We start from the raw sequence: 541,914 nt of genomic DNA, 5'->3' as shown, positions 1-541,914 counted from the left end.
TATATTTTGATAACTGGACTTATTTTAAAAAGTTAGTTATTAATGATTTCATGCGATTTTATTATTCAAAATACTTCAATACACATTGAATCTGAAGATGTAGTTTTTGTTTGGCAAAATCTTGTGTCAGATTCCGTCACATAATGTGCCAAACAAATGGATTGTGCGTAGTAAATACGTGAAGATTATGGAAATACAACTAGCCGCGCACATTATTTTCAATAAAGGAAAAAAAAAACTTTGTAAAATGTAGGCCTATTTGTTCAAATTATATATCTAGGCCTATGTGACTCTGGTCAATAGGCCTAAACATACTCAAATCAAATATTAAAGTCATTTCTGTCATTTTTTAAGTCACGGATTCATCTCCGTCAAAAAGAGTGAAATAAGTGTAATTTAATTTTTCACTGGTCACATGGATATTTTATCCATTTAGCCTAAATCCTGAAATATTTCATTAATTAACTATGTGATATAAAAATATTAATTTGTAAAACATACTATTTTCTAAAAATTAGCACTTTTTGGAATAGTAAATGATTTTTTTTTTCTTCAAATAATATTTGTTGAAAAACAAAAATGTTTTGATTAGGCCCTAATCGAGAAAAAAAACCCGTCGCCTAATAGTATCAAGAATTATTACATTGGAAATTCCAAACCTGTTATTTTTTTCTCTACCTTTGTTTATTACCTAAATGTGACGGATATGAAGCAACATTGAGCCATGTATCTAAAAATACGAATAAAATACGAAATATTATTAATTATAAAAATTGTAACCTACATGTTCATATCTGATTAGGCCTAAACTTTTAAAATGTTAAAAATGCAATCATTAAATTTTTTAAACCTGAAATTAGATACTTCTTTGAATGACCCGTCTACTCATTTTTCGACACACTAATGATAGCAACGAACTATAGACCTAAAAATTAAAACATTTTTAAAGTAATGATGTAAAAGTATGCCAACAAGCTACAAACATAGAACAGTAAAGTGTTGAAAAAAACCATTGGAGTATATCCGGTCTTTTGATAAGCTCGCGATCTAATCCTACGAATCAATCAAAATCACGACTCTTCACTAGTCGAACTACACATGTCTTCTTCCGCAAATAAACCTAAATGCTGTGCCTCATTAGATAAAACAAAACATTTAGAAAATAAGCATGCATGTACGTTTAGAAATTTATAATATATGTGTTTATTAAAATATAATTATTTTATTTAAAATCTTTTTTCCCTAAGAATGGCGTATTGATATTTGTGTCAAGTTAAGTGCTAGAAGTGTATCTTTCTTGTTTCTTGAACTGACGTACTGAGGCAGTGTTTTGGATAAAGTTGGTTCTTGTCATTTCTTGAGAAAGTTCTTCGAAGAATGGGATATCAGAAGTGGCATAATGCATATTCAAATGGCTAACATTCGCCTTATGCTTTTTAGTTGGATTTTAGTGCTATGTTTTATCAAGTCGTGTTTCGGTAAGTGATGTCATCTTTAGATTTTGTTATTTAAATGTTCTGCGGTTTTATCAAAGATCTACGGGACGCTCGCAATGAGTGGTGGAGCGGTTTCGTTCAGTGTACTCAACTTAACTACCGCTATGATGGTGTGCCTAGAGCTGGGCTTAGCTCGATACAGCCTGTGTCAAAATAACAATGGAAAACAGTATATATTATTATAATAATTACAAACCAGTCACAAGAAAGTACAGTCTCTATCGATTGGTATTTTAGTCGTTATTTACTTTCCTAAATATTAAGTGTAAACGTCCTAGTATTATGTAAATAAAGTATTCATTCTAAGGCTAATCTATTTCATCTTCTCTATCAATCTGTTTACTGATTATGTAACAACAACTCCAAAAGATAAATACAACATAACATGCACGTTGAAATACTATGCATTATAAAGAAATACTTGTTTAACGTCACATCCTAAAAAAAATATGGGTTTGCCGAATTTTCATGAATACCGTACACGGTTTTTGTGCTACAGACACATGCACATGTTTTTATTTATTTATTTATTTCGGTATAAAAATACAATACAAAAAGCAGCAAAAGCTTTAAGAATTGCATGTACATACTAAAAATATAAACATTAAAACACGATGGGCAGCACACACAAGGAAAATCAATACAATATAGTAGGCAATAACAAAAACCATATAAAATTACCATTAAAAAAAATACCACTGTTTTTTTGCGACGTTATGCTACACTGTATGTTTTTTATATGAATTTTAGGCAATGAAAACATTTTTTATATTTTTTAAAATCATTCAGTGATGTAGGCCAAACTTTTTAAAGAACATTTTAACACTCACAGTAAATTTTATTTTTTATACAATCCTCCGTTATGATTTTTAAATTAACACGGTGTCCTGAAAATCACCTGAAAACGTTATGTTAATGTTATTTTTGTTTTTCAAGTGTGGCTGGTCATGACGTTTGCAATCTGCCACCTACCCTCCACAATTTTCCAACCAGCTTTTCCAACATTTTTTTTGTTTTCCTTCTGGTGGTTAAATTTAAAATGAATAATGAGCCGTAAGAAAAACATCTTCAATGTTTATTTGACTATGGCATAAACGACATCGCAACTTCACCTTACATTTAATAATGTACACCACAAATGTACATAAACTGTTTCAGGCATTCATATTCATTCTATTCTAAGTTAACTTCCACATCAAATCATCTCCATTCTCAACTTGGTTTTTCCAGTTATCTTTACTGTATGTGTCCGACAATTCATTCATTCATACTCCACTATTCTTCCTCACATTGACTATTGCCATAGTGTTTGGGGAATCAAATTTGAAACCAATATTGACCAAATACAGACAATTCAAAATAAAGCCTTTTGCATCATCCTTAAAGCTCATCTTCTCACACTACCAATCAACATTACAAAGTTCACCTTCCTCTTCGTGCAGTACTGTACACCTTCTTAATCTTATCAGTAAATCATTTTAAGTCTGTTTTAAACAAATACCCTGATACCGAAAGAAAAGTTGCTACTGTATGTAACTCCTACTGAATGTTTTCTCCATCTGGGATAAATTATATTTTTATGGAATTCTGAATACAATTATTTAATGAATTAAATATTTAAAAAATGTTTACAACTTTTTAGCTTCCATGGAATTACAAAAATATTTCCCTAAAAAAAATTGTTTTTATAAATAAAAATGCGCAGAGTTGTCCAACAATTCAGGCTCCAGATTTCATGTCAAAGGTCAGTGTTTTAAAAGTACTGGGATATAAAAATTCTGAATTTAATGGTATAAATGACTGAATGGAGCACTTTGAAAGGACAAAGCTGAATGTTACAAATAAAGAATGCTGTAAAACAGTGTCTGACAAAAGTAGTATTTTTCTTGTTAAATAAAAAAATCTGTATTCTACTTTACACCAGAAAAAATTGCATGTTCGTGATAATTTTTGGAGCAGCCCAGTAGGCCTGTCCTGGGAAAAAACATAATCACCAAATCCTAAATTCTCAATTGTCAACTTTTTAAAAACATTTTGATAAAAAACAGTAGTTCACTTTGATTTATAATCAAAGGAAGTACTTTAGAACCATTCATTGCAATAATTTCCTTAATAGATATCATAGAAAGATAAATGATGTCCATTGATAGTTTAAAATATTTGCATGCTGTGCACATCCTTATCTACAATGCACATGCACATCACTGTAGGACAATCCAAAACATTAGATTTGTATCATGGAGTTACAAACTGTAGTCTTATGTTTATACACAACAAATGATATGTCTGTTTTTATAATTTATTGTTTATTGTACAAAATTATTACAATCATGAAACAGTACAATCAAACCTCTATTCATTTGTGCTTTTATAGTATATTAATAAATGTTTATCTATATGTCTATAATGTCTGTCTATAATATACTATTAAAGAAACCAGATAGATATATATTTTTTTAATTTAAATTTTTAAACCTAAAACAGCAGAAACAAATCTGCCACTTACACTCAGCTTGGTTTACAGAAACAAAGACAACAAGAAAATTCAGATATTATTGTTTGATAATCAAATCAACAAAAATAGACACAACTATGTTTTCTCCTAAAAATACTGTAAGTTTCCATAAGTTTCTATACAAACAAAATTACTAAACTAATTATTAAAATACCATGATTGAAAAACAAGTTATTTCATTTCACACATTTTATTTCCTAAGCTCATTTGATATTCATTTTTTTTGTAGAAAATAACAAATATTTGACCTAGAATCTAAAACCCATTGTCTGAGTTTGTTCTCACCAATTTTCAATTCAGTTGAGAGGCATATGCCGCAATTTTCTATTCAAATTACTTAATTAACTCAAGTTGTTAATGAATGGTCCTGTCAGGACTTGCTTTACCCTTGCTTCAGTGACTACAGTATGTTTACAGGGTAAGTGAAACGTGTTTAATGTCTGTTATAAGATCCAACAAAGAGGATCATTGTGTCGATATGTTGGCCTAGCATTTTTAATTATATTTCATACTTACGGAATTGTTTTTGATTTTGACTAGTGCTATAACTAGACCACATAGGATGTTGATCTAAAACCACCTACATAATTTTTAAACATTTATTATTTTTAATAAAGTTAGTCAGACTTTATACTATGTCAGGGGTGGATCCAGCATTATAGATAAGGGGGTGGGGAGCTAAATATTTCATAAATGATAAAAAAGATCCGTCGGGTTGCAGAAAAATAAAAATAGTCATTAATTAATTTTCAAAAGACATGGCTGTTTACAATTAGTTGTTTTTAAGTTTGGCAATCCGGTACACAGCCCAATTGCAACATCGTAATGTTGACTGGCAAAGTTACAGGTTTGTTTTTTAATTTAAAAACTGATAGTACTCTAGAATATTAAATATTTTTTTAAAGATATAAGAACTGGACTGTTAAATCAGTAGGTGGTACAATGGGTAAAAAATGGTAGCTACTGGGACGGCAGGATGTAACTCCCTATTGGATAGCTTACAGTATTTTGAGAGATAAATGACGTTTTAAAGTGAAAAAGTGCAGTTACCTAACACATAGTACCAAAATGGACAGTATATTAATTTCTATTGAAAGATGTCAACATTTTTTTATAATGAAATCAATTGTTTAGAAATATGTTTTAATAAAATTACGTTGAATGTTTTAAAATAAAAAAGTGCAGTGACCTCAGTGTGGAAAGCTCTGCAAGATGTGTACCCAAGTACTTTCACTTGTAAATTGAGGTTTCTGCTGATTTCTTACCTTATTCATGACCGACATATGAACCTATTAACGTAAGGATGTGGTATTATTGTACTCTACAGTAATAATATTCTTCAAATTAATCTACCAATGATTGTAATTTGTTGTCCAGACAGAAACCATATCACCTTTCTAGTTTTACAATTTGTTATTTATTTAATTTTACTATTAAAATCATTTTCTGCTGAGTGTGTTTATTTAGCAATTATAATAAAAGCATCTTAATAACATTCCATAAATACATATTTAAATTTTATTCTACTGAAAAACCAAATTGTAGACAACATTTAAACTTAATTTTGGCACAAATCCAAATGTGATATAGACTCCGAAAGTTATTAAGTTTCCCAAACAAAATGCGTCTTATACGCCAGTTATCACGTTATTTTTAACCGTTTTTACATGTCACACATTCAGGTCATAACATAGAAGTCTAAAGCCCTGTCTACACTTATCAAACTTTATGTGACAAAAAAATGTGTTGTGCCCATATATGTCATATCACTACCATATTTAAGCATATCACTATCATATTTGGGCACAACACACTTTTTTTGTCAAAACTCGTTTGATAGTGTAGACAGAGCTTAAGGCTATGTAAGTATTGGCTGTTACTTCAAGACCTACAGTACTGTAATACGCGATTCATCATGTCTCTGTAATCCAATTTTTTTCTAATTTAATAAAATACACTTACAAAGAAAGTTGTCTTGCCTTTGATATTTGAACACAGGTAAACAACTTAGAAAGAAAAGAATTAAATACTTTACAATCTGGTATAGGAAATCACATCACTCCATTTGCCTAACAGCTGAGCAGAGTATTGAACTCACCTCCATTTGTACAATCATGAACTCTGTATGCAAAACTACTTTGTGGAAACAAAAGATAGATATAAGAACACTATTTAACAGTTTATTTTATAATTTATTAATTACTTTAATAAGCAGAGATTTAGAAGTACTGCACATTGCAAGTACTGTACATAAAAATGTCCAACGAAATTCAAAAAGCTTGTTTACTATGAAAAAAAAAATGAAATAAAATCATAATTTTATAGAATAATATTTACTAATCAAAATAATGATATTGTTTATTTATTTTGTAGGTTTGTGGTACATGGGTTGTTACAGTGAACTTGAATCATCCAACTTTACTCTATATGGCAACTCAACATCACTATCATCTGGGGTAGCTTGCTCCTCTTTATGCTACTCTGAAGGGTAAATTTTCATATTTTCCAGTACAGTAGCATTTATACATGGTGTAATACCACTTCTGTGTTTTTTAAAGAAAAAAGATGATTCAAATTTTAGGAAATTTGTTGTTTTCAGGAACTGTTGTGGTTTATTTCAGTATTTCTATTACGTCTATTAGTACTAATTATCAAGTAAATTAATTAATGAATTTTTTAGAACTGTAGTCTATTTCGTGCCTAGCTTACCTGGATAAACCGAAAATAGCCCTTGCTCTAAAGAGGGAGGGCTTAGATATGAAAGTAAAAAAGTTCCTAGAACACCCCTGTACCATAATGGACTAGTCTGAAACCACTATTAAATTGTGTATGTTAGAAGAATGTGAATGTAAAACAAACATTACACATTTTCCACTCTACATTATTTTTAAAACTGATTTCAGCAGTTGCTTATTTTCAATCTTAAAACAGTGTACAGCTCATTACATCATTGTTACATCACTGATGTAACTGACACACACCTTTTTTTTCCAAGGGTTTTTTTTAATTACATCTACTGTATAAAGAATGAAGAATGGTTAGAACTGATTTTAATTCTTTTTATTTTGTTTTTCAGGTTTCTATATGCTGCTGTGAGTAATGGTGCTGAGTGTAAATGTAGTAATGTTATTGATGGTGTTGTAACAGTTAATAATAGTGCTTCCTGTTCTATAAGGTAGGTATATTTCATGATAGAAGTATTGGATGTTTATGCGTTTAATAGGGTGGGGGAGAGGAGAGGAGGGGCATGTTACAGTAATTGCAACATCAGTCCATAAATTGATCAAGGAATAACTGATAATTACAGAAGCAGGACAGAACTTCTATCTCATAATTTCCATGACGCGAACATACTATGTTACAGTCGCGTTAAAATATTTTTGTTATACCTACTTAAACTTCAATTTAACCAAACATAAAAAATGAAATGTTTTTAAAATTCCAAATTGTAATATTTATGACTAAACTTGTTTTCTGAATGTAAATTGCAACAATGCACAATGTTTACAAAAAGATGAACATGAAATAGAACTATTTGATAGAACCGTTAAATATGACTTTTACATGCGATAGAACCAATGTTCAGAGGGATATACTTATTTGTTATAAAAATCACATTAACCTTCCATTGGTTGATTGATATTTTCTTAAATCACACCCTGCACTAACCTTGTTTAAACAAAAGTTCATCGCATGCTCAGTTTCTTATTGTAAAATAATAACTTAGTTCGGGTTTTAGTATTTTATCGACAGTTTAGTAACATATTTTTAACTCACCTTTGTATCTATTATAGGTGCTTAATAGGTTATGGGCAAGTATGTGGAGGCAACTCAAGTTTAAGTATTTATTCTGTCAATGGACCGTTTATCCGTGATGTTAATGTTAACAGTGGGCATACATTAGTTCAAGAAAATACTCAAGTTTACATTCAAGCACAAGTGTTGTTTGCTGATAACCTAGACAGTCTTACAGGTGAGAATTCTGCTTAATATATTGCATAGGATAGGAGCAGCATATTTGACTAGGTGTTCCATCGCGAAAATTCTGTTTTAAAGGTTGGCGTTCTCTAAAACTTAAGCTCTGCCTACACTATCAAACTTTATGTGACAAAACAATGTGATGTGCCTATATATGGACATGATTATGTCATATCACAACCATATTTGGGCATATCACTACCATATTTGGGCACATGCTTTTTTTTTTGTCAATTGAACTAGTTTGATAGTATTGACAGAGCTTAAGGGAATCTTTTTACTTCGCTTGCAGGCTCTTTGGAGATCTGCCCATAACTATAAGATGAGGGCATATCAAGTTAATATCTTAATCTCACATTCGTAAATATAAATAATACCATGACGAGTTCCCGCGAACTGTCTAGAGATTTTGACTTTACAATAAAGAAATGGTTCTATCATTATAAAGAAAATCTATACATGATGCTTTAAATGTTTTTCACCCTGTGCATTATATGCCCACATGTTCCAAGTGACAAAAGCTGATTTGTTGTTGTTAAGCACATGTGATTCTCCTCTACATGTATGTAACATGGACTTTCAATAACCCTTATTATATTGTGTACATTATATGCGGACACATGTATGTGAATAATTTTACTAACTGATTGATGATTGAGTGTATAGCATTAAACATTCTTGCTGCATTTTTATAGCTGTAGGCCTATATTAATTAGTTAATAATTAAAGTCTTAGTAATATTATGATTAACATCAAAATGAATGATTTATTTCAACTATACGATTTAGAAAAAGCATACACAAAAAATGAAGTGAAATAAACACAGTTAAAAAGTATAGTTTATTGACTTGTATAATTGAAGATTTCCTATGTCCTTGTAATTGATTGTTACACCTGTTTCTGATGGCTTATCAAGCTCTTGGACATTGGATTAATTCAAGATCAAATGTTAGCCCACCCCAACTGTATCAATAGAATTACATAGTAAACCATTGACACTGTAAGGTAACAAGAACAGTCTGTAGTCTTGTTTTTAACTTACGGCTCCTAGTAAATTAAATTGGTACGGCCAGATTATACACCCACAAAACTAGAGCTCTATTCTAAAAAAGTAAGAAAACACCAGACCTGGTGGAAGACCAAAGAAACTATGCAGTAAAATGATACAAAAAAAAATTATACAGATTCACAGAGACATACCCAACCCAGGAATTTGTTTAGGTGTGTTATAGTAAAGTACTACAGTATCTTTGTATGATCAGTGCAGTAATCAGATAATTCAATTCAGTTTTCATATGCCCTTCATACCAATGATGATGACAAGAAGTGCCCCTTTAACGATAAGCTTTGCCCTTTCAGAGTGGAGTTTTTTGTAAGATAAAATCCTGCGATCTAAAACAAGAATCCATTACCCTGGTGGAATTGGTAGCTGATAGGTATTTTTGAATCTACAACTCCACTCCACAGTAAACGTACAGAGAATTTTTATTAATATTACAGCATAGAGCAAATAATATGATTGCATGTACTATTTGAACTGCTACTACCACACATGTGGAGATAAAACAGTGTACCAAACTTCAGTAACTTTCCAAAAACACATTTTCGACACCAAATCTCTTTATTTTTCAGGTTAGCTATTACACAGTACAACTTAAAAGGTGGAGCCCATGTTATCTTGTAATAATTGTGTACAAAGCAGTAAAAACATTTATGAATGTCTCCCTCTATAGACATCTGTAAAAGACATGTCTTGAATAGAGCAATTAAAATATAAAAGTTTGCACAAATCTAAGCTAAAAATAGCCCTACATGGTGGGCACGAAACAATGAACAACCATGCCGAGGGCAACATTTTTCACATCCACACATTTTTCTATAAATGTTGAGAAAAATTCACACTTTTATAAAATCATATACAGTAGGCCTAATAGATTATTACTTGGTTATGAATTATTTTGTAAAAAAAAAATGATAATATGTTATGATTCTTTTTTACAGTATCTTGTGTGTATTTATTGTACTTAACTTGATTAATATGATGGATTTTAACTTGTATACAGTAATCTATTTATATTTTGTAGGAACTTGAATATTTCTCAAATTTATCATTTTTATTAGATTTCAGATTTATATTTTTGAAATAGATTGTCTATCTTGGCAATATCCTAATTCAACATAAAATAACCTTTAATTTTATACCAAAATTAATTACTTTTTTGATTAGAAAAAAAATTCCTTTTTACACTAATCTCAGAAAGAAACCCATCTTTAAAAGGTAATACTAGGCTTCAAAGCATGTAGGAAGCAATTTTAAAGTGGGAGGGCCATCTAACAATTTTTAGTTTATAGATGGGGTAGATAAGAGAGTATTTGGCCAGTGAAGCCAGCAACTTTGGACTTGGAGCCAGGGGCCACAGCCAAGGAAACCCAGCATTCTAGAGCAATTGAGATAGTTTTAATGGGTTTTACGGGCAAGAATAAAATGGATGATAGAAAAACAGTAAATTATTAGTATTTGTTGCTAAAACTTTTAAATAGTGTGGTCTGCTGATGCCATGACTGGTGAAATGTAGGCTGATGTACGAAAGCTTGTTTCTCCTGCAAACAAATAATCTGTTAATAATAATAACCGTGTGAATAAATTAACTCCAATTTGTTATCAGTAGAAACATGAGAAATTTTCAATAACCGGTTAAATGGCAGCCTGAAAATAATGGTTAAAAACAATTCACCATTTAACCATTTATTGCTGTGCAACTTTTAGCTGCAAATGCAAAATAACGGTTATTTGATTGACAACCGCTGACCTTGTGTCAACTACACTGCAGTAACATTTGAATTGACCGGCAGTCCCCATTGCATTTTAGGTACTGTCAATGATTTTCGTCGACGACCGCCCACTGATTTAAACGGTTATTTAGGAGCAAAAATTGAGCAGAAATGCAGTCGATACAAAAATTATATTTTAAATCTATTTTGAAATAAACGGTTTAATTCGGCGCTATGCATCAGAAACAGACCCAAAGACTTACAGTAGGATTATTATCACACATCACATGGGTTTTTATGGACACTGTATGGAATGACTGTAAGTTTTTGCATCATCCAGGTTTAATAAGCTGCCATGTTAAATTTTAAATATCAAAATATTCAAAAAATGTCAACCTCTCTATGACTGTGTATGGAATTTACTCTATTGAGTATTAAAATTATAGTTGATATGTTAGCTGTGTACACAGAACACCTCATCAATAGGGTCATTATCAATAATTATCATTACCTTGAACTTGATGGGCTGTAAGGCAGGTGTCTTCTTCACTCTAACTTCAAAGTAACCTTTGTAAGACCACCTAATGCTGGATACAATCTATTAGATGCATGCTTTTGAATATCTGCTTTATTAAGTTCCTTTAAAATACCTAGTCTGTAATACTGTATATTTATTTCAGCAAATCGCACAAAACTAAATATAGGCTCTTTTGAAAGTTGGTACATACATTATGGCAAAAAAAGTGATTGTCCTTTTCTTGTTAAGAAAGGGGACTGGTTTACATTTTCACTTGTAACATTATTTTTTATTATTTATTACCAAAAAAATGTTTGCAGGAAAAAAGAAATACACAATTCCTTACAGATTTTTAATGTCAACTTTAATGTATAATGTATATCTTTTAATGTTTTTACAATCTTGAATTTGAACTTGTGTATAACCTTGGCTTAAATGTCAAAGTCAAATTTGTTTCACAGTGTACAGCAAAGTTTAGGCTACGTTCACACGTACACTACAGCATGGGACTGGCGTGGCAACGCAAGTGGTAAGGTAATCAACAGATTAATGCCAAGGTGTAGTAAAAGTAAAAGTTTATCTTTTACGTTTTAAAAGTAGTCTGGGATCTCTATTTTGATTTTACACAGTTATGATGACTGTTTAATTATAAATTTATTTTTTCGCCATTTCTTGAAATTACTCAACACCCTGACGCAAATCTACTCCGCAGTATTTACAAACAATTACACTTTGAATTGAAGTGCAGAGAGCATCAAATTTAGAATACTATATACTGTATACATTAAATATGAAATGATTGGTAAATATCAAAATATCAAAATTATTCAAGCATCGCTGTAGTTTAACTCTGTGGTGTTAAGATGGGTAGCTGTCATACATAACTCCAATGATGTGGTGTAGTGATTGGAGTAAACACCACTGTTAATTACAGGCAAAGGCGTAGGTTATGTAAGGCCTACACCAGCCTTATTAATATACTCCAGAGTTTACTTTTTTTCATCTGTTTTGTGTTTGTGATGATAAAAATTGCGTCAGGGGGATTAACCTTTTTAGGGAAGGCTTCTGCATTAACTAGACCATGCAGATTAAGATTATGATGGTCAGAATACGGCCAGCACCTTTCATCATGCATGATTTGATTTATTAACTTGAAATATCAGAGTATATATGTACAGATGGATATGCAGTATAAAGATAATTATTTAAATCAAATATATTACTGTATATTATATCATATGTCATTAAATAACAGAGGTTATTGGTAACACATGTTTTAATTTGGTCTCTTTATACTTGAACCATTGAATACATCAATAACTGGATTAACTTTGTTCCCACAAGTATTACATGTATGGCCCAGTAGACTTGGCAGTTTTATGGTTCAAATGCAATTGTTCTCTTTCCCTTCTTGAAAGAAAACTTTTCTGTAGTCAGTCCTTTGACCTGCTCAAGTGAACCAGTATAAAAAGATATTTTTGGTTTGGTTGTTTAATTAAAGCCATACTTGTTATTTTTTTGTTTGAATTATATAATTGTTCCTTTTTCAATTAAATGTTAATTTCCAAATTTTGAAATTGCTATTGTAAAAGAAATTCTGCCATTTCTCAAATCAATAAAACAAGTACCGTAATAGGTCACTAATCAGCTAGATGTATGCATATAATATAAGTGAAATTTTGCAATAGGAGTTTTTTAATTTTTGTGTTGTGTCTGTGAAAAATATATGATAGATTTGATAATTGAGAAAACAGCACTTGCCAAATATCCTCTCCAAGATTAAATTTAGAAGGGGAAGGCCATACTAGGTTATAGACGAACAATTTATAATAATATAATAATAATCATACTAAGGAGTAGCCTTGTGATTTGGACACTTGACTATCATACAGAAAGAGGTTGGTTCAATTCCCATTAAGAACAACTCCCAATCTACTCAGCTGAAAATGAGTACATGGTTGAAAAATACTAGAGAGGATCAGGCTACCCACCCTAACTAACACATTCCCAGGCTTAGTATCAATTGCTCCTAACAGCTAATTTCCCTACGTTCAGGATGAATTTAGGACTCACCTATACCTAGCCTACCATAGTTTTAAGAAAATTAATTTTCTGTCATAAAATCCAACCTGCTAAAATATAACCATCTACAAATATATAGGCCTGGAGACTGGAGATACTTTTTATCATTTATTTCACACCAAGTTAAAGTGCCTGGACATGGAATTCTTTGAGGTAGTCATGGGAATATTATTGCTTTTATTGTTTCAACCAAAATACATAAAATTCACAAACAGAAAAACAAATTCCAAAGTTAATTTTTTTTTGTAGGAAATCCAATCATAAAATGTATCCCAGAAGAAATGATCAGGTTTGTTCAACAAATACCCCACTATTACTTTTCTGTCATTTCATCATAATGTTCAATTTATACAAATTAATTCTGATTGCTACCACAGGCAGCAACATTTAGGGTTTTTTAGAGAATTGCTTAGAACAGCTGTTTAGGTACCTAAGAGTTCCATTGTTTACAATTCAGGTGGGGGCAGTGATTCTTTCTTCCTAAACAAATGGAGAAAGTATGTACATACCTACTTAGTATTTTATTTCTATTTTTTCTATGGTGTTTGTATGTTTTCAGTGTATTACATTTGTTAGTGTCTTTGGAACTAAATGAATTTATGACTCTAATCTTCATATATTGTATTAGCTTTGTGAAAAGTGGAGATTCCATTCGCAAACGTTAAAGAGGTATTGTCCACCAAAAACATGAAAATTAAAGATTAATAACAAAAAAAAAGACTTTCAATTTTCCATTTCACAGTTTTAATCACTAGATATGTGTACTATTTCTTTTTTCAATTTTGTCTTGATTATATTTTTCAATTCTTCATTCATTTCCTTTATTTCAGATAGTACATCCTTATACTAAATAGGAGAAAATCCTATTTTAGTGTGATTTTGTGTTTTGTATTGTTTATTGTATATATGGAATTTGTATTCAGAAATGAAGTGATTAATCAATCAATATACAAATAAAACATTTCAACCAGAAAAGTAACAATAACATCTTCAACAAAAACAATCTACAATATTAATTTGCACCAATGCTGATGCAGGTTGGATTGTGGAAGTACATTAACTATGGTTTTAATTTACAACTTTTATGAATTCTGTTCTTAAAACTATGAATAGAATTCCTCCAATATTCACAATTACAGTATGTATAATAGTTCAAACAGTGGGATATTGCATGAATATGATGCCCTTATTTAATTTGTCCTTAATTATATTAAGATTTAAGATGTATCAAAATGTTCTTATATGTATTTTTACTTAAAATAATTGCATTTATTATATTGCTAAAATAACTATAATTAATGATGTCTAAATTTTGTCTCAGTTAAATGTAAGTTACACTGAAAATGTGAAACTTTATCTAATTATCCTTGGTTCATTTTGTTCTGTTCCCCTTGTATGACGTCATCTGTTTTTTGTGATATATTTCTGGTGTTGATTATTTTAAAAATGATGTATTTGTATGTTTTCTGTACCATTTTAAAATGTATTTTATGTATGAACTGAATAAATTTAATCAACCAATCAATATATATGACTAGTGAAGAAATTTTGATATAAATAAACATTTTTCTAAAAAAAGAAGCTTCAAATGAAATAACAGCTTGATTTTGTTTATAGGTCTTCCACTGTTGAATAATAGTCTTCAAGATGTCCAAGTGCGGTGGCTGGTTAATCAAAGTGTCATCAAGGAAGAAACATTCATTGTTAAAAATCAGACAATTTTGTTAGTTGCGGTTACACACCGATTCCAGCAACAGGGATTATATGTAATAGGTAAGTCGGTAGTGTTTGAATAAATTTTTGAAAGAATAGAAGCTCGTGCTCACTTTGCATTTGCGATCGCTGTTTGACAAGAATGTTGAGGTGTAGACTAGGCCTAGGCATAATTTAACACTGTACTTTTCCATGGAGTAAAGAATGACTTTTCATTTATTCATGCTAATTAACATCCCTACAATCTATATCATACAATTTGAAATTTATCCATGGAAATGACTGTTAAACATTATCGTATTTGAGATTGTGCTGTGATTTTTTAAGCATGCTGACAATAAAGCGTCAACACAGATCCAGTGGAAACGTTAACTGCTAGGCTACAAATCGTTTAAAAATGTTTCAAAAACCATGTTTGCATTGGAGTTACGAAATTAAATTAAACATCCATACAAATAATAGAAGCCAATTGGCTATTAATGAAACAAATGTCATATCTCCAACAATTAATGTTTGCGATCTGTATAAACCTATCCTGATTCGCCAAACGGGATTGAGGTATCGGATTAGGCGTTCTCACGCAGACTGTGATTGGTTAGGCTAACGGATAGTTCCCAATCTGGATTACAGTACGCAAGTGTGAACCAGGCCGGTATTATGTTGATTTTATTTTTAAAGCATAATAATATAAACCAATATTTATGTAAATAGCTATGCCAAAATAGCATTCTCAAGCTTAAGTTAAATAGTAACAGTGCTTGCATTCTTTAAACAGTTGTTTTTGTTATATCTAGCTGGGCTCATCTATAATTATCTTCTTACCACCTGTGTTTCTTTATCAAATGGATTTATCCAATTATATTATGTACAAAATTTGCACCTTAACAGAACCACAAAATAAAATCATTTTATTGCCATAATTATTTTTGGTAGAGTTCAAACAAGATGTAAAATATTGGGTACAAAATGAAATAAACATCACTGCATGATTCCAGCTGAGAAGCAATAAAAAATATTAAGTCCATACTATAATTAGAGTTTGTGGTAAAGTGGTGTGTAACTTTAGATAGATATTCTCAATCCTTTTCATATTACAGCATTATATTTAAATTATGAAAAATTATATTATCAATAATAATACTGTATTAACAACTAAAGTGTATTTAACTATGTGACGTATGACAGGTAATACAATCTTTGATGAGGAATATAGATGTAGGGCCGGATTTATCAAACTTGCTTAGCAAAAAATCATCTTAAACATAAAGATGTAATTTTCCCCCAAAAGATGAAAAATTAATATTAATAAAATCAGATTTTGAATAGGCTATTTTGTAGTTTTGATAAAGTAAATCACTTTTGAAGAAAAAAAAGAAATAAATGATAATATTGTCACTTATAAAAAGACAGAATAAACAGTTAAATTCAACCAAAAACGCATTGGCTGGCAGCCAATTTGACTTTTTTTTTCTTTAAATTACAATTTTTGGTGAAAGTGGAACATAAAAGAAACAAAAAAATTGGGGAAAAAATTGTTTAAGAATTAAAATAATTTTGCTTAAGTCAGATTTATTAATAATTATTAAATTTAAGATGAAAAATATCCTGCCTTAAGGCTGACCTACCGACATAGTGAGCTGTAGAGTCGCGTGCAAAAAAAATGTTGTCTTATTATCTCATTTCTGCACAACAAAATAATTCTTATGTATCTGTACTCTCTTAACCCATTTCATAAGATGTTTAGTGTACAACCACCAACAAAGTGGAATCGCTTACATATCAGAAGTTATGATAGTGAACATGTTGGGAGAGCTTACTATGAATAAAAGGGTGTAACTAATTTTTTTTTTAAACTGTTAGTGTTGGTATATACATTCCTTGAGTATTATACTGTACTTTCTTGATGATTTTTTCTCTATCGTATGTTTCCGTAAATCTTTAATTTATATTGAACTAAAATTAAAAGAAAATAAACATCACACTTTTTTGTCAAAAGTTTAATAGTGCAGACAGAGCTTAAGGTGAAATTATCTTGACCCAAAAAAAACAGACTTTAGTTATTTGTCCAGATTAATTATTTAATGTACTAGTTGATAACATGCAAACATTCATTATTTTTTGTTTATATTTTTAATCGTAGTTTCATCAAGCGCTAAAAGGACATTCTTTTACCTACAATAAATGTCAAGTCGCGACATTTAAAAACAAATTTGCGTCCTGTTGTTTTTGTTCGTGATCTTACAATACACAATCGTCGCGTTTAATCACAACCACATATGGATATTGTCAATAATTATGTGTTTGATTTGGCTGAGAAATGGAAGAAATTAAATTATTTGTGAGGTAACAGTTTACATGGCACCCTTTTAATTAGGTTTCTGTGCATGATTAATTATAGAAATGAGGATCGTGCCCTGAATATTGTCTCCGGATTTGACGATCATCCAAAAAGTCATGCACAGACAGAATACTGATTGCAGTTTGTTAACCCGCAGTAATAGTCAATGAACTAAGTATGCCTAGTCGTCCAGCCTTGCACCTGAATGTAACTAATACGCCCTGCAGCCCTCCTCTATTGGTCTTCCCCAGGTGTATCCTGGCCACTGGCATAAATATCCCAGGTGAACTATGCAGATAAATTCAATTTACTACATTTTTTACTTCTAGTCCAATTTTCTCAATCTACTTTTTTAGCCAATGAATGACTTGGGCTATCTATCAAACTAGAAACAATGGAGAACAGCATGTGCCTATTGAAACCTGAATCCAAAACTTTTTTGTCTCTTTTCTATTGGTGTACTTTAATTACTAAACTAACTACTATCTGGCACCTACATAAGCTGGATTTAGTGTGGTGGAAAGTTAGTTTGGAAGCGGAACTTATTGAAATGACAGTCTAGTAAAGTGTGTAAATCATACATGTAAAGTTATAACGCTACTATGATGCATATCTATAAGTTGTTTGTTTTACTTGTTTGTTTGGAACTTTTTGGAATATTATCTTGTACATGTAAGTCTTATTTAATACAAAATTAAAATAATTTAATGTATGTTTGCATAATACTGCATTATTGCGATCATGGAAGTTTATGAGTGAGTGAGAAAATAGTTGAATGATTGATTTAAAACCAAAGTTGAATAGGATAGTCAGGTTTCCAATGAATTAGAACATTCTTCCTATTCAATGAATACACAATTCATTGTTTTTTTTTCATTATTATTTTTATAATACACTTCTGTCCAGGATATTTTTTTTTCAATTAATCAACTGCTCCTATCTTGTCATGTTCTTATAAAATTAATGCAAACATAATTATTTTCTGCTGTGTTTATATTTCTGTGTATAGTGTAGTTTGTTATTACAAATTCTTACAAGTATTTTTTATTTTTAGCCCATGATATAAGTGAATTATATATAAAAACTAAATACATAAGTTTGTAAAGGCTATGTATTTATTATGTAGTTGAGTTGTTGGTGGAACTTTGTTTAAATTAAGTACAGTAGAAAAATTTTTTGTTTGTTTTAAGATTATTTTTTGTAGGTTGCAATTTTAGTTAAGTATGGTACATCTACCTTTAATAAATAATAGAGTTATTAAATTAATTACAAAAATGTATATCAGAAACAAAACAAAAAAAGAATTGCATTTATAGAAGCCTGCTGAGAAACTAACTATGTGTATAAACATTGATTGTACTATAAAAGGAATATGCAAAAATAACAAAGATATTTGGAGTTACAATGTAATGTGTTTAGAAAGAAAAATCAACTACTAATTAAGAATGAATGTTATTATTTTAAATAGAAGCCTGCTGAGAAACTATGTTGAATAAACATTGCTATTAAAATGGAATATGCAAAAGAGTGCCCATTAAATATATCTTAACATACCAACAAGATTGACAAACCAAATAAAGAGTTAACGCAATTATCATGAAAATATAAGTATTTACTATAATTATGAATAAATTTAATTGATACTCAATCAATTTCAATTTACTTTATTTCGTCCTCAGTAAAGAAGGAAAATATATTGAGTGTATTTCATAGAAGTATAAAAATAGTTAGTCACACTTCTATATGTTTTTGATCTCACTATCAAAATCTTCATCTTACACGGATATTGGAAAATAATTCATTAAGTATAATTATATTATAAATGATTTTTTAGCAATTTTCATATAGTAATCGTATTGCTCTCTTTGAATTCTCAGATGTTGAAGTTGAAAATCGTATCTCAACATCAAGCAGGAGCGTTAATCTTACAGTAGTAGAACCTGCTCCAAGAAATTTGCAAGTACTGTTAAAAGCAAGCCCCGATTCAGTCCCATCATGCATCCCGGTGGAAGATTCTTTTCCCGTCAACTTGCCGTCTGTTGCAGTTTTTTTGAACGAAGAAGTGACGCTACAGGCATCGGTATCGATGGGAACTAACTTAACGTTTGTTTGGGAGTTTGAAGATGGCTCCACGTTCGTAGTGTCACCATATTTAGTAGAGTCAGAATGTTTGAGAATTACATGCATGCAGCAACATATAAAGGTGAGACTTAAGGAATGCACTTTTTCTTTCTTACACGATTGAAAGCTTGTCTCCAACAGGCCTACCTACGCACTTTTGTAACCCATATTATTTTGATCAGAACAGGTAACTGTTTCATGGTGAGTTGGTTTAGCACCTGCTAGAATAACTTACCTCGTCTTTCCCAACACGTCATGTTAATTCTTGAATTCTTGGAAATATAAACAATTTTATTTATTTATACTCACACAATCTAATGAAAAATTATCCAAACCTTTTTCCAAAGTTCTATAAAATCGAATACTATTTTTTGATAATTATTTGAAGATCTTACTAGATTTCTAAAGTGTGTAAAAGTAAAAATTTCATGTTTGGCTTGTAATAAATTGACACAATTAATTCTTATCTGACTTTTTATTATAAAACATTTAAAAATTAATTTATATAGTACTGGGCTATGACTGTCACATTTATATATGCACTTTAGAAAAAGTCAATCGACTTTTCCAATTTTAGCCGCCGATGACGTAGTTAGTTTAGCGATTTAAATTGTTAGTCATTATAACAGTAGGGTAGCTGTAATTTATACTACTATTAAGGTTGTTCAATTCATTGAAAACAACTTTAGGATATGGGCCAAAAGTCAGCAAGAATGCTGTGCTATAAATTAATTGATGTTTAATGATATTAGGTCAAGTGTTTATTGATTGCCCCTTTAGTATTCATGACATTTCCATAATTTGTTCTGACAGTTTCCCAAGAAAACGATCTCAACTATATTGTTTTAAATCAGTAATTGCAGTATTTTATAACAGACACAATTTGCTATAAATTTGAAATATTCAAAAAACTCTTCCACTGTGCAGAAAGTTTTAAAGGAAAAGTATGATAATTTTTGCATTGTTTTATTTAAAGTCGGGAAAAAGTAAAATTTGTGTAATTTGTTGAATTTACTGTACAACCTGGCAGCCAACAGATTTTCTGTTTTTTAGTTTTATTGCCATCACACACGCTATGTTGTTGATAAAGCTTGATCAAATTTATCGGTACATTTCTATCTAATTTATAATATATTGCTTGATAAATCCTCCGCTTAAAGGGACATTCCATTTTTTTCAACAATTTTTAAATTTTCTATTGTAAGATAAAGTTGAACATTTTTAGAAAATAGATACATTGAATTATATGAAACAAACAACATTTCGGAATACATGGCATGTCCAAGATTGAAAATGCAAATGTTATAAATGTTTCAAATTCCTGGATCTGTCATGTTGATATGAATTGAATACGATACAATTTTCTAATACTGTAAAACAAAATTAGGAATATTTGGAAGGTAGTTTCTTCGTACTTGACACACAAATTACTTGTTACATCACATTATGGTTTAAATGTACTTCATAAAAGTAGTTCATAGTTGAGACTGTCTGTCCTGCATCATTTTGATTTAGTTTTAATACAAAAACCTCATTAATTGCTAGTTTGTGTCTTAACAGTGTTAACATTTAGGTCAATTATTGTATGCACAACATATCATTTGAAAATTAGTTTATGATTACTTTCATATGTGTGAGATGTCAGGAAGTATGAATCCCCCACCCCCCATTCCAAAGAATGAAATAAATTTTGACGAGGGGGACCAACTGTATGGGGACCAACCTACATTCATTAGTTACATTGTCTAAAAACTCAATTCCATTTGTGGATTTTTGTAGCTCTTTAACATAATATTTGGTCATAGAATTTGTTTTATAGATTTTTTAGAATATCAGGCTCTCCTATGTCTATTTAGTTCCATTCCCTCATCCGAGTCCATTTATTTTTGTGTCGTTTTCTAAGGTACCACAATGAAAAATGACTAAAAATAGTTTGTATTAAATTAACTGGCAATGATAAGAAAGATTGTGGTGTTAAGCTGGCAGGAAAGAGGAACACAAAGGAGCTCATGGCAGGTCTGGATCTGAGTGAAACAATCGTGGAAGTTGGTATGAGGAGTAACTTGAGATGGATGGGACATATTCTAAGAAAAGATGAAAAAGAACCAGTATAGAGAGCTTGGTATTTAGAAGTTGGTAGGAGAAGAGAAAGAGTACGACCAAAGATGACGTGGGAAGATATGGTAAAGAAAAAATGCAGGAAAGTTTGGAGAAACATGATGCGCAAGACAGAAGAGATGGTGTAGCAGTCTGGAACGAGTGACAGTCAATAACCACTTGGAAGACTGAGGGAGAAAGCTGACAAAAATAAAAGATGATGATGTAATCCGGTAATTGGCTCACAGCCAGTAACAAAAGATGAAAAATCCAGATAGCAATCTTCTTCTGGACATAATTGAGTGTTCACATCCAAACTTGTGATGATATCATAACACATTACAGTTTTGGTATTCCACATTTTGTTTGTTGTTTTTTCGTATGATGCATTTTTTAAATACTGTTTAAATTTTCTCTCAGATCACATAAGTAGATTAACAAAGTACTACAGTACGTTGGTAAACCTGCAGGCAAACAATTGACACTTTTCAAAATGCCACGAGATATGACAAAGTGATTGTTGTTGTTAGTACAAGTTCATTATGTGGAGCTGGGCTAGTGACAAGACCAATAGCTACTGTGCTAGTTCATTCAGTTTTTTCACAGTAGGAGTAGCTAAACTGTTAACTTTTATTAAATTTTAATAGCACTCAGCAGATACTAATTAGCGGAAGAAAAGAGCCTTGAGACTTAAGTGCAATGAACTGGGATTAGGTTGTATAGGAGTCAAGTTTTCTATTGGCCATTCGCTTCAGCTTTTTCTTTTTAGATTTCAGTGCCAAGATTTAGATTAACTTATTATTATTATTGCATCCCTTTACCGTAGCAGGTTATATGTTTAACCCTGTATGTTTGTCGTTTTTTGTTTGTTCGTTTGTGGGTTTGTTCCTGAAAAACCTAGAGGCCACGGTTTTTATCCAAATCTGAACAAATACAATGATCTATGACCCAAAACCCTGTCATAGTTCCATATTTAAGGAGGTGGCTCAAACGATTCTAGGCAAACCATAATGATCCATGGTCCATCATTGAGTCAAGTGGTTGAGTGGTTAAGGCAGGGGAATTTCAAACCATAGCTATACAATCTGCACAGGTTCAAGACACTCCTCGACCATTGTTCTGGTGGTAGAACAATTATTCTCGGATAAGGACTTAATACTGGAAGTCCAGTGTAACACATCTGGCTTGTGTGCACTTTGTTTGTTGAATTTGAATTCACTTTAAAGAACCCAGTTGATCTCAGTCTCTGTCGTTGTGGACAGACGAATGAGCGCCATTTGATGGCAGCAATCTAAGAGACCTTTAGGGGAGACGAACATTGTTGTATGTGCGTAATTCAGCCCAGTATAATAATTTACAATGTGGAGGACTTAAATTAATTTTTACGTAATTTAACATACTATATAAGTGTATAACTTAGTGTAGACATTTAAATTGAAACAGTGTTTACTTGATACATAAAAGTATAATCTACCATGCAATATATAATTTACTCAAATACTGCTTTTATATAAAAAAAATGTATTATAGTATGTTTGATTATGAATTTTGTTATTTATACAGAATCACACATTTACTGCAGAAGGGGTAGAAAAAGTGAGAGTGAATGTTTCAAATTCGTTGGGTAGTCTGACGCAGGAGCTTTATGTGGTAAGGATAATGTTTAATTATTAAGCTTTCGGTATTCAGAAGTTTTACAGATTCAAACATAATGGTTTTTGCCGTGCCATTGATTTTGAAAAACATATTTTAGCCTTTATGGTTGGACTTTGAACATTGTTTTTCGTTTTATTGTATATTTTATAATTGTTTATTTTTCTTTTGAAGGTTGTTGTAAAGAGGCAATTGAGCAATTTAAGTATGAGCGTGGATGATCCATTGTCGTCGTACTTTATCAAGCCAAATACGGTTGTCACATTCTCGTTAACGCTACTTACTACAGCGCGTCAACACACTTATCTTGAGATAGACTTTGGCGACGGTAGGCGATTTAACTCAAGTCTTCAAGAAGAAAACAACACGTTTATCGTAAGGGAATATTCTGACTCTGCTCCGAATCTTCGTTTGATGGCAGATTATGGTGAGGGCTGTACTCTATATATTTCTTTTCAACATAAATATCAGAACTCTGGCATTTATAGCGTGGCAAGTACAGTTTCGAGCAAAGATATGATATTGAAAAAGATCTTGGAAAAACCAATTATAATCCAGAATGTGATATCTAATTCACATTTAATAGCGAACTCATCATATGCCGTTGGGTCTGTGAGTAAGTTCTTTGTCATTTTGACACCGTCATTTAATAATACATCATCAAATTACGCAAATACCACTTTCTTTTGGGAACTGTCTCTGCACAATTCAAGTATTGTAACAGAGTACACAAAAGAGCCATTTTTCACAGAAGTTTTTACAGAAGTTGGACGGTATTCTTTAGCTGTGAATGTTTCAAATCTTGTGAGTTTTGACTATACTAAAGAGTACTTCATAGTTCAAGAACCCATAGAAGGACTACTTATCAACGCAACTACTCCTAACTTTATTTCATTGGGTGGTATCGTGCACGTAGTAGCATCTATAAAAAAGGGAACAAACGTAACATTTAAATGGGACTTTGGCGAAACGGATGTTTACGTGACTCCGAGTCCAGTTACCTTAGCAAATCGCTACCAGGAAAGATCAACTGCAAACTACACCTATTGGGAAGTAGGTACATACGCTATCACTGTCACAGCGAACAATTTAGTAAGCCAAAATGAAGCAACGTTATCAAATGTTATTACCGTTGAGCAACAAGTTTCAGGGTTTAGTCTTAAGGAGATTCTACCCACGATCTTAGGCGATACGACAGAGATATTTGCAGTTTTAAAGGAAGGTACACACGTCAGGTTTACCATTGATATTGGAAGAGGTGCTGCAGAGAGTGTGACAGCCTCAGAAGTAGATGATGGTTTTTTTAAGTTTGACTATGTTATTAATGTGTCTGGTGTTTATCATGTTGTTATTACTGCCTTCAATGATGTGTCAACTGCTTCTGATGAATTGAGTGTTATTGTACAAGCTAACATTGATGACATTCAAGTTATAGTAAATTCAGATGTTGTTATTCATCAAGTGGGCCAGTTTTTAGTAAAGAACAACAATGGTAAGAATTGCTTCTTGTTTCTCCATCTATTAATTGTTGAGATTTTTACTTTATACTATTAAGTACATTAAGAACACTTTGAACAATTTCGCAAGTAATTCTCAGGATGGTCTTAAACCCACAACCTCCAGATCACTAGCCTGATGTTCATACCTGGCTAGGTTTGAGTCCCACTCGATAATGACTTGCAATTTTTTTACAAGCGTTCTCAATTTACTTTAATAGTATATATAAATAGTATAATAAAAATACAAAATTACATCAGAGTAGGGCAAATATCTGTTGTATTTCAAAAGTAATAGTATAAAAAAATATTTTTCAAATGAGATTTTTTTTTGTACATAAAAAAGTACTATTGAATGACCGTTCAATAGTGCATACTATTGCATGCCATGATGTGACCCACAATCCAATCAAATGACAAGAATTTATTTAGAATCTATGTATTATTAGGTATTAGTGATAATAACAACATAACATTAAACATAAAATAATTAATTATTATAATTAATACATTGTTTGTGATATTTGATGATATTTTATGCAAATGATTTTAGGGGAGATACTGGACCGATCAGATTTGCTTTACCAGTGGACAGTTGATGGTAAAAACTTCAGCTCTCCGCTACCGTTTTTTACTTACACATTTCATACAACTGGTTTGTTTCAACTTGAGGTTCTTGTCAGTAATCTAGGTAAGCACTTTTTAAAAAAAGATATATATATATATATAAACAAATCAGGCAAAGAACATTAATTCTAAACCGCCCGGTGATATACTGAAATTTAATTAATTAATTTGAAACGATAAAGATGAGGAAATCTGTGAGAATGAGAAAAAGTCGCCCCAACCGAGACTCGAACTCGGACCGCCTGCTTGATATGCAGATGTCCTAACCATTAGACCACTGGGGCTTTCATGGTATTGTTCGAACTCGATTGGATAGCGACTCTTTAACATTCTCGGCGTGGTACGGCGGAACAGCACTAGTCCTCAGTTGTACGCACGCGCACCAGAGATCAAATTGATACGCCCTCATCTTACAGTATTTTTATTCACGAGGCGGGATCTCCGAAGAGATACTTTTATATATATAAACAAATCAGGCAAAGAACATTAATTCTAAACCGCCCGGTGATATACTGAAATTTAATTAATTAATTTGAAACGATAAAGATGAGGAAATCTGTGAGAATGAGAAAAAGTCGCCCCAACCGAGACTCGAACTCGGACCGCCTGCTTGATATGCAGATGTCCTAACCATTAGACCACTGGGGCTTTCATGGTATTGTTCGAACTCGATTGGATAGCGACTCTTTAACATTCTCGGCGTGGTACGGCGGAACAGCACTAGTCCTCAGTTGTACGCACGCGCACCAGAGATCAAATTGATACGCCCTCATCTTACAGTATTTTTATTCACGAGGCGGGATCTCCGAAGAGATACTTTTATATATATAAACAAATCAGGCAAAGAACATTAATTCTAAACCGCCCGGTGATATACTGAAATTTAATTAATTAATTTGAAACGATAAAGATGAGGAAATCTGTGAGAATGAGAAAAAGTCGCCCCAACCGAGACTCGAACTCGGACCGCCTGCTTGATATGCAGATGTCCTAACCATTAGACCACTGGGGCTTTCATGGTATTGTTCGAACTCGATTGGATAGCGACTCTTTAACATTCTCGGCGTGGTACGGCGGAACAGCACTAGTCCTCAGTTGTACGCACGCGCACCAGAGATCAAATTGATACGCCCTCATCTTACAGTATTTTTATTATTATTATATATATATATATATATAGTATAATTAAAGCAAGGACATAAAATTAGGTTTAGTGTTTGTGAGATTTGATTAAAAAGATAAATTGTCCCCACAAACATGACAAATGAAGGTAAATAAAGACTTCGAATAGGCCATTTTGCAGTTTTAATATTAAAGTTAATCAAAAACCCATTGACTTCCAGTCATTTTGACACTTATGTAACAAAATAATTTTTTTCAGAGGGACAATATATCTTTAAATACAGCATTTGAAGATTTCTACCAAAATTAAATGTGTTTTTTTTGTTTATTTCTTTTCAGTTGCAACTAAAACATTGTCAGTAAATGTTGAGGTCTTGAATACTGTAGCACCAATCTTGATTTACCATTCATATTTTGTGGAGGCAAAACATCCAGTTTTATTCCAGTTAATGGTAAGATGCACTATAAAATGATAAACTGTTTATATGTAAATGGCTTGTAATGTAATCAGTGGTTGGATCTCAATAGAGATACAAAAAAAAACCAAAAAGCTAAATCAAAATGATAAAGTAAAACAGCCAGAAAAATTAGTAGAGCTTTTGGACAACACTAGCCCTTCATCAGAAGGTTGGACAAATAGATAGTTTAAAGTAGACAAGCGCTGCCTGAGTGGACTGCAACAAAAGAAATAAAAACAATGGAGGTACAGGCTGGTGAATAGAGGGTGGAGAGAGTAGAAAGCAAAGAAGATAGCTTGGTAGATATAAACAATTTTGGAATGGATTATAATTAAATAATACACTTGCATAAAATTTGAACACATAACTATAATAATGAGAACCTTACATAACCTTCATTTCTGAAAAAAAAGTAAGTCTCCAAATATGAATATGTAAGGAAATTTTGGACCACAGCTTTGTCTGTATCTGCATCGTTGCAGCCAGAGGAGATGAACAAAATACAGACAGTATACATTAACAAAAGTGAAAAATATACTTTATAGACATGAAAAGTCACGTAGGTTTGAACAGGTGGATTTGTCTTAGTAACCAAAACATCTTTGTAGGTAAATGTTTGCATTGTTTTTGTGTTAATTCTGCCCTAGGCGTCACTCTTATTACTTCACCTAAACAGGTAGGTAGTCCAAACCAAAGTTTGTCTAACTTTCCTAGGGACGGTGCAAATAATATTCTATCTAAATAATGCAGAAAAGCATTGACTTAATACTGTATATAACAGCACAACATAACTGTGCTCTGTAGAGCAATGTTACATGGAGGAAAATTAACCAACATGTAAAGAAGTTATGACAGAAACGAATGCAGAAATTAAATGCTTTCAAACTTGTCATTAAAGCATAGAACAGAAGGGATAAACTCTTTTTTATATAAATTACAGTAATAGCAATCCAATGTTCTAATAATTAATTACATTTTTAATGACCTTGATTTAACTTCTTGAACTTGAGACCACATAATGTTCATCTGCATAGTACCACATCCAATAAAATGTTTTAAATATTTGTTAAAAGCCGACCATGCCTTATTGAATGGAAAAAAATAATGATTGACTTGTGATATGAAATCAACCAATCAAATGAATTTGAATTGCCATAAGGGAACATTATTTTCTTGTGTCTTTAAAAATCCTGTAAAAAATCAGATGATACTGAATTGTTTTCCCATCGCACTCTGAAATATATGTTTCGTATAGTACATTTTTTTTTAAATGGTAAATATAATTTAAAATTTCTTAAGATGTTTTATCTCATATCCACATTTGTGTAATTCTATTGATGATTTTTCTATGGGATTTTACCAGCATGTATAGTTCATCATGAAATTAGGCCAGCATATTGAAAGATACGGGAGGATAAATGAAAATGAGCAGGTTAATAGCAGTGTAGTGTTAGTAATAATATCATGCTAAGACAGTACAATCTCTCACATAGTTGATTGATGTATATTGTCTGTAATACTGCCACATCCATTTGATGAATAGTGCTATCAATTAAGCCATCAAGTGTTTAAACAGCAAGATACATCTGCAACGTTGCAAATGGCATCTACATTTCAATTTGTTTTGGATATTGGCCAACATACAGTGCCCTAATGGCTATGAGCGCTCACTGGCTAAACCCAGGGGCCCTGGAGCTTAGGGGGTAAAACCGGCATTAAAATATGTCGAAAAGGCTAAAAATGCCTGAGGCCTCCACCATTGGAGGACCACTTAGGGTTCCCAAACCAGGAGCCTCAGGCCTCTGCATTACGCCACTGACAACATAATGCATTGCATAATGAAATAATTTTTCCTCAGACCAAGTCTTCCATCCATGCCATATCTAACCCAAACCTGCCACAAAACATTGAAAAAGTGCAAATAATTAACTATATTATTGAGATGTGTCAAACTGATCTATAAGATCTTTATGTTTACTGGGACCACTACAAGGTATCACATACTGTAACATATCATGTGAATGCTACAAACATCTAACAGTCAATTAAACAAACAGTGAAATTAAAATATGCCTTTAATTAATTATGGAATGCTATAAAATGCATTTTAAAAAAATGCATTATACTTTGGAGGAATACAAATTGTGAGATCGCATGTTTCAAAACAAAATCTAATTTTATGTTTTAATTACATCTTGACAAAACAATAGAAAACATTTTGTTGTTTTAGAAAAAAAAAGTGTACATTTGTTTTTATTTGTTTATAATTCAAACAATATTGTTAAAGTTTTTAGAGGTTCACTAAACATCTCATAAAATGGAAGGTTTAAAATCTAGTAAGCATAAATGTCCAAAAATAAAAAGCTATTTAATTTGTTGGTGACCAGGATAGTACTGGTTTATTTTATTCTCCTATTCCCTGTCCGATCCTCGCTGTTCAACAATAGAATAAACAAACTGTATCTACTACAATCATGCAGGATTACTGTACATTTTATCTACAACTATTGATATTGTTAGTTTCTATTATAAAATCATCATATTATTATTATTCATTATTTATAAAGAACCTTTCCAGAAGATCAAAGCGCTATAATAATCATAGTAAAATAATAAATTCGTCGGTTGTATATTTTAATTTTTTCTTTCCCATTACAAATAAATGGGTGATACAGGTACATGCCTTAAGATATTTCAGTTTGCTTCCAATTAACAGAATAAGGTCTGTGTGAATAGTGATGTACATAGACAAACCACACAGCATACCATTCAAAGAAAATGTATTTAATTTCAATTTTAAATTACTAACCTATGTTGAAAGCACAGTCCTTCAGGTTATTTCTTTTCATAATTTTGTCATAGATATGTCTTAGGTGTTTGCCTTGGCTGTTAATTGACTGTTTTTCTTTTCTTTGTTTCGACCGGAATGTGGTCAACCTCTACCCTACTTGTCCGCATTCTACACAGATTAAAAGAGTCCAACAGGAAATTGTATTTTTTCTTGCCTCTTAGGGGTTTCTATCTGATGTATGTTTATGACCGCATTTTTGTCATTTCTGATGTTAAACATGAAATTGAATATTCTCCCTGAAACTAGTTCAATTGTACCTTTATAATTGTAATTTAACCTGATTTCACTTTTTAACTAAGTGATGAAACGCTGTAAACTATACCCGACTTAAATAAAGTAGTATTGACAGGTAAAATATTTTGATGATGGTATCTAGGCCTGTCAGATATTTTAAAAATCATAATGGTGTGAACTATATATTTTTTTACCATTAATGTGTGTACAAATGTAAAAAAGTTCATGTAAATATTTGTTTCTTATTTCTGTTGTTATTTATTTTGTAGAATAATGTTCCAAACCTTGATGATGATCAAAATACTATTGAAATTGATTTTGGCGATGGAAACTCTGCAATGTTGGATGGGAACAGCTCTGAACCGTTACAGTTTTCACACACATACGATGTTGCAGGGTTATACCAAGTAAATGTCAGTGCATTCACCACAAATGTACACTCAGTTTTATCAGTTCAGGAACAGATTTCAAATATTTCTTTGCAAGGCCCAACTATCAGTAGATTTTATAGGTAAGAAATCATTTCTAATTACTCATAATCTTAATTCACTAAATCTCTGCATGTCTGTTTCCGGCTTTAGTCAGAAACTAGTGGTCGCACGGTCTTCGAACTTGGTGGGTGGGCAGGTGCAGCTCGGTATAAAAAAGAACAAGTTTTTGCGATTATTAGGTCGTCAAGGGCAAATCTCAAAAGTGTCAATTGGCTCCGATCGCACTTTGTGGCGGGCGAACTTGCTAGTGTTGAAATTCAAGAGATATTGTAATTTTTAATTTAAACCCTTTTTTAAATATAATTTAAAAGCGACTCTTCCAAAACATTTGGTTTGTAAATGTTGGGATAAAGAAAATAAATTGGTGATTGTAAATTGTGTTGAATTTAAGTAAACCAATTGAATAATTAGACATATTTATTTGTTTATTTTATTTTATTTGATTAGACCAGAGTCCATGCAGATATGGAATGTAGCACGAGGGTCAGGTACAGCTATTCTATACACTTGGACTACTAAACACTTAACTACAGCACCTGGATACAACCTTCAGCCTAAGTATCAAATGTTTACCAATGTTTTACAAAAGGAATGCTTGGAGTTTGCTGCTGCTGGGGTTTACAACATATCTGTGAATGCTAGTAACCACATTTCATGGCAAACGGTCAACATCCAGACACAGTTACAAGAACCTATTTTATCAACATCTGTATACATACCGACTGTTGTGCATGGCCAAAATTCAACAATTGAAATATCGGTCCAGGGAGAAAGGCCATTTACTTTTGACATTAATTACGGAGATGGCAAAACTGGTTTGTACTTTTCCGAAGACTTGCTGGAAACGGTGTTTGTAGACTCGGGCATGTATACGTATCGTTATACACTCAATAAGCATTATTTGTTAGATGGAGAGTATACCTGCTTTGTCGTCATTAACAACACAGTTTCATCACGATCTGTAACTGTTAGAGGAGTTGTAGAAGAGAAAATATCTGGAGTCCGGATTATGTCAGATTCCCCGTCAATATTGCAGCTTGGTGAAGTAATCACACTGATTGCTACGGTTGACAAAGGCAGCAATATTATCTTTGAGTGGAATTTTCGTGATCAAATTTCAGGTCCCTATGTTGAAAGGTATATTATGTCTACTTTCTCTCTTATTTTTACATCAAAAAATGTTTATTGTTACTGATTTATTTAACAACATCTTTATACAGGATTACACAATCAGGTAAAAGCAAACCTGTTTTGCATTGTGGTCCTGTCTTACATATAAAAAATCAGGAAAAGAACATTTTGTGAACAAAAATGAGATCGATATCTAGCTTTGAATGAAGCAATTGTTGGGGAATATTTAATTTCAGTTGGTAGGTTATTCCATATCTGATTGCTATATTATTGGATTTTTTTTCTGTTCTACTTTAGCTTAGGAAATATGAGTATAGCTACACATACATTCAATTTACCTGGCAGTTACAATATAACAGTTAGTGTGAGTAATGCACTTCAGATGGAACCAATCACAGTAGCCTATCCCGAAACAGTTCAGGTTCTGGAAGCAATCAACAGCCTGTGGGTATCCCCAAAAAATGATAGATATACAACATCTCTTCACATTATAAATAACATAACCATGAAGACAGATCAAGTTAAGTTCCATGCAGAATGTTCTGGTAACGAAGTAACGTTTGTTTTTAACTTTGGCGACGGGAGTCCGTTGGTCACACATACAGGAGTCAATGCTGACAGTAATACAGCAAAAGCAGTGGCAAGTCATGTGTATGAAGAAGGTGAGAAATATTCACTAGAAAATTAACTTTAATGTCATTTATTAGGAGAAAGGAATCACGAGAAAATCAATCGACATGATAAAGATGTGAAATTATAATAACTTAACTCATAATAGTAGTGGACTATACACTCTTAAGTCAAACAATTTTAATTATCCCATGTTGGGCAATTTCACAAAAAGGACTACATAATCAAAGTACCATAATCAATAAAACACATAATCAGTTTAACATATCATAAACAACATTCTTCTTCAATAATAATTCCCATTATTTTATTTTACATAAGTTTTATGTAACAGTCTTTATACCAGTTGCAACAAAAAAATTTAATTTAGGACTCGGATGCTGGCAGTGGCTTAATGGCTATGAGTGCTCATTGGCTAAACCAGGGGCCCCGGAGCTTAGCGGGCCCCTTGAACAGTGCCAAGAGGAAAAATCAGGCCTGCCATTCAATTCATTCCTAAGTCACTTAGGATCCTAAACCAGGGGCCTCAGGCATCTGCGTTACGCACTGAATGTCGGTAGAGGTCCTAATGCACTCTGGATTGTAAAAGAACTTTAAAATGTGACACAATTATATGTTTGGTATACTTTGTATTTTTCAGAGGGAAGTTACATGGTTACTCTTACAGCTTTTAATGCCGTTAGTAACGCTAGTACATCACTGCCGCAACCATTCCTTGTTCAGATACCACCATTGGGTTTATCATTTGAACAAAGCCACTATGAAACCAAATTTGGCGAGTACACGAACTTGACAGTATTAGTCAATGGTGGAAGTGATTTGAAGTTTTATTGGTCAATGGGAGATCAAACCACCTACCCTAATCATGGTAATTTTGTTGTTATTTTATTATTGTTATTATATATTCAGGCAAAAGATACATTTTACAAAATATAATACAAATCAACAAATTAAACAAACACAATGCAAGAAGAAAATAAAAATCGTAGTCAGTAGCAGCCTAAGCCACTGTCACCAATTAAGTGTGTAAGTAATACAAATATATGGAAAATCTTGGGGAACATGTTGGCAAATATAGAATGTGAATTTGAATTTTTTTTACTTTTAATTTAATATAAGAAAAATACTGTTGAAATAACAATGGTTAAAGACCAGTTTTCAACTGTACCTTTAATGTAATTAACTGATTAAGTATCATTTTTATATTAAGTGAAACGTAACAGGCTGGTCTCTCGTAGACTCATTTGTGACTCGCAGCCACTCAAGCTTCAGTAAAAACGTGTCAGGTCCGTTAAAAGTGTGTAAAATCCATTAAAATATGTAAACCTCTCGAAATCATTAACTCGGGGGTTGGAACTGATAACAAATAGGAAGATGTTAATGTAGAATAATGTTTTATTTCAGGGTTGTCTGTTTCCCATAAGTATTTTCTAGCCAAAGATTATACAGTCACCGTGACAGCTTCCAATAATGCTGAAAATGTAACAGTAGAGTGCACTGTTTCTGTTCAAGTCTCCTTACAAGGTAAACTACAATTCTTGCCTCTTAACAAAGAGTTAATGATGTCATCATTTTAGTGGTTAATAGTTTTAAACATTATGTGTAGAGGGCGTTTAACTGATTGTAATATTACAAAGATAGCTAGAGGGCACTCTCTGAGGTAACTATGATTAGCAAAAAGGTAGATTTAGTGTTTTTAATTTTCTAGGTGTTAGTCTATCAGTAACACATCACAACTGCCAGAATGGATCTGATAACATACTCATTTGCAAGACAGATGAGGAGATTACCTTTGAAGCTGAAACTATAACAAGTGGTACAGACGTACGGTATGATTGGAATATGGGAGATGGTAGCTACCCATACAATTCACGCAATGATAGAAGGGTGTATGATTACAATCAAAATGGAAGGTTAGTGTGATGCATGTACATCTACTGGCTAGTATCCTCCCCATTATTCTATTTTACCTTGAAGTTATTATTCATATGCTATGTTTTGCATCCAGAAGAATTGATGTATACACATCAGCGTTGGTGCAAATTGGTATTTTAGGATATTGTAGGTTGGTTTTGTGGAAGTTGCGTATACTGTTTCTCTGTTTGTTTTTTGTATGATTTGTATATGGATGTACTATCCGAGATAAATGAATGAATTATGATGTTTATTGCCATTTTATTCCCATCAACTCTTGATTTAAATTCCATTTTCGTTTGACTTTAAATCTTCCTCTTTAATTACTTATAGATCTTATGTCATTGGTTGTATGTATTCATGAGTCCATGTTTTTTAGTCAAGTAACAGAATCAAAGAAAATAGTTCATAAAGGCATTATTTATTTTTATAAACAATTTTGAAAATCAGTCAATCAATCCTAATCAATTTGACAATTAACATAACGTCTATGTCATTCATTCAGATACACTGTGACTGTGAAGGCCAGCAATGCAAACAGCTATGTAGTGTCTGAACCAATATCATTATGGTTGCAGACACCAGTCAGAGATCTCTCAATAAGACATAAAGGAACCAGCATCGTTAATGCTCAAACATCATTCCAAGCTCTTGTTCATGATGGCAGCGATCTTACTTATACTTGGAATTTTGGTGATGGCGCTGTAGAAACCACTAGTACATTTACAACCTCTCATACTTACAATAGGTAATACTAAAAGAAATATGTATGTAGTTTATAAAAGCAATGTTAAAGACCCCTTCCCTGCAATTTTAGACGTTTTTTGGAAAATAATACATATATATCACTTTAAAAACATTAAACTATGTCATTCCTTGTCTTAAATGTACGTTTTATGGTAAATTATGATAAAAAGTGAGAAACAATGCACTACCTAAGTAGCTCGCGGCGATCGACCTCTCGTGGACGGTCTTAGGCCTAGCCTAGCTAGGCTTAGTTTTGTAGGCCTAGCTGGTAAACATCGGTAACGTACGAACATCGTAAGCTAGCTATATACCTAGCCTGACGTTGTATAGTTGCTGCATTAATTGTCTTTCTATTTTTGCCAGACTCCGTTGATACAAATTGGGGAAAACCCGGTATTTTCGCTGAAAAGTTAGGAGTCTTCGATTTGTTTTGGCCTCACGATCGATCGAAAAGTGGGCAAATTACAGGTGAAAAACAAAAATATCAATCCGCGCGCAATGCATTTTGGGATTTATAGCGGGCCGCTATAATTATTAGAATCGACTTATTTTTCACATTTTTAACCGTTTAAAGACGAAAAAAGTTATCGCAATAGGACCATATAGTATTATTTTTACATTAAATATAGTTTGTGATCTTAAATTAGATCTAAAAAACGTAGGGAAGGGGGCTTTAATATTCGAGGCTGTGATATTGAGTATGCTTTTGAAATGATTACAGAATCTTATTTAATGCGTATAGTTGTAATTTTTCATTTATCAATTAATTCTTTTCATGAATATTTCCGTAGTACTGGAGAGTATATTGTATCAGTAGAAGTGGGGAATTCACTTGGTCACGTTAATGCTAGTTCTAACCATTTTGTGTTGACGCAGGAGTGTAAACTACCTTCGGTCAAATTCGTTGGTGACAAGCCAAGAAAGGTAAGGGACTGTCCTACGACAGGTGCCGGCAAAATGAACGCGAGCACTTTGATTAATTATTCAATCTACCCGCAATGGACTGTACCATTTCCAGAACTTGTTTTCTGCACACGCAAGCCATGTCAGAAAATGTGTCGCTTCACATACATAGCATATTTGCTTTGCTTTGACCTTTTAATAATATAATATAAAGGCACTATATAAATCAAGGAATAGGGGGTCTGTGGTTTCCTACTTTTGAATAGTGAAACATACTACATAAAAAATGATCAAAATACTAAACTCTGATTTTCCTATGTTTTTAGAATGATTACGTTATAATGGATTAAAACTGGGTAGGAACCATAAATACAAATTGCTATACCAAGCCATTTTGAGCTTCATGTGGCTTCCCCTTTGCCATGGTACTTTTGATCTGACTACTTTGTTATGTTTTTTTAACAAATCAAGAATGTATATATGTATTTGCAGGTGAACAGGTCTGATGCTGTTGAGATTGAGACCGATATTAACATAGACTGTGATATTACAAGGCAAGCTAGATACAGGTGGACTATCAAACATGTCAACAATACAGCGTTTACTCATTACTGTGGTCCATTGAACAATCGTCACCTTTTCTTGATGAAACAATGTATTCCCATTGGAATATATATTGTTACACTAGAAGTAAGTAATGATAAAACTACAAAAATAACACCTTTAACTTCATTTTCAATGTCCCTATCAATACTTTCTCCTATATGTATATCCAATGGTAAACATTGAAATATGTGAAAGTATATTAACACACCTGATTGTATTCAATTTGATTGGTCAATTACGCATCATGTGTCATTTTGGCAAAAATGATAATTAACACGCTCTAATGTTCAGCCTCATGTAAACATTTGATTCGTTGTTGACTGATCTTGTTTTACTCGTCGTCTTTAACTGTTCTACTCCGCGTCCAAAGTCAGAGCACTGCCTTTTTTAATGGCCTAGCTTCCCGGCCTGGCATTCGTCAATCATTTATGATGGATAAATGTAATAAAAGTAGGTGTGTAATGAATGTTTGTTGAATGTATTTGTTGATTGGAGAGAGAGAATATTTCATTGGATGACCAATCCACCTTGTTAAAAATAGAGCAGGCAATCTTTCAACTCATGAAATATTCTCACCATTCAACTCATAAACATTCACTGTATGAGAATTTATATAATTATCTCATTGTATAAGTTGAATGCTGAGTGGGGTCTTACAACATTAATGCCATTATTTTACTTTGTATTGAAATTGAAACCTAATAATAATTTTTGAATAATTAGTTTCCAGAAATGCTAAACTGAAACAATTTTTGACTATCTGAAAAAAAAAAAAACTTATACGAAAGATATATGTTGATAAAAAGAGATTATTTTTCAAATTGATAACAATATAGTAGACTATAATCAATAATCATTATTAACTAATAATATATGACATTTTACTATTATAAAGTATGTTTGATTTTTATTAGGTTCGCATTAACGGTACGATTGTTTACACACGAAAAACGTTAGAATTGCATATTTTGAAGAAACCACTTGTTGCTATTATAGAGGGCGGTACATACTGCTTTGTTGGTAACAATTCTCAGGTTGTCTTATCGGCTAATTATTCATATGATCCAAATGAACCTGTTAATGGAATTGATCACGGTTTAAGGTAAGTTTACCACCACTAGTTCTTCAAAGCAGGTTATCCGCTAATTACCTTCCTCTTCCTTTATTCAGCTATATTTGTTCCTATGTCTTGCATCCCTGATGTAACATGTAGTTTAAATAGTGATAAATCTTTTGGTCTGTATTATATTATGTTTGTATGTTTAAGAAAAAAAAGAATTATGTACAACTACTTTGTAAACAATTTAAACGCCATCAAAATATAAACCCAGTCTGCTAGGGTTAGGTTTCGCATGCTCTGATTGTTGGAAATTAGCCTGTGAGCCATCAATTCCAAACCATCTTTAAGTATGTATGTTTTTCCAATACTCTCTATCCCTGCATCTCTCATTGTGTTTATGTCAAGTCGTATACAATTAATTTTATTGTATATATAAATTCAAAGTACAATATATACAATCATATATTCATTTTAAATGATAAGTAACACTCTGTCTTACTAACATGTTTCAGATATCGTTGGGGATGTAAGCAACTCTCTCAACCGGATTTAGACTGTTTTATCAGCAACCAATATCTGATAAATGCAACAAGCATTGTTTTTTCCTTCGACACATCTTTTTTGAAAAAAGTTATCGAACCAGGATTTCTGTTCTACCTACATGTGTCAAAAGATGATCATTTGAATTCACAAACTAGTCAAGTTATCTCTGTACAAGAGCCATACTCTCTACAGTAAGTTTTTAACAATTGTGACGTGACATTTGAGTGTATGCTGAAGTTTTAAAAGAGTTTATGCTTAAATTTACCAATCGAATACTGACTAAGTGTTTCTAGAATATGTTGCATGATGATTAACATTAAATGTTTTCTTGGTGTAACCAAAACATTGACAAAAATGTATAGTTTTTAAAATACTCTTTTCCATAAAGTTTGAAATATACTGAAAATGTTGTTTAAAATTAGCCCAAAAAATTGTTGTATTTCCATTTTGTCTCCAAATTCAAACATTTTTTGCTTCCTCTGGATGAATTTCTATTATGATTTATATAACAAGTCATATTTTATTCTTAAAAAAGTAATTTAAGAAGATTAAAAAAAAAGTTTAGTACAGAAAAAATATTTTAGTTAGGTTTTGATTTAGCAAAAATGTAATTAAAATTTACTAAATACTTTTTGTAGAGTTATGGTTGAGTGCCTGCACTGTACAAACGGGGTTTTAAATTCAAATGATGAGTTGAGTTTAGAGGCTCACTGTCCTAATTGTGGAGTTTTAACTTACCAATGGACAATCTATGGTGTACTGGATGGAGCAGGCACTGACACAGAATCAAGTGAGTAACTATTGAAAGATCATTTTAAAGGGTTTATAGTGAAATGAGAAAATGATGTCATGTCATGATTGGGACATTAAGGCATTAGATTGAACATACTTTATATTTTTAATTCTAATCAGTAGTGTACTTTAAAGATGTATTGTCCCCCTGAAAAATAGTTTCTAACATTTGTTGTTGTTGAATATGCCATTTTAATGTCACATAATATTTAATAGTTACTCAATTTGACCAAAATTATAAACAAAAATAAATTTACCTGAAAAAATTTAAAGCAAAAAATAGTAAAATTGTTATTATAAGTGAAAACATTATTTTTCCGTTTTTTTTTCTACGGAACTGATTGACTTCAAAACTACAAAATAACCTATTTAAAGTTTAATTAATCTTCATTTTTTTTATGTTTTTGGGGGACATTACATCTTTAATATGTCAATAATAGCAGCTAATACTGTAAGAGTTTCTATTCAGAACTTTGTTTTCCATTTCTAAAAAGAAAATTGTTGTTTATAGTCAATCAGTTATTTTAGTAACTAATTGACTACAAATTGATATAAATGTTGTCATTATAAACTGATTAATGGCGCTTTACACATTTAAAATACTTTATATTACAGAAATCAGATGTGTACCACCGAATGGAGGTACTCCTCAATACCTGTTGGCTGGAAACCAAACAGTTGAAAGTCAAACAACTGAAAACAACTTGTTAGATTCTCATTCCCGTAAGTTTTTAGATTTACATTTATATTGTTTGTAGGGCAGAATTAAAAAAACATTTTGGCCAATCAGAGTGCTTTATCAAATTATCACCCCAAACTTTGTCACCAATCACAAAAGGGAAATAGAATTAAACATTTCATGATTGGATATTACCGCTGAAGCGCATTTTCTTTTCTGTCTGTTGTCTGTTTTAATAGTATTATTATTTTTAAAGTCTTTCAATAAATGTGGAACCTTGACTTGAAAATTTGCATATCAAGACCAAAAAAAGGTCTGGCGATATTTAACCAAATTTTTATTTATACAGAAATAGAGAAAAATTCGACTTGAATGATGTGAATATATATTTTGTTACTTAAGCAGTCGTCTTTAGACTTGACTGTATACTTAAAATACTAAACTACTCATTATCACTTTTTTTTAAAATATTGTCTTAGAAACAACATGTGTCTTTTATACAAGCTGAACTATGTACAGGTTTACAAAGTTTGTATTTTCTTTGAATATGTGCATCTTCTTTGAAAATAAAAGTAGTTTAATAAATAAGCGTTTTTATTAAATGCATTTTCAGATTCCACACCTTTAACACCGTCTGTGAGCACTGAAATATCAAACATTATTGGGGACATGAATACAGATGAGCAGAGGGAGCACACTGTAGTAACCTTGAAACCCAAAACTACAATTGCTGACCCAAATGCAGATTATATTGGTGTGGATGTCTCAGATAGTAGACCACTAGAAGAGTCATTGGAAGAAAGTATTATAATGGAGAAATCTTATATTCGAGGTGCACATAGCACAACAACAGTGCCTAATGCAAAAAGCTCACCAGCTCCACAAGTGGTAATAACAGTTTTAATATGTTTGCAGATACAGATTAACTTGTTGTGTGACAGTTTGATTTGTTTCTGATTTTGAATTGTTTTTAGTCAAATTATCGAACAGTTAAATTGTGTTTTATCCAAATAGCACCAAACTTGCTAAACTTTTTATTTAAATCCTGTCAAACTTGTCACAATCCATAACAGATGATTCAATTCTGCAGATCGCAGTTTTTAAAAAAAACTTGTTGAACTTGCCCACAAGGGTCAGGGTCAAATGTCACAAACAACAAAAACTTTTTTTAATAAAAATAAAATATTAAAATATAGATTTAAAAAAAGATGTTTTTGGTAGGAAAAAAAATACTGTAGGTTTACACTGTATGTGCCCTACAGTCTAGTTTATGATTTGTTAATTTATTTTTTTATATAGGATCATAATACTGATGATAATAATGATGACTACTATGATGAGAGTGATGATTCAATTGTGATTGAAGAAGATGGAGGTATTAACTGTAACTTTACAAATTCAATTAAGAAATTCATGATATCTAATATTTGTCCTGTTATAATCTAGATATACAGTATTCATTTTGTTTAAAAAATAATGAGCATATGCATTTTTTTACTTACTTTAATAGACTTAAATAAGTTTTTTTGTTTTTTTATATATATTGATATACCAGTATTACCTGTAAACATTTCATATCTTATCAAATGTAAATACTTTTATTTTATGACAAATAAAAAGAATGACATAAATATGTTTGATATTATTATAGGTGAAGATTATGAAGAGGACACAGATAGAGAAGAAACTGGTACAGACCATAGTACAGGTATTGCATACTAAATACTTCTTTATAATATTGTGTGAATATATTTACACAAAGTACAGTATTTTATATAGAAAAAGAAAAATCATTTAATTTGTAATTTTCATGGACCACATGAAAGAAACTATTTTTTGTTTTCTTTAAAATCAGGAGGTGATTCCGATGAGAGCTCGGATAAAGATCCAGCGACTGAATTTAATCCCAATACTCCACTAAGTGACAGTATTTTTTTAAAGAAATTACATCAGCACATTATTAGTGCAGATGAGTTATCTACAACTCTTGTGGACCGTTCACTCGTTGTCAAGGGTGACTATTTTCATGAAGGAAAGACTTATGCAATATCTGTTCAAGTTACTAATAGAGGTGATGCTATTTTTATTTTATGTACATTAGAAATGTTATTGTATTTGTTACCCCAAATAAAATAGAAGCATCATTTTAAGTTCTGTCAACAAAAACGATGTGTCTTAAAAGAATAATTTTAGTTAGGTCTACAGATGAAAAAAAAAAGTTATGTCAAAAAATAAAAGGGTCGAAAAATGGCAGAAATAAAAAAATAAATAAAGTGTCTTATCTATTTCTAAACGGACAATACTTACATAAATAGATTTCTGCTTGATTTATTTTACAGATGGTCAGGTTGGTAATGCCAGGTATTACTTTAAAGTAAATACAAATCCAGGTCTTGGTAAATGTACTGTGTTCCCGTCAAGAGGAACAGAATTAACAACAAAGTTTACAATCAACTGTGTAGAGTGGCAAGATGAAGTAAGTTCAATTATTTGTTTTTTTTAAATGTTCATAATTAAGATGTTAAAGATATTTCTTTTTTCAAATATTTTTGTTCAATATGCCATTTTGATGTTCCATAATAGTCACTTTGACCAAAAATTGGATTTAAAAGAAAATTATTAACCCGAAAAACTGTAATACAATAGTAACATTTTTGGCCAGCCAATGGGTTTTTGGTTGAAATTAATTTTTTTTTCTTTTTATCAGTGAAAAATGTTTCTGCAGTGCTGATTAACTTTAATAAAACTACAAAATGGTCTATTCAAATATCTGATTTTATTAATCTTCATTTTTCATGTTTTTGGGGGACAATACATCTTTAATTATGTTTGTAACAGATGAAATTTGTTTTTTTTAATGTTTTTTATTCTGTAAAATAACATTCTTTTTTATAAAGCACTTGCCACTGTATTATGAAATCAGTTATGGACTACGTGAAACAGATGATATGACTATTATTTACAATGGTATGAATCAAAATATTAAATTCACGTTACCATCTGGGCTAGCAGATGAAGATCATAAAGGTAATTTTGTTTTATTGGACAATTCAATAAAATATTCTCACAGCTACTTTGTTATTGAAATAAACACTTCTATGTTATACTTTATTTCAGAAACAAAACTGCTAGAGAAATTTAATTTTCATTGAACCTATATTTTGTGTTTCATATACTTGTATAAATCAAAACAATTAAGACTTTTACAATTTTATTTTAGTATATTCACCATACAATGTCATCCCTAACACCAAATATAGAAATACTTACAAATGTATTCTAGAAAACATGGACCTATGAATTAGATATAACTTATAGATCCATGTAGAAACAAAAAATGTAATTAAATAAATAGGCCAATGAGACTATTTTTCTTGTTTTTAATACCATTAATTTTGTTTAATGAGTTAAGGAATTTACATTCATTTAATTCATTCATTTATTTACTTATGGTCAAACACAGTAAAATATGTACATGGTTTGAAAATATTTTTGTTTGTTTAAAAGTTAAAAATTCACATAAAAAAAAAAATGAGTTAAAAAGGTTAAAATTTTGTGGTACATTTTGAATTAAATTATATAATTGATATTTATTTGTCTTATAGTATACATTCATATTGCCATTATTGACCATAGAGGTGGAAGGACTAATGTTTGTTTATTACCTATTGAAGTATTGCCTACAGAACATTCAGTTGACACTACTGAGGAATATTTGTAAGTCTTAATATCCATGTTTATATGTTACTCTGTTTTTGTTTGTTAATTGTCCTGATCAGCTGGTCAATATTGTTTTATTCTAGTTAATTGTTTTTATGTATTTTTATTTTTGAATTGTTATAGTAAATATCTGTTTCATAAATTTATAAAAATATTTATATAAAGTGTATTATTTTTTAATTTGTAATTTCCTTGCTATTTTGTCATTATGGTGCAACTACAGATTCAACGATACATAATATAAAATATAAAACAAAATATTTCATTCAACTGACTATAATGACATACATATATACTATGCAACATAAATGATTGTTGCAAAGTATAAACATTGTATTGCTGGCTGTTATGATAATATTTACTGATCATAATGTTTTGTGTGTGACAATTGTACAGCTTATAGTTCAGATATATGTTAGATATGTAAATCCCTAAAAGAAACAAAAAGAATAAGGCTATATTGCATGATAATGCATATAACCTAATAATTCAGTTACCATTAGTATATCTTATTTATTTTTTTATTTATTCTTTATTCTATTACACTTTTAGTACTTAGGTTAGCATAATTCATTAGTTAGTTTTTAGCACATAGTTAGATAGTGAAATTTAGTCACATAGTTATTCCATAGGTTTGTTGAATAGAGAGAGATAGGTGTATGATATAGAGTGTGGTAGTGATTGTGATCAGGAAATGATATCATCAACAATCTATATAATACAAAATAAATTCATTCACACAATTAAAACTACTATTACAAAATTAATAAAACATTTAATCTCAAAGAATAAATGTACTCTAAAGAATATGAAATCATAGCCACCATTTTCATTTTTTCAACCATTTGATGCATTTAATATGCAAACATTTTTTAATGGTTTATAATATTTTGCTAATGTTATGATTGTATAAAGAATTTTTAGATAAAATGAAGATTAATGTATTTATTATTATTATGAGTATAATATGAATCATGACTAAACATGTTCATAAAACAGAGTGTATAGTACATGTTAATAATATTATACATATATTTACTTTCTTTTTGTATCATATTTAAATAATGGTTAGGTTTTTATATTGTAATTTGTATATCTGATTCATATTTGTATCCATTTATTTAAACACAAATATATATATATGTTTTTATTTAATCAATTTTTGTACAGTAAATAGATTAACAAGCAACAAAAAAATTGATTTAATTTGAACCTTTCATATTTTCTGTTCCACATATGGATAATAGAAAAAATCAATGCAAGCTAAAATATTTATGTTCTAAAGTAATGAGTTTATTTTATATGAATATCTCTTAAGCTCTGTCTACACTATCAATAACAAAAAAGTGTGATGTGCACAAATACGGTAGTGATATGTCCAAATATACAGTAGTAGTGATATGACATCATCATGTCTATATATGGGCACATCACATGTTTTTGTCACATAAAGTTTGATAGTGTAGGCAGAGCATTAGAAAAGTAATATCCTTTACCTGGGCCAGTAACAGTATTATTTTCAGTGTGTGTTTTTATTTTTTTTACAGCTATATTTTCATATTTATATACACATGTTTTATTGATTATGTATTTAAAGTTTATGAATTGTGAATTTTGTGCACATTACGTATTAATGATTATCACAAAAAAGCAAACTAGTAACACTGGGTATTAAATACATTTTGTATTTTAAACTCCGTCTACACTATCAATATGGACATGATGATGTCATACAACTAGTTTGATAGTGTAGACAGAGCTTTAGTGAATGTATTCATACTTATTGTTTTATGATTGATCTAGACATTTTGTAGAACCAAAAGTCTCACTTGTATGCCATTTTATGTTCAATTGAATTGATTGAAGCCTGAAGTCAGTTTGTGAAATTAAAGTTTAAAAAAACTTGAAAATAATAACTAGATTTTAAGTAAACCATTCCAAATGTCAGTATTTTACTATGGCAATATTAAATCATTACCTTTGAGCATATTATGGTTTAAGAGTTCTATAAAATGTTTTTATTTTTTATGTGCTTTTTAATAATGTATAAATGAATTTATGAATGAATAAAAACCATTAGGTATAACAAGACTGTTGTAGCCGGCAATGAACTACATGAGAAGATAGTGATGGGCTTGCCTCAAGATATTTATCAATTTACTAACACCATTGCACATATTCTAAACCGACTAATTGAAGTAGAACATGACGGTGCTGCTCAAAAGCAATCGGTAAGTTAAATTAATGATTCCTGTGATAACTGTTTTAAAATGACACATACTGATTTAAGCTGTGTTATGTACTGATAATTGCCCACTCAGACAAAACAAGACAACCCAGTGTTCTCCCAATATCGAAATAAATTTGAATTATCGATCTTTAATGATGACCTTTCAACTTTCAGGCATTAACTTTGAGACATGAAATCCGTGAACACTTGCTGAAAGCTGTTGAAAATATACCAAACAGAAATCTGTATGAGATGCACATCGCTGTTTCTGCTGTTGATGCAATTTGTCAAAAACCATCTGAGGTATCTTCTTCTTTTCATGTCATTTTCTTCTAAGGTTACTGTACTACCATGATGATATATATCTTTCATGCTATGGTCCAGTGTACATAGTACACTTTTATGAACTTGGTACACTATTTGCAAAGAGTAAGGGATCGTCTCCTGTTTTGCTAATCTCGTAAGCGCTAAACTGCTGGGTGCTGTGGGTCTGGGGAAGGCCTAATCCGAATTTTCTCAGTTTCTAATTAAGCTTGAGGACCAAAATAAAAATATATATATATATAATTTATTATTATTATTTATTTTAATTTGAAATTTGTATGCTAAATTTAAGATTCAATTTGACTTTGTTATTTCAGCTGACTTTAGATGCAATCAAAATTGCTACAGATATTGTTAGACATGTTGCTGGAGAAGCTGTTAGCCAGAAACAAGGCCACAAACACCTACTACAGCACAGTGTATCAGCTGCATCTGGGCTGCTGTCAGCAATGCCGCATATCGACAATACTTTGTACTCTGTCAAAAATCGTATAGCACAGACCATTATTGAGGCTACAAAATTGCATATTAAGGTAATAATAACAGCTGGAAATTTACATAATTATTACTATTATTATTATTCGGGATGAGTAGGGGTTGTCTCGGTGTAGTAGCCACTGATCATAACTGTGCTCTGTCGGAGACCAGTCTTTGACTGAAGAGGTTACCCAGTATAAATAAACAACAAATTTAAAAAAATCAAATTCGACCTCACATGCTTCTAATTTCTTGACCTATTTGTCAAGATTCATATTAATAATTCATTGATAGTAAATGCATAAATCATAATATTAATAAATCATACTTTTATTTGCAGAATTTAGTTACTGCACACTTTATATAGTAAATTATTTGGCCTCTGCGACTACAGTATTCCATTTATTTTGCTAATCACAATCATTTTGAATATCACCCTCATTTCTTCAGCTCCAGTTGAATGAGTTGGTGGTGAATCAATTCCCAGCAGAGAGTAAATCTCCAGTAGTCAACACATTTATGGCAAGGCTGGATAAAGTGTCAAGCCTGACTGTGGAGGAAGGTAGTAACCAATTTAGACTACCAAGTAATATGGATGTCATATTGGGTAATCAGACAAAATCAGTGTGTTGGGATGTTTCTTTGGTGACTTACACTATAAATCCATATCAGTGGAATCCTATGGGAACTAAGGTAATATTATTTGTTTTTGGTGTATTTTTATTGTCTTGAATCCTGTTATATACAGTTTAGTGGAGTGGAGCTGTAGCTTGGTGATGTAGTGGAGCTGTAGCTTGGTGGTTAACATGCTTGCCTTCCAATCCCAAGATCCGGGGTTTAATCCTGACCTAGTGCCAGGGAGTACCTAGTGCCATGGAGTACCTAGTGCCAGGGAGTGTAACTCACAACTCTTTCAACTCCACTCCCTAAGCCTCAAATGAGATTTAGTTTATAAGCACAATAAATTATAAAGTAGTTTATACATCCTGTAATTGGCGAGTTTGTGCTCGCTGTTGGATGCGTATGAAATTTTTTTTAAAGAAATAAAACATTACATTCTAACATTCTAAAATTCAGAAAATTATTCTTTGTGGTTGATATTGTGAAAGGCCATAGACTGCGAAATTGCACTTAAGCACTATTGTAAAGTCCAACATTTTCATGACCTTTTATTTTTGCTTTTTCGATTTACCTTGCATTGCTTGCACAGTTCATTTCAGTTGCTTTCCTTGACTCTTATACTAAATTCCTCAATGATAATTATTTTTCATATCAAGATTCTAAGGTAAAAATGTTTTATTTTTAGGTGACAACAGGTGTTTCATCTCTTGACCTGTTTACATGTGATGGAAAGGACTTGGTAGTGGAAAATTTAAATACAGATCACCAAATACATCTTAGTGTACCACATGACCTTTCTATAGAGGTAAGCTTATTCTCTATCATGATGTACAATGGGGCATTTTGAGAATATTTACATCTTACATTTTATAATATTACATATAATAAGTGGCACCGTAGCCTGATGGTTGATATAATTACAATAAGGCCTACTGTAGCTATTAGGCAGTTTAGGCAACCTCCGTATCTTCTTTGATAGTGTGGACACTTATATTGTAATTACAAATATTAACCTACAGTATATATTTATATACTTATCACTTTCACAGAATGCAGAACCTGGAAACTTCACTTTTGACAAGGCAAATATGAATATTCATGAATTTAATGTGACTGAAGACAATATGCAACAAACACTGCACTTTACTTTGGAGTTCTTTTCAACTTCTAAGAGAGAGTTATTGCCACTTAGGTTAGTGTTACGCTGGAGAGAACAACCTACACCGTACGAGTATGACCTCAAGTGGGACTATGATGATTATGAGAATTCAATCGAGCAAATATTTCAACCTGGTTTTTTCAATGGTAAATATTTTTGAATGATTATTATTGTCACATACCAGTATACAGATATTGCCTGCTTAGAGGTGAAATATAAGATTTGAAATCCCCTTGGGAATGATATTTTGCTCTCGGCAAAAAATATTTCCCTCAGCTTGTGCTTCGGGTATGTTTGAGGGTATTTTAATTCCTATATTTTACCAATATAAAAGGTGATATCTGTTATAATATAGCAAACAACCAGTAGAAAATCTGCTGGGTCGGGTAGGTAGGCCTCCTTATGTAAATTAGCCTGCCTAGTTAGACGTAAAGTATTTGATATATTTTTGTTTAAGTTTGAAAAAATGTATGTCATTATATTATTACACATGAATCTGGCATGTATTATGCATTGATTAAAATAAAGGTGAAGATTTACTTCGAACCTTAAATAAATTTGTTGGTTTTTACTTAATTTTATATTTCAGAAACTGGTACATACTACTTAGCACTGCTTGATTCTGCATTTGATGAAACCAAATATCAATTTGACTATCCACCTGCTCATTACCTACTCAGAATATGGTGGGCAGAATGTCTATTTTGGAATCAAAGAACAGGTAAAGTTAATCGTTCTATTTTTGGATGGCAAGATTTTATTTTATTTAATTTTTTTTTTTTTTTCTTTTATCAACATATAGTCAGGTTAAAATGAGTCCATCCAGTTATCATTTTCCTATGTAAGCTCTTCATTTCAATTATGAGTTGTATTTTGAGTCTTTTTATACCGATTAAATAAAAAAATAAAATAAATAAATAAATAAAAAGTATTTACAAGACATTTTGTATAAAAATAGTGTATAGAATTTTTTGTTTTTTTGTATATTTTTATTGTTTCATGTTTATCAACGTTTTAGTCGAGGTTTACATCTTTGTCAGAAGATTTAAAATTTAAAAAAACCCAAAATAAAAGGTTTTCTCTATTTACATTTATGTCTATTACCTGGTCATTTCAGAACTATGGGCAGCAGATGGATGTGAGTTACTTCCAACGTCAACTTACAAGATGACCAACTGCAGATGTAATCACCTAACTGCATTTGGCATTAGTTTTATACCTGTTAGCAAGCTGCTACATCGCATCTCTATGTCAGTCTTTCAAATGTAAGAGAAAACATTATTCAAGATATAGGTTTTTTTTAACATCATTGAAACACCCTTTTAATACTTATTGATCATTATAAGTCTCAAGTCTAATTGATTGCAACTGTTCTACTCACGCAATTGTATAGCACATGGCATGCCAGAGACATGATTGACAATCCATACTTATGAACAAAAAACACATCTCTCATAGCCGTATTACTCATACAGTATATTATCAAAAATTGCAATTATTTGTTTTCAAACAAAATCAAATTATTAAATTGATTTGTTTGTGCTTTTATTGAACATAATTTTTTACATTTAATAATTATATAAATATATTCTTTTGCAGACCAAATGAAAATCCAATTACATTTGTGTTTGTTTTGGTAACATTTGGTATATATTTTGTCCTCTTTGTGTACTGTCGCTATGCTGATCTCCATGATGAAAAAAAGCAAGGAACCATTTTTCTAAAAGACAACCAGCCAACGGATCAACAATAGTATGTATTTTTTTTTTATATTTAAGAGATATATAAATACAACAAATAAGAACAAATACATTAAATCTGTAAATAAAGAAGAAAAAATTATGATATCTGTGTAATAAAACTGAATTGAGATTGTTAGCATTTTGCTTAATAGTCTGTGTAATAAACTGAATTGAGATTGTTAGCATTTTGCTTATTAATAGACCAGGTTATTATAAGTAAAATAGGACATATTAATTAGTTTCTCTGAGATAAATGTATTACCTCAATTGAATAAACAAGTTCATAAATATAAATAAGTAAAATAAGTTTAAACAAAAAATTATATGAAAACAAGATTTTTGTAAAATTATAATTTTATTTTTATCTTTTTTTTTTAAATTTAAAATTATAAAGCTCATTTGAGGCTTAGGGAGTGGAGTTGAAAGAGTCGTGAGTTACAACCCTGGCACTAGGACTTTGGAATTGGAAATTTGAAATTGCACAAATTAGGTTTATTTGCACTTTCTAGAATTAGTATGTTCGTGATAATTCATGCCATTGCAAACAGTTTAATGCAGAACCCCAATTATTCTTTCTAATTTGTCAGTTAATTGAGAAAGGTTACTATGCATCTCTATGATTATAATATCATTTTATTGATTTTGGTTGTTTGTTTGCATTCTAGCTATGAGATCACTATAGAGACTGGTTTTAGAAGTGGCGCAACAACTACAGCAGCTATTAGCATTGTATTACATGGAGAGCAAGGCTACTCTGAAACCAAACAATTAAAAGCTGCTGATAAAGTACTATTTGAAAGGAATTCTAGAGATCGATTTATTGCAAGGTATTGTTTTTGAATTTATAAGCTTTTGTGTTGTGGTGCTGTTTAGATTTTTATAAGAACAAATCATTCTATCGTAGATACAGTAGTTTACAAGTTTTCACTAAGCAATGGAAAATTCTTTATTTCAACTGTTGAAGATACCATTATTTTTATCTGTTAGTGTACCAGAGTCTCTTGGACACTTGACCAAGGTCCACATATGGCATAACAATGCTGGCGATTCTCCAAGCTGGTTTTTAAGTCGGGTTGCTGTCAGAGATCTAATGAGTGGACAGAAGTGGTATTTCATTTGTGAGCGCTGGCTTGCTGTAGAAGAAGATGATGGAAAAATTGAACGAGATATTCCTGTACAGGAAACAGGAATTGGGTTCCAAAAGGTATGCCTTATATTTGTTAATTTGGCAGCACATAGGCAATACATTTTTAAACACAGGCTTGTGGAAAGTTATGGCAATTCCAATGCTTTGTTTTCAAGGCCCTGGACTGGGTTTGGAAATATGTAAAGATGTAATGTTTGAATTGTATTTGATTGGTATTCAACATAAATAATTGTTGAGTACTTTTTGTATTCAAATGGTAAATTGTAGACGGATTGTTCTCAACAGTAAATCATTTGAATAGAAAACGTTAAACAACGCAAACTTTTTCGTTGAGAACAATCTCAAACACCCAAAACAATCTGTTAAATACTCAACGTTAAAGTTCCAATTGTATACAACAAATGATTAAGGAAGTGTTTTCAAATACATTTTAATGTCTGAAAAATGTAAAAGTTGTTAACAATGTTAACTTGTGTGCAAAATTGATTTTGGAAATTTACTCTGGAAAAGTCTTGGAAAAGTTATGGAAATGTTTTTCACTCAAAGTGTATTAACCCTGTTTACATGCAGTTTGATTGTGTATACCCATGAGCCTATAGATTATTGGTCCATGGTATACCTAATACTTATGCTCTCTGAATAAAGCCTCTTTAGGCTTGTAGTGATTCATGAAAAAGAGCACTCGCTGGGTTGGTAGTATTAACCACCAATGAGAGTGGTTATTTTTTTCTATAAAAAACTTTAAAATTATGAAAATTTAATTTCAGATTTCCTTCTATACCTGATTGCTTAAATTCTTTTTTCTTCATAACAGGCATTTTTTGCAAAAGGAGCACAATATTTTTCTGACTACTATTTGTGGAGTTCTGTGTTTACCCGACCACCATACAGTTGTTTCACAAGGGTTCAACGGCTAACTGTGTGTCTATCCATTCTGATGGACTTCTTTTGTATCAATACAATTTGGTATCAACTGCTTGACAAAGAGGTATTTATGAATTAAATAGCAAAAATTAAGTCACTTAAGATTGCTTGAATGCATTAATCCTAGAATATTAATAGTTTTTTTTTTACATGTGTTAAACAAAAGGTGATGTGGCTTTCACATTAAACAACATCATTAAACTTACAGCTCACTTTCTTTAGTCCATGGTTATGTTTGACTAAGGACAGATCTTTAATGGTGTTTACTGTACCAATGGATAAGTAGATTTAGGGAAAATGATAAAGTCATAGAATAAAATTAAAACTTTTATTTTAATGACATTTATAACAGGAGGTTGATCTTGGCTTGATAGATGTATCTGGAGAAGCTGTTCTTGTTGGCATTGTCACTGCACTCATTGCTATTCCTATCAACTTCCCAATTATCATGTTCTTTAGACGCATTAGCCCTAAGACAGAACATGACCCGAAAGAGATCTACAAAAATATCAAAAGTAGTTTTGAACCTTCTCCTGATGGTAATTGTTTTACTATTATTCTTGTAGTATTGATTTTTATTTAGTATTTTTTATATTTTATATTGAATTTCAATTTCTTTTGTACGCACCTTGAGCACTCTTGATTGGTATGAGTGCTATATAAATCCATATTATTATTTCATCAGTTTCCCTATTGGATAATAAAGATTTGTATTTGTGTTATTTACATTTGGGGACATTTTGTTACTTCTTTACAGCTGAAGTGCGACCAATTCTGAATGAGAAAAGCTTTGAACTTGGTGTCATTGAACAGACTGCTGTCAATCTACAAAGTTTACAGAACTGGACAACCGAAAATTGGATCAGAAAACAAAAGGTAAATTGAAAAATGACAATGTTATAGTGGCAATACAATGAATTTGAATACAAATTTAGATTTGCATTTAAAAATAAATGAGTCCCGTAATTCTTATTTTACTAAGCCTCAGCAGTTGTTATCAGGAATTTGGAGTTGTCTGGAATTTGACCTGGGTCTCTCTGTATGACCATGAAGATGGTATGACACAAGTGTCCTAACCACTTGGATACTCAGCTTTTGTAAAAAAACACGATGTTTTAATAAAAACCATAGACTTTTCTTACTTAAAATAAAAGAAATTAGAAGAGTTTTCATCATAATTTGTATTAGGGAAGCATGGGTGCTTTTGACACTGATAGTGGACGTTCATCACAAGAAAGAGTCTTTTTTGACAATGGCAGCATTTCAAGTGGATTTGAAGAATTCGGAGATGATGTCAGAGGAAGTACAGATGACACCAAAACATCCAAGAAGAATATCAAGTATGTAAAACAACATACAAACTTATTCAGCAGAATGTTTGATTGACACTTAAATGTAAAAATCTTTATGGAACCTATTTATATTTAAATTACAACTGCATTGATGTTAGGTACTTTAGTAAAAAGCTACCCTTTATCATCTAGTGTGCCAATCATATTTACACTAATGGGACTACAACAGAATGTAAAATTGCACTTTATAAAGCATTTTATGCTAATAGATTTTGGTTTACTAATATGGAGGACTTTGATGGGAAGAATTCAGCACAGATTGACTGTAAACCGATTGACTGTAAACCGATTGACTGAATTGAGATTTCCAAATTAGTTTGAATTATTCAATATGTACTGATTACACTATTGCATATCTGTCTGGTAGAGAAAACTTGGGAGTGCATATGTATTTTAAACATTACAATAACTACTTATGAATAGACATGATGTTAAACTTATTTATTTATTGATGTGTTATAGTAGTACGTTTATGTCGGATAGTGGAATGAGCTCACCAGAGTGCCATAGTCTGGACTCTTTTAATACTATGCGATCCCAGCATGAAGGTAGCCACAAGAAACTCACTAGCCCTAAGTATATGTTCCCACATTGGTGTTTGTACATAGCATATGCTCTATGTTTCACTATCATCGGAATTTCAACTGTTGTGGCAGTTTATTTAGGTTACAGGTAAGTTATAGTAATTCATATGATATAGCAAAACAACAATATTTAATGCATAGTTTCTGAAATGTCCTTATGTACTCCTCAATTTAAATCAACACTGTCATGGTCCTTCTTTTCTATTTTTAATGCATAGGTTTAATCAAACTAAAGCAATATATTGGATCCAATCTGTTTATTTTTCATTCCTTCAATGTGTATTCATTACACAACCGGCAGTGGTAAGTATTTAAATTAACCTACAATTAAGTATAAACTTATGCCTAAAATTCGCTATAAATGTATGTCTACTTAAGTATACACTAATACCTACAATTAAGTATAAACTTATACCTACAATTAAGTATAAACTTATACCTACAATTAAGTATAAACTTATACCTACAATTAAGTATAAACTTATACCTACAATTAAGTATAAACTTATACCTACAATTAAATATAAACTTATACCTACAATTAACATTTTTTTCCTGGCCACTTTCAAGTTGGGAAAAATGATTGAATAACCATTTTATTTGTGTGTACTGTACCTATTTTAGTAAAGCAACTTAATGATGCTTGTCTTTCTCAATATTAGATTATCTACTATTTATCATTGTTTCAATCTCTTTTTGTAGATGGCAATGTTTACCATTGTCAAGTCAATTCGCCATCGTAACAATGTTTCTATCTTTGATCATTATGATGACAATGTTGACCTGCTTAGTAAGCGTGAGATGAAACAGATTCGTACAAATGTATTCATATATGGCAATGACATTAGTAAGGTAAGCTTGCTTCTTAGGGCCTACCTACTGACTTTTCGATCGATACAAAATCAAATGATTATTACCTCCAACCAATTAAGTTTACTCTTGCATACCGGATGATCCCCTCAATCTCTGACACTTCAATTTGTAACAAAGGCGTTATTTAATCGAATCGCTTCGCTGTTACAATGTTAATTATTTAATAATGTTACCTTGCTTGTGATATGATAGCATAACTCCAAGTACATACAACAAATAAAACATTTTGATACATGTCTAAATGTTGTGTGTGTTTTACAGGGAGTAGAGGCTCGGCAAAGATCCAGATACTTAAGATATGCAAGACCACTTCAAGACAAGCAAATTCAGAAAGCAAAAGAAAAAATGATTAAAGAAAAAAATATGTATGCAATACTCAAGTAAGTAAAGAAATACTAGGCAAGCAAGCAAGTAATATTTCCATCATTTGCTGCAACTATGTTGTTCATTTCTGTGAATGTGCATGCTGAAATGTATGCGCTGACATTAGATTATGTTTTTCTAAGACCAGAAGTTCATGTCTTTAAATGAAAGTCATGGTGAATTTGAGATTCAATATTTTATTATTATAGTTATTGTAAATTGTAATAATTTCTTTTTGTAGGGATGTTGTTATTTATTCATTCATTTTGATGTGTTTACTGTGGATGGCCTATGGAAGGGATAATTCTAATAAACACTCACTCAACAAATCCATCTTTAATACATATGTCAAGTAAGTTTATTTAATATTTATTCAAACTATTCATTCTGTTATTTAAGTAGTTGTAAACTTAACTTGCAGATATAATGTATAAGAAAGGGAATGTTATCAGTTTTACTCTGTATTACAGGACAACATTCACAGAGATTTCATCTGTACACGAGTTCTGGACATGGTCACAGACAGATCTTCTTGATGGACTCTTCACTGAAAAATTGTACCAAAGTGATAACGAAACAGAACAGGTAAGGACAAATTTGACAAGGAAACTTTATTTTCATAAATCTTGTGTATTTCAATTAAAGCGAACACATTGAATTAGTTTGGATGTGTTTGTGTTTCTCTTTTCTACTTAATGGGAATAAATATTTTGTCCCAAGTAGCCATCTCCATTCTTTGCATGCTTTAAATCTGAATCACATGCCTTTTGCATTGTTATCACTGAACTTTAGGAGTGGAGTTGTGGCTTGGTGGTTATGATGCTTGGCTACCACTCTAAGGGTCCTGGGTTCAAGTCCCGTCACATGTCAGGATTTTTTTCTAAGGACCAAATTACTCCACTCCCAAAGACTTGTAATAAGACTTTGTTTATGTAGAGCATCTTGTGTATATGTTTGTCTTGTGAACCTCTGAGGGTCCCTAATGATCAGCAATAGCTGGATGGGTCACCCTCATTAAATATGGTAAAAAAAAAAACTCAGGTTGGTTATAATATACATTATTTAAAATCCTTTACATTAAAATATTGGAATGAAATGTTTTATTCGTTAGGGATATGTTATAGATGGCGATACCATACTGTTAGGTAAGGCAAGCCTTCGTCAAGTGCGTGTTCATCAAAACAGCTGCAGAATTGCAAACGTAATGGAAAGCCACTTTGATTCGTGCGAAGGTAGCTATTCAAAGAGTCGTGAAGAGACGGCAGATTATGGGCCTAAAGGTTTAGGATGGATGTACAGTGGACAAAACATATTAAAGCGTTACACACAGTGGGGGCGTATGGATCACTATGATGGTGGTGGTTACGTTGTTGATCTTAACACCACAAGGTATTTAACGTATAAACCTGCATTATTTGCAAAGCAAATTTCCTTTGCAATTTAGTTAAAACTCTGATATCATCAATTGAATCTTTTAAAGACCATTAGGCCTACATTTACAATTTTATTAATAATATTAGGTTTAAATACTGTAATCTATGCGATAAGAATGTAACACCCTCCAACCTTCTTGATCTTTTGCTGAAGAACTTTGGTTGACCGTATTCACCATTCACACTTAGGCTAAGGGAAACACTTACTCTTAAAATTAAACAAAATCTGTCCTATCTAAGTGAATACATTATTTTAGGGAAATACTATTTATTGAGTATAATAAAAAAATAAATAAAAAATAACCATTGTAATTATTAAAAGATTTTATGTCATACAGTCAATATATTTTATTTTTATACTTGAAGGTCAGCAGCAGCAAGTCAATTGAAGGAATTACAACATAATGCATGGATTGATGGTCAAACTCGCATGGTTATTGTTGAGTTTACACTATTTAATGCCCCTTACAGGTTATTTGGGTAGGTTGATATATTTTAAATACAGTAGTTTTTTACACACATACAAGCTGGCTGATTTTTAAACCATAATAAATAAATAAAAATTATTAAATCTCATTTGAGGCCTCGGGAGTAAAAAGAGTTGTGAGTTACAAACCTGATGCAGGTCAGGATTGAACCACCAAGGTACAACTCCACTTTTCATTGCTCAATATCTTGATATTCTGTTGATATTTTTGCAGATCTGTTGGATTATTGGCAGAAATGCCAGGTACTGGTGCAATTTACACATTGCCAAAGATAGAGTCTGTGCTGCTGTACCGTTATGAGTCTAACTACGACTACTTCATACTCCTTCTTGAGGTAAATTAAATACTGTACATACATATTTTAGCTGTAGTTAGATTAATTTTTTATAATATACATAAATCTGTAAATAATAATAAATAAAACCAAAGCTATACATGTTGTGATATTAAATGTAGCTACTATACAGTTTTTATATATTATATACATGTTAGAATAAACTGCTGAACTATTTTACCAAAGATACGACATAATTGATATAGATATTAGCTGATTTAGGTTGGAAAAAAATAGAAAAAGATTATTTGTTAGGATTAAAATAAAATTATTAAGTTTATTAACACAGTTTTTAGGATTAATTCTGATTTATTTATATGCTCATTATTTGCAGCTCCTTTTTCTTCTTCTTGTTGCTGTGTCTGGTAAAAGAGAAGTTCACAAAGCAATCAAGATGAAACTTAGATACTTCAAAAGTTTGTGGTCGTGGGTGGAGGTAAGGCAACCTCTATTGTATTCATTATCAATCATTTTATATTAGATATATTTAGCTTTTTGCTTATTTTATTTATATCTCCATTGAGATCTAGCCACTTATACCCACAGCATTGTCTTTTTTTAGAAGTTGTGTTTTTTTACTCATTTTTGATTTAGATAAGCATGATTTTGTTGTCTCTTGTATATTTTGTGATGTATGTTTATCGATTTGCCTATGTCACTGAAATCATTGAACGCATGAAACGAACCTTCAATGAAGAATTTGTGGATATGTCATTCCTTGCATTCTGGGATCAAGTAAGTTTATACAAATTATGATACAATGATGTAACAAAGCAATAAAGATAATTTTCTTTACAAATGATAAAGAGCGACTTGTGTAAAAAAAAAATAAATAACCATAAGTAAACATTTTGCAGAGAACCCAAGAGTATACATTTATTTTGAAGTTTATAAAGAAGTTCTCTTCACTTCAGACAAATAAAATTTATTTACCAGAACTTCTGCTGTGCTATGTTGTGTATATCCCCAGAGTGTATTGTTCATGAAATTAAAACTTTAGGATTGATATTTATTTTTCTGTTAATGTTTTATCATTGTATGAGAAATGTTTTGTTTTGTGGACGAAATAAAGTTATCTTATCTTTCATTACAAAAGGGAAAAACAAAAGTAATTGTAGAGCAGAATGTATTATGCCATTAAGTAGGTGTGGTTATCATAATATGTCATCAAGTTCATGTTGTAATGATTAAGTGGAACAGAAGGTAACATTGAGACGTTTAAACCCAATATCTCAACACCCTGGATTCATTCCCTGCATGTTATGAAAATTGTGTCTCTAAACAATCTTTATATATCTATGATAGTGTCTGCGTAGCATTATTGGTGCTGTACTGTTTGTGGTCACCATCAAGTTCCTACATCTTCTACGTTTTAATCGCAAGGTTGCCATGTTTGCTGCTGTTATTCAACAAGCCTTTAAACCATTGATCATCTTATTTGTGAGTTTTATTGTAATTTTATTTACAATTTTATATAAATAGATTATATTTAAAGAAATTACATTCATTTTTCAATTAAGGGTTGGCAATTGTTTAAACATTACCGGGATGGTGGTTGGCTGGGGTAATTTCACCATGTAGTTTAAGTTCTATTTATTTGTTGTTAGCCGATACCGTTCAATTCATTTTTTATATATTTACAAATGACAATAAATTTACTTACTTACATACATTAATATGTTAGTATATATCATTATTTATCATTTATAGTAATTAAATTAAATAAGTATAATTAACATAAATTACATAACTTAATGGAGCAATTAATTGCATATTTTTATATTTATTTTTTTATATAAATTATTCATTCCCCCCTCTCCCACCCCAAATACACTATTTTAATGAATAATATTGTCCATATTTTCTTTATTTTGAAAACTGTATAGGTATCGTTACTGTTGATCCAAGTTGCTTTTAGCAGTGTTGGTGTTTTGTTGTTTGGAACGTCTTACAAGCCTTTCAACAACATGTTCACCACCACTGCCTCTATCATTACCATTATGGTTGGTGAACCAGAAGAGCTTGCCCAAGTCCAAGAAGCCCATCCAACACTCTGGACTGTATTCTATATTTCCTATATAGTAACAGTATTTATTGCCTTTTCGGGATTGGTAAGCATTCAAATATATATTTTAGAGCCTTTTCTACACTATCAAACTTTATGTGACAAAAAAATTTGATGTGCCCATATATGGAAGCGATGGTGTCATATCACTACCATTTGGGCATATCACTACCACATTTGAGCACATCATACTTTTTTTGTCAAACTAGTTTGATAGTGTAGACAGAGCTTAAGAATAGTTAACAGGGTTGTAGGAGGAACTTGATGAAAACCGTTTGTGTTGAATAGGCCAATCATTGCAAGTTTTCTTCACATATCGACAGTTTCGACTATCATGTTTTGAATTAATTTCATTTTTTTATAATTTCTTATCAAAATATGAATACATATTATTAATCAAAAATTAGCATCAACTCTATAATAATGTTTTCCTGTTATGTTATTTTAATCATACAAAAAGGCAGAACTAGGTAATAAAATCAAAGAATAGTTTATGCTAACTTTATTTAAATATCTATTTGATAGCTAAAAGGGCTATTTACATCTTTGATGTGTTATTTATAAAATAATTATTTTGAAATTTGTACTCAATTAATTGTAGTACTTCCAATATGAATGGTTTGATAAGCTATTGTCTGAATGATGTTGATATTTGTCTTACCCATTTAGGCCAAAGCCATTCTGTGTTGCAGTTACAGTAAGCGCAAAAATAAGGAATGTCATACAGTGGGAGGTAGAGAAGTGATGCAATTCTTTTGGAATGAACTACTTGTTGTATTTGGCATTCGGACACCTCAATCTGATGAGCATGGCACTAAGGAAGAGCTTCCTTTGGTAAGCCAAATAGTAACATTGTTATAATCATAAATGTTAAAACTGCCTCAATATAAAGTTATTAACACGACATGTTTTGGGAATAGCCCATCATCAGGTGAAGAGAACTACAACAAAAGATAACACATATCAGTCACAATATTACATAATAAAGTAAATTAGCCAATCAAAGATGTTAACAAACAAAAGGCATAGCTATAAAAACACGCTTCCAAAATTCCTATGGGGTAAAATGCAGAAACGGTTGCTTATTATAAAACAAAAGACTATAATGTGAATAATTGTTAACATAGGAATGTCTGTTGCAAAATGTATGGTTAAAAGATCTAAATTGTACATTTATGCTGGTAGGAGTAAGATCGAAATATATTTCTACTAGATGTCTCAGAACCACAGACATTTTACAGTAAAACTTTTCCTCGTACAATCCTAGGTTCAGGAGTTAATATTTTTATTAACATGGTGTCCGGAAATCCCTGGATGGCGCTATGTTTTTGTTTTTTAATGCTTGGCTGGTCATGATGTTTGTCATCGCTGAGATGACTTTTGTAGCACCAAAACATATTCAATGTACTTTAATCACAATTTGCAATTTCGTATTTCAGGAATTCACATTTGCTGAGATTGAATACCAGGTTGATGAACTTCTTTTCCGCATGAATGCACTCAGTCATCAACATGGTCTACCAGAGAAGCCGTTTGATTTCTATGGTGACTCAGACAACGGAATGGAGGACAGCGTGTCTTTTATTAGCTCAGAGGTTTGTTTTAGTGTTTACTTTCTTTGGCTTGAGTAATAATATAATAATAATATATTTGAACATACACAGTGGCACACTTCGATATGAAGGTGTGTTCTACCATCAAAATTTACTAAAACCACATTACAATGCTAACTACAAAATGTACAACAATAATAATAAAAATGTAATAATTCTGAAAACCAAAGAGTACCCTGATATTTACAAATAAAATTTGTTAAAACTTGAAGAGCCGTTGTTTTTAGAATGGATTATTACAGTATTAGTGAGATTTTGGGACTTAAAAAATGTCCAGTTTAGCATGAAATTGGTTTTTAGAAATTGTGGCCGGAATAATATTCAACCAGGAAACACTAGTGTGCGTGACTGGGACTAGAGTGCGTGACTGTGGGACTAGCGTGCGTGACTGTGGGACTAGCGTGCGTGACTGTGGGACTAGCGTGCGTGACTGTGGGACTAGTGTGCGTGACTGGGACTAGAGTGCGTGACTGTGGGACTAGCGTGCGTGACTTTGGGACTAGCGTGCGTGACTGTAGGACTAGCGTGCGTGACTGTGGGACTAGCGTGCGTGACTTTGGGACTAGCGTGCGTGACTGTAGGACTAGAGTGCGTGACTGTGGGACTAGCGTGCGTGACTGTGGGACTAGCGTGCGTGACTTTGGGACTAGCGTGCGTGACTGTAGGACTAGCGTGCGTGACTGTGGGACTAGCGTGTGTGACTGTGGGACTAGCGTGTGTGACTGTGGGACTAGCGTGTGTGACTGTGGGACTAGCGTGTGTGACTGTAGGACTAGCGTGTGTGACTGTGGGACTAGCGTGTGTGACTGTGGGACTAGCGTGTGTGACTGTAGGACTAGCGTGCGTGACTGTGGGACTAGCGTGTGTGACTGTGGGACTAGCGTGTGTGACTGTTGGATACCACAATACAGGATGTTGAACGGCAAACACTATAGTGCTATACATTGATTATCAAGGTTGTCAGGTTATCAGTAGGCGTGCCTGCATTTTCACTTTAGCCAATTCATTGTATACCTAACTATAATTTAACAAAATAATTTGTTTTTTAGCCTTTAAGTTCTATTGATGGTTTCTTAGAAGAACGACTTGATCGCATTAATCATGACCTGTATAGTCAAAATCCAGAATTACGCCATTTGATAGAATCACAAATTGATGAAGAAGATATTCAAAAACAACTGAGGTAATTGTTGAAATACATACTATATATCTATTCTGAATCATGTGTTTCTTAATATCAAACGCGTTGGTGGTGGTCAACTCGACATGTGATAGCTTTAATATGGCTAAAACAATAGTGTTTGAATAATAAACCTGTTCTAGGAATCCTGTTTTTATTGTGTGTACCCTGAAGTCAACCATAGCGAGTTCAAGTTATTGGGCTCTCATTCTGATCAAATCAAATTGCAATCTACTAAGATTTCTGTTAGAAAGATTATGCCACTATCCCAATATGTTTAAATGTCACATAATAGTTATTTAATTTGACCAAAAATGTGATCAATAACAAATTATCTACTAATAAACTGTAATTTAAAGAAAAACACAATCAACTGGAAGCCCATTGTCTGGAAATCAGATGTTTCTCTGGTTAAATGTAACTGTTTATTTGTCTTTTATACATAAAATCATTATTTTGGGAAAAGGTGAACAACTTTTATTAAAACCACAAAATGACCTATTCAAAGTTTATTTTATACATCATTATTTTTTGTGTTTAATGGGACAATATATCTTTAAATTAAAGTAGTTGAATTTCAAGGAATTATTTAACCATTAACGCTTTGAAAATATTTTACATTCTGCCTGGTACATTCAAATGGGTAATAAACTTTGACTATTTTAATGGTTGAATTGTTGAGGGTACAAAAATGAGAAATCTTAAACCTCTGTCTGACCATCCACTCATAAATTCCTGATATTTTTCCTTTTGACTGGCATAGTAACATCAGGCCTATTTTGAACTGACGATGAATTCAATGATATTCCCTGCACATCAGAATCTTGATAGAGGTTGTCTGTTTAAATAAAGATATCTCTAATGAAAAACCACAATCTGGTGGTAGAACGAGTCTTCTCGGATAAGGACTATAAACCGTAGGTCCAGTGTACACATCTAGTTCATGTGCACTTTAAAGAACCTAGTACATCTTTCGATACGAGTAGGAGGTTACCCCGGTGTACTAGTTCACACACAGCCACTGTCACAAACTCAACATAGTACTATACACTGGGCCCTTTGGGAGACTGAAGAGGCTACCCAGTATAAAGAATAAATAATAAAAATCCAATTTCCAAATAAGCTACCAAAATAATCAATATTAAAAATAATAAGATGATGCCTGTCTTTGTGTTTATCACTTGAAAGATTTCACTTGTTAGTGTTGGTATGCAATTTTCTATTATTATTCTTACAGTATATTTCATTCTGTATTATGTAAATGTAATGTAAAGAGGCTTTAATTGTTTTCCTTATAACTAAATTTATTTTTAAACAATTATGATCATATCAAAAGCAGTCTTCTAATTGTTTTTAAGAAGGGACACTGATTTCTACATTTTCATGCCATCATGTATTTTAGTTTAAATTACACTGGTTTATTATTCAACTAAATATGTTATTCTACACCCATTCCTACACTACATACATCACATTACTACCAATCACCTCTTTTTTACAGGTCCCAGCTTGAGCTTGAGATCTTCAGACAGCTACAACATGTCCGTCAGGAGGAGAACCGACAAAGGTTAGAGCAGCAGGACAGTGGACGTGACACACAGTCTGAGCATACTGATATGCCATTTGATGACGCTGCTGCAGCCGCCATGCACCAATATATTCCGCAGGAATTTGTCAGGACTAATGCTTTCGGAACTAATTGTATGTTTATTTTAATTATTTATTTATTTCAGTAATTTGTTCAGGGCTTTTTGTAAATAAAATAAAGAATTCCTAACCAACTAGCTAGATTCATAATATAATTGATGATATTTGGACACTACAATTAGTATTAAGTACAGCCACTAGCAATAATTTAGTTAATAATGTTTTGACATTTTTCCTTCTCAAAAGATCAAGAGCGTAACTGGGCAAAAACCAATAAATCAAGTGGATCCAGCTCCATTGAACAATTCAGAGATGACATTAAGTTGGAGGAGTTCACGGATGATTGGACGACTGTAAGCAGCTCCTATTCAGAACTTAAAGAAGATTCTAGTGAATTGAGAAAAAGTCCAACATTAAAAGAACTTGAAGCAGAAACATCATTTGTTTGTCTTCATTCAGATTCCACTCAGATTGGCAGTGTTGGATCAGGGAATACGAAACTCAGAAAAAGAAACGTTCTTCAAGATATTGTGCGTGATACTCCGGCCGCAAAATCTGTTGATAAGACAATAAATGTTGAGGATTTTGCAATTCCAAATGCATTATTTTCTTCCCAAGAAGATCTCTTTGAAGATATTCAGGAAGAAAAGACTTCACGCACAAAGCACTCCAGAAGTGATCTGAGGAATAAACTACGGAAGACTAAGTCACGAGGCAAAGGAAAGGGGCGTAATCGCATCGATATAGGAGATGGATTTCTGAACGATGAATTTAGTTCAGACGATGATGTGCCCGTTGTATTTATGGGCATTTCTTAGACAATAATGAATAACAATTTGTAATGTATAATATAGTGATCTTATGATAATTTTACAAGCTGTATATTATGAAATTATGTAAATAATCTGATTGTGGTTCATGTTGAAGGATATGCTCAGGGATTTTATTAGTTTATGAATGTGTTCAAGATATATACATATTTCGTTGCTTATTTATATTAATAAACAAGTGTGAATTGTTTAATATAAATTTCTACAAAATTGAAAAGATTGACGTCTATGTGCTATGTCAAATTGAATTTTTAAAAAAAGGTTTTACCATTCCATTTTGATGTACCTATTATCATTATTTTGAATATATATATTGAGCGATATATGTATTTTTATAACTTGTACATGCTGTATGAAATTAAACATAAATATACTAATAATACTGAAAAAACCATAGTGAATGGTTGTAATATGGATTTTTGTAAGAAATCAAATCAAGCTCAGCTTTATAAATATTTTGTTTTTTAACTTTAAAAGTAAATACAACAGTATAGTCACTGTCTGTGTCATAGACAAGGCAGCACTTGGTAAAATTTAGACTTGCCACAAGTCTGTAATTATTGTCTTTTTTTTTGTGACTCCACCAGTTGACGTTTCGATTTTTGTATGCAAGCTCAAGTAGTATATGTATGAAACGCCATATGTGCCAAAATATTTTAAACTCTGTCTGGAACGCAGACTATGTAAAATTTGATTTTTTAATTTCGACGGGATTACTTCTATTGCATAGTACTGTTACACTCCATCCACTTTACTGTTGCGCTGTGAGACTCTGGTAAAGAGTGCTTTAGAAATGTTCATTATTATTATTACTGTAAAAGTTCTATACAATGGTTCTAGTAGTTTGCAGTACACCATGTGTAACTTAACACCAATGTTAAGTAAATAATGAATGTTTTTTTAATTTTTACGGGGTGGGGAGAATATGTCATTTGTTGAAGTTTGACTAATATGCCATAAATAGAACTGACATACTGTATATAGTGAAAGAGATAATGCTTCTATTCATAAGCCATGTACAATTTTGAGATTTTATGCGACAACAAAAACAAATCATGTGTACAATTAATGTTTTTAATTATAAATATAGTATAGGTAATATTTTCATTCGTTGAAAAGTTTTCCATTCAACTCATCTCCACTTATTTAATTATCATTTTTATACTTTTTCATTGCATTATTTATTTTAGATTATTAAACTATTATAAGCAATTAGTTGTTAGAGTGGTGGTGGGGTTTTTCAATATTATTTTTATTTAATATACAAATTAAGAAATTAAGACTTTGGAGTATTTATATAAACATTTAAACTTATTTGTTGCCAAATTACACAATCAAAAATAATGTTAATTATAAATGTTTTTACGCAGTGTGTATTTTTCTCATTGTCAATTTTATAGTAAGAGTATAATTTTAAAGGTGTGCTATTTTTCCGAATAAGTCAAACTCAAGTTTTTCCGAATAAGTCAAACTAGTTTTTCTGAATAAATCAAACTGGTTTTATAGATAAGTCAAACTGGTTTTCAGAATATGCCAAACTGGTTTTCTGAATAAGTCAAACTGGTTTTTCTGAATAAGTGAAACTGGTTTTCTGAATAAGTCAAACTGGTTTTTCTGAGTAATTCAAACTGGTTTTCTGAATAAGTTAAACTGGTTTTTCTGAATAAGTCAAACTGGATTTTCTAAATAAGTCAAACTGGTTTTTCTGAATAAGTCAAACTGAATTACTTCCCATCTTGAAATTTGAATAACATTAACATCCAATTCTATTTTAAGATTGAAAGCCCAAAATAATGTATTATGTGTTTTGTGATGTTTATGATTGTATAAAATGATAGTAGATCTCTAGTGTACAGTGGTGACGGTTGTCATTGTTAACTTCTAGGGCAGTAACAGTAATATTAAATCTATTTTGATAAGTAAGTATTAAGAAATATCAAAAACAGTAAATAGCCATTTGTAACATTTAAGTAAAAAAAGTAATGAAATAAAACATTATTAACTATCTTTAAAAAGAACATGTGAGGTTTTTTGCCGACTGACCATGGATTGACTGTAATTGGACGTACCCGAAACAAAAACAAATAAATGATGTCCACTTAAGAACATCGTCACCAAGGACAATGGTATGGTATGTGTAACATTATCCGTCTTGTTTTACAAATAACCAATTAAAATCCTCTTTTCCTCCTTTCAGAGATAGTTACAGTTTCGGCTTTACAAGGCAAGCATCTACAGACATTGTTGTACTTAATTAGCAAGTCCAGAACACCAATCGTAGTACGTGCTTTTAAAAACTGATCTCGTAACATCAAACAACTAAATCGTAAGTGAATTTTCTATTATTTAGTATTCAGTATTGCACATTTTCAAAATAGTAGTTAACATTTAGTAAACATGATCTATAAATCATATTGTCTACATGCTGTTTTCCGTTTCAACCGCCTATTTTGTTTCCTTATTATTCTGCAAACCCTTTTTACCGCTTTATTTTTCTTAATATGTCCTTATTTTATGCGTACAGTTGGGGTAGGCCTATTGTGTAATACATACTTTATACTGTATTTAAAGCTTACTTTAGCACTTTGCCCTAATAATACGTTTTACACCGTAACTAAATAAAAGTATTATACCGTACATGATACATTCTTCGTATTTTTAGATATATTTGTATACAAATAGATTAAGAACAATTTTCTTATAATATAATGGATGTTTCATTCGATCTATGCCTACTAAATAATATGTTAGGGTGAGAGATAAATCAGTAAGTGAGAGATTATTCTCAGGTAGTTTCATTTCTGTCTACACTATCAAACTAGTTTGACAAAAAAAAGTGTGATGTGCTCAAATATGGTGGTGATTGATATTCCTAAATATGATAGTGATATGACATCGTCCATATGCCGATATGGGCACATCACATTTTTTGTCACATAAAGTTTGATAGTGTAGATAAGGTTTTAGACAAAAATAGTGATTCATAATCATGGCCTCTGTTAGATACGTGATTTTAAAATTAATTTGACAGAAAACACTTGTAATACCAATGAAGCGAAATAAACACGAGCATTTAATGAGTGCAGTGACCATGCTTTTATAAAACTTTTATGACCACCCAGTTTGGTTGACCATGATTTGATGTTTAACGGTTGACAAACTATAGCATCGGACAGTATGCGCTTAAACATGTTTATCATGTACAACTATTTCGCAATTCTGTTTACTATAAAGATGATTTTAAGTAACGAATGAATAATATGAATGAATGAATAATATCTTGATGGGATGTCTAAAAATTCTAGTTTCATTCTGCTATAAGAAAACTCAGACCACTAAACGGATAGTTGGATATATATGAAATACTATTACATTTAGAGTACTGTATATATTTTATGCTCAAATAAAAATTGATAGAAAATTGAATATTTTTTACGAATGAAGTATATGTGAGTGGTTCACTTTACGGCATAAAGATCAAAATTGAAAGGAAAATCTTCAACATCCACAGAATGGATCCGAGCTAAGTCTTCCATGAAAATAGCATGACGACAGAGATGAAGAAGATCATGTTTCAAAGTTTAATACTTGAACAGTCCAAGGATCACAAGAAGGCAGGCCTCAATAAATAAATAAATAAATTAATTAATTAATTAATTGCACACAGTTAGGTTAAAACATTGAATGATAGACAAACACGACATAACTGGAGTCCTAGATTTCCAACTTTTCTTTTCTACTGTTGTTACGTTAGTGGTTAAAATTGTTACGTTAGTGGTTAAAATTGTTACGTTAGTGGTTGATGAAGTTTGTTTCGTCAGTGGTTAAAATTAGGAGTTAAGTTGTTTACGTTGGTTTAAGTGGTTAATGTACATTAGTGGTTGATTGTTACATTAGTGGCGATACAATCGCAAATAATTTGACCAATCATGACGCGATGGATCCTGTCTTGTAAGTAGTTGGCCAACTTAATTGAGTTGCGCGTTCTAGTGGGAACCAAGCGTTAGACGTCGGCAATGACAAACCAAATGGAGAGAAATTAAAAATACAAACGATTGGATAAAGCATGTTGGGAAGTTGGACAGAAAAACTACAAGTCTATGAAAGCAAACTGTAGAAGGGTTCAACAATTAAAATCAAGAAATTATAACAAAATACAACACACAGTATTACTAAATTAATATGACGACTTTAATTGGAAATTTCTTCAGTTTTTTAAAACATCAATTTTGTAAACAAATACATTATCTGAGCTTGTTTGTTTTTGTTTAATTTGTACTTTTAATAAGTATCATACTTCCGCTCTAATTAATTTGCATTGTTCGTTTTCTGCCAATTTTATTTTGTACAAAAAAAATATGTAATTGTACTTTATACAACTTCCTTTAATGATATTCATATGTTGTAATAATTGTCTGAAATAGAGCAGGAATGTTGTTATTATTTACGCCTACCTACCTTCCGTTTTATTGATACCAGAAAGAAAGGATAATTTATACAGTACTGTATTGTGTTTTTGTAATTTCTATGTTAGTCGATGCATTTCAACAACACCAACGATAGCGCCACCACAAAAAGTTGCATCGTATTGTTTGTTGTATCAATGAGAACAATTGAAAACTAGTAGTAGTAGTTTTTTTTTTATATAAAATTGTACCTTATTTTTTATTTTAGGCAGCCCTTCACAAGCTCTTGCTTTTTGAGTTTCGCCGCTCTTATTTATAATTATTAATTTTATCACAAACTTTGTACATAAGAGAAAAGAGAAATACATTTTTTGAAATGAAATAAATGAAATGATGTCCCCAAGGAACGGGATTCTAATAAAAGACAACATTAGGCCTGTATGTCGTGATGATTTAATCGAATTTTTTAACATTTCTCGTACAATAATTTAGACACGCTTTTAGTTTGAAAATGCAATGCAATGTACCAATATCTTACCAAAATACGCACCAATTTATGAACTTAAGATCAGTAGGCCTGCTGTATGAGTATACATTGACCCTTACAGTAGCACATAATGTACGCATGTTAGAAATGTTAGAAAAATGATGTATTGCCAAAGGACCGCAGCAGCTGATCTGTAAAAATGAGAAATCGTGAGAAAGTTATTTGCTTGAAAAGAATTATATATTACTGTATTTTGTTTTACGGTCAATTTCAATCCTGATTTATGGAAATGTGTGTTTCTCAGTATCTAATCTTTCGGTTACCATATTCTTGTGATATGTAGCGAGCGACCCATTACTAATACCGTACTGAATGGGAGAAAAAGACAACACAACTCTTTTTTTTTTATTTTCTAAAAAAAAAGTTATAGGTCTTCATTATTTGTTTTTACTTCCAACACATTAATTGTTTGGTGGAGGATGTCATAAACGTTTTGTATAAAGTATATGAAATATTGATAATTACAACAACAAAATCTTTGTTAAAAAAAGTGATTTGGCTTCCTATATAAAATAATAAAGTAGGCCTAAAGTACCTATCATTGTGTCAATGAACTCAAGCATTGTTTCAACACGCTTCGTTTTAACAAACACCAGGAAATATTCACAGCCGCGAATTTGAATAAAAATATGAGAAAATTAATATTTCCTTTATAAATCATTGAAGGAAGAAAAGGAAGCGTGCCCAACTATTATGATTTATTTGCATAGGACTCACTGGGGAATGGTGTCCAACCCCGCCGCCGGCCGCCGATCATGATAAAACAAAATTAGTTTAAATAGGCCTACAATACAATCCTTCAAATTAAATATGTACTGACCATCTTTACATTGGTTGGCAAACTTTAAATAAAAATAAAAATTGTAAGTCATTTGATGAACAGGCAAACTGCCTTAAAATACCGTGACATGTTTCTAGAATACTATTCTCATCATCAGAACTTACAATTTTGATTTTAACCCGAAAGTTTGGTGGTATCATATGATTTATCTGACAAACTGTAAATAAATTGCATCATAAGTACAGTATAGTTAATATGATATTATTAATATTATAATTAGTATATAATATTTGTATTACTTTAAGTAATTAATTATTTTGATTTATTTAATTCTGTTTTTTGTTAATAGGCCTATCATAATTTTTGATATTAGATATTTTGTAATTATCGATATAATTGCTTAAATGGTTTATTAGATTAATCAGTAAATGTTTAAATACACAACAAAGTATTGTGTCCTGTAGAAAAAAAACAAGAAACAACACAAAATCAACGAGTTCCTTTGTTTGGCAATGATAATAATGAGACTTGTCCCCTAGCGATTTGATAGCACAAAAAATTCCTTTGTTTGGGAAAAAAATTAGCATTAGGTACAATTAACATAATTACCTCTTGTGACACGTGACTTTTTAAACGTTAGCAGCGCACAATAAGCGTGCTACGCATGGATGAAAAATCCAGTCTAGGTGGAGTTGATATACGGAGCAAATAATCCATCTTCTCCTTTCCCGTATACGATTCCAGAGTAATACATTATTAAATTTATAACGTGTGTCTTCCAGTTTTAATAACGATTGTTTGTTTTATTTTCAAGTTTTACAATCAACCGTTCAACATATTGGTGAGTTTATGTAGACATTATTTGTGCTTTAACCAATTAATAGGCAACATTTACTGGTACTTTGTCATACAGTAGTTGTAATTAAAACTCACATACAGGTCTAGGTGAGACTGTAATCTTAGCAAGCAGCATGTGCAGGTATTCTATTCATTTAGTTTATTCTAAATTACAATATCTTTTTTATAGCTGTCTATTTTTTTTATAGCTGACTTTAATCACTTCAAACATTAAATAAATTTCGGAGGTAAACATTTTCTTCTTTTATTGTGTTGTGATCAAAATTTTAATTTTAAAATTAAAATTGAGATTTCGTTTTTATTTTGGCAATGTTTAATGGTTTTGTTTTATTTATTTAATAGTTTTGTTAAGCAATTATTCTAGGGCATGGGAATGCTGTTTTGGCTCCTCACGGTTCAAACGCACGACGTTTAGGCTACTAAATATATTACAAATTAACTTGAGTATTGTTTGCGGATGATCGTGCAAAGAGTATTGCTTCTGGAATTCTGTTTAACAACAGACAAAATAGCGGCAAACGATCATAATGAAGTCAACGATCTATGAGAGATTCGTCTGCCATCTGTCTTGCTATTTTGACTCAGTTCTACCTTATTTGTTACCGTCGTCCCATAAATGTTACATGTCTTCAATTATTCTGTAATTCTAGACTCTATAGGATGTGTATTTAAATGTTATTTTCTGATGATCCGTCGTTCCATAAATTGTTTTATCAATATACAGTAAATTAAAGAATTTTACTTTTCTTCGATTATTCTGTAATTGTATACACTGTAGGCTACTATTACTGTGTATTTAAATGATATTTTTCGACAAACCAAAGAGTAAGTACAGTAAATTAAAGATCCAAAAATAATAATAACTGAGGAATCGTTAAAGTAAATTGGCGTAGGTGAACCGTAGCATCCCGGAGAACGATGTACTGTAATTTAGATGATCCATAGACAAAAACGTACAAAGATATGATATTTACTGTATGAAACCAGGGAAGAGTGAATCTTCCCTGATGAAATAAATCATCAATTACATTAAAATACTAAACCACTGACAAAGCTAAGTCTACTAGTGGTAGGCATATTTTAAAGTTCAAATAATATAATTATTTTGTGACAGTAATATACATGAAGTAAACCATCCACATAAGCCTCACTCGTAAATCAAAATCTCTTAATTTATAGTAATTTTTATTTGAGCATAAACAGAATTTATAGATACTTATTTATAGTAGTACCATACCATAAAACTCCTCTCGAAAAAAAGGCCCCCTCTGTGGTTTGCAAAAGTAATCTCGCAAAGAAGCATATTATCTTGAAATCAAACCCACTGAGCTTCAAAATAGACTGAATGTTAATGCCAAAGGAATAGAAATGTATGATCATGTTCCAATGATCTTATAACCCTTAATTATCTCAACAATCAAGCCCCATATAATATATTTATTTCTATAATGTATTGTTTTCCAAATGGTTGTTGCATCTTCTTCTTGTCTGCTTCCTTGACAAATATGTAAAATTGGCAGGGAATTTCAGAACTTACTTACGGCATTCATTTCGAAAAGAATCCTCTTCTTCAGCTTGGAAAAGTAATCTCGAAGAGAAGCCCAACCAAGAGTGGTTAAAAAAGAAGCCCATGGGTTTCTTTTCGAAGTTTTATGTTAGTATTTCAGAAAGCTCCATATAATAATGATAAATCATGTTTTATATAGTAGATCTAGTCTAGATCGGAGTTTGCTAAACACCTCCAGCACACTTGACCGCTTTAGACCAAAGCAACAAGACTCGCATTGGCAAGATCACTAGGCATGATGAATATTATAACGTCATGCCAGAATCAATTATTGCGGCCCCTTTCTTCAATATTGTTATAGCCTACCTACCGGTATTGTTATACTGTACAGTTTTCATTTTTGTAATTTGTAATGTAAATGTATATTGTAAATAATATGTAACGCCAAGAGTACCACTAAACTTGTTTAGATAGCGAAAACAAGGCGTTGATAGTACAGTATTGTGTTTCTGTACTTTACTATAAAGTTCACAAAGTTGCAATGTGTGGTATCAATAATTAATTTTCAAAGTACTATTAATGATGTTTAAAAGATTACCACTTCATGAGTCATAGTGAATTTATTTCCTCTGTCTTAAGTGCTTTCGAAACAAACACAATAAATTGTTTCCAGATGTTATAGTTCTGGAAAATGATACTTCGATTTGAACATTGCAAAATTATTAAACTTAAAGGAAATGTCTTCATGAAAACAAACGCGATGAATAAGACAGGTTAAAACTTTTAAATCATATTATTTTCCATCAATAGCCACAAGAATGAGAAATGTTATTCAGTAGACCGGCCCTATTAGAAAGTAAAATTTACGTTGCTTGAAGCAATAAAGTGTTACTATATTTTCATCTTAGGATTTGAATAATGATCTTTACAAAACACGTTGAAGGTGTCAATGATTTTTTTCAACGGCTAGCATATTAAAATAAATTGATAAAGTATCTTCAATATCACCACAACTAAGTTTGCACAAACTTGTATACATGCACAACTCGAGGATTGTTACGTAATTCTCACACTAACTCTAAGGTAGGCCTATACATATTGAAATTAGTTTGTAGACCAGTCAACTTGCCTTTAACTAACACTTAATAAAATTTAATTAATCAATTTTGAATTGTGCAATAATCCGACAGATCATCCCATATCCTATACTTCAGCGTATTGGTAACTTTTCCACAATACGGCATATAATAAACACAACACATCATAGTATTGTGTAATCTTCCATCTAGCCTTGACCTGGGTGAACTCTTATGATACTTCTTATTAAATCATAAACTGGAATTATAATGGTTAAAAACTCCGGGTAAGAATATAATATTATGCGACGTCTGTTTTAGGTTGGGAGAGATCAGGTGACTGCTTTGCACAGTTAAAGTTTATTTACCATTATTTTATATTTTTTATTTCAATGTTATTTAATAGCAGTATAACAGCAGTGCATATACCTACTGCATATTTAGAAACTTTAATTGTTTGATTCTTATTTACGAAATTCAACAAAAATTACTATAACTATAATCAGGACAATGATGAATATTGTAAGTAAGTTGAGTGATATGAGACAAGTTGACTGCAATGAGGCGGAACCGAGTCGTGCATTTTTTTTCCATTCAACGAATACAAAACATTCAATAATTTGATCTCTAACACGCCTACTATTCTAAAGTAAACTTTTAATTCGATTAATCGACCGCGAATTCATCTTGAATCAATGTAACTATTAAAAAATGCGGCGATTTGTTTTTAAGTCTAGAGACGGCGCAGACTACTGTAGCCCATATGTTTTTGATACACGACGCATTGTTTTTTTCAGCTATTGCTTCGTTGATCGTGAAATAGAGCCATTTGATATAACTTTATGAAATAGAGCTATAACCAACAATGGATGCCGTTATTGGAAATTATTAATTAATTAATGTGATTATTAATGGGCGTTACCGTATTAAATTAAATTTTTCAATCAAACAGAGTACTGTGATCAAAAGAACATTATTTTGTATAAGTTATATAATTATTTTATAATACACCACGATATACAGCATACCGGAATAATACTATATACCAATAAATTGCCAATTAAATTTTATTTATTTTTTCTTTGTTGTAGGTGTGTTGAATTAATCGGTACCTAGATTCTTCGATCAATAATAACCGGATATATTGTGTGGACATCAAACACCAATAGCATTCATCCAAGGTGAACAGGAGTATTGAACTCTATTGCACAGGAAACTATAAAACGTCTTGAATAAAAAAGCTCGAACATTACGGTTAGCTCAGCCGGTTTATACTTAACACCTTCTTTGACTATTTGAAATAACTAACTTATTTACTGTTTACCAGCAAAACAGATGTAACAAAATGACGGCAAATTTAACAAATACAACCCTACTAAAAAAGTGTACGATGCCTGATATATATGAAAGTGATGTTGCAGATAGTAAAACTGCTCTAAAGGGAATATTCATATCACTCGTTATCATTTGTGTCTTGATCGTTTTTGGAAACACCGTAGTTGTTTCCACATTTCTTCACTACCGTAAACTCCGTAGGCCAAGAAATATCTTTGTTTTCAACCTCGCTCTGACGGATTTGTCTGCCGGATTAATGATGCCTATTCAAGTACTGGTTGGTGCATCGGTAACTGACGCTATTGGTTCCACTTTTGTTGTCATTTCACTTCTAACCGTTCTTGCCATCGCCGTAGAGCGATTTATTATCATAGTTGTGGCACCAACTAAACACAGGGATATTGTTACCAAGCGGGGAGTGATCACTACATGTGTTTGTTTCTGGGTGATTCCACTCGCAATTATTGTTCCATTTTCATCGTACACAGAGGCATATATCCTAATTGTGTTGAACCTTGGACCATGGCTTATGATATTTGTGTCAATAGCTGTTGTCATTCTTTATGGCGCGATATTTATGAAGATCAGGCGACACGAGCGAAGAATGAGAGGAAAATCTGGAAGTAAGCGAAATGAATTACGTGAAGCAGAGCGCGTAGTAAAGGCATTTGCGTTGATTGTTGCCCTTTTTTCTGCATGTTGGTTACCATGGGCAATCGAAGCTCTTCGTATAAACTTCTCACTTTATATAATCACACATGAAGCAAGATGTTTTCGAGGGACAGTGGCCTTTTATGTATGTCTCTGTATTGGTCTGCTAAACTCTGCACTCAATCCATTGGCCTACTGGTGGCGACTACCAGATTTCAGACAGGGTGTTGTCAAGTTAATTCACACTGTTTTACCTTGTTACGAAACACCAGAACCGTTTGGATCACACTCGCAAAAAAGCGACAAATTTCCAGACTCTAGTCGGAGAGATGATGGACTTCTTAATATTAGCAAAGACATTTCTCATGGTAGATCTGTAGCCGGACCATCACATTGTGTCAATATTACTACTAACGGCACTGCTAAGCGCTGAACGGTCACTTTATTAGCAGTTGATTACCATTACTGGTACCTGAAAGTAGGCCTACAGTCGCCATTTTATAATTTAGGCCTAACGCAAACAATTATTAACATTCCATTAGAAATTCGATAATTGGCAAAGCTAAAAAACAGAAGAAGAAACTGCAATGATTTCACACCACGGTCTGCTGGTAATAATTCCCAATCTGACTAGCAACTATTAGTAATAACAACATACTATAAGTAGCTAGAACCCAGGAATTAAAAACATTAAAAACAGAAAGTTGAAGTGTGACTGGGAGGAGTTGAGGAGAACGGGCTCTTGTTTTCGCATTTGGACACTAATATCAAACAATTCATTAACTGTGTACAGTTGGATTACAATACACTTAATTAATCATTTTCTTTTTCTAATCAAAACACAAAGTTTAGATATGTATATTTAGTAGGCTTAGATCAAACATATCTTAGAAGAACTTCATAACTTGTTTTTACCATTACTCCATTATTTTCCTTTGCACTTTTTAATTGAGTTACATTATATACAGTATTTGATCTATTGTAAGTCCATGGTAATGGCGCATCAATCCTTCAGTACCCTATGGCTGTTGGATATTAAACAATATTTTGTGTAATGAAATGACATAAATATTGTACAGACTGGTTGAGGCTAAAATTTGCAATTTGTAATTTCACTGAAGTAGGCAAGTTTGGGTTTTTACAATTGTATAAAACGTGTATGTAGCAGCATAATTATTGTTTTTTAAATGTCTTGTGCACATTCTGCATCCTTGAACTTCTTATATAGATGTTAAGATGTTCGCAATTCACTGCTACGTTAACCTCTTGTTTCTGTCGGGAAGATCATAAATTAAGCAAATATGTTACCAAAAGTAATTGATAATTGAAATGTCATCGCAAAATGCAATAATTTAAAAGAAAAAATAAGTGAAGTTGTGAGAAAATTTATGAAGAATGGAAATGGGTTGTTAAATCTATCGGAATCGAACAAAACACTGAATATACACACTAAAATACAATAACAAGGCAAATGTTGTTGATACGTATTATGTAGTTAAATAATTGATGATATCATCGTAAAAATGATAATATTTAGTACTTTGCTATTGTGAGTCATCGGGAGAGAATAGGTGTGGCTCTATTCTACTTCTCCTCAGCTGAATGCAAATCATTCCATTCTTTATATTTTCTACTTTGTCAAGTTTTGAAATGTAAATCGTTTTTTGACAATCGCAATCGTAAATGTACTGTAAATATTGTGTTATTAGTGTTGTTCAATTGTTATTTTTAATAAATTGTAAAATAGCAACAAACGTGTACGTATATATTATATTTTAACTTGTATCCTCGTCTACCAGTGTGCTGTATAAACTCATCAACAAGTGTTTCTCTTTATCTTTTAGAAAAATTAATCTATCTCAATGCGTCACTCCAAGATTTAATGTTAGAAGTTACAAATTAATAAGTTAATGTTCTAAATCTGTATTACTAATTGTGTTTAAAAGTATGCATTGACTAGAACACGTGTATAGGATTTAATGGACACACCATCACGAAACGAAGACATGCAGCCAAACGTAACAATCAACTATTGAACAAAAGTAATAATTCCTTTTTTAGGTGAGGTTGAACATAAAATGTTGGTTTTAGATAGAATGCATAGAAAACTAACTAGGCCTACAATCTCTATAGCACCACCTACAACAGGTCGCACGTTTCGTTCATTGACGGTGTTGGGCTGCGTTGGGACGGAGCAATCGGGGCACGGATTAAACACGTCCAAACGGACGATTAACGACGTATGAAAACAGCACACTTTCAGGAAACAACGCGTCTTATCTCTGCGGTTTTCATTTCAGCAATTTGCCAAAACTTGTTGAAATGTATTATTGCTCATAATAAACCCAGCATCAAACAATAATATATTTTAATACAACTTTTGATGTAATCCATGTGAAGGACAAGCATAAAACGGTAATTTAGGACGTTATTAAAAATTACGACCGACTTGATTTGCAAAATACGACAGCTTACTTTATTACAAAATGCAAAAGTTGTTACAAAATACGATTTAATCAGCGTTAATATTAATGTCGTACATAGATAAAGATGCCCTGTATTTTCTATAGTTTATTCCATCATCCGGGTAGTTTTTGTTGTTTTTTGTTGTTGTGTGCACAATTGGATCTAATTGTCACACGGTTGGTGGTTGGTTGTCAATACTTGTAAGCACGCCCGAACAGTGGTAATATCGATCATTTGTTTCGGCCTCTTTAATTTGGTTTTAAATTTGATTTTTTTTTATATTGCTTCGGAAAAACCACCGGAATCTTATTTTCCTAAAAAAGGTTCTACTATAGGCCTATTAATTCGATTTTCTGTGGTGATATTGGACATTTTCTGATTAAAACAAATTTAGAAAAAACGGGTAAAAATATGAATGAAAGAGTTACTATCATGATTTCATTTACATTTGCAGGCCTTCTGTGTAATAATATGTAGGCCTAGTCCAAGTTCTAAAAAAAAACAGGACTATATTTTATTATATAAATACATAACATAATCAATAATAAGTCTACAAAAATCCCATCAATGAACACGTCATACATTAAACTTTTAAACATGACGAAGTGTGGTATCAACGGGGAGGAAATTCTATCAAGGATTTAGCTATGGGGTCTATATTAGCTTTCATTTTATGATGCACTAGTGTCTTTGTAGGCCTACTCATAGTAACAAGCGCGCGAGTATTTTTTTTTCCTTTTCGTATTTTCCTCCTACAAGGTATTAAGTATATTACCGCCGGTACACTTGTGGTTGACATCACAAGGTTGTATTGTATTATACCGGTAGTGAAAACAGTAAGACACTTTACCCGTTTCGCATTAACGAGATATCCGCATTTTCCTGAGATATGCAATACCTTACAAAATGAATTTGCGCTTTTTAATCCAAGAAACACGCAGGTGTGGCAATTCAAAAGTTCAGCTGAACTACCTGAATTATGTAGGGCTGGTGGACTTATGTGAAGTGCTGATCCTAAATACCATTCGCATGTTCTCTATGGAAAGCTTTTGCGTGCCATTACATGCTGGTACCTTTTAATCTCTCCCCGCCCCCAAAGACGGTTTATTGTACCCCATCACAAATGCGTAGCGTTATGGTGTTGAATTTAATATGTTAACATGCATGTCATAGCTTTAACATAATATGTGGCATTAATAGAGAGTAGTAGTAGGGTACTGTACTCCCAAATCTGTCCTGTGCAGCTCTCATCCCGGATATGTTGCAAGTGCTAACATTTGATCTCTCCATTTGGCTTTTGGTTTTCCACGGTGCCTCGGTTGGTTCATTTCAGTTTCAGTCCAATTTCTACTCATTTGTGTTGTTTTTAATGTCTGTGGTGAGGAGTGCCGGGCAGGAGGTTCTGCAAAACGAATGAATAAGTGAACGGCATTGATTAAAACTCATAGTTGTCCCAAATATCTAATGTATTATATTTGTCGGTCAATGTCTCTATGATTCATTGTTGTACCGTTGCATGTTAAGAGTGAATTAGGTTTTTAAACATTTCTTTTGCTATGGTCTTTTTCTGTTTTCTGTCGTTTCTGTTTCTCGATACTGAAAGCGGCACTCTTCTGTTGTTTTCAGTGTAACTATAAGGTCTATAATACCTAATCAGGAAATTAGTTGTATGTAGGCCTACTATTTATGTATAATCAATATGTTGTATTATGTCCCCACTTTCCTTTAGTCAGACTAGCCAATTTTATTAGCGGTTCTGGTTGCGCATTTTTCACGAGTATACATGCATTAAGGGTCTTTCACACCTGTTCCGGCACGGTTCCGGTCCGGCGAATCGAACGTCAATGTTTCGTTTTCACGCGGCTATGCGCCAATCGATTTGCGCGTAGCCGCGTGAAAACGAAACATTGACGTTCGATTGGATTTGGACCGGAACCATGCCGGAACAGGTGTGAAAGACCCTTTAGTCAACGCTTTCGAATCCCGCGAATAATTTCGCCTAGTGGAAAACAGGCTTTATTAAATGGATGACTCCATTTCCTATTTTGTTGTGCAATTTATTCAGTCTCCGTAAAAAAATGAAACATCGGCGCTCTCCTATTTAGTTTTCTTTGTTCAATTTATAGCAAAAATGAGTCATATTTTTACTAGGCGTTCCAGCAGGTCTATATGCATTACTGTATAGAAAAAAACCCCGATTACAGTACTGTATATCATTCATCATATAGGGTGTGGTTTAATTATCTGCATCACAAAGACTTGATCAGTCACTATCGTATAAATGAATAAATGCAGCCGACACATTAGTTATTTAATGTTCGATATTTTTAAATGTATAATAGACAAGTAATGAGTCACTTTTATAAAAATAAATGTATTTTACGTACCAAAAACAAGTATATTTCTAATAGGCCTAATAATAGTCCGTGTGTCAGGGGGATTACCACCTATCTGATAGGCCATTGGTTCATTTACTATTGATAATACATGGCCATGTGCGGGACAAAGATGTCTACGAATGATTAGGGAGATTAAGTTTGTCTCATGCACAGATCTTGCAAAAAAAAACGTAGAAATACGACATAAAATGCACAATCAACACATTATAATAAAAACATACAAAGCTATTACAATACAAATTAATAAAACAGAACATATAGTGTTCATTCGTAGTTTATTGTTTTGTTGTAAAATTATTTTCTTTTAAAAAATATACATTTAAATTTCATATTAATCAGAGTTCAATACAATATTAACAATAAAATATACTAAATATAAAAAACACCAGATATAGATGTTAATACATACAATTATTAAAAATATATCAAGATTATAAAATCAAGGTGAAGCAACCTTTTTATGCGGCATAAAAAGTTTAAATTTAAAATATATTATTCAATTTTAGAGTACAACTAAACAAACATATTAATATATTCTTTTCAAAATGTATATTTGTCAAAATTTGGTTAAATGACATCATCAGTAAATATAATACAGTTACTTATATAACTACTACATTTTCCAGCAACAAAATGGCGATCCTCCGCAAGACCTTTTTTTATTATCCTTGATATTGCTTCTCGAAAGACATTCAGCATTAAGTTTTGCTTTTGATTTCTATAATCAATATTGATTGGTGATTGTGAAGATTATTTGGAACAATAGGCCTATATTTGCGAGAAAGAGAAAGTTTGTAGGTACCTAATCAATTTTAGGGAAAGAAAATGATGTGATGATTACGAAGAAAATATTGCTATCCTTAATACTATGTACAGGTATATACTTTAAAACACTATGTATGTGTGTGTTAATTGTATAAAACGTGGTTTCCATTAGTAGGACGCAGCGTATCCATGTGTGCTGTATGAACATTTATACAGTGTGTGGACACCGTTTTCTGCTTTGCCTGCGTCACAATAGAGTGATGATGAATCATAAATTGATAGACTAGTATTTTCTTACGTTGCGTCGGTTATGCGTGGTCCCACTAGACGCAACACAACGACGTAACGCAACGTAAGGGATTTGACCAATCACAAGCGCTAAATTATTCGATGTGTTGCGTCTACGTCCTTGCGTTGAGTCCTAGTGGGAACCAAGCTTTACGTTGCATTTCGGAAGAATTTCTCTAGTGGGAACTAAAGTTATAGGCGTATAATAATAAGGTGTTTTAATATTTGAATATGCATCACACAGTAGAAATAGCATCTTGGACTTGCATTAGAAACCTTTACAGTTCTCATTATATCACTCTATCATTCTAAATGTATTATTTCAAACTTTTGTAATTCTATGTTCATCTCAAATTAAAACATTTATGCTTGGGAAAATTGAGGAATTAAGTCATCCCTTTAACATCATTTTCAGCACTTTATAAGTTTTTATTTATTTTAATCTTATAGTTTCAAGAAGGTTAAAACAAAAAGGTTATTAAAAACATCTTACATATGTATAGTGTATAAAAATTAACTTTGGGTTATATATTCTGTACATTATGTATTTAGGCCTATATGGTTGTTTACCACACAAAAAAAAAAGAATAAAATAATTCAAAAAAATGAAATATGATTATGATGTTGATTGAACAAAGTACACAGTTTGACAAATGATGTTGTAGGCGTCATTAAATGATCCTTACAATCTAAACACCTAAATGCAAAGATATGTATTTTACAAATGCTGCTGTAGTGTTATTAATGCTGTAATTAAATATAGCTAGTAGGAAAGACACCTATTTTGCCATTTAGTTCACCTTTACTCCATCCATCATCCATACTTTCAAGAACTTTTAAAACATCACCTGTAAAAAAAAGTAATAGAAATCTAATTATTGCTATGTAAATTTACTATTACTATTTACTTCAACATTGAAAATAATTGTATAGCGCTTATTACAGTATCATGATGTTTGTTGTTCATGATAAGGATGCGTTTGAAGTAAGCATTCATTGGCTGGCGACGCTAAGGAGTCAAATGATATCAGATATAGTAGTTTTAGCCGCTTTTAAAGATGCTACGGTATAGTACAGCCATCTCCATGGCACCACCACTGTATTATATAATAATAATTTATATTATTTTCTTAGTGCTACTGTTATCACATAGAAAATCACTAGGCTACAGAAGTAATTCTTATATTGTAAATTCAATTTAATTCAAAATAATATTTATTTACTTCCCTTTATGATTGAAACAAAAATGGAATAAATAAGAAATAATATGATTCTGGGGGAAAAGGAAGAAGGCAGGATCCCAGAAAGATACAGGATCTAGAGTCGTGTCTGCCTGGGACACAAAACGAAGGGACAGAGACAAGCGGGACACGGGACAGGACAAATCGACAGAAAACAACCAAGACACTACGGATTGTAATTGTGTATAGTAAAATTAATTGAACCATTCCCTACAAATGAAGACACCATTCAACTTGTTTTTATACAGATTAAGAGTGATAGATAAAGCTAAAGCCTAAACCACTGTCCTCGGTCAAGGCTACGTCAAAGCGATTCTGCTTGTTCAGGAAGTTACATTTTTCCCTAAGATTATTAAATCATACATGGATTTCACTTACACAGGCTACTTTACAAACAGGTTGAGTGAGGACACAATGAGGTACAACATTATCATTCTAATAATACACTATTATATTCTAATAATATACAGTAGTTTATAACAAGTATGTTTATCATCAATATTGCTAAAGGGTATTCAAAGTCATGAGCAAGACCAACTTATATGAAAACAACATTTTCCATTTAAAAAATATTATATTGTATTTTGGAGCATAATTATATTTAAACAACAAAGATGCTCCCTTATCTATTTCTGTAGAACAATCAAATATTATTATATATAAAATGGTTATTATAAGGAACAAGAGTGATCAGAGGGTTACAATCTCCACCAGACATCTGAAGAATAATGGGCCCAAAGCCTGTCAAAAATTTTCATCCATGGGGATTAGCTTAAGATGGACTGAAATATGAAAAATTAATTTGGTTAAATTTCAAAATTGTAGGCGTGTACATGAATGTATAGCAGCTATACTTTTTTTTTATTTTCATATGAGATATAACCTGAACTTATGAGCTCTAAATATGATGGTGATGGCAGGTTGTGAAGATAACTAAAAACATTATTGTGTACTTGATTCTTTCCTAAACAAAATAGTTGGATTGCTTAAATTGTTGGAAAACTACTTGCTGATTTGTTTAGTAGATGTACTTTTTAGTTTTTAGAACAAATATTTCATTACAGCAAATATAATTAAATTTTGAACAATTATTATAATTAAATCATTATTAATTATGACAACTAAGGCTACTTGCCAATGGCTAAAAACTCTGTAGCTTGGTGGTTAACGTGCTTGCTTTCCAATCCCAAGGTCCGGGATTCAATCCTCACCTCACCACTACCTCAAATGAGACTTAGTTTATAAGCACGACAAATTATTAAATAGTTTATCCATCCTGCAATTGGCGAGTTACTCGCTGTTAAATGCATATGAAAAAAAACAAAAACGACCTGCCTTGTTTTATAGTAAGCTCATCATTTTCTTGTGCGTCATAGTCATACTTAGCAATAGCTTGTTTATATACACAGTCATCGTATGCTGGTGGGTTGTAAGAGCTAGATACCTGGTCACCTTGTACTGCTACTATTGCTTGGTGTGTTGCTACTTCATTCATTGTCTCACCTGTAATAATAATAATGTAAACATATTTACCACTCAATTGCTTTAAGCTCTGTCTACACTATCAAACTAGTTTGATAAAAACAGTGTGATGTACCCAATATGGTAGTGACATTCCCAAATATGGTAGTGATATGACATCATCATGTCCATATATGGGCACATCACATTTTTTTTGTCACATAAAGTTTGATCGTGTAGACAGAGCTTTACAAACCAATGACACAAAATGTTTAATAAATAGTAAATGTAATAATGAAACAAACAGGCCTATAAACATTTTGAGCCAAAAAAATTGATTTTGACCAACAATGACCACTTTTTGAATGTCCCTCTTCATCTAGAATTTTTAAAAAGATTATTTAATATATGAGTAGGCTACCTAAAAGATCATCAAGATCAACGAATGAAATAATTGAGCTAAACGTATTTAAGTACTTTTTTCTAATTGATTTAAATTTGGAGTATTGCACAAGCATGGTTATAATGACCCCTTTAACAGCTTAAGTTATTCTAATTATTAACGCTCCTGGATCATGTCATCAAGTACAAATTACTCTTTCAATACCGGACTCTCTGAAAACAGGAAACTCTCCCAAAACCAGACTTTTTCTTGAGGTCCAAAGGTCCTAAATGCATTTCCTTATTTTAAAATTTAAAGCAAGTCATTATGAATAAGAATATACAGAAAACCAGTCATATTAGGCCACCAGCCCAAGGGTGTCCCAGTATTTTGAGAGTTGACTGTAGTAAAAGATAGGTTTACAGAAAAAAATGCAAAAGTTTACAGTACATTCATGTTCGATTCAATCTAATATTTGATGCATTCGGAAGTTAATATACATCACAGCTAGACCATGAGTTTTTCTTACATGTAGGCCATAGTATACATGCACAACACCGCTAAAAAGGCCCAATAACCCCAACATCAAATAAGGAAGGATGAGTGAGCAGGGTTTGAGGGAGGAAGGAAGATAACCTAGAAAATTAAAATGTTTAATAGTAATACCAAAATACATTTGCAACACAACGCAGTGTGTACTAAACATTCACATCAATTGAAAATAATATCAATTATTCTTAAAGTTATAGCATATGCGCAAGGGGTAGGAGTAGGTATGTCAATACTAGGAAATAGGAAACGGGGAAACATTTAAAATGTGGTCTATTCAATAGGAAATAATCGTGAAGGGTAGGGTAGGTGCGGTCTCTGGTTTTTCTATCATGCACAATTTTCGTGAACCTTTATTAAAAAGAACCTACTTATAATCAAATGTGGGATGGAATAATCAGAATTCCCTCTGGTATTCAATATTTAATATCATTTATAAATGTGTAACATAAACCATAAATGTGTTTACCTGCTGTTGGTGTAGTTGCATCACTTGAGAATCTACTTGGTGGTAGACTTGCGTTTGATCTCTGCCTTCTTAAGATAGAATTCTGAAAACCCTGTAAATAATTGTCAAATTAGACAGAACGACCATTTGTGTGGTTCAATAACTTATTTTTTGATTTTATATCAGGAAAAATGAGTATAAAAGTTAACTAACTATAACAATTAACTACACAGAGTGGAGAAATTTGTAATATATCAAAAATATCAAAAATACAACTTTGTTGTACATGATTGACATGTACATAAAAAGTTTTTAAAATGTTTAAACCGTGTAAGAATGCAATACAATTGAAAGCCTGGGTTGTTGATAATAATTGTTGTACCAAAATAATACACAAAATAGTCTAGGCACATGTTTATTTATTAATAATAAATTTTACTGTTTTTTTTTTATTGAATTATGTAAACAAGGTGTTGATGTAAAGTTTGTGGTACATGTGGTGTACCACAAACTTTACATCAGGTTGTATACATACATGTTGATTTCACCATGCAAAACCTTCAAACAATTATATATAACAAAGGTCAAGTTTAGACTGAATGTTACACTATTCAATAATCAAGCCAGGACAGGGACTGTGCAAGTTAACATAATTGGATAAAAAAAATTAACTGTAACCAAAAATTGGATATAAAATAAATTCCTTAGACAATAGGTTTCTGGTCAAATTTAACTGTTTATTTTGTCTTTTTATAAGTGAAATAATCACATTTTTTCTTTTTTTTTTAAACTTACGAATGTGAATAACTTTATTAAAAATAAAATGGCTTATATTTAAAGTCTGCTTTTATTAACCTTCATGTTTTCTTGGAAATATAAGAAGACTTGTTCTATCACCTTTGATTGAGACTGCTGGGAATAAACAATGAGTGTACAATGTCCTATGTGTACATCTATTACCTGCTTGTCTTTTTCTTTTTTGATGTGATTTCCAATCTCTGCTACTGGTTGAGCTGTCCTGTCCAACAAAGCCAATGTTGCATGTAGCTTATACTTAGATGCCTCTAGAAGGTCTATCATTTCATCAGACTATTAAAAAGAAATATTATTTTATCTTTATTATTATTTATCTTGCACTGTTAAACTTGATGTATAAAACTCATAAAATCTATTTTATTCATTCATTCATTCATAATGGTATATTTATTAAAATCATCTTCACAGAAAAACTGAATTGTGACAATTTTTTACATTATTAAAAGGTACTTAAAATATTTAAAATGTTTTAAAAAGATAGCATAAAATAACATCAAAAATTGAGAACCATACAATACATCATATAAAAACATTAAAATAAACGAGCACAACATCAAAACTAGTAAAAATCTAAATGACTGGCCAAGTGAATTGAAAAAAATTTACCTAACATATTATATTTGATTCTTATTACTTCAACATTATAATATACAATAAGAAAATTATTTTCAATACAGAAGTAAAATCAGTTGTGGTTCCACTGCCTAATCATGTATGGAATGGAGCTGTTACAATATCTGACGGTCTGGCAAACAGGGACAGTAAGTTTGTTTGCGCTTCGTAGGTCTCTGCCATGAGACTCAAACCTACTGAGTGGAATACACTCATCTTGGCTAGAAATTAACGAGGCAAAAAATTTGCTACAAATTTCATTACGACGTACATTTAACTGTATTAAGTTACACTGTACTTTATTAGTTCACAATCATTACACCAACATAACACAAGAATATCATGTCTGTCAATTTTGCAATGAAAATACTGTATCTGAAGGATCAGGGTCACACCTCCATTCTGGCAGCGCCCACTCCAAACTAGAAAGGTAAACCCTTAATGCGCCCCTGGGCTGAAATGTCCCAGATGCATATGATCCTACCTTCTATACAGTATAGAAAAGGCAAGTTTACCTTTCTAACATATTGAGGGTGCACTACAACATGACTCATAATACATCGTCCATTGGCTCTATTCTATCCCAAAATGCATTTCGAAATGTTACACATATTGACGAACATAAGATTCTTTTATAGATATAAAAACACTTACATTATGTATTTTTTGAGTGACACTATTTTTAGTATCCTCATCAGCATAGCCAGGAGTTTTGCCATATGCTCCTGACAACTTTTTAATACCTGCAAAAACAATTAAATGTTTATCCAATTATTTTTTGTGTGTGGAATGAAGCTAAAAATTGTATTCATTCATTTACACAAGAACAAATGGTGATTTAATTAACTATAATTCCAAACATATAAAATAAACATTTAGTATTTTTACATGAATTCTATGCTTTTCTATTTACTATGAACCATTGAATATAAAGGTTTATCATAACATCAAATATTATTCAAATGAATACCTTCTTTTGTTTTCTGTTCTTTGTAGATCTCCTGGTCTATAGTTTTCAGCTTTCTAATGAGGCTCGTTCGACGTCGATCAACTTTCATAGTATTTTTCATATCTTCTTCCTTAAATTCATAAAAGACACAACAAAAGACAAAACATTTATTAAGGTACTAAATAAACATTTGTTGCACCCACTTTTTTTTCTTTTATGTTCTTTTATGTTAAACTTGCAGTCAAGTTGAGTGGCTGAGCAGTTATACAATACAATTGGCATGGGTTCATTCAATACTCTCCTTGATCATAGTTCTGGTGGTGAGTGAGTGGCAGAGCGCTTAAGACAGTGGAAACGTAATAAGTATCCATAACATCGTCAAGGGTTCGAGGCTCCCCCTCTCCATGGTTCTGGTGGTAGAACGAGTCTTCTCGGGTAAGGACTATAAACCGTAGGTCCAGTGTACACATCTAGCTCATGTGCACTTTAAAGAACCTAGTACATCTTTTGAGACGAGTAGGGGGTTACCCCGGTGTACTGGTTCAATCCTTGCTGTTGTGGACAGACGAATGAGTGTTGGTTGTTGGCAGCTGTACAACATGAAAGGACTCTTAGGAGACAAGGAAGTTGTTGTATGTGTGCTCCACATGAAATAATCATGTGCTATTCATGATTTTTTCCTTCATATGTTGGAAAAACAATAATGCAAGCCTTGTATGTAAGCACGAGTTCGGATTTGGATATATACAAATGAATTACATTCAGTTGTATAAAAAGTTTGTAAAATAGTAACCACAATTCAACCTAGTAGGCTGTGAGTCATAGGTTATTTTTCTACATTTACATACATTAGTAAAAAGATAAATATTTTGGCACATACGGTCTGCAAATCAATTTCTATTCACCTCTTAACAAGTCTATAACAAAAATCGAAACGCCGACTGGTGGACTAACATAAAAAAGAAAATAACTACACACTTGGGTCAAGTCCAACATTTACATAATAATTATTTTGGACTTACATAAGAATCATAGAGAACCTGATCAATGGTCACCTCTGTTGAAAAAGTTGTCGCAATAATCTCTATGTCAGAATCAGGATCAATCACACTTGCTGCTTGGCAAATTCTTTGAGTAATCTGAAATTACAATTTTAAATATCATTTTGTTATCATCTTTAGTTCAGTTCACTCACACTGTTAAGTGTTAAAAATATAGAATCTGTGTTATGACCATTTACACACAACGCGGAGTGGACGGGCACATTCTGCTCAGGATAGATACGGATTCTACATGGGACAAGCTATGCGGTTTTCCACTTACTGTTACTGCTCGTCTGTGTAAATTGGCCTGTAAACTTCAAATATTAATCATTGTGGTCAGTTTACTTACCTCATTAAGGTTTGGGCCGAGCAGTGACATATGGTTGGACAGTTTTCCCAAGAGATCTTTTAACTGGACAAACCTCTCTTCCTGTAACCCTTGATATTGACTTGCAGAAACCTGTACAGCACATTCCAGGTCATGTCGCGCACTTTCTAGGTTCTTTACTGCAGCTATGTGTTCAGAATCTGCTTTTACCACAACTGTTTCAGCTTTTTGAGTTTTTGATTGTAACTGTAAACAAATACAAAACATGTGGTAAGGTATTCAGTTGTTTGGTTGATACATAATAATAAAAAAATCATAGATAAATTAAGTATTTCATATTATATTACACCTGATTGTATTCTTGCAATGTGAATGGCTAACAAATTGGTAAACAAATAATGAATGTATCATAATCGTCGAATGGAGAGAATTTCATTCGAAGAAAGACTGACTGCTCCATTTAACTCAGCTACGAGCAGTCAATCTTTCAACTCATGAAATACTCTGACCATCCAACTCATCAACATTCATTGTTTGTATATTATTATATTATTATTCACAACTGAGTGTATCCTTGTGTTCAACCAAAGTGTTTCAACGCAGTATGGCTAACTTGGATTCAAGATGGCAGATAATGTTGTAAATTAAATAACAAAATTCCCCATACAATTGCGGTCATTTTTATACCCCTTGTGTAGCAGCAAAAATGTGTATAAGGAACAACATACAAACTCTATCTTATGATGATGTGAATTAAATACTATGTTACCTTATTCAGTTCCTTTTCTGTGAGTGGTTTTTTCACACTTGAATCATCAATTTGCTGAGACATGAGTTCACAATCTTTTGTTTTACTAATAACATTTTTCTTGGCCTAAAGAACCAAATCATACTATTAAACACAAACATAACAAATCATAACAAAAATTCAACAAATATCCATATATATATATTTTCACACAGTAGAACCCCTCTTTTGGGACCATTCAGGAGACACCTCTATTGAGTGAACACTTTAAACCAAAATGAGGGGCAGCAATATAATGTTCTAACACTAAAGTCAACTCCTACTCTAGGGACACCCCTACTAAGGGGACAAGGACAGTTTTTAATGTACCCAATGGTTGATTCAACGCCTCTTATTTGTTTCCATCACAAAAAACAAAAAAGATCAACAAATTATATAATATATAGTATGTGATAAAAACCTACTTTAGCCATACTCTGTTTCTTGTCAGTCCAAACCTTTGCAGCTTTTTCCACAGGTGAATCAATCTACAGAATTAAAACAGAAAATTTATAAAACTCATAATTTCCAGAACATTGCACATAGGATTTGTTTCTGACAGCCAATCCACTACGCAGCTGTAATATAAATAGTCTCAAATCTTAAACTAATACTTACAGACTTTTGTCCCTTAATCTGTTGTTCTAGAAATGTTTTATAGGGCTTAGCAAGTTCAGAATGCAAAACATCACTAAATTTTCTATAAAAAAAGAAAGAAAAAGTTAAGTAGAATCATTTCATGTGTGAATCAAAGAATGGTGGTTATGAAATGAAGTATAAACAAATCCTCCCCTTGGCCCTCTTTTATAAGGGGGGTGATTACACAGGTGGTAGATATACAGGTGGTTTTTGATTTATAAAATTGAAAATAAAAGCTAGGTTATTAATTAAAATATACAGGTGGTAGTTATACAGGTGGTGGTTATACAGGGTATGGTGAAAATTGTACATGCAAGAATAACAAACTGGTACCTACTTATGCAACTCGCTTTCTGATTCTATTTGTAATGATAAAATGGTCCAAGCTTGTGCTAAGGAACTGTTGAAAAAAAAGCAAATATTTCATATATACTGTATTCTAATTATTAAATTAATTTGTTTAAAATTTAATTGTAGTAATAATTTGTAAGATGAAAAATGTTTCACAATCAATAAAAAGTGAGGATTAATGTTTTTTTTTAATTTTTATCTGGATCAAATAAGGTTTTTGGATAAATTTAACCATTACAAATATTTTTTTCCCTATGGAAGTGATTAACTTTATTAAAACTAAAAAATGCCCTATTCAAAATGACATTATTCTATTTTATTATTAAATAATATAGTCCCAAGTTCAATTATTGTTGAATGCTAGCATAGCTCAGTAACTTGACAAATGTACCCTAATACTTACCCAAGGCATTCTTTTCCAGACTTGGAAATTTTGTTTGAAAGTTTTGCAAGTCCTTTAGCATATGAAAGCTCAATTTCTGCTCTGTAATGAATGTTTAAAAACATATTAAAAATTATAATGCAATAAATAACAATTGAATTATTTATTATTATAGAAATTAAAATATTTACCTTTCACCCAATATATTGATGAATTCCTTGCTGAAGTCTGTACTTCGTTTCATGAACTTTTTTAGCTCTGTATAGCCATTAGCCCCCTAGAAAATGATTTCAAAACATACATTTTTAAATATGAAAAGTCAATCCAGTAATACCACATCTAGGAAATGACAAAGACTGTACATCACAGCATGAATTATGCTAATACAATATCTAATTTTGTTTTCTAAGCAATTTCTAGCCAGCCTGTAGCCAGGATTTCTATAGTTGGGGAAGTTGTGTTCTCGTTTTTTCCACAAAAAGGGAAAAATCGGGTTGCCAAAAAGCCAATATACTATCGTATAATATTATACTTGTAGTTTGAAAGGGGAACCTCCATCCCCTAGCCCCTTGATTTCTATCATACTGCATATCAATTTAATGTCTTAATATAGAGTAGGTATAATGCATTCAGGTCAGTCAATTAGCTTATTATTTGATTATTGGTTTAATATTAACTCATGTACATAATTATGGACATTGGACTCGACACCATCCAATCAACATAAATAATCTAGCTAGCTTTTAGAGGGAAGGTGCATGATATGATGATGCTTGTTAGGATTTGAAATCCTTTTTTGTTTCAGGTTTTTGAAAACGTTGGCTTTTCACTGCTCACATTGTTGGTTGTGTGCCAGTGATATAAAGTGTTTATCCAAATAAAATTATTATTTTTATTTATTCATTCTTTTTTTCTTAAACTAAAGAAAGGGGCTTTTTTCATAAATGAATGATGTTTTGTGAATTGCTACTACAATTTTAGACATTTCCTGCAAAATGTTATATTTGTAATCAAAACACCACTTTTAACTGAAAAATAAATGTATTATATAAACCCGATCATACATTATATCTGCATCACTCACACGATATCTGGCAGTTATTTAAATAGTCCATCTCGAAAAGGGGGCTTCTTTTTGAGATTTTGCGGTAACATAAAATGGTTTTTGTAAACAATATTCTTGATACAGTGTGACACTGATGGTTATAATTAATATAGGGTAAGTGTATTAAAAATAATGTATGAGATTTTTAGAAATTAATTGTTTTATAAAATATAATGTCATGGATAAGGAAATAATACAATCTAAAGAATACAAGTTTCCTGAATTTGAGGCTTTTACTTGACCTGCTTGTGAAGAATTGTTAAGAAAACAAAAGCTTTATTCATCTCATGTGCCAAATAAATATATGGTTTGTAAAGAAACAAACAAAGTTAGAAACAAACAAAGTTGAAAACAAAACACTAAAAAATCCCTATTCAAAAAGGGGTTTTTCTAAACGATGCGAATTTGTTTGTTTTTTTCTTTTGTAAGTTATTAGAGTTTTTTGGTATGGATGAAATATTTCCGAAATAAAAGAAATTGAATTGAATATCTCAATTTGTGCAACTTTCATATATGCCAGATATTCATCTGGTATTTTTAGGTTGTGAGGTTATGGGTTTCATGCACACATAATTATCAACACCCTACAAATAGCCATTTCATAGCAGTAAGTTGGCCCTAAAAAGGCCCTGTCTCTGGAACCTGTGTTGTGTAATATAATGTAGGCCCTACTACTACTACTAGACGGTACTTACGATAAATGAACTCTGGAAATGCGTCATGGCAAATCAATGCATAGGTGCGCGTACACTGTGTTTGAAACTTGACTTGGACTGATTCTCCACATAAATTATTCAGTAGTTATTCTCTTTATACTAATCTTGAGTTTGTACTTAGGCCCGGTGTATTCTTGTTTCCGTGTACTTATCATCGCACCTAACACACGTACGTACGACAATCATAAACTATTGGTGGCAGTAGGGTAAATTGATACGCTTGACAGCCTACGATTGTAAACACAAACATCAGACCAATCAGCAACCGACCTTTTCCCGGGAAAATGTTGTCTAATTTGCATAATTAAACGTAACAAAATAAATATTTAAAGATGTATTGTCCCCCTGAAAAATCATTTTTTTAAATTTTTTTTGTTGAATATGCCATTTTAATGTCACATAATAGTTATTGACTTCGACCAAAAATTGGATCGAAAAAAAAAATTATTTACCTGAAAAAACTGGAATTTAGAGCAAACAATTGTCAAATTGGCTGCCAGCCAATGGATTTTTGGTTGAATTTAACCATTTATCATGTTATTTTATAAGTGAAAACATTATTTTTTCCGGTTTTTTTTCTACGGAAGTGATTCACTTTATTAAAACTACAAAATAACCTATTCAAAGTCTGATTTAAATAATCTTCATTTTTCATGTTTTTGGGGGACAATACATCTTTAACTAAAACCATTACCTAAAATGTTTAGTTTACTTCCAACAACAATGTATACTGTATAACATAATAAAGTACATATTTTCTTGTCAGCAAAGTACAGAAAAGTTAAAACAGATCACTCTACCATATTTGTTGTCAAACTATTGTTTGTAGAGTTCAACAGGAAATAGTTTTATTTCATCAAAGTAAAGTTGCATTGGACTTGATGAGCTTTGAGCTTATTTTGTTGGATCGCCATTTCAAGTAGATGATATATACATTGATTGGATAGTGAAGGCAGCTAATAATTAAGGATACTGATCACCCCCTTAACTTTTATAATCAAACGCAATGGTAGAATACAAGTGTCAATAAGTAAGACAAACAAGATATGCTTTTGTTGCAAATTGATATTATTAATTGATATTATAAGTCACTACCAATAAAATACTGTATAACTGAAAATTGATCGTATTTTAATTTTCAAATTGTAACCACATTTTAAAGATTGGCAAATATTGGTACGATGAAAAACAGATAAATATATGATATAAACATAAATTAATATAGAATACACACATTATTGTACAAAACTTAAGTTTTAAGATGAAGTTCTATTGTTATTTTATTGTGATAATGGACAAATAAAGTATTTCAGTAAAAAGTCTGTAGCACAACATTGTGCCAGAATAGTGTAGACAGAGCTTTATAAAGTGATCTTTGTAAAGTTTAGTTTTATCTATCAAGAATGTCACAACATGTGTATGATGTATACAATATTACATTTAAATTTACACTATAAACAAAATAATCTATTATCTAATTAGACAACAGTGGATTATATTAAATATGTTCAATTCAATGGCAGTAACTACTATAATGCAGCTCTTTCTGGATAAAATACAAAATACATCTTTATCTTTAAAGACAAATTCCATGTAATTTTTGACGTTTTATAAAAATAATGATATATTACATTAAAAACATTAAACCAGATCTTTACTTGGTCATAATTTAAAAAAAAGAAATGTAACCCAAGTAGTTCATGGTTAACGTTCTGTATCTAGGCACGTCTAGGCCTATAAAGAATGCGTCTTTAAATTTGCCATATTGGTTTTGGTATAATACAATCTTCTAAAAAATAAATACATTATTATAGTGTCCTTGTACAAATCCCAGCAGATACAAACTACTTGTATACCATGCTTTTAAAAGCTTCCCGAACGGTGATTAAAAATTCTGACTTATTGGTTTCATTCAAATTCGTCACAAGATCTTCTAGGTTGCTAATAGCTGGCTGGCAATCGGTCACTAAAATACAGCAAGAAGTATATATACACAAGTATCTCAAAGCAGAGATACAAACTACTTGTATACCATGCTTTTAAAAGCTTTACGAACAGTGATTAAAAACTCCGAAAACTTATTGGTTTCATTCAAATTGCTCACAAGATCATCTAGGTTGCTAATAGCTGGCTGGCAATCGGTCACTGAAATACAGCAAAAAGTAATGTAATTTAAATGATATTGTTAGTGTTTGTCTTGTTCATGTCTTCAAGACTGACTTGGCGTTTTATTAAATCAAATATGTTTTGACAATGAATTAAATTGTTACCATATAAAGAACATGCATTTTATTAAATAAAATATATTTTTCTTCTAATATGACAATTAATACATTTCATTTCATAGTAACATTTATTTCCTTCATAATATACAAAATATAAATAATAATAAGGTAGTTAAAACAATACAATTTTATTTTTCTCATATTTAAAATGAATAAAACAATATTATGAAGGAGGCACAATTTCTGGAAAGCAAAAGAATCTAAAGAACATGCAATTATTTGGACTTGCCAACAACATGTTAAAAGAGCCAGCTGGGAGATTCTTGTAACCCCACATAAAGTTGTATGTTCCTGTTTTGCCATTACATTAGTATACTAGCATACAATATAGGTCGTAAACAAATAAAAATATAGCTTACCTTCATATTTTTGTACAGAATTCACTTTCACAACAAAAAAATAAACTTCGTCAATTTTATTTGGATTTATTTGAGTAAAAGCAACCTGTAAAAGATCACCTAAAAATAAAACAAATTAAATAAATTAGTTTAAATTTTATATTAATTTGGCTCAAAAACATTTAAAAGATTGTTTATCAAACCATACTATAGTGCATAAATGATTTTTCCATACATTTAGTGGTTGTTAATCAAGAAAAAAAATGTGTTCAAACTCTTCTGATCAGAAGTCACAAATATTAGCATTGAATCAACAATGCAATGAGCTATGAATTCTATCTCAAAGAATATCAAATGCATTGAGTAAATGAATGAGATCAAATGCAGTACATCTACTAAAGTATGTACCAATTCATACTATCCATCTATGTTTTTTTTATGGGCAGGCCAATTTTTGCAAATGTATTACATAATACTTTTAGTAATCAGCCTATTGTCATCATATCACAGAAAACCATTATCATCACAATTTAAAGGTCACCGTAATACATAAATATAGTTATTTTTAATGGTAAAGAAGCACCCCTCAACAATAATGGACCAGTCTGTCGTTATTCCTGCCATCCCCGCAGTAAAGTAAGCTTAAGTAATTATAATGGTGGGTTGTGGAATGGTCCATTATGGTAGAGGGCTGCAATAGGCACTTTTAACTTGTTGTATCTAAGCTTTCCCTCTGGAGAGCACATGCTATTGTCGGTTTATCCAGGTAAGAAAAAAAAATGACAAATTTAGAAATTTAAAAAATTATAAATACCATCAATCTTCTTTAAAGAGACTCCTAACCTTTGGTTGTAAAACGCTGTTGCCTTTCTTAGTTCTTGCAACCGTGTGTGTGTAGACTTCTCTTGTGCAATCAATACTACAAATAATTAAGGTACAAACTTGTCTATTTAACCATTTTATTCTCTTGTTCAAAGGCCAACAAGAGTAACTCCCAGTTCTGTCAGATAGATTACATCTAGATGATTCTTTGTTATAACATTAATAATCCAACTAACATTTTACAAAGAGTTGTACATTTGTTAGTGGCAGGTTTCCCAATGCAGAATGCGCAAATAAATAAAAATAATTGAGAACATCGGACCTGATGTAGGATTTTTTTTATCGCAAGTAGGTGCAAAGCCCCGGTCTTATTTGCTTTTCAAAAATTCTTTAAAAAAACACCATACTTTATAAGCCGACCTAATAAATATTCTTTACAACAACAAAGAATAATACTGCTTTAGACAAAACTTGTTATGTATTGATTGATCTTATAATAAACCGACTTGTGGATGCAAAATTGTCTTTTTACGAATCATAATTTATTATATTATTTTTGCTTAGTAGAAAGCCAGCTTCCCAAATTGCAAGGTGTTACCATGTTTATTTGTTTTTTCTACATCTGCATTCTTTGGCAAAGGTCATTTTGTCCCAATTTAGAGGGCTGGTGCTAAAATGTGTTGTTTTATTAAATAGAATGATGATACCTACATTCCATATCTGTTTCTATTTCTTTACTCATAACCCTCAATTGCTCTTCTGCATGCTCTTTTTGCAATAAGATATCCTGTGTCTCTTTCACTGTGTTTTCTGCTGATGATTTCATACTTTTCACCTCTTCATTGCGTTCTTCCAAAACTACATTGGCGGAAAAAAATCAACTTTTCATTTAAATCGAAGGACAACTTCTCAACACAGTGATTACGACATTAATTAAGATTAATTAATAAAATTGCTGGCTACAACATGACAGGAATGATGTAGGTGACCTTATTGAAATAGTTACTGTATGTAAAAGTTAACCTTACCTTTTTTGTTGGCATTGGCTTGATCTAATAAATATAGCAGATTGTCATTAGCTTGATTTATATTATCTGAAAAACATTATATAAAAATAAAATAATATTAATTTTTAAAATGTCATGTGACATCATTTATACCAAGAAATATACACTTGAATTACTGTAAATTACAAAATAACAATGTGTGGCCTAAAATAAATAAATTTTGAAATTGTTGCCATTTTCTGTCAATGAAAAAATGCAAGGCAGAAAGATGCTGCACATTTGTTTCCTAAGAGAAAATAACGATGTTAGTGAATTAATGCTTTTATTTTAAATTATCACTTTAGTATTTTAGCAATCATATATTAATGATCAAAGTGTATTTAAAGTTACATTTATGAGACTTCAGGTGGACTGTATTGACCATTGTACGTTGTACCCAAACTAACTAATTAACAAATGAAATTGCGTGTGTTATTTTATACATAATAAAATTCTAACCTTTTCCACTTTTCATTTGTTCATTGTGTGCTTGCTTTGTTTGTTCTTGATGCTGTTCTAAGTCTGACGTCCACAGCCCAATTAGCTTATGACGTACCTCTTCAAGGTTTTTGTGCAATTTTCCAATTTCAACCTGAGATGATGATGTTGTTGGTGGTAACTCTTCTGCGGACATTGTGCAACCTGCAATATGATTTAAATTTTGGAATAATTCAACATTTATATCACAACATATATAGTATTAAGAGAAAATGATAATAACTAGAAACATTGTTACCAGTTTCACTAAAAAATAAAATTCAAAAGGTCATAAACTATATGGTACAATACAAGATGATTTCTGGTAAACTCCAATACAAGCAGGGGGAGAGGGGGGAGAGGGAGAGAGAGGGGGGGGGGGGGGAGGGGTGTGATCCATGGACAATGACAGCTAGTAGTAGGGCCGAATCGTCTCAGAGCTGAATCGTCTCCCTACCAGCCTAGTGCTGTACTACTACTAGGCCTAGCCTAGGCTACTTCTTCTAGACTAGGCCTCTACTATTTATAATTATAAATAAAAACCGAATGCCTAGGCTAGGCATAGGCCTAGAGGCTCTCTAGTAGGCCTATCTATATGCCTAGGCATTCGGTTTTTATTTACCCTTCTAGTTTACCTAGCCTAGGCCTACGCGCACGGGCTAAACAAAGAAATTATTTTAATAATTTTCACCTCTTTCTATCTTAAACAAGACAACAACAGATACAATTAAATTACAAACAAAATTTATAAAAAAGGAAACACCAACAAATCCAATCCAAAAAGAGCGCGTATAGTGTCAATAATAATATGGAACGCCCTCTCTATGGTGTTGTGTGACACATAATTTTGTGATGGTGTGTGTGGTGGTATTTATTTATTTTATTTTATTTTATTCAATTTTCAGGCACAAAAAAACATGACAACAAGAGAGCGGTGCAGCACCCTGAGGATTGCCATGAGTGCAAAGCACTATCGAGATGGCTCTCCATATACTGCACTTGAACATAATTATAAGTAAACAATAAAAATACAAAGATATAAAATTAAAAATTTAAAAATTGCGAGGCATCAAATTGAACAATCGTTAAAATTGAATCTAATATATATATATATATATATATATAGGCCTATATATAAACACAGTAGGCAAAGAACATTAATTCTAAACCGCCCGGTGATATACTGAAATTTAATTAATTAATTTGAAACGATAAAGATGAGGAAATCTGTGAGAATGAGAAAAAGTCGCCCCAACCGAGACTCGAACTCGGACCGCCTGCTTGATATGCAGATGTCCTAACCATTAGACCACTGGGGCGTTCATGGTATTGTTCGAACTCGGATTGGATAGCGACTCTTTAACATTCTCGGCGTGGTACGGCGGAACAGCACTAGTCCTCAGTTGTATACACACGCGCAACAGAGATCAAATTGATACGCCCTCATCTTACAGTATTTTTATTCACGAGGCGGGATCTCCGAAGAGATACTTTTATATATATAAACACAGTAGGCAAAGAACATTAATTCTAAACCGCCCGGTGATATACTGAAATTTAATTAATTAATTTGAAACGATAAAGATGAGGAAATCTGTGAGAATGAGAAAAAGTCGCCCCAACCGAGACTCGGACCGCCTGCTTGATATGCAGATGTCCTAACCATTAGACCACTGGGGCGTTCATGGTATTGTTCGAACTCGATTGGATAGCGACTCTTTAACATTCTCGGCGTGGTACGGCGGAACAGCACTAGTCCTCAGTTGTATACACGCGCAACAGAGATCAAATTGATACGCCCTCATCTTACAGTATTTTTATTCACGAGGCGGGATCTCCGAAGAGATACTTTTATCTATATATAAACATGTACAGATAAAAATGATTGTTTAAAGATAAAAAAATAAAAAGTTTAAAGTTGCCTGACAATAAAAATTAATTTCAGCAAGAAAAATAATTTTGCAGTGTTTTTTATCCTGCTCTACATGTCTGTCGTATGAAACAAACCACCATTGGTGGTTTGTTGTTATTTTTCTTGGACAGAGATATTTTATTAAAATTAGTTCACTATAGAATCTAAGGGATATATCTGCATTGTTTATGAGTGGCCACTGTTAATAAAAACCGTCGGATAAAAATTTGCTAAATGCGTAAAGTAAACAAACAAAACGCCTGAACAAAAGTCATAAGCCCCTTTTCAATGAGGATAGACCTATCTTCAAGGATGCTTTTTTTTAAGTGAGTGGTCTAGAAAATCGCAAATGCCTTGTTACTTTTGATCATAATATTTATTTTTCTTTACACATCTTACATTCCTATATAATGGAATTAGGAATGAGAATCATAGTACTTCTGGCTTGCGAGCGATAGAGCTTCATTGACTCCTTAGAAGCCAGACGCCTTTCGAACAAACACCATGAAACTTACCTAATATTAGGTCCTGTGCAATGTCGTTTATTTTCCTTGTTTTAGAAAAGAGGAAGAAAGTTGGGACCTATTTTGAAACAGCTCGTTAAATAGAGCAGTCAATTATTCAACTCTTAAACATTTGATTTAGCTTAGTCGCTTTATTTTGTATCTCCATTGAGGCAGCCACTGATATCAGGCCCGTAGCCAGGGGGGGGGGGGGGTTTATGGTTCGGGCGAACCCCCCCTTTACAGCGAACCCCCCTTAACCGACTGCGAACCCCCATCCCCAACATGCCTAACACCTCACCCTCATCTTCGAAAATCTTCCAAATACGTACGTAAGTTGTTCGTAAATTGAAAAATTCGTAAACTCGTTCGGAATAACTCATACAGTACCTTCTTCCCTGTATGAGCGTACTTCGAGCGATACGTGTCTGTAAATTTCTAAGAGTTGCAAATGAATTGCCGATTTTAACCTGAAAAATTGATGTTTGGTCCCTGCATGTAACATGATTTTGACGCGTCTCACAGCGAGCTGGGGCACGAACGATTCGTACAAAGGACACCGCGCGTACCAATTGTTTAGATCACTGGCAGTCAGGCAACATGCATAAAGTATATAGCCTTCCGACATACATCAGTATTTATGTGTGGCTATGAAGGATTATAGTGAATATTAATATTTTACACTATAATATCTATGGTATCATGTACTGTAGTTCACATTATGGCATCCGATTATTTTTTCTAGACCACCAGCCGATACGTATCAATATCACCTATTTACATAATTGGCATATCTAATTTCCTCAACAAATTGCTGTAAATAAATATTATAGATAGAGCTATAATAAGAATTGCATTTGCCTTCACCCAGTGTGCTTTTTTCGGGGCTTCTCCTAGACGTACGTTCGCATTGAACTTGAACGCAAAACAAAATACAGAGTAAATGATCAAACAATCGGCGGTTGCGTACAGAGCACGCGCATCTAACATACGGCAACAAATGTTATCGTCCTTTAAATAGTCAACGAGTCCAAGTACGATCGTTTTGCTAATTGGTAGCATGCTGCATGAGAGTGTCTTTTCCGGCCATCTAAGAGTGTCATTTAACAAAATTCGCTTCGCCTCAGGCCCCACCCCAGGGGGGGGGGGTGTGGAGGGTGACGCAAATACATAGTGTCCGAACCCCCCCTTGATAGATCCTGGCTACGGCCCTGGATATCCACAGCATTGTAATTTTTTCAGTATTTTGCCTTTGGATTTATTAATTATTATTAATATATACTATTCATAGTAGATCGATAATATATTATAACAAGGCCATATACATGGCTGCAGTCACGTGCTCAAGTTTGTGTTTACCGACCAACCGACAAACAAACCGCTGTATAGAGTCGCGTTGCACGCGACTAAAAAGGTTAACAGAAAAGAGTAACAAAAGGCAGCAAAGGCGTTCCATATCTTTGAATCTTCGTATACATTTTTCTGATTTTACCAACGTCGTTAATTTTGTGGCGTTGTTGTTTTGCTGTATTGTTTGAATAAAACATCCTTACTATGAGTGACGAAGATATATTAACTACTTTGAAAATATTAATAATTGGTGAAAGTGGCGTTGGAAAATCAAGGTAAAACATTTTGATCATTAAGCTATTAATAATTAATAAATATACTCTAGGCCTAGGCCTAGCCTAGGTAATAGGTAGCCAGAGGATTGACAGACGGTCGGGCCCGATCGTCCGTGGCGGCGATGGTCCTTGGCCCCGATCGTGTGTTCACCAGCCAGAGCCTACTGTACTTAATTACTAAGGCCTACAATACAGTAGCTAGTAGTAGTAGTAGTCCCGTAGTAGCTAGGCCTAGCTAGTTATGTCCCAGGGAGCCTATCACCCTACCACAGGCAGTAGTAATAATGATGATATAATAACTGAATGGAATAAATACAAACTGTTATAAAATTAAAAGGCTAAAGCATAATTATTAATGATGATGGTATAATAATCTGTAGACCTAGCCTAGGCCTAGACTAAAGTTATATAATAAAATAACGAACAATATCAATGACAATATATTGTTTTAACATAAAAAAAAAAAGACCTAGGCTATATTTATATGAAATATATGTTGCCACAACCTAATAGTATACTTAAACTGTTTCATTTACTCTAGGCACATGTCATTTGGTATTTTTAGAGTATAAAATTGATTTGTGGGTGTATGCTTCATTGCTTCTGTTTTTTTGTAATTGTATTGTGCTATAAGCGCAACACAATTTTCTATGTACTGTATTTAAATGCAATGATAAACAGAATTGAATTGAATTGAATTCATTTTGATATTATATTTCAGTTTACTGTTGCGTTTTACAGACGACACTTTTGATCCTGATCAACCAGCTACTATAGGTAAGTGTTGTTGCTATTACTGCTGTAAAAACACGTATTTTGTATTTTTCGTTTAGTTTTTTTTCCATTAGGCCTAAATTATTTCAATTAATAATTGACTTCAAAATGTTTGTAGAAGAAATAGGCATGTCTATGATCATCACATATTAAAAAATGAAATTGTAAATTTAAATATTTTCTTATTGTAGTACCTACTGGTCATAATTTAATAGTGTGGTTAGGAAATATGCCGTAACGGTGGTGTCATATATGATTGAAATCTCATATTCGAAAAGCTTTTTGGAAAATAGAAATTGTAATTCCTTAATTTATTTTTTTTAGGTGTTGATTTTAAAGTAAAAACATTAGCAATCGAGGGAACTGGTAACACAGCAAAGCTAGCAATATGGGTAACTAATTTTTGTTTAATTTATTTCGTAACATTTTTAGAACAATCTCAATTATGGTTGGGTAATCAAATGGTCAAGTGTAATGTTTTGAGCATCCTTTTTCCTATGATCACACTATTGTTAAGTAGCTTTATGTCGGGGAGTATATTGGATGGTTGCCCTATTCTGATGTACAGTACAGATTTTACTACTGAATGCTCAGCACATTGAGACCACTTTAAATGCAAAAACAATTACAAGTACATTTTTTAGGGGGTCTTAAACTCACAACTTCCAGGTCATTGCCTGGCATTCATACCTTTAAACCAGTGGGCTTGCGCTGATGGCTGGGGTTAAATTCAAGCTCAAAGTAGCTCTGAGTCTAGGAGCTAATAAGTGACAAAACGATATAAATAAAATAAAAAACTTTGATTAAAATTTTAAATTATTTAACATTTGTAGGACACAGCTGGTCAAGAAAGGTTTCGTACGTTAACTCCAAGTTATTATAGAGGTGCACAAGGCTGTATATTGGGTAAATATATAGTTAAAATCAAACTGTAATAAATGTGCTAATTGGTTCAGATATTTGCTCTAATGAGACATGCATTTTGATCCACACTACTCTTACTAATAATCTGTGCCATTTTGTGGTGTACATTGCCACACACATGTTAAAAATATACATACTGCTCTCCACATGAATGGAATGTGGAGCAATGTGGGACTAAATTTGTGTCAACAGGGCTCAAGAGAGACACTGTTAGCCAGTATCAATGCTAACATTACTTTCATGTATACTGTACATACCATTTTTTTATATAGTCTATGATGTAAGCAACAAAGCAACATTTCAACGTTTGAATCAATGGTTGAGTGAACTTGAAACGTTCTCTACTAAAGTTGATATTGTTAAAATGTTAGTGGGAAACAAGATTGACAAGGTAAATAGTTAATTAATTATTAATTTGAACGTTTAAACTATTTGACATATATACTATATGACACAGTTTTCAACTCAACTCAAGTTTGAAATTAATTAATATGCTTATATTTTAAACATAAACTCATAACTTTTAGGACATACACTTACACTTTCTATGTATGTATGTATATGACCAAGGCAATCCAACAACAGGATGCTGAGATGTGGAGATCAAAGGGTTTATCTGTGGCTGCGACACGATCAGTTGCATGCCCTTTACTCCGCACCTCAGAGAATGTACATAGTACTGTAGGTATTTGATGCAGCCAGACATAAGATCATAGGACTTTTACAAGTTCCTATTTTGGCAAGGCGAGCTCTGTGTCCTTTTGTTAGATTTCCTTGGTATGACACTAACTGTAGTTGGTGGTGTGTAACCTTAATGAACCCTTGTAAATGTTGAAAGTACAGCCTGTTATTTTGACAGCCAGTAATATTCATAAAAGTAATACAATTATTTTAAATGTTTTTAAGGATGATCGAGCAGTTTCAAGAGAAGAAGGTTTAAAGTTTGCTAAGAAACATTCAATGCTTTTTATTGAGGCCAGCGCTAAAACAAAAGATGGAGTCCAATGTGCTTTTGAAGAATTAGTAGAAAAGGTAACCAAATTCAAAAGTCAATCTGTAGAATATGTTTCTTTTTCTAATGGCAGAGATAATGATAGCGAACTCCATTTTCATTTCCACGAATAAACAGCATGTTACTATGTGTGGCGCCGTGGAGGATTGATCACTAAAAATAGTTAAAATTGGAATAAAAAAGCTTTTGACGTGTCTTACGTAAATTTTGTATTTGATATATACTGTAGTTGCTTGACGAATCCTTTTTGTAATGTGTTTATAGTCAGCAATGCTAGGCCCTACTCTTCCTGCTCAAAAACTCAAAAAACGTTCTTCAAATATTTAATTGAATAATTGTAGTATTGGTACTTATATGTTTTATTTTGATTTTAGATTATTCAAACACCTGGACTATGGGAAAGCAATGACTCTTCTGGTATGGTAATATCACAAGGAGGCCACAGTGGATCAAGTCCTTGTGGAGGCTACTGTTCCACGATATGAGTGTATATAGATGTTAAGGTAGGCTTATGTCGGCCTGAGACTGAAAGCAACTTGACCCTGACTGGAAGGAACTAGTTGCACACAAACAACCAACTGAAACCAGTGTGTGATTGGTTTTGTCGTCATATGAAAGAGACGTTGTCGACATTCAACTGGGACATGATTCATTTTGGTCATGTTTAGTTCCTTTCAGTTCAACTGCTCTTAACCTCTGTCTACACTATCAAACTTTATGTGACAAAAAAAAATTGATGTGCCCATATATGGACATGATGATGTCATATCACTACCATATTTAAGCATTGCTACCGTATTTAGGCACATCACTCTTTTTTTGTCAAACTAGTTTGTGCATTGAGTTGAGTTGGTCAGTTGCATTCAGTTGCACGGAGCGCTTATGTCGACACACAGTTGAGTTGTGTTGAGTTTTGTGTCGGCATAAGCCTACCTTTATTAGACTGTTTTGTCAGCAGTTAATGTTCAACTGCTTTATTTATATATAATTTAAAATTTATGTAAGGGCATATCATTGTTTGCCTGTAAATACAATCACTGATTTATAACATAACATTTTTGAAAATAATTTCATAGTTTGAAACATTGATTGAATGTCTGAAGAACAACACGATTTTCAGGTATTTGTTATTCAATCATTTTTAAGTTTAGATTGTATGGTATGCTACTAGGCCGCACACTGGCAGAATGCAGAACACTGTTATTTAATGAAGAAAGAGGAGAGCAATCAATAGCTCTTTTGAATCTTTTAGGAGCTTGATTAAAAAATAAATAGGCAGTGTAATGTAATTAGTACGCTCAACTGAACATTGTTCAACAAGTCCACCGTTGGCACAGATTGCCTTTTTTAATCGTTAAGAAATTCTATCCATGTGGTTTTGTTGGAAAAACTAAAGAATAGTATTTTTTGCTCTCCTCACATCATTTTAGAAGCTAGAGCACAATTGAGCTCTTTTTCTGCATGTGCTTCCAATTTGGAGAGTTCATTTCTTAATTATCAGTTCACGATTCATTCATTTATCGTATTCAGTCAATTTTGAAATTTGAATAGAATTTATTGATTGCATGACGTTGCAAAAACGGTTAAGATTATGTTTCACAGTCACCTTTTAAAATAATTTTGTTTATGTAAAATGTAAAGAGGAATTTATACATTAAGTCTCAGTAAGAGGAGTTTATCCATCGATTGTTTTGCATTATTCTAGAAATTATGTATCATATTTTAATGAGAGACCATAGCTTGCCATATAAAGGAGCATGGTTGTGTTTTGACACATTTTAATGTAGGTTACCATAAATCTTCTAATTGTAACCCTGGGTTATTATTCTTAGATTGTTTTTTAGGGTGGGTTACTATTAGAAGGGGGGTTACTATTAGAGTAGAGGGTTACTATTACTAATCTGAAATTAGGCACCGTGCCATTTAAAGGTCATAGGATATATTTATTAATTTACCTTATATCACAACTGGTTATTATAATCTATTACACTTTTATGTCTACAAATAACTTATGAGATGCATGTATATAATTATATTTACTATAAAATATTAGATTATTTAGTTTCAGTGATTTAACCCTTATCTTCCATTGTCTTACTTTATCACATTTACCAGTTAATATAAATTTGATTTTTCAATATACAGTAATTATTAAACATAAATTTCTATTTTTGGCTAAATTTCTTACAATTTCTATTCTTATCATTTCTTGGTGATGACTAATGGCACAATTATTTAATTATCATATACCTATACTATCTTATTGACTCGTTGATACAATATTGACACTAAATAGTAAAGGTGACAAAACATATCCTTGTTTTCTCTTGGTCAAAATCAATTATCTATTTATTAAACATAAATTTCTATTTTTGGCTAAATTTCAACATTTCTATTATCATTTCTTGTTGATAACAATAATTGATACAGTTATTATTATTATCATATACCTATATTTATATCTTATTGACTCATACTACTCATACTCAGTACAGGTGACAAAAACATACCCTTGTTTTCTCTTGGTCAAAATCAATCATATTTTCCTTTTAACATTCTTCACATGTGTATAAAATTGAAAGCCTCGCTGGACTTCCAGAAAGAATATCATTGTCTTGTCTACAAGCTTCGACCACCTCATGAGAGATATGTTTTTGGCAAGTATTCTATTCAAAAGAAAGACAAGAAGAGGAAAGAGAATCCATACCAATTGTCCATACTTCTCTTTTACCTTTTTCAATGAAGACCAAACCTTTTTTTTATGGAAAAAAAATGTAAAATAAGAGTTGTTTTCTTGCAAGCTTCAACATACAATAAAAATCTGATGGTGCTCATAAGTTTTAGGTGAAATATTTTGTTTTGAACACTATGTTCTGACTCTGCATAATGTAACTCATACTACGGATTTAAACCACTTTTCAAAATGATCCACGAAACACAATCTTAGTTCTTAGTTTTTATTATGACATCTTCTTCTGGACACTGTATCAAATTTCAAAGCGGGAACAAATATTTATATAATATAATATTAAAACAAATGCAAATAACATAGACTAGATAAACTAGACGCAACTCGCGACATTCTTACGGAATAAAAGTCGATATGTTCTCTTGATGGTCTCACCCTTGTTATTTTTTGTCCATCCTTGGCAAATTACCTTGTTGTAACTTCCTCAACAACCTCCTTTACCCTGCTCATTAGGCCTGGATCCATTGTGCACATACAGTAGTGCTAGGCTTGTCCGGCTCAGCTAACAGCCTCCTTTGTTCCAGGCTTAGGTATGCTGGCTGGCTTACCCTGATAAGTATTACATGTACTCACATGGTTGATGTTTCTGACGATTTTTGAAGCATCATTGGTTGAAGGCAGTGAAGCCAAAGAAAGTAGGTACTCCTTTGACATGAGTTCCGAGACTGCAATTGCCTTGTCGTCATAAGGGTTCCGGGTGGATTGCAATTCCCTTGGAATTATAGATTCTATTATTTCTGCAAATTCAGTCAAGGGAGGTGGAGGTGGGCCTCCCCGCCCCCATCTTCTTGAGATTGTTACTTGAAGTAAAAAAATGTCTTTTTTCCACTCTGCTTCATCTGTTTCCACTGCTCTTTACAATTTTTTAGGGAATGAATATCACCAAATCTAACGTACTTCCATGCCGATGTTTTGGCGTCATTTGTCTGAAATCAGTCTTTTTGCTTTCGATGATATCAGCCTTCTCTTTAATCAACATAATAAGGTTCATTTTTTCCTCTCTGCTCCAATTCATGGTCCTTCTTTGGCCGTCCATAATGCGCGAAATGTGCAAATTATATACGTTTTTACGTCTGATATGCTGAAGGGACACAGTATACGCTATTCTATTGGAACAAAACGCTTGCATAATTTAGAATGAAACATCATGGGCGACCTAGTTTCTGTAATTTTCTATGTCATAGTCCAGGACTAGTTAGTCCAGGTTTCATGAATACAGGCCATAAGAGATTTTGTGTGTTATTCCTGCAGGATTTAAATGCCATCTGTCGATTCTTTACCTCCCCATCCTTCAAGGCATACATAAACTACAGTCTCTGGGCATTTCTGTGGACTGCTGTCCCCAGTCCTCTACCTTTAACCCATTTAATGTGCTTGCCTGAAATAATCTTTGACTTACTGGTCTTTTCGCTTCTCCTTTCCCTTCCTTTTTTATTATTCTTCTTCTGGGAGCAGCTATAGACATATTTACTTTGCTGGTCTGTTAACATCCTCTGAGATTTTTCTCTCCAAATATACCATGATTTTTCCTCCTCTGAATCATAGTGCGTACTTGTCTCTCGGAAATGCCAATTGTGTTTAAATGCGACAATAAGGATTATGCTTCCCTTACACATCGGGCAAGTTTACATCAGCTTACTTTCTCTCTGTCATGATCATTTGTAAAATGTCCCTAATATCATTCATATCCTTTTCTGTAAATGAAAGTTCACACTGTCTGCAATTAATGGAATCAGAGTGTGGTCGTTGTATGAACCTAAGGGCTGAAATGTGTGCATTTTACTTTACAGAAAAATATGCATCCCCAAGTCTAATTTTCCTTTACAATCTTATTGCATAAATCAATTTCTCCCCTGAAATTTATTCAGATTTTTTATTTTTAAATATTTTTTAATAAGTGAGTGATGCAACCCATAAAATTGACATGTCAATTTATTTCGAATGGGGTCCAGGTTGACACTTGATCAAGTTTATTTTGTATTATGGATGATAGAATAGAAGTTTGTAATGTGTACAACAAATGTCAGAAGATTATAAAACTTAATGTAGAGCTACTTGCAACATCGCTTGCACTTCAACTGTCTCTTTGATTCCAGATGACACCAACTGATATGCTTGTGTCTCAGTTTCTTCGGAGTGGAGGTCTTGTCGAACTGCACCAGCCTCAAACGAGCAAATTTTATATTGCATTCCTTTACCATCGCACGGTAACTCTGTTATTTACAAATACCTGGATTTGTTAATGAAAAGTCATCATACATCATAATAATGGGGCATGTTCCCTTATTATATAATGTGCAATGCTTGGATGATATGACATTTTCTCTTTCTTTTCATTGGAGCTCTTTTGTGCATGGTTCCCATGATGAGCCTGTCTGTCCTTTGGTACATAAATTCCAATTCTTGTCCCATCTATTACTTTCAACAGCCATGATATTATTACATTAATGCTTGATGCTTTGAAGTCTAATGTGGTCAGTCAGAATGTTCGGCATACCTGGATCATTTCATTTTCGTTGGGGAGCATTGAATACTTATATGTGTGTTTGCGAGTATTGATTGCATTTTGATCTTTTCGTTTTGATCTTTTCACTCGTTGTTGTTCAAAAAACATCATCCAGTATTCCCATTCTTTCTGGTCATTGCTAATTTGTTCTGTGCATTTCTTTTTGCACCACGGTCCTGGTCCACATGAAAGTAGGACATTTTTCTTTTTTCTAAAAAAATATAGTAATAATGTTAGATATTATCTTTAGTTTGAAGTAAAAATGCAATCAATCATTTTATATGAAATAAAGTATTACTTAATGTTGACATACTTGTTTTCATCTATAAATGCTGGGCCATTATTTTCTTTTTCTATTAATACTTACTTCGTCAATATCCATATCTGAAGTTGCCATCTAAATAATTCATATCCAATCTTGGCTATCTCTATATTGCTGATAAAATTTTCATATTTCTTACTTGCAACTTCTTAGGAAACGAAAACAGGCCTTTACTTTCATTGCACAGGTTTTGTACCTGTCAGAGTTTATATGCCACAGTTTTCTGACTTCCTCTATAAGTATAAACATTTCTTTAGGCCTAGGCCTAATCTTTCCTCCTGGTGGTGTAGGCCTTCAAGCGTCACTCGTCATATTCGAGTCAACAGTTCCGGTTTGATCTGGGAGAGAGAAAGGTATTTACAAATTTATCTCCAATACACTACATTTTTAAATACATGCATCCACTGAAAATGCATTTTCTCTGGTTTGACGATTTTTATAATATTCTGTACCTTGTCATAAAGACAGGGATAATCCTGTATAACAAATTTGTATTTTTGACCTTCATCTGAATGATAACATCACACATACACAGCCAGAATATTTTGCAGATCTTTCGGGCAACACTAGCCCTGCAAATGAGAGTATTATTACTTTAGTATTACTGTATTATAATTTTATAACCAATTTATTCACTAAAATGTGGTCTTTTTCCAATTTTATGGTTATTGTATCTATTCATTATGAAAAGCATAATGGTCAAATGTTGACCAATCATAGAGTTGGCCTGTAAAACAAAATAAAAACTAACATTTAACATAAAATATGCTGTTTTATTATAATAAGACATCATTCTAATCATTTCATCAGTTGACATAGGTCAAAGGTCAACATTTAATTATACGCAACAGGTATAATATAATAAATAACTAATATACTAAATGCAAATTTATCAAAACTATGAGATTGATTGTGATAAATGTAATTATTTTATTTTTCTTATGCCCATTATATGATTAATAATGTATTATATTTAACACTGTAAAATAATTAATCAAAATAACGATATGACTGTTAGAATGTTACCCCAATGTTACGCTGACCTTTAATGAAATGGATAACAAAATTGTTAAAATGCATTTCATAAAGATTGTCATCAGAATCAGAGAATAACAGATCGGACAAAACTGAATGAACAAAATTCAATGAAAAACCAAAATTAAAATATTTTGGAAATACATAGCTATAGACATCGGAAAATTGAGCAAGATATATAAATGAAAACTACAGTATAAACGATCGCAGGAATGCATAATACAAGATGGACAGAGCAGCAAAGACTGGTCTTAGAACTGAGGAAACACTTAGGTTGGCACAGGATCGTAAGTCATGGAGGATCATTATCAGAGACTGGTAACTAATTCAATGTCAATTAACTAGGAAAAAGCAATGCTTGGAATGATTGTATTCACTGGAAATGATTTCTTACTTTTTTCAAAAGGTGGTCAAAACATGGAGGTCACTAAGAGATAATCAAAACAGGAGTATACTGTGACCAAAATCTTAGAAATAATAGTGTCTGAAAGCTGTGCCTTCCACAACGAAAGTCTCTTTTGGAATCATTTTATTAATGACTAGGCCCACAGACTAGTGTTTGGATAGTCATGTATGGGTTCTATTAACTGGGTTGATATTAACTGTAGATGTAGTCTAGTTGAACTACTATTCTCTGATTGCGATGAGGATTTAAAAAGTGATAACAGCCCGTATAACAGATACTGTACACACACATCCACCAAAGTGCTTAGTGCGCCTGTGAAAATAAGAAAATTATGGAAACTAATCTGTAACCTGTAATGTTGTTGACGCCCTCTCTGGAGATGTGTGTGTGAACAACATGTACGATGTTAATAAAGTGTATATTGAAGAGAGATTCAACATTACAATAACCTAAAAAATTAAAATACAAAATTATCAGGAATTATAACTTTATTGATAAAAAATAAAACTCATAGTTGGATTACTTTGCATTTATTTATTACCTGTGACGTATATTTAAATGTTGACCTTTGACCCATGTCAACTGATGAAATTTGCTAATTTTCTTTGTGTTGATTGATTAGATTTTGTAACAAAATGATAAAACATCAAATTGTATGTTAAACCTCAGAAAATTCTGTCTAGAAAATTTGGATAGCAATTTGTTCCCCTTCTGCACTTCTGTATATATCATGATTCTCCAACAGTATCAATATGATTATACAAGAACAAAGTCTTGAAATGGTAATTACTGGTGGCGACTACTTTTCAACTTCACCTCTTGGGCTTTTGATAAGGGTAAATGTCCTTTCTTTGGTGGATTTTGTACCTTGTTTGCATCTCTACCAGTCTTGCAAATTTAGAAAAAAAAAAGAAATATAAGATGTATTACTTTAAGTTACAACTAAACTTGTATTTGCTATCTTTCACCTTTTTGCTTAAACGAAAAAACGCTCTACATTTTTTTTGTAAAATTTTAAAGCATTGGTTGAGACCTGGACAAAAAAGAAAATTGAACTTTGAAAATTATTAACTCACCATTGTGAGCAGATGGTACTTTTCCTGTAAAGCTGGTACTGCTGCAATAGGTAGTAATTAAACATCACCATTCAGTGTCAGCGTTGCCTGCTTCTGCATCCTTCTGGCAATCTCTGTAAAATGTCAGATGCCAGCTTGTGTTGTTTAGAAAACCAAGTAATATGACATTGAACAGCAGGTGATGTTATTTTCTCTTTTCTTTCCAGCCCTTTATTTTCTCATTTTGCCACCTCTCTTCTGATAATCCTTGAGATTTTGTTTTCATCTAATACCTTCTTCTTCAAGGCAGATTGAAGCATCCATTCTGTAATCTTTTTGAGGTAGGTAGCCATGTATGTAGTCCTTTCTTACACAGTCCTTCTCCCTTCCTCGGTAAGTATAGTCTCATAACGTTACTTCTGCTACACACTTCCATTCATTGCCAAAACTTGCCTAGTTTTTCTGTCAATGTTGACCACCAGCTCTTCCACAGTCCAATCAACTATCCCTGCATTGTAACGTACAGTATTCACAGCCCATGTGTTGATGCCACTGATTTCCTCCATTAAATTTGGATTTTCCTTATATACAAACTGCCAGAAACTGTAGTAGCGGCCATTTTTTGACAAAATTTTCTGTTAGAGCAAATAGGAATGTATATATTGTGAACTATTTGACACCAAAATCGATACTCTACGACAAGCGGTTACAAAGTTATAGACCAATTTAAAATGGCAGCCATTTTGGACGCCATCTTGGATTTCTCGGAGAGCACAAGGAGGATTTTTCAGGACTTTTAGTATGATGTTCCAATCATAGTTCTCGACCTTTCCTGAAAAAATTAGCTTGTTACCAGAAATTTCCGGGTCTGCCTATACTTATGAACTAATGCTCTTGGACTATATTTGTATCCTTCTCTTCCTGTTAATCGTCTAATAAATCCAATCCACACAATAACTGCAACTCGCGTACGCGTGAAGTCTGCAGTGAAATTGCTGAAGCGTGAAAGCTGCGCACACTGCAGTTTGCACTGAATTAAATTGCACTAGACTTAATATAATAGGATAAAATTGATACGCTTGCGAACATCGTTGTCGAATGAAGGATATCCAACAAACCGCAAACAAATTTCTCTAGTCCATATGCAAGCTATTGACTTATTGAAAGACTTTTACCCAAACTTCAAAATGTGTCCACATATTATTCTCTCCTTTTCTCTATAGTTTCCAGAATGCTATCTTTTTTCTTTCCAATAAAAAACGCTGATTGATACATAGTCGTAGACTATAGACGCAGGTAAAAATGCCTTTCAAGTCAAGTCAAGTATCATTTATTGTCATTTGTTTTAAGAAAAAACAGAGAAATTCTGTTTGCTCTGTTGGCGGAGCACAATATCCAACGGACACAACACGAACTCAAAACAAAAGCATTACAAAAAGTGTCTACATGATGTTTCGTTGATTGATTGATTAGTTATTCGACATTTTCTTTCTGTACCATTGTCCACATATACACGGGTATTCCCAAAGTCTTGAGACACAAAAAATGTTAGAATATTATAAATTATCCCCTGACCAAGAACGATCACCATGACCGACTCTCTATTTTGCAAATTAATGTACTGATTATACCAATGCAATCGCCTTTGTGTCTTCGACCTCCTCGTGATTAGAGATTCGATCGGGAATGATTGAACCTTCACTTGCATTTATCATTGTGCATTGATATGGAATAACTTAAATGATACTTAAATAAAACAATTTCACAAATTACTTAAACTCCACTCTATTTCGTTTTACAGCAATTCCTCTTAAAAGTAGTACCGTAATGTATTGTTTTAATGAGATTGTTTTATTCTGTTACATATAATATTCACTATCCATATTTGTAAGTATTTGATTCTTATACGACATATAGTTATCGTTTATCTGTATTTTTAAATATAAGGTCAAGAAGAATTGTTTTTCTTTTAGTTTTGACCTTATTTACGGTTTTATTTTCAATTCAAATTATTATTTTGTATTTATCTTGATCGTATTAAATAAATTGTGCTGTCGCACAAACGAAACTTCATTCTATCTTGTTTGAAAAAAATATGTTGTCTTTTATTTAAACTAGATCTGCTTTCCTCAAATGACTGTCGGATCAAGTTAAATACCATCTCCTTATTTTGGCCATTTCGAAGGAATTCGCTGAAATCGCAATCATTTTTTTCTTTTGCGGGAGTGACGTGTTTTGGTGAATTCGAAGTGCTCGCTGGGATCATCACCCTCAGTAATAATATTTTCAGATGATGTTCTTTGTTGATTGTCAATCACGTTGCCCATTTCTGCACATAAAAATGTCCTCTACATAGGAATAATATTTTGGACGGTTAGTTCATTAATCCTATTTTCGTTAACGATACAGTCGTTGAAGAACCATGTTACAGAATTGATATATATCGTAATAAAATATTTACGACTAATTTTATTTAATTCAAACGTAAAATTAAATTAATCAAATTTATTTTTAAGGAATAAAGATTCTAAATATAATACACATTCTTTCTATTAGTATTAGGCCAAAAAATGTTTTATTTTGTTGGCCACGTTTTGGGTAAATCCCAAAAATGGGTAGGTCGGTAGGAAAAGTTTTTTTTTAGACCAAAAATGTGTTGCCGGCAAAAATATAAACAATTTACACAAATGATACAAAAAGACTTTAAAAACACTTTTCATAGCACTCTAGGCTCACGCTAGCTATAAATATTGTTTAAACAAAAGTTTTAAAAAGGTTTATTAAATAAACGTAAAAGCTTTTTGAGGCATAGGCTCACAAAAAAAAGCAGACCTTCATTTTCGTCGTCAGTTTATGGTCGGTCGGGCGTGGCGTGGCCAACACAATAATTATATTTTTTTTGGCCTTAAAGTGAATGTAAAAATAGAAGTCAACTGTTCAATTTGACAACTACAAATATTAATCTCCCAATCCATTTCCGAGGACTGATAAAATATAAAAGAAAGATACCTTCTGAAATCTTTGTTCGATGTATTCTACTTTATCGTAAATTTGATTAATTCAATTTGTTTATTTTGCCAGTATAGGCCTATAATGAACAAATTGTACAGTTTATTTTGCTTTAGGCTATATTTGGAGCTTTTTGCTTTTAAATTACGTGTTTGCGTTTGGAGTTTTTACAAAGAGAAATTCCTAAGCCGCTCGTTAATATACACAGTAGGCTACTTGAAATTGATTAATTCGTTTTCAAAACAAAGTCTGTAACTTAACGAAATATTAATCGATCGTTATTTCGAATTATTAATTCGAAATTTCGAATTATTAATTCGTTTTTTCGAATTAGTAATTATTTCGAAATTATAACAAAAGACAAATGTTAAATGATTAGGAGATCATTAATTTTTTCCCACCAATGTATCCTATAAAGTAGAGTATATTTCCCGAACTCTGTCCATATATTATCACATGGCTGCGCATCTCTGAATGTTTTGGTTGTGTACTTTTTGTGTGTGTACTATATTGAGGTATATTCAGAGCGTCATTCTGGCGACTGGAGCATCCTCTACTTCTCTACGGAGCGCCATTTATGCCTTTATTAACTTCAATAATAGAAATTGTACTACGGGAACTGCTCAAGTGGACCCAATTTAGCACCAGGGTAGCACAGTGATATAAAATAGAAATAAAGTCACTAAATTTTAATATCTTTTCGTATGTTAATACACTGTGCTCAAGTGGACCAAATTTGGCGCCAGTGGAGCACAGTGATATAAAATAGAAATAAAGTCATTTAAGTTTCAATATCTTTTCGTATGTTAATACACTGTGCTCAAGTGGACCCAATTTGGCGCCAGTGGAGCACAGTGATATAAAATAGAAATTAAGTAATTTAAGTTTCAATATCTTTTCGTATGTTAATACACTGTGCTCAAGTGGACCTAATTTGAAGTCACTAAATTTCAATATCTTTTCGTATGTTAATACACTGTGCTCAAGTGGACACAATTTGGTACCAGTGGAGCACAGTGATGTAAACTAGAAATAAGTCACTGAATGTTAATATCTTTTCGTATGTTAATAAGTGGACCCAATTAAGTTTCAATATATTTTCGTGTGTTAATACACTGTGCTCCAGTGGATCCAATTTGGCACCAGTGGTGGAGCACAGCGAAATAGTCACATACAAAAACATCGAGAACTAGAATTTAATTCGTCACTTTGACGAATTTTAGGTGATCATTTTTATAATTTTACTGATATTTAATTTTTAAAAAACATGCACGTATGTTAAATATTACTGCAAAATATTGATTTATGCAATGTATTATTTGTAATGTCCGTAATTTATGTTATCACTTTGTATGTTTTTTTTATGATGATTTTCCAAATAAATTCAAATCAAATCAAATCATCCTGTGACCTGATATGATGCTTATGGTGCTGAAAGGTGCCTAATATGTGTCATAGAATATATGCTCTATAGGCCTACTCTACAGTGTACTGTATATCTATATACAGTGTAACATAGGTGAAATTACGGGACCCACATCATGTTTGAATTTTGAAAAATACTTCTGAAAATACTTCATTCAAAATATTTCAAACTTCCAGGTATATATGTTAAATATCGGTACTCTATAAAAATTAGTTTCAAGCCATATCAGTTATTTTAATAACTTGCGTTTGTCTAAGATAAATACTTATTTAGTGTCCCCGGAGAGTGCACCTATTCATGGAAATATGAAATTAAATATTAAGTCTCCGGTACTAGCCCACCATGGTTGGGGCAGAGCTAATAATAATGAAAATAGAGCCCAGAATTGCACTTATACTTATTACTATACATGAAATCGGCATCTTTGCAAATGTTCTATATTTTATCTTATTTCACTCTCCATTAACCCCATACAAAAACCATCAGAGACAAACTATCTGTTTAAAACATGTTTATTCTGGGGACGGTGCGGCCATACACACCAACTACCATAAAAGTTTATTCATAACATTTTACAATACAATATCTTGCATAAATCGGACATTTTCGCTACCAATGTAGCAACATTAACAAAATCAAAATTTAACAGTGTGGCGTGTTGACCGCGAATGACTAACAATACCATCTTTCCCACTACACCTGCACAACCATTGCATAACAACGCACGGCATACCAAACCGTTTCGTACACCTGCGATGAAAATATAAATTCAATTTCTTTTAAAATTGAGGGCGGCAAACCTAAATTTTACGAGATCGAATACGGGTTGAAAAAAAAAATTAAATACAAAAAAAGATGTTAAATGTGCTCTCCCTGCCTCAGCACTAAGGCCCTGCCACAGCCTTTTGGGGTCGTTTCCAGCACATCACCAGATGCATTGATGTTGTCGCCTCATGATGTGTGGTGGAAAGGGGGACGTATAATTCTGTGAACCCCAAACACAGTGGCCGCATGCCTTTAACTCTATTCCACCGACCAGCGTGGGAATCGAACCCACGACATACGTGTTGTCAACACGACGCTCAGGCGACTGAGCTAACTGATCATTTTGGTTTTAACAAGATTAATATGATAGTTATGACGTACTGATGAATTACGTAATACACGTATAAATAGACTATTATCAGCTGTTCAGTCATGTACTACTTTGTGGCCTAACGGGTAATGCTCAGGTTTAGGTGCTCTCAGCTCTAGTAGATTGGGTTCGAACCTCTACGTATATTTTTTTTTTTTTTTTTTTTTTTTAAATAAAAAATAAATAAATAAATAAAATAATGAATATTGTTTTTCTTTTATTTTAAAAGAGAGATATTTTGAGGGTTGTAAATGTCAGGCCTAACACAAGTGGACCTTTTTTAAAATCAGAAATCATTAAATAGACTACCATAAAACCTCGAAAAGAAGCCCATGTGCCCAAATGAAGTTCTTTTCGAGATTACTTTTGCAAACTAAAAGAGGGGAGCTGATAGGTTCCCAGCCGGAAAATGTTTTATTTACTGACTGGACCAGTTACCGTAGTACTATTTCTATTTCTGAAGTAAATAAAGGCATAAATGGCGCTCCGTAGAGAAGTAGAGAATGCTCCATCGTCAGAATGACGCTCTGAATATACCTCCTATATTACCATCCTCCACGTGTCATGCGCATGCTCTGTACACTAACATGGCGATTTTCTGTGGTTATTAAAGCTAGCCCTGTTTAGGCCTAGTATATTTTCCGAGGTTAAAACATTCAATTCATAAACATGTTTAAGAAATTAAAAACAAAAATAGCTGAAGAAACTAGCAAGTCACCTGGAAGATTGAAAACCCCAGGAAATACGCCAAAACAGGTCGGTACTCTTTTATTTTCAGCCCTGCTTTCTGGGCGGCCTGCTGGTTGCAGATTCCCCTGCCTGCTGGCTGCTCAGTGCTAGCTGGGTCGGGTCGCCTGCCTCCCGATACATAGGCCTAGGTGGGTGGAGGGTCAAGGGCTAAAAGCCGTATAAGGTGCACTGACGATCGAGTTGATTTAGAGACTCTCTTGACCAATATTCGAAAATATATAGGGCTAGGCGAGGCCTAAGCTAGGTTAGGCCTAAATGCTAATTAAGTATAATATTAAAATAGAAAATGTACGTACAGTATAGGCCTAGGCTAGAGTAGGCATGGAGTAATATGTTATTTAAGTCTTCATCGTGGATAGGCCTAGACGTACTTTTTGACGATGATTTCTCGCACTGTCTGAATACGACTTCAAAAGTGGTAGAATGTGTTTTTGTTTTATGGAGTACAGGTGGTATGCAAACAGTGAAAAACCTGCCTGTAAAATCATTAATTTTAAGGATTTATTTGTTAATGATTACTCTTTATCTACTCTAATACAGCTTATTTATAATATATCGGCTGAAGACAACCTATTCAGAATTTTGCATCATTTTTTATCTTATTTTTAGGATGGTGAAGCAACAACCTCCCAACCTATTAATCCTGCATCTCCAGAGCAGGGTACTCCCAGGAGACCCATACACACCTTAAACAGCAGAAGGCCTCAGGTAAAATGAATTGATAGCACTACCTTGCCTACTGTTAAATATGCCGTTTAATACAAACTGATTTGTGAAATCATAATTAGCAATAATAATACAGTTATTCAATCAACGTTAATGGTTAACATTAGATTAAGACATGTAACAAGGTTCCATACAATTATGGAAAAATATAGGTGTGCTACAAATTTCACTCCTCAATACATTCAGGGTGGGGGGGGGGGGGGGGTGCTGTAGGTGTGCTGTTTGTATTTTGGTTGAAATCGCACACCTCAAGGGCAGTTTAGGAGTGTGTTAGATGAGTGATCGCACTCTCTCGCCTTAAAAGTCAAGGCCTGGAAGATGTGTGTTTACAATTTGATCAAATCTCTTTTCAGTTTTATTCATTCTAAAAATTAATTATTGTTATACATGATTATATTAATCTTACTTGAATTTACAATACTATATTAAACAAATGCAAAACAAATAACAATCAAGTAATAGGAGATGTTTTTATGATGTTTCTATAGTCAGCCCAAGTGAAAGCAAAAGACGAGGCAGCACCAGAGTCTGAGCAGCTTCAGAATGAGCAGACGACGGACACGGAGAGTGTGGAAGATGCTAAAAGTCAAGCAGAAGAACAGGTATACAATTTGGCAGTTTTAACTTCAAATCCAGTCTTACTTGAAAATAAATGAAAAAAATAACTATGTTAAAAGACCAATACAGTGTATGATGAAATGGATTTGGTTGGCTTGCTTTCCAAACCTAGTATACAGTAATACACAGTAACACACACACTGTATATGTTTATGTTAACAAATGTAAAAAATGTACCAGTATATGCACTGTAGTATCAATTGTACTGTGTGCTTATGATTTTAAAACATATATACAGGTAGTTTGAGTTTTGTAAAACACATTGTGAAATTATAGTTTACCTTTGATTGCCATTATATTATTTAAATTTTAAGCAAGAAAACTTTAAACTTATGAATGAGACATCCATTAGAAACATTTACTTAAATTAAAAAACCAAAAAAGACTATATACAAAAAATGTAACAAATATCTTGTGTTAGTCTTACCGTAAAACCTCGAAAGGAAGCCCCCTGCGCCTCTTTTCGAAAAAAAACACATCTCAAAATCATTTCAAGATAGTATGAGCTTCTTTTCTTTTTTTGAACATCAACACAAATTTATTTATTTTTATTTATTTCAACAGTACTTTATGATGGTGGTCCATCCTGCCAAAGCTGATCATTAGAGACCCTCTCAAAAATAAAAATACATTAAGCTGCTCAAACATACAGTAGCATTCTACTCTATAATTGATTTTCTCTTATTTTCATTATTAGGTTCCCACAACTCCAGTAAAAGCGTCCAACCATGACCCTGAGGCACCTAGCCCACTGTTTCCAACGTATCAGACACCCCAGAAGGTATATCAAGCACCTTCAGACACGGAGAGTGAGATAGATGAACCACTGGTGAACCTTGATGCATTCACCAAGGATGAGTTACTTCAAAAGTTTCACAAAGTTGAGAAGAAGCTGACAAGATACAAAGGAAAATTTATTGATGTAAGTGTGATGAATTTCTTTCTACTGCAATATATTTAAGTCTGCAGTAATTAGACATTGCATTTTAGTCTGTGGTAATAGAAAATATTTTTAAATTATTAAAATAATAATGTAAATGATTGATATAAATGACTGATTGACAATACTGTACATGATTGATTGATTTTTTGTTGTTGATTGAATGTGTGATTTAGTAGCAAAATTATTTGATTTAGTTTTTTTTAAATGTTAAATGATTTTTTAAAATTTTAATTTTAAGGTTGTGAATGCATACAAAGATCTTCAAAAAGAGAATGCTAAAATTAAGGTATAGTTTCATTCATTCATTATTATAACACACCTGATTATATTCTTGCAATTTGATTGGTTAATTACGTATCATGTGTTGTTCGGTATTAGTTCTATGGATAAGTTATATCTAATGATGGTAATAATTAATGTTTTACTGCTTTTTGTAGAAACTGACATTCCATTTTTATTTTGTTTTTCAGAATATTATGACACAAACCCAAGACAAAGCCCTCAGAAGAATATCAGAATTGAAGGAAGTAAGTCTCTCTGTGTGTTTGTTTGTGAGGTTAATAACACAACAACACATTCTACAATTTATAAGAACAGAGTATTCTTTAGATACTGTGTAATGATTTGATAATCTCATATAACATCAACATTTATGATCTGAAAGATCCATAAACATATGAGATAATATAATTTATGTTGTGTTCATCATATTGAAAAATCCAAAAATGTAATTTTGTGTTTAGTTTGTTAGTATCTTAAACACTGATTTTATATTTTGTAGGCCGCTCAGCTGGACCAACAGGCTAAGCAGCATCTACAGGAAAACTTTGACTTAATACTGGAGGAGAAAGATGAGTTGATTAATGTCCTTCAGACACAGGTAGCCTATAATATTATCACTATATTAACTAGTACAGTTTTGCCAAATTGAACATTTTAGGAATGTATTGTCTCCAAAAACATGAAAAATGAAGATTAATATAAAAAAAAAGACTTTGAATAGGTCATTTTGCAGTTTTAATCAAGTTAATCAATAATCAATTTCGTAGAAAAATAACTGAAAAGAAATGTTTTTGCTTATAAAAATACAACATTCAACCAAAAACCCATTGACTTCCAGCCAATTTTACTAATTTTTTCAGGTAACATGTTTTTTTATATCAAATTTTTGGTCAAAGTTAATAATTTGTTATATTAAAATTGCGTATTCAACAAAAAAAACATTTAAAAACAATTTTCAGGGGGAAAATATATTTCTAACATCACCTCAAATATTATCGTTAGGTTGGCTTATACAAGCACGGTGTTGTTCCAGGCAGTGAAACGGCAAAGAATGGTAAAGGTGATGATGTCTCGGACTCTAAACCAAAAGAAGCTGCACCTGATCCAGAAGCCATGCAAGTTCTAAAGGAAAAAGTGAAAAGGTTAGAAGTACTATTGACAAAATGTAAAGAAACAATGAGGAATAATAAAGAAAAGAACAGTGAACTATCAAGTGGAATGGAAAAAGCTGAAAAACAAGTGAAGGAAAAAGCAGAAGAGCTTGAAGAATTAAAGGTAATCTTCATGTCTATTTTGTTGATGTTTTTGTGAAGCATTTTGACCATTACTGCTGCACAACCTCAAATCACTAATGGCAAGTTTAATATGATTGTCAGAATCTAGCATAAGTTTTTGACATTTTTTTTCAATTAGTAAATTCATTAATTTTAATACCTTACATTACAAGAGGGTTACTCTTCTTCCAAAGCTAATCATACATCACTCTGCCACAGGTGAATTTTTCTGGCAAACATTTACCTTTTGGACAACTAATGAAACTTTAAAATACAAAAAACTTTTTCTATTTAATCAATCAGTTCATCACAATAAAACGACTAGTATAATCTATTATTTCCCATCAATTTTCAGAATAAAGAAATTATTGAAATATTTGTTTATTTTCTAAATATATTTTTAATAAAATTGTTCCATAAAATTGAACCTAACATTCCTAAAATGGTAGCTGTGTGTTTGTGTCAATAGATCTATGGGATTTAATACAACATAATAAATGTCATTTGATTTATATTTGCAGAAACAACAAGAACTTGAAAAGAATAAATTTTCAGAACAGCTGAAAAAAGCAAAGGAGATGATGGATCAGGTTGAGGGTGAAAAAGCATTGGCCATCGCTGAGACTAAACGTCAAATGCACGAGAACCTGGAAGCGCTAGAAAAACAACATTCAGAATTGAGAGATAAAGTCAAAGAGCTGACAAGTGAGAGAGATGCAGCTGAAACCAGTAGATCAGAATATGAGAAGAAAGGTTAATTTATAACATTGTTGGCATGTATATAAAGCTCTGTCTACACTATAAAACTTTATGTAACAAAACAATTTGATGTGCCCATATATGGACATGATGAAGTCATATCACTACCATATTTAAATATATCACTACCATATTTGGGCACATCATACTTTTTTTTTCAAACTAGTTTGATAGTGTAGACAGAGTTTTAGGTTTTATTAGTTTTATTCAGCCATATAAATTACATTACATGGATTTTACAGAGACAAGTAATTGTCTCTAGTCGTAAAACCCTTTAGAAAAATCAAATATGACAAAGAAAAAAAAGCATGAAAAAAGGTTTTGAGGTACGTGAGGTGAGCAAAAGTATAAATACATATTGATGTTTCAACTTGAGAGGATTCTTAAGTTTATTTGATGCATTTGCTCTTTGGTGGAATTCCTTGTTATTAAAGATTCATGGAATTTAAAATCTCAGCTTGTGCTGCAGTGCTGTGTTACAGAACACTCCTGCCCATAGAACCCTCAGTTGCTCATTATCATTACAAATGCTCAGAGTTTAAAGTAATTATTAGATATTGCAATTGTATTCTAAAATTAAGTAATGAGAAACACTTTTGTATTTCTCACCATCTCCATTTGTGTACACCACTGCTAGAATATCTATTTTTGTATTTTATGTTGTTAGTTGAAGATCTTGAGGCACAGTTACAAACCACAGAAAAACGTGGGGATGAGGACAAGCAGAATCTGGCACAGGAGTTGTCGCGTGGAAAGCAAGCGGTTATCAATCATTTCCAGGTTAGAATTGATGTTTATAAGTATAATTTAAGGTTTCGTATTGTATTAATTATATTTAATAACCATGTTTTTGTTATTAAATCGTGTATTTCATAGCTTTAATTAAACTTTAATAAATATAGATTCTTTTAAAAAGTATAATCTAATTAAACATGTTTCAATATATACCTAACAGGAAGAAATGGAGAAACTTAAAGTAGAATTGCAAAAAGATAAGGAAGGAGCTGTGGATGAAAGGAACAAACATTGGGAAGCCATCATTGCTACAAATGAAGAAACGTACAAAGAAGCCATCACAAATAAGGTAAGAAGCATGTCATACATACACTCAGGACAATATGAAGTGTGATTGATATTGATCAAGAGGGTTCTTTTAAAAGAGTTTTTTGTAAATTGTTATATTTTTATTTGATCTCAAAATCTATCCTAAAAAATGTGCTGCGTGACTGTGTAACCTCATCCATCTATTCTTGTAACCTAATAATATTTAGTTTGTCTTCAGAATTGAAATATTCGCTCAAAACAGTGAATGCTTTTCAATATGTGCTCATTATTCCGACTTAATTTATTTATGACCATTTTAATTGGTACAGGAACGAGAACAGGAGCTAGCAGTACAGAATTTAGAAAGCCTACATAAAAACATTTTAAAAGAAAAGGAGTCTGAAATGATGATGGCTATAGAAGAGCGAGAACTTCAGAAGATGGCTGCTGTTAGTGCTCAAGATAACCAGAAAGATGAGTTACAGAGAATCATTGACCAAATGAAATCAGTAAGTGTGTACTTTCTTTCCATCAGCGATTGACTGCTTCTTCTTTTTTTGTACTTGCAAACAACAAAATACAGAAATACTAAATTAGGCAATGGAAATATCTATGGATTGATATATTTTATAAAGTTATTTTTATCCAATATATAATCTTTTTTTTTAGGAAAAACTTGAGTTAGAAATTTCAGTGCAACATTTAAAAGAGAATTCACAAGAAGAAATCAGAGCAGCTAACAATAAACTTGAAGAAGTCATTGAAAAGAGCAAGAATGCAATTGCCAAACAAAAAGCCCAACACAAGAAGATCTTGCAAGAACTTACAGATAAAAAAGAAGCAGAGATTCAGTGTAAGGTTGAGGAATTACAGATGCAGATGAATACACAAATTGAAGAGGCTCTAGAACAACAAAGACAAATTGTCCAACAAACAGAACAGGAGGCTGATTGTGACCTGAAAGCAAAGGTTGAGGACATGAATCGATCACATCAGGCGGTTGTTCAAGAAAAAATAGACCAGTTAAACAAACTGAATTCAACAGTAACAGAATTAAAGCAACGGAATCAAAAACAGGCTCAAGAGTTGATTGACCGTGGAAAGAGCATTTCTAAATTAGAGGCTGATTTAACTGAATGTAGGAACGAAATGGAATCAGAGATTAACAACTGGACAAAAGAGAACGAGAGTTTAAGAAACCAGTTGAAAGACTTACAAGAAAACTTACAGACAGCTCAACAACAACTTGAATCTGAAATTAAAAACAAACAAGAAAGGGTTAAAGAATTAGAAGAAAAAAGTGCAGCTTATGACATTACTGAAAAGGAATTGAAAGAAAATGTAAATGCAGTAAAGAAATACTCTGAAGAAGTCTGTGACCTAAAACAAAAAGTGGCGCAATTGATTCAAGAGGCAGAACAGAAGAATGCAGAACATCAACATAAAATCAATGAGTACGAACAGAAATTGGTTTTCCAGAAAGAGAATTATGAAAAGGAAACACAACGTAAAATTGAAATGCTTGAGGTACAGAAAAAAAGTACAGTTGACGAGGTTGCTGGTGACCTTGGAAAAAAGTTGTGTGATGCAAATGAAATGATTGGAAATTTTGAGAGAACGATTCAAGAGCTGAAACTAAATGAGAAAGCACTTGAAAATTCATTAAAAGCACTGCAAACAAAGTATGACAATGATCTCTGTGTTGCCAACAATACTATTGGAAAAGAAAGAGAAGGCTTACTGAAATCTGAGACAGACATTGAAGAACTAAATAAAGAAATCAAATTAAAATCTGAAGAATTAAAAACAGCTAGAGATGCTGTTATTGAAAAAGACAAACAGTTAGAAAATGTGGAAAGAAATTTGAATTCGCTTGAAAAAACCCATCAGACACTGCAATTAGAACATGACCAAAGTATTGTGACGTTAACTGAGCAAGTAAAGCAGTTTGAAGACGAGAAACAAGTATCTATAAGAAAGATTGATGAACTGGAAAAATTGACATGTGACGTAAAATCTGAACTTGCAACAGTCCATGAACAGTTTGAACAAAAAACAGAGGAATTGAGTAAACTATCAGTTGAAAGAAATTCTACTATTGAAAAATTAGAAAGAGAATCAGAAGAAAAGTTGACACAAGAAAAAGATCAATATGAGAAGGAGTTGGCCCGTCAAGTGGATGTATTAAAGATGCAGACACAGAGTTCGGTGAGTGCTGTGGCAAATGAATTGGAACAAAAACTGATTGAAGCCAATTCCACAATCTCTTCTTATGAGAGACAAATTCAAGAACAAAACAATACAGAAAAGAAATGCAGTGATGAAATAGAGCGCTTACAGAATCAATTGGACAATAAAACTACAGAAAAAGAATTGCTGGAGAATGAAATGAAACAAAAGATGAAAGAATTGCAACATCAATGGGAGACTGCATTAGCAGAATACGGCGAGAAAGAGAGGAATTACCAAGAAAAGGCGAAAGAATTGGAGTCAGAAGTGAGTGCAAGGAATAAAGAAATTTTGAATTTACATGAAGAAAAAGGTGAAAGATCTGTAGAAATTGAAGAATTGAAAGATAGATTGGAAATGTTACGACATATTGAGCAAGAGATGGAGCAGAAACAACAACAGGTTAATGATTTATCTACACTGATTAATGAGAAAGATGATCATATAAAACAATTACAAACACAATTTAAAGACAAAGAAAATTCAAATATCACAATACAAGATCAAATGAAAGAAGCTATTCAAAATGTTTCAGCGCTTAACTCGGAGATTACAAGTTTAAAAGAAAAACATGAAATAGAATTGAATGAGAAAATGGCAATGAAAGATGCTGAAATAAAAGATGCAGCTGAACTACTTTTACAAGAGAAAAACAATTGGACTGCAAAGCACACCAGTCAGATTGAAGATTTAAAAGCACAGGCTAAAGCGAAAATATCACAAATAGTACAGAAGGAAAGAGAAGCAGCTAAACAGAAAGAACAACAATTGGAAGAAGTGATAAAACAGAAAGAGAATGAATTAAAATCATTAGAAGAAACCCTTAACCAGAAGACAACACAAGTTACAGTTGAATTATCAGTAAAAATTGAAACTCTGAAAGAGCAACTGCAACAAATGCAAAATAGTGCAGAAGAGCAAACAGAAAACATTTCAAGAATCAAAATCGAACATAATGAAGAAATTAGTAGACAAAATGAGGAATTTCATAGAAAGCTTGCTGATAGAGAAGAAGAATTTTCAAAACAATTATCTGATTTAATGAAGGACAAACAGATGGGAGAGGATGATGTAACCATGAAAATGGAGAGCATACACAAAGAGGCAATTGAACGTCTGAAGAAAGAACATGAAGAAGAGAGTTCTAAGAAAGATTCAATTCACAAGAAGCAGATGGTTGATCTAAGAGATCAAGCAAAATCTAAAATTTCTTCTTACAAGACGAAGCTTCAGGAACTAAATGTTAATTGTGAACAACTTCAAAAGAAAAATTCTGAAACAGTTGAAACACTTACTAAACAACATGAGGAACAACTTCTTAATAAAGAAAAGGAACACGAAAATTTAATTGATGATCTAAAAAAGAAGCATAAAACTAATATGGATGAATTGGAGCAACAACATTTTGAGATGATGGAGAATATGGAAAAGACACATTCAAATAATGTTGAATCACTCCGTATGGAATCATTGGAAATTGAAGAAATTCAGAAACAGCATGAGTTTGAAATCAGGGAACTATGCCAAAAGCATGACATGAAAGTAGCTCAGTTAGAGGAGCGTATAGAAGAGGTAATCGAGACTGACATTGAAAACCAAGCCTCTTTGAAGGATGCTAAATTTCAAGCACAATCTACTGAAAATGAACTTGTACAATTAAAGACAACTTCCAAATTAAAAATGGATGAACTTGAGGAAGAGTTAAAGAAATTAAGAACAACATTTGAAGAAGAAAAGAAGATTTTAGAACAGGACATCAAAGAGAAAGAAAGTAATGATCAAAAAAATGCATCTAGGTTGGAAGAGAACCTTCAAACTAAGATTAGTGACATGGAATCTGAACTGAAAGGTAGAGATGATAAAATTGAGGAATTAAACCAACAAATTCAAACGGTAACTGCTACTCTTGAAGCAGAGAGCAAAGAGAAACTTGCTGAATTGAAAAAGAAGGCTGAAGGAAAATTAAAACAAATAAAGAACCAATTTTCAACTGAACTTAAAGCTAAAGAAGAAAAACTATCAGATGCACAAAATCAAATAATGTCTTTAGAAAAGAATCAATCTGATAGAATTCTTGCTTTGGAGGCACAAATCAAAGAAGTTGAACAGCTTCACCAGAAAGAAAAGGAAGAATGGCAAACTATATTAGATGAAGAAAAGGTCAAAATTGAAACAGAATCTAAGCAAGTTGTTGAAGAAAATATTAAAGTTGCAAGAGAAAGTCTTCTTGGTGCTGAAGCTCAACAGAAGAATGCTGAAGATAAAATTAAGGAAGTAAGCGAAACTATGAAAGCCAAAGAAAATGAACTGCTGAGCCAAATTGAGACATTAAAGGAAAATCATGAGAAACAACTGATGGACATAGAGTAAGTATTTAACACCACTGTTTGATTTTTGTTGAATAGAAGAAATTAGTTGATTTCTTGACTGAGGTCTGCATAACTTAACTTGATAACAAAATAATTGCATTTGTATTTTTGTTATTTAGAAATCGATGTGAAGAAGTTTTAAAAAGTCGACAGAAAGAAATAGAAGAACGATTACGTGAAATGCGATTAGAGTGTGATACACGTCTGCAAGACCAAAGCATAGAACACAGTCAGAAAGTTAAGCACTTGCTTAAAGAGGTTAATATGAAGATGGCAATGAAAGACCAAGAGATGCAACAGAACCTAAGACAGGTCATAGGTAAGGCAATGGAGCTTAAGTGAGGGTTTGTGGGTGGGACAATTAAGTACAAGTTTGATTATCTAGGGATTAAGTAGAACTAGTTATGGTAGGGCAATGGAGCTCAAGTAAGGTTTTGTGGTTGGGACAATCAAGTAAGAGTTTGATTATCTAGGGATTAAGCAGAACTTGTTATGGTAGGGCAATGGAGCTCAGGTTTTGGTTGTGGAAGGATCAAGGCAGATCTTGATTATCTAAAAGACAATAAGAAGACCTTATGACAGGTCATAGGTGTCCTAAAAGAAGTAGATCTTGGGAAATAATTGTTAGAGATACTGCAAGTAAGAGAGTAAAAAGTGGTCATAGATTATAACACCAACAATGACTAGAGCGTTTACACAAACAGACGGATAATGTTAAAGCTTGTAACTTATACCCTGTAAAGCAGATGTTAATATATTAATGATTACATGATTGATTTTAGGTAAAGGGCAATCCGTGGAAGTGAAAATGGAGAAAGAACACACAGAGATGATGAGAGAACTGCAGGAGAATATTGATGATCAATCCCGAGAGATGGAAACTATTTCAGAAACATATGAAGAGCAGCTTAAGGTTTGTGTTTGGCTTGTAAATTTGCATCTATATTATGTTAGAACAATACAAATGATGTTAATGTCAAGGCAATTGCTAAATCCTAATTTAATCTCACTCAATAAGTCTTTATTGTACTCAAATCAATTTAAATTTGTAGGAGTTGCGTGAAGAATTATCTGAAACAAAAACACAATACGAATCGCGAATAAACCAGTTACAGGTTGATCACAAATCACAACTAAACGAGATCGAGTTCCGACTTGAGCACAACGAATCACAGCATCAGAACGAACTTGAAGAGTTAGATTTAAGAATGACACAGACATTACAAGCTAAAATTGATGAATTACGAGAGATTCACCGACAGGAGCTGGAGAACATTCATCAGGTAACTATATATTATTTCAATTCTGCATGGCTTGTTTTAAAAATATATCAATTACATATTTTTAGTTCATGTGGTATTTTTTCGATTTTGACATTTTATGTATGGTACCTATTTTAATTCATTCAACACATTTTAAAGTTTGGCATTGTAAATGTGTATTTAATAGTATCAAGTGTGAAAGTATGTATTTCATTGTGGTGTTTGTATAGTTAAACCAGTTTAGTGCAATCATACCCCATTTACACTCTCTGCAAAATGATGATTAACGTATTAATGCACAAATGAAAAATCAAATATTTATAAAATTGGACATGGGTGGTAGAAAAAATATATGTAACTCATATTTCTTGGTTAGTTACAATAAATTTGAAAAAAATCAATCTTTATTAATATTAGTATCAATACCATTACTCAAATTAATTATAACAATAACAGTAAAAAAAGTACACAACATAGGTAAATCATAGTACAGTACCATACTTCATTTTTGGAACAAAGCTTTGCACACTTTGTAATTTTTGTTTGTAGACTTCAGTACCAAAATCCATTGAGGATTTGGACCCATACTCTCAGGTAAATCAACCCAACAACGATGCTATTCTGGTGAGTCATCATTTCAACATCGCCATACTAACATGCATGCAGCATATTCGTTTGAATAAACTTATCCAAATATTGTTATTTTATGCATAAGACAATTCTATGTTTGTATATTATTTGTTTATTATACTTGGTGGTTAGTTGTTGGGTTTGCGTTTGGTCTCTTTTCTGAATACAATTTGTTGAATAGTTAGATGATAGATGACTGTCAAGTGATGTCCTCATTTCTCTCTTTTCTGTACATTTTTTGTTTTGTCAATTATCTCCCAAATCTGAGTCATTTCTTTTTAATGAAAGCGCAAAACTATATCAATACTACATTTATGACACCGCTAGTATTAATCTTTATTAAAGATATAGAGCACACTTTTAGCAAGCGATCTTCACTACATTACCAGCATTAGACATCTTTAAGACATGATTCCACAACCTATTATTGTTTTATTTACATAGCAATAATATCCATACCTGTACAGCAATAATATGTTATACATGAATCCTAATGTAGGTTTAATAAAAACAACAGTGTTTCAACCCAGAGAAAGAAACAATAACACCTAATACCACTAATACTATTAACGCTTAGAGTTGTCTACATTATCAAAAAAAAAATGTGATGTGCCCATATATGGACATGATGATGTCATATCACTACCATATGTGGGAATATCACTACCATATTTGGGCACATCACACTTTTTTGTCAAACTTGTTTGATAGTGTAGACAGAGCCTTAGAGTGTGTTACTTTTTCTTACTCTGCTTTCGTAAGCAGGCTTTTTTTATGACACACACATTAAATTGATGTTCAGATAATTCTGTCATTTCTAAATTTGGAAACCAACTTTTTTCAGGGTGAGTTGAAAGAACAACGAGGACAGGTAGCAGAGCTGAGATTAAGAGAGAAACAACTTCTAGATGAGATAAATAGTATGAAAGCAGCAACATCAGAGAATGGACCTAGTAACCCTTGGCCTGAAGGAATTCCACTGCAAGAACCAACAGAGATTGAGGTAAGGATTATTGAGTATTTGAATCTGATCCAGAAGTTAGTTTCACAGTATTTATAAGATAAAAGTAGCTTTAAAACTTTGATATGAACTATCATCACAACACTAATATTTTATATATTTTTATTTACCACTATTAACCCATTATGTGTTTCGGTTTTTGGGTTATTTTTATTTTCTATGATGGAAAAGTATGGTTTTCACATTTGTCCATTTGGTTTGTTTGGTTTAATTTTATTTTTGTTTTATCTATTTATTTGTGATAAGTGTTATAGTAGACACCCTGCTGTATGCTAAAGCTGCATTCACACTAGGTCTGTATCTCCACTATATTACATTTTTCCTGTTGCTTTCATATCAAGAAATACAATTCACAAACACTATTACTTGTTTTTTACTTTTATTCGTTTGCCAACAGACTCAGGACTTTGAACGTAGCTTCATTTTTATTTTCTGTTATATTATGTTCTCAATTATTAGACTAGATTTTATTGAAATATTTATTTTTGCAGCCTTAAATATACTTTCCCCCTGAAAAAAAAATGTTTTTATTTGTTTTGTTGAATATGCCATTTATATACGTATTTCCTTTTGAAATGTCAATAGTTTATTATAGTTAAAGACAATAATATAATAATAAAATTGCAGTTCTCACAATTTGGGGTTTTTTTTTCAAAACTATTTTGTCAACACTTCTCCAAATTGGCCATTGTTTAAACAACAACTTGCTTTGTATGTTATGCTTGATGATATACATATGACTGGATTTGATTGCTTTGATATTGTTTATACATTTTATTGGATATCTTGTTTATTCACAGTATCTTAAAAAGGTCCTCTTTGAATATATGATGGGAAGAGAAACAAAGGTAAGAATAAGGAAGGCAATTAACATTGATTACTTTGTTCAAGAGAAACAATATTTTAAAATATTACATTTTTGTAGATTAAATGTGAAAGAAAAGAGATATTACACTTAACTTGACGGTCACATAGTGATGCATGGCTGAGAAGAGTGTACTTAACTGTAAATTTCTTGAGCCAAAAAGCAACCTTTTTTTAAATAATTTTTGCAGACAATGGCAAGAGTGATATCAGCTGTGGTAAAATTTAGCCAAGAACAAACAAATGCTATCATAGAAGCTGAAGACAAGAAACCTACACATTCTGTAAGTTCCAATATATTATTAATTAAAGTGTCACTTATTGTGTTATTTTTTTGCTTGATATGCATACCATTTTTGTGCATAAATTATTCTAGAAAATTTTCCTCAGAATAAAGGCTGTAATAGATTAGCTATCACTTGTTCCATCATCTGACATTTTGTTCTGGTTGGCATCCTTTTATATGTATATATTGAAATCTACCAAAGAAGTTCTATCAATACAACCAGCTTTAAAAAACTACTAAATTTGAATTTCTTCTCGGTCGACACTATCAAACTAGTTTGACAAAAAAGTGTGATGTGCCCAAATATGGTAGTGGTATACCCAAATATGGTAATGATATGACATCATCATGTCCATATATGGGCACATCACATTTTCTGTCACATTAAGCTCGATAGTGTAGACAGAGCTTTAAGTGTCCAGCAAATTAAACCACGCAATAATCTACATAGATATCAGAGGTCTGAGTTTGTATGTATTCCATGCAAAAATCAATAATCAATTTTGGAATATGATTTAATAAAGATAATGTCATGTATTTTATCATTAGGTTTCAAATTATAAATTTTCATTTTTTTCTTACTATTTTTCAATTAATTTTTCTCATTTCCAAGCAATCCGAACAAGATACTTAATTTTTGTAAGTTTTGTTTACATTTTTTAGATGCTGCCAGTCCATTTTCACCAATTTTTTTATTTACCACTATTAACCCATTATGTGTTTCGGTTTTTGGGTTATTTTTATTTTCTATGATGGGAAATTATGGTTTTCACATTTGTCATGTCCATTTGGTTTTTTGGTTTAATTCATTGTTTGTTTTTTTATTTGTGGTTGTTTTACATGATAGTATTATGATGAGTGTTATAGTAGATACCCTGCTGTACACTAAAGCTGCATTCACACTAGGCCTCTATCTCCTCTTTACTGCTGTTTATAGTTTTCATATCAAGAAATACAAACAGAATTTGAACTTAACACTATTACCCATTTTTCAATTTTATTCTTTTGCCAACAGAACCATGGCTTTGAACATAGCTTAACTTATTTTTTATTTTAATTATGTTCTCTATTATTAGATTAGATTTTATTGAAATAATTATTTTTTACAGCCTTAAAGATATTGTCCTCATGAAAAAATTGTTTTTTTTTAAATTTGTTTTATTGATTATGCCATTATGTCAGACAATACATGTTTTTGTTAAATTGAACAGTTTATTTTGTCTTTTTATATATATTGAAGTAATCTACATTTTTCATACTTTTGGGGGAAAATACATCTTTAAAAGTTCCAATGATTACTTTATTTTTAGCAAATTGAATTAAAATATGAAGCCATCGTATTATTGTTTAATATTGCCTTCTTGTTTCTCCTAATCTTGATATTATCAGTTTTATACTAGGGATAGCTACATAGTCGGGGAACGACTTTGTCATCACCAGTAAGTTGGCAGATTGTCACACATGATCGATTATTCCCGACTTTTTTTATTGCAGTCTTTGACCATTTAAAGATTTTTTGTTGAACAGGATTATATTTATATTTCATTTTGTTGTGATATTTTTGCTGGATGAAATGATGAATGTATACATATAAATTATGTTTTGTTATTTATTAATATATATTTAGTCTTTTGATTCTCCCTTTCCAATTCATGCGCTCTTATTTTAGTTGCATATTGCATTGTGGGATGCAACTAAATTGCATTATGAGGTATTTGATGACACAAGCAACAATTTCCATGCCAAACTAATGGGTGGCAAATTATAGTTCCTTTTTCCTTTTTTATGATGAGCAAACTTAGTTTTTGCAATGTATAAATGCGCAACCATGCTAAGATAGTGAGTTTTCATTCTTGACAATCACTCGTCGAAAACTTTAAACAAGGATACAAAACAGGAAAAAGTTAGCATAGTGATTTGATTTGATCACTGAAGTTTATAGTAAATATTACGTTAAAATCATACCTCCCACGGTATTGGTGTTGCGCATGGATTGTGAAACAAATGAATGTCAGTAAAACAGCATAATTTGCATATTTCTACAGGATCTTGTCTTTCCCTTAAGTTTTATTTGCTTTAAATAGATAAAATGAATGAAGATGCTTTTTATAAACAACTTTAATTTTACTGAACATTATCATATTATTACTCCATTGTATTAACTGTGTATGAATTCTTAATTGATTTGGTTGAGATTATTATATATTATACATTGTCTTTTATATAATTTGATTATTTTTTTGCAGCTTTTTAATGATGGTACAGAGAATGTGTGCATCCATTTTCGTTGTTTTGTTTACATACCATTACATTACAGTAATATGATAATATGCTAGCAATGTTGATTTATTTTCTTATGTTTTACATTATTATTATTTACTATGTCCACAGCTCCACTGACGGGCTGCCCAACCCTTCCTTGCCGTGGTTAGTAAGCGCATATTTTGTTTATTTTTACTCACTTAACATGGTCACCACTAAAAGTGCATTATTACTTACAATCATAGTAGAGGTATACTTTAACATGGTGCATTAATAATTATAACACACCTAAGCATATTTTTGTCATTTGATTGGACGATTGTGGATCAACAAAGCGTCTAGCGTGCCTTGCTGTTATGTGAATCGAGTACTGCAATTATGTTTTTTTGCGTTCGTTTTCGTTACACAATGAGCAACCACACACAGTAGTTTTTTGTTGGCTGCGCATTTGCTCAACCTGTAGTGTACGTGATCTATAATTGTTCGACTTTGTATTTAAAATTGGAGCACTGTCTCTTAAAATTGTTTAGGCCTTGGCTTAGCCTCTTGTTTAAAAGTAGGTGTGTTATAAAACAAATAATGAATGTTTTATATTCGTGAAATGGTACAAATAATTTTATTCCGTGACAGATTTCTTACATTTTCACCTCTCATGAAATTATTTGTACCATTTCACTCATAAACATTCATTATTTCTATACTAATACATCTTTGGTTATATTTATCTGTGATACTGTAGATCAAAATGCTACAGTACATATAACATTTGGTTTTAAGCTTTTACTCTATTAGATTTTCTATTTTTGTAAATACCTTTGTACTATAGTAGTGAACATGTTAATAGTAATCATCTCTTTTCTAACATTTCTCTTTAATATTTCTTTTATTGCTTACTTGTCTTTTAATAACTTGATAGAATTATTACTTCATATACAATATTATTTGTTGTAGGCCTATTTCACATAATTGTTTGTATTTTGTATAATAAAAACAAATCTGTACTATTACAGTGAGGAATGCTATCACCTTGACAACACATGTAACTATAGAAACGTAACAGCACCAGTCGTGGAAATTGTCACCAAAGAGACAACTGTGTGAACCAGGTTTTGCGGTGGCTGCAGGTGTACCAGGAAACCAGTGGTATTGTGGTTTATTTCAACATTTTACCTTTTGCAATGAAATGATCACATGATTTATATCAGTGTTGTACCAGATAACTGATAATGTACTGTACACTTTTGTGTGTGTTTTGGTACAAAACCAATTGTATTGTGAAACATACTAATTATAATACTCAGGATAGCAGTACACTATTATTTAATTGATAGAAAAGCAAAAATGATATTTGTTCTTGCATCTTGCAGTTGTATTTATTCTCCTTAAAACTTAAAAGTGTATCACAACTTACTTCCAGAATGTATGCCAGTTTACCCATCATGCTCATAGGTGATTGTAGACAAACATACAATCTGATTTGAACTCTAACCCCATGGTCAAGAGACCAAGAAAAACCACCTGTGCCACTTAAAACGAAATGAACTTAACCTTGCTATTTAAATTTGAGGCATTCCCAATATTCTTTGTGTGATATTTTAAATTATATTCATTTTTAATTTACTTTTAATTTGCTGGACAATTTTAATGTATTGATTGTAAACATGTAGCATGTTTAAACTGATAATTATTTCTGTAAATAATTAAATATCTAAGTTTTCTAGACTCCGCAAAGATGCATTATCAATGATGCACCAGCATTAATACTTTTAGTGACAAATGATGTCACCTATTTCTTACTGTACAGTCTTCCAACCTCGTCAAGTGTTTCATGAATAAATGAATGAAAAGCTAATTTATTGTATCAATAAAAAACTGTGTTGTGAGATCAAACCTATTTAACCAGAATAACTATGCTTAATAGTAATAATAAATAATATAACATTAGCATAACATGATACATGACAATATTCATGTTGCATTTATAAAGAATAATAAAATAATGTGACTTTTTGTTAATCTCATCTTTTCACACAGATTGCATTCAATAAGTTATTTAAATGATTGTATTTGACTAGTAATACATTATAATTGATTGCTAATAAGTGTGTCAATACCAGAGTGGCCTATATCTGTTACCATTGGTAAACTAGTTATTTTGAACTGTTTCAAAAATGTTTATAGATACCTTACATTATCATCTTTATTATTGGTTATTTTCATTACTTTAGTTTTTCACTTGGGACAAATAATGATTGTTTTGTTTTAATTGGGTTGAAAAGTCAATTACATAATAAATGTTAAACAAATACTTTCCATTTATTTACAACTATTTTAAACATTTATTAATTCTGTTCTATTCAATGTTTTAGTATTTTTATCATTTTTTTAATATTTTATATCATATTTTATATTAATTAATGTAATATCTTCTGTATAATTTGGCTGTTTTATTATATATTGGGATGCACTGTATTTTAGATTATTTTTCGGCAAATTTGTATTAATAATTAAAGTGTAATAGTAAAAGATACTTAAAAAGGCAAGAAAAAGTGCACTTTGTGAATAGATTATCTGTTCAGATTGCTTATAAAGATATATAATTTTAATAGTAACTGCGGCAGATGAAATTATGTATATTTTGATATATTTATGAAGTCTTTTTGTTTATGATTTACTAGTTATAGAATTTAGTAGTTATTAACATGATAAGTTAATAGATTTTATTATGAAATTTACTTGGCTTGTAAATACAATGCCTTATTATTGTTCAACCTTTTGTGGAGGAAAAAAAACACCAGAAATATTGTACTGTAAATTAATTGTAATATTACTCAGATATTTATTAAAACTATAAGAATAATTAATAGATTGGAATTTAAATGTGTTTTACTATTATATATTGGTGCTGTAGGTTACTCTTCCTTGGATAAACTATTGGGTCATTATGGAATATTCCATTCACGTCATTATGGAATATTCCATTCACAACATTATTGAATATTCCATTCACGTCATCAACGGTAATAGTCTGCGACAAGAAGTTTGCACTATCTGTAAAGATTAACTAACAACTGGACATAAAATAATACGTTTTTAACATTTGAATATAATAATAATTATCGTTGACTACAGAATGCTTTTATTGGGTGTTATACAACCATTTTACCGTCTTTAATTCGAATCATTTAATGAGCTTTTTATGACCACAAATGGATGTGGTTGAAGATTCTGTAGGCCTAAATACGTTTCTGTTAAACTGGGTATTTTTATGTTATTGTAATAAATCAAAAGGACTGTTATATTATTTTAATCACATTGTTTAAGTTTATCAAGAATGTATTTTTGGTTTGGTATAAAAGTGTTCTGACATTCGATTATCTATAAGAGATTTTCTTTTCAAATAATCTGAAATCAGCATTAAAAATGCACTGAAGACGGCTAGTAGGCCTACCCCATGTACAATGTAGTTACAATGTTAATTGGTGGTAGTGTATAATGAAATATATTAATCTTCATAATTAGCATTATAATAAATGTTATTCATGTGATGATTTTTAATTTGTATTTGTGTTTTTTTATTGATACATATTATTATTTGTGCATTATTTTTTTTGCCAAAATTTTGACCTTTTTATTTTTTGCAATAACTGCTTACTATGCGTCTATAATAATGTAGATAACGCAATATATACGTATATATAGCAAAATTATTGCATAATAATCCAATTTTAAAAAGTGGATATTTTGGGCATTTTTAAAAAAAATCCCTGTACTATAGTACAGGGATTTTTTCGAAAAATGGGCAAATTTCGACCTTTTATTTTTTGCAATAACTAGTTACTATGGCTTTATAACATGTTTATAACACAATATATGCGCATATATGGCAACATTATTGCATAATAATTGAATTTTGAAAAGTGCATATTTTGGGCATTTTTTGAAAAAATCTCTGAAAAATGACCAAAATATCCACTTTTTAAAATTCAATAATTATGCGATAATATTGCCATATATGCGCATATATTGTGTTATAAACATATTATAGAGCCATAGTAACTAGTTATTGCAAAAAATAAAAGGTCGAAATTTGCCCATTTTTCGAGAATTTCCCTGTACTATAGTACAGGAAGTTTTTCGAAAAATGGCCAAAATATCCACTTTTTAAAATTTATGCAATAATATCGCCATATATGCGCATATATTGTGTTATAGACATATTATAGAGCCATAGTAACTAGTTATTGCAAAAAATAAATAGTCGAAATTTGCCCATTTTTCGAAAATTTCCCTGTACTATAGTATAGGAAGTTTTTCGAAAAATGGCCAAAATATCCACTTTTTAAAATGTATGCAATAATATCGCCATATATGCGCATATATTGTGTTATAAACATATTATAGAGCCATAGTAACTAGTTATTGCAAAAAATAAAAGGTCGAAATTTGCCCATTTTTCGAAAATTTCCCTGTACTATAGTACAGGGATTATTTTTTCAAAAAATGACCATAATATCCACTTTATAAAATTAAATAATTATGCGATAATATTGCCATATATGCGCATATATTGTGTTATAAACATATTATAGAGCCATAGTAACTAGTTATTGCAAAAAATAAAAAGGTCGAAATTTACCCATTTTTCGAAAATTTCCCTGTTCTATAGTACAGGAATTTTTTCGAAAAATTGACAAAATATCCACTTTTAAAAATGTATGCGATAATATTGCCATATATGCGCATATATTGTGTTATAAACATATTATAGAACCATAGTAACTAGTTATGGCAACAAATAAAAGGGTTGAAATTTGCCCATTTTTCAAAAAATGCCCAAATTGTGACCATTTTATTTTAAAAAATAACTGCTTATTATACGTCTGTAAGATGAGGTGTCTATTTTTGTGTCATAATTCTGGTGTCCTTTAATATGTTTTTTTTTCTGTTTATAAAAAAAAAAAAATTACCGAGTTACCAAACCATAACCTTGTCTTTCCTATTAAAATTAGATTACTATACCCAACATATGTATGAATAAGAATACAAGTTATATCGAAAAAATAAGATTTTAGTCATTTGGGTAAATATTTTTTTGGAAAAATCAAGGACTGTAAGTTCTTGGAAAATCACAATATTCTTATTAGAATTCAAATGTATTAATCGAAATAAGTAAAGTGATTTTTGCAAAAGTGAATATTTTCCAATAGGGCCTAAAATAAATTGTTTCCACTAGATTTTCTCAATCAAATTTCCTTTTTATATCACCATGTTTTATCATAGTTTACTACTGAACCAATCTTTTTACGGACTGTTTAATGGGTTTTGTGCTCATAACTATAATAATTTATACTTTTATACAATGCTATAATTATTATTATTACTGAATCACATAAAATGTACTTGTTCTTTATCACAAAAGCCTCTGAGATTGAACACTAGTCATTCGATCCCGGTGGGTCACATCTTCTTCTAAATCTTAGTTTTGTTATTTTTTGTTGCATAATCGTTAGGCCTATAGAAAAGTATTTGTTCTTGTAAAGGATAGGTCCCAGCAAAAAGTTCCATTGATCATACATTCCAATAATTATCAATCTATAGTTTCTTCTTTTTTTCCTGTGTGTAGTGTTTAACATGATTTTCTTTTTGTACAAGCACTTTTTTATCAGTGAAAACATTGACTATACATATAATATAACTTGCATTTATCGTTGTTGGTATTTTTTAATTCAACTTGAAAAGTAGGCCTACTTGAAAACGTAAATATTAGCAAGATTGTAATTTATCTTTCATCAATTATAATTCATTTCAAGCATGTACAAATTAATTCAATAGTCGCACCATGATGATGTGGGACGCAAAATGCTTTAATTAGTGTTAATTGAGTTGACCAAGGTGTGAAATACACGCCGCCTTTTGTTGACTTGCAGGACAACCTCGAGCAGGATAGGCTGAACATATGTGATGTTTTTAAACTCCTTAAGAAGGTTTTTTAAGTTTTAATGATTCGATCCTTGGTTAGATTTCGCATTGCGTCAAAAGCAGCGCCTGGCCGGGATCGTCCAAAGGTTTGCATTTCAAATCAAAATCAATTCAAAATAAACATTTATTTCCTTCAAAAGCAGAAAAGATAGAAACATAATCAATAACAATGAAACGTAAGAAGGTTAAAATAAAAAATGTAACGTACAAATCATATATATCTCGGTATCTTTATTAAAAAACAATAACATATAAAAATACAAAGGCAGCAGAAGTGCTGAATTGACGTATTCTTTACACACAAAAAATTATTTTAAATATATCAAAGGTAAAATGTATATAAATATGTATGTCAATAAAAAAAAATAGGTTCCAATTGGTGAACCCAAATATTTAGTTGTTTATTTACTACTATTTTCTAATAATTTCATCAAATAGAGGACAGGACTATTTTTAAATCTTTCAGTTTTTGCGACAGGAATTTTTTATTTCCTTTTATTCCTACGTTGCATTGATTAAACATTTTTTAAATTGGGTTGCAAGCCATAAATGTCATCATTTGCAAGGGTCATGCATTGTATGTCTACAAAGCACTGTTGGTTGGGGCTAAAAGTAAAATACACTAGTATACATTCTAAACATAAACCTGCGTCCATCAGAAGTGGCCAAAAGAAGCAATGATATCTTTTTAAACCCACTATTCAAAAGTGACACAGCCCTATTTATTATTTCCCAAATAACGTGGAATCCTGTTTGAGAATGAAAGGGTTCAAAATGGAGAATTTAAAAATGTATAAAATACAGACCAGTAGATAGAATATAATCAACCTGCATTTGTAGTTTTATTCATTATTTTTCTACTAATTTATGTTTATATTTAGGCCTATGTCTATAGGCTACTTATACCACATGTACAATAATACGGTAACCCTCTAATTTGCGTTTACTGGTATTTTGTTAAATTTTAACTTTTCGAATGGTCATGTTTGTTGCATTTAGTCGTCGCAGGGCTATACATTCATTTATACAGGTACACTTAACTAAAAACTGGAAGTATTATTACGGTCGTTCAACCCGGACCATTAGGCCTACAAATGGCCAGCGGGTCCACGCGCCCTGGGGGCTTAGGGTGGTAGGTGTATGTGGAGAAAGGGTGGGGTGATTATCGATTTAACTTTTGTGAAGTAATATAAATCTTTTTTCTAACTTTTAAATTACTTTAATAAATAAAAAAGACTGTTTTTTCATGTAAATTTGTTTTTTTATGTATAGAATATTCGTACACCAACTTATTCCGCATCTTTGCTCGTCCATCAAAGTTTTCTTGTCGAAACAACCCACTCTGCAAAATTTAACAAGTCCGTGGCTGTGGAAGACGGAAGATTTAGTCTACCTTGTCTACCTTGCCATCTGCCATTTGGCAATGACAGTCTTCTTTCTCCATACTTCTCTATTTAGTGCTTTTAGTTCCGAATATGTATTTTTATTTTTCTATCAAGCATAGCTATCCTTTTCCTTCCTCTTCTTGTTTTACCTTCATATCTTCCTTCTATCACAATTTTCAATAATCCTCCTTCAATTCTGTGTCCAATCCATTGTTTTGCTGCTCCACTATCCTTAAGCGCACTTATCTAAAATACAGTATAGAGTTAAGGTTTGAATATATTTGAATGAAAAAATAAATCGTGTACACACTATACTTTTCTTTATTTAAAATCATAATAAATTATTTATTTAAAAAAATACACGATGAATGAAGGCTAATTTGTAATTGTATGGTTAATGTCATCAATATATTAACGCAATTTAATTACTTTACAATTCTGTTTGAGCATTAGCATCAGCAATGAATGTACCGTTTTATTTATAAGTGGTAACGACTAATATTAGACGAATGTTATTTCAAATATAAAATCATTTTAAAATATTGTACTGTAAATTTGTTTAGATAAATGAGTTTAAATATACATATTTGTATCAACGGTCAATAAAGCACCGATAAATGAAGCACCGACGTTAATAGTGAACAAAGAATGTATACTGTAACAACACAACACAATACCACTTTTACAGTGAATAACCTCGAATATTACTCAAGATCGTTCATATTTTTGACAGATGTGGTTAATGAAAAGTTGATCTTCTCTATCAATTTTGACACTAACAATTAGTTACTATAGTGGTATGGCCGTGTTTGTGTACAAAAGCTGATATAGGCCCATGACTATACGTAACATATGGTACATAGGAAAGGTACCTTGTGCCGACCTTGCATAGAAGAACAGACCACGGGAATAAGAGAAAACACTCTAGAATCACAATACATACTTTAAGTTGAATATTCTAGATTTGTGACGTACAAAGAGAGATTAACAATGTTTGGAAATGTGATCTGCTCTCTCGCGTACAGCGCGTACGAATTATAAATCAATGTGAGTGAGAGCTAATAGTCTGCACCAATCAGACCAAAGCTGAGTACAGTGTAGTCTGCACCAATCATAGTTACGGTCAGGTACTAACTTAAACGTTTTATGCTAATTATGCACATGTATTTAATATGTAATCTGGAGTTTAGCGACAGTTTAGGTTAGCGTTGGATATCATAAGGCCTATTTTTGTCACTGTGATGATTCGAATATATTATCACTTGTTTTGTAAGTATTACCAATTTGTTTGCCTTTATTAAGTTTCATTTCTACATTTCTATTAATATTATTATATTGTTTACGAAGTTAATTATTGTATTCTTTTGAGAAGTATTAAAAAGTATTAATGTCAATGAAATGTTTTAAAATATAGTGTTGAAAACAGACATAGTTATTTTTGTTTAGGATTTGTTTATATTTGATAGAATACACTAAAAATGTAAAAATATTGATAAGCGTTGTATAGACTAGAGTATACACAATTTATTATACCATTACATAACACTAAGTTACGGGCTTATACATTCAATATTGTAAAAATAGACAGTATTTTCTATGCAATTATAGTAATGCTATTAGTTATTACGGGATTTCTTGCACTAATGTATGATAATAATAATTATACGACACGCATGTGGATATTGAATTTATAGCACTTGTTTGAACAGTACCAAAAGATATATATAATCTTTGACAGTACTAACGTCAATGTTGGGTCAATAAAAAGTACTGAAATATTCACTTTCAGAAAACGATGGTACAACAAAAAGTTCTGTCTACACTATCAAACTAGTTTGACAAAAAAGTGTGATGTGCCCAAATATGGTAGTGATATGACATCACCATGTCCATATATGAGCACATCACATTTTTTGTCACATAAAGTTTGATAGTGTTGGTAGAGCTTTACGCGATCAGAAAAACATTTTAAAAAACAAGGCCATATATATGGCTGCAGTCGCGTGCTCAAGTTAGTGTTTACCGACCAACCGACCGACATAGTAAGCTGAGTCGGTAGTTGCACGCGACTAATAAACATAGAAAAGCATAAAATAATAAAAGGTCCAAGTTTAATATTAGATGATTCCATTATAAAGATTGTTTGTAAATGTAATTGTGAGAAGGGGGAACACTTACAAACACGAGTGTCAATGACCAAAAAAAATGATTTACAAGAAATGTTAAATCAATGTTAATTAACTCACTAAGTTCCTGATGCTAATAACAAATTATATACTTGCACATCGATCTACTTGTCTAATTCATTGGCATTTGCATAATTCACATGCGCGTGATTATGCAAATCAAATTATGAATTGATTTACGAATCAAATTCCTTTGTCTATCGGATCTTGCTACAGGGGACCGCTGTTTGACCGTGAACTTATTAGATTGCTCTACTAATTAGCTTATTGATTCATAAATATATATAGCTATTGTTTTATATGCAAGTTCTTTTTACCTGCAAACTAATTTCTTTTATTTATTAGATAAATCGTATCATGGTTAATGGTTTTAAATTTGTATAGCGCAAAATACAAATAGTCTCTATGCGCTGTTTAACACAAGTGTAAAAATCAAGAAAGTGTTATTGTTATATAAACCAGGAAAAGGCCTAATAAACCGAAAAAAATTGACCAAGGCAGCAGAAAAAAAGTCCGAATACGGAGTCTTAAATCACCACACTGTTTCACTAACTTGCTAGCAATTTATTATCACAATGATTTATAGAGGGATTTTGCATGTAAAATTTAAAATATATTACAATGCAGCTTTATATATTACAATTAAATATTGTTATGTTCTGATTTAATATAAATTCACCAAAATGTGAATAAATAACAGTAGTAGTGACTGATCTAAGATACACAAACAAATATTAAATAACAAATAGCTAAAAATCGAAACTTCAAAATTAAAATTGTCAGAGAGGAATTGCTTTTAAGTATATCAATTAGTAGGAATATTGGATTAACAACATAATTACAAGTTAGCAGCACAGTACAGTATTGCTATAATGTTTTCTTATACATTTGTGGCCTATAAATAAACATTGATACATGATAGATTAGAAATGGTCACGTGGTTGATAAGAACAAAGACGTTTCTATAAATAAAACTGCGTTAAGGGAATTCCCTAAATTGGTTGAATCACAAATGATGCGTTAAATAAACTGAGGTCAGAGTTCAACTTAATAAAAGTTATCAGTTGGTATCTTAACATCACTTAATTTTTTCCAAAATTTGTACCTCTAGAGTTTTTTGCGAGTCAATAAATGCACTGTTACGTAGCTACTGAAATTGACTAGATATAGGCTAATAACGCAAGTGATGTTTGTAACGAATAACGTTCCCTCATTCTATGAATATTGGAAGAACTCAATGGTTCCAATATTTAACGTACATCAGCGTTGGTGTAAATTGGTATTTTGGGATATTGTAGATTGGTTATGTGGAAGTTGCTTAACTTGTTAATTTCCTGGTGAAATTATTTCTCTTTTTGTTTTTTGTATGAATGATTTGTATATGGATGTTCTATCCGAAAAAAATAAATGAATGAATGAATACATTTTCGATGTACAAGCGCCATAAAGCCCAATATTTTCAGTTTGATTTAACACTGTGTTCCAAATTAATCAACGTTTACTTGGGATAGGCCTACACAATATATGAAGTATAATTAAATTTGTAAGTTGTATCATAACTTATTAAAGGTTCTGACATGGTATATGTTCATAAATAAAACATGACTGAAGACACGTGTTATTCATTATATACGCATGTTGACGCAATCATAAATATTAAATAAATGCACAACACTTATTAATATTTATGGTTATTATTTATTAAATTCATAGCAATATTTTATAAATGCAATACAGATAATAATTCTATATTATGAAAACAAAAAGGCATACGTTTACTTCTTGCGCGTACAAAAATCGTTGATCACTTTATGTTAGATGGAATTTATTTATTTATTCAACTTTGTTTTATAAGGTGGTAAATTATAGATACTTTTAATAGCATAATAATAATAATATAATAATAGCATAGACGTTTATGTACCGGTATTCAGCAGGATTTGAACCATGCTTTTATCCATGACAAGTTAGATACCTATCCATTACATCAAACTGACATTCACTTTTTATGCAATGCAATTAACCTGATTATAGGCGCACCATTTTTTTTGGAGAGGGTGGTGGAGATGTACAGTATGTAGGCCTATGTATTACATTATAAATGTACACGAAGGTATGCAATCACTAATTAATATAATATTGATAGAAACTCAAAAATTAGAAACATCATCATTAATTATAATAATTATAAATCAATCTTGGGCTGCATTATAAATAATACTAATTTTAACTTATGTAACTTATGTTAATTTTGTATTACAATACAATACAATACATTAACACTTTTATTTCACACTGGGGAAACCCAATATTTACGAGTTGTTGTTTCTTTTACTTTTGTATAAACTTCTCACCTCCAAGTGAACTCTTTGTAACGGTTTGCAAATTGTTAATCTTGATTAAAGAAGCAATCTTTATGGAAGATCGAGGAGGATTAACAGATGATCTCAATAACTAATTTCTGTGCGGTCATAAGTTCTATAATTATTGCTTAAACTATTGACCCGAAGTTAAGATCATACAGATATTATTATTTAAGTTAAGATACATAGGTGATATATTGCTATTTACCCGACAAGTTAAAGATACATAGGGGATATATTGCTACTTACCCGACAAGTTAAGATAGGGGATATGTTGCTATTTACACGACAAGTTAAAGATCATAGGGGATATATTGCTATTTACCCGACAAGTTAAAGATACATAGGGGATATATTGCTATTTACCCGACAAGTTAAAGATCATAGGTGATATATTGCTATTTACCCGACAAGTTAAAGATCATAGGGGATATTACTATATTGAGACTCGATAAGATATATACATACAGGATATTACCATTGACTCCATACAGTATTATATAAGATCATGGATTAAGGAATAGATAAGATATAGGATAAATTCAAGTGGAGTTTGCTGTCAAAAACTAAACACAATTAAATATTTAACTCAATTTTCCCGAAAATGTGTCAAACGATTACCATGTATACTAAACCATTGATATCGGTCTGTATCTTCTATCTATTCCCTTATTTACACTCTTTATTATTACCAAATATATACATTATACCAGTTAAATGAAGTAATACTAGAATGTAAAAAAAGCTTGGTTGCAACAAGGAATTGACAGTTCAGATGACGTTGACGTTACGTTGAGTCCGGAAAGAGTGAAGTTTGAAAGTGCGTTTTATTAAAAAATTAACAGCAATCACATCACGTTATAACCAGCCTGATCAAATTACTTTTAAACAAAGAATAGTCATTTCATCTATTGGGCATTCGTTCTTTGCGTCAAATCTGAGCTAGCTATAAAGTTTTACAATCAGCTAAGAATTATGAAAAAAAGATCAGAGGGTATCGGGGCTAGATTAATCCGGTTTATATTAAGCACAAAAGTAATAGTTAAACTGGATTTTCGAGTATTTATATATCGCACGGGTTAGGATTAAGAGGAGTTTTTGATGGATTAAGCCACGCGTAAAGATTAAGTTTGCGCGTGAGAGATGAAGGTTTAGGCCTATAATGAAGGTTTATAGATTGAAAAGTGAGAGTGGTGAACAGGTTCGGCAAGGGCGAAACATTCTCAGGTACTATTCAAACTATAAAACATTGTTGCTGTGGATATTTGCACTTGCTGAGCTACAACTCAGTCGAAGACAAAGAAGATTAGGATTTTGCAAGTTTACGATTAAGCTTTAAAACCAATGGCCGTCTTATACAACATGAAGTAGGTGCTTTAAGCAGGCCAATGCGTAAATATCCTTTTTTTAGATTTACTAAGTCACTTAGCGCCAATAAAAAATGTTGACACAGCCATCTATGTGCGTATCTATTTTACCTCATTTGCTATAACACTTCCGACTCATAACATGAAAGTACTTGTGCAGTATGTAATTTCTCGTGTTGATAAAAATTACCAATTTAATTTTTAAAAAAATATTTCAAAGGCCATTGACTTATTAGTTAATTTTCGGAAAAGCAATATTTATTTTTATCTTTTTCATCGGAATTTAAAGGCTTAAATAAAGCGACTTCTTCGCATCTGCTTAACAATTTGCAATCGTTATCGTCTGTGTATTTGAAGACGAATTAGCTCGATTGATTTTGATAAATATTATATTATCATATCTTGCGGTTAGTGTGTCTGTCAGTGCTTATGAATTATTATTTTTTTAAGTTTTAAGATATATTGTCCACTATGAACAATGAAGATGAATAAAATCATTTAAATTAAGTTATGCCTTCACTTCTCTAGAAAAAAAAGTAAGCCAAAACATTGTCTGACAATTTGTTTGATCTAAATTACAGTTTTTTCAGGTGATTTTTTTTTCTGATCCAATTTTAGGTCAAAGTTAATAACTCAAATACATGGCATATTCAACTTTTTTAGAGGGACAATATATCTTTAATAAAACATTAGTATAATTTAATAATACGAAGAATTTTTTAAATGTATTCACTATTGTCTTTATTTTAAAAAATAAGGTTTTCTTCATTTAAATTGACGTAAAAAAACTTGGTTCCAACTAGAAAACACGCGCGTTTAATTAGGCTACTGTTTGCGAAAATAATATGTGCGTAAATTGTGTTTTTCTTCAATGGGTCGCGAAATATCTGTAGACAATTTATATAATATTACAGACGGACTTTTCGGTTTCTTCTGATTTTCTTCTTTCTGATATGCGTCAGCGTAAGAATTCACAACTTGGTGGTTGTATGCCACTGTAGCCTAATTGTAATGTAGGCCTACATCCTAGTGATAATTGCCATCCATTACAGCAGTTTACCAATAGACCTATATGTCAAATATAAACAGCAGTGAACAGATGTGAACATCGTAATGCTTGGTGTTGACTATTGTTTGTGGATAACGATACTATTATCATTTAACGTCCCACACGGGTTTATGAAAACACTGACACGTGACGCTTGTGACGTGCCACGCGTCATAGCAAGACACACTCACGTGTAGCAATCTGTTAAACGGAAAGGGAGAAACCACCAAACTCTTTTATATATATAGGCCTACCCCTGTACTGACTGAGCTGACCAGTAATAACTATTTTGTAAATGTGTTCTTTTTGTTTGTTAACGTTAGGCCTACTTGCATATGTAAACTCATTTTTATTTGTGACTTGTTTTGTAGGCCTAACGGTGATAATTGTATTCGTTTTTAACTTGTAATTATTATATGACTTTAATTTGTTCGGAGGTATTATTGTATTGATTTTGTGATCTTTCTGATATTTATGTTGAATTTAATTGTCTTTTGGCAACATCATCACAATTTTGTATACATAATATGCCTGCCTTACCATACAAATTTGAAGTATAACATAGTGCGTATAGATAGAAAGAAGAAGAAGTTAAGGAAATAAGCCTGCTAGGCGTTTTTGGTTAATGGATATGCTTCGTCTTTTTTTTCAAAATGATAGAGTGGTGACAGAAAATTCTTGTTGAAACATTCTAAATCTTTAAAAACAAGATGACAATTATATTTCATAATCATGAAAATAATATAACTTGAATTAGTTCTTGAATATGAGTCGTATACAATTCGTATTATTGTAAGAATTGTCAATATTACTTCGTTGTTGCACTAAATTTTCTTTAATACAAATTTACAAAATATTCCAAATTAGAACTGAATTTTGTTTTGGTTTTAACAACAAAGAGATGTTTTAAAAGAGAAAAAACAGCATATATCTACAATTGTTTGCGAGCAAAAATAAATTGATATGAATGAGTTGTGGAAATAAAAGGATAACAACTTAATGTGAGGCGATTTAAAGGATAAATTAAACTTCTTCAATGTTCGGTTACACAATACAAAAGCATTTTTACTGTAAATGCGTCAACATGAAGAGACAGTTGAATGGCACGTACGCAAGTTGTAATTTGTGTCAGCATTTGCATGCACGCGCCAAAGTGTGCAAACTGGCAACTGGCAAAGTCACTATAGAAATGAATTCATACTTATAATTTGATCTGTCTAAGTTTTGAGGGTTTTTGTTTAATATTCGCGAAAATTCAAAGAATGCATAGACCTATCCTAATTACTGATTTATACAATTTAACGTACAGTTAAAAACGTCATATTATTCAATTGAATACAAGAATAAAAAGTATTCAGTACAGGTTGATACCATTATCACGAGCCTATTGTTATGCTGTGGTTTAAAATCGAATTAAACAGTCTTGGTATAATTGCATTATACTCTTTAATCTTGTTATATCTTACTCCTAATAGACATTATATCCGTTTTAAACACTTTTCAAATTTCCCAAAACGAAAAGCATACATTTGTCCTAATAGTATTAGTACGTTGTTGATTTTCATGTTTTTATATGTGTTAGCGGTTAAATTAAAAACGCAAATTTGATACTCATCTATACCCATGTGTGTAGAGTGACATCGACGGTAATGGAAACTGCAAAAAATGCCGGTAACTTCTATTGAAGAAATTCGTTTTTTAAATTTCGGTAAATGACATGGTACCACTAAGAAGCGTGGCTGTTGAAAAATGTTATCAAAATAATTATCCATCTGTTTAAAACAAAAACAAATTATTATTATTATAACATTAGGCCTACTTATCAGAAAAACTTTCAAATGTGCGTTTACTAAATGTTCTAATGATTGTAAATCTAAGTAATAATTTATGCAATGAACATAGTACATTATCGTATATATATTTTCCTCTATGATGACAGTACTGAATCGTGCACGTATATTGGCATTGAGCCAAGAAAATATCCGACATTCATTAGACATGCGCCAGTCGATGACTCATAGTTAAATGCGTAATTGAAGTGTATATCAATTTGAAGCATTAGCTAAGAAATCTCGCGGGAAAATGGATAACAGGCTGAAGTGAGACAGTCCCCCATGGGTCCCATCACGGGCTATAACACCAAGATATTTGTAGGCTATATCTAACTTGCGAACAAGACGCTTGATTACGCATTTGATTTCAACTCCACGAATAAATTATTTAAAATATTCATAAAAAACCATGATAATAATTTTAGTCGGGATTTATACAAAGTATTAGTAAGATCTGCAGTATTGTTTTTATTAGTGTTTGCAGTGCAACGTAAAACCTCAGTAGACTATTCATTTACAGTGGCTATAATGAACGCATTTGATATGGTAACAAATTGGAGTTAGGATTTCTTTTAAGTGCCTTTGTCCAGAAGTTAAAGAATTGTTAGATGTTTTTTACAAATTGTTGTGCAGATAGACCTATATATTTATGACTGGATGAAAGTAATTCAATAATGTTTGAAGGGCAGCTTTGCCGTCAATTTTCAGATCATCTAATGCTACTACAATATTTTTATATATTATTATTATAAATATTTTTTTTTTGCCCAGAAGTTATAGAATCACCATATAAAGCTCTTTCTACACTATCAAAATTTATATGACAAAAATGTGATGTGCCCATACCTATATGTACATGATGATGTCATATCACTACCAAATTTAGGCACATCACACTTTTTTGTCGAACTAGTTTGATAGTATAGGCAGAGTTTACATTATGTATACATTAACATATGTCTATTAAAGTAATTCATAATTAGCATTATAACCTACACATTCATAACCAGTAAAGCGCATTCGTTTTTTGGACCGTTTTCCGTAATTATGATTTTACTCATTCAGTACTAAAAGAGGTTATTTGGAGACATACACATTGCCACCGAGTTACAGTTGCATAATTTAAAATGATCTCTTATTTTTTTTTTTTAACTGTTAATACTTTAAAAGTACAATAATGAATAACATACAAGGCACTTTTTGTATATTTTAATGTTTTATGCTTAATCTACATTTTATAGGATTATTTTAATGGACCTACATTGCACTTATTGTATAAATATGGAAAAATGGAAACACAAACGTACAGCATAATTATTAGTTTTATTAGAAAAGCTATACATGTCCAAAATAAAAGATTTTTAAAAAATCATTTTGTTTCTCTTGTTTAGTAGGCCTATTAAACTTCTGATCAGGGTTTATTTTTATATTTTTACTTAGCTACCATTACATACTACTGTAGTTACAAATAAATGATACTGAAGCTGGCACAAAAGAATAACATTAGATCTAACAGACAGGACCATCAATCACCTGTATTATCTCCGTGTAGGCCTATCAAAAGGTTTCCTTTTTGTCTTAACTATCATTCTTAATTTGTATTTGTTTCATTTTTATATAATATATATATATATATATATATATATATATATATATATATCGAGAAAAATGATATTAACAAAATAATCAGAAAAGATATAAACACAACAGGCTTGATTTAAAAGTGCCTATAAAACAGCAGAAGAGCAGGCTTATTCGTTTTTACAACCTAAATAGCTTTGCATTAGATATTACAAGAAAAACAATTATTCCATGTTTACTTATTAGATTGCATAGTAGTAGTATGTTGAAAGTAGGACAATTCTTTAATTGCGAGTTCCATTCATCTCTTTATTGTTTTCGAGAGGACATAACAAGAATCGTAATTGCAATTTAGCAATACAATCACGTATTTTGCTAACTATTATTGTACTTATTATTATTATATATTGCTTGCAATCTCCACCATCGTTCATCTTTTTGACTGATTGTCTGCCTATCCATTGACATTGATCAGTAAGCATATAACCGTTGGGTATAGAATATTTAAAACATATCAGTAATATATAGAAGTTATAAAGCATTAAGATCTTTTAGTAGCAAGAGAGTTGAATCTCGTCGCCCGAGGGATGCACTTCTTCCCTGTTGGATTACTTTACTAAACAAAGGCTTCATTATGCTAAACAGGCTAAAGTCTTTGTTCGCTTTTGTGTCGTAAAGAAAATGTTTACATTTAGCTTCTGTCTTGTTTAGTGACTGATTGGCTGCTAAAAGGAACTTCCAAGTTCAAATTGTGAAAATTTACACCTGAAATGGAACGCTTGGGTGCGCATGTCTCATATTAGATGCGTAAAGAGGAAAAGATAATCCGAGTATTATTTTAATGAGAGAGAATAACATTTAGAATGAATAATCAATGATTCATCTGTCTGTTGTCATCAAAGTTATGGTTATTTTTGTGGGCCTATCCCATACTATACCATGATTTATTTCATTTATTTACCGTATTTAAATTGTTAATGTTAAAATTGTACTAATTTTGTCATTTCTTTGTATATCATTATAATATTAACGAAAGAAGATCATTTCTAAACCACACAGCAGAGGTATATGGATATAGATAAATGCTATATAAAAAACAATTTTATATAGGCTAAATGAACAAATAAATAAGGTTGTATTTTTCAATGGCCCAATAAGACAATAGACCCGTATACAAAGTGTCGATAAAGAACGGACATTTAGAGATTGTGACGTCTAACAATTCGATCATTGCCAAGTTAGATTCTACGGTATCTATTTCTGGATTGTAGCCTTACGATGACTATTCCTTAATCATGAATAGATTATCTGGTTTTATAGCCCGTAATAAGGTGAAACAGTAACAAAGCAAGTTCACGTTATATCAACCTCAAATTACCCACAGTTGTTAAAAATCTTCACGCTCATCTATAGAATAATTAAGGTTTTGTGGAATAAGCTTAAATCGCATTTTAATAACTATAATAATGCATACCATGAATACAAATTGTTTTGATTCGACGGAGTGACCCAGTTCATTTTAGAGCTAAGTCTGTTATATAAGCATATACGTACAATACGTACAATTATTTATATAACATAACATGTTCATGGAATAAAACTGACTCCATAAAGAGAGGGAATCCATAATTTAACATTTCGATCTTTATTTTGATCATCGGCGTCAAGTTGGCAGCAGTGCGTCGATTACACGCAAATTGACGCGTACGTACATAAGTCGCTTCCAGTCCTTCAAAGTTTGAATGCGCCAGCGTAAAATTACGAGTTTTTTTTTTTCGTTGATGGTACATTGAACGTTTGCACTTAATATTGCCCTTGATTTGTAAGCCATGCCTTCACTTTTGAAAGGGAAAATTGTAGTAAACATTTACGCAAATCACACCACTTAAGAGCCGCAAATTCAAATTACTTGATTTATTTAGTTTGGCGATAATTGAGATAAAACTTGTTTTCAATTTCCGGCGAATATACCACGTGTAATTTACAGACATGGATTTGTATAAATTGATGAAATAGCCACTCTAGATACGGGCTCAGCAAGGTAGAGATTATAACATATCTTTATCCTGATGAGCTGTTTAATTTTATTACATCTATCTCATTAGTAATTAAACTTGATTTGAATTGTTTTATTTTATAGGAGAAAGAGCACTTAGCATGCCCAGCGCTGTTGTTGCGGAAATAAAAGTTGGTCAGGAAAGCCTAGACAAGTTTGGAAATTTAAAGAAAATGAGTGAAATTACTGAAGAAGAAAATACAAAATTAACCAGTAAAACTGAGCAGCATGGGAAGTCATCAAAGAAACAAGGCGTCAAAAAGGGAAGACTAACAAAGAAGCAAAAACAAGAAACAACTGAAAATGGCGAGAAGCCCCCACCTAAACGACGCGGTCCTAAAAAGAAGAAAATGACTCCAGCAAGAGTGTTTAAACTAAAACAACGCCGTGTAAAGGCAAATACAAGAGAAAGGTCGCGCATGCATGGCCTGAATATGGCGCTTGATCTTCTGCGAAAAGTCGTTCCGTGTTACTCGACGAATCAAAAGTTGTCGAAAATTGAAACTTTGAGGCTTGCTAAAAACTACATAAGTGCCTTGTCGGAAATATTACGCTCTGGCTCAGTGCCAGATACAGTTTCGTTTGCGCAGACACTGTCTGAAGGACTCTCTCAGCCAACGAGTAACCTCGTTGCAGGATGTATGCAGTTGAATCCCAGAACTCTACTTCCAGAAGCAAGCGCACAAAGATTGCAAGATCAATATGATTGGCCATTAAAAGATATCATTGTAAATAATCAATACGGCCATAAACAACCAAGTAATTATATGAATTCATTCCAGAGTAACCAGTTGTCAACGTCATGCGGTTACACCAGTATGTTCTATACAGATCCAAATGTTGTCAATTACCAGCAAGTATACAATTCTAACACACTGCAATTCCAAAGCTCACCACTTGTGGCGGGAACCGAGATACATGGACCAACGCCCCCAACCACGCCAAACTTCTCAGATTCTGTTCCTATGAATACGGATTATACGTCATTAATGACGTCATCAACTTCGTCGTGTGACCTCAATTCTGAATGTAGTAGCAGTAGTAGTAACAGTGGCGATTCTTTTGATTGCGACGTCACACCACTAGACGGAAAGGATCTGACGTTATTGTCGTCTGCATCTGAACAAGATTTTCTAGACCAATACGTTTGATGTTGCTGCTGTTAAAAATCTTTTATAATGTATATGCTAATTCTACTGCCTTGTTTTGCCATCATAACTTGAATTGATCGGCAGGTCACAACAAATATTATGTTCCTAAGACTATCGTGCAGCTAGCTGAGAACAAAGCCAATAAGTTCATACTTATCATTCCATTTTGATAAATAAGAAACCATTCATTCATTACTGTGATATGTCTTTTTTAAAGGTTTTATGTAATACTGTGCCATTTAAGACTTTCTTACTAATTTGCCTGAAAAAACATACATGATATGTAACAATACGTTAGATAATTTAAGTACTGAAATAATGACATTTTAATGATGTCTAATTTAATGCAATAATTGGTTAAAACTGGCAAGTTGCCAACTGAAGTGTGTTCCACAGCAATGTTCGTAAATCATTCCATAGGGTGCAAATAACACATTAAATATAATTTTAGTACATTACCTTGGTTAAATGTTTGGGATTTATGGATTAAATTATGTATAAATTGGGAAGTTTCTAATGGTTTATTTGGTAATTAAGTTGTCGGGACACCACTTTCTATACCTCATCATGAAGTATTGACGCATAATGTACAGAATCCACGCGGTTGTAGTATCAACATTCGAACGCGCGCGCCATATTTACGTCTTCGTCGTATATTACCAACTAGATTTTCTTTTTCCATTTTGGAAATTGATTATTTTACTGTTATTGTAAATTAACGAAAAATGTCGTCGTTGTAAATATGCCTACAATTTGTGCGATACTAAATATTTGGTAGTTGTTACTAAATAAATGCAATAATGTAAAGTTACGTCAAAGCTGCTAATAAGTTAATGTAAATATCCACATAGTTAATGTTAATTCAGATTTGTTTGCAATAAACGCGTTTTGATTTTGATCATAAACGCGTTTTGATTTTCATCATAAACACGTTTTGATTTTCATCATAAACACGTTTTGATTTTCATCATAAACGCGTTTTTATCTTATGATAACACAGCTACAATATAAAATCATGGCGTTAATATAGATTCTGTTTTGTATAAAAACGTCAATACTTAGAATGCTAAGGTTGGTTCCCACTATAGAGACAACGCAATGACGTAGACGCAACGCATGCGAGTTGACCAATGACAAGCTACAGTTCGAATAATCCATCGCTTGTGATTGGTCAAATCACTTACGTTGCATTACGTACCTTGTAATTTGTCGCTAGTAAGAACCAAGCATTAGACATTATATTTAAGAGTAATAACTTCAATTGTATTCCTAGTTGTACAGACATAATATGGTATACATTGGATCATGACGAAACAGTTTCACAAGCATTGTATATAACGTAATTATTTAATTAATAAGAATTGCAAGACTACATTTGGTGACCTTATAAGAGAGTTGCTTAATACTGTTTTAAACCATTTTAGCCTTAATTAGCCTATTCACAATTCAGACTGTGCATGGTTATACTTATCGCGTATGTAAATCCGTTTAACATGTGCAAAGTTCTACCCATGCGCAGTTTGAACCGTGATTAGTATAATATGTATCGCTAAGAAAATAACATTCCTTTTAGTCTTCCATTTTTAGTGAAAAAATGAAAGTCTGAACATTTTTTAAAGGTATGCATTTTTTAGACATTTTCATGTTTTCGTACAACAATGTTTTTTTTATCTAAAAAGCTCTGTTTACGTGTTACGTAAATAAATCGTCATGTTTGTATTGGAAAGAATAAAGACGAATGTCATTTGAATAATTCATTTGTTTTGTGTTAAACTGTTATGTGCAACGAAAGGTTGGTGAAATATGTTCACTTTAGGGACTGTATTTATCAATAGGGGTCGAGGACGCTGTTGTTGTCCAACAGATTTTATCAACCCCGCTCAGAGATCACCACCTCCCTTTCTGTGACGTAATCGCAAATTCCCGCAACGCATTGAATTCGCAGTCAACCACGTCTACATTATGACGCCATTAAAGTCTACGCAGGCCTAAGAGAGAAGAGAGATTAAATAAACCGTTAAGCTGTTATTTTACAGATGCTTTGTGTTGTTTAGTCGCATGTGGCCGAGCGGTTACGGCAGGGTCGCCGGATACCATATCCACAACCTCGCCAGAGGTTCAAGGCTTTCCTGGACCATTATAGTTCTGGTGGTAGAACAAGTCTTCTCAGACTGGAGTCCCTTACACATCTGACTGCTGATACGTATGCCTACATTAAACGGTGAGAGCTGGACGACATGAATCTCATTAGGAGAGATGGACGTCAACTGTGGGAAATTTAGCCCATTTTTTTTTTTAGACATAGATTGACCATTTACAAAAGTTTCCTTGGAAACTCTGATCAGATGGTAGCAGCTCAGTAATCGGTGCAATCAGTTAATATTATATTGAAAACACACATCATGTTTGTGATGCTGTCACACGATGCATTTATTCCACTTATAATTGACGTGATAAGTCTGAAAACACAAAATCGAATTCACGACAAGAAATCGCAAACCATACCTACAGAGGAACCCAAAACTGTGTGTCGATATAGAGGGCGCACTACAAATTGCCAGTTGTTTAAATAAATCAGTGGATATTAATTTAGCGTCAACCTGTAGAAAAAGAAGTAAGATGAGGGCGACTGTCATCGAATCGATGCAATCATATTGGTGCACCAATCATATTTATTAGCAATTATTTATTCGGCCCACGCACCTACAAATTGTGCTATGGCAGAATGCATTATGGTAAAAGTCTTTCACAATAAAGCATTATGGGAAAAGTCAGCTTGCGCATGCACAGTGGTTGCTAAAAGAAAAAAGCTTCCAAGAGTGGTGACATTTTGGAAATTACAATTCTGACATTTGGTTGAGTTCAGCTCTTATTTTTCGCGCCGCTGCTCTAGCCAGCTAGGTCCCATGAGGACATATTCATTAATAACGGTAGCTTTAGTATCTAAGGCCGACAGTTTTGCTAAAATGGAAACTCACTATAATTTATACGTCCCAGCTGCTGGACCCAAAAACGTCTAGGAAAAGAGTCTATGAGGGCTCACGGTTGAACGATTTTGGATTCTTGCCCTTTGATTGGTTGACGCGAATCAACAGATTGTGAAAGAATTTTCACTTGTAATTCACGTTGTCTCTAGAGGGTATTCAGTTGCATGCCTACAGTTCAGGTTGAGGTCACAGACAAACAGGCTACACCACATTAAAGTTCAAAATTGACCATTTTTAAATGCCATTTTGGAATTAGTAGATTAATATTTGTTTGCAAATAATACATTGTTGGAAAGGTACACATGTCTTTCTTCAAATGCTGTGTATACAATTAACTAGTGAAAAAATGGGCATGTGATTCAAAATTAAAGAACTATCTGTGATTTGTATGTATCTTTGCGATTAAAGGACATCTTTTTAATAATTAATCATAAATTAATCAAAAGAACAATGATTAATTTTAAAATGTCGTGCGGCGTTTTTTGTAAGAAATATTTCTTGTTTAAATTTGCATTGACCTAAATTAATAGTCCGCGTATTGCAGCTTGTTTGTTATGAATTTTAGTTATATAGATGGCAGCACATCGATTTTGATGATAATCAAACAACGTTCCATAATAAATAATACTATAAACGTTGGAGGATAATTTTAGTGACAAAATTCTGTACATAGGCTACCAGGGATTGAAGTTACAATTTCACTCTTCTCAGATACAAACATAATAAACAGTATGAACCCGCTGGCAGTATTTCATATTAAACAACTTAGAACTATATAAAAATGTATTGTATGACCAGGGAGTTATTTTACAACTCCCTGGTATGATGACACAACTGTCACATAAATACGACTATAAAACGTGAAAATAGGCCACTTCCTAGGCAAGCTCGTATCACTAGGAATCAAATCGTAATAAACAATAAATCACATCGACTTGTATCGGGACTTGTATGTCTGTTACATAATAATAATTGATACAGAATGGGTGAAACAACAGTCAGATGATTAAATATAGGTAATATAACTTGAATTTTACATTTCTGGTGCTTTTATTTCACTTCCTATTTTTATTGCTATAGCAAAAATTATCACCGTATACCTTTTGCATTTTTGTCACTTTCTATGGAGTCTTCATGGTATTATATATTAGGTTAAACTACCTAACTACGGTACTGAAAAAGGTTGTTTTTGACAAATGAAAATTCATGTTTTTAATGATTTCTGCTAAATATAGGGCCTATTTGATTTATGTAAAATATCAACCAGATAATATATAAAAGTAAAGCCTGTACATGAGCGTTAAACCCACAAATGGTTTAAGAAATATACATGTTCTCACATGAACTTATAAATCATTTAGGCCTAAAAAGTAAAAAACTTTCAACTTTAAATAAAATTTAATAAATATGGTATTATGATAAAATTATACAGGGGTTGCGCTGTATATAATATGCAAGCTCAAAGCTGATTGATTTTTATGCCCATACATGTCTTGATGTTTAATTTGATTTGACAAATTTTATTCCTAATAAAATAGTCTGTCTAATATATATTGTTACAGTTTATGTGTGTTATTTATCACTATTTAAAATAAATATAATAAATTTATCAGGTGATATTTAAAGATTTACGGAATTACAGTAAATACCGTAATAACACCATAAATATTGTACAATATGAAAACTAACACAAGTGGTTTGACACAATAAATCATGTTCAATTACTGTTTTCACTTTTATTCACATTTCCTGAAATTAAATTATGAAGAAAAAAAACTTAATGGAAAGATTCACATTGTTGAATCGTTTGAAAAACAAAATTATCTTAATGATACTACTGTATCTAATCAGTATATAGATATTAATTAGTATAATAGTATTAGTAATGTGAAAACCATTATTGATTCATGATACAAGTGGAATGATGATAGATATAGACTAACGTTGAGAACTTGTTAGTAGGCTCATAGTTCAATCATAGGCTATTCAAAGGAATGTGCTATTCAGAACCTATGTTATTTTTTTATGACCATTTAGCGCGGGTCGAACCTAGTAGTATCGCTATGATATAAGTAGGCCTACTTATATCATAGCGATATAGATAAGCAGCCTCTTACTCTCCAGCTTTTGTGCGTACACTTTGTGGGTCTAGATATAGGTCAGATACGATTTAACAAAAATAAATGTATTCGACATATTAAATTTCAAATATTTTTTACCGTGAACAGAGAAAAGACAACTGTTTTCAAGATTTCAGTACCTATTATGTCAAGTCAAAACCGCGGTGAACCGAATTCACCTTACTTGCGTATGCACACATTCGCAGATCTCTGAGGGTGAAAAGCAAACTGATCAGGTCGTCGAACGAAAGGTTCCTATTCTATTCGAGCCTATCTGTACCATACTAATTACATCCTTTAGGTAAGGTACTTTACTCTCATTGCCTCGTCCTTTAGATGGGATGTAAAGTAGGCTACTCTATTCAAAAAGTGTAGGGGATCGATCGTCTCCCCGATGTGCTGTCGATCTGGAGGCGCCACACAGCTGACCTTAGATTCCAGTTTTCCTTGAGGACCAGAGTAAATAACTTTACCTTTTTACCTTCAGAATGTTTTTGTAGTACGGCACATGATTCGGTAATACAGCGTACTAAATCTTGTTTTACACATAATAAAAATATAACAATAAATATCATGTACTGAACTTAACGATATCTAGTTTGCTTCAACTAAAGTAATAATCAAATATGATGATATCCATATTCAGGCAATATAATATAAATATGATCGGATGACCTATTTTGTGTTTAATTTTCGTTACGTCCTAATAACTACATACAGGTATCTACAAATATATATTCGATAATTCAACTATATCATACAAAAACAGAACTCTGTCGCCACTTGCTCTTTAACTTGTAATAGTTATTGATCCTAAATCACTTGTAAATAACCTAAACAATACTTATATTTGGCAGGTTTGTAATGCCAACGGACAGTGGGTAATTTGAAAAATGAGCTTTGCACGAATGAGGATGTACCTTGTAATGATTACCAATGACAGAAAGAATACGATCAATTACGTACGGGAAACGGTTAACATCTTATTTGTTAACATAACAATCTTTACTGGCACCAACTGAAGACTATCAGTAATAATAAGAAGCAATATTACAATTTTTGAAATATTGTACATCTTTTATTTTCATCATTTTTGGAAGTTGGTCTGGTATCGGGTATTTTTGTTTTAGTCGATAGATAAACCTTTTTCTTGTTAATAATGGTTTTGGTTATTTGTTCAGTGTTATTTATATTTTTCGGGTTGAGGGTAATTTCAATAACACAGACTTAATCAATATATTTGTTTAACATATCGAACGGATTCCAAAACAAATATGCAGATGATGAATATTTAAAAGGATGAGGGCTGTTAAATTGTTTAATTAATTTAATTAATTAAAATTAAATGATGGTAGCCTAATGTTATTATCAGGACTCACTTTGTGTTATAACATTGATCGAAAGTAAACTTTTATAAAATACTATCGATTGACTTTTTCACCATTCAGATAATGATAAAAATAAAGCGCACATGGTCAGTCATTACCGAACACCAAGTACCCAATCACAACGCAATAATTTGAGGTAAAAAATAAATATAATAATAAAAATTATCGTTAATTTTTCTTTAGCGGAATCGATTTTAAACCCCGATTCCACAAGACCTTTATGGTTTAATTTTTAGCTGCGAAAACACGGCCTTAAAAGGTGAAAGTTATCAAAATGGTAGAATCCATTCAAAATCAACCAACCATATGGCGAGGATGAACTTAGGTGTGTTATAAAAATATATTTGTTTTAAAAATTCTAATCGCTCAATCATTGATAATTAAAGTGGACCTATCATTATTCACAATAATGAATATCACAGTACTAGGAGTACATTACTTGAGTACTCATACTGCTTTAATTAGCCTAAGTTAATGTAGCTGCAGCCTGTTGTACTGACAAGGGATGATGCACATCCGTAGGGACTATCAAACATTATATAATGAAGTGCACTATTCATTACAATCATCAACATAGTTCACTACTCTCATCAACAATGACACGTAGTTCATCAGCAATGTTAGCACCATTCTCTAATTTTAATTTAAAACACACTAACTGACTATAAACCTGTTATTATACGCCATTAAATTGCAAAGGGGACCGATCACTTAACATAGTTTTTTCTATGCTGCTTTTTTGTGTTATTTGAACCGTTGCGCCGGTTCATTTGTTTTTGTAATAAATTAGGCCTATTTAGAAAAAAAAATTAAATTAGGTCATCATGAAAGAAAATAGTGTATTGATTAAATAAATGCATGTTCTATCCACCATCAGTCATACTAACATGCAGATAATTTTCAAGAAATACAATACAACTATTAGGCCTATAACATTAATGTTTACCAGTCACGTAGAATCTTCATCATTGCGCGCTAAATGGAAATTTAACAAGGTAGGAGATTATCTCGTTTGCAGATATTCTCTGAGGATATCTACTGGACGTCCATTAGACTACCTTTCCATGCCCCAGGCTGCATTGTAATACATTTCATATACTTCACTGTTATTACAATTATAGTATTGCACCACTGAATCTCTAAATTGAACTGTAAAGATAATACAGCGTACGGCGCCCCATACGTTTGACCTGGTTGAGTAAGCAGTAAAGCATTACCTATTGGATTGAACAGACTAGAAAGGCTGGAAGATTATTACAAAAGCGTTATAACTAATCGAACCAACAGTGACAGTGAATATCACCGTCCGCACAGAATGGGTTTTAATTTGATCTATCGGTTTATTTTTTAAACAAAGGTATATATACTTAGTCTAATCCAGGTGCATCTAATACATAAATTGGTAAGTAAAAAAAATCTTTTATTTTTTCAACAATTCAAATGTATACTTATTGATGTGAAATTATTGAGGGGAAGAAGGTTAGGGTGATGACTGTGTAACAATACATAAGGTTTACCCAAGTTTTTAACATGTCGAATGTTCGTTGTTTTTACAACCGAATGAGAAGCTACAACGTTAGGTCTGTATTTAACTCCATTTCATTCACATTTATTTAGTCATTTATAATACAAATAATTGGAAAAAATAGCTTGTTTTAAAAAGGTAATAATTTATATTTATAACGAGACAACAGGGAGTGATGTGAGTGGGGTAAGAAATACATAGGAGAAAACAGTCTAGGTAATATGATAGCAAGAAGGAAATGAAAATAGTAATGGAACGAAATATTGCGATGGAAAGTGCAAAAGTATAGTGATGACGCAGGGGTCGATGCAGAGAGTGAAAAGAAGGAATAATGATGGAAACAGCAGGAAGGTTCAGTTAGGATGAATGGAAAGTTGATGAAAACGAGCAGATAAGGAAATGATGATTAGGGGAGTGGATTTCAGTTACGAAATATAGTGATTGGCAACAGCAGGGATAAAGTGATGACAAATGAAGTATGATGAGTTTTTAAAAACGTAAGGAGAAATAGAAAGAGGCGGCAAAGAAAGAAAGGAAAGAAGACAGAAAGCTTTTAAGTTCACGGATCAGTTTCCGAAACGCTTAAAAAATCGTTAAAAAATAAATCGATACAATCTTATCAATATTGATTGATCAATAGGTGTTTAGTATTTATTTCAGTTATTTGCAAAGTTAACTTTTGCCGTTAGATAACCATCATAATTTTTATATTACAAACACGATGTATGCATGTAAAACAGGAGCATTACAACTTAATATGAATTGATACAATGTGTTATAATTTGAGGTTTTTAGTGGGTGACGTTTGTTCAATAGTATAGCACTCTCAACATCTCCATCGTTATTATTATCGCCGTCCTACATATTTATATCAGAGCCATAATTTATTTGAGAGTTATGGCTTATAATTTGCAAAATAATATTTCCTCAGCTTGATGATGCAAAAGTATTTTTTTTTATTATTTGGAGGTATCTTCTATGGTTAGTGGGCTTTACCCATTTGACGGCCTCTTACATCGTGAAATGACGTATACATTTATATTATTTTTATTGATTTTCATTCATTCAATCAATCTTTTATTTCGGAATATCTGGTCCATAGAAAGTAAAATTACGTATAAATTAGTTAAACTATACTCATCTCAGGATGGCATTCCACCTGGAAGAGCATCTTTGACTTTGACATCTATAATCGCTGAGAATAAAACATTTTCACTTGAATTAAGTCTACACATCAGGCCATATATCGATTTTCTTAAAAAGGCATAAGAAGATAATTCTACATTCTGTAAACATGAGGCTGGCACTACAATGTCGAGGCCTTTGCAAAAACATTCTTAACCAATATTGCAGCATACCTAAAGAGATCGCTTTTATCCCCTTGATTATAGTTGCACCATAATGTATATATATTAAAAGTTAAATAATATCTATTATTAGCCTAATAAAAGAGTACACAACAGCTTATGTAATCAGGGGCGGATCCTATAGATTTTGAAAACTGGGTCTGATGATAAAGCATCATTCATCACTACATCTTTCTCATATGACCATTATTACCATTAATTATTGTATATTACATTTTTGTTTAAACAAAATCAATACAGATATTCCTCTTTTGGCCTATAGATAATATTAATAATATAGTAAATAAGTTTTAGATTGCCATTTATAATGAGTAAATTAATAAACAAATGTAAAAAAAAAGAAAACAATTTATTATAACAAAATTCAAAAGAGGTTTGCGTGCAAAGTCAAAGTCTAATAAAACCAACTGTCATTTTTAATACAAATAAGCTTATCTTCGGACGACCTACCCAATCTAACCAATCGGAACCAATTTGGCAGCATCTCGACTGACGGACCATAGAGGCAGTTACTAAGCTAATTCCTCCATGGACGGAAAATGCAAAGTTAATTTTTGTTAAATTTCTTTTTTGATGAAAGGACATAGAAAAAATGTACCGAAACAATGCGAAAATAAAAGAAAATATTCCAGAAGATTTAAGAAATTAATAGAATTATACACTAGTTTTAATACATTTCCTGACCAAACATTTATTAAATTAGGCAATTAGAGTCCACCCCTCCTGAAAGTAAATGTAAATACAGTATACATCCGATATATACTGCACTTTCCTAAAGCCCCTTCTAACGTGTTCAAATAAAGTTCAACCGGAAATTGCCTATTTTGAAACTCAGGCACTGTCATTAAAAATTAACCAATGGTAGGTATTAATTTGTTGTTAAGCTCTTTTTAATGACTATAATTAACAAGATAACTTCACGTTCTCTGAAACCACTGACTGGGAGCGTACTCATTTTTCTGGAGTTTTTTTTATGTGACCGACGAGGCAATGAAAAAAATACAAAAAGCTCTCAGTTGCGTACGGCAGTGGTTCTGTATCACCCAATAACATGAACCATAAACTACACAATTTAACCACTAAACGTAACAACAACTTAAAACTCTAAAGATATTTGACTTATCGCAGATATGGTTTCATGTCGTCTTAAGTCTGTCTGTATGTCCGTTAATTCTTTAATGTTTTAATTTAAAATTTTTCGAACAGCTTTTTTAGCCTGTAGACGGTCTATCTCTCTGTCCGTTATTTAATTCTCTGATTTTCAGCCTTTAAAATAAAATGAATTAGGCCTAGAGAATTGTTGGACAAACAGACAAACACGCATAGAAACGAGACAACTTTCATCCAGAAAAAACATAGACCAGACAAATGTTTACTGAAAGATTGACATTCAACTTTCAAGCTGAAAATAACGATCTTAGCCTACAGAATTTAAGAATATTGAAGAACTGATGACGGACAGACAAAAAAAGTCGAAACCTGGTTAAAGATTTCAATTCAGCGTTCATGGAAAAAAAATCCAGGATCTTTACCATTCACCATACAAAATGTCAGGCTGTGAAATTTAATGTCGCCTAGATCAATCTGAGTGTACAAGTAATTAGTAAACATGGTAATAAATATCTTTCGTAAGCGCGCGTAGAAGTTTCTCCAGGCCAAGAGTATGCCAGTGTCTGGAGTGTTAATTAGGCTTACAGTTTAAAATGCCTACAGTAAGTTACACAATATCCACGAATAACACAGATCTCCTAAGAAGCTAGAATATTATTTTATCCCAGCTAACACAAAACAATTCTTTGAGATTTTCTTGTCCATTTAATTTGCGGCACTGTGAATTTCGTAATCCTGTAACATCGTTTCCCCCTTTATTTATGTAACTATTGTTATTTAATTTACCCACTACGCAGTTAAAGTTTCAGTGTTAGGTCGTTTAACCTGTGTAATACTATATCTGGTGTGAAAACAAATGAGGACAAAAAGTTTGTGTATAATTTGTATGGTTATATAGGCTATATAATCATAACAAATTACACCCACAAACGTTTCCCTCATTTGTTTTCACTTTATAATGGATCTGGATCAAGTTATTTATTTATTCAACCATATTTCAAGAGGGTGACCCAGCCAGCGGAAGCTGATTTTGATGTTATATTTATAACATTTGTGTAAAAAAAATGAATGAGGATTTACTGTGAAATTTGAACTGATCTGATAAGAAAGCGTTTATTTTCAACAATCGTTTAAGACAAATAAAATCCCCCAATGACATGTAACAAATATTGGAATGTATGATCAATAGATTTTTTGCCGCACTTGGTTTTTCAAACTGATATGGCAACCATGAGCCCAAATGCTTACAGTATATTCTACTACAGTAGAAGAAATATAATAATTGGAAATTTAGCATTTGAAATGCAGCAAAATGTACGAAGAAGCCATGTCTAAAACACTATGAAAGGCAGCAATACAAACTGGATACATTATCAAATGGAGGACACTGATGTTACATAGAAAAGTTAAGATCGGGATAGGAATTCATAAGATTCTTTTCACTCCAACTTTAAATATAGAAGGAGAAATGTAAATGCTGTTAAAACATATAATGTGAAAGATATGCAAGAACAATTAGAAAGAGAAAGGAGAAAGAAAATAGGTTTTCCTGAAGATTATTTTAAAACTGCAGAAATCAACAAACATAAAAAGTCAATAATACAAATTAAAGTGTATGGAATGTATAAATATATATAAACAAATATAAGCATACCATTGTCACTAAGAAGAAGATGCATTCATACAGCAATTATCATATGGAGCTGAAATATGATTAACAGAAATAAACCAACTCAACGAACAATGGAAAGAGGATTGTAATTGTTTGTAACTGCTGTGGAGTAGCGTTGCGTCAGAGTGTTGAGTAATTCGTCACTCGTCACACGAACCGGCGAATCCGCAAAATGTCCATTTCGAGAAAATCGCGATTGTAAAAAAGGCACTTTTTGCACGGTCATTTCTCGCAAGAAAAAAAGTGAATGTCCATTATTTTTGTGGTAATTATGTAAAAATATATCAAATGAATAATTTTAAAGTGTCCATAAAAAAATGTACTCATTAATTAAAGAGTAATTACTTAATTAATACATTCGTCACTTCGTGTGAAGATTATTTACCGCGTATCGCGTAACCAAGCGATATTCGACGCATATTCGTCACTTCGTGTGAACAAGAATCTTACTCAATGACTATGAAATATGCGGTATTCGCCGTGATTGCGTGGTAATGAATAGGCAGTCCCACGTAAACATCTTAGATAGGGCCCTAACGATAATACTATAAAGTAAACAAATTATTCTGTTAAAAATGCAAAAGAACAATCACAAATCAGTTGCAAAATATAATTTATAGTAGCCTAACTGATGCACAAACATCATTTTAGCTATTGTAAGTAATGCAAAAATGTAAACATGGTTCATTTAATTGAATATATATATATACATTATTTGATCTCTACATAAGGCAAGGCAATGATAGATAGTTAGAATAAACCTTTTTAATTCAATATTCCCTTAGTAGGAACAGTTAAAAAATCATTTAGACAGTTCATTGTACAATACGGCTTTTTCAGCACATTAGGCATACAATCATTTAGCCATTCATGGCCAATATAGTATTTATTAACCATAAAATAACATTAAATGTGTTAAATTAAATTATGTACTAATTTAATGTGATACCGTAGCAATGTGGTCTTATTGTAGGGCATATCGCAGGATAATGTGCAGACTACCCTATATAGTATACGATAGTGTTTAGTATAGCCATGCCCCCAAAGATATGTGGTGACTCACTGATTATAATAATTATACTGTAACTATCTAATTTAAAAAGCAAAAAATATAAATATCTCTAAAATCAAAATGTATGAATTGTTTAATAAAAATGTGTATACAGAAATGAAAGTTATTATCCTTAGTAGCATTATCCATTAACAATAGAGGTGAAATTTGGTGTTTCTTTTTAATAATCAGGTTATTTATTCTCTAAAAAATTAAATATTTCAAAATACTTAGGATTATAACATTGATGTAGGCCTAATCGTTACCGTACCGTTTCGTGTATGTGTTGTCAGTGCCATAATTGAATTTAATGTTTTTGCTAGTGCTCGAGGGAACGTACGAAAGAACAAACATCGAAACGTTGCATTAAATTTCCTGAAATGTATTTATAAAATTAGTTTACTAAATAATTTATCAATAACCACAAAAATCAGTTTTTTACTGGGTGAAATATAAAATACTCTATAACCTATGCTCAATCTAACTTCGCGGGACTGAAAATTTGCCATAAAATAATGGAATGTTCCAGATATGCAATAAACCAATCAGATCACATGCAATTAGTGACGAATTGCATAATTCGCCGTTTATTGAGGCGCGTAAACAGTGTGCGCAATGCGCGTTTTACTCACACGAAGTGACGAATCGATATTCGACGCTTCGTGGGACGAATGATTATAATATCACAATATATTCGCCAAATTAAAATTAAAATAATTAATTAATGAAATAAGATACGCAGTTGATATTTGCATAAATTGTTCTTTAGAATAAATACTTTCGAAATATACAAAAAAAAATTTCGCGCCAAAATGACGATTCGCCGGTTCGTGTGACGAGTGACGAATTGGTCAGATTTTTGCCCTACTCTGACGTAAATTGTATTTTGTACTACATTGAGAACGAGGAATGATACCACTCAAAAGGAATACTAAATAATAATAGTCGACAATGAGTGAGTAGAAACTTTGAGTTAGATATGGTAATTTAACAATGTGATCAGTTCACCTAACCAAGCTAGAGAAATGGCAAAGAAGAATATGTCGATATTGCCAAGAAAATTATAAAGAAACCAGAAAAGAAGGATCAGATCTGTACTTGGAGAAACCCAACGACGCAGAGCACATTCCAGTACAACGGACTATTATCAAATAACACCTCGCTGAAAGTAGAAATGCTACTTACTACAATTTGTAGTTAGTGGTGTATTAAAGACATCAAGACAAGAAGACAGAAAACAGTACGACAAAAGTGCTACAGGATTCCCAGAACTTCTTGTCGTGAAAACTCCGTCTAGAAAGCAACAACCAAGAATGACGGAGAGGAAGTAGGAACAATCGTCGCAATAGAAAGTTTCTATATTGGAATTGATTTGAATTTATTATTAAAAAAAATACATACAAACAAAAGTGATAACCATAAATTACTGACAATACAAATTAATGCATTTTCCAGAATAGCCCAAAAAGCTTATTAGCTTATTTCCCTTGGGATCCTTTTATAATTTAAAATATTCTAAAAATTACATTGCATTAGCATATAAATTTAAAAAAATAAAATAAATATATTTAAAACAAAATTTGATTTAGGAATCAACTATTATTATTAACATGGTTTAGCTTTCAGTTGGCAAATTTTTTTATCCTGTAGACATAGTTGACCGATTTGTGAGTGGTCTTTGTTTATGTTTGTGCGAAACACCTGGAAATCAGGAGCAATATAATCAAAGTGACAAGTAGTTATTGCAAAGCATTTTACGTGAAAAAATTCTAGACATGCAGAATGAAAATCTTGAGTGAGTTAGTTGGTAGAAACGTATTGAACCAAAGATTCTCCAGAGGTCTTCATCAAGTAAACAACCAAGATATGAGATCATATTCTTCTTACATATCAACTTAGTTTGAAAGTAACATCAAGAACTTTCTTAAGCTTTCTTTACAGTCCCTTTTCAATTCACATGCGTTCAACATCTTGGTTAGCAACTGACGTAGTCACTGGGTACGCGCTACAACTCAGATTTGTTACAAATCCTTCAGAGACATAGAATGTTCCCGCAGCCGTGTGTGGCGATATTATTAATGTGGAATAAATCTTTACTAACAACAGTGGGTAATAATAGCCTATTAATACATTTGGTGATTGATTATTACGTTAGGTGATAAAGCCTTCAAGATAAAAGAGATTTTGTGAAGTTTTGTTACATTTCTAATATCTATATACAAACAATATTACTGATTAGGAAACAATATTACTGATTAGGGAACAAATAATCTTCATAATAATTTCCATTGCTTTACAAAAAAATATTATGTAATATTGAAATAATTTAATTTAGAAAAATTATTTTATTAGGCCTACATTTAACTAGGTTTTCTCAACCTGAACTTCAATCGTGATTTAGTATTAGATTAGATTAGTCGCATAAAAATGGTTATTACTCAAAACATGAATATTTTAGGACAGTCAGGCCTATTTAAGCCTTTACACATCAAAATGTAATAAAAAGATAATAATAATACATTTTACTTGCGTACAAATAAATCTTATCCTGCATAAACTCGAGTAAAAATAAAGTTATTTTAAGTGTCAATGTTTGATTTGTGTCATTATTTGTCTTTCTAAATGTCAGAAAAACAACCCCACACATGTTGATTTATGTAATGTTATAAAACATACAGTAATAAAAGTGTTGAAAGTAAAATTATTATATCCCTTAAGGCGAGTATCGTCTTTAATGCTGGATCACTACTACCGCGCCTGGGCAACTTTAGAAGGTTCAATAACGGTCATTACGATATATAGTACTAGGAACTAAGTATTACTGAGTTCAGTACTTATTTAGCCTTTCCTGTAAAATGATTTGGAGACGCTTGCACGAAAAATTGAAACAGAAATGCCACGCGCAATGCTACTGGCGCATCGGTCACACCCAGTTAGATATGCGGAGTGAAATGATGTTTTAACCAGAAGAGAGTTAATTTTTTTCATTAAGTAAATTGTATTCACACGTTTTTCAAATTAAATTATTTAACATAAGCCTATGTGAAACAATGAAGGAGTGTGTTTCCATACGTATTTGTATGTTTTGTGGTGACTAGCATGTACTCTGGAGAACCACTAATCTATGATATCAAACACATATCAAATTCTATGTAGGCCTAAGGGCCAAAATCTTGAACAATCAGAATTATTACATATTAGGCCTATGGTAGGCTACTTTTCTAAAATCTACAAACAGCAATCCTTTTAATTTTCACCATTACTCGGTAATGCAGCATCTCATATGTGGTGCATGTATATGTGATGTTAGGTTATTAGGGTTAGGTGATGGTGTATGTTATTAGACGATACATACCATTGTCCTGATACTGAGGAATAGGCCTATAGTACCAAGAATCGGGTGTACTGTAGGCCTACAACAGTAACATTTTTATTTTGCTTACCCATTTCCACAATTGAAGGCACTATTGTACTGTCAAAAGAAACGAAACAACCTACAAACTTGTTGACAATGTGTGTTTTTACGCAAAGTCATTTCTACTTTCTAATTACAAATAGTAAATGTTTGTTAAATTAATTAACAGAAAAAAGAAAAAAATATGTCATTAGCTAGACATAAGCCACATGGTTATCATCAAGCAATTTTACTTTACTATTTGAGAAATTTCGCCAGATTTACCTGACATTTGCTTAGAAAGTAGTGCTACTCTCATTTACCAAATCAGTCCACTACACAAACCAACTGATGAACATGAAGTTGACACCTCTCATCATGGTCGTTCTTTCAAAGTTCTTTTGTCTGTGCATAAAGCTCTGTCTACACTATCAAACTAGTTTGACAAAAAGTGTGATGTGCCCAAACATGATTGTGACATATTGCTCAAATATGGTAGTGATATGACATCATCATGTCCATATATGGACACATCACAAACGCGACTCTACAGCTCACTAAGTCGGTCGGTCGGTTGGTTGGTCGGTTGGTCGGTAAACACTAACTCAAATTTGAGCACGCGAGTGCAGCCATGGCCTTGTTTTTGTCACATAAAAGTTTGATAGTGTACAACGAGCTAAATCTGTATGAAAAAATGCGTCATAACAACAATTATTTGAAAGGCAACCGATAGTTATGTCAAATATCAACTCGTTTTACAATACACAATCAGGCTTACATGAAGATATATTAATAAAACATAAAATAAAAGCCTATGAGGAAATAGTCAAATATTTACATAAATCAATTTACCAATGCAAAAGAGGCTTACATTTTAAAAAATACAGTTAATCTTTTAAATTGCATTTTTTTTTTGGTGTGCGGTTTTTTTCTGAAACAATCATGCACAATTGTATATTTCTCACCGTAAATTCAGTACATCTGTAATTACACTATTTCGTTAATGGAATAAAATACACAGCCTACAGCAGTACCAGGGAAGAGTAAACATCCCTTTTCCTGATGTATCACTCACCCCAGATCTAACCAGAGAGATGTATCTCCCTGGTCTAACACAACAATTACATTTGTCTTTATTATTTTCATCGTCATGTGTATGCTGAATGGTACTTTGTGTATAGCATGAGAAATGTTACCCAAGTTTATAAATTAATATATTATAATTATATTAGCCTAGGTTACTGTAATTTATTATATGATAAGTATGACTTTCAAATTGTAACAGGCATTCCAAATGAGCTATTATGTAATTGAAGATCAAATGACTGATTAATTACATCGCCATAGGAAATAGATACGCCTTCGGGGAAATAATAATAATCTAAAAAGTAAATAAATTGACGGTTGAGTAATTTGTTCAATATTCAGAGGTGTTACTTTAATTTAGGCTTTTTCTAACTCAGTGGTCATTGTTTTATGAAATCAAAGATAACAGAAACACAATAATACAAGACTTCAACAAGAAGACGAAGAAGCCGGAACCAATATAATTGGTTTTGAAGTACAGACAGCATTTGATCCCCGAGGGAATGATTTTCGAGGAACTATATTTTCCCGAAGCGTCCACATTTTCCAAGCGCACAAGTTTTCACGTCAAAAAAGTAGGTGAAAATATTAATACGCATGCGGACTATTCGCGCAAATACATTTTCCTAATGGAAAGCAGGCTTAATAGGACACTTTCGAGACCCAAAAACTGTCACCAATGGGGGTTTTCCCTGAATAACCTTATTCAGAAGAATTTCCTATTAAGGGGGAAATTTGTAAAGAGACACTTGATCTCCACCCAATTAATAGTATGTACCAGGCTATTCGGTTGCTTTGTCAGAAAATGTACTTGTTTTTAACATGTAAATTTGTAAAAACATGGACATTATTTCTCTAATGGTAAAACATATAGCAATTTGGTGTAGCGTTTCAATATTTATGGCAATGGAGAATGTATGCCGGGTTTATGCGTAATCTATATTATTAAATAGAGAGTTTGAACAGTTGTTCGTTATGAGTATATTTTTTTCTACTGCACCATCAATAATGGCCGGAATTATCGTCGGTCATCTTGGTCTGGAGGATAGGTAATCGGGAGTTTAAAAATACAGCACCACCCCTAATTAAGTTGAAGTCGCCAAATAATTTCTCTGTTGCCTACAGTACGTGTATTATAATTTTCATATGGGTTATAGATTGCTCAAAAAGCAGATTAGATTTCCTGGTGGACAAACATTACTAGTATACAGAAAATAGGTACCTACATGTACCAAGACAGGGCTCTTAGAGAACATTTAATTTGGCAGGTTGCCGTTCTCGAATGAATATACTTTTCTTTATAAAAAATATTACAATAAAGTCTGCAGATATGTAAATCCTGCGAATAGTATTCGTTTAACGTCAAATATGACATTTCGATCATTGTTGGACAAACAATTCTTAGAAGGAATATAAAGATAGAATTTGTTTTCAACCGGATCACAATTTAATATAAATTGATACTTGAAATGAAATCAAAATTTTTCAAACATTGATGCGTAATTAAGAAATTCGAATGTTGTTGTGTTTATGTATAAGCCTACACACATTAAACTGTACGTTTGAATTGTTTGATTGTTAGGGGTTTTTTTTAGTATAAACTTTATTGTGTATAAAACAATCCAGTTTATCTGAATATCGTTAATTATGTCATTGTTAATTAGGAATGTATTTCCCTGCAGTCGCGTGCTCAAATTTGAGTTAGTGTTTACCGACCGACATAGTGAGATGTAGAGTCGCGTTTGCACGAGACTAAAAAGCGGTCATTTCTGTTAATATTTTCTATATATTTTTATTTTCTCAAGTGCAATAAATGAAAAAAGTAGTGCAGTGGGTACATAAGATTATGATCGTAGTACAACATCATTATACACTGTATATAACGTTATATTATTTCTATTTATATTATTTTCTGTTTGTATACACATTGATGAGAAAGGTTTTAACATAATTATTATTTTCATACCTTGTTGAGCCGTGAAATGTGCAAAAATACTCGGCATACCTCCTTGCACTGATATTACCATGCTTTTTTAAAGACATTTAAAAAATATATTATCACGATCAGAATTTATATGCCAATGATTTACGTGTGTCCAAATATAGAGGATTACTAGTGTTAACCCAATAAATCCACAGCAAAGAAAAGTGGTCATAAAACAAACACTTTAACATAAAAAAAAGAAACGCAATTAATTCTACGGTTAAGCCGTGTCGAGATATTAAATCTATTGCCTTGTCTAAATACCAATATCCGACTGTTTGTAACGACTTGTATCTGTTAGACCATCATATAGGTCTATGACGATTAGATCAGAAAATGTTACGTCTGAGAAAATATGGTATCAACTGCGATATATTATAAAAAAGGATCATTTTTAGAGAGTATAGCTCAATCAATATCACAAAAATAAGAAAAAATCAAACAATGCCTTATCCATGAATAAAAACAGGGAAGAATAAACAAAAAGATGTTGTTAAATAAATAAATAAACTATATTCACGACATTTCGATTGAAAGGGTAATAGGCCCAATTAACCAATATCTAATTTATTAGTGCGCATGTGCGGTAGGCAGGCCTACGATTGTTTATTTGTAAGGGGGAGGGGGGGCTCCACTCAGAAACATTGTTTACGTTATAGTGTAGTAAGGTTTTTAGTCATAAATTCTACGGAGTTAAACGATCACGTTAAAATTGCCCACTATGGTCAATTGATAATTTTTACAGGTTGCTGTTCCCGATTGAATATACTTATCTTTATGAACAAGAAAAGTCTGCAGATATGTAAATCTTTCGACTATAATTCGTTTAACGTCAAATATGACATTTCGATAATTGTTGGACAACAAAATTCGATTAGAAGGAGTATAAAGAGAGATATTCTGAACAATTTAGCACATTTAGCACACACGCTAACCAGCGGTTGGGAAATTGGCACCTTATATGTTAAACCAAGTGACCAAGTGTGATTTGCAGAATTTATCTCCTCTATCATGTTCAATTAAAATAGAAAATGCTTTGCAATTGGTTTGGCTTTTGAATATGTTTTCCTAGACTATACTAACCCTCTGGTGAATTATAAAACTCTTCCATCAAAAATCTATTTTCAATTTTTATAAAAAGGCAGGAAAGTCTACAAGACTGGCTTATATACTGTCTTATACAAATAATCTATAAAGAAAAAAGGCAATAGTAAAAACATCTAAAAATAACAGAAAAAATATATAATTCCATTACAATTCATTCAAAAAAATACGGAAATCCATTAAATGTTTAAAATTCAGTTGATTTGTAAGTATAATTTAAAATGTCACATAAACAAATGAAACAATCAAGGTGTTAAATTATATTTACGGAATAAATTAATTATTGATGATAAAAGCATGTAGATGTGGATGCTTGTAATAAATAATGTCTTCCTGTTTGCATAATAATCAGAGCATTACCAATATGTCGGTCCTGAGTTGAGTAGGGCCTACAATCATTTGTTGTAATCCCGTTTACTAATTCAAATTGTGTATGAACGCAGTTGTCAGAAAGTGGATCATTACGACGGGGTTTAGATTTCAAATCTTACAGAAACTATGGCAGGCGGATACCATAACGTTTGGTCAAATGTTGTGGTTAGGTACGGTATAAGCTCGCATTTTTTTCGTTTAAAGGACAACTTTACTGAGAACCATATTTTTACAACGTATTAGGGATGTATATATGATTTCAGAACAATTGCGAGATTTACGATATCGTTGCGCGCGTTCGCCGTACAGCAGTTGCCGTAAATTGCTGTGACGTCACGTGTGCTTAACAAAATCTACCTCTTGAGTTTTCACTGTTGTTAACATACAAGAGATAGGTACCTGTCATTTCAATTGCTAATTTGACCTGCATTAGGATTAAATTTGCCAAAATGTTTAGTCTGTTATTTTAAAGAAACACTTCAATATCTAGATAGGCAAAAGAAATAATAAATAAATTCAACATTTATATTTTTTTTACGATTTATTCAAAAAGTGGGTTTACTAGAAATTGTCGCGCTTTGCGCTTTGTAAATCTCGCAATTGTTCTGAAATCATAGGTGCATCCCTAATATGTTGTCAAATATGGTTCTCGGTAAAGTTGTCCTTTAAGAAATGATGCTACGTATCAGAAACCTTACATAACACTGCATAAAAATATAAATTTAAATAATTATAATGTTCTTCTTCTTTACATTATTCTTATTTGTTTATGTGTTTTTTGTATGTAAATAAAAGTGTGAAAAAATCTAAAAAAAATGATAAGTTCATTTTCAAAACTATTTCAAAGGCTACAATTGAATTTGTTTCTCTTTCTATTAAGTCTAAATTTTAATACACTTTTCTTACTGTAAGTTTAATTGAAGGCTATTAGGCCTAGAACTTGTTTATTGTAGATTTTATCACTATAACGCAATTACTTCAACTGAGAATTCAAATATTTGTGCATAACCAACATTTTGTAAACAATATTTTCTAACTTTTCTCACAGAAAATGGCACTAGAATTAAACATAAGCAATGAAACAGAAGTCGGTCCGGAATGTTTGAGGCATAATGGGATTGACCAATGGCTTGTTCCAATCGTGTTTATGTCTATTACGTTTGTTGGCGTCCTTGGCAACGGACTGGTCATTTACGTCATTATCAAAAACAAAGCAATGAAAACGATGACCAATTACTACATTTTAAACCTTGCTATAACAGACGTGGCCTTTCTTGGACTATGTGCACCTCTTACGGCCGCTATTTATATCTCACCTGAGTGGTTTTATGGAAGATTTTTATGCAAATTTGTTTATTACATGATGCAGGTAAAGTTGAAAGATTTCTTTAATTTTCCTTTACCGCCAGTAATTATTTTGTTCTCTTTGTTTTTAGAAAAGATTAAACCAGACATATTTCTTCTTTTTATACTCAACCAAAATACCAACAATTGCTTAAATTGTTAACATTGTTATGCAAATTTGTTTATTACATGATGCAGGTAAAGTTTAGAGATTTCTTCATCTCCAACAATTTTTGTTTTCAGCCTTCTTTCAAAGGTAGACCTATAAAAGGCACCAGTAATTATTTTGTTCTCTCTTTGCTTTGAGAACAAATTAAACCACAGACATATATTACATAATATATATTATATTTCTTCTCTTTATACTCTTTATACTATACTACTATAACCAAAAAAAAAATGATTCAAAATATACTTACTTGATGAAACTGATCACGTATGTCTTTTTTATAACCTCTTGTCACTATCAATATTAGTAACAATTTAAAAACATTGCTTGTTCACAAACATTTTGAAATGAATCACTTTTTAAGGGTAATTTTAACCGACTTCACTCAATCAATTCACTTTCTTTTCCATCAAAAACATTTTTTTCATTACTACCCCAATACAAGCAATTAGAATATATGAAACGGAAACAAGAAACAAGAAACAAGCTTTAAAAATGTTGTCCACACAAACCGCCTGAATTTATAATAACTAAAGACTAAAGTAAGTACCATAATATAATTTATGTCCAAAAAAACATAACTACATTCCAAACGCTATAAAAAATCAATAAATATAGCCACTGTAAACCAGACACTATTATGTAGGTTAGCTGTTTATGTATGTTTTTGCCATACCTCAATATATTTTTACTGTGCGATATTATTTTTGTAAGATCATTTTAATCCAGACCTTTTTATTTGAATTGCCCCGTGTGGGATGATTAAAGAATTTTGAATTGAATTGAATTGAATTCTTTTCGACATAAGTTGATGAATATTCATTAGTAATATCCATAAGGTGTTACGTAAGAATTTAACAACAATTCGCTAATGCAAACGCTTTCTGTCGAGCCGTCTGTTTAGTCGAATGGATTAGACTATTGACTTTACATGTCGATGTATGGAATTCGAATCCCATGAACAACTTCTTATTACTTTATAATGAGAGAGATTATCTAGTGGGTTATGCTTAGTTATATTTAGGAAGTAGTTCAACTACAGTAACCAATTTCTTAAACTTGGTTCCCACTAGTGACGCAACGTAAGCAAATGCCCTTCTAATAGTTGTGTTTTCCTCCGCCTGCGTTAAATCAAACCTGCGATGTTTGCAGCACTATTGCATCGTCGGTTCCCACTTGTGATTACGCAATACAACACGTCCCTGCGTTGCGTTCTAGTGGGAACCACGCATTAGAGCGTCCGTTTACAGTTCAGTGATGCCTGGTATCTTTCACATGTACGAAAAAAAAAATCGCGTCCCGGCCTCACAGCTTGCGGCCCGTTTCGCAATCAAAAATGAACAAAACACGGCTTATGTCCCCACAGTGCAATTTATTCATGGAATGATCGGTGGGCTATTAATAGGTAACTAAATAAATAACAGGAATACGGTAACGAATACCGTCTCACGTTGGCTTACGCCTATACTAATAACAATAACAATAGCCGATCACGGTGATCAATGCTACGGTGTTATAGCTAGCGTTATAGCCTAAAAACAACTATCGTATATTGATCATATTATTACATCTCTAAGATATACGGAACGTGTATAATGCTATCTTATAAACCATATACAGTATACATTATCAGTACTAGGCTTATCATAATCAGTATTTAGTTACTTACAAAGACTGTACTTGTTGTATGTAGGACGTTTTAGGACGACTTGGAATTACGTGAAAAACTTAACAGTAGAGCGGGTACTGTACATCTGTTTCCTGGATATTTAAATTAGGCGAACACGTCATAACAATTGAAAGGACATTAAATGACACGTCATAACATTTACGGCGGTACGAAAACAAAAATAAGACCGAACTTGCCCGACGGCCCAGGTGACACCAAATGGCTACGGGAACCACTGTAACCAATTGCTTAAGCTTAGTTCCCACTAGCGACGCAACGTAACGCAATCTACGCAACGTAACGCAATCTACGCAACGTAAGCAAATGCCCTTCCAATCATTGTGTTTACCCCCGCCTGCGTTAAATCAAACCTGCGATGTTTGCTGCACTATAATTGCGTCGTCGGTTCCCATTTGTGATTACGCAATACGTCGCTGCGTTGCGTTCTAGTGGGAACCACACCTTAGAGCATTCGTTTACAGTTTAGTGATGCCTGGTATCCGCAAGTTACAGAAGTTTAATTTTGTAAACTATTTTCCGATAGTAGAGTTTTAGACCTACCTAGATAATATAGCTCGTAATGCTGTCTAAATCGTCGAAGTAACTAATCGAGTGAAATATAATACACCTTTATATCACAATACCAGATTAAAAGATCAATGGGTTATTTATAAGGTTGGTAGAACATTGTATGGTAACATCAAAACATTTTCTCATTGGTTACATTGATAAGTAATGTTTTTCATTGCAGGCATAGTTACATTTATTTTGCTTTAATGATTTGTAAGTTGGATAATCTGGTGTTCAGCTGTGACGTAGATGCCTAATTAGCCAATCGTCATCACGCACACTAAAATAAAATGACACTAAACTATCCATTATTGAAAACAACATTGTTTATTATGTACACCACTATACACACGGTGGACAGACATGCATGATAAAACACATGTATTATGTAGGCCTACATATTAATTTTAATAACATTTTCAAATGATTTACGGTCGTAATAAAATTAACTATCTATGGTATTGATAAAATGAAATGACATTTTCAGCAGCATATTTTCTTTTCCAATGCATTCTCGACACGTACAGTCAATATAGAGCGATCAGCCGCATACGATTTAATACATAATAGGTACGCTGCGCTTCTGCGTTTTTTTTGTCTATAGAAAGCTGCAGCTTGGGTTTTAAAGATATAGGTTTGATTGACAGAAGTATTTAGCATAGGCTAGCGAATCGGATTGTCCTTTGATCGAATTTTTTTATAAAAACTTTTTTCCTGGTGGAACCTGTCTTAAAGCTCTTTGAGCTCATTTGAGTTTCTCCAGATACAAGGCATTAACTATTAATTTGATTCATATTTTGAATTTTGCTTTGTGTGTAAATAAATAAATGAATGAATGAATCTTAAGTCGTTGCAAGTTCTACCTTTTTTATCTCGGTGTGTTATAATTTATTTTGTACATCACTTTAATCAAAATTTATTTTATTATTATTATTGTTAGGTCACAGCACAAGCCACCTGTCTGACACTAACTGCTATGAGTTTAGACCGCTTTAAAGTGATTGTTTATCCTCTAAAATCGCTAAAGACACGAAGCACTACGGCAGCTAGAGTTGGCAATATTACTATCTGGACAGGTAAGCCTACAGTAGGAAGTCTTTTAATTAAAGCTTGGTTCCCACTAGGACGCAACGCAAGGACGTAGACGCAAAGCAAGCGAGTTGATCAATGACAAGCGACTGTTCGAATAATCCATCGGTTTTGATTGGTCAAATCGTCGTTGCGCTGCGTCTCTAGTGGGAACCAAGCTTGACTACTCCTTACGTAAGTTCAGTATGAAAACAACTGAATAAACAAGAAGAAAACTCTGTAGTATGTGGTATTTAGTTGGGGAGAGACAAAACGTTATATCAGTTTATTTGCTTAAATCAAGTGATCAAAAAACTACGTTTAAGTAGTGATTAAAAGCCACCAAATTATCAAATGTAACCCAGGTCCTCAAATGGCACCATACTCAAGTAAAATATCAAGTGACAACGCTCAAATATTAAAATTATGTGATTAAAATGTCAAGAAAATCAGGTAAAGTTTATCAGAATCAAACGACTGAAAATGAGAATCTTTTAAAGGTTAAATAGGCAATAAAGAAATGTCTTTCCAGTTGAAATGGTTAATCCTTTGGCCATGTGGAACGGAAGCATTTTAACTAACAACATTAAATGTCCTTTTAAACGATACAAATGGCAGAAGATTCTTAACTAGATGTTTCTGTTACGTATAATATTTATAAAAACCATGGAGAAATAAGTTATTTCTCAATGCAAAAACTAATCTATATCTACATTATACTCACGATTGATATTATTATTAAATGAGACCTTGACAATTATGTAGAAAACGTGGTTATTGGGAAAACGAATCTGTCGTCGCTGCAGACGATTTTCATTTTAGCGCGTATTCAATCAGTGTCCAACAATATTGATATATTAAGCTGAGAGGCTCGTATAAACATAACTTTTGTATTTCAATTAACAGATTGTCTACGCGTATTATCAAAATGCCAACGACATAAGAATACCATTATTATATGCAACAACTGTTTTGTTGAAAGGTTACTTTATAAAGTTACGACTTTTTAGATTACCGTAATTGATCAACACATATGTTTCAGTCCAGCATTTATTTGACAGACGTGCTTATATAACGTATGTGTAAAGTGGTATTTCCCATTGTATCATGTCTCGATATGGTTGTAAAACATTTTTTAAATAACATGTTACAATCTATTAAGCTTTTAGGAAAATTATAATGTTTAAAGTAAAAGTAATCTTTTTTTTTTTCGTCCTGGAAATTTAAAGAGTCAATAAAGCTCTATGGCTCACAAGCCAGAAAATCTCATCTTACAAATTACAACATTTATGCAAATTTGTTAAATTTACAATTTAACGCACTTAATTTTCGTTGTTTTACTTTTATTTCCAGTGTCTGGTTTTGCATCTTTGCCGATTGGATTTTACTACGACGTAATGTATAGGCCATTCATGTGTATAAACGTGTGTTATGAAAATTGGCCAAGTAAATATTGGAGAACAGGTTACAGTATATATAGTACATTTGCTCTTTATATTATACCAGTTGTGACTATAACTGTTTGTTATTCTATAATGCTTCGTGTTCTATGGAGCCAAAAAGTTCCATTAGACGTTCTCAACCACACTATGAAAACAAAATCATTGAAGCAGAAACGGAAAATAACCCGGATGGTGCTGACAGTTGTTATTTTGTTTATAGTCTGCTGGATGCCTCAACATATTCTAAATTTGTGGATGCGACTAGATTCAAACTTTCCTTATGGAGTTGAGACTTACACGTTTAAAACTACCGCTCACGTGCTGGCCTACTTGAACTCTTGTGTAAATCCAATTGTGTATGCATTTTTGGGAGAGAATTTTAGAAACGCCTTCAGGAAAACCTTTCCAAAGTGTCTGAAAAAGAATGCTGTTATGCCAGCTACAAGAACTAGGCCGACGAAATACACGAGCTCACGAACGGGTAGCAAGTATCAGACCACAGCAGTAAGATAGAAACTGAAAATAAGGCATATTTGGAAATCAGAGAGGAACAAAAACTAAAGAACAGTTTCTGGTTTTAAGTCGTAGGCCTATTAGATGGATGGACTCAGGACTATGCCAAGTCTTACTCTTTGCTGGATAGTTGTATAATAAGAACGTCTACAACATTATTGTAAACATATAAAACGCTCAGATTGAAACCATCTATCAATAAGAACAAAGTACATGTCTTACACAAACCAGTATAGTCGCACAAAAAGGCACCAACGAGGTATATACGGTAACAAATGTGAACATGTTAACTGCACATCACCAAAGTTTTTAGATACCTCAGAAATTGTGTACATAAAATAAGGAAACCAAAAAAAAAATGTAGGCTGAGGGGTAACATGATATTGGAACGTTCCATTGGCTTACCTCACCTCGGCTTATACATCTTTTACTTACCAGGGTTATAACACACCCGATTGCCTTCTTTTGATTGGTTTATTATGCATCACGTGCTGTGCAGTATTAGTCCTATCTAACGATGATAATGGGTTCTAATGCATGATCATTTTTTTGTAAAAATTTTGAAAATTTTTGGCACGCGATGTTGTTGATTGATCCACATTTGAAAATCATTCAGCCCGATAGTGCGCATCGTATAACTGTTCTACTCCGCGTCTAAAGTTTGAGCAATGTTTTATTGGATGGAAAGTATATTTTATTCGATGAAACAACTGACTGCTCCATTTAACTCAGTTTCAAGCAGTCAATCTTTCAACTCATGAAATATTCTAACCATCCAACTCTCCTCCAAAATTCATTAACTATTTTGTATAATGTACCTTTATTGGTGCAGGATATTGGCATAAGATGGGATACGATATAAATATTTAATATATTATATAAACATTATTAATCTTACTGTAATTCGATGAGTTAATTACGGTATTGATTAAGTTTGAATGTGACCTTCAGACACCTTAATATTTACTTTTAATTATCATTTTGATTAGAAAATATTATTACATTTATTCCACATTTAAGATATTTACAGATGAGGTTAATTTTCGATGCATAGTTCAGAAGTTGAATTGAGATCATAAATTTCTTCTAGATCAACTATAACTATATGAATACAAATTGGCAAGACTATATACATACATAAATCAGTAACAGCAGGGTTGATTACTGTAATGACATTTGACTGAAGATATTCGATAATTAAAATTAAGAAATTGTAGGCCTACGGTTCGTAAAAGGCGACATACTGAACGGATTGTTAAGTCAAGCAGCTAACTCCTGGATTTGTGGCATAAAAATTGATGATGTAGGCCTAATAGCGAAAAGCGGTCAATCACCTCAAACTCGTCATCTTTATTCATACAGTTTATCATGACTTTCTTATTTTGGTATCAATCAGATCACATAATCTTTGTAGATCGAAGTACGATAGGCCTGTGTCTGAAATTCAAATGTTCTAGACAAAAATAATACTACTGTTGTATTACGAATTTTGGTAAAAGTCGGCTATCAGATCCTAATTGTACACATTAATGTTTTAATATGTCGCTAAATATTATCTGGTTACGTTCGTTCAGACCTTTGAGTAGAAAAACAATTTGGTGATTGATTTTTAAATTGGAAATAATTGTGAAAGTGTTAAGATGAGAGAAAGCAATACGAGTATGATTCCAAAGAACAGCCATCAGAATCAAAGTGTTACATGACTGTGACAGATTATAGAAATGAGTTCAGGTTATAAATATCAAAATCGTGCGTTGAATGCTTACAATGCTGCTGTGAACTATTTATCCAAGTAAAGTATGTGTGATGATGACTGGAAAGTGCCTGGCCATATGTAATCCCATTTTACATTCAAGCCGACAACTTAATTTTGGGCCGTTTCTAAAACCAAACTTGATATGATAGACTCTTTCATCAAAGCTTCTTGTTCGCGTGCCGAAACACGAAATGATGTATGAAATGTAATAGAACATGTTCAATATCCAACTTTGGGACTTATAAATTGGAAAACAAAGTGATGTTTCTTTTTTTCATTTTGTAAAAGCTACATTAAACTAGTTAATGTATCGAACCTTTTAAGTCTCTCTTTATCAAAGATTATCTTTACAATAATGTACTATATATAAGAAATTCATTCTAAATATCAAATGTACCAAATGTTCATTTTCAGTAATGCGTAACGATACATCAAAACTGACTTTGCGAGATTTGTAACACTATTCGATTAAGATCATTTTGAAAAACGACTTGAATATTTACAAGAAATGCAAAATCAATGCTAAAATTAACTTCAACATTTGTACCATAAAAAATATGCATTGTAAAGCATCAGTTTTATGTATCAATCTTTCCATTTAACAACTTTCCTAAATTCTCGTTAATTCTATTCTTGACTTGTTTCTTGTACATGAGTACGGTAAGTTTACGCGTTCACACCGTAGCTATTACGCGTTCACACCGTAGCTATTACGCGTTTACACGGTAGCTATTACGCGTTCACACCGTAGCTATTACGCGTTCAAACCGTAGCTATTACGCGTTCACACCGTAGCTATTACGCGTTCACACCGTAGCTATTACGCGTTCACACTGTAGCTATTACGCGTCTACACCGTAGCTATAACGCGTCTACTAGAGCAATTAGCCTGCTGTGAACCATGTATTACAATACATTTGTCAGTTAGTATGTGCCATTTAATGTAATCTCTCGTCATTATTAATCTTCTGTTATATCCATTAATGATTCGACAGATAGATGTTGATGTCTCGATAGTTAGGCCTATGACGCAGCAGGGAGATTATACATGTTTATTACAAGAATTGGCCGCTAGCTGCAGACCTTTCGAATAAAGGTTTGCTTTGAGAATGTTATCAGTAATATCATCATGGGAATCACTCTCATCCTATCTCGTCATGTTAAAACGCAACAATTAAACGCGGTGAAAAAAAACTGAATGTGACGTATGTGTTACTTTAACACAACACTTCTACACCTCACTCTGAGAATGACGTTTGATATTCATGCAAGTGACGTGACCACTAAATGACGTAATTAAACTTACCAACTGTTTTCTCTCACGGTTTGAGGATTGTCAGTATGGTATATTTAAACCAAACATTCTAGTATTATGTTGCTGATGACGTGCGGCCCGAGATATTTCTTTTCGTACATACGTTGGAGACTCATGAAAAAAACTGCGGCCATCACATTATTTGGCTATTTCAAATGTGACAGAATGGTTTCTTTGTCGCAGAGAACAAAACGACGACACATGCAACAACTTTTATCTTGCGCAAATTCAACACGGTACGGGCTGATGGCCAGTACGCCCACACAGGGTCCTGAACCTCCAGCTTTTAGTCCTTTGTCTGAAAAGCACTATGGTATAGTATATACATACACGTATATATACATGTATATGTTTTCGGGCGCGGGCCCTTCCAAGCCTCTCCGTGGTAATTTCCACTTGACTACTATGTTATGTTGATGTACTATAATGCTTGTCTACTGAGTAAAAACAATCGAGGATCGTTACAAGAAAATCCAAAACAGTATTAATTATTATGAATTGTTTTTGCATATCTAGAAACATATTACTACATATCTGTTCTTGGTTTTTAATCCTGAAGTATAGAAAATATCGAAACTTCCACAATTGGAATGCTTTTAGACTAATAAAATCAAGTTCTATAAACTGAAAACAAACTTAAGAGAAGTTTTAGATTTTTAGACATGACAGGAATTTCTAACATTAAGAAAAGACTGGACTTCGGACTGTATTACAGAAATAAACGATGTACGGGTAGTAAACGAATAAGCCAGAATTCTAATAAAAATAATACAATTTAGCGAGGCCCATCTGAACATATTTACCACTTATTTTAGAGTTTATTCATAATACTGTATGTCGCTTCATTGTGTTTATTATTAGCAAATCAAAACAGATCTTGCAAGTTAATATCTATAATATATTATTTATAATAGTATAATCGGATGGGACTCACAAGCATTAGATCACTACCCTGGAGTTCATTAAAATCTGTGCTGAAAACAGTACGTTTACCAATTACGAATAACAAAATGATGTATTACTAGTAGTAGACCTATACAATTTCCCTATTGCTATTTCCATGACTGGAATATCGAAAAAAACAGTTTTTAAACTCAAATATTGCAAAGACATGGGACTGCACTTTTAATAGAAATGACTGTATGACTGTATGGGACTGAATATCGAATATCTGTTGACGTGACTGGGGGGAATTAAAAGAATGTACTATGGTAACAAACTTGATACGTATGACCTGGGAATTATTTGTGAAAAATGAAATGGGTATGTAAATCATATGCTGCAAGATGTTGTACCACGGTGCAGTTGATACCGTACCGCATGATTGAAGCCGCTTTTGAAAAATAATGCTTAGTTCACACTTAAGCTTGGTTCTCACGGGGACTTAAGTCACAACGCAAGCGAATAATCTATCGGTTGTAATTGGTAAATTCACCACTATTGCAACGTAAGGAATTTGACCAATCACAAGCGATGGATTATTCGAACTGTCGCTTGCCATTGGTCAACTCGGTTGCGCTGCGTCTACGTCCTTGGATTGCGTCCTAGTAAGAACCAAACTTTACGTTGCGACTTACGTCCTTGCGTTGCATCCTAGTGGGAAACAAGCTTTTGAGACGCAACACAAGGACCTGGATGTAACGCAACGTATAGTTGTTTGACCAATAACAAACGATAGATTATTCGAACTGTCGCTTGTAATTGGTCAACTCGCTTGTGATACGTTTGCGTGTGGGAAAACAAACATCGTATCAAATATTTTATGAACATTATGCTCGAATAGACGGTAAAACACGTAGATATAATTTCAATCAATGTAAAAATCCTCTTGAAACTAAGTGTGTAGTTATACTTTGTTATAAAATGTATATTAAATAATGGTAATGTTTTCTCTATATTACCGACTAGAGGCTGTTTGTACATTATGAATAACTATCTGTAGACAAAAATAGCCTAAGACGGACTTCTTTAATGAGTTCAATGATATCTTCCGCAGTACTTTGAAATTAACTAAAAGCAATTTTTAAAATGACAAATACCCACGCATTTTGATATTATGGAAAACATTTCAGATAATCTAACGTAACTTTGAACGCCCGGAAGATAGAAACACCCGCATTGCCCATTGATCTTTTTGTAAAGTTTGCCGAACCGATGATTGAGAGTTCGATGATTGCGAGTTCGAAATTTGTCACTGTGATTTTAGATTAGTTCCGTACGAAAACAAAATCATAATCGGGGATTGTATTTGAAGACCAACCTCCAATGACCACTATCTAAAGCCGAACATCATAAAACCAACAAAGAAAAACGTCTAACGGAAAATTCGCAACGTTACTTCGATCCTAGAAGTTAGATTTAGATCAAATCATATATTTGAGTTATATAAATCATTTTCAAAATAAATAAACTAATTAAGCATTAGGCCTATCCAATTAACCAACCTAAACACCAATTGTTAGATATTTATTATCCGATTATCAGTGCTGTATCTGCGCAACATACATTATATTATTGGGATATTGGTAATACAGCACCTCATGCGTATCACATGCGGAGTCTATATAATAACATTAGGTTGTGGTATGTAGTATTACCAAATATTCCCGTAGAGGAATCTAGATACAATACCGAAAATCGGGGGTGCATTTATTATTGTAACTTAAGTGAAATAATTTAAAGAAATATCCCACGGTATTTGAGTACACATTCGTGCCGCAAATTATATTCACACTGACGGCCACGTCATTGTTTTATTTTCCCATAAAACTGCACTGTATTCCCGCTCCATGAAACCGAACAGCTGTATCTTTACTCAGTTATTATTTTTGTGCGGCGCTTATTCGTATCATTTTGTAATTTATCTATCTCATTTTTTTGTATTTATGTCAATTACGTATAAAGTTTGCGGTACACCACGTATATTTACGTTTCGATCAATATACAAAGTAACATTCGGTGCTGGTGGGAAAGCTAAAACAATAGCAAAGATTCAAATTTTATTCTCACTCACTTCTGAGGACGATCAAAGTATATTCGACGATCACAACGTCGAGAAACTCAACAGTTATTTTCAGAACTAATATACGTGGTGTACCGCAAACTTTATATCAACATATTGATTTCGCCATGCAAACCTTCAATCGTAACATTTTTTATTCTAAGTTTATGAAACATCTACATTGTTGCTTGCTTGTGTATTGTGTACAGAATTAAATGGTTTAATATTATATTTTCAAAATAAATGTCAACGCATTTTCTATGATGTTTTATGTACGAGTAGATAGCTGGACGCCGATGGCCTCTGGACTCAATGAATATATATTATAAAATTAGCAGAGATAATTAATTTAAATTAATCTTCATTGTATATAGAAAAACTTTAAAAATAAAAGGTAATGGAGGTCTTATATTATAAATTAAGTTTGTATTTGTTCCTGTGTCTATGTTTAAAATATCTCATTTGTTGATTTTCATGGTATACTAATAAAGTGCATTCTAACTAAATTATTGTGTAAATGTGTCTGATGTGTAGTCTCAGTGTTGTGAAAGTTTGTGAACACCTGAATTAATTTAAGCAGTTTGTCAAAAACAACCGAGAATAATTATCTTACAGTGAGAGCACGTACGATACATCGGAAATGTTTTTGTTGATGACATTTTTTTTTTTCCTGAAATCGTAAAATTACAATTAAGCAGCTCTTCCATCACAATAAAATTAATATGCTTTGATTGAGTAAACTAATTTGTGAATATTGAGCATAGTAACATATTGTTTCATTCATCAGTATTAATACTTAACCATTTTTATGAGAAGTGCAAATAATTAACTTGACATTTGTTTATATTAAGTATAGTATAGCATTTTCAACGAAGTCTATCTATACCGTGTTTATGAGACAAACAACTTGGTATATTTCCGATATTGTTCCTTCTTGATCTATATGAAACCGTATTCAATCATCAAAAGGCAAAGTTTAAATCTTATTTAATGAACTTTGACATACACGACTGCCATTTGTTGTTGGAAAGCTTTCTGCGCCACGAAAAAAATTAGAAAGTCTGCCTTTTCATCAAGCTCTAAGTACCAAAGTACTCATCTGAAAATGGCTACCTCTAATTAGTGACCACAACCCTGGTACTCAAACGTGAACTGACACAGTTAGAATAATCTTGTTTACTTTCGCCTTATCACCTACAATATTTCTATTGATTGCTGTTTTATTGTTAAAATTATTTGTTAAAATAAATTAAACTATTGTTTATTTATACTATTTAGAGAAACTTTAATTTTCAGTAGACCCTCTCCTTTGTGACACCCCCTATTCAGGGGAACCTTTCCTGTGAAACAAACAAATTGTAACATACAGTATGACCAAGAACAACCCTATTAAAGGGACACTGTTGAGTTACGAAAGTGTCCCAATAACAACAGGTGTTCCACTGTATATCTAGTTCATTGAAATATCAGCTACACATCTTGTTACTGATGTTTAATTTATTCGACATATCATACTATATATTATAACAAGCATATATGGTATATCTGCATATAATTGGAATATCTATTTTCACTGGAATATTTATTACTTAATATTTTTACATGCATCATTGCAATTAATGTTCTGTCAACTTCCTTTTATAGTAGAACATATTTTTTTAAATGTTGAAATTATTATATATATTATTTTATATTATCAAATGTATATCTATATTGTTCATCAATAATATACCGTATATCACAGCCATAAATGATGGCCACATCAGAAATCCATAGAATCACAATTTCAGATTCATAATTTTAGATACATGTTTATTTTGTGTTGAGTCAACTGTTCTAATGTGTCTGAAGCAGACAAATTTCAAAGAAAACTACTAAGCCAATTGGGTATTAAACATTATGATGCTGGTTTGAAGTCAAATGAGATTTATTATTTATTTATTGGGTAATTAAAAATTCCAGATTACAATTTTAGCAGTTATTTGTGGTTTGTTTTATCAAATATTATTATTATTATTATTATCCATATTTAATAAAGCAACTAGATTATTTGTTCATTTTCAATTAATTAACAATGTACACTTCCATTTATTTCTTTCATCAGGATATTGTGAATTTGATACATTTCTGATAACTCCAAAAATAGTGCATACAAACGAGCATTAAGACAAATGAGCAAATTATTGATCGTTTGAAAGCCAATCAACACAATCCTTTTCTATTTACCTTCAAGTCTTGACAAAAGAATTTCATTTTTTCGACACTCCTGGAATATAAAATAAGTTAATTAATGGCATGTTAAGATTCAGATTTAGGGAGGGTGAGGAAGATGGAAAGGGTGGGGAGTTGGGGAGCGATTTTGGAAAGGAAGTATGGACCCTTGAATCCAATATTTTTCATAAACCATGGATATGGTTACCATGGAGAGATATAAAGTGTGGGGAGGAAGCATATTATTGGAAAATGTTTCATCTATGATAATATGTATATGATGTATGTGTATGTATTTGTACTACTGTACATCTCACTTTGATATAGATTATTTCACCAATGTACAAAGCTAGCAAAATAAAACTAAACACTATTGATTGTATTTTAGTATACTTTAGAATATGCTAATCACAAACCAGTATGTCTTTATCCAGACACACGTATGCCAAGTATAAGCGTCTTTAATACATACCTCCTTAAAATCTTTAATGGTTTTAAAGTAAAGTCGTTGTTTTTCTATCAGATCCAAATAGCTCTTGTTGAGTTTATCTCGGCGGCCTTTTTCATCTTGTCTTCTCTTCTCCACTTTGTTCTTATTTGTCTTTATTCCCTCCACTATTCCTTCAAATTGTTTTAGAAATTGATCCTTCCCAGCATTTGATGACATAGCACTGTTGAACATTGAACAATTAAATTAATAATCCACCCTGTTAGTTTAGAGTGTGTCAAATAGTTGACTAGAAACAAATTCAAAACAACTTAAAAGTAAAAAGAATTACCAAAAGAAAACCCATTCTGGATAATTAAAAATACAGAATAGGTAACTTTCTTTGGCAAAAAGGCAATACAAAATGCAGACACATATATTTAAAAAGCATAAAAAGAACTTGGTAAACTATGTGAAAAGAGTAGGGGTTAGGCGGTGTACTGATGACAACCAGTTTACCAGGGTAACTCACTACGTGTCTAGAATCATGAATTGGGTTCTAAGTGCACACGTGTACACTGAACATACGATTAATAGTCCTTATCTGAGAAGACTGAGCTAGGAATGATTCAGCCGATATCAAATATTGAAAACAAATTGAAGACGAGTTCTTACACTTTAAAATTATCATGTATGGAGTTCAACAGCTCAACTTCCTTTTGTAGATAAAGCTTTGTGTCATCTAATGTATTATATAGCGTATAAAACTGTTTTGTTTCCTTGTGAGTTGATGCAACTAAAAAATAGAAAAGTTTTAAAGTTTACACTACATATACTTTAAAAAAAACACAAGGCGACAATTAAAGCGTAAAAACAAGGTATCATTAAAATACAGGCAAATTAATAAACATTTAAAACCTGAGAAGATAATAATAACACAATTTGATTTTTTGACAGCTAAGAACCAGAATAAGCATAAGTTTTGCTTTTAATGAAGTGGTGCTGTACAGTATGGAAATGTACGTACTACAAATAGCATCATCACTTCAATTACACTGTTCTTTTTGTTTAAAAAAAAAATATTTGTTTGAGTGTTAAATGTATTGATTAGCTTGTATTACATATAGAAAATCCTACAGAACCACTTTTTTAGAGGGTTTTTTCATCACACTCATGAACGCAAACTTGGACGTTTAAAGCTAACTTTTACAAGTGCTACACTAACTAGACAACAAAGTTGGGTTGAAAGTTTAGGGTTAGCGCTTGTAACGACCAAAGCGTAGAGGGTGTGAATACAATTAGCACAGTTTTGCAAGTAATGCAATAAAGTATAGTTACAGAATTCAAATTGCCATATTTCCATTTCCAATGGCGACTGTATAATGCATTTAATAACTTTACATAATTGTCTGTGCTAACACTGAATTAAATATCAGAATTGCAAATTGTCGGAAATCACATTATTTTTGTTGGTTTTCTAAGTTATTATACTGTTACCATTAGAAATGAAAATGTAAATTTCATACATTGCACTCCATTGCTTTAATCATTAATCAACTATATTTTTCTGAAGGCTATTAGATGGTTAACTCAAATGGAATCAAATTCAAATTAACATATATTGCTAACCCCCTGTCACAAACCAGAGCACTTAGGCCTAGTAAGTCTGAGTGGCATTATCATGTTCTATATATATATCTATTTTATATGCACAAAATGTAATTCATTCATTATTATCTTTCTCAAACTATATTAATCTGCAATATTCTGTACTGTATTTCCTAAAAAAACATGCTTTTCTGTAAAAATAAATGTATTACATTAATGCCAATACAATGTTACTAATAAACATGAATCGGCAGCTAAATTGTACATTTCATCTTCCTAATGTCTCATTTCCACTGTCGCCCACATTCCACTCTAGCCTTCGGCTATTAGATGGTTAACTCAAATGGAATCAATTTCAAATTAACAAATATTGCTAACCCCCTGTCACAAACCAGAGCACTTAGGCCTAGTAAGTCTGAGTGGCATTATCATGTTCTCTATATATATCTATTTTATATGCACAAAATGTAATTCATTCATTATTATCTTTCTCAAACTATATTAATCTGCAATATTCTGTACTGTATTTCCTAAAAAAACATGCTTTTCTGTAAAAATAAATGTATTACATTAATGCCAATACAATGTTACTAATAAACATGAATCGGCGGCTAAATTGTACATTTCATCTTCCTAATGTCTCATTTCCACTGTCGCCCACATTCCACTCTAGCCTTCGGCTATTAGATGGTTAACTCAAATGGAATCAATTGCAAATTAACAAATATTGCTAACCCCCTGTCACAAATCAGAGCACTTAGGCCTAGTAAGTCTGAGTGGCATTATCATGTTCTCTATATAAATCTATTTAATATGCACAAAATGTAATTCATTCATTATTATCTTTCTCAAAATATATTAATCTGCAATATTCTGTACTGTATTTCCTAAAAAAACATGCTTTTCTGTAAAAATAACTGTATTACATTAATGCCAATACAATGTTACTAATAAACATGAATCGGCGGCTAAATTGTACATTTCATCTTCCTAATGTCTCATTTCCACTGTGGCCCACATTCCACTCTAGCCTTCGGCTATTAGATGGTTAACTCAAATGGAATCAATTTCAAATTAACAAATATTGCTAACCCCCTGTCACAAACCAGAGCACTTAGGCCTAGTAAGTCTGAGTGGCATTACCATGTACTCTATATATATCTATTTTATATGCACAAAATGTAATTCATTCATTATTATCTTTCTCAAAATATATTAATCTGCAATATTCTGTACTGTATTTCCTAAAAAAACATGCTTTTCTGTAAAAATAACTGTATTACATTAATGCCAATACAATGTTACTAATAAACATGAATCGGCGGCTAAATTGTACATTTCATCTTCCTAATGTCTCATTTCCACTGTCGCCCACATTCCACTCTAGCCGAAGGCTACATGTTATCTCTTTGGCATTAACACATTCTAAGAATAGCTGATTGCTATTTCCTCATAAAAGAACCTCCAACAATAACATTAATAGTTATGACAACATTTTTCACAACTATATTAAAGCAGCCATTCAAATTTATTAAGAAAATTATAGGCAGACAGTGAATACATTTAGTACTTAGTGAACTTAATTGAATTTAGTTTGAACTCAACTTAATTTGTCAGTACTGAATACTTACTTTGCTTATAAAGTTCAATGAACCTGCGTTGATATTGGGTTAGTTCTGCTCTAGAGGGTACTTCATCTATCTTTCGTTGTAGATTAGCAATTTCTCGGTTTTTACGAGCCTGTCCAAAGAAAAGACAAATACAAATTGCATGATGATACCTCAGAAATATTAAAAGGAAAGAACATAAAATCTAATTTACATTTTGATTATATCCTTTACATTAAACAGTATAGTGTGTAATTTATTAATTCTTTATTTCAAATAATGGTATCCATAGAAAGAAAAATACTAAAACAATACAATACAAAAATGTTTATTTAAGGTATAAGGTTAAAAATAATATTAAATCAATCAATTATTTTATTTATTTATTTCAACAATATTTTACAAGGGTGGTCCATCCAGCCGAAGCTGATCATTAGGGACTCTCACAGAAATACATCATGACAAGACATAAAGATGTAACAATAAAAATTAAATTAAAATAAATATAATTTATAAAGAAATTAAATAAATTAAATTAAATTGACCCTCTCAGAAGATAATATAAGATAAATCTTGATTGTCATGACCACAAGGCGAACATGAAATTTGTTTTCCTTGATGCTTAATTACACACACTATACAGAAAGTATAACAGTAATCAAAATCTAAAGATCAATATATAAAGACTAAAATAGAAAACTTACAGGGTTACAAGGGATAAAATACTGTAGTATCTTTTACATAAATCATGAATGATTCCACCGAACTTACGAGTTAAAATAACTATAGTGTGAGGAATTTAATGAATAGGCAAACTGCCTTTAAAATGTCTTGACATGTTTCGAGAAACTATTCTCATCCTCAGAACAGAAAACAACGCCTAGAGTACTTATATACCAATAGGACAGGTTGTATGTAAATGAGGAAGTATTTAGCATGATAAAACAACAAGGGACGTAGGCAACAAACAATCATATGGCAATATAACTTTTGAAATGGAGAAATGTATTGAGAAATGATTTCCAATATTTGGACTCTTAAAACTATTAAATACTATTTTGGCAATTGTTCTAATTAACATATAACTGTTGGCTTTGATTTTTTAAAATACGTTATGTACAGACTTATTACAATATTTATATAGAGCAGTTGAATAGCTATCATTATACTGTAATCAAATTCTATTCTGAGTTTTCAATTTTCAGTTTGTGTAAATAATGTTATTCAGTAGAAAATGCAAGCTTAATTCAGCTTTTAGAGAATGTAAAGAAGTTACTGGAACTAAAGTTTGTAATTGAAAAAAAAAAAAAGACCACATTAAAAAAATAACTGGTGGTATACATTTTGCTTGCAGCTTAATACATCTTCTGTACACTGCTGTTTGTGAATATAAAACAAAACAAATTACCTATGCTAATTAAATTCTTTTTTTTTTTTTATTTCATTGCCTTTAAGGTTTTCCTTTTAAGTTTTTTGATACAAATTATAATAGAGAAAATTTCAATCTTGAATTTGTATGTAGATTACAGTAGAATCTAAACCGAAAAGTAGGTATTCTGAATGTAGTAGAATTTTTATAGCTAAAAATTAATTTTCTATAAAGCTCTGTCTACACTATCAAACTAGTTTGACAAAAAAAGTGTAGATGTGCTTAAATATGGTAGTGATATGTCCAAATATGTTAGTGATATGACATCATCATGTCCATATGTATATAGGCACATCACATTTTTTTTTTACATAAAGTTTGACAGTGTAGACAGAGCTTAATATTTAAAATTGAATTCATTTATGATAGCAGAACATGAATTATTCTCAAATTAAATTTGCTTTTTGTTTTAAGTTGATTCCATCTACAATTTCTATTAGAGTACTGTCACATTTTCTCTAGAATTAAATCAAATACCTACATTGTAAGTAATTCGCTTTTTGGCTGGAAGCATTGAAAAGCTAGGAAGTTATCTTTATTAATTATTTTGACTCATCAATCAATTCTGTGCCATTGGGCAATAGTTAAAGTAAATTGCATGGTTGATTTAATAAGGATACCAAAACAGTGTAGAAGTTGGCAAAGAAAAGGAAACTTCAGATGTCTCAGGACTACTATGTCCAAAACCAGGACTTCTAACACTAAACATGGATGTATTGGAGACATATTGGAGGCGGACACTGTCATTCCCAAAGAAGACCTTGCTATAGCAAAAAAACAATTAAAAAAACACCAAAAAACAGTAATCTTTATTGATTGATGACTCAATGCCATAAGTAATTGTTGTGTTGTTGTGTTCCTTTTGATTTTAATCTGTACATAATTAGTTCCTTGATTTATTTTGATTTATTTTTATTACTTTTGATTTTTGTAAATTTCGTCGTTTTTAAAGTTTTGTTTTTCTTAGATGCACCGTTTGACACGTGTGCCACCGATAATAAAGGTGTTGTTTTTCCAATAAAGATTATTATTAATGGAAGACAAAAATTTATGAAAAACCCTAGTCGTATAAAGCCGGTTTTTCCACTAGGCAAATTTATTTGTGTGAATTGAAAATGTCGAGTAATGCGTATTAATATTTCATCTAATCTTTGTGAAGTTAAAAATGCGCGCAACCAATGAGAACTCAAGAAAGTTTGTTTCACGCGGATATATTAGCTAATAGAAAACAGGCTTAAGTTCTGGCTTGGGTATGTCTCGGACTATAATAGAAGTTGAAAGCTTTCATTTAATATTAAGGAAAAGGTGTGGCAAATGTTTGATAAGGTTCATTTATTGTTTTGAATGAGAAAATTCAATCATTCAGCCAATAAACTATACATGATTATCTTGCAAACATTTTATTTCCCGCAATGGATTAAATTTCCATGGTTCGTTAAAAACAAAAGTACATTTTGTTACAGTAATGTACTATTACCCATTTTGTATGGCTCCTGGTTGAGTTATTAGTTGTAGTTTCCATGGAGTAGGAGAAATTCTGATTATTCTTGTCAATGTACATAACTTTGCATTTAGATTATATTAAACTTGCTGCTCAATTGTTCCAATTTACTTAAAGATGTATTGTCCCCCAAAAACATGAAAAATGAAGATTAATTAAATCAGACTTTGAATATGTTATTTTGTAGTTTTAATAATAAAAGTTAATCACTTCCATAGCAAATAAAACGAAAAAAAAAAAATGTTTTCACTTGTAAAATTTAATCAAATTATTGGTCAAAGTGGATAACTATTATGTTACATTAAAATGGAATATTCAACAAAAATTAGTTTAAGAATTATTTTTTCAGGGGGACAATACATCTTTAAATCATCCTGTAAAATTTCTCTATGCTAATTGGAATTGCAAAAAGATTATACACAAGGAATAAAATCCAAACAAGCACAGTTCCTTGCGACACTGCGTTCACCACAGGTTACCATTTTGAAGTAGAACACTTAATCGACAAACATTTGACGTCTACTCTAATCTTTTTGGCAAGACAGAAATTTGAACTTAGTATCTTGTTTATCAAGTATAACCTTAAGAAGCCGTGGCTTCATATAACTTAGGTCTTGGATTTTGAACATGAATTTCGAAAAGCTGATTCCATACAAATATCACCTATGCAAATATAAATCGAAGAGCAGCATAGTCAGGGTAGATAGAAGAAAAAAATCGTACATATTCTAACCTTTTAATAATACTTTGAATTGAAAATCTAACTGATCTACAGTCTATCAGTTGATTATTCAATCAACTGGGGCTTTTTATTGGTGTTGAGAAGAAGGGAAATAAATTCTTTTACACTACAGCACTTATCGAAGGTCACTCATTAAATCATAAAGGAATTTGTTAAACTACGGTCATCTTTAAACATAACCGGAAGTGTGCACAGTATATTTTTTACAATGGGAAGTACTATAATAAATAAAAATCCCACAAGGACGACAGATCCCCAAAGGCTATGTTCACACTGCTGGAATAACAGCATACGACATTGATTCATATTTGTGTCAGTAAAGTTTTAGCACATGATGCATCTTATCGTTGAACAGTGTTATTAGCAAATGGTGTAGTGTACCATTTTAGCGTACCACACTACTCTAATGTTATATCCATCAAAAACCGTTCTGTAACAATGCAAAGTCTATTGTAACAATGAAACTTCTATTGCAACAATGCAAAGTCTATTGTAACAATGAAACTTCTATTGCAACAATGCAACTTCTATTGTAAAAATGTAACTTCTATTGCAACATTGAAACTTCTATTGCAACATTGAAACTTCTATTGCAACAATGAAACTTCTATTACAACAATGCAACTTCTATTGCAACAATGAAACTTCTATTGCAACAATGAAACTTCTATTGCAACAATGAAACTTCTATTGCAACAATGAAACTTCTATTGCAACAATGACACTTCTATTGCAACAATGCAACCTCTATTGTAACAATGAAACTTCAATTGTAACAATGCAACCTCTATTGTAACAATGAAACTTCTATTGTAACAATGAAACCCCTTTTACAACAATGAATCCCCGATTGTAACAATGAAACACCTATTGTAACAATGAAACTTTTATTGCATCAATGAAACTTTTATTGTAACAATGAAACTTTTATTGCAACAATGACATTTTTATTGTAAAAATGAAACTTTCCTTTAAGTTTAAAATTTGACTATGCTCAATTCATACACATTATTAATACACAAGTTACATTTAATACCAATATAAACTACTATAAACCTACTCTATTTAGGTCAAACAAAAGCAAAGAATTCTAAATCAGTGAAAAAACGAGTACAGTAAACTCATACTTACCAAAAGAAGTCGTATTTTGTGTAGTTTCTCTCTATCAGCTTGGAATTGTTTTTCAATCAACCTATTCCTTTCTCCTTCTTCTGAGTCAGCCTCATTTTCTCCTCCTTTCAGTTGTTCTATATTTTCTTTCAGTCTTACCATTTCTTCCTGAAAAGTAAAACTCAATTTAAGTTTTTATCTATGTAATAGCAGAGTGTTACTATGACAGTCCAGTTTAGCTTGTAGCCAAAATATTTTGCTATAGAACACTACCTGTATAAAACTATAAATGTAAGTTAATCAACCCATTGAAAAAATGTAAACCACTGCTTAGGGGAAAGATACAAAGCGTGTATGCAGGCAAGAAAGGATTGTCCAACATCTAGTTCTACAAAAATACTCAATATTTATTGAAACTGTATTTGTATTATTTTACAGGCCAAACATAGCTTGCAGCCAATTTCAAACTAGGGTTCTAGAGCAATTCTACTAATTACCTTACAATGTGCTCTAAATTGCTGTTCTTGTTGTTTAAGACTCTCGTTCATGGCGACTAACGAACGTAATTTGTTAAGAACACTGAAAGAAAATTGATTAATGTCATTAATGATTTATCTGTATGAAAACATTTTCAAAATTTAGCCTCTAAGAATATTCTAATTTGTTCAAATCTTGGCCAGCAAAAGACGGGACTCATTTTACCAGAAACTAGTTTATATTTTGAAAACATAATTTCATAATTATGAAACTTGGCTCATCAACAATATTTTGTAAAGTTAAAATAATATTTGTACAAAATTCCTTCTACAATTTAGGATGGAGTCTTTATTTAATTGTAATGGCTGTAATTGGCCGGATCTTTTATTGGACAGGCTTTTGTGAAAGGGTCTTAAATTGGAAAGAGTTTAATCGGAATGATCTTTAATTGGACAGTCTTTTATTGGAGAGGTCTTTAATTTTAAAGTTCTTTTATTGGAGAGGTCTTTTATTGGAGAGGTCTTTTATTGGAGAGGTCTTTAATTTTACAGTTCTTTTATTGGAGAGGTCTTTTATTGGAGAGGTCTTTAATTTTACAGTTCTTTTATTGGAGAGGTCTTTTATTGGAGAGGTCTTTTATTGGAGAGGTCTTTTATTGGAGAGGTCTTTTATTGGAGAGGTCTTTTATTGGAGAAGTCTTTAATTTTACAGTTCTTTTATTGGAGAGGTCTTTTACTGGAGAGGTCTTTAATTGGAGAGATCTTTAATTGGAGAGGTCTTTTACTGGAGAGGTCTTTTATTGGAGAGGTCTTTTATTGGACAGTTATGTTTGGAGAGGACTTTAATTGGACAGGTCTTTAATTGGACAGGTCTTTTATTGGAGAGGTCTTTTATTGGACAGTTATATTTTGAGAGGTCTTTTATAGGACAGTTATGTTTGGAGAGGTCTTTTTATTTTGGACAGTTCTTTTATTGGAAAGGTTATTTATTGGAGAGGTCTTTTATTGGACAGTAATGTTTGGAGAGGTCTTTTATTAGACAGGTCGTTTATGAAAGGTCTGCAATTGGAATGGGTCTTATAGTGAAGGGTTCCTATATTGGAGGTTCTTTTATTGGAAAGCACTTTTAATTAAAGAAGTTTTAATTGGAGGTTCTTTAGCGAGGTACTGTATTTATTTAGAGAAGACTTTAATTGGGTTAGGTTTAAACAGTAGTATTGTTTTTGTTTATTTTCAAAACATTTTTTTCTCTATTATTATTCTTACTTTTTATTTTCATCAGTTTCCACAGTTTCAAGTTTTTGCATTTCCTCATTGATCTTGTCTGTGAACTCTTGTACTTCCTTCAAACGTATCTGTGTTGTTTCAAACGATTGCTGTAGTTCTGCATGCTTCGCAACCACCTGTCAAAAGCATGTAGAAAATATGTGATTAGAAATAGCTTTGCATTGGACAATGTCATGTTTAATATATGACTCACGTCTTGAAGGTCATGTGACAAGATAATTCTGTATTTGGTTTATGGTTCATTGTCGCTATTAATTAAACTGAAAATGTGCACTTGTACTAAAACTCAGTAAAGGTCAATGAAAAAACGGAAACTTATTTTGATATAAATTGCCCGGTGTCAGATGATGTTCCAATCATTCAGTGATGAGATAGTGCACTTAAACTTTGTAAACGTTGAATGAATGAAAAATGATCTACTAAAACTTACTTATAAGACTAGATCACCAATACTTTTCATACATATGGTTTAGAGTCAATGTGACCAGTCACGTTTTCTATTAAGTTAATTTAGTAAAGTCTTAAATGATTAGCCATATTAAATTAGTGTGAATGTTAAAATTTATTGATAACTTCTACTGAACTACTGTAGCTAAAAGTGTTCAGCGTCATTTACTCTACCACATGATGGAAATGAACAGCTTCTTAGAAAATGTTAATAACAAATGTTCCTGTTTTTGTATTCATTTTGCAACAAACATGTATAGCATGCATACCATAATGACGCATGTTTACCCTAGTGCATCATCATGACAACTTAAGCTTGAAGCTATTTTTCATGTATAAGCTTAACTGAATTTATTTATGATTTAAATTCAAATAACAATTTTTATACACTATGAAGCTAATCTAACTCTTTTTTGGGGATTTTTTGTTTGTTTGTTTTTGTTTTTTGCTTTTCAGGCACTAGGGTTTTAAATGATAAAGGGTCAGAACTTTATTGCCATTGGATATGATAAATTGTCAAGAAATTAAATGTTATCTTAATTAAAGTAGAAAATAAAATCAAATATATATATATATATATGAAATGATTTTTTGACTTTTCTGTGAGGTATACAATGAATTAAATAAAACTATAATGCTTGTAGTAAGCCAAACAACTGTATCGCACTCAGTGTACCTTGGGATTACTTGCAGAGGTCATAGTGCGTTCTCCAAGGGAAGGTGGCTTACAAAATGTGTAATAATACTAAAATATAAATTTGTACTTTGAACTTGCTTGATAAATCGTTCGCCTTGACATCCATTTATGTTATTTGGATTTATTTGGTTCAAAACATAAATAAATTGACACATGGAACAATGAAAAAAAAATATTATGGTGACTTACACAGACCTCCCAACTGGGAAAAATGAAATATCGGGAGGACTTTTGAAAGCATGTCCAAACTATTAGAGGGCCCTATAATATTTGACAATTAGTTCAAACTAATCAGGGCGCTGTTAAAAAATTGAAAGATATTGGCATCTATTATAGTAACGAAGGATATTTCCATGGTGTACCAAAGGCATAAAATATAAAAAATATTGTATTTGGAGCGGGAAATGACATTAAATATCAGGAGATTATTGTTATTATCTCTGGTCTTCCACCAACAAATAGTAAGTCGCCGCGCTCTCGCTAGAGCATGCGCAAAGCATGTTGACATGTTGTTGAAAGGGGTCGCACATCTTCAAATATCCGTAAGTTAACAATGGCAAGTTCTTGCATGCAATCTTCAAGCAACATCATTTTATCTCTCACACTATCGGTAGCTGAACTACTAACATGTCAGGTTTCCAATTCCTAGAGACATTTCAAAGACAATACAAAGGAAGACACTTCGCAGGAGCGCGTTTCCAAAGATAAAAATGAAAATGAGAGGCGACCAAAATTTGTTAAAAATGTTAATTTCGCTGCTTACCACTTTTCTAAATAATTTTTTTATATATCATAGTTTCAGAAAAATCTTGTTGATTTTTTCACAAAATCAGATGAAATAAAACCAACCATATGAGTTGTCTAAAACCCACTTAATGATCTAGTGTGCAAATCATCAATTTATGTTTTACAACATACCTCCTCCAACTTCTTTTCCTGATTAGCGATCTGCTTCTCAAGCGATGCCATCATGCGTTTGTGCTGTTGTGTACCGCTCATCTTTTGAGGACGTTCTTCGGTCACAAGTTCAGATTGCTGCAAAACAAAAAATACTCAAGTAGAGCCATAGCTCCGTACTATTCACTTGTATGTGTGTCTGGAAAATGATTTGATAAGCATAAGTATATACATGCTGCAGAACATTTGGGGAAAATAAATATACGTAATTGTAACAATTATGTATTATGTATACTATAATTAAGCAAGAGGCAGACACAACAGAAAGGTGAATACCAAAAAGGCTGATTTAAATAGAAGAAGCAAATGCAACAGGCTTATACTCATGTTTTCCACTTATAAAAATTGTTCACACAAATCCAATGTTTGCAGAAACGCTCAATATTTCGCTTTACAAAAACTGGAAAGAAATCGAACTGCAAATTTTGCTGAAGTGCTAAACTTTGACTGTTCAATTTATATTGAACAAGGCAATGGTTTTTGTAAAAAAAGTAAAAATGTTAGACACATCCTTCGTAGTCCCTTTTTAAAAATTAAATAAATAACAAAATTATTACTGATTTCAATACACCAGTATTGTGAACAATATCATCAAAAATTTTTTTAAATGGGAACACTAAGATTTGCATTATTCTTCAGATCACAAACATATTGCATGAGACAATATATATACCACTTTTTCGTAGTAGAACTAAATAGTGGAAACACTCAGGTGTGTTAAAATATAGACATGCTTAGATAACATAATACAATTGAAAGTGTCCAAGCCTCTTCAAATATACCCAATACATGAACACCACACATAAGTGGAATGGCATTTCTTTCTTGATTATTCTTCTTTTGATTGCAATTGGTACAAACCTTATCTGCATACTCGCTGACAATCTTCTGTATCTGCTCTGATTGAAGACCTACAATGGATCCAACCATTGCTGCTGTTAAGCGCCCCTGAAAGGTATAAACACAGTTTAATTCATGTAGTTTAAAGTTGTTTAGTTGGTACTGTAGATTAGACTAGACACTGTAGATTTTACAAAGAGTAAATATCACATGTACTATTTGTCTTAAATTGACATTTTGGACTTTTAGGGTTGATTGTACGAGAGACAAACAATCACTACTGTATGTCATTATTTCCGCATACAGAATTTTTCGCGACTTACTACTTACTTGACTTTTTCGCGTTTACATTTTTGCGGACACCATTTTAGTTTTGTATTACAAAGGTCAAATAGGATGCCGTTTTCATAGCAAGTCTAGGCCTAGACGAGAAGCTGTATACAGTAGTTTAAACGTCTACAATACCTACCTACTGTACAGGTAGGCTTAAGCCTAGGAGAGCAAGGTCTATGTAGGCTTTTTGTCACCCACATTTACAGCAGTAGGTTTTCTAATACTAGTAAATTAATGTTTCTATACCCATAAATTTTTTTTTTCTAACACAAACCTTCGAAACTGACATGACAATCATGGCGGTATTTCTGACTGGAGATGATGTTTAAGCGCATGCAATCATTTTTCAGGATTTTCTCCTTTTAATCAGTTTTCTACGTAATTGTCAAAATTGTCGCGGCAAGGTTCCAAATCACGAAAACAACCGCAAATATAATGGTATATACAGTATTATTAGACCAAAAATGAAATAAATTAGAGTAGAGTACCTCATCACCGTCCATTGATGACATCTCACTCATGAGTGCTTTGATACGTTTTTCATCGGCAGCTCTTTCCTCTTCGCTATCCATCGTATCAGAGCGTTGCTTCGTTAATCCTGCAGCCTTTGCTTTCTGTTTTATTTCTTTTTCTTTCTCGTTCTCTGTTTTCACACTACGTCCTACACCATAGCGCCTTTGAATACGATGAAAGATTATTATATCTTATATATTATCTCTTTCAGTCTAAAGCTAATTTTTATAACAACAATATTTCCAGTACAGTTTGCAGTGCATCTTGTAATTTCAATGTCTGAAGATTTTGGTTATTGAACTACTATCGTTTTCTAGAGTAATACTAGATAAAGTGACTGAGCATTACTGTATAAATATTGCTGTAGAATATTATTAGTGATTTTATAGTTAAAAAATGTAGTGACTAAATATGCGACAATTGACTAGTAAAGAAACAATTCATTTAAAAGGGACTGTTGTAATAGCGCACTCTAGTTTTTTTACCGTTATGCACAGTAGGCCTACAGTTTGTTTTGAGAGGATGATGATGTGTTGAGGGGAAATGAATAAAGGCTGTATTGGATATATGTGTCTATATGTGTTTTATTCATATTTTAAATACTACAGTGAATGGCAGACATGTGATTGACATCAAGATAGAAAATTCTGTGTAATTTAAACGTAATATGATAATTATGATGGGGTAGTTATAAGAATACCTTCCATATTCTAACAATGTTGATTGGACTCTTAGCTCTTCATCCGTCAATCTCTTGATGTCAGACCGACGGTAACGTCGTTGTGGTTTGTAAACATCAGTCATGGCCAATACAGTCTCAATTGCAGTTTCTTTTCGTTTAGCAAATTCAGAATCCTAAAAGTAAAAACATGGAATCTCTGCAATCAATCTGTACACAGGTTGAGGGAATGTCAAGAAAAGTAGACAAGAGGGAAAGGAGAGAAAAGAGGAAGGAGAAAAATGGGGAAGAAGAAAGAAGACAAGGGAAAGAAGAGAAAAGGGAATGTAGAGTAAAGGAAAAGGAGAGAATGAGAAAAGAAGAGAATAGGAAAAGGAGAGAAAAGGAAATGGAGAGAAAAGGGAGAAAGGGGGAAAGGAGAAAAGGTAAGAACAGAAAAGGGGAAGAAGAGAAAAGGAGAGAAAAGGGAACAGAGAGAAAAGGGAAAAGGAGAGAAAAGGGAAAAGAGAGAAAAGGGAAATAGGAAAAGCGGGGAAGAAGAGAAAAAGAGGAGAGAAACCAAGATGGCAAGAAAAGGGAAAGGAGAGAAAAGGGAAAGTAGAGAAGAGTGGTTAGAGAAAAGTAGATGGACAAAATGATTAAAAACAACCTCCAAATGTCAATAATGTCAAAGTTTACATAATTTTCATGTCATGGAAATTGTCAGTTATAATAACCACATGGTCCACTGCAAACAATCCTCAAATGTGATTGTCTGTAAAATATCAATATCATTAATTACCTCTGGTGTCTGGTGGCTCTTGTTAAATTGAGAGACTGAAAACGCTCGGATTTGATCACCCATTTCTTCTTTTGTTTCAATAGCACGTTTCACTAGCCACTATAAAATATAAGAAAAAAAAGAATGGTTAAAGAATAGAAAAATACTCAATGATTAAACACTATATTATTATATAACACCTAATAACCTAAATAAATTCCTGTCATTTGATTGGACAATTGTGGATCACATGGCGTGCAATAGTACGCACTATTAAACGATCGTTTAATAGTACTTTTTAAACATTTTTGCTAGGCCTAGGATTGTTTGGTCATTTGTTGACATAATTAACACTAGGTAGGTAGGTGTATTTATAAAATCCATATAAATATATCGTTTAATAAATATTAAAAACCAAATTTTACTGTTTTAATCAATAATGTGAATGAAATGTAGGCCTCTTGGCTAGGGCTACCTTTTATTTGATTCAAATGACAGGAATCTATTTAGATGTTATATAAAACAAATAATGAATGTTTTATATTCGTGTAATGGTACAAATAATGGCATTTGGTGAATGATGAAAGGTTAAATATCAACTTGGCATTGCCTCATTGATATATATCCTTTCATCATTCACTTCATGGCATTATTTGTACCATTACATTCATAAACATTCATTATTTGTATACTATTAAACATAATATATTCAAATTCAGGCAATAGTCCACAAATAATGCAATAATGCCATCTTACAGCTAAGACTTACTTGCACAACAGGGAAAATATGGATAAAATCCAAGCCTTGGATTTGATGAGGCTCCAAGCGATGCGGACACTTCATTCTTGGAAGTACAGCCACTATCTTTTCAGTTAGTGCACTAAAAGAAATAAAATTAAATAAATAATATTTATATTGTTTATGAACTTTTATAGTTCATCTCATGCCAAATAATTACTTTAATTTTCATGAGCCATGTGTGTACTCTTAATTAAATACTAGATGGTATAAGCAAGTACACACTCTAGATGATAATTACAAGATTATATGGTAATTATATTGTAATTTTCAGCGTACATTTTTTGTCCAATGGTTGAATTCTCTTGAAATAGCAAGTCAACATCAATGTCAAAATTACAAGTTGTTATACACCAGGTCATTCCTCCTACAATCTGCAAAGTAAAATATGCAAGGCTGAAATAATAATCTGGATAAAGATATAATTGTATTAACTAATTGGGCTGTACTACCAATAATGAATTACACTTGCACTGATAACGGGCCAGTGTTGCCCGAAAGCTCTGCTAACTTTTCTGGCTGTTTTACTTTATCATTTTGATTTAGCTTTTCGCTTGTTTTTTTTTGTATCTCCATTGAGATCCAGCCACTGATACCCACAGCATTGCTATTTTTTCAGTAATTTGCCTATAGATTTGTATGTAACTAATATAACTATTAAGATTTATTTATTATACTACATGCATAAAAGCTTCATAATTGACCCTCAAGCGGCATCTAATTTAATATACGTGTATGATTGGAAATGATGATAATTCTTCAGTCGATTTTTTTAGCATTCTGTCTGACTGCAGGCTTACTTTGTCAAATGGTGATAGGCCTTTTATCCTGGCCCTGAAATATCCTGCCGCTAGCAACAAGCCAACTGTTTCTTGCAACTTTACATTCTGTTCTTCATCTTCTCTCGTTTCTACCTGAAATAAAAAAAAAGGTGATTTATTTATAATTTTATATAGGATAGGAGAAAACAGAAAGAAAATAAAGGACAGCCATATAATGGATTCACCTACTAAAATTCACGAATAAATTAGGATTTCTGGTATTCGTTTATTTTCTTTTGCTGTACAGCAAAAAAAAGGTTACATAACCTTTTTTACGGACTTTAAATGTATGATAAAATATTAAACTTTAATTTGTATACAAATTGCAATAAAGGAAAATGATTTTGTGGTCAGTCATCCAGTAGTTATGTTATGCAGTGTAAAGATTATGGTAACACTATAAGACAGTGTCAATATGGTGAGTAAAATTAAAAAGAAGAATCATCTGCCAGCCAGGGAATCAAACATACAAAAATCACTTGATCCCTAGCTGCTAATAAATATATTATTTTTTAAATATTTCATACTTTGTGTTTTTAACTTTGCAATTACACATTATGTTTTTTGTCCTTTTGTTATTTTTAATCATTCAAAATCACCGAAGACTGTGTAGGCCTAGGCTGGCTTAGTAGGCCTGGACAGGTCACGAGACATCGATCACGCCCCCTTTCGAAGCTAGCCTCAAAAGGTCAGACTTCGCGGCCGAGCCCGTCTACTTAGCACATGTGAATTTGACAATAATTGTGCATGTTTTTTAAAATAAAATATGTTATAATATAAATAAAACATCAATGTATCAAACTGAGGTCTTACCTCCACTTCTTTCCCCTCTGCATCGTATACTACACCAAATTTGGCACTCGCTTTCCGATGGAAAATACTTCCTGAGGAAGACATGTTGTTGTGGATGATAATCAGGGGTCAGAGCAAGTCTGCGATCTGGCGTCGTACTGACACAAAACATCAACGCAGTGGATAAACGCGTCACCCCACTAATATTGACGACGAAGGGCCCACATGAAGGGCTAGTGTTGCCCGAAAGCTCTGCTAACTTTTCTGGCTGTTTACTTTATCGTTTTGATTTAGCTTTTCGCTTTTTTATTTGTATCTCCATTGAGATCCAGCCACTGATACCCACAGCATTGTCATTTTTTCAGTAATTTGCCTTTGGATTTATATAGCCTATATAAGTTTCAATATTAACCACCATTTTAGCTTTTTTTTAGTTCCAGTCCAAAATTGTTTATATCTCTACCAAGCTACCTTCTTTGTTTTCTACTCTTATTCAGTCTCCACCCACTATTCAACACGCTGTTTCTATTGTTATATTTTGTTTGGTTTGGTTTTGTAGATTAAGAGTAATCTGTACTGTATTTAATTATATGTTGTACTTGTTATTTTTGGAGAAGGGGAGGGAGGGGAATGAATGGGTTTTATTACATGTTACCGTATGTAGTTTAAGTAAGATTACCTATGTTTTTCTGTCTATTTTGTGCTTTCTTCTTATATATTTTTTGTTGGACGCACCTTCAAAATGTGAAGTGTGCCACTGTTAAAGTGAAGTTCCGAAATAAATTAAATTAAAAAATATTTCTTTTATTCCTGTCCACCCAGGCAGCACTTGCCAACTCATATGCTATGACTTTATTCAAATTCCCTCACTTGCACTGATGAAGGGCTAGTGTTGCCCGAAAGCTCTGCTAACTTTTCTGGCTGTTTACTTTATCGTTTTGATTTAGCTTTTCGCTTTTTTATTTGTATCTCCATTGAGATCCAGCCACTGATACCCACAGCATTGTCATTTTTTTCAGTAATTTGCCTTTGGATTTATATATATATACGGTCGACTTTTGTAAAACATAGACAACAAGACGTTAAGATAAATTTACAAATGTACCGGCATTTGTATAAATAATTAAAAAATAGATAGGATGGATCCAATAGATATAGGCCCTACTGTAATCATTGACAAAAGACATATGTTCCTCCATTTTGATTTGACTTATTAAAGTGTAGTGATGTTCCTTGTATCTTTTTTCTTTCCCCATAGAATGGATTATTTTTCTACCCTTGGATAAATGTAGGCCTACTTTGGAACCTACTTGCATATACAATTTGTGAAACGTTTCTTTTTCTCCACTATAATAATTAATATTCCAGGTTACACAGTTTTGTCCACAATTGTTTCGCATTTACTCGTATAATACCCAGACTATCAAACCTATTTTGTCTGACCAGTTTCTTTTGAAACATTTAATTTTATTATGACCTACTAGGCCTACATATTCAAATGAAAATCATGAACCCATAATTCAACTAGCAACGTTTCATTGGTTTTATTATTTTTTAATTTTAGTCATGACACAATTTAAAAATCGTTAATAACTTTATTACATCTGTTTATACTTCACAAAGTGTCGTTCGCGATTTTTTAAAAACATTTTTGGTTATACTGTACCTTCAAAACATGGCAGTGTAATAACTAGAATCAATAAGGCATTTGCTATCTGAATAGTCATAGACCAGCTCCGAAACAAGGGAGGTAGCCTACATTTCGAAGGTTCGAATAGGCCTATTTAGTTCTCTACTGGACTCGGTCACATATCCATGAGGCTTTACAAGTCATTGTGATCCTCAATCAATGATACATATAGCATAAATTAAAAATTATTTTGACTGGTTAGCACACAATAAAACAAACAAATACTTAATGAATGCAATTATTTTTTTTATTCTCTCTAACCTACAAAATGATACAATGTATGGTTCATACAAGTGAGAATAATTATTTCTCCATGTTTAAACCAATTAAGTTTTTATCACCCGCCACTTAAATATTGTCTTTACAAAAACTTGTACGCATATGTATTGCTACTAAAATTTTCTTTAGGCCTAATACGATTTAAAAAAATAATAATAGGGCCTAATAATAAAGAGGACATAATGGTATAAATATTGGAATATAAACAAAGATCTAAGGTTTGTATAACTAATAGTCTATACACATTTAATTAAAATAACAATTAGCATTTGGTCCTTTTTAGTAAATTTACTTTAATAAACACAAATCTATGGTTCTAAATTTAAAAATAATGAGCAGGCATTAATTAGGATTTCAGGAAAGAAGTGGTTGGAAATGATATTAAGTTAAGAATCTTGCTAAGAAATGGCATTATTTTATTAATATGAAGGAACCGAATATTTGTTTTAACTCAGGCCTAACTTTAGGCCTATTTTAAAGTTGAAAACAATCATTTAAAAGGAGTAGAGGCGTAAATTCGACCTTATTACCTAAAATGCGCCATTTCATCTGATGCCAAATCTTTATGAATGTTTTAATATTAGTTTCACTTATTTTCAAGTCGCAAATCTTCGAAGAAATTCGATTTCATGTTTTGGGTCCTCGTTGATAATATTCTGTATTGACGGTCAGCGATTTTTTTCTCGTACATAATTGGGAACCTCTTATGTGAAAGATAGCTGAACTATTGCTAAATATAACTAAACCTAACCCTCTAAATAACCCCTGTCTCATTAACAAGTAAAAAGAAGTTGCTCTTGGGATTCGAACCTCATACATCGACATGAAAAGTGTAATCCACTCGACGGAAAGCATTAGCGAATTCGTATTTAGCTGAATTCTTATGTCGCACCTTATGTGTATGACTAATGAATATTCATGTTTATTTTGTGAAGTTTCATGAGGGGTCCCCAACTTATGTACGAAAAGATAAATCGCTGGCGGTCAGCATACATAATTATGGAATATAGGCCTACGGAATAATATCCACAAACGCCCGAGACAAACATGCAGTATATTTTTGGCAACAGAAATAGCCCAACATTGTACATTTACGCCTTCAAATATTTACACGGTAAACTTATATACAAAACATAACCAATACCCATGTTTATTTATTAATACTAATATACAGTTTTTTTATATTTACAAATCTGAGATAATACACTATCACTCTTTTCTAAATACTTCATCTTTAATGACACTGATAGAAAGAGACGGATGAGAGTCGTGCTGGAAGATGAAGTTCTATACCACTCAAACTAATGACGTAATAGGCTTAATTAAAAGTTAATGAATGTAGGTTCAGAGCAAAAGCAATGCGAGAGGGAGGAGAAAGGCAAGCAGAGATCAGGGCGAGAGATGTACAGTATGTTTTGCTTCCTTTTTTTTTTAAGTGGGGACTATTTGCACCGAATGGTTAGAGTTGTGCATTAAAGAATAATTGCCTACTATCCTCACCTAAATCAAGCCTCATTATTATTAGTAAGTACATTGAAACTTACAGTTTCAACACCTTACGATCTTACTATCAATACTAGTGTAGTAAGCCATGGAGGAAATATATAGATCTATATATTTCCTCCATGAGTAAGAATACAGTTGCCAAATACTGTCGAGCCCTTTAATTTCGCTCTTCAGGACAAAAAAAATTATAAAAACAGATTTTACAAGCAGTAAAAAAATGAAAAATCTATCGGTTGGCCTAGATTAAAAACCTTTAGTTCACAAAGAGCATTATAGTACATATAGTATCATCAGTATCAATTATCTCTTTGCAAAACCACGTTGTATGGCGGCCCAGTTTAACTGTGATATTAATAGCATGGTGAGTTTGGCCTGATCTACATCAGATCAGATCAGATCAGAATCTTATTTTTGGCACTTTATCTCCCAATTCCTTGATATATCACTTTTTAATTACAATAATTAACACTACAAGAAATTAAGATCTATACATTCAAGGTTATAATGTAATAAGTTATTCTATACAAAATATATTAAAAATATAGCAATTCTATTGATATTATTATGCGTATATCATTTTAATGCCCTTATTTATCAAGTTAATTATCAGGTTATTTTTTCTACAAATAAATTATAATTCATGTTTCCAAGGCAAAAAGCATTGGGTATTTTTTACTATTATTACTACTAGTACACATATTTCTATACTGTAAATACATGCATGCATTCTTTTGACTAGATGAAACTATTTTCATAAACATATTTTTAAAAATTAATTTGCAGATTGAGAAATCAATTGATTCTATTGAGAACCCATAGAATGATCAATTGATTATTAAATAAAGAAATAAATCGATTATATTGAGAACCATTGAATTGAATGATCAATTTATTATAATTAAGAAATCAATCATTTCTATAAAATTATTAATTAAATGATAATCAATTTCTTTTTGATAATTGTTATTGACATTTAAGTTTCTTTTAATGAAAAATATTTTTTTTATTCATTTACAATTTTTCTTTTATTAAATGAATAATTGATTGGTTATTCAAAATGAGTTATTAATAAAATTGATCCAATCATTATTTGATTTACTGTACAATTTGTTTAAAATAAAGTTATTATATAAATATAATACTGATTACACAAATAGCTATAGAACACAGGTGGGTTTTTATTGCATTTAAAATATCATGAAGCAAAATAAGCTTGATTGATAGATAGTTTCACAGATATAATGACCGACTTGATTGCTAGACTGACTGACTGATCAGTTGATAGATTGATTTCAGGAGTTGACTGATTGATTGCTAGACTGACTGACTGATCGACTGAATTGATTGCTTGACTGACTGACTGATTGACTGACTTGATTGCTAGACTGACTGATCGACTGACTTGATTGCTAGACTGACCGACTGATTGACTGACTTGATTGCTAGACTGACTGACTGATTGATTGACTGACTTGATTGCTTGACTGACTGACTGATCAACTGACTTGATTGTTAGACTGACTGACTGACTTGATTGCTAGACTGACTGACTGACTTGATTGCTTGACTGACTGACTTGATTGCTAGACTGACTGACAGATTGACTGACTTGATTGCTAGACTGACTGATCGACTGACTTGATTGCTTGACTGACTGACTTGATTGCTAGACTGACTGACTGACTTGATTGCTAGACTGACTGATCGACTGACTTGATTGCTAGAATGACGGACTGATCGACTGACTTGATTGGTAGACTGACTGACTGATTGACTTGATTATTAGAATGACTGACTGATCGTTTGACAGATTGATTTCAGAGGTTGACTGATTGATTGCTAGACTGACTGACTTGATTACAAGATTGATTGACTGATCGAGTGACGTGGTCATGTATTTTTTTACTGGGTTAGGTGACGTGGTCATGTCCTTTTTAACTGGGTTAGGTGACGTGGTCTGCAGAAGAGGATGCCATTAAGGATTATACTTTGTCAATAACTCCATCTTTTCCAGTGGTGGTTCTTCCAAGTAGTACGTAGTCATTTCACCTTTACCTTTGACCTTTACCTTTCCCCTGCACACAAGCTTGTAACCTTTGGCTTGGAGAATGTCGTTCATGTCTTGGGTAACTTGAATCTTTTTTGTTTCGTTGGTACTGTCCATACGACTTGCCACGTTTACAGTGTTCCCCCAAATGTCATACTGTGGCTTGCGAGCTCCAATAACCCCAGCAACACATGGGCCTACATTCAAACCTAGCAAATATGAAAGTAATAAATAAATAAATAAAATGGCTGAAACATTTAAGAAAACCGCAATTAATAATAAGTGACCTAGTATCACGCTTTATCTGAGATTTGATAGCAAAGTAAGAAAGTACAGTAATGGCAAAATTTCAGATGAGACAAGCGCCTCGTCTGCCCCATGCCGGCTACAGCACTGACCTTACCACTACTCAGCCAACACTAGATCAGTCTTTTCTATCCCTCAACCAACACTAGATATAAGTTTCGTTCTTACCTATTCTCATTTTGAAATTATTGAACGAATGCTCATTAACAAACTTCAGTTGATTCATGACCCGAAATGCAAAATCAGCCATGTCAACAACATGTGCATAACCCTTCATGTCAACTGTCTCCTTTGTAAGACCTGATGCTGCCATATATGTACTACCTATGGTTTTAATTTTCTCTACCCTCCAAAATTCTGGTTCTCCACTAATCTGTAAATTTAAAGTTGAAACAGGTTTATACTTAAAAGGGATTTGAAGGTTCTCATTTAATCCTGAATGCAAAGGTCCGGGGTTCAATCCTGACCTAGTGCCACAGTTGTAACTCTACTCCTTAAGCCTCAAATGAGACTTAGTTTATAAGCACAATACAATAAAACAATAAAATAGTTTATTAATCCTGTAATTGGCAAGTTACTCGCTGTTGGATGCGTATGAAATTTAAAAAAAATAAATGCATAATCACCATGATGCAATTTAACAAACAGAAAAGTTTTAAACTTTTAATGTTTTGCTTTCACATAGTGGAGAGGCAATGCTCAAAGATAAGGTGGTGGTGGAAACAATTCTTATATTCTGTATTTTTCTATATTTAAAATTTTAGGAGCATTTCTGAAATCCTCTAGTATTTTGATGTTTATTTTGATTTTAGATTTTTTACTTTGGTCATAATTATGAAACAGGAGGAAAGGAAATGAGAAAAGAGAACAACATATTTTTTCTGAATTAAAGAAAATTCAGAAAGCTTAAACTAATACACTTTAGTACTACTAACTAAATTTAAATTCAGGGCCCATAATGACCATTGCTGTTGGCATTTCAAGTACAGTACCTCATCAAAGTCAGCTATAATTTCATTAAGTAATCGCAAGCACTCAACGCCCTCATTGTTAGCTTCAAGTTCAACATAGAAATCGGAGAAGTTAACGATAGTCGCAAACATTACGCTCACATGTTCACAATCACGATAATACAGGTCCATGTCATTGGCGTCATTTTTCAAGAAATGTTCAGCGACGAATGAAGGTAGAATATTATGTAAAAGTCTTTTATTATATGCTTGTAATTTTTCTGTTTCTTCTTTCTCTTCTGTTGCCTGTTGAAAGAAAAATAATTGTTTTGTTATTTAAAAAAAAAATATTCACAGAACAATTGTTTTTACTATTAAAAATTACTATTTTTGTTCTTATGCCTAAAGGGTGGATAAAGAAAAATAATTGTGTATACTTGACATTTTAATTTAAATATTTCACATGAAATATAGTCCTTTATAGAAAAATAATAAGAGTCCTAGTTCTTGGAACCTGTGGGAGAACTGCAATATTGTCGTGGACTGATAAGTATTTCAACCAAGATTATTTTCTATTGTAGATTTAAAACCCATTTATCAGCGGCTACAAGATTGCTTTTAAGAATGCCTCGCTTAAATTCATATAAAAAATACTATGCAAGCTCTTTGTTTTAAAAAATGTTTCTACAAACATTTTACAAACTTAACATAATTGAATAGTAACTGACATACAAAATGAACATACATTTGACAATCCCTTTCTTTTGTTTGGTTGAAATTTATTTATTGTTTTAAAGTATTCAATAAATATCAGGTCACGTGATAATAATTTTCAGAAACTTAGTATTTTGTATTTTTTAAATTGATTTCAAATGCACAATTTTATATTAAAAAACCATTATGTATAGAGGTAGGATTTACTGCGCAGTAAAAGGATTAAAGATTTTACATAGAAGACCATTATTTTTACCTCAAGCTTCCATAGATAGTCCAGTTTTGATTTTGATTCCACCTGCCTAGCATGCACAAACAATGCAATGACAAACACTATTAAGATGACTGGTGTCATGATGTTAGAAGCCAATTCTGATGAGTCTTCAGTGCTGTAACATTTCAAATAAAATCAATCAATATGTGTTTTTATTTTGTTCTTTGGATAAACAATGAAAGTAGATTTATACCCTTTTCACATCTGCAAAATATAAGCACTTATAACAAGTTGTAACCAGGTTTGCAGCAGTAGTGTGAAGACAATTTTGTGGAAAATCTCCCGAGATTTTACACTGTGCGAAATGTTGGAAGAAAAACACACCAACAAAAGGCCTGTTTTTTGGTTCGAGATATTCCACGCTCTTACTGAACGCGCATGTATTTATTGCCCTGGTATTAACTGATGAATCATAGTAACAAACTAGTGCCCAATTATTCTTTTCTCCCGAGACTTCACAAGGTTCATGTATGCGTGTGTGTAAACATGTAATAAGTCGGGACATCAAACCTTGTTACAAGATGTAACAATTTATGCAGATGTGAAAAGGGTATTAGAAGTTCACTTCAATTAACTCTAGATATTTGAATAAAGAAACTGGCAGATCAAGGATTTTGAAATACGGTTGTACAGTAGGTGGGGAGGGGGAGGCAACGGAGTAAAAATTATAACAGTACTGAACCTAATGTCCTATATTTTGCTAGGCCCATTTTTATGGTTTGAATAGGGGAGTAGGAAGGTGGTTCAGGGGCATCCAACATCCTTTCAACCACACAATTTAGAAACTTATTTAGTGATCATGTTATATTATTCAGATTTTTATAGGGGTCATGAACTTTCCCTACTTTTTCATACACTCATATATAGTTGTATGTGACTTATATGGAACATGAGTGACAAAATTATAATTATTAATAATTATTATAACAAACAATTAATATTAATTAATTATTGTTCAAAACTAAAATTTAACTTCATATTAATAAATCTAATATAACATAAAAATGCCATTTGAATTTATTTTTGTTTTTTATCATCAATTGTTTCACGGCTATTGGCTATGATTGTCTCATTCAACTCTAGTATTTTATAATTACGCCGCAATGATAGTACGCAAATTGATCGTAATCTTGTGACGACAAACATAGTGAAGATTTATCTGGCAATTAAACTTATTCTAGTTCATTTTTCAAATCTTTCTCTCTATGAGCCAACATTTTAATGTCGTTCACCTTTCAATTGGCTCAATTAAATGCTTACAAGTAAACAACAGATAGCCAGAAGGAAATTAAAAAAAACAAGCTTGAATGTTCATGGATAAAAACTAACTATATTTAAAATTTCATCAAAAACTTTAGATTTGCATTTCACTTAATACGTAAGTTTGGACAATCCTAAATCTCTGTCTACACTATCAAACTATTTTGACAAAAAAAGTGTGAGGTGCCAAAATATGGTAGTGATATGGCCAAATATAGTAGTGATATGACATCATCATGTCCATGTCACATTTTTTTGTTCCATAAAGTTTGATAGTGTAGACAGAGCTTAATGTCCTAAAGATGATAGTAAACTTTATACCCTCTAGATGCTTTTAAGATCATGTCATGGTTTTCAAAAATGTTGAACGCCCAAGTATTGATGATTACAATGTAGATACCAGCGATGCACAGTAACCATACCAACTTGACAAGGTTGCTAAGTTGTTGGAACACAGATGAGCATATCATCACCATAACAACACAGAAGGTAAAGTACTGTTGAAAGAGAAGAATATCCTGATAAAACTTTTCAAATACGCAAAATTTATTGTTTTAATTGATTGATTTTATTTGATATCCCTCAAGTGAAAAAATCATCAGGAACACATAAGTCAACATAACAATTAAGTGGTTGACTAAAATATAGTTATTGTGATTTACATAGTTGCTTCAAATGAATTTAAAGGGTTTAAACTTAACATAAGAATACTGTGTATTTGGGTGGATGGAGGTCACCCCCGTTTCAGACAAGGCAAATGTAGCAAGCTTTTCGCAAAACAGTACATTGTTGCTGTACCACCCTAATTGAATTCATACATGCAGCCTTTAAAAAAAAATTACAAGACTGCAGGGCAATTGTTGGAAACATGGCTATAGACCAGATTTCGAATATGCAGTAAATTAATATATTTATTACAGAGACACTTCACTAATACATTTGCCTCTCTTTCACCCAGGTGTATAAATGCGTACCGGTTAGATCAAGACACAACTTTACGCTGATTTCTAGCTGCATTATTATGGGAGTAGTGTTTCTATACGTGTTGATCCAAAAAATGACCGGGGTAAAAATGTGCAGCGCATTGAGAGCTTGCTTATATTGTGCTATATAAGAATGAACTATCATTATCATTATTAAATTGATATGTCTTTCACCTGTGGAAAATGACAAGCTTTGGCAGTAGGGTTGCAGATTTTGTTAGTCTGTTCACCAAGTACCACACCTGACTGTTGAATGTATGTAATATTAACTTCTGATTGGTCAATATTAAATTTTTCAGCCACACACTCCTCGATGCTTGTAGTGTCGTAACTGAACTATAATATAAAAAGACTGTGATGACGCAAATGTTGAAAACCACAATGAAATAGCTTTTCATAATGAACACAAGATTAATTCAACTTTGACTTAACGGAGTACCAAACACACATGTGGCCCCATAAGTTTGTTGATCTAGGTAGTGGGCTATCTAATTGCAATTAGATAGCCCACTACCTATGGTGCTGATATTATTCTATGGTGGGCTTTTACTAACTAGTAGTACTAGCCAGCATTATAACAAAAGATTTGTTAGATAGTAAGCCAAAATTTGAACACTGTAATTTCCATTGGATAATAAAAGGAATCTGTATCTGTATTAAACTATTAAGTAGTGGATTACAGTATTAAATATCTCATATTGGACTATCATTTAGTGGGCTAGTTCTTGGATGTATACACCCTTCAACATGCAGGTGGTGGGCTTTTTTTTCATTGGTTTGTTCTCCTCATTAAAGTATTTAAAATGGAGCTGATAGACTTGTACATCTGTCAGCTTATAGCTCATAATTATTAGTACTGTATCTCTCATGTTAGAAACAAAACTTTACAGTATTACATTGTATGTTTGTTGAATTTTGTTATAGCTTTGATAAAAGATAATGGATTCACAAAGTCATTCAAATGCCTAGTGGCAAATACCAACTTGTTTTTCTGGATAATCTTGAAAAATAAACAACTCAAATTTGACATGCGCTAAAAGATTCTTCTCAAAGAATGCTATTTACAATTAGTTTCCGTTCTTAACTTACATTACTTCCAATATCATAAACAATAAATGACAAGGTCTATTTTGTTACCTTCAATTATAACTGAATGTTGTCGATGGAATAATTGTGAGGTGCGTCACAAAAATAATTAAAAGAAAATGTCAATTAAGTTTATGTGTAATTAATTGATATAGAAAGTGATGTCTTCGGTGTTGTACGCTGGTTTATAAATAGCAAAACCAATTAATCAATTTTTCTCAAAAGCTTTAAAATAAGGGCAATGCCGTGCAAGCGTTTGAAGTTGTACTTACTATGGATGTGAAAGCGGCCAAGTAGACAATTGTAAGGTTAATCACCGCCACCACGCTACTAATAAAACGACTTCCCAGTATTAGTTTAGACACGCTAACAAACTTCTTAGGTTGTGACTGAAGGAAAAATTAATATTATAAGTTACTATAGAATTAAATGTGTATTTTTACAACCTCAAAATGCATACAAAATTTAGTTTATATCAAGAACATTAGTATATAGCTGCATTCACAACGCGATCAGATTCGGTCCGGTGCCCTGAGAAAAATATCGGGAGCGCTGAGCATGCTTTCACATCAAGCACGAATTTGGTGAAGTCATTCTTGCGCACTGTTGATTCGTCAAAAAAAAAATATTGTATGATTTCAGCAAACAAATGGCTTCTTGATCCATCGCATCGAATTCAGAGTCTGAATCAGAATAATATTACATAATCATAGAAAATATTCACAAATGACTGAATGATTGAAATTAAGTTAAACCTACGAGTAATTCTGATGACGTGATTGTAGCCATGAAAAGTGCGGCTACTAGAAGAACTACTAGAAACACAGCTATCATCACGCCAGTACTGAAAGAAATAAAAAAAAGGAAAATATTTAAGAAATTTCAATCATCCAGTTAGCATATTCAACAAAAACATTTAAAAAAGAGAGATCGTGGATCATTTTCAATAAACATTTATTTTCTTTCTTTAACATCATATAAAATAGAAAACAAGTAAATGAGTTTCAAATAAGGCACCACAATCAGTAAGAGATGAGATAATGAGGTCTTTTTCAAACAGTGGGAGGGAGCATGGCAAAACGTAGTTACTATCACAATTATCATTATCCTCAAAGCCTGCTAAAGCATGGGGATAGGATACACGAATCAGCTCTATAAACGACAACATAAAAAGGCTTGTGTTACCTAGAGGTTGAAGTCTGTATATGATGGGAGGGATACTTTAACAAGCAGATTTCAATTTTCAATTAATTTTTGCATTAAAAATGTACAACCAAAATGGAATTGGGGTCACATTGCAGTATGATTACTTGTGAGAGTGATCTTCAATTTCCAAATGAATACAACAATACGGCCAAACAAAAATTAATTAATCCAAGAGAATTTTAAATGACCTTTGAGATACAGCAAAAACAAGATATTTTTCATTTTAAATTGCTTCTGAATGTTTGGAAAATTAAAACTGCTTTTTTTAAATTAAAATATCCAAAGTATTATGGTGGATTTATCTAGTTGTAGGCCTACTAATATTTTATTATGATTTATGCTCAATTGTAAAGATTTTAAATTATAAAAAAAATGTTGATATAAGATTTCTAGAAAATGGATGATATTTACAATTTTGAAGATAAGATTCCAAGAAAATGAATGATATTTCATGTCATACTGTTGTGCTTCTTCCGATATTGTTTGTTTGTCTTTATTGTGCTTTTTCTTTTCAATGTTAAATTTAATAAGATAATTGCAATAAAATTATTGTATCGTAAAATATTGATTTGAAATTCAATTTCAACAAATGAAATACATGTTTACTTATTATCAATAATATATCTAACTAAATTGATAATAAACATCAATTATAAATTAATAATGAATAAAGCACTTTATTCATGTCTGAAAATGTAATATTGGTGTATATCATTATGTTGTGAAACATAACAAGTTTGTACAAAAACAAACAGAAAACCAGTTTTGTCGCATGCAAATGCGACTCTACAGCTCACTATGTCGGTTGGTCGGTCGGTCAGGCACTCTGCATTTAGAACTAGTAGACGTACTAAAAGCTGTAATAAGTGAGCACTTGCAACAAGCCAAGGGTGTCTGCTTACAGGGGGTTGAACTGCAAAGTGCTTTATAAATCGTAAATATAATATCATCATTAAGTAATTTTTTTTCAGCTAATGAACTCTAAAGTTGACAGAATGGTAATGGACTTGAATTCAACTCTTGAACATCTAAACTCCACCATTAAGCTTATATTTTATAACATGTGCACTATAACACATTCAATTATATCTCTATTCTTGATTTCATAAATCCAGAATTTCTTCTGTGTTTTCTCGCCATACAATATATTACCAATTGTAAGCCGGCATGTGCTTGATGTTTATGGTTTTCGTCCTTCATTTGCACTTACAGCTCAGCGCACGTCTTAAATTGTCCAAAACTCTTTATCCCCTTAATAAAACACCTATCATTTCTATTAAATAATCAGTTGGCTCGATGGGAAGTAGTTTCTTTCAACATTTGCAACTTTGAAAATACGAGTTAGATTAAATTCCTTATTCATTGATGTATTAAATGTTCACAGCATTCTATTTCGCATCTTTCAATCATATTTATATGGCGACGAGAAAGAATAAATTGTGCTTAATAATTGTTGGTTTGCTTTAGAACATTTATAATCATGACTAATTGGTTTTTAAAATGTAGAATAACAATAATAATAAGTATTTTTGTAGCGTTGATTACAGTAACTAGAAATTTCAGTCGATGTATTCATTTCCAACTTTTGAGACTACCATATATGTCTACAGTAGGGATAGAAGACCAATGAACTACGGCAACAGTGTTGCAAGAGACACCAACCAATTTATTGATAATCTACCAAATCAAATGATGAACTGTGGCGTCACATGGTGAACTCTAATTGTGATGTTGCGCTTATGTATAAAAAAAAGTTATTTGCAATGCCATTTAAACTTTTGATTGAATACTGGAGAACATGAAACATGATTGAGTGTCTTTAGTGTGATCCTGATAGGGAGCATACAACGGACGTTTCTATTAATAGACATGTCCAAATCCTCCTTAATTCAACTATGCTGGAGATTCCTATCAAGTAACTATATAAACTTTTCACCTGAATGTTAACATGCAACCAATTATGGTTGCAAGGTAAACACGGAAATGTTTACAGATTTAGTAAATAACTGATTTACTATGGAAATAATACTACAATATTTTCATTATTTTTAATAGAGGTAACAACAAGAAATAAAAACAATCATAAGATTGGAATTACACTAAACAGAAATGTAAGTTATTAAGTAATTAAAATGGAGATTATACTAAACACAACATTTCTGAAATTATAAATATGAACTTAAACAATTGCCCTAAAATTTAATTTATTAATTAGAAAATTAATTATTGCATTTAAATGTTATTTTATTAGTAATTAAAACAAAATAACAAAGTATGTATGTTTGATTGAAAACAAAAATTACTGTAAAATGTTCTTAAATGATTGGCCTACATAACTGTATGATTGAATAAAATTGGAAACACTTTTGTCACCACTTAAACTCATTTGAAAAAAAAACACCACAGTGTATGCCTATATACTGTGGGTTTGTTTTGATGGATTTTAATATATTTAAAAGAAAACAGAGAAAGAATAAATGTCAAAGTGTGTGATCCGCTTTCTCGCAATTCGCTATCTCTTTACTTCATCTTATTCAGATACTTTTCAATATCACAGTAAAGCACAGTGGAATACATTTTTCTCTTTTCATGACGTCACTAAAGGTTAAATCTGATATACATAGGAAAGATTTTAATTGAAAAACATATTCACCACATATATCTTCTAGGCCATTTTTCTACACATTTTTCATTACAGTACTAGTATTTTGGCAAATAATATTTATAAAAATAATATAATAATAATAAATCATTTATTCTGTCTTAGACATTAATAATACCAATTTCCTGTCATAGGAACAATTATTTACCTATGTATGTTTTCAATCTTATATTTTGTTAATTGTTTATACAACATTTAGACATTTGACTCACAAAAACAATTCATCAATCAATTATAGTCATAAATACAATAATTAGAGAACTAGAGAAGATGCTTCTAAATGATTTTTTTTTTAAATTTTCCATTAGAGTTAAATTTTGTTCAGCGAGCTCTGCTGTAGAAAGAAAAGGCTGTGCTGTATAGTCTGATGTTTTCATTTATAAGCATAAGACCACACGTTCTACCAGTGGTTTGAACAATGAACAATACTGGTCAACTGGAGTACATGCCTGCAAAGAGTACTTCAATCATAAAAGTCATTATGTTTATCAGGAGGTGACTTATCGACTCAAGACATGACTATCTTAAGTTGACAGAATAGTTAATATTGTTAATAGATAAACTTTCTTGAGCTAAAAAAAAATCAGATCTTTTGACAGTATAGGTTGTGATGAGATGATTTATACAAATGTTTACTATCAAAGAATATAAAGTGTCAATTATATAATATTTGTTACTTATAAATTTGTTATAAGCATAGAAATCACTGGACGTTTCAATGTAGAATATATAATATTCAAGTATTGTAAAGTTTAAGTATTGTAAATTTCAGGAAATGTTGTTAAATTTCAAGCATTCATTCAAGCACAAATTGTGATATTAATACAAAAGGAAAAAGAGATAATACTTACAATGGAAAGACTGGAATTTGGCAAAAGCATATGAGCAGAAGGATAAGATATGTACAGCCGATATATGCACTGTACATGCTGTCAATCTCTTTGGAATACTGTAAAAAAGAACAAGTTAAGAATAATTTAAATAATTGATCAGAAGATGCTGTGATTCAAACTCATCATTTTATTACAATGGACTGTTTTACAAGGCCACATCAATCATCAGCTCTGAATGTAGCCATAAAATACAGTAACAGAGTAGCAAAATAGTAATATATGCAAATGTATACTAGGAGTTGAAACTGTAGAAATGATATATACAAGTTGGATTCAACAAAAAGATAAGTAAGATATTTAAAACAGACGTTCCAACCAAGTTAACAATTTTGTGAGGTTTACATATTGTACAACAAATTTGATACATTTTATCAAAAGGATTTGACATGTTTTAAAGAATTTGGTGCGTTTTAAATTCACCACAAATTATATCATGCAATCAGGAATTCAATTTTTACCAGAGGTGCGTCATATATTTTAGCAACCAATCGGATGTAAACATGGGTTTGAAAAATGTTTTTTATCTAAAACTAACATTTCTGGAGATTTTGTTAATATTCAGGAGATTGGGAGAAGAAAACAATGCCTTGCCTTTATTTCCAGTTCAGGTTTGCGGAATGTTAAAGTAATTCTTTTTACGTGATCTGAACGTAATCTGTCAATGCTCCTGGCATCAATAGCTCGTCCTAAAAACTCATCTACTTCATCTTCAGGGTTGCTCTTTGTTTGTTCCTCTTCAAGACCAAGTCTAAATATATGAATTGAGCATTTAAAGGACACATACTGCATATTGACATTTGGGCATGCTCAGTCCGAGTTTACAAATTCCCATTTTTTCAGCCTTTTAGTAAACTATTGAAGCTTCTGTGTGATACAGTTTCCTAATGCTTCCGTCCTATTAAATATAACTGCATGAGATGAGATTCCCCCTTTCCATTCTTTTTTTTTTGTCTTTGTACTATGATTATTTATGTATAAAGAAAGACTGCAGTGCGAAAAATACTTTGTTTGTCTTTACCAATGGAACAATCCATTAAGTTTTGAATCCAGATTCGAGTGATTTGTTGTCGCACGTACCAAAATAGGTTATTGAATATAATGTGACGCACAATCCTCCAATCAAATGACAGGTATCTTACTAAGCGATTACTACTTTATGCTAACAACAAAATTGAGTAGCATATTACTGATTTATCAAAAAGAAGGAACACTTGAAATCACATATTGTACAAAATATAATCAATATAACAAAAATTGTTTTCTTTTGTTAAATTGAAGTAATTTTGATGATTTAAGAAGAAGTAAACTAAACAATCAATATACTGTACTGTTTTACAATTAGCATTTATTTTAAGTTATTTTAGGGAGAAGTCTTGATACGTGAACTAAATAATAAAATGAACACTTTACTAGTGTCAAATCCTGTAATGTAAAATAATCAAACCTGGCATTTACCGTGGGCATTGTTAATTAATGAGCATCTAAACCGAACTAGGAGTTGATTGGAAATGAACAACCTAGGTAGCAGAGGGAAGTCAATTTTAGAGTTTAAATCTCTGTGTGGTACTGTACATTTACCCTTTACAAAAACACTAGCAAAATGATCCTGCATTTTAATAATGTTTATGAACAATCTGAGGATCTATTAAAGCACACTTGATTGCTAATGATATACACTATACAAAAATAGTTTTAAAATACCAGTAAAAACAAAGATATTAGACACATCACTTTACGTTGATGAACAATTGTTTAATTATAGGTAATTCTTTTTTCATTTTTATTTGTTTATATGTTTTATGATGTGTCTTTATGAAAGAATCTTGCAAAACAGATCATTTTATATCCTGTAAAGGTAATGAGTGATGACTAAACAAATGATTGAATAAAAGAAAAAAGAATAACAAATTATGTTCTTGCTACCGGCCATGTGCAATAGTGTTTTCATTTAGTTCAAAATGTTTTAATCCATTTTTAATCAAAATTGTTCTTGAATATCAACTTACTTTTGGTGTATATTTTTTTCTCTGGTTTCTCCATGCGTTTCCTTGCCTGCAGAAGGCAGGAATAAAAACGGTCTGTCCGAATCCCAAGCTCCAAGCTGTTTTGTAGCTTTGTCTGGCTTTGGTTTTTCAGAATTCACATTGTTTAATGACTTTAAAAAAACAAAATTAGATTATAAAAGTTTTTAGTTTGTGTACAAATGTCTAGTTGGAGAAAGTCTTTAGTTTGTGTACAAATGTCTAGTTGGAGAAAGTCTATAGATTGTGGAAATCTCTAGTTGGAGAAAGTCTTTAGTTAGAAGAAATCTCTAGTTGGAGAAAGTCTTTAGTTTGTGAAAATCTCTAGTTGTAGAAAGTCTTTAGTTTGTGGAAATCTCTAGTTGGAGAAAGTCTTTAGTTTGTGGAAATCTCTAGTTGGAGAAAGTCTTTAGTTTGTGTAAATCTCTAGTTGGAGAAAGTCTTTAGTTTGTGGAAATCTCTAGTTGGAGAAAGTCTTTAGTTTGTGAAAATCTCTAGTTGTAGAAAGTCTTTAGTTTGTGGAAATCTCTAGTTGGAGAAAGTCTTTAGTTTGTGGAAATCTCTAGTTGGAGAAAGTCTTTAGTTTGTGGAAATCTCTAGTTGGAGAAAGTCTTTAGTTCTAGAAAATCTTAGTAAGTGTGAGTCTTCAGGGATGCCTGTTGTTTTTTGAAATCTATATATATATATATATATATTTACCACTCTGGGATGTTTTGGTTTGATAAGCCATGTGTTGATATTGTGATCTCTTAGGTAGCTGTTTCGGTCCATTCCGTGACCTGGTTCAACTTCGTAATCTCCGTTCAAATAATCCTTAGTAACGTCTGTGATATGTACACGCCTACAATAAAAAAAGTGATGACAATTTTTAATGTACAATGAATCGCATAGACAGCACATAATGTACCCAATTGGCATATAAAATTAATATCTTTGTGGCCAAATGACATGCTTGTGAATGAAGCACTGTTCAATTCCAACCTTTTTGTTCACCATCTATAGTACTACTCTACTCTATCAAAATTTGAGATTTAATAGCCCAGACTCTCAACATTAAATCAATGTGAGGAGATGGCACTATTCTCTATAGAACAGTTCTGTATGTTAAAACATTAAAACTATAATATCTCTATGGTTATAAGTGTTTTGTATTTGTTTTGATCTTTCAACTCATAATAATATTCATTATTGTATATTATCGTCAATGACAATTCATTTCCGCAACGATACTTGCTGGGTTATGTATCTTCTTTTCTAATTTAGATAATTGATTTATCCATCAGTATAATTATGTGATAGAAGCTTCCATCTTATTTCTCTTAATTACATTTTAAATTAAATGGACAATACTTCATATTTCTACTATCTAATTTGACAATGGCCTTCAATTTATTTAATATCTGTATTAAATCCACAAACTGCTATGCTAAAAAAAAAATTGTTGTTAGCTTCGCTCTATAGATACTGAATGATTTTCTATTAAAATATACTGCTTTAGGATTTTAAATAAAAGGATACCGTATTTATTTGAATAAATGTCTCGCTTTGAATAAACACTTCCCTCGAATAAAGGCCTCCCATAAAACACCATTTGGAATAGATGATTGATTGCCATGGTCTACAATTTACCAAGCATTTTGATAAAATTTGTACTATATTTTGTCAATTCTTTAATTCTGTTGTATTTGTTCATATCTACGGGGTATTTATTTGATTATACATGCTACCATATTACACTCAAAATAATAAACACCTGCTCAGATTAAACGCCTCCCTCAAATAAACGCACATTATTAAAACCAATGCATTGTTTTCACTTGTAAACAACATAAAAACATTGTTGCTATTGCGGTAATAAACTGATTGTAAAATGGTAAAAACAACAATAAATCATTCAGGAATAATACATATATTTGTTAGGCCTAATATTAATTATTCATAATGATTACATAATAAATCCAAGTTTCATTTATTAGCAGATAATGCTCCACAGATCACTTCACATTTTAATTTGCCAGTCAAGACAAACACATACATTAGCGACCAAATGCACTAGCCACTACTCAACACACTACTCAGTGATACATCACTATTGACCACTCAAGATGCAATTAGGACACTAAGACTTTTTAGAATATTACTAAATCTACGCTGATTATCTTTAAGCACAACCACGCAACAGCAAAACACGACAACTAATACGCTTGTATAAAGCGGTAGAAGTTTTAATACTAAAAGTAACCTGATTAAACCGTCGGCAAATGTAAAACGTGAAAACTCAAAGGATAGAATCATTCGTGTTCAACAAACTTTCTTAAGGAATTTTCGGTGATGGCATTTATTTCATGTTTACTTATTTCAAATGATTGAGATAATAGTAATGGAAAAAAGATTATTCACTTTAATACGGACGATTTCTATATTAACAATCTGAAGTGGATTGAATCATTACACTCAAAAATTGAGATTAAATAGCACTGGCTTACCAATTCCACAGTCCAGGGTTCAATTCCTGGCCATGCCATTAAATATCAGAGTTTTATAATAAACTCTAAAATAGAATTTATAGTTTTCAAAGCATAAATGACAATCTTCGATACTAATCAATTAAAAAAGGCCTTGGGTTAAAAGTTATGAAGACATTTAAAGTTATTTTATTGTCGTATAATTTTTCAGTTTTAAATTTAAAAACAAAATCAATATACCTCATGTGTCAAGTATAAATAGTCATGGTATGATGTAAATTTATCATTATGGCCTCAAACAACAAAAATGAAGAATGCATTTGCTAGCTAGAGCTACGTATAGTGTTTACTCTATCATTTTGGATTGTGGGAATCAGTGACAAAACCATTTTCGAGAATACTATTTTGAGCAAATTGTTTGCATAATTCAACTGATTTTTAAGTAAAAAATTATCATTCAATATTATTTGCTTAGGTAAATTGTCAGCATAAGGAAAGGTAAGCACCCTAAACGAGGACACCTCTAGTTCAATAATATTAATAAAATCTTACCCTGACAAACCCCCAGCTTCCATTGTGTTGGCCAAAGTCACATCATTTGACCAAACATCAAACTGCCACTTTCGTAGACCTAGCACGCCACAATGTACACGTCCACTGTGGATGCCTACACGCATGTTCACGTTTACCTTAGTCACGTCTCTCACAACCCTGTAAAAAGATAATTTAATTTTAATCAAAATATATAATATACAAAAATTTAATTAATATTGAACAATAATTTAAGATTTTTTAATTATATTTAGATTATACTTGACTCACCTTCACTGGGTATAACATAAGTAAGATATAGCATGTGCTTCTCAAAAGAAATTTCATACAAAGCAGTGCTTGAATTTAAAAGGTAGGCCTAAGTTTGAATCTAATCAACATAAATTGACACTGCAATCTGTATAAAAGCTAGAATACTAGAATATTTTCTAGGAAACTGGACAAATTTGCATTAATATGCAAAATAATTTTACCCTCTAACGCAGGTTAAAAACTGATATATAAAAAGAAAAGAAACATTTAGAAGCAGAAGATTATAAATGTTGAAATATTGTTTCAAAAAATGATGGCATTTTTGGAGGATGCATCCTACTTTTTTTTCATTTCAAACTAGCTAACATTAACATTGTGAAAGAAATGATTATCAATGCATTTTATAGCTAAACATTTATATTAACAGAATACGAAAACTATATGTACATAGCCTATAGCTCATACGTGTTGTACATATCACATTGCAAAATGAAATGAGGATAGTAATAACTATGTGTTACTTACCCTATAGCATCAATCATATCTAGGCCCATTTCAACGCAGCAATGTGAATGGTCTGACCTAGCTTCAGGCAGTCCTGACACGCAGTAGTAGCAGTCTCCAAGAATCTTGATTCGAAGACAATGATTTTCCTAAGTGGAAGAAATAAGTTTTACCACAATAATATGAATTTCCTATATCTAGTAACCTTCAAAGGAGTGGGATGAATTAACCATACAATGTAGAGGAAGAGGGTTAAGTAATCCAGTACAGAAAACCTCCTGTAACAGAGCGGGAGAAGTGTTATCTTCAAAGGAGGTTAGCTATACTCGGTAATCTTCAAAAAAGCAAGAGAGATCTTAAGAGGTTTGCTATACCCATACAAAGTAGAGGGATGGTGGTTGAGTAATCAAGCAACCATATAAAAGAGGAGTAGGAAAAAGTAAATATATACAAAGTAGAGGGAGATGGTTGGGTAATCCAGTAAAAAGAAGAGGGAAGTTGGCTATACCCTTAACAGTACAAAGGAGCTGGAAAAGTGTTGATACCAAGTAACTTTAAAAGGAGCTGGAGAAGAATTGGTTAAACCCAGTAATATTCAATGGTTGACTATACCCAGTGATCATACAAATTAGAGGGTAATTCCAAAGAATATGGGATCATGTACCCCTGGATATATTATTCATAAACTTTTTATTTTTCTTATGTTATCGATGTACTGTAATGTTCCATTGAACTAGAATGTCCCCTGGACACAAGGCTACACCAGTTTAGGTTTTACTATGTATCTATAATGTTCCTTTAACAATGGTTTATGTCTTGCTAAAACATTATAATTTGTAGGGCATTCTGAACTTCATTATAGCCGGAAACAAATACAAAATTGTTTCTTAATAAAAATCAAAATGCTGAATTACTTTTAATGACGCCAACCAGACAAGTAACGAGGCAATTCCAAAGGTTAGTAGCTATAAGAATTCCACGGTTGACACGCATTTAGCGCACTGAAAATACTCTTGAAGCTATAGGCTTAAGTCGGCGGTAATTAAGACAGCAGGAGTCATTAAAGTGTCCAGTCACGTAGTACTTCTAAGCATACTTTAAATTAATAAAATCAACTCTTAATTTTAGGATCATTGCAGACTAAAGTATAATAAGTTCTTTTACTCAATCTTCATCCTTAAATCCAGAATAATTTTGTTGGAAAGCCAGGCAGAGGGTGATTATTGCCAAAACAAATCAAACAGGGTGTCAGAGGTTACCTGAACACGTAAAGAGTGCTACACAATTAAAAAATAATAATAATAAAATTGAACATGAGCAAACCAACTCAACATCATTATTTATTAGAAATGGTAAAAAAAAGTAGTATAGACTGTGAATAAACAATACCAAACATTTTGGGTGAGTTCAATGTGTCTAGTATCAGGAGAGTTGATAATTATAAAACTTAAAATTTGACTTTTTTTTTTTAAATGGTATTTGTTGAAATATTTTTAGTATGATGGTCAGTTAAATAACGCACTAGACTAGAAAAATGGTAAATTTAACCAGGGTAACTTTACCCAAGGTCATTGGTAAGTTTGACCATTGTTCGTACTTGGTGAATTTCTTGCAGTAAGTTTTACCATGGCAACATTAAAAACTATAAATGACTCGCATGGTGATGATCATGTGTTCACGTCACACATTCCCATTGGACTTTTAGTCAGCATGGTTGTTTAACCGAGACCATGGTAAGCTCTTCTGGGTAGGCAATGGACGGTAAAAGTAACCATTGGACTTGGTTAATTTAACTGTAGCCAGTGTTCGGATTGAAATTTTCTTGTTCAAATAACCGGTGAACAAATTGCGATCAAGGTTTAACAGAGGAATTACTATGCGCAGTATAATTTCTTATTTAATTTCACATAGAATACATATTAATATTAGGTTTTAAGGTACTTTTCCAAATTATTTCACACACTTAAACCGAAATGCTAAAATCAATTAAAGAGGAAGACAAAGGAGTATATTTCTTAGAGTATGAAACCCTTCAATCAAAGATGCTCTGAAGATGTTTAATTTCCTTTTACTTGAAGAAAACAAAGAATTGAATTTGTGTAAATCGATAGAAGTCAGAAGGGCATGAACAGGAAACATGTGGTTTAATGAAAGTTATCATCAATTTGTAGTGCCTATACTAATTGTGTATATACTTCAATTTGACCATTTTGTACAAAACAGTGAGTAGACATGTCCAAGCTCCACAATCACTTATAAACATCTTTTAAAGGGATGGACTGACAAACATATGATCAGTAATTAATGTTGCTAATTGAAAAAATGATGGTATTGTATATTAAAACAAGATTTCTAACTGAAATTGTTGATAAACTTCTATTTATTATTAGAATGCATGGTATTCAAAACTTTTATATCACAGAGATGAATTTAAAATAAAAAATTGTTATATTTTTTATTTAGAAAAAAGGAATTACACAAACCAGAAGTAATTTTTGTGTGTACTGCTTTCTGAGTGGCGAGCAAATTAAAGATGTGCCTCCAAAAACATTAAAGATTAATAAAAAAAAGACTTTAAATAGGCATTTTTGCAGTTTTAATAAAGGTAATCACTTCCATAGAAAAAAAAACAGAAAAAAATAATGTTTTCACTTACAAAAATACAAAATAAACAGTTCAATTCAACCAAATACCTATTGATTTCGATTTGTTTGTGTTAAATTACAGTTTTTCAGGTAACTAATTGTTTTTTCGATCCACTTTTTGGTCAAAGTAAATAAATATGTTGTGACATTTAAATGGCATATTCAACAAAAAGTGTTTTCAGGGGGACAATGTATCTTTAACTTGAAAAGTATGTAATTCATTGAAAGCCCTTCAGGGCAACGGTTTGGAATATAAAAAATAACTATTAAAATGTACTGATTGTAGTTTTACCTGCGCTAAACAGTCGAAACGTGCAAAGAGCTCGTTTAGAATCTTGACAAGTTCTTGAGCGGTACACTGTGATGAGAGTTTAGTAAAGCCTTCAATGTCAGCAAAAAGAATACTGAAACAATCAAATAAACAGGATTATTTCATAGTTTAACTTACAATTGTATTGTAACCTAAATTTAATTATGAATTAAACATATCAATAAGAGGTTGCAAGGTACCAATGCTGCACAGGTTAAATTATAATAATAGTTCTAATAGTTCATTCTTATATATAGTGCATATAAGCAAGCTCTCAATGCGCTGCACATTATTACCCCGGGCATTTTCCAAACAGGTATGGAAAATACAATAATAATGCAGATAGTAATCAGCGCCAAGTTGTGTCTTGATCTAACCAGTACTCATTTTATACACCTGGGTGGAGAGAGGCAAATGTAAGTAAAGTGTCTTGCTTAAGGATACAAGCAATGCGGTGGGAGATAGATTTAAACCACGACCTCACAATCAATAATCCAACGTCCAACACACTGTGCCACACGCCTTCACAAATTATATAAGAATTATGAACAGATAAAACCACAGTTATACTGTACCCATGCTTAATTGTTATAAGGAGTCATGTTTACAAAGTGTTTTGCACATTTTAATAAACACTTTCAAAATTAGTATTTTCAATCAAACTGTGTCTAGTCTACTGCAGTAAGTGCAGATTAGGTCGAATCATAATTTGTAGCATGCCACTGCACTGCGGCAAACAGTAACAATTAACTACATTATTATCATTATGCAGCAATGATATTACTTCTACTGTATACAGGGAATTCACTGCAGTTGAATGTAACAATGCATTGACATACTGCAGCAACTGCATTGAATTTAATTAAACTTACTGAAAAATGACTGTAGTGCGCAATTAACTGTAGTGCCAATGGCGTAATATTTTAGGAAACCTAAGTGGCCCTCCAAGTTCCAATGCTGGAGGCGGGGGGAACAACTGGATTCACCCCTAATGAACATATATACAACTCTATCAGTTTTTTTTTCACATTTACATATGAATGACTTGAATATGGTCATTCCTTACAGTATACTCATAGATCATTCTGTAAATCATTTAGCAATTTACCTGTTTCATCCCAAGAGAATAATTACTGTCTCTGTAACTAATTACTTACATTTAATTTGTGTTCAGCTCAGATTGGTATATTACATTTAAATCATAACAAAATAACATTTATAATTATTATAACAGTATATAGATAGTAAACTTTAATGTAAATTGTGTATTTTATATTCCCAAGTGTATAATTATTATTATATTATATTTAAATCCAAGTTAACGAGCAATCTCCTTTAATGGTAAATATTCTTAATCCAATTGTCTAATCACTGGAATGATTAAGAGTGTATAAAAGAGACATTCTGACAGATCAAAATTAGAAAGCGAATCTAGTATTTGAGAAATGGTGTAGAGAAGGCTAGAAACAATTTTGATCTACGCTCTTCCAAGTATAGCTTTCTTTACAAAACAGAGAAAATAAGCGTTGTTACAAGGGATAGACAATGACCAATTCAGGCTACAACTGGTCTAAGTATACTGCACAGCTTTTAAGGTGGACTTTATGTGGTGCAGGGGCATTAAAACTAGTGGTCCAGTGTGTACACATGTGGCTTACAGTAGTACATCTTTTGGAAATTACGTCTGTATGCTGGTCCATCTCAGCCCCACCGCCGTGGACCAACAATTGAGCAAAATTTAATATGCCAGTTGTATGACAATATGAATATTGTCCACACTTGTGCGCAACTGTGCCCAATTAGGCTGAGAGACATGTTATTCCAACACATTTACATTATTTAAAACAAAGGTGCCTTTAATCACAACAAAATGTAACTAAACATACGTCAACTATAAAAGAGTTTTAAAAATATGTTTACAATCAAGTCATTAACAAAATTAAATTACCTAACATCGTTATGACACTGGATGTATATCTTATGAAACTGAACACACTCTTTGTCGATTGCAATGTCCGCTTTCATCTCCATGGCAACATGACGCGGTAACACAGACAGAAGTAAACGTTCCTGCAATTAGAAGAAGTAAGTGAAAAATAATTGAATTATAATACTTGAAAATTGAAACATTTTATGATTCATGATATTATTAATTTCAATTCAATTATCATTTAATTTTTAAAGCTCACGTTCTATATTATATTATATGTTTTATTATTTAAAATTTTAAACAAAATCAACTTAAAGTGCACAGAATTATTAATAATTTAACTGAGGATTGATAAGCGTGAACTGATGGGGAATAAAAAGTGAAAAAAGGGTGAAAAATGTTACCATTCTTTTTTAAGCTTTTAATATAGTATAATAATACTTGATTGGGTAAAAATAAAAATCTTGAAGTTTAATCAAAACACCAAAAAGTGTAAAATTCAAGTTATATTATATCATATGATAAAATATTTTGGTATAGCATTTATTTTTCAGATTTTTGTTCAATAGTGCCCTCTTTATTTACAACATTTGTGTACAAAACTAGAGAAATTTTACTGGTAAAAAGTGCTTATTTAAACAAAATATGTAAAACTATAACAAAAACCTCAAAAATTATGAAAAAGTGGATTTTTTCTGAAAAAAAAGTGTGATGTGCCTAATGATATGACATGATCATGTCCATATATGGGCACATCACATTTATTTGTCACATAAAGTTTGATAGTGTAAACAGAGCTTTACCTGTTGTTGATTTTCACGTGATGTTGTCAACCTTGCCTTGATACATCTTCTTGTTTCTAAAAATGCCTGACGTTGAGCAACCTCCGTAGGATAGTGTGTGAAGACTCCCGCCAAATTTACAGCCAAGAATAAGATTGTGTTAGATAAGATCTAAAAAAAGCATCAATATAAAAAATATGTTTATGTATGTATGTATTCTATACAAGACATAAATAGAAAATAAACTTTACAATATTGCATGTCTCATATGTGTAAAATAAGTTCCAAAAATGGTCAATCCATCATTTCAGGGGTGTCAATTAATTATTAGGAACTTTTTCGATTTGCACGTCCACTATGTCGACCGATACCTCATGACGTAATTTTTTATGCGCATTTGCTAGTTGACTAGCACGTCAACTGCCAAATTTTAGAGATTGTTTAGTGGAATTTTGACCTTCCCTCTCTGACTGTGTACTAGTGGACGTTTGACGTCATATCCATATCTGACAGCACCAGACGACTACAGCCTATGTGGACGTGAACGATGAAATTACACAATTTTTATAAAATTAATTAAAAATTTGGATCCTTTTAAATAAACATTTTTTTTAATGATCTAAGTTTGTTGTGAGGTTAAATTCAATAAACATGATATCCATATTGATACACTTAAAATAGCACAAGTAATGTTATTAAAGCATAAACTGCTACGAAAATATACAGTACTTGCAAATAGATCAATTTAAATCTAATAATTTATTTAATGTCTGTCAACTATAAATTATACTATATACTAATAGATAGTCAATTAAATATTTATTCATTATAAAAAAAATGACAGGTGATAGTTAATGTTTGAAACTACGCTTACCAAACTGACAAAGTCCATTTATCTAAATTATATATGAACATATACTGCATATTTGATCAGAAAATGTTATCATTATCGACTATAGATATGGCAAGCAGGTTGTAACAAATCTAAAATGTATCGGTTTGATTATTCTGAATACTATGATAGCGGAATCTTGAAAACAATTACTTAACAATAATAGACGTTCCAACCCTCCCAATTTCTCCGGGAGCCTCGCGAAATTAGCTAAAAAAAATTTTGTTTGTAACGTTGCACTCATAAGAAATTCATTATTATATAGTTGATGATTAATGAGATTGTATTTCCTATATCTCATCAGGAAACACAATGAACTGATAACGGACAATAGGTTGTAGGCTACTCAATGAGGACTTGTCATACAAAAGGATATTTTTGATACATGACCATGCTTACAAACCACTTGATGAAATACTGTAGGAAGGTTTAAAAAGAAAGTCAAATTATAATGCTATTCTGCTGCATCCTCTGGAAGGTGGGAAACAAACAAGATATTGGGATCGAAAATATTTTAAACTGTAACACTGAAATCTGAATACAAATAATTAATTTAATTGTAATGTCTTTTTTTTTTCTTTATTTTTAATCATATAAAAAAAAACCATAATATACTGTACTTATTAAAAGCACTGACGATAAAGATTTGTTTACGATGTATCAAACTAAAACAAGTTTTATAAAGTTCCTCCAATAATTATTTTAGAGAAGCCAGAGTTGATCTTTTTTTCACTTATAGTTAACCAATACTTTTACTAACAGTACATTTATTGTGCATGCTATCTAAGATTATAGTTCTATCTATGATAGTTTCTGCAATCTTTTGTGTAAGAAATAATATTGTTTGAGCAATTACTTTGGAGGACAACAATGGGAATAAATTGACTTTTTCAGTTACTTTTTTGTGTTTTTAACATAAATTAAATTACTGTGTTTGCTGTATAAAATTAATTTTGAATATTATGAAATGAAAAGCATCTCTAATTCATCCACGAAGCACATTTTTGTTTCTAATCTAAATATGAGATAAAACAGTAGTTTAATTATTCTTTTGTCATCTGTAGTTTTTTGTTAATTTTATTCATGTACTGAAATGTTTATATTATTGTTTTTAAATTGTATATTTTGATGTATTATATTTTCTGTCAGCACAAGCTTTGCTTTTTTAAATTTATGCCTCCTTCATGTTTGCATATTGCAAGAATATATTTTGTGTTTGTTTATGAATGAAGGAAATAAATGTTATTTTGATTGATTGAAAAGAAAAACATCTTTCTGCATGTTCTCTCTATGTACAGAAGATAGATAGGGAGACAGTTTCCATACATTTGCTCCAAATTCCCAATTTTCCTTTCCACAAATCCTACTTTCTATATCCTGAATTAATATTTAATTCAATTCTAATTTTATCTCTATTGCAGCCTAGTACAAGCTGATAACTTTAGTGATAATATCATCAAACAAAAATTGCACAAATATCAAAAGTACCGATGACACATTTATGAGATCAATACTATAATCAAACTGAAGTAGATAAACAAGTTTTATCTATTATTTGCATTACTCTTCTGCCTCATAATCTCCATCTGTTATATTACACATTATCAATGTAAATATAAAATAATACATTTTGTTTTTATAGCCGGATCCAAGGTTTTTGTGTTCAGCCCTAAACAAATTAAATTTAAAGACTCATTTTCAATATACTGATATAAGACCAGTGCAGGCAAGCATGATGCTATATATATATTCAGATTTTGAATAAAAACCGAAGTTCACAAAGCTTCACTCAGTTTGAAAGCCTTTAGAGCATACTGTTTTGCATTATAGTATAGTATGCAAAGGTTCAATTTGAAATCACCTCAAACAGCCTACCTACTTTCAATTTCTAGTATAGTAAAATATTTTTCCATCTTTTATTTTCTTTTCCTTTATGGTTTTCAAAATCGACAGGAAATATCCTTTTAAGTCAGAAAATGGCATGTTTGTTTATTAAATCTCTACATAAGACATAAGAATCTTTACTTCATGTCTAAATGATCATCCTTTAATGCATTTGCTATCGATTTATGTAAACAGCAAAGATAAAATTCAATTTTTTGTGTTGTAAGATATAAAATACTAAGCAGGACATTCCTCTGCCATAACAATTATGCTGCAGCCAGATTGCATTAATTATCTGCCACCTATTGATTTAAGAGGCCGTTACTTTAAGCCCTTTTCACATAGAATTGTGGCAATCTCCCAGTAAGCAAGCCGGTATTATTGCCGGTCTAGACCCATTCACACAGAAGGTAATATTAATACGGTAATTATACCGTTTTCTGTGTGAAAGGCCACAGTGTAAAAGGCGCAATATTTAAAGATTACTGTCTTCATAAAATAGAGGTCGCACTTTTTTAGAAAAAAGTAACTTTTTTAGAAAAAAATAACTGCCCGATCGTGATGGCCATTTTACAGAAACAAAATCTATTAGGCCTACAAATAGACGCGAATTTAATTATCAGAAGCTGTTATGAGCTAGCACCAGGCATGCGCACCGGAGGATGTTCCTGCTAGAACTATGCTAACTAGGGCCTAGGCTTACGTACATTACAGCAAGTTAAATAATCTTTGAACCAACATCTGTTATATTTTTATTATTATTGGCCGTATTCTTCCATTGTATTATTTACACACTAACCTAAAAAAATATATATATATTGATATAATCTAATAATTTTGCCTAAAATAATTGCCACAGTCTTTCTCAATCAAGGAAAATGTCCCGAATTTATCCTTGCTTTGCTGCATAAGCAGGCATTATATTGTAGACTCTTTCACACAGATCAGGCTTTCACACATAAGCTGGCGTTCGCGAATTACCGCAATATTACCGTCTTACAGCTCTGTGTGAAAGGGGCTTTAGACTTCTAAATAGTCATATGCAAATAAAGTATGTCGGTCTTCAGTTATGATATACTCTACGGTCCTGTTTCTGCTGCTGCATTTCTTTTTAAATTATTTTATTTGTATATGACGGTCAAAAATCTCCCTTATTTGCATGTGTTTGTAAATTTCGCTAAGATGGGTAAGTAGCTGTTGTACATAAGCTTACTACAGCAGAACATGTCCTTCACAGTTCCATTTAATCTATGATAATGCTATCAAAAGACACCTGCTAAATGTATTAATTATTATTATAATGAGTATATTGAACACATACAGGTGTTTCAACAGGTGATTAGTCTTAAGCTTATTGTGATATCATAGACCTGTATTCCCAGAAAATTGTTTTGTAAATAATATAAAAGCTTCTGGTTGTCATGACAATTGCAAGCATAATTAATAAGCAGTTTATGTATGTAATCAGTAATCCGCAACTCATAACATTCATTATTTGTATGTTTAATTTATAAATTTCATCTAGAAATATGTTTCTTTTTATTAGAATGTATCTATATTGTAATGTTGTGTGGCGCAGTGTGTTGGACGTTTGACTATACGATATTGAACTTCCATAATTTTCTCTTAGGAGAACTAAAATGAAAGATTTTAAATTGAGATCATCCAGTACAAGAGACCAACATCATTCATCATTGCAAAGCATTTAAACAATAATTATATGGTAGCCAACTTAAAAAATTGCTGAAACATCCTGAGCCACAGAATGTTCCTTGGACAGAATAGTCTTGGGTTAGAATCGTCTTGGGCCAGAATGGTCGTGGGTCAGAATGGTCGTGGGTCAGAATGGTCTTGGGCCAGAATGTTCCTTGGAAAGAAAATCCTTTCCACAACCTGTGGGGCTCAGGTTTACTTAAGGAATTATTACAATTTCCAAGAAACATTGTGTATTACCAGGGAAGAGTTAAATTACTATTAATACTATTATTACTATTAATTAATTACATTAATTAGAGTGTAATTTAACTCTCCCCTGGTATTACTTACTAGAAGGTGAGCGAATACACCATCTAGTAAACAAACTATATTCCTATTAAGCTCTGTCTATACTATCAAACTATTTTGACAAAAAAAGTGTGATGTGTCCAAATATGGTAGTAACATACCCAAATATATGAAATCATCCTGTCCATATATGGGCACATATCACATTTTGTTTGTCACATAAAGTCTGATAGTGTAGACAGAGCTTAAAAAAGATATACTTTTTTATATAGAAACAAATCATTTTGAATAAAAACAGTTTTATACCATAATTAACAATCAACTTTATAGGACAATAAACATTCACATAATATTTGTATTCTCACATAAAAGTAATCATTATATATCAAGGTAGTGGAAGAGTTGTCATGACAACATAAATTAAAAAGATTGGCACACTGCAATTTCATTAAAACCATAGCACAACATATGTGATGCTAATTTTTAATTTGAATGGAAGGTAAAAAATATTAGAAATAACGAATAATTTTGACTGATGGAATCAAGTGAGTGGTTTCATTGTACAGATCACTTGACAACTTTCGTATGCTGAAATATTGCTGGTATTGTAGTTGATATTGTAGTTGATATATTACATTGTTGAGGATGCACATCCTGCAAATAAAAGGAGCATGCCAGGTTGGGAACTCTCTTTCTCCCGGCTCATGTTAGCTCGTTCAATGTGTAGAACCAAAGATGTGTGTACTTGTTGATTATGTTATTGCAGCCTGGCTAACTAATTCGTAAGAGTTACCATACATAATATTATTTTATTCAAAATCTGATTTCTAATTGTTTTGGAACCACACCTTTTCCCACTTTTGTAAACTCGAGAACAACATGGCAACTGAATAAAATAGTTGATAAAATATACACACAAACAAAAAACAATTATAGAATTCATTTTAATTTTGTTTATCCACTTCTTCAGATTGTTGCTAACTCGAACAAAAACAAAATATGGATAAATTACATGGTTTCACTGAAACTCAAACATAATCAATCAATCATCGACATTTTTACTCCATAATCAAAAATAAAAACATATTCAAGTACAATAAAAATAATATGATAATGGAATGGGATACAAAATTAAAGCACAAGTGCTTTAAACATGTAACCCTAACAAAAAAGATCAAACAGTAGTACAAACAAACAAAAACAAATCAGGCATCCTATAAAGTAATAAGCTTGTTGAGCACTTATTGAGCATTTGAGGATTCAAAATTAATTTGCGTATGAATTAATCACTCAACCTAAAGAGTAACATCAAAACATCATTCTGACTGTGTAACAGTTTATTAAAAAATGTAATCATGCACAAAGTTCTAAAATAGAAAATTTGTAAACATTATTTGTTTTGCTCAAAGCGTTTATGAAAATCTGTAATCACATAATTACATAAATGTTTATTTTGGAAATAAGCGGACACAATGCAAATTGTTTCCTCTCAAACTTAAAGGTAAAACACTGATCAATCATTCACCTGGAATTGAATATTATGCATGTAAAACACATTTTGGTAAATTGCTCCAGTATGGGCGTGTCCAGCTTAGTTTACACCCAATTGGACCAATCATTGCTAATTTTTGTGGGGGAAGGTAACTTAGCCAGGTAAATTGCTAAGCCTGAACGCCCTTTAGATATTGAATTGATATATTGTAATTTTAGGTTAAAAGTAATTATGGATGGATTATTACTTGTTGATGAACAAGAGATTATCTATTTAGAAATGTCATTGATATAATTTGTAGTTATTAACTACTGCACAGTCATTTAACATTGCTATTCAACCTTTTGCATGGTTTTAATCATTCTAAGGACATTTTTTAAACCATCTGTAAAACTTGAACCATAATAAAACTTTTAATTGATGATATTGTTACTTTAGATATCAATTAAAAAGAAAATTAGATATAAACAAAATTTGGGAAAAAACTATTAATCTTACATCTTGTACAATAAAAACACAAATGGTGAATTAATGACATTGTAATTATAGAATATCAACCATCAATTAAAAATATTTAATGAATGAAAATAAATCATCTTTGGAAAGTACCAGACAGATTAATACAAAAAAACAAACAACAAAACAGTAACTCTTGTCTGATGCACCAAAGTTAAACAATGTGAATTGATTAATGTATTTATAGTAACTTAGAAAAATTTAATGACAATCTCTACAAAACCTCAAAACACACTATTTTGTCACGCCAGGTATAAATATAGAAAAAAGATTATCGGGTATAATGTAATGTTATCAAAACTTTCACAGAATATTTGAGACACAAGATTTATGTAAACGAGACGGTTAGCAGTTTTTTTGCATTTTTTATACAGTATAGCTCTAATAAATGATATTGATTGATTGAATAGATAATTGGATGTCTATAAATGAACACCAAAAACCCCCTTCCTCCACACATCCTTCTTACAAATCTGTGAGATCTGTCTGCACAAGACAGGCAAACTGGCGGTGGTGCCGTCGAGCATCACAGATGCCTCAAAACATTACTATCACTGTACACCCTTTGGCATTAAACTCTGAAGCAGACATTACTACTTTTCCCTCTTCCCTTGCTCTATTATCAAACATTATTTGAAAAGATCCCAAACAGGTGCAATTGCATACCATGCCATCCATGCCGAGACGGTTAGCAGTTTTTTTGCATTTTTTATACAGTATAGCTCTAATAAATGATATTGATTGATTGAATAGATAATTGGATGTCTATAAATGAACACCAAAAACCCCCTTCCTCCACACATCCTTCTTACAAATCTGTGAGATCTGTCTGCACAAGACAGGCAAACTGGCGGTGGTGCCGTCGAGCATCACAGATGCCTCAAAACATTACTATCACTGTACACCCTTTGCCATTAAACTCTGAAGCAGACATTACTACTTTTCCCTCTTCCCTTGCTCTATTATCAAACATTATTTGAAAAGATCCCAAACAGGTGCAATTGCATACCATGCCATCAAACTTCCAAGGATTAGTAATTACGATTCATAATAAAAGATATCACATGCTAAAAATTGTCTTTACATAGGTCATAAAGAAAAGGCAAGCTTTCAGAACAAAACAGATACTAGAATTTTTAAGTATGATATTTTGTTTTCTAAATGTTAGCACTGTAAATTTTAATACCCGGAGGAAAAACCATAAAACTCTACAAAATGCAATCTATGTTTGGTCATAAATTGTCTAAGATCTTGATATCTTTGCATTGTAAATTCCAAGTGCTTTAATTTCAAGTCAGTACAGAAAATATTTGTTAGTGCGTTTCTTTTTCAAATTGGTAAATTTAAACTTTACCTTGAATCTTCGGGAAATTTGTTTAAACAATCTTGCATAACTTCATTTTGAAATTGCAATTAATTACAGTTAATATTTCTTATTGTTCATGATTTTGTTTTAAACGTTTGTCTTTGCCTGTGCAACCCATAGGCTCGGGGGGCTCCTGAGTTTAGCCAGTGAGCGCTCATAACCTAGTTACGCCACTGTCTATTGTCTATGGGTTTACCAACATCTTTTATTGATCAACACTTAAACAACTTTGGGTGTCCAATCCATCAAAGTTTGTATCATAACAGCTACCAATCCCAGGGTCGTTTGTCCAAATCTTATTAATGTATTATCTTAGAAATTACAAAGTGAATAATGATAATTGCATAGAAGAAAATGAAAAAGAAGTAAAAGATGTTGACCAAATCATCAAATTATATTTAATATTCAAAGCAACCTAGGCTACCTAGTTGTAGACAATTAAAATTACATTCAGTCTATGTACATATGTACTCAGCTAGTGCACATAATTTTTCATGCAAGATACTATATCTAAAAGCAGATAAAACGCATCGCAATTGAACAATTGAAGTGTTACTGCCTCATCGTACTATGCAAACCTGGTTTAAAATTCAAGTCATGCATTTTAATTTAGACTCAACATTATTTTGCCTTATCTTGTATGCGACTCAGAGAGTCATGTGATAGTCACACCAACGGCAGAAAAATCTCATTTTCATAGTAATCAAAGAATATTATAAGAGCCAGGCTCCGCAGGCAAAATAGATGTCTGTTTTACAAACAGATATGGAAATTTGTATTGTAGAATTATTTATCTATAAATATTTTAAATTTATTTTAAACTTTCAATTTTTTTCATCTTGTGTATATGTTTTTCTTTATTATTATTTAATAGGGAGTCTGCTTTATTAGCAAGTAGCCTAACAGCTACTGGCCTCTCCAAACTGTCATAAATAAAATACAAATAAATATTAAACCTTTTTATTTTTCATACACATCCAAGAGCATGAAATTTAATTGTCTATCATGGAAGTGTATCAGGCTGTGAAATTCAAATGCATTTTTTATACCATTATTATTTATTTACTATTTCAGTACTATTTTCGATCATAAGTATCAATTTTAAGCAACAGTGTATTAATTATCAGTATTTTTTTCTATTAACTTATTTATTTTAATGCGATTATAAATATTTATTAGGGAAGATTAAATCACCAGCATAATATAAATCAATATAAACAGTGTTAAGGTCTAATAACACAGTTGTTTATGGCGGTATAATGCTGTATGTTTGTTTGCTTTATTTTACATACTCTAATTAACAAGCTGTCTCTATTGTTACAGGTTACACCAGGACAAACTAGTAACAGATTGTTCACAGATTCTATAAATAGATAAATGAACCGAATCTGGGCATTTTAACAATTTACTAATGCTGTTGTTATTGATATGAATCAGGTAAATGACCAATAATGTATCCATTTACTTTAATTCAATAGTACATTGTCCTGCCAATCACATCCTTTATAGGTTCACTAATGGGCATAATAGTATATTGGTTTCATGGTCAATATACAATTGCATATTGTCATATTAGGGATCATTTAACTGTATTACTGCAGTAATTGATTACTGCAGTAATGTGTCAAGATAGTATCAATGGAAGACGTTCCAACCCCAAAGGTAACAATTTTGGGAGGTTTACTGTACATCGGATATGATGCGTTTTAATTGATTTGACACGCGTTTTAATTGATTTGACACTCGTTTTAATTGATTTGACGCACGTTTTAAACTGACCACAACATACTTCGCACAATCAGCATTTCAATGTTTACCAGAGGTGCACCGTGCATTCTAGCAACTAATCAGACGTAATTACAGAACCTTAAACCAGTAAAAGTGGCACATTGTAAGCAAATTTAGCAGTAATTTCTGAAATTAATTTACAATCAGTAGAAAATTACTACTGTATACTCAATATGACTAACAGTAACACACAATTTTACAAAATCCATAAAAATAATATGACGAACAATTACAGTACCTATCGATGTATAAACAAAATTAAACTACAGTATCAATTTATAAATACATAATATTTCATCCTTTATTTTCACAAATAATATTGTAAATTAAATTTAATACGGAGTATTATTAGTAGATAAATATTATTTTTTTTGGTTTTAGATGTTATTTATAGTCATTATACGACTATTAAAATATCAATAAGATACTTTTATCACTCTGAATACTGTATGTCCTTACGAACTTTCTACAGCAAGAGCTGTTTCAGAAATTAAGACAATTATAAATCTATGGTTTATTTATGAAAAATATTTGTTGATTGCAATAACAAGAATATTCTTAGTAATTAACAGAGTAATATGAAAATACTACAGATTTGATTTGATGCCTTCATATTAAAAAGTACAAGGGTAGATTGCTTTAAAAACGGATTATAACCGGTCTTAGCGCTTAGCCGGCTATAATTCGTGACGTAGCAAGTAGTCTTATATTATAGACCATTGTTATACCGCGGTTTAACCTGTAAGCAGTCTTTAAAATTAAAGGCTACTCGAAGGAGTCTTAAATCAGTATTAAACCTGTTTTGGTAACATGTTGTTGCTGATAAAATATACCTCGGTAGTACTGATCGTGAAAGACAACACATTGAACGCGTTTTCCGTGTTTACAGTAGATCATATAAGAACGAATCTTTTATATAGACAATAGATTTTCTTGCGCTGAAATGTAACCGATTATTAACATTATTGTGGATTGAGCAAGCTTAACAAACTTTATCTTATTTGTTATTCTACGCATAAAGTGCATCCTCAATTTTTTACTGTTCACGGTCTTTGCTAAGACTGTTTTATAGCAATGGTCTAACAGGGGTGGCTTTAGTAAGACCATCCAACTGATAAAGATGGCTTTGGACCATCAGTAAAAACTGTTTTATAGTAATCCGTTCCTGATTTTATTTTTTAAATCCATAATACAATAATAGGATACATCAAATGTTTATATTTTATCAATGTATTAAATCCATCTGGAATATATGTATAGTAAATTTTGTATTTTGTATCTTATTTTTATCACACATGCTATACTGTCACCCACAAGGTTATTAGAAATGTACACAGATTTTAAAAGAATCCTATTGTTGTTTACTAAATACACAGGCAACTTCACCTACAGTAATTACTACTATGCAAATATGTGCATTACCAAGTGGCACAAAACAAACAATGTATCTTTTATCTTGTCATGTAATTTATCATTGGACATGATGAATTTAGAAAATGCGATAAGCCTCGACGTACCAAGGTTTTATCGATTGTAAATTAGCTTTGAATTCTTGCCCCTCAGCACAATTGCAAATAATTATTCAAATTTTAGTTTTAAAATATTGTTTTAATAGCGATGTAATCAATTATAGAGTATATCGTTTGAACATTTCGTTCAGTGAAAGAGTTTGGTGAAATGTTAACTGGACACCAAATTATAGAGCCCGTTTCTAGAGCAAGAGCTTACGAATTTGAATACCGTATTTTGAAAGAACTGTATTTTCTTGACAACAGAAACCAAAAAGAACCAAATTAAAAATGATTCAAGTCTTCAAAATCGTCACATACCGGTTTTAAAAATTGATTTCGATAAAGGAATTTAATTAGACTCAATCATCAACTAGCAACTTTCAGTTGTAATTAATGTATTAAATACATAGCCTAAACGACAGAATTTGTGAGTTTGAAAAATGTTTTTCTCTTAAACAAAAATTTCTAGAGATTTTGTTAATTATTCAGGAGATCAGATAAAAAATTGGAATGCTCCCGGATAAATCGGGAAGGTTGGAAAGTCTGCATTTAGCATTTTTTATTTGCAAGCTTCATACAGTTGTTGAAAATTGTATGAAATAGCTTAAATCTAATTTATGTCACCATAGTAATCAACACAGATATATTCAAATGAAATGCAAGCTACACTACAAGTAATTGTAGAGTAACCTGAGAGAGCAATAAAGTCATTATTGTCATTATTAATTATTGATTCGAGGAATAAAAAATTATAAATTATCAGTATGATATGAGACAACAATAGCAAATAAATGCATTCATATTTCCATGTACAATAGAATGCAATACCTGATAGAGTTACATAACCATCCACCAAGAAAATTGTAATAATAGAGAGAAAATTAAAAGACAATTTATTTTAAGTTAAACCATTTCCAAAGAAATGGAATGTTTTTGCCAATTTTGAAAATTGTAAACAATCCATGAATTAGATTCCAGAGCATGTTTTTCGATCTACTGTAGGTCCTTTGAACCCCAAGTTGAACTACTCGTCGTAAGTCATGTAACTGCTCCAGAGAGTTTAATACTGACATGAGAGAGAGTGGTTTTACAAATTAAATTGATGATGATGCATTATGAATGAATTCAAAGATGATATTCACGTATCATCATCATAACAATGCAACAACAGTAATTACTATTTTAAAGGATCAAAAAGACTTACCTGTCGCCATAGAAACGAATCATCCTTATTACCAATTGCAACACATATGATTTGTACAAGTCCTAGTACGATACTGCCGAATACTGCAAGTCGCATACGCAGCGGTAACAGCGCGTACGTCATGTATACAATAAATAAAGTCGTCCAAACGCCTGTTGAAGCATCTTGAGGCTCTGTATTAAATACATCAATGCTAATCACAACGCACATTATCGTTAGTACAGAATAACAACTTATTTTTAATTGTTTTTGCGTAAATGAATTCCTATTGCACACAACAGATATTGCAATGAACAGAAGAACAAACATACCTAAGCAAACTCCCGTGTAAATGTTGAAATACCCTGACACGTAGTGACAGAGGATTTGAACGAGACATAATAAGCTAACCATTAATAAGTAACTTGACAAATTGCTACGATTTAAACCAAAAAAGTACCTCTGATACAGTTGTTCAAGTTTCACCGATTTAAATTTTTTTGAGCGAAACACCTTAGAAACAGTCGCGATGATTTCCGTAAAAGAGTAACCTCTAGTTTCATTGTGACATTCTAAAATCTGTACCTTCGCATGCCCGTTTTTCTCATGTAATTCAACCGAATTAAAACTGATGTCCATTCCACTATTGCTGGCTTTCTCAACATCATTTGGCTCATCCCACGCTTTTTTTGATGTTGTGCTCGGAGGTCGTGACAACTCGCTTTTTCTTCTGTCTTTGTGATAGCGTACATTTTTGTTACTTGTTCGATTGTTTTGTTGATTATATCCGTTATCTGCGTTTTCTTGTTTTTTGCTGGAATCCCACGCCTTTTTGTGTTTTCCTATCAAACTTGACGAAGAAGACGGTCGTGAATTCTTAACGGCATCATTAGTTTCCATGACTTTTGTTCTGAAAGGTAAAGAAAAATATAATTTGTGAGTGAATAACACAATCGTTTTGAATCTAATATCCAGAATTCTGAATCAAACTCGACAGAGTTTAAATGCCAAAATAAAACAGGTGAATAATAAATGAGCTGTATTTTCTAATTCACATCACTATGTGTTTTAAAAACCAGGGCCGTAGCCAGCATGAGGCAGACCAAACAAGAAAACAGAAATTTTCAGTTTTCACCACCCACCTCAATCCCCTAGCACAGCTCATCGTATTTTATATAATTATATTTAAAGCGTCTTTGCCTCGTCTGTTTTTAACCTCTCGCTACGGCCTTGAAAACTAAATATTTATTCATTCATTCAATCTTTTATTTCAGAATCTTTGGTCCACAGAAAGTAAAATTACATATAAATGAATTAAAAATAAACAAGACTATTACTACTACTCATCTCAGGATGGCATTCCACCTGGAGAGCATTTTTGACTTATATAACCTGTTGCCTATAATCGTTATCGTTAATAAGTTTGATTTCAGTTTTTAAAAAAAAAGCACCATAAATACACAACTTTCATAATTCATTACAACATTGCTTAATACTTAATTTATGGGGTAATAAGCATTTTTTGCCGAGGTTTGCGTAAGACGGCAATAATCAATTGGAAAATGCATAAGACTTTTTTTAATTTTTTTTTTAATAATGCGTGCAAGTTAAGGTATGAACATGAGAGCACTTGAGGGACCACAACGTAGACTCTTTCAGAAGTGGAATTTTGTGAGCCACATAAACTTAGATATGTATGTATTGTAACGTTGTCTGTCCATGCTACTCATGAAATACCAAGTGCCTTAATGCAGTAAGAGAACTGAAATTACCAAAAGGTCAATTTGATCAGAGAATCACAGAATCATACATCAAAGAAAAAACATGATTTTGATGCCAACTACCATTATATATATTTATTTGGTCGCTAAAAATCAAAACTATAGGCCCTAGTATACAGAATTTTACTGAACTGTAGGTAATTTTATGATTATAAGAATTTAAGATTCCTGTTTTTTTAGTTTAAATTTCTAAAACCTTACCGACAAATAACAAAAGAAACTGATTCACAAAACTATACACATTACATTTACATTATTTACATTATTTACATCAGGCTTAATTCTAATGAATAGCCCATCTCATCTTAAGCTTACCACCTACAATACAGTACTTAGCCTATTAGTATAGGCTACTTCCAAAAGTAGTGTACATTTTAAACAGAAAACGTGGTTATTGTTATAGACTTACTATGCTGTACACTTGAGCACGGATTCATTTAAAAGCATGTATCATTTTCTTTTATATGATGGTCTGTTTACAAAACACGAATGTCCTTTTGTCATACGTACCGATAGTAGGCCCACACACAACATCCATTCACTTCCGACAGACAACACAAACAACAGGCCTCCGTCTAAGGCCTTTTAGTACTTTAATTTAAGCATACTTACTTACTTTTTTCGTAACTCGTCGTCTACATGCCATCAGATTTAGGAATAAAATAGTTCGAAAATACTTTATATTTTGTTACACAATAGCCGGATATAGATGTTGACATTGTCCACTCCACCAAACATTGCACGATCATAAAGAAAGAAACACACCACTCCGCACGGACTTATTTACACAGAATGATGGTGGAGCATACAATTTCACAACGTTGCTAAGGAAATCAGTGACTTACGCCAAAGAACGCCCTCTTTTATCTTTAAAGTTTCTTCATTTTCAGAACTTTCAAAAAATCGATTGATGCGTTAATAATTTAATAACGTGTATATTGATCAATATTAGTTGCTCTTTACGTTTAGACTTTCTAAATTAAATTTATAATTAGGCCAGATAATGAATTGATTTCTTTTTGTATTTCCCCGTGTATTTCAAATGTTTTTTTTTGTTTTGTGTTTCTATCAGATATTTAAATTTGTGTAGACGTATGCAATTTTGCCATTTAGCCTGCAAGTGTAATATTTTGTAGGCCTATATGAAAGATTTATTGAGAATAAAATAAGGAAATATGGTTAATTTCATTTTTCCGATCTTAGATGACAGGAATAATAGGACTAATGCTTTATTTTATACTTCCTTAGTTTAGCTGTACACAATTCAAAATTCTTTAATCATCCCACACGGGGCAATTCAAATAAAAAGGTCCGACGTGTAACAACATAATGGCGAAAAAGCAAAGTCTGCAAATTGCCGCAGTGTACAGAATAAAATGAGGGATTTGATTACCGTACTGTTCTGTATAGTCACAAATTGAAACCAGCACACAAAATATTTTAGTAGCTTTAATAGTTTTTTTAATTTCCCCATAATTAATAATCATTGGTAAACAGTTACATTGTTTAATATCATTTTCACATAAATAAAAAAAGGTTTTATAATATTGGAATTACCATGGGTTAGAGGGACATTAACATCATAGTGAAATCATTAATTTGTTAGGTATAAAGGGTGACATTTTTGTAACAATACAAGGTGTGAAAACATCCTTATTGGTTCAATAATACATGTGTATTGTGATTACTAGATGAGTTTATTCATTCAGTTTTTGTTTGTATCACCTTATACAATCTAGTCATTTTGTGTAAACAACTTTTAACAGACACATCTGCTATTAATAACTAATTAGATTTTTACACATAACTTGTTGGGACAAATAGCATTCACAGAACTCACCATCTCAGACAATGACGGGTCTTAAAATAGATACAACAAGTAGGTGTAAAGCTAAATTTAAATCAAAACTTATTAACACATTTTTAATCATATACAAAACATTTTTGACAGTGTTTACAATCTGTATTCTATACTGGGATATACCTATGTTTATTGTACTGTTGTTGCATCAAATAAGGAAGATAGGGCAGTGTTTGTTTTCATGTGCAAATTCCTTTAGGAATAGGGAGGTTATAAATTTATAAAGTATTCTGTAAAATAATTCGCCTACAAAGCATCATCTGACGTCATACAGATGTTACTCAACAAGCCTCTTGATGTTCATGTTTTGTTCACATGTCTCTGAAGTGTTACCGCGTTGGTCCACTCTCACACAGCACCATGTTTACCATTCACAGTTCCTCTTCATAAAAATTTAATATTTAATAAAATGGATATTTTGGCTTTACATCATACCGCCCATGCCTCCCATTCCTCCCATGCCGCCCATTCCTCCCATGCCACCCATTCCTGGCATGGCATCTTTCTCTTCTTTTGGTAATTCTGTGACTACAGCCTCTGCCGTTGATAGAAGGGATGCTACACTTGAGGCATCTACCAGAGCTGTTCTAACAACCTGTCCAATACAAAACAAGCAGTGTATAACTAGGTGTAAAAATACAATGAAATCTACGAGGTCTACAAATTCTACACTACTAATACTACACCTAACACTACTAATAAAACTAACATATAACTGTATTTAATCACTACTGAACAAGAACAAGAATGAAAGCACTCAGAAACCAAGTGAAGTACTTGGCAAAATATTGCCACAGAGGGCGCATGTAGATATTTCGGCCCATGTTAAAAGAATACAAATTTTCTTTTTTTATTGGTGAAGTTATTAATGAACCGATTTTCTTGAATTTCAATAGGCATATGCTGTAAGTATATACCTATTTACACCTAAAAATTCAGAATAATAACTTAAAAATTGTAGTACAAACAAAGCAGTACTATAATTGGCAAAATTGTATTTTGCCAAGTAAAAAGTCTAGCTAACACTGTGGCATTCAAACTTATTAACATTTGGTTTTGTTGTTTTGGAGAATAGAATATGTTGGCAAATGTATGTTATTTGTACACACCTTCGTTGGATCAATGATTCCAGATTTAACCATACTGACATATTCATCCCTCAAAGCGTCGTAACCGATGTCATCTTCAGCGTTTAAGACCTTCTCAACAACTAGTTGTCCTTCGACTCCGGCATTCTGTGCAATTGTTTGGCATGGAATTCGTAAAGCACGACGGACAATGTTAACGCCTGAAAAACAACAAAAAAAACTTTCAGTTTCATAAATAATGCATTCATATCAATTTCCAATAATTAATCATTCAAGAGGCGAGGTATTAATATTCTATCACATTACCATTAGTGTTATATATAGTGTTAAGGTTGACTTTATAATGCTCAACATTTTTTCCCAAGTGCACTTATAAAATTGCAATTATTGAATAATTCAAGGAGACAGCTATTGATTTTTTATTTCCATTTACAGTGTATATATGAAGTGTGGATGAGTGGAGGTGTAGCTTGGTGGTCAAGATGCTCACCAACCAATCCCAGCGTTCGGGGTTCAAATCCTGTCGGATGTCAGGATTTTTTCCTCATAAAAAAATAACTCCATTCCTAAAGACTTCGTAAAACTGCGTAGAGCATGTTGTGTATTGTTTGCCATATTGGTATAGCAATGAAATTCGCTAATGGCAATCCTTGGCAATAAATTATAATAAATAAATTAATAACCATCAGGTTCATTGGACTAATGAGTCATTGTTAGTATGTAAGCTGGTAGAAATTACATCTATCCCAAGGTAATTTTTTTTTCATACCATAAAATCACTGATGCATTTAGGCATAGACGAAATACACACCCACCCACATGTATCGTAGCTCATAACCTAACCCCTAAATAACTTACATGATACATGCACCACATAGGATACACATAAAAGCTGTATTACCAAATTTTCCTTTGATACTGGGCAAATATTGTCATTGTGGCGATATAGCACTGATAATCAGGGACAATGGCTTTAAAAATGCTAAGCTCATTCACATAATTTTTTTGAAGCACTATTTTTTATTTTGGTGCCAACTTACCAGTTTTCTGATCATCATTCTCCACAACTAGGGTGTCTAAAACCTTCAAACAACGCAAGAGGGCAGTACCACCTCCAGGTACGATGCCTTCCTCCACGGCTGCACGTGTTGCACAGAGGGCGTCGTTTACTCGATCTTTCTTTTCATTTACTTCTAATTCACTTGCTCCGCCAACCTTAATGAAATTAAAAGCTTGGTTCAAATCAACGACATAATACTAGAGTATTTTTAATTTGTGGTGTAACAAAGTGTTCAGTTTCGGATGGATGAAATAATTTTGGCATTTGAAACTCAATACTTGTATGAAAATTTGTAGCATCAAAAACGACCTCTGATCCATCCCCATGTTCAAGTCTTTGATCAATGTGCGATACAATACAATAACTTTGGCAATCTGAACATACTTTTCTTTCATAATATTTAGTAGACTTGAAGGATTTAGTGTAACTTGAAATCTTCTTTAGCGTTTTACCTTAAGTACAGCAACACCATCAGATAACTTAGCGAGCCGTTCACTCAACTTTTCCTTTTCGTATTCTGATGTTACTTCTCCAATCTGCTCTCTGATCACATCAACTCGACTCTCGATCGCTGCTTTGTCTCCACCTCCCTGTAGCAAATACATAAATAAATCAAGCAAAATATAATATTTTGGACTATATTAAAACAATCTGCAGTCAACCATGTAAGTTCTAAATAACAATGGTTGACTGTGTATGTAATCATAATCATATTCCTTATTGCAGAAAAGAATTAATGTTAATTTACTCACTTTAAGGATCAAGGTATCATCTTTGGTGATGACAATCTCACCAACTTTTCCAAAGTCTTGAAGTTGCACCTCCTCCAACTTTGTTTCCACAGACTCATCACCAAATACCTAAAACACAGTGCGAAACCAAATGTTATTCTTATCTCCAAATACTAATTCTCTCAGTTTCAGTAATTCAAGACGCGATACAATTCATCATTCGTAGCAACAACAAATGACTTATCATTGAACAAGGGCGCTATATAATGATGTATACTTCATTCCATTCCAACAATCGCTGCTCAACAATAGATCATTGTGCTTTGGAGTTAGATGTCAATACAGTCAGTTAAGGCAGCTTCTCCTCTGTGTACAACCTACTCGTCTCAAAATATGAACAAGGTTCTTTAACGCGTACACGAATATTCTTTTTTATTTAACTGGACCTACAGTTTATGGAGCGAGTAAACCCTTGCCGATATAATAGATTACAATTCCATTCTGCCACACACTCACTCATTCACTCTCAGTCAGTCAGTCAGTATTGGCTATGTATTGGCTATGGCCTGTTGGGGTGATATCATCCCTCTCAGCCACACACTCACTCACTCTCAGTCAGTCAGTATTGGCTATGGCCTGTTGGGGTGATATCATCCCTCTCATCTATCTTGCTTTCAACCATTGAGAGCTGTATAGTAACACAACATTGCCATACTCACCATTCCACCAGTAGCAATGGCCATGTCTTGTAGCTGATTTTTTCGGTTATCCCCAAATCCTGGTGCTTTGACTGCACAAACTTGGAGGCCGACCTTTAACCTGTAAGTAGAAAAAAGGTAAACATAATTTGATTTTAACAAGACATTGCATGTCAAAAGATGCTGCAAGAACTTTGCTGTGTATGTTGGTAAATGTACCACATTTCAACTCATTAAAACATACAAGGGCACATGGATTGCAAAATAACACTCCATACTTGCACTGACCTATTCAATACAAGAGTACTGAGTGCCTCTCCATCCACATCCTCACTTATGATAATTAGTGGTTTCCTTTGTTGGTTAGCGAGTTCTAATGCTGGTACAATCTGTTGCACGCCAGATATCTTCTTTTCTGACAGCAGCAACAGGGCATCCTGGTATTCGACTTTTTGTCCTGATTAAAAACATTTAACACAATAATGGTGAATTTGATGAGTGTATAGAGAAAGAAGGCGTGGCATAATAATGGCAGAATCATTTAATTATTTATGAATCAAGCGAGTGAGTGGCCAAGCGGTTAAGACAGTGGAACCATTATAACGTAGCCATAACATCGGCAAGGGTTTGACTATAAACCAGTGTACATATCTAGCTCATGTGCACTTTAAAGAACCTAGTAGGGGTACCAGTACACACACAGTTACACACAGCCATTCACTGGGCCCTCTGGGAGAACAGTCTTTGATTGAAGAGGCTACCCAGTATAAAGAAATAATTATAAATAAATATACAAAAAAGGCTTTCCTATCTATTTTACGGTTAACCAAATCAAGCTAATAAACATGAAAAGAAATCATTAAACGTGCTCAGTGTTTTTTAGATTTTTCAATTACCTTTGTTTGTGTTTATAAAATATGGTGAAATGTATCCCCTGTCAAACTTCATTCCTTCAATAACCTCCAGTTCATCTTGCAGTGTCTTGCCATCTTTGACGGTCAAAACACCATCACGTCCAACTGCCTTCATGGCTTTTGAGATCAGGTTACCAATCTCTTTGTCGCCATTTGCTGAAATTGTTGCAACCTGAAAACAATTATTTAGAATGTGTATGGATACGGTAAGCACTGGATGAACATTTGAAAAAGGTCAATTTCTTTAAGCAATTTTAATAATTGGTCATACAGTCAACCCCCGGAAACCAACACTTCATAGTGGATAATGATAAAGATAAAAGATAATATATTCGTGACAATAATTCCAAGACTGAAAGCATGTCTAACCTGTGCAATTTCTTCAGGGGTCGTTACTGGTTTTGACAATTTCTTCAAAGCATTGACAACTTCATCGACTGCAATCATGACGCCACGGCGTATCTCAACTGGGTTAGCACCTTTGCTGATCTTCTCAAATCCCTCTTTGGCAATAGCTCGTGCAAGGACTGTGGCTGTGGTGGTACCATCTCCTGCCTCTTCATTCGTGCTGTTGGCAACATCTTGGACAAGACGAGCTCCTGTGTTTTGTAGTTTATCTTTTAATTCAATTGCTTTTGCAACGGTCACTCCATCTTTTGTGATCTTCGGTGCACCCCAGCTTTGTTCAATGATGACATTTCGACCCTGAAAATAAATACATTAATAATAATTAATATGAAACACAGATTTAAAGCATTCATTTCATAAATAGAAATAAAAGAGTGGTTTCATAATTTGTCTCAGAATCTAACAACATAATTTCTACAAAGTTAGTTCTAGAATTACAAACATAATTTGCTGAATGAGCACCTTTGGTCCCATTGTTACTGCAACAGCATCTGTAAGGAGGTCGACACCTTGTAACATAGCTGCCCTGGCTTCAGGTCCAAATTTAATGTCTTTGGCATAACCTCGTGCTAAGGCTGGTGTTATGTTCTTGGATGCGAGTTGGCGAGAAGCCATTGGCAATACGCTGTTCATACGATGCATTTTTAAATTTTCTGTGAAAATAAAGAAACTATTACTAATAAATTATACATTCATCACACTTTAATCTGACCATTTTTAAAACAATAATTTACATTTTTAATTCCTAATTTATTTACCATTGAGTTAACTAAAATAAAAAATATCTTGGTTGTTGAGTAAGTGTTGCCTATTTATTTCATATTCATATATCAATATTATTAATGCAAAAGATATTAGTCTGTAGTCTAGGTCTAGCCCTATTCTCTTGCACACTCTGATAAAGGACGAGTACGGCTGGAGCCCGGTTAAACACACGTGTGCGTGTGGTGGATTGCTATGCTAGCTAGTCTTAATTAAAAATAGTCGCCAGTCGAACACGTATTTACAAAAGAAAAACGGCTTATAATGTTTGTAGAAAATGAATATAATACTTACATATTTATTTCAATGTGTAAATTTAATAGATTTTTGTAAAACGTGGTGAATTTTATGGAGATTTGTACGGGAACCTTTCCCTGGATGATTTGAGCCTACAACAACCGATCAGCGAGCGATACAAGAAAACATGTGCGCAAACACCGGCCTTTAATTGTTGGGGCCCTACTTGCGCATTCTAAGGTCGTTCAAAGGTCATCCGCATATTATGAAACGTAAATTTATAATAAAATCAATTTCGCACAAGTGCATCATTTATAATACAAACTATTATATTAATATAGTTCAATTGATAGTTACTAAACTCTTATTTTAGGGAATGATATCGTTACTAAAACTGTGAATTTATTTATACAGCTTCAGGGCACATCTTTTCGAAGAACATTCTGGATCAAGTGTGGTGAAACCGCACTCTAATATTGCGTGTTATTTTATTTACGTTCATAAATGTTAATCAAAAGTTGACATAATTAAAGAAAGAATTGTTTAACATTACATGCAGTAATGCACATTTTTAGAGCGTTTTCTAAATTGCATAAAATCGCAGTTAATACAGCAAATTACCATTGAATTACGCATGCGCATTGAGAACACCGACCGGTCGACACCATGTGTGATTTTGTATCGTGAGAAAGGAGGGTAGTAAAGTTGTGTTGCTTTTTGAATTAGAATAATTGCATAATTTGTCAGAATTTTTTAAAATGGTGAGTAAATTTTGATTGCATGTTTTATAATGAATATAAAAATAGCTTAAACCGAGCGTTTTGTTTTCTGTGTCAGTCAAAAACATTAATGTTATAGCTAGGCCTAGGCCAGACAGGGAATAGGTCAATGATCATCAGTTGAGTTGAGTAGGCCGCCCTGGCTATCAACTTCAATCAAGCAAAAATCAAATGATGATGATACTTGACTTGTGGATGTGTGCCTCTTTGTAGTGAGGCTAGGTGTGGGCTAAACTGTAATCCAATGGATATGTATCTAATTTGGTTGGTATTGTGTATTTTCTTTTTGTTTTATAGGCAGCATTGAAGAATTTCCGTCCTCTGTTTGATCGTGTACTGGTAGAACGATTCCTGCCAGAGCTGAAAACGAAGAGCGGAATTATGATTCCCCAGAAAGGCCAAGCTAAAGTACTTGATGCAACGGTGGTAGCTACAGGACCAGGAGCAAGGATGGATGTAATTTCATCACTTCATTTTCCCTACAGATTTAAAATACACCATGCCTGGTTACAGTTTCGCCTTAAGATACAATTGCCCCAGCATTAGACTCTTAGAGACCTGTGGAACTAATATAATAAATGTGATCGTGATTTGTCAATTAAACAAGGCCATATACATGGCTGGCCCAGTCGTGTGCGCAAATTTGAGTTAAATAAATAATATACAAAGTTTAACACTGATTCGGTTCGGTTGGCGTAGTGGTGTAGCATTGAGTCTTTTATGGTTGTGGGTATTAACTATGAATTTTTTTTTTCTATAGGATGGTAAAAATCAACAAGTATCTGTTACTGTTGGCGACAGAGTACTACTTCCAGAGTATGGAGGCACTAAAATTACACTTGATGAAAAGGTGAGGAAGATGAGCTGTTGTTGTTGTATAGTGTGTTATACAATTGACAAGTGCATAACCACCCTAAACGCCTGTTCCAAATTGTAATAATGTGGCATTATTTTTTTTTTCAGGAATACCATTTATTCAGAGAGGGAGACATTCTAGCCAAGTATGAATCATGAAGATAACATTACCTGTAGAAACAAAGATTTATTTATACAAAGTATAATCCTGGCTAAAGATCGTCTGAAGGCTGAAGTGAAACCAATGACTTAGCATTACTAATTTTGTGACTGTTTGATTAGTATAGTAAATACAGTACATAGTTATGACCAACATGAAAAACAATTTAAATTTGTTATGGTGAAATTGGCAACAAGGAATAATAGAAATGTTAAATAATGTCAAATTGTATGGGTTCATGTGCGTTTAACTGCCTTTTTAATAAACATGAATAAAAGGTTCTTATTATATAGATGATCTGTTTTGTTTTGTCTAAAGCTCTGTCTACACAATCAAACTTTATGTGACAAAAAAATGTGCCCATATATTGGACATGATGATGTCATATCACTACTACCATATTTGGGCATATCACTACCATATTTGACACATCACACTTTGTTTGTCAAACTAGTTTGATAGTGTAGACAGAGCTGTAGTGGTGAATTACAGGCTGGCATTTGATGAAATCTCTTTAATACTTGTTCAGGTCAGTGTGATACAAAGCTACGGGGTGCCCCATTGGAGACATGCATAAAAAACATATTGCTGGCACACAGAGTTTGTCTGTGTGAATTAGCCTTTAAGCTGATCCCTCCGAGTACATGTGGCAAGTGCTTGTATGAACAACAACTCTCCTAGACCTCCATGTTGTTAACACTAATGTACCTCAATCAATTGTATATGTTTCAGAGATACATCAGGTGGTCGGGTTGAGGGGGGGAATATTATGTTTGACCATTTTTTTTTTTGGCTTTTAATCTCAGACCAAGCCAAACTACAATAAAGAGCATAAATTTTAAACATAGCTATAGTCTGATAGATATAATGATACATTATGTTGATAGAATGGCAATATGGCAATACATAATTTGTTCATTACAGGTTAAGCCATTTACATACAATAATAACCAAAAAATGCAAAATCAATACTTATTATAATAATTATCCTTTTGCACAAATCAATCTCTTTATTGCATATGATGAAAACACATTTTATATTCAGTTTGAACATTACACATGAAATAACTCAAAACACTATTCAATCTATTAAGATGTATGTCAGCCTCTATTCAACAAATCTTTACCAGGCTTTCAACTGCAAACAATATCCAATAGGATTACTCAATCAACAAATAAAACAACCTATTCAATTGAATTTCACTTTGTAATTAAATTATAATGAATGTTATATAATTGTAATGTTTTTATCACAGGTATGTTTGTGATATTAATTGATGTGGCATTGTTGCATCTGGTAAACTCCAGCAATGCCATATTCCTTTCACTTCTCTTTTGCTTCTCTTAAGATATCTGCCGTAGGGTACCACATAGTCTACTAAACAAATTGGTTAAATGATCATATTCAATGGGATAAAATCCTACTACAGTGGTGGAATATTTTTAGTTATATATACAGTATGAGGTAAGGTATGTATATACATAGGACTACTGTACACTCATGTTTGGAAATATACAGACATCTAAATAATGTGTTCTGGATTGTGGCATACCAGTGAATGAGCATGTATTAGAGATCGTGACAAGACAGGTGTCAGGATAGTAATGCATATTCTAGATGGACACCTGCGTTTGGACAATCCCAGATATTAATAACTCTGCAACTTTCCCACATTTTTTTTTGTAGTCACAGGTGCTGATATAGCCTTAAAGAATCTTAAAGCTCTGTCTACACTATAAAACTTCATGCGACAAAAAAAAAGTGATGTACCCATATATGGACATGATGATGTCATCACTACCATAGTTGGGCATATCACACTTTTTTGTCACATCAAGTTTGATAGTGTAGACAGAGCTTTACACATGCTCAGTTGAAGTCTGTATTAACAGCATGCATTTGAAAAGATATTTTATTATTGTTATTGAAGATTGGTACGCAAGTAAATTAAGCATCCAGTAACAAAATTATCCAATTGGGATATATTTTATCCCAGCTAAATTGCTTAATGTAATACAATTACGTAAAGTGCCTTGTTTTTGGTCGATGTTTATTTACTTCAAGAAAAAGGCATCTTCAAAAGTTAAATTTGTTTATATGAAGACGGTTTAACCCGGTCATATTCTACCTACTTTGCGGCTGAAATAAGATTGATAGTTAGTTTCAGTTATAATTATTTACTATATAATTTAAATTTTTTTTCAGTTTATTTTGATGTGTATTTCATTTATGCATTAACATATTCTTTTGTAAAAAACTACTTTAAACCAACAAGTTTCTTGAGTCCGCTTGTGCTCATAGATTTTGGTCGTTCAAGGGGCAGACCTAGAGCACGATCCCAGATGAGTGATGAGAGTACACCAAGAGCTCGGGAAACGCCAAACAGGACTGTGTAGTAGTTCATTTCAGTCATGCCAAAGTGCTACAAAAAGACAAACATGGTTTAAAATATAATGAAATGAAGTTTACATGAATGAATGAAGGTTACAATACAACCTTTAAAATTATCCACCATCTTGGATCCAGTCTAAATACCCCAATTCTTACCTGAAGCAATACTCCACTGTGGGCATCAACATTAGGCCATGGGTTCTTAGCCTTGCCATGCTCAAGGAGGACATCTGGAACCACATCATATAATTGGGCTACCAGTCTAAAGAGAGGGTCACCTGGGAGGTGTTTGAATGCAAATTCACGTTGACACATGTAGCGTGGGTCAGTCTTTCGTAGTACAGCATGTCCATACCCTGGTACAACCTAAAAATAATTCAAACACTGTATTAAGCCATGATAAGGAACGTTATTAGGTCCTCTAATTCAAAGGTGAAGGCATTTGCATGTATATTGTTGCATTTAATTTAAATATTAAGATTCTATAGCATAATGAACAGGGAATGAATGATTATATATATATATATATTTTTCAACAAATATACATGTTGTACAGACCTGTCCTGATTTCAGCGTATTCCAAATAAATTCTTTTAATTGGTCATCTGACACGTCACCGCCAAGTTTTTCACGAAGCTTTGTAATCCATACTAATACTTCCTATTGGAAAAAAATATATAAAAATGTAAGAGACAGAAATAATGTACGAGATAGAAATAATGTAAGAGAAAGAAATAACATAATACATTAGAGGAGGAAATAGGCAACAAGAAGAAGTGGGAGGGTTAGACAATGCAAACTGGCATCTGATTAGCTGATTTATGATGCTTTATGTCTATGAGGTTGGGAGTTTCAAAAGGACCACAAGCTTCGCTTTTCATATGAAGGACAGGGAAACGAGAGTAAGGGATGCAATCAGTATGGCACAGGCAGACTCGAAACCTACGCTTATCACATACTAATCCGATTCCCTTATCATTACATCACTATCCAGACTAAAAAGCAACAGACGCGATATTCCCAAGCCGGCCCAACATTTCTTATAAACCTCAAAAGCGATGATCCCACACAATGTGGCAGCAGTAGATTAAGTATCCTACTCCATAGCTACATAACAGAAATTCTGAGTGAAATACTGCACACTGTATTCTAAAACAATCATTGTAACTACAAGACAACAAATAACATGTCAATACCTGATTAGCTAATCCATGCAGTGGGCCAGCCAATCCATTCATACCAGCTGCAAATGAGAGATAAGGGTCTGATAGAGCACTTCCAACAAGATGGACACTATGGGCACTGACATTGCCACCCTCGTGGTCACTAAAAGAAAGTTAAAATGTATAATTAATAGGTTGATGATAGAGCACTTCTGACAAGGTGGACACTATGGGCACTGACATTGCCACCCTCATGGTCACTAAAAGAAAGTTAAAATGTATAAAAAGGGGATATAGAGAGATACAGCACATCCACTTCATGGATGACAGGTATGGGAGGTATAACTGCCTGTATAACGAACAATAAATCCATGGCAGGACAATTGCTATATATATTTATAAACATACTTATACAGGATAAATAAATATATCAGGTATAGATTGCACTTGTTTTACGTATGATCCTATTGTTTAGAGCAATAGATTAAAATATATTCATAAAAAGACATTAAAAAAATTACAATAAAACTTTAAAATCACAATACAAAGACAGACAATGTTTTAATAAAAGGAGTGAAAAAAATATACATAAAAATGTAATTGTTACAAATATAGTAGTAATAAAATATTCTAATAAACAAATAATAGATAAAGCAATGAACGGCAACATTTACCTGTGTATTGTGAGGTAAAGACGCATAAGCTCTGTGAATGTTGGATCATCATAGCCAAGCATTGTGGTGAAATTTTGAGACCAGTCTTTATCGGCATCGATGACGCCAATTTTGCCATCACGATAAAGGTTGCGGTAGATGATAGCAGCTATGGTGGGCAATTTAGCAATAAGGTCCATTGTGTCTTCGTATGTGTACTATAAAACATAAGAAACAACAAATTGCGTACTGACTATGCATAGTTAAATTTTAAATCTATTGCCAGTGATTATTGTCAATATTCATTTTCAGGCATATTTATACATGGAAATGCATTGTAAAAACAATATAACACCTCCTATTAACTTTTTATTAATTTTTTACTATTATGAAAAACTTAGCTAAGCATGACACGCAATGATCGCTAGTTAAAGAATTTTTTCCAATAGATTAATTTGCGCAAATTCCCATAGAGGAAAATGTCGCACTACCCTTTCCACTACAAAAATGATCAGCTGCGATTTTCATGTTCATCACATGTCTGCTAAGCTTTTCGATTTGCATGAGTGCTCATGAACGTGATTGGTTGTGCAATTTTTTGCTTCGCAAAAAAGTAGATGGTAGTTTTAATTGTATCTACTTCCAATTTCGTTTAAGTGAAAAACTCAAGGAACTAGAATTCGTCGCAGAGATGGATTTGAAAGATGGTAACATGAATACGTATGCGTATAAGCTAATTCGCATAAACAAATTCGCCTAGTGGAAAAAAAACAGGTATCCATTCTCATAACAATGTGATCAACAATAACTTTTTTTAAATTACCTCCCAGTAGAGTGCTTTGTTCACTCCTTCTGAGTATGCCTTGGCAAATTTACTCTCGCTGTTCATGGCAGTGATGGCAGCACTGAACTGTGACATCGGATGGAGAGTGTTGGGAAAGTTGTTAAGCATTTGTACAACGTGAGGTGGTACATCGGCACGAAGGGCCCAGTCCTTGGATATCGCATCAGTCTAAATAAGTACAAAACATATGAATATTAATATCCATTCATTTCAATTGTTTACAGTGAGATGGCACAATGGTATCAATTGGACTTGGAAGCGAGAAAGCATAAGTTCGAGACCTGCATGTTCTCTTTATTTTATTTATCTTCACTCAAATCACAAGTCACCATTAAAGGGATTGGTAAGATACAATATATAACTAGACATGAAACTCGTCACTTTGACGAGTTAGTTATCCGCACAACGACAAACGCCACGTGCACGTCATACGTTGGAATATTGCACACAGATAAAGATTATGGCATTATGACAAGAACTGAAGAATATGATATGCTGTTAGTGCTGAATTCTGTCAATTTGTGTCATATAGTATATACATGCAAAGAGTATAATCTGTATACATATTACATACAGTGTAGAATAGGTGAAATTACGGGACCCGCCATTTATTCCAATTTTTAACATGGCGACGGTATCAAAATGAAACACTTAAATAGCAATTTCTGGAGGAAATTATCTCAGGAACAACATATTAACGTGTAGAAGAAATTTGAATACGTAAAATATAGATGCGCACCCTTTTAAATGTGATGAACTATTACGCAAAATATGAAAATACGACTTTTTTTATTCAACTGGCCATATGATGACGTCACAACATCCGATTGGCAAAATGTTTACATGAATTCGTATCTACAATCCAATAGCTTCCAGAAAACGTTTTAATCGTGATTATCACATTTTATTCTTACGAGCTATTACAGATTAAAATTTACTGTAAAGATGAAATTAATGACCCACGTAATTAAAATTTTTAGGCATGATGACGTCATAAAAATTAAAATATTTTTATCTCATGCTAAAGAAAGTTGATTGACCTACACAATATATAAATTTAGGAGAAAAAGGAATACAGATAAGCGTGATGCGCTCCATTGAATGTGATGAGCAATAACGAAAGAGACAAAAATCCTAATTTTTACATTCGTGTGGCCATACGATGACGTCACAATGTTTTTTTAGCCTTATCGATGCATGATCCGATATCTACAACTCATCAACTTCTAGATTTTGTAATAAAAATAAACGGTTCACGGTTTACTTTAGAAACTATGACTGTTTAAAAAAAGACATAATTTTGACGATTTTTTAAGCTTTTTCATAAAAAACGCGCACGAATTGTCTAATTCAACGTGTTCGTATGGCGTTATTTAAACTGGAAAAGGTCTAAATTGTTTTCAAAATTACTAGGAAAGACTTGAAAAATATAATTCAAGAGAAAAAAATATGTTTTTAACGCTACGTGCGCACCGCGTGCGTAAAAAATTGCGCGCCCGTGGGAATTTTTGACATGCTCAAAATGACAAGAAACGCATAAAAAGTTGATTAGAAATTAATTTTGCGCATTTTGAAATTTTAAATGCGCGTGCGCGCGTAACTTCTTGTGAAACATCCCATTTTTAATCCGTAGAAAGTTTGCCCCTGATATGACTTAAATTTTGTCAAAGTGTCAATACTAAATGACTTTTGGTTTTTAATCTATAATCAATCATTGAAATTCATAAAATTGCGCGTAAGTCACGTTGCGCAACTATGACGTCATTCAAAAATAGGAGGTGCACAACTTCACGTAAATGCCCATATGTTGTCAAAGTTATGAAATGTTATGTTTACACATTTTAGAGAAACGCGACTCACAAAAAGGAAGGAAGGATCCAAGAATAATACAGAAACTAGACATGAAACTCGTCACTTTGACGAGTTAGTTATCCGCACCACGACAAACGCCACGTGCACGTCATACGTTGGAATATTGCACACAGATAAAGATTATGGCATTATGACAAGAACTGAAGAATATGATATGCTGTTAGTGCTGAATTTTGTGTCATATAGTATATACATGCAAACAGTATAAGCTGTATACATATTACATACAGTGTAGAATAGGTGAAATTACGGGACCCGCCATTTATTCCAATTTTTAACATGGCGACGGTATCAAAATGAAACACTTAGATAGCAATTTCAGAAGGAAATTATCTCAGGAACAACATATTAACGTGTAGAAGAAATTTGAATACGTAAAATATAGATGCGCACACTTTTAAATGTGATGAACTATTACGCAAAATATGAAAATACTACTTTTTTTATTCAACTGGCCATATGATGACGTCACAACATCCGATTGGCAAAATGTTTACATGAATTCGTATCTACAATCCAATAGCTTCCAGAAAACGTTTTAATCGTGATTATCACATTTTATTCTTACGAGCTATTACAGATTAAAATTTACTGTAAAGATGAAATTAATGACCCACGTAATTAAAATTTTTAGGCATGATGACGTCATAAAAATTAAAATATTTTTATCTCATGCTAAAGAAAGTTGATTGACCTACACAATATATAAATGTAGGAGAAAAAGGAATACAGATAAGCGCGATGCGCTCCATTGAATGTGATGAGCAATAACGAAAGAGACAAAAATCCTATATTTTACATTCGTGTGGCCATACGATGACGTCACAATGTTTTTTTAGCCTTATTGATGCATGATCCGATATCTACAACTCATCAACTTCTAGATTTTGTAATAAAAATAAACGGTTAACGGTTTACTTTAGAAACTATGACTGTTTAAAAAAAGACATAATTTTGACGATTTTGTAAGCTTTTTCATAAAAAACGCGCACGAATTGTCTAATTCAACGTGTTCGTATGGCGTTATTTAAACTGGAAAAGGTCTAAATTGTTTTCAAAATCACTAGGAAAGGCTTGAAAAATATAATTCAAGAGAAAAAAATATGTTTTTAACGCTATGTGCGCACCGCGCGCGTAAAAAATTGCGCGCCCGTGGGAATTTTTGACATGCTCAAAATGACAAGAAACGCGTAAAAAGTTGATTAGAAATTAATTTTGCGCATTTTGAAATTTTAAATGCGCGTGCGCGCGTAACTTCCTGTGAAACATGCCATTTTTAATCCGTAGAAAGTTTGCCCCTGATATGACTTAAATTTTGTCAAAGTGTCAATACTAAATGACTTTTGGTTTTTAATCTATGATCAATCATTGAAATTCATAAAATTGCGCGTAAGTCACGTTGCGCAACTATGACGTCATTCAAAAATAGGAGGTGCACAACTTCACGTAAATGCCCATATGTTGTCAAAGTTATGAAATGTTATGTTTACACATTTTAGAGGAACGCGACTCACAAAAAGGAAGGAAGGAAAGAAGAATAATACAGAAAAAAAATATTGATCTCATACAATAACAAGGAGTTATCCGCTTGGTATACCAAGCGGATAACTAAAAAACTATTGATCCCATACAATAACAAGGAGTTATCCGCTTGGTATACCAAGCGGATAACTAAATATAATATAAACAGTTGATATTAAGCTCTGTATAAACTATCAAACTATGTGACAAAAAAATGTGATCTGCCCATATATGGACATGATGACATCATATCACTACCATATTTGGGTATATCACTACCAAATTTGGGCACATCACACTTTTTTTGTCAAACTAGTTTGATAGTGTAAACAGTGCTATAGACACATTCCTAGGCATGTCTCATCTTTTATGTTATCCTTCAGATGGAACGTCAGGCCAATGATCTGGTGTTCTTGCTAGAAATAAAGGTTAGATCATCAGCAGGTGAAGGCTCAGCTGCCATGGTACTAGGACTACCAATGTTGGTGTTCAGCCTAATGTGTTGTTAAAGTATGAATACCACTACTCAGCTACCCTTACCTGTTGTTGTGTTGGGACGTCACCAGTACAAAGTAACCAGAACAGACCTTCAGGTAATGGTTCCTCACCACCAGGTGCCTTTGGTAGTAGCTTTTGACATTGTGGGATGGAATAACCTCTGAACTCTATACCTTCATCAGGATCTAATACAGATGTCTCCGTGACTAAGCCTTTTATACCTCGCATACCACCATACAGCTATAAGAGCAACAAATGTATATATTAATTAAATCATGGAGTAAAATTGTGATATCATTAGCAGTAAACAAATGCTACTATTCATAACACTTCCAAAGCAAACAATTTTTCCCTGACATTTGGCAACAATTGTTTAGCAACATTTATTTAACCAAATTTCACCGATAAAATGTGAAAAGAAAAATAAAAGCAAATATCATTCAATTCAATGGAGAAAACAAACAATGGTGGTCCCTGTCATGTCATGTCACATGATATAACAATGCCAAAGCAATGACAACAAAAAAGAGGAACAAAAGACAATAAATAAGACAAACAATACATTTTGTATTTGTATGAATAAATATACCATATTTTTTTTAAATACCGTATGGTACTGTAGTACTTTTGGCCAAAGAAACAGGCCTAAATGATAACAATTGTATCTTACCTGGTCCACTACAATTTCACCTATCACTTTATTTCCATGGCTCTGTCTAAACTCCTTTACCTCTTGTTGTTGTTTTGGAATGAGATTTGCTAACACCTCTTTCAAATTCTGAAATAATTTATATAAATGAGGAATGGCATAAGAAATTATTACTTTTATTTCAAACAATGTTCTATGCGTTTATTCGACGGGACGTCGTCGTTTATTCAAAGCGAGGCATTTATTTGAATAAATATGGTCCAACACTAAACATACAAACAAACATACATTAAATCTATGAGAGGAGGCAGCATATTCGAGTAATTACTCATTACTTTTATTTCACTTAAGGTATCACTTAAGGCAAACACTTCAGGATAATTAGGTGTCCCAGCACAAAGGAAGCAAGTGTCAGGCCCCATGGGTTAACTAAGAGGAAATATAGTACAAACGGTTTGCCACTACGGTAGGGAGCTTTCGACTACCTAACTAGGTCATGTCAATCGATGTGTTGTCGGCCATTCCCTGGAACAAGAAACCATCAAAACTGTGTCGAGGTGGGGAGTGAGGAATCGCGTCCCAATATCCTCACATGCGCACAATGAACTAACATGAAATAGTTTGCTTATCGGTCATCTCAAGTAGAAGGCTTCCTATTATAATATTGATGAGTCGTATAAGTACAGTGAAGCTTAGCACTGACCAATAGATACTGTGCTCGCATCATGGCATGAATAATTCATAACTATTCTAATACTAAAATCAATAAAGTACTTACTGTTGAATCTGAAACATTGCGTACACTTGAAATTGCAGGGAGGAAATTCTACACAAAAAAAAGAAACAATAATAGAATTCAACTGTGAACAAATTGTACAGTATAGAATTGTACAGTATAGCATTGTACAGTATAGAATTGTACAGTATAGCATTGTACAGTATAGCATTGTACAGTATAGCATTGTACAGTATAGCATTGTACAGTATAGCATTGTACAGTACAGCATTGTACAGTATAGCATTGTACAGTATAGCATTGTACAGTATAGCATTGTACAGTATAGCATTGTACAGTACAGCATTGTACAGTACAGCATTGTACAGTACAGCATTGTACAGTACAGCATTGTACAGTACAGCATTGTACAGTACAGCATTGTACAGTACAGCATTGTACAGTACAGCATTGTACAGTACAGCATTGTACAGTACAGAATTGTACAGTACAGAATTGTACAGTACAGAATTGTACAGTACAGAATTGTACAGTATAGCATTGTACAGTATAGCATAGTACAGTATAGCATTGTACAGTATAGCATTGTACAGCATTCACACAATTGATGGTTGTTACATATTTCATTTTCTTTTACAATAATGCCATTTTATACGATATTCATATTCATGTATTGCATGATTACTGTAATGTATGCGGCAAGCCATACGATTCCTTAAAAAAAGGGAATAGATAAGGTAGAAAATGTATTGGTATTTCGGTGTTATACCTATACTACAACCGAGTAATGCCACTATACGTAAGATGAGGCAAATATGAAAGTGCTGTATTCTAAGCTTAGTTTGAACATCATAGTTACAGTATAATAAACAATATTTTGCTGTTTTTTATACTAATACTGTAAATTACACTTGAAACCTTTACATATTTGCAGATTTAGAAAACTTCACCACAATACACAGTAATCTAGGTACAATAGAATTCTTTACTATAGTCAACCCAAAGGTGTCCGGTATTGGGAGAGTTGACTGTATTAGTATTAACAATACTAGTAGTACAGGTATAATAAAAACCTTAAGACCAGGAAGAATGTTATAAATGACAAAATGTAGATCACTCTCACATATTGTGTCATAAAAAGTGGATTGTAATGTCAGTCAGTAAAAACATTAGGGTGGTAAAATATTACATCAAAACATTAAATAAATCATGTTATTAAAAGTCATTATTAAATTATTTAATGTTCGTTTCTACTGTAAAACCAAGATAATACAATATTTCAACAGTAATATTTATCAATAAATAATAATATTAATACACTGTTATATACAAACTAAAAACAGATAAGAACAATCTTCACTGTATAAAATCAAGTATCTATACTATTTCTCAAATACACATTGGTACTGTGATTTTAACAATACTCATCACATAAACACGCCCATTGTATAGGAGTCTTAAAATTCTGCACAAAAATAAAGAATGAACTTTGAACTTTACAGAAAATGAAATGTCATTATCTTGACTGGAGTTCATCAGTACAGTAGTGATTACTCGTTGGTAGCATCTCCTATCCTCCTCACAGCAGTAATGTTATGTGTAAAGTACACAATGAATTAACATAATATGATGCGCACTATGAAAGCCTGACAATTGCTGCTTCACTCTCACAATCACAGTACAGTTCAGGAAATCTTGATATAAATTATTAAAGGGATTTATAGAGCAAGGTCATGTGATCCATGGGATATTATGTCACTGACTTTGACCTTTTAAGAGATCAGATACTATGACATAGGGTCATTGATTTAGTTTTATTCAAGGAGGCGTCAACAATCTTTGCGATTTGATTGGTTATTTAAATATTAATTACAACATGTAGCAAGTGTAGCATGTTATGTTACAGTACATGTAGTCGCGTCTGTGATACTGTATGCCAGAATATCATCAGATCCATAATAACTATCTTAAATTATTTTTTTAATCTCTTAATTTTTTTTAATGACATTGAGTGCATCCATGAGTCAAATCTGCAGGATTATGTACCACTGTAACAGCTAGTTACTGTAGGATCTGAATCATAATATCCTTTCCTTTTAAAAAATGTCATGAAATCTCTCTGAAATCTGACAATTTATCCAAAAATGTACAGTTTTCGCCCAAAAAAGCTAACTAACATAGAGCATTGTCTTCTGTTAACGTCTATGAATTGCCACCCGCCCCCCCCCCCCCCGCCCCTTTAAAAAAGGGGGGGGGGGGAATGTTGAAGGAAGAAAAAAAATGCTAAGACGAGTGACAACACTGCATACTAAATTTCTAGTTTTTAGATTATTTAGTAGTATACACTAAACTCCATGGGTTTGGAAAGGAAAAGTAATATAAAGGTGGGCTGGTCATCCTGTGTGGACTATGGTGGTTCTGGTACCATGCAACAAGTTAACCAACAGCATACAATACAATGCCCCTCAATAACACAATCAATTCCTATCAAATATGCACAGAGTCAACAAATTTACCAATTGAGAATGAATATCATTAAGTTAAATAAAATGCTTTTTTATTTAAAAAATGGTACCAGCATAATTGCCATTTCTTATTGATTATCAACATAAATTGCATGTTGTACAGTACATCAATAGCTATTTATTAAATCTCATTGACATGGTAATTGAGCCTACAATCAATAAAAAATTAATAATATATTTACTTTTCCAATATGGTTAAAATTTATAATTTAAGGAACTGATTGAATTCCCTATTTCGCATTGTATACAAATAAATTAATGTAATATTTAATAAGTACCATGGTAGAAATATTCTTGTTAGGTAAAATATAAAATGTTTTATTTTCATGAGGAATAAAAACATGATTATTGATTATTTGCAGGGAAACTCTTGATCATGCATGTGATTAGTGAATAATTTATTATTAAATATCATGTGACTCACAATATCCTTTAATTATGACAAGGATCTACTAGGTGTCTGTAAGTATATATAGCCTACAGTACAGTACTACTACTAGCTAGTAGTTACAACATGAAATACCGGCACACTTATATTGACTTTTTTGCCTAAGTACAGGATACAACCATACCGTTACGAAGGTGCTGTGCGTCAAATTACTTGCGCTGGTACTGTTACTACAACCAATTCATGAAAAGTGAATTGTCACACATGGCTACATGGCAAAATATTGCATTTCACAGCATTTGCCATTATTTGCCCCCATACGGGAGAAATAGTTGTATGGCGTTGTATTTTGAATACAATTTTGATTAATAATTGGTATTATTCTACAGGCTCCAACAAGTTGTAGTCAACTGTTAATCGCTGACAGATATATGAACATTTAGATTAAGAAGTGGACATTTACGTTGACGTGCCAGTGAACTTATGACATAATGACCTTGTAATATCTACTGTATAGTAGCGCTCTTCCGCCGAGCTATTCTGCCGTGCTAGGCCAGTGAAAATACACAGGCTTAGGCATAGCCGAGATCCTTCTTAATTTTCTGAACGACGGAAGGCTGGCATCCTAGTGATAAGACCCAGACCATAACCTGTATTATTAAAACTGTATTAAAATAACCAATAAAACAATACAAATCACTAATTAAGTTTGTTGCAAATATAATTTGACTGAAATTCACTTTACTAAAATTAAAAAAGGAAATACAGTGGCCCAGAGTAGGACTAAACTATATGGTTACCAGAGCCTAGAGGATATGCCTGGGAGATTTAGACCCAAAGGCAGGCTAGGCCCCACCTAGACGACAGCCTGAGTCCAGCAGAGCATTGTATTCTAGACTATTTTATAGGTCGGAGCAACCCCGTCTACCATTCAGCGGGGTAGTGGCCTGGTAGGCCTAGCCTGCTCCGCCGGCTGGCTAGGCGATCTGAAATGCATGATATTTAATTCAATTATTTAAACCAACCGTAACAAAATGAGTAAGTTTCACATACCGTTGTGTTTACACGCAAAACGCTTTTTGAGAATATTCTAATAAACGACATGTTTAAAAATGTTACTGCTTAAAAAATAACTTTTAATTAGACGCAGATACTGGAGAGATCTGGTACAAAAACCACACACACTATAAAAAAGGAAAGTCATTAGAGGGCGCTACAAATGTTTAATTCAATAGGCGGTGGTATGATTACGAAAATCGTCGGGGTTAATCACCTGAATTTTATGCAAATTATGTGGCAGGAACAAGAGAACAATCGTTGGCCACTGTAAATTTAAATGTATTATAATGCATGACAGTTTCTAACAAACATGCCCTACATTTGTATACATATTGTATTCTTTTAAACATCGCGTTTTATTTGTTGTGTAGGAAAACTCATAGTTTGGAACTAAAAAAAACAAAATGTTTTAGCTTGTTAAAATAGGAAAACGCGATACTTAGCACGAACAACTGCAATTTGAATTTCCAAGAACACATCATTTTGCATTTTGCGATGAAGAAAGTTATATCATATAAATAAATGAGTTTATAATGTAATAAATGTTGTGTTGAGATGGTCTTGGATAGGTAATGTTTGTGAGGTGTATGCGTGTTAGAAGACCATGTCGTGATGATGCCTGGCAGAGGTTATTAATCAGTTTAAATATTGAAGTTTGAACTCGAAAATGTTAAAATTATAATACATCTAACAATCACGCTTTGAGAAAAAAAAACCTATTCTGAGTCTGAGCTATTACGTTCCCCAAACCATGTTAAAATTGGATACAAATACTAATAAAGTGTAATCAAAGTATAAGCTATTCGACTTCATGGTAGGTTTCAGTTCCAACTAATTTAACAGACAGAAACACTTTCTTTGATTAATATTGTTAGTAAAATTACCTTGGATATTATGTGTTTAAAATTTAGAAAAATTAAGTATAGGCCCCTAACCATAGTTTTTTTCTGAAGAATTAAAGTACACCACAAGGTAATTATTCAGATCCAAAAAATTATAGCGGAATATCTTAAAGAAAGGCATTCCTTTATATATTACTAAACTATTAACAGAATGCGAAGACGATTATAATAATAAACCAAGATCAAGTTGGATTTAGGAAAAGCATGGAACCATGGATAAGCACAGTCACATTTAGATATTTATGGGGAGTTTTTTTTATCTTTATTGATTTAAAATGTGCATTGAATATTCCATTCCAAATGAATACCAAACTTACAATATGGATCACAGATCTGAGGTTTGAATCTCGAATATTGAACAGATTCATAATCAGTTATTTCTTTAACAACAATTACTTATTATTTGATATTGGTTATATTATTACTTAGTCCTTTTCAAATAGTAAGAGTAATCTTTCATTAAAACTCTAGTTGAAACAGGGAGAACAGAAACTGGGCGATAAGTAAATGTTTTCCTTCTCTTCAAATGCATGTATTTGTATTTCTTTGAGGATCGAATTAGTGTTTTTATATGCGACTCTAGGCTACTGTATCTTTTTCAATTGTAGGCCTAATAAAAACTGTACAATTTAATTTACATTCTAGTTTGTGGTTTATTTCACCATTGTATTGCACAACAACTAGCAAAAGTGACGGCAAAAGTTGAAAGTTGAAATACAAAGCAAATAAAACATACAATCAATAGACCTTTGTACTTCCTAATAAATTATGATATTAATTATAAGTATTTCCTGTCCCTACAATAAATTTACACCGACGTCGCTTGGTAGCCCGCTTGGTAGTGAAATATTCGAGAAATTAAAGCAGAAAATGACAAAGCGAGAAGATAAAGACCCCGTAAGAACGTTTGTGGAAAATCTTACGGAATGTTCATTGTGCTTTGAAAAAATGGACCAGCCTAAATTTCTTACGTGTGGACATTCTTTTTGCCTAACCTGTCTACAGAAGCAATGTGATTCAATTTCAACGAATCAACGTCATCGGACTGTTTCTGATATTGTGTGTGCTTTGTGTAGAAAGTCAACCCAACTTCCTAGAACTGGTCTAAAAACACTCCCTTCGTCTTTTCTGGTCGAAGACGCAAAAGGATGTTTGAAAACTGCTGATAATTTGGGTCTAGCTAAGGTTAGGCTGCCAATGTGTGAGAATTCTGATCATAACCAAGTTTTAAACATATGGTGTGAAACTTGCTTGGAACTTATTTGCATTCGTTGTCGTAACCAACAATTACATCGTCGACACAATGTGAGTCACATGACTTTTATTGAAGCATTCCAGAAATATTGTACAAAAAAATACAAATTTGAAAATAAACTTTCAGAAATGGAAAAAGCTTTTACTGATTTGCGATTGGTACAGTCTCAATGCCAAAAGGAATATGAAGCATCGGTGAGTGAGATTAACAAATTAAAAAAGGAAAAAAAGAACATAACAAAACGTGCAAACAGGGAACAAACAATGCATAAAAACATCATTGAAAAACATCAAAAAGAAATTGCATCAATGGTTGATAAGATTAAGAGTATTGAAATACAAAAAAGTAAAATTTCAGAATGTGCACAAACCGATTTGGAAAAACATAAAATGATTCTAGAGTCATACCAAAAAGAACATGAGAAAACACAGTCTGAAAAACAAGAATTACAACATAGACTCGAAATTCAAAATGAAATGATTAAGAGGCCAGCTATTGCACATGCAGAGGGTGCTGGAAGAGAAGAGTTATGTAAATTCAAAACAAAGAAGGACATTGAAGAAATTCTGGAGTCATATAAAAAAACGCTTAAAAAAGTACAATCCGAAAATCACGAGTTACAGCAAAAATTCAAAACACAAATTGGGTTATTGGTTGATGAGATTGATCGTACAACAGGAAGAAATGCAATTTCAGAATGTGCAGAAAGAGATACGACAGAACATAAAATGACTCTGGAGGGATGCAAAAATAAGCTTCAAAATGTGCAATCTGAAAATCTAGAGCTACAATATAAATTAAAAATACAAATCGAATCAATGATTGACGAGATCGAAAGTACAGAGATAGAAAGATGCAGAATTGCAGAACGTGCAGAGAAAGATATGGAAGAACTTAAACTGATTCTGGATCTATATCAGAACGAGCTTGACAAAGAGTACGGTTTGAACTTTGTAAGATAAAAGATAGGTGCCATTCTTTAGTAACTGAGAATGACATCTTAAAAGTGAAAGTAAGTAAAACTGGTGAAAGTGCACAGAGAGATAGAACGATTGTAGAAACACAGAATACATTGGTCAAAAAATTAAAATCTGAAAAACATACATTTCAAACGAAGACTGAAAGCTTAATAATGCAAAGGAATGAACTGGTAAAACAAAATCAAGTGTTCAAGATTGTTCTACATCAGCACCACATACACATTAGCGCATTGGAAATAGAACAAAATAAAAGCAGACAACGTGAAAGGATAATGACAAGTAATCAAGGGACATTGCTAATCATCTTTATAATCTTCTGTCTTTACTGTTTATATGAATGGGCGCTATGGACATTGTTGGTTATGATTATTCTATTTTTTTGTTTATGGAGGGTGTAATGCCTCTTGTCTTAGTTCCCGATTTCCAGTGCTGTATACTATAATATTCGTCCAGTATCATAGCCTAGCTCAACCATATACTATTGTCCTAAAGTTTATGACCATGTAGTTTATATAACAGTAGCTCAACCATATACTATAGTCATCAAGTTTATGACCGTTTAGTTTATATAACAGTAGCTCAACCACATACTATAGTCATAATGTTTATGACCACGCAGATGAACTTTCTAGTAAAGAATGATTACAAATTAAAAATATTCTGCAGTTTTTAAAATTTGTTTTCATTTTACATATGTGTACTTCGCGAAAAAATTGACGTTATAAAAGCTATAAATATGTTACCAAATATTCATGTTTTGCACCTAACTCTATTTTTTTTTACCCATACCGTTTATTTATTTTTTTTAATAAAGCAGTTTCTGCACATTAAACCTAGTTTAAATAAGAAGCTCATAATTCCGAACAAAACTCATTGTGTAATGCCTATTTTTGTTTCGTAAAACGGACAGTATATTTTAACCTCTAAAAAATCTAGTATCTTTTTTCTATATATGAAAATGATAGCAAATTATATATTTATAGAATAAACAAGGACTTACATATTGTCGATCTATTTTATTGATCTTTTATTGTCTCCAAAATATTCACCATAATGTACATTATGGCTAACATTATCAAACTGTATGCTTTCTCATTAATTAAACAAATCTTACAACCACATGTGTTTTTTCAATTAATATTTTTAATTCTAATGATAGCTTTTTTTTGTGAAAATTATATAAATAATGCAGATTGTAGAAATCCGTTATGGCAAAAAATCGTATTTCTACATACCATAATATTCGTCCAGTATCATAGCCTAGGAATATTTGTGGTGCCTGTATCATGTAAGTATAGGTAGGGGTTAAGTTATGATACTAGAAGATACATGTGACGTTGTATTATTTTTACCAAACACAAATATTCCAGTTCTTCAGAACCGATCTCTTCGATCTCCCACCAAGAACAGATGTATCTAATGTTTTTTAAAACTTTCATATATTAAACATTTTTCTTATTTATAAAATTAAATAATGTTATAGTTATTTTTAAATTTTATATTGCAATTGTTATATCTTTATAGCAGTTAATAATTGAATTTGAATGATATGTATTTCTGCACTGTATAATTATTGTATTGTCGAGGGCCCTAATGATCAGCTTTGCAGGAAACATGCTTCAATAAAATAAAAGCTGTGGTGAAAAAAAATATTCCAAGTCGCGTCCTTTTGGTTATTCTATTTAAAATTTGCTATTAAAGTTGTTATGATGCCATCTGAATTTGGATAATAATTCATAACCAAATTACAATTTTTATTTATTCATAGGAATCACCTTTATATCGGTGGCACACATTATCAGTTAATGGTGCATCCATTTTATCACCTTTATATCGGTGGCACACATTATCAGTTAATGGTGCATCCATTTTACAGACAAAATACAAATAACATAAGCTACAAAGTTCTAGATACTAACACATAACATCAAAACAAAATGTAAACTAATTAATTAATTAGATCTGTATGAAAATACATAATACGTAAACTGTTATACAATATATATAACTACAAAAATAAAAACAGAACAACAAACATACAGGATAATAAATAAAAATAAATAAATAAAACTTACAGATACATCCTCATAGAGATGTCTAGCTTGTTTACTATATTAATCAATTAGTTGAGAGAGGAAAGCAATCAGACAAAACAAACAAAAATCAATAGACCTACTTCCGGAGTAAGCTATAGGCCTATTTTTAGATTTACACGTCGTCGACAGCGCTTGGTAGTGAAACTGGTGAAATTATCCGAGAAATTAAAGCAGAAAATGGCAAAGCGGGAAGATGAAGACCCCGTAAGAACGTTTGTGGAAAATCTTACGGTATGTTCATTGTGCTTTGAAGAAATGGACCAGCCTAAATTTCTTACGTGCGGACATTCTTTTTGCCTAAACTGTCTACAGAAGCAATGTGATTCAATTGCAACGAATCAACGTCATCGGACTATTTCTAATATTGTGTGTGCTTTGTGTAGAAAGTCAACCCAACTTCCTAGCACTGGTCTAAAAACACTCCCTTCGTCTTTTGTGGTCGAAGAGGCAAAGGGATGTTTGAAAACTGCTGATAATTTGGGTCTAACTATGGTTAGGCTGCCAATGTGTGAGAATTCTGATCATAACCAAGTTTTAAACATATGGTGTGAGACTTGCTTGGAACTTATTTGTATTCGTTGTCGCAACCAACAATTACATCGTCGACACAATGTGAGTCACGTGACTTTTATTGAAGCATTCCAGAAATATCGTACAAAAAAATACAAATTTGAAAATAAACATTCAGAAATGGAAAAAGCTTTTACTGATTTGCGATTGGTACAGTCTCAATGTCAAAAGGACTATGAAGCATCGGTGAGTGAGATTAACAAATTAAAAAAGGAAAAAAAGAACATAACAAAACGTGCAAACAGGGAACAAAAAATCAATAAAAACATCATTGAAAAACATCATCAAGAAATTAAATCAATGGTTGAAAAGATTAAGAGTATTGAAATACAAAAGAGTACAATTGCAGAATGTGCACAAACCGATTTGGAAAAACATAAAATGATTCTAGAGTCATATAAAAAAGAGATAGAGAAGATACAGTCTGAAAAACAAGAAGTACAAAAAGAGTCAAATGTATTTCATGATTTCATTATATTCATCTATATTATCCTATATCTTTACTTTTTATATCAATGGCCGTTACACACTATTCTGTATAGTATTATTACCAGCTGTATAGACATAGGTAATAGCGCTAGGATTTCTCCATCGGGGAGGAGGAGGCGAGAGCAATATGTTCCGAGGTGGAGTCCATACGTGCCACTCCAAAAAAAGAAAAAGAAGTAAAACAACCTTTATGCTGCATGCATCAACAGCCCGATAAGCCAGCAGTAGGCTTACACTATTTACGTTCATGGTACAGTACTCAATCAAATGCTATCATATATTGTACTTTTAACATTTTTACTCGACATAAACTTGGCAAAGTATTCCAAGGAAGAAAGTGCTGCAACTGTCAAAATTATTTTTATTTACATGACTATAAACATGAATATCAAACGAACTCAATTCAAAGCTACGGTAAATGTGACAGGCCTTAAACATGGACATGCGCACATGAATCCCTGTTCCAGAGATGTAGGCCTAGAATAGTTATTTCGACGACTACACTAACTTAAGTCTTTCTTTTATACTTTACGATTTGTGAAATTTTAAGCCAAGTAGCATTTGAAACAGATATAAATCCAAAAGCAAACTACTGAAAAAATGGCAATGTTTTATTTATTCTTACAACAGACAGTGCAAGGCACCAATTACATGTTGTTGTTGTTAAGGGCAGCAGTGGCTGGATCTCAATAGATTTATACAAACTAAAATAAGCAAAAAGCTAAATCAAAACAATAAAGTAAAACAGCCAGAAAAAGTAGCAGAGCTTTCGGGCAACACTAGCCCTTCATCGGTGCAAGTGAGAGTACTTGGATATATTATATATATATATATATATTATATATATAAACACATTAGGCAATGAACATTAATTCGAAACCGCCCGGTGATATACTGAAATTTAATTAGTTAAAGACAAGCCAGGAACCAGACGAGAAAGTCCTAGCTGGCACAACAACCTGCTGCATTTGCAAGTATTTATAAAAGGGGTTTTGTTTTTTTTCTTTTAAGATAAAATAAATTAAATTAAAAAAGTTCAGAATGTTAATTAATGTTTAGCTTTACATCTAACAAAAGTTACTGTAATTCATTTAAAATGTGCTATATTCATAAAAAAATCTCCTGGCTACGGGCCTGATATACGGTATTCAAAATATACCGTATTAAATATAGTATTTACTTGGCAGGAGAAACAGGGCAAAAGTTGAAAGTTGAAATACAAAGCAAGCAAAAATCAATAGACCGTAGGCCTACTTCCTGGAATATAACATTGTAAGCGTATTTCCTATTAACGATAATTTTACACGTCGCCGACATTTGGTAGTGAATTCGAGTAATTAAAGCAGAAAATGGCAAAGCGAGAAGACCCCGTAAGAACGTTTGTGGAAAATCTTATAGAATGTTCATTGTGCTTTGAAGAAATGGACCAGCCTAAATTTCTTACGTGCGGACATTCTTTTTGTCTAAACTGTCTACAGAAGCAATGTGATTCAATTTCAACGAATCAACGTCATCGGACTGTTTCTGATATTGTGTGTGCTTTGTGTAGAAAGTCAACCCAAATTCCTAGCACTGGTCTAAAAACACTCCCTTCGTCTTTTCTGGTCGAAGAAGCAAAGGGATGTTTGAAAACTGCTGATAATTTGGGTCTAACTAAGGTTAGGCTGCCGATGTGTGAGAATTCTGATCATAACCAAGTTTTAAACATATGGTGTGAAACTTGCTTGGAACTTATTTGCATTCGTTGTCGTAACCAACAATTACATCGTCGACACAATGTGAGTCACGTGACTTTTATTGAAGCATTCCAGAAATATCGTACAAAAAAATACAAATTTGAAAAGAAACTTTTAGAAATGGAAAAAGCTTTTACTGATTTGCGATTGGTACAGTCTCAATGCCAAAAGGACTATGAATCATCGGTGAGTGAGATTAACAAATTAAAAAAGGAAAAAAAGAACATAACAAAACGTGCAAACAGGGAACAAACAATGCATAAAAACATCATTGAAAAACATCAAAAAGAAATTGCATCAATGGTTGATAAGATTAAGAGTATTGAAATACAAAAAAGTAAAATTTCAGAATGTGCACAAACCGATTTGGAAAAACATAAAATGATTCTAGAGTCATACCAAAAAGAACATGAGAAAACACAGTCTGAAAAACAAGAATTACAACATAGACTCGAAATTCAAAATGAAATGATTAAGAGGCCAGAGAAAGATATGGAAGAACTTAAACTGATTCTGGATCTATATCAGAACGAGCTTGACAAAGTACGGTTTGAACTTTGTAAGATAAAAGATAGGTGCCATTCTTTAGTAACTGAGAATGACATCTTAAAAGTGAAAGTAAGTAAAACTGGTGAAAGTGCACAGAGAGATAGAACGATTGTAGAAACACAGAATACATTGGTCGAAGAATTAAAATCTGAAAAACATACATTTCAAACGAAGATTGAAAGCTTAATAATGCAAAGGAATGAACTGGTAGAACAAAATCAAGTGTTCATAATTGTTCTACATCAGCAACACATACGCATTAGAGCATTGAAACATCAGCTTATAAATCTCGAAATAGAACAAAATAAAAGCAGACAACATGACAGTGATAAACGGACATTGCAAATAATCATCTTTATTTATTTGGTTATCATTATTCTAGTTATTCATTTGTGGACTGTGTAATGCCTCTTGTCTTAGTTCCCGATTTTCAGTGCTGTATCCCTAATACTATAATATTCGTCCAGTATCATAGCCTATACTATAGTCATAAAGTTTATGACCGTGTAGTTTATATAACAGTAGCTCAGCCATGTACTATAGTCATAAAGTTTATGACCGTTTAGTTTATATAACTGAGTAGCTCAACCATATACTATAGTCATCAAGTTTATGACCGTTTAGTTTATATAACAGTAGCTCAGCCATGTACTATAGTCATCAAGTTTATGACCGTTTAGTTTATATAACAGTAGCTCAACCATATACTATACCGTAGTCATAATGTTTATGACCACGCAGAAGAACTTTATAGTAAAGGTTTAAAAATGTATTAGGCCTAAAACAATGAATGATTAAAAATTAAAAATATTCTTCAGTTTTTAAAATTTGTTTTCATTTTACATATGTGTACTTCGCGAAAAAATGGACGTTATAAAAGCTATAAATATGTTACCAAATATTCATGTTTTTTACCTAACTCTATATTTTTAGAGCTTTTAAATTTCTTTTTACCCATACCGTTTATTTGTTTTTTTTAATAAAGCAGTTTCTGCACATTAAACCTAGTTTAAATAAGAAGCTAATAATTCCGAACAAAACTCATTGTGTAATGCCTATTTTTGTTTCGTAAAACGGACAGTATATTTTAGCCTAAAAAATCTAGTATCCTTTTTCTATAATTATGAAACTTACAGCAAAATATATATTTATAGAATAAACAAGGACTTACATATTGTCGATCTATTTTATTGATCTTTTATTGTCTCCAAAATATTCACCATAATGTACATTATGGCTGACATTATCAAACTGTATGCTTTCTCATTAATTAAACAAATCTTACAACCACATGTGTTTAATATTTTTAATTATAATAATAGCTTTTTTTTTGAAAATTATATAAATAATGCAGATTTTAGAAATCCGTTATGGCAAAAAAATCGTGTTTCTACATACTGTACTATAATATTCGTCCAGTATCATAGCCTAGGAATATTTATGGTGCCTGTATCATGTAAGTATAGGTACTTAGGAGTTAAGTTATGATATTAGAAGATACATTGTTGTATTATTTTTACCAAACACAAATATTCCAGTTCTTCAGAACCGACCTCTTCCGTCTCCCACCAAGAACAGATACATCTAATGTTTTTTAAAACTTTCATATATTAAATATTTTTTCTTATTTATAAAAATTAAATAATCTTTTAATCTAATTTGTATATCTTTATAGTAGTTAATAATTGAATTTTAATGATATGTATTTCTGTACTGTATAATTATTGTATTGTCGAGGGCCCTAATGATCAGCATGCTTCAATAAAATAAAAGCTGTGGTGAAAAAAACAAATTCCATCAAGTCGTCCTTTTGGTTATTCTACTTATTATTGCTATTAAAGTTGTTATGATGCCATCTACAAATTAACCCTAAAGACGACGATGTCATTTGAATTTGGATAATAATTCATAACCAAATTACAAAGCAAGCAGACAAAACAAACAAACAAAAATCAATAGACCTACTTCCGGAAATATTAGTAAGCTATAGGCCTATTTCTAGATTTACACGTCGTCGACGGCGCTTGGTAGTGAAACTGGTGAGATTATCCGAGAATTTAAAGCAGAAAATGGCAAAACGAGAAGATGAAGACCCCGTAAGAACGTTTGTGGAAAATCTTACGGAATGTTCATTGTGCTTTGAAGAAATGGAGCAGCCTAAATTTCTTACGTGTGGACATTCTTTTTGCCTAAACTGTCTACAGAAGCAATGTGATTCAATTTCAACGAATCAACGTCATCGTACTGTTTCTGATATTGTGTGTGCTCTGTGTAGAAAGTCAACTCAACTTCCTAGCACTGGTCTAAAAATACTCCCTTCGTCTTTTCTGATCGAAGACGCAAAAGGATGTTTGAAAACTGCTGATAATTTGGGTCTAACTAAGGTTAGGCTGCCAATGTGTGAGAATTCTGATCATAACCAAGTTTTAAACATATGGTGTGAAACTTGCTTGGAACTTATTTGCATTCGTTGTCGTAACCAACAATTACATCGTCGACACAATGTGAGTAACGTGACTTTTATTGAAGCATTCCAGAAATATCGTACAAAAAAATACAAATTTGAAAATAAACTTTCAGAAATGGAAAAAGCTTATACTGATTTGCGATTGGTACAGTCTCAATGCCAAAAGGACTATGAAGCATCGGTGAGTGAGATTGAGAAATTAAAAAAGGAAAACAAGAACATAACAAAACGTGCAAACAGGGAACAAAAAATGCATAAAAACATAATTGTAAAACATCATCAAGAAATTAAATTAATGGTAGATAAGATTAAGAGTATTGAAATACAAAAGAGTAAAATTGCAGAATGTGCACAAAATGATGTGGAAAAACATAAAATGATTCTGGAGTCATACCAAAAAAAGATAGAGAAGATACAGTCTGAAAAACAAGAAGTACAAACACAGTTAAATGCATTTCATGTTTTCAAGACATTCATCTATATTATCCCATTTCTTTACTGTTTATATCAATGGCCGGTACACACTATTCAATTATTACATTATTACCAGATGTATAGATATTATAGATAATAGCGCCAGGATTTCTCCATCGGGGAGGAGGAGGCGAGAGCAATATGTTCCGACGTGGAGTCCATACGTGCCACTCCAAAAAAAGAAGTAAAACAACCTGTATGCTGCATCAATAGCCCGATAACCCAACTGTATGTAGGCTTGCACTATTTACGTTCATGGTACAGTACTAAAATGCTATATATGTTTGTAATTTCAACATTTGTGGCAAAGTATTCCAAAGAAGAATGTGCTGCAATGGTCAAAATTATTTTTATTTACATGGCTATAAACATTCATATTAAACGAAATCAATTCAAATTAAACGAAATCAATTCAAACTACGGTAAATGTGACATGGACATGCGCACATGAATGAATCCCTGTTCCAGAGATGTAGGCCTAGAATAATTATTTCGACTACACCAACTTAAGTCTTTCTTTTTTACTTCACGATTTGTGAAACTTTAAGCCAAATAGCATTTGAAACAGAAATAAATCCAAAAGCAAACAAGTGAAAAAATGGCAATGTTTTATTTATTCTTACAACAGACAGTGCAAGGAACCAATTACAGGTTGTTGTTGTTGCAGGTAGCAGTGGCTGGATCTCAATAGATTTATACAAACTAAAATAAGCAAAAAACTAAAATAAGCAAAAAGCTAAATCAAAACGATAAAGTAAATCAGCCAGAAAAAGTAGCAGAGCTTTAGACCAACACTAGCCCTTCATCAGTGCAAATGATAGTACTTGGATATACTATAAGAAGCAATACATTAAAAGAAACTTTAAATATAAATTATGTTTTAGTTAAAGACAAGCCAGGAATAAGATGGGGAAAGTTTTGTTTCTATTAGGGCAAAATAAATTGAATTGAATTAAAATATTTGAAGTAAAGGAAAAGTTCAGGATGTTGATTGATGTTTAGCTTTACATATAACTCAGTACATTCATGGTACATTAAAAAAAAGTTAAAAAATAATTACAAAAATGAAACTCAATTTTTGTCCATAAATCTCTAAAACTCCATTATTTATTGCGCTAAAAAGATAAAACAACTAAACTTGGAAACTATCTGTTACACCATACTTATTCAGTATAAGGTTAGAGGGCGGTCTAAGCATTGATCTTGCTACTACTTTCTACGTCCGATTCTTTGTAGTGTTTTAACGTCCTGGCGGAAGGATCGTCTGTGTTAACCCACTTTGGCATCCAGAAGTATGGAATCCAAGATGAACGGTTTGGGTAGAAACGCTCAAATATTTGACGGTAATAATACGCTTCTTTAGATTTTGGTGGATTGAATGGATATATTTTAGGCGCATCTTCAAACATACTATCTGTCACCTGAAATGGTTAAAAAAATATTGAACATAACTAAAAATACTATAAGTAATAGTATACATTTTTGATTGTGAAAAGAGTGTAACAGGTAAAAGTTACATGATGGACTAGAGACTGCAGGGTTTAGTTCTTGTGGGAAAAGTCCACAAGTGAGTCAACTGGGTTGAGCATAAAAGGTGTATTTCAAACAAAATATGATAAAGATGACTAAATTATGATTAAAATTACTTTATAAGTCAACATTAATAAAATGACAAGAATCTTGTGTTATAATTGGTAATATATAACTATTAACCAATCAGATGGCATGGCTTTAAATGCAATACCAATGTTACACTAACTAATCACATGATACCTACTTTAGTTTCAATAAACTCTTGTAGAACTTGGTACCAAGACTTTTCTGTAGATGACACTCCATCACTAAAGGCTTCTTTTGGTCTCCATAAGATCTCTTCTGGTAAAAGACCTGATCCATCAAATGCTTTACGCAGGATATACTTCTCTACTCCATGCCTTGGCGTACGTAGTTTGGCCAGTATAGATAAGAAGTTGGATACAAAATGGTGATCTAAAAATGGCACTCGAATTTCTAATCTGAAAAGGAAGGAAAAGGATGAATTAATACCCTTTTCACACCTGCAAAAATTAACAAGTTGTAACCAGGTTTGCATAGTGTGAAGACAATTTTCTGGAAATTTTCCCAAGAATCCCTTGTGAAATCCTGATGAAACAGACTGATGAGAAGCTTGTTTTTGTTCCGAGATGTCCCGAGTGTATTAAACTGACCAATCATAGTAATCAAATAGCACTATGCTTTCTCCAGAGATTTTTCACGGTTCACATATGCGTGTATGAAAACGTGTAATAAATTGGGAAAACAAACCTGGTTACTAACTTGTTACATGTTGTAACAATTTATTCAGATGTGGAAAGGGTATAAGATTCAAATAAGATGTTATTTGCTACTACATTTCTATAGGTGATTTGATATTGGTTGTTGTGATTTCCTATGCTCTGATTGGCTGACCAATTTTCACTTCATAAAAAGTAGAAACTCTTCGAATTACTAATTTCACTGAAGAAAACAAAAATTCTAGAATTTATCACAGATAGGGATTTGAGAGATTGAAATATAAATATGCTTATATGCTGACGTTTTCAATTTTTTGCGAATAAATTTTCTGAGTGGAAAACAGGCTTTAGGCCAAAACAATCTTTCTGAATATAATAATTAAAATATCCTATTGTAATTATGTCTAGTGTAACAACCATCACATATATATTGTTTTACCCAAAAGCAGACGTTGTCCTATCTCCTCTAAGAACGTCATACAGGTAAAGATCATCCAACAGCCGCCGGCTTTCTTTATCTGCGTCGTCTGCACTAGGTGCCATGTGAAAGTAAATGTACCCTTGACAGAGTTCATCAGCTCCTTCTCCAGACAATACTACGACTGTGTCTGTTTCCTTCTTAACATATTTTGATACAAGGTACATACCTGGAAAAATGGAATTAACTTTCATTAATGAAGAATAGTTTTGGAGAGTGCTAACAATGAAACTACAATACCATGGTTAGGGTTACTTTTTATAAAAGAAGTGAAGCAGAAATGGTACTCTAACGAGACTGGTCAAACTCAATTGGTGAAAATGTTCATCTTCACTCGGATGACCTTATTCAAAAAAGTGTTGACAGCAGTGATATTTCCTTCATAAGATTTTTAAATCAGTGTGAACGAAGCTTTAGGCATCATGTTTTTTTGGTATTACATGTTACAAGTAGTAATGTGATTTCAATGCAATTCCAATTTTTTTCAAAAATGATCATGAAAGTCTTCTTTGCGACTTACCAACAGAAGCTCGTATAGTTGTGATATCATAACTCTCCAACGAGTAGATAACATCTTCAACTGCCTCAATACCTTCTTCTGGTGTAAATCCGATTTCATGGTGTTCGCTGCCAATGTGTGCCGCTACTTTACGAGCGGCAGCCACATCGGGACTTCCTTTCATGCCGATGGAGAATGTCTGTATAGGGTAACTTACACCTTCTTCTTTTGCTAACTTAGCAACCAGTGCAGAGACTAGACTGGAATCTAAACCGCCTACAAAGAGAAATATCTTTATTACAGTAGTTCATTACAGTAGTGGTGTATTGTATGGATTCTCGTATATGTCTTTAAAATGGTGCTATTTCACTCTTTCAATTTAGTAATGTGTTTGTACTTTGCTAACCATCCACCTGCTGGAGATCTGGTATGTATGTGTATTTATCAATTTATTATGCTTTTATGTGTATGTTAATTTTTACTGGTGTATTATTTGCTATTGGCAAAAAATTTTTTATTAAGTATCACTACTGTGACCATTAAAGTTTTTTATTAAAATAATATTTTTTCATTAGTAACCTTTTCTTGTTCATTTTTGTTATCTTAATATTTCTGTTACCTGATAAAAAGCAACCTATCCTTCTGTTGGCCATGAATCTTTTTCTTACAGCTTCAGTCAACAAGAGACGGATGTTAGCAAGATGCTCGTCCACTGAAAGTTTATTGAAACAAGTAGTTGTAATTTAACTGTAATTTACTTACTGTAGTAATTTAAAACATTACTAAATTAAAAGCAATGCTGTATGGTATTAATTCAATTACACAAAACTGTGTGGATTGTCAGAGCAGATCTAGGATTTTGAAATAGGGGGGCCCAGGGCCTAAAAGTAGTGAAATGAAGGGCTGAACTTAATTTGATGTCCTATCTTTTGCATTACAATTTGTAAAATTTAGAGGGAGCCCGGGCCGGCTGGGGCCCCCTTGATTCCGCTCCTGTGGTTCGCTGTTGATTAATTGGGGTTCGTCTATAAAACCCCCTGGTGATGTCATATCATTTGCATTATAATCTGGCCCTGAAGATTTGTGTAAATGAATTTCATGAATGGATTATTAAATTTTTATCTCCAAGAACAAATTCATCAACCTACCTTCTGGTTTTGGTGTTTGGGTCTCCAACGCCCATTTTGGTGTCTCATCATATGAATGAAATTTGTGTCGACTAACAAACATAGCTTTTCCATTCATTAACAAGTCATACTCTTCATAGTGAGCAGGGGGGAATGGCTCAATGTTTGCACAGTCGTGTGTGTTGCTAAGTCCCACAATGCCCTTGGCTTCAGAGCAGATTGCAAGTATGCCATCATCCTCCAAGTACAGACGAAACATTGGACGAATACCAATGGTATCACGACCGATAAATACCTGAAATGAAATAGCAAATATGTTCTTCATTTTTATTTTCTATTGTGCTGTAAAAGTAGTAATGTAAATATGACAGTTAAATAACTATTCTACTAGTTTGTTTTTGGACAGTCATTTGCATGGGCCAAGACATAATAATTTTAATATGGAATACAAATTAAATTGAAAACTAACTTAAAAGGTAACTCAACAGTACAGCAGGCCTACTACAGTAGCTGTACTTTGGGTGCCTACAGTAACTGTTGTAGCAGTAAGTGTCTACACAGTAGGCCTACTACAGTAGCTGTACTTTGGGTGCCTACAGTAACTGTTGTAGCAGTAAGTGTCTACACAGTAGGCCTACTACAGTAGCTGTACTTTGGGTGCCTACAGTAACTGTTGTAGCAGTAAGTGTCTACACAGTAGGCCTACTACAGTAGCTGTACTTTGGGTGCCTACAGTAACTGTTGTAGCAGTAAGTGTCTACACAGTAGGCCTACTACAGTAGCTGTACTTTGGGTGCCTACAGTAACTGTTGTAGCAGTAAGTGTCTACACAGTAGGCCTACTACAGTAGCTGTACTTTGGGTGCCTACAGTAACTGTTGTAGCAGTAAGTGTCTACACAGTAGGCCTACTAACTGTACTCTGAGTGTCTACTGTTGTAACAGTAGGTGGCTTATACTGTACCTTCTTGGTTTGTGTATCTAGCAGGCAGAATGCAAAGACACCATCCAGCATCTTAGCCATGAAGTCAATGCCACCATGTGCATACAAGTGGATGAGAACTTCACCATCACAGTTACTGGTAAAATCAAACTTGTATTGTTCACGCAACTAGAACAAAAAAAATTGCATGTTTGTAAAGATTTTGATGGTTAACAACAAACCCAACCGTTTTAATCTACAGTACGTAGCCAGCTAGGTCTAACTGATGCTACTCAATCACAATTAGTTATATAGGCCTGTAATTACTGTATCATCTAGTAATAAAATGATAAGAAAAACAGATATGTTTTAATATTAAAATGCTATTATAGTATTTAAATGAAACATATGCTGACTATATTAGCTTACCTTTTTGAAGTTGTATATTTCTCCATTGTACATCATCCATATGTGAGGATACGCCTTCAATCTCATTGGCTGCATACCAAAAACATCATCCACGATAGCCAATCGGTGGAATCCAAACAAGCAGTTGGCAAGATGATTGACATTTTCTAGACAGAAGGCATCCGGGCCCCGATGCGCGATTTTACAGGCACTCTCGCAGTACTTGTGTACGTCTTCGTTGCTACCGAATATTGCCCAAATTCCACACATGGTCTCTGCTACAAATTTAATCTGAAAATAAAGAAACATATAAAATGTGTGTTATATTTTTATCTCTGTTAGTTTGTTGTTGTTACAGATTTATCTGAATTTAGGTCAAAGGTGATTTAAGCTTATTGGATTAGAGATTCATGGAAAGGGTGTGTTTTACTTTCATTATCATCATCAGTAAAATAAAAAATACATCCTAAAATTGTTTTGATATTCGTACCGAAGCACAGAAAAAAACAAAAAGAAATATGGTAATGATAACAAAGAAATAGCAAAGGTACAGTATTAAAACACAATACAGCTGAGTGCATTATAATAGTTGCTATCAAATAGATGCAGTGATAACAGCATGATTCGGCCCAGGAAAAGCAAAATAATAATTGCATATAATTATGTTTTAATACTTGCTGTGTACAGTAATACAGGAACAATTTATTGAAGCTTTTGAATTAATAAAAATACTTATTGAATGAAAAACTATAATAAAGCCAACAATCCGACTTTTGTAAAATTCAAAATATTATAAAAATACTAGAGAGACTTAGTATAATAAGCATTCATTTTGTCAATAGGTCATTGGAAAAAACAAAGCATATGTTAACAATGAACAGGTTTAAGTATATCCTTGTTTGTGGTATTTTGAGTAGGTCTTACTTTGGTCATGGAGGTATAATGCTTTGGTAGGACAATACAAGCCATTAAATTGTTAATAACAAAATATGTTATCATGAACTTTGAACCACTTAAGTAGATAATCTTTGTTGCCATTTAAATAATCGCAGACATTATTTTTATTTGTATTAAAAGTAGCCTATTTTCTATAAAAAAAAAACATTAAGTTTTTAAGTTTTAAATTTTCAGACTCATAGTGACTTGACCTGAACTTTAAATGTTGCATCTGTGAAAAAAGATAACTAATTACTTTTTAAAATGTAAATAAACCAAAAAATAAATAAAAATCAAAGCGTTTCAATTCTTAATTAGCTTTAAAAAACCTCATATTATTAGAGCAGCCGATTATAAATTACTACTGATAATGATTGTCAAACATTTTTTAGACTGTAGAAATTAAATTACCTATTTAAAATAAAATTACATTCAAATTAACAAAATAGAGTTAAGACTAAAGAGTACACTGTAGACTGAAAAAAACATAATGCAATAATAATTAAATAATCTGAAATATTTTTGAAGGTCACGTTGACCTCCTCTAGGCGCTTCTGTTCAGTATGGAATTTAACTTCATCAAACAAAATTGTACATTCTCACCAGCCAATTTTGATTATGGATTTCCCTCCAACTGTGTAGGTGCCAAGCAGCAGGCAGTGAGATTGATTCTCTATCTATCTCTAGAAGTAGGCCTATTTTATGCCTCTACTCTAGCCCTGAAAATAAACTATGCCTAGCAATTAACTCTAGTTATTATCTCAACAAATTAAAACATACATTATACGATAAAATAGAAGCATATGCTTACTTTCTGGCGAAGAACCGGTACCTGATGCAACCGGCGTGGTGTGTTGATTAGAGTGTTTATGTTTTCTATTGTAAATTTGACCTTTCAGTTCGGTCAAGCATGCAGTTGCATCATCATCATTTGCTATAAGGATACACTTAGAAACTCACAATGTAAAAATAAAAGGAGTCATTAATAAAATAATTTAGATAGTTAATCCACTTCATTAACTTAATAGATAAAATGTAGTTTAAATATAAAAAAACCTTATAACATACATAAGATGACAATATCTAGGAAACAAGAAGAAAATTTCCTGAACAAAATGATTTTCAGTTTCAGTGTTCTAGTTATATTTCAAGTACATCCCTAACAATACTTTAAAGAGCGCTCTCAACGGTGGAAAAGTTGTTACCCAATAAGAAACTTTTTTGAGCGGTCTAAACTCCCACCCACCCACTCTCCCCCCCAACCCGGTAAAAAACTTGCCATTTTGGTCGATACTAATGGAGAACTATTTTAATTGCTTTATTCAGCTAAAGGTAAAACAACTTTTTTGTAGGTTTATTTATTTTAAACTGGAAAAATATTCCAAACTAAAGAAAATTTAATTTATTTATTCTGTGTTTTGTTCTTATATATATTATTTTGTATAGGGATATGTTCATTTTTAGTTTTATATTATCATATACTTGATTACTAAATATGATAGATACTGTTAATTTTTAATGGATTAAATCTGGTTTATTGAAATGTCTTTATTCTGTGTTTTATATCTTTTATGTGTGTAGGTATGCAGATATCTAGATGGCTTTGAAAAACAGAGAATCCCCATTTGTTGCCTCAATCACTTTCCAAAAACGGTAATTCAGTGGTAAAATTGTTCTTTTTCATATTACAGATGAATTTGGTTAGGTTGCGAGTCAGGAAAACTCACTATTGTTGAATGGAGAGGAGAATAGTTTTATTTATTTAAACTAACTTTCTATTTGTTGTATTCACCTTGTCTCATCATTGTTGAATTGAACAGTTTTACATGTTTTTCTTAAAAATTGTTGAATGGACAGGAGAATATTTTCATTCATTGAAACTAAATTTTATTGTATTCACCTTGCCTTGTTGAATAGAACAGTTGTACATGTTTTTCTCCAAAAAAACTCTCTAAATCATTGAATGGAGAGGAAAATAGTTTTATTTGTTGAAAATAACATTCTCATTGTTGAATTGAACAGTTAAACATGTTTTGCCAAAAACTTCCAACATCGTTTAATGGTGAGAGGATAACATTTTCATTCACTGGAACTAACTTTTATTGTATTCACCTTGTCTTGTTGTTGAATAGAACAGTTGAATAAAAAAAAAAAATCTCTAAATCATTGAATGGAGAGGAAAATAGTTTTATTTGTTGAAACTACCTTTCTCATTGTTGAATTGAACAGTTTAACAACATTGTTAAATGGTGAGAGGATAACACTTTTATTCATTGGAACTAACTTTTATTGTATTCACCTTGTCTTGTTGTTGAATAGATCAGTTTTACATGCTTTGCCAAAAACTTCCAAAATTGTTAAATGGTGAGAGGATAACACTTTTATTCATTGGAACTAACTTTTATTGTATTCACCTTGTCTTGTTGTTGAATAGATCAGTTTTACATGTTTCCCCCCAAAAAAACCCTCTCTAAAATAGTTGTATTTGTTGAAACTAACTTGTTTCGTTGAAATAAACAGTTTTATATGTTTGTCGAAAAATTCATTGAAACTAATTTTCTATTTGTTGTATTTTATGTATATTAACAAAGAAACAATACAAACATATTGATCTTCTTACAAATTGACTGAATTTATTATAGACACAAGTCATTTTTATGTGTAGTCTCAGCATTTTTCTACATACATTTAAAATCTCCCATTTACAACTTTCAAATAGCCAAGTTTTTCACTTTATTTTTTTATATAGATTTTTCATTTTTTAGACTTGTACAACAAACTGTTATAAGTCATCATAAGCAAACCATAAAAAAACACTTTATAACTTAAAATTCAGGTGAATATTGGATAAAACGTGTTGTAAAATGAAACATATATTATTATTATTGATGTCATAAACTGTGAACATAAAATAAACAACGTAACCATTAAATGATAGCAAAATACTTAATTATAAACCAAACCAATAAAATGTGATGCAACAGTTTCAATAGCATATAGAATTGTGATTGGTCAATGTGCCAATCTGGCATCTGACATTAGAGAGTTTGAGATTTGAAATAATAGCAATGTTTTAAAAATCATATATAAACATTACTGCTACTGGTACTGTAGTTGTACACTTTATACATAGGCCAGTATACAATAGCATACACTATGCACAGACAGCCTATAGCAAACACTATGCACAGACAGCCTATAGCATACACTATGCACAGACAGCCTATAGCATACACTATGCACAGATAGCCTATAGCATGCACTATGGATAGACAGCACATAGCAAACACTATGCACAGACAGCCTATAGCATACACTACGCACAGACAGCCTATAGCATACATTATGCATAGACAGCACATAGCATGATACATGGAAAAATAGCATACACTATGCACGAACAGTCTATAGCCAGCCCTGCTATAGCATACGCTAAAGTCAAATATTCTAAAATGTAATCAATTTATAATATCAGTAAATGAAACAAGCAAAGGTATTTCAAATTTTATAGTGCTTGACAATGTGTTTTATTTACTACAAACACAGAAACAATTGTTTACATCTATAGCATATTTCAAGATTTCTGTATAGCATACACTCTTGCACTATACAGTATGTATACGAGTAAACCACTGATGAAAAATACTATACCACATCGTAGCATAATGTTTATGTTGTACAAAGAAATATCACAGTATAACAAACTACATAATAGTAAACTTACAACAAAATATGTAATGGTATGAAAATGTTAATTATGCACTAAATGAAATATGTCAGACATACTGAAGCAACAAACATTATACTGTATACAAATGTTGAACTGTTATAATTAAAAATTATGCAATTGAAATATTCAGTTTCACAAATTCTGCAAATTTACTGGCTTGAATGAATAAAAATTTTAAAATTAATGATGAATTTTAACAATTCTCCAACCTACCTGTATTATTTCTAGGTTTATTTAACAATCGGAAGAATTCTCAAGGTGAATAGACAAAGGCACTGAAAGCGTACCATTATTCAAAGTTTTCTTTGGAATTAATTAAAGGTGTATTAGCAATTATTAAAAATATAATGGAAATTAGATCTTGTTTTTATAGAAATTTATTTAATGTGTACTAACTAACACTATAACTGTAATAATACATGGACGTTGTTAAGGTATTCAAGAATGTAATTATTATACATTATTAAGGTTTTTAGGAATGTATATCTACAACGTTTAATAATTTATTATTTGAAAAGTAGTTCCAGGGACTATAAGATTTAAACTATAGGTCATATTGTTCTACTTATAAATCTCGCCGGTTTTGTGGTGTTTTGTAAAAAGTATAACCATCATAACTACAGTAATATTATCAAATCTGCCAAATCTTTCATATCCAAACAAAAACTACTTGAGCTCAAGATTTGATCAAAATGTTATATTAGTTCACATGATAATTATCTATATTATTAATTTCTTTTTTTTACAACAACACAACTATTATTAATTTAAATAATTCTCATGTACAAGAATTCTATCAAGTTAATAAAATGTTATTTACATTATCAAAGGTATTTCTGAGTAGTATTTAAACTGTATTTTAAACTAAAAACTGTTGGCTATATTTCAAATTCCATGTACTGTACTTTATAAATTTTCCATTGCACTGTGAATCACAAAACTACAAAATCAATCAAGCGTAACCAATTTCATATTTTACAAACATTATGAGAACATGAGATATTTTCCACAACTATGGCAAAATAAAAATAGTAATGAAAAATATCATTAATGTAGTCGTTAATGTTTGTGATAAAAATTACGCATGTTACGCTCTACTGGTTTCCAAGTCTTGGTGTCACGTCGTGCAATCTATTGGTTCATAGTTCATTCAAATTTGTAAAAACAAAATATTCATTTTAGTTAAGGAGAAAATAACATACCAGATGTATTCATATTTAAATTTATGCAAATTAAATTATACAACAAAACAATAAAAAAAATTGATTAGAATTGGATAAAAACCAAATAACTACCGCTCAATGATGTCAAAATCTTCAAAACAACAGATAAACAAAAAATAAAAAGTGTACGTCAAGGACCAAATATATATTCATAAAATCATTTGACCATAGAAAGTTTAAATTAATGTACAATAGTCACCAACACATTAAAATAATACACTATACAAAATAATAACATTTCTGATAAAAAAAAAAAAGAATAAAATCATCTTAGTCTTCAAAAAAATGAACTTAGGCTAAAAACAGCATAAACCCTTCAGTGTTTCTAATGTAGACACATCCCAACTTTTTACGGGACACATTCTGCTTGTTAAAATCAGAACCAATAATAAAATTAATAAAATATTTTATTTTTTAATATCAAAATATTAAATTCTGCATATAATACAGTTTAAAGATTATGTATTAAAATAATTCTTCTTTCCCGAAAATAAATTTGGTTGTACAGAATAAAAAGAAAATAATTTAAAATTGTTAATATCATGGGTAACTACACCATTACTTTAAAAGAATGGTTTTATTTACATTATTATAAAATTTACTTTACTTTGTCTTAGTCTTAAAATGTTCTATCTATCGTAAATCTGGAATTATACCTTTAATCATTGACATGAATCAATTGATCTCACAAAACATGGACATTTAAATTGAAGCTGTTAAAATAGATTATTATTATTATTTAGTTTTAAAATACAGACATTTTAAAATTCAAGGGAAAAAGCTGCATGCATATTCAGCATTCACTATTCACCACATGTACACCACCTGTTTTGGCAACTATTCAAAATAGTGAACTCATTACAACTGATTACTAATTTCAAGTTGAATAGTCTCCTATCAGTTGAATAGTCTCCTATCAGTTGAATAGTCTCCTATCAGTTGAATAGTCTATCAGTTGAATAGTCTCCTATCAGTTGAATAGTCTCCCATCAGTTGAATAGTGTCCTATCAGTTGAATAGTGTCCTATTAGTTGAATAGTCTCCTATCAGTTGAATAGTCTCCTATCAGTTGAATAGCATGGTGTCTAGTGAATATAATCCAGTTTCTTCACCAGATAAACAACATTCAAATTTGACCAGGTTTGAAAAACATCTTCCAAACAGACTTCATATTTATGTCACTATAACTCTGTTGTCATTGTACTTCGTGTCGGCAACGTATTAGACTCGGAGTGTGCTTCAACATGCCATGGGGACATACCATTGCCAGACCTCTGCCGTGTAACGCTTGTTGTACTTGGAGCATACACAGTACCAGACGTTTTTCTGGTTAACACAGGCAAGGTGCCACTACTGTTAACCTTCTTTGTTTTCTGCAATTGCTAAAATATAAATCATGAAATTAAAAAGTTTGAAAATCTGTTTGTTATACACTCACAATAAGTCAAAGTTTGTTCGTCATCTGTCCATCTGTTAGTCAGTCAACATGAAAAGCAATTCCTCATAATAAACATTAAATTCATTCAAACATAACATCAGAATATTAAATATACTGTTATGATATCGTATTGTTACATATTTACAACATCACACATAACATACATATTTAAAAAGGTGAAAATGAACTGAAAATATGAAAAATAATGTTTTTGACATGACTGGTTTGAACAATTAATGTTTGTTGGGTTTGGCATTTTCTGTCAAAAATTGAATTTACAAACTTCAACTGTGAATTGATAAAAGAAATACTTTTAAAAGATATCTATCAGTCAACCAATATAAAAAAGGGTTTACAGCCTGAGACACATTATTAAAAGCTTAGTGTATATGAATAAGCAAAAGTTTGGTAAAGGCTGCTAAAGACTAGGACGATAATTATCGACAATAAATAGATAAACATACTACACTTACATAAAACAAAAGAAATTAGAAAAGTTTTCATTCTAGACAGGATAGCAATTTATGCTCTCTTTGATTTTTTGAATTTGTTAAAATCCACTCAAATGATGTCATGATTAAGAAGAACAAAATAAAATTGTTGTATCATTACAACATTATTGATAACTATCATGACATCATTTGATTGGACGTGTGAAAATATTATTTTCCTCAAAGGCAGAATAGATGGTTCTCCTTTTAGATTTCCTTTGTTTTATGCAGCAAAAATGCATATTTATCTATATTATTGTCCTAGCATAAATGGGCCTTAAGACTACCACCTTGCCTCCACCAATTTATGTGTACTCAAATTTAGTAGATAACCAAGTTCTATTTTTTCTCAGTATAATATTGGTAAAAAAATAACAGTATAATATAGTATATATAACAGTACTTTTTCACGTTTATTATAAATAGATTAATACTGTATAGATTACATGTTATTATTGAGTGCAACTGCATTGCACCCAATAACTATCATTGAAGGCATAAGTAGAATTAAGTTTGTCAACTGAAAGTCATTGAGGCACAGCGATTGCTGTACTTAGTACCATAACAATTGATGTTAAATGCATTTGTTTTGTATTAAATGTTACAGATATATGAAATGTTAACCTACTTCTAAACGATTAGGAGAACTGGCAGAAGTTGCGAGAATCTGTCGAAAAGAGTAGAGAAAGTGGTAAAATATGAATTGAAAGGATCAGGGATTGGCATTGGTTTGTTTAATCCAATTTTGGGTTAGAGATAGACACTTGTTTGACCTGAATAGTAATGATTTGTACCATTCCATTGTAAAGAGTAGACCCTTTACACGGCTAAGGTAGAATTGCATATACAAATTCATGGGATCAGCCAAAACAATAATCTTTTGGGTCATGCCTATGGAATGCCAAAACTGACAAAGAAAATAAACATGCACAAGTTATTAAACAAAGCAAAGGAAGGGAATTCTAAAAACAGACACTCTAAAGCAAAATCTGTAATATATAAACCAAATCATTCAAACCCAAGAAATGTAAATAATACAATGTATTTAAAACTGGAAGAATAAATATTACCATATGTACACATATTATCCATAAATGACCCTCCCAAATTTGAAATCAGTTTCATGCATAATAATCCATATTTAATCAACTAAATCAACATTTGAGGAATTGGTCCAAAACTTGAACAAATATTTGAGTTTACATCATCACAGAAATAACACAAACATAACAATGCAAAATAACACAGCATGCAACATGCAACTAAAAACACTAGTAAAATTGTTAAATTTTTATATCATATACATATTTTATTCTTATTGTTAAAGCATATTAATTTAATATTATTCTTGTTAGAATTAATGACATTTGTAAGAATATACTTTGCTTAAGAATATTAATTAGATTAAAATTGATATTGTATTAAAATAATATAACAAATATTTATTAACATTTTTAAATGTAAGTTTGATAATATAAGTTCAAAAGAAATAAAAATATTATCAGTAAAGGTGTCGATGAATTTGCAAATTCAAGTGGTAATTTGCATATGATCAGCTTTTCATTTGTATAATTGATAGTAAGTTGCTGATTGGACAATTGGAAGATGACTAATCATGCATGCATGAATGCATTAATGTAAAGAAACAAAATAAGTATACAGATGCAAGTGAAGAAAAGGAACTGGAACATGCTGAAGGAACTAAACAATTAGTAAATAAAAACAATAGATTAGAAAGAATTCAAATTCATTGCATTTTAAAGTGAATCTCAATACTGTGCTAATATATTATTTTGTCAAATGTGCATTTTTATTTTATTTGAAAACCTCACTTTCATTCATTGCTTTTTTTTAAATGAAAAAATAAACGTATAAATTTGCTTGTAATTGAAAAAGAAAACAAATGTGTGGTATAATCAAGTAGTAAGTTAAGTAAAACACTATATCTTCCATCCAATGATAGACCTCCAGGAATGGTTTACCCAACCTAATTAATGTCATTACCCAGCTGCCATTTGGGCACTGAATGCTCGTCAGTACACCATACTTTGTAATTGTTTTTGTTAGTTTTTTCTATGTATTTTTTATATGCAAATGACAATAAATGGAAGTAATTTTCCACTGAACGAATGCATACAGTAGGTTTTAATATCTAAATAGTGCACTGGGCAAAACTATAGGAAGTACTTAAATAGTACGTAAAGGATAAAATTTAACAGTACTGTACAATTGATTTCAAATCTTATTTTGTAAACCAAAATGTAAATCGAAAAATCTTTAATTATTTCCTGTCATTATATACTTTTGGTTGCAATTTTGTTTTATTTGATTTTGAAAATGTATATTTATGAGTGTTTTATTATCAAGTGTATTGCCACTGAACTACATATAGATGTGAGCATAATACATCATTATTATTATTACTAATTAATTAATTAATTTTAATTAATGAAATCACAGCAAATCTATATTTCACTTTATTATGCATTGATGTTAGTAAAGAAAAAGCTGAACGAAAATGAAAACAAAATTAAAACGTCAAGTTGAAAGGAAAAAAGAAAAAGATTGATGAAATAATTGTTTACTCAACCGAAGCAGAAAATAAACATACCAAACCAAAAGATTGGGTGTCTGATTCGCAGGTACCATTAGAACGATTAGCAACATCGTCGCCGGAACAAGGAGGGGGAGGCGAGGCGTACGATAAATCAGGCGTCGACTCGGAAGAGGTAATCACAACATCTGTTAAAGATGTCTCAATTTTGATTGGAGGAGAATCTTTAGGAGGTTCACTCATTTTTCGAGCACTGACGAGTGCTGGGACAGAATTTGGTGTTACAGGGTCGTCGATGCATGTCTCAACAACGATGTTGCTAGATTTTGTGCCGTTTGATGCGGTGCTGACTGCTGATTGGCATGTGACAGAAGTGGAAGATTCGGCCGACTAGAAAGGAGGCAAAAATATGAACAGAAAAAAGGAAGAACAAAAAGAGTTATAAAAATAAAGACAAAATTATATATGTAACTATACCAGTCAATAAATGGGAGATTCTTTCTCAAATAAAATGAAGGTTTTCTTGATTAGACGAATAGTAAAATATTATTTTGAGTTTTCTAATTGAATGTTCTGTTACAGATTTTATATTTCATGTACTGTATTATTGTATAGAAATAATACATAAACATAACTATTTCTATATTAAATATTTTATTGCATGCCTTGTAAAAACAACCAAGCCACAGGGTTTAATTACAGATTTCATTGTTTACATCCATTTGTGCAAAAAAAAGTAAAAAAGCTTTTTATTTATTCATGCGTTTAGGCTAACTTTTACAGTGCATCTAATCTAAATTTATTAACATTTCTACTTATTTCAGTGCCTTGTTAGTTAAACATAATGTCCACAGAAAAAAAGCGTTTTAGAAGTGGCAAAAAATAACACCAGGTAGCTTTGGATAGACGTGCTATTTCAATAGTGCAGTGCTTGGTAAAACTCAATCTCTATATACGTAAGATACACCCTTAAAAAGGGTGCTATAATAACTAGAGCTTGAATTAGGCGACATTCAAGAAACACGATTAAAGGAGAAATTTATATCAACGAAACATTCCATGTATACATCATACAGCACTCTGATTGGTCTGGTGAGGTGATGTGTCGAGGATTAATTGACAAAAAAAAGGTTACTGAAAAATTTGTTATTTCATCAAAATCGAACCATGGAAAGTTCATTTACTTACAACCATAGTTTTAAGTATTTGAGAAAATTATTAAAATATGTCATTCAAATTGTTTTGTAAAACTCAAAAGTTACTATTATTTTTCTGATCATGCATGTCTTTACTGTGTGCAGTGGTGTGTGATGCAATCACTTTGTGTTTAATATGTTTATACCACGGATTTGTCATGAATCTCCCTAAAATATATAGGAGATTATATATGATGTATTGCCTGGTGATTGGCTAGTGGTTAGGTTATCAACACCACAGCCAATCAAAGGGCCTAATCAAACTCAAACCACGTTTTTGGCTGTGTGATACGTCATAACCAGTCCCGCTCTTTACACACATATCACAGAGTCAGTTTAATGGTGCATAAGATCGAGATCGAGACCTTCAGGGTGGTTCATCGTAAAAAATTGGATTCGAAAGCAAATATTATTTAGTTATGAAAAACGTGGTATTTAACGGTTAAACATTTTCATAAAAAAGGTATTAAAGGGACACCTCTAATTAAAGAGACTTTGACAACAGCGCGTCGTTAATTAAGCGATTTCCTTCTACTTACATATGCTGGTTTTGGTGGCACAACAGGGTTCATTCCATTGGTGCGGGGAACCTGTGTCCGACTCACATTAACAGTTAACAATTCAGCACTGCCTGTACGCCTTGCACGGATATTTGTAGGCCCATCGCCATTCACCACTACATTGCCTGTACCGTTTACCTCAATTGGTGTTGGTTGGGATTGACTAGGAAACAAAATAAAATTCATGTTTAAAAATAAAATCTCATAATTCTTTAATATTGAATGTTTTATCTTAAGCTCTGTCTAGACAAAAAAAGTGTGATGTACCCAAATATGGTAGTGATATGACATCATCATGTCCATATATGGGCACATGTAGGTTGCAGGGAATACTCACACATTCTGCCAGCTCGTTGCATTTTTCATAACCTTCAAAGATTTGTCACTGGATTGTGGCGGAAGAGAAGCGGTACGTCTGTAAGTAATAAAAATATCAATTTACAATCCAATCTTTTGTAATACTTGTGTAGTAGGCCTATCAGTATGGAATGACAAACAATATGGATATTGTCATTTAAAAAGAAATATTAAAAATAATAAGAGCATATTAAAAAACAGGTAAAGGATTTGATTTCTTGGCAAAAAATAAATATGATAGGGATGTTTTTAATTAATAAGAAAGAGAGAAATTTGGAAATAGGGTGGGAGATGGCATGGTAAAATGTATTATAATAACCCAGAAAATATTGAACAGCAGAATTGCAATGAGCATAAAAATGACAGTAGTACACAAAATAGACTAATATATCACAAACAAACCTAAAGTACAAGAAAGCTACAAGAAATATGATGCAACAACAATTGAATTTTAAAATATTGCAAAATAAAAATATACCAAGCACCAAATTAAAAGCTTTGAAGAAAGATGAAAAGAAAGTTAACATTGGGCAGGAGAATAAATACCGGTCAGGAAAGTTAACACTGGGCAAGAGAATACACACCGGTCAGGAAAGTTAACACTGGGCAAGAGTTAAACACCTTGGTCAGGAAAGTTAACACTGGGCAGGAGAATTATCACTGGTCAGGAAAGTTAACACTGGGCAAGAAAGTTAAAAACTGGGCAAGAGTTAAACACTGCGGTCAGGAAAGTTAACATTGGGCAAGAGTTAACCACTGCTCAAGACAGTTAACACTGCTTAAGACAGTTATCACTTGGCAGAAATTTAACAATGGGCAGGAAAGGTAATTGGATGGGAGAGTTATCAACTCTTTCCAAGAGGAATTGCCAATTATTATTCCCAATGTTTGGTAAATTAATGGACCATTAGTTGATGCTAGGGATACAGTATATAGATACTGTGAATAAGAGTAAAAAAACAAATAAATATTTCCCAGAGCATGCAAATTTGACACAATAAAAACAAATGATGAATCCAGACAGTAAGAAACAAACAATTGGATACTCAGAAGATGAAAAGCAAATAATAAAAATATTTAAAAAAAATTAAAAATAAATACATGACAATGAAATATCATAAAGATGAAAAATGAAAAATTTATTTTTAAACTTTTGAATAATATTTTATTAATAATTATTTGAAATATTTGTCAATCGTTACTTTAAAATATCAAAAGCATTCATGCCATTATGGTTTTCTATAGTAAATTCTTAGTTATGCCAGAAATTTAAATATTTAAATAGATATATAGATGCATATTTATGAAAAAAGAACTATTGTAATGCACTATGTTAATATCATTATATTAAACAATTGCAGTATTTGTTAGGAAAAATATTGTTTTAGTCGGTAATAATGGTTTCACCTTGTTAAAGACCTGTCACATACACATTTATTTGCAACCAATTAAGAAATCTAATGGATGTTACCAATTAATTATAATAATTAGTATTTTCTATAATATATTAGGCTTCATTTACATATCCAATGAGTAGACAGTTGTTTATTCATTTTTAAAATTGGGTTAAATTACAGTTTGAGCACTAAACCAAAATCCAATTATAATTTTAGGGCCTAAATAGTAGCACTGTTTTTAGGAAAATCCTGTCGAGGCAGGACATAATTTGAACATAGTGTAGGGGTAGCAAGCATATCAATACACAGTGCCACATCAATGACCAATAGGGATGTTAACGTTTTGTAATATTATTAACTTGTTATAATTATTGCATCAAGGAATACCGTATGTAAATATCGGGATAAAAAGGAACATATTTAAAAGCAGATGATGTAAGTGTCCCAAAGGAAAACATGAAACACTGCAAACTCTACAGCTTATAGAAAAATAAAAATACTAAGAGGATTCTATGAAGTATGGAAAGCTAACAAATAATTTAGTATATTTTTTTTACGTACCATAAAGGAAAATCGAAAGACGAATCAGATGTGAAAATAAAAGGGGAAAAAATAGGTAACAAGTTAAAAAGAGATCAAAGTTATCTTCATCCACAACATGTCCTTATGGTTCACACTGTATAACAATAATCTGAAAATCTTGGGCTTGAATACTGTTGAAAATACAGTTGACACTACAGTATCAACAGTTGACACTACAGTATCAACAGTTGACACTACAGTATCAAACCGTTGACACTACAGTATCAAACAGTTGACACTACAGTATCAAACAGTTGACACTACAGTATCAACAGTTGACACTACAGTATCAAACAGTTGACACTACAGTATCAAACCGTTGACACTACAGTATCAAACAGTTGACACTACAGTATCAAACAGTTGACACTACAGTATCAAACAGTTGACACTACAGTATCAAACAGTTGACACTACAGTATCAAACAGTTGACACTACAGTATCAAACAGTTGACACTACAGTATCAAACAGTTGACACTACAGTATCAAACAGTTGACACTACAGTATCAAACAGTTGACACTACAGTATCAAACAGTTGACATACAGTATCAAACAGTTGACACTACTTGACACTACAGTATCAAACCGTTGACACTACAGTATCAAACCGTTGACACTACAGTATCAACAGTTGACACTACAGTATCAAACAGTTGACACTACAGTATCAAACCGTTGACACTACAGTATCAAACAGTTGACACTACAGTATCAAACCGTTGACACTACAGTATCAAACAGTTGACACTACAGTATCAAACAGTTGACACTACAGTATCAAACAGTTGACACTACAGTATCAAACCGTTGACACTACAGTATCAAACAGTTGACACTACAGTATCAAACCGTTGACACTACAGTATCAAACAGTTGACACTACAGTATCAAACCATTGACACTACAGTATCAAACCGTTGACACTACAGTATCAAATCGTTGACACTACAGTATCAAACCGTTGACACTACAGTATCAAACCGTTGACACTACAGTATCTGATCAAATGTTAATAAATAAAGATTCTGACAAAATCAATGAATAGAAATATTAATAGAAAAATACAATAAAATATAAATAACATCACAGGTTGTACAATTATTATTTACAATCAACACATATGTAACAATATACAGTACTTTAAATATGTATTGTTTTCTACAAAATTAGGAATATTGCAATGAGATTAAAAATTTAATATATAAAATCGATTAATTCAACAATGCTATATATTCACATATTTTGTAAACATTGTGTATACAAAATGTTTACAAAATATGAATTTTTAACAGAAAGAACTCAAAAACCACGAGATAAAATGAGGAAATCAGGAGAATGACAAAAAGCTGGCCCAACCAAGACTCCAGTTCATTTATTATGTTACTTTTCTGCTATAATAATAATTTAAACAAAACAATACATTTTCAAAGCTATAAATCTATAATGTAAAAATGTTACCAAAAATGTTAAACATGCCGAGTCATGAACCACTACAACTTGCCCTACTACCACGTACCTGAAGTTAACCCCTTCCTCCTGTACGTCTGTCGAGGGTGAGCTAGGGTTACTCAAAAGCTGAAACTGCCCTTGTTGTAGTTTATCATTATCCTTCATGGGCATTGTATTCTTTTGAGAGTCAACGTAAGACTCTTTTTGTAAATTGTTTGTAATTTGAACAGCTGTGAGGTTTGCACTTGGGTACGGCTTCGTTTGCCTGTTGTTGTTTGGAATTACGTTCGCTTTCGGTCTAATCATGCATGGCGCATCTTCTAGGCCTTTCAAACGGGCAGCGTTTAATTCTTCTATACCTATAAAAATAGTCAATTAAAGATACAATTTAAAACTTACATTATTTTGAAAGATACTACTGGCATATTACCATTTAAAATAAAGAAGTTTCACAATTAGTTAAATAATCACTGAACAAAAAAGGAAAAGGAATTTGAGCAAAGAAATAAGAAAATCACTTTCAAATCTCAACACTAAATTTCATTTCAGTTAATGCACAGAAATAGATTTTGCACATTTTTGCTTATTTTAAAGAAATATAGACACATAGGCAAGCAACACATTTATATTTTAAAATTTAGATTTCCAAATCCAGCAACTTTTACAACAATCCGCTTGGAAGTTAATACTATAATACCTCCTTGAAGTATTACTCCTACACCTGGTTCCCACTAGGATGCAGCACAACACTAGTAAGTTAACCAATGATAAGCGACGTGAATAATCCATCGCTTGTGATTGGTCAAATTACTTGCGCTGCGTCCTAGTGGGAACGAAGCATTAAGTACATGATAATCACTTTTCCTTTGGTCAGATGTTTTGTGCAATTCTGAAGTGATTATTATGATCCACAGTACTCGCAAGTGCTCTCAATACTACGTATTCAGTATTGTACAATTACGTCAGAGTTGGTAAAAACAAATACCAAACTCCCCGATGCAAACTAATTTGTAGTACCAGTTATTATAATAATCATCATTATCATTTCAAGTTATCCACACATTCACTCAATTACTTAATTGACTTAACCCCTTTCAGTACATTTGGCCTATGCTTCATGATGTATGTAGATATGTATGTAATCTAACTCCAAAACATACAGTACTATTGTACAGACTGACTTTGTTTAAAATTCTGTACAATGTTTTGGAAATGAGTGAAAGTTCACAGCAAAAGGAATGATTACTGAATGGACAAAACACATGATAGGTTCTCCTACTCTACAGCGGTCAAAGGTCAAAACACATACACAGTGTGATCAAATAAGTGGTAAAATTGAATATAAACTCTTAAAGAAATCTGTGTACAAATAGCAAACATGATCTACTTAGATCATCAGTATTCAATTGACAGTTTCATTAAAAAATGTCGTCTGTTGGAATTGAACATGGAACATACAGTAATTTTTTAAAATTAAAGCTCGATTCCGAATAGGACACAACGCAAGGGGGTAGGGACAAAGCAAGCAAATTGACCAATGACCAGCATCAGTTTAGATTATCAATGGCGTGTGATTGGTCAAATTACTTGCATTGCGATACGTCCTTGCATTACATCCTAGAGGTTAGCAAGCTTTACTCATGTTCAATACCGCATTATATAATCTCAAGTTCTGCTAAAACAGTTCAATAACAATTTTCAAATTTGTTTGTGTACAATATATATGCCTTGACCTTTAAAATGAGTTCGTCTCTTAAGTAATGGACTGTCAAACATAGAGGAGACTAATTACCTAATTTTTAAAATGCATTTTTTTACTATTTTGCAAGCTAATATAGCATTTAATGAAGCTAATTATTTTTTGCTAAATATGTTTACAATTTCATTATTAATCACGCATTTTTGCAAATCTTTGTATGTTAGGCTTTTCATGAATGCACCTGTAGTTTCACCTTGTAAGAGAAAAAAAGAGTAAAAATCTGTGTGGGACTGAGTTAAGAATACCAGGTGGGATTGATTGATTTGTGTAATTGAATAGACATACAGTAAAGTTGTAACATAACACATGCCTGTGACATGTTTTTGAAAGTAATTTTACATGTCAAATGACATGTTTACGATTAATTGTGTTTATGTCTCTGAAATGGTTACAAGTAATTGTGCTATGTTTGAGTATTTGTTAATATGCTTGATGTGTTTAGGAGGAATATGTGACCTACAATATGTAAAGGATTCAAGATTCAAGATATTGTATTGGTCCACTTTAAAATGGAAATTTGTTTTGATTGGCATAATTAAGAAATAATTAGGCATTTGATAGTGTTATGCCTGAAACATGTTATGAGTACCACTAATTATTTGTTTGGATTTTTATAAACGTATAATAACTATATGTTTTAAAAGAATGTTTATAAGTATATGACAAATGTGTGCTAGGAATAGGTAGGTACAGTAGGTAGGTAGGACCAGCCTTCACCAATAAAGCTTATTTCCAAACCTTTTACCCTAAAAAAAGACTAAAAACCTCTGGTACCCTTGAATGCAACTATGGGATAATAATCACTACCACTATAATACAATAAAAAATAAGATAATCATGCATGCTGGCATAAAAAGAGTATAAAATACAAATCATTTCTATGGCAACAAATATTAAATGTAAACATGCAAATGAGGGTTCAAAGTTCATAGTATTTTAACTATGCAGAATCTTGGGTTTGTGAATTGTTTGCATAACAGCCACTGGAAATAATATTATGAATGACAAGAGTTAATAATCAACCAGAATAAGAAACAGAAATTCAATATATTATATACAGCATATCGTCTGTTAATAAGATATTTAAATTGCTCTGCATGAAATGTTAAGTTAGTGTCACTGCAATGTTATTTTGTTTGCATTTGTATATTATTGCTATTAAAATTAGTCAAATTTAATTTGTTTAAATCGATATCGCCATATTGACATAACTTACATTAAAATACATAGACAAATATTGTATTTAAATAACTCTGAATAAAAGAAATTGTAATATTAAATTTTGGTTAATATAATTTAGAATTGTTTAAAATAGGGTTTTTTTGGTAAAATTTATAGTGAAATATTAGGTTATTTTTAACTTTATAGTTAAAAATATAATTCAAATCAATTGCATTTATACTATAAGCATAGCTAAATCTCATAGTTGAACATTGATATATAAAGAACATTATTCTTGATTCACATTGCTTGTTTCAGCACTGTCAATGGTAGTTTGGAGTTTATTTACATTAAACAAATATTTTAAACAAAAAATTATTTTTGTATGCTTGTGGTTTCAAACATTTTCAAGCAAAAAATATTATTAATATTCAGTAAAAATTATTTTTAGTTAAATCTGTCTACTTTATTATAGTATTATTAATTTAATTTTATAATAAATGTATATTGATAAGATTAATATATTATGCCTGTTTATTATATGAAATATTTGCAGTGTTGATGTTTACTAATGATAGGAAGTAGTAACTGATTGAATAGCATGCAGAGTGTATATAATATGCTGGTTAAAATGAATTAAAAGCACTGATTAGAAATAATCCACATTCCAAGTTGCTGCATAGCTTATATTCAAGATGGAAAGATAATAGTCAAATAGAATAATATACACTCAGAACCATTCGCTATTTGTGGTCATTTCATTGCAAACACTAGTGGAAAACATTACTTCTGTGACATGATTTTATGCCATTTAATAAAATAAATATGTAGATCAGATAAATTTAATCTGGTTATAAGAATGAGTGTAATGTATAAATACTTAAGGTAAGCCTAGGACTTATTTATATTGTTTTATTTATTGCTAAAGGTTCCCACCAGGACGCAACACGACAACGTAGGCACAACAAAATTGAATTGTCCAATCACGGTTCGGATGATCCATCACATTGTGAATGGTGAAATTGTTTGAGGTACGCTTACATCCTTGTGTATTTTTTGCATAATAAGATTACATATTATTATGTAAAATTATGTACATAAAAAGATTAATGTCATAATTATGAATGAAATATGGCTACCAGATTCCAGATGACAAGGTTTAAATATATTTCCTATTATAAATGTGTGTGTATTCTCTGTATTGTTTTTTTTCCACCATACTGTTGGTTTTACATATGTAAATCTACATGTATTACTTTAAATAGAGCCTGGAACGAAAGTCATCAATGTTTCTTTCCAATTGGTTTTAATTTTTTATATTGTTTTTGGTTCTGAATGACATTTAAAAAATAAATAAATAAATTAAAATGTATAATAGCAAATTCAAAAATGCAGAAGCCAATTGATATTTGATCTAAGATGTACTGTAGTTAGTGAACTACAATGAAACGACCACAAGATTCGTGAAGCAGAACAGGTTTGAGTGTAGCGACAGAGAGAGCGACAGTGAGAATGAGAGAATAGGTGCAAGCATGGCCCAACGTACTTAAGAGGCCAACACCCTCAGGTGTTCTTTGTCCATTCATAATGTTGCTATCCACTTTTTTACTTTCCACCTTGACGGAATCCCCTACTACTATTGGTTTCGAAGTACGTATTATTATAGATTCTGGGGCGATGGGAGTTTTGGTACCAGTGTCCACGTCAATTTCAAAGAGGCGTGGGCTGTTGGAAGATGAATCGGGAGGCGGTGGTGGCGTACCGTCTACAACATGAGGTGATGTTGAGATTGGCGATACCGAGGGCGACCCACTAGCTGGTACACTGACAGACGCAGTAGGTGATTTCTTTGCTGGTGTCATGAACGTTGTCGTCATGCCTGTACTTGCTGCAATCCCACCTGCAGCCCGAGGCCTGTAAAAAACAAACAGACATTTGTTTAATTCTGTAGCACATCTTACTTACATCTTACGTCACTTACATAAACAAGACCTATAAAGATGGTGAAGAGTTAATTATTTTGTGTAACGATTGGTTTCCACTTGCACGCAACACAACACATAAGCAACACAACACGTAAGCAACACAACACGTAAGCAACACAACACGTAAGCAACACAACACGTAAGCAACACAACACGTAAGCAAGTTCACTAATAACAAGTGACGGTCCATCGTGTCATAATTGGTCAAATTACATGCTGTGTGTTACTTTCTAAGTTGACTTAAAGTGAGCAACAAGCTTTAGGCTCCCAAAAAAAATATTTTTTTTACCTCCGTGTGAAAAGGGATTTTTAGTAAATTTAGGATTTTACCCCCCACCCCCAACCCTGCAATTTAAAGGGTGAAATAACTGGTATACCTAAACAATTTAAGGTGTGTAAACTTACAATGTACTACTTTTCGTTACTACAGTGGCTGAAGTAGGAGAGGTTGAAGCAGCAACACCCGCAGCTCTGTCTTTGTGACGTTTCTGGGCGATAGCTATGGCATTAGCAGCTACACTGGATGCAGCTGCAGCTGTAAATATAACAAAATTTGTATTATCAATAGGAAAACAAAATATGCAATGGAAAGAAAATCCGCTGTTTTCCACAACCTGATATAGTGGATGAATCAAAGAGGTTTATAAAACTACATGACACAAACCTCGTTTCTGAGCATAAGATGGTCGCCTTGAAAACCTCTGACTAGGTCTTCGTTCAAATGTGGATGAACGTCTTAACTTGTTAGCTTTAGCTGACTGGAATTCTGTCCTACCACTGAAGAGAAAACCAAAATGTATTACAAATCGATGAACAGAATATCTGTATATTTAGGAAATTAGTTAAACCACCTTTGTAACCACCACACCACTTGTGGCTACAGCACTGAGTAAGGAACTGCTTGGTAATGCTATGCAAACTATTTTTACCTGTAGTTAAATCTCGATCCCATCCTAATAAAGCCTGACTTTTCTGTTCTGTGTCTAGCGACTCCTTTCAACCGGAAGAAAGAATGATGCGATACGGCGCACTTCCATAAATGCTTGCACGACTTGGCACTCTGTAGCTTGAACACAAACGTGTGCGATTGCTCATTTCCCTGAAGAAAGAAAATTACATTTTATTCTGCAATTTTGAAACAACTCCACACAAGCCTGTCATTCTTAAACACTTTTAAAAGCCTTCAAGTCTCTTTGTATTTATAGATGTATTACAAAAACGCTTGCTGTAGGCCTAGCAACATCTCATTCAATTTGTTTTACTATAACTAGGTATAAACAAACAAGCATTTTTTCTTGTACCTTTTCATCATCTTCCATCACAACCAGGTAGAGTTTCTTTCCTTTGAAATCCAGCCGCTCCACCCGGGGCCAGAAAAATAAACCAATCTTGTTCTTGCCTTCAAACACCAGAATACCAGTTGGAGTGAGTCCAAGACCATATTCATTACTGTCTTTACCCTTTGTGTAATAAACAAAAACAAAACATAATTGGGTTGCAATTGGATACCAGATATAAACAGTATATGCGACTGTCTATATTGTTGCTCCTATCCAATATGATGAGTTCAAATTCATTCTGTTTTTATTAGGCTTACTGTAGTTTAACAAAAAGGAATGCAAATTGAAATTGATGTGGTTATTAAACAAATGCATACAGTAACACCACCTATTATATAATAGAAATAATGAACAAAATCTCTTGCGATTTTCCATTTTTTAAATGATGAAGTTTAAAACCGATTCACAAAAAGCACAAATATGTCCAAATTAAAAATGAATACATTATGAAAACCATATTTTCTGGACATTTTGGGATGGTTGTTTGTCTGGTGTTGGGTAAATTGACTGTTTTAAATCAAAACTTGGACTTGAGACCAGCAGTTACGTAGGCAATTAACTTACCATAACATTATGCATATCAACACCATACATCTCCAACCACTTGGCTTTGTTTAAGTAATTACGCTCTGCATCAGCTGGTGTCTGACCACTAAAAGATAAAAAGAAAACAAGTCCATCAGCAAAATAATGAGAGAATGGCGGCATAAGTGAGCAAATAATCAAACAGAATATCGGAATCAACAAATAATTAAATAAACAATGATCACATAAATTAAAGCACAAAATTCAGTGATTTAATTGAAAACGTGACAAAACAAACAACATTTATCATCACTGCAGTGATATTTGCATATCTACATAATACACAGCACATCTGCTAACATAGACAATACAACTTACTCATATCAATGTATGGCATGTTTACATTCATCAAAGATAATGCCCCATAAACAGAATAAACATGTACCTGTATTAAGGTTGTCGAAAACACAGAAGGTGGGCTTTTGATGATGTGTGTTTTAATGCTTGTATGGTTGCGGAAATCGAATAACGAATTTTACATATTTTTTATTGCTGTATAACCAGACTGAAATTTTGGATTTCAAAAAATGATGATTGATCTAGTTATCATATTAAGCTGGAATGAACTTCTAAATGAATTAAAAATTAACTTTCAAATATGTCTAATAAATTCATTCTAAAATACAATTAATACGCAACATTTAACTAAGTTTTCTTTTCTAAAATTGATTTCTATTTTTTATTGTATATTTTCTCTATTTATAATTTTGATTACTCTTGTCTTTACTTTATTATGTTTGTTATGATATTTCCAATTACTGTACCACTCTGTAAATCAGTGCACTAGTACTGAAAGTGCCTGAAGAATAAAGAAAGAATAAATAATTTATAATAATAATATATTGTCGGTTTATCCAGGTAAGCAGGCACGAAATAGACAACATCATCAATATCTTTGAAATCCAGTTCAATTTACATCTTTAAAATCTATTGAGTTTATTCTTCAAAACTGTAATGGTCAAGGTCCTAAATAAAACTGACCCAAAGGAATTAACCCAATTCATAATCTAGATCGTTATTAATATAAAATCTTGTTATGAAAAATTAATCATATCAAACTATTGTTGTTTACTTTAAATGTTAAGATGTGAATGATGATGGATTAGCAAGAGGGCAGATTTATTTGATGATATTTAAATTAACAGAGCAAATTAATTTAAATATCTAGGTCAGTGATTAAGTTAATTGTGCAGACAAATTGATTTCAAAGGAAAACATGTTGATAGATCTATAGTTAATACTACTTATCTCTGTGTGCTCTATAGGCAAGATCTTTTTGACTTTAAATTGTCCTTATTATACTTGCCATATAAAAAATAAAATGAATACAGTACATAAGATTGCACAGGAAATTTTCATTAATTATTTTATCATACAGTATTGTGAATTTAAGGGAAAAAATGAAACATTAAAAAACAAAATCACTTGAAAGTAAACAACCTTTTTACAGTATTTAAAATTGAACACCATGAACGAAATTTCATAATTTAATCAACCTCACCAACTACTGTACCATTAGCTTCCCATGTTTTAAGTACACAGTTGAATGTTTACCGACATAAAAACAAACACATTCATTTAACTTTGAATGGTTTTTACCATCAATGTGCCAGTGATAGTGTACATTTGTTCTCACTATTATTATTAATTCAGTTAGCAACATTAATGGTACACGCCATTGAATACAAAAACTACATGCTTAAGTACTGTAATATTGTTTGACACATCTGTTGTTAAATGGGTCTGGTGATATATGTTATTGTTCACTACAGTAGCTCACAGAGCACTGAAGAGTGATAGGCCAGCAATGTTTTTACTAGATGTTATACTCTGGGCCAATACACTGCTGAACATCATTTGTCAAGGTATGTCATCTTATTGTCATTATCCCAACATGGCAGGGATTATCACATTTCCAAAGACACATTATATGTCCATTTATGTTCTACTGTCACATGATGTCATTAGGCCCAATATGATGGGCTCTACAGGGCTCCAGAAAAGTCAATGTCATTTAGGGACCACCTCAAATGTAATATCATTTCTTGGAAGATGTTGAAATCTTATCCATCTATGTTAGCCTTGAATTTGTGGTTGGATAAAAAGATGCCAGCAAAGATGTAATGCTAGACATTAACAAATGGTTATTTTATTTTTACTCAATCGAAATCAGAAAAACAGAAAGAACTGAGGCTCACTCATAAGGCTATAACAAAATAATATGTTGGTACTCTACTATGGTTTAATGTAGAAGTTCATCCTCCAAACTTGACTACAGTATATAAATTATAATTATATTAACAGCAGCGTTAAATCAACTAATCAAAATTAAATATGCACTGAGAAACAAACAAAACTCTTCAGGTCTCCAGGACATTTTAAATATTTTCTTATTTAAAAATACAACACTTTAGGTTTCACAACATTAGACGCTTTTTTTTTAAATACAGGATATTATTATTATAATTAATTAATTAATATTTTCTTATCATTAAAATATAAAAATAAATAATAACTTTATAAAACGATATTATTAACTATTATTTTATATAATTTATTTATAGAATGCAAATTGTTTTTGTAATTTCTTCTTCTTTGCATGAACAGTTTTCAGAATACCTAACAGGTGTAGCACAGGTTTTCCCACAAAAAAGATATAAATCAGAATTCTCTTGATGGTCATAAAATGCCTCATTCAATCTTACATCAGCTAGCCTACATGTCCAGAATGCAGATATTTTTATTAATATGACTGGCTATACTAGAGACTAATGTACTACTGTACCTGCACAAATATGAGGTGACATTTATAATGTGAAATAGGATGAAAACATAATATTTTAGCAATAGCATCAAATATCAAGAGGTATACCTGCTGTGCTAGGGGTTTGTCTTAAACCATGGATGGAGGTATAACATAAGCTAACCAGATCTTGTCTTTGTATAGAAGATCAAGTAAAAATTATTCTACTGCAGTAACAAACATTTAGCAATTAACATATGGTATTTTTGTTTCAAAGAGTTCATGAGCAGTCATTGTAATTAGTGTGTATGATTGCCCAATACAAGCTTACTCAATAATTGCATAAAAAGGTTGTAGTGATGAAATGAAGAATAATTTGACATGGTCCCTTTGTCTGAAAAAATGCAGTGTTCTCATGATGCAAATACAGTATTGAAATTTGGAATGGTTGGCTACAGTAGACAACAAAAATGCAAGGCAAGTCATGGGTTGCAAAGGGAAATCCCCACCATTCCAAATTAATAATAAGGCCAGAAATCAGTGAAAACAAAACATGTCAACTAATTCCTAACTCATTTGTCATGGTCTGACTTAATTTCTTTAACAAAAAATTGATTATGTTGCAGAACAGAAAGTTTTATCATAATGGATACCAGTTTAGTAATTTATAAAACAGGGAAGGATAAAAAGGAAGAAAACATCAAGTTAATAAACAAAGACTTGATTTACAACATCAACACAATACCACTTGCTATACAGATGTACTGACACATTTCTTTGTAATCCGAGGCCTTGTCTTAATTGGAACAATAAATCAAAAAACAATACTGTATGTTCTTATCTTAATAAAATAAAATCTTTGGGTATGTTGAAGAAGATAAATTAAAAGATGTTCAGACATTTTGTTTTATATAGTCCAATGTAAAAATGATGATAAACCCTACAACTTTGTTATTGCTGCAAAAGATCAGAAAAAAAATGAACGCACAAGATGTAAGACAACACATTCATATGTACCAGAAGGTAAACATTGAGGTCTCCTCTACCTACAACTTACATGTCAATTTTTATGAGATCTAAAATTAGCTATCATGGTACAGTCATCAGTTGGAGCCGAACTTCAATTCAAACTCAAATTTAAATTGAATATTTGACAACAGAAAAAGGCCGTAAATGAAAATAATGAAAAAAATCCACTTTGGAGAACAAAAGAAGTTAATTTACAACTGGGTAGTATCAAGATGCTTTTAATTATAGTACAGTTCTAGTAGTGAATTTCTACCAAAGATAACATATTTTCCTGGATGTTTTTAATTACAGATAAGCACTTGAATCAGTGAAATTTTAGTCAACTACATTGTGTTGCTTCCTGTATGAGCATGTTTATAAGGACAATCACTTATGTTGCTGCTGATCCTTGAAATCCAATTAATACTGTACTTTTCAGATGTAAACTTTGTACACCCATTCACACTGATCAACAACTTAAATGAGAACTTGGGTTTTTGTAGATAAAGTGGTTCTTGTTTTGCTGTTTGCATTTCTTCTAAGCCATTTAACAAAATAAATAAATTACAGTTAAACAAACATTACTCTGGAAAATAAAGAGGAGAACTAAGTAATTGAGAACATTTTCGACATATTTGATCATTTTCAAGAATCTGAAATTTGAAAATGATAAAATAGAAAGTCTGATCTTCTTTTATTTTATCCGAAACAATTCAGTGAATCTGCTGGTATTTTATGAACTACTGTACTATACTGCAAGCAACTGGAACTCATCTAGGCTAATTCTGGTTTTTCCAACGATTCCACATCTTGTAGAGATGTTCCCATTAAATAATCATGTCAAGTACAAAATTAATGATGAATAACAATAGGTGATCATTTTATTCTAAATGATCACCTAATTAATATTAACGAACTAAATTCTACCTGTACTGTACTTACTTAAGAGTTTTGAATTTTTCTAAAATATCTTCTTCCATGGTCTCAGTCTGGTCGGATGAGAATCGGAACTCTGATATCAGTTCAGCATTATGTATATCTTCATCATAGTCACCTAGTTCAGCTGTATAGTGAAAAGAAATGAAAAGTAAAGTATAGCAAATTATATGCCCTAGAAATCAGCATATTACAAAAATTGAATTTTTAAATGTTCTGCAATGGAATTAAACAATTAAAGCAAAAGAAGCATTTTTTCAGGTTTTTGAATACGATTATATTATTCCTTTCAGGATGAGGATGATAACAATTCCTTTCAGGATGAGGATGATAACAATTTTAGTTGCTTACAGTAGGTAGTCTATTTAAAGATGGTACATTACTATCCTAATAATTTATTAGAATTCACCATCTGTACTTTACTAACTCTTTTATCAAAATAAATCAAAAGATAAAATAGTTCATGGTAGTGTAAACAGAATGAGCCATACAAAGGGATCTACTTGTAATGTTTACTAAATTACTCATTTATTATCAGGGGTTGACCACAAACAAGAAACAGGCTTACCATAAGGTACATCTATTATGAATTTCTTAAAAAGGTCAGAATTGGAACCCCTACAACTATTTACAGTATGAACTACTCATTCACTATCAAGGGTTGACCACAAGGTACTGGATGAATACAATTAAGTCAACCATGACACACTTAATATGGAATGCTGAAAGAACACTGGCTGGATATTTAAGGATTCACCAGTGATAGATATAGAGGCCCCTTGATTGTCAGTTCCAGATGTTTTTGGTCACTCTAACAAAGTTAAAGAAGACTACGGGAAAGATACAGTTAGGCTTATAAATAAGTGAACCACTATAATCTTAACTAAATTCAGTTGATCACACCTCAAGTGCACAGAAAGCACTGGTGATAAATGGCAATGCCAATTCTTATCTTAACTTCAGTCAACCAATCAAGAATGGATGGAAAGAATTAAATATGCTAAATAATCTTTAAAATTAAAGGCAACTAACTAATATACAATATTGTTCCTGTTGAAACAAATGTTCACATTTTCTGTGGAGAGAAAATTTTGGAAAGAGAAAATGAGTATCTCCTTAAATAATCATCTTTTCTTATAATATTTTGAGGAAAACCCTGTTTCACTCTCATATTATATTTTACTATTAATTTCATGTTTGACCCTGATGTAATCATTACTCAGCTAACCATTGCTTTTATATCTTCAGGCTACTCTTATTTGAAAGACCTCAGGCCAAGTATCCGAGTACAAGGTTAGGGTTCTCTTTGAATTCACCATTCCTCTATCTTTTTATTTCTCCCGTACTCCTAGCTATATAATTAACATCATGTGGGACAGAACATGCTTGAAGGCAAGAGCAGAAATGTGAAGGCATCAACTAATGCTGTTGGAATTCACAAGCTATTTATGGTTACGATAACAGTACGCCCTGTTGTGGCGTCAGTAATTCGTTTATTCACCTTTCAAAATTGGCAACATTTTGTGGATGTTGATTTTAAGTGATCAGTAATCCAAGATGGATCTTCCGCCCGTCAGCATTTATTGTGGTTTGGATCTGATAATCCTACAGTATGTCTTATCATAACAACAACATGCTGCTGAGGGATACAATTGCTGTTCATTCATTGCTTAAATCTTCATTTTCACTTCTCAAATTTTTGGGCGTTACTGATATTTTCAAAATGGAATGTTATAATATAAATCTTATTGATACTTATAGTAAAATATTGTTATAAAAGGCTTTGTTTAATATTTAAAAAAACAGCCATTATATAGTATGAAAGGTTCAATAAACAACATTACAATAAACTGTCGAATGAATGAATTAAGAATATTGGTTGCAGCTTATCATCTAATAATAATTCAATCAATTAATTGATCGATTAATAAACTAATAATCAATCAATAATTAAAATTTGAGGAGAAAGGAGTATTGTCGGTTTATCCAGGTAAGCTAGGCACGAAATAGACCACCAAATAAATCAATAGTTACAGTACTTACATTGCACAGCAAATGCACCAAGTTCGACTGCAGTCTCATATGGGGGTATCAATCTACCTTGCAAGATGTCTTGTTTCAGTTGTAAGAAAAAGAAATATCTAAGGAGACAAAATAGAAAAGAGATAAATTCCCTTTCTTCATCTAAAAGAATACTTTGGTTGGTCAGTCATTTAGCCTATAGTAGTTCAGAAGAAGAATGTTTATGAAACTCAAATACATTTAGCCCATAAGTGGCCTCAGTAGTAGTTCATCACCACTAGCAACAAAAATATATAGGTAGAGTTCTACATATAATATCTGTTCTGTTTATAATACAATAACAAATACAGAAGGTGGTTTGGGTCAGGTCACCCCTTTCCATTCTATTCCTATCAATATGGTAAGGTAAAATGAAGATTTGTTGCATGTTTACAGGCTTCAGTCAACAAACAAAGCCCTTAACTATGTCACGATCCCAAACTGCTCCATATTTATTTGTTAAATAACTTCTCTCACAGATCACTATCTGCTAGATATTTCCCTATGATAGTAGCAACCTTTTTGAAGCCAGCCAACAGAGGTACTGTAACAGTGAATTCAAGATGCCAGATTGTTGTTACCTCTTTCTCTGGCAATTGCACTATGTAGCTATTGAGTCTAATAGTCATTCTGTGCATGTTTGTGTAATCTGAGCAAGCACAGAATGCCATTTTGACTAAAAAAAAGTTGCATTTTGCTTGCATGATGAAACGACAACAAAATGTCACTTTTTGTTTACTGGTTTGTGGTGTGAATCTTATAGTTGATTTACATGTACAAATTCTGCCATCAAAACAATTTTATAAAGACAAACCTTGTTAATTCTTCATGTAAATTGCTTGGTTCTGATGAATAAAATTTGACGCGGAATCGTAGTGTGTATGGAGGACCAACTGAAAAAAAATGAAATAATAATAATAACTGAATTGAACAACAACTAAATCTTAAAGCAATTACTGCATGTATACATTTTGAATGCTAAAAAAAGTATTCATCCATACTTGAGCAAACCAGAGAGAAATAGGCAGAATTGACCTTTTTTGTATTCTAAAAATTGAAATTACACAAACCAACAGTGGTGTTGGTAGTCTATGAGTGCCGCTTACCTGGATAAACCAACATAAGCCTCTCTCTCCGACGAGAGGTAAACATTACGAAAAGAAGAACATTAATAACATTAATTTTCCCACACCCCCGTCGGATAATGGACCAGTCCGCCACCAGTACGCCCTCAAGTGAGACACGCCCACTTATCATCGTCATCATTTCTCAAGACCACTTGCCTGAGGGGACGGTAGGGAGGGCGTTTATCCAGGTAAGCGGCACTCATAGACTACCAACACCACTGTTGGTTTGTGTAGTCTATATCGTGCCTAGCTTACCTGGATAAACCAACATAAGCCAGTGTAGCACCGGACTAGAGTCTAGTCGGAGGCGGGAGGCAAGGTAAACATTCTTATACGTACCTAGTGTCTGGGCTTCAAGATTGAAGCCGCCACCGAAGACTGGTGAGTGGAGGTATCCGACAGGTAGTGGGATGTGAAGGTGGACTGCGATCGCCACCATGCCGCTTGCAGGATGTCAGGGAGAGGCACCCCAGCAAACAGCGCCCATGAAGCGGCTATGCCACGCACTTGGTGCATATGTGCCGGAGGAGGCGTATTTGTGGAGTCGTAGCCAGCCCGGATGGCTGCCACGACCCAGTTTGCAAGTGTCGACCGCGCAGCCGGTCGAAAAGGTGACACTGTCGATATGAACAGGTGTGACGCTGAGACCCGAATGGACTCTGTGCGTTTGATGTAGAACTTTAGTGCTCGCACTGGGCACCAAAGTTTGTCTTCCTCAACCCCTGAATAAGCAGCAATGGTGGGAACAAACACAGTCGGCGGCGAGAAGTTCAATGTCTGAGATTTTGCAAGAAAATCTTTCCTAAACACTAGCCGAGCGCCACCCCGTTCAAACCTGACGTGCCCTGGCTCCAGAGATAGAGCGTGCAGTTCACCTCTGCGCTTGCACGAGGCTAGTGCAATCAAAAAGGCAGTTTTGAGAGACAGGTTGTAAAGCGATGCCCTACTCAGGGGCTCGAAGGGTGGGCGCATAAGAGCGGCTAGGACGACATTGACGTCCCAACGTGGAATCAAGGCCTTAGTAGGAGGCCGTTCTCGAAACATCCCGCGAAGCAAACTTGAAATTGCAGGGGATGAAGAGATGGTCGAGCCGTCTTTAAAGGTCGGAATTACTGCACCCAAGGCAGACCGATAGCCGGATACGGTGCGAACCTGCAGACCTGACTCAAACAGGTAATGCAGAAAGGCGCAGACCTGGCCTAAAGTCACTTTCATAGGGTTAGTCTTTTGGCGCTTGCACCATTTGAAAAAATGCTTTAATCGGCTATTGTAGACAGCAAGAGTGGATTCCCGTCGGGATTTCGCCGCGAGGGCGGCCGGGCCATCTGGAATGCCTGAGTCTCTGAAGCGATCCCTGACAATGGCCATACAGTCAGGTCGAGGGATTTGAGGTTCGGTAGGGCAAACCGAGCTCGGCCCTGCATCAGCAAGTCCTTCCGTATCGGAAGACGTAACGGCTGATCGTACAGAAGGCTTAGTAGCAGTGGAAACCACGGCTGCCTGGGCCAATATGGCGCTATTAGTAGGACTCGGCATTGATGGCGCTGAATGTGCGTCAGGACCAGTGGTAGTATTGAAATCGGTGGAAAAGCATATGCCCAAAGGTTGTCCCATGGTATGGACAGGGCATCCACCGCCCACGCATGTGCATCCCGGTATCGACTGCAAAACGTCGGGAGCTGCGTGTTGCCTGACGTCGCAAACAGATCTACATGGGGCCGCCCAAAGTGGTTGAATATTTGGGTGGCGATTATTGGAAGGAGACGCCATTCCGTAGGACGTAAAAATGGGCGGGACAGTGCGTCCGCCACTATGTTCAGACGGCCCGCAATGTGGGCCGCTGATAGTTGGATGTTGTGTTTTATACACCACATTAGCAACGTCCACGTGTGGCAACATAGCGTGGGAGACCGTGTGCCCCCTTGCCTGTTTATGTATGCCACGACGGTTGTGTTGTCGGAATTGACGAGAACATGGCGATTTGCCAGATGGGGAAGAAGAGCCTCCAACGAGCGCTCGACTGCCCAAAGTTCGAGCAGGTTGATGTGGGCGCGCGTCTCCTCGGGCGACCAAAGGCCGGAGACGCGAATGTCTGGAGACGGTATGTGACCGCCCCAGCCTACTTCGGATGCGTCCGTTTCCACACGGACCTCCGGAATTGACCTTTGTATAGGTGTGCCCACAAGTAACCTGTCTTCCACTAGCCACCATTCGAGATGCGAGATAATGAACGCATTCGTTGGAACCACTTTGTATAGAGGGTCCGATTTCGGGCGGTACGCTGCCAGAAGGTGCAGATGTAGAGGCCGCATCCTTAACCGGCAGAACGGAACGAGGGCGACGAAGCTGGCCAGTGACCCTAAGGTGCGTAGCCAGTCGTACGCCGTCGGAGCCTGAGCATTGATAAGATGTAGCACTGCAGTTCTTGCCTTGGCCACACGCTCGATGGATGGGCACGCACGGCCCGTAACCAAATTTATTTGGGCTCCGAGATACAGAGGGTTCTGAGAGGGAAGAAGACATGACTTCTCCTCGTTTATTATGAACCCTGCTTGTTCCGTCACGAGGCGGACAAAGGATAAGCTGCTTAACAGCTGGTCCCTGGACTGGGCCACGATCAACCAATCGTCTAAGTACATGAAAATTCTGATGCCGTGTTGATGAAAGAACGCCGCCAGGGTTCTCACTAGACGAGTAAACACTCGTGGGGCCGTTGAGAGGCCGAACGGCAGAGCAACGAATTGGTATACCTGATCGTGAATGCGGAAGCGCAGCCAACTCTGGTGTTCTTGCGCAATAGGCACGTGAAAGTAGGCGTCTTTCAAGTCTATTGTGGCTGCCCAGTCCCCTCGTCTTAGCCCCAACAGGATAGATGAGATAGTCTCCATCCTGAACCTGCGGGGCCGGATGTACCGCTTGTTCAGACTTTTGAGGTTTAGGATGGGTCGCCAGTCGCCAGATTTTTTCTGGGCGAGGAAAACGGTGGATTCGTGTCCCGGGATCGTAAGGTGTTCTTTTTGAACGTGCACTACGGCTCCTTTCTGGAGCAGTGCTTCGAGGCCCGTCATGAGCGCTTGACTCTTTTTCGGCTCTGACGGAATCCTCGTGTGTCGGGCACCTCCGCTCATTGGAGGGCTCGAAAATTCGATACGATACCCGTGTGTCACGGTGGAGAGTACCCATCTGTCTTTTGTGAGGGTCTCCCAAACCCGTGAAAACCGTTTTAAGCGACCCCCCACCTGCCCGCCCTCGCCTGGAGGGACGGGCGTCCCCGGGCCGTCACCGGCGCTTCACATTATAATAGCGGCGACCACCCCTGTGGGTGGCGCCTCTGCCACCCCTATTTCGCATTCCGCGAGGGGGGTGTGAAGCCTGTCTGGATGTAGAAGCCTGATCTCTTAGCGCAGGCTGAGCCGGTGGCGGCGGGGGAGGCTGCATCTGCTGAGGAGCAGCGGGGACAGGCGGCGGTCGTGCGGCTGTCCTTGGGCGCGAATTGCTGGCCCGGCGTTTTTGCGGGAAGCGCGATCTCGTTTCCCGACGAGCTTCCCTCTCACGAGCCCATTTATCCTCCTTTTGCGAGAAAGAGCCAAAGAACAAGTCCCGCGCCCCGAAGGAGTCAGATGTAGTAAATCTACGGAAATCGGTCGGTGCGATGTCAGTTGCACCCAAGACGTTAATACGACGGGCCGCGGCCGCAGATAAGGAGATCGTTGCCTGTTGATCAACAACCAGGCCCATGATCTGTTGTAGTAAAGCTATCACGTCCGAATCGCCCTGGGGCGGATGTTCTGGATCAGCCAGAAAGGATAGCAAGTACCCGGCCATAGAGGCGGCTCTAAGCGTCTCGCGTGCGGCCCTGTCGACGGACGTGAGGACGTCCTCCGTCCGGGATTCCGAAGGCTTCAAATAGTTAGTCCTGGACGGGTCCAGATTCTGGTCCTCGCGGACCCGCTCCTTCGCTGACTCCGGGACGCTCGGCGCCGCGATGTACAGATCAAATTGTTTCTGCGGCACCGGAAAAGCCGATGATAGGTTATAAGGCATAGGCCTACGTATCTTGGGCTCCTTAGCGATCAGCTCTACCCGTTCCACAAGTTCCGGGTCGAGAGGCGTAACCGGGCACGATGACACCTTCTTAAAGGGCGTGCGCACGCCAAAAGTAGAATACCGCTTAGATGAAGGAGTATGCTTGGGCTCACGATACGTGAAATCGACGCCGAGAAAGGACAGCACGTCGGGGACCGTCCGCATTACTAGCGCCTGCAGACCTTCCTCCCCTGGCCCGGCCTGCTCTCTTAAGCTATCTCTATCATCGTCAGAGAGCGAGACCATCGTCCTGTCACTATCGTAGTCCCTTTGCTGGACGGACGAACCATCGAAAAACGAGGTCTGCTGTGGGCCAACATCAATGTATGGAATATGGGGAGGAGGTCTATTCTGAGAGGGTACCTCAGGCTCATCCCTCGGCAGAGCTCTCACGGCTGCAACAATGGCTTGCAGTAGCGCCGGGGAAACCTCATTCACCCCCGGGACCGCAGAGGCCGCAGCCGAGGCAGGCATATCTGGAAGACTAACTTCCGGCGCAGCGGCAGGAGGGCCTGCCGTATCGGCGGTACTCACCTCCGGGGGTGGTACAGTTTCCGTGCGCTCTCTAGGCTTAGGGAGCGATTTAAACTTGGACGGTGTCCAGCGGACACAAACATCGCACGGCGACAACTCGGAACACGTGCGGCAATTTATGCACTCCAAGTGGCGGTCCCACTTCACGGTAGAGCGGGGACCCCTACATTTAACACACTCCTGCTTAGGCATGGCGAACTAGCAACCTACTTCTACCCACTACCTAATCAAACCACAAAGATGTTCCAGTATTTCTATCCAGGTGGTACCCTGGATAACGGCTTACAACGCTATTAATTTTAACTCTTGGCAACTAGCCAAGAGTAACGATTTTAAACGTATCAAATTACAAGATAACGATCTAGCTACAAAGTGCTACACGTAATGTGATACTACACTTAGCTTCGTTTTCTTTCTATTCTTCTCTTCTAGTCTACTGTAAGTCTTTATTGTTAATTCCTCAGGAATTCCAGGAATGTATTCCAAAGACGTTCGTACACAACGACGTTACGAAAAGAAATGATGACGATGATAAGTGGGCGTGTCTCACTTGAGGGCGTACTGGTGGCGGACTGGTCCATTATCCGACGGGGGTGTGGGAAAATTAATGTTATTAATGTTCTTCTTTTCGTAATGTTTACCTCTCGTCGGAGAGAGAGGCTTATGTTGGTTTATCCAGGTAAGCTAGGCACGATATAGACTCTTGTTTTTAAATTAAATTGGACAAAATAGTAACATAAACCTGGCAACTTTTACTTACTTTTTACTTGCTTCTTAAGTGGCTTTGTTGGATCCAACCAATGCTGTAAGAAAATAATAATTAACAGATTAAAATAAATACAATCAATAGCTGATTGCCAAACAAAAGAATGTATAAAGCTGTCTACACTATCAAACTTTATGTGACAAAAAAATGTGATGTGCATATATGGCCATGATGATTTCATATCACTACTATATTTGGAAATACAGTATCACTACCTTATTTGGGGAGATCACACCTTATTTGTCAAACTAGTTTGATAGTGTAGACAGAGCTTTAGGCTTAAGTAACTTTATCAGAATCTTTATTATTTTGTTGACTCTTGATAATATGTGCCTTCTAAAGCAAGAAAGGCCTACAGTACAGTATGCAATGACAATGCTTGCCATGTCAAATGACACCAAAATGATATTAAATGCTAGTGGGCCTAAGGAGAACACGTGAAATCAAACATTATTTTTTCATACAGTGTACAGTACAGTCCCCGCCAGATTAATGCTCTCCCATAAAATAATCTTACACCTTGATATTATCATTCGCGACGATATGGTTAAAAAAAAAGACTGCTATACCGGATTCACCAGGTTGCTTGTGCAGATGATTACAACAAATAGCGGCCAACTGCTCATGATCGGTCAGACATGACTTAGGATGTTTAATGTCACAAACGAATAATCATTATTTTGTGTTTCATCAGCTATAACAAGTGTATTACAATATGCCTGGATTACTCCCTGACAGCAGGAAAGGCTTAAAGCAAACTTGAATAATATAATGATCAATATTTAGCACCTTAGCCCTCAACAAGGGGCACCAAAAGATCAAAGCAAAACTTGGGGCATCAGTATAAAGGGTAAATCAGCAATACTAAATAGCAAGTTTTGTTGTGTTTAGAAACTATTGGAATATGCCTGCCAGCAAGTCTATTCAAAAAAGCTTTAGCTGATTTTAATAACAATTAAAACTTGATTAACTACGTACAGTTATATAATGTTGGCTTTTTAAATGGCTTAAATAATGTTCTTTACCAAGAGGTCTACTGTAAAGTAAAACCTGTTTTCCACTACTGTGGGCAAAATTGTTTGTACAAATCAAAAAAGCGCAGCATAGGAAATTAACCCCTTTTAAAACCTTGTACTTTTTATTTATTTTTAGCAGTTTAGCGCTTTATGGGCCATGAAATGCAGAACACACATCCTACAGTAATGAACACAAAATGGTTATTCATTTCTGATTTCCGAATACAGTTATTATTTACTTTATGGTTCTTTACTGCAGTATAGTTTAAACTCTTTCGTATCTTATTTGATACACATTCCGATAGCTAGCATTTAGATCAATATTTACATAACTGTGCTGTAAAATGCATGGCACACTACTGTGCAGATTTCTATCATCAGAGACCAACAAAATACTCCCTTTTAAAATTGTCTAGCCTTTGTGCATATTTAAAGAGTAAGATACAGTTAAATGAACAGGATTTTAGGCGATTTATTAATTTTAATCCTATCATGTCACACCTATGTGTGAGTTATTGTTTGTATGGAGGCTTGCATTCACACCTAGTTGAAAATACCTGCTGTGTTTACTGTTTGTGAAACTATTGTTTAAACTTAAGCTTAAAACAGTGTTTAGTGTAAATTTAGTATAGGTCATTTAAGGACAAGGACTAACCCTAATAATTAGTGTTTAATCACTAGGTAATCAACTCTTCCAAAACTAGATATTGTACCACTGGGCCAGTTTCTTTGTGTAGAAAGATGTGGTGTTCAGAATGTCATAGAAATTGGATCATCATCATTACTTAATTGGGAAGATAATACTTATAATAGGAAATATATGAACAAACATGAAGAAATAAGAAAAGAAAGGTTGTAGGAAAAAGGGAAAGAAAAGATGGAAAATAAGAAATGTGGAAGAAGAAAGGAAAGATGAGCGGATTGATAAGCTGGAAAAGAGAATCAAGAAAAGAGGGATGACTGATATTGATAAATACTTACTGCTATTTGTTCAGCATCTGTGTAGCTTAGGCCAAAATAATCTTTCTCTACAATATCCAACGAATAAAACACTTGTTCATAGAGTTCTTCTGCTTTTGCACTTTTCTATGAGAAAAAAAATTGACAGATAGAAGTTAGAAATGTTAATCACAAATTAAATAAAACATGTAGTTAATTATGAACTAGGAAATATACTCCTATGGCGGTTACTCCACCCCCAACCTCTCCTTCTCCCGAAATGTTTGTTTTTCTTGCATTACAATATATTCATAAATTGACAATCTGTCATAATCTGATTGATTCACTACACTCGCTATTCGAGGTTCCTTTTGCGGAGGCGAAATATACCAACTTGACAAAAAAAACAATTTGATTACTGTACAGTACAAGGTGGCAGACATGCCAAATTTCAACCAATGTATTATACAATATTACAGTATAAGTTTCTGAAAAAAGTAATTAGTTACAGTAATGTACAAATCTCTGATGGTGAATTAGATACATCTGCTTAGTACTATGTCAGTAGGCTTTATTATAACCCATACAGCATAATGTTAATAATTCTATTAAACTGACTAAACTGAATAATACATTAAGTGCTACAGTGTTTATGACGATAACACTCATAATAATACACTGTAAGTACTGTATGTAAAATAATGATATGTATACTGAATACACTGTACATTCAAACCATGAACTATACACTACTGGATTATAATTTTCATTATTCCATCATGCATGATCAAAATACACAATGGCTGACACAACACAAGGTCTTATGATTGAATAACTAATCTCAAAAGCATTGTACAAACACAGCCTACAATGCTTCAACAACGCTCGTACAATACACTCGACAGCAAACTCATTCAAACGAATTCACAGCAAAAACTGCAATACTGTACAACTTTTCATTTCATGCAATATATTTGTTTACAATTTTAGAAAATATTTTAGGATTGTTTCCAAATGGAACACGATCTCATTCTCGGTGAACAGCAGCTAATGATCTGGGTTTTGTTGATTCAACAAACTCCCACCCTAAAACAGACGTGCTAAGTTAATCAAGTTTTATCGTAAATTTCCCATAAACTTAAGCTAAATTTGCTTTTGAATGCTTTTGCTTTTTTGGTGATGCCACCATTTTGGAAATAAATGTTGATTTTTTTTTGATTGATTTGAAATTGTTATTGTTTGGATGGCTTACAATATCTCCATTTTCGTACATCCGTAATTGGGCTAAATTTCTAAAGTAAAATTACAGACAGTAGTATGGAAATTCAGTAGTTTGTCAGCCTGCTACTGTGCCTCTATTTTCAGATAAGCATTTCAATGATGTTTAGAAGCCATTTTGATTTATATAATAATATCTATAAATATTCCACCCTAAACAAAGTGAATCCAGATGGTAGTATGATTAGAATCCCAGTCAAATTCTTTACACTGCTCACCAAAGCAGAACCAACCAAAGCCATTTACTACTACTAGGATTGTACAGAACCAACCAGACCAACCAAAGCCATTTACTACTACTAGGATTGTACAGTAACAGTAAATAATGTTTTCAAGCTTTTGACCTTTTAACTCTACAATGTACTACAACCTGGAAAGGTTTAAATAGAGGGTACTAAACAATTGGATTCAAATAAATGTAGGGACCTTTAGTGTCATTTTATATGGTACAGTACCCTCTGTCTCTTACTCTGAGCTCAGAGCTTTACTGTACTTCAAATGTCATGTTGATCATGATAAAGTTGAATTGTGAACAAATACGTAAAGAAAATTTTCCATATAGAGATAAATAAATAAATATATTCAGTATGAAATTGTGTTCACACTATTCGATGAACAATTCTCAACCTTTGCTGATAGCATGTAAACTGGCCCTAGAGTTCTATAAACACCTCTGACCCTAAAAGAGTACACCAACACCTTAGGCTGGCCCTAGAGTATGACTACTGTAGTAACCTCCAGCCCAACACCAGGCCCTTAGATGGCCCTGGGTAAGTAGGCTGAATGAGCAGCTACAGTAATCTGATGATGAGAAATGTAAACATATGAAAGCATTACAAAGAGGATTAATCTATAGATAATTTGGAATACCTTGTCTTATTATCTTCTACTACTGTACAATTGTATGTGAAAACCTTGCATACATTTGGGTCAAGATTTTTTTCTGTCATCATATCAGCAAACAAAATTGGTAATAAAAAATTATAAAATCTCTCTTGAGGGCGTGGTTGTGGACGATACCATTATCCGATAGGGGTGCTCAACAAATTTTCTCTTTTCGTAATTGAATCTTCTTTTCGAAGAGAAAGGGCTATATTGTCGGTTTATCCAGGTAAGCAGGCATGAAATAGACTATAATAGTATCCTGGATTTTTAGAGTGCTTAATGTTGAGCGCTTTACATATTATTACCTTGGCGTCATTTGGACCACACTCATGAAAACACACTCCCATGTTCCCATTTGTACACCTAGGGGTGGAGAGTAGCTACTTGAAGAACAACTTTCTGAAGCCGAGGAAGGGGAGAGCTAAACATAAAACATTGACTTATATTCAATTAGTTTCACACATCATTACAGTATCGCTGTACATACAGTACAGTAGACCAGACGAAAAATGCTAACCACACTCTCCATGACATTGGGAGCAACTTGATGCCTAAAATGTGTGACAGCTGCTATAGCCAGTTTATAAGCTTGAAATCAATTATAACATGGGCCTATGACTCCCAATAATAATTTGGCTTAAACCACAAAAAACTAACAATGTAATGCTTACTAGACTGTTCCTACTGTACATCACCTGTATACTGACCATGACCTTGTAACCAATCTCAAGCTTCTATTTTATTTACTGTACAATGCTGAAGAAGTTACAGTATTACAGTACTTTATGGTTGTGTTTACAAAATTTGTAAGCACCCACAACAACCTGCTAGCGCCAGAAAACTAGAAAATCCTCAATCTTAGCTGTTTACGAAAACTGACCGGCACCGGATAACAATTAAAATTTTTGAGCGAACATACTACTGATACGATTTACACTACACAGTCCCCAAGGACCAGTGCGTACTGTGAAAATTTACCGGGCCACCTTCGGCCTGCAAAGCCCCACTAAATCCGGACAGACAGCCATAAAGAACTTGTTAAGGAATGAATAATTATACAATTTACCAGGGACGTCCCCAGAAATTCAAGTTTCGTATACGCACCCTGTATGTAGCAAGGATGAATGTCACTCTGTAATTTTAACCTACCTACAGAAAAACAAATCTTTACTTTGTGCACTTTGGTATAGCCCCATTTACACCAACCAAGCAACTCTTTTTTTAATTAATATATTTATTAAAATGTTTCTTAGCTATTTATAGATTCATCAATTATGAATAAAAAACTGTCAAATGCAATATCTGTTTTGTTTCTTGTTTCAAGTTCGTTGTTAGCTACTCTAATGACCCGTAGGCAAACTGAAAGGTTCAACCAACATGATGCCATTGTGTGAAGGAGCCATAATCTCACCATGAGCCCAACACTTTGTTCCCACAAACTTGTAAGCTATCAAATCAAACAATTTTGCTCTTAAACAACACATTTATATGGCCTGAGATTATGAAAGAATGTTTATAAAAAAAAACGGTTTTAGTAACTTGTACCAACAAAGATCTTGTTGCCAGCCTAAATTTTACTCAAAATAAAACCGGTTTTTATGGTTTCACATTTGGTGATCGTTCGGGGGTTGGTTGTATTGTAAAGACTTCGTTATTATCCAATGAAAGTGGTCAAACGCTTGCGCCATTCAGTGACTTTCTGAAGTTAGGTCGAATTGAAACCGTGGTTCCAGCTAGAAATTTCTCCACGGAACCTATTTTAGAAAATTGTTTTGACGATCAACTCAAATGAATTTGATTAATTTTTTTCTTTCTCGCATTATCCTTACTCTAGTCAGGCAATGCATTTAAATTATTGAGCATTAGGTTCATTACCTTTGTAAAAACTTACACAAAAGCCTGTTTTTTAGTCTATTATTCTGCCCACTAGCTAAATCCTAGATTATGATTCAATCTTGGTAAATACTTTGGCTTAAATAGCTCCCAGTGTTCCGGCTATAGATCACGTTTGATACAGTTCTAAAGGTAACTGTTACTTTAGTTTTTTTTGGATTATGTTTCAAAAAGGAAACACTAGAGTAATACCTTTTCTTTAATTACTTCCTGAATTTGTAGTGTGTGTACTGTAAAATAAGTCCACTTTTCAAACAAGGGTTTTCAGATTCTTGAACCATGGAGTACTAATATTTTATAGTTAGTATTTCTTCTTGTTCTCTTTATTTCAACCTTTGGTTGTTTTTTTAGTATTTTATACCATTACCACTATACCATACCAGTCAAGTTAAAAAAAAAAAAGTTAACCCTTCCTCTGTATTATTAATTAATATTATAATATTGAAACCATCAAACCTGTGTCGACACAAATACACTATCGCCACATCCTCAACCATCGTGAATTGAAAGTTCCCCATTATAATTATAATAATGTCCTCCAATTAGTAACCATTTTGTTGTGGCTACAACCATTTTAATCATCCAAAGTGCCTGAGCAAATGAAATGTGGTGAGCAATCATAATTAACAGAGACAACTATTATAGTTCATGGACTATACCATTTGTGGAAAGGGGGATTCAATGAAAACTTTTCGAGCTATACTGTATCTCGCTGTTCGATGAGAAAGGCTATTATCCAGATAAGCTAGGCACGAAATAGACAATGTGTACATCACAGACTCTTCAATGAGATCAGTACAAAAACCCATGTCTTTTTAAGAAATGATGGGTACACACTCATAGGATGTGGACTGTACAAGTTATAAAAATAGAGTTTATTCAATTTAATTTTTCTATTTTTATTTCTATTTATTTTCTCTTTTGGAGAAAGGCTATTGTCGGTTTAAATTAAAGGCTATTGTCGAATTAAATCCAACTAGCCATGAAACGTACTTGAACACAAACTAAACCTACAGCACAGTTTAATACAAACAATATGTAAAATATTACTTGTTTTTCAACTATGTATACTATCAATTTCTAACCAGAAAGTGATTAATTTAGGAATTGCCAATAATGAGAAAACCACTTGTACTGTGTGAATGCTATCATAAAAGTTTCATTGTAAGGAATTTTCATTATTATATTATTAGCGGAATTCCCCTCTATTGCTCATACTATTGCATGATGACACTGGCAGTCTCAATACAGTTTAATTTTGAAGGGAAACATGTAGAGGTCATTGCCATTTCATGTTGAGACTGCATTATGATTTAACCATCAGTTTCAATACTATTCTTTCAAATTCAATTTTGTTGTGGTGAATAAATATCATTCTTTACCAATTTTAAATTCCTTTGAAATACTCATTACAAAATACAGTAAATAGTTGAGTGGCCAAGCGGTTAAAAGCAGGGTGACTGCAAACCATGCCATCAATTGGTATAGGTTGAAGCATGGAGTTATAAAATTAGACATTTTATAACTCCATGGTTGAAGTCTCTCCTTTTCCATAGAAGACTAGAGTATGGGGACTACCCAATTGTAATGGTCCATAGGTAGGTAGAACAAGTCTAGCTTGTGTGCACTTTAATTGTTTTCAATTGTACCAAATGTAAAGATTGTTGTAAGCCATTTTTGGACAAGTTTCTATTTCAAAATTAAAATGTATTTCCATACAAAAGGAAATGAAAGGAAAAGAAAGAATTGAATTAATTGATCATATCTATTTTAGTATTTAAAAAAGAAGGAATTTAATAGAGATATTTCCTGTGCATTGTGATTTAACAAAGAAAGCCTTTATTTATGATGTTGTTTATGGCTAATAAGTTGAATAGAATAATAACCATGTACTATAAAGTACCTGTAAAAGCTACGGAGACACTATCAGTACCCTTTCCTTACACAAACCGAACTTCCTGATGAAAACCGGAAATTCTGTGACATTCTAAATTCAAATGTGGCTGTAGATTGTATTTTAAGTTACAAAATCAAAGCAATTTCTGTATTTTTTTTGTCGCTTTTACAATTTTTTTCTTCCAAATTAGTACATACCAACTATTATACTAAATTTGTTAGCCACTATTTAACAACAAAAAGGTGTTTACATAAATGGACAGGGAAGCTATTTAAAAATCTGACTGTTTCAATTTGACATGCCCATACATTGGGTAATGTTTACTGTTTAAATGTGACTAGTCTAACAGCACCAAAATGGTTTACCACACTGTACATTTCTTAACCAAATTCTTTTCCTCTTACATCATAGTTTACCTAGGTACTGTAAATGCCCATGCTCACAATAAATAAAGGAAATTATCAACGAAATAAGATATGAATTTTGCCATTGGGAAGATATTCTACCTGGTGAATACCTAAAAATGTCTAGAGTTACAATGGGGGGGGGGGGGGGGGTGGTGGGCGATCCACGATCATTTGTCAGTCATTCTATTATATTTGGAATATTGTATAAAATTTGTATGACCAAGCACAAATTAATGTCCTCAAAAATTGTTATTTATCATTGTAATTTATTCATTCTTACTCTTAGTTTAATTCTTCAGCCCTACATACAGTACATTAGGGCTGAGGTACTATAAGAAAACGTTAGGAAAATCCTTGAAACCTCACTGTTTGTTGTAAATTTTTTATCTCTTCAATTTCTCAAGCAATCCTGCAGCCTTTCAAAAATATTTGGCGGCCCCTATTTTGCGGAACGTCGCAGTTAAAAGTAAGATACACTGGTATCAGCCCACAATTAGATGACGCATACATAGGAAAGTACCCCCTTTGATTATTATAGCAGGCATACAGTGTGTTTAGCGTGAAAGCCTTTTGTGTTATCGTTCATAGTGAGTCATTCTGGTATTGATCAATTTGCTTATAAAGTTAACATAACAATGCATTTTGAAAGGCAATTGATGGTAATTTCATAGTCAAGATCCTTATCTTAGGAATTCAGTAGCTTTATAAATAAAAAAAAACCTGAATTATTGTTAAAGAACCTTTGTGAGATTTCCTTTAAAAAAATAATTAATAATCTCGGACAGCAGACTCAAAAATGAATTTAGGTGACGAAAATAAATACAACATTTCAAATTACTGATCACTTTTTAATAAAAAAAAAATTGAATTTAATATTCATCCAGTTAGTTCAATACAGTTTTCCGCATACAATAATCCTTTTTTATTTGCTTTATTTTAAAGTAGAAACTACAAGACCAGAGGGTTGAATCGAGGGACTTGTTTCTGATGCCAACAGTTTTTTTGTGGAATTGATTACGTCAACATTTAATAAATTAAAGAAGTACAGTCAGACACAGTGAACTATAGTTGCAGTTTCTTACAAAAAAACGCCGCTCGACTTTTAGACGTAACAGTTTTAATTATTTATTAGAAATGTTCTTTTTTTCAAACCAACAATTAGTATATAAACTTACCTCGACAGTTTCACTGTCCTGAACATTTCTAATAAATTATTACTACAAACCAGATTGAACATTTTCTGTTTTTTGTTTAACAATCAGTAGTAAACATTTTGTGTAAATAAAGTCTGGCCTACTGTACAGAACAAAAATATAATCAACTTAACTACGTATAGTAATGTGGAGTTAATACTGTAGTACTAAATGATTTAAACTACTTTCCCCGAAGGAATTCCAAGTTGTTATAAATACAGTATCAATAAAAAAAAGAAAAATACTTTATGAGTTTGTGCTAAAAATATCCAGGAAGATGTCACAAATAATAAATATTTACACAATCACATTTATGGACCACACACTAGAACACCATGTAATGATTGTCAGACTAATTTGATGCATTATAATGCATTAGAACACTAGTGACTATTAATTTTTAAATAACACTATTTTATGGTGAGAAAATTGTTAGAGGTGAGGGGGAGAGGAACATTACCTTATCACTTTAGCTTTATTTCGGAAACGGACGTCCATAGTTACAAAATCAATTGCATAAATAAGTTTCAATAAAAAAGGCAGACAAAAAAAAATTACCTTATGATATCAGTAAATAATTAATGAACAATTGTTACTGTTATAAATTCATTTGAGATCATTTTGAACTGTGAGTGTGATGCCATTTGATTTCAATATGGTTTTACAGTAATACCATTTTTAACCTAATTATAACATTTGTACATAATAATCATTTTTAGGAAAGAAATAGATGCTGCATTGGCAGGATCATGTATAAAAATAAATCAGACAAATTTCTGTGCGCTTTCATTGGGATACCTACTGTGATGCCATTTGATTTCAATATGGTTTTACAGTAATACCATTTTTAACATAATTATAACATTTGTACATAATAATCATTTTTAGGAAAGAAATAGATGCTGCATAGGCAGGATCATGTATAAAATATAAATCAGACAAATTTCTTGTTTCTGCCTCAAAATAAAATATTTATTATACTAAATAATAATCATTTTCATTACCAATACTTCCCTATTTTCTATAAATTAAACATAGTATTAGTAATAATCAGATTCTAATCTATCATTTTCTATCCGTGTCCTTTCACTGTAATCAATTTACTGCAAATTTGTTCGATAAATAGAATAGTCTACAGTCCTTACTTTACAATCACAATGCCACATACTGTAATGAACAATAGATCTATTTTGAATACCATTACCATGTCAAGACCACAATTAATCTCATTCCATTTTCCTAACTGTTCCTTTCATTACTTTAATCAAAGGCAGATAATCCTACACAATCTCTTATCATTCAAATAATATCTATTTTCCAGTCAGACAGTAATTATTCTTAAGCTGGTCTTAGTCACATGATTATACTTGTAATTTCCCACGTCACAATAACAATATGATAATATAAAATAAATCTGAACAAAGTGAGGCAAGAATTGTATGTTTTATTGAATTAAATTGTCGAAGGTGTACAGTATTTGAATAATCAGGTAATTCCATGGGTGGATGGATGTATACCAAGTACTTGGTGTAGGTGTGGTCACCTACTGTAAAGTAACCCGACACCATTTAAATTTAAAATCTTCCACAATCCATTCAACTGCTCTATTATTACAACACACAAGAGTATTACGATCTTGTCACTATGCTCACTCTGACTAATGACAATTATTGACCAGAGATGGTATTACGGTATTATTTCATCCTTTTTGGCACAAACTGCAAACAGGAGAACCCTTTCCTATCATCAAAATGATGCAGAATATTATTTTAATAAAAGAATATTGTAGCCTAGGCCTATTGTAATATTGATGGACAGTCTTTTTTATGATGGTGAATCTTTTCACATCTAATAATACATGATTATTCGCTATGACTAAAGATACGGTACCGTATCCATACTACATTTAGAGTATTAATTGCCATTATGATTGAGACTTTACAGGGGTATAGTTTTTCTGTCTAATAAAGGAGTCTTTTGAGTGTTGGAATTGATCTTCAACAAAAAGCTTGCATTCGGTTGGTTAACGTTTTCCAATCGAATGACATTTTACAATTTTCCATTTGATACAAAAAGTACTCAATGAATCTTTATTCTTAGCACGAAAGTTGTCAATCGACTGGTGATCTACTCTGGCTGTAGCCTAACTTTGGTTAGACATAGGCTAGGCCTCCAACCAAACGAATAATTAAAATGACAGACAAAATATTGTCAACACAATAATTTGCTGGTTTCTTGTTTTGTTGTTGGCTGCCAATTTTTTTTATTTTGTAAAAAAGCAACACAAAGTCATTTATTTAAAAGAGAAGAATAAAAACAACCATACTTTTATAAATAGTAGAAAATAATGAAAACAATGATTACCTTAATTTCAAATTGTTTGTCAGTTCCATCCAGTAACAAAACCTTACAGACCAGCACATTCTTTTTGGTGCCACTCACACGGACTTCCCCTGCTGCTGCTCCACTGGTATGATGACGACGGTACCTCCTAGAAAAACGATTACTCAGAAATCGCATCATTTTGATATTTGAAAAGTTTTTAAACCATCACACGAATAAATAAATATGATTGTTATACCATCAAGGTATTTAACAGTATCCTAAATTCCGTAACAGACTTTGTTTTGAATGTGTATTTGCAGACCCATTACCGTTCCGACTCGCTCTCACAACACCCTACAAAATTCCTTTGCGATAATTTTCTTTCTGCGCAATCTCAAAAGTTAAAATTCAATCTATACCGCCCTCAATAATTTAACTAATTATGAGGGCGCTGCAAACAAAACAATTAAAACATCAAACTTTACAATATTATTTAAAATTGGTTTGTTTTTGTAGAACGTCCATTTGATTTATTAAATTGAAATGTTAGTCTCGATAAAAAAAGCATGTTTCCTTTTCATATCATGTCTTCATATCATCATGAGTATAAAATATAAAAATCAATGTGATGAATAAATTTAAAATTGAGGGCGGTAGACTGCATAAATAAACAAGCATGGTCGGTATCGTTTTCGTCAAGTCGAATCGCCGTCTCTATACCCAGACAAGGCCTAGCCTAGTCTTAGGTTTTAATTTAGAGACTACAAGGTTCGTGATTACTAGATCCCGAAATTTGAGAGTCCTACCCAACCAGTTAGGCCTAGACTAGGGGCCGCCAGTACTGTAGGAGGAGGCCTAGCTAGAGAGAGGCTAGGCCTAGTGGATTAGGCCTACTATAGGCCCGGGCCAGGCTAGCTAGGCCCTAACCTAACTAGCCTATAGTATAGTAAGTAGGGCTTGGCCCTCTACGGCCCTACCTAGGCCTAGCTACTGTAGTCTAGAAAAGGAGGCTTTATGTTAGACCGAATAATAAATGCTGTAACTAGGCTAGGCCTCCTAGAATAGAGTCTAAAATTTTCAGTTTTTGCAACCCACCCCCATAGCTCGTCGTATTTTAGTTTATCCATTTCTTTATCGATTTTTCAAAAGAAGTGAAAAAGCATTACAAAAAAATAATACTTTTGTTTTATAAAAGTATCTCAGTCACATTTTTAAATAAATGGACCTCAACCACTTTTTCATTGATTTATTTTCCAACAGAATTTTAAGTGAGAAATATGGCATCTGGAAAAGTTGGACGATTTTTTCTCAAGCCACGGAACATTGCTGTGCTGACCGGCAGTATTCTGACCATCAAACTCTTGCCAGACTTCTTTCCTAAACAGACAACACGGCCCTTTATTGAAGCTTACCAAAATGGGAAAATATGCAATCTACAGGATTCGCAATTAGAAGAGTTCAAAGAAGTTTGTAAAACTCTTGGAGTAGCCAAAGCGGACAAGTATCAAACGTTTGTCACTGGTCGATGGCAAATCGGAGCAAGTGGATCACCTTGGTTACCGAATGGTGTTCACTTTGCAATACCAATTCATTTTGTGGATAACCCAGATACTTCATCTCTTCAGTTGAAAGGCAAATCAGACGGTGCAATGAAGGAAAGGAAAATATTTAAAGAATCATTCAAACTAAGCAAATCTGCTCGGCAATTTGCTCTAGCGGTGGAAACTGCTCGCATTGAGTCGGGACTCCCAATTTTAAAGGCGTGTTTACTTCCGTTGTACTTTCTTATGGGTTATGCAACGTCCTTTGCCATTTTACCGACATTGAACTTTTTACCGCCACCAGTCGCTATACTCGCAATTGGTTCTGTGTACTTCATGTGCTATCGGTTTTCAATTGGACGAATAAACGAATCCATTGACTTTAGTATGGATAAGAAAGTAGCCAATTTAAGCCCAGAGTACGCAAACGGAGGCTTAGAATATGTAGAGACAATACTTCAGAGGAACATTGCTTTAAGAGGTCAGCTGGAAAATGGAAAGAAAAGATTTTCGTATTACGGGAACGAAAATGAAGGAGTATTTTATTCTGCTCACGCTCGATTAACGGAAAGAAAAGATGCAATCAAGACGATAGTAGACGATAATACTAAGTGTCCGATTGAATAGCTGTTAAAGATTCCAAAAATTGTTATAAAGCATGCAAAGATTTTAAAACAGTAGTGTAATTGTGTACTCTGATTTCTTGTTTTGTATCTATTAATACCTTTGAGCTTGATAGTTGAAATTGATAGGCAATACAGCTGCTCGTTGGAGCGTTTCAAATACTGATTGACTATTTCAGTCATTGGTTGAATGTTGTTTATTTCCATTGACATTGGACTCAGCTTTGCCTTTTGTCATATAACCCTTAACATTTCTTTCATTATATTTGTTTTTGATCTTCAAAATTGTGCTAATCCCACGAATAATGAATTACCTGAATAACAAGCAGTTTAACATGGACTCTGACTTGGCAAAATTTTAGACAAATACTAATAGACATTTTTTAATAAAGAGTTAAAAGCTAAATTTCCCAGCTATACAGTACTAAACTAATAATATGCATATTCTGCTTGGCAAATAATGATTAAAAAATGGTAAAGATTATGAAATTTGCTAGACAATTAAAATATTGTAATTTACAAAATGAAGTACTAAGTGTATTATTTTGCATGATTGTATTTTTACTTGTTTTTTAAAGACACTTTCCCTGCGATGTTTTGTAAAATTAATGTGAATATCACTTTAAAACAATTTAGTACAAGTAGTTCGTGTTGAATGTTCTCTACTTAGATGTGCTTAGGTCTAGACTTAGTTTGTACTGTAGGCTATCCTAGCTATAGACCTAGCTTGGTGTTTGTTGATGAAAGTCTTTTTTTTTTGGCAGAATATGTTAATACAAACTGTTCATCAATTTTTTCTTCACAATCGACTACCAAAAGTGGTTGCATCACAGAAGCAAAATGATATATACAGTATCAATCTATGCGTGATGCAGTAAGTATTAATAGGGGGTATCATTTATTACAATCGACCATTAGAAAGACAAAAACAATTAAATCACAATATGCTTATTTCTACATAAAATGTAGTTTGTTTACCTAAATTAGGTTTAAAAAACGTAAGCGTTTATTTGAAGTTGCGGGGAGGATGGTGAGGGTTGTTTATTCCATGATGTTCTATGGGGAGCGTTTATTCAAAGGGGTCGTTTATTCAAAGCGGGGCATTTATTCATGGGGCGTTTATTTGAATAGGTACAATAACATGATAAATTATTCGCTGAGCTTTTTTTTTTTTTTGAGTTGGGTCTAAAGAAACAGGAAATTACAAATGATTTGTTTACATAAATATGTTCACTCAAGCAGAAAAACACCTTTAATTCCTCAGATCACTTTCCCATGACTCAATTGACATTATATTCATTCAGATAGTGTAATAAGAAGGCATTTGTTGTATTAAGTGTTGAGAATTAAACGCTTGGTGAATAAAAATGAAAATATTATGCTAGGATGACCTTTGTATATTGCAATTCTCATAATTAGAGACAAATTACACTGCAGTTGTAACTACCCTAATAAGGTAAATTGATTAATGTCTTACAGGCAGGGAATAAGGAAACTATGTCCACGATAGAGGCATGTGTTACAACATATAACAATATTAACATGTTAATATGTTGTAACACAATGGAGAAAAATACCAGTTAACGACGAGCGAGTATCCTATATTTCGGTTTGGATGCTCATGACATGGACATCCACTACCTTTTCCTTGATCTTGTTTTCTTCTAAGCGCTTCAGGACTAGATTTTGCACTTTAAAAATCCATAACCATTAACCCCAATTGATGTAATAATGATCAACAACTAATGTAGTAAACGAAAATGTCCTCACAGATAATGTAGCTAATATCACCAGCAAATTAATGTACAATTAGTATATTTTTTACAAAACCAATCAATAAAGTAGTAGAGAGTACAGCCTAAGCCAATCCTGCACCTCTCTCCACTTAATGGCAGAACCAAAACCTTACAATGGAAGAGAGCAGCAGAAGAGCACGACAACATCCTTTGCCTCTCTCCAGATGAACATGGTTGCCAACCTCCACATTGAATAACTGTGAGAGTCATTTCTGATTAGAGGAGGTCAAACATTCACTTTTAGACAACTTTTTTGCTGTCAGTTAATGTATTCTAATGCATAAGATATTGGATCTATACAATCAAAATGCTACTGTTTTCAAAATGCTGTAGCATTTTGTTACAATAAAATATAATGTAGTTAGTTTAGCACAGCTCTGATATGCTGAAACTAGCCTTAGAATTCTCCAAAAGTTTGAGAGATTTTCTGTTTCCCTCAATATACACTCGTCAGTTTTTACAATTCATTGGGCGAGAGTTTGATACAGTATACAGTATATGTGTATCTAATCATTTTTTTTTAGCCGGAAAAAATTGTGGAAAACAATTCTGTATTTGGATAGGCCTATACATGACAAATTGTATAAGAAATTTCACATTAAATGTTTACATAACTGTTTGATCAATAGAGTAAATAGTTCCATAGTCTATGAACGATAAGGTTAGGCCGGTCATGCTAAACCAAACTAAGGCTAGCATAAAGAAATTAACAATAGCAACATTTCAGCTCTGAACACTCCCTCGAGTTTTACCCTCCCACACTTAACCTCAAAAATACACCCCTAGCACTAAACAAGCATATTTGATTAAAATATTATAAAAACATACCTTAAAGATTGCATATTGTGTCCATTTAGGCTGGGCTCAGATAATTGCGTTGTTGCATAACACACCATAACTTATATTATCAAGCTGTTTATAAGTAAACAGCTACTGGTTAATGTACCATGTTTCTGTAGATTTTAGGGAGATAGATCGAGCCCTCAATATCAACAGTTATCAACTTGATAAGAAATAATCGCACAAGTGGTTAGAAACAACGCCTCATGGTCAGGTGTGATACAGAAACGGAAGAATGTTATCACAAGGACATGTTCAAGAGGTCTGGACGCACTCGCAACCAAAGCAAACTCATCAAGCCTTGTTTGAATTCTGTCTAAACTTATGAACATAATACCAGACTAAGCATGTCTGTAGGTTTTGTTCTTGTCATGGTCTGTGGTTTCTTGCATCTCTGCTTTTAGAAAGCAGTTTGATCATCAGACCATAACAGAGCTTTATGAAATGAATGTTCGTCCTTTGACCTTGGTGGTTCTTTCTACTAATTATACACCAGTTGAAAATTAGTATCATCATTTATCGTCAAATAACATTTTCAAAAGAACAATATACAATAATGATATTTGGCAGGGATTACATATGAAAATAATTTGTCCTTCAAACTGATATTTCAAGTAAAATTCTTATAATATTGTTAAGGACGTCAATGCACGATATTTGAATACCCAGTTTTAATAATTAACTGTGTTCATCATATATGCCTATAATAATTCTTTCTAGCTGTTTTCTTGTATTGTATCTGCAATCTCTATTGAGATTCAGAAATGAATGTTGCCCAACAGCATCTTGTTTTCCAATAATCAAATTTGCCTTTAAATTTATAAAAAACGTTTTCCATTTGACTAAAACAATTCAGTTGAGCACAAAGATTTCCGAATTTATGAAACAAAAGTTTCTCAATTGAATACGCCAATTATTTCACTAGTCCACCTCACACAGACAAAAGTGTGCTTTGTTTTTAATAAACCACCATAGGCTAGTGCAGGCCTAATATTTAAAGCTGTAATAATAAAAATATAAACAAAAATTGACCTTCGAGGGTTTCAGTTTTATTTCAACATCAGAATCATTAATTAAATAACCTCTATATTAAGATAAATTATAAATATTTAACAATATTAAATAAAACAGTTTTGGGCTACTAGAAAAACATTCAATAAGATGACATTAAGCATTTCCATTTTTAGACATTGTGGGATTGCTGTGTTTCCTTTTATTTTCATGATAATGTTATTCATATTATGTGAAGATTTAATGTGAAGAAATATAGCTTGCCAAATATTAATGTTAACTTTTATGTAAAGGTTTTTAGTATCAAAACTATAAATAATTTGTTATTAAAAACATTTTTTGATGAAAATAAACTATCTATTATTAAAACCAAGCTGAAAGATTAAATAAACTATTTTTTTCTTTCAGCAGAGGGGTGAGGAGGAAAAAATGTATTTAAAAAAGAATTGTTCTTTTTTGTTTTTCAAAACACAAAATTAATCTTTAATTTAATAACATTATTATTTAGTTTCTTTAGAGCCAAATATTTATAAGTCTGTGTTCTGTGTGATGAATAATTCATATTATTGTAATACTTCGCATATACATAATGCAGGTAAATGTTTCTCATCTACATAATCCAGGTAAATGCTTTTCATTTACATAAAGCCAGACAAAAAGGAAAGGCATTCGATTAAACAATTCTATACTGTGATTTAATATAAACTGTTTAGTTTTCTTTACAGCCAGGTAATATTGTTCATAATTACTGTATATATTGATGGCTTGACTTTCTATATTAAATAATTTAAACATTTTGTAAATAAACAAGCGGTTTTATTTAATAATTTAGTAACATCTGCATGGTTAAATTCTTAAATTGGGACGGAAATCTACTTAAAAAATGTTGCATGGTTCCTAAAAGCAATGTTCTTTTGATAGAAAACAATCACAATTGTACTGGTGATGAACAAAAATACAAAACAATAATTTGCATGATGACAAAGAAAGTTATAATGATAGAATATGCACTTATACAATAAAAATCTAATTAAAATACGAAAACTGTAGTTTTCTATGATTCAATCTCAAGCTGTACATTTAAATAATATACAGTTCTATACAAAATATGACACGTTTGTTATATCAGGGAAGTGTTCACTCGTCCCTGGTTATAATATCATCACAAATCTCGCATTTCGCAATCCATAATTCAACGTAACGCATGACTTCATCGTGTAAAGCTCTGTCTACACTATCAAACTAGTTTGACAAAAAAAGTGTGAAGTGCCCAAATATGGTAGTAATATGACATCATCATGTCCATATATGGGCACATTACATTTTTTTTCCACATCAAGTTGGTAGTGTAAACAGTGCTTTAGACTGTGAGAGAAAATAGTAATACATTGTTAAGATGTACAGTAATTTCAACTTTTCATTTATGCTATTGGGGTGATTTATAGCAGATTTAAGATTAATACAATTATATAAAAATAATTAATTTTAAACTAAATTCTTACTTTTATTTGTAATTCAAAACGATTTACCTTTATTTATCCAAAATTTAAGCCACAGAGTAACATGAAATCAAAGTGCAGTCATTGGCACATGGATTGCGAGATGGGAGTACTGTGCTTTCTATAATTACTAAGTATTAAATATTTAATTTATCTAAAAGAAAGCTCACCTTCTGTGTTTTTATATAAAATTGTGAGGTTTCCTCGCTGAAAAATATCTAAATTCATCTGTCATTTGTTGCTTTGCACAATTAATTAATCTATTCAAACGGGAAACTAAAAAAATATAGACATAATTGATAATCTAACATAATATAAACTTACATAGCTTAAAAATGGTTTATCTAAAAGCTGCAAGGAACATTCCATTTTTATAAGTGCATTGATTTGTTGATTCTTGAAACTTTTCTAATTGAGAAGTGCATATGTTTCAGTTTTTTTAATAAAAAAAAAACCTTACTTACAGTCAACTATCCCAATACCTGTCACCTTTTGACTGGCGTACTATGTCCGGTCTCCGGAAAGTATGATATACCGATAGATGTTGGGATCTTTTGGACCTCAAGAAAAGTATCCGGTATTGGGAAAGTTAACTGCAATAGAATATTGAGTAAACCTCACAGCTACGTCAGTTAAAAAAAAACCCCAAGCAATGGGTAATGTACAGTTAGAACATTATAAGATTAAAACAATAACAGGTTGTGTGCAGATCACACAAATACACTATTTGTGATAGTTCTGAGACCGACCATTATTTTAAGTATGTAATAAAAAAAAAATTAAAGTTAAAATGTAAAATGTTTCCCATATCATAATGTTCTTTAGCATTTGTAAGTTTGTCGAGGCATTTCCCCATGAAATTCAGCAAATCAAATGTCCTGAGTTACAATGTTTTATAAACAATATCTCTTGAGGCAACCAGTTTGTTAAATAGTTTTAAATGACATTTGATCATAAATAAAATAAAACAATAAATAAACAAATGAAACCATCAATCAAAAACCACTTCCGCACAAAATACACAACAGGGAATTTACAACAATATGCAAATTAATTGTTTTCCATCATATCGATCCTGCTATTCTGTCCTCTATATTGTCCAATGTAGTAGTATAGTTTGCACATTCTTTCATTGTTCTACTCAGATCTTCTTTATTTTAGTCTGCTTTCCTACATTCCTACTTTCATTTCTCTCCACATCTCATCCACATTCTTTCATTGTTCTACTCAGATCTTCTTCATTTTAGTCTTCTTTCCTACATTCCTACTTTCATTTCTCTCCACATTTCGTCCACATTCCTTCATTTTTCTACTCATATTTCCTTCATTTTAGTCTGCTCTCCTTGATTACACTTTGTACTAAACTTCTTCATTTTTGTATACTTTCTCTTCCACTCGATTTTACTTTGTCTGCCTTCATTTTACATCTTACTTTTTTACATCAACTTTTCAGCTTTCCTTCATTTTGCTTTCCTTACATTTTACTCCACATCCCACCTGCTTTCCTTCCCACTTTATTGTACTTTGTCTGCCTTCTTTCCTTCATTTACTACATCCTATTTGCTTTCCTTCATTTTAGTCAACATCCCATCTGCTTTTCTTGATTTTACTTTGCTTTTCCTTCATTTTATTTATCAGCTTTCTTTCATTTTATTTTGATTTTCCTTCATTTTACCTGTCAACTTTCCTTGATTTTACTTTGCTTTTCCTTAATTTTACTTTATCAGCTTTCCTTCATTTTATTTATCAGCTTTCCTTCATTTTACTTTGCTTTTCCATAATTTTACTTATCAGCTTTCCTTGCTTTTTCCTTTCCTTCATTTTACTTAGCTTTTCCATAATTTTACTCCACATCACCATCTCTTTACTCCATTACTACATTCTAACTTAAAATTATAAATTATATATAATTTGTGCATATTACATCCAGCAACTTCCCACAACATTGCTATTTTGACGATGATTCGGACAATATATAATTTAGCTAAAATATCCCAATGTTTTTAAAAGTAAAAACTTGCTGCTGTCATATTAACTGGAACTGCTTATACTCCTGGAACCTGGCCGAATGATTTCATCTAGAAAATACAATTACAAAATAAGAATTAATTTATATGTATACATGATAAATCAATACTAATTTAGTAAATAGTCATTCACCCTTAAAGAGAAAACATATTCCTTGAAACACTCCAAAACCATCAATTTTTTTAGGTTCCAAAAGTATCACAGAAAACCTGTTTTTGTGCAAGCCCAAGGGTCTCTCGCTCACAAACGTTTTATTGATTGTAGGATAAATTATGATTTCTTATTCTGGTTTCTTTGTCATTTGTCATGGAGTACCAACCATTTTTCTGTTTGAGTTCATGCCTATTACAGTACTTGCTAAAGTGGTACTGTACATTTGACGGACATTATTATCATGTTACTTTTAGTATTATTTGACCCTATCTATTATACATATTACAGAAACTGAAAAAAACCCAAAACACTTGAACCGACAAGTTGACATCCTTAAATAAGGAGTGTCAACAATACTTATTATTCTATTTGAATAGATGACAAATTTTTATTGTGTTTAAAGTTGAATGCTATTTGTTAAAGGCTGCAATTATTATTAAGTACAATATTTATAGAATACACAATACAATACCACAGCTAAAAGGAAAAGGAGACTGAAGTTCATACAAAAAGAACACAAAGATTCTATTGCTATATAACCTGTTGTGTAAACCTTTTGAGGAAATACAAATAATATACATTACAAATATAGTAATGAATGTTTATAGGGAGTTTTCAGGGGTTCAAAGATCGCCTATTCCATTCAAGAAGGCAAAACCAAATTGAATGGAATAATCTCTTTAAGGAACATAAAACACTGATTATGTTTTATAACCCACCAAAATCAGTTTAGAATCACTGGTTGCGACACTTTATACAATATTGTATTCATATGTTTAATTGCATATTAATTTCAACCAATCAAATTTCATTTTTAACTTGTTGTTTAAATGACATTAAATACTATCGTATCGTATGCGTAACAAATAAATTTATATTCAGTTAAAAAATAAATGTTGGTTTCTGGACAAAAATTTGATTAAGAAAGTGGATAGTGCATGTGTAACTTTGAAACAAATTGTGATACCGGTTTTTACAAACTACTCACCTAAATAAACTCTGACAATTGCATCACAAACAAAACGATACTGCGCTGTTGTCTGTATAAGCATTGCGCGTTGATCTCTCATTGTTTTCACTATATCCAATGGATAAACAGGTTCATTAGATTCTATTAGACACATAGCAGTTTCCATTGTAATGAGTACACCGGTTCGACCAATGCCAGCACTGTCAAGAAAGCATTAAATAATACTGATACTCATACTGATACTTGTGGTTTCATAAACATCAATTTTTGTCTTGATGTTACCCCCAATACCATCAATAAATACCCTAGTAGCTTTATAGTGAAGCGAAAGGGAATATATGTTTTAAGACTGCAGCCAACTCCTAATTAGGGGACACAGGAAACTCTCATTTATTGAGGGATACCAACAAGTGCCCTCTTAATATGGATAATTGGATAGGGGTGTCTGCTAACTAAGTTGTTGGTTGGTTTTAATGTTGAATAAGAGTGTCTCAAAGAATAGCTTTAACCAGGGAAGTAAGTTCACTCTTCTCTGGTTATACTGTAAATTAAAACAATCAATCAATTCTAAACAACATGTGAATGGTATTATGTGAAAAAAAAAATGATGTGTCTATGGACACAATAACGTAATATCATATTAGTTGTGTACATCATACATTTTTTGTCAAACTACTTTGAAAGTGTAGACAGAGCTTAAAGCTACACTATCAAAATGTGACAACAAATGTGATGTACATGGACATGATGATGTCATATCATTACCATATTTTGGCACATCATACTTTTTTTTGTCAAACTATTTTGATAGTGTAGACAGAGCTTAAAGCTACACTATCAACATGTGACAAAAAATGTGACGTAAATGGACATGATGATGTCATATCATTACCATATTTTGGCACATCATACTTTTTTTTGTCAAACTATTTTGATAGTGTAGACAGAGCTTAAAGCTACACTATCAACATGTGACAAAAAATGTGACGTAAATGGACATGATGATGTCATATCATTACTATATTTTGGCACATAATACTTTTTTTTGTCAAACTATTTTGATAGTGTAGACAGAGCTTAAAGCTACACTATCAACATGTGAATAAAAATGTGATGTAAATGGACATGATGATGTCATATCATTACCATATTTTGGCATATCATACTTTTTTTTTGTCAAACTATTTTGATAGTGTAGACAGAGCTTAAGGCTCTTCATGTTTATCAAAAACTGAACTTAATTACTTTATATGGAATATAAAATTAGTAAAAAGGTTCATCTGGATCTCTGTATAGTATTCAAATAATTTTTCTTTTGGATGATCCAAAAGAAAAATTATTTGAATATGGAATGTAAATATGTAATATTGTGTACCTGCAGTGTACCACTGTTGGCGCTTCCATCCCTACACGATGCTGCCTAACACGTAAGACAAAATCTAAGAAATCTGAAGAATCATCAGGAACTCCGTGGTCAGGCCATGCTATGTATTGCATCTGGACAACATTCCGCGTTTCATTTGTCTGTCATGTATAAGAATAATAACATTAAACTCATGTGACACAACAACATTTTTTGTTTCTTAATGCTTTTCTTTTATAATTACTTTTTATATTATTTGTTTGTTGTTATATTGTTCAGCTCTTTTATAACTGCATACATATATAAATTGTATAGTAGTACTGAAAAAAGTGTATAGTATAAAGAATAAATAAATAAGGCAGTAGAAGAAATATTTATTACGAATAAGTATAATATGTGGAGTTAGCATATTGTACCAAAATGGAACAACCGTCGAGGAACATCTTTCATACTGCTCTACAACAAATAACAAAATAAACAACTTAATTAAAAAAACATCTTCACCTTTGTATTAGTAATGACAAATTCCCTATTGGCAAATGAAGAGCTTTCGTCACACTGTGTACAAGTAACTTCTAAATGAGGTGGGTAGGTCAGATGATGACCTAGTTCTGGCCAGTATTTGTGACATTTCACCTATAAAGAAATAATAACATATACTTTTTATATAAAGTGATAGGCACTTAGTTAATCAATTTTAAACATTAATGATGAGGAAATCTGTGGGAGTAGACACAAACTTGGAACCTTCTGCTTGATATGCAGATGTCTTAACCATTAGACCACTTAGGGCTTTCATGGTATTGTTCAAACTCGATTGGATAGAGTCTCTTTAACACCCTTGGCGTGGTATGGCAAAAAAGCATGAGGTTTCGATTCCCACACCCTCTAAATAGAAAATATTGTTTAGAGGATGAACTTATTACTAATCATTCTGTAAGAAAAATGTTACATTTAAATGTTGAAATTGGTTTGTACCTATAGTGGGTTAACAATATAAGCATCTTACCCTTCCCCTTTCTACATTTGCAGTGAGCATAACAATTAGGCTACAATTCTGTTCCCATACCATGTACCAGAAATCACCACATGTATTTGGAAGAGGACCCTGAGCTGCTATGTATCGGTTTATTAAACCAGCTTTTGAAATTTCCATCTGTAAAAAAAGAAAGAAAACCAATTAATTAGATGTATCATTCTTATTAATATGTCACTAGTTACTAGTGCTTTACAAATCTAATTGTATTAAGCTATGTCAACACTACTAGTTTACCAAAAACATTGTGATTATCCCAAATATGATAGTGATATACCCAAATATGGTAGTGGTACGACATCATCATGTCCATATATGGGCACATCACATTTTTATGTCACATAAAGTTTGATAGTATAGACAGAGCTTTATCCAATAGAAACAGGTCTTCGTAAATGGCCATACGAGAATCAATTATGTCATTTTCTCTGTTATTTCTTTGATAAATTGTTCTTTTCTGATAAAAGTTTGTTAATATATAAAAAGTTAAAGCTGATATTTTTGTTCTAAACCAAATAAATTGCTCAGAATTTTGAATTTGTCGTTACAGGCAGTAGGTATAGTACATACAACAAAATAGTTAACCCAACACAGGGTCATAGATTACAGGTTTCTGTAAAATGTTTATCTAATCTTTTAGTACTAAAGTTCCTGCCTGCAACAAAGCATTACTGTGTACATACATATTGGATTTATGATAAGAATGTAGATATCAAACTAAAAATAAAAAAATAAAAATGAACTAGAATTTAATTCGTCACTTTGACGAATTATAGGTGATCATTTTTATCATTTTACTGAAATTAATTTTTTTTTAAACATGCACGTACGTTAACATACGATCGGAAAATGTTGATGTATGCCATCCTATTATATGCTTATAGTGCTGAGTTGTGCCTATATGCCATATACAATATGTACAGTATATACTGTATATCTATATACAGTGTAGCATAGGTGAAATTACGGGACACATGTTCTAATTTTTTGGCATGATGACGTTATCAAACTAAACTTTAAGATAACAATTTCGAAAGATAATTAATTGAGCAAAAAAATATAAGATTTGGAAAAAAATTTGGCACGTAGAAGCGCTGTGCGCGCTCTTTGAATTGTGTATAACTTTGACGAAAAATATGAAAAAACTACTTTTTCACTTCAACTGGCCATATGTTAACGTCACAACATCCGATAGGCTTAATTTTTATATGAATTAATATCTACATTTTATCAGCTTTCATAATAAATTATAATCATCAAGGTAACCTTCAATTCTGAAGAGCTGTAAGATATTCAAATTTACTGCGAAGGTGAAATTACACGGCCTACGTTATTTAAGTTTTTACGCGTGATGACGTCATTAAAATGAAGGTAGTGTCAACTCATGATAAAGATAATTAATTAAGCAAGCACATACTGAAAGTTGTGTGAAATTCGAGCACACATAACCAAGATGCGCTCTGTTGAATGTGATAATCTACACAAAAAGATAACAAATCCTAATTTTTAAATTCAAGTGGCCATTTGATGACGTCAAAACATTTTGTACGTAAAATGTGTACATGAATTCATATCTACAACTCAATGGCTTCCAGAATAAGTTAAAAAAATCGGGGGTCATCTTGCATTCTGAAGAATTATTTTCATTTTAAAAAAGACTTATTTTTTACCATTTTCAGAACTTTTGTAAAATAAATGTGCGCATTTTGTCATTTTTAACGTGCTCGTATAGCGTTATTTTAAGTCGGAACTGACTCAAATTTGGTGAATGTACTAAGGATGGTGAGTAGAATGAGATTTGTAAAAAAAATTCATATTTTTTACGCTTTTTAAGTATCGCGCGCGCAAAAACGCATTTTTGCGCAGTAATTTTTTGAAACACGCAAATGGCCTAATTCATGCTCTAAATTGATCAAAACTTAATTTTGAGCGTTTTAAATTTTTAACGCGCGATATCACGCGCATGAACCTACGTGCGCGTGCGTTTTTATTTGCTAATATTTTTACCCTTGATCTGAAGTTTACGTGTAGTGAATTTCATTAATATGTGATAATGAATTATGGAGATATGATTGATAATGTGATTTCGCAAAATGGCGTATAAATGTCGTCACGGATGAGTGATCACGCTGGAAAGCTTATTAGGATTAAGTTGTATTATTTGAAAGATATTCTGAAATTTTTGTAATCATTGACATTAAACTTTTTGAGATAATTGTTACACAAAATAGTGTACAGAAACAATAAAAAGAAAAAAAATAATAAAAAAAAAAAAAATAATAAAAATAATAATAAAGATTTTATACAATAACAATAGGTGATCATTTTATTCTAAATGATCACCTAATAATTAAAATGAGAGAATTTAACTAGCAGTTAGTTAACCCATGGTTAAACTGGTCATAGATAGATGGAATAACAATATTGAATCCAAGTAAACCACAGAAAAACATTATACTGATATATAACTGACAATTGTACTTACATTTATAGCATTCGCATTTATATAATCCCCTGATTCTATTTCTTTTAATAATATTCTTGTTACATCATCTGGGAAAAACCAAACAAACATATTAACAAACAATTATTAAGCGAGTCAAATGGCCGGGCAGTTAAGGTAGGGGTGCCGTTTACCGTACCTAAAGAGCCAACAACATCGGCAAGGGTTCGAGGCCGACTCGCTCCTAGTTCTGGTGGTGGAACAAGTCTTCTCGGATAAGGACTATAAACCGTAGGTCCAGTGTACACAGTTATAACCTGTGTGCACTTTAAAGAACCCAGTTCATTATTCGAGAAGAGTAGAGGGTTACCCCGGTGAACTGGTTCACAAAACAGCCCCTGTATCAGGGGGGTTACCACCTATCTGACAGGACAGTGATTAATTTACTATTGGTAATCCTTGGCCACATAGCCTAAAGACATAAAATAAAACTAGAATTTATTTCGTCACTTTGACGAATTATAGGTGATCATTTTTATAATTTTATTGACATTAATATTTTTTAAACATGCACGTATGTTAACATACAATCGGAAAATGTTGATGTATGCCACCCTATTATACGCTATAGTGCTGAGTTGTGCCTATTATATGCCATATACATAATGTACAGTATATACTGTATATCTATATACAGTGTAGCATTGGTGAAATTACGGACACGCATCATGTTCTAATTTTTTGGCACTGATGACATTATCCAAATGAACTTGTGGATAACAATATCGAAAGATAATGAATTGAGCAATAAAATATAACAATTGGAAGAAAATTTGGCACGTAGAAGCGTGGTGCGCGCTCTTTAAAATTTGTATAACTTTGACGAAAGAGATGAAAAAATTGCTTTTTAACTTCAACTGGCCATATGATAACGTCACAAGATTTGATAGGCTTAATTTTTATATAAATTCATATCTACATTTAACCAGCTCTCATAATAAGTTATAATCATCAAGGTCAACTTTAATTCAGAAGAGCTGTAAGGTATTCAAATATACGTTGTAGGTGAAATTACGTAACCACCGTTATTCAAATTTTAAGACGTGATGACGTCATCAAAATGTAAATTTTGGCAACTCATGAGTAGCATAATTGGTTGAGGTAGAATCAATTAAAAATTAAAAGAAAATCGATCACAGATAAGCGAGTTACGCTCTGTTGAATGTGATAATCTACACAAAAAGATAACAAATCCTAATTTTTAAATTCAAGTGGCCATTTGATGACGTCAAAACATTTTGTACGTAAAATGTGTACATGAATTCATATCTACAACTCAATGGCTTCCAGAATAAGTTAAAAAAATCGGGGGTCATCTTGCATTCTGAAGAATTATTTTCATTTTAAAAAAGACCTATTTTTCACCATTTTCAGAACTTTTGTAAAATTAATGTGCGCATTTTGTCATTTTTAACGTGCTCGTATAGCGTTATTTTAAGTCGGAACTGACTCAAATTTAGTGAATGTACTAAGGATGGTGAGTAGAATGAGATTTGTAAAAAAAATCGTGTTTTTTTACGCTTTTTAAGTATCGCGCGCGCAAAAACGCATTTTTGCGCAGTAATTTTTTGAAACACGCAAATGGCCTAATTCATGCTCTAAATTGATCAAAACTTAATTTTGAGCGTTTTAAATTTTTAACGCGCGATATCACGCGCATGAACCTACGTGCGCGTGCGTTTTTATTTGTTAATATTTTTACCCTTGATCTGAAGTTTACGTGTTGTGAATTTCATTAATATGTCATAATGAATTATGGAGATATGATTGATAATGTGATTTCGCAAAATGGCGTATAAATGTCGTCACGGATGAGTGATCACGCTGGAAAGCTTATTAGGATTAAGTTATATTATTTGAAAGATATTCTGAAATTTTTGTAATCATTGACATTAAACTTTTTGAGATAATTGTTACACAAAATAGTGTACAGAAACAATAAAAAGAAAAAAAAAAATAATAATAAAGATTTTATACAATAACAATAGGTGATCATTTTATTCTAAATGATCACCTAATAAAAATATCTAAAAGCATCGGAAAAAAATGATCTGATCTACAGTGCACATGGATCATTCAAAATGTAATCATAATATGTGACATAATATAGAGCTAAAATGATGTAATGAAACAATGAAAAAAACTGGTTTTTTTAGTGGCCTTAAATAAAGTTTTTTTCAACTTACATGGAGCGATGTCTCTGTACCTATTTTTGCAGATATTGTCAGGATGTCGACAAATATTCATTGTCATTCCTGGTTTTTTTCGGTATAATTGCTACAAAAAAAATGAATTAATGATTTTTCTTGTCAATTTTAGTATACTGCATGCGTAATGGTTACATTCATAACAGAGACTAAACTGTCTAAAAAATTATTGCTCTGTCTACATTATAAAACTAGTTTGACAAAAAAAGTGTGATGTCCCCAAATATGGTCATATGCCCAAATATCGTAGTGATATGACATCATCATGTCCATATTTAGGCGCATCACACTTTTTTCACACTATCAAACTAGTTTGACAGTGTAGACAGATGTACTTGGCTACTGTATTGTAATTGACATCATTTTGTGTGCTTGTGATAGTGTAGTCATGCAGTCAATCTGTAGCTTAAAATAAAGCTCTCACCTCAAATTGAACCAATGCTGTACCACTTTCTAAGCCCTCCCTCAACAGCATTATGGATTCTGCTAAGGCATCTAAATCTGGAAGATTTGCCACCCTCGGACTCTCAGGAATATATTGAAATAAAGGTTCCTCCTCTTCCTCTTCTGCACCGACGTAAACTGGGAATCAAACACAATAATAAATCAATTATCAATCAATATTTTGAGTAATAAGTAGGCAAAATCAGGAGTAGGTATACCATAAAGCTATGTCTACATTAACAAACTTGATGTGACAAAAAAATGTTATGTGCCCATATATGGACATGATGATGTCATATCACTACCATATTTGGGTATATCATCACCATATGTGGGCAAATCACACTTTTATTTGTCAAACTAGTTTGATAGTGTAGACTGAACTTAAAGCATTGAAAGTTAATTTAAAATTAAGCCTGTCAAATGTATGTAATACTAACTACTGTATGTAACATCAAGAATTAGTTTCAGTAATTTGTTAAATGTCTTGCTAGTCCTGTAAATTGACCCGATTGTTCAAATTAGTGGAAATAAGTTTAGTAAACACATTTTCAGACATTATTTGCATTCTATATTTAACTTGCGTCTGAGGTTGATCAACAATGGAATTCAGCACCTTCTAGCTATAGTTACTTAAACATATTTAACTTGTTTAGATAAAGGTTTATACTGTTTGCACAAGAACAATATTTAAAGAAAGGTGTGTTGTAATTTGCTACCTGTCATTTACTTCATTTAAAGTATTCTTTTATACAATATTTTGTCTTATTGTGCTACTCTCTCAATTCTAGACTCGGTGAAAACGAGAAACTTTCCCAATACCAGTTTGGTTCAAAAGGTCATAAATTCTTTCTATATCGAATATTACATTTGAAAAACCAGACATTTTAAACTGGCCTATGGGTGTCTGATGGGAGTGCTGACTGTACAATATAATCAACCACATCCAACAGGCACACTGGCAAAAACAGGATGTCTTAGAGTCATTCTGATTCACAGCTCATGAGTGTATCCAGAACATTTTTGTATGAGGTTAAATAGGTGAGGGACTTTATTATTAACTATTGTGAGAATGATAGTTTAACAGTATAGTTGCGTTTCTCCCCTTTCAGAACATTTAACAAAAGTATTCATTCAATTTCTATGAAAAATTAAATGAAAACAAAATGGTCATAATTTTTTTTGGAAAATAAAAAAATGATGACCATTTTGTTTTCAAAAATAAAAATATATAAAAAAAACCATGCAGTCAAAAGGGCGTGAAACTAAAAAAGTTTTGGCCTAACAGGTATTTGTTTATGCAAATGTGGACAAATCTATGTATGATCATAATGAACTGATGAAAAATATAAATGTTAAAACCTACCATTTGGACGTACGGTTAGCACCAATTCTTGTGACATAGCAACCCCCATGGCTCGAATCTTTGCAACTACCTTCTCGTGCGAGACTTTACTTACATCTAAGTCATTTAAAAATAATATTTGGTCACCTTCATTTAAACGAGGAATACAAAGGTCAGCCTGAATGGAAAAAAATGTAAATGATTAATTATTAATTGAAATAATAACAAAAAAAAGTCAAAGCTGAATGTAAATTATTATAGACTTGATTGCAATATGAAGTACTGTAACATAACGTACCGGCGTGTTCGGTGCTACACGTGACACGATAACTGGAGTGTTCTGATCAGATCCGCCTTTCACGTTAAAACCAAACCTTCCCTGCTTGTCTGGAACCATACGTATCGTAACTAAATTTGCAGAAGTTACACCATTTGTCTAAAGAAGACGGAAAACAAATGAAAATATCATTATCTATATTTGATGAATGGTAAATAAATGTTTAATTGAACAGATTTGAACTTTGGTGCTTTTAACTTCTACTATATCACAATCAGAGTGACATTTATTTGACCTTTTGAGAAAAAGTAAATTGCTGTCAAAAACTATTATAATAAATATAATATCAGTCCAGAATGAATAAAATGAATCCAAGAACCTGGGGTCAGATTTACCAAACATACTTAAGTCATCTTAACTTTGTTTTGTCAATGATTTTGCAAAAAAGAGAAAATATTTCTACATTTTTTCCATTCAATAAGAAATAAGTAACTGTTTTGATATAAAGTTTTTTTTTTATCTGAGCACTATTGATAATTGACAGAGGCCTTGAAGTTTAACACGTTCAAGTTTTGTAATTACCTCGGTAGGAGGATATACATTTTAGTCCGAGATATTTGTATGTGTTTGTCTATTAGCAGGTTAACGTCAGAACTAAAATACGGATCTTTACCAAACCACAGATGATAGATATGTGGTCATGGAAGACTCCAGTCAGTTTTAAAGGCCATATTTAAGTATTTCACTTAACTCAATGAATATTTAAGTATTCCCCTTCCCATTTTTAAAATTTTCTCTTAGCCTAAGTGTGAATGGTTAATATGGTCACTGGATCTTAATTCTGGACCAGTTTTTATTTACTAATTTTAGACCAAAACTACAAGACGGATCTTTATCGCAATTCTTTTTTTTCCTTTATACTTCTGGCGGAGGTTTTAACTATCAGACCGTTCTTTTCATTATATTTGTAATTGATATAACATGCTTCAAAACTCACCAGACCATAATTGCCTGTGGTCAAATCATAAGACTTGCCATTGACGTTTGAAGGAGGACTGCCATCATCTATAAATAAAATATCTGGAGAGCTACCACTTAATCGATGCTTTTTCGAGAAACCATTTATTCTGAAAAAAAATGAAAAAATTTAATTAAATTTTTTAATACCAATTGTTTTTCCCCCAAGATGACCACTTGTAAAGTTGGAGTCGCAGTTGACATGATGACGTACTGTACGATATATTTTACCATCAATGAAGATTAGAAGGAGAGCTTAAAATGGAGTGAACACTCAACTGGTATTGGTGGTATCATCGTCTGATGCTTCATGGTTTTGCATCAACATAAGAGCCAATCTCAGCATCTTTGGGGAATATACAATAACCTATCAACATTAATATATATTAATTGTTTCCCAGAACAAACTACTTGGGCTATATTCAATTTATCAAACTGCCTGGGTACATAACAAAAATTAAGCCAGATAAATGTTCAGAGAATGTATGAAAGCCTTTAGAGCATTGAAAGATTGTTTCCCAGAAAGGAACACTACTTGGGCTAGTTCTCTGATCTTGATTGCCCACCAGAATAATGAAAATTTATTTTCATAATGTTCGTAGAAAGTAAAAGCCCCCTAGGCTATTGAAAATTTGTTTCCCAGAAAGAAAAAACTACTATTACTACTACTATTAAAAAGTCTGCATGCGCACCAAAATAATAATATATTCATTTTTGCAGTGTTTTTAGTACAACAGCCCCCTAGGCTATGTGGAAAGACATTTCCCAGAAAATACTACGCAGGATCACTTATTGAAAAGCCTTGTTGCCCAGCAAAATAATATAATATTCATTTTTAAAGTGTTCATAGAAAGTACAACATATCTCCCTAGGCTATATGGAAAAATTTTTCCCAGAAAATACTACTCAAGATTACATCTCTTACTGAACAGCCTGGTTGTTCACAAAAGTTAAAGGCAATAGTAGTTTTTACAGTGTTTGTAGAAAGTACATATAGGCTATATGGAAAGATTTTTTCCCAGAAAAAAACTATGCAGGATTAATTAGCCTGATTGCCCATTAAAGTAAGAAGCAATATTAATTTTAAGTCCTTGCAGTATGCACAATCTTGAAGCATTTTTTCTCCTGTAATATTCATTTATTAAACATACTAGGTTCCCACCAAGAAAAATGTTCATATTAGCATACAAATAATGAATGTTTATGAGTTGGATAGTGAGAATATTTCACGAATTGAAAGAATTATTTGTTTTATAACATCATTGAAAAAGGCTATGCCAAGAAGCTAGGCCATTCAAAAATGCAGTGCTCCAATTTTGGACACGAAATAGAACAGTTATAGACGCACTAACGGTTGATTTTCAGGAATCAGACAACAACCATGTGTGGCAAAAATGCTTTTCGCACATGTTGCATGATTAACAAATCAAATTGCAAGAATATAACACATAATAAAATATACTATAACAGTAAAGTACCATCATTATCAAACATTATGGCTTCTCAGAACTGTGCATAAATGAAAAGGTTACAATTTCCCAGAATGTTTAATATTAATTATGCTGAAAACCAGCAATAATTGATTGATTTAGCAAAAAATTAAATTTACATAAATTTTTATTATTTTGGAAAATCTATATAAAACACTAATTTGAAAATGTGACATTTTGTTTTCTTTTATTCTAGTATCTTCTTTCAACTTCAAGCACCTGGTGTCTATACTATGAACCCCTAGGTATTTGAGCTGATCCACATTGTCCAATTTCTAGGAAAGTCCAATTTGCAGTATTACCTAATCTTAAATAATCAATATAGTTTATCAATCAATATCTGCAGCTGTTTTAACAATAGAAAAAGGTGCAATTTACAAAGTGTCTAAGTACTGATAAATTCTAGGACAGTTTTAAAAGAGATGTGTTTGCTGTAAGAAAATAACCGGTTATCTGGTAGCTGAACATTTCAAATACTGGTAAATGGCATTCTCAAAGTCAAAACATCAGTTGGATGTTAGATTAGACCAAACTGGTTTAATATCACTGTTCCACTTTTAGCTGCAATTGACTGTTATTTACCATGTTTCAACTACTGAAACGTCTTTACTCTTTGATCATCTTTGAGTACTGTACATCGCAGTGATTTAAACACTTTTTTGGGAGCACAAACTAAGTTGTATCAATCAGTTGGTATATCAATTCCATATTTATAAATTTCAACAAATATTTTAAGGTTAAATTAAGACCATATAGTTTCCCTAATGATCAGCTTCGGCTGGATGGACCACCCTCGTAAAATATTGTTGAAATTTATAAATAAAATGAATAAATAAATAAAATATTTTTAACTTCAACTTCAGACAAATCAAGGTCTGGAGCCAGGATTATTAACGTTTTACAGGTTTGTCTAGTTCTTTTATCCAACCGAAGAAAAAGCTTTAAATAGTGCCGATAATGCAGAATTCTATAGAACTCCATATAGACGGATTCTATGAAACGAATATTGAAGGCTGCAAGCAACATACTTTTGTTCGCAAATCCTGAATTAATGTACATGGGCTTTACACTATGCTCTTGCAATGAAAATTAATTGCAATTTCCAAGAAACAAGTTCTTAAAATTCGCAGAAGAGAATATTAATAGTACAAAATTCAGATTGCGAATTATATTCTCACGCTACAGATAATGTAGTAATGATAAATCCATAAAAATAACCAATTTATCATTTATTCAGTAATAAATGTATTTATACAAATTGATGTTAGTGTCATTTTATGTTACAATACCAATGATCAAATTTGATTTTGCTGTTATTTCTCTGGTAGGTAGAAATGGCTCTATTTTCATCAGTACATTTATGTCAACTTATATTAGTGTGGTTGAGTTTGAAAATTAATATAAAACAATAAAGTAGTGAAATAAAAGTTACTGATGAATTGAACAGCCAATATTACTCTAAAAAATTGATTTTAAAAAAAGAATATAAAAATCAAAAAATTATTTACAATAAAGATCTTTAGGTACAGTGTTTTATGTCGGGAACGCCGGGATGCCAAGTGGCGACGTATGTGTTGGCATACAATGTTTTAAGTTGGGTACACTGGGTGGTCATTATCGCATAGAGCCTGTAGCAGCCTAGCACCATGCTTGGAGGTACTGTATTATGCATATTTCTTGATAGAAATAATTGATACTGTCTACGAAATTATTTTGCCTGATTCATTTCTAACATTAATTTCTGAAGTATTGTATAAGGAATGACGTTATTGAGCTGTAAATAGGTTGGATAATACACGCTCTAGATATTAATTAATTAGGTCAGAAACTAGGTTGCGTTACTAATTAATTCAATCATAACACTTTATCAGTCAGTTGTTATTCTGATTGCGTAGAGGTCACAATTTCAATTATTGGGATTTCATATGTCAAATCTCATAATGCAAATGTTAATGTTATTAATATATGATATGCATGAGCATTATTAATATCACTTATACTGTATTATAAACCGAATATTGTCAGTTTTTTCTTGATCAATGTAAAAGTTTAAGTACAGCAGAACTTCCATAAAGGGACACTTTGCTGGGACCTGAAGGTGTCCCTTAATAAATAAGAGTTCTACTGTGTCCCCTGATTAGGGTTGGCTGCAGTGTTAAAAACATACATTCCCTTTCATTCGTTTCACAATAAAGTGAATAGAATCGGTGTTGTATATCACATACAGTATTATACTTCATTCTTCACATCTATAATAAATAAATTGCAGCCAAGCCAGGAATGAAAGTTTAGGATGTTTATTATAAACACAGTCTGTTCTTTTTCTTTACTATAATTATTTTATGTTAAATTTACTGAATGAATAATAGGCAATATCATGCAATGAAAGCCAGGGGTGAATATTCACCTAATACTGTGTCTATTTTGTACTTTAATAACTTACTTTGATTTTTCATGTGGAGATGAAGGAATTTTACCATCAAAACTAAAGAAACGACTGTTTCTCCTATAAAACAAAATTTAAAAAAAACAGAAGTTTTAAAATAAAGTACAAAAGATAATAGAGTATAAAAGATTTTTAAAAAAAGAAGGAAAAAAAAGACGTTACTAGAAGAATAAATTCATTTATTTTGTTATCACTAAAACAATAACAATTCAACAGAAATTCTTTTTATTTAGTATTCTGAAAATTAAACTTGTTGTTGTGCATTGGCTTGCCCAGAGATTCTGGGCTACTAAATTGAACCCATTAGGCTACTAATTGAACCTACCCCCACCCCAACCCATCTTACCATTGGCTACTAAATTGAGCCCCTAGGCTACTAAATTGACTTTCTCCTAACCCTACTAAATTGAACCCTCTAGGCTACTAAATTGAACCCCTCACTACTAAATTGAACCTTGGCCACCAAAATGAGAATTTGTGTAAAACCTTTCCATAAACTTTTGACATATTCAAGGCACTATACAACAATGTCATCGTTCAATAAGTACTACTGAATTATAATAGTACTTTACAATTATTGCCTAGAGCAATATTGTTAACAAGAATGTTGTTTTTAGGATTTAGTATGGATTAGCAATAAATCTTCCAAATTCAATACAATTCTGGGAATTTCACGTTCGCAAAATTGTTTTCACTGTAAATCTTTTGTGACTATCAAACTGGATGCGTCAAAACGACGAACCACGGGCAGCATACGTGTACGAGTGGGTGGGCCCTGATGTATTTTGTATGGTATATGGGGTGCGTGGGTGGTGCAGATAAAAGAAAAGAGTGGGAGAAGCACATTTAGGCATTAATTACGGCTAATTTCAGACAGACGCCAAAACGATTTGTTTTACAGTATTCAATGACGTCTATCATGTTTCTCATGGAATACGATACAAAAGAGAAGACATTATCCAATCAAAAGCAAGCAAATTTACAGCATAGATGCTTCAATTGGCCAATCACCTGCCAGCTATTGGCCACTGATAAATTTGAATTGTAAATTAATATCAATCCCTTTATGTCTTCCAGCAATACAATACAACTTTATTATTGATTGAAGGTACATATTCTTGGAATAGCAATAAAAATGTTTAAAAAGAAAAATAAATTTGTATTCATGTCGATTTTGCTTATTCATGTGTTGTAACAAAAAGATGGTATTTTTAGTAATTCTTAGAAACTGCATTTGATGGGTATGTTTAGTAAAGAAACATGTTTTAATATTCATATTCCAAGTACTGTAAATAATTGATTGACAAACTGCAATTGAATAATTGCAGGACTAAAATAAAGCGATGCAACAAATGGTACACTAAACTAATTTGCGCTTAGCCCTACAGTCAAACACTGCAGTTCAATTTATAAAAAAAAGGACAAACATAAAACATATACAAAGAACATGAAATCGCAAGTACTGTATTAAGTTTATGGTACGATTAAAGTTCTAAAAACATTATTGTTAAAGTATTTATATACACTTTCAATATTCCTGCACACAATAAATACTACAATACATTTACATAGGGAAATAACTACGAAACAGAAAGTAAACAATGAAAATGAAACAGGATCTGCGGGAAAGGGAAACATCCTATTTGTATGTACAACAGGAAACCTGGCAATGTGTATTATAGTATATTACTTGTATCATCCATGAAATGAGATAGGATGTCTCATGACATGGACTTGCACAACCCAACTAAGCAATCGGACATCAATTAACCATGCATAAATACTGTATAGAATGAAGGTATAATGGGAAATACCAACTATAAAAAACACAATGGGTACTATGTAGTAATAACATGATATGTGCATAAATACATTTTATAACTTAATATTACAAGTTGTTACATTTTGCAGATATTTTCACATCTGCAAAATGTAACAACTTGTAACCAGGTTTGCAAAATGTGAATACAATTTGTGGAAAAGGGGACCTCTGTGAAATCTCGGGAGAAAAACACACTGATGAGAGGCCTGTTTTTGTTCCGAGTTCTTACTGCATGCATGTATTGCCCTGGTATTAAACTGACCAATCATAATAATCAAATAGTGAGCAACTACGCATTCCCTCCGAGATTTCTCAGAGTTCGTGTATGCGTGTATGAAAACATGTAATAAGTCGGGAGATCAAACCTGGTTACAAGTTGTAACAATTTATGCTGATGTGAAAAAGTTGTTTTCTATTATGTACCAACCTTAAAATAGAACTTTTTGATTTCATGTTACATTTGACCTTGCAGCTATCAAGTTAACACTCTGAGCATGCTCATACATTTAGAGCAGACGTAGTTTAAGCCTTGATAGCTACATATTTCAGTTCATCATGGAAATAAAACAACAATCAGCTACATAAAAAAAAACGATTTTAAACATCACTTACTGATTTTCAACTTCCGGTCTATTAGAAGGTATGTAGGCAGGCAAAGTTCGGCTTTCCGCTCGGATCACTTCCGTTGTCGTTCCTCCTATTGTCCTCCTTACTACCTTCTTACTCGGTGACCTACATAAAAAGAAAAATAATGCTCATTAAGAAAAAAACAAATAACACAAACAGTGATTCATCCCGAAAAAATATCCTTAATTTAGTTAGTATCCATTGGCAGCCGCAATTAGAAACTCACAACAAAGAGAGTATTCTTACAAATTAATAATAATTAACCACTAGTACTGTATTTCATAATTGGTAATTAATATTAATTAGTAATCAGAAATAACCTTGAAATAATGATTTAGAGGAATACAACTGAATTGAACTATCATCTTCTATCAACCTTACTATTTGTATGTTAAAATCTGTGAAAAAGCACTCCAGCCTATATATACAAAGTCTGACGCAAATAACCTACTATATTATACTTCTTGAGTTTTTGACCCAGATGATAAATGTATCACCCACTAGCTAAACTATTGCTATCTGAAATGACACCTTAATCATACAATTGGTATCAAATATATAATCTGATAAGGCAGGGATAAGAGAAAATATACACAATGATATATAAATAATGAGAATCTCCATACACACAAACTAAACATCATATCAATACAAAATTCTGAATCACATGTCATTACATAATAATAGTAACTAAATTATTCCAACAGAGTTTGTGATAGGATCTGTGGTGTATTAGCATTTATAACTCAAATCTAATGATTTCTTATGAAATGTATGGTGATACCCAACTGAGCACACACAAGGAAAAACCACAAGTCACCTTTTTATTTGTGATTCACCAAACCTATTTCCAGTGGTTTCCTAATATCAATATTGCGTACATTTACAGTATTGCGCCGTATCAATAAATTTCAAGCCGCATTACAGATAACTAAAACTAAATGTTAATTTTAAGCAATGAGATGAAAAAAGTATGATTTTAGGAGTTTTAAAAATTTAATTAGATTTAAAGCCCTACAAATATGCCGGTGACATAGAACTAAAAATGATATTAAAAGTAACAGAATAAAAATCAATTTTGAATAAAATAAGTAAAATAAAATAAATTAGTGACATCAAAAAATATAAAAAAAGTTTGTATATTGATTCTCAAATTTATGTTTTGAAAACACAAAATAAGTTTTTTTCTATGAAATAGTTAAACAAATTTAAATTAATGATACATAATAGTAAACTATATAAATTCATTTTATTTCATCATGTGTTAAAATATTTATAAAACATGAAATTTGTTTTCCAGACACAAGATAATAAAAAAGTTCATTTAAAACTAAATGAACAAATAAATGAAAATAAAACAAACCTATTCCCGGCAACGGAGTAGGGTAAATATCTTCGATCATTTCTCGATTTAGGCTCTAAATCTAATGTAGACATTCCTCCATGAAGGTTCATCAATAAGTCCATAGAAAATGGAAAACCCAACATACTCAGAACACCACACCTCCAACAACCAGTTAACAAATACAACACATGCCACATGGACACACCACAGACATGTGAATGTGTCACTATCATAGAATTTGATTGGTTGTGGAACAAACCACATGAATATGTATGTTGTAACACAAGCAAGGAATTTGATTGGCTGAGGAACAGACTACAATACATAAATATGGTCATGCTATCATAAGCAAAGTATCTGATTGGCTCAAACAAACCAAATACTACCACAGTAATATTAAAAAGATTAAATAATGGAATTCAATCCAATAATGGTTGTTTGAAGTAACCAAATTTAATTGGTTGAAGAACAAACCACAAAACATATGAATATTCATGATTATCGAAAATAAAGCTTGTTATTATTAGAAAAAGCAATTCCTCCTCAGGCAGTGTGAATTATTCATTGGTTTGTGGAAAACCACATCACTCCAGATGCATTGTATGACTAGTACTGCACTATTCCTACCATTTATATTGATAACCTATACACAGAGATCTCAACTTGAAATAAAATATTGGGACCAGGGACTACACTAAAAGAAGTGCGGCCAAACCATAGAGGTTTGTTGCATTAAAAAAATACATCAACACGTAGATCCTAGAGGTCATTATCAAAACATCTAGGGTGATCAGCATCTATAGTAAGCAAAGGGTATGATAGGAGCTTTCCAAGTAGTGCATACGCCAATGTACATTGTGAGTTTTGTTTAAAAAGGGTGGAAAATGCGTCCCTGATGCATTAAAAGGCATAGTATTTAAGCATAACACAAAACAGGATGTTTTTTTATTGTGAGAAATTGTATCTTTAGCGGGAGGTTACTTGAAATATCGGGAAAGACTTGGGAAGTCTATCTATTATTCAATATTTAAGAAAGAAAGTCGAGTACAAAGGAATGAACCTAACATATTTATGTATCAAACAAAAAGATAATGATCCAGTAGTAAGACTACTTGTTTAATAAAAAAAAAAGGAAAAAAATCAAAACCTGTGAAATTCCCGATCTTTATTTGCTAACCGTTTCTTGGCATCTTCCATTGTTTGCAACTCTGTTCTCCCACTACAAGAATAAAAGCACAATGAAATTATGAATTTATGAATTATGTAAAAGTAAGTTGAACTCCCTAAATCATAGGAGAACCTGTTTGATACAATATATTAATTAAATTCGTAACTCTAAGAATACTTGCATCATTCCGGATACTGTAATGTTTACAAACAAAATTAATAGAATAATTCATTTTCTCAGTAAGCAAAACAAAAAGTCAAATTAATGCATTCCATTCGGAACTAATTATGGCATTCCTTTTAACGTCCAATTAGAATGCTAATTTGAAAAGTAACTATGTTTATTAAGAAACACATCTGTGTCATTAATTACTATGCTAAAAATAACAAGACCAGTGATAAGGCTGCAGGTTCAGAAAGTATATCATTTAACTGTTTAACTTAAATGAGTACAACATATAAAAATACCACACATTTAAATGATGGCTGAATAAAGGTAAAAAAATCGTGTCATGCTTTAAACTGATTTATGATTAAAGTACAACTTAAGGAAACTTGTACCCATAGTCCGATTATCAACAAACAGGCATTGGCCATTTCACATCGCCTGGTAGAACCAATTATATGTTAGTCATAACAAGATACTTTGATAAATACACATTGATATATTAACACAAGCAAGAATGATGCAAATATATCTAGCAGAAAATTCAAAACATGCATGTACTTTGACACAGATCCATGCAATCAACAGTGGTGAAAAAACGAACCTTGACCTTAACAAAAAATTGTAATAAGAAAACAAGTTTGAAAGTAAATTAATTTGTGTCAACACCAATGGAGTTGGAGTATCTGCGTCATACGCTATATACGCCATAATTCCATCGGTGTGAACACAGTCCTAAAAGAGCATCATTTTGCAATCTGTGACATATTTGTTGTAATACTGTTGTATAGTGTCCTTGCCTAACAACATTATTATCATTCATACTGGGCGACCTCTTCAGTTGAAGACTGTTCTCCCAGAGGGTCCAGCGTACAGGGCTACGATATGATCCACCCACACCAGGAGACAATCCACTACTTTTTCAAATAGTGTACCAAGTTCTTTTTCGTGCACATGAGCAATGAATATACGTGGGACCAATGGTTCAAATATACTATTGAACTCTTAATTACATCATCGAGAGTGCAATTTCATTATATGCAAGTATTACAATTTTTATTTGAGCGAGTGCTGTTGACTGATCATGATTGATCAACCTGTACAGCTCGCAGTCTATACTCTACTCCGCGTCCAAAATTGGAGTGCTATTTTTCAAATAGTTTAGGCCTATTGTAATAATAATGAATGTTTTTTATTATTAAACATATTATAAAATTTAATGTTATTCAGTGAAAGATGAAAATTTGTTTTATTTCATCTTTCACTTCAAGACACTATTTGTACTATTGCACTCATAAACATTCATATTTTGTATAATACCAATTCTTATTTCATTAAAAATGCAAAGAACAATACATAATTTACATTTATTAATAGTATTGTAAAACCAATCAAAGTGAAAATTATTTTTCAGAGAAAGTTTAATCTTATTTTCAATAGCACCAATAAAGGATTTATAATCAACTTTCCATTTCTATTCAATTCCGAAAACTTACATTTCAAAATAATTGCTGATGAAAATGATAATACCATCTATACTTGGAAATAACATGTTTTAAGCAATTGACCAAAAAAAGTATTAATGGTATGATAAAATTACATATTCAGTCAAAAAATAATAATAATAAACTTTCCATTTCTATTCAATTCCGAAAACTTACATTTCAAAATAATCGCTATGATGTAAATGATAATACCATCTATACTTGGAAATAACATTTAGACAATTTTTTTTAACCAATTAACCAAAAAAAGTATTAATGGTATAAAAATTGGTAAAATTGACAAACTTATATATTCATTTAAAAAAAAAATAAAGAGCTGAAAATAAGTTAAATGAGACTGAGAGTCAATAAAATATCCAACTGTACAATATTAATAGCAGGCATTTTGTGGGCAAAGTTACTTGATTTAATTTTCAGAGAAACAGGCCATTAGTTACATATATATTCACCTATTTGTTGGATTTAATACCGGTGTTTTGTGAGTGTACCCCGATGTGTACTGTGAGGTGAAATGGGTAAATAAATGGGGATTTTGTGTTAAAAATTTAATATACAGTAGTGGTGGGACACTAAAGCTAAATCGACACAAAAACTGACACACTCCCTCATATTTAGCACTATGAGGGCAAGCTTTGGGGGGGGGGGGGGGGGTTCAGTCACAGCCAAATATCTGCTGCTAGGAAACTTGCCCCATGAGGCTACTTAAAAAGGCCACTTCAGCTCACAAAGCTGCTGGTCCTCAAGTAGCCTTTCCAGGTGGTTCAGTGATTACACGGAATCAATGCAGAACCGTGTTGGTTTAGCGTGTTGTATAAACGGGCCCATACTTAAAATGTAGTGTTCCACATGCACAATTTGGATAATTATGAGTTGCGAGTGAGTGTGAACTACTTTGTATGGTAATGAATGCATAACATTGAGTGTGGCCTTAGTAGAAACTATACTGTACACACGGTGAGCTTATAATTGTGACACCTGTTTAATCAACAATTTGTAGTTATACTTATTTATAAAAAGTAACTAAAACACTTTAGAATACCATATAAAATACCATGAAAGCTTTACAAAACTTTAGTATAAAAACACCAGCCGCTTAAAAAAAAATCACATAAAATACAGGCTTTTAAAAAAAAAACGCACACAAATAAACAACATATATCAGCGATTGCTACCATACTTGTTACAAAAAAAAACAGTGATGGGTGAAATTAGGGGTGCCAAAATAGGGTCACAGCACAGCGACCCCATATTTACCTACCTATAACGATACTTGGGTCCTAGAGGTAACACCCCCTGTTCAAACATAGGCTCTCCTGATACCTCTCTGAAAAATGGGGGTATTGTTGTTGTCTTTATTTTTAGTCATTATTTTCAAAAACTAATGGTTTTTAGATTTACTTATTATTTGTAATGTTAATATAAAAATAAAAACAAATTAATGTTTTGTGTTGAAAATTTGACTTGTCTGTTAGATTAGGAAAAATGGTAATGCATTGTGTGTTTAAATATGTTTATACAGTATAATTAAATTTGGTACTGATATCTTTTTATAGAGAAATGATATTCAAATTTGGACTGAAAACCAGATGATTGGGCTGTTTGTTCAGATGATCTGGTTATCAGAACAAATTTCAGATGGTAGAGTTGACAGCACTGTGTAAGAACACAAAAATGAAACATGACATGAATTTGTGCTCAAATTGTACAAAAAAGTGCAAAAACACAACTCATATACATACAGTAGACTTCAACCATATACAGGGGGTACCCTGTTAGGGGGACACTTTCCTGTGAAACGATCTAGAGGAAATGTGCTTTTAAGATTACAGCCAACTAATATTCAGAGGATAATCCTATTAAGAAATCATATTTTAGAAAAAGCATTGATTTGTATTTATGCCTTTTAATATACCGAAAATGTTTGAAATGTATCAGTTAGGTCATGATTTACAATGTATAATTAATAAATAGTATTATAAGGAATCAAAAGGCTATCAATCCACCTGTAGTTTCTATCCATAGTATATGGAATGTGCTGTTATTGTAAAACAGCAGGTTTTCCAATAAAAACAATTAATTTCTTAATTTTTAATTTTTTTTCGCATTAATGCCAATAATTGCAAAATAGCACATCATAATTGCAGGGGTTCTCTCAATGATTTGTTCATACTAAAATTTCTTTCTCTGCAATAACCATTAAAAATGTATACCATTATTGGTTACCAATGAGTATTAAGCTGTACTAGTGTAGTACAGCTGTCAGAGCTACCCTAGTACAATAAAGTTGAATAAATAAATAAATTTAATTCCCCCTTCCTGTTAACTACGGTAATCTCTCTCTCTTTTTTGTAGTTTTTCCTGAAATTAACACATTTGTTGATTGGCCACAAAGACTTTAGGAGCTTATGGTGTATTAAGATAGTTCTGGTTCTTGTTTACGGTGTCATTTGTGGTTGCAATAAAAATGAATTTGATGAATTCTTAGAATAATTATGCTCTAGTTTATTCACTCTAACTAAGCAAAGATCCGATCAAATAAATGAGTAGAATTTAAAAAAAAAAACCAATTTTAAAGAATATTGCCGTTTTTATTTTCAGACAGCTGATGAGGTCATGAAATAAAAGGTCATGAAACAAAATTGTTCGCAACTTGTAGATTTTTCTCAACTAACAAATTGACTTGACTACTATCTTTCTAACTATATTGTTTGAAGGTTTGCATGGCGAAATCAATATGTTGATATAAAGTTTGCGGTAGACCAAGTATATAGTTCTGAAAAGAACTGTTGAGTTTCTTGGCGTTTCGCTCAACATACTTTGATTGTCCTCAGGAGCGAGACTGACACCTCTTCAGGACGATCAAAGTATATTGATCGAAACGTCGAGGACTCAACAGTTCTTTTCAGAACTATACATGGTGTACCGCAAACTTTATATCAACACCTTTCTAAATGTAATAATGTTAACAAGATTCAACTTGTTAATGAAAATGTTAGTGTTAATGAGATGCACTTAGTAACGTACCTGTACCTGTATTTAGATCCTAATTGGAACATGACACGCTTTTTCTGCGACGGTTGCGGTTCCGCCAGTCGGAAAAACGTGTGGTGTTCCACACACGATTTCCAGAGATTCTTGCAACTTCGGTAAGATCCAAGGTTAAAGCCTATTAATGAGTCACGAGTTTCTCCCTATCAAGAAAAACAAATCATTATTACTATAATTATTATTATTTAATATGGGAAAACAGGATTAAATTCTTATCTAATATGGTACTGTAAATGTTAATAATCACTATACTTACTCTTTCTTTGCACACATAAGGTGTTTCAAAAAGTAAAAATTTGTTTGGTTAGGTAGTATACAAATAAATTTGTATATGGAGTAGTTTTTTTACTTTACTGCAAATGTGAAATCAGGCATTCAACTGACTAATCATAGTACACACTGAACTTAGGGCACAAAGTTCCGTTTGTGATGTGTGTGAAATTATCTCATGATGTAAAATGTTACAATTATTGGAATAAGTTGTAATAATGTATGTACCAGTATGTACAACGGATATACTGTGAGTATAACAACCTGGCGTAAACTTTTCCAGATTATTTTTCATCATGCAGGATGGCTTCTACTTATGGATTACTAAGAAATTTATGACATCTGTTAATCTTTAAAGGAAGAATGAGATGTTGGCAGAATGTTAAGTGAAGCCAAGACGGATGTTTAAATGAATGTTTAATAGTTTCCTGGTTACACTTACAGCTGATTTGGGGTGAAAGGTTATGTTTTGACGTAGTATATAGACTATGACCACAACTTCCTTTTACGTGGTAAGGGGAAGAAACCACAATTTGTAACCAGGATTTCCAGCAGGTCTTATATTTTAAAATTTCCGGTTTCTGCTGCGAGCAATGTGCTGATTAAATAAATTAGTTTGTGAAGAAATTTATACCACCAATCACTTGGCAGAAACAAACACTCATTATGTGTTGGAACCCATTTTACCTTTTTATCAATGTGTAACTTTTAGAACCAATGCAAAATAATGATTATCATTTTGAATACGATTGATCTCTGGTCAACTAAACAGTCTTAACTCTCACACCTGAATGTGTCTCATTTTGATATTTTTTAATAGTGAATTTAAACATTAAAACAAAAACATAGTGTGTATAAATTACATTTTTAAAGTACATTTTGAAATGAAGCGAAATGTAGCAGAATTGTAAGATGGGAGAGGACGACTTCTGCCTTGCGAGCCAGAGCCTCAAAAACTTGTTAAAAGTCCTGGATATTTTGCCAAAAGAAATAAATGAAATGCAATGAGGGTGGGAGAAGGGGAGAAATAATAAATTCAAATATGAAATAATTTTTTTTTATTAATAATTATTTATTATTAAAAAAATAAATTATGGTGCATAAAAATGAAAGTTGTTCATCTGTACATTCTAAGATAATAATTTTTTTAATAAAGGTCTGAAGACAAGTTAGAAATTAATTTCTACGCTTTAAAATACTTATTGGAAAACCAGACCACACATTTCATGGAATTTGACGAGTAATAAAAGTAAAAGGATATACATACTGTACATTAATTTCTAATTAAATTTCAATGGCCTTTTAAAATACCACAAGTGAAGTTGTGGCTTGGTGGTTATGATGCTTGGCTACCACTCGAAGGGTCCTGGGTTCCCGTCACATGTCAGGATTTTTTCTAAGGACAAAATTACAACTCCACTCCCAAAGACTTGTAATAAGACTTTGTATATGTAGAGCATCTTGTGTATATGTTTGTCTTGTGAACCTCTGAGGGTCCCTAATGATCAGCAATTGCTGGATGGATCACCCTCATTAAATATGGTGTTAAAAAAAAAGAAAAAAAGAAAAAAAAACCATGTACAGTACTAATTATTGGTTAATTGAATCTCTTGCATACACAATTCACAACATCATAAATTACTGTAATTTGTCAAATAGTATTCAAAACTGTTGTACAAATGGTTATTCTGGTTTAGAGGTAACTGTAATAACATAATATAATAATTATCTTTTATTTCATGACGCATCTAACATTGTTAGGTCATTTAAAGGTAAAAGGTATATTATGCTAAAGTTGGAAACTGAGGAAATTCAAATTAGACCTTCTACAGACCCACCAGCCATCAGTGCAGCGCCTACCAGATCAGCACGCAAGGAGACGATCCCTACTCTTTGCGAATAGTATACCAAGTTCTTTAACATGCACATTATGTACATGGGACCAACGCCGAAGTCTATCTGAAGGACAAGGGAATGAGAGTAAGCATCTTGCTTAAGAATGCAATCAAGGCACAGACAGGTTCGAACCTATGCCTATCACATGCTAGTCCAATTCCCTTATCATTACAACATCAGACTAAAAAGCATCCAACATATTCATATTCCCAGACGGTCTCCCATCCAAGAACGCAACCAGGCACAATATTGCTTATTGTGATGACGATATATCATCAAAGACGAGAACCACTATTTCAACACAGGATGGTTATTCTTTCTAAAACTAAGTGTCTTATGAGGCTCACAAAATGGCGCTATGATATTTAAGAATTACGAATTAAAAAGCCCACAAATAGTATTACTATTAATGTACAGTACATACTCAAGTACCAGTTATTATACTCCAAAGAATGAAATACATGCTATCACACCAGGATGCAGTATTTCAATATTAATTGTTGATGATAAAATCAACTTCAGCTTTAAGAATTCCAATGATGTCATAATTAATGTGGAATATGATATGATGTGTTTTATTGCTGGTAGAGTTTGTCTGTTTAACAGCAATCATAGAAGAAAGAAAACAATAACATATTAGACCTCATAAATATACCTTATAATTCGAACCATAACATAACCTCAACTGCCCTAATTACTAATGTTGTTATGCAGTTTGGGAAAGACAAATGGAATGACCAATAAAAAGATAATGAAAAAAGAATTATAAATTCAGATTGTGCGTTTGTTTGTTTTTGCAAATGTCCTCATCCATATCACACAAGGTATCAAAATGACCGCAATAGTGCTGGGAAGGTTTATAACACACTTGAAAACTGCCCTGGGGTGGGGTATGTTTTCTAGCCACTAATATCTTTTCTAAAATTTATCAGAGCATTTGAAAGAAATTAAACCAGAATACTTTTAATTATGTACTTTAATGTGTACCATACTAATTAAATATGCTTCCATAATAGTTACTTTTATTAAGCTATTAAAACAAATATCAATATCAAATTATATTCTAACAATCCCAGGCTGTAAAATCAACTTCAAATTCCTATCAATAATCATCTATTTGTTTGAGGTTATAAATACCCACAATCAATAATTGAAGTCATTACCCTCATTAGAAGTAAAGTTTATAATACAGTATACTGATCAATATTATCAGCTATTGTATGTAATGTATTGTTAAATTGAATAGAGAAATTGATATACAATTTTAATTTCTGATACATGGTTAACCTTTTCTGTCTCAACTAACCATGAACGAGGTAATTTCTTGAACGAGGGTAAATATCGAATAGTACCAAGTTTTACCAATTAGTAAGCATTCTTGCTCTAAATGTCTCATGTTATTCATGTAGATGTGGTGATGTGGTGTTTCTCGTATCTAATGGCAGATTTAGAATGTCCAGACCTGACTAACTGACTTCGATTTTAGTTTTAAACATTCAAAGATACTACATGTGTGCCCACCATATTCACTCTTGATTGCTGTATTTTGTTATAATAAACTTATAATATTATTAACACTATATCAAAGAAATAAACACACTAAAAAACAATAAGAAATATGACTTATGTAACTATAAATTCCAAACAGCAGTTTTCTAAAGCAAAAGCAGAAACAAATTGAGATCTTTAAATATTAAATAATTGAGAAAATATATCAAGCTATCTTCTGAATGTCGAAAAAAAAAATTACATACCATATATTCCAAATATGTTGCATAATAATAAGAGGACGAGGAAAGTGCACACCAGCCTCAGGTAAGTTATACAGAGAGAGAAAGAGAGAGTTAACATTGACTGGTCTACACCTCCAACAACAGGTACTGTAAGTCATACACACACGGAGTCAAACTTGACTGGGCTACACCTCCAGCCTCAGGTAAGTTAAAATACACACACACACAGAGTCAACATTGACTGGGCTACACGTCCAACAACAGCAGTCGCCCTCTTTGTAATCGCCTAATGAAGCAACGCAATTTTAAATACCAGAACTTAACGTTGATTAAACTCCTTACGACTTCACCGCATACCTATGACAATAGACCTTGTCTCCTTGGTAGGAACACAATACAATCCTCTGCTGTCAGTATCCTACTTTAATATCCATACCAACCAGGCACTTTAAACAAGCTTTACTTCAATCCATTGTATGATATTCATAACAAAACAATAACAGTTGAATAATTGTATTATATACATTAATTTCAATAGCAGAGAAAATCTAATCCAACCAGCAATAATGCAGAATATAATTAAATGTCAAACTTAAAAGACACGCAAAAAAGTTCGCTCTACTATCCTACTTTCATTGGTCTGATTGGCACATATGGTACCTTTGACATACAATTAACTTTAAATAATTTAAAGATGTGATGGTTAATATTAATAAAGGGTATCATAATTTAATTATTAATCATAGAATATAAACAACTAGTCTATGATTCTTTGATTAAATCAAATATGGATACATATAGGGTCATCGTTAATCTACATTGTATTTTACTTTTTTCCAGATCCTTCATATTAAATTGTTATTTTATAGTTTTATAATATAAGACAATACAATAAAATAATTTGAATTGAATACAGTGCTGTAAGCTTTAATTAAATAGTTTTTATTATAATTATTGTATTCTAAAATTCTCACTAATTGTAGATAAAAGGGAAAAGTTAAATTACTAAATTATACAGTATTTTATCTTTCAATACACAAATTCTAACTGTAGAGTCGGTATCTTCTGTTGCGTCCTTCAAGCTTGAGCGCACACACAATTCACACTTCAAGACAATGTGCAACAGAGCATAGATTGTATTTACCGAAAGGTGCCACGTGAAGCAGTTCCTTACAGTGGATGACCGACAAATCAACATATTCAATTGATAAGATATAGCTGTCCGACGACATGTGATAATTCAATAATGCAATCATATATTGATATTGTTTATGTTGAATTCATTGATGCATGACCAAAGTAAGAACGTGATCCCTCTGTCACTATGAAATTTATTCATTTTAAATTGATGACAGAAAAATAATCATCCAACAAATTTGATTGTATTGTATTATGATATAAAAAGTATGCAAAAGTTTACTTCATTGTCAGTAAATTATTATAAGATTTCTATAAATAGTATTATTTGGTCGCCAATGACAAATAGTGAGAATAGGTGAAAGCAAGATTCTTCCCTCACTCCATCTGAAATACGCATGTCCATAATAATTTTGAACATTAGCATCAAAATTTAGAATTGCAAATTCTTCAGTAAAATGTTTAAATAAATGGCCGCAAAACCTAAAAAATACTAAAGATTGTACTTTTTATTGAATTCTTCTACTGGCAAACAGCAGTTAAATATTTGAAAATTGAAAATGTTAATTACAGGTTCTATACAAACGTTTATGTACACGGTTACTGATTCTCAAAATGTCCTTTACATATTCATAATTGTGAGAATGCTGCGGTTATTAAAACACTACACACATTAATACACTCAACATAAAAATTAATTTAAATAAACATTGAATAATTCATAAAAGTATGATTTATAACAATCGCTTTAATAAATTAGGATTCAAAGTATATCATCATTAAAAATACTCTAGAAACCAACTGAGTGATAATTGACAAATGGACAAGACAAGATGTTGTAGTCGGAATTCATTAAAAGATGAACTTTAAAGTACTAAAGCACACACACACAAATCCTTACTGAGAAATGTTGTTTGACTATAAATAAACAGCATGCATAATGTTTACTATTAAAATCAACCAGCTATTTACAAATTGCAAATTTAATTAGTTTACAAAATAAACTCATCGTGGGATCATTCATTGTAACAGTGAATATGTAAAGAACAGTGAGTGTGTAAATATATTTTTGAGAAATTTTCAACAGTATGAAAGTACAGTATAAACAGATATAGGATTGACATAGGAAACACTTTATTACATTTATCTAAATTGCTAATAAGTTAATTTGTAGAAAGTAAGAGTTTACATTATTGTGGCAAGTGTCTGTAAGATTCTGACATGATGTGTCATAACATGAGATTACATAATGTACTTGAGAATATAAATGCCAAAGAGACATATCAAATGATTTTATTATACAGAAAGATAACAGAGGTTGGAGAATTGCTTTCTGAGAAATTGTTATTAACAGTGTTTGTTTAGTATAGTAGCAAGTTATAGGCTCTAGGCATGGTAAACTTCTCGTAAACTTTAATGATTAAAAACACAGGAAATGATCTTTATTTTAGAACTGAAAATAGCAGGTAGATAGAATTGATGTCTTTAAGCCTAATGATGATTTCAGTTATTGGAGGTCACAGTGTGTTTGTTTGCTACTGTAGTTATAAAAAGTACCAGACTATTACTTCACAGTAGTTTAGAGTGATGTAAACTATTGGATTCTAGTTTCAGTGGACAAGGCATAGTGTACATTTGTGTACAAAAAGTTGTATCCCATTTAGACTAGAGACAACATACAGTGAATGTAACAAATTTGTACATAGATATTTTCTGAGATAATCTTACAGAGTTATGATTAACACACAAGATGGTCATACTGTAGATATTAAAGATGATGTTGAAGACAGTGTTGATGATGTTGAGAACAGTGTTGATGATGAGGACAGTGTTGATGATGTTGAAGACAGTGTTGATGATGTTGAGGACAGTGTTGATGATGTTGAGAACAGTGTTGATGATGTTGAGGACAGTGTTGATGATGTTGAGGACAGTGTTGATGTTGAGGACAGTGTTGATGATGTTGAGGACAGTGTTGATGATGTTGAGGACAGTGTTGATGATGTTGAAGACAGTGTTGATGATGTTGAGAACAGTGTTGATGATGAGGACAGTGTTGATGATGTTGAAGACAGTGTTGATGATGTTGAGGACAGTGTTGATGATGTTAAGAACAGTGTTGATGATGTTGAGGACAGTGTTGATGATGTTGAGGACAGTGTTGATGATGTTGAGGACAGTGTTGATGATGTTGAGGACAGTGTTGATGATGTTGAGGACAGTGTTGATGATGTTGAGGACAGTGTTGATGATGTTGAGGACAGTGTTAATTATGAAAGTGCCCATTGATGAGTTGATTTTAATGAAAGAAAGTGTACACTGATCAACGTTTCCTTAAGTTATGTTGATGATTAAAGGAATAGAAGACGTCATCCACGACCATCACCATTTTTATAGATAACAACAATCAATTCACAGAAAATGTAACAAGTCTATTTCTGCTTAATCAAATGCATCAAATCTTTTCGTCTAAAATGCATTTCAAAATATTTCTAAGAAATATGATTGGCTTAACAGATAAAAACTATCTACACAGCCCATGTACAACTAATTACTGGTAAGTAGACCACATTGGTAATGATAAAATGTTTGAGTGCACTGTCTGGTAGAAGAGCGCTCTCATGCGAGTAATTTCTAACAGCAGACTGCACAGTTCATTCTTGCGTCAAATAAGTCAGCTGACATGTGATTTTTGTCTACCTATTTTTTAGCATTGATATTTGTTTTATTTTATTGAATATGTTTGTATTTTGTTTAAAAATTCATTTTAAAGTTTTTATCTTGATTATAATTTACATGCAATTTGACCATCTGGTGGGCCACGAGTTGTACAATTGTTCTGTGTTGTATGTATCCTAAAGAAGGATGTATCATTTTGTGGACCCCTTTGGAAACAAGCCTTTGGGCTTAAAGTGTTATCCCTGCTTTCCATGTTTAATTTCTCAAGTTTAATGTTTGTATTATTTTATGTATTTATTCTCATTCATATTTTATGCTGTTTTACAAATTGTACTGTTCTTGAAAAGCAATAAATATTACTTACTAAATTAAAAGTAACTACAGTATAGATGCTCATTCATATATACTCATCATACATTCGATTATCCACAAAAAAAAAAATAAAAAAATTGTGAAATTACCATTTCTCTTCTTAACTGGATGAAAAATTGCTTTCTCTTGAAAGATATCTTGACAATCTTTGCCCAGGAAAATGTGTTAATCTTCGAACTGTTTTGAAACACGATAATTCCCGATGATGTAATTCCCAGTTGGATTTCAATACCAGAATGGTCCTGCAACAATTGAGATAGTTATATCAACATTATTTAATATACTATTATATATATAATACATTATAAAATATTCATATTAAATTTCTATTGAGGCAGTTTTAACCTATTTTTTGTTTAGTCTAGTTAGAATCTCTTTTCTATAATATATTGTAGATATTTTTTAAAAAAAGATCTACAATTTTCCCAAACATCAGTTGGAAAAATATAGAGGGCGCTACATCAGATCTATTCTTTGTCTGGCTGTATTATGTAAAGAAGCAAATAATATCAGAAAAGAAGAACTTGCACCGCCAGGGTTTTTGTTTTAAGGCTTTCTCTTTATAAAGAGATACATGACTTTTATGTGCAGTTTGCTGTATCTAGGCCTAAGTTAGAGCCTTCCTTAAATCAAGATGTTCTTGACTATTATTCTTTAGGTCTCTTTAGGACCCCAACGGAAATAAACCGTAAGGTTTTATTGGGTCATCCTGAGCTTTGTTTTTTACTTTTAAGTTTATATTACAACCGTCCATTATTGTATTAATTATGTGCTCGAATATAATTGAATTGAATTGAACTCCTTTACAACCATCTCCAAGGTAAAGATAAATATGCAGGAGAGATAGTGTTCAGAAACGTTGACAGGCAACCAGAACAAAACCTGCAAAACTGTTAGTCGATCATTTAAATTCTGAGTTGCCATATTTTGCAAGCACTGTGTAGAAGTTGTATTCGAGAAAAAATCATGATACTCTTTCCACCACAAGAGAGAATAGCTGTGATGTTCATTTCCAATGCTTTTCGATTTGCATGATCGATCATTTTTTCAGCTTTGCTACTATTAATTTCGCTGAAGCGAGAAACTCAAGGAACTAGATTTCATCACATAAAGCGATTTGGAAAATGAAATATGACACTTTTGATTCATGCGAACAGATTTGCCAAGTGGAAAACAGGCTTCAACGTATTTAGTTGACCATCATAATGTGTCAAAGTTCATGCACAGTCAGTTGAAAGAAAAATCCTTTTTCCAATCAAACCTCTGCGTCTAGTGGGAAGCAGGTTTTGGACTCTATGGCAACATGCATATAAGCTAAATGTGAGTCTTACCATTACCTTGGCATAGTGCAAGTCTACACCATATAGTTCCAGATTCTTCACTTTGTTCAAAAAGTTGTACTCGGAGTCAGCTGGTGATTGTCCACTACAGAATAAAAAGTTATTGAAAAATCATAAATTCCGTATTTGCGCAACTTTTCTTATAAAAAATGAATTTTTGTAAATGCACACAAAACAGCATTAATATTAACTACATGTTCTCTCTAGGTAAGCTTAAATAAAATAAGAGAAAATCTGTCAATTAGAAAAGTGTGAAAGGGTTCCTCAAAAAACCTACTAATGTGTTTTGTGTAATCGTTCCACTTCTTTATTAAATGTTTCCGTTTGTCCTTGTCCGGGAATGAATCTAAATGCCGACACATATCCAGCAGGATGCTCTAATGGATCGTAATCTCCTAATTCAGCTGGAAAATACAAATTTAATCACAATTTAGTCAAAATATTATTCTTCATCGATTACATGAGTTCTCACAACTAGTTGTGTGGTGGCAGTATTCACAGCTGATTTTGGTTTTGATTGTTTTTGTTATATTATTTTATTTATCTATTTTTTTTTATTATTATTTTTCTTTTATGCTTTTTAATTTATATGCATTATAATATATATTATATATTCTTCTTCCAATCAATGTCCACCTTAATTGTTAAGTATTTAAGCATATAGTGCAGAGAACAGTGCTTTAATGTATGATATACGTACTGTATTATGTTATGTATTTATTTTGTGAGTGTTAACTGTTATAATATTTAAGATTCGCTTTGAAATATTTAATTTTTATTATAGGCCTATGTTCTTTATATGGTATCTGTTACTATATTTGTATGTTATTTTCCCTGTTATTGTTAAGTGGCATAAAGTGCAGAGAACAGTGCTTTAATGTATGATATAGATACTGTATTATGTTATGTATTTATTTTGTTTAATGTTGATTTAGACTGTATATGTATGTTAATCCCTTTGTTAGCGAATTCATTTTTCTGTTGGTTTAAGTTTTGAAATAAATAAATAAGAAGCACACAGACATCATTAATACATCAACATGCACATTACTCAATGTATAGTTGTGTCAGGAATAGCCGGTGTTAAATCAATCAACTCTTAAAATAAAGTACACGCAACCCAGATATTGCTAGGATTCACATCAATATGCAAACTAACTGTCTAATAGAATGCACTCCTAAATTGGTAACCCACGATGCTAATAAGGAATGCGTCTCAGAAACATTTTCGGTATAATATTACAAGATTCTTTAACACATCTTAAACATTTGTACAATTCATAATGATCTCTCTAAATTCATAGTTAATGTAGGTTGCATATAATTGTATGAGTAATATTGAGGCATAGGATCTACATATTCTAGAGAGCTATAAAATGTTACTGTTGATATAGTAACATTTTATAGGTCTGTAGATTCAATATTTCATTTCCATTTGAACATAAATTAAAATAGAAATTATCTTCTTATATAATCCAAGTATTACAAGTGATACTTTAAATATTTTTTTTTAAAGATCTCCTTCAATCACAACAGATGATTTGCTAGATTGTGGATCACCTAAAAATTATAAATACTATTATTACTATTATTTTTAAATGAAGTTATTAAATCTGGACTGGAATGATATCTATTTTAAAACCTGTATTGGTACCCCTTTGAAGCTAGTTACTTTTTGCATTATGCCAAGAATCTCAATAGAAGCCAAGTAGACTGATTTCTATGAATACAACAATAACAGTGATCTCACCATAAACAGTGAAATGCTTGAGTTCTTTTCATAATAGAATTGTGGTGTTTACCCACACCTCCCAGTAATTGTGATATACTGTAATACAACAATTGATGGTTTTGCTAGGCATCAGTTACCTCACTGTCTGCTGCTCCACAGGATGTTTTCATTCAATGCTCAAAACATTTGTGAATCACCCACTATGGGATATTAATGGTGAAATTGTTCATACACAACAAATAGCTAAGCTATTTAACTTTTTTAATATTGTTGCATAATTTTAAAAATTCCTTTGGTTCCTGTGTAGTCGAAATAAAGTAAACCATTTGGTAACTTTAGTTTTAGTCTGTTTCTGGTGCGTGAAAGTATAAACTATATTACACAATAGTACATCTAAAATGTTTATATCCAATTGTTTTCCTAGTTTCATAAATGTATCTCTCTAATTGACTTTTGTGAGCGATGATGGAATAAAATAAATAAATAATTTATAATGTTCTATTGATTAGATTAAATAATTTTAGGTAATAACTTAATTGTAGTTGTACATGTGGAATACAGTTAATATAAATAGCATTATTAATAATACATCATTCACCGATATTTTATGCTTTCAGGTGGAAATGGGAGAAGCTTTTTTGGAGAATGGTTAAAATGTTTGTTTTTCTATAGCTGAAATTTTGCAGCTAAAACTTTATTGATAGATGCATTACATCTTATGTAATGATATTCAATACCTGAAGCAACTATTACTGATGCACATAATTTATGCAAATTGGTAGTTAAACACCTGGACGATAATGACATGCACAGGTGGTAATTTAAAAAATAGCTATTCATTGATGTTCCCTTAGAGCTATTTGTAAAAGCTACTAAAGATTTAAAGAGTGGACAATTATAATATACAGTACCTCCAAAGGTCAAAAGGTTGTGATCTGTAAGCCAGGATATATCAATACTACTGAAAACAATCTTAAAAGTCATTTCATGGGGTCAAAGGTAAATCTTTCTTGGTTAAATTATGCAAGGTATTATAGACTTATACAAAGCTTTAAAAGCTATTACTAGGAAAACGATGAATATATACTCTTATGTTATGTTGACTAATGTGAAATGCTGTTTTTAAATACTACGTCAGTTTCTTAAAAAGCTTTTCTACAATTGAAGAATATATTGGGCTTTTATGATTTTCTACATTGGAAAACAGTTTTGGAAAAAATAAAACCTCCTTTAAAACCTAACATTCCTTTTTAATCACATACATTGAGTGATACAGAGAATGTGGTAATAAGCAAGTTTTTCAAAATGTTTGGGCTAAGGCAATTATAAGATTGTAGAACTTTGTATTGTATTGGTCTTAAGATATATAAATCCAAAGGCAAATAACTGAAAAAATGACAATGCTGTGGGTAACAGTGGCTGGATCTCAATGGAGCTATACAAAAAAAAAGCGAAAAGCAAGCAGAGCTTTCGGGCAATATATATATATTTTATTCCATTCTGTAAGGGGCGAGTTTCCCGCTGTTGAATGAGATTGTAAATAAATAAATAAATAAAGATCTCTACAGAATATGTAGTGTACTAATTTCCCTAAATTATTTAAAACTATAGGAACGTCTTGAACTTTTTCTGACTTCCATAAAGGATCTGAAGGAAAAGGAAATGTATTCTGCTAACAAAATGTGTGAATATCATCAACCTTTCCATAATTTTTCACTGTGACTTTAGTATTGGAGTATTGTGATCAATACTTGTAAAATAGTTGTTCAATTTAGAACAAGTTAGAAAACACATGTTTTAGTGATCAGCTGCTAATGTTGACCTTGAGCATTGACTGAAGGCATTCAATGTCAATGTTGCATCCCAGAGGAAATTACAGACCAGAGTGAGTATTATTCAACAGTTGTTGGGTTACTCAAGGGTAAGAAAGATGCTTGCTTGACAGTAATAAGGGACCATCTCAACCAAATTACTGCAGTATTTATATTTTGTTGTGGAATGAAAAGCACTAAAACTAATGAATGGATCACCTCAACATTTATACTGTACTGCAGTAATTATTATCAAGACTCTGACAGTTTTATAAGGGATCATCTTGACTAAATTATTGCAGTATTATTTTATAGGGAGGTTGTGGAATGAAAAATACTAATGAATGGAGCATCTCAACATTTATACTGCAGTAATAATTATCAAGACAGTTTTATAAGGGACCATCTCGACTACAGTAAAATAACTGCAGTTTTATTTTAACGGGAGGTTATGGAATGAAAAGCTCTCACGAATGGACCATCCCAACATTTATACTGCAGTAATTATAAGGGACCATCTCAACAACTAAATTTCGTTTGGTCTCTTTCTAGTGAAGTAACTATACACCATGTAAACATAGTCATGTTGTAAAGCATAACCTTTACCACTTGAAAGGTACATGGTGTTAAGCCCTTTGGTTGGTTCCAGCTCAGAACAAAGCTATACTGGGATTGGGTGCACTGCCCAGTATAGTACACAGTATAGGAATTCTTTGTTATACATATCCAGCTTTACCTACCTTGTACTATGAAAGATGCTAACAGCGTTCCAATATTAAATGAACAAATCAACCTGAAGGAACAAACAATTGATAAATTTGGTTAAAATGAAATAAAAGGTTTTTGTGGTCATTGTTGTTATTTATGTGTGTAGACATTTTTGGTAGATAAATTATATGCGACAAATGAATATTGTTGAAAATAGAACAAAATAGATACCACATGTTTTGTGGTTTACTTTTCAGCTACATACAACATATTAAGCAAACATTATTGACATTCTGGTGGCAGAAGTCTGTTAGGACTCTTATTGTAGGTTTACACTAGTGCGTAGGTTTACCCTGGTGTACTATTCCAAACAGCCCTCATTGTGGGTTGATAGAGTACTGCATTGACATCCCAGGTTTTGCTGTGTAGTATGTAAACCTACTGTACCTAGCCCACCTTGTGGTGACCATGAATATTACAAATGAAATAATATCATTTACCCGCCATTATTAAATACAGTTTTTTGGACGAGTGGGAGGATAGTATTACGCAGTGGATAGATTAACTACTTTAAAGGATTTGTTTTCTCAACATTAAACAGGAAATATATTATTTATCCTTAAGAGGAAGAAAAACACAATATATTTATTTTGAACAATAATTATGTAATCTTTCCTTTTAGAATCAATTGTATACTTGGTCACCACAGACCACAAAGGACAATTAACAATGGAAGAAAAGGGCTAAGTTTGTGATTAGTAGATACTAATACCACCTACTTATGGATACCAAGTACTTTGTATGTTTAATTTTACAGAAAATGGCTAGTATTACATCATGGGAAAACAGAGACGGAACTAGAAGTATTGTAAAGGAAAATGCCTTTAGGTATAGTAACATTATGAGAAGATAAAGGCAAACCTTAAACTGGTTGCCAGAATATGACATGAACAAGCCAGGCCCATTGAATGGAAAAGAGAGAGTTAGGCCAAATTTTAAAAGAGAAGTTACTTTCACGCCCCTTCCTTTAATTTTAGCGTCATTGTTATTTTTTTAATTTATTTTTTTTATAATTGTTGTATTCTGTAAAAACAATCCATAAAAAGTGCATGACTGTGTCAAGCATTCTGGTGCGTAACGGTGACAGGACTTCTGAAATATCATTCTCAATCTGATACACCACCAAACACTAACCCTCATGAAACTAAAAATGTGAATTTGTGGAGGTGAATGGAATTAATTTTCCCACCTCTTCTGAATGAACTGATAATGATAATAGAACAGTGCTGTTTCTTCAAATAAAAAAAAATCTTTTAAAGTGGGCGTTAAAAGCATCAATGCGGTTTGTCAATTATCGTTCTTAGAATTCATTCCAAACAATGGTCTGTATGTGAAATCAGAGAAAAAAAATTATTGCAAATGGGACTACTGTAGTTATTTACAGTTTATGATAAATATTGGTGGATTTTAGTAATATAATGTACAGTACTAAAAAGTTCCGGTTGTTGTTTTGTTGTTAAATATTACTTTGTCAATTACCATTCTTGGAAGTCATTCTGAACAATGGTCTGTTTGGGAAATCAGAGAATAAAGTTTAAAGATTATTAAAAATTATTTCAAAAGTGGGGACTAATTACAGTTTATGATACATATTGGAGGATTTTGGTAATAAAATAATGTACAAAAAAGTTCTGGTTGTTGTTTTGTTGTTTTTTTAATTACTGGTAGAAGACACTAAACATACAGTACATGTATGTAATGAATGTACTGTATGTTGTTTCAAACCAGTATTTAACAGTGGTACATTATAACTGTGAAATTAGAGATCATAATAAGATGTAGTATCAAAGAATTCTGGAATTTATGTCGTGGGTTGTGTTAGAATAATTTAAAAAGTGGGAACACATTGAACCTAAAAGCAACGAGTAAACCATCAGTTTTGATATTAACGGCGCCTTTAAATAAAGAGGTTTGCATTTGAATGAATAGTTTAAACAAAAACATTTAGGAATTTATATTGCATGAAATGTGAATGAGAACCTTGGATTTAAAAATGAGTGGTGGTTCAGTTGTTTTCAGTTCTTTTAGTTTAGTAATTGTACATTTATTCAGGGATAGACAACTTACAAAAAGATGACAATTCATTTTAACATTCTAAAATTAGTATGTGTTAGTGATGCCAATTGCTCCATCCAGAAAAATTAATGAAATGTTATGTCGTGTGGCAATTTAGCAAAAATATCCTAAGTTTTATATACCTTTAATAATCCAACACTGACGCCCACTAAGTAAGAACCCAACGCAAAAACGTAAGAGAGATTACCACTAACAACAAGCAATAGTTTTGTCATCGCTTGTAATTGATCAAATTACTTGTGTTGCCTTACGCCCCTACATTGCGTCCTAGTGGGAACCAAGCTTTGAGGAAACCATCTTGCGACATATTGTACGAATTAATTTAATTCAGAACTTTTCTATTACTCCAAATGTGTTCATTATTGCAAAACTTTTACAAAACTAATATATTATCTTGTAATAATTTGTGGAAAACACACTCATTTTGTTTACTACTACTACTAGCCCCTTTAACCTCAAAGAAAGGTTGGTCTAACCCTGATAGTGCTTATCTGACTAGTACTAAATCTAGCCCTGTAAAGGCAAACATGGTGTCACTCAACTAACCTTCCCTCCAGTAAGTCTTTGCGGAGCTGTAGAACAAACTGGTATCGTGTATACTCCTCCTGTAGTTTACTTGGATCAGATACAAAAAATTTAACACGAAAATAAAAGTACATTGGCCCTGTAAGAGAAGCATATCAATATTATATGTCATATTCATTTATGCATATCTCCACATGTGTTCAATACCATCCCACAGATAGCTATTAAAGACATAGGTTATCATCCTACAGATAAATGTTTGGCCTATTAAATCGTTTTTCGGAAGGGATACAAGTTGTTTGTATAAAATGGTGACGCCAAATGTTTTTAAGTGGAGACATGTTGATGTGCTTCTCTGTTTCAATGAGTTTATTCTTGATAGAAAACTTTGTTCCTGGTGAAACAAACAGTAGATCTTAAGTGTCATTATGATCAAGTGGATCCTTGGATAGGCATTGAGTATTGTTAAATAGTATTGATTGTTATGTCAGGATTCTTATACTTTATCACCAAATTCTTTGGCTAAAATTCCATTAAACAATTGTAAATGAGAGGTTAAAATGTAGAAGAAAAATAATTGTATCCTAATAAAAATAAAACTTTGAATTTCCAGGTATAGAAACATTTTTAATAAAATTCCTAAATTTTCCATTATTTTAATGATCAGTAAAACATATGTATTGTTAATATTGGATAAATGGTTAAACTTTATCAAGCTTTATAATTGAACCACACTTTTCATGACATTGCTTCTAGCCCTTGTCACACTTTATTTCTGAACATGTGTGATAGGTATGAATGGCAAGTTAAGTAAGAAATGTAATTTCCTATTTGAGTAAAAACCAAACACACAGTAAATAATAATTTGAATTAATACATTGTGTTTACTGTAGTTCATTCATTGCATTTATAGAAGAATTTAGGGCACAAACTTGTTTAGGAGCATGCATTATAGTATGTATGACTCACCTTTAACTTGTTTCCTAACTGATTTGGTTGGGTCTAGCCATCTTTTATTATCTAATGTATTATCACTGTCTATAAATTTTAAACCAAAATAATCGCACTCGATCAAGTCCAAGTATCGAAACACTTCTTCCAGGAGACATTGTCCTTTTGCTCGCCTCTGAGGAGGAGAAAACATTTATGATATTAATAAGCATTACAATATTATAGTAACACTTACAAAAAACAAACCCAAACTTGTAAATCAATGTACAAATTGTATTTGTCAGGAAACTACACTCAAACCAACAAATGACCTACAATGATATACAGTACAATGACATCATTGAGATAACATCATCATCATCAAATTAATTATCTTGGAAATGTTATGTTTGTTATAGTTCGAAACGATGACATACAGTAACTGGGTTAAATGTATTGTTTGAAGGTTTTATTATCAATGAAGAATACCCACAAATAGTGGTTTTTGGTAGTTTATGAGTGCCACTTAAATCCATGATAAACCGACAATTTAACTTTATTCACCCCAACATTTAATATTAACTCAAAAAAATTATTTAAAAGGTGATTTCACAACTTGTTGATTTTGTACCATGCGCCAGGGCTTATTTGATCTACTAATGTTAGTCTGTAGCTGTTTAAAATAGATGTATAAATATGTTTAAAAACATTTTTTTTTTAAATAAGAATATTCAAGAACAGTTGTTGTAAATCAAAAATACATTGATCGGTTGCCATGACAGCATCCAGTTGAGTGATCTTCACCTATCTACAGCTGGATGTCGACGACGACACAATAACAAATGAGCTCAATGAACGTGAGAGAATTTTTAAAAGCTTCTTTTAAGTACTGTAGTCAATCTATGCATTCTATTTAAGATGCTCTGTGCCTTTCACATACTGTAATCCTTGTACTGTAGGTACTTCCCAATTTTTTAAATGTCAGTTTGTATAATCTACATTCAGATGTTCCAAATATCCTCCTTATTCGTTAATGCTCTATTGTTTCAATCTTTGATACAGTGTACTGTAGTGCTTAACCATCTAGCCCTATTATCATCATTCCCAATTACAGTACAGTACAAACATCTCACTGGTTTGCAGTTGGCAACATACAGTAGCATACAGTGGCTAGCATGTGAGCCTAGCTAAAAAGTACCAACATATAACACATAACATAACATTTGCAATTAGATATACAAGAAACTAAACAATGGAACAACCATTTACTAACCTCAATTTCAAAGGTGTGTTCGGTATCATCCAGAAACGCAATGATACATCGCATCTTGCGCTCTTGTTGTTCACGAGCTATCTCATTGGCACGGACATTGTAAGATCCGCTGGATGTTCGGAAGCGTCTAGACATCGCGACCTACGAATATCCGACGACCACCCACTTCAATCCTCCTAGAAAGAAAATTAATAATATTTGAGCTAATCCTAGCAACAGAATGTACACTACAATGTATTGTAAAGTATATCTGACATGACAATAGAGACATGCAAAACTGTTCATTTTACTGAAAATAGAGAAATATTTTGACAACTTACACTGAAATAAATGTCTTATTTCTAGATAGTGCTCCAGTCTAGAACTTATCTAAGCAAACATATCATGTATCATGACAGTTAATTCTCTGAACTTAATTATACAAATCAGTATGGATAGCTTTTGATTAGTGTTTTAATGTCAAAAGTGATTTATCATCTGTCATCTGCTTTCGTGTCATAGGTCAAAGTTGAAATCCACTGCTAAAGTTAGACTACTGTACACAATTTGTAATCCTTATTTAAAAAACAATTTTATACAGATAATGATATACCTTTGTATCATTTGCACACACAAAACAAACAATTTTAGACAGAAGATTGTTCAGTGTGTTTTCACTTTTATGAATGGATAATTACATACGGTAATTTACTAAACAACAGAGAGAAAGAAAAGTGTTTCAAAGTGCAGTATCGATGGGAAAAATGTAGGAAATCATTTGCATTACAATTACACACCTTTAAACCAGTAAACCTTCTTTTCCTTTACACGGACATTGGCATTCTGTACAATTAAGCATAGTCTACACTTTGTAAAACTTGTTTTCAAATTCCAAGATTGTCACTGTTTAAAAAAGGTTGTGCTTGTTGAGGCTTTCCATCCGAAGATTTACTGTAACTGCCCCCAGTTGTACCTCAAATAGCCACTCAGCAGCACAACATTTTTGGTGGCAAATTAAAAAACCCAGCAGTTAGCAAACAAAGGTTTGTTCCAGACTACTATAAGCCTTAGAACTCATGAGAAGGTAACAAATATAAACAGGTATCTTTCCATTAAGACTTTGCAGGGAAAGTGTTTGTAAGACTCCGTGCAACAGTAGAGTAGGGCATTTAGAGGTAATTTATGCAAGCAGTAGATTTGAGATGCACCTGGATTAAAAATGCTCTTCGAAATGCATCAGTGATTTTGACAGTGGTTAATAATAATAACTGACATGACAGTAACCAGACATGATCAGTGATGTTGTAACTTCCATTTTAAATGTTAGGGTTGGAACATCTGATGTAGGTTGCCTTAATTTTAATGTAATTGTTAAAGTTCTAATTGAAACATATAATTTATGGCAATCAGTTAAATGTAATTTTCCAGAAATTTTCCTCAGAATTTCCATGTCATCTCATCATTATGTTATTAAATCCTCTTTGACAATATTCTATATCTCCATCAATTTACAGAACAATTCCCATTCAACATAATTAACACTTAAATTAATTTCATCTACAACAGATTTTGTCCTACTTGTACCTAATTTGATGCCAGCTAACCTAGTTTATCTATGGGAAACAGAGCGAGTACAGTCCATAGAAAATCAATGGCATATTATACTCTGTGATTGGAGCACTATAAAGATCAATGATGTATTATCCCTGGTTTAACTTGAACCACATAATGATGCTCAGAGAACGAGTGTTGAGTTAATTTAATAGTAAGTATACTGTTTGTTTTGCTAATACTGTGTACACTATTGATTAAGAGAACCAGGTCGCAGACAGGATACAAGTATATAGAATACAGTAATGCTGGTTTACTATGTAGGCCGTTTTTTAACTATAGAAACAATGAAAAAGAACGATTTCTTTTTATTGTAACAAAATCATGTTGCAGCCTAATTTTTACTCAAACTAAAACCATTTAGTGATGGTTCGTAGTTGGTTGTGTAATGATGTCATTATTATCCACATAGAGTAACAGATGCTCGCACCGCGCCATTCAGTGAAATGAAAATGAGACCACGATTGCATTGCAGTTCAACTGACGGAAAACCAGCTTTTACCGGAATGAAAACGAATTAACCAATAAAAAACAATGAATAATTCAAACTGTTTCTTGTACCTGATCAATTCGCTTGCATTACGTCAGCTTACGTCTTTGCATTGCGTCCTATTGGTATAAGTTTTACTATTATTTCATTACAACAATCAATCCGATCACAGTCAGAGCACATTTGTCCATACAATTTTAAAACTACAAAATAAAGTATGATACTTACTAGGTAGGTGTGTATAAAGTTTAAAGTATCATCAGATTTTCAATCTGGATATAAGTTTAAAAATGTGTTGATTGATCTAACATTCAACTTGTATTTTCTTATCAACAAAAGATTTTTTATCAAATAGCGAGGAGGATCTAAACACTTTCCGTTTCAATTGTTTAATAACTTTTAAATATAGAAACCAGAATAGTATCTGATATTATCTTCAGCACGCATGAATGGAGATGCAAGTTGTTGCAAACTATTTAACATCGTTGATGATTGTTGGTGTTTAAAATACCAATCGTTGGTTTATTTACACACCAGTGAACTGTTTGAGTTCTTTTGTGTTCAACGCTAATCAACAGGGTCATTATACAGCCTATTGACAATACAACTTGTTTCCGTTTTCTGCCATTATGAAGAGCTGAAAAAATATCCTGAACTTTACCTTCAGTGTAAACATAGCACATACTGCACTAGTCTGAGTTCCAAACGGAGTTCTGACTTTACTGTAGTAGATAAATAGTTTGGCACAAATGGCGTTTCATACGTGTACTACTTTTTTATCAGACAAACATCTTCTACTACTGTAGAAATAACTACAGACTTGGGGCAAGTCTATTACTGCACACATAATTATGTATTTTCATTAGTGTAGGTAGATCCAAGGGTTGACCCAGGCCTACTAAATTTTTTAAATTACAGTTCAAATGAAATCATACAGAACCGTAGTACAGTAAGTTCACACTGATATTACATTCAACTGTTTAAACTTTGTGTACAGTTGTCCAGGCACAAATATTATGGCGGAAATTGGATTTTTTACTAGTCGCCACTAGGCATACAGAAAGATACAGTAAGACTGGCTTTTACTTAAAAATTGTACTTAACTACATTGAATAATTCCTTCATTCATCAGTGGATAATTACTTCCATTTATTGTCATTTGCATACAAAATATACATAGAAATTATGTGGATACTGGATTTAATTTTTACCTGTATTTATGCATGTTACAGGTACACATGCTGGCAATCTAACTGCAAACTAATCATGTAATATTAAATATGAATATGAATTCTATTAACCTTCATCTTTAGAGAGACAAAATAAATGCTATCGTCATGGAAACATCATAAGCCCTTTAGTCTTCTTTAGAGAATGTAATCAATCAGAACAAAAAAAAAAGATAGTCTGCAATATCAGTTTGTGAATTATTAATAATATATCTTGACATTTACAACTTAATATATTCTATGAAATAACATTTCTGAGAAAAATTAATAATCATCGTCTCAGTGTATTGATATCATAAATTACAAGTACATTAAATATTATAATGCCATAGAAATTTAGGGGATGTTCAGATTTATGATGTTTCAGCATCTGATGATATCATCAAATTTTGTGACTGAACAATCACCATTTTAGCGTACAATGCTGACAAATTTTGTAACTAAAGTACAGTACCACCGTTTTAGAGTAAAATGTTGACAAATGTTGTGTCTGAACAGGCATTGTTTTATCATCTGATGCTGACAAAGTTTTGTGTCTGAACAGGCATTGTTTTATCATCTGACTAGTCTGACAAATGTTGTGTCTGAACAGGCATTGTTTTATCATCTGACGCTGACAAATGTTGTGTCTGAACAGTCACTGTTTTAGCATCTGAAGCTAACAAATGTTGTGTCTGAACAGTCACTGTTTTAGCATCTGACTCTGACAAATGTTGTGTCTGAACACTCACTGTTTTAGCATCTGACGCTGACAAATTTTGTGTCTGAACAGTTGCTGTTGCTATTGTTAGTCAACTGAAACTAATAGTTGAAAGGCTGGTTACATAACCATTACACCAAATTCGCATACACATGGTTGTAGGGAAATTAGCCTAATCACACATGCATTAAGACACAAAAAAGAAAATATATACTGTATATTTTTTTTTTTCCCCCGGTGAAATCTTATGTAGGAGAATTTTACAGTAGGCGGAGGTATGCACTCTCAGAGTGCCGTTCTAGTTACCAAAGCTGTCGATTTACAAATAGCGTGATATGTAACTGTAACTATTGCGATTTGATCTTATTTTACATATCTATATTATCTTTTTAAAAATAACTATCCTAAAAAAGTCCCTTTTTGTTTCATTACAATTAATTGCTCCATATACGGTAAATTAATTGAAGGATTGATTGTTATCTTCTGTACAAATGAAAGCAACCGATGGTTTTGAAATTATTTAAAAGGTCATAGTAACTACAGTATTTAATCACTGAAAATTTCATGGAATCAAGTGAAGTTTATCCAGGGTTGCTCTGCTACAAATATGAAGGATATTTAACAGGTTAGAAAATCAATAACTGTAATACAAGATATTGATTACCAAGCCTTGAGTCTTATACCCAATTCACACTTTAAAACATAATTTTCGAGCATGTGCAAACCACACATTACACCTTTACCAAAGCACTCAGAGGACACTTAATCAAATGGTCAGCATTTTATTTCTTTCTTCTTTCTTTTATTACCCATAAATTGTACATAATTTACAAATGCATACAAAATGAATGGGAAGAGTGTGTTCATAGTTGAAAGATAATGTTCCACAAAGCAGATTCTAGTTCTAGTTTTGTGCCACACTACAAATTAACCATAATGTACATTTAAGACAAGGAATGACCTGGTTTAAATGTTAGTACATGTAATTAATATTAACAAGGAATAGCGTCTTCAAGTACTACAATGGTTTTACGATTAATGGAAAATTGAGAGATGAAATAATAATCTAAATATGTATTTAATTAAAATAAACAAAGGTGCCTGTACAGTACATACAAAGAAATGGAACCACACAGAATTGCATGTAGTTAGTATAAATGAAAAGGCCCATTTTGAATGGACAGAATAATTAAAGAAATGAAAATATCCGACACAGTTTGTGTTATACTGAGTTACCAGTTACTGAAAACACAGAGAATTAAAAATTGTCATAATAAGATTAAGAATCTTTTTTGTGCCCACTGATTTTCTGGTGTAAATAAATCACGGATTAGGGAATGTCATGGTTCTGTAATAATATCATCATGCTCACTCACTCTATGTGTCACTAACCAAATTTAACGATCATTTATAATAATTTATATATAGATACAGTAAGTTAACAATGTTCTTGTCTTATGCAAGTACTGTAGCTTTGTTCTGGATTTAAAAGCTTTTACTGTAACAGTAGGTTCACGGATCTACAGTTTCCTAAACGCTAAACAAATCTTCAACATTTTTTCAGTAAAAATACATTTCGTTTTGCAGTCTAACAAATGTACAGTAAACTGTAGGATGAAATAAAGATAAGTGTACTCTATAAATTGTCTAAAACTATTTACACTGCGAATGAGAAACACTGATCTACAAATTATTTTAGGTCTACTGTACTACAAATATTACATTTATTACTTATTTTCCTCTTACTTAGGATTTTTCTTTCTGACTCAGTAAGGTAGAGGTTGCTTAACACGTTTATAGGAAGGAAGTTTAGCTTGATATAGGCCTGCTAGTGTAAGTCTACGGATATGACCGCTATTGCTATACACTCAGTGATGTCATCATGATGTTAAATTTTAAAACACGAACTGTAGATCTCCCATCTGTGTTACTTACAGGACTTTACTAACTGTTTACATACAGTAACTAACTTTCAAAAAACTAATGGTGCGTTCTCAGTGATGTCATCATAATGTTAAATTTTAATACGAACTGTATAGATCCCCCATCTGTGTTATACTAACTGTTTACATTATACAGTAACTAACTTTCAATGAACTAAGGGTACGTTCTTAGTGATATCATCATGATGTTAAATTTTAATATACAAACTGTAGATTCCCCCATCTGTGTTATACCAACTGTTTACATTATACAGTAACTAACTTTCAGTGAACTAAGGGTGCGTTCTCAGTGATGTCATCATGATGCTAAATTTTAATACACAAACTGTAGATCCCCATCTGTGTTACTAATCCATACAATAACTAACTTTCAATGAACTAAGGGTGCGTTCATACATCACGTTACTGGAAGCTTGAGGGGATACACTAATCATACATTAACAGTCCTAAGCACTTTTCTTATTTGCTCTGGTAAACTTTTAAGGTTCGCCAAGTGTACAGATATAATCCTCTAGCTTCTTGTTGACCTTCTAAAATGTAAACAATTAATTTATGCAAAGAAGCAAAGTATCATAATCTGAATTTTAAAGAAAATTCAAAGCTTATATTTGTGAACAGGTTGGAAATATGTATTTTAAAAATAAGAAAATACTAAATACTAGTATAGTCATGTACTGTATACAAAGTGATTTGCTTGCTACAGTATTATGAAATGGCTTCTAATGTACATCAACAAATAATTTCACCTCAAGAATAAACTGAGATCAAATGTGCAAACTGTAAAGGCACTTGTACTACTTTAATTAAAGTTAAATAACGTAACGTTGTAGTGGAGTTGTACATTTTGATACTAGCCTTCTTTTCCTAAGGTCCTGGGTTTAATCCTGACCTAGCTACAGGGTTGTAAAGAAACTTTTAAAGTTTTACTAATTTATAAGCATGTATAGTTTATCCATCCAATATGTAACTTTACTTGCTCACTGGATGTCTATGAGTATGAAAACACTTGAAGCAAAACATATTTAAAATCCTTACTTCTACCAGGTCATTAACATTATAAAAGTGTAAAACGTATCAATAGAAATGAACATACAATTCAAATAATGTATAACAAAATGAAATGAGGCATAATGTGTTCCTTAGCAAAACATGCATTCAGAAATTCTTCCGAGGGCATTTTGGTAAAGTGCATCAAAATGTCAATGACAGTTGACACACACTATTAAAATTGTCTTGTACGTTCAACCCGAAGCAATTGTATAATCACACATTAAATATTCAATTTTAATTTGCAAGAAAAGATACGAATGGTTAGTATCTTTTTACTGTAGATCATATTTTAAAATGCAAGAAGCCTCAATTACTACTGTAGTAATACCCAATGAGTACAAAATACTGTAATTTAAAAATTAAAATTAAGTAAAAATGATATTTTAGGTTTTTAGCCTTTTTTTAGCGATATTTAATACATTGTTTGATACATTACTAAAATTATACTGATATTTTTGTGGATTTTTACTTTTATGTTGAACCAAAGAAATAGTACAAGTAAAGTAAAAGTAATAGTACACAAAAGGATGGTACTACGTACTTGAATTTTGACCATCGAGCAAAGTAAATTACTTTGCTTGGTGTGTGCCTGGTCGGTAGCCTGTGCCCGTCGGAAATTCTGAGTGCCAGGCCGACTGGTGTGGTGAGAACTCTGGTAATAATTAAGCTGTGCACACCCTAATGTCGAATTTTGGTGAGCGCCAGTAGGCGGATCAAAACAATTGTGATAATGTGCTGTTCAACTTAATATGTCCTATCTTTTGCATTGTGATTTTAAATGAATTTAGGAAGGCCCCAGTAGGCTGGAGATTCGCATTATTTTTTTATCATACTGTACAAAATCAACCAATCAAATTGCAAGATTACAGTATGTTTCAATGCACTGTACAGTAAATTAATGGTGAATTCCTTCAATTCAACAGATCCACAATAATACTGTTTTTCTTTATATTTTTAAACTTCAAGATGGTCCCTAAAGCTCCTTCCATTGAGGTGAAGCTCTTAACAGGTAACCAAGGTTACAAGTAGAGATAAAAATGGCTATCTGTCTCATGTCATGCTTTACTAGAGAGTGCTTCATTACAAATGTACAGTTACAATGTGTAACTTAAATATATTACAACTTCAAGGCTACGTTGTATGCATTACACTGTTACAGTTTAAAATTTTATAAGAAATCAGAATAAAAGGATCAAATTAAATAATCAGTACAAAATTACTGTGTATTCAGTAATGTAAATCAACCAAAGTTCCTAGATAAAAAACCTGATTTGCGTGTGTGTGAAATTTGTACGTTGTTTCGATGAGGTTTGCTATGTTTTTTGGAGGTTTGCAAGGTTTGCTGTGTTTAACAATACCGAGTAAAGTCTTGAAGTACTGAATCACCATAGCATTTATTTCAAGCAAATCATCTAAATCTAACTACAGTATTATACTGTAGCCTGACTTGGGATACAGTACAGTATGCTAGCTTGTGTTCTAAAGTATTCTGTTCAAAGAAAGACTAGCCTAGCCTGATTTGTATTGCCTGAAGGTTACCATTACTTAGGTGTTAATCCACTTCAATATGTAAATTAAATTCTGTGAGTCATTCACAAAAAATACAAACTTTCATACTACACTTGAGAATAAAGTACAAATTCTATGATCTGAAAAAACAAACAGCAACAGCAATATTAACAAAAATGAAAGAACATTTAATTGCTTCCCAGGTACTTCTCAAGCTACAAATAGACACGAAATTGATGCTATAGTTCATTAACAATAGGTTTCATAAATACTCAAAACTATACAGTATACTTTTTATTGGAAATATAGGGTATCAACAGTACTGTACATGCACTGTACTAATAATAATATCTGTATGTTGAATTAATAATGGAGCTGTGTCTGGAGCCTTCAACCTTATTTCAGCTACAGGTACAGTGTACTGTACATCATGTCAACCAACAAAAAACTTATTTGCTTGTGGAAATGTTTCCCCCTTTTTGTCCCCCAATATGACCATCTCTTTTTTTAGGGAAATTGACACAATATGGATTTCCGTATTATATACAACAAACATTATCGTCTCAAAGCACTGTGGACTTTTGTTTAAACTAACTTTTCAATTACTGTACATGTGCTTTTCCCGAAAGGGCCATGCATGACGGTGCTGTTAAACACCGCTATTCATCTGTCCACGACAGTGAGTTAGTAACTATACAAAGGAGTAACCCTTCTGTATACTTGTCTCGAAAAATGTACTGAGGTTCAATAAAGTGCACATGAGAAGTTTGTGTACACTGGACCTATCTGTATACACTTATCTGAGAAAACTCATTCTAGAGTACTACAGTACCAGAACCAAGGAGTGAGTGAGACTTAAACCCTTGCCATTACTGTACAGTACATTCTTCACAATCACTCCTTTAAAAGTCAGCAGGTCTAAGAATAGACAGTGGTCTTATCATTACTGTAGAAAACTATAACAGAACAGTTTTATCATTTAGTTAAAATTCTATATTACAGTACTGGAGGTGCTGGAGTGTAAAACTCGGAAACAGATGTTGCAATATGAAAATCATTCATTATTGTAACCATACAATTTACAGAGATATTTTAGGAATTTGTCAAATTACTGTCAACATGATGAGTCAATGGAAATATTGAGATGAATATTTTGCCATCCACAATAATGTCATTAATTCTTGCCATTTTTACAGTATACTGTACTGTACAGTTTCAAAAATTTCTTTAAATTATTTTTAATATTTATAAAAATACATAAATAATTCACAAGTGAATAATGGAAAGAGTGCAAACAAAGATGTTCAATGTTTAAATCTTGTATCACGTACTAACATGTACTGTAGTACTACAGTTCAGTCAGTGTGCAAACTATTGATTCCAATATAAAGGATGATCTGCTCGTGACGTAAAGCTTACAGTAGCCACAGAACTGTACATGTATTATATAGTCCAAATTACCAGACACATACAGTACAGATACAGTTACATAAAAAAATCTCAAAATTTGATAGAAATTATCAATCACAGTGCAGTACAGTACTTAACAGTAACTGATCTGTATGAAATGAAAGACTGTTTACAGTACTGTATCATTATGTCTAAGTCTACTACTACTGTATGTCAGTACCAATAATTAAGTAACTACAGTACAGTAGTATAGTGTGACCTTTGAACTTTTCTTGCATCTTTCGTAACTGATTAAACTCTTGGTTTGAAGGCTGATGATAGTTTACCACAACATTAATTTCATGTTTTCTAACATTGTGTACAGTAGCATCTTTATTCTTAATTGTACACTGAGTAATGCAGTCAGAAGAAAGCCAAGCTCATGAATTGAATGTACAGTAAAACTGTAATTGTGTTTTTCCGAGGTTTCCCATAATGAAAGTCTGTTGGTGTTACAGTAGTATTTATCTTTAGGCAACATTTCCACAGTACTGGTGTTCAGTAGTATAACAGTACTAAGAACCTATACTACAACACTACATTTAAAAAGCTCATGAATAATTCATGTTAATCATAGTTGAAAGAATGTTCACCTTTCATCATGACATTAACTGACAGACTTTACAGTATGGCAATCTTTGAAACACTGTTCAACATACAGAAAGTAACTGGTACTGGTACTGGTTCAAATAACCGTCTCACAGAGACATCTGGTAGCCATTGACTTAAAGTTGGCATTTGGATGTGTTACTTTTAAATGTAGGCCTACAGTATGAGAGTGACTACTACCAAATTACACAGTCACAAAACAACTTATAAACAGTTCATATATACAGTTAAAACATTGCTGGGAATTATAAATTTCTGTTGAAGCAGGCTCTAATGAAGTTGCATCTAGTAAGTTGACTTTGTTGTACAACTCTATCAAGTATTGATGGTATCTTCCGACCTCTTCGTTTACTTTGGGTTGTGTGAAAAGTAAGAATTTTTGTAGGATCTTCATTTTCTTTTCTAATTACATGTCCGATCCAGTTGAATTGTTGCTTGTAGACATATTCTTCTAGCGGTTGACAGCCAGTAATTTTGTAGAGATCGTCATTATCAATAACGTAACGCCAGTCTATATAGTTTTCATCTGTTTCTTCATCTGAGGATATGTCTACATGGTTTGGTGGGCAGACTCTTTGAAAGCCATTCACTAGCATTCTTCTTAGGAACTGTAATTCTGTACTGAAGTACAGTTTAATAACTTTATCAAAATTAACCTTATGAATAATAGGTTGCTAGCCTTTGAACTACAGTCTGGATGCCAAACATGCTTATTACCATAATATATAGCCATATCATTCATCATGACATTACAGTACCTGATAGTTGTCAAGTAGAATCATTATGTACTGTTTGATTAAACTGCCACTAAGCATACACAGATTAAAACTCAACACACATTGTGCAAGCTTCAACAAATAAATTATAAATCTATGACAAAGTGCTTTCATACAATAGTTCGTTCACTTGAAACTACAGTAAAATAAAATCATAAAAGAATTCACTTTGACTACAACGTTTGAGTGTGAAATGCATTTCCTTTCAAATCTGTCATTCAATGGAATTATGAAACTGATTCCTACTGTACTGCACTTATAGTATATAACAGGTAGTAGGTAACAGTATTAGTAGGAAGTCAACAGGGTGTGTGTTTTCAAGGAAGAAATGAATAAACCTTAATAGTAACTACAGTAGGCCTACAGTACTACTGTAAACCACTGAATCTTGGATTTTGTCTTACCATTCTGACCGTCAATAATTGACCAGACAAAAAGATTGCCTTGTGGATTTAACCAAATCTGCATTCTTTCTCACTTCTCAAAACTTTCTCCTACTGTATAGTAAGACTTGTACTGTATGGGCTTTCACACGGCATGGTTCTGGTCCGGCGCCAACAAATCAAACGTCAATATGTTTTGTTTTCAAGCGTACTAAAATTGTACAATATTTTTTTCTTTTCGTCCAATCAGCATTGACCATGAATGACCTCGCTTGACAACGGATAACCGAATTCGTACTCGAAGTGAAAGTAGCTTAAATCATAGGTTTCTTGCAAAAAATACAGTAGTGAGTTTTCGCATTGGGAAGGTAGAGTAAAAGAAACGATAATTAAATACTAAAGACAAATCTGTGTCCAAGCCTACTACTGTATCTACCATACTGTACAGTATGACTTTAGACAATTTCATCTATTAATTTAATATTAATCTAAACTTACCTCAATGATGAGACTTTACTTTAAAACACAGACCTACAAAAACTGGAATATAATAAATCACTGAGAGAAATCCAAGTTTACAAGAGTGCCATCACACTGTGGGTACAAAACAAAAAATATTTTTATTTTTATGAACAGTACATCATAAACAGTACTGTATACCTTGTAAAACAATAATAACAATAATAATGAAGTTTAGAAACAAGTTAATTACAATATGATCATGTTTCTTTCCTTTTTAATTGAGGAAGTTAAATTAACAATTAGCAGAACCATCAATTAAAAGTACAGTGTTGAACTGTGTGGATGATATATGCAATTTTTACAGTGACCATACTGTACTAATAATGAAAATAATTTGAATTCAATTTTGTAATGTTTTTTCCTTCCAAGTATTTTGCTAAATATAGAATAGTATGTTTTTCAGATTGAATCTTTCTTACATAGGCAATAAGCCAACAATGGGAAATGAATGTCCTTCTAGACTTGAGGTCATCAAAGGGACATAATATAAGAATCTTAAACTTAGTGCCAAGTGAATAACAGTCTGAATACCGCACAGTAAAATTACACAGACTTTAGGGCTTGATAGAAACACAGTAATCAATAACACAACCTCCCCTTGGTCAGATGCCCTACTCTGACGTAATTTGTACTTTATACTACTGTACTGTAAGTACATTGAGAACATACAAGTAATTATCGTGTAGGACTTGAACCCACGACCTCCAGATTACTAGCCTGGAGTCCCACCTGAGAGTTACTTGAAAATTTGTTCACAAGTGTTCTCAATGTACTTTACATCAGAGTAGGGAAAAACATCTGACAAATTAATACTCAATTACTCCTATTGTAGAGTAGCTAATTAGCTACTCTACAACAATAGTTAAACACAATTTCACAACCTCCCTTGCTTGAAAAATATTATTAAACCTTGATTGAAAGGGTGTTCGCATGGGGTTTGGGACTGGGTTCGGTAGTTGCTGATTGAAGGGGTTATCGCATGGGGTTGTTTAACTTCAAACACTATAATACTGTTTATTTCAATAATAATTTAAATTCCATTTAAACACCAAAAAATGGTTGGGTCTCCCTTTTCGTACGTAGGTTCTACCTTTTCGTATAGTTGGGTCTCCCTTTTTGTATAGCATTAGCAGAGTCTCCCTTTTCGTACGTACAGTATGTAGGGTGTCCTTTTTCATATTGGTCTTGGGTCTCTGGTCTTGGGTCCCGGGTCTCTGGTCCCTAGTTTCGAAGCACCCGATCGTCAACAGTAGTTGACCTAATAAAAACATTCTTGTTGGAACTGAAGGGCCCATCAAGAGTTCTACTTCAGAACATATCATGACTCATGTACAAAGTATTAAACAACTTTACTGTGTTAAACTTGTCACGTGTAAATATAACAGGATGTGGTATTATGGTATATTTTATCTACATTTCCTGTTTAAATTATAACATACTACCACAAATGCATCAACATTGACCATGTTTTGTGTTGAGTATAAAAATAGAATGACCAGTAGTCAAATAGTGATAAAGTGATAGAAACCCAAAAGATTCAAAATGTTCACATGGAACAGAACATATTTTGTTATACCTGGCATATTCACGGCTTTTACAACTTAATATTATATACCAAAACAACTTTAAGTCCCTCTATTGAAGTACAGTACTATACATGGCTGTCCCCCTTTTTCAATTGATTGAAAGATAGTCACCATTTTTCCAACAATTGATTCCAGAGCTAATTTGCGCCGGTGACGCAACATTTTAATAGCACTTTCCCAAAGGGAAAAAATGTCTTGATTTAATTTTCAAAAACTACAGAAAAAAAGGAATACTGAACTGTATGCACTGTTAGTTCAATACAGTAATTTGTTTTACATTACAAAAATAAAAAGATAAAAATCGTCAAACTCGGCCGACGAACGAGTCAGCAGCTCAGACCATGGCATTAGCTACAGTAACTGTTACAAGATACTGAGAGTCTACGACAGGTTGCGTATCACCACACAAAGGATTAGAATGTGAATGACATTAAACAACACTAAAGCTCTGTCTACACTATCAAACTAGTTTGTGCCCAAATATGGTAGTGATATGACATCATAATGGCTATATACTGTATGGGTACATCACATTTTTTTGTCACATAAAGTTTGATAGTGTAGACAGCTTAACTGCAATTTGTTCGCATAGCAAAATCAGTGTACAATATACCATGTGTGTAAGAATTACTATTCTGTGTAGGCCGTTTGTGGGAGAACAAATCCAAAGACTACTGTAGGAAACAAAATTAGTTTCCACAGACAACATCCACTGTGTACTGTTTACATCTTAATCTTGACAAGGCCAACTCCCAAATTCCCTAATTTGTGTGTCAATTGTCATTAAACAGTTTTGATAATATTTACTCTTTTTATGATCAGTGCAATCTTCAAAGTTAATATACCATGGGAATCAAAAGTAGAAAAATAGCATCTGAATCATCAAAAACATGACCTCTCTCATTTGGATTAAGATTTACAGTTACTGTATTTCTTGACTGATGATATCAAAGTCCTCATATGTACAGTAAAGCTGTCTACACACTGACTATCAAACTTTATGTGACAAAAAATGTGATGTGCGACGCCCGTACACATGATGATGTCATACAGTATCACGACCATATTTGGGTATATCACTACCATATTTGATAACATCACACTTTTTTTTTGTCAAACTATAGTAGTTTGATAGTGTAGACAGAGCTTTAGAATTCATCTGAAATCATTATTATCAGTATTATATTTTTACAGTTAACATGTACTGTATGTGTGGTAATAATTTCATTCTTATAGCACTTCATGCTCTAAGCCTTTAAGCGCTTTCCGGTCATTTTGAGATCATACACGAATGGAAACATAATATCAGTCTCGGTGAAGTTTGTGTTTTGGTCTTACCAGGTACCCATTTATACACATAAGCGGAGAGAGGCAAATGTAAGTGTGTCTTAAAAGGATACAAGCAATGTGACAAGCGTTGGACTTTAACTCCCAATCTCACGTTCAGTAGTCCATCAATGGTTTATCCAGGTAAGCTAGGCACGAAATAGACTATGTCACACGCCTTTTACAGTACATGTTGTATCAGTAAAATACACTCAGGTGAACTTTCATCAAATTTTTGATTATCAATTATTTGTTATTTATTTACAGTGGATACTACTGATAGTATCTAACCTCTCCCCACTCATTTTGATACTCGGGCCATGTGTAATGTACATTATGGATAGTGTAAGTTTGGAAATTTGTATCGAACAACTTGTATCAAATACAAACTCTCTCTGTGTCAGTGTTTCTTTTTTTAAAATGATTTTACTGTACTACTGTAGTATAGCAGTATACAGCAGAAATCTAAATATTAATGAAATTAATCTTTAATATTTTATTATTTCTTAAACAAGATGAACTCTATCGGTAAGCCAAGTAATATTATCATTAATATTACAGCCTGACTGTGATGGTGAGTCATCGACATAATTCAATTTCACTAGCAGACACGACTCAAAATATTAATTGAAATTGAAACTGATTCATTGGATAAAAAATAAAGTATCATTGAAAATTAAAAGAAAAACAGCTAAATACCTGTAATAATATTATTTTGTTGTTTTAAAACATTTTCTATTTGTTTTGTAATGTATTGTTACTACAGTATGTTGTATTCCAAGCAATACAAGATGGAAGGAAGGTTTTACTGATTTACAATCCCAATTTCTAGACTGTTCTTTGAATACAGCATACAGTATACTTGCTACTGTAGCTACAGTAGAGTACAGTTAGAAGTTTAAGTCTGTTTTTAGGCAAATTTGTTCACATGAATCTTTAAAATGCTTTCACAGAGAAAACATCACAAGTTTTTTTATTTGCACGATTGCTCTTCTTGAGCTCTGATGGATACTGTAAGATGCTACTGTAGGCCATGGAGGAATGCTTAGGCCTAGTGGAAAACAGGCTTCAAGGACACATTTTTAATTTGATTAAAATCATTATTTGTTTCATTATACGATTTAAGCTATAGTTATCCTAGGCAGCTCTACAGGTAGGTAGGCTTAAACAAAATGCCATGGCTAGGAATATGGATACCATATCTTGAAGATCGGGTATCCAGGTTTAGATACTTAAAAAAGGAAAAAAACATCCCTCTAGGCAATGGTGAGAAAAAGATGATGGCGAGTAAAAGAAAAAATAAGAGAAAATATATTTCTTGGAATTAGATACCGACGAGTTTGAACTCAGAACATCTACTGTACATTCTCAATCCATACACTCCCCAGCATAAACAGTGTTGTAACACTATACCGTTCAGCCATCCAACTTGCTTGCAGAACAGAATGCCGTTGATTACATCCAATCCGATTTACATACTATAGTTACACAGCGCCCTCTATAATTACCGTACCTTTAGTTTTTAGAAGTATGGATATGATATGGTACCGTCTCTAGACATTCCGTACAGTCATAAGCAAAAATATCTTACAACGAATAGTAGGATGATATTGATATAGGCTTGCCGCTTGGACTAGGCCTAGGCCTAGTAGTAGTAGGCTATATCAAGTACTACTAGAAAGTATTAGGCCTAGTAGTACTGTAGTAGGGCCAGGGCAATCTATCAATTACAAAAACTTCAAGGAACATGTCAAGGACAACACAACAGACATGTCGGCAAGGATGGGTAAAAAAAATGATGATTAAATTATTAAAATATTAAACATAGGGCTTAGCTTCCTAGGCTTTCCTACCCACAGGCTACAGAACCTAGCCTAATTGAAATATTGAATGCTATACGCTGCCTGGTTTTAGCCTACTAACTTAGGCCTACTACAGTACTAGGCACCACCTACAGTATAGCCTACCTAGCCGGCCTTTCATCAGGTTACAATCACACGAAGTCGAAGAATGCAGGCCTGGCAGGTAGGCCACCAAATACACACAATCTTCCATAATAAAAATCAATACAAACAGACATTGAGTACTACGAATTACTCTATGATTATTTGAAATATAAAATAGAGCCTATAATTATACTTACTGAGGCTATTGGATAGTAATTCCAAACGACATAATTCAGTTTCCGTACAACAAAACGTCAATATCAATCTAGCCACACAAACCCGGGTGGTGGTGAATTTTAGTACACACGACGAACACCATCGACACCGCCACAAACTCTAGCTAGCTGTTTTCGACCTTCTACATTTCTTTTCAAAGAGGGCGCTGTTTACTCCCATTTTTTTTTTTATAAAAGGTTTTCATGCATGGAGTTATAAATTAAGGCTACCTCATTTTGATAATAATTAAATACATAAAATGCAGCACAACTATATGAGTTTAACGACAACCATTACAATATGACATGCATATGCTATTATTTTAATTTTTAATTGTTACATAGGACATCACATTTTAAAGCTTTGCTTATAGTGATGGCCGATTCAATCAATCAATATATAACTTTTGCTTATTGTAGCCATGTTCGTTAATTTTTGTAGGCCGTTGCTAATATACAGTAATCTTCCTAAACACTATCTGCTATTTTTGATACTTACAATATCATATGTATTCATCTTTTCCATTGATTGTAAACCTCTAATGAAACTTTGTATTTATTCAGTATTTTATTATTCAACTTCTTTTTCCAATAATAGTCAATATAAACAATTTTATTATTATCATTACTGTAAATAATCATTGTATATATTTTATAATTAATATTTTTTTTGTGTGTAAAAGTCACTGTAAATACACGTTGTTATGGTTACCATTATAATACCAAAAAAATGTACGATTGATTAAATAAAGTTCACATATATCTTAATGTTATTAGAAAAAAATTGTACCATCAGATCTATTTAATAATTAGACTTTAGGTTATGGTTCGGGTGAATCTCTACGCATATCCCCATCATCTACAGTGAACCAACCCATGACATACCCACTTATTTCTGACAATAGTTCTTACATTTTGATGTCGTACAATAGTCCAGTACTACTGTATTGCTTTTAATTTACTAATCGTGATATATCACTGTTATATTTTATTAAATTATTCAATTATACATAAAAAATACATTTTTCAGCTAAATTGCACTTTATAGCAAAAAAGGATTAAAATGAAAAAAATAAACACACAAATTTAAATCATTTATTAACCGTACTATTACTAAATTTGACTAATCTTGTGACGCAGTGTTACATTAGTAACAACATTTCTTGAATGTTGTTGAGCAGCAGCAGCAACTTGTCAATGTATGTTAAGTATGTTACGTTCAATAATACAATTGAGTTCTTCAAGATAAACACTTGACCCACAGATATTTGGGCCAGTCCAAGACAGAGGTGCTACCTTGTATTATGGTCTAATAGTAGTAAATATGTATCTCCACTTCTTCACCGAAACTTAAAAGGGAAATTCTTGAGTTTTGAATCAACTGTTTGTTCGATTTGTTTGCTCAACTCTTTTGTCCAAGACCAGCAAACATGTTACTACCACGAAGATTAAGGTTCATTTCTGAAAAAGGTGAAATAGAAAATAAGAATATAGTCAATAAACACATTTCTTAAATTAAATGTTTCAATGTAACCCAAATCAAAAACACAGGCATAGAATAGGTTCATTCCATATGAAATTACTGTAAAACCTCGAAAAGAAGCCCATGGGCTTCTTTTTTTCAAGATTACTTTTGCAAACGAAAGAGCTTCTTTGCGAAATGAATGCTGTAAATTGTGTGAGCTGCATTTTTTAATTCATTTAACATTAATAGAATACTAGATATCTGGAAATTGTGAGCCAATTTCAATAAAAGGAGAATTGTGACAGCACACTTGAATATTCAGTTCACTATAGAATAGTCACCAAACTTAAGCTACCACAGTATTGCTTTAGTGTCACTGTGTTAGTAAAGTTTGTGAGCATGTGCATTTGTGTGTTACGCTTGATTGCTTTCATACTTTTAGTTTACTTATTTTTTAATGAATGTATTTGTAGAATTGTCAATTTTTATGACTGGAGTGTAAGGAATACTACAATTCAGCCTTTGTATTTTTGTGTTTTACTGATTAAAGATACTGAGATATAATAATATAATTGAACTCTAAAAAAAAGTCTTACCTTGCATGAATAACTTTATATAAGAATCTCTCTCCGACTTTTTAAAGTTAAATATTACAACCAAACTGAATCGTCCTTCTAACCTTGTTACGAAATATGTCATTGATTGAGTCTGATAAGAAAAAAATATTATAATTCAAATTCATGTTTTTGGAAATAAAGGTACTGTTATAAATAAAGATTTATAGTGCAATCTCAACTTTATTGTACATAATGACAAGTAGGTGGTGGGAAATAAAATAAAAAACAAATGATATGTCATGGAATTAAAATCCTGACAAATTGCAATCTAGTCCTTGAACAGTTACAGTACAATGCAAGGATGTGAAAAGATGAATGGGGGCTGTTTGGTGGCAGCACTCGATACGAAGGGACCCTTGGTATGTGTCGTCCACACATGTGCGCAATTCAGCTCAGTAGGCTGCAAGTCGCAGGTTATTTCCCCATTTACATGTAAGCACTCCACAAGTAATTTGACCAATCATAACTCAATGAATTATCCAAACTATTGCTTGTAAATTCACTATGTTGTGCCTAGGTCGTGCCATGTGAGCCCTTGGCAACAGTAATAGAAGAGATCTTACCTTATCAAATGAGTAGATTACTCTGTCTAAGTCTGTCAACTCTGCTGCTTTACTGTTCAAAAGCATTACAACCATTGGCCATAACTTAATAGGTGGCTTCTCCTACAAAAAAATGATTACATTTCTTAATAAAAATGAATTTTTAAATAAATATATAGTCCATAGTAGACATTTATACACAAATTACAATACAATAAAGGGTAGTTCTGGGTTTAAAATTTCTATCGTTAATTATAAAATAACACCACCACATATTTTTCTCTTTCCAAGATATTTGCTTACCTCAGGATATGAGAAGATTGCAGGGTAGCTATCTAGGCCTGTAGGTACCTCATGTGGGCTATCTGGATGGTGGTAACCATGTCCTTTAAACACATCCTTAGCATTGTTTGTATCGTACACTAATGACACATTCATTGCATCTGCCTTTTTGTGAAATGCAATTATTCTTTATTGAAAAAAAGAAAGTAATAAATGTGGTTTTATTGATGTTTGCCCTACTCTGATGTAACTTTACACAGTACATTTGAGAGTACCGAATAGAATATTTGGGTAGGACCCGAACCCATAAAACCCAGATCACTTTGCAGTAGCTGTTTATATGATACAGTTAAAACAATAACATATACAGTAGTATTATTATTTCACTTTTGCATAAAGCGGCATTCACATAACTAGTGCTAGTTATTGTAGTAGGAATTCACAAAATTTACAGTTCTAATTAGAAAAGAAGTCCCCCTCTTTAGTTTGCAAATAAAAGAAGCCCACCCAAGAGTACTCAAAAAAGAAGCCCATGGGCTTTTTACAAGGTTTTATGGTATCTAGTTAAAAAGTCATCCTTTACCAAACCAATACATACACAAATTAAAAGTCTTTTTTGAAGGAGGGAGTGGGGGGAAGTGTAATGTTAGTACATGTATTTAGGTTTGACCCAACCCAATAAATATAACATTATTATAAAAGATAAGATGTGGTATATAAAATTTAAAAAGTTCAAATCACAGTAACAAGATCAAAACAGGGCTATTATTTAACAGCAGTAATATATTAACATACATACTTTGCTCGATAGTCAATCAGTAGGTTTGATAGATGACCTTTGAGGTCAGCCTGCTTGCATAGACTTCCATAGAAATATAAACTAAACTAAAAAGACAAAATGTGATACATTACAATTGGATACATAAAATAAATTAAGGTCAATCTTTTTGATTTTCAGTTTATTTATTTATTGCAGAGAATGTGCATCGCCATTTCTTCGCATTATACTATGGATTCTTAGTCGGTTATAGTTTACCAATATGGCACGGCCTTATTAACTGACTGTTTCTGCCTTTACTATGAGGTTATATGAGGATATCTGAGTAGGCGGGAAAGCAATAGTGATTGTAAACATAATCAATGTAAAATGCCTAGATGATGATGAAGACAATTTATGTCAAACAAGCAGTTGTCAAATTATAGAAGCAACATGACATAACACATGCACTTAATAGCGTAAATGATTTCATTGCTACATAAATTTATGAAATGCTCTATCACTTAATCTTTTAAAGGATTCAAGTGAGTGGGCTAAAAAAAGGCATGGTAAATCTGTGATTGACAGCATTGTTAGATAATAATAAAAACAATCTAACCTTTGACACCTGGGCTGCTTTGAACCTGGCAAGCCATTGGTAGAGGGGTGGCACTCCTACTGTTTTAGATGGGATTGCAACACCAGACTTTTTACCCTAAAGCACATAACACAAACAATTAATTTAATGTCTCTGCAGTCATACAGTAGTGTGATTTTGTAATCTAATAAAAATGTTTATCTTTTAATGGTAAACATTTAAAAATAGATAAAATTAATAAATTATAATAATAGTATGTAATTATGTAATAGTATTATAGTATAATAAGTGCATGTGTGTTCGTCTTAAGCACTTTTATTATTATTAGCTAAAAATGTCATTAGGTGCACAAATTTTAAGAAATGTGCATTAGTATATGTTTGTATAGTTTATCCATTTACATTATAAGCTGAAGAAATTGGAAGAAACACATTTTGAATGTTGCCAAGACAACATAACTTTGACACAAAAGTTAATGTATTGTGTCTCCAGTATGACATACTGTACCTCTTTAAATCTAATATTAGCACCAAGATTCTCTAATTTACTGTGCACGTTGTGAAGCTGTAGTAACGTTGGTAGGAACAGCCAATCCAGCATATGGTGATGGGCCTTAAGCAAGCTCTGCAGCACCTCTAACTCTAAAGTAAAGCATTGTTTGATTGGGCTTAGCAAGGGGTGATGGAAATGATCTCCATGTCTGTAGGGAAAAAACATTATCGATTTTGTTATTTTATTATTTGCCTATATAAACATAAAAATCTATTGAATAAATTGGCAGAGAAGAAAACAAAACACTGTGAAGTAAGACCAGTTAAATATTAAGATTAAAAAGTATCAACAAATACTATAATATCATTCTGTATACTATACATCTTTTTTTAATATACCAGTTATATAGCTGTAGCTAAACATAGTTGGGGATGTCTTTGGTTTTCAGGTATATTTTGATTTAGCAGAGGGTGATGAAATGCAGATGGAATATTCCTAGCATTTGTAGGCCTACAGGACGTACTAGCTTGGCATAATTGTAATGAGTTTGAGGGTGATGAAATGCAGATGCAATATTCCTAGCATTTGTAGGCCTACAGGACGTACTAGCTTGGCATAATTGTAATGAGTTTGAGGGTGATGAAATGCAGATGGAATATTCCTAGCATTTGTAGGCCTACAGGACGTACTAGCTTGGCATAATTGTAATGAGTTTGAGGATGATGACTATTTTATGATGCCTTAATAATGATATATTACATTTTAAATATGTATTTAAAAAACATGTTTTTTATTTTGAGAATTACATACGTGGCAATGAGACGATCCACAATACTTAGGAGCTCTCCATAGTCTACGTCCGTTCTCTGATTCACCATTGGACAAAGTTTGTCGTAGCTAAACAATAGATCAAAACATAATACAGTATTAAAATCTCACAAACACAGTCCAGTCGTGATTTTTGTTTTCATGGTGTTTTGAACCTCTCAAATCGCCCCAAATAGCAGGAGTATCGTAATCCTCTCTCACTAAAGTGTGATTTCTTCCAATTATGTCGGATATACAAAAACAAAATTCGGAAAGCAAATTGAACCCAACAACTCCTTAAAAAAAACCTGATAAAAATTAACCAATATTATGGCCAACTAAATACATGTAACCCAGCGTTCACTGCTCCTACTTACAATTCTACTGTTTCAGCCCGTGCTTCGCAGAAATTATGAATTTGTTTGCATATATGAGATAAAAAAGAGTTGATTTGTTGCACCGACCCAGGTTGACCAGGTCCATTTAGCTCAAAGCTGCTCAAATCCGTTACTAGACCTGTGTATGTCAACCTCATTGATTGCTGCAATAAAAAGAATCTAAAAGGTATTGTATTGTTAAATGATCATTAGGATGGGGAAATAAGAATTTGATAAATGAGAATGAAACAAAATACTGTGATCCACTAATCTTATTAATAATATTGCAGTAATTATTGTAGTATTAAAGTAATTTAAAAAAACATTTTTTCTTGAAAATGCCAAATCATTTACCTGAAAAACTGTAATTTAAACGCAAAATAGCTTTTGATTAAATTTAAACCATTTATTATTTCTTTTATAAGTGAAATAATTTTTTTTAAATGGAAATGAAAAACTTGACTAAAACTGCAAAATGGTTTATTTAAGTCTGATTTACTAATCTTCAGTTTTTGGGAGATAATTCATTTTTAAGGCACTTTTTTAATCTATGCATTTAAGTTAACAGATTAACATCACGTTGAAATCCAATTCCAAAATCCTAAAGTACTGTACACTGTTTTTTTTGCAAAGATTTGTGGGGCTGGAAACCCTTTTTAAAAATTATGAGACCACAAGTAAAATAGTTGAATAGAGTAAATGTATCTTTGTATGGTTTTAAGTTTTTTTTGTGTAAATTTTACTTTTTTTATGCAAACCATCAATCAATCAATAACAATTTGTTTTCAAAAATAAAGAAAGTATTAAGGAACACTAATTTCTAGCTGAAAAAAATCACAATTTTACTAAGCCAATACTTCAAATCAATTGCTGTGGAAAACTACTGTACCTCCTTTTTACCAAATAACCACTTGGGGTTTAAGTATGTGAGAGATGCATAGTTTTTTTCTGCTACTGCTAGTCGTGACAGCATACTCAGCATGCTCACCCATGTTGAGGAATTAGACTGGCTTCGAACCACTTCCCTCTCCTTTTCCTAATATTAATAAAGAAGAAAAACCATACCATAAATTGTGTGTAGCCTAGTTTTGTTTATTACAATATACTGTACTATCTTAGTGAATTTTTAACAGGACAGACCAAAATTAGCCATTATTACTGTTCTGTAGGATGTTGGATAGAACAAGGCAATTGGTTTGGAGCGAACCGACCACAGACACAGGTCTATAATTAATGTCCTTCATGCACCTTTACCAACAATCATGCTAGTCTAGGTAGTAAGTAGGCCTAGCCTAGGCCTAGGCCTAGTAGGCCTAGCTTTTTTGCTTACCACTAGTTCTTTTGCCCGGTCATAATTGTACTGTCCCAACGCCACAAAGTATACCTCAAGAATAGATTGTTCAGGTACGCATGTGGACTGGTGTTCTGAAGAAACATTATTTGTGTTAACTGCCATAAAAACCAGACGATGTTAATTTATTAATTTGGTGTGTTTTCTTAAAAAACGAACATATGTAAACATGCGTCATATTTGTGTTTTTTCGTTATTCACACACAAGGTGAATTGTAATAAAAGAATATTTAAATGACGCGTCAGTACTTTTTATAACGCACATTGAAGAAGCGTTTTACCGGCAGCAACAACACACGCCGAGAACAACGTCGAGGTATATTCAGAGCGTCATTCTGGCGACTGGAGCATCCTCTACTTTTCTACGAAGCGCCATTTATGCCTTTATTAACTTCAGTAATAGAAATTGTACTACGGTAACTGCTCAAGTGGACCCAATTTAGCACCAGGGTAGCACAGTGATATAAAATAGAAATAAAGTCACTAAATTTTAACATCTTTTCGTATGTTAATACACTGTGCTCAAGTGGACACAATTTGGCGCCAGTGGAGCACAGTGATATAAAATAGAAATAAAGTCATTTAAGTTTCAATATCTTTTCGTATGTTAATACACTGTGCTCAAGTGGACCCAATTTGGCGCCAGTGGAGCACAGTGATATAAAATAGACATAAAGTAATTTAAGTTTCAATATCTTTTCGTATGTTAATACACTGTGCTGTTTAAATGTTTATTCTGGGGACGGTGCGGCTATACACACCAACTACCGTAAAAGTTTATTCATAACATTTTACAATGCAATATCTTGCATGAATCGGACATTTTCGCTACCAATGTAGCAACATTAACAAAATCAAAATTTAACAGTGTGGCGTGTTGACCGCGAATGACTAACAATACCATCTTTCCCACTACACCTGCACGTGACCATTGCATAACAACGCACGGCATACCAAATCGTTTCGTACACCTGCGATGAAAATATAAATTCAATTTATTTTAAAATTGAGGGCGGCAAACATAAAATTTACGAGATCGAATACAGATTGAAAAAAAAAATTAAATAAAAATAAAGATGTTAAATGTGCTCTCCCTGCCTCAGCACTAAGGCCCTGCCACAGCCTTTTGGGGTCGTTTCCAGCACATCACCAGATGCATTGATGTTGTCGCCTCATGATGTGTGGTGGAAAGGGGGACGTATAATTCTGTGAACCCCAAACACAGTGGCCGCATGCCTTTAACTCTATTCCACCGACCAGCGTGGGAATCGAACCCACGACATACGTGTTGTTAACACGACGCTCAGGCGACTGAGCTAACTGATCATTTTGGTTGTAACAAGCTTAATATGATAGTTATGACGTACTGATGAATTACGTAATACACGTATAAATAGACTATTATCAGCTGTTCAGTCATGTAGTACTTTGTGGCCTAACGGGTAATGCTCAGCTTTAGGTGCTCTCAGCTCTAGTAGATTGGGTTCGAACCACTACGGATATTTTTTTTTTTAATAAAAAATAAATAAATAAAAAATAAATAAATAAATAAATAAAATAATGAATATTGTTTTTCTTTTATTTTAAAAGAGAGATATTTTGAGGGTTGTAAATGTCAGGCCTAACACAAGTGGACCTTTTTTTAAATCAGAAACAAAGTTGCATGGCATTATTTTCCATTAAATAGACTGCCATATAACCTCGAAAGAAGCCCATGTGCTCCTTAATTTTTAGTACTCTTGGGTGGGCTTCTTTTCCACATGGAGTTCTTTTCGAGATTACTTTTGCAAACTAAAAGAGGGGAGCTGATAGGTTCCCGGCCGGAAAATGTTTTATTTACATGATTTGAACAATCTTCTAATGTAAAGATTAACAACATCAAAATTTAACAGTGTGGCGTGTTGACCGCGAATGACTAACATACCATCTTCCCCATAATACACCTGCACAAACTCATTTGCATAACAACGCACGGCATACCAAACTGTTTAAAATAAAGCAAGGTCTCCGGAAATGACATCTTATTTTTTCAAACATGTATAGGAATCTTCAGTACCCCACCATGCTTGGGGCTGAGCAAAGATAATTTTGAAAAATTGAGCTGCATAGGTTCCCGCCCGAAAAAATGGCACTTTACATGATTTTAAATTATATGAAACAAACTATATAAGACTCACCAGGGACACTAGAGCTTGTCATCGGAAAGTGCTCCTATAATTCATATGAAATTAAATATTAAGTCTCCAGTACTAGCCCACCATGGTAGGGGCAGAGCTAATAATGAAAATAGAGCCCAGAATTGCACTTATACTTATAACTATACATAATCACCTATGATAATTATGATAATGTTAAAATTTCAACTATCCAGATGCGACTTCAAAATTTTAGGTGGGGTTTTCTACTTTAAAACTCGACTTCGTATATACCTAAGGCCTAGCCCGGCGGCGGAATTAGTCTAAGCTTCGAAATTGGTCTAAAAATCGGCATCTTTGCAAATGTTCTATATTTGATCTTATTTAACTCTCCATTATCCCCATACAAAAACCATCGAAGACAAACTATCTGTTTAAAACATGTTTATTCTGGGGATGGTTGCGGCCATACACAGCAACTACCATCAAAGTTTATTCATAACATTTTACAATAGAATATCTGCATGAATCGGACATTTTCGCTACCAATGTAGCAACATTGATTAACAAAATCAAAATTTAACAGTGTGGCGTGTTGACCGCGAATGACTAACAATACCATCTTTCCCACTACACCTGCACGTGACCATTGCATAACAACGCACGGCATACCAAATCGTTTCGTACACCTGCGATGAAAATATAAATTCAATTTATTTTAAAATTGAGGGCGGCAAACATAAAATTTACGAGATCGAATACAGGTTGAAAAAAAAAAATTAAATAAAAAAAAAGATGTTAAATGTGCTCTCCCTGCCTCAGCACTAAGGCCCTGCCACAGCCTTTTGGGGTCGTTTCCAGCACATCACCAGATGCATTGATGTTGTCGCCTCATGATGTGTGGTGGAAAGGGGGACGTATAATTCTGTGAACCCCAAACACAGTGGCCGCATGCCTTTAACTCTATTCCACCGACCAGCGTGGGAATCGAACCCACGACATACGTGTTGTCAACACGACGCTCAGGCGACTGAGCTAACTGATCATTTTGGTTTTAACAAGGTTAATATGATAGTTATAACGTGCTGATGAATTACGTAATACACGTATAAATAGACTATTATCAGCTGTTCAGTCATGTACTACTTTGTGGCCTAACGGGTAATGCTCAGATTTGGGTGCTCTCAGCTCTAGTAGATTGGGTTCGAACCTCTACGGATATTTTTTTTTTTTAAATAAAAAAAAATAAATAAAAAATAAATAAATAAATAAAATAATGAATATTGTTTTTCTTTTATTTTAAAAGAGAGATATTTTGAGGGTTGTAAATGTCAGGCCTAACACAAGTGGACCTTTTTTAAAATCAGAAACAAAGTTGCATGGCATTATTTTCCATTAAATAGACTACCATAAAACCTCGAAAAAAGGCCCATGTGCTCCTTCATTTTTGGTACTCTTGGGTGGGCTTCTTTTCCAAATGAAGTTCTTTTCGAGATTACTTTTGCAAACTAAAAGAGGGGAGCTGATAGGTTCCCAGCCGGAAAATGTTTTATTTACATGATTTGAACAATCTTCTAATGTAAAAATTAACAACATCAACATTTTAACTTTTTTACTCTGCTAAAGGAAACACAAAGCATATTAGGAGGACTGAGGACGATCAAAGCATATTGATCGAAACGTCGAGAAACTCAACAGTTCTTTTCAGAACATGGTGTACCGCAAACTTTATATCAACAAAGGATTTTTTTTTCTTAAATTTATTAAAATTTAGTGACTTTATTTCTATTTTATACCACTGTGCTCCCCTGGTGGCAAATTGGGTTCAATTGAGCACAGTGTATGAACATACAAAATATATTAAAATGAAGTGACTGGACCAGTTACCGTAGTACTATTTCTATTTCTGAAGTAAATAAAGGCATAAATGGCGCTCCGTAGAGAAGTAGAGAATGCTCCATCGTCAGAATGACGCTCTGAATATACCTCGAACAACGACGCTTGGGTTTTTAGAAAAAATATTACGCGTGTTTTATATTAATTAAAGTAAATAAAAATGGATATAAAGCGAAAAGCTATTGAGATGGCCATAGTACCATCAAAAAGAAGAAAAAATGAGATTGTTGCTGTTACTGATCAGCATAGACAGTTGATGGAATCGGTATGTTTATTATGAAAATATGCTAGGCCTCTAGGTAGGCTCTTGTTTGGAACGCCGATAACTACTCGGCTCGGTCGGCTGCTTATCGCCGGTACGGCTCCTCATGGCCTAGCTACAATAGGCCTCTAGGCCTAATACAAGGGTGATACAAGGATACAAGGAAATTGTATTCATCCCAACTTAAGAAATTGATTAAGCTCCTTAGCCGGCCCTAATTAAGCTCCTTACATGACTGCAACATAGGGCCTAATTATTATTGTATTTCAATTATTAGGCTAGTTAGGGAACGGAAAATCCATGCCATGTACTGTACTAAAAAGTGTAACATCTAAGACTAGGCCTAGGCTAGGCCTAACTACAGTTTCAGTAGGCTAGCCTCCACTCAATCATTATGTACAGTAAAGTGCCTTGAGATGCATGTTTATCATGAAAAGGGCGCTATAAAAATGTGGTATTATTATTAATGAAAAATCACATCTCTAATAAATTGTGACCAAACTCATGTTGTTCTTTACTACTTACACTACAGGGTCCACCAAGAACATCAAGCATGCTTGCTCCTATCATGTTACTTACTGGACATGAGGGAGAGGTATACTCTGGGAAATTCCATCCGGACGGTCAGAGTATGGCTACTGCTGGCTTTGACAGGCTTATCTGTGAGTGTAAAGCCTGTTCTCCACTAGATTCTATTTTGACAAATAAAACATTTTTGCAGGCAAAAAAAAGAAAAAAAGAATGGGGATAATGTTTAATTAATTGAAAGTCTGACTGCTCTGTCTTGTTGAATAGAGCAGTCAATCTTTCAAAGAAAAAATATTCAACTCAAAAAAAGTTAAAATAGAGGGCGAGAAATACTTTTCCACACAAATAGATAAATCGTCTAACATGGTATACTGTAAACTAGAGATCAATACAATTGTGCATAAAAAAAATTGTTCTGATGTAGAAACATTATGAACACTGTTAAACATAGTAGTAAAATAAATATATATTCAATTACAAATCTTAAATAATTTTTTGTTAAAATCGTAAATAATTACAATTATTGTTAAAATCATTAATAATTATAATTGTTTAATAATATTAATAATGATTTTATAAAATAAGAATTACATTTTTTGTTTATTTTGTAGATATGTGGAATGTATATGGAGAATGTGACAACTATTCAGTGTTGAAAGGACACCAGGGAGCAATTATGGATCTCCAATATAATACAGATGGAAGGTTAGCTAAAAGCAACATGCAAAAAAAAAAACATTTCTCTATACAGTATCACTGTTTTTAATTGTAAACAATTAATTATAATTTATTTGTTTTTTATAAACTTGTAAAATTGCGTTTAGTAAGATCAAATCAATAATTGTTTATTGTTTTTTATAGTAACATACTTACTGCGTCGACAGACAATACAATTGCATTATGGGACAGTGAAACAGGTGCCAGAATTAAGAGGTTAAAAGGTCACACAGCATTTGTAAATTCTTGCTACCCTGCCAGAAGAGGTCCGCAGATGGTTGTCAGTGGTGGAGATGATGGAACTATAAGGGTGAGTATGTCTTTTTAACGAAATGTGCTAAATGTAGGGAAAACTCAAAATATTGATATGAAGTCACCTTGAATACTGTAGTCTCTATAACATAGTATTGTCATTGACCGTTTAGCATACAATTTTCACCATTTCCTGTCCTTGGCATTTGGTTTCTTACAATGTTTACTGCGTACATTAACAAAATAATTCACTACAGATTTGGTACACCAAGAGTTGTTTTCATGGATAATTCTATCTAATTTTGATCTTCATCGAGGTATTTCAACCTATAGAAGTCGCCATTTCCAAATAGAATTTAGAATGCTGTTTAGTCATTCAGATGAAGGTGTCAACTTATTATGTAATAATACTTTTTTTCAGTTATGGGATAGTCGAAGGAAAGGAACGGTACATACATTCCAGAACACATATCAAGTTTTGTCGGTAACGTTTAATGACACAAGTGATCAAATTATATCAGGAGGTATAGACAATGTACTTAAGGTAGGTACTATACTATACTTTAATTGATTCACTTAAAAAAAAAGTAAAGTGAGATGTTTGCCCTACTCTGACGTAGTTTCAGTTGTACGGCTCCCTCTATCGTAGCGTAATAAAATATTTAAATGGTAAAGATGAGAATATCGGCAGTCATCTGTTAACCAAGATTAAAAAACTATGGCCGTGTATACGCGCTGTCATATTTCATTCCGATTATTAATATTATTTATTATTTTATGTCATATTTTTCATCTTCATAACAGAAATAATATTTCAACAGCGCCACCATAAGATTTTAGTAATTCAATTAGTATTCTAATACTAATTAACTAATATTTTTTTATACTTGTCAGGTGTGGGATATTAGGAAAAATGATATAGTTTACACGTTATCAGGTCATACAGACACTGTCACGAGTACGGTACTTAGCCCGGATGGATCATATGTTCTCTCAAATTCTATGGATTGCACTGGTAGGTTTTTGTATATAGCTGATAATTAGACACCTTTCATAACCAGAGGGTGTCCTATTACATCAGTTTAAACCCATAGAGGTATTACATGGTAGTCAACTCTAACACATTACAGCTAAAAAACATGGGGAGGGTCCAGCCAATATGACATACAGCACTGTATTTCATCAAATCAATCAATAGGATACAGTCAGTTAAAGGTCCACTACTCAGTCATGCATCACTAGGCCTGTTTGTTCTTTAACCCCAGTGGTCTAGAAGTCTAACTAATATAAAACTGAATTACCCATACATTAGTAGTACTATACCTATTTTATTGTGATAAAATAAATACACTTTCTATTTTTTTTTTAAAGTACGTATTTGGGATATTAGACCATATGCTCCAAATGAACGGTGCGTTAAAATCTTCCAGGGAGCACAACATAACTTTGAAAAGGTAGGATATCAAATATACATATTTACATACACAGCAGTTTACGGAGAATGATCTCGCGATGATTTTCTATTAACATAGTCAATTCAATTACATTTACAAACTGTCGATTATCGATTTTTTAGTGGTTATTTTAGTGAAAATTGTAATAATGACTGGTTATGGCGTAGGTCCTATCACTGATAGTCCAGCCTTCATACAGGGAATTTAAGGGCTAGGCTACCAATTCTATGCTTATTATACATAGCCTGACCTAAGCCCATGTCCACTTTGTTCATATTCTTAGTAGTAGTACAGTAGTGCATATTTACTCAATTCCAAAAGTTCCTTTGGTACAGTAAACTTTAACCTCAAAAGTTGAAGAAGGATGTGTTCTATCCTAGAATCAAACCATTGGATGTAAAAATTGTTTTAATAAACCCGACTAACAGAGGATAATGTAGAGATGACTTGACATTAAAAATATTAATGTATGCTAATACAGTACAGAACCTAACTATCTGCTATCCTGATGTTATTTAAATGCTTATTTATTAGTAGTGGCATAGTTTGTTGAAGTCAGGAAATACTCAAATGCATTCAATACTATTTGATTATCAATTCATTTACATATGAATGAGACTGGCAGAGAATCACTTGTAATCTTCCGGGACAGGTCGGACATTGTTAATTGTATGTGGTTTTAACATTTCGCAACCGTTTTCACTTTTTGTCAACAGTTCGCCACCACTCTTTTTTTATTTTGTTTAACATTTATTTAACGGCTCCTCAAGTACAGTCAGAAAAAAATTTTTATTTTTATTTCTGAAATAATTATTCATTGTTCTGCTATATTTTGTCCTCCAAGTAAACTATTCATTTTTATTGTTACATTCATAAGAAAGGATAAAATACAGAATATAAGAATTATAGTTTCGGTACGAAATTTGCAAAAAATGCATTCTAAAGTCATGTCTGAATCTAGCCTATATTAGGAGGTGGGATTATACAGTAATAGAAATGGGATTATACTAGGCTTCATATCAACTACTTTCAAACCAAGCATTCTTGCTTCCTAATTTGTTCAATATGTGTTCTACAGATGTAAACAAATACAGTATTGTAATATAAAAATAAATTGGTTATACTTTAATTCTATTCCACTCAAATTGTTATCTATATATTATTCTTGTAAATCACAAGAATAAGGATCACCACAGATACAATGCATTATTGGCGGAGCTGTAAAAAAGCAGGAATTTTCGATAGTAATAAATAGCCTGCTTTTCTTAGAAAGGTACAGAAAAAAGGCAGATTGTAATATACAGTACCCTCACACTTTATTTCCATTGATGATACACTACTTGGGAAGTCCAGAAATAAAAATAACAGCACTATCTCACAATCTGTAATTACTGTAGTTGGAGTAGTGCTGTGGTTTATACATACAGGTGAAATCAGTTGTTTTGTTGAATGGTTTCAAATTAGCTGGGTCAAGGTCAATATGAATTTAATATTGCATAAAATGTTCTATAAAATAAGTTGATGACTATGTACTTATTCACCTGTATGTACTTATTCACCTATATGTACTTATTCACCTATATGTACTTATTCACCTTCTGTATAGAGAGCTTTTAAGCAAATTAAGTCACAAAAACCTAATGGCTGTATTCATCAGTCGCACACACATACACAAATTCTCTTATCTTGTAGTGAATAGCACTTAATAAGAGAACTCCTTAAATATATATTGACTTAAGTGAAATACTTACTTCAGTTGTTCAAAACAAAACTTCTAGATACTTCAATAGACTTTAACAGCATTTAGTTTAGCTATCTCAGTATTCGTAAGTATGGTTTGTACCACTATTTATATTCATATTATATTATTTATTTATGTAGTTTATATGGGGTGATTATTATGATCTCATCAAATAACTTAAAGATGATGAAATTGGTTTTAAGATGAAATTCATGACATCATCATCTTTAGTATGAAGTTGTTGTAACAATTTCCTTATATGGAATACCAAACAACTCTGAAAACTTGAGTTATGAGCAGTCTCCTAGGTACAATTACTAAAAACCTGGTTACTGAACTTTAGTCTAGTAGTCTACAACCAATATATTATACATAATATAGTACAATACTATAGTACAACAACTACCAAGCAACATTTCAGAACAAATTGAAAACTTATTTTATAGTCATTACAAATTTGTTTGAAAGATAAATATTGATTTAGCATTTTTTAAACTGTAAGTAACAATGTGTTTCAATAAGAAAGATGTTGTGCGGTATACCACATAATATATAGTTCTGAAAAGATTTCGATCAATATATGTACCAAACATGGAATTTGTTTTTTCTATAGAATTTACTTCGTTGTTCTTGGGCACCTGATGGCAGCAAGGTGGCAGCAGGGTCATCTGATCGGTTTGTATATATCTGGGACACGACAACGAGAAGAATCTTATATAAGCTACCAGGTCATTCAGGCTCTGTTAATGACGTTCATTTCCATCCACATGAACCCATCTGTAAGTAGCTCATGCAGTTTTTATGGTACTTGATGTGAATAAGTAAAACTCTCTTATTATTGTATGTTTGTTGCAAACAACAAATAATTAATGTAAACATTTGAATCCATGCAATCTACTATAATTTAGCCTAAATACACTTTTATTTAGATTCAGACACCACTCTTAATATCTTGTGACCTATACACAACTTTTGACAGACTTTATTGTCTAACCCAAATGATTATTCGTAAAATACATTTTTGTCAAATTTATACTGTATTTCTTTTTTTCAGTGCTATCTTGCTCAAGTGACAAATCAATCTTTCTTGGAGAGATAATGTGAAGATACAGAAGAAATATTCTGGACTAATTGTAGCCTTAAAAGTTGATAACATTCCATACGGATTGCAGTGACTTTTCACAAGATGGTGAAAGCTGACAATAGGGGAAAATGGTGAACCGTAATAACATCACCAAATTCAGCGAGTTGTGTATAGAATGTAAAGACAATCTTTATACAGTATGTTTTTGTATGCGGTCAAAAAACCAAATAAAAACCTAAAAAAGAAAACCTCTGCCGAATTCAAATATCTTGTACACACTGGGCCTTGTTCTACACCAATTTTCCATTGTTTTTTATAAACATACAATCTGCCGTAGTAAGTAGAGTAAATCTTTGGAAAATTATGCATTTGTTGTTATAAATATGACAAGAAGTATTTAGAATATGATTGTATACCCATTTCAATTGTAGACATTTGCCATTTCCCTCTACTGTATGTGTTCATTACATGTAACTATACATACATACATACATATGGGATCCTCCTCTTCTACGTCGTAGAACTGGAGTCAAATAGCCTACTAAGGTGATCGTTAAGATTTTTCTTTGATTGTGTAATGGCTATAGAGCAACGTTTCTTTGAACCCAAGAACAAACAAATAATAATGTATTTGTAATTAAAATACTGTATGTTCAAATGACAGACAATTGATAAAAAATTTAACAGTAAAGTTAAATTGACCAAGATTAAAATGTAACTAAAGCTCACAATATCAAACTAGTTTGATAAAAAAGTGTTATGTGCCAAGAAAATGGTGGTGATATGCCCAAATATGGTAGTGATATGACATCATGTCCATATATGGGCACATCACATTTTTTTGTCTCATAAAGTTTGAGTGTAGACAAAGCTTTATAACAGTAAAAAGTGACAATAAAAATTGTATTATAAAAGGCAAGAATGTAAAAATGAGTTTTTAAAAGGGATTTACAACTGTTAAGGCTCTTGGCATTCCTACTGTGTACTGAAAGAGCATTCCAAGTTTACAAGCAGCACATTCAAACATATTTCTAAACCTCTGTCTTCACTATCAATCTTTATGTGACAAAAAATGTGCTGTGCCAATATGGACATGATGATGTCATATCACTACCATATTTGGGCACATCACACTTTTTTTGTTAAAGTAGTTTGGTAGTGTAGACAGAGCTTAAAATGGCAAATAAGAAATAGATAAGAAAGTAATTTCTCATTAACATTAAACCTTTGTCATGGTAAATTTTGTAATTTTAAATAACTAAGAGTTCATATTGTGTGGACTGACAAAATTAGTACTCAAGGAAATTCCCACATGACTAACCACCATCACTACCGCCCCCACTTCCATAAAAAATTGTGAAATGTTAGTTTTTACATTGTAATTTTCAAAATTAAGGGCAGCTGTAAATTCAACATAACTAAAATTTAAATCTGTTAAAATTAAAATAAGTAACCAAAAGTTTGTCAGTTGTTCAAGTCAAGTATTTTATTATTTTAAAACAAAACATGAGTTTACAAAATAAACGTTTCCATTTGTACAAAATGTTATGTTTTAATTTGTGTCATTTTTGTTTGTGAATGCTATGGCATGCTTTGTCAACCTTTGTATAACTTTATGGTAACACTCCTAGAAAGTGGCAAGCTTTTTGCCATTTTTCTCCTGACTGACGTTATGAATTCATTTATAAGCTTGTATATTGATGTCACCAGATACAAGCACCACCATCATACATTTGAGATGCTGTATTATTGGATTTTCACAATGATATACTGGGCAAATATTGTGGTATGTGGAGATAACAGACTGACAATCGGGTAACTGCAGAGGTTTATATTCTCAAAATGTTCTCATCCCCAATCCGTCGTGTTTAATAATCACTACATTTCAAGTGGCTGTTTTTTTAAAGCTCAGGTATAGGCATGAATTTTAAATATAATATTTGGTTAATTGTACATAAATCAAATATTTGTAACAGAAATCAAGACGAAAAAACATGAATTTCCCTTAATATGGCCAAATACAAAATTTGGCAAAATTCTTCCATAAAAACCAGGAAGACTTTTTTTCAGTAGTTAGGTAGTTAACCTAATGTAATAACATGTCTGGTGACTCCCTAGAAGGTGAAAAAAGATGGTGGATATACGGTGGATAATTTTTGCTATAGCGTGAAAATAAAAAGCTGAAGTTGAATAAAAATACCAGAAATGTAATATTCAAGTTATATTACCTATATTTAGTGATCTGATAACATTTTTTACCACACCGTTTATTTTTCATAGCTTTTTAAAATGCCTCTCTATTTACAAAATTTGTGTACAAAAGAATAGAGATTTTACTGTGTAATTTGAACTATCCCCCCACTGATAAGAAATTGCTTATTTTCAACAAGCTCGTGTAACACAAATAAAATCCCAAAAATTATGAAACATAGGGGAAACTATAGATCGATAATTATTGGAATGTATGATCAATGGAAATTTTTTGCCCGCACCTGGCCTTTAAGGCCTTATTGATATGACCATAAAATAGATTCTATTCCTTAATCCATGATATGACTAATGCACAGCCACGTTTCTTTTGTGTCATTTCATGAATGAGGGGTTCCTAACCCAATCGCATCCGGGATCTCAAATTTCAAATGGATGCAGTGCACGTTTTATAGGCCATAAGCAGTAGTTCAAAAGATGCCTAGAACATGGATTTCGTTCCCACCTCTTGGATCTACATTTTGAAAGTTGATATTGTGAAATGAATATGTTACCCATACTATATCAAAAGTTCTCCATGAAATACCTGTACACTTTTGAGCAATGGCCTCTCAAAGGTACCCCACTACTGCAAAAAAGGCACTTTTTGAGGTCTGGAGGTACTTTAATGGGCCAATATCTTTAAAAGTATTTGTCCAAATGCAATTGTCTTTTCTCTGTGAGTAGTCCAGTATATTGTGAACACTTATCCAAAATTTTAAATTTTAAAAATAATTATTTTGTATGTGAGGAAAACTGAAAAATTACAATTATTTAGTTGTAAATGCACTTTTCAAGATTTTTAAGACACAATATCTTCGTAACTAATTGACATACCCTATTTATATTTTTTTCCCAACTATTTGAGAGGGCTGTTAACCAACATTTAAAGTTTTAACTTGTCAGCTTTAGGAAGTTTTTATTTATGAAGATGCAAAAACTGAGATTTGGCCAATTTTATAGATAATTTTAATATTTTTTAGTCGTTTTTTGAGCAGTTATATCTTGATAATCAACTCTCACTATGTATTTATATTCATGCAATGGGTATCCTAGTGAGTTAGTGACACACAAGTGAAGTTTCAATGCAAAAGAAATTATTATGCAATAATAATGATTGCAACTTACATTGCACTTTTTTTGTTTTTAGTGCCAATATTTTGTGAACTCGATCGACTCAAACCGTAAAAAAAAGGCGCCTGCATAAATACTATCCCTTTTCTGTTCAACTACATGAGAGGGTTGATAAACAACCTTTTCAAACCAGCTTGATGAATTTTTTTTATATAGGAAGATGCGTTGCACCAGCTGAGAATTTGCTAATTTTATAAATAATTTTGATGTTTTATTTGTTTTGAAAAGTACGTAAGCCTACATGATTTCTTAGAAAGTGACTTGACATAATAATATTCATGCAATGGATATGCTAGTAGGTTAGTGACACCCGAGTAAATTTTCAACACAAAAAATAAATGATTATGTAATAACTTATTTATTGTAACTTAAATATTGCATTTTTTGGGAGTTTTTAGTGCCAATTTAGGCCACCAGAAGCTTCCATAAAAACAACCCCTTTATTCTGTGAAACACCAGATAAGTAGGCCTGCCATCCCATTTTTACTGTTGTTATATTGATAACATGAATGTAACTCTTGTGGAGAGAATTATTGTTGATAATGATATGAACTGGACATAACACACAATATAAAAACAAATACCTTCTGTACACATGTACCTCATGGTACATGTATTTTCATTTATTTTTATTTTGTTTCTTTTGGATTTGTGTTTTTTCACAACCCTACATGTTGCCCAATATACAATGTATATAATCCTACTCTTCTCTAGATACGTTGTATCAGCATAACTAGTAGTCAATTAGAAAAGTTGTCAATTTTAGGTGCGGCATGGCCAGTGTACAATGGAAATAGCAAATATACTTTAACTATGTAGTAATAATTACTATGTGGAATATCCTTCATATACAGTATGTACATACTACATGGTAGGTAGGTACAATTAAATATTGTGCTGTTGAAATAAAATGTGATCAACAGAGATTCAGCAACATTTGCAGTAAGTATTTTACATTCAGCCAGTTGATGGTTGTGAAGTTTATGAAAAATTCAAGATGATGACAATTGTTTTGAAGCTGGTATCATTTCTGTAACAAATAATCAAGAATAGATTATCTAATTTATATCGATTACTTAATATTTTAGTTAAACTGAATATTATTAAATTACAATGAATCTTTTTGGTTTTATATTTAAAAATTAGTTCAGATTTGTGGTAAACCATACACAGAAATGTTGAAACATTCTCAACTTTACTTACTCTACCACACACTTTACATTACTATATAGTGTTTATTGACAATGCAACCTGGTATATAAAACATTTTTAAAGTAATGGATGTTTTTCAGCTATTTATTGCATTCATTACTATGTTTAACTTTCATTACTAATTTTACTACTATTGTACATAATTACAACAAAACATAAATCATTTGGCATTTCTCATCTCTACATTAAAAAAGGATCCAAAACTTACCAGAATCAGTGAACATGTTAAGCATTTTTGTGCCTCCGTTCCACTAGACAACCTAGACATAAATTGAATTGAAAAGATACAGTTGAAATGAAATATATTATTTTAAATTAAAATGAAGCATTTATAAATAAAAATAATACCGGGCTGATGTATGAATACTAGGCCTGGTCCGAGGATGAATGAATGCATAATTAATACTAAATAGGATAGCCTATGTACAGTATATAGGGAAAGCCTGCTTACTAGGCCAGACCAAATTAATTATTTCAAACAATAACAGAATTAAACAACAGTAATTATTAATAATAATAAATAACAATATATTAATTTTAATGTGTATTTATTGTGTTTGCTCAAAATGTACTAAAATTATGCTATCCTCACCTGTGTCTTTGTATTCCGTTTGTCGCCGTTTTAACTTAATAATAGCCCATTTAGTTATTATAGTTTAGTAGCAGGCCTAACTGTACTGTGCTGTTGCTGGGCCTACCTAGCCTATGCCACCTTGAGAGTAGCCTAGTATACACCTCCAGACCTAGGCTAGTGTGCTACCTTAAGCCTTTAGACGTAGCTAGCTAGGCTAGGCCTAGCCTTTCTGTACGAATATTAATATAGCACACTGGTTTAAGTGGTAACATTCTAAAAATCCCATTTCCTATAATATGAGCAGGAGACTATTTCAATACAATAGGATGATCATAAGATGCATCATTTCTTCGTTTACAGTAGCATTTGTTCGGTGGGGAAATCCTTTTCTTCCACGTCTAGTTACTCCATTCATGATTGAATATTTTTGTCCACGTGTGACGTTGCGTGTGTGAGTTTTGGGGATTCCCTCATCTGTAACCAGAGCATGATTGGTGAAATACGATCACGTGGTACAGTTTTTAAGACGTTGCGGATAATTTGAACGTGTAACGTTCGGCCCGACCAAATCACTCACGCGGTGTATATTAAAATAAAGTACCAAAATAAAACAGTAATTTCTCAAAATTGTCTAACACGATTATGGAGAACTTTTGATATGTTGTTATTTATAAAATTATTATTCTAAATATGTAAAGAAATTGTAGATCCATGACATCGGAACGAGATGAAACGTTAGAATTTATCATCATGGGTTTTTCACGATTTTATTAATAGTTATTCATTCAATAATAATTCCATCCACGATCCACGTGTACACTTAGTAGTGTAGTGCAGTGTAGTGTATCAGTTGAATTCAACCAGTCTTGGTAAGTAACAAATTATCACTCTCTGGTATTCTGGTAAGAATATATTAACTTTTAATGTCTATCTTGGTTCTTATTGAATTCCCATGGCATTCTTGTCATCATTTCTAAATTTCTTGTTTTAAACTTGTGATCTTCATGTAGAATACCTTTTAGTATTTACTCGTTTGCCACTTCCTAATTATTTTTTGCGGGTAGGCCCCTAATTATTATTAGGTAGTATAAGAATAATACGCCAATTAGAAGATTCATCGTGGAGCCATATTAGAAGTGTATACTGGCTTAATTGCTGGAAGTTTCTTGAAAATAAACTTTTATGTTAAATGAAGTTATGGAAGTTTTACAACCGCTCGGAAATATAAATATATCTCTGTGTAATGTACGTAGGCTACTCTTTATAAATCTATTTTAAATAAATTCCACGGCCTCTTATTCGGCGTATAACACGTATGTTTCGGAGTTGTTAAAAATATAAATATTACACAACTGTTTTGTTATTTTAAAATGGAAAATATGCTTTAGCTTTACTCAGTTACTTGAGTTTCACTTTAGATTCTAAAGGAGATACCCCTATGCTCTTACTTACGGTTCTTGTTTATTCAGTATCACTCAAAGCTAGCATTCAACATTTCTTGTTTTAAACTTCTAGGCCCATATTCCGATGAAAAAGATCTATCCTTTCTTACTTCCCATACCGGGTAGGTAGGACAAGTATTGAAATTTATATCCCTTAGCCTAAGCCAACCCACACATTATCCATTTCAAATAATATATCCGCTTCCACTCACTGATTTATTTTGCATTCAGACAAAATTCCGTTATAAGAGTCACCATTTTTTTTCAAGATATATGTTTTTAAACGTTTTTAGTTATTTTACCATCGTAGTAGTAAACATATCACCATTCATTCACTCTTTTTTCTGTTCGCTCTCTTCCTTCCTTTTTAAAAATTCAAAACCTGGATTTTCGCAATTTCTCACTCGATTCTCGGTATATCGGTATCACGCCTTTTGATTCCGACTCGACCGGTTACAACCGGTAATGTAGAAAACGCCAGCTATTGTCGGTTGTAGCGGCAACTTTACTGTAGGCTTCACAATTATACAAAATGCATTTAAGTTAAAAATTCACATACAGATTAAAAAATGTTCAAGCATTAAAAATTAAAATTCATACTTATCCAAAATAATTTAGGAAAATGTTATAATTCAATAAAATATATATAACTTTAATAAAGTATAAATATTATGAAACATTTAAAAAAAAAAGGAACCATAACTAAATGTTGCTTGAAAATAAATTATTTAATTGCTTCTCTTGTCAATGTATAAGCGGGTGGATTTTTAACAATAATTTTTTTTTTTGCAGCTATACGATGTTGCCGATAGGTGTAATCTTAAGTATGCTATATATAGCTATAGCAGTCGCGAACGGTATGCCACAGTATACTGCTACCATCGGTTGTGAATTTAAACAGAATTTTTCTTACAATGGACAACTTGAGGAAATCATGTTGAACAAAAATAATTATAAACTAAATTGCTTATCAAAAGAAAACAATTGTTCTCTAACTCATCATGAAGGAATCATCGTTCTAACGATTTATCCTGTGACAACCAAGACTGAAGGAGTTTACACATTACGTAGAAATACGTCTGTCGGCGCTGTAGAGGACATTGGTAAAAAGTTCAAGATTAGGGTCAATAACAACATCGCATGTTTGGTTATGGAGCCTACAAGTCGACCACTAGGTATCCTGACTACCATACACAAAACTTTACCTGATACAACCATGGAATCTGTACCTGATGCAACCATACCGGAATCGTTTCCTGGTACAACCTTGAAGGTGAAACCTAATTCATATCAAGGCAACTTTGACACTGTAAACAATATTGGCATAGGCCTAGCTGTAATTTCATGTACAATTGAGTGCTCAGTGCTTTTTATAGGCGTTGTTATTATTTACAAGATAAATAGATTATCGATGCAACTTGTTGATCTGCATACATCATCTACAAATCTTGTGTAATATTCGTTCTCCAATTAATATTTGTTTTTTATATTGCTACTTTATTTTTTATATATTTATTTTTTTAATTATTTCATTTCCAAAAACACAATGCGCCACCAGCTGTGGCAACAAGACAAAAACAAACAAAAAATGGTTCTCAACAAGAAACCAAAAAAAAAACAATTTATACAAATCATGAGTAGTTAAATGGCAGACTATACTGCTAAATGTTTCCACTTTAGGTTATATGCATGCATATTATCATTTTTAAAAGCAATATATTTTTCTATTTCAATATTTCTTTTCAATGACTTTAAATGTGTTAAAATACAGTGGGTCTTCTGAAATGTTACAGTTGAATATAAATCTTTTAGCAATCAAAATTAGTGCATTTAATGCATCTAAATTATGACATTTTCCGATACCAAAACATAGGCCTATATTAACATTGTTTACAATTAAATCGTATTCAATGTTTCTTTTTTCACAAAGTTTTTAAAGGACTTCCAGAACAATTGAACTTTTTCACAATTCAAAAATAAATGTGTCAAGATTTGAATTTCTTTGTTGCAAAAGTGACATGTAGGTGAATCTATTTTGTGTATTTTATAAAGGAAACTTTTTGTTGCTATTCTTCTATGAAGAAATTCGAACTGGATATCCTTTAATTTACAATTTATAGTACAACTATGCAATCTCATGAATATAGTTTCCCATTGAACTTTAATATGTAAGTTTTCTTCCCATTTGTGCATACCTATGGGTATACCAATTTTCATTTCCTTTTCTATGGTTTGTCTATATACTAGATGACATGTTCGATTTGAAGTTCGCAATTTTTTAAATTTACTGTTTTCACGAGTGTTACCATATGTATTTTGCTGCTCTATATGTTTCCATTTTTTAGGAATAGTTAACTTACAAGACCTTATTTTAGGTCATCCTCCGGTTCTCTTACTGAACTTTTTGGCGCAAAAAAAAGTGTCATAGGCATATATATGAATGACATGTGATATTACGGTCGAAAACTGTGATTGTAAACACCATAACAACTTTTTGGACTCTTCATACAAAGAAGGCAACGGTTAAAATGGATGTTTATTAGTATATTGTATTATTATTTATTATGCCAATGGGTTCATACGATTATTAAGGCTTTTCATTTCTTCTTCTATTTTAAGGAGCGAACATAGTTTAAAGGCTACTGCTCCACTAAGGGTCCCATTGTGTCATCGGCAGCCAACTACGGTGCCAATGAATGAACTACAGTAACCCCCTACTCGTCTCGAAAGATGTACTAGGTTCTTTAAAGTGCACATGAGCCATATGTACACTGGACCTACGGTTTATAGTCCTTATCCTTGCCAATGTTATGGCTATGGATTGCGGTTCCACTGTCTTAACCGCTCGGCCACACTCACTCCATTTCATTTATTTCGTTATATATAAGATATAATTAATTACAGGAAAACAATATTAATAATAATATAAAAAAAGATTACTCTCGGCCTCTTCACAAAGGCCGACAGGATCACCAAAAGCAAACACTGTATAGTGGCTCGCCGAGCCGTCATGAGGAGACAGAGAGTAAAAAGATAGTAACATAAAAATCTTTGTTTAAATATTTGACTCTAGTATTAGGCCTATAGATTATCAGCATAACAAATTTCAATATTGTAATACATTTTAATGTAATAAGCAAGAATTGTGTGAAAGCAAAGTTTAAACTCATATTAATTTATAATGCATATGAGTATACATGATGAAAACTACTGTATAACACGGTATTACAAGACACTATAATAAATACTACTACTCATTACATTTGTGGTGATGTGTTTTCACATTTGTTCGTGATGTATTTTCAACAATAATCAGTGAATACAGAACAAATGTATTTTTGAATTTGGAAATTCCTACGGTAGAGAAAAAAACTGTTTCGTAATCGATATTTTTGGAGTGAGTGTAATTTACCATGCGATCATGCATTGCAGTACTATTATCATCAGTCTTCAGGAATATGGTGTATGATACCGCTACTAGTAAAGTTATAATAAACAGCTCTTATTTTCAACTTCAACTATACTACGTTTGACTAAATAATGTAAGTACAATCATGGATTTCTCAGTGAGTCACAATCTTTAGTATCAAAGTACATGATAAGCAACAATGCAAAACAACCCTATGCCTTTGTATTATCCATTGCTTTGGGTATGGAGGTAGAATTCTTTGAATATACTATACAATACTTCGTATGTAAAGTTAGTAATATCCGGTAATTATATTATTGTAGAGCACAATGGCCATATCTTTAAACACGTTTGCATTGTTGTGCAAGATTCATTATATAAACGCCATGACTGCTTGTTTATTATAAAGTCTTACATTCATAGATAGGCCTAAATATTCACTATTATTTTGTATGTTTAGTGTGTTGATTAGAGGATGTTGATATATCAATCAAGGCTCCACTCCACCTCTCAATGGGCTAGAATATAATGAACCTGTAGGCCTATGCGCGTGGAGCAATGTACCCCCGAATGTACCACAAACGATCTCAAGCTATAATAGGCCTACACATGCCGAGAATCTCGGAGATCATTGATCATGATTTTTTATTTTGGAATTTAAACTTATGGCAAAACACAATGGCTATAAAAAAAACTTTACATTACAATTTGTAGATTTATAACATTTTTAAATATTTTAAATTATAAAGCAGTAATTGATAATAGACATGATTTTATTTCCCACGCCACTCAAATGAATTGTTTCCGGGGAATTACTACCGGAATTATGTAATACTGTTTATAAATAAGCTGAAGTTATAACAATGGCCTCTTGTCACCCACTACATTGCCCACCCAACCAATTAATATCCCGTCCCTCTCACTACCTCTTGGGCGTAGGCCTACACAATGTAACGAAGTTTCTTCAATTAAGAGATAAAATGATCAAAATTGCTTGTCATACCACCGGCCGATTTTATAGATGACTTATATTAATTCGCGCATCATCGAACACGGATTTCAAATTTATTATTTATAGGCATAACTTAATAACAAAAAAAACCCGCCGTAAATTCCAACTTATAAATCGTACTATTTATTGCATGCATTTTCTTTATAGTACATTTCTTCACGTAGGCCTACGGTAGCTATAGGCCACAGTTCTAACATTGAGTTATTGATAAGTAATATTGAGGTAAGTTTGTATTTGTTTCCTTATGCTAATATAACTATGTAAGAGTTTTTTCAGTAAAACAGGTAGCACAAGTGCCTCATGTCTAGAAGTGTCTGCTGCACCTCCCCGTTTGGTTTGTATACAAGTGTAGGCCTACTCCTTCCTATAAACGTGTTCGTGTCGAACGTCGTAGGCCCACTCATACGCGTTAAGCGTGTTTCCCACTAGAACGCAACGCAACGTAACGCAGCGACGTATCGACGCGAAGTGCTGTATTGCGGGAACCGACGATACAACAGTGCTGCAAACATCACAGGTTTGATTGCACGCAGGCGGGGGTAAACACAATTGTCGGAAGGTCATTCTCTTACGTTGCGTAGGTTGCGTTACGTTGCGTCGCTAGTGGGAACCACGCTTTTAGCGTCAAAATAACGTATTGCATTTTCAATCAAGTCAAAAATAATATTTCTCTTCTAAGTTCATTATAATAAATTACAATAATTTGGTTAACTTAGACTTAGAGAGGCAAAGTAAAAAAAGAGCAAAGCTTGTGAGAGCTAGCACATAAATCGAAAACCTATATATAGATTATAAAAGAAATTAGAAATTAACTTTTCATAGCCTTCAATTTGTCATACAAGCTTTTACTTATTCAAAGGTAGCAAATTTTCTGTTTCTCCGAAATTTTGGTTGGTTTTGGTTGCTTATATACTGAGTTCTAATAGACACTTATGAATCCAAAAAACAGGTTTCGGACGACGAACTTAATCGTTATATATTACTTATATATAACTTGTTCAATGTAGAATCTGTCCCGCTCGCGATTTTTCTTTTCGTACATTAGTGAATTTTAGTTAGATCAATTCTTACGTCACACCTTATAGATATGACTAATGAATATTCATGTTTATTTTGTGACGTTTCATGAAGGGTCCCCAACGAACTTATGTACGAAAAGAAATATCGCGTCCCGCTCAGCCGCCCGTCCGCTCCGAATGGTCATAAGAAATAACATAGACTCGATGTTTGTTTTCTGCTTACCGTTAACCGTTTCCTCCCGTCTGCATTGGCCTTAACAGTACCTCATTTTTTATCGTTGTAGTTATGATGATAATGATAGGAGCATTGATGTTTAGCTTTTTGTGCGTCACATCTGCAAGCAGCCCAATGTCACAACACAATGCTACACTGGGATGTCCAATGAAACTGAATGTGTCTTACACTGGAATACTACAGGGAGAAATGTTTATGGTTGATCAACATAAAGTGAAAATATATTGCTCTGAAGAAGAACGCATTTGCAATCTAACCAAACATGAAGGAAAGATTTATATAACGTTTTTTACTGTGACGAACGACACCGAAGGAACGTACAGGCTGATTTGTAGGGATGCTACCGGTGTTGTGGATGAACAGTCATTCAAGATTGTTGTTAATAACATTAACAACGGCACATGTACGAATAGTAACGAGCAGAAGCTTTCACAAATACGCCACTCACTAGTCACAACCACACAGCAATCTGTTTTGGGTACAACCATGAAGGATTTCACCCCTGGTTTAGATCATCTTGTCAACTCGCAAACAGCAAATACTGTTGGTATAATAGTTGCTACTCTGTGTGTAGGCCTAATTGTAATTATGTTATTCCTATTATTTTTAAAACTTTACAAAAAGAAAACTGACTCATCTGTTGATAAATACCGTTCATCATCAGTAAATGTCTAAATGTATGTTTCTGCTGAAATATACCAACATTATTTATTGATTGTTAAACAAGAAATGTCAATGAATGGATATTACTGACTTGACTATTATTGGGCCTATTAATATAGGCCTATGTATTCACCTATTAAAAGCATCATCAAGTAACTATTGCTTCTTTTTCACACGAAAGAGAAACTGGTTAGATATTGATGCTTTGCATAGTCAAGTAGTATAAACATTATTAAGTTTTGAATTTTTAAAAATAATAATTATTATTATTTTATGAAAAATTAGCGGGATTGGAGAGTAGTTTACCCTTCAATATAATGCAAATTTTCATCTTACGCCAAAGTGAGAATTTTTTTTTGTAACAAAATCAAGTTATCCATAAAAAAATTTGAAAATATTATAAAAAGGCCAGGCTTGGCTTTGCACTTTCTCTTTGACGCGATGACTGTAATATAGGTGTGTAGAAACCTACCACACGATTTTTAATACATTTTAATTGTTATACTTTACTTTCTTAGGTATTATACAATGCTTTTGATATAATCTACAATGTACAGTATTGTAAACAAGCACACTACACCATGCAGACTTTTGTACTTTGTACTCCCAAGGGCTCCATAAATTTAACTGTTGTGTAGGCTACTATACCAAAATAATAATGACCAAAAGTTGATATGATGTCATCTAACATTTCATCTTAAATGTCATTTAAGTTTCATCTGAAAACTAACTATACTCGTCTCAAATTATGGGATGAGGTCATAATTGACACCCCCACATATTCTGTAAGAATAATTAATAAAGGTGCCTTCTCCTCATTTAAGTGTGTTTATATTATATGCGACTTTACTGCATAATTTTCACTTGTAATAAAAAGTGCACAGTTTAATTTTACATTCTTAGTTTGTTGTATTAAACAGGAGCAAAAGTGTAAAGGTCTGTTTACACAGACGAGCGTAAACCCGCGTAAATTGTCCCACGTCGAATTTGTATCTATCGGAAACCACCTGCCGTCCACTCCGCGTTGTGTGTAAATGGTCATAAGGAATAACATATAGATTAATTTAAATTGCCGTTACCGCTCGTCCCACGTGACGTAAAATGTGGATTAAATAAATATTTTTAAATTGTGAATTATTAAGTTCGAAGTCTTTATTATAACTATTTAAAAAGAAATTGCATTCTTTAAAAAAGAAATGTGTGAAGCATTGATCATTAAAAGTGGCTTCATTTTGACCTATAAGTTATTGTTTGAAAAAGGTATATTACCTGTGAAATGGTAATTCGTATACGGTGTCCTGTTCTATAATTTGCATTTAGTTCCATCTATTTATATACTTGTTTTAATCTAGGAATATTTAATATCATGACAATATTCTTCGAATGAACGAATGTAATTAATGGCTTCGCTGCATAGAAGTACCGTAATAATTATACTGTATATTCTAAATCCACATCTAAACAGAGTGTCCATGGAATTGATTAAATGAGGCGAGTTGAATCATGTAGGAAAAAAATAAATATTATTGTTTACTACATTCATAACGTTGGATGTGCACGAAAAGGCAGTTTTAAGAGCATCAATATATATATATATATGCAAATGTTAGGGGATTACCAGGTTGAGTCTAATGGGAAATTCCTGAAGACATGTGATTTCCATATTTAGAAATATCAAACATTTTGAAGAGTGATAGGCCTTAATTGTGTTCTTTTTTTCTTCGAGGACGGACGTACATGTGTTATTTTGCAAATTTCAACTGCGTTTAACGGTAAGATAGGCCTATAAAATAAAAGTAATGCCTGTAATTGTAATTGTTGATATTTGAGGCTTGGTATTAACCCTGGTTACAATATATAGTAGTAAGGTGTTCTGGTTCGATGAGTTTGTCAAATGACACAATATAAGCCTAATTAAAATAACATTATAAATACCTATTTGGATTAACCTATACACTCATTTGCATAATAGTGGTGTTGTATTTTTTTGAAAAACCTTTGCAATTATTATTTAAGAGCTGATTTTCATATATTTAATGAAATTGATATTTAAATGAGTTTTTTTTATTTTATAAGCATTTGCTTCTTGAATTTGCCCATTTTCTTTGTTTAAATCAGTTATTTCTAATTCGTTGTCATATTGAAATTTCCATCGCTCAAAGAAAATAAAGAAGTTGTCATTGTCAGTAACATGGTGGGACCAAACCCACACACGCTATTCACCCCTCACTCTCCCCGATGCCTACTTAACTTGGAATACTACATTCCTGAGGTAGGTCTTCCAAGGAAAGTCAATCAGGATGTGGTACCATTTAATTAGTCATCATCCTTCCTGTCCCCTTAATATAAATATATGTTTTGTAGTTAAGTTAGTTAGTTCGGGTATTGATTCTTGAGACTATAACATCAGTCAGAATCAATACATTTCCACATTGTTTTTATAATCTTACTTTTGATTGAATAAATATTATATTATATTTTGTACATTGAATAATGTTGTGCCATCGTTATTGTCTTAGCCCTCGGCACGACTACAGTTACATTGTCATATTATATCTATTAATGGTTTCGGATATTGGGCGAGTACACTAAAATGCCAGAAGTTATTGAAATAATGTATTACACCGGTACATCCTGGTGGGTCAAAGGTCAAGATAACGTACCCTTTCAACTCAACTCAACTCCAATATTGAACAAACAATGTTTTTTTTACCAAAACGGGTTTTGACGGTATTAATTCATGCTACTACTTACTATAACACTACTTTGTGACCGTGGCTGGCATGCAATATTCATTATAATTTTCTCATAATTATATTTGACAATGCTTAAGAATCATCTGAGCGTAAAAGAATAGCGAGGAATTTCATTAAGGGAAATTCCTAATATAATAAATATCAGGATCATGATGATACACCCCTGCGCGCTCAAACAAACAAACAAAGCAACGTGGTTATTACATCATTATCATCATCATCGATATTTTGGGGAGAGTGGGTATTTTCCAAAGATTTATTTACATTTTATAAAATTTAGGCAGGCTGCAGAGTTCTTTCGTTGTTCATGCTCAACACATTTAAGAAGCAACCTGTTAGCTACGATTTTATCTATGTTTTACTGACGTTGTAAGTACAATATAATTTATTACAAATGTAACGCATAGGCCTACCTGATGACGATCGGGCATTGTTGTGTGTAAGTAATTGGCTCTAGGCCTATATAAAACGTATTCTTGTTACTTCAGTTTAGCAAGCATTCTTATTATAGTCTTCTATAAGTCGCGTATCGTAACTAAGTACTGGGTAACGTGAAGGGTACATCGTGAATTACGATTGTATATAACGAATTGCTTATATATAGTTCTGTATTAAGCGTGGTTCCCACTAGAACGCAACGCAACGCAGCGACGTATCAACGCAAAGTGATGTATTGCGTAATCGCAAGTGGGAACCGACGACGCAACAGCGCTGCAAAAATCGCAGGTTTGATTTCACGCAGGTTTGATTTCACGCAGGAGGCGGGGGCAAACACAATTATTGGAAGGGCATTTTCTTACGTTGCGTAAATTGCGTTACGTTGCGTAGATTGCGTTACGTTGCGTCGCTAGTGGGAACCAAGCTTTAACATCGTCACAAAGTAGAGCGTTCAACAAACCCGTAAATGACATGCCATTTAACTACACACAATGTTCGATAGAAAGCGTTTACATTATCTACCGTAATTGTCAATTCTTACGGCTCGTTATGTACGAGCTAATTATGTTCAATAGGCATAGAAGAATGATAGGCTAAATGAACAATTCATGTTTTCTGCATCACTATACGCTGTCATCGACACTGTATGTATACTCGGTATACTTTAGGAAATCTGTGAGAATGATTGTATATTAACAAATTATATAGTTATATATATATCGGTATATTTATTCAAAATTCACATACAAACATGGCTGAATTGCATATGTATTACACTATAAAATAAATATTTAAACAATAGCCACTATCAACAATACATAAATATATAAAAACGAATAAGTTAGACTGCAGTTACCTCAAATAATACAATAAAAAATAAATAAAAAAGTTACAGTTTGTTCAAAAGTTCAACCATAAAAGGGACAGGACTAGTTTTGTTTTGTAACTATAGGAAATATTACGCCATCTTAATGGTTACGGCATGTTATCTTATTAAACGTCATTTTGCGGGATTATTATTGACCTGGTAATACTTAGAACATAATTACAAAATGGAATGCTCATTAAGCGTGGTTCCCACTAGCGATGCAACGTAACGCAATCCTACGCAACGTAAGAAAATGCCATTCTAATAATTGTGTTTGCCCCCACTTGCGTGAAATCAAACATCGATTTTTGCAGCACTGTTGCGTCGTCGGTTCCCACTTGTGATTACGCAATACAGCACTTTGCGTCGGTACGTCGCTGCGTTGCGTTCTAGTGGGAAGCACGGTTTACGACTCGTTAATTATTAATTATTATTAATTATGTTCAACGCAACGTAACGCAATCTACGCAACGTAAGCAAATGCCATTGTAATAATTGTGTTTGCCCCCGCTTGCGTGAACTCGATTTTTGCAGCACTGTTGCGTCGTCGGTTCTCACTTGTGATTACGCGATACAGTCGCTGCGTTGCCTTCCAGTGGGAACCAAGCTTTACCGTAATATAACGGTACGTCGCTGTTTATGACGTTTGTGGTATTTTATTGTGAACTATGGTTTAACATTAATACTAATGGTTGGGGCATGGGTTTTGCCGATACCCACCCATGGGACTGTACCAGTTTCCCATTCGTTTCTATTTGCAATGCAACATATCATTATTTAAATTATCAAATGAATAATTCATTCATTTATTCCTGTTCTAAAAATGAAATTATGCTTGTCGTTTGTGTTTTGCAGGACATGATGATGAAGCCAGTTCTATATTACATGCTCGTGTGCCAAAGCGTTTTCGTAGTTACCAAAGCTGAACATCATAGGGATAATTTCACTGCAGTGGCTGGAACACATTTTGAAGCAAAATATAGCTTTGGTCATGTTCCTACAAATGAATTTAACACCTCAGTTATAAAAGACGGATATAGATATGCTGACGGTGACTTAAAAATATCTTTAACTGATGCCAAAACATTGTTGTTAACATATACATTACCCCGAGTGAAGAACACCGACTATGGGGAGTATAAGATTATCCTGAAAGGCCTCAATAACCATTTTACATATGACTTCTTACTTAGTGTTGTTGAAGAGGCAAGAACACCCGCAAATAATGTACTATCTCAATACAACGCTACACTCAGATGTGACTTAAAAGTCGATTTTCTTTGCAATATATCCGAGATCAGCCTTTTTCGAGAAAATAACGTAATCAATTGTGCGGTATCAACAGCAAATTGTAATATCACTTATCACGAAGGAAAGGCAGTTTTAATGTTTTTTAGCGTGGCAAATGAGACTGAAGGAAATTATTTACTCCGATGTGCTTCAAATAGCAAATATTATAACTATTATGAGTTTAAGATCGTGGTAAACAACAGCTCACCGTGCAGGCCTACATTAACACGTTCACCACCGCCGCTCAGTACAACATATCAACAAGGAAATCATTCAAGTAATCAGATCGATTCCCACACGTCAATTGCAAAGAATACTGATGTTATACTAGTTGGTGTTGTTGCCTTGTGTTGTCTACTCATCACACTTGTAGGCCTTATAGGGTTTATTATCATTTACAAAAAGCGAATGTGTAGGCCTAAGCATACGAATGAGCCTACACCTGCTGAACAAGTTTGATTATTAACTCCAAACAATGTTTAGATTATTTATATACCAAATGATGACAACACGACACAACAAAAACACATTGGACAAAGGACGCATGTATTTTAAAAGAATAACGGTCACTCCAAGAGTTATAACGTCACCACCATTCGACAATCCAGAATCGGTAAATACAAACATAGAGCAATTACCAAGATTTTTATCGTTACTTATTATCCAAGGACAATTCCTGAATGGAGGCAATTGTGGGTGGATCAGAATCTGCCCGCGAAATTATTTTTTTTTTTTCTGAACGTCTGAGGTAGAAATCATAAATAACGCATAAAATGATAATGATAAAATGTTGGATGATATGCATACAGTTGGTTTTCTGCAAGCCAGCTCTGTGGCTAAATGATGTAGACTTCAAGTTGTGGTGACGTCAGGCACTGGGTTCGAAGCTCCTCAAAATTTACTACAGAATGTTACTATAATTAAATTTAAAGGGCTAACGCTTAGTTAAACACTTAGGAAATAGGTCGGTTATCTTGTAATTATATTTTAACACAAACACTAATTAATCTCATTTAAATTCGCGACTACTGCGCCACAAGAACTTCTGATCACATTCATTTTGACATTGTTGATAAAGAGCAGCGGCCGTATTCACCATTCGCACTTAAGGGAAACACTTAAAATAAAAAAATCTCATATCTATACAATTTAAGGAAAATATAACTTATATACTAAATACTTCACTTGCACTGATGAAGGGCTATGTTGCCCGAAAGCTCTGCTAACTTTTCTGGCTGTTTTACTTTATCGTTTTGATTTAGCGTTTCGTTTTTTTTTTGTATCTCCATTGAGATCCATCCACTGATACCCACAGCATTGTCATTTTTTCAGTAATTTGCCTTTGGATTTATATACTAAATACTAAAAAAATTATTGAGTTAAGTAAAATACTTAATATTCAAGGGAAATATCTCACTTAAGTGTGATTGGTGAATACGGTCACAGGATTCTAAAACCACGCGGGACATCCAATGAATGTACCACAGTCTTCTTCTTTTTTTTGTATAATGATACAGGGCGATCACAGCAAAAATTTTGACGTTTACTACCTTAGTTTACATTACCATACTTTTGTATATAATTATGCTAGTAAGTTTATAATTTGGATAGATCATTACGAACATAGAAGGTGAGATTGTTTACCTCCACTATTCAAAATAATACTAATGACTTCCAGGATGATCGAAGTATATTGATCGAAAAATGTCCAACTCAACAGTTCTTTTTAGAACTATATAGCCGACACGTTGTATATCGCAAACTTTATATCGACTTCCATTTTAGTAGTAGTTTTTAACAGACAGGAATGGTATTAGTTTACAAGAAGTAGACTTAACATTCAATTGATCTGTTTTGAGGAGTGGCTTCCCAGAATTCATTGTTTAACAGCGAGCAGGTAAGCGAAATTTCCAATCGCAACTAGTGTTTTGTATTTTTCTAATAAAAAAAAATTATATTTTCAATGCTAACATTATGTTTACTGTATATTTGGATATTTAATATAGTTTATCTATTTATTTTTATTTCAACAATATTTTATGAGGGTGGTCCATCCAGCATCAGGTGATCATTAGGGACCCTCAAACAATACAAACAGTAAATACAATACAATTTATTTACTACAGGGCGCGTAGTCGAAAGAAATATAACAATATTTCAATATTTAACTTGTCTCCGGTAGAAAAATTGTAGCAAGTTAATAACATGTAGTTCATAACACTTTATTATAAGAAAAACTGTAGATTAGTATGCGGCAATGGAAAAGAATCCTTGCTGGTAACGCATGGTTGATTTTTGTTCTTTGTGAACTAATTTAGCATGGTGGTAAAACGTTTTTCCAGAAGTAAATGTACAATAGATTGTTGTTAAATATTTTCAATGAAATGTTATATAATTGCAGAATATATTATCATGATTGTATAAATGCCTGTTCTTTAGTCCATGATTTAATCAAGTTTTCTTTAGTCTGTGTACATCAACTGTTTTATTCACTTAATACATTAAATAGTTTTGATATCAACAAACTCCAACAGCTATGTTAATGTTTCGTTTCAGTAATAACCAGCTTTCTTCAAAATGTAATACTTTCTTTTCATATTTTTGTCAATTGCATTCTTATAATCTTAGGATAACAACCCCCCGGACAACTACCCCCTTAGGACAACTTACCCCTTTAGGATAACTACCCCCCGGGTAACTACCCCCGGACAACTACCCCCCGGACAACTACCCCCTCTCTTAGGACAACTACCCCCAGGACAAATACCCCCATGACAACTACTCCCCCCCCCCAATCCAAAAGTAGACAAATATATAGGACCGGTTTCTGTAAAAATGAAATCATCTGTTTTTAACGGGTGTTTCGAAACTAGAGACCCGAGACCAGAGACCTGACAGGGGAGGGGGGGGGGGTAATTTTCCGGGGGGTAATTTTCAGGGGGTAATTGTTCCTAGGGGGTAATTGTCCGGGGGGTAGTTGTCCAGGGGTTAGTTGTCCTACGGAGGTAGTTGTTCTAAAAGATTATTTGCCCTCGTAGTATTGTCCAGGTCCAGGAGGTAGTTGTCCTACGGGGAGTATTGTGTCAGAGGTAGTTGTCCGCGGGGTAATTACCGGGGGGGGGGGGGGTTATTGTCCGGTTGTTGAATGGTCTGGGTGGTAGTTGTCCGTCCGGGGGGTAGTTGTTGTAAAGGGATAGTTGTCTGGGTGGTAGTTGTCCAGGGGTTAGTTGTCTTACGGAGGTAGTTGTCCTGAACAGTTGGTTTTCTGCAAGCCAGCTCTGTGGCTAAATGATGTAGACTTCAAGTTGTGGTGACGTCAGGCACTGGGTTCGAAGCTCCTCAAAATTTACTACAGAATGTTACTATAATTAAATTTAAAGGGCTAACGCTTAGTTAAACACTTAGGAAATAGGTCGGTTATCTTGTAATTATATTTTAACACAAACACTAATTAATCTCATTTAAATTCGCGACTACTGCGCCACAAGAACTTCTGATCACATTCATTTTGACATTGTTGATAAAGAGCAGCGGCCGTATTCACCATTCGCACTTAAGGGAAACACTTAAAATAAAAAAATCTCATATCTATACAATTTAAGGAAAATATAACTTATATACTAAATACTTCACTTGCACTGATGAAGGGCTATGTTGCCCGAAAGCTCTGCTAACTTTTCTGGCTGTTTTACTTTATCGTTTTGATTTAGCGTTTCGTTTTTTTTTTGTATCTCCATTGAGATCCATCCACTGATACCCACAGCATTGTCATTTTTTCAGTAATTTGCCTTTGGATTTATATACTAAATACTAAAAAAATTATTGAGTTAAGTAAAATACTTAATATTCAAGGGAAATATCTCACTTAAGTGTGATTGGTGAATACGGTCACAGGATTCTAAAACCACGCGGGACATCCAATGAATGTACCACAGTCTTCTTCTTTTTTTTGTATAATGATACAGGGCGATCACAGCAAAAATGTTGACGTTTACTACCTTAGTTTACATTACCATACTTTTGTATATAATTATGCTAGTAAGTTTATAATTTGGATAGATCATTACGAACATAGAAGGTGAGATTGTTTACCTCCACTATTCAAAATAATACTAATGACTTCCAGGATGATCGAAGTATATTGATCGAAAAATGTCCAACTCAACAGTTCTTTTTAGAACTATATAGCCGACACGTTGTATATCGCAAACTTTATATCGACTTCCATTTTAGTAGTAGTTTTTAACAGACAGGAATGGTATTAGTTTACAAGAAGTAGACTTAACATTCAATTGATCTGTTTTGAGGAGTGGCTTCCCAGAATTCATTGTTTAACAGCGAGCAGGTAAGCGAAATTTCCAATCGCAACCAGTGTTTTGTATTTTTCTAATAAAACAGTAATTACCGGGGGGGGGGGGGGGTTATTGTCCGGTTGTTGAATGGTCTGGGTGGTAGTTGTCCGTCCGGGGGGTAGTTGTTGTAAAGGGATAGTTGTCTGGGTGGTAGTTGTCCAGGGGTTAGTTGTCTTACGGAGGTAGTTGTCCTGAAACATTATTTGCCCTCGGAGTATTGTCCAGGTCCAGGAGGTAGTTGTCCTACGGGGTAATTACCAGGGGGAGGGGGTAATTGTCCGGGGGGGGGGGGATAATTTTCAGGGGGTAATTGTTCCTTGGGGGTAATTGTCCGGGGGGTAGTTGTCCAGGGGTTAGTTGTCCTACGGAGGTAGTTGTCCTAAAAGATTATTTGCCCTCGTAGTATTGTCCAGGTCCAGGAGGTAGTTGTCCTACGGGGAGTATTGTGTCAGAGGTAGTTGTCCGCGGGGTAATTACCGGGGGGGGGGGTAATTGTCCGGGGGTAATTGTTCATAGGGGGTAATTGTCCGGGGGGTAGTTGTCCAGGGGGTAGTTGTCCAGGGGGTAGTTGTCCTAAGGGGGTTGTTGTCCTAAGGGGGTATTTGTCCGGGGGGTAGTTGTCCTAAAGGGGTAGTTGTCCTAAGGGGGTAGTTGTCCAGGTGGTGGTTGTCCGGGGGGTAGTTTTCCGGGGGGTAAATGTCCAGGGGGTGAATATCCGGATACGGATATAATACAGTATTATCATTAGGCCCACTGTGTGTTTCTGAACCAGAGACAAAACAATTCCAGTCAAAGTATATTGTGTGAGGACACTATCAGCGTAGGAGGATAAAAGGGACTGGTGAAATGTAAAAGTTAAAATTATTTTACTTAGCCAAAGACTGGCGTGGTAATCTTTTGACAGCGTGAGGTGAAGAGGATGAGATGCTCACGCTGTGAAAAGATGATTGCGAGGGCGCCCCGAAATCACGTGATTTTAGATAAAGTATATCAGTGAGAACAGAGGAGAGGTAAGAGCGCTACAAACTAGTATGGGACTCGTTTGGACTGTAATAAAAACAATACACGTATCAGTTACTTATCCCACAATGCCTGATGGGTAAGAGAAAAATTGAATCGGAAAAAAATATTATCCCAACTTCCACTGGTTTATATGAGAATCGTAATACTCCACTTGTGTATCAAAGTTTTGATTTTTTTTTGTACAGAACGTCAGGTAACGACTATTGATCGCATCTGTAATAAAACAGAGATCACTGCTACAACCTGACGTTTGATTATTATATTTTGCAGTGTATTTTAAGGTACATATTATAAATGTTATTAACAGTCATGTGTTATCATTTACAGTCATGTGTTATCATTTTACAGTGAAGACAGAACATGACTATTGAGATTGAAATAGACGAACAAAGGATCTGAATAATAATTTACTGATACACTTGTAGGCCTAGTCTTTATGTTAGTTAAGTATTCATTATGTTGGTACTCTGGTTAAATATTTAGTTACAAGAAAATATCAGCCTAGTTTGAGTTTGGGGGCGAGATGACCTCAAAATAACTAGCAGTTTTCATTTGAATTTCAATGTTTGTTACTGTTTTGATATTATTATTTTTTTTCATGATTTTGTCAGTTTAAACAAAGAAAAGTTTCTCGTATTCTGGCGCAAAGCTATGGAATAGTTTAAATGCTATAAACACAAATGCAATTACAGCTCCTAATATACATATATTTAAAAAAAATTATAAATGACCAAAGATAAAATATACTTGAAACTCTATATTTTTCATGAAATCTTTTTTTGTTTTTTTTTGTTTTTGTACTGTAAATGATAACTTGTGTAGGCCTACTAGTATAAATAGTTTTGTAGTAAGTAACGGCCTTGTGAAAAACACCAATATGGTGATTCAAGTGTTGCATCCGTTTTTAAATAAAGTTGTTATTATTATATCATTTCTTCCTTCTTCCGTATTCGTTTCCTCCTTTCGTTCCATACGGTTAAGGATCATTTAGGGATCAATTATTCTACTGCAGTAACTACATTACGATAACGTTGATTTAGCGATAGTTTTTGTGGATCTCTTATGGAATTTAATTAGGAAAATAAAGTACTGCATACTTCCTCTATCTGTTTAACAAGTTTTTCTTTTTTCTCTTCTTGCAGTTTGTTATGGATTTCCTTTATAATCGCATTTCTTTTGCCTTTTAATTGAACTCGCGAAAAGGCGGCATTCCGCGGCCGTCGGGATACGTTTCTGAAAACAAGATCACTTTCCTTGTACCTTTGTTGTAGTTTATTGTACATATATGAAAACACATACGGTATATTAGCTAATAGTAAAACAATATTGTATTACTAATACACAAATGACAATAAACCTGGACCAGAAAACACAGTGTATCGTTCTATTTTTACTCACATTTATATTAATTCTAATTACTTTTGCTTATTGATACTTCTTTTATAATGATACTTTGACATTTTACTTTTTTATACTGTACACATCCAACTGTTTCCTTAGCGAAAATGTCCAGACTACTTTCTATAAAATTCTTCTTGGTTTCCCAGTACGGTACGCGAACTCATTAGCATAGTTTTTTTTATAGAAACTATGGAAGGCCTGAATCCAATTTCAATTCAATTTAATTTATTTCCACAATATAATAACATACATACAGGATAATGAATGCAATTAAGTAATCATGTGGGGGGAGAGTCATACAAGTCAGAAAGACTTTAAGTTTGACCCACCCCAAGATATAACATTATTAAATACGAATACGAAAAATGAAAGAAACATTAATTCAGCACCGCGACAACGTCAGGCTAGGCCAAATGAGAGCTACTTTAGTGCATTGTTTTTCTATTTATCATTAGAATTCACATTTAAGACAAGTTTAATGTTTTTAAAGTTTTATTTAAATATGCAATATTTGTACAAAACGTCACAAATTGCAGGTCTAGTGTCTTTAACAACAACAACATCATCGAGAGAAAAAGAGTACAGTAACTCCGATCTGCACTGCGAACGTGCATCAGACAGTGTGTTTGTTCACGATATATGCACGCCCTCAGTTTCTGCCGTAACATAATAAACAAGGCCAACAGCCATTAAGTCGCGTGCTACAATGCATAGTGATACCGGACCGACAGACAGACCGACAGACCGACAGACAGACCGACCGACATAGTGAACTATAGAGTCGCTTCCACGCGACTAAAAACTAACCGCTGTATTTCAGAAGAGTTGGGAGGTTTACATTTAATGAAAAAAATTACCTGATATGTTCAGGCTACTATACTTGTTTTCGTAATATTCTTCTGTCCTATTAGAGGTAAAATAACATGCCACGAATACAATCTGTTTGCAAAAGGAACACAGCCAATACATGATTTAGTTTAACTGCAGGTGGAATGAATATCTTTGCTCATAGTGGGTCTTTCAAACAGGTGACGCTTGGTTCCTTTTGTTCACTAGTTGACCAATCACAATCAAGTTATACAAATTCTTTATTACCGTAGCAATAAAGCCTCTCTTAGTCTCATCTAACTGCTGTCGAGCGGTATATTTTAGGCTGTGTTAGGTACAGCAGGCATGGAAATTATGTTTAACAAAGTACGTTGTGAAATGTGCCCATAGAAGATAATTATCTTCATCAGTAAAATTTGTTTGATTGCTAGTATTCATTGTTTTGCCTACTAACTGATAATGTTTACACTCATCATTATGATTGATTCTGACCACTCATCAATACGAATTATCATTTATTTTAATGTGAAGTGCAATAATAATGTGAGTAATTTTATATTAAAATTTAAAAATCTGATGATATAATTAAATAATTAAGATGAATATGTGGAAATGTCTAAAAAGAAATCTATTAACCTTGCAATACTTTTAGATTTCAATGTCTTCTTTAATGTATGTGTTTGCTTTACGTTCCAGACGGTGACGTCATGTTGGATGTACTAAACGTGATATTTTTCAGCGATTACCCAATACATGGCGCGTGTTACTTGTTTTAATATTAAATTATTTTATGATAGCTTAAATGTATTTAAAGGTAAAACCTGTTGTTGTCTATGTAATATTGTTATCTTTTTTTTAATATTTTTTTTTCAAATGTGAATATTTAATAGTTTATTAGTTTAAATTCAACCTGTTAGTTATAGTTGTTTGAACTGAATTAAAAAAAACATAAGCTAGAAGAAAATACCGTGTTACAAGATTTATACAAACGCAGATAAAGATCATAGCAGTGATTAAGTAGTTCGAAATAGAAAATGTAAATTATGATAAAAATCTATTGTTTCTATATCTTATAATCAATTAGGCTACATGCGCTAATTCAGGATATAAGAGTAATGACAAGTAAAGACAATTGACGAGTCTTCAGCCTATATTAAAACTGGTAAGAATAAAATTGAAAGTTATCTACAACTTGATAAAATACGACTCAATTTTGTTGTGAGTTTGTCTTTTCTATTCGACGACTAAAGACGGAATAAAAATATAGTATCTCTATTCAACGAATATTATACAATATATATAATATGTCTTAATGTAAATATTTTTTTAATGAATCAACAGAAACCCATCGCTTATATGGAAATGTAAAAAATCAATAAAGAGTAGAGCAATAATATAGAAGGCCGATTGTTTATGATACGACATCAACCAATCGAATGTGTTGTACGATGTGACAGCATTTAGTCAAAGTGTGAAATTTATTGTTACATTATTTATTGATAAAAAAATATCTTAGCAATAATAGCCATGTTGAATGATCTAACTTTGAGTATTGGATAATAGTCCACAGCTTTAAACAACACACGTGAATATTATTGTTTATTGTATGAATTTAATTTTTTATGCAAATCACAAAGATTGTACATAATTATTTTAAAAAAATGACATCAAACAGCCTGGGTGCAGTACAAATTTTGCGGGAAAAAAGTATAGGAAAATTTTTTTCTTTTTTTTCTGATAGAGTATACCATATAGAATGTCAGAAAAAAAATCCCCATCCCAGAGTCTTGGGGAAAATTTTTTACGGCACTTTTAAATTTTGGCCTATATAACACACAAATGCCTATTAACACACACAAATACCTATATATAGGGGATAGGGAAAACCAATTCACGTTTTGTTTAACTTAGAGTTGTGTTATGATGATTAAAATTAGCTGAGACTTACTTTAATAACTACTTCTCATAGTAGGTGATAAATCGAGTCGATAACAATGACATCATCATGCCAGAATCCAATATGGCGTCCAATTTGGCGGAAAAAACAGGGTATTGCTAAACCCCGCAAACCCTTGCAAACCTCCAAAATAACATAGCAAACCCCCACCGAACCAACATAAAAGTGATTGAATCATGTAGTGTACGACCCACTGGGTATATCCATGTAAAAAAAAAAATTAAATTTCTACTGTTAACTACTTATTTTTGGGGTAAAACATCATTTTTTGGTCAAAAATGATTGCTAAACCCTGCAAACCTCCAAAAAAACATAGCAAACCCCACCGAACCAACATAATAAAAGTGATTGAATCATGTAGTGTACGACCCACTGGGTATATCCATGTTTTAAAAAAACAAAATTTCTACTGTTAACTACTTATTTTTGGGGTAAAACATCATTTTTTGGTAAAAAATGATTGCTAATTTTTAACCAAAAAATGACGTTTTATCCCAAAAATAAGTAGTTAACAGTAGAAATTTTAATTTTTTTTACATGGACATACCCAGTGGGGCGTACACTCCATGATTCAATCACTTTTATGTCGGTTCGGTGGGGTTTTCTATGTTTTTTTTGGAGGTTTCCAGGGGTTTGCAGGGGTTTAGCAATACCCTGTTTTTCCCGCCAAATTGGACGCCATATTGGATTCTGGCATGATGATGTCATCGTATCGACTTGATTCATCAACTACTATGAGAAGTAGTTACTAAAGTAAGCCTCTACTAATTTTAATCATTAAAACACAACTGCAAGTAACAAAAACTGTTAATTGATTTTCCCTATCCCCTATATATAGGTATTTGTGTATGTTAATAGGAATTTGTGTGTGTTATATAGGCCAAAATTTAAAAGTGCCATAAAAAATTTTCCCCAAGACCCTGGGATGGGGATTTTTTTTCTGACATTCCATATGGTATACTCTATTAGAAAAACCAAAAAAAAATTTTCCTATACTTTTTTCCCGCAAATGTGTATAATAATTGTTCTGCATCCAGGCTTATTAGAATTTATATCGTTTCGTTATATCATTGACAGAAAGTATTACTCTGTCCACTTCCGTGTGGCCTATTCTTTTTTTCTCACATTTCCAACATACTTGTTTCTTTCCTGCTACTTACCATCTTGTTGTTTTATTTGTCTGAATAAACAATTATTATCTAAATCTTGTACATCTATTAAGTACTGGTTAAGGAAATAACATTGACTATTATCTGAGACAACAATCTAAATGTTTGTCTCAGCTAGTTTTGGCTATAATAGCGTCATGGTGTTGCTAAACGACAAATAAATAAACAAGGAAACAGTTATTACTTATTGTAATGAAACTAAAACATTTTAAATAAACTATTCATACTCGAATCCTTTTCATCTGTGCAAGTTTTTAGTATCGGTTTAGATCAATAAAGGAAAAAGAATATTATTCAAGAAAACAATGGAAAGTTGTTTTTCTCACGATAGTGTCAGGAGCCAATATAAATGGTAACTAAATAAACATTGACATACTCATTACTATTTATAGTATAGTATTGTGATGAGATATTGATTGATCACTATTAAATTTAACTGTATAATTGTACTGCTTCATACGGTATTAATTCATTCATATCAATGAGTTTCAGAAACATACATATAACCGATTCTGGGTATAACTAACCTGAAGTAGAGATGTTGGCTGAACTTGTTCAAAGCTTGGTTATAGTTCTCATGTTGACTTGTCAGTCTCGATCATCAGGTATGTTTATTATATAAATAAGAAATGTATATATGTTGGAAGGTGAGAATTATCCATGGGTTCAATGATTGATTGAAAATTTAGATTTAGAAAAACATTCCTTTTGTTATAATTAGGTAGTTTCAGCTAACTATTCAGGTCCCAAGCACGGAGAAGGAGAGATCGTGGTGTATAAAGATGTCGAAAAGGCTATAATAATCACTCGCGAGGATTTATTCAATAAATGATTGTCAAATAAATATATATACATTTATAAGTTTGCGTAAGTTCAGTAAAATGCGCGAACTTTACAATCGAGGAAAACAGAAATATTATTGAGATATTCAAACTCGGATACTTCGTCGAAAGAACAGCTTAATTTGGAATGTGTATACCGTAAAACCTCGAAAAGAAGCCCATTTTGAACTCTTGGATGGGCTTCTTTCCAAAATGGGCTTCTTTTCAAGGTGGCTTCTTTTCGAGATAGGCTTCTTTTCGAGATTACTTTGCAAACTAAAGAGGGGGCTTCTTTTCGAAATGAGTACTGTAAATATTGTGAATTTCCCGCCAATTTTACATATCATCAGTCTAAATCACAAGTATCTCACTCAACTACAGTAACCCTTAACCATGTATTTTGATTCACATACATTTATCTCGAATAGAAGGCCATTCTATCGTGAGGGCTTGATCTCGAGTTGGGATTATTTTTCTTTTGGCTTCTTTTCGAGGTTTTATGGTAGCCTACATACTGTACTGTTTTCAGACCAATTAACACAGACAAGCGGTAACGGTAAGCGGTAACCGCGTAGCTTGTCCCGTAGAATATACTCTGTCGTCAGCGGAAACTGCCCGTTTGCTCTGCGTTGTGTGTAGATTGGCCGTTGACCTCAAACACATTCGAGGGGACATTTTTTTTAAATATAATGATCTACCTCATTTACTATACTATACTACTATTAACAAAAAACACTATCGATTATTCATCAGATGTAACTCTCTGTGCAGGAAATTTAGTAAATACTACATTGATATTATGATTTTATTGTTTAAGCCATGCTCTTTTGGTATGTATTGTGTAGCATTGTGGTGTGACTTTAATGTGAAAACTATGAAGTCCCTTCGGGCGTGCAAGGATTTTAGAATGATTTTAAGACGTGCCAGTGCAGTGCTAGTGCAAAGTAAAATCTTTCTTTAGTTAACTAAGAGTGACGGCAGTTGAAATTCACTTATCACTTATGTTAATTCTCTAAAGCTTAAAGATTCAAAACTGTATAGGAAATGAACCCAACTACTATATGCATAATTATTATCAATTTTTTACAATACTTTTCATACCTTGTTTAAAATGTAATTTTTTTAAAAGATCCATTAGATATAATACTATTTTCTGGAACACCGTTGGTTTACAATGATAGTAACAGTTGGTTTCGAGGATACACACTTCAAGACGATAAAGACATTAGAGATTTATCAGTTGGAGTATTATACAAGTATATTGATGGGAAAGAAAACGTGACTTGGGATGATATAACTGGTGAGGTCAGAAATCAAGACAAATACATGGATATGCCAGACGATAAAATATTTCACAAGAGTAGCAGAATTGGATACCGCGTACACGGGGATTTTACGTATCTAGGCGTTTTAAGTTTACCAACCCAAACTGAAAGAGTTGGTGTTTATTCATTTGAAGCAAACAAAGGTGGAATAGTTACAAATTCAGCAATTGTATTAAAATCTGCTTCTGGTGAGTAAGGCTTTTAAATTTGTTTATTATAATGATATATTATTAATTAATTAATAATATTAATATCACTACTATTAGTAATTTTTCAATAAAATCATTTTTGACAGCCATTATTGAATTTGAGTATAGAACAATAACAGTCAGCATTGGGGAGTCGGTCAGTATCAACATCAGGAATGGGAGTTTTATTGACAACATACGATGGAGACATAATTATGAGGAACTATACTATCTGAGGAATGCATCTTCTATTGTGATTGAAAACGTACAAACAAAGGATGACGGCGTGTATGAATGTTATATAGGTGATAACCCTGACGGTAATCATGGTATAATGAGGCTAATTGTCAGAGGTAAATTATTGTAAATAAATAAATCAGTATTTTTAGTCTCTGTAGTCGCGTGCAACGTGACTCTACAGCTCACTATGTCGGTCGGTTGGTCGGTCGGTCGGTAAACACTAACATGTATATGGCCTTGTCTTGATATCACTTTCATCTAGCTAAGTCAATTTTTTACAGTATATTCCTTATGGCCAGGAATCGATGTGGTTATGTTTTCACGGTGCACAATCAAAAATTACGCGTTCTACGCACGATTTAACGAAATCACGTTTGTAATCATATCTTCACAAGCATGAATCACAATTAAATAAAATTTGGTACTCATAAATTTCAGGTCATATTTCATCATATGGCAATACAATTACGTGCGTAGCGCATATAACGCATGCGTACACGCGCTTAAAATTTATAACTTTATTTTCGATGAAATTAGAGTACGTTTCATGAGTGCGCAGATTTTGCACGCGCACTGCGCGTTAAACCTTTATATGCACTCTTTTTGCCCGATTTCTGTTTTACAACCTTAATAATCTCCATGTAGGGCTTTCTCTTTCCAGCTCTTGGTTTTCTCCTCTTGCCACCTCTTCTGATAACCTATAAAACACCTTCTCCTTTAAAGCAAATTGTAGCATCTACTGTAGTATTTTTACTCTACTCTACAGCTCACTATGTCGGTCGGTTGGTCGGTTGGTCGGTAAACACTAACTTGAGCACGCGACTGCAGCCATCTATATGGCCTTGTTTCTAATAATATTGCATTTTTCCATAAAGATATAATAAAGGAATTCAGATAAAGTAATGCTATGATTGATACAGGAATGTAATTTAACTCTTCCCTGATTTATACATACATTTCAGACTTTTCAGGATAATCTTGCATAGGCCTAATCAGTAATAAGCATGGACAATTTGAAACTTCCTGCTAGTATGATTTATATTATTTAAACAAACTATGAATGCAATGTGGAAGTGAGTGCTGTGAGCCTGCATGATGTACCAGTGTTCTAGAGTAGTTTGAGGTTGTTTTTCTTTTTTTTCTTTCTTCATTAGAAGAGAGATAGTTTAGCTAATTAATTTATTTTGTGTTTAAAAGACTACGTCAATAGACTACTACTGAAGCATCGTAAGATATTTTTTGTTTACATTACCAACTAGCTCTTAATTAAACCGAAAATTAAATCACATGTATTTACATATCTATATATATTTTTTTCTATTAGCTTGTCCTTCACCAAAATGGAGTTTACCAGATTGCGAAATGGACTGTCCCGTTTGTTATAATAATGGAGTGTGTGATGACAAAACAGGTGTCTGTATTTGTCCAGCAGGATTCGATGGCGATGCTTGCAAAAACGGTGATCAATAACTTTTATACCGCGTTCATGTCTTATCTTGTGTATGTAGCTCTCGATCCATTAATCGGCGCGCGAGTGGTTCATCATGAGAACAGCCGTTCAAAGTGCGGATTCTATCGAGAGCGATTAATTTATTAGCATAAAATTAAATGACGGTAAAATTATCTTCAATCAAAAATTCACATTGACATGTTAAATTCCAGTTTAACTTACTTTGATTGACTTTATTTGCAATAGATTGCGGTAATAACAACTGGGGCCGTGACTGCCTTAATGTGTGTAGCAGTCAACCTGGTTCAACGTGCAGAGGAGCTCTTGTATGTCCACCTGACCCTGCTGGATGTACATGTGTCAATGGTTTTGAAGGAAACGATTGTGATACAGGTTATTCATTCATTCATTCATTCATTCCTTCATTCATCTTTTATTTCGGAAAAAAAATTCTCCATAGTTCAGAAATAAATTACTACATTATTGCAAATATAACAAATACATATATATATATATGTAGATATAAGAAAAAAAACCTACGCTACAGAGTCACGTGGTTAGAACAATACAGTAGCTTATTATTACATCCGATTTTCAGTACTGTGTTTTATTTTTAAGATTCTGTAAGAAAGTTTCTAAATACAGCTCATCATGTTCGTCACTTGTTTCAAATGTATCAGAGAAATTATTTGTAATCATCATTAGTCTCATCATTTAATTACTATATATTTTATAGAGTGCACTTCTGGATACTTTGGAGCAGACTGTGGGCAAAAATGCCACTGTAATGATAGCTATTGTGATATACACACAGGATGTAACTCATACTCAGACGAGTCAATGTGTTCGTCTGGGTACACTGGTGACACATGTCAAGGTAGGCCTAGCGTATTTTACAATCGCTAATGTAGAAAACCCCATCTAATGCAATAATATTTAATGATAAAAAAATCCATAGCTAATGTATGTATGTTGTAGTAAAACGTCAAGCAAACATAATTTTGTACCAATTATTTATCAAACAAAGCATTATTTGCTGCTTTGTTCTTTTTAGTGCCCATGGACTGTCCATTCGGATTGTTTGGTATGCTGTGTAATTTCCCATGCCACTGCAAAGATTCTGCAGGTTGTAATCGAGATGGGAGTTGTCCTAATGGATGCCAAGAGGCCTGGTCTGGATCGGATTGCAGCATAGGTAACACCACCAATTGAAATCTATATTGCCATAGAATTGTACATGAAAAAGACACATTATAATGATAAAAATAAATGGATAATTATGAATGAATGATTTAACTGCTTCACCAATTTAACATTACAGAAAACAGTAGTAGCGAAATACTAATAGTACCGACTTAAAGAAAGAAAAACATTTATTAAGAATAATTTCTTACAAATTGTAGTTATAATAGTAGGCCTAATTATAAGTAGTTAAATCCCAGTGTGTTATCTCATCGTGGTTTTCGTAAATCAAAAAAAAGTCTTACCCTTAATAAACTACTGTTAGTTGTACCAGTGCTTGTCTTTAGATTCCCAACGTGGTATGTATTCATAAGATTCCAGAATCACATTTTTAAAATCTCCTGAAACTACAGTATGAAAGATGAATTCATAAAACTAAAAATGATTCGTAAAATTTAGCCTATATATAAAAAAAGTAAAAACAGTAATTATTTAAATTCTATCCTTTTAACCAAAACAAACACTCTGGCATACAAAAAGAATAGAAAGTAAACAATCTTTATATTATTTGCATAGAAACAATCAAATATGATTTATGTTTTGATAATAGAAGACCGAGAGCCTAAAGCTTCATATATACTACAGTATTTCATTCAGATGAATGTGGAAATAATAGGCCTACCTTGTTTTTGTTGATAAAGTTTGTGGTAAATCACATGTGTTCTTAATAACAACGATCGACGTATTGATCGGAACGTCGAGAAACTCACAAGATTTCTTTTCAGAACTACATACGTGGTGTAACCCAATAAACATATTGATTTCGCCATGCAAACCTCCAAACAAAATACTTTCTATTTTGTAATTAGCATTACCATACCGTTCTGAACCGCCAACTGTCATAAACCAAACAGCAACTACCATAACGTTTGACGTCACTTGGATTTTTGGTGAAGATTATGGAACAGGAACAATTACAAAACGAAAGCTTTGGTATAAATCGTCACAGATGGATTCCTTTCTATCAATAAATGAACCTGATAATGGTTCATCTATTGTTATTGATAATCTCATCCCAAATGAGAAAGTTGAATTCTACTGTCAATTTTCAAGGATGGTTGGTGGTATTGAGGTAGATGGCCCAAGAAGTGCACTTGGATCAACTAACACCATATGTACAAGTAAGCTCAAACTACACAACTTATGCTTCATTTATGATTGCAAACCAGATGAACATTTACAATTATACAAACTTATATCAATTTAATACCGTAATTAGTAATAATATAACTGGTAGGCAAACAATAAAGATATATCTATCAAAATATAGATTACAATTAACATTTTATAATACGAACTGGGTTTTTACGTACGGCATTGTTTGCTTATTCCAATTGATTCAAGATTCAGATCAGAAAAGGATTCCAGAAATTATGAAACCTAGTACATACTGTATTTATTCGAATAAACGTTTCTTCAAGGGAGGCCTTTATTCTATTAATTATTCTGTTAAATTACATGATAGAACCATTGGACGAACCTGCGACAGAATTGAAAACTATAGAAGATAATCAAATCATCTTGAGTTTAAAGGTATTGTTAAAGAATGTCTTATTTCTAGCTAAAATTGTATTTCTTGTTTCAATATAGATTATGTATTATGTTTATTGTAACTTATATTCTATTGATATTGGGTATTATAAATTGTATTGGGTTTGTTGGGTATTGTTTTTTTACCACAATTTGTCCAGAAAAACTATTAAGTTTTATTTCCAACGTGTTAAGGTAGAAATATTACTTACTTCAAACTATGTTCTACATCTGGCTACTGTATCTTTTCTGACACTAATTAGCAATACTGGTATAATACGCGTTCCTGTTATTTATTACATTCTAATTTATTTTAATTTTCAATCTTAAAATATTTCAGCCAGTTTCAAGAGATTATGACCGAATCCAATGTAACTCTATCCTTCGCTATCAAGTTCAGTACTGGAACATTTATACGAATGTAAAATATGTAATCAATTATACAACCATCAGTTCTAAATTAGAAGTTAAACTATCAAAACTATCAAGTTGTTCTGCCTATATCGTAAACGCTCGAGTTGTTAATAACATGGATATTGCTGGCAGATGGGGACAAGACACAGCAGTACAAACAACGCCAACAGGTTTGAAATGATAATTATTTTATATATTATTTAAAATACAAATAAATGATATTAGTGCGCTGGTTACAATATGACCTATTATTGTATAGATAAAAATGAATAGAATAGTTTATAATACGTTACTACGAAAGAAGTTCTTGCAATTAAACACCATAACGAGTATTATATTTAACGTTTGATATTTCAATGTTTAAATAACAGAGCCAACAATACAAGGTAATCCATTTGCAAATGGCACGCTCCTGTTGATTAAGTGGAATGCTTCTACGTGCGACATTTCAAACTATCACGTGATCTACCATTATGAATTGTCAGGTGGAATATTTCTGAAAGGAACTACATCGGAAACAGAAGTTGTGTTAGATGTAGAAATTCAGTTCTGTAAAAACTACACATTTTCAGTATTAGCATCATATGTAAACGTTTATGGAAAATCTAACACAAGAACAATCATATCTGGAACCGATTGTGATCCAGATCCGATTAGGCCTATGCCAGGTTTATAAACATCAAATTCTTTTCTTATTGCTTTTTGATTATGATTTTGTACAATAGAAATTGCAACCTATCTGTAAATTTATAAAATAAGTGCACAATAACCACTAACATGCTGCAAGTGAAGTATTTCCTGAACATTTTTTTGCGTTGATTACTGCATATGCGTACAGTTTTTTAGTTTATTTCTACATCAAGATAAAAGCATAAATAACTTTTTTATTCTATTTATTCACAGTTTACGGCATTGTAATTGGTTCAATACTGGCGGCGGTTTTTACAGTTACAGTCATGTTGATAATAATTAAACGGTAAAGTATCACGCTAGACCGTTTGAACATAGAACACTAATTGTCAGACTTACCCAGATGAAATTTTCAAATCTTTCACAAAACTAGCTGAAAAAACCCAAAATAACATCACATTGTTTTTTTGTAGATTTATACTTAGAAGATCAAAAAAAGACGTTGATAAATCTTTATCTAGGACTACTACTCAACAAAATGTGTGTACGATAGATACAAATTACAAAGGTTTGCGTAAAAAATATGAATATGAAAGTGGTAGGCCTAAGTCTGATGTTGTCACTTCTTCTGCTGAACCCATACACACAAACACTGAAGTACCGGAACATTTTTCCGATTTTACAAATATGAAAACTCGAAGAGAAAATGAAACTAGTCCGTCTACTGTCAATGATTCTGATGAACCCGTATATGCTGACCCTGAACAAGAGAGGGAACCGGAACCTGTTTATGACAAAAGTGAATATGAAAAAAACAATTCTGCAGTTGCTACTTATTCTGATGAACCTGTATACACAGATCCTGAACAAGAAAGGGAACCGGAACCTGTTTATGACAAAAGTGAATATGAAAAAAACAATTCTACAGTTGCTACTTATTCTGATGAACCCGTATACACAGATCCTGAACAAGAGAGGGAACCGGAACCACAGTTTGTTTATAACGAAAATGAATACAACAACATTAAGTCTACTAGAAGTGTACTATCTTCTGTCAAACACGTACACCCAGACCATGAGCCTCTACCAGAGCGTATTTCTGGTAACACAGAATCCGAAAGTCAAGAATACAAACCTATTGAGTTATCCAAATTACGTGACTATGTAATGAAGCATCTATTGAAGAAAGAATTCGAGGTACTCTACACTTCCTAAATTAATTATCTATCATCTTGTGTTGTATAAAACCACCATCTTGCGTATGTATTTTTACCTGAATATTAAAATGTTTAAATAGGCCATTTTTAAAAATTCAACTAAAGTTTAATAAATAAAAAAAAATAGTTACATAGGCCCTACCTTAACAAAACCAGCAGATCTTGTTTATTAATGGTACAATAAAACAATCCGAATAAAGTCAATGTTTCTACATTTTCAGGCATTAAACAGTTTGTTTCCAGATTATGCTAGACGAGCAGATTTCAGTTTCAAGAAAACTTTTCATGGTGTTTTGTTCCGTAAGTTCTAAAGAAAACTTTGGTAGAATGGTTATTTGAAGATAAAAATAGATAAAATCAGCTCTTTGTTTGAAGGTTTTTTTAAATTTAATTAAAAATTACTAAATTATAACATCAGATAAGAGTGTGACACGGAGGATAATTGTTTAATGCCAATTTTATTTTGAAGACGAACAAAAAAATTACTTGTTAAGTGTCTCACCGCTCTCCCTTGACCTTCGAGCCGCCTCTGTTTTTGTTTTCTTTAATGACAAACAACAAAGTTCCATATAATTGATTATCTCAAGCGTACAGGATCACTTTTGTTTAGAGGGTTTTCTGTAAGTTGAAAATGTAATTCATTTATTATCAAAATGGTGGCCTTTCTCTCTTCCCTGATATATTAAGAGAGGGTTACACTTCAGTGTATATTTGTTTTGGTTAAATCAAAACAAAATCTGTATTTATTCCTAACCAGATGTTTAAATGGAAACACATTTTTCCTCAACATTAAGAATTGCACGTTTATTTAGGTAATCAGGGTACAAGTGTATACTCATGTCATGCTTACAATGCAGCAATAGTCACCTAGATTGATATATTTTATTATTCATTAGTAATTGTAAACAGTAATATTTTTTTTATTTATCACAGTAACTAAAGGATGCTCCCAATTAAATCCTGACGTTGACAGTGGCGTTGATTACGTAAATGATTCATTTATTGAGGTATAATACCTAACCATCAAATCTTCAAAACATAATTAACACTTTCCGGAAATATTGAATCAAATTTTTTTTGTTTGTGAATAATTATATAAATACATCACACAATAGAAAATACAGCCATTTTTACGTCATAATGATAAAGTGGTGATTACACACAAGGCAAGGCATGGCATATTATTACAACAACAAAAAACACTGTTGATGTATATAACACTATTGTATAAAAATCCAAAGGCAAAATGAAAATGCTGTGGGTATTAGTGGCTGGATCTCAATGGAGATACAAAAAAAAAAGCGAAAAGCTAAATCAAAACGACAAAGTAAAACAGCCAGAAAAGTTAGAAGAGCTTTCGGGCAACACTAGCCCTTCATCAGTATACTATTAAAATATACATCTTTTTTCTGACGGATTGCATTAGTTTATACCAGCCATTTGCCTACCATATTATATATTATATATAAGTAACATTTCATTATTCTTCTCTTGCATTATTTCTTAGCGTTACAGGGATCGCCATACTTTTATCGTTGCTCGGAACCCCTCGTTGAATACTACTATAGATTTTTGGCGTTTGGTATTTGATTGTAAGTCTGACGTCATTGTACAACTAAATGAAGTAGAAGATCTCAATTGTGCAGTGTACCTTCCAAAAAAGAAAAATGAAAGACTGAAATGTTATGAATATACGGTTACTTTGGAGTCAACTGTGCTCAACCAATTTGGGACTGAGAGAAGATTTATTCTTGAAAAGGTTATTCATGTGTTCATAATTTGTTTAGTAAGGAGGATCCCAAATTTTAAATAAACGCCAAATTTGCATATTTTGGCAAATCTGGCATGATGTTCATTTGCACTTGCCTACATATAAAATGCAGTATATCACATACTGTATACTCAGATGTAATATTTATTGTATGTTATAATGTAGTTTACAATAATTTCTTTCATATCAACTTAATTCACAACTGTTTTACTTTTTATAAGAATCCCAGTCGGGGTTGTATTACAGGAATATATTGGTGATGATGATGATGATAATAAATATATACATAAAAACATTGATAAAAAGATGGTGTAATATCCATAAAAATAGCTGACCGACCCGAAAAACGTTTTTGAAATTATTAGTAGTAATTAATAGTAATTAGCCTGAGATATTATTCAAACGGGAAATCTCATTCTTATTAGTAATTGTTTATATATTACAACTTCAAAATGTAACATTCCAGATCAATGACACAACAATTTGACCAATTACACACATATTATTTATTTCGTAAATTTATTAAATAAGCAATACCCACATACTATTTGTATAGTCTAAATAAGTTTATTTTGTGTTTCTTGAAGGATAATACTGTACGACAAATGATTCAATATGAGGTTAAACAATGGCCAAAAAACGAACCTGTTCCAAAGGTTAATGCATTTGTTAAATTCGTTATGGCAATAATGGAGGGATGTGACACGTCTTCTAATAATACACCGATTACTGTTCATTGCATGTGAGTAGAGATTTAAGTATTGATTATTATAGGCTACTGATTATAATACAATAGAAATTACATCATTTTAAAGTTTTCACAAATAATAGGCCTACTTGAAATTCGAGGGTTAAAATTAGTTAAACATAACCAGCCTAATTCTGTCTTTAGAGACGGTGTTTGCAGATCCGGTTTGTTCTGTTTAGTGTATTCAATGATTGAGAAAATGAGAGAAGAAAAGATAGTAGATGTGTTCCAGACACTGAAAGCACTGCGTTCAGCAAGCTCCAATATGGTGAACTCACAGGTAATACTTTGTTTATCATCAAAAACGTGAAGATTGTTTCTTCTCTAAGAAGCTACAATATTTAGCTAAATAAGCAAATAAATTCAAATAATTAGGCATACGTTATTATTTTACTTATTCATTTAACTGTATTTTATTTACTGATTTAGATCCAGTACAACTTTTGCTATGAAGCTGCCTTGTGTTATCTTAGATGGTGTGAGGATAACAAAGTAGTAGTGCCGAATAATTAACCTCTGTAGTTATGTTTAGGCATCTGTATACCTGTTTTAGGTAAAATACAATACACTAAAACCGGTTGTTGAACTTATTCTCTGTTTTACCAAATTAAAAAAAGTTTCTTTTTGTTTATTCCAAAACTATTAAATATAATAGGGCACATAAAAAATACTATAATATAATAATTCAAGCGGAAATTATTAAATAGGCCAGAATATAATTTCAGGCCTACCTGAAGTTAGTTTGACTTTGTTGGACTTCGAGTTTAACAGAATTATTCAAACGCCTACAATGGCCAAATTATGTGATTGAATGGTCAAATCTTTTATGGGAATTTTAGCCACGAAACTGAACTATTTCTCTAAACCGCAGTGACTTTATGTAACTACTCACATTCCAACTCTCAGAAAGAAGTAGGGAAAAATATATTTGAGTAGTGTCTCCAGAGTGTTTTTATTTGATAAGTTTTAATTTGAGTCAAGAACTTGTGGATTGTAATCATTGGAAAGTTTGATGTGTTCATTTTATATGTTTAATTTATTCATTTATGAATTTATTTGTAAATTTTAATCTGTTCATTTTATAAGACTGATTTGTTAATTTCTTCAGCTGTTTTAAATTTATTTTTCTAGGTTTGAGTTCTACTTTTATAAGTGTTGTTTTCGATTACTATGTATATAATATAGGACGGCTAATTGTGTGTGCCAATTCATAAAAGTTGTAATAGTGGCTTATAAAAATGTTGGTTGTTCGTTCGATAGTGTTAGCAGGTGTGTGGATGATATTACAAATTTAAACAAAAGCATAAGGCAATTTATCTGACTTAAGGTAGCTTTGGGTACTGTTTATTTTGTGTAGAAACTAGTTTTTTTTGGTATACAGTAGTTATAGTTTGATTTAAACAATATGTAGGCCTATCGCCAATAAAAATACTAAATGGTAATTATAGTCCTTTTTTTACATTAAATTAAATCGAGGGCGCTAAACATAAAATTTAAAACAAAAAAAAATACAGGTGGAGAGAAAGCAAAAAAAAAAAGAAGATGTTATGGTGTACTCTCCCTGCCTCAGCACTAAGGCCCTGCCACAGCCTTGGGGTTGTTTCCACCACATCAGAAGCATTGATGTTGTCGCCTCATGATGTGTTGGAATGGGGGACGTATAATTCTGTGAACCCCAAACACAGTATCTCGCAAAGCTTTAACTCTATTCCACCAGCGTGGAAATCGAACCCACGACTAAATGGAATAATGCAGTTTATTATTTAATGTTTTAATAAAATAATGTTAATGAAACTTATGAATTTGTTTTAGATGTTCTATATGTTCATTTAAAAATGTTCTTACTCACCCCACTTCCACGCATCAATATTTCTTCCAGTGATTGTTGCGGCTTCCCCTATTTCTGCACTTGGAGTAGATGATCTAAAAACAAGTATTGCACCACTAGTAATCTTATAGGTATACCTTTAGATAATTTGTAACAACGCCCTCTGTAATACACACTAGAGGACGAATTTTTGGAAATAAGTAATCTTATAAAATATATTGTTCCCCTGCAAAAAAATAATCTGTTTTTTTGTTGTTGAATAAGCTATATTAATGTTACATGATATTTTCTAGCCATTTGTTGGGTACAGCCTATAACAACATTTTATTAAATAATAATAATTTAGGTCCAGTGTTATAACATATGTAAGCTCTTTACTTATTCGCCGTAGAGGGCACCCCTTTGAAAATGGTGAACAGTTATTCTGTAAGAAAACTAAATTTATAAACTATAATTTGTCAATTTTGAACCTCCGAGGAATCTTGAATTTAACCTATTTCCGTAAGGTGTTCCCGTATTAATAAGGTGAAAAACATCCTATTGTATGGTAAGTGCAGGTGGTAATACGTTTAGAAGTTTAGTAACCCTGTCACATCGATTCAGCTTCAAACATGAATGAAAACAATTTTAAAAGAATTGGTTTTTCAATTAGCCTACGGGCTGTATCTATTTGAAAGGTAGTATCACACTCTGTCAGTCTGTGTTAGGCTACATATCGCCCTCTATATCAAATATTTTTAATCGCAGTCAATGTTCAATTCAATTCAATTCGAGGATGGTACACACAATCAAAGGTTTTAATGACTAACATACTTCCATATTCGTTTCTTTTACACTCATTTTCTATATGGGCCGCTTAAAAAACAACACAATTTTGGGCATTTTTAGTTTAAAATAATGATTGAATTGAAGTAAATTGACTACATTAGACCTAGTAGATGAATCATATTTTTCATAGAAACAATGTGACGATACATTCATCAGCACTAAGGAAACTTGACAATTCCACGATGGATAAACTATATCGTGCTTATAAACTAATCCGTGATTAGTTACACTGGCACTAGGATGTTTTGACAGTTACTGCAATCTATGCCCGAATTCAAATTATAATTATGTTCGAGTATTGTAATGTACATCATATCATTTTGCATTATGTTTTACGTTATAATATACATTTTCCAACTCTTTATTCCAAAACTATTGTTCAAAACATAGTTACAATTCTAGAAACAAAAATACGTACGGATTTTATTCGGATAAAAAGATACAGATACACTGGTTTGTATTGTTGAAATATGGCCATAAAAGGAGCTTTATTTATCCGTAATGATTACCCATAATATGAACAAGTTAGGGTTGGAAAACTGTTAATTATTAACACCTTGATATTTTCGACGATTTATTAAAAAAACACACTAAACGATGGAGAAACAATTTCCATACAGGATATACAAACGGATCGATGTCGTAGAAGCCGTAGGTTTGCTATCGACTGGAATACTAATGCCCTGCCTAGTTGACGTCTATGTTACCGTTTAAATGTTTTAAGTGCAAAAGGCAAACAAAAACGAGCATATCTCAACAGATTTTAAAATTCAATCAATGAAATAGTTGACAATAGACAGTATATTTTATAGTGCACCCATGAGTAAGAGATACGATGCAACATTTACTAATAATGAATTGATTTCATGCTAGTCACAGTCTTGTATGTATCAACTTACTTTGGAAAATGTAAGTCTGGACGAAAAAAGTAGAACTTTTCAATTCAATTCAATAATCTTTTATTTCAGCATAACACAATAGAAAATACAACAAACAATACAAAAGAAAACAAAAGCAAAATTCAAAACACAATGTTCTCAGTATCATCATCTTGTAAAATAAAATACAAACATCTTTTATAGCATAAGAAAAACTATATAAAGATAGATAAAGATACAGACAATTCGACATAATGATACAAAAGCATCAGATAATAATATTATCTAACTAATATACCTGTGACTGTCCGGAAGTCTTTGTGATGTACAAGTAAATTACAAAATATATTCTGGGGTTTCAGAGTTTTTTTTAGAGGGCATAACGTTAGAGCATGGACAATATTCTCGTCACCAGTATGTGCACAGTAGCCATACTATAATCTGTATCAAAGCTCCATGTATATAACAAAGTGTTTTAAAAATGTTGACGAAAATAAGTTACGTTGGTGTTCACTCATATAGACTGGAATATTACACACTAACACGTTGTCGCTTCTTGTTTATCGTCCATGTTTTATTTCACTTTCTCACATTCTTTCTTTTACAGATTACGGAGATTAACTTTCCGTAATCTGTTAAAAGTGGCTATCACACATCAATGCAAATAGAAAGTGGAACCACCCTTTAAGATATTGATACAAAATACATAGTATGACATAACATAACTAATAATTATACAAATAATGAATGTTTACGGGTGAAATGAGGCAAATCATTTTATGAGGTAAACAATGAAAGGCTACAGTATATTTTGGCGAAGCCGAGTAAAAACAAAAACATTTCATCTTATAACGAATGCAATCTGAGCCATCAACATCCTAGCATCTCGTGTCGCGTGTGTGGTTGCTCACACACTGTACAAGATAAAATAAATCAAAGCGCAAAATGAAATTGCAGTATCGCATAAAACGACAATGCACTCCTGGTGACGTAAGAATGCAATAAAACATTTATTTAATATCATGTGACACAGTATTTTCATAAACCAGAATCTATCAGGTGTGTTATAAAAGCCATTATCACGAATAGCTTAACATACGCACATAGCCTAACGTTTTTATAGGCCAATCGTCAGAATAAGAATATTTATTAATCAACCTCGATCTCGTGCTCTAGAAAATTATCATCAAACCCTAAATAGATTACAATCGAAAATGAATTTAAATTAATAAATTTATTCCCGTATAGAGATATAAATTAATATTATCTTAAGAAAGTGTCAGTCTAATTAAAGCTTTTCAATAAACGTAATTAACTACTACAGGAAATATGTGAACAGATTAACAATTTAATCTTCTTCTGGTTATATAATTTCATTTAAAACAAACAATAATTATCTTCGTCCTTAAAACCCTTATTAAACGGCTAATTCCCATGGACGAATTAAAATATATTTTAATCTATCAACTGATTGCTTACTTCTAGTAATATGTGAGAATATTATCTATATCCACATTCAGGTTTATATTATACAAATAATGAACGTTTATGAGTGTAATAGTACAAATAATGGCATGAGGTGAATGATGAAAGGTTATATTTCAACGAGGCGAAAGCCGAGTTGATATATAACCTTTCATGCGTGCGTAATATTGCACGCCATGTGACCCACAACCGTCCAATCAAATTACAGGAAATTATTTAAGTGTTATATAAAAATAAATATTATACGTCTCGTGTGCTATTAACCCTCACCCCAAAATAGAATTAATGCTTATGAAGGAAACTAAAGTAAATGTTGTATGAAACATTTCTAGAAGATCGTATTTCATATTGTAATGAAAGATAAAGCAGTGTTTTCACTGACGAGGGCGACCTTCATTACAGAAGACTAAAGCTCTGTCTGCACTGTCAAACCCATATATGGACATGGTGATGTCATATCACTACCATATTTGGGCACATCGTACTTTTTTTCAATCTAGTTTAACAGTGATAGACAGAGAAAATGAGACGCCTTCTGAGCTCTGTGAAATATTACGTAAACGGACACATTCAAACGCAAATGGCATTTCTGTTTTCAGCCTATTTTGTAAAATATTATTACCGTATTTTATTTGCGTAACGATACTCTACAAAGGAAGAGACTTGGGTCTACGATAAGATACTTACCTAAATTAAAATTGTATTTAGTAAGTAAATTCTAATATAATAATTTAAAGCGGTTGCCGCAGATATGTTTTAAAAACAATGGTAGTTTGATGAGGTACTTAAATTCTTCAAATAACGTCATCAGCAATAATAAGTATACTGAACAAAAACTAATATTGGAAATGTAGCATTCCCCTAAGCATTGGTCACTTAAAAGTAACCGGTACTACATTATTCCTGATGACATTTGATCAATGTGCATTCGGCTATAAAAAGATAAGTTATATTTAATAGCACACAGTATCATGTCTAGCGATAATATACAGTTTTCTGTAACGCGTCTTCTAACGACTATACCATGGATATTGTATACGGCCTCTTGACACAGTATCTCTAATATCAAAAGCGTTATGCCTTTTGCCAACTAGCTAAAGTATGTGCATTAGCTTCTAATCTAATCGAACTCTCAACGTGGTTGTATGTTTTTCTTTTGTTATAGAGAAAAATTATTTTAGAGGCATAGGTTAAGAAATGTAGCTGTTATCGTTTGCAGACACGATACTGTAGGTTGTTTAGTCATGACACCACACGATAATCGGTTGAATGTAGGGATGGGAAGAAACTTTAGCCTGGTCTGTCTACTCGATAGTCTTCAACATGGACAATAGTCTGCCTTTATTTCGGTTAGTCTCCAGTAGTGTTCGTTGTTTACTATCTTTCCTGACAACGGTATAGCTTTCATTAATATGTTGATCTGCTCTGGCCCAGTAAGGTTCAATTAATTACTGTTTGATTTAGTCGTGGTGGGAACGGAGGAGGAATAGGAGGTGGAGGAGGAGCCAGCGAGTATTTCTGTATACGTTCTACGACAGCAGTTTTACCTACAAATAAAAAACATCTTATTATTTCTATGTATATCTACTAAAGTTTAACGTCGCTAATAATTCTTAATCCTCGGAAACTCTCGCAACGTATATTATCACTGTATGTGTAATTGCTTGTTTTCGTCAGCGATCGAACATTCATCATGCACGCCGTTAAACCTGATCTTTAAATCAAACAGATCATCAAAGTGTCATAATGTCATAAACTTTTGACAGATTATAAAAAAAATCAATGTTCCATAATGTATAATACATAAAGATATTGACGAATTAAACATATCTTGACATGATGTTTCCAATATACTGTCAGATCTCATGCATGCACACTTTAAGGTTAATACACAAAAAAACACATCTTTCTTTGATACATCGATAAAATGACAATAAATACAAGAGAACCAAAACTAAATAACAAATTGGATAAATACAATTGGTAATAAAGAAAAGTATTTTTGAGATATATATATATATATATATAAACGCAGCAGGCAAAGAACATTAATTCTAAACCGCCCGGTGATATACTGAAATTTAATTAATTAATTTGAACCGATAAAGATGAGGAAATCTGTGAGAATGAAAAAAATTCGCCCCAACCGAGACTCGAACTCGGACCGTCTGTTTGATATGCAGTTGCCCTAACCATTAGGGCTTTCATTGTATTGTTCAAATATATATATATATATATAGAATAGTAAGAGCTTAAGATAGTTAAGACAATCAACAAATATCAAAGATAGCTGTGAATGGTGGGTGCGTGTGGAGGAAGGTTGGTTTGTGAGAGAGAGTTGAGGTTTTACATTACCTTCTATACCATGCTCAACAGCCATGTCATTATCAGAACTAATACCATCGTAAAATGCTGTTGAGAAAAAACAAACTACTGTAAACACATTAAATCATTTTTTCCTAGATGAACTATCTCTGACGAAATCAAACAAAAAACTTATAATAATATCAATCTATTTTTTGTTCAATGTACCATGTTCATGTCTTATAAAAGTTACTTAAAATGTAATTTTGTACAAAATATATTTTAGCTGAAAACCGTAACTTAAAGGGACAACAGTGTTTTTGGTAAAACTTACCGGTTATTTTGTCTTTTTAGAAGTGAAATAAAAAAAACACTCTCTTTTTTGGGGGTGGGGGGGGGGGGGGGGGTTGGCAATACAAATTTAAAGTTGAACATATTTTAGATATCGTGCATCTATTGCAAAACAAGTTATCAATTTTGCTAATTGTTGCATTCTATTATTAATGCTGATATCAAAACTTATCATAAACAATAACACGCCTGTGTTTACATTAGATGGAGACAACACAAGATATTAAAGTAATTTCATAATTGAAATAATCAAAAGTTCAAAAGCAGAGACAAAATAAAAATATTAGGTTTTTCGTATTTTACTCCGTATCTGAACATTCTTTCTTTCTTTCCTTATTTACCCATAAATATAAATTATAAACATTGTAACATACAAATATTAATAATAATTATATCAAGGGAAGAGCTAAAAAATAGTTAAAACTAATCAAGTTTAGCCCCTAAACATTGAAATATAAATAGTTATATAAATAAATTAGGGCTACCTTTTTAAAAATGAAAATACATACAACATTTATATTTTATTTTGTTTTAAATGGTAATAATAAAGATTTGTTTATGCTCATTTCATATTCATACGTAATGATTAAAAGCAGATTTATAACAAAACAATTGTGTGTAGAATCATATGAACATTTGATTTCTCAGAGTTAGACTAAACTGTATAAACAAAAGGATCACACAAAAAACGAATTAAAAGTTTTAAAACATGTCGAAATTTCTCTATTAACATAAATTATGATATAATTTGAATGTGAATTAAAACAACAACAATTGTTGTTTTTGAAGATTTCTTAATGATACATTTTTTTAATACACTGTTTTTGTTTTTGTAGGAGATAGGCCTAACATTTAACAAGTTGCTAAATATAGCATTATCATTGCCATCGAATGTCATAATTAAGTAATGGAAAACGTGTAAACATTACATATATCTATGTCAACAATAATTTTTAACAACAGTACTCGCTAAATTATAATTTCATCTTATACAAACTCGAACTTGTAACATAAAAAAATTGCATCACAAAATACGGCAAGTATAACTTGCACTGCGCAGTATCAATTGGTGAAGAAAGATTCATTTAAGAAGAGTCAAAATTATTGTTTTGAAAATGTATTGTCATTCTCAATATTGTATTAAAGCGCCCATCATCCATATGCTTACTGTACAGTCATTTAAAGATTTATTTTATTTATAGCAACTTTTTTTTACCTTTTGGAGAATATTCGCGTTAACCTCTCAGCTTCAATATTATATTTACCTTTCTGACTAAAAACATCGACAGTTTAGTTTCAGAAAAACGAATCCTGCAAATGCTGTACATTAATTAAAAAAATAGAAAATAGATTTTGATGGGTGGAAGATATTAAAATGACCACAAGTAAATGATTTTACGAAGTTAAATAGAATCTCAACAGACTGGTTGATGCATGTGCCAGACTCAACATTGTATTATGAAAGGTAATAATCATTGTTTCTCTTACGTTGGCTGTGGACGATTTGCCTAATCTTGCTGCTGCTTTTGCGGCACCATTGTACACGTGAGTGTGGCGTCCCATAGGACCTTATTCATCAGGCACTCGGATCGGCAAACTTTGCTCAATTTAACGTAATGGTTTCCCCTCGTAAAGAACGATATTCATTGCTCGTTTCAGTTGTATGATTTGAACTGTGTTTGTTAATGGTGTAAGAAAGGTTGCACCTTTTACGATTCAAATGGATTGTTTGTATTTCAAGATGGATTTGTGTCGTAATACGCTTTTCAAAAATTCATGAGCCAAAATTACTTAAATAAGAAGAAACTAAAGGCGGTGCTCCACGATAGCTGACAGTTTCAACTAATGATACTGTCTAAATTCAGGATGTCTCCAAACAAATCTTTGTTAACAAATCTATTTCTGAAAACTACTTAGGCATATTTGTATAGAAGAAGCATTGGTTTGGTCGAAAATAGAGTCATTGTAATTAAATACTATAACAATATATTTCAAATGAAAAATAACAATTGCCAGCCTTTTTTCATTGTACATGCTCTGAGATTGAAAGATTTTATTTAGCAATTCGTTAGCCCAATGTATTCAATATTAAACTTGTGATAGCAGGGAATAGTTTTCCCTTGTGATAGTAACTTTTGTAAATATGGAGATATACATTAGGTAAGAGTAAAAGCAGGTGGAGAGATAGTTTAATGCGTTATGGTAAAATTATACGCCAAAGTTGTCATGATTTGACAAGTCAATGTTGTCACGTGGTGCTGCAACTGCTGCTGCTCCAACTTAAGCTCCAAGCCAGCCTCATCACTACCTCTAGTAAATTATTAGAACTATCACTAAAATCAGTGAAATTAAATATAAAAAAGGGAATTTTCCAAAATCAATGCTTTGATTGAAAAACATAAATTTCTTTTTAGAGGAAAAAATGGCCTGAAACTTTACGATTATTTGTTATCTCTTTTTCAAATTCACATACTTATGTCGCAGCACTTTATTTAAGCTTCATATAAATGTGTTTGTGGAAAATAAACAAACCAAACATACCGTACATTGATTCTTATTCTCATTCTTATTCTTTATTGCCAATCATAACAACAAACATACAACTACAAAGTAAGTAAACCATTTATAAAAATATAAAAACAATCAGAAAAGTAAAAACACTTTACTCCGAGTAGAAATTCATTTTCAGTTTAAACAAACATTTTGAGAAATTATCCATTAAAAATGAGTCTTTGACTTCGGCTTGAATTTCTTCCTACAATCGCGGGAAAATATGAATTAGGCCTACTGATCGATGCAGGCAGTTAGTCCGTACATACAAGTGTCTGAAACTTTTAAAAGGTTGCTAGACGACGTGTATTTATCAATCTAACATGACAACAATTGATTAGATTTAGAAGACACCATTACATTAGAAGATGATTAATAACTGATAATAATAACATACATCATTAAATGTCAAGATTTCTAACATTAGTTAAATTTCACACTCATTTATTTTTGTTAATACCTTGTTGACTAGATGAACAGGATGAATTCATTGTCAAGAGTGTAGACACTAAGGCCAATTAATAGCTATCGTTCACGTGTAAGGACTTTGTTTTGTTCATTTATATGAATTATACATTCGCAAGAGAAACTTCTAAAAAGTCAACGAATTAACATTATGGAGACGGTGAACAGTATCAAGATGCTACTGCTTTACACAAATAAGTACAGGTAATGAACAACTATTGTAGTAGTCTCGCAGCTACGTAAATTAAATATCTGGGTGCAGCAAAGGCACTGTACATAGTATTATGTAGAATTTTTGAAATCACAACACTAATGTTTAACAAAATCGTAGTTTTCTATTCTAGAATGTACTTTCTCAAACAGGTGCGGAGGGCAGGCCTGGATGCCCCCGCACTTGTCCAATTTTATACTAGTATCATTAGACCAATATTAGAATATGCGGCCCCAGTTTGGGGATCAAATATTACGAAGCAACAGAATCAACAACTTGAACAAATTCAGAGAAGGGCCTTTAAATGTATTTTTCCGCATGCTACTTATTCCGATGCCCGCAGCTTCCTTGGTTTTTCTACCTTAGAAGACCGCCGTGTTCGACTGTGCAAGGATTTTTTTGTTAAAATCAAAGACCCCAGTCACAGATTGAATCATTTGTTACCGGAGGCTCCTTCTGCTGCTTATAATCTTAGAAGACTCCGTGAGTTCTGTATCCCTAGAGTTAAAACTAACCGTTCAAAAACGTTTATTATTAATCACGGATTATTCCAAAAATGGTAAACATTTTGTGTTATGTTTCCGCGACCTTCCGTACCTTTGTGTGTAAATATTATTGAAAATTTTTGAAGTTTTTAACATTTTTTAAATTTGTAAACATTTTTAATACTTTTAAATTTTTATCCTGCAGGCCTATGTCTTTAACAATTTGAATTTTATATTTATTGTTTTTATAATAAGTGATTTTTTATTGTAATTTTGTTTTAATTTTTTGATTGTATGTTCTACATTTCTGAATGTCTTTTATATTTGTATATTGCATTTTATTTTTCTGAGTGAAACGCTTTTGTTAAACTTCAATCTTTCGTTTGATTGCAATAAAGTTCTATTCGTATTCGTATTCGTATTTCTTATATGTCTGCATTTTTTCCGCATAAACTAAAATGGCAGTTAATTTACGCCTTTTTGAGATTATTTGAGTATTATTGAGAAATGAAAAATTAAATTTGGATAAGACCAGAAACGAACCATCACTGTCAGTATTTATGAAGATATTTTCACATTAAATGTATATAAAATGATAATAGAGATTTAGAAAAGACGTAAGCATTCAAAACGTTAGCTTATTATTATTGATTACTATATAACACCAAATAAATTCCTGTCATTTGATTGGACGATTGTGGGTCTTATGGCGTGCAATAGAACGCACTATTTAACGATTCATGTACATAAAATGTTAATAGAGATTTATAAAAGACGTAAGCATTGAAAACGTTAGCTTGTTATTATTGATTACTATACGGTTTAATTGCAAATATGATAATCGATGGATAAGTGGAAGAGATTTAGAGTCTTAAATGTATGAGTATTCATTTATTCTGTGTTCGCTTTATTTGTCGATTTCTGTATTTAAAAAAATAGCCTCAAGTCTAATAAATAGTGCTCTTTAATCCGAGTATAACCGCATGTTTTATAATACTATATATATTAGGAATAATAAAATCCATTAATAGTCCAGTTCCCTATGTATTTTCGTGTGCAAATCATGGGGAAAGTGTAAACATTGCGTTTTATGAATATTTGAAGCATGCTGGTTATAAAAACTCATGTTGTCAATTTCTAAAATTCGTCTTTGACCTCTGACCTCAATTTGAATACTTTGACCCATTGAAAACAAAATGGTCATATCTTTGCAACGCTTAGATTAAATGAAATAATTTTAGTGTCAAATGATTTAGAAGATGCATATTAATATTCGTTCTAATTGAAAAGTTTGTCCAAAAATGGCCGGAAGTATTATTTTTGGCATTTTTGACCTTTGACCTACATATGATATAACTCCGTAACTAACAGTTGGACAAACTTTAAATAGGGCTCAAATTAATCTGAAGGTATAAGTTTCTATTCAGTTTAATGAGAACTTTTTCAAGAAAATTACTTAAAATCTTTTTATTGACCTTTGACCTGTACTGATAGTACACATTCCTATAATCTCAAAAACTATTGGCCGTAAAAGGGTTTTTTTTGTGAAATTTTTAGAAAAATTTACATTTTTATGTTGTATAATAACAACATTTTATAAAAATGTAAAAAAATTCTATTTATTCTGATAAATTCATTTGAAGTGCTCAAAATCAGCAAATGTAACACATTATAATACTATAACAAACGCTAGTGATGTTAATAAATTACAAAGTTAGTTTTCATAAATAGAATTTTTTTACATTTTTATAAAATGTTGTTATTATACAACACATAAATGTAAATTTTTCGAAAAATTTCACCAAAAAAAAACCTTTTACGGCCAATAGTTTTTGAGATTATAGGAATGTGTACTACCAGTACAGGTCAAAGGTCAATACAAAGATTTTAAGTAATTTTCTTGAAAAAGTTCTCATTAAACTGAATAGAAACTTATACCTTCAGAATAATTTGAGCCCTATTTAAAGTTTGTCCAACTGTTAGTTACGAAGTTATATCATATGTAGGTCAAAGGTCAAAAATGCCAAAAATCATACTTCCGGCCATTTTTGGACAAACTTTTCCATTAGAACGAATATTAATATGCATCTTCCAAATAATTTGAAACTAAAATTATTTCATTTAATCTAAGCGTTGCAAAGATATGACCATTTTGTTTTCAATGGGTCAAAATATTCAAATTGAGGTCAGAGGTCAAAGTTGAATTTTAGAAATTTGACAACATGGGTTTTTATAACCAGCATGATTCAAACATTCATAAAACACAATGTTTACACTTTCCCCATGATCTGCACACGAAGGCACTTTTTTTTACATAGGGAACTGGACTATAAAAGTATCAACGTATATCGACAACACATGCCCAAATCCTGCTTTGCCCATCCACACCGCAATATCTAAGACAACGGAGATGTAGAAACTAATAATAATAGCATCGGCCTAATGATAATAAACTATTACATACACACAATTTAAAACTTCATTTTAAAAAGGTACTAAGTATTAATATCTGAAGTTTTGTCTAGACTCTCGGACGTGCCGGAAAGTACATTGATATTACTGTTGTAAATGGTCACGGATTACACATTGCGTTAGTTTTCTTGTCAAAAGGCCAATTTACACAGAAAAGCGGTAACGGTAAGCGGAAAACCGCGTAGCTTGTCCCACGTAGAATCTGTATCTATACGTACGTCCGCCCGTCCGCTCCGCGTTGTGTGTAAATGGTCATAACGAACAACATAGATTCTACATTTTTATTCCGCTACCGCTCGTCTGTGTAAATTGGCTTTAACGCTGTTAATTTTTAAATTAAGTATGTACATTTTCACACCTACCTGTGAATTTAACTGCCAACGAAACACCGATAACAAGAGCCATCAGCGTTAAAGCAACAAGTGCTATTTCGTATATGGACACTGCCCTCTCCGATGCTACACATAGGCATCGGCTTCGCGCGTCGCTGTTATTTGCTGCCAAGCCCGTAGTAGTTTGGTTTTGTACAAATTCATCTTTTGAAGATCGTGTTTCTATAAATGAAGGACTAGCAAGAGAATCATCGTCTCTTGGATCGAATGCTGGGTTTTCGATACACGTGGGTTTCTAAAAAAAAAACATACAAGAATCCATATTCTCCTTTATTATACACAAGAAGATGAATAATATCTGTACAAAATATACCAATCATAATAAATGTAATCAAGTAATCAAAATATTATTTAATTAATGTGTCGTAAATTAGCGAGGTAATAATTGGATATTGTTCTGTTGACATCAAAGGCGCCGCTATTATAGATGAAAATGCAACAATAATAAAGACAGTTATTCTTGGACAGTAAGTAGGTCGGAATAACAGTGGACAATAACTCTGTAAATGTCATTATTATGCATTGATGTCATTATTATTGTAATGCTGTCGTCCTAAGATCGTCTGGTATCTTTTCATTATTCTTGCGACACACAAAGATTTTTTTTTTCATACGCAATTACCCTATAGGATGGCTAAGCCTAACTTATCGTTCTTATATAAGCTTAGTCTGATTTGAGGCTTAGGGAGTGTAGTCCTAGAAACATTCGTGAATTACCTACCTGGCACTAAGGCATGATTGAACCCTGGACCAAGAAACATCTTCACTGCTATTTTCATAACCATATCTTACTAGCCGGTAAAGTTATCAAAAGTCAATGATATTATAAGAACCTGAGATGAACCGGTGTATTTTTTTGTGTTTGCCTTTTTTATGTAAACCTTTCTTATGTGATGCAATTGATTTTGTAACTATGGGCGTACGTTTCCGAAATAAAAGTAAAATGTAAATATATCTATGGATGAGTAGGCTACGAGTCGACTACTACCCAGGTTGACGTGAACTTCGGCCAGAATGCTAAATGTTGAACATGGAGCCAAAAATGAAAACGTTTAGAGTGGTATAATCAGTGAGTAAATGTCCCGTATCAAGATCGCCAGATTGTTTTGCTAATGTAAAAAAAAAAACAGAAGACGCAAACATAGGCCTACTTCTGTAGTTAAGTCAAGCATTTATAACAACGAAGAAACTTAAGATATAAACTATTCACCTACGAAGCACGTTTATTCGTGTAAATGCATAATATTGACCAATAAAAAGGGCAAATGAAAATGGTAATAAACGGTAATGTGTTTTTTAGCAATTCAAACAACATTAGTCCATTTGAACGTAACGCAAATATCCAACCGTTTCAAACAAAAACATCAAACGACATTACGAATAAAACAATAAAACGTCGACAATAGAATAAAGATATTAAACTGAATTGTTTAATTTAAAAGGTGAAATTAAAACCACAAAAGAAGCGTTTTGCATTTTTAGGCTTTACAGGACTTATGATCGCGGACGTATATTTCACACCAATACTCTGAGGAATAATAACATTCCTTTTTAGATATTATAAGGGCCTGCAGAAGGTAGATTAATTTATATAGGCAGCGGCTAAAACTGGTGAGAGAAGCAAGTACTGTAACTTCAATTCAAGCAAGAAGGCATGAAGAAGTTATACAAATAAAGTTATATTTTTCTTCTTTTAAAAAGAAAATTATATGGAGAAAAGAGAATTTCAATTTCGAATATTGCTACTAAATTTATTCATAAATTTGTTTAGTTGTATCTGACCGATATAAGTTAATCATTAATAAAACAAATTATGATTAAAAAAAAAATATGCTATCCATACAATATATCATAAATATGTCACTATATATATATTGAAGAAATAACTGTTCTTTCATACCCTTAAACAAAACAACCACCACACCTAGGACCGAACTAGACTTACCCCAAGTCTGTAGTTATTTCGAGGCTTTTCGATGTTTGTCTGAAATTTGTCTGACAAGCTCAAGTAATACACGTATGAAACGCCATATGTCCCAAAATATTTATATTTTAGCTAATTTTAAGTCGAAACTCCGTCTGGAACCCAAACAAGGACATCATCATGTCGCATGTTATGTTATTAGCAGTGTTAACTATTATAATTATATTAATACAAACTGAGAAAAGCCTACATTATAATGAAAAGTAAGGCCACTACAATATTACGAGAACGTCACATAGTTGACATTTTAACCCACACATTCCTTTATTCATAAAAAAAACCAATTTGATTTGCTTTAAAGGAATACTCGTTATTATATTATTATAACTATACATATTTATATATTCTTTTTATCTAATATTGTAAAATACTACTTTTCAGCCTTTTGGCTGCCGTTGTATTATTGATTTCTTTTTTATGAATAAATATACCTGAATATATACATACAGTAGGCCTACTTTATTACTAGTAAAAATGCTATATTATTTGTCAACGATGTGATATGACTTGCCAAATAAGTGTACACTGCCCATCGAATTATTTAACGTTGTAGGCCTACGTTTCTGTATACAACTATCTAAAGCTTATATGAATTGAATTACCATCGTATACCAATGACGAGCTTATTATTATTTTAGTAGGATATGTGGTTATAGTACTGAACATCAACAAGTTTCAAGAAACACCATAATTAGGCATTTTTCTCTGTAATTAAAACTGTCATCAAAACGATGATATTAATAAATCAGTACAGTAAATAACATGTACAGATTAGGATGTAGCTCACTAACTAGTACAGGACCACCCCCGTTCATATTGCATTGAAACTTCTCTCTAAATTTTCTCACTACAGTAACATATATCTCACCTTCATGGCCATTTTACGTCGGTTTCCTGCCAAGTTAGCCTACCGGTATCGGCCACAAAATGCTGTGCTTCCACACAAAAAAATTACAGTTGACCTTGGCCTAGCTTTCTTATTTTATTTCTCGGCTGCTGTTTTTGCTGGTATTTTCCTATAATTTTTATTCCACCACCAACAGCTTTCCACACGAAGACGGTATTTTAGAAATATAATTTTGTGTTAAAATCGGTACAAATACATACAAACTTATACGTAATCATTTTGAATGTACAGTATAGTCTTATACAGTGTCAACCTGTATGCAAAAGAGGCCTACAGTAATAAATAAGGTATTAAGCTAGTTGCTGTTGTTCACATTTCACCTCACGGTCAAGTTCTGTTTTCAAGATCAAATTGCATTTACAGGTATTCGAAAGTTTAAAGTTCGAGATAAGATATTAAAGTTCCATTTCACAATATAAATACAGTATTTCGGATGAATAATCTACACCGCCTCGGACAAAGTTTCTCTTCGGCTGCATAAATACCCCCAGATGCAACACCGGACAACTATTTGATCCCTCCCCCGGACCACTAACCCAACGATTTTCCTTTATTCTCCGATAGCAATGGAGAGCAACACCCTCCCTTTCCCCTACAAATTAACACCATTATATGGATATGAATGGTTAGTTTTCCCGGGGGTTGTGAGGAGAGGGTGGGGGTCTTGATAGTTAGTAAAGCTATGTTTCAATGTCTACAAAGAAACATCTTTCTGAATTAAATTTATTGCAAGTCAAATATTAAATACGACAACTGATCTGATCGAACAAAAATCGTTCATGAGACTAAAAACATTATGATTATACGAATCAACAAAACAACAACCATTCATTAGAACCGAGCCATCATAAACATAACCGACAAACAACAGCTATTAAAAAAAAAGAAAGAAACAGCCTCTCACGACATTGTCAAAGAGACAAACCAGCTCAACCAACGAAAAAAGTACCAGAAAATGAGAAACCAATCACTTATAACTCAACTCAATCCAGCAAATCAATCATAAAAATAGTAAGGCGTTGGACTAATACCTAAATAAATCAATAAATGAAATAGGCCTAATAATGAATTCATCGTGAAAGGGATTAGCATGGAATTAATAATAAGCTAAAGATAATCGTTTGGTTGAAATTAAAGGGTAAATTGGGATAATTAAATTTTTAGACTAGATATAATAGGATTATACGGATTAGAGTTTTGATGGAAGAAACTAATAACAATATCTAATATCGCAAGTGATATATTTTTAATTAACGTATTTGTTTGGAGTTTGCTACAACACAGAGCATGGTAAATACTAACACGTAACGCTTGGTTCTCACTAGCGACGCAACGTAACGCAATCTACGCAACGTAAGAAAATGCCCTTCCAATCATTGTGTTTTCCCCCGCCTGCGTGAAATCAAACCTACGATGTTTGCAGCACTATTAAGTCGTCGGTTCCCACTTGTGATTACGCAATACAGCACTTTGCGTCAATACGTCGCTGTGTTGCGTTCTAGTGGGAACCAAGCTTAAGAGGTCGGCTTCTCTTACTCAAACTGTACTGTTATGCAATGTTTACCGTGCAATAATTACTGTTTATTTATATTACTTCAGCATTAATGATTAGCAATATTTCTAATTGATACTTTGATTATTTTAACGTAATAATGTAGCCCATAGGCCTATTATTAAGTTGCAATTTACGAGCAAACAGGTTTCAGACGATTTATGATATTATATCGTTATCTCTATCAGTGAACATATTTCTTCCATCAAGAATAGGAATTAGGTTCATAATCAGGATAAGCATTAATAATGATGATGACACATTAAATTTAGATACCGTACTGATTATTGAATCCTCAAAGTATTACTATACCACATTCTTGTTTTGTTTAGAGAAATAATGAGAGACTACACGTTTGCCTGATTTTTGCTTGTAACATTTAATGTCCCCTCGCATATATTACAAAATGTTTGTACATGGCCTAAAGTTACTTGAGTAAGGAGTTTAAAGTTGCATCGAAGACAAATCAAAGTATGCGGAAAATTGTAAACACTCTCCAGGGGTAGCAGAGGTTATATGTCGAATATTTTAAGCAAACCCCCAGGCATTGCGGCTAGTAAAATTATGTTTTTATAACCACCACATAATTGTTTTATTCTCATGTGGTTCATAAATAAGCAAGGATTGTGAAATGATTTCCATTCAGTCTACAACAATTGTGCTATAGATCGATAATGTATAATAGTTTACTAAATATTAACATTATTAAATGCCAAACGAGGATCGAGTACATTGTAAAAATGCCATTTCATTTGGCAGTACATTAGGATACGCACTCACCACGTCTGCATCCGATTATGTGGCTGTCACGAGACTCTCTGTGGAAGACTGTTGCCAGTCTACCAGATACCTATCTGACTGTATTAAGACGTCTGCGTTTACAAGCGTGTATGATAGGACTACGTAGCAACGATAACGTAACGTAACGATCCTCGTATGCAAACATGCTAGTTAGTTTCAAGAAATGATTCATTTCATTGCTGCCATTTAACAATATAACTATTTAAAAAAAAAAGTTCACTGTGCTTAAACAAAAACATGTTTTAATTTATGTTAGGCCTATGTTAATATTATTTTAGATCAAAATAATATTTGATCTACGGCGGCCATCTTAAGGGGTTCCCTCTCCTGTTTGAATCACGTGACGTCCTATCTATACAGTTGACGATCTAGTACTTATCTATGGTGACAGTATACATCAGTGGATGCACTGTTATTGTGATGATTCAAGCAGACAAGTTGACCCATTTTGTAAGTCACTCAAATCAAAAAGTATTTATAATTTATCAATTCATTTAATTGTACATTATTACTGTGTTAAAATATCCAATATCATGTCTAAAATTTGCCTTTTTATAGATTACTTAATTACTTTACCTACACATCCAAAATGGATCATTCGTATTGGAAGATTTATCGATTGATCGACCAGCTGACATGTAACTAAATCACCTGGTTTAAACTTAGCATGGTCATACCAGTCACCATATAAAAAAAATTAGTAAAATCATTGTCAATCCATTATGAAAATTACATGGATGAACTGATAATTGCAAGTCTGCTCGAATTAGCTTAGCATACCCCTTCGGCAAGATGTCACAGGAGCAACCATTTACATACAAGATAAGATCAATTTGTATACAGGACTTAATTTAGTAATTGTAAAAAAAAAAGCCTGTTTAATGTCTAAGTAATAGCTTACAAGTGGGCATACATGAAGAAGGCTACTAAAATAAGAAGTATCTTATCCCAAGGACATCATTAATTGACTGGAAGGATCTCGTGAGCATTTTAAAAGGGAAGATATAAATATCCATCTAAGAAAACACTGTCGATGATTATCCCTAATTAATATTGAGTCAAATTCAGGATAGAAAAATGTATGATTTTGTTATTATATAATATTAGTATTAATGAATAAAGAAGGTTACAATAAGTAGTGACAAGAATATTCGTTTTTTTCGGAAAGGGCATAACAGAATAGAAAATGTGATGAGTCTAAAATGTTTATTATAGTGACGTTGAAATACGAATGATACCCACAGATATCTTGTGATCTGACGATAATGAGAAGCTGAACAATGTTGGCAATATAAATGATACGATAATGATGGTGACAATAATAATGACGACGATAATAATGATAATGATAGCAATCATGATGACGATAATAATGATGACGATGATAATGATAGCAATCATGATGACAATAATGATGGTGACGATAATAATAATAATGATAGCAATAGATGACGACGATAATAATGATGACGATAATAATGATAATGATAGCAATCATGATGACAATAATGATGGTGACGATATTAATGCTAATGATAGCAATAGATGATGACGATAATAATGATGATGATATTGATGATGAGATGATGACAATCAAGATGATTACGATAGTGAGGGTGACGATAATGATAATGACGATACTGATGATGAGGATGATAATAATTCAATTCAATTCACATTTATTTTACTCATCCTTTATAATATAGTTTATAGTATAATAATGATAATAATGATGACGATAATGGGTGAAGCCATAATGATGATGACAATCAAGATGATGACAATACTGATGGTGACGATAATGATAATGACGACAATTATTATAACGATGATAGTGATGCTCATACGATGATGGGTTGAAGATGATCATTTGATTTTTTATATAATTATGATTCTAGCAACAAATAAAAAGAACAAAATGAAGGCAACGGTCACAATAAGATTTAATGCAGTCGTAAATCAATGATCAAACCAATACAACTAGGCCTAAGTAAAGATAATCAAGAATATAATCAAGAACGGTTATTATGCATCCGTCGTTTATAACTGGTATCAATAGATATGTGATTACTGTGGCTTAATAGTTACATCATACTGTCCCCACTGAGTTACTTTGATGATGCCTGTCTCAGCATGGTCGTGACATCCAACTTATTATTCAATCCTATCCACCAATTAGTACGACTAGCTGAGGTTTTAAATACAACGGTACTAATTATAAATCAACATAGGATTTATACAAGTTTATTTTCAATACGTGTAATTATCAAGTCACCATTTTCCAGTGAAATTGATTGATGCGCTCACAGTTGTCGGGAGCTGAGATTGCTTAAAGCTTGGTTCCCACTAGAGACGCAACGCAAGGACGTAAAGGCAACGCTAGCGTGTTGACCAATGACAAGCGACATTTCGAATAATCCATCGCTTGTGATTGGCCAACTCACTTACATTGCGTTACGTCCTTGTGTTGCGTCTCTAGTGGGAACCAAGCTTTAAAATAAGTTACGGTTATAAAGGTATCAACCGCACAACCATTCCTGTGACTGTATACCCCTCTCTCCTCCACAATTCCTATAAATATAATGTACGTCCGTACAATTTGCTGATTCATGGACCTTAAGCTCAAACGTTATGTAACAATGATGACGTCATATCATTACCATATTTAAGCATATAACTACCACCATATTTGGGCACATCACACTTTTTTTTCAAACTAGTTTGATAGTGTAAACAGTCTTACAGTAGATCATGTAAAAACATTACCGTAGGGGTAAATTATCGAGTAAATGTTATAGTTATATATAGGTATCCTTACATAGAACACTAATTTTCCTCGCTTGTCACACGAATATATTTCTGACATAAAAGCAGTATTCGATATGTTATTTACAAAATAAGTTGCTGAAGCATGCTTTCATGTAAACGGCTTGAATACGAGTTACTAGAAGTGGTTCGTGATTTTACATGCGTCCACATGTGGTCACATGACGTATTTTATATAACAGCACTTTACACAAACCTATGGTGAATGATCCAGCATTACTATATACCTCAGGAAACAACATCCGATCGAAGCATAATGTATACATTTGATGATTTGTTTTTACTGAAAATTGTTTTGTAACTCCAGCAAACAGACCTATATTAACAAGAACATGGAATTACATTTACTAAGTAGAAAGCAAAACAGGCATTGGCTTTTGAAAACAACAAAGTATTTGTCTGATGCGATTGTATTATTGTTTAAACGATAAGAGATGATGATCAAAATAGCATCGATAATCTTAAAGCAAATAAATACCAAATACCATTCTACTTGTTCTAATGGTATTATTGCTATTATACATTGTATGTAGACGATATATGAATGATGAATAATTTATAAACAGGAAGATTTTTGTTGTGTCTTTTTGTGAGGTTCACTCACCTTTATTTTTTCAATTTGATAATCATTTTGATAACTTTCTTTGAAATCGAAATTACTGTTTTTGTTTCCATTCTTAATAATGCTTTTGTAGGCCTATATATATATATTATATATTATTTGTTTTCCTTCATATATATTAGGTTGTAAATTCATCTTAAAGATCTGCAGTGTACAACATTCTCAGAAATGTTGAAACTGCAGTAGAGATTATTTTTCTTTCACATTTCTCAAGACGTGCTGCCTCTAATGCAATGGTATTTTGATTTCATTAACTTTTTTTTTCAATTCTGAAATTCTGTAACTCTTTCGTCTGTTTTTTTAAAGAAAAATTGTCATCAAATAAAATCAAATTCCTCTATTTAATCCATTTGTCAAAGTATCTCTCAAAATAAAATAACAAATCGAATCAATCAATCAAACATAAAATGTAGATACGAATTTAAAATACCTAGAAAATTGAGAGGCTGTTGTATTTTGAGGCAGAGGCAGTTAGTTTATATGAGTAACTCCTACACCTGACTTTCTTTCCATTCAAAAATTCCGAGGTAAAGAAGTGGCGCCAGGTTTTGCCGCTGAGAAAAACTCTTCAAGTTTCATTGTCCGTCCCATTTATCAGACTACTTTGCTGAAAAATCTCGTTGGTACAAGCTGGCCGTTGAATAATGCAATTCAATAAACAAAAGTACACCACGTAATACGATAACAACAGTCACATAATTATCATTTTTATTATCGACAACACCATAACGTTTATGCCTATATACAAACATTTACGATTGAATTGAATAAATAAGATAAAGTATTTTTAAAGGAAGAAATACAATATTGCAAAACTAATTATAGCTTCACTCATTGCTGATTTATTTTAGTTTAATATCAAAATGTAATAAACCGATTGTTCAGGTAATAAATCAGATAAATAAACCTCATCTAAATTGTTTTAAGCTAAATAGAAGTAAAATAGCATACTGTAATGTTGAAATCGCACATCGTATCACGAGTTAAGCTCTGACAATTAGCGACATAATCTCTAACGACCATTACAATTATAACTCAATCTTTTTGCGTTAAAAGAGGTATTTCAACGCAATACAATGTCCACAAGTCCTGACATCTGATTGTGTATGACACTTGGTAATAATTACGCAAAACGTCACGAAATAATACATTTAAATTACCTGTGCCAGGTTATGAACAATTCACCGGTGTAATCACAAAAAATGATAACATTTAAAGGCCAGGTGCAGGAAAATAATGTATACGATTTTTATTTTTTTTAAAAATAAGCACTTTCTTACTTAGTTTGGTTTATAAATTACATAGTAAAATCCCTATTCTTTTGGATGGTTCTAGGACACCTACCCCCTAGACAGTTACCCCCCGGATGTTTACCACCCGGACAACTACCCCCTTAGGACAACTACCCCCCGGACAACTACTCCCCGGACAACTACCCCCTTAGGACAACTACCCCCTTAGGATAACAACCCCCCGGACAACTACCCCTTAGGACAACTACCCCCTTAGGACAACTAGGGTAGTTGTTCTAAAGGGATAGTTGTCTGGGTGGTAGTTGTCCAGTGGTTAGTTGTCCTACGGAGGTAGTTGTCCTAAAAGATTATTTGCCCTCGGAGTATTGTCCAGGTCCAGGAGGTAGTTGTCCTACGGGGAGTATTGTGTCAGAGGTAGTTGTCCGCGGGGTAATTACCCGGGGGGGGGGGGTAATTGTCCGGGGGTAATTGTCAGGGGGTAATTGTTCCTAGGAGGTAATTGTCCGGGGGGTAGTTGTCCAGGGGTTAGTTGTCCTACGGAGGTAGTTGTCCTAAATGATTATTTGCCCTCGGAGTATTGTCCAGGTTCAGGAGGTAGTTGTCCTACGGGGAGTATTGTGTCAGAGGTAGTTGTCCGCGGGGTAATTACCCGGGGGGAGGGGGTAATTGTCCGGGGGTAATTGTTCCTAGGGGCTAATTGTCCGGGGGGTAGTTGTCCTTGGGGTAGTTGTCCTACGGAGGTAGTTGTCCTAAATGATTATTTGCCCTCGGAGTATTGTCCAGGTTCAGGAGGTAGTTGTCCTACGGGGAGTATTGTGTCAGAGGTAGTTGTCCGCGGGGTAATTACCCGGGGGGAGGGGGGGAATTGTCCGGGGGGTGAATATCCGGATACGATAATAAAGGGGTATGATTTTCCTATATCATAAATAATGTATGTTTTAAAAGACATGTTTGGTAGAGCCAAATCTAACCACAATATATTTTTTCGGTTGGCTTACGTAAATCGATTAACTAATTGTGGAATAAAGGTCTTAAATAATAAACGTTGGTAAGATTTTTGGTTTGTCGTCGAACAAAATACACATATACTTGAACAATGGAAACGTCGGAACATAAGCATAAAGTAGCCTAATCAATTATATAACAGAATAATAATAACTTAAAACCGAATCGGCACCTACAATGGTATATAACAAACCAAAATGTTAACCATGTTGCCAATGGGGAGCATAACCAATCAAGAAAAACATTAAAAACGAAGTAGGAATTCATTTTTGTGTCATAATAAAGAATCTGGAATTGTTTTACCAAGGTTGTGATTTAGAAATAGAAGACTAATGTCTCGTCGGATAATTAATATGAGAACTAATAATTCATAGTAACGATTCAAGAGCCTAAGCAGTCTCTTATCTCATTAAATTTGATCATTTTCACCCTTGTGTTTGTAATGATGGATTATAAGAAGATTATTACCTCTATAAACCAAACAAGACACCGGGTCTCACGATATATAATATTCATAATATGTAAACAAAACTAATTCGACTAGAGCTGTAGTCGACCTAATGTATTGCAAAGAAACTCAAGTCATATGATATACTGTAGCTGGCCCCGAAAGCTTGTCTTTTCAATTTCGCTTCAATAATAGCACTGTTTCATATTCGTTGGCTTCTAAATTTGCTTTTTGAATTGATATAGTCAGTAGGCCTAACCTATATTACGTGCTATAATCATTCAGATTACATATAGATGACATATTCAAATAAAAGCAAATTAAATAATTTTATAATTAATCTCGGACGGGCATCGAGGCCGGGGGATAATACAGATAGCCTACAGACCATCTAATTCCAAATGTGATGTTATTAAAGATCGAGTGGGAGAGTTAACAAAACCGTCTTATTAAATGTATTTCGATTTTAGATGAAAGTACTACTGTAGGAAGCTAGACATGCATGCTTGTCAATATTTATTGTTGAAAAGTTTTTTAAATGACGTCATAAACCTCGCTACTGTGTTTCGTTAAATTGAATCGACTACAATAATAGAAGTTAATGGTTAACCATGATGACGTCACTAAAACGGGCGCGTTGTTATTTTTTTAAAATTCAATTTGCGTTTGAAATTATATAAAAACATGCTAGGAATGTTAGCGTTGCAACATAAACATCAACAAGACACACATACACATATGGAAATTAGCGCCCTAAGCGGTTTTTTAGGATTTGCACCCATTTTAATTGTAGGTTCTGTCTATTTACGGAACCATGCTTATACGCATGCGTATTGTTTTTCGTCCACTTCTGTACCGAACCCAAAGTTCGGAATACGTGTTGACCTAGGGTTTATATAAATGTAAATCAAAGGAAAGTTGAGCGACTTCACTAAATGAAAATTGATGACAATAAAAGGTATTCTATAAAGTAGTTCATGTTGATCAGCATAAACGTGTATTTGCAAGCATTCTTACACACATTGGATCTTGTCCATACATTCCGACAATCAATTAAAAGTTTCTTGAGTGATATATTGATATGGAACTCTACGTGTGGGCATATTTAAAATATAAAATGTGCGCGTACTCACCATACGATCATTGAACTGAAAGTTCCAGAGCCTAGGCCTCAGATTCAAGCTTGGTCTACACTAAAAAACTTTACCGAACTTTTGTTTGCAAACTCTAGTTCGCCACTGCTGTTTAGAGATGTTTGTGATTTCTGTCTATAGGTCCTACTAACTTCTGGAGGCTGTCTTTTGGTCTATCTGGAGGATCACACGAACCGCAATGATCTAAAAGACAAAATTACAACAAACTAGTTTGTCAGAAAGATACACATCCCAATATCTGCATTTCTGTAGTCTTCCAAGTTTGTCAACTGATCTACACTAGAAACCTTTGGAAACTTTTCTTGGCAAACTCGGAGTTTTTCCAAGAGTTTTTAAACTACAGTGTGGTTCATAAACCACCAGTAAACTATTTCAAGAATGTGCATGGCCTAACTTCTGAAAAAAAATGTATGCAGTTTTTTCTATTCTCTAGCAAACTTTAGAAAATCTTTCAAGTTTGCTCGAGTTAATAAAGTGCCTTATGAATAAATGGGTAACACTTAATATGAAGTTAGAGTGGTCTAATCCAAACATCAAACATACATACATACAATCAAATTACCTTTTAAAGCATTTCTTATCAATTTAAACATCTTTTACACAAATCATATTCCAACAGTGGTTCAGCGTAAGCATACAATGTAATGTTTAAGTGTCATTTCGTGTCGCTTTTGTAGAATGCTGATGTTTTATATAATAAATTAAGAATAATTCTCATGTGAATTCTCATGTGAATGTGAATTCATGTGAATTCATGTAAGCCTAATAATTATGTTTACGATAACTGGAGTGATTTCATAGACAACTACAATATTCTGTGCTGTGTATGAAAGTACCTTTAATCGTAATTTTGTAGGTTACCGTTACAAAGTTAATTGATTCAATTTTCATTTCTTCATCATTAACACTGCTTAATCGTGTCAAGTTAACACGCTTCTTGCGTAAATCATCGAGTATGAAATATTACTTTGGTATATCAATAACAATGTCTACTATATACTCGCGTTTTACCAAATCAAAGCAGGGAGTTTACAGCAGCTAGCTAATAGTTAATAGGGATGGGGGACGAGATAGAAATGTAATGGAATGGGTTTCATTCCGGGTACAGTATATTGTTTATGTAGGCCTACTGTTGAATCGTGTTAATTGGATTAGTATTTTAGGGTGCAATTTAAATTTACTGGTAGTGTCACGTTGTTGGCTTTCGGATAGGCTCCTTTTGCCAGAATTATGTATTTATCGTTGTTGTTAGTTTTAATGACTGTAGCCTATGCTTAGTTTAAGGGTACAAGTAGCGTGGTAGATTTATTAACCAACAAAATAATATCAAAATAGGCCTACAAAAAAAAAAAAACAAAGAAAGAAACATCTTGAAGGTCAACGATATCAATTCAAAAAAGTTCTTAAAACATAGGTAAACTCTAATTGTCATCACTGTGTATAGGTATAGTTACTAGGCCTATTTTTGAATAGAAATCTATTTACAGTATTCAAAACAATAACCATAAGCCATAAACTGTACACCTATCATTATATTGAGTTTGTTTGTAACACGTTTCTTCTTCTTGTTAAGTATACACCTCATACAAACACTGTACGGCTATACATTTTTGGATACTATCATTATAATTACTTATATATTCTATTCCTATTCATTGTTTGTTAGACAATCCGATCGATCCGACCGATGATAAACAATTCTGAACATTATTGACACCTGATCATTAGAATAATGAGTACAAACTCAATAAAAATGTAAATGAAACAAATTAAAATATAACGAGAAAATGATCGATAAAAGTATATAACTCTCCTAAAACGGTTTTCAAAAACAACATTGTTGCTTGTTACAAAACGTAGATTTTTATGAGCTTTATAGTATACGGTAACATAATGATGTGCTAAATGATAAACACTTTTCTAATTTTAAACTAGTTTTATCGGTTTCAAAATATTTAATACATCCTAAAAATATTCTCTCTATTTACCTTACAGACCTTATGAATTTTAAACGATGTATTCACGAATTCCCCTTCCCAGCCTGGAGTTGTCTTTCCACCTGTCTATAGAATTTTAAAAAACAAGGCCACTTAATATAATTTCAATTTAATCCCGAAGCAATAACTATACATAATGAGAAATGTATTTGATAGACGTTATACTTTATAGTTGGATCAGGAGTTCAAACAGATTCCAGCATTTGAAATATTTGCCAATGAAATGAATTGATATTACAACACTCTAAAATAAAGCACCTGTTACGTTTTCAAAGTTATATCCTGATTCAAATTATATGAATCGTACGAATAAAATAGAACAGAAATAGGTATATTTAAAAAAAAAAATCACCTGAATATCCATGCCTACCAAGTAAAACAAGTATAAAGGTAGGCTTACTGTTGACGGTTCAATGCATGCGCCAGAATATTTATCACCTACATTACACTACAAATGTAACATTAACTGATAACAAAGTTAAACAGTTACGCAACCACTAGCCAAATTAACCACTGGTGTAACACTTAATTACTACTGTCACCATATTTAACTATTAACGTAACAAAATATAACCACCAACATAAAACTATGTCATTTTTGGTCATAGATCCTTTTGATTCGGATAAAAACATGTGGCTTTTGGCTGTTCCCTTGAACAAACATACAATTATGCAGTGTATGATTGTGGATGATGCACTGCGCACATGTATGATCGTGGATGATGACAATGACAATGACAATGACAATGACAATGATTCTTTATTTCTTTATCGACCCTTTTTCAGGGTATGAAAGAACATTCTTTCAATCTTAACAGAAACAAACTAAACACTTCCAGACATAAATATTTGGTCTTAATAAATAATTGATATATCGAAAAACAACATCTAACTAAAACAAATACAAAATTTTATGAATAAATTTAGGTAAGTTTGATAGTTTATTTTTTTGATCTGGTATTAAGTAATTGGTGCATTTTGGTTCTATTTGGGCGGGTGATATAATACTTTTGAATGTAAATTTGGCGCATGGGAACAAGTAAAGGGCAAATAAATAAATAAATAGTGGTATTCGTCTCCAGTCTCGTTTAGGTTACATAAAGTACATTTGTTTTCGTGTTCATTACTGTATCTTTTAGAGATTGGAAGTCGATGATTCCCACACCTGAACCTGCAGAGATCAACCCTTTCATTATCTTTTAGTAAAATTAATGATTGTTCGAATACTAAAACATCCTTAAAATATCTATAATTATCACACATTGAATTAGAAAAAACATCATGACGCCATTCCTGTTTTGAGATGTCACTCAATCGGAGATTAATACTCTTTGCTAACCTTTTTTTATTAAAATTATCGAAGTCATTCCACATTTGGGACATACCACAATTGTTGAGTACATTTTGAATTTTGCTAGTCCATTGTGAGAGATAAATACCCTGATCATGTAATTTTTTTAGCAACCTGAACATAATATTTGACAATTTGCTTTGTTTGCTACTTATGGTGCGTACCCAAAACTGTAACATTCTTTTATCAATTACTAACTTAATATTTACTCTACCGACTTCACCATAAACCATGCAATTTGCAGTGGATTTATTAAGTTTGAGAATATGCTTTAAACATTTTCTGTAAAAGACCTCGATCTGATCAAGCTTTTGGAATCCCCAAACTTCGCAACCATATACCAAAATTGGCAAAACGAGTTGGTCAAAAAGTTCACACACAATGTCTAACGGAAGATTTAATTGTTTGGCTTTTGTTAACATACTGTACATTGCTCTTTTGGCTTGTGTTACTTGCTTGTCAATAGCTTTATTAAATTTGCCATTAAAATAAAAGGTTGTCCCTAAATAAATGTAATCATCTACAATCTCAATTTGTTCATCACCAAACATAAACATGGGTTTATTTCTAACTTTCCCTCTAGAAAAAATAATACTTTTTGTTTTTGTCGTGTTAACTGTGAGGTTCCACATACCACAATAGTTATGAATAGCTTTTAATGCTATCTGAAGTTCTATGGGACTTTCTGCCATAACAATTGTATCATCCGCATATAAAACATATAATTTGAGGAAAACTTCTACATCCTCATCACTTAAAACCTTGTTGAATTCCTTGGATAGGTAATCTAGACCTTTATAGTAACGACTAACAAAAAATTCGAAATCATTAAGGTAAATCGCAAACAAAAGTGGTGACAAGTTTTCCCCTTGTCGTACTCCAATATTACATGGGAAACAATCGGAAATTAAACCATTCAATTTGACACAAGACTTGGCCGTTGCATACATATTATAAATAACAGTAATAACTTTACCGTTTATGCCACATGAAATTAATTTGCTCCACAAAAACGATCTGTCAACTAAGTCAAACGCTTTCTTATAGTCGATGAATGCGCAAAATAACCTTTTGTGTTTGTTTAAATATAATTCAATTATGGAGTGTAAAACTAGTATATTATCATTAGTTGAGTACCCATCCCTAAATCCTGATGACCGTGCTCGACAAAGCAACCAATCAATAATAAACATCCTGAATCTCTTCACATGGCGTCAAAGACAAAGAAATACACAATCAATTCCTCACTTACGTAGAATCCCTACATTCTGGATATGACGCACTAAGAATCCATATACAAATAACTATAGGTTTGCGTGCGTCAGGGGTATTACATCTATTGTATGATGATTTGGCCAACTCTGTACTTGATACTTATGCCTAGTACATTGAAAAACACGTTAAAATCACGTTTAAAAAAATCCCACCACCGCCGTTACCACCGCCGTTACCACCCCGTTATCAATTCATGACATACATAATAAACACAACGAATAAAGCCTACGAAACATTTATGACATACTGGGTGTAAGCGGCTTGGTTACGGAGCGATCACTCCACGGCCGGACTTTCCGTAATAACAATCATATCAATATTGAAAGAAAGAAAGTAGAATTTTTAAGTCAACCTTAAATCTGCGCAAAATGTTTCTTTATAATTAGTCGCATAAAAAAAAAACTTATTCTTATCATGATATATGAAGGTGATGAATCCAATCTTCCACAGGCTGCCTTCAACATATCACAATATTACCGATTTTACTGTAATTATAAACTATAATACTATATTTTCTACCGTTCTTACAGCCAAAAATAATAATCTGTAGGTTCGGAACTGTCATTGACATTAATAATGCGGCACTGAGTCAAAAATAGTACAGGAAACTCTCAATGGATTATTCTATACGATGTTTTGCATTATTTATTATCCTCCATACATCCATTAAGATCAATTTGTCTTCATCTTTAAATTGTACAAAAGCCCCAATGAAAATCTGTCATTTTTCCATGGACGATGACATAACATGTACGCACTTACAGAAATTATTATTATTTTTTAATGGGTACAATATTACTGTGTGTTATTGCATTTAAAAATGTCTAATCAATAGGTGCAATATATCATTGCCATTCTATAGATCACACAGACTTACGACGGTAATTGCTATTGTAGACTTTAATACTCGTGTGGACATTTATTTGTCCATGCTCCTCAAAGCAACAAACTTTAATCATTGCCGTCGATTTTTTTTATAGAAGACAGTGAATGTTTTACTGATGAAATAAAATTAAGAGAAATCAACGGAAAACATTGCTGCTATATGACTAATAATTTCTAGTTCCGTTTTAATATCATCTTATGTTTTAATTATTAAAAAAGACTAAACATTTTTTCCTCTGTATTCTTTGGCATTTCGCATGCCATATGCAAATTATGAAATTATTTCATACATAATGTATTTAAAATAAAATTGATCGTGTCAAGAGTTGAGCTCTTATCCCACACCTCATGCACTGACTGGGAATTTTTTCGAACATGCCTCCACTCTGTTATCGTTATAAATTGTTTACTACGCATGCGCGTGGTGTTTTAAATGAGAAGATAATTTTATTCTCTATACCTATCTAAGACTTCATTAAAAGTAGATGTCGGAGAATTCCTTAAACGTAGAGAAAAGTCGGAAAAGGGTTACGTTTCAGGTGTTTTCTTAAAAGATTAGATAGTTCACTCCCTTTGCTTGCTACGACCCTGACTAACCTAGAATTCAGCTCCATTCTCGCGAGCCTGTCGACAAAGTGATGTACACTCATGCAATTGATCAACTGTTAATGGGTTTGTATTATGAATATTGACACGTTGTGTGTCTGTTACATTGAATTGATGGAAGGTCATAATATATCATACACCTACAATTAAAAGATCTTCTAGAGAAAAGAAGAGAAACATGCCTGAAAATGGGAACACACTTTATTAAAAAAAAACCCCAATTCTATTGTGCAATAACAATAACAAAGCTCACAGTTCAAAAACACTATTTCTATTTTTACACTTGGCTGTAGGTGGGTGGCAATAATTTGTCATTTTCACGTCATGTGTACCATAATATAGACACGATCAATAATATTAATAGTTATGATGATAATACTTATAGCTGTGGAAGAAGATAATCTGGGTTTCGTCTACTACGATATACCTTCTATTAACACTGCTTTCCAAAAACAACAATCCCAGTTCCTGCGATACATTTTCCCTTCTGTTTTAATTCGTGCCTTCATTCATAATAATTGCTATCTTTGTAAATCATTTTAAAAATATGATTAATTTCAATATTATTTTCAATATAATTAATTTCATGCCACCAATGTTTTACCAATCTATTGGTTTAGTATATTATATTAAACCAATAGCAATAGTAATTATTATCAAGTACATTAAAATTCGTAAATGTAAATTACATCATAGCCTAATTGTTATCAATATACATAAATTTCTATATAGTATTAACTTATACTATCAATCTAACCTGATAGTTTACCATTGATGGTATACAATAATTACATACTCCTATTTAGTGTAGGTAAGGTAGACTGATGAACTATGAAGACCTTGAGATGACAATGAAAAAATACATTTTACAATAATAATGGAAAACACGTCACAGTAAAAAATGAAAGTTCAGGGGGGTGTGGAATGAAGACCAACGGATATGCTTCTTGTGAGATTTAGTTATTGTAAACTCGTAATGTCGTTTGGTTTGCCAATTAAGAAACAAATCAGAAAAAGGTTGCATGAAAACATGTACAAAACAAATAGAAACAATTAGCCTAAATAAGAAAAAGCCACAATATTATTCATAAAGCTTGGTTCCCATTAAGTTCCCACTAAGCGCAGCGCAATTTATTTTACAAATCACAGGCGATGGATTATACACGCACTTTCTTTGGTAAACGTGGTCCCCATTAGAACGCAACGCTAGGACGTAGACGCAACGAGTTGACCAATGACAAACGACAGTTAAAATTAATCCTTGTGATTGGTTAGTACTTGCGCTAACGTCCTTGCGTTGCGTCGCTAGTGGGAACCAATCAGCAGTAAACTCGCTTGCGTTGCGCTTACATCCTTGCGTTTCGTCCAAGTATGAGATTTTGTGTTCGACAAGGAAAGTTGAATATTAAGGGGTACGTGTTACCGTTAAACGGCAGCTGATATCCACCGCTTAATGAAGCAACACCTCCAGATTATGTAGAAACACCAACAGCTATGTAGTAAATAAATAAATAAAAATAAGTTTGATACTCAAATTGCTGTAATCAGTAAACACAGTCTATCAGTCCCAAGAATGTATCCGTGTATTGTATATTAGAAATTTGGCTTATACGATATTAAGCTCATGGTTCAAATCGTAAATATATTTATTTTGATATAATTATGATGCACATCATATACTTTAGGAAATAATTATTATTTTAATCAACGACCTAACACGTACTAGGATGTGTGTTAAAATGAAAAATAAAAGTTGTATTACTTAATCTTAAGCGTGGTTCCCACTTGTAGGACGCAACGTAACGCAACGCTACGACGTATGACGCAAAGTTCTGTATTGCGTAATCACAAGTGAGAACCGACGACGCAACTGTGCTGCAAACATCGCAGGTTTGATTTCACGCAGACGGGGGAAAACACAATTATTGGAAGGGCATTTCCTTACGTTGCGTAGGTTGCGTTACGTTGCGTCGCTAGTGGGAACCAAGCTTTAAGGTCAACGTAAAAAAAGTAAAGGCGACTGACGAATATGATAAATGGTTGTACTGATTTTGCTTTAGATTTACCGTCAACTACATTCCAGTTGTTTTGTTTAATGTGAACATGTGAAATTGATTTTGTCTTGTATCACTGCGCTGTAATTTGACAAGTGCGTTGAATATATATTCTATTATGATTGATTGGTCTTACTCATTATCTACAAATCGCAGTCACCAACAACACCAGAATAATGGAAGAAGCATACGGGCCGCGGGGGAGTTATCTCGGGTTTGTGTACATCTACGGATTCACTTAAATATTGATCGAACCCTAGGGGAAAACTATTCAATATCATAGATATGATACACTCTTTTAATTGTCACCTTACTGAAGTATCAGCGTCATTTAAAACGCATATTAGCTTTTGTAATAGATGAGAATAGTAACAGATTTATTTCTGATTTATTCAGCAATTGTTAAAAACAATATACTAATAAGAAAACATCAATACGAACCGAATGTAATCTATTCCTCATTAAAATGTGACTGGAAAATATATAGCCTCTTTAAAAGTTGATAAATGTTGTGTTTTATTGCAGCTATTTAGTTCATAACTGAATATATAAATTGAGCAGGTCGTCACATTGCTAATAACATGCTGAGCATTTGTCAATAATCTGAATTCAGGTTTTAGATTTAATGAAAAATATATTGATTGATTCATCTGGGAAAAAATCTAGATGTAATATTTACGTAGGCCTAACAGGCCTTAACCATTATAGCTTGGCTACCTTCAGGTTATGAAACAACCGGAAGTGGATAATAACAGAATTGCATTTTGTCGTCTGCTTTTAAGATGATTTTGTGACGAACATACTAATAGATAGGATAAGATAGATTGATGGGAGTGAATGACGAATTGATATTATATGATATATCTGGATTGATCTTCAGGATAAATGGATGACACTGATAGTCCGACAGATATAGATTATGTTTTTTTTTTCATCGGACATACAATAAAACTACGCCTGATCGTTTTACGTATTCGCTCGTTGTCATTGGATGTATTTTTCCGAGAGTCAATGACATGATAGTCAGATGTTTGCCCACGTATGACGTAAAATTGTCCTAAATGCTTGGTACTATAGACATTATTAACAATTTGGACTCGAACCCACGATCTTAGTGTTTAAAACTCTATACTTCGTTGCCTAGGGTTTACAATGATATGTTGTTCAATGCTTTATCTCGTTAAATATCATGTTTTGGTTTTGCTTATGACGTGGAAATGAAATCACTGCTGAGGATAACGTATAAAACAAAATCCATTTTTCAGTTTGATTGAAAAAGCCGAAAATAATCAGTTATCATCATTGTGGTGCTGTACGCACTCCTCATATTTACCTACCTACCATCTAACCCATATTCATTAGCGGTAGAGGTCTAAAAGTATGAGCTTTGCTAATTAACTGGAGAGTTCGAGTCCCATCCTAAAATTTTTGTTTGCAAAGTTTACTATGACTTCACCGTACGAAAACCATTGAACTTATTTGATGGAAACTGTGTATTAATACTGTACAATATTAATGGAGACATCCACCCCAGAGATCATAGTGGTTAGTTTGTGTCGCGAGGTATTAATAAGTACCTCTACTTAAATAAACCGGATAATTCTTCGAATGCGATCTATGATTGAAACCCAATAAATGACAATCACCGCAGTGAAATCATTAGGTTTAGGATGAATGAAAACATAGTTAAATTAATAATAAACATAAAAAAGTGATAACCTGACTAAATTAATGTATTCTGACGGTTTACAAAACAGCACCAAAAGCTGAAGATATTACAGAAAACTATTATTAAATACGCGTTACTATATAGAAATACAGTTTATTTAAAGTCACCCATTTCTACATTTTAATTAACGGATGCATTACCAGATTTCCATAGAGAGTTACTATAAAATACAACAATATACAAATTCAATATATTTTACCAAATATATATATATTTGACGTTATCCAAATTCCTTCACTGATGAATGGCTAGAGTTGCCCGAAAGCTCTGCTAACTTTTCTGGCTGTTTTACTTATCGTTTTGATTTAGCTTTTCGCTTTTTTTTTGTATCTCCATTGAGATCCAGCCACTGATACCTACAGCATTGTAATTTTTTGAGTAATTTGCCTTTGGAATTATATATAATATAATATATATATAATAATTAAAAATAATAAAAATAAAAAAGATAAACGGTTAAATTCAACAAAAAACATATTGACTTTCAGTCAATTATTCAGGTAAATAATAATAATAAAAAACATTCTTTCAGTGGTTGGTGGGTTGGGGGTGGTGGGAGTTGTGGGGATAAGGAACAATATATCTTTACTTCTTTCTGGATACAAATTAAGATTATAAAGTTACGAATTAATAAATGAATTTTCAAAAATGTATGTGTGAGTTTTATTATGTTTGTATTAAAGTTAGAATATTTTAAAATGGTTTATTTATTAGATCTTATTGATTTATAGATTACATGAACATGATGTTGTTGTACAGAATTGTCAACAACAATTATAATACATAAACATAATAGGCCTAAACCTACTTAAATGTATAAACGAATATTGGAAGGCCCGTTGTTGTTTACTAAATTGTTAATAGATAAATCAATAGTTAGATGGATGAAAGGTGAGTAAAATTAATACTATGAAAGCTAAATGAATGAATGATCGAATACTGAGATCTTGATTACAAATTAAAAAAAAAACAATTTTGCGAATTATAAGCATAATGTACGCCAGTGTACAATTAATTTAATATTTTCTGCTTCTAAATTAGTATTATTGGTCCCGTTTAGAAGGACTAGTAGGTGCTTTTTTATGTTCTCCACCTGCTGTTGTATATTAATTAATAAGAAGCGTCACACATTTTGTTTCCCGTAATACTCTAGGGATGCACAATGATAGATATACCAACTGCCTATTTAACTAAATACAGCATATAATGTGTAATTATTACATATTTCGTCACCAACGTATTTCATCAGTCTTGTTGTTTGTTAGATGTGTTTGTTACGTCAAATGTTATTTACGACCTATTCTAATGCAAGTATTTTTCATTGTTGACTGCAATGAAAAGGAATGTTATGGTTTTAGACTTAATCGCTGTTATATGCACATATTCATTGAAAGATAGCAGAATTATTACCATGCAGAACCAACCGACCAACCGAAGAGAGATGCTGTAACCAATGGAACACATCTCACCCATAAAGATAATTATCTTTTCTAGATTTGCCACATAGCATAGCATGGCAAAATACTATCCTTCAATGACTATAAAGTGAAAGCAAAAGAAAAGTCAAAGACCAAATGGTCACAGAGGTGGTATTGGAATGTAGGCCTGCTGTATAGTCTCCGTGGGTCGGCTCGGGATTGGTGCTATGGAAATAGCATCAACATAATTGCTATACTTGCTACTGGAAAATAGCCAACAATTGCTGATAAGCTGCTTACTCTAGCTTCCATTAAGTGTGGTTTCCACTAGAACGCAACGCATGGACGTAGACGCAACGCAAGCGAGCTGACCAATCACACGCGACTGTTCGAATAATCCATCGCTTGAGGTTGGTCAAATCACTTTGCGTTGCGTTACGTCCTTGCGTTGCGTTCTAGTAGAAGCATTGTCGCACTGCAGTGTTAAACTTGACTTAATGAATTACGGTATCTCACTAGTATAAGTTATTGATAAACATATTAGTGAATAGAAAATATATACATGTGCATTGCAAACTAGTAAGAATATTTCGTGATGAGTCGGGGTTACCCCGGTTTCAACAAATTTATAGGTGCTTGATCCGTAAAGAGAGCAGATTATTAATCAAAGTGCTTACCCTTTGCGCTATATACACAACGACCTATTCGTATTATCGAGAATATGTAGTTGCACCAGAAACACTTCAATAAACGTAATTAGAATGATTACTAGCAATACACTTTATTGATATTTACTAATAAATTGTGTTTAACGTATTATCAGCAGAAACATTGTACTACTGAAATATAAATTATAACTTAGAGTGTCCTAAATACTTCAATACTGCATCATAGTGTTGAAGTTTACTGTGTTTTGTGTTTTTGTGAGGATGGGATCAGTCGAACCCTATCGCCCTTTCAAGAATGAAAAATAGCATACATTTCGCCGAAATTAGTAAGTAACTAAAAGCTTTTTTTCACCAAGTTATACAGTAATTTACAGAAAATTTGATTTTCGGCCAAACCCTGGCACACCACGATCATTTTAGCCGGCCAACGGCTGATGTAAATGGTATCTAATGTCTAAACAAGTATTTAGCATACAGTTGGAATTCATAGGTTTTTTTAAACGTAAAACCGCTAGTTAACACTGTTACAACAGCAGTAAGTAAAGGACTTTTTAATGTATCTATTTTTTTTTATTTCATACGCATCCAACAGCGAGCACAAACTCGCCAATTAGGCCTACAGGATGAATAAACTATTTTATAATCAACATATATGCAAACAAATTGTTACATAAAAATTAAATAAAATAAACTGAATACATATGTAGTTGAATCAATTTCTATTAAATTGATAAATGTATACTTATTTATTCACAGCTAAAATTAGTCAATTTAAGAATCTAAGTTAAACACCAATTAAGTATAATATAATTAAATATAGAGACCGCAAAACTAATTGTTAAATCATTTAAATTAATTTTTAATGGCAAATTTATGACGTTTCACCTAGTTTTATTCTGAAAGTGTGTCGTCGCACTAACCTTATTTACTAGTTTAAATATTGTATCCATCATGATCTGAACGAGTCTAATACACACACATATTTTGTCGCCATTGTTCTATCCGATGTATTATCAAATACATGTGTGTTGTTATAATTCATACAAACTGATATAACTTTAGATTAATGACAGAGAAAATAATGTGTGTGATTAATTTAAAACAGATAAAAGGTTCAATTTTAAATCAATGACTTTTAAACCACGCTTATATCACCACAACAAAACGACTGTATAGGCATATGCAGTTATTGGAAGACATTGTGCTCAATCACACCTAATAATAAAGCAATTTCATAATGAATTCAAACATTTTATGGAGAAACAAGTTTAAATACAGAGAACGGCATTTAGAAAAATTTTACAGAAAAGACAATTATGTTGGTACAAGACACAAGATTCAATTGGCAAGAGGCATATATTATTATATATATATTATTATACAGTACCGGTAATCCATGTTAGAGAAAGTTTGTAGCCAGCAGACTAAGAAAGAAACCTCAGCAGTTTATTGCCGTTAGGAGAATACCCTATCGGGTAACATTTTAACGCATTATATTTGTGATAATTTAGACATTTGTTGTTTTGACAATGGTACATTTTACTTTCATAGAAAAGATTCTGACTCCATTCACCCCGGGTGATTGTTCTACAGTAAAATCCCTTTAATGTTAATGGACGATTATAAACTAAGACAATTATACACGAATTAACTATCACTATCAAAAATGCCGAGAGCAAGCACAACTTCTTGCCAGTGGCGAAATGAATATTGATGCTTCGAGATCAAGTAAGTTATTATTATTTTTCGTGAAACATCAAATTGACCTACTAATTATTGACGGTCTCCAAAACGTCAAAGTGCCCTATCACGGACTAGACATCTGGCTTCCACAAACATAACCATGTTGCTGCTTAAATACGATTGATATCTAACAATCATGTACAGTGATATATTTCATTATTGGTAAAACGTTCTCACGTATCTTACTCTGTCAAATAACCATATTCTGCTTAGCGTAAGGGTTGAAGTATAGAATCGGCGTCTTGACAGAGAAGAGTTTTAAGTTTCGCCATCAAACGAAAAGTAAAATTATAATATGATAAAGCCTATCAATACGTGAATCTGTTGCGGACACAGTGCATGATACACAAAATAGGAAATCTCAAGTACAGTTTAACAAATGGAGAAATTAAATAAATAAATGAATGAATGAATTCATAAACGAGTAAGTAAATCAATGAATAAAAATATATTGATATTGCAAGGTTAAGGAAAATGGGTCGCTTGGTATTATTACCAAATGATGTTTGAAATCAATTTTGTTTATACTAGTGTTTTGCGCATGTGCACGTGCGTCCACACATCAGCATTTCTCTTTCGGCAAAATTGTTATTCGGTTTAGTAAAGTACCGTAAATGTTATGTTATTATAAAGTCATTTGACATCAAATGGCATAACGTTAGATAAAGATTAAAGAAGCGAACTAAGAACAGATACATTAACGCCGTCGTTATTATTGTGGCCGTTGCCGTATAGCCAGCCAAATTTCCTTCTTAGAATTTGAAAATGCGTAAACAAGCCAATGTATATTCCATTTTAAAAAAACACGAATTAAGTCTATCAATTTATATTGAGTCTTTTTAAAATTGTTAAAAACATTTTGGTAACATTTTAAAAACATATATATAAAAACTTTACCGCATGCTTTTCTGTTTTTAATATTTTAGTTTTATTAAAGTTTTCATTTTTTTCTATTAACTTTTTTCTGTCCGATTTAAGAGTATATTATTGTGATTTTTACCAAAATAAATGAATGAATGAAAAGGGCTTGTGGTGTATCTTCTTGAGTACGGTGCTTATTCGACTGCATCGCTTACCAGACATATTTTTTTCGGCGTTTACTGTATAGGCCTATAAAGCTCTGTTTACACTATCAAACTTTATGGTGACAAACAAATATGATGGATGATGATGATGTCATATCACAACCATATTCGGGCATATCACTACCATTATTTGGGCACATCACACTTTTTTGTCAAACTAGTTTGATAGTGTAGATAGAGCTATAATATTATTTTGGAAAATGATGACCTCTCAATCCGCGACATTAAGATACATCTATATTGATATTTTCATTATTCCCTACGGCGCTTTATTCGATTGGTTATTCACAGAAACCTGAACATTGTTGTTGGCAAAACATTAACTGAAAGTTGCTTAACGTGAAGAACTTCAAAACAATGATGACGTAAAGATTCGCTCAACGATCCAACAAAATGTGACGTCATAACTAGTATGCCATTCATACATTGAACGGAAGATCTAAAAATAGGTCATTATGATATTGACATTAGGTTATTCCGAAAACAATCGAAATAATTAATACGTGATATTGAATTAAGCTGCGTAATGAAAATGGCGTCATTATACCAGTGGGATAAGTAATCTAATTTACCTTTAAGTTAATTGGGGCTTATGTTAAACCGTCGGCTGCTCTTTGGAACCACGTAGCAATTTAAATAAGACAAGCAAATTGATCAACAACTGTATACTCAAAATATTATCTGCGTACTTATAAGGAATAGTTTTTATTGTAGGCTGTTTTATTGTCAAGAACCAAACAGCGTCTATTGGATTCCAAAATAAGCAGATAAATAAATTTCCCCACTTACATACTAATCTAATTTCACTCATGCATTCTAACATTAAATACACAGGCAAGATACGTAGATCAACAACATACTATAATTCACTGTAAAAAGTGAGTGCCCAAATGGCTTTCAACACGATTGAATTTGAATGAAGGTGTACCTCCATTTCCATGTTTTGTATTATAAAGTGTACCTTATAAATAGTGATTTGTAAATTAAGTTCAAAGGGCAACTGTAGAAATGCATTATTATTAATTTCGACGATAGTTCACCAAGTACTATTGAGTGTTATGTTAGCAACCCCCGCGCAAAAATACACATGTGTGCATTAAATCGAATTATTAATATAGAAATTCTATTCAACCCCGTTTCACTCGAGTCTTCCTGTGTTATATGATTTATTTTAGCTGGATAACGTTTGCAAATATAAATTCAGATCTATCACAACAAAAATACCTTACCCTTTTGACGAACTGGTCGCGCGCCAAATCAGTCGTGATTTAAAAAAAAAAAGTTAACCAATGTGTTAAAAAAATTATTTATCAACGCCAAAAAATTAAATTATAGCCGTACAAATATTTAAGATTAGGTAAGCATGACTATGTTATGGTTTAGGACTCTGCTCATTAATTGTGTGGTGACACTTTCTTGAAACGATTTTAACAATCATGATTGGATAAAATTGCTATGACGTTATCGCGTCAGACCTATCATGATCCATAATGACCGATTACCATGGAAACGTCTGCAAAATGCCAAAGTACACCAGTATACATTAATAATATAGCAGTAGAGTGACGATATGACTTGATTTAGAAAAAAGTCCTCTACACACACCCCCTTCAAGATAGTACTTATATAGACCTAACAAGTTAATTCTCAATATTCATTTGAGATCCGCCTGGAACAACCTTTCTGTTTTTTTAATTCTACCGTTGAAGTTTTTAAATAATAACCGGACTTGTGATAGCGTTTAAATAATACATAGCGGATCTTTCACTTAGGCATATTGCTGCTTTTAAACTAAAATGGGTAAGTTGTATTTATTTTATTAATAACATTCAGTAAATTCGACTACTGATTTATTGAGGCATTTTTATGAAGAATATTTCTATATAAATTGACCACATTTACAATTTCTTATATTTACCCGAATAAGATTTCAATGTTATCAACAAATCAGTACAATTTCTTAAGTGGGAAACCTAATGTTCCAAATATGAATTACATGAGATATCAATCCACAAAATTCAATAATCTTTGAAGATCTAGAATCCTTGGGACTATATAGGCCTAATTCATTACAAATTTGGTCCATTTTTTCTCGAAACTATTTTGGTCGCCAATTGGATTTCAAAACGGTGACCAATTTGGAATGTAACACTGAGAGAACCTCAAATGTATTTATACATTTGAGGTTCTGTGAATGTTATTTTATGGGATAATAACATGAACCTAATTTAGATATAAAAATCTGACATCAAATGGATCCGATGGTAAGACTACAATAGGATAAACACACTGTTCTTTCACACTTTCACAAAACCTATCATAATCTATTTGTGTTTGTATGTGTAGGCCTGTATGGAATGGAATAGCAACCCTTCTGTTGATTTGAGCTTCAGTAAAAATGTTGCTTTATTATCTGAAAGTGTATTTTAAATTATGTTTAAAAAATGCAAAGATCCAAGACACAAAATGTCTGTTACCACACGCAAATTTCCTCCTTTCTTTTAAATAAAATTACGAGGGCGGTATTTTGAATAAAGATTACCGCGTGGTTCATCTATCAATCCCGGTATTCCCTGTTATTGAATACAAGGGTTTTCCGTATAATGTATTCAGTTTGGACAGTGCAAAAAAGAGAATCGTTTAAATGCGCGCTTATAGCACGCAGTGCCATTTTGGTTGATTCTACAAACATCCATAATTCCAATGTACATCTTGGTTTGTTGTTTGCTTTTAACGTATCCAATTTCTAATGCTTACCACCTACTCAAACTCTTTGATTCATTCTACTGGCGTTGTACTTATTTTTTATCTATCATTATTGTTAGCTTATAACTAATTCATTTATGTTTCATCTACGACATACGTCTCTCATCTTGAACAATATCCAAGGTCAATTAGCTCTGAAGTCATCAAACTATTAGCAACATGATACGAAGCTCAACAATTATCCCTAATATTTATAAATTCAAACAAATTTCAAATGATTAAAGGTTAAGTGAAATTATTAAATCATAAAGGTCAACATTGGGGTAATATATTAATAGAAAAAAATAAAATGCATATACTGTACATGTAGAATAAGAAGGATTACCGAATCTATTAGAAGTTTAGAATGAAGAAATGTAAATATTCCATTAAACCTTTCATAATTGTACAAAATGTACATTTCATTTTTATTCAATTTTTGAATCAACACATTGGTTGTACAGTGTAGAACAGTACAGTACAGTGTTACAGTAGTAGGCCTCTTTCGATCACACATTATCATCAATTTAATGATATAACAATAAGAACTATCTGTACAGCACCGGAGAGTTCAGTAACTTACCGTACGTTGTGAACATATGTTATAGCCTAACTCGATAAAACCCTTGAAATAACAATAGGACCCTACTGCAGGTGACGAATTACTCATAATTTATCACGTTTTAATGTTTTAAGCTGTAAATACATTATTAATACGCCTACTGTGTCTACAGTAGTAATTGAAATAAGTAGTACCTCCAGGTTTAAAATGTATAAAAAATAAATAAATCAATCTAAGCACGTGTTACCGCCTTTATGATAACACCTTATACTTTCTGAATGCATGGACACAGACCAGACGTCGTGAAATGAGGCCTTTATTTAACGTTGCCAGAAACACCCCGGAGTCGCCCTTTAAACGTCTCATTATAAAAGATAATTATGGTATCATGTATCAGCTAATAATTTACATCTTTTAGCACTTAAAATGTTTATATTTTATGTTCAATGATTTACGAGAAGTGTATCATAAGAAAAGTTAAACATTATAAAAGAAATCCTCACTCATCCGTTACATTACTGTTACAGTTTTAATATATCTGGTATTAGACTACGACCACCGAAAGCCAATATATGTAGAACTAGATTCCATTTGTTGTATTTTTTAGCATGTTTGTATGATTTAAATGTTCGACGATAACTCTACACTGTAATTTTTGTTTTGAATATTATTCATTTTTAATCGTTTTAACGTTGTCCTATTGCGTTTTTGCAATCTTTTTTGCGTTTTTTAACAGTATGTTTAACAGTATTTTTACATTGGCCTATGGCGTTTTTGCAATCTTTTTTTGCGTTTTTAACAGTATTTTTACAGTATATTTAACATTGGCCTATTAACAGTATTTTAACATTGACCCAACAGTATTTTAACATTGGCCTAACAGTATTTTAACATTGGCCTAACAGTATTTTAACATTGGCCTAACAGTATTTTAACATTGGCCTATTAACAGTATTTTTAACATTGGCCCAACAGTATTTTTAACATTGGCCCAACAGTATTTTAACATTGGCCCAACAGTATTTTAATATTGGCCTAACAGCATTTTAACACTGGCCTAACAGTATTTTAACATTGGCTTATAGCGTTTTTGCAAGTTGATGTTATTTCTTTCTTTTTCTAGTTGTATTGTCTTAATTATGCGAAGCAAAATTAATTTACATTTTAAGTAGACCAAGAAAAGTTCTTGAATCTTAAATCTTATATATTATGGACTAGTAGATAAATACGGTACATCTTAAGATGTCCGTGGTTTGCCCTTTAAACAACATTAGAAGATAATGATAGTCTTATGCATTGTTGATCTATGGTAATGATTTACTTAGGTCTTTGGAAGTTAAGATTTATACGAACCACGATATATCGAAAGTCATTTCCATAATTACCATAAGTTTTGTTTTGATAGCCTGATAATGTTATTTATTACTGTATGTATAGACATTACCTATGTACTACTTTTTTATGTACTAATTTTCGCGAAATTAAACAATCGTGAAAATGAATGACATTGAAAATATTTCAGTTTAAAAATTTAGGTCGCAAACATTATTTGAAGTTATTCTGCTATAATTGTCTCTAGCATCGTATGTTCGTATAAGAAATAAGCAATAGCCATAATATAAATAGCAAAGGCAAAGTCTCTTCCTTTTTGTCAAAAGGTTTAAATGAAAATGTGAATGTATCATCATTATTCTAATTTTAATTTAGGCCTACACAAATTTCTCCCGTTTAATTTTGTTAATTTTAATATAAGAAATATTACAAAAAAATGCATTGAACAAATAGTTTTACTAACAAGATTTCGGATGCTAAAAATGCGGTATATTGATCTGTTTGGTGTGTTTACCGATTATCGATAAGGTTCTAACAATTTCTCTAACATTGTACACAAAGTATAACCGTATAAGCTATAGTTTACAGGATAGTTACGAGTGTATAATAATCAGTCCGCATAATTAACAAAATCCAATTGTATATCTGCAAAACCAATGTGGACAACATATTGATTAATGTTTAATCCAACTTTCAGTTGGGAATAATTTAGATTTATTTATAATTAATACTAATTAACTGTTGGGTCTGTAGGGCATTGTTGTGTCGCGCAATCGTTGGCGGACAGTGACACAGTAATTATACTGCAGTAATTATGTTTAGAGTCAATCTGAGCGTGGTTGGGTTGAAGCATTTTCTTTAGGCGAAGTAGGCCTACTCTATGCGTGGTAATATGACTGTAGCATTTAAACTATTCTTATTACTTCTAACCAATCAATATTAACGCCTATAGAAAATAGATTTAGATAGATAAATCAGCTTCCTAAAAATTGCATTACGCAACAGTTGAAAAGAAATCAATTAAACCGTTTAGAGAAACATATCTAATCCAAGCAAGAAAAAAGTAAAGTTACCTATTACAGAGAAATCTATTGCCAATGGAGAAAAGTAAAACACTTATTTACTTTGCCTAAACAAAATAAGTTTAAGGTGCTAACTGGCAAAACTGCTCTTTCTGAATAAAATAAAAATACAATTTGGACCTCTATGTCTGCGAAGGTTCGCACCGTGCAATGTACTTAGATATAAAAAGACAGCTCTGTCGTAAAGTCGCAAATCGTAAAATCAACGCATATAATTAAAATATATAAAAAGAATTTTAAGGGTTTTTGTTGTTGAATTTTACACTTTGCGTTTATTTCGCGATTTACGGCTCTAACACAGAGCTATCCAATAGGGATCGAATAGCCACACTCGCAATAATCGGTCTACTGTATAGGCCTATTTATTATATTGCGTTCGTGTTTTTTTTTCATTCTCAGGTTTCCACAATTTTGCTTGAGGTTCATAGTTTCTCTTGTTGCCTTTTAAGTTTATAAAAAGCATCAATAAGTACATTTCCTCAAATTAAGGCAGAGACAAGCAATGTGATTTATTGTACAATTTGTGAGAGGACTAACAGAAATATACTTCCGTTATAAACTGTTTCATTTAGGTAATATCGTTATGGCTTTTCATTCATTAATTCACCCAGCAATGCGACTTTCGTCTATTTCTATTCCGGTATTCCTTCTCTTTCCCCGTTGTATTAAGCCCATTCGATTGATCTATTCACAAATTACTCGATAACCAAATACTAATATTGACTGTTTAATTCGGTCATATACAGTACGTACGGTACTATTTGGATTTATTTCATGCGTAGTGTGATTTAAACTACCGTATTATTAAAACATGAATCTGAAGAAGTCTGCATATAAATAATCAAATACTATGCGCCCTGTGTCTGTGGACTATGTTATACCGAAACATTCATTTATCAATCAATTGTTAAGTCATTCGTTAATTCCTTTCCATAGTATTCAATTATATGTTAGTATCGTTGATAAATCTTCAGAGTTTATAAGATAAATGTAAAAGATCTTACTATCTTTCATACAATCCAACCTACATCAGCGTTGGTGCAAATTGGTATTTTAGGATATTGCTATAGGTTGGTTTTGTTGAAGTTGCTTATCTTTGTAATTTCCTGTCGAAATTGTTGCTCTTTTTGTTTTTTGTATGATTTGCATATGGATGTTCTATCCGAAATAAAGAAAATGATAGAATGAATAAGCATCAGTATATAACAAATTTATGTTTAATTTACTATATAGGCATATGATTCAGATTTTCCATCTATACTGTACCATACCATGGCAATCAAGTGACAGTATTAGTTACTGCATCTTGTAGATATTAACAACAAAATTCGGAGGCAACTGGAAACAATTAATTAGTCTCAAATCGTGGAAAATTATTATAATAATAATGTTCATTGACGCATGATTATAATTACGTGTATTTTCAACTATGAAATACAATATGAAATTGATTATGCCATCACATCATGTTTATAAATAATCTACTTTTTGGTACTAGTTAACGATGTGTATTAGTTGTTAATGCATATACATTGTGTTGGACTGATCATAAGACTAAATTAATTCACATCTTATCGTCACGAAAGAAACACAACATTTACGCACGTGTCAAAACCGTGCAATTTTCATCGCGCATCGTGCCGTGTATTTAAGTTGGTATGTTCAAATAGTCGAAGATGTTTGGCGTAAAGAAGATTATTTTGATTTTGATTGATACAATGTCCACCAGGAAACAATGCCTTTTTTTCAAAGAGGTCGCCCTATCAGAATAATGAGTTTCCGCATCGGGGCAGTAAACGAAAGGGGCGGTAATTTAACAGAGCGTAATAGCAACGGTCAGCAAAGCGTAATATTATGGTCAGCTTCTTTCTGGACAATGTTGCAAACCACAAGTGGGCTTGGTGGGCGTGATGAGAACTTTCTGCCTTAGCCAGGTCTTTAGAAGTTAAACTACATCAACTAAGTAGACTTAACCAAAACCAGTAGACCTGCTAGAAAAGTGAATTTATGCCTACAGCCTGCACAAGGCCTACTATATATTTTAGTTGTTTTAGGTCCTCTCAATATAGAAGCAATGAATAAACCAGACAGTTGCTAGTGTTATACTTTCCACAATTGTTTATATATCATCCTTAAAAAGTCTTACTCCTTTTCTTGTAGATATTACAATGACAACAAGAAATACTATGAAAATAATCACCTTCCTACTTATCGGGTGCTGTTGCTTAACACAAAGTGTTCCTGTTCTTAAATTTTCTGGTCAAATTTCGCTGGAAGGTGATGAAGAGTCAGGTTTGGCGTTACCATGGATACTCATGTCTAAAATGATAGATTCAGACAGACCAATGAACATAGATACAGATAACTCATCAGAATATTATTCAGGAGAACAGAACGATGTTGGTGAGTACTAGCAGTTTTTCCTTATTTTTATTCATGTATTTTTATTTCCTAACTACTCGATAAACTGTATGTGCGTCACATGTCTCTCGCGTATCAACAGACAGAGCTTTAAGTTACTGTAATATCATAATAATAATTACGTGTGACTGAAATGCATTTACAATAAATAGGCCAAACACCATACATGATAAACAACCGACCGACACTGGGTGATGAATAACCCGAAAACAAGCTCAAAACACTCGCATTATTTTTAATAATTCAACAAAACATTTTCACCAACCGAATTAGTTGTAGCAAACATTAATACATTAATTGAGTCAATAATAGGAAAATTAGTAATAATATACTAAGGGGAAAGTAGTCTGGAAAACTAAAAGACTAACCAACTAACCTAATGCGAAGCACCATACAATGATAAACAACCGACCGACACCGTCTGACAAATGAATAACCCGAAAAACAAGCCGAAAACACCCGAATTTCATCATTTTAACAATTCAACTAAAACTTTCCACCTACTAAAGAAAACGAAAAAAACAAAAACAAAACATCAATCACTATTATATTTGTATAGGAAGTAATAAAACTGAAATGTGTCAGTCACCCAATGATTACTTTGAAGGAATCTCTATTATTTGTAATAAATTGCAAATAAAACAACAAACAAAGTGGTTGGATTACCTTGATTGTTGCAATTCATCAAAGACAACAATAAAAGTCTTAGTGCATTTAAGGCTAAACAAAGTATTATGAATTTTCAATAGATTATTTTTTTAAGAGCAATGATTATTCATATTATGAGTATTTAAATGGGCAATTTAACCTGAAAGTCGTGACGCAGTAAATGTCGATGAGCGTTTGTACGCCCGACAACATTTGTTAGGTTTCACAAATTAACACTCTGGTAGCATAAATTGTAACCAGTGTCGCTTCTTTATCTTAACTTAACAAATGTGCTAATGACGCATAGATCCAATTACATTTATCAGTATTTGTACGCGCACGTTGCTTTTTCTTCTCAACCCTAAATGTACCAATGACTCACATACTATCATTATCAATGTTTGTACTTGTGCTTCGCTTTATGATCTCAATTTTAGATGCGCAAACGACACATACATGCTGAGTGCTGCATCAATGTTTGTACGCACGTGTTTTGTATTTCTTCGTCATGTCACTGATAATAACCATCTATAAACTTTACGTAAAAATATCACAGCGTGTCATTTTATTCAATTGATTTCTAATACGAAATAATATATTGTATATTTCAGGAGATATCGCAAAACGTGGAAACGGCAGGAGTGATCTAATGCGCTATCTTTACAGCGGGAAGATAGGTAAGGCTGCATCAACTATGGGACGCAAACCTGGCAGACGTTAACGTTTGATATGTACATTGTGTTGAGGAGGAGACGGTAATTTATCAGAGTTTCGTAGTTTTGTTTGGAAGCCAAGCCTACTCTATCGACTGACCAGGAAACCAAGTTGTGTATGGCGTCAATGATTGGGCAATAGCATGGTCAAAATAAGAAATGATAAGAGTTGATTGGATTAAATCTACAAAGATAAATCGGTAGAGTAAAGAGCAATCATTCTGGACGTAAGCAGGGGATTAATCATTATTTGTTCGTTCACCCCCGCCTCTCCAGTGGCATTTCGGAGACTTTTTGTTGCCACAGACTCAATTAAACTTGGTTTAAGCATAACAATAAGAGATATTATTTTTAACTAAAACTGTAAATAAATAAATAAATGATCGTATAAACAAATAAATATGAACAGATAAAAATGATTTACATATTATGATTTAAGTATTTTATCCACATGATTCTAAACGGCGATTCGATTTAGTATCGGTAAAAAGATAAATATTTTGGCCCAAATGGCGTTTCATACGTTTGGTACTGAGCTGAAATAAAAATATCGAGAAATCGACTGGTGGACAAGAACATCAATGACAATAACTAGAAACTTGGGACAAGTTTCCCAAACGCCATGGAACACTCAGCGATGTAACGAACCGTCTTCGAATCCATCTGTTTGTTTCAGCTTTGTTTAGGCCTACTCACGCACGATTGTCATACATTCCAATTACATTATAAGAATAATAATTAAAATGGTGGTGTAATTAACGCATAGTGGTTGCACAACATTATTCAGTGTAGGTCAATGAATAAATACATTATGGTAATAATAATAATGTATTAACTTCCATTATTTAAATCATATTATAATCAGCAACGATAAATGACGTAATTTCTCACCAAGTTTGATAGCAGATTAATCGTGTTGGACCGCCGAATTCAAACTTCTAAAACTTATAGAATGGTGTTTAGACTTTGCTTTGTTTTGATCAAAAAGAATCCTTTCTGTTTTAACTGTGTGTGTTTAATAAAACAAATGCTTAAATATACAATGTCTTTGAGTGTTATAACATCTAAATACAGCATTACAATAATGGCATCAAAATAAGGACACGCTATGAATTACAATTGTTTGTCGGTTACTACTCAGTGATGATGTAGCACTACCGACAAGGGTAGTATAATAAGTGGAGCGCAATTTTTCAAACGTTTTTACAACACGTCGTATTACTGCATCTCGAAACTCGATCATATTAATGCCAATTCTCATTTCTGTGTAATATGAAATAGATACAACAATTATAAAGTTCATTATTTATTCACCATTAGAGACCATCGCTTACAGTCCTAACGAAGGACTAACGCATATTATTGTAGGTTGAGTTCGATAGGTATGTGCTTATTTATTTTCTGTAGGTTTGGCAATACGGTACAGAAATACACATACCAACATACACAGTTTGAGTAGCACCGGAAGATATATTGATCCCATACACATTGTGTATTATAATTTATATGTAACTATTAGTTAACTCTGAACCTCTATACCTAATTATTGATTGGCATTATTGCCAACATTGCTGCCTCTTATTCTTACTATTATATCCACCACATAGCTCTAGTACTCTCTTAACTGATTAATAAACCCTTCCCCTGCTAGGCATCAGCAAATCCCCATCTCAGACACCCCACAAACATAACCCACTTACTAAGAGCACCATAACACGTTTACAACCAGTCACATTATAAACTAATTTATTTATAGCATAACTTCCAACATGGAACGATAATACTGCCAAACACAAACACAACCTAGTCATACATAATTCGGTTTAAATATTTAATAATAATATGCCTAAAACAAAAATATAGTTCAATAATTTATTCGGACAATTCAATCAATATTTCCACGTTTATAATATCTACTACGGCGTTACTTCAGCATTCTCAATAGTGTCTCAACGTTTAAATGTCCACTGTCTCAAAGGTTCACTTGTTCCAATGTTCACTATTTCCTATTACACTGGACTTATACGGAGATCAGCTCATCTGACCATCTATGTAACACACAACATGATATACATTTTCTAAAGTAAGGTTTAGGGTAAGCGAGTACAGTACCGAATATACAGTAGTTTACAAATAAATAGTATGCTGTACTTTTGTAGTAATCAGTAACTCCCATCACTGTCATAACTCTTACACTTCTCCAGAAATCAAAAACACAATCATTCTTTCCATTTTCCCTGCAACAATACTCTGCTTCACTCTGAGTTGAATCGCAATAGTGGCAATGAGTGAGACAAGAATACCTGACGAATGATCCATAAATGATCAAACATGTGGATACACTTTTTTCTTAAAAGGTAAATCTAAAAATTTTCCAAATGCTATCAACGAAAGCCTCTTAAAACTTTCTTTAAGCCAATCGATATACAATGATCATTGTGCATATTCCCCAAACATGTTGAGCTTAGATTAGAGAAATGAACAGTTCTATGCTGAACTTGACTCAGTACTACAGTATAATATATCAACAAATGGCAAGATAATCTTCTGGGGGAAACTACTTGGAAGACATGGACTCGAGTCGGAAAGATGAATGACAATGGCCTATTACTATTGAGCAACTGTGCAAAGCACGAACTTATTGACTAACACGGTATGCAGGTAAGCAAACATAAGTATAAACTACATGGATGAACTCTCGGTCGAAGCATCAGCATGATTAGTTGTGTCATAGTCCGGAAACCATCTTGTTAATTTTTCAACCCTCTGCTTAAAGAAATGGAGTTATACCAGAATACCAGGCTGAGACAGCATAGTCGAAAATACATTGAATTAATGCAAGCCATGCATTTTTCCTACTTTGAGTGTCCAAGCAGCTAGCCTGTCTGTACACTAAAACTGTCTATCTGGAATTATCATAATTATGCAACATGCAGCTAGCATTCTTCATTTGAAATACAGTTATTAATTTTAAAACCAAGGTACTTGAACATGGAATCATTGCTAAGGATGATCTGATCATTAAAGACGATTTTTAAATTCTCATTATAAAGTTTTATTTTAATAATGAGAAGGTAAAAATAACTAGAGATAATATGTTCCATAGAACATAAACCCAGTCAGTGGAATGTGTGACCCCAACGCTTGAACCACTCCATGAATTAACTGATAAAGTTTGAAATTAACCCAATCGATAAAAATGTCAATATAACTACTTAATCTACTCTATTGAAATGATCTCTTTTCCTAACTTTGCCCTATTTGGATATGCAACACAACAGATATGCGAATACATTTCTGTATGCCAGCAGCAGATAGATGGCGGTGTTCATGATTTTCATATTATAAACCGTATGGTTGTCAACAGTTTAACATCAACATGGAAATGGTAAAGTTGGTAACTATTAACCTACTCTATTGAGTTGATCTCTTTTTCTAACTTTCCCTTATTTTGATATGCAACACAGCAGATATATGCAAAGATACTGCGAAATGGCCTATTCATTTGTTAATGTTTTGGGGGACATTACAATACAAAATGTATATCGTCGCTATCTAGTTCCAGTTCCATCAACGCTCACTTAGATTCATCATGAATATATGATCGTAAATGAGATTTACACATCAAGAGGTAGTAGAGCAATGTCAAGTAGTATTAAAGCAACATCCATCAATACCCAGCTTCGTGGGACTGGAAACATTATTCGTATGGATAATTCTAGGATACTCAAGTGTTATATTGAGCTGAAACAAGGCAAACAAAATAGAGGAAGACCACGAAAAAGATATAAAGATACATTAAGATGATCCATCAATATGCTATTAGTATCTACTCAGACAACTGAGCATCACCTCAATCAACGTTCATCCATATATATAAACCAATTAATTAAAAAAGTTATATTCATCATGATAATAATGAAGATTGAATAGCGCCATATCTGCAATAGTGCTCATGGCGATGTTGGACACCTTTCCAGCAAAATTCTTCTCCGCTTAGGGCCACGCCATGTCATCGGCTGTCAACTACGGCGCCATCACGTCTGTCCACGACAGTGGCTGTGTGTGCTAGTAAACCCCTACTCGTCTCGAAGAAGGTTCTTTAAAGTGCATACAGAATTATTGTGTACACTGGACCTGCGGATTATGGTCCTATTACGAAAACCAGAACCATCGATCGAGTGAGTCTCGAACCCTCTAAGATAGAAACAGATACGGTTAATTTTTTGGAATTTATAGGCATTTTGTTTATCTATTTTACCAATACAGATTGTCTATGATGTCTTTATACAATTTACATCATTCCCAAGCATTCACTACTAATTAGAGGGTAGCCGATCTGCGAACATTGACCGAAACGTCCTATAGATCGAAACAAACTATGATTCTCAAGTTTACCCGATTTATGATTTAACATTCCGGGAGTAATCGTCTACACTTACTATAATCATATTTCAACTTTACAGTTAATGCTGATTATGCTGTCAGAAGCCCACATCGCCATCTACCGTCGTTGACGTCTGAAGATAGCAGCAGGTAGATGGCGGTGTTCATGATTTTCATAGTATAAACCGTATGGTTGTCAATTGAAATAATATAATATTGCCACGACAAAAGTATTATTGTTTATGTTCTATTTAAAAAATACTTCTAGGTATATGGAAGGTTGCAATTTAATTTAAAGATCTAATGTAATTCTAAGAAACCAAAAATACTGTGTAGTCTAAGAAATTGGAGACGGAAAAGGCTAAAGATAATACTGCCATCTATAAATGTGTTTGAAAGGAAATACTTATAGAGGGCAGTATTATTTTATCACCAAACTATCTTTGCCAATATCAAACAGACATTTTTTTGTGGATTAAAATATCTAATAAAATAGTGTGCACTGGTCAAATTATTATTTTAAAAGCAAAAAAATAACAAAAACGAAAAAACATTCAATGTTTTGGAGACCTAGAGCATGAAGGAAAATTTAAATTAAAATAAAATATAATGTATTTATATGTACAGTATCCAAAATAATGGTTTATTATTAGTGACGAATTAGCAAATTACACTTGTTTTATGTGCTTTTAAAGGCAACATCAGGAAGATTTAAAATTTGAAGGGTAATTTGGATAATTCTTTAATTTCGTATAATGGAATAAATGGACCAATCTAAACGTATAAGTAACCAGAATATTACATTTTACCTAATGTCAATCAACCGTCATTATATAAAAATTAGTCTATTATGATGCATTACAATTAAGGTAATGTTAGTAAAAGAATTATCTAAAATCGGTTATTATGAATCCAATTTTGTTTGAAAATGTACTTTAACTCCAATATAAGTCTGATTTACTGTAAGGGATTTTAGGATTCAGAAGTTAAACGGTTTGATGGGCTGTGTGCATTTTTTAAAACTTTTTTTTAAAAGATAGTGTCAGACCAGGGAGGAATAAAGTTATACCTCCCTGGTCAGACGCTGCAAATAACGGATATTTTAACTTATGGAAATTATTTAAAGAAGAATCTCTTATAATATTGTAAAATAATTTAAAAATAAGAAAAGAAACAAAAAATAGCAATTTAAGAAAGTGAGCGGCGAATCTCACCAAAGGAAAAAAAACAGAATAAAACAAATGTAACAAAGTATTTAGGAGTGGAGGTGCTTTTTGTCATTATATTTGATATAAACACAGGACCCTCGGATTGGTAGACAAGCAATCTTAACCCCAATATAGTGGAGCTGTAGCTTGGTGGTTAACGTGCTTGCCTTCCAATCCTAAGGTCCCGGGTTCAATCCTGACCTAGTGCAGGGTTGTAACTCATGACTCTTTCAACTCCACTCCCTAAGCCTCAAATGAGACTTAGTTTATAAGCACGATAAATTATTAAATAGTTTATCTATCCTGTAATTGGCGAGTTACTCGCTGTTGGATAAGTATGAAAAAAAAAAAAAAAAAAAAAAAAAAAAAAAAATATATACAGCGCTTATAATCATGATGACAACATTAATTTGCAGAGCAGGCTTAGTAAATTTCACATTCAATTATGCTTTACATCAAGCACATGACTTTTAGATAAGTGACTTATTCATTTAATCATCAGTAGTCTAGGAGTTCAAAGTAACTTATTCTTCTTTTGTTTCACATAACCGTTTTAGAAAAATAAGTTACTGATAGTTAAGGACAAAATATACATTTGGCATATACGCGACCGATTCAAAACGCGACCGATTTCAAACGCCACCGAAATCATCTTTAACCCAATCATAAACTTTTATTGATCCTCAAAAGGAAATTCATTGCTCGTCATAATAAACAAAGAAAACACAATAAATACAAATAAAGATAGAACAACCATTCATATAAAAACATCTAAAAAATACAAAATAAATTATTATCTTCTTGACTTCCTGTTGTACTGGTTGATACCGGAGGGGATAAAGGATTTGGCATATCGATTTGTTTTCACACTGAGGAGCCTTAATCTACCACTTGGATTAAGTTGGTCTATGATTACTTTGTGGAGAGGATGAGAGGCATCAGACTCAATGCGTTCGAAATCTTTCTGGAGGTGTTCTTGGTGCACATCGATAACCAATCAGTTTACCAGCCCGACGGATAAAAGTTTCAAGGCGTCCTTTATTCTATCCGGTAGCATTACCAGCCCAACAGGAGAGGCAGTACGTCCAAACACTACAAATAACGGATCTATAGAACGAAAGTAACATCAGATCACCGGAGTTAAATTTAGATAAAGTTCTCATACAATACATTCTGGGATATAATTTTTTGCTGATGAAGTCTATATGGTCTCCCCAATTTAGTTGGCCAGTTAGATGTCCACAGTCACGATATAGTTTAAGGGCAATCATCTACAGGCAGTAGTTTTTTGAGTCACCGTCACTTGAATACTTCTTCTGGATCAATGTTTGCCTATTGTTGAGTAGTAGTGGCTTACCACATTACTTTTCATTACATTCACTGATAATACATGCTATAGCAATTTACTTATCTTAAATCTAAATGTATTTTAATGATAAGTTAATAGCCTATATCTTTAGGAAACGCCAATTGAATACCAATGTCACTAGTTCTTAAAACTCACAGGAGAACAGTGTTAATGAATAGATAATTCTGATGAATAAATTGGCGCCTTTTCGACGCATGCTATTATGTCGTCTAATTTCACGCCTGAATCACAGCAGCTTCAAATGTAATCATATTAAACAAACTGGTATGTTTTAATATAGGAAATCACTGTTTCAAATTGTTTCAGCGTTGGTGTTAAAGTTTATTATAGGTTAACATTCATTATTGGTTAATTTGAAAAAAAAACTAATTAAAACGATTGCTTTAGCATAGGATAAGATACCGGATAATCCAGAGATTAAATAGTATTTGAGATGAATTATTTAATCATGGTATATCATATCTCTTAAGCTTCTTTCGATACCTGTTGTTTTCATCAACATAGCAAGAATGTAATGGTTGTCCATGGAATAAGGTATATGAATATGTGACGCAGACGATATCGTAAGCTATATTAAAATCAACTATGTATTGAAAAGAAACGTCAAATAAACTACATCTCCTGTTTCTTTGTCTACGAAAGATGAAAAACTTGAAGCTACACATGACTACGTGGCGTTACATGGGAGATGAAAATAACTACTAACATTATGACAATAATGGTTTAGAGATTACATGGGAACAATAAATATCAGTTCTTAATATAGGTTCTAATTACAAATTAGTAAGATAACCTACATTTGCTAAAATAGATTCTTCTAACTCGACGTCAGTTTCTTATTGTGTGCGGTCAATCACGCGTCCAGCGTACACATCCAATTAATTGTTGTCTCTGTTATTGTAGACCTAGGCCTCCTTTCTCATACTAAGATGTACGTACATGTTCACTATTTAGGGAGAAATGATAAATACAGGAAGAAAATGTAGACAATGGAAAAACTACCACTTTACGATATGAAATTTTCTGATTCTGTTTTGTTTTAAATTTTGTATACAGAATTGGAAACAACACTTAATTAAATGTATGTATTACTGCATACTTTTTATAAAGACAGTGATAAATATCTGTTTTGTGATAGAATTTCACTACAAATCACGTTTTCTTACAGTATATGGGATATTACAAGACACATGCTAGGGCGTTGATTGGTTAATTACGCATCGCGTGCCGTTGAACGTTAAAATGTTTGTAAACATTTTGATACTTTTCTGACGCGAGGCCTGTGTATAGCGCGAGGCCTGTGTATATCGCGAGGCCTGTGTATAACGCGAGGCCTGTGTATATCGCGAGGCCTGTGTATAACGCGAGGCCTGGTATATAACGCGAGGCCTGTAAATAAATGTTCTATACTTCTAATTCTAGTCTAGAAAAGTTGGATGGCAATTTGTACCCTTTTGGGTGGTGATACCCCCCCCCCCCCCACCACCCCTCCTGCCACCGGGCTATTCGTGTCCAAAATAGGAGCGCTACCTTTATGAATGGAATGCTTACTATGGACTTGCAAGTACCATCTTTACAATGTTATGAAATATGGAGAAGTATGAAATGATGAACGGATGCTTCTATTTAAAATATTGTTTCAATTAAAATCAGATAATTAGTAAAACATTCTTATTAACAGTATTATCCTTGATAATAAGTAAGGTAAATACTCGTTGATTAACAATCAGCTTACAATCTACGCTTTGCTGAACACAATTACAAAGTGCGTAGCTCAGGGACGGCAAGTTTACGTTTGCTGCGCATTCCAATAATCTTTTATCATCTGAATACGGATATCCGTTTTGCTGTAAACAAGTACTCACGACTCTTCTAGATAAACATTTCCTATCTTAAAACAAATAATATTACCTTATTATTTGTACATGAAATAATTAGACTTACATCGATAAATCAGGCTTACCATTCACAATAATAAACAAATGAAAGCATTGAACTTTATTATGCAATATGTACCAAGATTAGAAAAATAATTATGCAACCATTTGAAGATGATATTCATTCATTCATTTCCTTTTTTTCGGATAGTAATTCCAAATACAAATCATACAAAAAACAAAAAGAGCAAAAATTTCACCAAGAAATTAACAATATAAGTAACTTCCACAAAACCAACCTACAATATCCTAAAATATTAATTTGTATCAGCGCTGATGTATTATGTTAGTGAAATGTTACCCACTTTTATCACAACTGGAAAATGAAACCACAAACAGTAACGGCAGGAGTAAATGTTTCTAACGATCTGTCTACACTATCAAACAAGTTTGACAAAAACAAGTGTGATGTGCCCAAATAAGGTACCGTAGTAATATGACGTCATTGTGGCAATTTATTGGCACATTTTTTGTCATATTTATAAAGTTTGATAGAGAGAACCAACCAACTCTGTTGCGCATTCGTGCAACTAAAGGGTATAGTTACGCCGTAAAATGCCTAAGGTTTTAATTAAAAGTCGCTATCCAATCTATTTTGAAAAACACCATTTTATTTTTATTTTATTTTATTTTATTCAGTTCACAACCAACAGCGATTAGATGATGGTTAGGACGTCTGCATAATTATAACCCAGAGGTTTCCTGGTTAGAATCTTGGTCTGGACGATAAAAGATAAAATGATTTTCAAATACTGATTTACGACAATCAACAAATTTATTGCAAGTGAACATAACCTTTAACTAGTAAACTGTTTATAACTAATAAAATGGAAATGTATACAGTAATTTCCTGCCATAAATATGTTGTCAGGTAGGAAGGTTAATTTTGCAAATACTGTTAAGTTACCGTATTAATCATGTTTTAATATAATATTATATACGGTATGTATAAAAACACATAATAGGGCCTAACAAATGTTTCTTCACGATATGACCATGGAATTTCAATATTAGATTTAAACTCGAGAGACAAGACAGTTGTCCCATAAATATCATTATCAGGTTTCAATGTTGCGTGTAACAACATTCATAAGTTTATGAATCTGGGAAATACTTGGTTCGCGTTTAAGTACTCATTGACAATTTTACAATTTTAAACAAACCATCCCATACACCCCACCTGCCCATTTCGGCAGACTAAAAAGAATATATCACGGTTAATCTCTCTGTATATGATTACTATAAAAACGTTTCTTTCTCTAAATTTCAGAGAAATTGAAGATGTTCACGATATTCTCGTCAATTACTGTCAACCTCTCACTACTGTAGTTGATGCTTTTGATAATGACCTGTCAAAGATGCCCATAAACATCTGAATAACTGATTTATTATTACTAAACGTCATGTGCACATCTACAGATATCCATCTGCTTACCAAGATTGGTAGAATTTCTGTAGAAGGATATTGACATTCATAGTGCGGATCATACACAATCAGTATTTATGTATTCTGAATCTGACGTGGAACACCAAGGATAACCCACTAACTTCTTCGGCGGGGTCCCTCTGGTGGTGAATTGGGTAGTACAAGTGTGGTAGACTAAGTGTGTACTGCGTTCATTAACATGAGTAATGTTGCACACAAGGCCAACGGCTTAACTTCTCATCCGAAAGATGGTACGCTATCTAAATTTCCAACCGGCTCGTTGGAACACACGGAGAGGAACGATGCGATTCGAACCCTGGACCAAAAGAAACCTATGATATTTCACGGTTAAACGTACAACATAGCGACTACAAACAACAAATGGAAAACATTCTGAAATAATAGTATTAAGATTAAAACTCAATCGATGGAGAAGAAGAAAAAAAGAACAAAACAATAAGAGAAAATTAAGAAGGAAGGTTTTAAAAATGGGGTAATGTGTAGAGGGAAGAAAATATAAATGAGTAGAAGAAAATAATAATAATAATAGATAAGGAGACGACAAAAAAAAACGATAAATTAATAGACAAAATTATGAGAAGGAAAAGGTGTAAAACAAACAGAAAATATAGACTTAATAGAAGGGGAAATAAATAATTATGTAGAAGAAACAATAAGACGGACATCAGAAATATAGTAAAGCTAAAAAGAAAGAAGAAGTCGCGTGCGCATATTTTAGTTAGTGTTTACCGACCGACCGACCGCCCGACATACTAAAAAGTAGCATAAATAGCAAGGAAAACACAAAGAAACAACATGAAAAATGATATTAAAAAGAAAAAATAAACTAAATAAGTATAAGGATATATATCATTAAAATGGAAGAACAACACCAGAATACAACTAATACAATATAAAAAAGCATTCGAACAAGCATACAATAAAATAAAGGTTGTATAACATGTAACATATGTAAGTAGTTAATGTGAGACATAGACAAAACTGCTGAATAAAATATATATCTTAAAATAATCACTCTCGACGTGAATTTTTCTGTTTGAATGATGTTATTTGGCAAACTTTTAAAGAGTCTAATCAAGGCATTCTATCCCGGAAAACGTTTTTTATTTTAAGATGCTAGTTATCATTAAAAAAACGTTTTTATATGTAATTCGCAATTTATTTATTGCATTATCGATAAGGCAAACAATCTTCCCAAAGCAGTGATTCATTTTTATTATTTTTGCTAATAAATTCGAATTTTGATTAGATTGGTTTTGGTGTGGATTAATCTATTACACGTGTTATTTTTTAAATCGAATACAATATATTTAATATAAACTAAGATCGTCGGCTTTGTACATTTCACAACTAATTTCATATGGTAATGGCATGTAGATGAGCCCCATTAGTTATCGTGTCTTAGAAGTGATCTGGGGATTGCATTTAATTTGAAAACCATAAGTCAACCAAGATTGTGATAAATATTGCTATCAACGGCTTGTTCAGTAAGTTTATGAAACGATGCCAACGATTTGCTACTGAATATGTGTCTGCTAAGAAGTTTTTTTAATACACAGCATCTGATTGGTCACTGTCAGCAATAGTTATCATCCAATGGGGATTTGTTTCCAGCGTTGGTGTTGATGGTAGTGGATAACTCCCACGGGTTTTTCGTCTCAAAGTAATTAGTCTTCACATACAGTCGTCTCAGAAGGATTACAATGACGTGTCCCGATGATAATTAACGCAAGGGTCAAAGAATACTCAGGAGATTGGCTGAATTCGCTTAAATACAGCACCACTCGATGTGGTAGGCAATCAATAGAGTTCTAGTCAACAAGCGAAACAGACGAAAAGTCAGACCAGGAAATAACAAGTAAACCAACAAAAAAGGTAAGTGGCATAACTGTTTGTTTAAAGTGGCATCTTACAAACGTGGATCAACACCCTAGCATTTCTTGAATTACAGTAAAACTATTAGTATACTCTGTAAAATAAGCTTACAGTATAAAATTCAGGGCTTTTTTAAAACAAAACGATATTGCTTTGTAAGTCTAGTCATAGTATAGTGCTTTATTTTAACTCATAATAATAAACCGCTTTCTTTTGTTGCTTTCATTTTCAAAAGGATCCTCATCCGATTAACTATAGGCCTACGGAGCAACAGAAATATCTAAAATCTATTAAATCTTAATTACTTCATAAAAGCGCGGTTGTAAAACGCATTTTATTGACTATTCTAGTGACTTCTTAAAACTAATTGAATTCGGTCTTAATTTATAGGCCTTCATTTGATCATTTATAGTATCCTTCTTGATAATTTTGCTTCAAGTAATTTATTAATGCAATATTAATTTAGAAACGTGAGATAAGTAGTATAGAATAGGAAAAAAAGAAATGCTTTGAATTGCATACAGGCGGCACTACAAATAGGTTTTCAGTCACTAACCTCGTGTTACTCTATTTTTTTTAACAAAAACCTGAACGTGTAATAAAAATCATGAGATAAATCTGTTGCAGTATAACTAATATCTAACGATGCCTGATAATAATAACCAATTAATTGGAAAGAAAACTCAGACGTGTATAGTGTCTTTTATTGAATAAATGATATACATTTAATAATATTTTGGGTTTCATTACAGAAAAGAAAATGAAGAATATTGTTGCATCATGCGTAGCTGTCGTGCTAGTACTAGCTGTAGTAATGCCTGTACCATCAAAAGCACAAACCACAGAAGATGTGACAGTAGATGAAATCTTCGCACGTATAGAAGACGATCTTTCAACGCTCTACTGCATCTATTACGGAGGATGCGGAAACGACGGTAAACACTTTGGTTTTTTTATAAACAGAATTTTCCTTCTTATATTTACACACGCATCGTATAATAGCACAATTGTGATAAGAGTTTGAACGCGTTCCACGCATTATTCTCGTGGTAACATCGAGGCAGGAACTAGATCAACACAAACAGGAAACAATAGTATAGGTTTATAGGCCTAACCAATATTACATTAGCAATTATTATTATTACCGATCATTAATAGTACGCAATGACCGCTATTATGCCTTTTCTAGCGTAAACTTAGTACATGAGATCAGCAAGGCATGTTCCCGATAATTAGCTTTTCAAATGCATGACATGTATTTCTGTAGAAATTCACATTATTAGCTTAGTTTTATTGGCCTATTATCGACATAATTACGGATATTTTAGACTATGATCTTTATCCTCACTTGTTTTACGTCAATATTGACATTCGTTAAATGTTTACAAAAATATAAATAGGCCAAGTAGTTTGGAAAAAAACAATATTGTGTTTTTTTGGAGAGCTATGGGTTGGGGAGGGACATGAATTTTAAAGTCACTCCTCAATTTATCACAAAACTTTCAAAAGATTGAAATACAGATATACTGTACAGAGAATCGAGTAAAATTGTGGTAATGTACCTATTGGTACTCAATACTTTCCTATGCTCATCTGCATTGCTGATAATATAAAAATGTCTGTTCTACTTTTGTCACATCGAGTTGGTCAAACTAGGGAGTTGTTAATTAGCTAATTACCAACTCCCTGATCAAACTAATAGCCATATTATTAGCCATCTACTATCAATAGCTAATACCTAACTACCTATCAATGCCTCTTTTACAAAATACAGAAATAACAAATAATGTATAGTACCGTACATGATTACAAATTAAGATTATATAAATGGACTAAGTCGATACTAGGCAGAACATCATAAATATATTTTTAAAAGAAGAAGAAATCAACTTACCTTAACCTTCCACTAGATTTAGTTAAGTTTCTTCTAGTTTAAAATGAATTGAATTTTGTCCGTCCATGGTAATTTACGTACGAATAATGATTATCTTGTATTAACCAACCTTCAAAATAATTGCACATTCGGTGTATTTTCTGAAATTAAATCAAGGATCAAAGTCGAATTATAAACTAATTAGTACGGTTCAGATATGAATACTATTGTAGGATTATTTTAATACGATTATCTATCTATTATTATTTAGTCTTCTGCACGTCTTTTGATTAATTACAGGTCACGAAAATAAATTATTAGACTCATTCATTATTCAAACATTAATTTTGATCAAATGTTTCATCAAGGACAGTAAATAACTATAGTAAAGTTCACAATGCAAACGATAGAATAGTTTGTTTATATGGTATTCATTAATTATAGGCCTACTGTAGGTGTGCTTTGAGACAAAATGACGTAACAATATTATACTTAAAAAGCACGGTGTATCTCACATGGAAAATGATTTCCCCCCTCATTTAAAAATAAGACCGTCTTTTTAAATCAGTTACATTTAAACATGTTTTTCCTGTAAAAACATAAACGGTTCAATGAAATATAAACGAATAAGAGAAGGATATTATGATTACATCTAACCATGATTCTTTCTGGAAGTTTCGAGTTAATTTACAGTATCGCAATTAAAAGGAAATTACAGGATATATACGAATATTGATTACCGTTATTAACGAAAAAAAACCGATACAAAATCTGTTCAAATTGTGTTTTATCCAAAGTCTTAGAGAACATTTTAAAACATCGTTCACTGCAATTAAAGAACATTATAGAGTTTTGTTTTAAATTTCTTTAGGGCATTATAATGTTTAATGTATAGTAATTAGTCGGTGATGCACTCAATTCAGAATACTGGAGAATACATGTATTAATTAAATGGTATAGTGATTCATTAAAGATGTATTGTCCCTTGAAACACAAAAAAATGAAGGTCAGAATATTCTAAATTTAAATTGGCCATATCAAAGTAATATTAAAGTTATTCACTTTAAGTCGAAAATTTGAACCAAAAACAACAATTTTACGTAATTAACAGCTAAATTAATTTGATTACATTTCGTCTGGAAAATCGTCACGAGCAAAAGTAAACAAAGATTTCAAACCATGATTATACATTATGCATAATGCTCATTAGGATTGTTTACAACTCGTCACGGTTGAGAAGGTGTTTTCACACAGATCGCGAGGAAGTTTTATGATTTGCATACAGAGTAGCCAAATAAGCGCGTTGCATTATGAGATATGTTTTGATCGAAAACTTTGACTGGAAGTCAAAGTTATTTTTTGAACCAAAAAACGTCTGTATTTCAGTTAAATGATTTTTTTTTCGACTAATTTTTGGTGAAAGTTAATAACTATTATGATACTTCAAAATGACCCACTTTTTTTCGAAATCTTTTATTTTTTATTTTTTTGGAATTTGACAAAGGGACAATACATCTTTAAGGTCTTGGCGTGGTAATATCAATGGTAGTAGGAATTGTATTCATGCTTTGATATTGTCTAGCAATCTACCGTTAGGATTATGTCTATTATTACTTACTAAAAATGTTCAATTCAGTGTTCCTTTTATAAAGAGCTGCGCTAACAAAAAACACTATTTTGCAACAATTAATGAAATAGATTAATGTACCTAGATTTAGGCCTATATCGTAAACGAACCATCTCTAGCTTGATCAGGAATGTTTTCCGCCGCCTTTCTATACTACTATAGTATGAGTACCGATAATACATAATCTTCTATAAAATGTTCTGTTTGTTCTATACTTAAACGTTTATTATCCAATCCTAAATAAATGATCTGTTTTTAAAAATGTTAGATATTATTCTAAATAAAAAATGAATTTAGATAATGTTTTGATTGATTAATTGTTCTTATAGATTCAATGGCAAAGAGAGCACGTATGGGAATTGCATCACTTGATAACCTTCGTAGCAGACAGAGTTTCAAAGGATTGAAAAATAAAATTCTAGGAAGCGCGGGAAAACACTGAAAAAGAATTCAATACACTTCGGTAAGTACCGATTTGAGGCCGTACATTTAGAGAAAGTAAATGTCTTAAACAATGTTCGTCTATCATTTTAAATATAAACTTTATGGCCACTTCATGATCACACCATTATCAAATAAAGTTAGGTAAAATGATGGGTAAATAGGCCTAGGGTCTTGAAATTGTTTTCTTGCATACAAACATAGTTTTGTTGACGGAACTTACCGATTGACAAGAGTCAGCTGCCAAAGATGATTCACATTACGTTCAGTTTAAGACAGAACGGATTACAAAAACTAGAATGAATGCATTAGGCCTAGATATTAGTGTTTCAAGTCTTAACAAAACTGACATAAACAAACATTAACGTTTAATCAAGTCAAACTTGGGGCATCTTTAAACGGAATTCCCTGATTCGTAAAACATTCTTCCAAAATAACAAGTTACTATACCGTATAAGACGTCTTATCAAACACATTACATGTACACAACACACTATAATCAGTACCTTGTTTTTAAACGGAAAGCGACATTGCTCCGTCAACTGATTTTATAACAAATATATAAAACAAAAATCTGATATCCTCTGAAAACAGTGGACTGAAATGTTACAATAGGTCTATAACCATGGTATTTATGAAAACTACGTCTCCCGTATGATATCATCATCATCATCATACAACTTGGTATAGACCGCTACATTGTAGAACAGTTTCCCCTTTCTATATGTACCGTGCATTTGTGTTTTATTTGCCAAGTAGTCATTATTAAATTATTATTATGCAAAATCCTTGTTCAACATAGTCATACATTTTAAACATTACATCAGTAAGACTTCCAACTCAAACTGTAAACACAACTATTTACAAAAAGATAAATGAAGAAACCAGACGAAGATGATTCATCTAATTATCTAAGTGTTAATTTTCTTTCCTATGTAGATGAAAAACTATGGCGACCACGATCACATTAGGAAAGAATAAATGACAATTAAGATACAAATTAGTCATTAATTAGTCATCTATCTTTAATATGCCAAACGAAAGAGAACATAGGGATTATGACTCACGATATTAATAACAACCATGACAATATTATTGCATATTAATTAAGTATTTATTTAGTTTCTGAAGAAATACAAAGTAAACAGATATAATGTATGATTTGACAGAATTACAGAACCGTTTGTAGCCTACCAATAAAAAAACCAAAATGAATTATCTTTATAATTTTGTTCTTTTTTTTAGGTTTTCACAAGCATCTAATATATCATCATTAACATTATGGATCATCCGACTGTCTAATTACACAGCAGCTTCTATCTGGCCATTTTACTTATCTTTGCCTTTATAAATGTGTATCTCTATTCGGTTTGTCAAAACTAACAAATCAACGCAAACTTGAACACGTATTCGCCAAACAGAACAATACGAACATAAAGAAGAGTTAGAATATAATACCGATGACGTCATAACATCCTCCATTTTTGTTATGGACCAAAGAAAAATAATTATAGATGTGACGATACAGATTTTGCCACCCGTAATGTTGTATTTTGCATTGCTTGTAGCCTATCTCTAATTTCTCCCGCTGAATTTGTTGCAAACCCTTTAAGTTGTCTTAATTAAACGCTACTTAAATGTAAACATATCCCTTGCTTTATCGAAGTAGATTTTAGTAGTAGAAACCACATTATTCCATTATAGCGAAAAAAGAGTTAATTATTGTAGAACGTAATACACATTGTAGGAACTTATTGCGCATGCACAGTAAGAACAATCCTCCAAACAGATAAAAAGGACCATGATTCTAGAAAGGTAGATCAGATTTATAGCTATTGTGTTTATAATAAGTGTCCTTGTTATACTAAGACCTAATTCATTGTTTGTATCATGTTAAAATTTGTATATGAATTTATGGCCAGACATTCAGAAACAGTAAACGTGTGCAAGCATCCATGAGATCGCATGCCGGCTTATTTATTATACGTTCTTTGTGCCTTCGGATGCAGCCCATAAAGATTTTATTTAGTAGTCCAATTAAATTGCATAATGTAAAAGTAATTGTAATAAACACATGAAAATAACATTTTCTTTGTATCATGTTACTGTTTTTAGTAGTTATTGTTATCAATGTTTACGGGGGAGGATTGAGAATACAATTTAATAGTGTCGTAAGATACAGATTAAAAAGATAGGCTTATAATTATAAACAATCGAACGGAAATATTTGCTTCTTTTAGTATCATTTCACGACAGTAGGTTTGCGACGACCGAGGACTGACGACCAACCTAGGTCAGGTCAATCGACGTATTGCCAGTCGTCGACCGGACCACAATAGGGACTTTACGAAACACAACGAGAAGCCATAGGACGGTGAAATGCTAGGCCTTAGCTAGGAAGGCTAGGCCTATGCTGTATCAACAGAGCCAAGTTATTCAGAAGGGCCCCGCGCCACGAGACAGGGGAGGGCCGGAGAGACTGCCGGTCGACGTCTTCGCGCAAGGGGGTGCGTGACTAATAAAACGGCTATGTTGACTGTATATGATTTTACGCTCTAGCGAACACAGGATATTCGTCGTCCTCTCCTAACCGTCGTGTTTCGTAAAGTCCCTAATATTTACGCATGCGCACAATGAATTAATATGACGTAGTTTGGTCGTCGGTCGTCGAAAATCGAAATCTCCCTAAAACTCTGAAATTGGTGCGTAGTTATCATTCGGAGAATCGTACAATATTTTGCTGTTTTGCAGTGCAATCGCCAAGTTCCCCTAATCCTTAGTATTAGCAATAGCAGTGCTATCATAACAAAAAACATTATTAGAAATCTAAGTACAATAAATGCTATTATGGACAAGTGGATCTAACAGTAGATATAATAATAAATAATATGAATGTATAACATTTAAGATTTTACTAACGATTAGTATTATTACAATCACTACCCACTCCTTAATAATTTGGTTAAGTTCGTTTATGTAGGCCTATATATTAGAATTGGAGAGGGTGGACAGCCTTGTTTGACACCTTCATCAATGTTAAAGATGTCAGTTTCGTATTCACCAAAAGAAACTTTTCCTTTTACATTTTTATATAGATTTGTAATATTATTTACAATTTTTCCATTGATACCAATGTGTTTACATGCGTAAAACAACCCATCTCGCCAAACAGTGTCAAACGTTTTGCTGAAGTCCACAAATGCAGAAATGTCTTTTTCTCTTCCGCTTGGCGACAAGCAAGGATATTTTTTAGTAAAACAATATGGTCTTTACACCTTCTATCTTTTCTGAACCCACCCTGAACTTCCGATAACAAATTATGTTCTTTAAGGAAGTATATATTAACAGAAAACATGGGCTTTGCAGAGCTAAATTATTCGTTGTTTAACTGATACGTGTGCAGATTCTACACTTACTAAACAATAATTCTCCGTAACACGAAGTTAGCGACGTTTTGGTCAAAATACAGTCGACACTTACATATCAATCTTACTCTGAATAAATCGTATCATGTCAATATTAACAAACAAACAAAACTCTGTAGATGTAAACTCTTCACCAGATTGGGTGATCCTCGGAAGGGCAACGAACAATGACTACGTTCTCTGGGTATGAATAAGGATTGTATCCACGAACTTGGTCGTGTGTGTCTCACTGTATAACTATAGCATACGTGGCGTAATGTTACTTCTGTTTATTCAAATTGTTAAAACATAACAAAGACAAATGTAAGTGAGAAAGTGAAAGATTCATTTCAGCAAAATGTAAAATAATTATGCAGAGTAAGCGAATGATTTTGTAATAATGTAAGCCTATAGCAAAACAAAATGATATGAAATGATTTAAAGATCGCTAATTTAAACATTGGTGGCGTTGATCGTTTCGTGGGCTTTTATTCTAGACTAAGGTGAATGATAGTTAAAATGTATTAGCTTAATTGGCAATATTGATATTATCCCACACTGTCTGGAAGTGGGAACTATTCTCTTTAGATTTGTATGTTAGCATGCATATGTACAAGAGGCACACGGTTATTTGCCATTATTCTATAATGACACATGACTTGATTAAACTAAAGCTTACTTTAACATTAACCTGTACGTTGAAATTGGTTAGCAGAACCTAACGTAAGCAGTAGATTTTAGAGGGGGCGCATCCTCCGCACTACCCTTCTCTCAACCCGGCCCTATATTATGGAAATATCTTTATCCTAAATAGGCCTACCATAATATAATCAATTGTTTTAAAATGTAATTTAATATTCTAAATACTATAAATACCAATATGTCTACAATGAGTTCAATCACTAAAACCGGCTGTGTATTTTCATTGCTATGAAGCCTAATAAATTGGCCTACGCTAGCCTAATAATTAAATATTTTGCTTTTTTTAATCTATAGATATTCCATTCCTTTTTGGCAATGTTTGCGTTCTATACATAATGACAGCCGAAATGAACACGATACTGCTTTTAGAATGCTATTGGTTGTTCTATTCCCGGCGGCATAAATGAACGACAGACAATAAATGTTCGACAGAAGCTCACCTCATAATCGTACTGACGCTAGTATCCGTTTTGCACCTGTTTTATTTCGACTTCCATTCGACTCCAAACTTAATAAGTAACTTATCGTGAATACCACACTTTAGAATTG

At 32.5% G+C, this 541,914-nt stretch overlaps 22 protein-coding genes and 3 long non-coding RNA genes across 39 annotated transcripts; 13 read left to right on the top strand and 12 right to left on the bottom strand.

Annotated features, from left to right (window-relative positions):
* The first annotated feature begins 1,333 nt into the window (after positions 1-1,333).
* Positions 1,334-66,667, top strand: LOC144839334 (polycystin-1-like protein 1). The gene is made up of 63 exons (XM_078694650.1): positions 1,334-1,478; positions 6,385-6,499; positions 7,088-7,186; positions 7,806-7,984; positions 14,978-15,133; positions 19,289-19,614; positions 23,193-23,279; positions 23,457-24,774; positions 25,332-25,469; positions 26,867-26,979; positions 30,340-30,581; positions 31,009-31,698; positions 31,990-32,354; positions 32,963-33,190; positions 33,727-33,846; positions 34,031-34,235; positions 34,742-34,984; positions 35,775-35,907; positions 36,379-36,576; positions 37,407-37,594; positions 38,065-38,286; positions 38,734-38,885; positions 39,503-39,610; positions 40,180-40,463; positions 40,866-40,941; positions 41,218-41,274; positions 41,422-41,637; positions 41,906-42,042; positions 42,464-42,593; positions 43,172-43,283; positions 45,367-45,517; positions 45,691-45,819; positions 46,158-46,373; positions 46,768-47,010; positions 47,624-47,743; positions 47,988-48,243; positions 48,687-48,818; positions 49,215-49,362; positions 49,697-49,849; positions 50,505-50,666; positions 50,827-51,043; positions 51,801-51,974; positions 52,263-52,449; positions 52,668-52,786; positions 53,099-53,250; positions 53,725-53,934; positions 54,065-54,149; positions 54,549-54,698; positions 54,981-55,099; positions 55,324-55,434; positions 55,553-55,667; positions 56,194-56,471; positions 56,882-56,995; positions 57,217-57,337; positions 57,672-57,773; positions 57,932-58,072; positions 58,643-58,777; positions 59,224-59,448; positions 60,072-60,236; positions 60,842-60,997; positions 62,065-62,198; positions 63,697-63,896; positions 64,089-66,667. The coding sequence occupies exons 1-63, from the start codon at positions 1,400-1,402 to the stop codon at positions 64,658-64,660; spliced, it is 12,408 nt and encodes a 4,135-aa protein (XP_078550776.1). The 5' UTR covers positions 1,334-1,399; the 3' UTR covers positions 64,661-66,667.
* A 287-nt stretch (positions 66,668-66,954) lies between these two features.
* LOC144839591 (mu-type opioid receptor-like) lies at positions 66,955-77,574 on the top strand. The gene is made up of 2 exons (XM_078695021.1): positions 66,955-66,998; positions 74,939-77,574. Exon 2 carries the CDS (start codon positions 75,193-75,195, stop codon positions 76,264-76,266), a length of 1,074 nt encoding a protein of 357 aa, XP_078551147.1. The 5' UTR covers positions 66,955-66,998; positions 74,939-75,192; the 3' UTR covers positions 76,267-77,574.
* A 3,536-nt stretch (positions 77,575-81,110) lies between these two features.
* Positions 81,111-93,707, bottom strand: LOC144839590 (nostrin-like). Its single transcript, XM_078695019.1, has 15 exons — positions 93,540-93,707; positions 91,931-92,016; positions 91,761-91,841; positions 91,344-91,406; positions 90,986-91,067; positions 90,793-90,855; positions 90,350-90,454; positions 89,602-89,826; positions 89,232-89,348; positions 88,231-88,339; positions 87,915-88,003; positions 86,793-86,921; positions 85,854-85,944; positions 84,328-84,495; positions 81,111-82,599 (listed from the first exon to the last, which is right to left on the bottom strand). Exons 1-15 carry the CDS (start codon positions 93,564-93,566, stop codon positions 82,505-82,507), a joined length of 1,530 nt encoding a protein of 509 aa, XP_078551145.1. The 5' UTR covers positions 93,567-93,707; the 3' UTR covers positions 81,111-82,504.
* Positions 93,708-94,607: 900 nt separating this feature from the next.
* LOC144840496 (kinetochore protein Spc25-like) lies at positions 94,608-99,335 on the bottom strand. Of its 2 annotated transcripts, none has more exons than XM_078696312.1 (7): positions 99,220-99,335; positions 98,511-98,693; positions 98,034-98,099; positions 97,717-97,863; positions 96,998-97,102; positions 96,205-96,303; positions 94,608-95,705 (listed from the first exon to the last, which is right to left on the bottom strand). In XM_078696312.1, the coding sequence occupies exons 2-7, from the start codon at positions 98,683-98,685 to the stop codon at positions 95,581-95,583; spliced, it is 717 nt and encodes a 238-aa protein (XP_078552438.1). In that variant the 5' UTR covers positions 98,686-98,693; positions 99,220-99,335; the 3' UTR covers positions 94,608-95,580. The 2 variants fall into 2 exon arrangements, with proteins under 2 accessions (XP_078552438.1, XP_078552439.1); XM_078696313.1 differs by having other exon boundaries at positions 94,608-95,526.
* Positions 99,336-102,410: 3,075 nt separating this feature from the next.
* On the top strand, positions 102,411-106,659 carry LOC144840007 (ras-related protein Rab-18-B-like). Its single transcript, XM_078695621.1, has 7 exons — positions 102,411-102,568; positions 103,290-103,345; positions 103,667-103,734; positions 104,176-104,248; positions 104,539-104,657; positions 105,173-105,298; positions 105,653-106,659. The coding sequence occupies exons 1-7, from the start codon at positions 102,498-102,500 to the stop codon at positions 105,761-105,763; spliced, it is 624 nt and encodes a 207-aa protein (XP_078551747.1). The 5' UTR covers positions 102,411-102,497; the 3' UTR covers positions 105,764-106,659.
* A 12,826-nt stretch (positions 106,660-119,485) lies between these two features.
* On the top strand, positions 119,486-139,798 carry LOC144840723 (uncharacterized). 5 transcript variants are annotated; one of them, XM_078696702.1, is made up of 23 exons: positions 119,486-119,677; positions 120,281-120,379; positions 120,886-120,999; positions 121,713-121,937; positions 122,197-122,244; positions 122,429-122,485; positions 122,740-122,838; positions 123,243-123,515; positions 124,036-124,267; positions 124,941-125,053; positions 125,229-125,357; positions 125,647-125,826; positions 125,987-129,912; positions 130,035-130,234; positions 130,698-130,828; positions 130,968-131,198; positions 131,727-131,771; positions 132,652-132,810; positions 133,629-133,676; positions 133,884-133,976; positions 134,592-134,617; positions 136,370-136,405; positions 137,251-139,798. In XM_078696702.1, the coding sequence occupies exons 1-21, from the start codon at positions 119,591-119,593 to the stop codon at positions 134,610-134,612; spliced, it is 6,510 nt and encodes a 2,169-aa protein (XP_078552828.1). In that variant the 5' UTR covers positions 119,486-119,590; the 3' UTR covers positions 134,613-134,617; positions 136,370-136,405; positions 137,251-139,798. The 5 variants fall into 5 exon arrangements, with proteins under 5 accessions (XP_078552828.1, XP_078552829.1, XP_078552825.1 ...); XM_078696699.1 differs by having other exon boundaries at positions 119,487-119,677; positions 131,727-131,801; XM_078696703.1 differs by lacking the exon at positions 131,727-131,771.
* A 5,025-nt stretch (positions 139,799-144,823) lies between these two features.
* On the top strand, positions 144,824-158,901 carry LOC144839803 (uncharacterized). The gene is made up of 2 exons (XM_078695302.1): positions 144,824-144,876; positions 156,125-158,901. The coding sequence occupies exon 2, from the start codon at positions 156,142-156,144 to the stop codon at positions 157,189-157,191; it is 1,050 nt and encodes a 349-aa protein (XP_078551428.1). The 5' UTR covers positions 144,824-144,876; positions 156,125-156,141; the 3' UTR covers positions 157,192-158,901.
* A 6,083-nt stretch (positions 158,902-164,984) lies between these two features.
* On the top strand, positions 164,985-185,210 carry LOC144839802 (G-protein coupled receptor 54-like). Its single transcript, XM_078695301.1, has 4 exons — positions 164,985-165,088; positions 179,400-179,720; positions 183,044-183,179; positions 184,525-185,210. The coding sequence occupies exons 2-4, from the start codon at positions 179,403-179,405 to the stop codon at positions 185,124-185,126; spliced, it is 1,056 nt and encodes a 351-aa protein (XP_078551427.1). The 5' UTR covers positions 164,985-165,088; positions 179,400-179,402; the 3' UTR covers positions 185,127-185,210.
* A 7,380-nt stretch (positions 185,211-192,590) lies between these two features.
* On the bottom strand, positions 192,591-211,356 carry LOC144841520 (coiled-coil domain-containing protein 93-like). Its single transcript, XM_078697880.1, has 16 exons — positions 211,256-211,356; positions 210,422-210,535; positions 209,901-209,995; positions 209,592-209,703; positions 208,844-208,942; positions 208,084-208,238; positions 207,359-207,545; positions 206,559-206,645; positions 205,659-205,775; positions 203,576-203,712; positions 202,331-202,412; positions 201,855-202,001; positions 197,076-197,184; positions 194,512-194,632; positions 193,882-194,080; positions 192,591-193,464 (listed from the first exon to the last, which is right to left on the bottom strand). Exons 1-16 carry the CDS (start codon positions 211,337-211,339, stop codon positions 193,417-193,419), a joined length of 1,893 nt encoding a protein of 630 aa, XP_078554006.1. The 5' UTR covers positions 211,340-211,356; the 3' UTR covers positions 192,591-193,416.
* Positions 211,357-216,342: 4,986 nt separating this feature from the next.
* Positions 216,343-253,841, bottom strand: LOC144841402 (adenylate cyclase type 5-like). Its single transcript, XM_078697727.1, has 19 exons — positions 253,585-253,841; positions 251,209-252,097; positions 238,573-238,722; positions 237,788-237,909; positions 235,822-235,933; positions 232,906-233,033; positions 232,129-232,287; positions 229,811-229,952; positions 229,097-229,245; positions 227,682-227,838; positions 227,049-227,146; positions 223,089-223,173; positions 222,602-222,718; positions 221,418-221,579; positions 220,582-220,757; positions 218,983-219,115; positions 218,055-218,318; positions 217,231-217,435; positions 216,343-216,965 (listed from the first exon to the last, which is right to left on the bottom strand). Exons 2-19 carry the CDS (start codon positions 252,085-252,087, stop codon positions 216,685-216,687), a joined length of 3,519 nt encoding a protein of 1,172 aa, XP_078553853.1. The 5' UTR covers positions 252,088-252,097; positions 253,585-253,841; the 3' UTR covers positions 216,343-216,684.
* Positions 253,842-254,403: 562 nt separating this feature from the next.
* LOC144839130 (60 kDa heat shock protein, mitochondrial-like) lies at positions 254,404-260,932 on the bottom strand. Its single transcript, XM_078694441.1, has 11 exons — positions 260,785-260,932; positions 260,191-260,381; positions 259,690-260,025; positions 259,303-259,492; positions 258,695-258,863; positions 258,428-258,527; positions 257,730-257,837; positions 257,430-257,567; positions 256,958-257,132; positions 255,939-256,117; positions 254,404-255,424 (listed from the first exon to the last, which is right to left on the bottom strand). The coding sequence occupies exons 2-11, from the start codon at positions 260,368-260,370 to the stop codon at positions 255,254-255,256; spliced, it is 1,746 nt and encodes a 581-aa protein (XP_078550567.1). The 5' UTR covers positions 260,371-260,381; positions 260,785-260,932; the 3' UTR covers positions 254,404-255,253.
* A 362-nt stretch (positions 260,933-261,294) lies between these two features.
* Positions 261,295-262,813, top strand: LOC144841522 (10 kDa heat shock protein, mitochondrial-like). 2 transcript variants are annotated; one of them, XM_078697883.1, is made up of 5 exons: positions 261,295-261,488; positions 261,804-261,962; positions 262,267-262,356; positions 262,470-262,561; positions 262,615-262,813. In XM_078697883.1, the coding sequence occupies exons 1-4, from the start codon at positions 261,486-261,488 to the stop codon at positions 262,518-262,520; spliced, it is 303 nt and encodes a 100-aa protein (XP_078554009.1). In that variant the 5' UTR covers positions 261,295-261,485; the 3' UTR covers positions 262,521-262,561; positions 262,615-262,813. The 2 variants fall into 2 exon arrangements, with proteins under 2 accessions (XP_078554009.1, XP_078554008.1); XM_078697882.1 differs by having other exon boundaries at positions 261,331-261,488; positions 262,470-262,813.
* A 692-nt stretch (positions 262,814-263,505) lies between these two features.
* Positions 263,506-276,956, bottom strand: LOC144841521 (citrate synthase, mitochondrial-like). Its single transcript, XM_078697881.1, has 10 exons — positions 276,816-276,956; positions 272,892-272,939; positions 272,135-272,242; positions 271,507-271,704; positions 267,553-267,741; positions 266,751-266,947; positions 266,110-266,239; positions 265,472-265,573; positions 265,070-265,279; positions 263,506-264,944 (listed from the first exon to the last, which is right to left on the bottom strand). The coding sequence occupies exons 1-10, from the start codon at positions 276,864-276,866 to the stop codon at positions 264,780-264,782; spliced, it is 1,398 nt and encodes a 465-aa protein (XP_078554007.1). The 5' UTR covers positions 276,867-276,956; the 3' UTR covers positions 263,506-264,779.
* Positions 276,957-288,767: 11,811 nt separating this feature from the next.
* On the bottom strand, positions 288,768-295,838 carry LOC144839549 (asparagine synthetase [glutamine-hydrolyzing]-like). Its single transcript, XM_078694965.1, has 9 exons — positions 295,792-295,838; positions 294,066-294,335; positions 293,679-293,825; positions 292,738-293,011; positions 292,209-292,301; positions 291,611-291,865; positions 291,052-291,259; positions 290,117-290,354; positions 288,768-289,760 (listed from the first exon to the last, which is right to left on the bottom strand). Exons 2-9 carry the CDS (start codon positions 294,312-294,314, stop codon positions 289,530-289,532), a joined length of 1,695 nt encoding a protein of 564 aa, XP_078551091.1. The 5' UTR covers positions 294,315-294,335; positions 295,792-295,838; the 3' UTR covers positions 288,768-289,529.
* Positions 295,839-297,587: 1,749 nt separating this feature from the next.
* On the bottom strand, positions 297,588-346,922 carry LOC144839797 (uncharacterized). Of its 2 annotated transcripts, none has more exons than XM_078695295.1 (19): positions 346,674-346,922; positions 341,925-342,051; positions 332,050-332,154; positions 330,047-330,089; positions 324,354-324,432; positions 323,522-323,619; positions 321,485-321,605; positions 316,771-316,858; positions 316,168-316,326; positions 315,796-315,965; positions 315,531-315,643; positions 315,272-315,401; positions 314,428-314,795; positions 310,029-310,320; positions 306,510-306,587; positions 306,152-306,335; positions 304,474-304,806; positions 302,491-302,529; positions 297,588-301,315 (listed from the first exon to the last, which is right to left on the bottom strand). In XM_078695295.1, exons 1-19 carry the CDS (start codon positions 346,739-346,741, stop codon positions 301,115-301,117), a joined length of 2,796 nt encoding a protein of 931 aa, XP_078551421.1. In that variant the 5' UTR covers positions 346,742-346,922; the 3' UTR covers positions 297,588-301,114. The 2 variants fall into 2 exon arrangements, with proteins under 2 accessions (XP_078551421.1, XP_078551422.1); XM_078695296.1 differs by having other exon boundaries at positions 306,510-306,557.
* LOC144839735 (transmembrane protein 177-like) lies at positions 342,525-344,573 on the top strand. The gene is made up of 2 exons (XM_078695207.1): positions 342,525-342,653; positions 343,146-344,573. Exon 2 carries the CDS (start codon positions 343,163-343,165, stop codon positions 344,051-344,053), a length of 891 nt encoding a protein of 296 aa, XP_078551333.1. The 5' UTR covers positions 342,525-342,653; positions 343,146-343,162; the 3' UTR covers positions 344,054-344,573.
* Positions 346,923-347,712: 790 nt separating the features above from the next.
* On the bottom strand, positions 347,713-412,124 carry LOC144841544 (tyrosine-protein phosphatase non-receptor type 4-like). 6 transcript variants are annotated; one of them, XM_078697933.1, is made up of 25 exons: positions 412,002-412,124; positions 406,923-407,018; positions 394,697-394,872; positions 393,463-393,619; positions 392,515-392,632; positions 389,865-389,917; positions 385,859-385,985; positions 385,573-385,666; positions 384,331-384,483; positions 376,131-376,297; positions 374,365-374,430; positions 371,416-371,487; positions 368,909-369,028; positions 366,472-366,534; positions 362,519-362,648; positions 361,543-361,680; positions 361,266-361,422; positions 359,880-360,037; positions 359,435-359,525; positions 357,231-357,298; positions 354,719-354,865; positions 354,214-354,345; positions 353,722-353,870; positions 352,365-352,546; positions 347,713-351,273 (listed from the first exon to the last, which is right to left on the bottom strand). In XM_078697933.1, the coding sequence occupies exons 3-25, from the start codon at positions 394,829-394,831 to the stop codon at positions 351,227-351,229; spliced, it is 2,724 nt and encodes a 907-aa protein (XP_078554059.1). In that variant the 5' UTR covers positions 394,832-394,872; positions 406,923-407,018; positions 412,002-412,124; the 3' UTR covers positions 347,713-351,226. The 6 variants fall into 6 exon arrangements, with proteins under 6 accessions (XP_078554059.1, XP_078554061.1, XP_078554060.1 ...); XM_078697935.1 differs by having other exon boundaries at positions 376,137-376,297; XM_078697934.1 differs by having other exon boundaries at positions 394,697-394,869.
* A 283-nt stretch (positions 412,125-412,407) lies between these two features.
* LOC144841558 (KICSTOR subunit 2-like) lies at positions 412,408-419,457 on the bottom strand. The gene is made up of 11 exons (XM_078697959.1): positions 419,287-419,457; positions 418,846-418,992; positions 417,957-418,120; positions 417,583-417,669; positions 416,788-416,980; positions 416,302-416,397; positions 415,725-415,810; positions 414,947-415,112; positions 414,665-414,766; positions 414,081-414,192; positions 412,408-413,480 (listed from the first exon to the last, which is right to left on the bottom strand). The coding sequence occupies exons 1-11, from the start codon at positions 419,410-419,412 to the stop codon at positions 413,422-413,424; spliced, it is 1,338 nt and encodes a 445-aa protein (XP_078554085.1). The 5' UTR covers positions 419,413-419,457; the 3' UTR covers positions 412,408-413,421.
* A 3,976-nt stretch (positions 419,458-423,433) lies between these two features.
* On the top strand, positions 423,434-429,624 carry LOC144841414 (U5 small nuclear ribonucleoprotein 40 kDa protein-like). Its single transcript, XM_078697741.1, has 9 exons — positions 423,434-423,603; positions 424,133-424,262; positions 424,740-424,833; positions 424,990-425,155; positions 425,519-425,641; positions 425,992-426,112; positions 426,469-426,551; positions 428,906-429,071; positions 429,347-429,624. The coding sequence occupies exons 1-9, from the start codon at positions 423,499-423,501 to the stop codon at positions 429,394-429,396; spliced, it is 1,038 nt and encodes a 345-aa protein (XP_078553867.1). The 5' UTR covers positions 423,434-423,498; the 3' UTR covers positions 429,397-429,624.
* Positions 429,625-433,640: 4,016 nt separating this feature from the next.
* LOC144841327 (uncharacterized) lies at positions 433,641-434,619 on the bottom strand. Its single transcript, XR_013612013.1, has 3 exons — positions 434,562-434,619; positions 434,178-434,229; positions 433,641-433,787 (listed from the first exon to the last, which is right to left on the bottom strand). It is a non-coding gene; the product is annotated as an uncharacterized LOC144841327 (long non-coding RNA).
* Positions 434,620-439,399: 4,780 nt separating this feature from the next.
* Positions 439,400-442,705, top strand: LOC144839665 (uncharacterized). The gene is made up of 3 exons (XR_013611774.1): positions 439,400-439,527; positions 440,554-440,628; positions 441,710-442,705. It is a non-coding gene; the product is annotated as an uncharacterized LOC144839665 (long non-coding RNA).
* Positions 442,706-458,951: 16,246 nt separating this feature from the next.
* LOC144839573 (uncharacterized) lies at positions 458,952-471,423 on the top strand. The gene is made up of 19 exons (XM_078694998.1): positions 458,952-459,010; positions 460,356-460,739; positions 460,847-461,092; positions 462,304-462,438; positions 462,676-462,822; positions 463,166-463,306; positions 463,484-463,624; positions 464,481-464,792; positions 465,137-465,204; positions 465,542-465,785; positions 465,987-466,283; positions 466,519-466,591; positions 466,719-467,442; positions 467,684-467,762; positions 468,396-468,469; positions 468,970-469,221; positions 469,821-469,975; positions 470,126-470,261; positions 470,411-471,423. Exons 1-19 carry the CDS (start codon positions 458,983-458,985, stop codon positions 470,492-470,494), a joined length of 3,720 nt encoding a protein of 1,239 aa, XP_078551124.1. The 5' UTR covers positions 458,952-458,982; the 3' UTR covers positions 470,495-471,423.
* A 2,176-nt stretch (positions 471,424-473,599) lies between these two features.
* On the bottom strand, positions 473,600-496,854 carry LOC144840564 (uncharacterized). Of its 2 annotated transcripts, none has more exons than XM_078696415.1 (4): positions 496,762-496,854; positions 484,201-484,465; positions 477,356-477,412; positions 473,600-476,547 (listed from the first exon to the last, which is right to left on the bottom strand). In XM_078696415.1, the coding sequence occupies exons 1-4, from the start codon at positions 496,762-496,764 to the stop codon at positions 476,441-476,443; spliced, it is 432 nt and encodes a 143-aa protein (XP_078552541.1). In that variant the 5' UTR covers positions 496,765-496,854; the 3' UTR covers positions 473,600-476,440. The 2 variants fall into 2 exon arrangements, with proteins under 2 accessions (XP_078552541.1, XP_078552540.1); XM_078696414.1 differs by lacking the exon at positions 496,762-496,854 and adding an exon at positions 487,083-487,369.
* Positions 496,855-513,208: 16,354 nt separating this feature from the next.
* Positions 513,209-521,513, top strand: LOC144841580 (uncharacterized). Its single transcript, XM_078697995.1, has 3 exons — positions 513,209-513,393; positions 519,475-519,717; positions 520,995-521,513. The coding sequence occupies exons 1-3, from the start codon at positions 513,390-513,392 to the stop codon at positions 521,102-521,104; spliced, it is 357 nt and encodes a 118-aa protein (XP_078554121.1). The 5' UTR covers positions 513,209-513,389; the 3' UTR covers positions 521,105-521,513.
* Positions 521,514-533,187: 11,674 nt separating this feature from the next.
* Positions 533,188-539,345, top strand: LOC144841583 (uncharacterized). 2 transcript variants are annotated; one of them, XR_013612041.1, is made up of 4 exons: positions 533,188-533,318; positions 534,071-534,253; positions 537,148-537,281; positions 538,505-539,345. It is a non-coding gene; the product is annotated as an uncharacterized LOC144841583 (long non-coding RNA). The 2 variants fall into 2 exon arrangements; XR_013612040.1 differs by having other exon boundaries at positions 533,237-533,318; positions 534,076-534,253.
* Positions 539,346-541,914: the final 2,569 nt, after the last annotated feature.

Source organism: Antedon bifida, chromosome 4, assembly GCF_963402885.1.
Source record: "Antedon bifida chromosome 4, ecAntBifi1.1, whole genome shotgun sequence".
NCBI lineage: Eukaryota > Metazoa > Echinodermata > Crinoidea > Comatulida > Antedonidae > Antedon > Antedon bifida.
The sequence above is the reverse complement of the archived record's forward strand: the minus strand, read 5'-3'. Positions and strand labels throughout refer to the sequence as shown.

What these genes read in the sequence shown, in the direction of transcription:
- LOC144841558 (XM_078697959.1), bottom strand. Translation starts at nt 419,412, where the DNA reads ATGGCAGTTAACACAAATAATGTTTCTTCAGAACACCAGTCCACATGC. An exon ending in AAGCAGCCCAGGTGTCAAAG is followed by an intron (nt 415,811 to 416,301) that starts GTTAGATTGTTT and finishes TTGTCTTTTTAG; the next exon opens with TTTAGTTTATATTTCTATGG. An exon ending in TAATCTACTCATTTGATAAG is followed by an intron (nt 414,193 to 414,664) that starts GTAAGATCTCTT and finishes TTTTCTTATCAG; the next exon opens with ACTCAATCAATGACATATTT.
- LOC144840496 (XM_078696312.1), bottom strand. Translation starts at nt 98,685, where the DNA reads ATGTCCGCAGAAGAGTTACCACCAACAACATCATCATCTCAGGTTGAA. An exon ending in AGCCAATGCCAACAAAAAAG is followed by an intron (nt 97,864 to 98,033) that starts GTAAGGTTAACT and finishes CCGCCAATGTAG; the next exon opens with TTTTGGAAGAACGCAATGAA. An exon ending in TTCTGTACAAAAATATGAAG is followed by an intron (nt 95,706 to 96,204) that starts GTAAGCTATATT and finishes GCTGTATTTCAG; the next exon opens with TGACCGATTGCCAGCCAGCT.
- LOC144840723 (XM_078696699.1), top strand. Translation starts at nt 119,591, where the DNA reads ATGTTTAAGAAATTAAAAACAAAAATAGCTGAAGAAACTAGCAAGTCA. An exon ending in CAGGAAATACGCCAAAACAG is followed by an intron (nt 119,678 to 120,280) that starts GTCGGTACTCTT and finishes TCTTATTTTTAG; the next exon opens with GATGGTGAAGCAACAACCTC. An exon ending in ATCAGAATATGAGAAGAAAG is followed by an intron (nt 124,268 to 124,940) that starts GTTAATTTATAA and finishes TTATGTTGTTAG; the next exon opens with TTGAAGATCTTGAGGCACAG.
- LOC144839549 (XM_078694965.1), bottom strand. Translation starts at nt 294,314, where the DNA reads ATGTGTGGAATTTGGGCAATATTCGGTAGCAACGAAGACGTACACAAG. An exon ending in CCAAACACCAAAACCAGAAG is followed by an intron (nt 292,302 to 292,737) that starts GTAGGTTGATGA and finishes ATAAACTTTCAG; the next exon opens with TGGACGAGCATCTTGCTAAC. An exon ending in AAGAGTTTATTGAAACTAAA is followed by an intron (nt 289,761 to 290,116) that starts GTAGGTATCATG and finishes TAACCATTTCAG; the next exon opens with GTGACAGATAGTATGTTTGA.
- LOC144840007 (XM_078695621.1), top strand. Translation starts at nt 102,498, where the DNA reads ATGAGTGACGAAGATATATTAACTACTTTGAAAATATTAATAATTGGT. An exon ending in TGATCAACCAGCTACTATAG is followed by an intron (nt 103,346 to 103,666) that starts GTAAGTGTTGTT and finishes TATTTTTTTTAG; the next exon opens with GTGTTGATTTTAAAGTAAAA. An exon ending in TGCACAAGGCTGTATATTGG is followed by an intron (nt 104,249 to 104,538) that starts GTAAATATATAG and finishes TTTTTTATATAG; the next exon opens with TCTATGATGTAAGCAACAAA.
- LOC144841580 (XM_078697995.1), top strand. An exon ending in AGGAGAACAGAACGATGTTG is followed by an intron (nt 519,718 to 520,994) that starts GTGAGTACTAGC and finishes TGTATATTTCAG; the next exon opens with GAGATATCGCAAAACGTGGA.
- LOC144841520 (XM_078697880.1), bottom strand. Translation starts at nt 211,339, where the DNA reads ATGTCTTCCTCAGGAAGTATTTTCCATCGGAAAGCGAGTGCCAAATTT. An exon ending in GCCTATCACCATTTGACAAA is followed by an intron (nt 209,996 to 210,421) that starts GTAAGCCTGCAG and finishes TTTACTTTGCAG; the next exon opens with ATTGTAGGAGGAATGACCTG. An exon ending in TCAACCATTGGACAAAAAAT is followed by an intron (nt 209,704 to 209,900) that starts GTACGCTGAAAA and finishes TATTTCTTTTAG; the next exon opens with TGCACTAACTGAAAAGATAG.
- LOC144839590 (XM_078695019.1), bottom strand. Translation starts at nt 93,566, where the DNA reads ATGACGCATTTCCAGAGTTCATTTATC. An exon ending in ATCAATATATTGGGTGAAAG is followed by an intron (nt 91,842 to 91,930) that starts GTAAATATTTTA and finishes CATTCATTACAG; the next exon opens with AGCAGAAATTGAGCTTTCAT. An exon ending in AGAACAGAAAACAAAAGAAG is followed by an intron (nt 88,004 to 88,230) that starts GTATTCATTTGA and finishes TTGTTTTTGCAG; the next exon opens with GTATTAAAAAGTTGTCAGGA.
- LOC144839797 (XM_078695295.1), bottom strand. Translation starts at nt 346,741, where the DNA reads ATGGTGTGTTATGCAACAACGCAATTATCTGAGCCCAGCCTAAATGGA. An exon ending in ACAAACAATTTGAAATTAAG is followed by an intron (nt 332,155 to 341,924) that starts GTAATCATTGTT and finishes TTTTTCTCATAG; the next exon opens with AAAAGTGCAAAAGCAGAAGA. An exon ending in ACACCCAATCTTTTGGTTTG is followed by an intron (nt 302,530 to 304,473) that starts GTATGTTTATTT and finishes TCTTTTCGACAG; the next exon opens with ATTCTCGCAACTTCTGCCAG.
- LOC144841402 (XM_078697727.1), bottom strand. Translation starts at nt 252,087, where the DNA reads ATGGAAACTAATGATGCCGTTAAGAATTCACGACCGTCTTCTTCGTCA. An exon ending in GAAGCTGGGGGTTTGTCAGG is followed by an intron (nt 229,953 to 232,128) that starts GTAAGATTTTAT and finishes TTTTTATTGTAG; the next exon opens with GCGTGTACATATCACAGACG. An exon ending in TCACGTCATCAGAATTACTC is followed by an intron (nt 222,719 to 223,088) that starts GTAGGTTTAACT and finishes TTTTTCCTTCAG; the next exon opens with TCACAACCTAAGAAGTTTGT.
- LOC144840564 (XM_078696414.1), bottom strand. An exon ending in GTTGGCAGTTAAATTCACAG is followed by an intron (nt 477,413 to 484,200) that starts GTAGGTGTGAAA and finishes TTTTCTCAACAG; the next exon opens with CATTTTACGATGGTATTAGT. An exon ending in TGTTGAGCATGGTATAGAAG is followed by an intron (nt 476,548 to 477,355) that starts GTAATGTAAAAC and finishes TTTTATTTGTAG; the next exon opens with GTAAAACTGCTGTCGTAGAA.
- LOC144841544 (XM_078697933.1), bottom strand. Translation starts at nt 394,831, where the DNA reads ATGTCTAGACGCTTCCGAACATCCAGCGGATCTTACAATGTCCGTGCC. An exon ending in AAAGATCGGGAATTTCACAG is followed by an intron (nt 369,029 to 371,415) that starts GTTTTGATTTTT and finishes CTTTTTATGTAG; the next exon opens with GTCACCGAGTAAGAAGGTAG. An exon ending in GTACAGAGACATCGCTCCAT is followed by an intron (nt 357,299 to 359,434) that starts GTAAGTTGAAAA and finishes GGTTTTTCCCAG; the next exon opens with ATGATGTAACAAGAATATTA.
- LOC144841522 (XM_078697883.1), top strand. An exon ending in GACCAGGAGCAAGGATGGAT is followed by an intron (nt 261,963 to 262,266) that starts GTAATTTCATCA and finishes TTTTTTCTATAG; the next exon opens with GATGGTAAAAATCAACAAGT. An exon ending in AAATTACACTTGATGAAAAG is followed by an intron (nt 262,357 to 262,469) that starts GTGAGGAAGATG and finishes TTTTTTTTTCAG; the next exon opens with GAATACCATTTATTCAGAGA.
- LOC144839803 (XM_078695302.1), top strand. Translation starts at nt 156,142, where the DNA reads ATGCCCAGCGCTGTTGTTGCGGAAATAAAAGTTGGTCAGGAAAGCCTA.
- LOC144841521 (XM_078697881.1), bottom strand. Translation starts at nt 276,866, where the DNA reads ATGTCGTTTATTAGAATATTCTCAAAAAGCGTTTTGCGTGTAAACACA. An exon ending in ACGTCCCAACACAACAACAG is followed by an intron (nt 267,742 to 271,506) that starts GTAAGGGTAGCT and finishes GTACTTATTTAG; the next exon opens with ACTGATGCGATATCCAAGGA. An exon ending in ATACGCTGAAATCAGGACAG is followed by an intron (nt 265,280 to 265,471) that starts GTCTGTACAACA and finishes AATTATTTTTAG; the next exon opens with GTTGTACCAGGGTATGGACA.
- LOC144839591 (XM_078695021.1), top strand. Translation starts at nt 75,193, where the DNA reads ATGACGGCAAATTTAACAAATACAACCCTACTAAAAAAGTGTACGATG.
- LOC144841414 (XM_078697741.1), top strand. Translation starts at nt 423,499, where the DNA reads ATGGATATAAAGCGAAAAGCTATTGAGATGGCCATAGTACCATCAAAA. An exon ending in CAATATAATACAGATGGAAG is followed by an intron (nt 424,834 to 424,989) that starts GTTAGCTAAAAG and finishes TGTTTTTTATAG; the next exon opens with TAACATACTTACTGCGTCGA. An exon ending in GAGATGATGGAACTATAAGG is followed by an intron (nt 425,156 to 425,518) that starts GTGAGTATGTCT and finishes ACTTTTTTTCAG; the next exon opens with TTATGGGATAGTCGAAGGAA.
- LOC144839735 (XM_078695207.1), top strand. Translation starts at nt 343,163, where the DNA reads ATGGCATCTGGAAAAGTTGGACGATTTTTTCTCAAGCCACGGAACATT.
- LOC144839573 (XM_078694998.1), top strand. Translation starts at nt 458,983, where the DNA reads ATGTTGACTTGTCAGTCTCGATCATCAG. An exon ending in TGGCGATGCTTGCAAAAACG is followed by an intron (nt 462,439 to 462,675) that starts GTGATCAATAAC and finishes TATTTGCAATAG; the next exon opens with ATTGCGGTAATAACAACTGG. An exon ending in TCCGATTAGGCCTATGCCAG is followed by an intron (nt 466,284 to 466,518) that starts GTTTATAAACAT and finishes ATTTATTCACAG; the next exon opens with TTTACGGCATTGTAATTGGT.
- LOC144839130 (XM_078694441.1), bottom strand. Translation starts at nt 260,370, where the DNA reads ATGCATCGTATGAACAGCGTATTGCCAATGGCTTCTCGCCAACTCGCA. An exon ending in TTTTATAAACACAAACAAAG is followed by an intron (nt 258,864 to 259,302) that starts GTAATTGAAAAA and finishes GTTTTTAATCAG; the next exon opens with GACAAAAAGTCGAATACCAG. An exon ending in GAATGATGATCAGAAAACTG is followed by an intron (nt 256,118 to 256,957) that starts GTAAGTTGGCAC and finishes GTTGTTTTTCAG; the next exon opens with GCGTTAACATTGTCCGTCGT.
- LOC144839802 (XM_078695301.1), top strand. Translation starts at nt 179,403, where the DNA reads ATGGCACTAGAATTAAACATAAGCAATGAAACAGAAGTCGGTCCGGAA. An exon ending in TTGTTTATTACATGATGCAG is followed by an intron (nt 179,721 to 183,043) that starts GTAAAGTTGAAA and finishes TATTATTGTTAG; the next exon opens with GTCACAGCACAAGCCACCTG. An exon ending in CAATATTACTATCTGGACAG is followed by an intron (nt 183,180 to 184,524) that starts GTAAGCCTACAG and finishes TTTTATTTCCAG; the next exon opens with TGTCTGGTTTTGCATCTTTG.
- LOC144839334 (XM_078694650.1), top strand. Translation starts at nt 1,400, where the DNA reads ATGCATATTCAAATGGCTAACATTCGCCTTATGCTTTTTAGTTGGATT. An exon ending in GGAATTGATCACGGTTTAAG is followed by an intron (nt 37,595 to 38,064) that starts GTAAGTTTACCA and finishes AACATGTTTCAG; the next exon opens with ATATCGTTGGGGATGTAAGC. An exon ending in CTAAGGAAGAGCTTCCTTTG is followed by an intron (nt 60,237 to 60,841) that starts GTAAGCCAAATA and finishes TTCGTATTTCAG; the next exon opens with GAATTCACATTTGCTGAGAT.